At 40.6% G+C, this 536,761-nt stretch overlaps 8 protein-coding genes and 1 long non-coding RNA gene across 25 annotated transcripts; 5 read left to right on the plus strand and 4 right to left on the minus strand.

The window, feature by feature from the left end:
* Window positions 1–7,689: 7,689 nt before the first annotated feature.
* On the minus strand, window positions 7,690–270,943 carry ITPR2 (inositol 1,4,5-trisphosphate receptor type 2). 6 transcript variants are annotated; one of them, XM_090146687.1, is made up of 58 exons: window positions 270,703–270,943; window positions 240,971–241,041; window positions 232,339–232,454; window positions 231,002–231,088; window positions 230,166–230,324; window positions 224,496–224,594; window positions 223,942–224,025; window positions 222,543–222,689; window positions 221,636–221,731; window positions 205,070–205,114; window positions 198,377–198,424; window positions 193,948–194,102; window positions 192,492–192,591; window positions 192,193–192,353; window positions 189,508–189,649; window positions 188,578–188,736; window positions 187,446–187,618; window positions 185,099–185,218; window positions 184,823–185,008; window positions 183,938–184,189; window positions 182,336–182,480; window positions 181,316–181,466; window positions 169,972–170,165; window positions 167,320–167,452; window positions 166,336–166,393; window positions 164,693–164,858; window positions 162,027–162,197; window positions 158,095–158,184; window positions 157,830–157,955; window positions 156,381–156,503; window positions 154,689–154,889; window positions 149,290–149,541; window positions 147,573–147,698; window positions 142,238–142,366; window positions 141,531–141,651; window positions 132,059–132,249; window positions 130,593–130,735; window positions 128,473–128,581; window positions 89,328–89,436; window positions 87,580–87,767; window positions 86,073–86,256; window positions 85,225–85,481; window positions 84,124–84,324; window positions 82,371–82,481; window positions 76,366–76,461; window positions 75,081–75,200; window positions 56,639–56,746; window positions 54,258–54,450; window positions 51,364–51,489; window positions 48,460–48,635; window positions 46,990–47,154; window positions 44,625–44,820; window positions 42,428–42,520; window positions 37,494–37,621; window positions 35,518–35,683; window positions 34,115–34,275; window positions 12,176–12,337; window positions 7,690–11,008 (listed from the first exon to the last, which is right to left on the minus strand). In XM_090146687.1, the coding sequence occupies exons 1-58, from the start codon at window positions 270,792–270,794 to the stop codon at window positions 10,922–10,924; spliced, it is 8,148 nt and encodes a 2,715-aa protein (XP_090002813.1). In that variant the 5' UTR covers window positions 270,795–270,943; the 3' UTR covers window positions 7,690–10,921. The 6 variants fall into 6 exon arrangements, with proteins under 6 accessions (XP_090002813.1, XP_090002810.1, XP_031453033.2 ...); XM_090146684.1 differs by having other exon boundaries at window positions 189,508–189,670; XM_031597173.2 differs by lacking the exon at window positions 198,377–198,424.
* A 24,834-nt stretch (window positions 270,944–295,777) lies between these two features.
* Window positions 295,778–304,290, plus strand: LOC149919702 (uncharacterized). The gene is made up of 6 exons (XM_090134454.1): window positions 295,778–295,839; window positions 296,046–296,403; window positions 297,131–297,363; window positions 297,962–299,697; window positions 301,422–301,562; window positions 303,116–304,290. Exons 2-6 carry the CDS (start codon window positions 296,125–296,127, stop codon window positions 304,288–304,290), a joined length of 3,564 nt encoding a protein of 1,187 aa, XP_089990580.1. The 5' UTR covers window positions 295,778–295,839; window positions 296,046–296,124.
* A 4,447-nt stretch (window positions 304,291–308,737) lies between these two features.
* Window positions 308,738–329,463, minus strand: INTS13 (integrator complex subunit 13). Of its 3 annotated transcripts, none has more exons than XM_090146713.1 (17): window positions 329,299–329,463; window positions 328,126–328,357; window positions 326,758–326,832; window positions 324,533–324,774; window positions 324,189–324,269; window positions 322,789–322,879; window positions 321,215–321,343; window positions 319,591–319,675; window positions 316,932–317,021; window positions 316,587–316,676; window positions 314,386–314,564; window positions 313,442–313,612; window positions 312,886–313,040; window positions 311,664–311,894; window positions 310,464–310,603; window positions 309,656–309,791; window positions 308,738–309,438 (listed from the first exon to the last, which is right to left on the minus strand). In XM_090146713.1, the coding sequence occupies exons 2-17, from the start codon at window positions 328,348–328,350 to the stop codon at window positions 309,399–309,401; spliced, it is 2,160 nt and encodes a 719-aa protein (XP_090002839.1). In that variant the 5' UTR covers window positions 328,351–328,357; window positions 329,299–329,463; the 3' UTR covers window positions 308,738–309,398. The 3 variants fall into 3 exon arrangements, with proteins under 3 accessions (XP_090002839.1, XP_031453036.2, XP_090002832.1); XM_031597176.2 differs by lacking the exon at window positions 329,299–329,463 and adding an exon at window positions 328,984–329,139 and having other exon boundaries at window positions 324,533–324,735; XM_090146706.1 differs by lacking the exon at window positions 329,299–329,463 and adding an exon at window positions 328,984–329,139.
* Window positions 329,464–329,524: 61 nt separating this feature from the next.
* Window positions 329,525–341,085, plus strand: FGFR1OP2 (FGFR1 oncogene partner 2). Of its 2 annotated transcripts, none has more exons than XM_031597179.2 (6): window positions 329,525–329,543; window positions 332,942–333,078; window positions 334,289–334,406; window positions 335,021–335,163; window positions 337,293–337,406; window positions 338,555–341,085. In XM_031597179.2, exons 2-6 carry the CDS (start codon window positions 332,944–332,946, stop codon window positions 338,690–338,692), a joined length of 648 nt encoding a protein of 215 aa, XP_031453039.1. In that variant the 5' UTR covers window positions 329,525–329,543; window positions 332,942–332,943; the 3' UTR covers window positions 338,693–341,085. The 2 variants fall into 2 exon arrangements, with proteins under 2 accessions (XP_031453039.1, XP_031453038.1); XM_031597178.2 differs by lacking the exon at window positions 329,525–329,543 and adding an exon at window positions 329,558–329,680.
* A 3,477-nt stretch (window positions 341,086–344,562) lies between these two features.
* TM7SF3 (transmembrane 7 superfamily member 3) lies at window positions 344,563–363,189 on the minus strand. 3 transcript variants are annotated; one of them, XM_090146746.1, is made up of 13 exons: window positions 363,038–363,189; window positions 362,016–362,089; window positions 356,160–356,314; window positions 354,261–354,411; window positions 353,704–353,824; window positions 353,243–353,414; window positions 352,488–352,665; window positions 351,268–351,354; window positions 350,775–350,855; window positions 349,894–350,046; window positions 348,476–348,573; window positions 347,934–348,096; window positions 344,563–347,353 (listed from the first exon to the last, which is right to left on the minus strand). In XM_090146746.1, the coding sequence occupies exons 2-13, from the start codon at window positions 362,083–362,085 to the stop codon at window positions 347,091–347,093; spliced, it is 1,692 nt and encodes a 563-aa protein (XP_090002872.1). In that variant the 5' UTR covers window positions 362,086–362,089; window positions 363,038–363,189; the 3' UTR covers window positions 344,563–347,090. The 3 variants fall into 3 exon arrangements, with proteins under 3 accessions (XP_090002872.1, XP_090002855.1, XP_031453040.1); XM_090146729.1 differs by having other exon boundaries at window positions 363,042–363,166; XM_031597180.2 differs by lacking the exon at window positions 363,038–363,189 and adding an exon at window positions 362,219–362,301.
* Window positions 363,190–363,253: 64 nt separating this feature from the next.
* Window positions 363,254–371,474, plus strand: MED21 (mediator complex subunit 21). Its single transcript, XM_031597181.2, has 4 exons — window positions 363,254–363,365; window positions 363,645–363,759; window positions 365,834–365,934; window positions 370,628–371,474. Exons 1-4 carry the CDS (start codon window positions 363,324–363,326, stop codon window positions 370,802–370,804), a joined length of 435 nt encoding a protein of 144 aa, XP_031453041.1. The 5' UTR covers window positions 363,254–363,323; the 3' UTR covers window positions 370,805–371,474.
* Window positions 371,475–422,917: 51,443 nt separating this feature from the next.
* STK38L (serine/threonine kinase 38 like) lies at window positions 422,918–467,561 on the plus strand. 2 transcript variants are annotated; one of them, XM_090146802.1, is made up of 14 exons: window positions 422,918–424,164; window positions 448,889–449,033; window positions 450,465–450,516; window positions 451,748–451,870; window positions 452,439–452,522; window positions 455,438–455,561; window positions 456,026–456,180; window positions 457,075–457,177; window positions 457,916–457,977; window positions 458,703–458,820; window positions 458,964–459,087; window positions 460,557–460,652; window positions 461,675–461,766; window positions 463,416–467,561. In XM_090146802.1, exons 1-14 carry the CDS (start codon window positions 424,020–424,022, stop codon window positions 463,541–463,543), a joined length of 1,551 nt encoding a protein of 516 aa, XP_090002928.1. In that variant the 5' UTR covers window positions 422,918–424,019; the 3' UTR covers window positions 463,544–467,561. The 2 variants fall into 2 exon arrangements, with proteins under 2 accessions (XP_090002928.1, XP_090002934.1); XM_090146808.1 differs by lacking the exon at window positions 422,918–424,164 and adding an exon at window positions 443,972–443,990.
* A 416-nt stretch (window positions 467,562–467,977) lies between these two features.
* On the minus strand, window positions 467,978–476,464 carry LOC149919703 (uncharacterized). The gene is made up of 3 exons (XR_016469390.1): window positions 476,378–476,464; window positions 473,357–473,467; window positions 467,978–468,170 (listed from the first exon to the last, which is right to left on the minus strand). It is a non-coding gene; the product is annotated as an uncharacterized LOC149919703 (long non-coding RNA).
* Window positions 476,284–513,645, plus strand: BMAL2 (basic helix-loop-helix ARNT like 2). 6 transcript variants are annotated; one of them, XM_090146793.1, is made up of 18 exons: window positions 476,284–476,504; window positions 486,206–486,350; window positions 487,547–487,582; window positions 489,953–490,036; window positions 491,470–491,508; window positions 494,413–494,570; window positions 496,987–497,066; window positions 497,827–497,919; window positions 499,359–499,476; window positions 500,283–500,426; window positions 502,094–502,334; window positions 503,345–503,451; window positions 504,074–504,224; window positions 505,348–505,400; window positions 506,198–506,306; window positions 509,319–509,406; window positions 511,085–511,193; window positions 511,689–513,645. In XM_090146793.1, exons 1-18 carry the CDS (start codon window positions 476,444–476,446, stop codon window positions 511,820–511,822), a joined length of 1,950 nt encoding a protein of 649 aa, XP_090002919.1. In that variant the 5' UTR covers window positions 476,284–476,443; the 3' UTR covers window positions 511,823–513,645. The 6 variants fall into 6 exon arrangements, with proteins under 6 accessions (XP_090002919.1, XP_090002905.1, XP_090002914.1 ...); XM_090146779.1 differs by lacking the exon at window positions 489,953–490,036 and adding an exon at window positions 508,111–508,161 and having other exon boundaries at window positions 476,285–476,504; window positions 500,295–500,426; XM_031597182.2 differs by lacking the exon at window positions 489,953–490,036 and adding an exon at window positions 508,111–508,161 and having other exon boundaries at window positions 476,286–476,504.
* The last annotated feature ends 23,116 nt before the right edge of the window (window positions 513,646–536,761 follow it).

Here is a 536,761-nt window from a genome sequence, read left to right on the forward strand (position 1 = left end):
ATTTGGATATAAAGCTGGCTGCAAGAAAAAAGAATTTGGATCAAACTGTTTTTGAGAGTTTCATTTTCTATTCCCTGGCTAATGAGCATGAACATCGATGTTTCCGCAGCTGTGGGCAGGCAGAAAGGTGCAGTACACTGCTGCTGAAACTCACATTTCCATATTCTCTGTCACAACTGGAAATACTGCCTTCGTGTTGTTTCCAAATAACCAACATTAGAGGGTAATTTGAGTGCCTTATTATCACTGAAGGAAAGAGCCTACATAAATAGCCACACTTCACAGAAGTGCTCCAGCAGAAACACATCGCTCTCATTGGCACATGGCCTCTGGGATGCAAAGGCACCTTGCTCCCACCACACTGGTGCCAGCTCCTATGGGGCTCTGCTCCTGCTCCAGCTCCAGGATGCACAAGCACAGTCGGGGCCCAGCTCCCCTCAGGCCCTCAACTTGGCAGAACTGGGAAAGGACTGTGGATTCTGCAGGGAGAAGACCACACCTTAGTGTGCTATGGTGCCCTTCAGCTGTGGGACACAACAACTGCAGGCGTTTTCCAGCCCGTGTCCCTCCACTTGGCAGACCCATACAATGCAAACCTGCAAAAAGCACCTGAGCATTTATAGGTTCTGAGCTATGCTGTTCTTTGTGGCTGTGGGTATGAGGCAAGGGGTGAGAAATTCTCCATAAACAGAGTTTTAAGAAAAGAAGAGCATTTTGGAAACCAAGGCTTGGTATTTCATTGAAATGCTGTATCTTGCAGAAAGGATATAAAGACGGCCATAAAAAGAGATGCCAGTGTCTCGTCCTTTCATTTAAAATTGCAGTTGGTAAGACTATTTATTGCAATAAATATCCAAGGAAGCATCTTCAATCAAATGACGGCACATTCCCATAAAGTAATTAAATTTGAAGCTCAATTACTATTCTATAAGTCAACAGTGCAGACAAGATTATTACAGGAAAATCCCCAGAGATGTCAAGGCTGAGAGGTAGAAGAGTGCTCACGTTGAGCCTTTATTGCCATGCCATAAATCTGAACATAGAAGGACCGGGTCCTATACTCATGGTTGCAACGTATGGGGGACTCCCACACCGAGGTCAATTGGGCATTGAGTTACCACAGATCCTTCAAGCTGTCCCCATTTTGGTGGAAAGTGAATGCTTCAAGGTGAGAGCTTTTTACCTTCTGTCCCTTCCTTCCCACACCCTGAGCAAGGCAGCCATGAAGGGCCTGATGCAGGTAATTTTATAACCCCCTTGGTGGCAGTAGACAGACCTGACACCAAACAAGCTGGTACTGCAGGAATAATGACTGCTCACACACAAAAAACTACTCTTCTTTGGTATAATGCCAGCTCTTCAGTCATATGGACACAATTCAGATTCTATACATGTGAGCTTGCACTCTGAAATTCTTTTTCCCTTTAAGTGGTGACTGCTGCAGCATGGTGGTACTGGGCATCACCTCCAGGCATGAGAGCTGAGCCCAGGCCCCATTGTTTGCCTGCACTTATATGTATAAATAATTGTATTCTTTATTATGTACTTGGCACTGGTGAGGCTGCACGTTAATTTCAGTGTTCAGAATTGGGCCCCTCACTACAAGAAAGACATCAAGGCCCTGGAGTATATCCAGAGAAGGGAAACGGAACTGGTAAAGGGTCTGGAGCACAAATCTTATGGGGAGTGGCTGAGGGAACTGGGATTGTTGAGTCTGGAGGAGGCTGAGGGGAGACCTTATTGCTCCCTACAACTCTCTGAAAGGAGGTAGTGGCTACGTGGGGATTGGCTGTTTCTCCCACATAACTCATGATAGGACTAGAGGGGAAGGCCTCAAGCTGTGCCAGGGGAGGTTCAGGTTGGATATTTGGAAAAATTTCTTCTCAGGAGTGATCAATGCTGCCCAGGGAGGTGGTGGAGTCACCATGCCTGAAGGTGTTCAAGAAATGTGTGCAGCATTGAGGGATGCAAGTAGTGGGCATGGTGGAGATGAGTCAGTGGTTGGACTGGATGATCTTAGAATCCTAATTATTCTGTGATTCTGCTGTATGTTTTCTGCCGTCTGCCTGAAGAGTCTTTGGATCCTAAAGAAAGAAATCAAAGGGTTTTCTTAAAAAAATATATAAATATATGTGTATCCTTATTCAGACAGCTTGATGTTCAGTGCCCTGTTTCATAAGTTTGAAATATAAGAGATTATTATTTAGATGGAGTCACACAGTGGTATGTCTCCATACTGTGAAGGAGCTGAGGAGCCAGAGCAGCCTGGTTGGACAGTCTGCAGCCCTCCATGCTCACTGCTCTCACTGCAGGCGAAGGCAAGTCAGCTCCTCTCTGAAAACTAAAAGAGGCATCTTCAAAAAAGTAAATTCCTTCGGTTTGCAGATGGTCACCTGCCCTGATGGGCCCTCTTCCCTGGACCAGGGGCAAGCCCTGTGCTGCAGTTGGGCTGCAGTGTGTGATGCACAGCCTGCTTGTCATGGGGCCTGGGCCACGGCTCCCGGCCTCTTTGAAGGGCAGGGACAGACTGCAGGGGTTTGCATGAGCTTCAGATGGGGACATGCCTGCTTCCCTCCAGCCTCTGTCTGGCTTTTGAATAGCTTGTATAATAAGTTATAAATGACAATTAAAACATAAAACGAAGAGGGGACCAGATGGCTCCAGGCAACATTTAAAAATACCAAGACTATTTCTAAACACAAATCACCAGATCCACAACAGCCCTGGGCAGACTTATCTGACAGCCTGGCTGAAAGGACATGTGTGGTCTCAGTCCCTTCTCAGAAGATGCTGTTAAAATGCCATTTGCTGGCAGATGCAGGAGGAACTTGGGCTGCCCCAGGACACAGCTGGTGGCTCCTCTCTTGAAGGCGGCTGCCAAGGGTGGTTTGCAGAGAAGTGGTGAGGGCAGGTTTGACAGATGGCCCTGTGGCACCGTGAGGAAGATGAACTGCTGTGCTAGATGCTGGGCCATGTGGTGTCCTGACTTCCCAGCCATCTTTTGCTAGGGATGTGGCTGCTTCACCATGGGTGTTATGGCCATGAACTCCTACCACCAGCAGGGAAGGCACTTTGTTCCCTTCCCTGCCATCTTCGCTGACGTAACTTCTGTCTCCAAAACATTTGGCCAGACTGGAAAAATTGCAGGAAACACATACAAGAACCAGTCACATGACAGAAGGGAAAGCACAGCTGAGGACCTCAGGCTGAGGGAAAGCCACAGGACTGCGTTCCCCTCTCCTGAAGAGCAGGGAACAAGCAGGGAAAAGGGGAACATCTTCACTTAACCAAGGCCAGCAGGACCCACGTTAGAGCCCAGCAAGCACAAGCCAAGCTCTGTGCCCTGCTCAGAGGAAGGCCTCCCAACAGGTTAGCTGCCTTTCCAGCGCTGTGCCCCATCTCTTGGGGAAAAAACTCTAAGGCCTGTGCAAGACAAGGCATGCAAATAGATGCACACAGTGACCACTTTCTGATTACTAGTTACATTTTTTCCACATTAAAAAAAAAAAGAAGCTTGATTATCATTTGCTTTTGCTTTTCCTTTTTTTTTCTGCTCTTGTACATGCCTCCACCTCTTTTCAGCTGAGCCCGGAAGCAGAAGTATCACGTTGCGATGAGAGAAGCGAGCTTTGTGGTATTTCCATCCCATCCAGAGCCAGGAAACACAGACAATTTTGCAAGACAGCTTGTACTCAGTAAATTTCCAGCTCAGTTTATATTTCTGTATTTATTTGGATTTGTGCTAACCATGTAAAAGAGCACTCATCCCAAGTGAGGTGCTGTGGGCAAACTTCTGAAAAAACAGAGTTCGTAGACCAAGGGCCCTGCGCAACAGCCCTTTCATTGGACTGGAAGGTGCTGGATATGTCCTGTCATTTGGAGACAGCTGAGATTTACAAGAGGCCCATCACCTTCTGATAACTTCAGCTTTTGACGATAACTCTGTAGCAGCCTCCTCATAATGCCCACCAGTCCAAACACCATCCCTGACATTTTCTGTACCCATGGGGCCTTCCCTTGAACTCTCATTCCTTTCCTTTTTCTTCCCTGCGTGATGTTATACCTGCAGCACAGCACAGTTACAGCTCTCCCAGCAACTCTTCACCCTCCCGCAGAGCAGCTGGGGACCCAGGCAGATGTTTGTGCTGGCATAGGAAGGGCAGGATGGCTCCAGGGACCGTGCTCTTCTCCTGACTCCTTCTCCTTTAACAGCAAAGTCCTGCCACAGGCACAAAAATCTGCATCTCCCACGGGACGGCAGTGCTCACAGCACCAGCTGCAGTGCTTGTTTAGGTCTGCAGCCAGCCCGCCCTTGTTTCTGCGTGCCAGTGTTCCCAAATACCCTCAAACGGCGTTGTGTGTGTGCAAACCACACACGATCACACACAACACATACACCCTCCTTTTTAAAATAGAGAGATGAAGGCTTGGAAGGGCTTTTGGAGGCACCATGAATTCTGCTGTCTTTATCAAATTAGGGTGAACGCTTCAAAGCCAGAAAAGCCACTGACATAGCTCCCTGGTGGGCTGCAAATGGGCCAGAGCCACCCTCAAAAGCTAGCAGAAGCTGACCTGAAAAAATACAAGCTCTCAGCCATCTGCCAGCATCCAAGACTGACCAAGGACTGAAAATATTTTTGAACTTTGTTGCAAAATTGCCCTGTGCTGGGCTGAAAATGTGGCTCCCAGACATCCCACGCTATAACACTGGTGCAGCAGGGAAGGGAGGGCAGCAAATGCACCCTTACAGCAGTAGAGAGAGGGCAAATGTTTCTCACAGAGGATTGCAAAATGCAGGTTGCCATGTCACAGTTGAAGGCCATTGCACTGAGTTATGATGAGGTGACAGAGAGTCCATGGTTCACATGGCAGCTTGGTGTCACGCAGAACACAGCCCACGCAGTGCACTGCAAACTCTGGGGGCCAGAAGGGAGGATTTTATAAAAGGATTTGGAGCCTTCATGCTGTAGCTGACCCCAAAACTACCGCTCCCACCTGGATGAATTCACAGGCTTTTGAGTAGGGGTGGTGGTGGCAGCAGCCCTGTCGTGACAGTGTCCTCATCCCTCACTACCACAAGCCACAGCTGGACTGAGGCTGAGCTGGATTTGGGCAATGGATCTGATCTGGCTCCCAGTGGTGGCACACATTTTGCCCATAGATGAGGTTAAAAGGTGGAGCAAAATGCAATCATCTCTTTGGATCACCCATAGTTGGCGAAGTGATGGGTGAGCTGGCCAAAGCTTGTGCAATAATTTGCCCCAATAAGTTCAGTTAAAAAAATAGCACTTGTACCAAGTTAAACAACGTGCTAGTTGACAATCTGCAACATTTAAATGGAGTCATTAAAGTAGTAAGGACAGACACTGCCAGCTCAGCTGTGCTCCCACAGGCTGAGGTTCGTGGCATGGCTTCTAGCCCTGCTAGGATGTGCAGGACGTGCCCAGGTCTCGCCCTCAGCACAGTAGCACAAGGGCACGGTGCAGACATGATGAGAAAAAGGTGGGAGACGAGGGGTAAGAAATCCACTGTGCAAAAAATAAAATAAAATAAAATAAAAAATAGAGGTAACTAACTGCTGTCTGTTTGCAGCAACAGAAATGCTTTAAAATAGCCAGGTTCTAAAGGCTATTTGTCTTGTGCCTCGTGACTTCCTGCTTCACACTAAAAAGTGGAGCATATAAATAGAGCAGGCAAGTGTGAATTGATGATAGCAATACACGTTGCATTTTAAATTCCTGGAGATCGGATTCCTTTTTTGGCACTTCAGGCCTGTTTGGGACAATTTTGTGCAAACAGGGACAGTTCAGTCCGAGCGTCTCCAAACAGGAGCCATGCTGCCGACTGGACCAGTGGGCATCCTGGGACAGCAGCAAGGTTAGCAGACTGAAATCTCAGCTTTCTCAGCTTAAAAATAAACTTGGCAGCCATCCCCAGAAAACAAGCAGGCTCATTCCAAAGCAAACATCCTTGCCTGCAGATGCTTTTGTCACAACAGCAGCAACTATGGAAGCTAATGAGCCCGATTTGCTCTCGGGGCACACCGGTGTGCACCCACTGAGCTGCATGCTGCTGCTGAGGGAGCCGCCCGCTCCCTGCAAGGCCTTTGGAACCAGAAAGGTGCCGAAAAACAGAAGCCTCAGCCATCAGTTCTGAGATTTGTGTGTGAAATGGCTGCCACTTCGGCAGAGGTGCTTAATTCTAGGTTGGGGGCTTTTCATTTGGTATGTCTGTAATCTTAGGTTGAAAGCTGTCTGTATGAAAGCACATTTTCTCTCAGGACATCCTTTTTGCAGAGCGATCTGAGAAGCCTTGCAGTAAACAAGGTCCTTCAATTTAACATTACAGTCATAGCACAGAATGCTAAAGAAAGTTGCTTCCATTCAAAAACTCAGCAGGTTGGGATCATGAGTGCACAGAAATGCTCTGTTTAATGGGATTTCCCTCATTAGCAGCCTTTTTTTTCTCACTGAGACCTTGTTCCCTTCCTAATAAATACGGATTCTCTGTAATAAATATCATTGGAAAAATAATGCTTCTGTGTTGTATATATTCTCCTGTCCCAGGTTTGTAGGGCACTTCCTTTTTTTGCAAGACCACAGATTTCCTCAGCCCAAGGTGCCAGGGTTCAGAGAGGTGATGGCCTTTGGCTGTTTGCCTTCCTTGCTCATTCCACCTAGAAGAGAAGGGAAACCCCCCAGCTTCTCTCTCAACATACTATTTGAAGCAGTTACACTGAAAACATGAGAAAAACTCCCACCAAACCACCAAAATATCACACGCGCACAAGCCCTGCCCTAGTAGAACTCACATAGAGCCTTTAAGCCTTTAACCTGTGCACTGGCCTTCATTACTTGAGGTCTGGATTTCCAAGATCAGTGGTTGGAATTGGCAGGACAGTGAGTAACAACATTGATGGGCTCCTTAGCACCACCAGAACCCTGTCCTGAAGGGACGATGGCTGCTGGGATGGCCTACACAAGGTGCACAGGTCATGGTGCTGTCGGATGATGGTCCCATGGATTGCCCTCATCAGGGCACGAGCAAATGGCCTTACCCTGGCCCTGCTGGTGCTGAAAACCTCATTGTGCTGCCTGCTCAAGCCAGGCCCAAGCGGGCAGACAGAGCTTCCCCATGAGCCAAGACCACATGCAGTGGGGTACTCTGAGGTATTTAGCATGTCAGTGGCACTTGCATCCATCACTGTGACTGCCACCAACACTCCTCCTAGGGACTGAGAAAAAGCACTCAGCAAATCACACACCTATCTGCCTCCAGGCCTTTGGCAGTCCATTCCCTTCACCTGAGTGGAATAAGCTATGCCTGAAGTAAAATAAATCCTCACTTGTATTACTGGACTGGGCCTCTCCATCCAAGTTCAAACTGCTGTCACTCAATTTGTCACTCAGAAAAAAACTGATGAATACAGAGGACACATTTATTGCCACAACTTGGTCTCCTGTGCAGGCCCCGTGTTTCCTAGAAGTCTGATTCATAGGATCATAGTTATAGAATCACAGAATGAGTTTGGCTGGAAGGGACCTTAAAGCCCATTCAGTTCCAACCCCCTGCTATGGGCAGGGTGGCTACCCACCAGATCAGATTGCCAGGGCCCCATCCAACCTCCAAATTCAGCAACAACTCTTTCTCCACGTCTTTGCACCAAAGAAGAAGTGAGGCAAACATATGTAAAATGACACACTTTTTATTAAAAGTTACATTCAGCATCAATGGACATGTTTACTTAAGATTTTAAGTGTCAAGGAGCTTACGATCACAAATCCCTCTGAGGCGTTAAAAGCTCTTAGATGTTCTAACTTCTTTGCAATCATTTCATAGAAATAGGATACGCAAGTGATGATGCTTGCCTAAGAGGATACCCCTGCTGCACTAAACAAAGATATACATATAAATATATGTATAAAACAATGAATTTTTCCCTTGTTATAAACTCTCTGATGGGGGGTATTTCATGATCCTTAAGTCTTGAGCTCTGACCCTGCAATTGCTATTCATGAAGAAGCTTCCTGTTTAGGTACAGGTTGCTCACATGGATGAGAGCTGCAGGACAGGCATAAGCTTTTGGCAGAATCAGCAAGAACATCAAAATGCTCAGTGAAATGTATTTACCATCTGTGCAAGCACCATCACTCGCATCACTTAGAGAGGTCTCTCTCTGAAGCTACAAAGAGAGGACAGGCACTGTGGCATAGGCTAATTGGCATCTATTAGTTTCTAGTTTTTGAAGGGTTTGCTCCTCCTCACACTCTGGAACTGGGGGATGTTTTGGTCACAGTGCAGGGCAGAGCATTGCTCATATGCCACTGTAGGCATGAGCTCAGGGCACAGGCGTGTTGAGTTGCAGCTCAAACAGCACAAACCTCCTGTGATGCACAGTGGTTCAGCTGCTTTTTTGAGCATAAACAGCAGAAGTGTCAACCGCGTCCAGCTGTAGCCAAACCCCAGTAAGTAGCAGATAATTCATCTTTGTTCCCATCAACCGTGCTCTACACCTACAACATCGGCACATGTGTGTGGGGATGAAGAAAATGACTACTGAAACACAGGCTGTGACAAACAGATGAACTGCACAAACTAATTTGAATCAATACGGCTGCCGGGTCTGATTCTCCACAACCTCACCACTGAGTTGACGTTTGCGCACAACTCCTTTGGCTTGGTGCTTTACAATAGGCCCAGTCAGAGAGGCCGGCCTGGCCTTACTTTACACGGGAGTTAGTTACTGCACAGCATGTGGCTGATGCAAGCTCCCAGAATAAAGTCACTGTAAGCCACTCAGTGCTGGACTCTAATTGCTATATGGAGCCCATCCCCACAGACAGACAGACAGACAGACAGCCTCACTGAGGGGTTTCATCAGCCCAGCCCAGCTGCAGCAGAAGCAAGGCCTCAGTCACATGAAGGCACACTCCGTGATTTATTCCTAAAAGATCACAGTTGTCCACTGAAGACAACTGCACTTCTGTATTCTGCTCTGAGCTCTCCTCTTGCACAGCTGGTTGGGAAGCAACAAGGTGACAGAGGAGCTGTCGAGGGTTTAGTTTCTCACTCTCCACTTTTTCTGCCCCAGTCCCGGTTGTGATAACCACCACCTGGTCCTCATCTCAAAACATGAGGGCAGAGTGCTGGCTGGATCATAGTTTCTGGGACCCAACAGAAGCCAGAGTGAAATGTGCTGGCAGTAGAAGGATCAGACCCTAGAGTACATTATTTTTATCCCATTCACCTCATGGACACAAAAAAAGAGAGAGGTTCCAAGAACAGCCTTGGATTTGGGATGAAGGGAGGGAAATGCTCCTCCCTTCCTTTTATTCTGGGTCTGCTGGTTTGAATTGTGTCTTAATAACAAGACAGTATTTTTTCAGGGAGATACTAAAAATGCTGGAGTCAACAGTATTTCCACCCTTGATTAAAACGGCTCTGTAACAAAATGGAAATGTTACAGGGGGAAATTATTGCAAAAATATTTTAGTTTATAAAGTGACTCCACTTTAATGGAGACGTTTTCCAATACAACCAAGGACAGCTAGGGATCCAAAATCCTCTGAAGATGAAAGTGAACTGGGACCACAGCTCCCATTTGTGTTCTGAAAATCTTCATCTAAAAGCCTGCTGGGCTCTGCGGATACCCAGTAACTTCTCTTCTAAAACCATCTCAGGAAATTGAGAATACATCAGAGACCTGTACAGGCTGCTGCCTTTCCTAGAGCCTAGCTCTGGAAGAAAGCTCCTCCAGCATCACTGCTGTGCTCCAACCAATCCTGTGCTCCTCTGGCAGCATTGCTGTGCCCCATCACCTGTGCTTGTCCTGCAAGCCCCTTCAGCGAGGAAGGGCTGGCAGAGGAAGGTTAAGCCCATACTCCTCTAGTCAGAAGAACACTGGCAGAATACGGCGCTTATTTACAGAGATCATCTCTCACTGATTGTGTGTTTGTGAAAGGTAATGACACCATTACAGCTCCATATAGAAAGGCATTTTTAAGCTTCAAAAAATAAAAATAAAAAATACACACATGCACACTTCAAACTACAGATCTCATGTTTTTCCTGAATCCTCCATTGGAATTTGAATTTTAAGCACAGTTTAACTCCTCGGTATGGGAAGTCTCACGGCCACATTAATCGAGAACATGTGAATCCAGGAGAAAGAAATCACTTCCAGTTATGTTGTCAGTGTTATGTGCATAACATTCCCACAGCTGTAGATCCATTGTGCTCCATGTTATAAATAAGAAATTGCATGGTGACAGCTAAAATTCAAAAGCGTTAATGTTTCTCTTTGCAACTTTTTTTTTTCTTTTTTCTTCCTTTTTTGTTCCAGTCTTTTGAGGTTTCTCCCCTTTCCCTCCTCATAGAAGTTACTTGAAGCAACAATATTGCTTACCCAACTGACACATTTACCGTAATTAAAAAATAGTAGATGCCAAGCAAAAATGACTAACGTTGCTATCTGACAAATAAGACAAGGAGCGGCTTCTATTGATTCTGAACCAGGCTGTATTGCATTTGTGCTAATATACATTTCTCCTGCCTTGATTTTGTTGGTACTTTACGGAGAAAGCTGAAGGCAGCACAAAGGACGCATCCGGGCACTGCCCTTATTCCTTCACAGGCAGCAGCTGCTGCTAAAGCCACTGAATTGCAGAGCACAAATGCAGCGAGTTGGGCCCCCTGAATGAATACAAATGGACTGCCTTGTATCACTTGCGTTCTAGGTCCCTTTCAACCATGAAAAACAGCTACAAATTGTTCCCAGAGCTAAACCACTTAACATCTTGGCACTTGGTTGTTTTTAACTTCGTAACAATAGGCACTGTTCACTCCTCTCAATCTCAGTTTTTTATTCAGTAATAAAGCAGGAATACTGATGAAAGGCCAGTCACGGCTTCTCCCCATGGTATCAGGGTGGTGGCATGTGATGATTCACATGGGGTGTGTTTGATCCAAGAAAGCCCAGCCTCTGCTTATTCTTCCTTTGTTCTGTCATCTAAGGTGGAAAGGCAGAAAGAGACGAGATTTATTTTTTTGCTTTTCACTATTATTTAGCAGTCACAGAACAAGATACATATAAGCAAAACAACAGGGAGTGGAATTCTATTCTTCAGTGTTAAAAATTACAAGTAAGAGTTGCCTTTGAAGTGGGAAATCTGTCTCATGCAAACTACGGACATTTGATTCTCATTTCTGCATGATTCTTCTTCAGTGGCAGGTTTTGCAGTGCATCCTTTGCCCTGCTATCGTGTTGTGCAGCCCTGCAGAGGGTCAGCATCTGCACCGGGTGCTGTACAATGACAGAATTAAAGGGTGGTCCCAGCCCCAAAGAATTTAAATTCGAGCCAGCAGAAGGCAAGGTCAGTCAGGGGGAGATGAAAAACCATCCGGGGCAGTGTAGATAATTGCAGTAAGCAATGGGAGCAGCACATCCAGCCTAAACCTCTGTCAAGTTTTTCACAGGAAGAAAGAGTTGTAAGGAAGGATTTGAAGGGGGATGATAGGATAATGGCTGATACCACTAGAAGGGCATTCCATACAGAAAACAGAACACTGTCTTTTAAGACTGTAATGAACAAACCTAAGGTGATGGGCATCTTAGGTTACAAGGGAGCTGAGCTGGTCTTGTGGTCCTGAAGTGAGGAGGAGGTGAGGCAGAAGCAGGACTGGGAGAGAGGCGGTACCAGGTGCCCATATGCCAGGGGAGAGGAGCTGAGAGGCACAAGGTGACACAGGCAGAGCGACAGGCTCAGGCAATTGTTTTCAGCACAGTGCTGCTGGTATTCTCAGTGAGGGAAACTCCTGTGTGTCAGATTGAGAAAGCTTTTCTGCTGATTCCCATGAGTAGGCAGCTATGTCTGACGCTGTCTTGGCCCTGCTGCCAGGCTGTGCAGTGCCTGCCTGTGCAAAGACCACCTCTGTCCTCACACACCCACAGGGGGATTTCGTAACTCACTCCCCTTACCCATTCTCTGCCTCTGCTAACAGGATACAATTACATTGCAAACCCCTATCACTGCATCTACTCAGAAAGCTTACTGGAAGAAAGACGAAACCTTTATCAGACAAAAGTCTCTTTTGTTACACTGTCCTGACAGTGACCCGAGGGGAGCGAGTGTGCCCACTGCACATGTTCAGGTTGCGGCCGGGGTAGTGCACCCACCTGCTCCTTCAGCTCAGCCAGCTGGCTGGAGAGCTGCTTCACAAGGCTCATGGTTGACTCCAGCCTCTCCTGCAGGTTCCTGATTTCGTTTTGCTCACTGTCGCCTTCATTGCTGACCAGAGACATGGCTCTCATCCGAGGGAACCAGTCCAAATTCTTCTCCTACACAGGTATCAGAAAAACAGCAAAGTTAGTGGGAGGTTTCTGCAATGCTACTATTTGAGACCAGAGAATGTAGACTCAGGTTCTTCTCAGTAGATGACACACGGCAAGTGAGTTTCACAGTCACTGCATGGAGCAGACATTTTACACAGGCCTTTCTCTGTCTACACAGAAAGCATCAAGTGCTTTTCATCTGCAGCCCTGGCATGAAGAGACACAAACAAGGAGGCCTCTCTAGGACCTCACATGCTCCCGGGCTTTGCTTTGAAGCACTCACTGGGACAAATTCACTGCTGTCCCCTCAGCTGTCAGGCCTCTGCCTGTTTCACTGTCCCTGAAGGAGTGCCAGCAAATCATCAGGTAGACAAGGCAAGCCACAGCCACTGCCAGGCTGGCCTGCAGCATGCCTTCAGCAATAGTAATGGTCTCGGGGCCAGTTCAGCTGCCCACACTGGAAGACCTGGGATCCCAGGAACGGCTTGGGCTTCAGCATGCTGTTCAGACCGTGTATCTCAGCACAGCCCCATGGCGAAGGGCTGACTGGCGAAGGACTGGGCCCTGCGAGGATATTCACGTTCTCAGGCTATGAATCTGGATGTAACAGAAGTGCTGCAGATAGCTGATACAAATTGGGAATGTGGTGCAGCAGCATGAGGCTCAATCTCCTCCCTTACCCAGGGGCACAGATATTTGTGTGTAACCTATAACAGGCTGGAGGGTGCGAGACTGGGAGTAGTGCCAACCATGTGGCAAGCAATGCGATTTGCCCTAATGTATGAGACAAAGGAAGTAGGTCCTGCATCCAGTGATGCATGACATCAACACACCTCTGCCTTCCACCCTGGGGGAGTTGGAGGATGTGGTTAATCATACATACGGTGTTTTGCAACAGGCCTCCACAGACATGTGCCCTTGATAACTTTAAAACAGAAACAGCATGAGCTGGAGCGTGTTTCTTCCAGTCCCCTGCATGACTGAGTGCACTTCCAGTAAGTTTTCAGATGACACTAAGTTTGGAGGAAATGTTGATATGCTTGAGGGTAGCAAGGCCCTGCAGAGGGATCTGGATAAGCTGGACTGATGGGCTGAGGCCAACTGCATGAGAATCAAGAAGACCAAATGCGCGGTCCTACACTTCAGTCACAACAACCTCATGCATCCCTGCAGGCTTGGGGCAGAGTGGCTGAAAAGCTGCACAGAGGAAAAGGATCTGAGGGTGTTAGTTGACCACCGGCTGACCAAGAGTCAGCAGTGTGCCCAAGTGGCCAAAAAGGCCAATGGCATCCTGGCTTATATCAGAAATAGTGCAGTTTGCGGGATTAGGGAGGTGACCATCCCTCTGTACTTGGCACTGGTGAGGCTGCATCTTGATTTCCACATTCAGTTTTGGGCTGCTCCCTACAAGACATAGAGGACCTGAAGCATGTCCAGAGAAGGGTAATGAAACTGGTGAGAGGTCTGGAGCACAGATCTTATGGGGAATGACTGATCATGATCCTAAAGGTCTTTTCCAACCTTAATGCTTCTATGATTCTATGATGGATGGCTCTGAACAAATATCACTATTTCCCTCCATCTCCCCAAAACAGGAGTACTTTCTGGAATTCCACCTGCAAGACTTCTGGCAGCCAACAGCTGTGTTACTTATGTAGTCTGGACTCAATACCTGGTACAGTCTCAGGTGCATCACCCATACTGCAGTTTCAGAGTTTGTCTTTCAGCTTCTTTGTTTGCAAACAAAAATACAGAAGTCAGAGCTGGTTCTGCATTATTTGTAGCTGAGCATCCAGTGGCGGCCTTATGTGAGCAGATCCACATGGGCTGGCTTGTGTCTATGAGTTTATGAACCCGTGAATACAATTTTATTGTGCTTCCAGAGGAGATGACTACTTTCAGTTATGTCATGCTCTACCCTGACCATCAGGCCCTCTGACAGGAACATGTTTTGAAACCACCAAACTAACTCAGAAAGCTGCCATGAGACTGGAAGCACTTATGGTGTTTATATTTTTCCATAACTTGGGTTAGCCCTATCCCCTGCTACCCTGTACAAGACTAAATGCAAAGCCACAAGAGTGCTGGGTTGTTTCCTTCTTTTTAACTCAACACTTCTAATGAGTTTTTGTCCTACTGTGCAACCTCGGGTGCTGTCACTGCAATGACAGGATGCCCAGGGAAGGAGACGGTGTGCCCTTTGCTGTGTTCTGCAGCCCACAGCTCGGTCAGCCGTGTGCACTGGCGGAATGAAGCCTTTCCTCTCTGCCCACTTCTTCGAGCCTCGTGATCTCATTATGACAATTTACTGTGGTTACGCATGATGCCATTTTCAATGGGTCATAACTCATTCAAATCAAAACCTGTTTTCACCAGCTCTGCTGGTGGAGATCACGTGCCCCCCTCCCTGCTGGATATCCCCACAGACACATGCAGCTGTAGGCTCCAATTTCGGCTGCAACCAGGTACGCTTACAAGACCTGCATTCATTTTCCACAAGCACGCTCTGATATTTATTTTAAATTTATTTTGGCTAGGATCTAGCAGAGCATTTATCACGTGCCTAGTGTTAAGCACAGGTGTAGTCATCTATACTAAGCTTAGTTTGTGCACAGCACTTCTCTGGCTCAATGCTTTTTTTTTTTTTTTTTTTTGCTTGCAAAATGTTTGCCATTATAGTCACAGAAAGTGAATTCAAAGGAGCTACAGCGAACAGAGCTGCAGTTGTATCCCAATATTTCCTGGAAAGCTCTGCTGTCTGCACCCATCATAGCTTCTCTTGCTTGACACACCTGGATGTACCCGCCTCAAGGACACGTTGCCACAGGAGCCAACTGAGGGCTGGGAGCACCTCTTGGAAAGGCTCACTGCAATGCTGAAGCTTCCAACGCCAGGCTGCAGAGGGAAAGCAATCTGAGACTCCATCACTGCGGTTCTCATGTTTGCTGAGCACAGCTGCCAGGACTGTGAAATGCACTTTGCTAGTTTTGTTTTCCATCTGCCACTCCCTCGCTTCTCCAGGACGTGAGACAGAGACTGCCAGCTGCCTGGGAAGGGCTTTGCAGGTTGACCCTCTGCTGCACTGAGGCATCCGGAGCAACACAACATGCACCCATGTGGCTGCGAGGCAGCCCAGTGCAGTCAGCCTGCCCCAAGGCTCCCAGCATCAGCTGCTGCTCCCTCCTCTGCACAAGGTAAAACCTTCTGGGGAGAGAGGTGACCAGAAGTGGTGAGGAGAGGGACAAGGCACATAGCACCTCACTGCTGTCATGCAATGCACAGCTGTTTGGCTGGGACAGCTCTGCACCATGGGCCAGCCCATCTTGGCCATCACAACCCCAGAGTCATAGAGCTCCATCACTCACATCCACATGTACCCAACTCTGCTTCCCAGCACTGGAGTGATAATCAGTCCCAAGGAAGAAACCTGGCTGTGGTTATGTAACAGACCCAGAGAATCTAGGCATTATTTTGCCAGAAGGTTGTAAAGGATCAAGCAAGGGCTTAAGCCAAGTTCTAAGAGAAACTGATGGGACTGCTTGTGTGGAAGATCTCATCAGAAGAAGCAACTGACTTTTGTAACCAGGTCAAACAGCTGACTGCAAGGCTCTCACTTTGTAGTGCCAAGTGCTATGATGGGTACTGGCAGGACTTTGCTTCTTGGTTCTTGACAGCACGCACATGCAGAAACGCAGTCCAGCTGTGTGATTATGTCACACAAAATGCCAGCCAACCTGTCTTTAAGTTAAAAATATTTATCTGGCCTTCATCAATAGTCCCATTGTAACATACGTGCTAGTTATATTCCCTTGCTGAATGGCATGCACTTGCCAGTCAATACCATCTTTTTTTCCCCCAAGTATTGTGAACTGCAAAACTCTAATAATATTAAAGGGCAGCATGAAAATGAGCTCCGTTGCACAGCCCTGTTTGCTGAGTCTGTACCTAAAGCAATTTGCAATTGCCTCTGGGGACGAAACCTTTCAATCACAAACCTGTGAAGTTCCACAAGACAAATCAGAAAAGGTTCTTCTGCAGAATGTTTTAGTGAACTGGAAGTGTTCACGGGGGGACAGGCACTCTGTGACTGCTCAGCTGCAGGAAAGCTATTTTTACTTCAAGGTAATTGCTTGCCAATTAACTTGAGGTAGTTAACATGTTTGTACAACACAAAACATTTGTTCTGGGACTTAAAACGTTTATGGGCTCAGTCCAGGGTTCACCTTGACCAGCTCACACATGTTAAAGCTGCAATGTGCCTCGGCCATGCTGCAGGTGCTGCTTCCCTGGCCGCTGTGGGGATGGGACCTGGGAGTGTGTCATCTGCCATGCCTTAGCCATTCTTCTTAGAAATCCAGCTGTATTCCCAGGGTTTGGGCAGACATTTTGAGCCAACAACCTACATGAACGAGGCGGGCTGTTGGTAGAGAACAAGGCAATCCTCTGCCAGCAGCTGTCACAGCCTATAAGCAGCAACCAGGTTAGTGCAAGGTGACATAGCTCAAGCAACAAACGGGCGCACAGAGGTTGAGCTATGTGGACGCAGCACTCTAAAACAAAGCAGACACAAAATGAATGGCTAAAACGTACAGAAACCTTTCTAAACAGCTGGGGCTGAGTGTGGTGTGTTGTTACTGTTACTTCAGTCTTGCATCAGACAGCAGCTATCCTCAGCCCAACCGCAGCAGCCCACCTACAGATCACAGGACCTACTCGCTGCACCCTCCCTCCTCGAGCATGATGTGCGCCTCGCAGAATTCACTGTTAAGCATACGTCTGTGTCTAGGGCAGAGAGTCAGCCAGACAGGAAGGCTGCAGGGACAGAAGGGAGCCGCAGCCTCCTCTCTGCCAGCTCAGCTGGACGGAAAAAAATAAAAGGGCAGGTGGGGCTAGCCAAAAGGCTGCGGGCCAAAGAGACTGCACACGAGCAGAGCAGACATTTCGTGCAGTGATCCAGCATGCTCGCTCCCGCCTGCCTCCCTGGCAGCAAATCCCCCTGGCAGGACCCCAGCAGCAGCGAGGCCCGGGAGGGCACGCGCTTCCCCGTGAGGTCCCTTGCATGTGCACAGTGCCAGGTGCCGATGGCAGGGCACACGCTGAGCAGTCACAGGACTTAGGGGATTTGCTCCTTGCATTTGCTGAGAAACCTCAGAGCCTTCTTCTCCGAGAGGAATGCTCAGAGCGAGAGCCCGCGTTTGCCTCCAAGCGACTTTCTCCTTTCTTCCTGCAGGCTGTCCAGGACAGGGCAGAGCTAAGGGCTGAGTACTCCCTTCACTCAAACACGTCCATTTTTCTGATTCCGATAGCTCTGTCTGAGCTTGGAGGGAGGAAAGAGTGAAAAAATTTGTTTGTAGTTTCTGTGCTTTGTAAAAAATCTTTCTCGAGCCGTCCCTGTCCTGTTGGCATGGCCAACTGGCTTCAATTGAACTCTCACGCTGAGCTGAATCCATGTCTTCAGAGTAATTGGCAGGGGATGCTCCTTCAGGAGGTGCCGGTTTCACAGGCAGCAGAGAGATGGATCAGCTGCAACCAGCGGGAGAGGCTGGGCTGAGCCTTTTAAAAAACAGATTACTAGATAACAATGAGAGAAAATAGGTCAAAGAGTAGGACAAGGGGGGATGAGGTAGAGGAGCAAAGGCAGCCTAATGCAGACTTTTTGCCAGTGCCATCCCCACAGGCTCAGTCAGAGGCCAACGCTGCTGCCAGCTATACAGAGCTTTCATTTCCTTAGCAGGCACTGCCCAGTGTGGCGACGCTCAGCCCTTTCTACCCTGTGACCCATTGTTGCAACACCAAAACAAGCAGTTTGGGGACTTCCCTCCCACCTACTCAAAAAGGAGAGGAGCTATGACTGCTCGGTGACCTCCCAGCTGCCCCCGCCTTTCCCAGCCCACCACTCCCATGTCCGGCACAAGCCACTCACTCCTTGGTGACTCAGTGCTGGCGTGTGCTGGATAGGAACTGTGATGGCAGCCTGGAAAAGCCTCCTACAGCTTTAGAGAGATGAGAAGTGCATCTGGGGGTGGTAAGGCCCAATTTGGGGACATCCAAGGCAGCCACTGCTTGTCACACAGTAGCCTCCATGTCCAGCGAGTGCCACCACTCAGCCCCTCTGACTCTGTTGTGCCCTAAGACTTGTGTTTCCACGTGAATACTAATAAACTGCAGATGTTATTGCTCATGTCCTTTCAGATACAAGAACCAGCAGGGCCATTCACTCCTCTTTCCTGAGCCAGCACCTTGAAAAAATACTCTAGCTCCAGGTACAGAGAGGTCTATTTACTAAAAAATGATTCTGCGTGTCTGAGGTGTAAATAAGTCCATCCATTTCTTTCCTAGATTAGCTGCCCATGTAAGCAGAGAGTGATCGGTCCAAGCTACCTTCTGAAAGCTGGTTTTTTTTCTGCCTGGGGATGCAGTCTGATCATAAAAGTCTGCATCGATGTAGCTCCTACAGCCACCTTTAAAAAGGGATTTTGAAGATTTAAACTATCTTGTGCTTTAGATGACATGGGGCAATAACCACTTCGTGATTTAATCACAGACAATAATAATTTGGTTCAGTGCATGATTCAGCTAATCCACAATTTGATAAACGTTCATCCCAAACTACAAATCCAAATAGCTTTCTGCAAATCCTGTTTGACACTTTAATGTTAAGACTGTATTTGATAAGCAATCTGTGCTGTACAAGAATATAGGGCGGGAAATTAGGAATTGTTATGCAGCCATATGCAACCGCAACAGCGATTCGAGGAAAATAAAAATAAACCTTGGCAATTACAGATAAATCTTTATGCAACGAGAAAATTAATATATCTGACTGGGCCTATACTTGATTGATATATTCTACAACTTCCACGGTGCTCTAGAAAATATAGAAATCTGTTTCCCACTAAAAGAAGGTTGGAAGTGTAACACAGCCTCACAGTCTGCTTTAGCAGCACCATTGGTGCACTTAGTTTCATTTTAATTTGACTGAATGTTTTTGAGGGCTGCAACAGAATCTATCACCTTAATTCTGCATAACCGTGAGCTCTGATATCTAGGCCAGTCACTCATGAATGTCTTGCAGGGCTTCATTATTGGTGTTCCAGTTTGTGAAATCCCCCAAAAAGCTACGGGGAGGAATGATAATAAATCTCAAACCTTTTGTGTTGTGTGTGGCAGTTTTGGTAGTTAGCTTGAGAGTCTAAAGGAGGACCTTGCTTCTCCAGGGAAGAACCCTCCACTGTTCCTGCTCAGAGAACACACAGGTCTGGCATTTAGCTCCAGGAGATGAAAACAATCACAAAAATATATTTTCACAGTTCAGCCCATAAGTTTGAACATGATCTAGCACCACTTCTGTGGACAAGCCCATACGTAAGTGCTAAGCACAAGAAGCAGCAGTGTGCCCTAAGCGTGAAAAAGGCCAAGCACACCCCAGGCTGCATTAGCCAGAGTGCAGCCAGCACATGGAGAGAAGCAATTCTTGTCTTCCCACTGGCATGTGTCAGGCTGTATCTGGGATACAGACATGGAAGCACCATGTCTGACAGACAGTGACAAACTGGAGCATTTGGTTTAGGTAGGTTCTGATCACCATGCATATGGACATGGCCCTGAGCGATCTGCTTCATCTGGGCTTGCTCTGAGCAGGTGTTGAACTGGGGGGGTCTCTGGAGGTGGCTCCCAGCTTGAATTATTCTGCAGTCTCATGCTGTGATATGCATAGTGACTATTTTCCTGCCTTGAGGGAGGAGGGCCTGAGCTTCTACCTCAGCCCAGCACCGCTCTCTGAAGCTTCGCTGCCTTCCCATGTTTTCCTCTGCCTGTGGCAAGTGTCCATTTCTCAGCTGTTGCTTTCTGATGCTGCCTCAGTCATTCTCTGCCACCTTATCTCTATCGTAACTCTGAGAATTGATATTCTCCTCTGCAAATCCTCAAGAATCCCAGCACTACCATCACAAGCTAGGATTTCGTTCTTTGTATTTGTGCCCTTAAAATAGATGTAATTATAGATTTGTGCAAAATATGAATTTACTTTTCCACATTCCTATGTTTTCATGTTGTTAGTGGTTACAGGACAAGCTTTAGGAAGAACACTTCAGATTATTCATTTAAAATAATTAAGTTATTTCTGATATAATCCCTGGATCTTGTGCATAAAGAAACAACATCTGGTACAGAGATTAGAAAATAAATGTTCTTGGCTTTTTTTTTCCTTTTGTTAAACAGATGTTGTTGATACAAAACACAGAGCTGTAAATCATAGCTTGCATGTGGACACAGACTGTCACTACTGAGCAGAAATTTACTGTGGCTAGATAGAGATTTGAAACAGCAATGAATCACTGGCTTGCTAACTTTATTCACGTGGATATGGTTTCAATATTCTGACATTAAGTGCACATGTCCTTAAAAAAAGAACCTTTTAATGGCAACATGAGAGGCTCTGTTTTAGTTCCAGCTGTCTCTGTAGGGGAAGAACAGCGTAAAGCAATGGCCGTATGGCCATCCTCACACAGAGGCACCTGGCTGCTCTCCATCTCCTCCACAGCTCACTGCGATCGAGCTGCACAGGCATCCTGCTGCTGGGTGGCACCTTGCCTGGCACACTGCATGGGGCACCCAGTGACAGGAGAGGGCCTGAGCTGCCCACAAACTCCACTGCTGCTGCCAATGTGCCTCCAGCCCCAGCTTTGCTCTCCCTCTCATTTCCCAACTGTTCCCAATATCGTTCCAGCAAATTCACAGCTTGTTTGTTGTGCTGGCTCACGTGTAGCTGAATGGCTGTGTCTTCCAATGATAGTTCTGTTGACTGCACTTAAAGTGAACAGAATTCAGGTGCTTATCCAGCCCCACATCATTTGTACACACGCACCACCAGCCAGCCTGAAGTCTATCTCACTAAAGTCTCCATTCTTCTGATCCTCTTTTAGTATTGATTTCCTTTTGCAAGACATGCTGGCGGGAGACTCCAGGCACTAACTTCAGACACAAGCCCGTGCCCCTAATACCACTGCAGTGTAAACATACCCTACAGTACCACATCACTGCGAGGGACAGGCTGGTTGTCTGCTCCTTATATACACACCTGCTGTTCAGCCGATGAGGACAGCATACACTTTGACCTGTTTTTGGCAATGGAAGAGCTGGTTTGATACAGTGGATCAGGGTCTAACCCCCTTGTTAATCTCCCAGCCATGACCTTTAGCTCGTATCTTTTGTAGCATGGGATTCAGGAGTGTTCTTGTTGAAATGTATGCATTTTTTGACATTTAGATTTAATTCTCTGGCCCTGTCACCTTGCTTTTTGCAAGTACTGTCCGTTTTCTAGCTTTAGCTTCAATTTGGCGTAACAGAATCTTTGGGAAATACAAAGACTCAGCTGGAGACTCATTTTTCAGAGGCTCAGGACTTGACCTTGTTCTCAGCTTCGCACAGGCATAGCTTCACCGATCGCGGTGCGATTGTTCTGGTTCAGGATACTCCCTGAATCCTGATCTGAATGGTCTGCTCTGGGCCCATTCTGCCTCTCATGTATTCTGCACATGGTGCAATATGAAAGGACAACTTACAGCACATTTTCTTTTAAAATTAATTAGAATTATTACCTGTCCCTAATGGGCTATAGGGAACAACTGTCCTTTTAAACAAGGATGTGACCGCTCACATACCACGCATTTGTACAAATGCACACAGTCGAGCATCAGTCAGAGAAGAAAGAGCTCCAGGTTTCTCTTTGAAGTGTCTCCTGACAAAACACCACGGGGCCACAGCTGCCTTTCAGCCATATGGGCCCGAGCACCACCAACAAGCTCTCTAAGCTGTCTGCAGACCACTCACTGTGTTCAACTGCTTCCACATTCCTCTCCTCTGTGAGCCCATCTCCTCACCTAAGCATGCAGCAAGAGGCCTCTGAGAGGCTCTGCTCATGGCTGCACCCCACCAGGCCCCACAAACCCCACTGGGAAGCCACTGAGGAAGAGGTGGAAAACAGCAAAGCTGGGCCTGCAAAGTGGGATGTCTGCTCACATAGGTTCATGGCTACTGCACACTGTTTTCAGAGGCTGCAGGCACAGATCGATAAAGGAAAAAATGTCTTGCTACAATGTGAACCTCTAGCTGCCTGTACTGCATTTACATTTAGCTCTCTTGTTCTCATTGCTAGGAAAATATTGAAACAGATCCTCTGTGCAGATCTGCTTTTTCCTGTTTTTTTTTTTTTTTCTTTCTTCCTTTTAATAGTTTTTTATAGTGTTTTTTTTTCAGCCCAGCATTTAAATATGGTTTGTTCTGTTCAATTAAAATGCATTTTCTGTGGAGAACAAGCAGATGATCAGTTTCACAACCCCAGAGTTACAATTTTCCTTCGGCAGCACCCGGCAAAATGAAAAACAGAGACAAAACATTTTAATCACATGTGTATAAAATACACAGTGTTCATTAAACATGATTTAAGCTCGCCTGTTTGTTTTGGAGACTCTTTAAGGCTACTACTACCCCAAACCCACAGAACTGTAATGTGATTCCTGATCTATTGAATTTTGTAGGATGGCTGTAGTGGGTTCCATTATATATAAATTGGATGCAGCCAATTTACAATCTCCAATACACACTTTTATCTCAAAATGCCCTGTGAGGCAATTGTGTAAAGTACTTTATCAGGGATTGTTGTTGGTAATATTGCAAGATTTCATGATGTAAAAAATACATCAATGTCATTTAAATTGAACAAAATGGTTCCTGGTTTGCTTTTTTTTTTTTTTTTTTTTCTGCATAGCACTTTTAACCACCTTCTCAATAAATTTGTTCAATAAATACTGTATGAAACAAACATTTTGCACATTGTCCCACAGATACAATTTGCCAACCTGATTGATTTCTTTCTCTATAACTAATCTGATTCCTTTAGGCTATATATCTTCTCTTTTATTAAAGATGATGCAATCTTTTTGCTTTTTATCATACGCACAACCCCAGAACTAAAAAGAGAGAAGATTCTAGGAACAAGACTTGAAAATCCCGATACAAATCTCATAAAACAGATCCCAGAAGATAAGTGGCACAATGAAACCAAAGTTATACAAATTCAGAAACTTATCCATACGGAGCAATACACACCTGCACATTTTTCTTCCCACAACAGATACAGAAAACAAGCAACTTCATCATGTCCATGACACCTTGTAAAATGCTACTAGTGCATGCAGTCCTCGCAGCTTTGTCTTTCAACTGTGAGAACTCAGAAGCAGTACTATATTACATCTTTCCTCTGATTTACTTTTTGCAGAATTTCATCCCAGTGACTTCAGTTTAACTTTTAAATGATGTCCTTCGTAAGACAACTGCCTCAGACTCATCTCCCTGTTCTTTTACTGATTGCTTTTCTGTCTTTGGGAAACCCACAGTCCTTTTCCTCAGCATCTGCAGCTATCTGTCTTAGCTGTGGACAATTTTGGAGTGTCTTCCTCATTCAAGAAGCCAGAAGCTTAGTAATGCTGTAATACAAAGAACAATAATCGTTTTCAAATGTTGCAATAATATTCTCAAGTAACGCTGAAGACTTCCTGTGTTTGTTGCTTCTCTTAGAGTGCAAAATCAAATGAATTTAGTTTATACGCTTTGGGATCTGAATGTGACATTGTCCCTTTGGGAATGAACTTATTATCAGTATCTACGGCTCCAGTTAAGGTTCAGGTCTCATTGGGCAAAGCCATGTACTTCCATTCCTGAGAGAATTGAGCCTCTGCTTCTGCCAGGCTTTCAAGCACAAGTAGGTGCCTATCCAATGCCTTGGACAGCCTTTCCATCATTTGAAATCACAGAATAAAGGTCTGCCCACACACAGATCCATCTCAACCACATGCTTCTTAACAAAGGGATAAAAGGTGGTTTTTGCAAGCTGCCTGGAAAGTTAACAGCTCCAGCCTCTGGCAGGTTGAGGCGGGAGTGGATTCCAGCAGGGAACCGCAGCCTGCGTCCTGCCAGCAGTGCTGCTCAGCTCCAGGGTGCTCCAGCTGGATCACCTCCCCTCGATGTTCGTGGGGATGTGCAAGTTTCAAGGAACACTGCCTCGTGTCCAGACCCCTCCTTGAGACATTAAGGCCAGCAGCAAACAAAGAAACAGGAATCCAACTCAGCTCATTTATTTTAATTAACAAATTGAATGAACTGGACTTGGAAGAAGGACAAGGAGACTGTGACTACACTGTACTATCAAGGCAGAACAGAACTTTATAGCAAAATCAGTCCTCAAAGCCTAAATATTGTTCAGCAGACAAATCCTTCAAATGCAGAGGGAACTAAGCAGAGCTTACAACAGAGCTATAATGCCACAAGATCCAAAAAGAGCAGTGCTGAGTATTATCAACTCACTGCTCTCAGACCTCAGGGGAAAAAAACAAGTCTCAGGATGAATATACTCTTGAAGAGTTTTAGGTTTCACTCTGTAACTTTCAATTACATTACAGCTTTTTATCCAAAAGTAATTTCAAAGGAGAGGGAGAAAAAAAACACAAACACAACAGGATTGTGCTGGTGTTGGGACCTGTCCCTTTAGGAGCTTACAGTGTAGGGCTGAGCAGCAATGCAGCAGGGACAACGGCGCTGCACAGTTGCATGGCTGTCCTCTCACTGAGTCAGCTGGAGGGATGTAGCTTATCTCCATGCCCTCACTGCATGCACCAAAACTGCCCGTGCTGTAGCATCTGTGGTTGATGCTGATCTTTTACTCCAGCTAATGGCATCATTTCTAAGGAATCAGGATCAGATCCGTGGTTTCCTGTTCAAACAGCAACAGTAGAAATAATTTTTCTTCCTTTTGAAAGAACGTATATAAGTTTAAGCCACTAAAACCTCAAGCTTTTAAACGAAGTCCCAAATGAAGCTCACCTTTCCTTTTATTTCCCCATACCTCACACATCACCTAGCTAAGAAGGCCAACCAAATTATTTATGGTGGACCAGAAAGAGCCCATATCTGAAAGAGGCACAGCCCTTGAAGTGAAAGAGAAGACGCTCTGCTCTCTTGTAGAACAGGAGCTTCATGCAGAGATGCAAAGTCCTCATGTGATACTAACTCTTCACGCTCTGAGAAACACACAAATGGGAAGGAAATCAGCTAATTAGGCACGTTACTGTAATTGCTTATTTTATGAAGTGGAGAGGGAGGTGTTCAGCACTCTTGTGAGATAATAATATAGAGGCAAAATTATATGGAGAAGGAAAACAGTAATGGATTATCTAAAGAAATGAACGTTATTTTCGAGCAATAGGAAAAGCAACAATAGAAAAATAATGCAATACCTAGCAGAAAGAAGAGCAACAATACCCCAGCATGTTCTGTAAAGGTAAAACTGAGTCATGCTCATGTATATGAGGGAGTGGGTCAAAAGCTGTACTAAGTATATTTCCAGCTTTGTTCAGTGATCCCTTATCACCCCTCAACAGCTCTGAGATCCTCTGTTAATTTTAGTTAGGCCTTGATTCCCCAGAATGTCTGTTTCTGGGACTTGGTGCACCTAGTCTGAATGCCAGGAGGCCTGCTTTCATGTGGAAGAACATGGAGAGCTGACTGCTCACTCTTCCTCTCCCCTATATTGCGCATAACAAAAATGGGAGCAGTAAATCATCTATTTAGGCATATTTCTTTAATTGCTTCTTTTATGAAAACACAACTACAGACAAAACCGACATTGTGTTTCCTAGGAAATTAGCCTGTCAGTGAGACCTCAGATCTTATTTAGCATCTAGCTTTTGTGCTATTGGTCTAACTGCCACAGTAAGTAATTACTCATAATGTGACATGCATTGTATCAGTCTTTTAAAAGTAATTAAGGAAAAGTTGCATAGCTTAATGCTATGTACATACATCTCATCCTTGCAAGCTTTGCTTTGATAACATCTGCTCCTTTTTGGAGGAAGGCCAGTTTTTAACAGCAAAATAAATCAGTCCTAACAATGGGAGCATTATTAGCTTCCTGGAAGTTATAAAGTCTATGCCCCACTCCAGTGGAACATTTGGATGCATAACTCCTGTGAGCATTTTGAAGTCTATGAGTTGCCAGATCAGAAACTTAGTGTTGAACTAGAATTTATGATAATGAAGAAACCTTAAAAATACAAGTTTATTTATAGCGAGCCAGTTTAAGAACCACAGCTCACAGCCCCTGGCAGATTTAGCTGTAGCAGTTGACAGGGTCACCCCTATCAGCCGTGTGCCCTTACTCCCTGCTGACAATTTTCCTATCTACAGAGAAGCAGTGGAATCAGTGGTGTGTCCTGTCCTCAACACGTGCAGTTCAGACTCAATACATTGGTAAACAGGGCTGCGAACTGCAGAAGCTGAGGTGTGAGCAAACACACTGCTTGTCCTGCCAGAGAGGCTGTGGATCCTGGAGATGTTCAAGGGCAGGTTGGATGAGGCCCTGGGCATCCTGGCCTAGTACCAGATCTGGAGGTTGGTGGCCCTGTCCCTGGCAGGAGGGTTTGAACACCATGATTCTTGAGGTCCCTTCTGACCCAGGTCATTCACTAATTCTATGATTCTACGATTCTGCCCCTTCTGCTATTGTTCTGGTAAATTGCAACAGAAGGGTCTGTTGGACATCTGGATGAGGAAACTTCTCAAACTGTCTAGCACAAATCACCAGAGTGCAAGTGAGAAACACCCAATGCATCTTCTTGTCAACCAGAGTGTCCCTTCTGCAGTATTAATGCAGCCCTGCACTGACATTTCTATGGTTCAGGCCACTCTTAGACTACCTGAGCAGCAATCTTTGGCTGTAATAAGAGTGTCAAAGAATGGTTGAGTGTCTAAAAACCAGAGAGAAAAATTAGCAGGGAAAATTCTTGCCTCCAAAATTCAAAAAACAAAGGATAGCAGAATAGAAAAAAATCCTGGATGCCAGAACATTTTTTTTTCTTCTACAAAGAAGTTATATTTTAAGACTTGAGGTCAACAGCCCTTTTAGTACATATTATTTTATTACATTCTTTGAAAAACACTGACAGCAGAAAAGAACAGCTTGTTCTACAAACTCTGCTTCTGCTTGCTGGCCCACTGTCAGGATACTCTTCTCCTTCCTTTGTGCTTTTTCATTGCCTTCACGTCACCTGCTTCTTTTCCTTTACACCTGCCTTCTCCAGAGCTGGAGATCCCTGATTTGCTTGGGGATGGCCACTGACTGAATAAGCTGGATGTTAGGCTCATGGCCTCATGATGCCAAAGGCTGAGATTTCACTGTGATACCCGACAGCTCCGCTTGGGTCACAGTTGCCCATGAGCCTCAGAGGCTTACTTTGGCCAGGACCTCACAGTGACTGCAGCCAAGATCTGAGCCTGGACAGCATCAAGGCAGCAGAGGGCAGGAAACCAACAGAAAATGGCACACAGTGAGGGCAGAATGACAGCTATCATGAGGCTCCTTGATGGCTCACTTGGCATTATTCCCAGTGCTGCTTTTGAATTTAATAACCACTTCTGGATATCTAACAGAAAAAGAAGGCAAAAGCGTGAGACTGGAGGGAGGAAGAAAAGATATAGCAGCACCAGCTCATGGGAGAATTAAGTTCATCTCGACTTTCAAACTTCAGCATTTAAAAAAAATCACAACAAACACCACCCAAAGAACTATAATTTTTTCCTTGTGATGTGGAAATTGCCAAGACATTTTGCCAAATACTTATTTTATTTAATAATGTTAGTGAAACTAAGCTGACGCCTTCTCAATGTTTAGAATGAAGTAGCTAAAATATTTTGTCACATTACCAATGAAAAGGCAAAAAAGTGCCTTTAAAGAAAACTGAAGAAGTAAAGAAACTCAGCATTCAGAACTTCAGACTCAAGCTGTCTCTTCTGCCTAATGTTTATTACACTGATGGGAATTTCGACGCGGATTTCAGTGGGAATACTGGGTATCCTGAAGAGTAGCCTGAACAGATGATTAAGATTATGAATTTGCCATCCAGGGATGATACATTTACAGATGAAACAAAATGTTAAATAATACTTTTGAGATATTATCATAATATAAAAGGCTCGATGTCCCAATGATCTCCATGGCAAGAGGACAGAGCCATTAATTTCCTACTGAAGATCGCCTTGCTTTAGGGACCTGGCCAAATGCATCACAGAATCCTTTACTCTTACGAACATAGGCTGGTTTTAGAGCAGTTTTCAGCTGTTTGGGGAGTTATGTAATTGCACCAATTACATCCAATTACATAATTAGAGTAAATAAGTAATAATATAATTAGGTGTTGTAATTATGTAGTTATGACAGGTAGCACTAATGCTGATAAAATCCATTATGAAACTTGCTAAGAACTGCGGACAGGGCACACGAGAACAAAACTTTCAGGGCTTCGTTTTCTATAGTCAGTCATTCTTCCAATGGGTGAAATAATTAATTCAATTACCATGCCCATAGCTTTTTATTTTTGCAAATGAACGGAGAAGTAAACCATAGGCTAATTCATTTCTCCCTCTGAGTTGCTGCAAAAAATGCAGTAATTAATCAACAACATTTTTGCCTCCATTTATCTATCTGCAGCTACCAAAACTGCAAATAGAAATCTTAATGTATAAATTGCATCACTGAAAAGAGAATCGAAAAATTTGGATGTTAACCTTCACTGTTCCAGTTTTTACATTAAACTGTCTCCTCTGACAAATGGACACAAGGAACATTCAAATACTGCTGTATTGATGCAATACAAGTTATGTGCATCTTTATGAGTTTGCAAGGGATGGAATTTCTGGTCAGATGAGTAAGATAAGAAGTTTTTCTTCAGGAATGAAAATTCAATAGGGATATAATTCATGCAGTTTCTTGGTGCAAATACAAGTCACGTATCCAGCTTTTCAAAATTTCTGTCTTCTTGGATATGGAATAATCATATCTGACTTCAAAAAAGAGGGCTGGATAACCAACAGATAATAAAACCTACCGCCTTTTAATATTCATTAGTGTTTCACACAAGAACTGATATAAGATACTGTGCCAGAAGAATGGGCAGCACCAAAAGATTCGAAGTGCTTTACTTCCCACTTCCCACAGCATCTCCACACAGTCACTGATCGAAAATCCAGAAGAGTTTAAACTACGTGTTGTTTTACAATCCATTCTGTAGCTACTGATTACTTCAGCCACTGCTCAGTGCTAAGTGCTGAAGCAAGTACAGAGCTGCTGGGAAAACCAAAATCCCAGGAGCTTGCAGCCTATGTCAGTAGTCCAGAGGAAGAAAGTAAAATGTCTCAGCCCTAAGGACTTTTGAAGCTAGAGACTTAACAGACTGCAAGCTATTAGAAATGCCTTGAAACAAACCTTGTCTGGGATAGAAATGCAAGTGAATTTGGGAACTTGGAAAAGTATTGCCTTTGAGTGAGGAGTGTCTAGAAGATTACCTGCAAGTTTCTTCTTTGAACTGGAAAATCAGGAAAGTGAAGTCACACAGGGAAGTAATTTCTGTTCCTTTTGACAGGAATTTTGTTGTCTCTCAAAAAGTATTATAAAACAGCGTAAGAAAAATTTAGAGGCTGGAATGGGTCCAGAGGAGGCCGCAAAGATACTCAGAGAGCTGGAGCACCTTTCCAATGAAGTAAGGTTGAAGGAGCTGGACTTATTTAGCTAGGAGAATAGAAGGCTATGGGGAGACCTCATTGTGGCCTTCCAGTACTTAAAAGGAGCTTGTAAGCAGCCTAGACACGGTCTTATACTGATAGAACTACAGGGAATGGTTTTAAACTAAAAGAGGGTAGATGTAGATTAGCTGTGGGGAGGAGGCAGTGAGGCATTGAACAAATTGCCCAGCGAAGCTGTGGGTGCTCCATCCCTGCAGGAAATAAAGGCCAGGTTGGATGGGACCCTGGGCAGCCTGATCTTGTGAGTGGCAGCCCTGCCCATAGCAGGAGGTAGGAACTGGATGGTCTTTAGGGTCCCTTCCAACCCAAGACCTGCTGTGATTCTATGATGAGAACAAGAAAATCAGAACATTCCAGTTTCCTCCAGTTATATTATCACCATACCTTAAAACAAGATGTTTCTCTTTCTGATGGACATACGAATCATGACCAAGACAGAGCTGTATCACAGTCAGTCATATTTTGGGGTCCTGATGGGCAGTGGAGAAAAGAGACTACCAGAAAACGTAGATATTTACCCTGGTACTCAGATATACTGTAAACCATGTCAATGTTGGTTTTTTTTGCAGTACAGTAGTACAGAAGTACAGTTAATAACTGGTTAACTACAGCTGCAGGGGTAGTGAGGATGATATGTGAAGCTAAACTCCACTTTCTATTTAAAGAAGCTACTGAAGAATACTCCAAAATTTGACTTACATTTATTTAAGGTTAGGTCTGAGCCCTGGAAGTCAGATTTGACTAAAAATTCTTTCTTAAGTATTCTGGTTGTGAAAACACAGAATTTGGGTTTGACTCATTAAAGCGACAGAAACAGACATGGAGGTCTACCTAATTGTAATAAAAACTAGTAAAGCTAGGAAAGCTTTTCCAAGAGTATTATTCATAGAGTTCTTCCATATTCTGTATCACCCAAAACACTGACTATCATTCCTCTTTGTCCCCTTCAAAAAAGTCCTGAGAATGCCCTGCTCTTGAAACTAGCCTTAAACATCTCCAATGTATTAACTGGATCCTGCTGGCACGCTCTGTGTTAAATTCAGACATCTACCAGCCACACTGTCTCCACCAACCTTTTGGCTCAAGCAGCAGCATCCATGTTAAAAATAATAACTTCTCCTCATTTTCAGCTTGATGGCCAATCCATCTTCTGCCACAGTGTCTATCTACTGCTCAGCGAAACAGCCTTTCGAACAAGAATGCTGCCATCCTCCCCTTTGCCTATTTTGTGTTTTTCTTTACTATATACTGTAATCCACTGCATTTCTTGCATCTTTTCTGATACACTAGGCATTATCTTCTTCAGGTTCATCTAAAAAAGGAAACTGCATGCTCTTTTCTCACTCGTGACTTTCAACGCTGCATCCCCTTCTGCCTTGAGCCTCTGCTCTATATATTTTGGATTCCCATTTGAATTACAGTGTCACATCAGCCTCATCAGCCTCATTTGGTAATGAATCTGTTTCACTGGCAAACCTCAGTCCCCTTGTGAAAGGTTCATTTGAAGTCTGCCTCTCTTGTGCCAGATTCTAACCAGAATCTAAGCGCCTTATCAGGGACTTTGTTACCTGTTCCAGAATTGCAAGAGTGGTTGCACGGCTTCCAGTCAACCAAAAAGTCTTAATCAGTTTTTCTCCCTGTCTTTAGGTAAAAAAAATTATCTCACGTTTAATTTTTGCATGGGAGGTAATACATTCCACATATGTGCAGTATTTTCCATTGTTATCATGCAGGGTTTGAAACACGCAAAACACATAACCTCCATCAGTACCAATGGCTTTTTACTCTTTTGGTCATAAGCAAAGTTTTGTCTCTCAATTTCTTCCAGCTGAATATCATACTTCCAGAACACTCCATTCTTCTCGTCAGATTATTTTCTTTCATTTCTTAATAGCCCTTCTACCATGTGGTATCAAGTAATCTCTGGCTCCAAGAGAAAGAGCCCCTTTTTATTCACTTAAACAGTTCCAATTGCTTCTGCTTCACACGACCAGCATTTCTGCAGCACACCTTCCCTAGATTTTGGACAGGAGAATTTTAACTACACAAAGATACAAATCCCACAACACATAATTTGTTCAAATATTGTTTCTCTTTCTTTCCATTCCTACATTCCCTCCTTCCATTCCTTGTAAGCAATATGTTTCACTTCTAGGCCCAAACGCAACTCTCTCACCATGTAGAACGACTGTTTTCATACATACACATGGGAAAAAAAAAAAACACCAAGCCCTTGCTCAGAGGGTTTAATAATTCCAACCTCTTGATCACTATTAACCACTCAAACTATCAGCATTCTGCCCCAGAGGAGCTTTGCGAAATCGGTTCAGTGCTTGAGGCCACACACATTTTGGTGCTTTTCTGTTAATATTTTAGATATTCAAACAGGAGTTCTGACTATTAATGCAAACGTAAAATACATTAGTGAATTGCATCAGAAAATTCAAACCTCGGCTGCCACGGGATGAATACACTTACTATGAATATTAATGCATCCCTTGGAATTAAACATTAATACTTAACATACACACTCTCAAAGTTTAAAACCATATAAACATCTCAGGGAGAGGGAAGAAGGGGAGAGTAAGGAAGGACCAGACAAAGGAAACAGGCCCTAGAGTCTGGAAATGTTTTGTGAATTAAAGAGCATTTCTGAGATAAGCTAGAAATGTTTCAGGTATTAGAGGACAACTTGACACTACGAATAATTTCCTGTAATGGAACATAAGGTGCAAGCTTTTGTCTTAGCTGTTCTATTTTGCCCATTACACAGCAGGAGATCCATTACTGTCTAACAGCATAAATTTACTGAGCTGGTCTACAGGATAGGCAGTTCCAAGTTCCATGGATATAGGCCATTCCTCTGTACCTGAACGCTCAATTCCTGTGACCCTCCACACTGCCTTCCATGTAGCAGTAACAGCACTTACAGAAGTGTGCAGTGTGAGTCCTCTCCTCTAGCTTCAGCCAACACCCAGTTCAGCACCCTGTCTAAACTGCTCATTTAGACCCTCTATGGAGTGAGAAAGGTGTTGCCATGGTGTGTTCCCACCAGCATCCTAGACACCTATCTTAAGGCAGGGTAAACGATCCAGCTTGCTTCACTGACAGGGCAGGGAGCTGGCAACAATTTAAGCCAGGTGCCTGATTTTCAGACAGCCAAAATTAAAGGATATTCATCTCTCCTCCTCTTGGCTGGGCTGAGGACTGTATGAGCGCTCAGAATTTGACTTGTGAGGTTGGGCAGTATGTATAATCAAAGGCTCAATGAAGGATAACAGAGTAGATACTCTCAATAAAAAATGTGGCTGCAGAAATGCATAAACAGTAGCCTGATGTGTACTTGTTTACACTCCCCTCTGAGATTCAGACATATGCCAGCTCTGCAACCACAGACCCTGGCAAGAGCTCTTGGCAATGCAGCAACTGCTGGGAAATCTACAGGAACAAAATGGTGCACCAGGATATCACAACAAGTAAGAAGGCCACCTGAATACTGCTGTTCATGGGGATGTTGTGGAAGTTACTCAAAAATGAAGCCCAAACTGGTACCAGCCCTCTCTCTAATGGGAATGCACCCTCTTTGGCAGCAAGTTGAAAATGAAATGTAATTGAACATCTATGTGCTCCCGTGTCATCAAATTTCTCTCTCTGAATCCAAGTCATACTCTCTGCATCACGATGCAGTTTCTGCAGCTCTTAAAATCCCCACAGAAGCTCATCTTGGTCTTTTCAATAGCTTGTTCAGAAGCAGCCGTAGGAGAAAATGCTAGCCCTCAACACTGACCCTGTGCTCTGCTGTTCAGCAGGAGACATTATTTTTCTGGACAGCAGCCCAGAGATCCTGGACAAAGCAGTAGCAGATGTTATGATGCATGCTCCTCTGCCTCTGGTTTGGCTAATGAGGGAGCGGAAACCACAGAGCATGAGAGCACGAAAGCCAAACTAGAGACTGTGGCCTCTGCTTTCATCTTTTTCATTATGTTTAAGACCGGGCTTTGTTGCAGACTGTCTAAGACACGTGAAAAGATCTTTAAAAACACAGATCGATGCCTCCCATTGTTCAGGCAGAGGGAAAAAGACAGACATGCTCTGCTCATGCTGCAAAGAACATCTAGCCATTGCATAAAGCATGCGCTCAAATTGACTTACCACAATCATTTGTGCCACATAGCTCTCTGGACCAGTGTATTCTGTTGGATCTTTCACTTTGACAAGAACTATAAAGTACAAATAATGCCACATGTTGTGTTCTGACTTTATATGCTCCTCAAATGAAACTGTCTTGTTATCAAATTTGTCTCTCTCCAGTCCTGCAAAAGACAAGAACATAATACAAAATAAATAAATAAATATAAAAATACTGGTTAAATATGTTAGAGAAAGGAACACAAATTAATTTAAAGGAATCATAAATTTGAAGGATCTTAATTTAAAAGCTATAACCACATACAGTAACTGCCAGGCACGAAATACCAGGCCAGAAGGCATTCCTGACAGAATTCTTTCAGCGCAACGCTTATTCTCTTTTGTGATATTTCCCCTTACTAACAATAACAGTATAATAAATAAGTTGCAGTTTTACAGTGCCTTCTGTGCTGAAGGCTATAAAGTGCCTTACAAGTGTTGACTCTGATCCTTTCTAAATGTATACTGGTTAGCACACAGCATGCAGTCTCAGTCCTGATCTTGCAAAGATTTATGCACGTGCTTAGCACCAAGCATGTGAGTAGTCCCACTTAAGCTGCGGTGGGATTGCTGAGCACTTAAACCTAGCAGTGAAGGTGAGTCTGCAGCTCTGCAGAAATACAGTCTCTACAGAGATGCAGTTGTAAGAATTTCATTCTATTCTTTGTTGTATCTGCTCAAATCTCCGAAGAAGAATGACAAAGTGAGAAAGGAGAGGATTCACCAACGTTTTTCTCCACGTTACAGCTTTCCTCCTTGGATCTCTTGTAGGGGCTCCCACTGACACTAAAACTGCACAGTGTTCATCCCTGTCAGTACAATCATGGAAACAACACCCAGGCTATCAAAAAGAAGGTAATTCTAACATCCCCTGGGGGAGTGAAGGTCTGCCCTCCTTGTGGCTGCACTTGAAAATAAGTGCATGGTCTTTGTGAGGATGATTTTCATTTAATTTTTTGGTTCCCTGTTTTAAGTCATCTTCTGAAATAGGCAGATTTTCCTGTTGTTACCCCTCTGGAATCCACTGTGCTGTGAAATAGCAAGCTGTACTTTCATCTGCATCACGCTACGTGTGAAATAAAGTCAGCAGCTGCACCATCTCATCAATAGTGATGATGCGAGAGTGAAACACAGTACTTCTCCCTCAGACCCGAAGTAGAGACTGTGAAGCCACCTCTTGGCAAAACTGTCCTTTGACTCCTAAATGAAATCTGTTTCCTGCTGACAGCAAAGAAATTTGGAGCCAAATTCTGACATTTGTACAGACTTCCCTCACAGAAGATAACCCCTCTTATTTCACTACTTATTGATAAATACTTCATTTTACTCCTTTACCCTCAAAATGTCTCAATAACTTAGAAACTTACCACAGATGAAACATGTCGTTTTCAGTATTTCCTCCTTTTTCTGCTTTTCACTCCTGAGATCAGCAAATGTATCAATGATGACTCCAAAGATTAGGTTTAGAACAATAATTATGACAATGAAATAAAACAGAAGATCATAAACAACTCGAGCAGCAAATAAGGGCTCCTGCAACAATAATAAGGTTGCAGTAAGATACAAAAATAGCAAACGTCTAAAATATTAAACAACACTTTCAAATTAACTCAAGCAAAGCTATGCATTTTTCTTCATATGCCAAATTCTGCTAGTCTTACTTGCACAGAGAGGGACTGGCTATATGAGTAAGCAAAGAAGATTTGGCTGCATGTACTCCTGTCTCTTTGGGACTCCTGCTGTCGTTTATGCAGTTTCCCAAATCAAGGAGAGACAGACTGGCTAGTATTCCAGGTGCAGTGCCTTAGTGTAGTGCTCTACTGAAGGTAACTACCTGACCAGCACATTAACTGGGATAAGCGTTTTCTAGTACCATCTGAGACCTACAATAACCCTTAATGCTATGTTGTGGCATACAGGAATATGCTTAAGGAAACATGCTTGTGGAATGTCTTTGTGGAATTCACCAGACTGTTGCCAACTTTGCACACTAAACAACTGGAAGCAAGAGGAGCATTCTTATGTGATGCCAGGCCTGAAGCAGCCTACCATGCTCTGTCCAAACATGGTGCATTAATGGCTTTATCACTATACTAAACCAGTCACCTGGTTATAAGCTGGCTCAGAGTGGGCAGACCAAGCTTGTGTCTTTCTGGAATAGAACATGCACATGCACACACATTGCTCTGAAGTGCTCATATCTCCCCATTTCATTACAGTTTTGTATTTTCATGCCTTCACTATTTTCCTTCTTGCAAAGTCCGGATGTCTGGACATCCAGAGTCTGGACTCTCATTAACACTTCCAATAAAATAGCAAAGTTGTTCTGTGGCAAACAGGAGACAATACTCAGTGCAAGAAGGAGAAACATAAAATCCAGATCATGTTCATCATGATACTGTCTTGGAAGGCACCGATTTTCTCAGTTTCCCATGCATTTGTTTGGAGAACTTTGTACTTTTTATGGCATGCTTTAATGCAGTTAGTTACCATCACATTACTGCCAGGTGGCAAGCGTCATTTTCCAAGTTTGTAAGTGTCTACAGACTTCATGTGGATGGAGTGTGGTGCCTGTAGAATCTCCTAGCCTATGAGTAAGGATCTGGATTCCTACTACTGACAAAAAGTTGTAGTAGATCTGAGTTATTTTTCTCTGGACTCTTGCACATCCTGCTGAGGGACTACTTGTGAGCTTCATCCTTCTGTTAAGATGTGGTCCACTGGGCAAAGATCTGCTACACTGCCTTTATTTGTGCTGTTCTTCTTGAATGTAAATCAAAATGCATAAGATCCAAATACTATGAGTAGTTTTCAAAAAACCGCATTTTGGAGAAAACTTCTGGAAAAGGACTTGCACCCTGATATATCAAATTCTGTTCTGACTTTGATGCTAGCTCAGTACAGATAAGCAACAGGTCCTATTCCAGTGCAGATGCCAGGCTGAATTTCAGTTAAAAATACACCTTATGTACTAGAATGGAGTCTTGACGTAAACTTATCAGTCAATCCTTTTCAAAAGTTTGCATTTGTAATTACTTATGTAATAGTAAATTGATCCAACCTAGCAACACTTCTTAGCAGTGCTTTGAAGGTTACAATATGTTCCAGTTTTCCAGAAGGGATAAACTACTGCCTAGAGTTCCTTTCTTCAAGTAACATCATCACAAAAAGCTTAGCTCTTCCCATTAAGTATTCCATCTGAGATGTAAAAATTACATGGATAAATCAACACGTGTGACATTAGAGAAGGCCAGATAAAAATACTGTCTATAACCTCCAAAATTGACTTTGGCATTCATGAGATGCACAGGGAGTAATGCATTTCTTCAGCCAAAACACTTACATCTTTGGAAGGCTTTCTGAGCACGTCTCCCACGCCACCACCATTTCGCAGGCCTTGGTTTAATACTGTCACAATGCACATGAGCAGGGTGTCACAGGTCCTTTCAATTCCATCCTCCTCTTCCTCACCTATAAACAGGAGAAGAGCACCTTCAGGAATCAGAATATCAAACGATCACTCATCAAACAAAGCCACAACTCTCAATGAGAGAAAGTAACTGCAATACATCTGCCTTCTGTATCCTCTAGCTAGAATTTCAATGATCATCCCCATCCATTTGCACGTCACTGCTGGTGACATTCTTAGGCACAGCAGCCACATTTACCCTGAAGAGAGACAGTGAAAATCACAAGCAGTAACCGTTTATGACCACAGTCGTCATCTCTAGTCATGGGAGTATCCCTTCCCTTACAAATACTCCCACTGGTTTCAGTATGACTGCTTTTTCAGCGGGCCTCCAAAGTGCGCAGCTGACGTGCAAAAGAGAAGCAACATAAACACAGAATTAGAAGCACATTCACAGAAGCATTGTCTTCCTGTGAAATCATTCCTCTACCTACTTATGCACAAGCCAAGTCATGTTAGCATTTCAAATTGCTCAGGAGGTACTGGCTTTTGTACCAGTAAATCTGTCCGTGATCTTTCCCTGGCGCACCAGCGCACGTGCCTAAGCACAGGTCTGATATACATTAAATGAAAGACTCTCACTGACCTCAGCCTGAAAACTTGGATTCTATTCTTATCGCTGCTGCTGAGTTGCCGCATGGTTTTGGCTGAGCCACAGAGGATACTGTTGTGCAGGAGGTATTTGAACGTGCAGGGGAGCTGGGCTGGAACACAAGTCCCAGAGGGACTCCCTCTGCCTTGGCCAGAATTCCTCCCACCACGCACTCTCAAGCTGTGGCTGCATCAGCAACCTCCTTTTGAAGAGCCCTGCTTGAGCTTTTCCCTGTGTCCTGCTGGCTTGCGCTGAAGGGTCAGGGCTATAACTGCTGCTTATCCTGCCTCTCTCTCCCTTTCTCTTTAGGGATACATTTGATTAAGCGGTGAAGGCAGCAATTTTCACTTGGTTTGCCTCACACACTTACTGTAATACAATTTAATAAATAACAACTGCCTGCTGGGATAGTTAACTGAAACAGCATATTTAACAGCCCCCAAACCACCACATCTGAGGCACTGAGATAGACTTTGATACGCCAAACTGACTGAAAGCACTCACATTACAGACAAGCAATTTGGATTCAAAACATGGCTTCCTCGACTGTGGTTTATGTGATAGATACATGCAGAACAGAGATGGTATCCTCTGCTTTTGCCACCACTGCTTTTTCTATACAAGCAAATTAAATAGAAAAGAATTCCTGATTGAAGGGACTCTAAACAAAAAGAAAAGCAAAAGCAGACATGGGACAGACTTCTTGTTGATCTATATAGTCACTGCAGACACTGCTACCTTTAAGAATGCCAGATTTAAAAAAACAGAAGCAAAGAAAAACTCCCAGAAAACTGGTCGAATATTGAAATTGAAAGGATTGAAACAATGAAATTTTTTTTTTTGGCTGCTGCATCTGGATAATTTTTACTCACACTGTGACCTTAGTCATATCAATTCGTCTCCACTACTTGTGTATCCTGTCCCAATTTCCTTTTTCCAAATGTTACTCCATGGATGTTTTGGGAGCTAATCTCTGTGCTTGAAAAGATGACATTCGCAAAAGAAATAGAAAAAAAACAAAACCCAAAGACTTGATAAGAGCCACAGCTTCTATTTCCTTTACGTACTTAGAGAACAAGATTTTTGTTGCTCACAAGACTAGGGTCAGGTGCTGGAAACAGCAGACGTGGGAGCTGGGTAACTCTACTGGCACATGCCCGGCCCCAGCTGGTTTGCCCTAGTGCTCAGCAGTTTTCACAGCTCAAACATAGCTCCTGTCTACACACATACACACAGACTATGCCCACATTACCAACAGGAGTAGACCTGGAGCTTGAAATGGTGCTATGTGAATGCTGAATGTGGTTCAGAAGGCTTTTACTTGCAACCAGCTCCAGCCTGGTGAGTGACCCATTAATGGCTGGACAACATTACGATAGGCTGTCTTCTGATCAGGTTTAATTCAAAAGTAATGTAGAATGGGCACTGAGACCACCCCGTGATGGCAATCACAAGGCAGTGAAGTGGGATGACAGGAAGGTTCACTTAAAAAATTGCTTCTAGTGGCCCACAGCCACCTGGCTTGAGGGCTTGAGCTGCAACACAAGCAGAGGCAGGGAAGACTTGCATGCTCACATGGATCAAACTGAACTTATATGGAGTGGTACCAGGCCTGTGAGTGGAATGAGTGAAGATATCTCCCTTTAAAAAAAGGTGTCTGCATTTTTCCAGCATTGGCCTTTGTGGACTAAAGAGCACAAAGTGCATAAGGCCAAGCCCACATATGTGGGATGTAAAGATTAAGCGGATTAAGCACTTCATCAGGTAAAGACTTAAGTGATATGGGAATGCCTTTGGAGTAAAGAGTGGGAGACTCCACAGGAGAATGAGACAAAATATTTTTAGGCTGACAGCTCAATGCAGCGGGGAGGAAGCAGGCTATGGAGAGCGGACATTCCTGAGCAGAGCAGACTGGCTCTCAGTTAACTCCATCACTAAAATAAGCAATGACTGAGCTCAGGCTCAGCTGGTGAAACTCAATGTGGAGGCACAACTTCATCAGAACAAATGATCTGTTGCAGTATGATTTAAAAAGCAACATATCTACGTTTCCACTGTGAACCTGAGATGTCACTGAAAACACTTTATGTATCCTACAGACAGCAGCGAAATTCTTGCATGAATCCCGCCAACTCCCAGCCTGACTTGCCTTTGCATTCTGCACTCACATTTTTGCCAGAAGGCAGAACTGTCCCAGGAGAGGACAGAAGGTAGATTCTCAGTAACTTCGGAGTTTATCCATTGGCCAAAATGAGCAAAATGGTTCTTCCTGAATGTTGTTTTTTTAGTATTACTGGATGAATAGAAGTAGTCCAAGATTAAGTGAGAGGGTACTTAGATGTTTCATACAGCCCTCTTCCATTATTGTTTAATTTTTAAAGAAACAGTAGTCAAAGAATAAGAAATGTGAGATTTCTATCATTTAAAGCTTGGCAAAAGCTAAGCTGCATCACTTTTGACTGATTGATTACTTTTTGAATGTAGCAGCCTTGGCAATATCTCTTAGACTATTTTCTCTATCTGGTCAGACAGCTTCCCATTTTGTTTATGAGGCCTATTTATGCACTTGTTTACAAACTTGCTGGGGAGAAAAAGACTGCTTTTATAGCCCTCTCCCTCACACCCTTCATCCTCATGAATAAATAAATAAACAAAAAGTTCAAAATCAGAACAGGGAGAAGGAAGCATGTAAAATTGTTATACTGGATATACTGGAACACAGGATAGGAAGGGAGCACTCAAGTCCTCAGCTTCAGTCCCTGGCAACCACAGGCAAGTGCAGCAGGAATTGGTTAAAGCCTGTAGACCAGGCATGTCCAACTCATGGGCCACACGCAGCCTGGGATAGCTTATAATGTGGCCCACTCCATCGCTGTGCCATCATGGCAGCAGTTCTTCCCCACCAAGTGGCCTAGCCTGGTCCCAAGCGCTCAACTATTACTCAGCAACAATCAAAACTTTTCACTCAGAGGGTGGTGACAGGTTGCCCAAGGAGGTTGTGGATGCCCCATCCCTGGAGGCATTCAAGGCCAGGCTGGATGTGGCTCTGGGCAGCCTGGTCTGGTGGTTGGTGACACTGCCCAGGGTAGGGGGCTGGAAACCAGATGAACATTATGGTCCTTTTCAACTCAGGCCATTCTGTGTTTCATTCTATGATTCAAAATGTTGGCCCAAGACAATTCCTTTTCACTCAGTGCATCACAGGCAAGTCAAAAGGCTGTTCACCCATATAGACCATCCACTGCACACTCATGCTGCAAAGGCCATATCCCACTAAAACAAATGCAACAATTGCAGTGCAAGACCAAATGTCTCAGGAGAAGGGAGTAGGGGAGACAGACTAGCACCAATGTTCAGAGGTCCTGAGTGACCCTGTAGCCTCAAACAATAAAAGAGGGCAGAGAATGCTGTCAGCTTGATCTACAGCAAATTCCTTCCCCTCCCAGTGTCTGGTAATTGGCTTGATTCCAGTAGGACACAGTGTACAGATCTTTTTTAATGGAACATACTTACAGCTGACAGGGTCCTTCTGTATACAGATCAGCTTCATAATGCAGGTATCAAAGTAAAACCAGACCAACTCACCCGCTGAACTATAGCAATTAAGCTTTTCACTTGCCACAAACATAAAGAAACAGAACTTGCCTATCACAAGCAAGGCTTGTAACAGCTTCATTTCCTTGCATCTTCCACAGGCTGGGAACACATAGATGGACTGCTACCCATGCTTAACTGAGCCACAGCAACTCATTAAGGCATAGCTGATCCTGGATCTGAGCTCTTAGGTTTTCTGCCTACACTACAACCTCAGCCTAGACACATGGGAAAAGTAGAAACAAAAGCTTGCTGTTAAATGCTACACCATTAAAATAAACTCAAGCAGCCCTAAATGGATCTAATTGTGGCTCACTCTGTGCAGGTGAGAATGCTGCTTTTTCTCTCAGCAAAGCCAGATTAAAAAAAAAAAGACCTGTCTGTTGAAGCATAACGATTCAGCATGCTATTTTAATAAAAAAACTCATGTTGTTGCAATTGTAATCAGGTGTGGGAAGCACTTCAATTATAGGCAAGTTGCCAGCTAAGCTCCAAGCATTCCAGAAGTTGAGTGCTTCTGACTTACAATGATAATCACTTTTCACACACAGTCTGTGTAATAATAACACACAAATCCCTCAATTCCAATTGATCATCAATTTTGGGAAACTTTTGTACTAACCTGAGTTAACAATAGGAATGCTTTTGGAACAATTCTCTTTTGCACAGGCTCCCATCATTGATGTGAGGGTCGTTGTGGGGACTTCGCCAATACCTAAGGAAATAGCAGAATATTAACAAAAAGACAGATATTGCACTGATAAAAATACTTAAATCAATATTTTTCTAGAAGCAAGTCACCAATTTGAAAAGTTGAGAAGAAAAAGCAGAACAAATTATACCACCAGTTCCTCCTTCCTCAAACATTCTGCATCAACAGCTCAAAGCAATCACAAGGAACAAAAACAGTTTTATATTTACTGTGTATCACAGCTATTCCTATTTCATCTCCTGAAATTAATGAATCTACATCAAATGATGCTTCTTCTGGTTAAAACAAAATATATTCAAAGCAAGGAACGACTGTCAGATATAAAAATAATGTCAGTTTTAAAACCATTAGATAAATTATTCACAAAAGCTGACAAGAAGGACACCAAGCTGATGTTCAGTTATCCTGAACGTAGAATATTTAAGAGTTTTCAAGGATTATAACACAGTTTGGTACTCATTTGTAAATATGTATGGGTTTGAGTAAAACACTAATTTAACATTCCCAAAGTAGGTAAATGTGTACATCCACTTGATTTTATCAAACCAATTTTGTCTTGTGCATCTTCAACAATTTTCTGCATTTCAAATCAGAGATACAAAAAGGTTTACAGAGAAAAAATGAAAGCAAAATGATGCAACCATAGTAGAAATCTAAGAAAATTTCTGTAACACAGAAAACACATCTACTCTGACTCTGTCTTTGTGTTACTTTATAAAGAAAAAAATTTATAGCACTTTTCTTGGGATGCAAGACATTCTATTAGTATACCATCAGCATATTTGCTTGATCTGTTTTTGATCAGAAATGGCAATGCATTAAGCCAGAAAGAATATACACACACATACCACTAAAACCTTCTTAAGAACTCAGCTGAACAAACATAATCACACAGTAACTACTGCACTGGATCAGACCAGAGTTCCATGTAACCTAGCCTCCTTTCTCCTAGGCTAGCTACAGTTATTTTTCTAAATGAATCTTCAGATTATAAGTTCTGACCCCAAATGAATGGTAAATCAAATATAAGTCATCTTAGCCCTTTGAAGATGATCAGTGACATAAAGCAAGGTCTGTTAAAGAAATCTGTCAAGTTCCTTTTCTTACATGGTATCAATTAGATATATGAGTATATCATACTCCCCTATGCCCACAAGTCATGAATGAGCTTTGCCTAATTTGTGTGCAGCAAGTCCTGAAGTATGAGTTGGGAGAAGGCTGGCAAAAAAGGAGTGCACACAATCTGGACTGGCTCCTACTGGTTGTTCTTGCTTGCACACATGTCTGGAGCGCTCAGCATTGGGAAAAACATTCCTCTAGGAATTTAACCAAAAGTTATTCTCAAATATTTCTATGCAGACAGTTACTTCTCTGCCCCTGCTCCCAGTAGGCTGATTGGTAGCATGTACATAAATCTCAGCATACCAGAACTAGCTTTTTTTCTAGCAAATAGAGCTTGCAATTCTCTGTCCATTTTGGTAAAATCTCTCATTCCAAGAAGTTGAAATCCTGCCATCTTAAAAACTGGCTAAAAACCTTCTGATTAGTTTACTGAAACCAAGATTATACACTAAGTGTGTATTTTCTAAAATATATGCTGAATTTACAAGATGCTCTCAGGAAATCTCCTATCAGCAGAAACATAGATTTCGTAATAAATTTCTGCTGCATGAAGCTTAAATAGTTATCAGGTGAATGCACTTACTGAACATGCTAAGATTACATGCCTCATGCAGTACGGAGAAAATAAGAAGCACTGCTTCTGAGGTGGAATGAGAACCATCAGAATCCACTTTTATAATACTTATGAAATGTAGATGTATATCTTTTTAATGTTAGCAGAAGTTAGAAAAGAAAATGCAGCAGATCAATACTAACTGTGTGAGTGTTAGATTTTAGTTAGATTTAGTTAGATTTCAACAGGAAAGCCTCAAAAACAACTAAACATGAAATTTTACCTAGACTCTTAATTTAGTCCTAAGGCATATGGAGTTAGTTAGGCTTCCACAAGATACAAACACATCATTAAAATTTCCTCTGAGCAAAGATAAGTCAGTCAGACAGAAAGGTGTACTTTGGAAGCAAATTTTAATAAGAAAAGCAATACCTGCAACAGGGGTCCTGATTTTCAACCTGTCGACCTCCATGATGAAGTCGTCCTTCAGGAAGAGGAACCCGATGATGGAGAAGAGATAAACCAGGATGAGTGCTAGCACTGCAGTGAGGATGATGGAACGACCATTCCGGGTAACACTTTTTATCACGTTTAGCAAAGTCTCCTCTCTATATACTAGATCAAACAGCTGGAAATATAATAATGTATAGAGGAAAAAATGAATACAAATGAGGCTACATACAGAACACATGCAGATCGTACATAGGAACACAATTTGAACTATTGAAACATATGTCTACCCATGTTCTGAAGTCCTAACTTCATAAACATACAATTCACATTGATTTCAATGGGTGCTGGGGTTGCATATACAGGAGGAGAGAATCAAGCACAGAACTTGAAATTTTAAGATAGATTCCAGCAAAATCAAAAGCTAAAAGGTATGCTTTATATAGGAGACTGATTCCGACTCATGTAATTGTTACCAACAAGATTCACTGTTTATTCATACTCAAAACCAGGCTAGATTAAAATTCAAAGACAGTGTCTCCATACTACAGATCTACATCCACAAATTTATTTTTTTTGTTATGTCCCAGCTGATGAACACGCATGGGTTGCATCTGAAAAACTTACTTGTGCAAGCAAGTAATTACATATCTGTAAGCTGTAAGCTTTCTTTGAGCTCATGGGATCATTTAAAAATGACTCACATGCACAAGGATTTGGGCCATCTCTTTTTAGGACAAACTTAAATTCATTGCACTGTTTGTACAAAAGCCCAAACTTATTTCCATTCTTATTTACCCTGCGCTATGTGCTTTTCTGGTATTTAGAGAAAAGTGTACATGAAGTTAATATCACTTTCAATGTCAAAGGCCTAAAAAGAGCAATTAAATGTGATAAGTGCTTTTCAAGAATCTACAGCTTTTTTCTCTCTTACAATTCTATTGATTTGTTATAGTGCTTTGGACTTTATCTATAATATATGTGTATTCCACTTCAAATCACACTGATTACAGACATAAAGTGACAGACTGTGATTGATCAAAATGGTCCACAGGAGAAGGTATTAGTCACAATTCAGAAGACCTGAAATCCACAGCCTTGTGGAAGGATAAATAATAAAGGAAGAAAGAGGAAAGACACTTACCATTCATTCCATACAAGACAAAGAGGAACAAATATCAGAGTCTGGAATACTTCCCCTACAAACTGAACACCTGTAAGTAACTTGGGAATGTGGATAATTATAACATCCACGAATCATGAACATTTGTTCACAGCCATCACTATAGAAAGTAAGGATATTAAATGTTTCCTAAACTACATGGAACATCAGTATTGTTTATAGAGAATCCCCTACTCACTGAAGGAGTAATGTGATCTGCAGTGCATTTTGAAGGAGGGCATTAATTAGTAGGAGAGATGCATCCAGTTGAAAAGGGCCTTGCAGCTAAAGCCTCAAAATCTTGACTACTTTGAAGTCTGTTCAATCCTGAAGCTGACTTTACTGTCAAGATATTGACTTGGAAAGTGACTTCAGCAAGAGAGAGTAAGGCTTGAATCCCTAAATTCTGGAGTGCTTAACACACCTCTGTGCCATGTCACCCCTATTTAGGAAGCTGAGAAAAATACAACAGCGGGATAGTGAATAAATATAAATGACCACAGTTTATTCTGTCTCCCTAAAAGTTTCACGTTTCAGTATAGAGCAAAAGGATTAGAAAACAAGAACAGTGAAACCCCTTTTACTGCCACTCAGCATGAAGGGACCAGTTAGCTGAGTTTAGCATAATTTTGTATGATTCATTTTCACTGCACCTGTATCATATTATAAAAAGGCATTCTATCCAGGTAATAACAACAAAAGAAAATTGAAGTGGCATACATTTAATGTGATGAATCTTTCTGCTAGCCCAGAGGCATGCCATCCCTATTCCCCAAGTAGTTTTTTTATGGCAACATGTACAGAGAGATGAGATAGTTAGCATAATACCAGTGGCCAATTTCTGCCCCAGACAGACCACAGCCTGAAGACCCAACTGACACAAGATACAGGAACAACATATGCTGAATAAAAGTATGCTGGGGAAGAACAGAAGAAAGGAGTGGGCTGTATGATAATTTTGTGAAAAGAAACAGAAAACTGTCACCTCTAAAACAGATAAAGTAACTCCTAACAGAAGCAGGTTCTAATGAAAACAGCAGCTCCTACAGGGCAGCAACACAACGGCATGCTAAAAATACACATCATTTGGCTTGATTGTCAGGAAGAAATTGAAGACAGCTGCATACGTGTAACGGTATTTTCTATTTCTGCAAAGTTTTCCCCTCCACAGAAGCACACACTTACCAGGAAACTGTAGAAGAATTCATGCACACAGAGGCCCAGCATGCAGACCAGGACATATGCCACGTGATAGAGAAAGGCCATGTCCATGACGACCGCTCTGTAGCCACGAGTAAAAGTTCCCCGGTTTCCAACAAAGCTCACCAGAAACACTATTTTGTTGCAAAGCTGTGGGGGGTAAAGAAAGGCTAGGTTTACTCCGTCAGAAAAAAATGCTGTTATTTATTGCTTGCATTGCTGTAGAATAAAAAATTCTGGATAGGCTACTTTGAACAAGCACTCAACTTCTAGATGGCTGAAGTTCAAATGAGACAAATCCAACTCCAAGACACGCTGGGTGTGAGTCCATCAGAGTAACTGGAAGTGTATCACCCCTTCACCACTGCATTGAGTGTCATGACATTGGGGTAGATCTCTACAACATTCATGAGAAGGCAGGGTGGGATTAGCATCATAAGGCATTAAACAACAACTGGGGAGTGAATTCCTACCAATTCTTACCAATTCCTAACAACGAGTTCAGACCTGAGACCGTGCAGGAGCAGCTATAAATGCAATTGCAAAGAGAACAATAGTAACACAACAGCATGTGTGGAGGTGGGAAAATCTCCCATTTCCTTCAGATCACATTTTTTCAGAAGAAGATCCCTTTTAAATGTACCGGTGTCATTTCTGAAGAATGGTTTTTAAGCACCAGCAACAGATTTGCCATTGCTCCTGAGCTCTGCCTGCATGTGAGAAGTACTGCAGCAGTACATAGGAAAGGGGCATTTGGTAATCCAGGACTAGCAATAAGGACTCAACATGTTTCTTCTTTCACAGATTTCACATGGCCAAGCACTGCTTGCTTGCCTTTACCTTGGACACATGCATGGGCATTTTTGAGCATGCAAAATTTTCATAGAATCAAATAACCTAATACTTTGCTGCCTGGTGCTAAGCTGAATTAGGGCTGCAGCAGTCAGGCAGAAATCTAAAATGATGACTTCTGAGCGTGACTGCCTATCCTACAAAGCTCAGTAAACATGCAAACACAGCCATGAATAAATTAAGAGATCTGGGAAAGGGCTGAGAGAATTTTTAATTTTGAAAACTTTTTTCAAAAATATAGATTTAGGTTCACAGAAACACCTGACAAATTTGTGTCAATTCTGCTGAGCATATTTGTAGAGAAAATTCTTCTTTTAACACAAGGAACTGTAAATTGGATTCCTTTTATTCAGCAATATTTCTTTGAAATTTCATATTGTTTTTATTTTTAAAATATTTGCATGTGAACAAAACCAAATCTCCTTTTCTTCTCAGCTTTTCTGTTTGCTGACATCACTGTTTCAGGATGACTGGAAATTATTTTTTTTCTTTGCCTTAACCAGTGAGCCTGAAAAAGAAATTCTTTGCACAGTTCTAATTGAGGCCCTTAATATCTCTGCCTCTGCTGGAAGGGAAATTTCTGCTTGCTTCTTAAGTACTTACATTAGCAGCACCAAGAAGTATCAAGGTAGGACCGAGCCCTATTGTATATATAGACCTGAGAATCACAGACACCAGAAAGGGTCGAATGCCAACAGGCTTGGAGATGAAAAACAGCATTGCTGTACAAAGTGCCACAGCTATCCAGAGGAGGACCGAAATCAACGGAGAAAGTGTGCCTGTATGGAGAAGAATGGGAGAGTTGAGAAACACATCTTTTGGAGACTCAGTTTTTCACCACAAAACAGATCCAGAAGATCAATTCCTTGGCCCATATAGCTAAGACAAAGTGTGACTCATGCATCACAACTGCTGACCACGACCTACCCTAACTGCAGTAAGAACTATTATCATAGTATTGTTGATTTGCACAGGTAATATAATAAAAGCAGCTAATGAAATTTCCATTAAGATCTGCACAGTGCTCAGACATGAAATAGTTTACCCTGTTTCTGGAGCAGGCTACTAATCAACTCCCTCTTGCAGGGATCATTAGGACTCCTTTGGTCTAACTCGGTGATTGTTTGGCTGCAGAAATAGCTGGTCCTTGGGTTGGCACAGCAGTGGCACCAGCCACAGCGTCTCGTTCCCAACCCAAAGGGCACAGAAGCGCCCTGCTTTTAGAAAAGCAGCTTGCTGCTCAAGGGCTGCAGGCATTCAGCAGGAGGCAGCTCTGCCTCTGCACAAAAATCAGCCGCTCGCCACAGTAGGGGGTGGCCATGGGGACTTGGGCAGAAGCAGCAGCATCTGCACTGCCAGGAGCTGCCAAACCACTGTGCCTTGCTCCCAGTGGGTGGCAGGTCCCTGCTCTTGCTCAGCTCCTGCAGGCACATAAGCCTTCAGAGTCAGGCTGGGCAAGGTGATGGCTCCCAGACTCTCCATGAAATTTGAGTGAAGCCCATGCTTTCCTTTTCTCCTTTGCTTAAAGCCTTGGGAACACACCACGTCGCTCCGATGCAAAAAGCACATTCAGGTCTCGGGGTGCTGTCACACTCATACACTGATTTCTACTGATTAACTGAGAGCTCAGTGGCAGGGGAGAACAGAATAGAGAATTTCATAAGCATCGCAATAGGAATAATGGTATCTCTTTGGCAGCAGATACACAGCTAAGCAGCATCAGTGGGATTAGAAAACAATAAGGTGAGGCCTTGTCCTCAAAATTCAGATAGCATCCAAACTTTTCCAAAGTTCAGGAGTGTTTATATCCTTGGCAAGAGATTCAAGGGCAGCTCTGCTGGATAGTTTCTTTGCCAACAAGATCTGGAAATTTTTAATAGATCCTAAAAAATAGCTTCAAAGTGGAGCTGAAAGGTAAGAGCGAAGCACTCAGTGTTTCTTTAATAAATTTTTCCTTCTTCCCTACTGCAGGTCAAACGATTTTGTGTCATGTAACACATGCATATATGCACAGGGCAAAGAAACCTCATCTGGAGTGCAATTTCGCTTACGCCGTATGATGTAAGAAGTGCAGAAATCCATCAGAAGGCAGCAGCATTCCTGAGATGATTAGATCAGCCCAAGCACCTGGGACATATGAGTATGGATTTGCACAAGGGAAAGGGAGAAAATGTGAGACGAACTCCAGCTCCTAGATCAGTTTTTGGTGGAGACTGGAAGTAAGGAGTCTGCCTCGTGACCGTGCTTATCCTATTGGGCCACACCTATTGTTTATTGTTCAGAAGTCTCTTCTACTGCTGCAAGGACTAGGAATTGGAATCCTGAAATGCACTATCTCTGAAATCACTGGATTACTCAGGCCACTTAACTAATACCATATAAATCTGCAGTTCCAACTATTAATGCCTATTGACTGCAGACCAGAGGATTTCCCTGAGTATAAATTAGCTAAAAATTCAGTAGCTTAAAAGGCTTATTTTTAACTCTTTATTTCTTCTCTTACACTCTGGCATGTGTGCACTCTGAGTGACTCTTCAGCTTTCAGGCAGGAAAGCACTGCGTACAAATGCTTTCCATTTCCACAGCTGAATCCTGCAGACATGAGGCTGTGGAGCTCTCTGTGCTGTGACCTGCAGAGCCCACCCTGCAAGGTGAAAGTGCAATGTGGTCTCCATGCCAATCTACTTGAATCTGCTGCTTTCTGTTTAGCCAGCCAACAGGAATGTTGGATGGTGCCAATTCTGGTATTTGTGAAAAACACATGCATCTACTAGAAGCTGGCCTGTTTCCAGTAGTGCAGTTCACATGCCATCAGACAGAAGTGACTTTCAGTCACATTACTGGCTAGACTGGACATGAATCAAAGACCCAGAGGTGAATGGATCTACTCTTATTACCAGTCTCCTTTATCCCAATTAAGCTTGTTTGGGATTCAAAGAGGCCACCTGCTACTCTGCTGCATTTATTTAATGAAATTTATTATTTGCTGTATTTCTGTGACATATGATGAAGCAGAGATAGAATCACATCTTTTAAGCATATTTTTATATAATGCGTTTGTCGTCTGCATCATTACATGTCAATGAGTTAGTTTTCATATCATCATATTCCACATTTTAACATTGCAAGTCACTCAAATCGGTCAGTTTTAAGGAATCTCAGTCCCTCTGCTGCTAGGTACCCTTCCTCAGCTCAGAAACTGTAACTGAATGTGTGCATTACTACACTGCAATCTGACAATAATTAAGCAGAAAAGAAAAGAATTAGCTCAGATAATCTATACGATCTTCAGATCAGCTCCTGTGTTCTGTCTGTTTTGTTTCATGTCACATAGGACATGACACACTGAAGGTCAACATCTCAGACAACATCTGGTTCCTATCTAGGAGACACTACTTGGCTTCTGCAGAAACAAGCACACCTGAAGATGCAGTTTTACATAACCATGTTACCTCAGAATAAAAGCAACTAAAATCAAAAGGAAAAATAAAACCAAATTCCACTTGCCTTCATCTCCATCATCTCCAAAGGGATAGAACAGAGCAACTGCTAAGTTGATGAATACAGCAAGGTTGAAGGAAATGCTTCCCCAGAGAGAGATGTGTCGTGAGAACCAAAATAGGAGTGGATTATCTAGAAAAGGGAGAAAAAAAAGCAATGAATGGGAAGAAAGCAGGCATCAGCCCAGTCAGTAATGGACTCAAGGGAGTTAAACAATACAGATTAATGAAGAAAACTGAGGTAAACAAAACAAACATGCAGAACTTTAAAATTAGCTAAAAGAGACGTAGTAAACATAGGCTAGCCATAAAATATTGTTTCAAGCAGGATTTTTCATCCAAAATCTCCAATACAGTTCAATACATATGAAAGTTTTGCCTCAGCTGAGGTTTTACAACTGGACCTTGTGTGAAGGATTCTCTTCACCTGGCTCTGAAACTGTAGTGTGGAAATATGGAGTCCAGTGAACAGCTGGATTTCAGGCATCCTGCATGTCAGGCAACCAGGAGACCCAGCACAGGTCATCCAGCTGACCCATTTGGATCAGTTATGCAGATGATATTATTCAAAGAAAAATGGAACAGGCAAAGCTTCAGAACTGCAGTACTTTCACCACCTCTATCAAACTACACATATCTCAATCTACTTTGAGGAGCAGATAAAATTTGGTCTGAGTGGAGTATGGTTCCATGAAAGCTATCTCCTGTGCTATACTCAGACATCCAAGATTACCTGCTGAGCAAGGACTCTGTACTATTAAAATTATTTGAAGCTTTAAAAGGAAGCCAGGACCTTCAAATGTGAAGTACTATGTGAACACCCAGAAGCAGACTATATTTCAAAGGACCTTTAGCTAAGTTAGAAAATGCAAAATAGAGAAATAAGGAAAAAAAGTGTTAATACTTTGTGTCCAGAGTCATATAAACAATTCAGCAAAAAGCCCAGGAACAAGATCAGAGGGTACTAAGACCCAGGCAAACACTTCATATTTGAGATTGCACTATCATATGTTTAAATGAACATTTGAAATGTGCAGTGGTGTGAGAAAACCCTTAGTCAGAGAAGTTTAGCTATTTGAACATGATGTATTCATATCAATTAGATTTGCAAGTACTGAAAGTCTCTTGCAAATATGAAAAACATATTTTTGACTTGCCTGCACCCAGCTAACTTTTCATACAGATTCCTTTAGTTGAAAATTACTGTCTCAGTCTAAATGATTAGGTAAATAATTAGGTTAAATGTGATTAGGTGATAACCTTATGCTGTTGACTGCTGGGATTTAAGTGTTTGGAGCCATTGCAAATGGCATTGTCAATTTCAGCAACAGAGACTGCCTGGTAACAGACACTTTGAACCAAATGAACCAAAACCTAAACTTACATTATCTTTTCAAACAACAACAAAAAAACCAACATGGAGACTTATGGGCTGTTCCACTGATGAAAGGAATTGAGGAATTTCTGTTCTGAATAAAAATAAACCAGTTTTCCTTGCTTATACCATCAGGGAGATCTGGTTTATGTAAGTACAAGGTCGGGCTTTTTTAATTTGTGTTTCTCAAGCAAGAAAAAACAGACACACTATTGTCAGTGAAGTAATTTTTCTACAATCTGATGAATTTTATTCCCAAATGGACTGCAGAGTGAGGGAGTGATTCTGGAATCATCTATTTTACACCTTTACTCTGCTCAGATTGTCAGTACAGACAACTTTTCACGGTGCCACCAAGGAAAGTGGATCTGGGCCAGTAGGATTCACATGGAAAACTTTCACTTGCTTCTGAAAATTATATCTTGAGAATTGACATTTTAAGAAACTGTATCCAACACTCTTGTTTCTTTCAGATTCAGGATGCTGCATTAAGGTATATTGCTTTAAGTATCCAAACTCCCTGCTGCTCTGACCATAGATCTTGTTCTTCACTTCCTTCCTAATCAATTGCATAATGCTGCTGTGAGCTGCTAAACAGCTGATGTCTGCCACCCCAGCAGCATCTGCATTTTAGCAGTGAACAAAGTGATACACCCTATGTGTTTATATACACGTATACACATACAAGATGTACATTTCCTTTCTGTCTGTCAAGGATACTGTAGATTTTAAATTAGTTTGTAGCCCTGATTCTCTGCTCCAAATTCAAAGGGCACAGCTGACAGTTGCAGAGCTGGCAGGAGCTCCCCGCCCCTGGGACACTGGCAGGAGCAGCAGCCGCCCCATTCCTGGTGAGGGCCAGCAGCTGTAATGCCAACCAGTGAACAAAATAAGAAACTCATGTTACGTGGCTTGGTTTCCCTTGCAGCTTAAGCAAGTACATATACCTCTCTCACTGCCACAGTACATACACCAGGATGGGCTCACAGATGGGGACATTCTGCAGCCTAGTCAAGCAAGGATGATGTGAACTGGCAAAGGGGAACGGACTCCATGGGAGTCATGCAGATTTAAAGCAGCTGAAGTTCTGCTGAGAGATATTTATAAGTGACTGACGTTAACCAATTTTTAATGGTCTTGTAGGTATTTGCAAACCTCAAATCTGCAGCTACACGTGGTTTTGTTATATATTAGAGGTCTTGGCTCAATTAGGTGCCACTCTACTGAATTTAGTGGAGCTACCCCCTGTTCATCCATTCTTCCATTTAACTTTTGCAGTCAGGAACAGCATCTTCAACACATTATTTACATTAGTAGCTGCTCCATATTATGACTCTTTTAGCTAAGTGCAAGTGTCTCAGCTGACCTACACACTGTAGATCTACTCTCTCAAGTTCTGAGAAGCTCTGCCTGTTGCAATATCAGAGTGAATAATGAAAAGTGTATTACTAAAATTGAAAATATTTGAAGACTTAAAAGTGAGGTTTTAACATAATTGAGGTATTTTTCAAAATTGCAATACTTACTCCTAATTTTCTTTTGCCATTTCATCTCATTGTACAGATCTTCTGTCTGTTGGAAAAAGTCATTGACTTTGCTCCCTTGTTCATCTCTCTCTGTTGTATTGAACACCCGACTTTTGGATTCCCGAGTGAGAAATTCACAAATATTGGGGACAGGGAAGACAATCTGTTCCATTGTTCTATCATGACGAACAATCTATAAATAAAATGTACACATATTTTTTCTCAGGATCAGTGACTTTTCAACCATTTTGTCACAGCTCTTTTTGCTCACAGCTTCCTTATAATTTATAAATGAATGCATAAATTATTTGGACATTACCAAAAAGTCAGTCAATGAATCCTAAAACACGAAGTAAAACCGCATTTCTATTTTCAAAAATCTGCTTGAAAATACAGTGACAAATTATATATCTCAACTGAAACCTAGGCCCAAACCTCCCCCAAACATAAAAAATATTGCAGTTTAGAATGCTTCAGTTTTGCAGTGGATTGAAATGAAACTCTTACTAAACAGTGCAGAAGTTCAGAGGCTTTCTGATGGATTATGGAACTCTTCTTTCACCTTGAATTTATTTCTATGATGACAGAAGTTGCGAAGGTGAAGACGCAAAAAAAGCACCTTGTTACTCAGAGAGAACCCATTTCTTGTCAGTATTTCTTTGCTTACCTCGCAAGAAACAAGGTCTTGCATTATTTGTGTTTTAGAGTCTACTGAGCTATCAGTGAGCGAGTTAGATTTTACTCCATTTCACTACACTGTCATCCAAATTGCTTTCCTTTTCTGATCATGGAGTCTGCATTACTAGTCAATGGAAAAATGGGGTTTTTTTACTTCTTCATTTTTACTTCTAGACCCATGTCTCAGTAGAGGCAGCATTATGGAAAAAAAGAAACTATATGACTTTCAAATCAAACAAATGAGATATCCCAACATAAGGGAGCTATATATGAAATGCCTAACAGGTCAAGCAGTGCTTTCATCTAAAGAACAATCCATTTGATTTAGGAGCAATGCTGGGCTGAGTTTCAGTTTTCCAATCACAGTCCTGCATATCAGGACCTTCTTTTCTCTCTTATAATTTATATTTATTAGCTGAACATACAAAAAATCAAACTCATCCTAAGCCATTTTTAAGCATAACATACTCAAGCACATTTGCATTGGAGATGAAGGATAATTATTCGTCTGCCCAAGGGCAAGTACATCCTGTGAAACTGAACAGGCTACTTTGAAGTATCCTAGGTAAGCAGTTATTCCTTAGGCCAGTGGTTGTGCTCTGGGACTGTGTGGCAAGTGAAAGACCCTGACAGCACATCTTCAGTTTGGTCTGGGACTCAAATGAAGAGGTAGGCTGCATATGGTGCTCTACAGTTAAAAAGCATGCCAGATAGCAAAGGTTCACAGAATAGAGCCTTTGCCAGAAAAATAGGCTTTGTCAGTTACAGTGGTCATGATGTTTGAAGAGATCTTAGAAATCACACTGAGAATCCATTTGTCAGATAGAAGCAGATCACAGTGCTTCTTTTGATGCCCACATCTGCAGCCTACCCAGACAACTTAGTCACCCGATACTTGCTAAGAAATAACTTAAGAGCTTCCAAAACATTAAAATATGTTAAAAGGTGCATTTAACTGCCCTCTGAACAACCACCACAGCCACAGAGCCAGCCATGTTGCCACGTACCGTCCCTGCAGGTGTTCAAGAAACGTGTAGATGTGATACTCAAGAACATGGTTTAGTGGGCAATGTTGGTGGTAAGTGGATGGTTGGACTAGATGATCTTAGAGATCTTTTCCAGCTTTGGTGATTCTATGATTCTATGATGTGAGCAGCAAAAAGTTTGGTGGCTAGCACAGATAAGGATGTCAGCAGTAGCCCACCTCAGTGGCAGCTATGGACTCAAGGTGCTTGCATCAGACAGAGCCATGCTCTTTTAAACAAAAGCCATATTGAATGTCTAAATCGCTTCAAAACCTCTTTGTACTGCAGCCAAACTTATAATTTGATCAATTAGCATCACTGGCTTAGAACTCATGATTATTTATTTGGGTGATGTATCATACAAGATTACTCTTGACTTCATGACACAGGTACTATCTACAGTCATTATTCCCCTAACAAAACATGTTTGATAACACAAAAGAAAGCTTTTGTAAAATGATTACTCGGAGCTACTTTTAATATGTAATGTACCTATATAAAATAGCTACATTTGTTTTTCTCCCATAGCCAAAAGAACAGCACTTAACTTTCTTCTTCTCATAAATAATCTATACATTTGATTAAGCTTTGCTTTTCAGAAGTCTAAAGAGAGTTGACATGCCCTGTACAATATGCAAACTTGTCTCATGCTCAATCTTCTAGACAGCAATTCCTTACCTCTATCTGTGCTGTATGATTGGCGTAATAGCTCAAGGCTTCATCTCCTTCATCTGGATCTGACCCTGGCTTCAGCATCTGTTGCAATGTTTTATTGTGACGAGCCAACTAGAAAAAGAATAAAAATCTGATTTATGTCCTGCTGCTATATTTTCAGCTTTATCATCTCCACTTAACTAACACAAATCCTTCTCCCCCCATTCCCATATACTTATATGATCAACCCAGTGGGGCTCTATCCACAGATAACAACAAAAAATGTAATCACTTGAGAACAATAGAAATAATTTAGATTTAAAAACTTAGCAGCAAGTCTTTGGCTGAGACTTATGGGTGGCAGCTTTGCCAGCAGCTTAGATGGATTTTGGAGGGTGCCTGACAAATAAAAAAAAACAAACACTAGATTGAATATTTCTTTTGACTGAAGTTTAGACATAAAATTTGCATACTTCAAAATAGGTAATTACACATACAATTAATTTTTTTCTGTTATTTCATGTAGCTAAGCTATTTTTCAGCACGTTCTGGCATGGCATTTCAGGGCTGCCATGATAACACAGGTAACTATTTCAGAGGCAGCTGGACTTCATTAGCAGGCAGATATATTCTTATTGTACAATTCATATACTTAGCACACATACACACATAAATATGCAACTCCTCATAAAAACTTCTACAAAACTGATACATATATGATTCATAAAATATATCCAATCTTGCAAATATTTATAATACTAAAAAAATTGCACAAAATTTAATACTGACTGTATCAGCAAATGCATTCATGATGTCTCTTAGGTCAGTGAGAAACAAAGACTTGATCAGGAGGCATAAGGAAACGTTCTAAACATGCAGTATTCTTTACATAGGAGAGTGGATTTCACATAGAAGCTCTGAGGTACTTCACCAAGATTACAAATTTTCCCATTTTAAGGTGGAGGAAACTGAACACCACATGTGGCTAAGAATTATTAAGTGAAATAAAGCAGTATGTTGAGGAATTATTAAATAATTATAAATCTACAAAAAGAGTGTCAGAGATCAAGTCTAAAAGTAACAATGTAGCTAAATAGATATCATAATAATTTAACCAAAATACGATCATACTCGTTCCTAAGCCATTTGAAAGTCTCACCATGCTCTTTTTACCCAAGAATGGTGGGAGTGAGGTACATACACAGTTTATTCTATTTAATAAACCTGGTCAAAATACATTTTCTTCTGTATTTTGATATAAACTTATTAATTAAAGGTAAATATTGAATGAAATATATATTAAAAAAAAGAGAATACCTGAAAAGAATGTTCTGGAAGTATGAATGTATTTCACATTAATTATTCATGGACAGAAATCTGCTTGGATCTTCCAGTAAAGCACTGAGCCAAAGTGGCAGAATATCAGTCTTTTTAAAAAGGCTCATGAGCAGATACTTCAAAGACAAATGTAAAAATCATAGGGAGGACAACTGTAGAGCAACGTTCTTTCCATCACCAATAGATGTCTGTTTTGAATACCTACTTTTTGCTTTATCTAGTAAATACATAGATAGTCTCATTACCCACACTTTGTCTCACACATCTTCCACTTAATTTAAAGGCTAAAAGGAATCAGGCATATATCCTGAACTAGTCTTTGCAATATGTCCACAAAAACTGTTTAGAAGGATAACCTGAATTAATTTTCTACAGGTATCTTGCATTCCCCTCACCAGCATCATGAAGAAACAAGATGAGCTTGTGAAAACAAGGTAATTACTGCTTAAAATCTGCCTTTAAACAGTGCTACTACTTTTGCTTTTCAGCTTTATTGAATATCCCTCCGCTTCTGTACTGAAGAAAGGGCGAGCAAGAGCACCCATTCACACTCTCTGTATCATTCATTATTCTGTACACTAATGTCATGTTCTCTCTTACTTGTGCCTTCCTTAAATTAAAAAAATCCCCATCTTTTACATCCTTTCTCAAACAGAACACTCTCTGTTACTCAATTATTTTAATTGTCCATCTCCAAATGCCATTTACTTCGGCCATAATTCCTGAGATACAAAAAAAAAGAACAAACTAGACATAATGTAGTCACACCATGCTTGGAGTGAAGAATTAGCATAAATAAAAGCATATATATTCCTTTATTTTATTTTTCATATACTGCAACACAGAGGAATTTTGCTTGCATTTGATCCTTTTTTCTAATGTCAATCATTTAGATTATGAGCATTCTAATAAATGATAAATTAAGGATGTATCGATAATTCTTCTCATATTAAAAAGACTACCAGTTTGGAGAAAGGGACATATATAGATTCATAAATTCACAGTAGTACTACAAAACTCTTCATTTCTAAATATATTTGAATGCGTACAAAGAACTGGAAATACCACTTATAAGACATACGAAATCTTAAGATACCAATTCTTGATCTGCTTTTAACTGTCTATAACTCTTACAGACTTAAAAGACTTCTGGTGATCTGAGATGGAGTTGATGCAGTGCATACTTCACTATCAGGTTTTAAGTGAACAATAGCTACGTACTTTAAAACCACGGGACCGTCCTGAATCGATGTGTTCACAGTCCAGCATCATACATAGCTGGGGCTTCCTGACACTAGCATTGGACAAAATGATCTGAAGAACAGGTCAGAAACTCCTACTCTAGAGTTGCTGACCAAGCTGGAAAAGATACAGCTGATTTTAGAAGTGAAATTTATCTAAATCTGTCAACAGTAGTGCTAGACCACAAGGCCTCGTAACATCATTTCTTTCTACTTCCCATCTCTTTGTATCCACTGACCTCCTGCAGTCTATCTAGACCTTCAGAGAGTAGTCTCAGGGCAAAGGGCAGTTCTCTATTTTCTTCCTGCACTGCAGTTCTAATGTGTGATGGATTCTTCCAAGTTGCCGCAATAATAAGTGCTAATAATATTTCTGTATTGCCAAATATACATCAATGAAAGAATGGTGTGAACAGCAATCTTTGAAAACTCAGATGTAAAGCAGAGGCTCACAGTAACACTTAAGAACTGCTTAATAAATGCTATGTTATTTGGCAACAACAGTGTTTTTTGAAGCGACGATTTCATATCTTTCCTTTGTTTTGTCATGAACTCAAAGGCAGACATGGGCAAATAGGACAGTGCCAGAAGACAACATGACCAGTACACAACTATTTCTGAGATCAAAGAAACAGCAGTGAAAATAGCAATGTAGTGACAAACTATAACGTAAAACATGAACAGCTTATCCAAACTGGTAGTACACTCTAGGTGACAGTGTGTGACTGGCACATAAAAACTGAGCAAGCTCTGACTGACATTTTTTCACGTTTAACTCCTGTGATGTGGTTGTGTTGCTCCTGAAGTGCTGCACAAGTCTTATGGGGCAGCTGATAGACAAGACACTAGATGGGCACGGACTATAGTGACTGCAGGAAAAACCACAGCTCCATTCAGGTTTGCAAGGCAAAGCTCAAAAACGTGCAGTGAGCATAACTGATACAAAACATAACCTTTGCTAGAGCCTGAATCTGCAGAGAGCCTGAAAAAAATCACCTCCGAGGAGGGAACTCTCTCAGTCATTCACTCATCTATCAACCATGCCAGTGATGATATTTTAAATGTCAACACTGTACTTTACTACTCACAAAGGCATTTAGGGAAGAGGAAGCAATAACATATAATGGAGCAGTGATTTCCAAAGAGGGGAAGCGTAAGGCAATATCTATATCAATAAAGATCATTTGGCTTTCCAGTCAGTTCCCAGGGAAGGACTGTTCTTCATCTTGAAAGACCTTTGCTTCAAAAATTTGGAAAATACTGTAATAAACATCAGAACAAAATGCAAAAGATTTAGAACAGATCAAGAACACCGGTGTCATTAATAAAGAAAAACTAGAGAGGAATGACAGAATTACAAGTAATAGGCAGTCTGAACTCCTCATTCAAAACTATTATAAAATCACATCAGATGGTCGTTTGGGATTACACACATGATCAGCAGCATGGAAAAAGACAGCAGACATTTTTTGCCATCAACAATATATGCATTTCTTGCAAGCATTTTACTTGAAAGATTTCCTGAAACAAGGCTGCAGTTATTTTAATGTTCTCAATGAAAAAGTGATTTAAAGCTGTGAACTTTCATGTCATCAGACTCTCAATATTTCACTGACTTGGCTACTAGATTGGCGTGCCAAAATATGTAGGTATATATACAGGTGCCTGTAGAAAAATTTCTGGAAAAAGACAAAGTAACTTTCCATTTTTCATTATCTCTGTAAAATACAGACCCCCTTCTGTACTGTCATGTGGACAAGTCAGTCTCTGGTTCTAACTCAAATGTTGTAGCATAGTCTGCGCTGGAGGCTGACCTAGTATGCTGCTGAGGGAGTTGCCAAAATCCCTGCCAGTATCACCAGGCTTTGCTTGGGGTCCCCAAAAGGACGTGAGTCCTATAAATACGAGCTAGAAACAGCAAGCTGAAATCTGTGAGATCCATTTATATCAATTTCACTCTCTAGCACTTTGAGACTACCAAACGTGTGGGATAAAGATGATATTTATGACTAGAGCAGTACAAAGAGATCTAAATGGGTGAAGCTCAGTGCCTTGTAAACAGGTATTATTTTTGTGGAAGAATCAGTTTACTGGTAAAGTGTGAAATGTGTTACATTCGCTCTCTAGAAAAGGCCAAAGAAGTATTACTATAAGCTCTGGATAACTGCCTGAGAAATACAAACTAAGACACAAATAGTTTCTGTGCCATGAAGCACTTTATATTTAAAGCAGTTCTCTTCAGAAGTATTACAAAAATCTAAAAACTAGAGAAGAAAACTTCACCTCTGTATACATTACGCTTGCCACTATTTCTCTTGAATTTCTCCTCGCACCCGTGAAGACAGCAGCACAACTTAATCCTGGCATCCAGGCAGGCCTGGAAGGGCAAGGCAGCAGCTGGAGCAAGTGCTGACTTCTGGGGTTCACAGCAGCGAGGTAACTGGTTAGGCTTGCATGCTGCAGCACTGCACAATGCCCTCTCTTCCCTCACCCCACACTCCAACTTCAGCTTGCTAGCTGGGCCAGTCGGCCTTGCCTGGCATGCCAGTGCACAGAGAGGTCGCTGGACAAGTCCTGGAAGTTCATGACCTGTAGACCTTGGGGAAAGTGAGGCAAGAGCTGTTTGCAAAGACCTGATATTCAATGAGTGAGATCAGAGAGATTTGTTGTAAATTATCATCATACCTATTCAGTAATGAGACATACTGTAGCATAATTCACAAGGCTAAAAGCCACCGCTCTTTCACCAGGGAGAAAATAGAATCTAACTTGTAGCAAGAGCAGAATATCAGATCTATTCAGACTGGTTTCACCTTGCTGTGCACCGACTTGTGCTCATTTACAGCTGCAGTCCCTTCCTCTTTTCCCCAAGTCCCCTTGGCTCCCAAAGCCAGGCAGTGTGAGATCTGGCACTGCCAAACCTCCTCAGTGGGGGAAGCCCCAGGCATCCCACCAAACACTTCATTTTCTACTTAGAGAGAAAGGTTAAAAATCTGCCTGAGGACAGACAGGAAAACTCCCAAGGACTGAGAAACAACGCAAAAGGAGAATCAAGGGAGTAGCAAACAGAGCGAAACCCACGACTGGACAGGAGACAGAAAATGAGATACTCTTCCTCTGAGTGTCAGGGCCTTACTGCACTCCAGCTCCCTACTCAGGGCAAACAAAAATGCTCATATTCCGCTGGTAAACAAGGAGAGAGAGAGAAAGCAAAGAAAAAGGAAATGTCATTTTAACTATAGCTGAGCAGAAATTTTTATTCCAGCTGGCTGGCTGTACTAACAGTAGTAACAACTTCTCAACTCCCCATGTTCCAATCAAAATTGAATGGTGCTTTCTGCAATACATTGGGCAACTTCCTTTCCAGAAGTCATTACAGTTTTATAGAGCGGCACCTTTGCACTCTACCACAAAGCAATCTGTTAACAAACATTAGGAACAGCAGGGATGGAGCAACGGGAGACTCTCAAATCAAGTATTCATTGATTTCATTTAGAAGATTATACTGTACAGAGCAACCAAAAGGGTTTCAAGTTAATCTTCTCCTGATGGCTTGCGGTACATGAATATGGCCCTGGGTGGTCCAGACTCTGAATTCTGTTGCTGGGTCTTCCACAGCCTTGTGTAACTTCTAACACATCACCTCTCCTTACTGGCCTCCATGTGGCATGCACTAAAATTTGTGGATAATAGTGAACTACCTCACAGGGTAAGAAGCAATAAAACACCTTGACATTATCACGTAAAAGAAACCATCACAGTTAAGTGATCTCTATCATTATTATGTTTGCAGCCCCCACAGTAATTTTATTGCTATTTCTGATGTGGTTTTGCTGTTCTTTTATCCTTGATGAAAGCAAACAGAAGACAAAATGACTTGCAAAAATTTCAACGAGCTTTACTTCCATTTGTCTTCTTTACAATTTCTTTCAAAGGCAAAGCTTACTTGCAAAAAAATAAAAAAAAAAAAAAGAGAGGGAGAGAAAGAAAGTACTATGCATGTGGGGAAAGTTCAGTACTATGCATGCGGGGAAAGTTCAGATCTGCTGACAAAATGTGTTGAAACAAAACAAAATTAACCTGGGGGAGGAGAGAGCATGCAACATCTCTTAAAGATACACATAGACTGTCATGGACAACAGTGTCAAAATTAGCCAAATTGGCTCAATGCATACGTGGGTTACATCTGTTTTTTGGTGCACACGGACCCTACTGACCATAAGATGTGGACATAAGTCATGATTCAGTGTTCCAACAGGATGAAAGAACTGTACCTGTAAATAGCCTCCTGCAAATACCGTAAGCAAAATTCTGAGGAGTATGGGAAGGAAGGACATATGGAGATAATGGAAGTGTCAGACATGATTGTGGGAAGATAATAAGACAGTTGAATGGAAAAGGAAGAAGAAGAGAGCTTTACCTTATAATAAAAAGCAAGATTTCAGCCACATGCAAACTGTATGAAAGGCTGACAACACTGCACACAAAATAAGACCTTATTAATACGCTCATCAACATGGTACAAACTCAGTCTGACAAAGATCTAGAACAACAACAAAGCAGCAAGTATATGGATCCCAAATCCATATAGCAAGAGAACTGCTCACCTCTGAAAGCCACCAACACTTTACACACATACAAAATAAAAACATAAACTTGAGATAAGAAAGCTGTGAATGATATGGCCTTTGAGGAACTCTCAAAAATCCTTTTTGCTTGCTCTCAAGCACCCAATTTCCAGCTTCTCTTCTTACTCAGAACAGTGATTTTTTGCAAAATATTCATCTACTGCTATCTTAACACATGGCTTCTAAAGAAAGGAAGGCTAGCTATCCACGCAAGAAAAAGGAGAAACTGCTTATGACAGATGTCTTTAAGACCTAGAAATGATAATATTTCCTTATTTCAGCCATAAGAACAGAATTTGACTGCCAGACAACTTTCTTTCCTCTGGCACCAAGTGCAGAGGAGAAAGTAACTCATGGTTTAATACTTTCAGAATGGGTTCAAACTTTTCTCCAGTCTAACTCTTACATGAGCCAGCAATGTGCACTTGCAGCTTGGAAGGCAAATGGTATCCTGGGCTCCATCAGAAGAGGGGTGTCCAGCAGGGACAGGGAGGTGATTGTCCCTCTCTACTCTGCTCTTGTGAGGCCCCATCTGGAGTACTGCATCCAGGTCTGGAGCCCCCAGTACAAGAAAGACAGGGAGCTGTTGGAGAGGGTCCAGAGAAGGGCCACGAAGATGATCAGGGGACTGGAGCACCTCCCCTACAAAGACAGGCTGAGGGAGCTGGGCTTGTTCAGCCTGGAGAAAAGAAGGCTGCGGGGTGACCTCACTGCAGCATTTCAATACCTAAAGGGAGCCTATGGAGGGGAGGGGAATCAACTCTTTGAAGGGGTAGATAACTGCGGGACGAGAGGAAATAGTTTTAAGTTGAGGGAGGGGAGATTTAGGTTGGATGTCAGGGGGAAATTCTTTATAGAGAGAGTGGTGAGGTGCTGGAACAGGCTGCCCAGAGAGGTCATGGATGCCCTGTCCCTGGAGGTGTTCAAGGCCAGATTGGATGGGGCCCTGGGCAGCCTGGTCTTGCATTAAATGGGGAGGTTGGTGGCCCTGCGTGTGGCAGGGGGGTTGGAGATTCATGATCCTTGAGGTCCCTTCCAATCCTGGCCATTCTGTGATTCTGTGATTCTGTAACCAAACTAATCAGCCTTTGACTTGAAGCGTGAGACTTGCACCATCTCCAGGACCCTTCTCATGTTTTCCCACCTTAAGCTTCATTTCATGCACTTGCAGAACAGTTCTATTGTGTATTCTGTACATCGCAACTCCCTGATCTGGATGCAGCTCATCGGCCCAGTCTGTGGCATACCCATCAGCTCTGTTTCGAGTTCTTACATCTTGGAAGAGTGGCACTGTACAAGCAGTTCTACAAGCTCAGATAAGTCAGCTGCCAATCAGCAAGGCAGCTCAAGTAAAGCAGTGTGAGTCCTCAGTCAGCCTCCACAATTAAAACACTTGAGATATGGTCATTATGTGGCTCTCATACTTGTTATATCTATAGTGAAGTAGTAAGTCTGTTCATAGACAACCTGGTTAGTATCCCTCTCCTGGACAGGTATTTCCGTAACACACAGAAAACTATAACCTTGTCATTCAGAGTCAAAACCATATCAGACTAAAGTACCATGTAAGCAGCTGAAGCTACAAGCTCTCTAATTCACAAAAGACATGCATTTCCTAATCTTTACAGGGGTCTTCATACCTTGTGGGGTATGAAGCAGGACAGCTGCCAAGTATGGAGATGGATCACGAATCAGAGACGTCTCCCTTCATATAATTACAGTGCTGAGATTTTCCAGTTTTTCCAATCACACTGTTGAACATCTGCCCAACCCCTCAATTAGCAGGGAAAAATGCCTTTAAAAATAATTTAGGGCATAGGAATAAAGAGAAGAGAAATTAAAATAGCAAAATGCTCTTTCCAGCTCTGTATTATGGCTGCTATTCTCAGGAGAACAGTTTCACCTGGTACTTATGAAACAACAGATCAAGGTGGGAGATCAAAAAGAGGGAAAAAATTCATCTCAGTCCTCGTGAAACGCTCACAAGCATTGCTCTACCCAACCAACTAGAAGCTAAATGGTGCTCTGCAGGCAAACTCACAGAAAGAAAAGTCTGGAAAGTTCAGGTTCATTTAAGGCTACCACAAACCATTCATAAAACAAATGTTGAAACTCATATACATAACACAGCAGAGAAACTGTTTTGTTTCTGGACACTTTTAATCAGTAACTCCTACAATTGCCCCAGAAAAAGTGCAAAGTGGACCTCGTTTTTACTCTTCTGTACTGTGAAAAATAAGTGAAACAAAAAGGAAGGCAACCAAGGTAGCAAATTCAGATCTTCTCTATTCTGGAAAACTCTATGATGACTGAGATATCTAATTAAATTATGACGTCAGAGGAGATGAGAATTAAGACAGAGCAACTGTGAGGAACAGACATATCTTGATATTCTGATTAATGCCCTTTATTTTTGTTAACCTATAATTACGTCAGTGACTATCGAACAATTTAGAGGAGTAAAAAAAGTATGTCTTTCTCAGAGAAGACATCTCCCTCTGTTTTTAATTAAGGTGTAGGATTTCACCATGCAGATATCTGAGGTCTATTAAAACTACTCTGATAATATTAAGTAAGAACAGACTTCACTTTCATGATATTTCCAAGGCTACCCTCACTTCCCTTCAAAACAAACAAACAAAGCAAGTTCCTCCTAGCTCTGAGTAAAATGCTTTAGCTGTGCTTTTTATATTAGAAAAAGAGCACTTTGGTTCATTTGAAGGTCACCTTTAATGGAAAAGTCCCAGTTCTGTGCCCAGAGTAAGCCTTCACCTACAGTAGATTACTACAATTCAACACTCTGTGTAAGACAGCTTTCTTAATAAAGGGTGTTTGCTGCATCTGAACAAAGAAAGTAGCTGTATTACATACATTTCTGAGCAGACAACACGTAAGCACTGCAGTTGGGGGCAACTGAAAGTGCAGTATTCTTTGAAGAGTGATTTTGTAAAGATAGCACTGTGTGGCTCCACATTTATCGTCTCTCGGTGGCTTCTGGATTGAGTTTACTCTTTACAAATTAAATGATTTTTATTTCAGCATAATTCTCCTGTGTGTAAACTCAACTGAGAAGCTCTAAGTAAAGCTCTGCTTTTTTTTTTGGCCCATATATCATCATTCTAATGAAGACTTTGTATACAAGATGCAAAGCAGGGAGCTCGAATGCTAAGTGTAAAGTTTGAGAACAACAGGTTAGTTTTCTACCAGTGTAGAAGAGCGTCCTTTGCCTACCTTCAGTGGAGGTATTGCCACACAGACCAGTTGAGGATGAAGCTAAATGAAGACTCCTTAAAATTGGAAGCTAAGTAACTGTCCTGCTGGTGATAAAGAACCAAAGGAGAATTAAAGTCATTCTCCCCAGTCCATGCTGTTTCAGAGAGTAATAAAGAGATAGTATGTTTATTACTAATGCAGGATTGTAAATGGAGTCTGAGAGCAGAAAATATCTTAAATAAGACTATGTCATTCTCCCACAGCCAATTTTCAGGGTTAAACCACAGACTAATGTGAAGATTTCACAATGCAGACATTTGACAAAGAAAAGATATTTCTTCTGGTCTAACGTTTGGGCCTCAACACCAATACAACATATTTCCCAATGACAAAAAAATCTTGTAAACCACAAAGCACGAGAACACAGGATTACAGAAGTTAAAGATAAAAGAAGAAACCCACAAAACAGAAATATTAAGACCACCTGTGCATTAGTGAAACGTACAGCCACCACAGCCATCCCTCATTAATACTAAACATAATAAAATGCACATGTACATATAATATTCACTTGATTTTACTCTAGAGATGTAGAAATTAAGCTAATGACCAGCTTGCAGTAAAAAGGCTCTAGCCCGAATCCCAGCAGCTCTTTGCAACCCAAGTCAACAGAACTCCAGTGGGAAACAGAGGTCCCCATGTAGATCTCTGTGAAAGTCATGACAGTGTTCTGAGGAAAATGCTTCCAAGGAGAAGAGGAGAAAAAGAAAATATCGAAGGACAAGTTGCCAAGGCTTTAGCCTGAGACCTAACAACGAAGGACAAGTTGCCAAGGTTTTAACCTGAGACCTAACAACAGCCACAGACATTTGTTTAATGTTTCAGTTGCTCATTAGTGTCAAGCCCCTGCAGCAGCCTCCATATTGTCTCTCTATATTGCAGCTGGCTAAAGGTAGAGTTATATACCATCCTAATGAGCCGCAAGGAGGGTGATGTGCGTCATTGGTTTCTGTTTCAATCTTGGCAATCTAAGTGTAAAAGCCTTGCAACAGATTCTGATTCTGCTGACATTTAATTAGCCAGTGTCATTTTGATGCCATAGCCTGTCTCATCAGGATGATAACTACAAAACAACATGTGGAGCATAGAAGTTCTATGAGAAGTTTCAGGTCTGGCAGCCAAGGATACGAGTCCCCTGACAGTCACGGTTCCTGGGACTGGTCCCCATTAGCCCTTTGTTTTGGCACTGCTATCAGTAAGAGTTTCGTTGTTAAAAGAAAGACACAAAACTACAACAAAAAGAAAACAAAAAAGCTGAAAATCTCAGCAAAGGCTTAAAAAAAAAAAAAAAAGCATCCTTGAGCTCCAAAAATTTCACCTGCCCTGTAAAAGTGAGCATCCTTATTGCACAAACTCAGAGCTGTTTATTCTGAAAGATAGATTTATCATGAAGGATAGGTTTAATCACTCACTGTCATCAAAAGGTAGCCCTGCTTAGTTAAGTACATTTAGTATTTTTCATCAGGTACCATCAGGTGCTTGGGAAGACTATCTCCAAGAACGTTTGAAAACTGCTGAAGATCATTCATATCAGCTACAAAATTTGAAAATGGTCATTGTGATACAAAATGTGATTGGATCAATATTTTCACTCAAAATAACCAGCAATACTGGTACAGTACGTCCATTTACACCAGACAAGCTCAGATCTCTTTGCATTTCAGTCTTTTTTCCAAAATCCTTATCTCACTTACTGAAGTTGTTTTAGAGTTCACCAATGAGAAGTTTATAAAAATCCAAATGAATTAAGCCATGATGTTCATGGAACAAAATCAACTTAAATTTTTTGTCAGCAGAGCCTGACGCTTTTTGAAGATAGAGCCTTATGGGGTTAATGGGCCAAAGTCCCATTTTTGAGCAAGGTGTCTACCACAGGATTGGCAGAAAGAAGCATTGTTGGTCAGCAGGTCTAAAAATTCACAAAACAATGCAGTCATACAATCTCAGGTCTTCTGGAAGACCCTTGCTGGAGTTGAAAGCTACTTTCCAATTACCTTTCAGAGCAAAGTGCTCTGGGAACTCAGAGTTCCAATGAGAAAGGGGAGATCTCTTTTAGAAAAACGTTACAGGTTGCAAATGAACATGCAGACACACAGGCGAAAGGGGAAAGACTGTTTATGCAAGACTTTTGTACTTGGCTTCTGATCATATATTTTCCAAGGTATAACAATGATGTAATTGTTTTAGTCATCTAATGCCCACTATGGACTGCTGGGGTTGTAACTGCTTCCAGCCATTCTCTATCCTGAACAGCCTTCCAGCTGTTTCTTCGCTGTCTTTTAGCTTATAGAAGGTGCTAGTAAATGCACACTATTAAGTAATTTGTTTCTGCTTTCTTCATCATTCCTTCTTTTTGAGTAGTCAAATGTCACCTAAAATATATCCCTCACTCTAGCCAGATTCATGCAGAATACTGTTTTTCAGATTGGGACAACACTGTCAGTTCAGAAAGCTTTGGACAAGCTACAGGCAGTGATCCTATCTCATATCTGGAGGAATGTATTCACACTGATACTTCTCATGTTCCCCAGATATTAAACCATCTGCTCACATCACCAAGTTCTTGCAAAGGAATCTTTTGTTCTGACTTGAATTGTATGCCACTCCAGACAAATGGATGTGTATGAGAATTTACATTTATCTTATAGTATATATTTTAATAAATATATTCTGTTTTATGTGGGCACATACACGGACACAAAAGAGAAAAGGAGGAACAAGGGTCTAAGATCATCTGTCTAAATGTTAAAATACAGCCCAGTGAAGGAAAGCCAGCAGCTGCTCCATGCTACAGCACCAAAAATAACTACCCACAAAAAAAACAGAAGCCATCCAGTATCCCTCAGCCCCTCTCACACTTACATATGTATACTATGAAAACTCTTCTTGCCTTAACAATCCATAATATTAGCAGCACGGAAAAGTTTATTTGAAAAATTTATTTTACAGTGATCTCTTTAAAAGACTCGTGGAGTATTAATGTGCTCAGTGATTATGCACTTCTCAACTGTCAACTATACTAGCTATTAAATGCCAATTTTCTTCATTAGTAACATAGCTGGGATCAAGTGAGCATAAGAGGAAACCCAATGTAGCAGTTAAAGCAAGGCACTAGGGATCAAGCAAGCTGTCTTCTCTTCCCATGATGGCTAATGACTTGCTGTCTACACCTGCTTCTGTCTTGGTGTCTTTATCTGTAAGACTGGTAAGACATACCTACACTATGAGAAGGGGAAACAAAATTAACTAAAGCTTTTAACTGCTTCAAAATCCATGAAAGGCAAAGCTAATTCTTCCAGAATTATTATTATTATTGTAATTTCTCTCTTTTGTTGTAGAGAGCCCAAGAACTATGTGGATTCAGGCACAACACTGACGCAGAAAATAAAGTGGAAGATAAAGATGGTGTGATAAACGGAAAGCCACAGAAACAAAGGCTTTGTGCTTTTTAGAATTTAACATATTTGGATGGCAACGTTTTTTAAAAATTGCCTTAAGTTTCTCCTGTGTGAATGTACTGCATCCAAGCCTCATTATCAAATGATTTCAAGTGTCAAAAATATCAACTTGTAAAAAAATAGCCTGTAGTGCACCCCTACTCCTGAGCTGTAAATTGATGTCACCATTGTTACCAACAATATCACCTATTAAAAAATGCCTAGTTAGTAAAGAATCCTCACGTGCCTACACCAATATGCAGTATACTAAATGAAGTAAACACGACAGTGAGAATTATTTTGATAAAGTTTGCAATATTTGATAAAGAAGTATTGATTATCCTATTAACATTCTTTATACAGACAAATCTATTTGGCTGAATGACTTATTTTGCTCAGTTCATTTAAAATTAGCCCCTGAAGGAAAGGTGTATGACTTACTACCTCCAGTTGCTACAGTATGCTTAGCAGTACATGCAGCAAGAGCCTTACAATTCACAGCCAAATCTTGCTTCTTCTACATTTATTTTAAGAATTTACTGACGAAAGGGAACTTCTAACTACATCAGTCTACCAGAATATAGGCTCAATCGAGTTCATGTTCATTTATTCTGTATACCCTTGTTGATATCAAGCTGTGTTAACTTCTTCTAACCTTACAGGTAGGAGGAAATGGTTTTTCACTAAGTTTCAGTGTCATTAGGAAATTATCATATTTATCTAAGTAGTTTTGGTACTCCCTTGGGATTTAAATAAAACTTTAACTTAATCTCATAGATCCTTCTAACCTGGAGGTTACAAAGGGACATAGGTGGAATTTCAAGACCTATGTTCCTTCTCCAGCAAGACACTAAAGTATGTGCTTAAAATTAAGTAACATTTTGCTTGTCTGAAAGCCTCAGAACATGCATCATAAAAGGGATGCCATACTAGGTCACTACCTCCATACTTCTGAAAAAGCTTTGAGAACGAGATGGAAGGAGTCACCAGGCATTGAAAATTTTGTTGAAGTACTACAGTTTACTTCCCTACCTCCTACCCACTCACATCCTTTTCGATCAAGGATACGTCTACACAGTTCTACAGCAGATGACAGTGCATTCTTTGCAAGCTGACTAGAAGCTATGTAGATTTATACAATGTCCTCTGAGCCTCATAAATAAACCCATCCTGAAAGGCACAGTGTATTTGCTAGGGCTTTGTGCTTGATTTAGAGAGTTTGCAACTAGCTGAAAAACACAAGAGAAGCACTCCAAAGTATTTGCAGTTAACAGAAGTATATAAATACATGCATGCAAACTATAGAAACCTGTGGTTATAACCAGTGCCTTTTCTTTTTTTATAGTAAACGTAAAGGGGTCACAAACTTCACAGAAATACTGTTGACTCTAATAGAGCATTTTTAGTTTACAAACTACTGAAATACTTTTTTATAACTAAAAGCTAGGAAGCTCAGGCAGTCACCAGAAAAGTGAGAAAATTTTTTGTCCTTTTATGATTTCTTTTTTTTTTTTGTACCCATATAGAAACTTAATTCTCCTATTCACCTCTCAGTTGCAGAGGCATTAGTGTAAGTATTGAACCACTGTGTGCTACCATGTCAAAAATCTTTTGTAAACTCTACAGAGACATCACATAAAGATGAAGTCTCTTTGAGGATGGCCTTACTATCTTTGCAAAACAAAGTATAACCTGCTTTAACAGGATCTTTTAAAAAGGACAGTAATAAAAACACCACACCAATCCTTTTTGACTGAAGCTTGAAAAGAACTGATGGAACTATCTGTAGCACACCACTGGTATTCACCCGAGACACTACTGTAAGAAATTAGCACTGTCAAGTTCAAGGCTTTGCTCTGATCATGACATTTGAACAAGACACAGAAAAAAGAATCTTCTCCATGGATTTTCAAGATAATTGTGACCTGTCTTCATCCAGGAATAATAGGCTTATTTTTAAAGGATGTAACCTCAAGCACCAGTTTGTGTCTCCTACACAACTGGCTGCAGAAAAGCTACATCTGGAATAAGTCTCTACCCCAAAGCCAGGCTGCAGAGTATGAGTGCAAATCAGGGTAGTTCCTCATGGATAATTCAGTTCTGTTTTCTTTCTGTGGTGTTCCATTCTCCCCTCTGCTCATAATATGCTGAACAGAAAAAGTAGACAGTAGCAGTGTCCAGACTGCCCTGAGGTCAGTGCAGGGGACGCAGCACACGTATTGCACATGGCAGGCTGGACGAGGATGAAAATGTAAAGGGAAGAAATGAAGACAGAGAAATATGAGGAAGTCAAGTGGTAACTGTCATGACACGGCAGATTTAGCAGCCAATATCTTACCACCATGTCCCAGGCTCTCTGCATGTGTGTTTTTGTGTGTGTGCATGCACACACATACGCGTGCCTGTATGTGCATTTGAGGTAAGGGTTGGGTGATTTAATAACAGAAATCTCAGCTTTGCTTGCAACATATTTAAAAGTTTCTATGCACTGTGGGTGAAACATTTACAAGAATGCCTTCTGCTTCTGGTAAAATCAGCCACAGGAAGGGCAAGGAAGGATGTAGGGGTGGCAAAATGCAGAACCCATCAGAGTCCTGAAAAGTGCAACAACAAAAACTGAAAGTCTGGGCTCCCTAAAATAAACTGTCTCTGTTTGAAGGCTCTAACAGCAAAAAGAGGAAGTTTTGGTCTTGATTCTGCTATTACAGAGGCACTGAAAGGCTGTAACTAGAGCAAGTAGTCACATGCAAGTGTCAGGAGAGTGATGGACGAGACATGTTGGTTGTAGGAAAAAAACAACATCAAGTGCATTGTGAAACTGTAAGGAGTACAGCAAAGAAATACTATGTAAATTAGGTTGGTTAAGCCAAGTGGAAGGCCCAGCTGCCAATAAGCACCTAAGACATGGCGAAGTAGAAGTGGGTATTTAGAGCAGAGCCAGAAAAGGAACCCTGCAACAATGGTTTACTGAGGAGGGACCAGTTCATATCCTGCCCATCCCCGAGTGAGTGAAAGGGCACAAAGAGAAAGAGTTTGGGATCAAGGACCAGCAGTCCTGTGCCAAGAATCACAGCTTTTCATTAGTAGAGGAGAGGGAAAGGCCCCAGATTGCCTGCCCTTTCATTGCTCTGTTTTGATGGTGGGCTTGACATGGCTGCAAAGCTATTGTAAACAGATACATGCACAGTTACAGAAATGTGAGAAGAAAAAAACAGACATTTTTGTGAAAAGATGGTTGTTTTTATGGTGTACAGAGCAAATCATGCCATTTCATTCTACAGAGTTTGATGGAGAACAGTAAATTGCTGCCATGAGCCTTATGTGGCCAAAATACCCACAACAGATGAGGCATTTGGAACAGCTATGGAGGGGCTTTGTGGGCCTCCCCAGCACATGAACAGGGGCAGAATTTATTCTATACCCCAGCTAACTCATGTACCCTTAGAGAGAGTGACCCCTCTGCTAAAATGATCCCAGCAGTTACTACATACATAGTTTTAGATGTATATTCTACTCCAAAAAGGTTATTTCTTATTGTCACGAACACTGTCAGGTCAATTAACGTGAGCTGACATAAAATACCAACATTTTGATTTGTCATATTTGTAAATTTTCATTATAAAATTTGATTCTAGGAGTAAATAGTCTTACAAGGTAAGAAGCTAAATTTCTTTTCAAAAATTGTCCAATTGTCTTTGACAAGCACCTTATGCACAGTCCTACATACAGCACAAGAGTACAATGTGGTCATCCATAACAACATAATAACAAGACTTACTACTTAAATATGCTGCAAGCATATGAGCACAATTCAGTACTTGTTTTTCCATTCCTTGCTTAAAAAAAACCACTGCATAATACCAGTGTAACTAAAGATTTTTCTTCTTTCACTGAGCATTTAAATCCTCACAATTAACAAGTATAGTGAATAAAGAACAGTCCCTTATCTCCCTTAAGAGATAGATAAGAATCTGTCTCTTAGTAAAATCATTTTTAAAACCATGGCTCTTTCTGAAACAAAAATTGCTATCATTTGTGATACAATAAAATTCATGTGGTCTTCATTTTTTTCAATATTCTTAACACAATTGAAAAATAAAGTAAATTTGACAGTAAAGGAGAAAAGAGTAAAAAGGCTCAATTATTCTTATTAGCTGAGTAAAGAATATATCTAAACTAATCTGAATATTTTCAACCCAAGTTTACTTGATATCCCAACTGAAGCTACTAATTAAAACGTAGAAATAATAACTTGATTTATATAAATGAGATGTTAATGTTAAAGAAAGACAAAACTAAGTGTACATTAATTGCTTTGCTCAACATTGTTATTTCACACAAATAGTGCCTATCAAATTACTCAGAGTGCCACCTCTTACACTGATGCTACTGACTTGTCCTCCTATCAGCAGCACTCCAATTAAACTTGTGTTGTACAAAAAATGTAAGACAGGAATCATTAGAAGGGATATTGGATCAGACAGGTTTTGAGTGGAGTTTAAGCATGCAATGCTTTTCTGGAAGCAATTGTACAACAAATACGGAATACCTGATGTGCCAAAATATAAATATTATGGCCAACATCTTTTGGGGAGATGCCATCATCTCCATTTTCCTCCTCATGGTCACATTCTAGGCCTTGGTTGTATGCATTCTTCATCACATCCACCTGCAACACAAACCAAATCGAGATGAAATAACTGACATTCTCAGCCAAAAAAACACACGATGTTTGAACATATTCACTTTGTTCAGCCCAAACTTGGATGGATGCCCTGAAATTCTGAAAGAAAAGCAAGCAGTCTGAGGTACACTTTTTGAATAAAGAAGAACGTGAAGTATTTATGAAGCTCCAAAGTGCTACACTTCTTGTCAGCAACACTTCTTAAACCACGAGAAAGGAACAGGAATGCTGAGTCTTTGTGAGCAAATATTTTCACAAATGCTTTTAAAGACAGATCAACAGATATCACAAGCAGTGTCTTTCAGCACTTCCAGTGCAGACACAATCCTTGTCTGGCTACAGTAGGCTGCACTGCAGAGCTCTCCATATAGTGTAACAGAAAAGAAATACTTAAACCTAAAAGAAAAGGAAGGCAAATACTGGGCAGATGCTGGTGTAATTTCAAAATACACAAAAGCCTCTTGCAGGACAAAAAGACAAAAGTCCTCAGCTGCCCATGCAGGGCCTGATCTTGCAGTTGTACATTAGGGATGACCTCAGTGTGCTAACATGCCACTGCAGCATTGAGTCCCAGAAGCCAGCAGATCACTGGGCTCCATTTAAGTGCAGGGGCTGATGCCCACATATTTCCCCACAAAACAGGTCTTCCAGTCACTCTTTGACTGGAAACAATTTCTCCAAACTTCCAATTGATTCAAAATTCCTGGAGATCTGAACAAGTACTGTGCGTGTTCTGTAACCCAGCAACAACTGTTGGTAACTTGCTTGTTTGTTCATTAGATGTGTAAATACACACACAGACAGAGACACACACATGCATTTCTCTTAGCACTGTTTCACAAACTGCTCAAGCTTCATTTCCCAGCCCCTGACAAAGCGTACTTGAAGACAGTCTACCAGGGTAGGATAATTTAGTTAGGAAACAATTACAGAAAAGTGCTTGAACGGATAAAAATAATGAAGTCGTAAAGACTGAAATCATGCGTGCTTGATCCTTTGAAAGCACTTTTCTGTGAATTAGTAGTATCTTGATACACTGTGTCACTGTATGCTGCCAACACTCTTCAGTTTAGATTCAGACCATTTTAAAATGTTTTAATGACATTTTTTTTCAGCCAAAATATTTATGAATATTCAGAAGTTTTCTCACCAATTCCTTTGGTCTCATGTTGAAAAGGATTCTTTCCGCATTCTCACTGTCTTGCCTGCTTTCCATAATAGCCAGCAAAAGCTTGGAGGCATTGTTCTAGAGATACAAAACCAAGTTAATGCAAATTTAAAATCTATTTCATGGATTAACAATCCTTGCATTTGTTTTAATTGAAATTACTAGGACCACTTTTTTAGCGGATACGATTTTGAACTACTTGCATCTTTTATTTTACTGGCATATTTAATAGGGCTTTACTCCCATTTTAATGTCAGCATACTGTAAGGCTAACAAATCCTGCAAGCTATATGGGAAGAAGCATTCTAAATATTGAAAAATTCTGACTCAAATATAGAGCTTTGTTCTAAAGAACAAGACACGAAATCCCATTTCCCTCTCTTTTTTGCTCACCTAGCAATTTTTACCATGGCATTCTGCTAAAGCAATGCTCAGCACAGGTAATTACAAAATGCATTACACAAAAGGCCTCATCATTCAGGCAGTTTTCCTTCCCCTCTGTTTTCTATAAATGCTAATTGGTTATTATTTAAAAGACTCTAAAGCAAACTGTTTTCACACATGCTTGAGACTTCATTTTACTATCAAATATTTCAATGGGAATGTATAAAGATATCCTTTGCTCTGTCAACTGTTCCTTCTGTCTGAGATCTCTGCCACCAACTAAATATTATGAACTTCAGCAGACATAACTCAGTAGCACCCTAGACTTTGAAGACCTGTCTTACTTCCAGTTACATCAACTGTGAAAAGGAAAGAAAGAATGGTTTGAGAGGCTTAAGCACCTTAACCTAACAGGCCTCAGTGCACAACAGTTCAGTTCCTAGCTCTGCCAGAAGCTTCCTGTCTGATTCTGGGTAAGTTTGTTTCACTTCTCTGTAACTCAACATCTTGGTGGAGGTGGCAGTACAACAGCTAAATCTGATTGAACTCATAAATTGAGGAAACACCATGCCCACGCTCACCTGTTCGCTGGGGCTTCCTAACAATCTCAGCTTTAAGCAGGGTTTGTATATCCAAGTTTTGTTAGCAGAGTTGAAAATGTGGAACATCAGATGCCAAGAAAAGAAAATAACGTATGGAAACTCAGCCAAATTTGTACAATTCTTAAGTATTTTTGTAACTATGATTTGAATACTGTACTGCAGAAACTTGCCAGTTTCACAGCTAAAAGCCCACTGGTTTTCTTCTCATTTGGCACAGAATCACAAAATCATGTAGATTGTACAATGAAGTCATGCATTCAAGGCTTTTCTCTGCACTGATCTTTCAGCAATCTCAGTCCCTGCTCAAAGCCCCTGCTTAGGGCTGTGTCAAAGAGGTCCAAAGATCATAGAATCACAGAATCATAGAATAGCCTGGGTTGAAAAGGACCACAATGATCATCTAGTTTCCAGCCCCCTACCCTGGGCAGGGTCACCAACCACCAGACCAGGCTGCCCAGAGCCACATCCAGCCTGGCCTTGAATGCCTCCAGGGATGGGGCATCCACAACCTCCTTGGGCAACCTGTTCCAGTGCGTCACCACCCTCTGAGTGAAAAACTTCCTCATAATATTTAACCTAAACCTCCCCTTTCTCAGTTTAAAACCATTCCTCCTTGTCCTATCACAATCCACCCTTGTAAACAGTCATTCCCCCTCCACAAGTACCCCTTCAAGTATTGGGTGGCCACAATGATCCCCACAACCTTCTTCGGCACCAGTTCCCAGCTTCATTGACCTGCACAGGAAAATAAGTTTTTACTGTATCTAACCGGAATTTTCCACACTCCACCTTGTGTTCCTTATCTTTCCACTATGCAACTCCAAGATAATTCTGGCTCCATCTTCTCCTGGGGTCATTGCAGACAGCAAGAGGGCTCTTTGAAGCTAACTCTTGTGCAAGCTGAACCTCACTCCATGTATCATTCTAACAGCACTCAACTGGAATCACTCCAGTACATCAATGCCTTTCCTGCTCCAGAGAGCTCCAAAATGGGCAAGATACTTCAGATGTCTAACAAGTGTCAAACAGATGGGAAAGATCATTTCTCTAAACCTATTACCTACATTCCTCCTAATACAGTCCAAGACATGGTTGGGTTTCTCTGCTGTGAGGGGGTACTACTGACAGATGCTCAACTTCTCTACCAGGACAGCCACCTCTTTCTGCAAAGCTACTTCTCATTTAGTCAGCACCTAGTCTGTATTGATTAATCCACCCCAGATTCAGGACTTTATATTTTCCTTTTTTCAAGTTCATGAGTTCTTGTCAGAGTATTTCTCCAGCCTGCCAAGGTATCTCTGAACAGTATGTTCCAGCACAGGGAACAACAGACACATTCAAGCAATTTACAGTCTATGCTTGCTCTTAGGTATTTGCCTAGGCTTGTGGAATGTCAAGGGAAGGACTGCCTACTTTGAAAGGGACTGAAAGATGAAGTTGGGCAAAAGGGAGACTGAAAAGGGACACATGTTTATTGTAGGAAAACATAAAATGAAAGCAGAAAGAGTGAGGATAAAGTAAGGACTGGCAAGGAAAAGACCCAAAGTCAGGAACCAAACAGAATTAGTAACTATTTCCTAATCCTATGTAACAGCTCCAAGCCCTAGGTGGGCTTCTGAAATAGGGTGGGTTTCCCCTACTCTACTGGAGCAACACCTGGAAGCTAGGCAAGATGTACACAGGCAATTCAAATGGTGCTTTTATATGCAATTGGGATATGTATGGAGTACCTCATATGATGTGGAAATGGAAACATTTGCTGCTGAAATTCAGAAAATGTGTGGAAATAAAATGAAGATTTGAGAATGCATGAGGAGAACTCAAAACAATTATGTTAAGACATGGATTGAGAACTGGAGGACTGTAAGATTAAAAGTCGGAAGGAGAAGGAAGGGAAAGGTGGAAAGAAGGAAGATTTATACATGACCAGAGGACCTTCTGGGAGAGGAGACTGGAAGTTGAGTGAGAAGTCAGAAAAGAGAAGGCTGGGTTTGCCGACACAATGATGAGATGAGGAGCAAGAACAACGGATGAGAAGATCAGACTGAGATCACTGAAGTTGAATGAGACCCCATACGTATTTTTCTATAGTCACACTTGTCTTTCTGAAATAAAATTAGGACCACCCACTGGAAAAGTCTAGCCAGACTCTAGCCAACTTACACTGCACAAGTTGAGCGTGCACAGTGAATAAGATCAGGTGCTGAGACCAGAGTGCTGGACTGAAGAACTGGATGGTTCTACTTCTGCTGAAGAGTTCCCTACAATGGCAAGCAAACCAAGTGTGGTTGCATTGGTAGGATTTCAAAATGAGTAGAGAAGGGAACAGGACAGGCTGCCAGGTAGCTTGAGAAAGTAGAAGTGGAAACAGTGGAGGAAAGCCCCAGTCTACTCACTCAAAGCTAATAAGGGCTTTGGAGCTGTTACCAGTGCAGGCAATCCTAGGAATAGAGAGAAGTCTACTGCAGCTTGTAGTAAGTAGGCGTGCCTAGAAGTTCAGTAAGCAAGCACACCCTCTCATTTTTTGGCCCAAAGAAGGAAATTTCTGACTCATAAGTCACTTTCTCCTTCTCCTTCCCTATCTGATCACTTACACCTGAGTTTGAGATGCTAATTTAACACCTCATTCCTCATTTTCTGCATGCTTTGAGATTCTGACATCATGATTTCAATTCCCAGATTTCAATAATGAAAAGAGGTCAAATACTTTGAAAATACAGTTTAAAGTTCCTTATAACACATTAGTTTTGTGAAAAATCAATCCCTAGGTGGTATGAAATGAATATCCCAAATGCTTCTGGCCTCCATTTCTCTTTTCCTGGGTTCTCATCTCATACAGTTTTTGCAAAACACTATGAGAAAAACAAAAAAAAAACCCCTTCATATTAGTCTCTCCACCCTTTTCCAGTGAATTACATGGGTTACTAGAATGACAACATCTCTTCATCCTTCCACTACATACAGTGACAGATACTGAGGTCATACTCTGTGCCAGGGCTTAATACTAGTCACTAAGGAAGGCTGGGGTGTCATATTCAAAATAATAAAAGACAGAACAGAACATTGTCCATCTGTTCACTCAGTGAACATTGTCTATCCTACTCACCAAATGATTCAAGAATCCAATGGAAAATATAATCCATGAAGATGTAATTAAACACCACATCACAAAGTGTGTGCAAAACAAGCCAAATTAAGATGGTATGGGAAAATATAATTCTTCATGGCCTTTGTATTGGTTGTGGGGTACATGTTCAGCATACAATGTTCTCTGAAAACAGTGTCTGAGTTTGTTTGTATGTGTAAGTGTGTGAGCCTATATACTTAAAATTTTGTATTTTCACTGTAAAACTTACGCATTTGCAACTTCAGAGTTGCCTATAAGCACTGACAGACTGTCTATGTTAAACATTAATAATACAATTCTTGATATCACATCCAGCTCAGTACTATGACCGGTTCTGTCCAGAATAATATGGCTGCACCAATAAGTGAATGGAGCATTTTTCATTAGAAGCAGCTGAAAGAGCTGGGACTGCTTGGCCTAGAGAAGAGAAGGCTCATCAGAATCGTATCAGTGTGTTTAAATACTTGATGAGAGAGAACAAAAAAGAGGAATCCATAGTAAGTGACAGACAGGAGGTAATGGGTACAAATTAAAATACACATGAAATTCTATCTAACAAAAGAAAATACTTTTTTACTCTGAAGTCAGGCAAGTACCAGAAGTTTGTCCAGACAGTTTGTGACATCTCCAAATGGTCACCTGCTCTAGCTGACCTTGTTTGGTGCTGGATTGTATGATCTCCAGACGTAACTTCTAACCCTAAGTGCCCTGATTCTGTCAAATTTATATCAGTTCCACAGTTTGACCCGTTGGTCTCATTCATTACAACTTTTGCTATTTAAGTAACAGTGTGGCATACAGTGCCCTGTGAATATGGCCAAGCTGGTCCTTGCAGCAATGCCAGTAAACTCCATTTTCTAGCTTCACAACAACAACAAATTGAAATGGCACTAGTCTTTACAAGGATTGAAATCTGGACTTCAAAGAACTATCTGTGAGTTCAAAGTTAAATGTCTGCTTAAGTGTTTTTCTTGAGGGGGGCCTGAATTATACTGCCATTCAATCATGTAATTACAGTTATTAAAATCATCTGTAAAACACTGTTGATTTGATGTTTCATTGTTCATGATATATGGCTGTATTAATTATTTTATTAGACATTCATAACATTGCCAGTATGATGCAATGCAGCTACCGCAAAGTATTTGCTGGTTTGGGGGAGGAAACGAACCCTCTGCAATGGAAATTCTTCATTCAGAAGGCAAGAAACAACATTAAATCATGGCTCCTCTTGGACATATTCTACCCTACTTGTCAGACAGTAGAGCTGCAAAGCTCCTCTTTGCATGCAATGGCACACAGACCAGACAAACTTATCTAACTCTCCAGAGAATACAAAACAAAATACAAGCCTCCCCACTCTACTCTTCACCCTTCCCTTCAAAGGATACTGCAAAGGGTAATAAAACACAGTTTAACTGCATTGCCAAATTTATTTGACATATTAATTGCCGGTCATCTGATATATTACTCTTTTCCTTGTCAAATATTTTTTAAAGTTCACAGAAACAGAGAATTCCATATATACAGAGAATGAATGTTCCTTCCCCTTAATAGGATAGCTATTTATTAGAGATTTTATGTCCACCATGTAGAGTCTTCATGCTAGCTATATTGTATCTATTTGATAGGATTCTTTAAAAAAAAAGCTGTGGGTATACTCCCAAACACAACAGTGGGCCAAAAGGCCTGTGGTAGAGAATCTTATGCAGATTAAGCTGAGCTGAATTCATGTGCAACGTTTGTCTTCCAGGGCTGCCGAATATATCATTCTATGGCAAGACTAAGTAAATGTCAGGCTGCATGGAGCTCTTGCATAGGTATGTCTTCTATTATTACTCAAATTTAAAGAAACAAATTTACATTTACTGTACCTTTAGCTGAAGCACCAAGTCCATGCAGTATTTGCCAAGAGGGTTTATGTCATTCAAGATGAGCGCAATTATAATATCAATCCCATTCGATTCATGGGTAGCTATGCAGGTCTACAAAATAAGAGAAGAGAGTCAGAAGAGAGGGAAGAAAGCAAAACAAAGAGACTGAGAACTGGGGGCAGTGGGAAAGAGAGGGACTATGTAGCAAATTTCCAAAGAAAGAATCTAGAACTTAGACAACCCCGTGATTGCCAAAGCAGAGCAGCCTGAAAAAGTGCCACAAATGGTGTTGGGGTAATACGTAGTACAGAGCTAATCCCAACACTGTCAGTAGTGAAGTATACAAGTGAGAGTGAGGAAAAAGCAGTGCAAACTAAAATTTGCTTGCAGTGAAACATGCAGCATTAGGCAGGATGTGATACAAGCTACAGACAACAATCCACAGGAGCACTACCAGTTTTGGCTGAACACACAGGCACAGAATCTTGTAAGTCATACTGGACTGTATCTAAAATAAATGTCATTTGTATAATTCTATGGTTTTTTTTTTTTTTTTAAATAGATTTATTGGACAATATAAAAGGAAGTTTTCCAGAAAGACAGAGGGAAACAACAAACAACACAAAACAAACAGGAAAATGACAGTGGGGAGCATTTGTCTCCAAAACATGCTGCATGAGATTTGCAAATGGTTTAAACAAGTAAAATTCTAATCCTGAGTGACTTCCCAGCAGGTAAGCCTAAGTAATTAAGCCTTAACAATCATTCCCTTCCATTATCAGTAAGGTCAGAGAACAAGTTAACTTGAGAACATAGATTTTCTTTTTATTTCCATTGATATTATTATTTTTTACAAACATTTTTCCTATTCATTAATGGATCAAATATGACTGTTTAAAAATTAGCCTACTAAAGGATTTTTGTTTGCTTGTTTTTAAAGTTTCAAGTAATGTCAATTGATAACCAGAAACAGTAAAAGAAGCACTTTGCACTTCATTTATGTATGTTAATGAAGGAGCATTAATACTGCATTTCTTCAGCTGTCCTTAGTATCAAGAATAGGTTGTGTCTCTGTAATTTTGCCCACTGATATTTTCCCATCATTAATCCACATTGAAAATTCTGAAATTTCATCCACTGTGACAACTTCACTACAGTCTCTTCAGATCAAATACAGCAGCATGTTAAGTATACCCTGCATTTTTATATTGCCTCAGAATAGCACTGAAGAGACAGCTACCAACAGCCACAACTCAAAAGGCTGCACAGTCTTTACCCTCACTCATTTTCCTAATGATATCCTAATTAAAGATGTCATCAGGTAGCACAGCAGAACAGTAAGTTAAATTTTGTGGCTGTTAGGTTAAATAGGGAAAGTAAAAATCAGCATCCTATATAAAAACCTTAAAATGCAAAATGCATGAAAATGGAAAAAAACAACAAACAACACTGTGATATAGGTAATGTAATTCCACAGTTGTGACTTGAAATCCAAAGTCTCATGAAGTGAGGTTCAAACTATGGACCAAAAAGGACTGGAAACGCTGTATGTAAACTGACAGGCTAAAGGAAAAGTCTGTTTTCTGTTCTGGTTTGAAAGGATTTCTCAGGCCTTATGAAGATGCAGTATGTGTTCAACTTAATCACAGTAATTGCACGTGGTCTTATGTTATTAACAGCACTAAAGAGTTTACGATAAGCACAAAGATACCATACATTCAGGTAGACTGTTCTGCATCTATTCAAACCCTACCTGATTTTCATGGCATGGACCTTGGCAATACTCAGTCAAGCTTTCCAGTGTCTGGTTCACCAGAGCTACGTTTCTCTCATTGATGTAAAGCCCCAGTAAGCCTAGTCCACCTGTCGTGCTTCCACAGATACAGTCCAAAAACTGAAGTGTCTCACAAACAAGGTTGTAATTTGTTTTATTGTTCTGATGCCTTAAAAAATTCTGGTGGATGAAGAAAAGGAATAAAAAAGATAAGGAGAAAGAGTTAGAATCATGTTGAACACACAATCTTTTTCATAAAATTACTAACGGGTTCAATTTATGACCACGATTGCCCTACCTTAGTTACTGAAGTACACTATACTGTAGAAAATAAATCATCTTAGTGCACCAGTGGAAGACTATTATTTGATTAAACCAGTAGTGGAAGGAGGGCTTAGAAACACGAGCTTCACAAACATCTGCAAACATCTGTCCTAGAGGTGCCCTACCTCATCTGTTTATTATGGTCCTTTACTTGGGAAGGTCTGGTCCCACAGATGAACAGGTATAGCCGCACATTTAGGCTGCTCCATGGATGTGCCAATGCACAACAGCAGCTCAGCTCAAGCTACCTCCAGTCCTGCTTTCAGGAAGGCTACTGGACACTGCACTGAAGCATATCTGCAGAAAACTCATTTTGCAGAAGTTTCTCTGGTAGTAGTAATATTTACCAGAGGAACTGATTGCAGAGACACATTGCATCTTACAGCCTTCAACATAACACTTAGGGAAAAGAGCAGTACCAAAACTTTGTCCAGAATCCTCTTGTGGTTTTCAAACTTATAGTAACTGATCCACAATTGGTGCAGAAATTATACTAACATGAACGGCTAGAAATTTCTCAATTTCATGTGGCTATGCTGTGGTTCCCACACCACTTTGAGGGCATAAACATGAACTTAAACTGAGCATGCAGATAGTTCTTGAAAAGGGTTATTTTATCATGTGGGCCAAAAGAATAACAATATTTTAGACACCCTTATTCTGTAATAGAAGCCAAGCACGGGCATGTTCTTCCTCCTTCATGAAGTTCCAGATCTTGTAAAACTTCCTTTGAAGCCTGGCTCAAAAACACTTTACCTGGAGCTCTCGGTTGTGGTTCTCACAAAGCAGCTGGAGAAATCTCAGTATTGGCTGCATGATTGCAATAGCAGGACTCATTACTGCTTCTTCTGTGGACTTTTCCTCTGCATTTGCAGCATCTGTTCCTGAGCCCATAAGATCTATTTCTGGGTCCATTTCTCTTCTATATACAGAGTAAGCCTTGGATGTTGCAGAAGACGCTTCTGTTAACTGAACTTTCATACCCTCTTTCAGATGCAGTGTTGAATCCTTCACTGAAAAAAGATAATTTTCCTTAATTTTTGAAACAGTTTTTGCTTGTTTAATTAAACAATAAGAAAACAACAACAATGAATGCAACTTTTTCTTTTTTGGTGCCTAATTTTTCAAAGACCTCTAGGCAATTTACAAAGAATATCAAAGCAACATTCATGAAGGGATAGCATGTTCCAAATTAACCACAAACCAGAGTGAAGCAGAACATTAAAACAAAAAGCCCTACTATTTCTCTTCTATATACAATAAATGATGAGAACAATGGAAGGACCACAGGGTGGGCATTCTTTCCTGTGCTTACTCATGTGAAATAGCCCCACTAGCAGCAGCCTGTATTTCAGCTTCTCTAAAAACATGGGTCTATATCTTCTATTAGTACAAGCTGGCATAGCTTCACTGACTTCATCAATGCTAATTCCATGCAATCAGCTTAAGTTATGGTCTGTAATTTAGAGAAAAACAGAGGAATAAGGCAGAGCAGCAATAATTAATATTAAAACTTACTCATCAATGCAGCATAGCATCAGTGGTGCAATACACGCAACTTGAATATAATGCACTATGGATGCATTACATGGCTGCCTCCTTACCTCTCTTTTTGGGTACAGATATGGTTAGGTCACTATCATCATCTTTCTTTTTGCTCCCCAGATCAATAGTGTTCACTGTCACTGTTGATCGTATCTCTTGCTGAGCAGCTTTCATACGGTCATACAGGACTTTAAAGAATTTTTCTGACTTTTTTTGCTCCTTCAATTGCTGGTAAGTTGAATACTGCAAGGAATAAAAAGAGGATACTCATTAGTTATCAGTCTTCTAAGAAAGAAAAAATACAGAAACAAAAAAGATAATCACACAGAACACAAAAATGACAACCACTGCACAACCAATTATTTTACAAAGTGATATAAAAGATTGGCAACAAATATTGATCGTTATTTTTGAATTTGGATAAAATGGCAAGCAAAGCTACTTGCAATCTTTCAAATGTCACAAAATTACCCAACTAAGTTAAATTATTTAGTGATACTCCTCATTCCTCTCCAGGTATTCTAGAGATACAATATTCAATCTGCAAGTAACTGTTATTATGTACCTACAGCAGGAAACAGGAAACTCCCAGATTTATATTTAATGTTACAATTTAGCCTATACACATTCTTGGTTCTTTATAACTTCAGAATTGGAATTAATATTTTAGGTTATTAAGTACAGTCCCCAAGCATTACTGTCAAGTAGGCTGAACACCATTTTCAACAGTTTAAAAACTGTCCCAGAAGTGAAGTCCTTCTACAACCTCTTACCAATTCATTTTAGAAAGCTGCAGCAAGACCTCACTTCTTTAATACTTTCTATACGCTCTCGAAGGGTGACAGGTTGTATTATCTTTTTTACAGAATAAAGATAGGATTCCTCTCATTTAACTTTTACAGTCTTGAAATGAAGTATATGTTGATTATTTAGGTTCCTGTCAAATTCAATGATGAGATATGGAGAAAAGCTGGGACTGGTTTATGCCATCTCTCCTCTCTGCTGATCACAGAGTAAGAATAAACAACTAGCTTATTTGGCTAAAGTTGAGTAAGAGCAATACCTCTAATCATTGTGAAAAGATCAGAATCCATAGTTTTAAGCATTTATTTCTTTTGGAACAGATATTGGCAGTTTCAAATGACTAATTTTTACCTCTGGAGATTTAGAAAAAATTCCCTACATGTTTTCAGAAATTATTATTATTATTATTATTATTATTATTATTATTATTATTATTATTATTATTATTATTGCTATTATAAACTTGAAAGCTTCAGAATTATTAAATTTACAAGGAGAAGCATGAAATAACTGGAGATAATGCTCAGCTGGCAAACAACTGTACAACATTGAAGGGGACAGCAGAAAAATGTTTTCTTCTATTGAAGACTTTACTGTAAGAGATACTGCATAATAACATGAAATATCTACAATAGTTTTTTAGGGGGACATATTATAGTGATAACCTCTCTACAGAACTCACTGCAAAAAGGTTCTTTTTATCTGACTCCTGACTATTTGCATTTGAAAAGCAGTATGTGAATAAGTAAACGAAATAAGTACCTGTGTTTGTGCATTTCCACCTTCAAGCAATGCAATACCAAGCAAAATGCCTTCTGAGAAAATTCTGTCATTTTTGGTGCTGACTATAACATCTATGACAAGTTCTGATGCACCTTCTTTATCTAGAAGGCACTGAATATCAAACATGGATACTCCAGACTTATCTGAGTCTTGTCCTACAAATCCACCTGTAAGTCAGAGAAATACATACCATTCATGTTTGTTTCATGCATGTATATTGAAACAAATGTATTAGGAAAACATCCAGTAGCAATGTAATTCATTTCATCTCGAAATTCTGTTAGAGGCAAAATTCCTCTTGAAACAAAGAAGATGTTTGTGTGGAAGTGCCAATGTTGGTCCCCAAGCATAAGAAACAAAACAAAAACTCACACCACAGTTCTGTTAACAGCATTCAGACAATAAAGAAGATCAAAATGAAACTGATTTGTTCGAAGAACCCTGGTTTTAATTTCATTACTGCATACACTAATATATGTGCATGGCCAGAGGTTTGAAAAAGCTTTTAAACCTGCTTTTCTCAGGTCTAATCTAAACAAAGATTGTATACTCATAAATCCACTCTGGCTATGGCTACAACCTTCTAGCTAAATTTTTTTGCCAGTCTAATTCCTAGATCAGTAACATCATGATAAGTTAGCACAATTAACACAAATTAAGTTAACACAAATTAACTAATGGTGTGATTCAAAGGGATTTTACTAAATTGTATTAACTCATTAAATCAGCCATATTTTATTATTACTCATTATCATATTTCCTGCTATACTCACATTATACACATGTAACTGCACCTACTACATAAGGAAAAAATATGGCACTGTTTTAATCAAAGCAGTACTGACAAAATGTTTTTTAATGAAGCCATGCATTTATATACACATTTTTCACAGAGAAAAGACAAAACACTAGTTCTGTATTCTGTTGTTTGCTACAGAATAAACTGATGTACAAGACACTCAACTCTGATTTTTTTCCAGTATCAACACCGAAACACACAGAGGATCAGCCGAATGACATTTGGGAAAGCCCACAAATCTGGACATGCCTTTAATATATGCTGATAATGCAATGGCCAGCTTTGTTATGATGTGGCTCTACACTTCATTCTGTCGTATTTCCTATGACATACATTATTTTTGGTTTTATTAGAAAGCATTTTATTGTAATCTACCTTGGTTTCTATATCACAATAATACAAAAATGAGGTTATAAGGAACACCCACTCAAACTTCCTGCTCACAGTAGTTACAGCAGGTCCTCACAGCCTTGTTTTGAAAGAACTGACATTCTACAGCCTCCCTAGGAAATTTATTTCATTGCTTAAGTGATATATTTGTGAAAAGCTTTTCCTTATATCCTAATTTTTTAATGTGCTAGTGGAGGATCTGGAATTTTAAAAAGTTGATTGGTTTCCAGAAACAGCAGTGGCTTTGTTCAAACACTGCATGCTTTGCTGGATTCCTGGATGTGGATTTATTAGCAAGTAGTGTTACCAATCAGAATTGAACTGAAGGACTGACTTGGGGGAATGGAGAGATTCGCTTTTTTAGTGCTGGCAAATGCACACCAGCCATCTGAGACAGGTGCACACAACCTCTCTTCTAACTGATTACAGAACTCGCTCCATTTATTTGCCAATTAAATCCCTGGAGCACATTCAACATGCCTTTTAAAAAGATGGTGCTGCTAGTTTTGTTTTTCTTAAATGATGTGTGTTGATTTACCTCCCACTTGTGCTGTTTTGCTGTAGCTGGTAGACAGAGGCCCATTCATACCACTTCCATATTCTCCTTTAAAGTAGCGATACAGGAGTATTTTCCTTAAAGTGTTGCCCTTTAAGAGAAATACAAAAATAGCATAAGAAACTTCAGTATTTCCTTTGTTTGAAAAGCCAGCTGTTTATTATAGATACATAATTTATTAGATCTTTCCTTTATAATTAGTAAGCATACAAATAGAAAAGTTGTCCATAAAACAAGCAACTTGTTGTTAGATAATGGTCTTATCTAACACATTCCACGGCAAGAATTCTAACATACTGTTGTATCAGCTTTCTCTGAAGATTATTTTAAACTGAAGATAAATCAAACATCTCTACCTCAACAATTTCCACTGACTACCTGGAAGATGTGTATTTTGAAACAAGTTCTACAAAGAACCAATGCACTGCGGTCTGTACGTGTCTGCCCCACCCTGCCATGGCAGTACTTTCTTCCTATTTTCTGCTTCTGAGTAGTATCACTCCCTTTTCTCTGATCTCATATAATCCAACTGATCATCTGAAAGAAGCCACATCACATGAAATATTAAAACAGAGAGATGACATTTGATAGAAGAGCTTCCTTTACTTCCAAAACCAAAACCAGTCAATATTTGCATGCAGCTCTCTGAAGAGTTTCCCTTTCATTTTGCATATGTTCTGCAAAACAAGATGCACCGAATTAAGAGTGGAGGTACAATCACTTGGCATTTTCCTGTTGCCTTTGGTCTCCTGGGAACACCTGCAGTCAACACTCATCTTTACAGAGGCAGCAGGTGACAATGACTGCAGGTATAACTATAAAATACTCGAGACTTTATTTGGAAATAAGTATGGCAAGGTTTCCAATGTTTACAATAAAAGGACAAAAATTATTCATTTCAACAGTTAGGCAGTAAAACAACATAATTTCTTCTTTGTATTTACTCACCTACTGGTTTTTATGAAGAACAGGTCTTAAAAATATGTGTACCAGAAGCATTCTCTGTACTTACAGGGAACATACAGGTCACCAGCACCTGCATGTTAGTCTAGCCATATGCTTTTCAGTCTATACATCTGTAACCACCAGAGGCAGCAACAACAGAAGGAGCAAGACCCAAAAATATCTCACACACAATTCACACTTATACGTCTCTGTTAACTTAGCAGTATTTCCAAAAGTAACCAAAGGCCACCATGGGGCTTCATTGCTTCATGCATCTGAAAAAGCAATGGGCTTGTCCATCTCAAACAAGGGTCAGAATGCAGTCATCTGTATATGTAGGCTGACAATGCAAAACAGAAATTCCTTCCTAGTTCTTGTATTCTGATGTTTTCATAGAGTCTACACAGTCTACAGAGTTCACTCAATTAGCCAAGAAAAGTGCAAGATCTATATTAAAATATCAAAATCTGTAAACACAATGGCTCCAAGAAAAATAAAAGCATCACCTACACATCTGTAGCGCCAAGGAATTTATTGTGTGAATCTTTCAGATGAACTTAAGCCAGCTGTGGTCTACACTACAGAAGAAGACCAAGAACCATCAATGTCTGAACCAGACATGGAGGCAGACTCTTTCCCAGTCTAGTTTGCAGTGGAGATTAATCCTGCACGCATGGGCAAGATACAGCTCATAAGAAATTTCAAGATTGCTAAAGTCTCTTAAAGGCATATATATCACAGAATCTGGATCCACAGAGAAGAAATCCTTCTTATCACCTGACTAGGACCCAGCCCAGAATGAGAACTGCATCAAGACGTGCCTTTAATTAGAAAGGCTGGCATTTGCCATACCATTTGATTAACCACAAAGCTTGAGGGAACATCCTTAACTGGCTATCTGTGTAGTCTGCTGATGATAAACAGAGCGCCATGGTAAATTATATAAACAGTCACAGTGCAGTCACGGGAAGAAACACCAAAAGGCATCTATATGTAGTTAAAAATAACACCCACAGTCACAAGTTTTATTGTTCAATCAAAACAGCCTTTATTTTATCAGGAAGAACGCTGAGGACCATGAAATAGCGTTTGATTAATAACCTGAACAATTTAGCACTTGCTCTTGTTGTCTGTAAAAAAAATTAACTGTTTGCACGTCTCAGATAGTTTTTCCTGCCTTGTTACCTTCAAAAGACAAGGGGAGGAGCAGCGATATGAATATGCTTCTCCGACTGGCTACAGAACGAGGAATCTTTTCCTGACTGTCTGCAAACTAAGACACAGACATTACCTCTTGCCCTAAGGAGTATGTCTTCATTATTAGGATTTTCACTCTCTCTCCCTCCCTCTTTTAACCTCTCATGAATCCAGACACACAGTTCTTAGAAGCCTAATTGCCAAAAATCAAGAGCATTGTGTTTGAAAACCGGGAACGCAGTGGAACTTCTGCTTTGCCAAAGAGCTTTACCAAAAATGTGCCCTCAGACTCCCACATGATGCAGGCTTGGGATCTTCAGCCCGTTTGTGATGACTTGGGAAGCCGTGTGACTTCCCCAGGTCATTTAGTTTCTTGTGAAATTAGCAGCCACGACAAAGAGAAGAAATTGCTCTCTGCAGCCCAGCAGCACATAGTGGAGCTGAGGAATGCACAGATGCTTATGCAGTATATCAGAAATTCCTGCCACCTCCAGTGCATGACTGTGTGAGGTATCATACAAAAGAATGCTAAAAAGACCCTGCTCCCAGAAAAAAAAAAAGCGCTGATCCTGCTGGCATAAGTGTCTGCGTATGCTTTTGTGGGAATGCCAAAAAACAAAGTCAAGAATTGTCCCATCATCTGGACAAGACAATCTGCTGCCAGGGCAAGTAAGACAGTCATGCCATTGGTGCCCTTGTAAATGATTTCCCAACTTAGCACAGCCACAAAATTAATATTGCCCAAAGCAAATGAGCACAGCAGTGGTATGAATAAGCAGTTTGCAGCAACCATTACTGACTTTCATACAACTGAAGCAGGGGCCAAAAATAAAAGCACACTAGGCAGTACAGTGATGTCTTCCCTTGACTATGTTTCTTCACCCAGCAGAAATCCCAGCCTTCCAAGTCAAATCTCTCCCCCACTGGCTATAATAAACTTGCCCTTATACCTCTTATTAGGGTATGGAAAATGGTATGTAAACATCGGTCAGCTGACTGTAATCCTTCTATAATGGCTAGAACATTGTATAGCCCTGAAAAAAAACCCACAATGAAACATAATAGTCTAATTGTTACCCATGAATACCACTGCATTGTGTCTAACAAAAGCTAGGATAAAGACTGAGGACACAAGAAAGCAACAAGTGGTTATTGTTCTTGCAGTTTTAAATAGCCTGAGATTGACAGACAAAAGTTTCCAATAGGGAAGAATTATTCCAGTAGGAGCATGTAGACACAAACAAATTACGATTTTCTCAGTATTTCTTTAAACTAGTTGGTCTTTAAACTTGATTTAAATGCCTTAATAAAACGGAACATTCACTTTCTTTCTTTGAGACTGCAACACGCTGGTTCCACATTGGGATAGGATGTTTCCATGTGGAGAAGAAATGCCTGAGAGTGTTTGGAAGGTTTATCATGGGTACTTGCTTCAGCATGAGCTCCCTGTGCAACAGCACCAAAATACTGTCCAATATAACTTTGCACACTGCATAAGCAATTCGAGTATTTTAGAGTCGATGATGTTTCAAAGGTTGAAATGGTGGATCTGGTTGTCTCTTCTGGCTTTCACTTGTAGTAAAACATTGAGGTAGAAATGTTCAAATTACCAGCGATAACACAGAAAAGGCAGTCACGTCCAACAAATACTTCTCATATATAGTGGATGACATGGCTATATGCCCATGCTAATCCAGGTGGATGCATGGATGTTATATTTCAGTAACTTCCACCTAAATATTACAGAGGAGCTGACTGGAGCATCTGCTCTACTAATATACATTTTTGGCAAGTTGAAATGGAAACAAAATCTCAGAGAACTACAAGAAATCTAATGTGCAATGACACTCTTAACAACTGTTAAAAATATGATGACATTGATAAAACATAAGCTGTGACTTTTGTATCAGTTCTGGGCAAAATAAAGTAATGGATGATTTTGAGCTCCATTAATGCAAAATTAAAGGAAGCTACTATAAACCAGTAGTAGTTATAGTATTAGCATCTTGTCATAATAATTGGCTCAATATGGGGTTTAAAAAATAATAGGTCTTCTCTAGCTTCTGATTATTATCTTCTCTGGTCTCACTCGTGATGAAAATATCATTCTGGTAAAGTCTGATAAAGTGGTGGTATGATACATTCCTATAAGGCAAAACTTATGATTGAAAATCTACAGTGCTATAATCCCACAATGATACTTGCTAAACGGCTTAACAGCTAAGAGAGAATTCAATTTGAAACTTAGACCAAGAAGTTATAAATGAGTGCACAGGCTTCTAAAAGGGAATCTCAGGAAATACCTATTGTCTGCCTCATATTTTTTTCAAGCAAATGGAAGAGCACAGAAGAATAAGATAATTTGTAAAGGACGTTCAAAGAAAACAGGATGGGGTCAGAACATTTATAACAGTTTAGGATCATTTATTCAACTGAGAAGAAGCAAACAATTTGTGTCTCAGTATGTCCAGATACTTCTGTGATGAGTTAGAGATGTCATAACAATAAAGAAGACCATGAAATGTAGGCCTTCATTCTAGGAAAGATCTGAAAGTCTTGGACAAAAATCAGCAGAACGACATTTTGAAAAATCATGCCATTCTGGAAATTATAACCAGAGCTATAGAGTAGGATTCATAAAACATAAAACTATCTTACTTATCTATGTGTAGAGGCATGTTTCTGAAGAAATACTGCATCAAAAGTTGGTGTCTATAATTCAAGCAGAATTCTGATAAATTGGATTAGATTTGGAGAAGTTCTACAAGAGTGATTAGAAAATAAAACATACTTTCTCATCAGAAATTCAAGGTTTTCAATCTACTGAGCTTACCAATCTAAACACGAAAGATAAGAACTCTGTTTCTGACTATCTGCATGAGAAATCTGGTAATGGATGACTTCAGCCTGCAAGATAAAGATGTAAAACACAATGCTTAGATGCTGAAGACAAATTTAGCTAGGAAGGAGATAGAAGTGGTTGAGTTTTTTCATTTGTCGTTTATGATTTTGCCTTTTGCCCCTGCTAATATGTGAGGACTGCTTCAAAAATAATGCCTCCTATTTTATTATACTGGCCTATGATGGCAAAAGCAGATGTTGGTAGTACAGCAGTAGTAGTTGAACCTTTCTGCCAACATGCCATTATATTTTGTTGCTGTGTGACAGATGACAGCAGAGGGGCAGCCTGACAAAATGACATCTGACATAGAAGTATCTACAAAGCAACGGTGTGTCACTGAATTCCTCCATGCAGAAAAAGTTGCGTTCAGTGACATTCATGAGTGTTTATGGAGACCAAACAGCAGATGTTAGCACTCAGAAGTGGTAACAGTGACAGTGTGTCATCTCCAGTGGTGCACATTTTTACGAGTGCACTGTGCAGGTTCTTGCTCACCACTGGTGAAAATGCATAGCTAATAGGGGTGATTATGTTGAAAAACAATGTTTTGTAGCTGAGAATTTGCTCTATGAGACAGTGCTATTGTGCGTGTTGTATCTGCTGTAGTTCCCATGGAAATAAATAGGAGGCATTACTTTTAGAACAACTTACATACAAAAGTAAGTGCCTGTAGCCATTGGAATATTTTAAGAAGAGGTGCACAGAGCTGCTCGCAGTTACTGAATGATCACTAGATGGGTTCCCAAGCAGAAAGTATTAGAAGATCTTGTGGTCTATACGAGGAGAACAAGCTAGGTGACAAAAAACATGTCATTGCAATCTATAAAGATATCATACCACTTTTTTCTATTGTAAATACAAAGTTTAAAGCCTGACTCTCAATGAAAGCTGTTAAAAAAAACCACAAGTTTTTTCTCACCATTTGTAAATGGAATTTCTGTTTTGCTTGATCTGAGCATCTGCTTGAGGATGATTTTTTGTTGTTGTTTTCCACCTGTTTTTATGCTATTTTGTTCTTTTATTTCCTTTGGTGATGAAACAGGTTAGGGGAAGGATGAGCTTTGTGCAAGTGTCCCCTGTGAAGTTACCAAGTATGAAAGTTGTACAGTTCCTCATTAATTTATGGTTTAACCTAATCATGAAATGGAAGATGGCATCAGTATTATCATCTCACCTCCAAAATGGATTAACTGAGGCACGCAGCTACCAGACACACAGAGTTGCACAAGGAAAAGCTTGGAAGAGAACTTCTGAGCCCTGACTCCTTCTATGGTCTCAAAGTGGAAAAATGCTGTCTTCATGTTGCCAGCAAGTTGCAGGGGGCTTAGAGAGTGAGGGAGGTTGTCTGCTTTGGGATGATGTTTGTTTATTTTCACACAGAGTGAGTTTTTTCCTGGTTTTGATCTTTTACAACAAGATGTTACAATAGCCAACTGATAGTTGACACTGATATATTTTGACCAGTAAAATATGACATCCAAGAGCAAACTTATTAGCACACTAGGGCATTTATTCACTCCCACAAAAAAGTATTTGTAAAAATGAAGTTAGGTCCAGCTGTTGTCCAGCCTTGCTTTCACTAAAATCAATGGGAGCCGTGCCAGCAGCTTGAGGAGAAGGAGCAGACATGTACTTTGCCTGGCAAAAGTTTTTATACAATTCTAAAAAGAAAAAAAAGAAGCCCACAACAAAATATGTACCAGACTTCATGACACAGTTCTCCTAGGAGAGCAGAACTGGCCACCCACACCTCTCAGCTGTCTCTCATTAGGCAGAGACGCCTCACATTTTAAATGTGCCATTGTTTAATTCTACACAAATCTGGTATTAATCCCATTTGTCTTAATACAGCTTGCCTAAATCACCAATGCTAACTGATAAACCTGAGGTTGTGACTTCTGCGGAGACTCATGAACAGATATAGACAAAAAAGAATGGCAAGCATGACCCTTCTCTAAAACCAAATGACAATGGTTGAAAAAAGTAGCTAACTTCATACAAGTCTCTTAATTCTTTCCTTTACACACCCAGGTTTCATAAAGTTTCAAGATAAAGAGCCGAAATACTGCAAAACAAATGCTATTACCAGTCTATTTTCAATATTGATAGTGAAAAGAATAGTGGATACATTGGAAGAAAAACAGTTTTTGCCTGGTAACTGTCCAATTTCACACCCTGAAGAAGCACAGGAAAATATCATATTAAAAGAAAGATTTTTATTTTAATTTTTTTACTATTACCACAAATATAGCAGCAAAAGAAAACTCTTTGGATTAGTGAAAACTCCAGCACTGCTGCATTCAGAATACAGTTTGATTTTGTGTAAGATTTTACTACTGGGCCATAACATTTATTATTAGTCAAAAGTCCACTCTTTTTTTTTCATTTTTTCATTTTTTTTTTTCCCCTCAAATATAGGATATTTACAGTCATAACATTTGTATACATAGAACAGGTCACTGTTATGGCAAACATTACTGTTAAAATCTCTCACTTTTCCTGTTGCTCACTTAATTACATGGTATTCATCTTTGCTCATAACACACACTCACAAAACTGATTTTTTTTTTATTTTTGCACCTATGTAATTTTTTCTTTGCACCTTTCTCTTGTACAAGGTAAAGCATTGAGATGCACAATAACCCAAGTTTTCCACCACTGAAAGAAAACAATGTAAGATTTGACCGTGATTGTTCAGAAGCATGTATGACTGTCACATCAGTAACATACTGTAGAAAAAGACCAGTTCTGAAAAGCATAATTTTCAACAACTCAAATTATATAAATCTTATGTTGCAGGGGGTAAACCTTCAAAGTGATGCACAAGGAGTTATGCACAAAAATCCTATTATTTGTTAAAAAGATTTCTGTATGGAAGTCCCTGCGCTCTACAAGGAAAATTTACCCCTAAGTGTCCTAATGTGAACATTTACAAAAATAGACTATTTCCAGATGTATACTTACGAGTACCACCACACTTTGACATTTTAAGAGCAATTTGAAACAGGTAGCTAGGGAAAAATCTTAAGAGTAGCTAAATAGTATTTTCATTACGTCGCTTTGTTTCACGGTCTTGCTCTTGGGTTGAACTTCAAAGCCCAAGCACTACAGATACCTGATTTACTAGATAAAAGATGCATTGCAGAGATATTGCTTATGCTATTTTGAATTAGATATGCTAGGTTCTTCACTGTTGATTTAGGATTATTAAAGTGGCTCAGGAGGCACTTCAGGATTTCAGTTTTCACCAATTCATTTTTACCCATCACCAGCTCCACTGATTTCTCAATTTCATCCTTTTCTACTAGCTAAGATTGATGAAGAGACTTCAGAAATATACGCAGAATTTGTGCTAAGGCATTCCAGATAGTCACATCGCCATTGACGTATGAAGGAACCTTTACATTTGCTAAAACATATTATCTTCTAATTCAGATTAGCAAAACTCAGGAAATCTTTCAGAGGATTTGCCATGAGTTCCGGGCTGAATAAATAACAAATAAGTACCTTCTTGTTTTACCATGGATATGCCATTAAACCATGATATGTACCACCTTCTCAAACAGATAAATGTGTTCCCTGTTAATCTGAGCCTACTTAGTGAGAGCTGCTTTTTTATGTCAACTGGTCATTTTTTTTGAGACTGTGATATTAAAAGGAAGCAATTCTCAGCATTGATTTACTACCTTCCACAATCTCCTGCTCTGCACTGATGGAGCAGTCACATCTCAAGTTCCGTGAACAGTTTTGGTGCAACAATAAGAAAGACATAAAACTATTAGAGAGCATACAAAGGAGGGCTGCTAAGATGGAGAAGGGTCTAGAGGGCAAGACGTGAGGAGGAGCAGCTGAGGTCCCTTGGAGTGTTGGGCCCAGAGCGGAGGAGCTGAGGGGAGGCCTGATGGCGGCTGCAGCTCCTCACAGGGAGCGGAGGGGCAGCGCTGAGCTCTGCTCTGTGTGACAGCGACAGGGCCCGAGGGAACGGAAGTGTGTGTGAGCATGCACATCTACTTCCAAGTATACTTACATTTTTAGGTGCCTAAAGGCTGTATAAATTCAAGCCTTCAACAGCCTAAAAGAAAAGATCTGAACTGACTACTGTAAAGGCCAACATACAAAATTGGGCCAAGGGAGTTCACAGTCCTACAGTCTGGCACAGAGCGTGGCCACTGAAAACAGCTGGTCAAAGGAGATCTATGCAGCTCCTACCCAATAAGCAAAATTGGAGCAGCTAAATGAAATCAACCCTGGGGTAGACCAGACAGCAGCAATATTTAAATTTTACTCTGTATACCAGAGTTATCAGTGGTATACAGAAACACAATCTTAGCACTTATCTTGATGGAAAATGAGCACGCACCAGCTCAAAAGCATAGCTTGGATGGGGTCAAGATGCAGCAGTACGAGATGGCCTAGTGTTATTTGCAGTGATAGGCACATTCTTCCTTTGCTATACTGCTCAGCATTGCAAAGAAAACAAAACATCTTGCTCCATTTCTATACAGAGGAGAACAATTTCCACCTGGAGCAAAGCCAGCTCCTGCACTGACTGCACTGTCTCTCTGAAAACAGGAGGCACTTCAGACAAACAGGAAAGCAGAACTACATTAGAGAATACTGCAAATCTAGCACTTGGTCATTACTGACTATCCATTTTGACATGGATGATTTAGAAATACCTGTAATTAATGTTCCCTGAATTGAAACAAAACAAAACTACAGCAATTTGAAAAATTTCCCAGTAAACTTAATTGGGTGTTATCCACAATTGTTAACTCTCTCAACTGTTTTATCATTTTCATTATGGTTGGTTCTTTAAGTTCTGCACCTAGGTTCCTATGCTTCTATGAGAATTCTTATTCTTATTTTTTAAAAAAAGAAATCCACACGCAAAACGAAACCACACACACACCATGAAATTTCTACTGCTCCAGGTCCCAGAAAAAGTACTTGAAAATGTGAAATCTTTGTGGTCAGAGACAGAGGGCCCAAAAGAACAAGAACTAAAAAACCCAAAATATGCTGCTGGGTTTTTTGATCATTAAGAAACCAAACCAACGTAATTTCATCATCTTTAGGAGTCTGACTGATGACTTTGATTGCCAGAGGTTCTAAGTATCAAGTAAGTATTTTAAGCAACCTTCTTCAGCAGACTGTGTGTTCAGAGGGGCTCAGATTCTTGCCACTGACACTCAGCAAATACAGTTGCTGACACTTGGCTGTAGTTGCAAAGTACTTGGTATCTTCTTTCTCATACAGCAGATCAGCAAATCAGCGCATCCACTTGCAGCAAAGCAGCCTAAGTAAATAGGAATTAATAATGATCCAGGATTACAAGGTAAGGCCACTCCAGAAGAAAAGGATCCCTTCCAAAAGTATGAGAAATGGTAATTTCACAGTTAAAATAAACTTCATTAAGATCTGAGCTCTTTTGCTGTTCTAGCAAGGGCTATGCTGCCACTAGAAAGAGTTGGGCTCTAGGATGATCTGAACACTGAATTCCTTGGGAGGCTGGAAAAGAAGCATTTGGCAAGTTTATTCTCCAAGAAAGAGGAATCAGTTGCCCATCTTGGTTCACACACTATACAATGCCAACCTACTTCAACTTCCTAAGCTAAGCACTTATCCAGAGCAATCAGGATATATCTTGGCTTTAACTATGGAATCACAAAACTGAAGTGACTGGACCTTAAAATTGGTCTTTCTTGACATGTCTGAAGTTTTTGTAACAGAACTTTCCTTCCAAATGACAGATATTCTGAATTTTGAAGGCATCTCTTAGTAGGAAAAGCTCTCAATTTACAAAGCAGTTCTCAATCTTCCCTTTTAAATTAGATGCCGATATTAGCTTTCTACTCTTGGAGCCTAAGATTTCATCAGCTCCAACAAATAAATCTAATAATGTCCTTTGAAGAGTGCTGTGAAATGACTCCGATTTTGCGTTAACACTGCAGCAGAAGTTTCATAAACCTTTTCTATCAACCAAAGCCGTTGAATGAAACTGAAACACTGCTAACAAAGTAGCATTTTGTTTTTAATAACTTTCAGAGGTGTATTAGCTGTCAAACCAGAGCTCAATAGTTTCTTAGCTGTCTCTGTATTTTAGGAGTAACAGTATTTCTAAATGATAAGTTTCAGAAGACCAGGGAAAAAGTTCTCTTCTGGTTTGAACAGAGAAAATACACCACCACCACACAGTCAAGCAGCTCTAGAATTGGTTGAAAAAATGACCAAAACTTTCCTGAAATTAAATCAGCTGCTCCAAGTTAGAGACAAAGGAGAGACAAGAGACACATTTTCAAGAGACTGTCTCAGCTTACTACATTCCCACTAGTAAAAGACAGATTCATGTTTATATAAAATTTAATATGCAAGCTGTTCACTCATAATATTAAATTGCCCCTTTATATTTAATATTTGCTAAAATTGCTGAGTTATTTATGACAGAGATTAGATTGCTGCACATGTGCAGTGGCTGTTTCATCATAATACATTTTAGTATACATTTATTACAAAGCTGTTGTCATTATAATGCCTACATTTCTATTGCTTCTACGGAGAAATATATTATCACTGGAATGTTCCTACACGCATAGCATGTAACTATGGTAATAAAAAGTCATGTGCATCTTTAGAGCTGTTAAGGATCGCGTACACTGATGGTGAAACCTGCTCTGGAAATCCTACAACTGATTGCAAATTTTCTACTATGTTTCAAGAGTGATGATATCCTCACTAATGACATCTCTTAGATAAATAGCATGCCTGAATCCCAATACTAGGGCTCAAATGCATTATGAAAACCAAGATGAACTTTACAGTTGCAATAATTGAAAATTCAACTACACATGCATGTCAACCAGTCTGTGCTTTGAAAGAATTACTAAACCCAACAACAATGCTAGGAGCTACATAATTTGCAGCTCAGACTATTCTAATTATTAGTAAAAACCTCTATTCTGAATGCAGCATTGCTGCTCCACTTAATTAGCATATCTCTGTGAAAACCTTGATAAAGCTCGAATGGGATGGTAAACAGCTTAGACAAAGCTATTGCTCTAAATTAGATCAACGGTACGGTTTTATCTGAAGTTCTGTGTCCACAAGAAGTTGCCACTTCCCACCATGATCAGAGGAGTGCTACCAGCAAATAAGAGTTGTGGAAAACATGTCATACAAAAGATTGAGATTGCTCACCTTGGAAAAAAGATGTGACAGCAGAACAGAATAATATGAATGGTAAGGAGACAGAAGGTAAACATTACTATTTCCTCTATTACATAAGAAGGTGTCTTTAATGGAAGCCAGAGATGGCCAATAAAAAAGCGATACAGAAAGAAACACTTTTTAACCCACACACAATTAGATGGCAGAACTCATTATCATGGAAGTCACCAAGGCCAAGAATTCAGCAAGACTCGAAGAGGATTTGTGCATTTCTATAGACAACAAGAAAAAACAGCTACAATAGCAAATGTTAAAAAAACAACTATGGGAAACAAAATCTCATGCTTTAGGGGCCACAGATTTATGATCTTACTGTTAAGGATTATCCCAAGACATCAGGAAGAATAGAAAACTTCAATTCTGCCTACAGTGGGGATTCTTAGACTTTCTTCTGAAGCATCTGGTGATGGCCACACAGAAAGACAGCTCTCTAATCCTCTGGTCTGATCCTATTTGGCAATCCTCATGTGTTTAAAAGAGAACATGAAGTATAACAAGTCTATTTGTATTAGATCCAAAAACCAGTGCAGTGCCATCTAGATTCAAGAGAAAAAATGTTTTTATTAAATCTCCAATGAGGAGACACCCAGAGCTGACCATTACAGTCACTCAAAATATCAGCTGGAACTCTACACTTTACAGGAAAAAAAAAGAAGACAGAATTGCCATGCATTGGAGTACATTAACAAAGTCCTCACATGTAAAGGTCTGCATTTCATCTGTCTGTCTTCATCTTTGCTTAGAAAGATAATACAGCCGTGTATAAAAATGATGGTAGGTAGAAACCACTTCAGTGTTTGAACAAAAGGCAGATTCTTAGAGAAAAGCTCCAGGCTTCACTATTCAGGGAGACATTCTGCTGGTGCTGACCTCTGTACCTGACTTCATTTGCTTCAGCCAGGTAATTCTCCAAAGTTGTCCTCCTACCTCCCACTGCTCATTTTTCTGTTCTTGTACTAACAGAGTCCAAAATACTTCATTCTCTTAAACACTAAAGAATGCCTTTGCATGGCAGAGACAGTCACAGCATCAGACTTCTCAGTTCTGATGACAGCCTATGAACACCAGATCCCTTATTTAGCCCTAAATAACATTGCCCAGAATGTCACCATTATTTAGTTCCTTTGATTAATTACAACTTTGCAATGACTTTGTTGCATAAATGTGTTTCCTATACATATTAAGCGCCTTTCTGTCTCTGTGACTCCACTTATTGATGAAATGGCTTTTTGGCTGCTAAGGATCAAGTGTCACCTATGCAGATGCCTCTGCCTACATACCTAATGCTCTTCTCTGACGTAAAATTCACTATATGTAGGAAGAAGTATTAGTATTCAAACTGTGGCATCCAGAGCTGCCAAGACGCAGCCAAAAGCTTAATAGATTTATATGGTGCAAAAGGCATGATGTACAAGACTGAGAGAGGGTCTGGAATTTGTCTCTTCTGCTTTACTGTCTCCCATCTTTTTTCTTCCTTCTTGTCCCTCTGCATTTGCTTTTTTCCTCCCTGCCTCCTGGCTAAACCAACAACATTATAATGCCACATATGTGACCCTTGATGTGTAGCTTCTCCCTCTCAGTAACTCAGTATTCATGTCTCCTTGTTTCACAAAACAGCTCTGCAGGGGATTGGAAAAGGGCATCAGGATATTAGTTGGACCTGTTCTTCCACCTTCACATTCAAATCACTAACTAGAACAATAAGAATAAACACACTAGATGATTCATCACAGCAAAGACATTGGAACTGACAGAATAGACCAGATGAAGCAAAATGGTGTCAAAAAAAGGATGGGACAGGCTGAAAATGACAGGTGAAAGAGCTTTACCAAGGATTTTGCTCAGGCTTTCTTATATACTGTTAAGTACCTCTGCCAACAGCAACAATTCATTATAGATTAGAAAAGGAACAAATCATAAGTAAAGATGCATCTTACAAAGATTTCTCAATTTTGCAAATCAACAAGAAGATGAGCAAGAAAAAGGATAGCCTTCAACTGCAAGGAAAGCCAAAGGAAACTGAGTACCCTGAGTACCTGACAGAGGACCGAGATGAAATGGTGCTGTGTTAAGCTTCACACTAGGACGATTCTTCAGTGGTAAAGTAGAAATTTTAATATGGAATTTCCTTGTAGAGAAGCCCTTCACGTTTTTAGTGCAAGACTTAGGTCTGGACAACAGACTTATAAACAGTGATAAAGGCTTTATACATTGTTTCCATTAGCAGAATGAAGAGGCTCAAACTGCTAATTAAATAGGAAATTCTATTAAAAAAAAAAAGTCTGAGCCAGTGTCTCTTTAAAAACACCAGATGTTTAAGGAGCACTGAACTGAGGCAGGATCTGGGAAGGTACGTGTTCTGACCTACTCAGGAAGGCAGGCTGAGGCCCTGTGTATAGGCCAGTCAGTTACCATGGCTACCTCTTTGCTTTAGGTGTAGGAGCTAAACACTGCAAACAACTTTGCAGCATTAGGCTACCGGCCTCATAAAAACACTGCAAGATAACAATGAATTCTGAGATGAACGCTGTCATCTGTTTCTTGATATGAGCATAAAATTTTATATCATAATGTAAAAGTCAGAACCAGAACTGGGAGGAAATTGCCAGCTCCTGCTGGCCTTACTCCTGAGAGATGCTACAGTCCTGAGCCACACTAACAATAAAGGGACTGCAGGCAGGTGTGGCAATAAAAGGACTGCAGGTAAGCAACTTGCCTCCAAATATTGTCCTCCTGCCTCAAGTTTTACTCAAATTACACAACACGGGCAGAAAGAGTTAGAACAACTCAATTATTGATTAGAAAAAGCTTTCCCTTGGAGCATGTTACTCTGTGAATAACTATCATGAGGTTTATGGGATCATGCTTGCTGAGTAAATTAAAGGACAGCTATTTCACATTAAATATTATACTGTGTTCCCACACCTTAAATAGATCACTGGGTCTTTTTGGGGAGATGCTAAATGTGCCTGGTGGCACCTGGTCACATGCCTACTGAATGCCTCTGGGAATCAAGAAGTGCTCGAGGTTTCATAGCTGGACATCTAAGGCATCACCATCGTAAGTCCATCCCTCAGCCTAAATATCACTCCAACTGGTGGACAGCTACTCTCAATAGGAAAGAAAATTTGCATCTTACTTCTATGTTTAATGGTTCCAAAGGATGGTCTCCCCTGTTCACACAACTATCTGATCTAGTGATCGAATAGCCAACCAATTTTGAGATGATGAATGCATCAGTTTCCTCTCACACCTAGGGAAAAAATTCACAAGAAATCACTTGCAAAACTTTCTTCTGCTTTTGGCATTAAATTGTAGACACAAGCAGTTCAGGTGCAAGCGAGGCCAGTGTAATTAATGTTTCAGATGATAAAAAATTAATCTTAAGGAGATTTATGATAATATAAACCCTGGGTGTCCAATCTTTTGGCTTGCCTGGGCCACACTGCTTGAAGAGGAATTATCTTGAGTCACATATGAAATATATAATATAGTTCATTTATATAAGTAACAATTGATTTTATTATTATTTTTTTATGAAGACACTAAGAAATGAGAACAACAAAAACATAACATTAGTGGGATACTTGACCTTGTTTTTGTGAAACTAATGCACCAGTCTGGTTCAGTGGCAGTAGCTGCAAGTCTTAGTGAGCTCTTAAGGTGTTTGTTGGAGATTTTTGATGAAATTTTACTCTTCCTGTGATTCATCCTCAAAAATAGCTGTTCACAAATGTACATATTGCTGAAAACTGTTGACATGAATAAGGCATGACAGTGAGCTCTGGTAAGAGAGGTCTTATATAAGCCTAGTGAAGAGACTTATTGAGTTGAATGTCTGATTGCAACTCTATACAATTCATTTGAAAATTCACAGGTAATGTATTTGTACGGACTGAAAACAGAGTTGCAAATAGACCAAAAAATTAATGATTTTTTTTGCAATCTTGAGACATATTCTCAAATCCCTTTATCAAAATGGAAAGTAAGGCTGTGTGTTTCTTCACTGTTCATAGGGCTGGGTTTAGCCAACACATCAAAATGCATAAAATTATTTGCCATAACCTGAACTTGCCATAATTTAATTTTCATTTTGAATGTTGTTACTGTTTGAAACATAACACGGGTAAGTTGTTTTTCACCTTGAAGAAGCATGTTTAACTCATTAAAATGAGTGGTCAAATCCATCAAAAATGCTAAATCTGTGAAACATTTTCATCTGCATGTTGTAGCATGAAATTTTCCTTCTGATTCCATAAATGACTTGATTCCACTTTGCAAATCATAAAATCTTCTTAGCACTTCACCCCAACTTAGCCACCATCCTTCAAAAAAGTAAATGATGCTCCTATAATCAGCATCCATTCTTCATACTTTTAAGGAACTCTGTCCTGGAATTGGTGATAATATAAACCTTTGGACTTAATGAAATTCACAATTTTGATGATGATTTGCACAGTAGACATTTTTAAAGCTTTTTTACTTGAGTTTTCTTGATGTATATTGCAGTGATATTTCACCAAATTTGAGCTGCCACTGGCAAATGCATCATCTATTAATTTTGTAGGTCCTTCTTTTTTAACAGCCATTGCCAGGGTACAATCAGTAACTATACCAGATACATCGACAAAGGTTAAAGAAAATCACTTTAATGTAATTTTTAATGCTTCATGCAAACCAAGAGATTTAGTTGTGTCATTTAATGGCACCAAAGAAGCCATTTCTCCGGTGACATTATATTCATTAGCAATACCCTTAATAGAAATTGCAAGTTGAGCTGTATCTTTAGCATCACTATCTTCATCTATCACCAAAGCATAAAATTTGAAACTAGCAAAATTACTCTCCAAATTTCTTTTGATAGATTTTCCTATTTCTTCAATTCACCTGGCTACAGCCTAGCGAGACAAACTGATTTTAGAAAAATCAGTTTTTTTTAATCAGGACAAATGATATCTGCTATGTTTTGCATACACTGCTTAGTAAACTCACCATCAGCTTTGCTCACCAAGCAGAACAAGTGCATGCTATGTGCAATACACACAGGTTTCAATTCGACTAAGTGTGTGTGGCAGGCGCAAGAGGTGGAGTCAGCCCTGCAAGGCTGTGGGTTGGACATACCTGATATAAACTATTCCCCAACTAGGAGCTCATATGGATTGAATGCAGCTCTCGTAGTTGTTACTTACATCACTAATTAAGATACTTCTCCAACAAGATTACAGATGGATTTATTGCAAAACTAATAGCTGAACTCTTTAGGCTGCTAAAAGACAAAGTGCTGGAGCAGTTGCTAGTTACAAACTAAGAAGAACACAGAGAAGTTTGAGCTGATTTCATATTCAGACAGGTGTATCTCAGGTACATTCAGCTCAGAAGATTTGATTAAACACAGATGTACACTGCTAGCATGTTTCATAATCAGATAACATGCATTCCTCCCACTTTTTGTATTCCTTTCTAGGAGGGGAAAGTGGACTCCTTCCATATTTTGTACAGGGTATTTGGCAGTCAGTGAGTTTCAACATTGCAATGCATTTTTCACTGAAGGCACCCTAAGGTTGTGCTAAGGCAGAATGATCTTTCAGCTTCAGTGGCATGTACTGTACAAACACAAAGGTTCATGAGCAAAAGTAAACTCTCTTCATCCAAATGACTGATGCTCTGTATCTACCTCATAAGAAATCACTTTTTTAATATCCACCTCTCTGCATGTTCATAATTACAAGAAGGAACAAATACAGATCACATAAATACCAAAGTAACTGATTCTATCTGCAAACTAAGCAGGCAGATGTGAAAGCAGCACAGCACCATAGGTCCACTTAGCTCATCTGAGGGGAGCGTGGGTGCTTAGATCCCCACAGTCGGAGCTACTGCCAAAAAGAATTCCTTGGTTTTAATCTGAGCTCTCCTCATCCACCATTCTACTACAACTACCTTTGTTTTGGAACAGCAAGGAGCAGCTGCAATGACTGAGAAACCCCTAAAGCAATAAAGACAACCGGTTTTTTGGAAGTTTTTTAGAAAACTTCCTAGCTGGTTAGGAGTAATCCTTCTTACACAGCTCAAAGTTAGCACAAAGGAGGAGAATCCAGTCACTGGCCTACAGCGAACATGGAGCAGGCAGTGCTAGCAGCAAGGGTGAGAGGAAAGTGTGGCCAGAGTGATGCCATTATTGCTCTGATTTCATTAGAGATCTTTTCACCTGGCTTTGCCCAGGTGGCCAAGAGGGCCTGGCCTGCATTAGAAATAGCGTGGCCAGCAGGATCAGGGAGGTAATCATCCCCCTGTACTCAGCACTGGTGAGGCCACACCTCAAATACTGTGTTCAGTTTTGGGCCCCTCACTACAAAAAAGACATTGAGGCCCTGGAGCGTGTCCAGAGAAGGGCAACGAAACTGGTGAGGGGTCTGGAGCACAAGCCTTATGGGATTGTTCAGTCTGGAGAAGAGGAGGCTCAGGGGAGATCTTACTGCACTCTACAACATCCTGAAGGGAGGTTGTGATGAGAAGGGGTTTGGCCTCTTCTCCCAAGCAACAAACAGGACCCAAGGAAATGGCCACAGGTTGTGCCAGAGGAGGTTTAGGTTAGACATAAGGAAGAACAACTTCTCTCAGAGAGTGGTCAGGCACTGGAATGCCCTGCCCAGGGAGGTGGTGGAGTGGCCGTCCCTGGCAGTGTTCAAGAGGCATCTGGATGAGGAGCTATGAGATATGGGTTAGTGCTTGGGGTAGCAATGGTAATGGGAGGACGGTTGGACTAGATGATCTTGCAGGTTTTTTCCAACCTTGAAATTCTACGATTCTAAGTGGACCTGGATCAGGTACAAAGGCCACCACTTTGTAGTTCCCTGATCTGTTCCTATCTAACCCCAACTGTCTGTTTCTGCATATTTGCACTCCATGAAGGACAAAAAAAACCTCAAATCCACATAAAAGCAACCACAATTAATATAGTAATGAGAGGAATTAGCGAGGTAGGCAGGAGAAATAAATGAGGAATTTAAATATGACATTTTAAACTTGGTGTTTTCCCTTCTAACAATGTTCCTTGCTATTTGAAGTAAACAAACATTCAAATAAAAGCCTGTAAGTAACTATGGTTATAATTATAGTAATAATAATCTTAGCATCCAAAGAGAGGGAAAGCAAGGTACTGACAAAGCACATTAAAGCTTTGTAATACCGAATATGCTGCACGTCTAAATCCATCACATAACGCTGTGCGAGTTCTAAGAAGCACCACCTGATTTTCTGGATTCTGCCTGTGCTACAGTTTAGCATCAAAGAGAGCATTTAAAAATATTTCATTATGTGCAGTGTTGGCTGAGATTTGTTGCTATTCCTTGCCCTTCTAATGAAGAGATTAGGTTGATTCACAGAAAGACTTAAACTCGGTGTTTTCTTAGAGAAAGAATCCCACTCCTCCTCATTTAAAAAGCTGCTAGCTTTGCTGTAGGTGGTAATTATGTTGAGGGTGCATTGCTGTGGTTTCTGTCTGGCAACATGCAGCACTGGCACACGCAATCCCCACACTGTCTGGAAACAGCATTACATCAAACCATCGCTAGTGTCTTACACAACCAGCTACAGCTCTTTGAAATCTGTCAGCTTCAGTGACTTGCTATGGCTCTCACGCTTCTCAGACATCAGCTTTATCACATTCACACAGAGGTACTGGAACTCCTTTAAAAAAAATTTGGAAGCTTCAACTCTTAATGCGATTTAATATCTTATGCAGAAAAAAACATACAGATACATATCAAACAGCAAATGACTGCTCGGCTTTAACATCAAATCTGAACTGAATTCATGGCAGACTGTGGTACAGCCATGCAATGCTATGGACAGAAACATCAGAAAACGTGAAACAAAACAGCACCAGAAAAGGAAACTATACAGTGCTGCGAGGGAAATTAGCTAGTGAATTAATTTGAAGCTAGCCTAGGGATCCCTAACACAGGGCAGCACTGCACACTGTAAACAGGCACATCTCACAGTTAAATCTAAAAGTCATGGATCAGATTCTTTTCTAATGCAGTTCTGTTGAAATCCCTGCACCAAAATTAAAAAATCACTGAGAAATCTCAAATCAAGACTAGCATTCAGCTTCATGTCTCTAGTTGTCAGGTAGTAATCCCATGTTCCATGAAGACCCACGCATACGTAGTTTCCTCTGAAATCAGTGGGACCAGACATCCAGTAGGGAACTGCTCAGCCCAGAGCAGCTGCATCTGCTCCAGCATCATAGCTGCATCTTAAGAAAGCAATAGCCTAAGCCACAGAATCACTGCATTTTCTACACCATTTGAAAACAAACATGTTGTACTTTAACAAAAAATGCTGTAACTACGTCCTTGGAGGATTGTTGTTCTGTACCAAAGAATTATTCTCCTTCCCTCCCCTCCCATCCCCCACTTCCCTCCTCTATGAATTAGTAAATGAATTTCTGCCACAAGCCCTCAAACCATATTCTTCCCAATCAAAGAGTAAAATGATACCCAAGAGAGCGAGGCAGCACAGAACCAGTGAGATCCTGCAGACAGCTAGACTGGATGGAAAGCTCCTGCCACTGCCACACACAGATGGGCACACAAAAAGCCTATGGGGGTAAAACAGGACAATACCAGAAAAGGGTATTGCATCCAAATGACACTGCTGGAAAATGTCCCCCTGGAAGTGGACAGCTGAATCATTTGCAACCAGACGAAAAAAGACGATACACAACAAAAGACAGTACATGTAATTTAATAAGTAAGCACAGATATTTCTTTTTTCTGACCCTGCACTATGAGTTTGGAAGCCATCCGTTAAGGGCAGGGTCCGTATTATGGGAGAATCCAGTGTACGCACTTTTGGGTGAATACATTACAATCTGCATATATTTCCTGGGGAAATGAAGCCTGCAGTTTTGCTCAGTGTCTGCATTTCAGTGTTTTAGCAAATGGGGGGTGTAATGTGTGCCTGCAAACTCAGCCAGAATACAGATCCAAGACGACAGGATTCTTATAACTAGTGGGTTTTTTTTGTTGTTGGTTTTTTTTTTTTTTTTTTTTTTTTTGGTAAGATGCAGTGCTACAGGGCTAAATAAAAAGCTTTTCAAAAAGTCATTGCACATAGCACAAGAATAAAGTGCTAGTCCCAGCAGTAGCCGCACAGCCGGTATCCACATTGTACAACAATTGCACAGCTCAAATCGTGACTATGAAAGGACGGCCTGAGCAGCAGGTGGGATGGGGGGATGGCAGGGGAGCCCATACCTGAGCACCTCTCTAGCCAATCCATCTGTTCATCAGTCATGTCACACGAGCTGTTCCCTGGCAAGGAACATCCAGAGGAACAGAGAAGTTAGAAATACAGGTCCCAGGCAGCGAAAGCAGCTGGCAGGCATCTGTAATTGAATTCCAGGAGGACTTGGTCTATTTTTAAAATTCTCTGTAGGTTGGCTTTTTCACTTTTTTTTTTTTCCCCCACAGGTGAACATTTCCAAAACTCGACACAATTTTAAAGTTTCATTACATACTTCTATGAGTTCCAGCACCATGTAAAATCCTGCGAGAGCAGCAATGCACGAGTTGTCAAGAGCCTGATTTTAAAACTCTGCACTAGGGAGGGAGAAAATGAATCAGTTCTACCTTTAATTATATACTGTAAGGGTAAAGAGCTTTTCTTCTACAGTGCATACACATAAACCTCTCATACTATACTTACAGCCTAAGCCAGAGTGACACTGATTTTCTATCAGCTCAAAAATAAAACAAATTCCACTGTTGTTATAGATACGCCATATTTCAGCAGTATCTACTAGCCCATGGCTTTCAGGGCATACTGACAGCCAAGGAACGAAGTCCTACAAACCATCAAGATGTGAAGAATCTCTTTATGTTTTTTTCTGTAAGTGTATCTGAAGGACATGTTTTCACTTGACCAGTCTAATGTCATACAAAGCTACAAGCAGAGCTAACCAGGACTTCTGACTTGCTTTTGTTTGTAAGCACTCTAACCTGCTCAAGTTGCTTTAGAGCTTTCTGCATCTTTAGAGCTCCTCTACCTGCTATAGTGCCTGTTAGACAATAACTGGAGCCCCAGTATTCTTGCACAGCTTTCAAGAGCAGCTGCCATCATTTCTGAGAGGGAGCACGTTGTCAGACTTGACAGTCAAAGATTTCTGTCTCTGCTCACCTTCTTGAGCACAGCCTCAGCTCCTTAGCTCTGCAAGCAGGTAATGATGCAAGGTCTAAGACCACTTCCTTACTCTTCCTTGGATGGATTAGTGATGCATGGGTGAAAAGATCCTAACTGCAGCTTGGAATGGCTGCTGTGGAGTACTATGAGCTGCTACTAGAGCTGCAGAGGAGTTCTCAATTCAATCACAGCACACACCAGTCTGAGCTATACTCATTTATTTTTTGAGTTGCTGCAGCAAGTTAAATTCTGTGATGATAATGAGCAGACACCAACCGCACCACCAACTCATTAAATCAATTCAGTATCCATTCGTTAGCAAACACATTTGTGCAGCCTGGATTTAAGACTCACTGGCTATCAAAAATGTAGCATATGATATTTGTTGCAGCATAATTTGTATTATTTTCTTCCTATTTGTGTAAAATGATCATTACCTAACTGCAGTATTCCTCCCTCTGTCTTCTCATAGTGGTAGATTATTCAGAAAAACTGTTAGTTTTAGAAGAAAAGTTGAAAGATAAAGTTCACCTCGTTGCAGGGCAGGGTTATGTAACTACACATCACAATGTATATTTAAACATCAGTATGTTAACTGTGTATATCGAGATGAGGGGAAAGAACAGAGAAAGACAAATAGAAAGGAGGAGAAAAATCTGCACTAAACACCAGGAGAAAAAAAAATCGCAATGGTTACTATTAAAAAAGTGACTTAACAATAACTTCCTCTTGGAAATATAATAAATACAGGATAATAGAACATGTGTCATATAAAGTGGTATTATTCACTGAATATTCCCCAAATGTACAACCAATGTACCTGATCTTATCAAGCAACACTGAATTTTGTTGCAAGCACAGCTTTATAGAACGACTATTTTCTTACTATACTGGTGGCAGGGGAAATGTTTAAGCAGAAAATGTTTTGACTGCCACGCAATCAGACTGCCTGTAAACAGTATATCGTGGCCCTAAGAAAGCAGAGAAGATTTAACACAGCCGACTGTTTCAGAGGGTTTGACTTCTTACCCGTTCCTGGGCAACAATGTTATTCCTTTCAGAGGTAAGACAACAAGCAGCAGGTTCTAGCAGAGGGGAACAACGAATTATCTGAAGGTATTTTGGAGAAAAGATGGGGTGAGGACCGCAGGTTGGGGATGGAGGAATGCTTCTTTCAGTTCTGTACTGCCGATTTGTTCTTTAACTTCTTATTAATGAAAATTGCTGCTTAAATTTTAATCCAGTTCCTAGCAGGCTTTCCTTTCCCCCCTGCAGTCACAGGACCTTCTTTTTGCAGAGAACTGAATGAAAGGCAAGAGGTTTACGGCAGGAACATTCGCAACTTCATACAGACACCCCTATGTAATGCCTCTAGGGAGCCTCGCACAGAAAATAATTTATGAGAAGTACGCAGAGGCCACCTGCATGCACCAACTTCAGCGTCTGCAAAGCCGCAGCCTCTGCCAGAGCTGTCAGCCTCCCCACGACCGACCTGTCCGTCACACGGAAACCTGACGAGTCAGCTCTGCCGCTGCGAGGCTGCTTGCAGAGGCAGGCGAGACAAGGAGCAAAGCCCTTCGCAAAACAGCAACAAAACCTTTTTCTGTGATCTTTTGGCAACGGGAGGGCAGGGGAGAGCGAGGAGAGATCGCTGTTTGTTTCCTTTTGTTGCTGCTGTTGCTGCGCGAGCCAGGTTACATAACGCTTAATTTCAGGCTCTTTTCGGTGGCACGATGATGTATACGCGATGCAAATATCCTCGCTGGAATTACAGGAGCAATTTATCAATTCATGTGCGGCTAATCAACCCATTTGCTTTCTAGTGTGTAACAGCGACAGCTTATCTCATGCAGACTCACGATCGTTCGGCGCAGCCTAATTGAATTTCAGGGCCAGGAGCGTTGCACGCCACGTGACGGCCCACCGAGCGGTGCCAGACACTGCAGGCGTTACATAATCACGCGCGGCGGCTGCCCTGGGAGGGCCGTGCTCCCTCGCCTCATCGCCTTGGCGGGCGGCCTCTCCTCACTCATGCCCCGCAGCCCCAGCCCGCACACACCGCTCACATGGATGGTCACATGTTTCGGAGACAAGAAGGGGACCGCTCCCCCCACCAGTCAAAACTGTTTGTTAAATCAGATTAGAGTGGGTGAAGAGACGCGTGGCATCCAAGGGAGCACCTGGCTCCCCGCCGCCTCGTGACGGGGGAGCTGCAGGAGATGGGCGTCCCGCACAAACAGGGGTGCTCCCGTGGAGCGCAGGATGCGGCCTTGGTGTTGGTCTGGGATCTGGCAAGCCTCTGTGAAAGGCCAACAGCTGACTGGCAGAGCCTTGCCCCTGGCAGCCGGCAGCCAGGCCCCTGCTCCATCCAGCCCCCGAGCACGTGCAGGGAGGTCAGGGTAACTCCCCTCCTCTGCCTGGCACGTACTGATCGCACCGGGTATGACTCACCTGAAGGGATTTTCCACAAATGAGGCGGGCGCTGTGTAATAAGGGATATATATTAACTGCAGGGGATAAAAATGTGTGTTCCTCCCCACATCAGAGACACGGGCTAGATGCACTTCAGGCAATGGGATTCCGACCAGTTTCACCATCTGCAGATCTGTATTGCCAAATATAAAAGCCGCAGATCACAGCTGAGGGCTGGAGGAGCACAGGGTTAGCACACATCCCAGCTCGCGCCAGCCCCATGTCAACATCCAGCTTACTGAGTTGGAAGCTGCTGACCATCCCACCCACCTGCATCTTCAGTGCCTTGACACCACAGGGTGGTCTGCGAGGGATGGTGCCACGTACAGGTCCCTGTGCTCTGTCTACCCTTGGACTGCAAGTTTTTACAGCCACCTTGACCCAGAATTCTTTCTTCAGGAGAACAGGCACTGCAACTGCAGCTAGCCAGCACAGCAGGACAGGGCTTTGAAATCCATACGACACAAGCAGCGACTCTTTTCATGTAGGCCAACATTTCAGCAAATAAAAAAGGCATGTCTTTTCCCACTAGAAGCCAACTTCAGAACAAGAATTTATGCAGATAATCCAGAGCCAAGTTACTAAATCAGTGTTTGTTAAGACATTTGTTCAACAAATCTTTCATTCACAAAGCCCAGGAGCATGTTGTCTGCTTGATTTAAAGAGGAGAGAAAATGGGCACCAAACCAATTGTTATGTTCTGCACTGTCATACAGAAAGTCCAGGTTATACTTTCAGAGAGACCTTTGAAGGTGAGTCATTTGGTCCTCTGGAGAGAAGCCCAAAACAGGAGATAGCCTGTGATAACTTGAAAGTACCCTCTGCTGCCCTGACACATTCCACTGCATTGAGACAATGTGAGGAGCGCATGGCCCAGGCAGTGGCTCAGAATAAAAAGCAATGCCATATTCAAGTAGCCCACCAGAGGGGAGATCAGTTCCCTCACACTGTCCTTCACAATCCCATCTCACAGCATAAAAATCTGGACTGAAGTCAGTCCTAGACCCGAACACACGGTGTCTACCAAGTCAGAAACAGACATTAGTGCAATATATATAATCACCGATTTCAGAAAAAATAAGGCAGTTTCCCCAGGGTGGCTCATGCTCGAGTCAGATGGGCACTGTAACTTGTTGTAGCTGCACATGTGCTTTTCTAGCAAGAACGCGTTTCAAAGAGCCCCTTTGTGCACAGCTGCAGCTGCCCACAGGCTGGTTTGCCACCTCCTGTGGCTTTGGAGGCCCCTACTGGAAGTTGGAGATGTACGTGCACTGTGCAGTCCGGGGCAATAAAGCAGCTCCTTTTCATCTGGCAAAGCTGCAGCATGAAATTAATAGTTCAGGATTGTGTAGAGGGCTTGAGAAAACACGTTCAATTTACCCTGGTTTTATTACCTCACAGTTTTCAAGTGGGGCAATGCCCCAGCTGGCTGGATAGTAAAATCACACTGCATAGGGCTTAGCAGCAAAACAGACAGATAGTGATCAAAAGTGCTGAAGTCAAGACACAGAAGCCATAAACTGTTGGCTAGTTCAAAAGAAAACATTATTCCAGCAACGTTTCCTTTCCTGTCTTCAGCTAAAAATCAGAATGAAACAGAGAAAAGGAAGAAGTGTGCAAAAAATGGGAAAGACAGAGATGGTTTAAGAAATCAAGGGAACTATTTTTTTCCAGCCTCAAATTGTTTAGAGTTCAAAAAGTGGTTTAAATATACATTTAATTTAATTCAACGTATATTTAATTCAACGTATATATCAACTACTTTACTACTTTGCTAAGTTCACTTTTCATTTTTTAAACAGAAAGTAAAATTCCCTGTTTTTAGATTACCTGGTGGTCTAGAATTTATTACTGAGAAAAAAAACAAGCTCTTTCAGTATCATAAACATAGCAAATAAACAGCTTCATTTTAGTCAAGTCCCTATCTGTAGACCACACTCTGGAGAGCAAGCCCTTCTAACCAGAACCTCCCAGTGCATGAGGTAAGACCCCAGAAAGAGCCAGTTCATCCGCACCCTCCTAATCCTAGTTCAACACGTGTGCTCCGCACGCTAAAATGCAGCCAGCACTGCTCTCACTTGACTCCCTTCCCCTTGGCTGCGTGGCATTGCAGGTTATTTGCACACACAAGCAGAAATAGGTAGCACTCTGCCCAGACTTCTGCAATACAAATTACTTGTTTCTGACTAATCACATCACAGACCGAAGTAATCTCTTAAACTTGTTACTCTGGCTGTTGTTGTTGTTGCTTTTTTTTTTTTTTTCCTTCCACACATTTTCACACACAGCAACAGAACAAAAAATCCAAACCCAAATAACAAAATCTGAGTTTTTCCCATGCACAATGTTTCTCACTGTAAGAATACTTCAATGTGAAGAAAGAGAAGGCAAATATACAGCCTAAACTGTTCAAATCACATTTTTTTTAAAGGGCTGTCTGAGTCCTTATGGTCAATCTTATTTTCAGAGTTAAAATTACCACTTGACCAAAAGGCAACAAGCAGGACAAATTTAATAAAGACTGAGACATAACCACAACAATCCTCTGTGCTACACTGAGTAAAATTTACTGACCATTACCCACTTTACTGCCAGCAGAGAATTACCACTGTTATTTCTTCTGCCTCACAAAAGCAACCTAATTAATAAGGGTTTCTTCACAAAAATCTAGGAAACTCAGGCTGCATATTCTCTGTTCCTCAGCAACATTTCCAGCCACTTCGAAAAGCCTGCTCTGACTAATAAAAGAGGAAGAATTTCACAAGTATCTCTAGCATTTGTTTAAATGCAAAGAATTTTATTTTTAGAGAGCAACGGTCAAACTTTGTATATTTAAAACAGTTTGATTTTCAAGAAGGTTAAACTGAACCCAGAAGAGTAGCCTTGAGAAAGCCTACAGCTGAGAACTTCTCATTTGTTGTAGCTGAGAAAATTCCTAGTTCAAATAAGGTTTAGTCCTTACGTTTTCTTAGGGTTCAGCTCGGAACATTATGCATGATCAGGGTCCCTCATGTCACACTTTTCTGCATGGCTGAGATTAGCAACAAGTATTTCTCCTCTGTCTTGCCTCCAACTCCAAGTTGTTTCACCGTGTCAGTAAGATATCTTCATACTAGACAACCTTAGAACTCAAGGTTATAGACATTTCTTTGGCACCTGAGACTGACTGGCACTCAATCCTACTGGATATGGGATATAAACTGCTAAGATACAAAGCCCAAGAGTCCAAAAATCAGTTTTTTGCAAGAAAGAAGAGAAAGGTAGCAAAAACAAAAAAATAGGGGGGAAGGGGATAGGTATAAAAGTCTTGCAGGAAAAAGGAATATAAGGAGACACCACTCAAGTAACTTCTCAATACTTAGATATAAAATGATTTGGCAACTCTGTCAAGAGGGATTTCTAGTGCAGTAAGGTCCTCACCCCCACCTCAAGTGACAGCTCTGCATCTGGAGTTATCAACCATAGTCCAAACATAAAGAGACAACCTCCTTTTCTCATGGCTCAGCCAGAAAGCCAGTACAGCCTCTCCCTGGCATCCACACAGCGTCAGCACATTATGCTTGTGACTGTTCACAGCAGAAGGCATTCACACGTGTGCCCTCCGAATGAGACCTGAGTGATGGCAAAACTGCAGTGAGAAGAAAATGCATTAATCAGACTTCACTGTCAAGGTGTCATGTGCTGCCCGTGGAAAACTGCTGCACTGTAAACAAGGAAAACAAGGCACAACCTACACAGAGTATTCATTGCCACAGACTGAAAGAACACTTTCAGGCTCTGCCCAACAAAAACCTCTCTGCAAAAAGCCTAGGGGTCAAAGTGACACCAAGACAATTAAGCTCATAATCCTCAAGGTAATCACCAACTCCAAAGCAGGTCCCTCACTGAATAGCCTGGTCAACACAGATCATTTAGATATTCTTGTCTTTTCCCTGGGAACTCCAAAGGTCAGGTAACCAAAAATGAACCTGGCTTTCATTTAAGTAAAGAAACACATGCATAATTCAGTAAAGCATATTTCAAGCTCTGGGATTTGTACAATCAAAACTTGAAGAACAGGTACTCTAGAGGCTCAAAGAAATCCCAAATTAACTACTTGTAATTACAAAATCTCGTGATTTTCAAGCCAGATCTCGTGATTTGTTTGCAGCCTGACTCAGGGTTTTCAATGCTTAGAGTTGGCAACTCTGACTAAGCAGGGATATGAAATAAGAGAGAGAGTGACTACCCGCCAGGCTTCTGTTTTCCTGGGACAGAAGACAAAGCAGCTCTGACAATTCCAGCTGGCAATACCATCCAGGCACTCCTCCAAGGCCAAACACACTGGATAAAATCCTCATCAGACAAAAAAACTGTATCAGAAGCAGTTAGTGTTGTTGCTTAATAGCTGTTTTCTTAACTTCAATATAGCATATATTTTCTTTGAAAGGATGAAGGGGGTGGAAGGGAAGAGTTGGGCCACAGTATTGACAAATCCCTTGCCAAATGTCATTAGCAATGAAGTCCCTTACAAATTACATCAGTATGAAACAAATCAGAAAACAGTGAGTTTCCATTTCCTCCTCATGTCTGGCTAGACAGAGACTTCAAGATCAGCTTTCATCTATAGTTTGGTATCAACCCTCCTGTGCTTCTTGCTTAGTGTGGCAGGGATGTTAAGCAAGTAATTGCTATCATTAAAAAGAAAAATAGCTCGATCACTCCTGCTCCCCATCCCTGTCAAATACTGACTCCTTCATTAGGCTTCCCCAGAGCCATTTCAGTACACTGCACTCATCTTCTCCCTGCTCCAGATAGAGGTAGGAGGCTCCAGATGGGGCACGTCTCCAGCCACGGCCCTTGTATCTTCCTGAGTGATGCCTAACCCTGAGCCAATAACCCCAGCATCTCCACCAAGATGGTATCTGACAAGATGCTCTGGACAGTAATGGGACTCAAATGTCCACCTTCTAGTAGCACTCAGCCCTCCCCACCTGCTCATGGGTGAAACAAAAAGAGAGCAAGCACAGTGAGAAGCTAAGAAGAAGGGCCGTTCTGCTTTTTACTGCTTTTGCTTCCCCTCGAAAGGCAAGAGCGTATCTGAAAGAAATGTGTCCTTAGTTCTTCGTGTTTTGACTGACAAAACCAAATAATACCATAAACAGAGTTTTTCTATAGCAACTCAGCTCCTGAAACACTTTACTGAGCTGTAAATCTTTGACTAAAGCATTTATGTAACACCATCTATTCACACTGCCCTAACTAACCTTAACTAACCATTCCATTATAATGAGTCCATTATCCCCTGCTTTATTGTATTTTTTCTTAAAACAGAGATCAAAGATTTGGATCTAGTGGCATCATGCCGATTTCATTTTTATTACTGGCTCCCTAGGTCTATCATAAATATTCATTGGCCATCCTTAATACAATGCATTGAATTCTGCTCACTGCTATCACTGGTGCAATTGCAAACTACAAACAGGGTTGTTGCTCAAACATATTAAATAAAGCAACAGCAAATTTCTGACAGTAAACAACAACAACAACAACAAAAAAACACCACAAAACAAAACAACCCTTCCCCCTTCCAAGGAAATTCAAGGCTGAAGGAGACATTTTCTCTCGCCCCCTCCACGACTGCAGACATTTGACTGCTGTGGGAGGTTGACTGTGCAGCAGCAGCAGCAGCAGCAGCAGCTGACCTGCTCCCACAGACAGGAGGCATTTTTGAGAAGTCCACAGTTGCCACACAGTGGTCTCTGTGATAATGCAGCATTACGCTGTGTTCATCAGGATAAACAAAAAATGTTCCTCGATAGAGATATAAAAACTGCTCAGAAATGTGGACTTGATGCATAGCAGCTAATACTTTTAAATATTAGTTAATAGGGGTGGGGATAGAAATATCCCACCACTCAGTCAGCAAAAAGTTTTACACATTTTTTTTCTTAGAACACCCAAGAACAATTGCAGATATCCCAAACTTCAGGATGTTGCAATTTGTTTCTTCTCCCATATTCATCACTCCCACATTCCATGCAGCTCCTCGCCGCAGCGCAGCTCTCTTGGCATGAGGCAGGCAGGTGAGGGAAACACGAATTGTACCTGTGTGCTTTGCTCCTGCTCTATGAATAAACACAGACACAGGCTTCTTGGGATGTCATCTGGACAGTTTAAACAATAACCAATTCCTAAAATTTGGTTGGCTATGGGAAATGCATTTCTCCTCATGTTAAGCAACTATTAGATTATTAATACATATAGAAACATAGAATCATAAAATCCTTAGAGTTGGAAAGGACCACTGAAGTCCGTTAAGTCCAACTCCCCTGCAATAAACAGGGACACCACAGCTAAATCAGGTTGCCTGGGACCTTATCCAGCCTCACCTTTAAAGTCTCCACAGATGGGGCATCCACCACATCTTCGGGTAACCTGTTCCAGTGCCTCACCACCCTCACTGTAAAAGATTTTTTCTTTGTATCTAACATAAATCTACACTCTCTGAGCTTGAAGCCATTTACCCTTGTACTATCACTACAGACTCTGCTAAAGAGTCTGTCTCCTTCTTTCCAGTAGCTCCCTTTTAGATACTGAAAGGCTGCTATCAGGTCAGCTTGCAGCCTTCTCTTCTCCAGACTGAACAGCCCCATCTCTCTTAGCCTGTCTCATAGGAGAGGTGTTCCGTTCCTTGGATCATTTTTGTGGCCCTCCTCTGGATGCACTCACAGGTGCAGGTCCACGTCTCTCTTGTACTGAGGACTCCACATCTGGATGCAGTACTCCAGGGGAGGCCTCGCCAGCACAGAGAAGAGGGGCAGGATCACCTCCCTCAACCTGCTGGCCATGCTTCTTTTGATGCAGCCCAGGTTACAGCTGGCTTTCTGGGCTGTGAGGGCATATCAGACACTCTGTATTCTTTTAAAAACAAAGCAGTGTGGTAGGACGTGGAATGCACATTCAGATATTTATCTTCTAACGTGACTCCACCGCAGAGGTAATATACTGCTCATTGCAAAATAAGATGCCACAGGAATAAATCATCTAAGATATTTATATTTATGCATAGGAATATATTCTCAAACAAAACTCCACAAATCTGAAGATGAGAACCATACAATAAAACTGCTGACTCAGTTTATTTATTAATCTACAACATATCTTTGGTCATTTATCTACCCCCTTGCTAATCTAGTATCTGCTAGGAACTTGTATTAAATTCCTAAAAATCTCTTACTACTTTGATCATGATTTAAAATACATAAATAAAATCAGACCAAAATAAAACCTTGATTCTGATGCCTTCATGATGCAGAATTTGATTCAAATGCGTATAGTGAAATCTTTAGTGAAATCCATCCCACAATAAAAAAAAAGTAAATTCTACTGTAGTTCTTTACATGTAGGATCCTGATAAGTTTCAGCAACTTTGTGCCTGAGTAAGGTGACACGAATCATATTCAGAGGTCTGTGAAGGTTTCAATTGTTAAAAGCTTCCTTCCCTTGCACTCTTTTCTATTTGTTTTTAACTAAAAAATGATATTAATAGAAAAGGATGCCTAACAGTTCACAGTTGGTTAGGATCTCCTTGCTGGTTTTGCTGTTCTTCACATCAGACCCATAGAAAGGAATTCATATAAAAAAAGGAAAAAACAAGGAGTATCCTTTTGTCACAAACACTACACAGACAGGAAATTACAGAGCAGAAGTTGGACATATGAAGTTCAGAGCAAGGTTTGTTATTGTTTTGCTCGTTGCCGCATCTACAGAAAAGAAAATACTGTATGGTATCAGATGCTCCGTTAGAGGAAATATATTATATGCAAGAAGGGCAGACAATATTCCAAAACAATTTATCAATCAGGATGTGGGGCTTAATATTTCTGAAACAAACCTGGAGAACTACATATCATATTCTGAGAAAATGAAAAATAAATGTATGCTACTGAGAGGCTGAGAGCTTTAGAAAGAAATGTATTTACAACTGTGTCTTCTCAGCCTTGGTATCTGCCACTGGATTTGTTTATGACTTGGAGAAGAATAAATAAAAAATATGAAACAAAGAAAAATAAGTGCCAGTGAGCTGAGTTAAAAGCACCTTTAAGTCTCCAGAGATAACACATTTGGATGACGGTGACAGTTAATAATTACACGTTAAAAAAGGGGCAGCATGATTAAAGCACCCAGTCCCATAAAACAGAGATACACTTCACTCCCATGGCAGTATATTCAAGAGCTCATCTTTCACTGAATCAGGCCTTCACACCTCAGCAGAGGTCAGAAATGCTGTCTTCTATGATCGTGTCCAGGTGACCAAGAGCCACAAGCTCTACTTCAAACTATGCCTGACAGAGACCACAGCAACTGGCCCAGGCAAGGGGCTTTGAACATCCTTCTGAATGCAAGCGGATGATACTAAAAGTCTGGATCAAATGTCTGGGGCCTGTGACTTAGAGAAAAAATGTTTTCCCTTAAAAGGAAGCCATGCTTTTCAGAGACTGAGTAGCTGCAGTTGCGGGTTTTTGCAACAGAAGCAAAATAAATCTCCTATAAAGTGATCGGAAAGTCAGCAGAATATCTGGGGACGGTCCAAAGGAATGCACATTGCAGAAGGGGTACTACAGAGATCAGGGAAGTTACTTCAGAACAGTCTTATTTCATGTTGTGTGTCAAAGCACCAGAAACATGCAGCAGTAACAACATGCCCTAGCAGCTGATGGCCTGAGGCGCTAAACACCACGGCTAATAATCCCTGGCTGGTACAAACAATGGTATCATGTGCTTTGTGATATCCTCATGCTTAATTATTCTAGCTGGAAGCTGAGAAGGAGGGGAAAGTGAAACTGCATTGGTTTGTTTCACTGTAGGTTTTATTGCTTTGGCTTGTAAAATGTCAGCATATGTGTATAATGAGAAATTACCACATTCTAAGGGTCTGACCACATTTAGTGTTTAGTCTTGCATATCTGAGTGCTCTGACTCTCCTTCTGCTGCAATTACTGGCTCAGAGGATTCACAGCAATAGCAAAGCTTGCATATTCCACTATGATGAATCAATGCCACACACCAGCACCTCCATGTAAACCCTCACACAGATGGAGACTTTGCCCCAGCAGTGTCTTATCTTCCTGCCGTGTTTGGTCACTTGACTGCTGTGACAAATTCACAACACTGCTTTCTTGCCCATACCAATGCATGTGCTGGTTGCAGCAGCCAATCTGGCAGTGCTAAAGCTGATCAAACACTCTTCTTTCGTGAACCTCCAGTTCCTCCCAGACTGCACCTATTATCCTGAGGTAAGAGGCTTAATGCAGGATATTGCAAAAAATGTACTTTACCGTCTGAAACTGAAGGGTGATTAAAAAAAAAATTAAAAAATTCAACACAAACAGCATTGAGCTTAAATATTTTCCTACAGTATTTCGAACCTCACATCACTGTACAAACTCAATGAGTGAGAACAACCTATTGACAACAGGAAAAAAAACAGCCTAGTGCATAATCATTTTTCTCTATGAACAGAAATAAAGCAGACAGCAAAATTGTTGAAAAAGTAAATATGATTCTTCAGAATGTCTGCAGTGTCACTAATCCAAAACGTAACGGAAATAAAGGAATTTCACATCCTTTCTCTGACACAGAACAAATGTCCTTTAAAGCCATTATACATTCAGAAAATCCCCATGTGTTCAGAATTATTCCCTTTTTCCCCCCACTTATTATTACCTATATATGTTATTTATCTGCATACTGCCTAATTCACAGATGCAGTGAAAAGAAAATAATCTTGAAAAGTAAAACAGAAGGCAATAGCTACACTTTCAATTACAAAAGCTGACGCAATGGGACACTGCAGTGGCTCCCAGCAACATCACCCAGCTTCCAAGGCACACTGAGATCATTTTTCCCTGCACAAAAAGACCTGCAGTTCCACTGGTTTCAGCTTGATGGGTAGATCAATATATTTACAAATTGAGACAGCTCCTTTTGACAAAGTTGTTTGAGTTTTCTCAATAGCTGCATGTGAAATGACTCAGTTTTTCTGGGATAAACTGACCAACAGCCAACAGTGGCTATGTCATGGATGTTTGCAGTGAAAAAGAAGCTGCATCAAATTTCACATGCATTTTGGTGTTGTTGCTGAAAACAACAAGGAGAGGATAGCTTACATTTCATAACTAAAGTGGAATACAAAAATATTAACATTTCAAAATGGAAGACTACAAAGAACAAAGCTACCTCTACCATTCTGAACTGTGAAGCTAGTGCAAAAGTATTAAGAGAAAGACAATATATTTCAGGAGTTTTTCCAAAATAAAGGTGAAAAGCACAGATACATACTTCTGACAATTAAGCAGCTTACGCAGTCTTTGTTCTGCTGACACTTTAAAAATATTCAATGCTTTTAATTATTTATACTGCAATTCAACACCTAAGGCAGAAAGTAAGTAAAAAGTCTGTTCCACAGCACAAATAACCCTTACTGAAGTGTACAGCCAATTGTGCTTTTTCTAGAAACTACCATTTGGCAGGATATACGGTCTTGGACTCTACTATATTCTCTAATACACTATGACTCATTAGCATTCTGACCAGCCAATGATGTTACAGTAAACTTGTCAAATATACATGTTATCATGTATAAAACGGTACATTTTTCCAAGAGATGCTGACCTCATTAAGAACAACTGGTAAATCTGAAAGCTCAAGGCACTGACATGTCAGCAGCCAAAGTGGGTTGAAATGTTGCACGTGTTCTCCGTATTCTGTGACATGTAAGTATGTCTGGAGTCAGCATTCATAAAGAAGTTAAACTGAAATCAAGCACTATGGCAAAGAACAAGAAAAAGACTTGACTAAAAAACTTTAGAAATGCTAGACCAAATGGTGGTATAAAAACTACTAGCAGTAACAAACACAGATGGGGCAGACCTAGTCCAAGGGCAGTCTTTTCACTGTTCCTCTTCTTACACAGTCAATATAAAGTCTGCTTTTATCTATACCACAGTAATTGTCTGGGCACTGCTTCACCCCAGTGCCTTAATGCTGTTCTGAAAGATATTTCTGTAAGAGAGGGGCTGTAGATCAAGTTTCATTCCAGTTAGTTACCTAATCAATACAAATAGGACTAGGACTCAACACAGAACTCCAGGGAGATTGTGATAATCACCTACAATTACTTATGAAAGCCAATCAATGACCAGGAGGTTTTGTGTGTCATTTATATACCTTAAATCAAACTTCTGAAATTAAACTTTGATTCCTAACACAATTAGATGTTGCAGCACTTGGCAAAACAATGCATAAGCAAGCACTGCCTCAAAGGCAGATTGCAAGTGCAACTGAGGATGAAGCCAGGAGAGCATGAGCAGCACAGACCATGCAACAAGAGGAGGCTCAACAACAGAGTTGACTCCAGGCAATGGATAAGGGACAGATTGGAAATAGTCATGAAAACAGTGAAATACGCTCCTAAAGCTATCTTTTCTTCCTGTTGCTTCATCAATACAGACTACTTTACAGCAGTCAAATGAAAGAAAAGACAACAGAATGCCCAGGTCCCATACCTGAATCTTAACTATGGGAAGAAAGAGAGAGGATGATATTTGATTTCATTTTTTTTCCGGTTTCTTTCTGTAATAAAGTCTGCAGAAAGTGGAAATTTACCATTTCTGTCAAATGTATCACAAAAAATATGTTATGATGAATGATTAAGAAACTGAGGCTTTTTGTCAGAATGTCATGTGTCCCTCTGTAGCTCTGCACTCATGTTACTGTTCAATCACAGAATACCAATATCCCATAATATTAGCAAGAGATAGAATTAAGGGGATATGAGATATAGAATATCCCAAATTGGAAGGGACCCATAAGGATCATCAAGTCCAACTCCTGGCTCCACACAGGACCACCCAAAAATCTGACCATATGTCTGAGAGCATTATCCAGATGCTTCTTGAACTCCGGATAACATTTCAGACTGTGACAAAACCATTCACTAGAAGTTGGAATCCTGCACAACAGGCTATTCATTGTTCTATTTTTACTGTTCTGAAGTTTTTATTACAAACAATGACTCCTAAGAATATAAAGCCAGATACGTATTTGCAAATCATACAGGCCTGTTTACTAGTTTATTTGCTTGCAATGATTCATTATGTTTCTCACATGTAAAATCCATGGGATTTAAGAGAAAGCACAAAGGAGAAATTCTGTTTCCTGAAAAGCTCTTCTACCTGGCGTACCTTTGCAACTTCTGAGATGGTGGAAATCACGAGAGGGGTCTGGGCTTACATCCTTTGATGTTCACTGCTGAGGACCAGAGGCTGGGCTGGCAGGGTGCAGAGCCCCTACAAACCAATGGAGTACGCTCCCTCTGGTGGTTTCACTCAGTCTTGATTTATCAGCATCCATGCAAAGGCACCAAAAGGAATTAAAACAGACAAGGTTTTTTGTTTGTTTGGAATATTGTGCACTGAAGCACTGTTTTTTTTTCCACCTAAAATTTGTTAACTTTTGGTGGGTCAGTGTAACTATTTTGGAGAAGTTTGGCACTTTTCTTCGTAACATGCAGTTACAAAAGAAAGGAAGTTTTTCCATATGATGCAGCGGGATTATGGACCCAGAAAGTTAATAAAGTAATAATAATAATAATAAAGAATAATATCTGCTTCATGTGTGAAACTTATTAGGACATGAAAAAAACTCACAACTGTCTGCTCTGGCCTACCCACATTCTTCTTTTAGCTAGATTCTTTTACAGGAGGTGAAGAGAAAATATATTCGCTCTGTTTGCACTGGTTTGGTTGTGTCAGTATACAGAAAAGCTGATGTTTTGCTATTGCTTCTTTTGTCTTCATTTCACTGTTCTGCACTGAGAGTTTTTTAATCCTGTTGGCAGGTTGCTTAGAAGCTTGGGCAACATGCTCCCATACCCATATGTTGAAATCAAAATAAAGAGTATACCGTCAAAACAAAGACACTGTGAATATTCCCCATTTGTAATATATGTCTCATTTATCATGAAAGAGAAGAGTTTCTGCCTTATCACATTGTTTGACAGTACCAAAACACTTAACTGTAAAAATAAAGTCTCATACATTCAGAAATAGGCATGCATATCTTAGTCACCAAAACACTTCTTATGGTTAGATTAGGAGTAAGATTGAATCGCATAGCTATCATATCTGACTGGTGGATAAGTCTGCCAGGTACAATAACATGAATGAGCACTGTTACTTTGATACGTGAGAATACTTGGGTGTAAAAGCCTAAAACAGTGAAATGGTGTGACTTTTCTAAAAGTAAAGTGAAACCCATGAACACACTTGACTAAACATGTCAGCTGTGATCAAATGAAAATAATGGCAGTGAAAGATTAGATAATAGCTGTATGATTCATCTTCATGAGTGAATAATACTGAAAGAATTTGGGGAATACTCAGAAATAAGGATAAGGAAATACAAAAGGTACACAAAAAGCTTGTAACCTTTAGGAAGGGAAAGCTGCGATGCAAGTTGAAATCTAGCTACCAACACCCAAAGCTGCAAGCAAAATAAAATGGATATTTGAATAAGTTGTTTTTGCTCTTTTGAGAAAAAAACTGGGCAATAAGGGGAAGGAAAGACAGAACAAATGTTAATCGGTTCAAGAAAAATTAAAACATTCTACAGACTCTGTCACTTCTCCACAAAACAGGCAACTCTGCTTAAACATTACATATTCCTGTCACATATTTATAAGCATTAAAACGTTTATGGAGCACAAAAGTCTGGCACCACAGGCAGCGGAGAAAACTGTACAATTGCAATTAAAAAACCCAATGCTTCTAATTGATTATCTGCTAGATAAAGTCAGATGTCAGACCAGAGGATTAATTTCTAGAAACACATACTTCCAATACATAATAATTAAATATAGCAATACTAGCTACTGCAAATTTATTTAGTCTTTCTTGCTCTGACTTTTAAAGTCCCTGATACAGAACTATCTATGTAAGGGAAGTAGTTTCCTTTGTTTAAATCTTACAGAATCACAGAATCACAGAATCGTTAATCGTTACTTTCCGTCATGCCACACAGTTTCTGAAAAACCACATCATCTTCAAAATGCGTGAGAAATTGAAATCATGACATATTCTGTTACTGTTCTAGAACCCACATTTTAATACCATTCTATTAGTTCTATATTTAAAAATAAAATGGTAGCAGTACCTCTTCCGCAAAGTTGGTTTTCTTGTCAAGCATTTCTCGTAATGTCTGAAGAATTTTAATGCAGAGCTTTTCTTCTTTCTCCATCAGCTTCTTTGTGTGATTAATCAACCTTAAAGTAAAATATAAAACCTTAAAGAGCATTGCACGCTGTTACTAAGCCATGCTAAAATTTCTTCATGCAAAAATTACTCATCATTATATTTTTCCTTAAGGGAAGGAAATAAAAGTAGACAAAAGAAATCGTAATTAAAAAGGAGATGGGGCTTTCAAGGTATTGTGAGTTTTTTATTACAATTTGTGCATCTTCTTGCCCATACAGAAGGCAGAATTCTACACCCACTTTTTTCTGAATGCTTCCAGATTAAGATCCAAACTTGCTCTTTCTTTCTTTACTTGAAGGTAACTATGCATTTTCATTAACTTTTATTTAAAGCTAATCAGAGTTCATTGTGCTTCTTACAAACTTTAAAAGCTACAACCTTTGTACACCTTCTAACTTCAATGATGGTTGTAATAAATAATTATATAACGAGCAAATTTATTTTATAATGAGCCAACTGGATCCAAAAGGATCCCCAAAGCATTCCTAAAAACTTCACATGGAAACATTCAGAAATGCAGTTATTTGGCTGAAGCACAGCCATTGTTTACACTCACACAACATCATGAGACTATCTCAAGTCAGAAAACAAGGTACATGTTTGCCTCTAGCTAAAACCATGCCAAGACTTTGGGTTTTGCTATCCTTAAGCCAATGCCAGAAGAAGCCTTTTTATGTCTGTACAGAGCAAGTTCTAGCATAGCTGCTGTGAAAGCAGAAGGAAGGAGGAAATCTGAAGGCCTTGGTTTCCTTTCTTCAATACCAGTGTTGGCTTATGGTTAATAGAACAGTGTTTGAATTAAATTGTGTGATGAACACACAGCGAAGGTGCTGTGGCCACCAATTTGCATAGATACATTACTGGTCATAAAGCACAAGCAGGCACCCAAAATAGGCATGAGAGGGACGAAACAGCATCATCTAAATCTCTGTTCTGTAACACAATGAAACTGAATATATTTAAAGCATTGCTAACTTTGTGTGCTAAAGCCATCTTGGACTCAATAAAAACATCATGCAGGACTTTCCCAATGTCACATTAACAAAATGCATTAATTATGAGTCCAAAAATATACAGATCTCAGGTCTGCAGTAATAACAATTTTTTTTGAAGTTACATATTTATATCAGGGTTCTTACATTGCTCTGCAAAACATTCCTTGCTGTGCAAGTTAATTAAATCCAACAGAAACCTGTTTATTGCATTATACAGGCCACACTCGGCAGACCTCAACTTGATTTGATACTGACTTTGAACAGGAGTTTGAGCAGAGGGAATGAGATGGAACAAGCTCCAAATTTAACTTCAGTTTTCCAAACATATGAAGTATATTGTTACAGTGCTACCTCTGCAGAATAAGCAAAAAGCCAAGGAACCAGGAGAGTTTTCAAATGTGTCGATTTCCCCCACAATAAGTCAGTTGAAATTAGAGTTTCTCAAGGGCAGTGAGGGCAACTCACTCGAGGATTAATAAAAACTATCGAACAACTCTATTCCAATGCACAAATTGCAGATAAAAGATCTAATAATTCAGGATCAGGTGGGGTGCCAGTGAAATGTATCTGAAAAAGAGCCACTGCAATTTAAAATAAAAAGGAAATGGTTTATTCGCTTTATTAAAAAAATAAATAAAATAGCCCTGAGCACCCTTCTCCATTATGAAATCCTGAAAATTCTACCACAGAAAGTCTAAGTTTCTGCTGTCAGTTTGGAGAAACTTAATAGCAAGAGTAGCCCATTAAGAAAACAGAAGTAGATTGTTCCTGTCAGAATTTTAGCAAGCTTCTAACATTCAATTTCTAGGCAGACAAGGCAAGCAATGCTCTCTCTACTCCTCTCCAGACTTCTAGATCTCTGAAAAATATAAAACATGCAGCAAAAGACCTCAATTTAAGATTTCAATACGAACTCAGACTCCTACATGCTTAAGTCACTACTGAAAATTAGAGGGGAGTGCTGTTGAAAAGTTTAACTTCCAGTCATCTTTTCCAAAGAAGCCTTTCCATATACACCACTTACTTGGACATGAAAGCACCACATCTTATTCTGGCATCGCTCCCTTCAGGAAAAAGCAGCTCTGGACTATGCAGCACATCAACCAGCACTGAGAATTCAGCCTGCATCATGGGAGTGAATTGCTGCTCCAAGGAGGACACTACATCCTAGGAAATAAAGATGAGTATGATTTACAACTGAAGTCAGCCAAGAAAACTAGAAGAACATTGCTGTGGAGCTGCACAATACTGTGGGCTATTTGACCTAGCACTTCTTAACCTATGCAACAGTAAAGCAACCTCCTCCACGGCTGCTCCTCAAGCAGGATGAGGAGGGGAAGGTGCCCATTACTCTCCATCTTACTGTTTTCTTTTATATTTCTCCCCTGCAATAATGCCTCCAAAACACTCAGGAACATTTAGAATGAGAAGAGGGCCACGAAGATGATCAGAGGGCTGGAGCACCTCCCCCTGGGGAATAGGCTGAGAGAGCTGGGGCTGTTCAGCCTGGAGGAGAGGAGGCTCCAGAAGGCCCTTATAGCAGCCTCCCAGTACCTAAAGGGGACCTACAGGAAAGCTGGGGAGGGACTTTTTATAAGGGATATAAAGGAACATATAAGGGATGTATATAAGGAATATATTTTTATAGCAACAGGATGAGGAGAAATGGCTTTAAACTGGAAGAGGGTAGATTTAGACTAGATACGAGGAAGAAATTCATTACTGTGGGGGTGGTGAGACACTGGAACAGGTTGCCCAGTGAGGTTGTGGATGCCCCCACCCTGAAAGCATTCAAAGCCAGGCTGGATGGGCCTTTGAGCAACCTGGTCTAGAGGGAGGTGTCCCTGCCTATAGCAGGGGGTTGGAACTAGGTGATATTAAACATTCCTTTCAACCCAAACTGCTCTATGATTCTGTGATGTTTCTATGGTGGTGTACTGGAAATGCACTGCATTCTGTATACGTGATGTTAGCGTATCACCTAAAATGTTGCTTCCTGAGTATGTAGGGCACCTCTATTTATTTGAGTCCTGCTGGTTTTCATAAACACCTGATGTCATTTAACCACTACCTTCACAAGATGATTTCCATGTTTTAAGTAATCTCTAGTGAAAGAAACCTGACATAATGGTTCCTATAAACCAGAGGACCTCCCTCCATACCCCAAAAAGAACTTGCAACTGTGACAGGGCAGAAGGGAGATCCTTCTCTGTGGATCACCTTAGGGAACAAAAGCAAAGCTCCAACGCCTCTCTACTGACTTCTGTATGAGCTGAATTCAGATCACAGATCAAAAGTCTCTCAGTATTGACTTTACTTTGAACAGACACCAAACAGGAGCTCAACCCTGCTTCCATCACCACCAAGTTCAAGGTTCACTGTATTCCAGCACTAAAATGGCAATGAGTTTCTCTGTGGTGTTTTCCACTGCTGACACATCACAGATAAATACACAGCTACTACCAACCCAAGCCATTTGCTATTTTGTACCTGTAGTTTTTCTATTATGTTCCTGTAATCCCAGGCAGGCCCACCAAGAGCTTCTTTAAAACGTGGTCCGCTGCGGGCTGACATTCTCCACCCCATGGCTGCCCTCTGCACCATGTTAGAGTGACTCTTCATGAACAAGGTGTTGACCTGGCTGTCCAAATCCACTGGAATTGCAATCCCACGGTTCTTCGCTTTAAGAGAAAGAAAGAAGGCATCTAGAGTGAGAAAAACTTCATAGTTTTCTGTAAACCACGGCATGCAAAATCCTGATTCTCTAGAAGCTGAGGGGAGAGACTGAGAGTGGGATTTCACTTCAGTAAGTTTTAAAAATAAGGATCAAGACCTAAGCTGGTAGAAATCAGCTGTTATCTAGTTAAAGACAGAGAGCTGAACCACTTAAAATGAGCTGCGAATGGTTTCCAGTATATAGTTTCACAGGCACAGACACTTATTTTTAAAAGACAGATTATTTTTGTTACCAACTCATTAAAAAAAAAAAAGAATCAGATCCAGAGATACTAACAAGAGTAACAAAGTGAACATGCAGCAAAGCTATTTTTTCTGTATTCGGGAGTAAATTCAAAAGTCCTTCCTAGCAGACATATGCACAACTTGCTAATTTATCCCATGTGCTATTTGTTGCTTTCTGACTATTTTTTTTTTTTTTTTGCAAGGACCTTGAGAAACCAACCGTATACAAATTAAATTTGAAAGATCTTCTTTTCTCTTCCTTCAATTTCCTATACAGACAGAGCTGTTAAGTCATGAGATTCGTGGACACCACTGCAATATAACTGATAAGCAGATACAATTGGCAAATACAGATCAATAATTCGACTTCTTTTAATTATTTTTTTTTTTTAGGCTTTGGTGTAAGATGGAAAGTGATAAAAGAGAGAATAATAGAGAAAAAAAAACAACCTGGGTGAAGACTTGCTCCAATTTTTACAGAGCATGCAATGTTGAATTCCCAATGCATACAGAGCTGTCATTTGAAAAGTAAGTCCAAAAGACAGTGCTAGAAGATAGCTGCCCTTTCCTTTCTGAATATGTTTGCATTAGCTGTATCTCTATTTCACCTGAGATCAGAGTGATATTCTTCTAAGGCTCTGCATGAATTGTCTGAAATTCGACAAACAAACAAGAGATTGATGCAGCAATACTTCTATTTGAAAGATCAGGTCACATTTAAATGATTAGGTTTCATATTGTATGCCATTTCACTTAATTTCCATGGCTCAGTTTATGCTTAGTAAAAACTGAGAAATAGCCCTACCTCATTTGTGGTTCTTTACCATAAGCCGGCAATAACTAATTTATTTTTTTCCTTATTGAAATGAGGTGGATTTTTTTTTAAAAGCACTGGCCCACATTAAAGTTCTGCACAACACGTCATTTCTCTGAGGCGTTTCCCCCCTTCTGCACTGACATGCATGCTTTGCACAGAAGAGGAAGGCATCAAAAATATCACACCTCTCCCTCCTATTTCCTAAAACATATACAACTTCAGGTCCTGAACTTGTGATGTCAGTAGATGACCTTCTTTCCTAAACAGACTGTGCATCTAACCAAACAGGAGTACTTGCAAGCACAGAGTCATGCTTAGAGCTCTGATGAATGAAGGCTCATGTCTTGCCAAGCACAGTGAGTCATGGATCCCAGGCAGAAACTTTCTCTTCCTCTCAACACTATACTGTAATGACAGTATTTAGAATAAACCTAAAAGTGGCTGTGATACCTCAACCCTCAACTTCAGAGACTATAGCAAGTGTGCTGTCATAGGCATCCTCGTTCCCTCAGTACCTCTCACCAGCACACCCTACTCTCTTTGCCTTGGCTCCCACAAGGGTGTATCCTGTGGCAGGACCAGGGCCTCCACCTGCTGGTCAGGCTCAACTGCAAAATCCCAGGCCATTTAGATGGGATGTAAGAGAACTCTAATGCTCTATTTCTAGCTGGTACTTTCTTTTAAATAGTCTGCAGTAGGAAATTAAAGACATTTTTGTTTAGGTCAAGATAGGAAGACATTTCCCAATAACCATATGCAAATCATCATCACCAGAAGTATGGCAGTTTCAGCACTGGCAGTTGACTTTTCATTCCCACTCTCCATTTGTTTTGAAGGCAAGGTTCTCAATTATCATGAGGAAAATGCTACATGTGGCTGGTCATTATTTCTAATGACTATTTTTCCATGTTACTTGCCCAGGTTATTTTTCAGAACACATCTGTCCTGTTGCCGCTTACATTATTAAAGAAGTCTATTAATGTTCTGCCAGTGTGGTTAGGGTGCTGTTGCCTATTAATCCAATTTATTGTTTCCTAATGTCAATCACTAGAATGTTATCAGACAACGCATACTTCTCAATTAAGTGATATGTATGCAGAATTCTGATACATCCAGGAATAAATTTAGCAATGGGGAGCACACTGTTCAGAGGAAAACCCAGACTTCTGCAGTCCTACAGATGCCATTTGAAGTTAACAGCTTCCATCAATGTCTGAGCTGCAGTCAAGGACTACGACTGTTCAAAGCATTGCAGCTAATTAAAACTATCACAAAGAAAACCAGAGAGAGAAAAAAAAATATTCCTTTGTTTCGAGCAGTTTTTATATGTATAATTCCATTTGTAATTAAGATCTGTATTAGTTGTCAAAGGGCACTGTTGAAGTCTAAGCTGTAAACAAAGCCTTTGTCTTCTTATTTCTTTGCAGCTTGTAGAAAGTTTATCTTTCATTTGTTTCACATTTCATTATTTAAAACAACATGAAACATATTTTTACATTTTGGAAAGCTGATGAACAAATGTGAGCATAAATATTTATTTTTAATTTAGGTGTTGTAGGCTGCTTTCCTCTTCAAAATGTGTCAATCTCCCTGAAAGCATGAACATAAAATATTTAAAAGCATGTTTATTTTTGTTCCACTTAGAAATACTTTTGGACAGCACTCAAACTTGCAAAGTAGGGTTAGAGCTGGTAGAAGAAGGAATGAGGAGGGGGTAAAATTCTGTTCTTCATTTGACTGGTGAACTCAGGAAAAAAGCATGCTACTTATCCATATGTAAACTGGTACCATTGGTATCTAGCAGGATACTTACCACAATGGACTAGCACATATCATCAGCTTGGGCAAAAATCTGCCTTGCAATGAGGTCAAGGTGCCTGCTTACACACTGCATCAGTCCCAGCTAGGGCACTCTACACAGGGCTAGTCACATTCTAAATATACTACACTGTTTTGCCAATGCCAGAATAACTGTGATTTGCTGAAGGTCACTCACAAGAGTAGTGGCAATAACTGCACTTGAGCCAAGACAAGTGAACAAACGGCACCAGCAGAAATGGTAAGCAGCAGTGCCCAAATTCAGGTAGGCCATAGCAAGATGTTCTGCTCCACGCTGGGTGGTTGTGGGCATATTCAATGTCCCATCAGCTTTGCCTCTCCTTTTCTGTTTCAGCTATGAAAAAGTAGTGTGAGATGGGGACACAAAAGAAAAGAGGAACAGTAATGATGAGAATCATTAGCAGTTTAATTCAGGCCTCTCTCTACAAGCAAGCTGGGCTCCACAGAAGTTCCAGTAGCACACTCCAGCTGCTGAGAAGGGCTGAAACAGGCTGAATACATTGTATTTTGTTAAATTACCTGCATGTACATGTCTTCACAGAATCAGAGAACATGGAAGTGGAATCTTTACTGATATGCTGTCTTTTCATTATGCCGTCTACCTGAGAGTAGGATCGATTTAGTACTAAGGATTTCCAGGAAATGGTCCTTATCTGTAATTTTCCTTGGAAAACTATTCTTCAGAGTAACACATCTTGCTGTAAGGAAGCTTTTAATTCTCCTTGATATTCCCACCTTGTGCTTTCTAATTTTAAATTTTGCTCCATTAGCTTTGGATGATATAGTATTTAATAGCTTCCCAGTGTTTAGTGCATTTTGTGCTACATAAAGCAATCCCTAATGTAGGTTTTGGGACGCACTCACCAGGGTTTCACGGCCTTAGAATTCCTGAAGGAGGAGTGGGACATAGAATTTGGGTCACAAAACCACCACGGCTGCTCCTAGCTGCGAGTCCCTTACTCTCCTTGCATTTTATACCCCTCTTGTACTTGCAGACAGCTATCTCATGTTCTGCCATCTTCCCCAGTTGTCACTTAACAGATATATGCATATTTAGTTCAATTAATTTGGCTCCATAAATCAGTCCCAGCAGCTCCTTAATCATTTACTGACTGCTTAACAAATGCATTTGGATGGAGAGACACTAATGCTAGCAACAGCATGACTTTTTAAGGAAAATAAAAGCTTTGTGTAGACAAGACACAAGCCTGCCAGTCTTGCACCCTTCACTCAGATGTTTTTTTTTTTCCAGCAGAAAATCTACATTAAAATATTTATCAGTCTGTAAAAAGATCATCATTGAATTTTTCTTGCAATTAGGGAAACACAAACAGTTAAAATAGAATAAAATATGTGTTTCTTCTGAAATGTACTCTTCTTGCTGTCAAAAAAGTAACAACAGGATAATTATCTTATTTGAACTAAAAACTGAAAGTGAAGGTCTAGCTTTTATAAAATGGAAAACTGAAATAGGAAGAGGAGCAAAGTATTTTCAAGGCTAAAAAACTGGTTAGGGGAAGTTCATCAGCATGGACATTAAAACAAGAGCAATAATTCCACAGAAGCAAGAAAATGTATCCTAGACTTTAATGTTTCCTTTGTGTGATCTGACAGGGAAATTGGAAAGGTTGTTAGAGCACGTACAAGTACAGTCAAGAAGCATCACAGGAAGTTATTTTTTTGGTTCTGCACAACCTTAATGGGGTAACAGAGAGCTGAAAATGGAGAATAAACATAACTAGAAAGGACTCAACCAGTCCTTCGGACCTTTATTCCCTCATTACAGACAACTCACATTTTTTAATCTTTTTTCAAAATGTACCAAGCTCCATATAAAACAAAGCTGCATTTGCTGCCACTTTCTCTTTTCATGAACACTTCTCATGAACGCCTCTCACTCACAATGAAACGTAACTTAGGTTACTTACAGCCTCACATATTTTAAACAACATTGGTTTTGTATCAGCACTGTCCTTTAGCTTACATGTCTCTTCTTTGCCACTGCTGATCTTCCTAAGTACTAACAATACAGGTCTTTATTTTGCAAGGGAAAATATGTGGAACTCTCATAAAGCCTCCTCCTGTCGCACGGTTCTCCATTCCCCTGCTTATCACAATAGTACTTCCTCTGTACTTCCTCTGTCCTCTGTACTCTGTTGGAGATTTGAACTTTCAAAAAAGTATTCTGACAAAATTTGCCTCCTGTTTTGAACGATTCTTTTGCTTTTCCAGCACAAAATCCTAGAGTATGATCTGATAATGAGTAATGTGATTTGGCATGCTAATAGATTTTTTAAAAGGTCTGCCAAGAGAAACAGCCTAACAAAATATGAGTTACTATCTGCCACTGTTTACTCACCTGGAAATTCTAATTATTTCATTATTTCATTATTGGTGGTAATAGCAGTCACACAAATGCTACTTAAAATATCCTTTGCGTGCACGCAGCATCGAAGGGAAGATGCAATTTGCAGAAAATACAGAGGATAAAGCTAACAAATACTAGAACAAGAGTACAACACAACATGTAGCTCAGTACACTGAGGTGCTTCAACCTTGTAACAAAAGCAAAAACTCATACTCAGGGGTGAAGGTCTAAGAGGCAAAAGGCAGCTTTTGCAGAGGGCCTGGAAGACTGGTCAGCTGTGGAAGAACAAACCTGCTCCCGTACCATTTAAGACACAGTCAAGATCTTTAGTAGTGAAGACAGGTGACATTCCTTGGTATTACCATATGGAAACATAGCAGATGATTTAAACGACAATCCTTCTGGCCTCAATCTTGAAAAAATTATAAGATCTAGGAACTGAAAGTCCTTTGATAATGAATTCACTCAAAACAAAATAAATACTGGTCTTCTTAGCTCCTTTGCTTTCACAAGGATCAGGGACCTTTTAAACAATTTTCATTTGTAGCTTCATCTTGCTGTCAAGATAACCATTTTGATCATTCATTTTTGGACTGTATTTTCAAGCAAAAGATCAGTGCCATGTGATAACATAAAAATGCAGAAGTGATTTATTTATAATGTATTAATTTAGTTAAAGTGATTATATGCTTCAAAAATTCACATGAATAAGAAGTATTACTATATATATATATTATTCTGTAATTATTTTAAATCATGCCAGTGTAAGCAACTGTTTACTAAGCAACAAAAATTCAAGTGTATTGGTATCTTCGTGTTCCAAATCCCTTGGAGTCACAGAAGGGTCTGCTGAAAAATGCAAGCAAGCCTGTATACTTCCTGCTGAACTGGAGGCAGAGAACTGCCTGGAGACAAATACGCAAGTGAAGCTTGAAAAGCTTATGAAGTTTTTCTCTGGTAGTCAGATGGAGTTGAAGTACCAAGGTTATAAGAAATCAGCTTTTGCAACATATCTTCTTCTTGACCTGTAAGATGTACACTCTTACAGTGCTCATAAGAAGACAGATTCTAAACTCTTAACACAATATTTATATCTACTTGCCAGCAACGTAACTAGTAAGCACTGAGCAGAATGTACGTTGCTTAAACTTGCTCCAAAATGGGTCTTTTAAAAGTGCATTATTATATGGATCTTTGATATCTTGGGAAATCTGTGTATGATCTCTCCTCCTGCTGAGATTCATTTCTAAATCCAGGGCTACTACCAAAAAAAAATTTAGAAAATCATGTTTGTTCTTTCAACTCTATACTACATTTATTTTCCATCAAAAGTCTTTCGTCTCTGCTGTAAATCTGTCCAGTACTCTATCTCTCTGATTTAGGCAAAATCTTTCTAGAGTGTTTTTTTTAAACCCTGCTGTGAAACATGAAGGCCCTGACATTAAAGCTGTCAGACTCTCAAGTTAAAAAAAAAAAAAAGAAAAAGAAAGAAAAAAAGCAGAAGAGTGCTCACAGATGCCTAGCCAAAATTTCAAAATTCAAACCCAGTCCAAATACACAGCCAGAAAAAGAAAAAAAAAAAAAAAGAAAGAAAGAAAAAAGAAAAAAAAAAAAGGAAAGGAAAGGTTGGCCTATTTGTATTATGGAAGAAACCTATGCCTTCTCAAAAAGCCCCATTTTGTGCTGGTTGAACACTCAGTAGACAAGGAAACTTGGTACACACAATAATTACAAGGGCCTCGATTTTAAAAGCCTTCAGTACCCCCAACTGGGGTAGTTTTTCCAAAGCTTTCAGTAGAGCTGAACAGGCCTACTCAATTAGAAAAGGCAAGCCATGTTTGGCACCATGCCTGAAAATGCTAAGTATCACATAAGGCTAAAATCTCACCCAGCTAGCAAAACTTTTATGGAAGCATGTTTGTTAAAACACTCCATTTTCCACATCACCTCTACCTTGCTCTTTTGGGAAATCCCCTTCAACAATTGCTTTCTACTCCCTTTTGGTACTGACAGACAGAATAAGAAGCCAAATAAAAAAAACTGTGGTAATTTGCTATGATACAATTGTACAGTGTTCGCTTTTGGTACCAGTAACGAATCCTTAAGCAGTTATAATATGGACAAGGAAATCAACAAACTGCATGCTAAAATGTGCTTTCAGGGGCCAGCCCCATTGCTGCCAGACCCATGGCACACCAGTGTCACCCACAGGCTCCCAGTCCTACTGCCACTGCTGGTAGCATGGAAGTCACAGAGGAGGACACAGGGTGAGGCCCTTCAGTGGTAGCTCAGCTCTACTTCCACATCTGAGAATGCCCAAGAGATGGGCGGGATCCCATGAGCACGAAGCCAGAGAAGCAAGAAGGCTGGACAGCACAAAGGCATACTTTAAAAAACGAACAAACAAACGAGCAAACCAACCAACCAACCAACCCACACTGTAGACCACTTCCATCAAGGTGATTCACACTTTTTGCCCATCTGGCTGTTATGGGTACAGATTCAGGTTGGCTGTTTCAGCGCTAGGCTCGGGTGACTCTACATACCCTCTTCTCTGTGACCTCTCTGAGATGAAATTTGTTTTTAAGGTATAGTTCCATAGAATTGTAGAGATGGAGCTGTCTAGAAGTATCCATAGGGTGTAGTTGGTCTCAAAAACTCTCATCTGCCTTACTTTCTTCCCTCTTTCCTTAGACTCCCAAAGAAAGTAATTTACTGATGACTCTTCCCAGAAGTGCCAGAGGAGAGCAAGGAAGTAAGTGTTAAACACACAAAGGCTAGAGCTGTAGTAGCTAAGAGATAAAGGAAATAAAATGTCTTCAGTTTTCAAAGTTCTCTTGTCAGATAGATCCATGATTAAATCATTTGCACAACAAACAAAACAACTGAAGGTTGCTAAGTCTTTAGGTAACTGCTATTCTCACTCAGACAAAAAGGTAGGTTAGAGGTATTTTGACTAAAATTTTAAATTATACCCCTCTAAAGCTATCTCAAAATCTAAATTTAGAGTTGATCACTGCAGTGTCACAGAAGATGCAGATAGTTAAGGGACCCTTTCATTTTGTTTTATCATTATTTATTAACTTAAAATTGCATCAGCTATAACATTTAGCCAGTTTCTATACAATTCTGCCTTTAATTCATGCTGAGTGGAACCTTATTTTCTTAGTTCTACAGAAACTATTTTGAATAATCTTTTTTCCTTTTGTGGCAAACTTTAAAATTATATTCACAGAAATGTAACTTACGAATGAACTTTTACCAGTCTTGTTTATATACAGGTGAAGAATGTTTTGTTTTGTTTTTTTTATTTTAGGATGGAATCACTCCTGAAGTAGTTTTAAGTCTTCGACTTTAATGTACTATTTGAATTCATTTCAAAGCATGTAACTTGTTGCTGCCCTTGGGACCAAATATGATTTAAGTCTTCGTGCCAGTGCAAGCCAATACGCATGTAATAGCAGTAAATGCATAGGTCTGATGGTGAAGAGAAAGCAGAGAAGCTATGGAGTTAGAGAATTCTGTTTTCCATCCCCGACTCACTGAGGGGACAAAAAAAAAGGGAGACTCACTAAGGGGACAAGCCCAGGGGAAAAAAAAGATGGTATTCTCTGATAATTCCTAAGTGTCACTGTTTACAACATTACAGCACAACTAGAAATGCCCAGATATTCTCATACTCAGAAGTTTTGGTTGTGTTTTAATACCATAACTATCTTGAGTAAATATAATTCATTTACCAAACCCACTTCTCTGGCTGACGGGTTCAGCTAACAGCCCTATTTGATGGAATAGATTTGAAAACATTATAAAATGTGGCAGAATTTAACCTTAAAGTGAGATTCCTTAAATTATTACCATCACAACTATGCAGTGCTGTAATCAAAAACCTAAACCAAAAGCATAAACATTCAATCTCAGGTAAGTCAGATCTTAAAACACAGAGAACAACAATGAAGGTAGAATTTGGCACCTACCCACTTCAGCCAAAGTTTTGATACATGACTCCACTGAGGCTTTCTGAGTTGGGTTTGGCCAGGTACAGTTGTAAATTCTAAAAGCAGACTGCAGTAGCTGAATAAAAACAGGTTGATGTGTCTAAAATCAAAAAAACAAATATGGAAGTTTATACTTTAGAATGTCCTCACAACTGTCCTGAGGTTTGACACAACATAAATCTCATGTGTGGGTTTTTTAACTTGTACGCTTAAATTAAATTAAATTAAATTAAATTCTCTTTGCTCTTCAGGACAGGAAGAATGCAGACCAATTCTGCACTACTACACAGGCCAAAGCATGTAATTTGCCATCAGATTACCACTGATATCAAGCACGGTACAGAGCAGAAGGACTGAGGAATCTTCATGGTTCTCAGGTGTATGTACATGTGCCATAGGACATAGCATTTTTTTTCGTATAAGCAACTAGATAAACCTTTATTCTGCAAACATAGCCCATCCGGTGAATCCACAAGAGCCAGCATTGAGCTGTCTGCTGGTCAGAGATGTAAAGAGTAAAAATGAAGAGTAAGTGATTTGAAGTGAAATTAAGCTGTCAGCCAGTGGCATGAGAAGGGACAGAGAAATTAGAGAAGGATACAAAGATACAGGATTCCTATGTCGTTAGCAGAAGGTATCTCATTAATGGGCTGAATTACATATTGGTCTGTCTCTCTTCTTCTTACCTGGAGGCTGGTGCTGTTATCTGAAAATGGAGAATTGAAGAAGCCACTCACAATGCTCATTACAGGCTCAGTGACATATTTCTCCAGAGATGTGTCTGCGTGTTTACGATCTGTGGTTGTGTTACAAACCTACAGGATAGAAGGAGGAAACAATGAGATTTAGAACTTTTAAGTAAGCAAACTATGTGGCTTAGTATTTGTTACAACCCATGTAATAATATTTATTCTTAGTATAGATTTTATGGAAAATCTATCAGAGATAACTATCTTACAAGTTAGAGATGTGTTTGTTACAGCTTATCTCCCTTCTCAAAGGTCCACACTGTATTTTAAATCTCATTCTCTTCTGAACTAAATCTTTCTGGTTGTCTGTCTGTTCTTTCCATGAAAAAAAAGATCCCCCTAAATCAGCACACTGCATATCACCTACATATTTACACAGATTCAAGAAGAAAACGAACATTCCCTTCTATTGTGGAGGTAAGCTGGGAGAGGTTTTAGAGACAGACTGAAAAAACACATTAGGTTAGAGAGATTTCAGGTAATGTTTATCTTCTTGCCACATTCAACACGAATGAGTGGCAAGGGTGAAGCTCATATGCAAAAAACAAATGTGTAAAAAGAGGGAAAGAGAAGAAAATAGCATAGACAATACAGCCTTCCAGATTTTAAGCAGACAACATTAATTAAGAAAGCCACATGAGGAAAATAGAGAAGACAGGATAAAAACAACGAAAGAAGAGAATGGATATCACTGGGACAATTTTGGAGCGCAGAAAGATGATTAAATTGTAGGAGGATATGGGCAGATTTGTAGAAGTGGTTCCTAAAGACACTCTTTGGCACAGTATTAAAAGTTTGTTGCTGCATAAAGATGTCAAGTTTAAAGAAAGGAAAACATTACTGGCATGGTACATACATGCTTCAGTATTTCTTCTCTTTTTTTTTTTTCCCCCTCAACATTTGTGAACATCTATACAGAGTTATTTTTACTTTGCATATGTCAGTCCAAACTGTACTAAAAGGAATCCTAAAAGGAGTCCACATAAAGCAAGTCAGGGTGAGAAAGGCAAGACTGGACAAACACGGCATACAGATCATACTCATCCTACCTCTTCATTAGCCTTCAAATAAACAGTTCTAGTTAGGTTTAAAAATAAATGAAAGGCAAAATTATTCTTTTTCACCAATGCAAGCCACAGACATCTGCAACGTTCTAGAGAATCTATGCAAGAACAGAATTTATTTTGTTTATAGACTTCTGGGGTAACCTTCAAACTATCTGAGCTTTTAAAACAAAATCATGAATCTGCACACTAGTTATCATTACATCACCTTATGGATGGGGAACAGAAGTCCAGAGAAGCTGAGTGAATTGTTTAAGGTCACGGAGAAAAGTGGGTGGCAGAACTAGAGACATAATACACAGCACCTGAATCTCACACAGGGCAAATACGCCCTCTAATTACGCTGTGACACTTGGACACCACAAGACAGCAATTTCACCAGCAGCACTTTAAGGAAGGTTACTGATGTGACATCTAAAAGCACCCATGTGCAGTGCAAGATACGGCTCACGGGAACACAAAAGCAGTGTCATATGGCAGGCAGAGAAATAACCAAAGGTAACTTGAGAGCTACAAGAATTAGGCACCTGGGGGAGCTTTGCTTGTCTGTTTTTCTGAAATGCGTCAGAAAAACAAGTCATGTCTCCACATAGTGCAATCTTATCACCTCAGGAAAGGAAAGGTTTTGGTCAGAGAACCAACAGTGGCTAAAATGGAACAGCAAACATTTCAGCCCTCCAGTTTGGGAAGAGCATCACAGCTCCTCTTCTGTGGTCCTCATGGAAGGATAATATTGAGATATATAATCAAAACTTAATTGGGGAAAAAAAAATAAAATATCACAGAACTGAAAACTTCATGATGTTCTTCTGCTTTTAATTAATCCGCATGGCAGTTCTGACTGGAACCAGTAGCTCTGAGGCTGAGTATTTGTTATCCCAATGGAAGACAGTGAGCTGTGCAGCACTAGCATGGCGAATTTAGAAATGACCAAACCTAAATTCCAAAATGCTGTTAAGCTTTCCCTTCACTTGTCTAAAAGTGAATAAGCATGGCAGAGCCATATGTGGGGATACCACTCTGCTTCGACACAGGTCTGAAAAATTCCCATCTCAGAAGGACTTTGGAAATCCTCTCATCTGCTCTTATCCCTCTGCCCTTCTGGGGACTGAAAGATGTTTCTCTGTGGAAGAAGAAACCTGAAATGCATGAAATGGAGATGAAGATTGAGGAAGCGGTGTTTAAAAACCTCTTAAGAGACTTTGGGACCAAAACTCACATGAATAATATTTCAAAAATTCTGCAGGAGAAAGTCACGATGACTTCACAGCTGTCAGATCTCAGCTCTGTTTTTAATCCTGCTCAGAATACAGCTGCTGACTTACAGAACGAGCCACCTGTGGGAAAGGGAAGCCTTTCCTGGAGCTGCTCCCACCTGCTCTGTGATGCGCTCTCAGTCATACACGGGAGAAAGTAGGTTGGCAGAAACAGCAGAAAAAGGTGTCTTTGAAAGAGCAATTGCTTTTGGCAAATGGAATTTAATACACACATCTGCCGACTGCCTGTTTTGCAAGGTATCACAGTGTTGAAAAAGAATGACAGTTGAGGACTAAATATTTCCTTCTTTGGTCTAGCAACAGACAAAAAAAATGTTTTCTTTTTTTCTTACTTCTTTTTTCAGGTTGAAGGAATTCAACCTGAGGATAACACTCTCCATCTTTCACCTTAGTGCTCTCTAATGACAGACTCAGACTCAAAGCTCACAAACTCACCCACTGACAGCCATTTGTAGCAGCTAAAAGGAAAGCATTTCCCCTTCCCCCACGCAAAAGCATCTCTTTTAGCTCACTGCAACACAAAGGATCAAAGGGCTCTTTTTCTAAATGCTTTGAAAGGTATTGTAACATCTTTCATGAAGCTGACAGCATTCTAACCGTCCTGATAGCTACATAAAGCTGATGTATTTATAACTCACAGGCTCTGCCTGGGACCCAGAAAACCAAATACACTCAATAACATAGAAGATACAGCTACCCATGGGGCCTGGCAGAAGAGCAGAACATGCCAGAGCACTTTGGATATGTTCTTTTACTTCTTTTCACTGATAACCTTAATAAAAAGGGCTAATTAGGCACTTGCCCTAAGGACTTTGTAGGAGAGCAAAATAAAACTGCATTTTGCCATTTGGAGAAAAAAGCACACACACAAAATATAGCATTAATAAAACACTCAATATTCACCTCTGAAGACCTGGAGCCAAATTTGTCCTATTAGCAAAATATGTGAAAACAAGCTCAAGGCTCACCAGCATCAGAATAATTCCAGATCACATGGCAGCATGTCTCCAGGCTTACAAAGTGAACAGTGGACAGAGTCCCCTCTCTGCTGTATCTGCTTTAAGCCAACGGGCAAGGAAAACTGATCATATCAAATAGTTGGGGAGGGGAGTCTCGTCAGAAGGTCAGTACCATGATATATCAGGAAAGGGCAACTCAGAAAAGGATTTAAGCAAGAGAAAATACTTCTTGGGGGAAAAGCAGCAAGGTTAAAAAACAGAATTGCCCTCCAAGAATGTTCCTGATCTTAATTTGCAAATGAAGTGGGTATGTCCAGAAGGGCTTTTCAGCCAAGAGACAAGGCAAACAGCAAGAAAACTGAATTTGTAGAGGTCTCATTACTGCTGAAAACAGCTACCATCAAAAAAAGAACACAAATATTCCTGTGTTAATCTGTGTCCAAAAAAAGGCAAAAAATAAAGACACTTATAAGTTTTCCGTTTCACAGAAAAATGAACAGGCCCTGTGCCTATCACACAGTGCAAATCTCAGCACTCATTCTTCCTTTGGCCATAAATCATTGTGACTATGAGTATGGTATTTTCTCCCAATAGGTTTCAAAGAAACGATTTTGTGGCACACTATTACTCTGGTGTAAATGTTTGCTGCAGGACTGAATTGAGATTCTTTTTCCTTTTCTTCTCTAATTTCAACAAAAAGAAAGATGCAAGGAGTGAGAACCTGATGGATTATGAAATGTAATGGACCACAGACAGGGAAAGGATAGGCATGCACTATGACAACATGCTCTATAGCACTTCCAAAATACTGTCCAGCAGTCAAACACTGGCCACCAGCATAAAAAAATAAACACCTGTGTTTCTTGAGAAAGAGCAACTCCTTTAACAGATATCAATATCAGGATCTTACAAGAAATACGACTTGCTAGAAAAAGGATAGGTATTGCAAGCTGTACTCATTATGTCACACTAAATTCTCCTCCTGGTTCCTCTATGGCATGCTATCTTTCTGGAAGTCATGAGCTTCCCAGTTTTATTTCTTCCAAAGTATCAGGAGAGGGAAGTTTAATATCACTTACGACTTGAAACTTGATGCAACTCTATCTGGTGACCACTGATGGAACCCAAGGCAACAGCATGGAGCTGTAACAGGGAAGGGTCAGGTTGGATATCAGGAAAAGGCTCTTTACCAGAGGGTGCTGGGCACTGGAAAAGGCTCTCCAGGGCAGTGCTCACAGCACCAAGCTGGCTAGAGTTCAAAAAGTGTCTGGACAATGCTCTCAGATATATGGTCTGATTTTTGTGTAGTCCTGTGTGGAGCCTGGAGTTGGACTTTGGATATTCTATGATGCTGTGATTCTAGAGAATTGAATGCCTACTCTACCAACTATGTCCCATCACCTTCAAGCTGATCATTTATACACTGATTAGTATTCTGAAAAAGTAGAGCTGTACACCTGCCTTTTGCAGCACTGAGAATGTAGTGACAGCAGAATAAAAGACCAAAAAAAAAAAAAAAAGGCCAAGGTCAAATTAAAGAAGAAACAGGAGACAAAGAATTTATTTTCCTTGATCCTCTCTGTACTAAGAGAGTAAACCTAGGAGATTACAGATGTGGCTGTTTGTTTGTTTGTTTTAATTACCACCATAATGACAAGTAATGCACACTCCCAATAGAATGACAGAATGTTTTCAACCCTATTTCTTGTGTATCAAACCCAGGCATCCAATTTATTTTTCTGGAAGTAAAGAGAAAGGGACATGGGTTCCAAGGTGCCCTCCTAGACAAAGAAGACTATGAGCAATTAGCAGGTTAAATGATGATAAATAAAATAAAATAGAAATGATGATCTGTTAAAAATATATTTATATTCAACTTTGAAAAAGCAGTGGATAAAATAAATGAAATTCACATGAAGTTCAGTTGTCACCCCTGACTATACTGCAATATATAATACCTCATGAAACTTACCCTTGCCATATCAACAAGGAAGTTCTCAAATAACTTCCAAATGTGGTTACTGGCATAGATTTCTTTCATTTCCACCTCAGTGTCCACGTAACAGTGGTTAACAAAATTAACATAGGCAATTTTCACCTGCAGGATGAGCAAACACAGAAACAATATGAAACAGAACAGAAGCCATTAACATACATATTTTCTGTATGTAAGAATACTGAATGAATAAGATCATCCTTCCAATTTTAAGAAATGCCAATAAGAGTAATACTGTATATATGGTTCTAAAGATTTAACAGATAAGCATAGCAACAGATACACTAATGTACTTACTGATGGACCACGTTAAGAAAAATAGAGATGTTCTGCAAAACTCTAATACCAATTCCCCCACAAAGCAATAATAAAATTATTAATTTAATAGTTAATAACTGATATTAAAATGACATTCAGACTACAAGGGCCTAGCTCAAAGAGCAGGAACTGTCAAAATGGAAGACGCTCATGTATTAATCAGCTGATCCTTGCGGGCTGATGCCTTGTGACAGGCCTGCCAAATACCAAAAAAGGTGTTTAACAGATGAGACTGCAATCCCTATTTTCTGACAGTCCTACGCAGCGCTAATATTCAGAGTAGGTACAACTCAGACCTAAATGGAGGAGAAAGCTTCTGCAGCACTGTGACTACTGCCACAGCAGTGCAGGACTTAAGAAGATAACTGCATTTTCACTCCTGTCCTGTATTAAAAACCTGCGCCAGCACATCGTAAAAATGGATATCCAGTGACTGAAATGTATGTATTAAATACAGACTTTGTCATGGTCAAAGGAGAAGAGATGGTCGCAGTTTAAAGAGGTCAGCAGAAAACTCTTAGGTGTGACAGACTTTTACGTTTCATTTGTTTGGGCTTTTTTAATTAGCAGCTGTTAACGTCCATGTTCGGAGGAACCATTTGAGCAAAGCAAACATTCTACTTTATAAGAAAAGAATCAGTTGATCACAAGGTGATTTTCATATGGGACAGAGGAATTAGATACTTCAGTGAGGCCTAGAGTACATGGATACGAAACCCATGCCTCCAACAGACAACCTATAAAAATCTTTCTGACCAATATGCAGGGCCAGAACAAGGTCCCACATAGACTGTAAGAAGACTTATTTTGATCACATCAAATTTGGTGCAAGCATTTCCATTCTCATCAGGCCAAAGTACTACAGTTCTACTTAGCCATGACTGGTCTGCAGAATTAGGCCTCTATTTGCAAAGAAAAAGGGTTATTTGCCAGACTGGAATTGAATTTAATAAAACAAGACTTCACCCCAAACTCCCAGTGACTTCAACATGGATAGAATGTTACTCTAGAATTTTCAACAGTTCAAAGCAGAGGAAAAAGATTAGCCTGACAAATCACTTAGCTCACTCTTTGCCACTAACAGCCAGAAGTTTATCAGAGGACTAAATTCTAACAGTAGCTGGACAAATCCAGGAAAACAACAACAAAAAATTCTCCTGATCCAAAAATCTGATTAACAACAGGCAGCAAAAGGGACAGTTTTTTGTTTAAAAAAATATTATCAATCCTTTCTCATTTATTTACCTCCACAAGCAACACCTGTTTCCAGCATCTTTTCTGCGTAAATACTCAACTTTTCAGGATATTAGAAACAGCAAAATATTTCTGTGTTTCTAAAAATTGTAATTCTGCTTCATCAGTCGGTGAGTCTTACCTCAGGTATGCAGTCATCATGGGTCACCACTCTCACTATATCATCCAGTGGCAGGAGTGAATTGCACTTGATCTCTGTATAGACATTCTTTCCTTCTGTACAAGCTGCTAGCAATTCCACTAGAGTGATGTGATACGCTAAGGGTCCGCTCTCGTCTGCTCGATCTCGCTCTGAACACATCATTTGGAGTAAAACTGGAAATGATGCTCTATCATTGTAGAATATCAGCACATCTTCACCCCCATTTATCAGCTGAAAAAGATACCACAACACTTTAAAAACCCTGCACTGCAATCATTTTCTTAATTATTTTGCTCTACCTTTAAGTACACAACGATTCTCTAGCTAGAAAGCCCCCCCAAAAACAAAAAATTAGGCTGATGCTTATCAAACGTACGTGTCAAAACAATGGCCAAGGTAAACTGCTCTTATCTACATAAGTGTAAATCTGGAATAACTCACCAAGGAATGAGCTCATGAAAGTGAACTTGAAGTTTAATCTCTATGTAGCTCTCTGTTTACTTAACACATTAGGCTATCCTTGTTATTCCCACCATCTCAGTGTCTGAAGTTAATTAATTACTCTTATATCCTATTGTAAGGCCACGATGCATTATTTTCCCTATTGTACAGATAGGTACTTGAGGTACAGAGATATTAATCTTATGTACCACCTTACATAAAAAGTCTGTGGCTCACACAGAATTTACCTAAACTCTGCACCCCTGCTCAGCATCTGAAACAAAGGACAAGTCTTCCTAACCTGTGGAAATCTGGCAGACGGGTCTTGACACTGTCACTGTCATTCCAGCACTTTCACTTAACAGCGAACTGGTGTATGTGAAAAATATTTGAATTTACTACAAGTACATTGCTCATCTCAAGAGGATCCAGAGCAGAGATGGATGCTGGCAGCTCCACCTCAGCAGATCTCATGTTCTGATATGGTTTTGAACATCTCCCCCAAACACATATGTAGAATATGCCTACTGCCAGTGCCGCTCTGTGAGTTTGGACAAGACAGCAGACCTGTCTTCTCTTCATCACGTTCCTTTCAAGCATAGTTCACTCTTAATGGAAGTGAAAATAAGTTCCCATAAACCCTTTTTAGTGCAGAATGCAACTTGGAAGCACAACAGCCATGTGTATTTTGTGAATAAGGCATATGACATAGTCTGCATGTGACATGAAATCATAGCTTACTGAATTCAAGGGTAGAAGTAAAGGCTGGTGGAGCTGTAAAAAAATAGAAAAGCAGCAAGAGAAGGAATGAAAGCTAATCTCCCTGAGGAGCTGAAAAGTAACAAAATTCAGAAAAAATTTCATTACATTTTTCCAGTGTTTCAAACTGTGATTTCCTCTCTGCTTGATTATTTTTTCTTTGATAATTGTGTAGATTGAACTGTGAATTCAGTTACTCCTTCATTTCCTATTCCTCCTTTTTATTCTTTGGATTTTAAAATGTTTCCACTCAGACTTTTCAAAATAGATATTTTCTGGACACTGAACAGAGGAAACATTTAGAAGGACAAATGCTTGGAAGGGAAGAATGAGACAATATGGCATTTCAGAAGTCATACATTTCACTACTCTCAATGACAAAAAGGACAATAAGGAAAATGAGAGTATTTAAATTGTTGGAAAGTTGACATTTTTAATGCTGATATCTGGAATACTACACTCTTAAGACACTTCAAACACAAAATTATAAAAAAATCCATACCTAGCCCTCCGAGAAGGTATGTACTCTGTCATTTCCCATTAGGTTGACCAATACAGTCCCATAATTATTTTCCTCTTATGAATGTTTTGCAAAGATGAATGACAAGATCCTTTTTTTCAATCTTACATCAAATGCACACACATCTGTTCCAGTATTGCTGATAAAAGGGCAAGTCAAAAGGATCCCTTGTCCTTTTATGTACCTATCACTGATGAATGAGGAAGAAATACCACAAGGTACTGGATCGTGAAAAGTGATTCTGTATGTCAAGTTAGCTACATACTGACTATGATGAACCACAAATCAAAGCAGATAATATTGCATAAGCACGGGAAGAGCTAAGGGGACAAAGTAAATGCAAGGCAAGAAGATATTAGTATATTTCCCCAACTTATCTATTTTTAATTGTGACTTGCAAAGGAAATCCACTGACCCGTACAGAGAATATGATTTCACTAAAAACAGAAAAGGAAGAGAAGCATATCTGGCACTAACCAGGTGAAGTTCTTACTGAGTTCAGTGAACTTAATGATGGTGGGCAAAAACAAACAAACAAAACAAATCAAAGTAGTAAAAACACATTTTCTTCCACAAAAGTATATTTTAAAGGAGTTAAGAATTCTATTAAAGTATAATGAATGGTGGACAGTATCAAAGGAGTTGCTGATCACAGAATCACAGAATTGTCAGGGTTGGAAGGGACCTCAAGGATCATGAATCTCCAACCCCCCTGCCACACGCAGGGCCACCAACCATCCCACCTAATACTAGACCAGGCTGCCCAGGGCCCCATCCAATCTGGCCTTGAACACCTCCAGGGATGGGGCATCCACAACCTCTCTGGGCAGCCTGTTCCAGTACCTCACCACTCTCTCTGTAAAGAATTTCCCCCTGACATCCAACCTAAATCTCCCCTCCCTCAACTTAAAACCGGTTCCCCTCGTCCTACAGTTATCTACCCTTTCAAAGAGTTGATTCCCCTCCTGTTTGTAGGCTCCCTTTATGTAGTGAAAGGCTGCAATGAGGTCACCCCGCTGCAAGGTATCATTCTGAAACACTACGATAATAGAAAATTCTGCTACCACATTGATTTGGTTCACAAGTATACTCTGCTTTCCCTTTTGTAATAATCTTTGCACTGGCAGACACTTTTTGTTCCAGGAACCTCAAAGCATGCTTGTAAGGATAAAAAGTGCCCTAAGGGACATCTCGGGTAGTTAAAGTTCAGTAGCAATCTGTGGACATAGGGACCAAGATATGAGAACACGTGAATGAGCCAGACTGGGAATGTTCAGTGTATCTTACGTTGAAAAGTACTCTTTCCAATGATCTGCGTGCATGTGCTAAAACATGTAAATATGATTAGTTTATCCCTTACTTCCACTAAACAGGAATAAGGTATAATTCTCAGGGGAAAAAGAAAACACAGGAGTAGTTGCAGGCATCTTGCATATTCACTCTATTTTGTCTTGTGGTAAATTGTTTACACGCCCCACCTGGAGGCACAGAAAAGTTACACTGCTTGTTTAAGGTCACAAAGTACATCTCAACTGTTTGCCTACAAATAGTCCTGGATTCATCTCAGTTTCAACCATTAGGCTACGCTGTTTATTACGCTGCAATGCCATTCACGCACCACTCAAATTTCACTATTGCTATTCTTTTCTAACAAATCATAATGATCTTCTGAAATGGAGCTCTGCAGAGAAGGATCTGATTGTTGTGGTGGACAACAGGTTGGCCATGAGCCAGCAGTGTGCCCTTGTGGCCAAGAAGGCCAATGGGATCCTGGGGTTCATTAAAAATAGGCCAGCAAGTCAAGGGAGGTGATCCTCCCTCTCTACTCTGCCCTGGTCAGGCCACATCTGAAAAACTGTGTAAAGGTCTGGGATCCTCAGTTCAAAAAAGAAAGGGATATCCTGGAGAGAGTCTAGTGGGAGGACATAAAGATTATTAGGAGCTTGGAGCATCTCCCTTCTGAGGAAAGGCTGAGAGACCTAGGACAGTTCAGGATGAAGAAGAAAAGATGGAGGGGAGATCTCATCACTGTTCACAAACATTTGAGTTGGAGAAGTCAAATGGATGAGGCCAGGCTCTTTTCTGTGGTGTGTAGCAACAGAACAAGGGGTAAATGACAAAAACTGCAACACAGGAAGTCCCATACAAACATGAGGAAGAACTTGTTTACTGTGAGGGTGACAGAGCACTGGAACAGGCTGCCCAGAAGGGTTGTGTAATCTCCTTCTCTGGATATATTTAGCACCTGCCTGGACGTTTTCCTGTGTAAACTACTGTAGGGAACCTGCTTCAGTTGGGGCTTGGTCTTGATCTCCAGAGGTCCCTTCCAACTCCTACCATTCTGTGATTCTGTGATTTTACTCTCGTCAGTAAAAATAAGAGTGTTTCCCATAGCACATTCTTGCAAAAACATGATTAAATGTCATACCCAAGTTCATTTCATTTTTCATCATGCAGTCAATTTGAAAATGCAATAAAACAATTTATGTTTCTGCTCTTACATATCGGTAACAAAATGCATTTAAATTGAGGAAAGTCTCAAAACTGCGTTTGATCAGAAAGTAAAAATCCATAAGAAGCTAAGGTAAATGGGGAAATATCTAAAAGCACTAAGGCACAAGAACAATTTGAATTATGTAAATCAAAGGCTTGTAATTGAGATTACATTTTAAAACACTTCAGTCAAATTGAAAAGGTTGAGGTGGATTTCATTAAAGGTTATCCATGTAAGCCAAAGCTTTATTTTCTCAGAAGTTTTTTTTTCTTTGTTGCTGTGGAATTAAATTTCTTCAGCTTTTAGTTCTATTCATACCACAACTAAAGCTTATTTCTGTTTTCTTTCTGAAGATGCACTCTGAAAACGCAAATGAACTTTGAAAGTAAAGAAAAATGTTTGTTACTATGATCTTACCTGGGCTTTTGACCATATTCTATTTTACCCACTAACTCACTGAGCTTTTAAAATAATTACAGTTAAATGCATGAGTGCCTGCAAGTCAAAGACCTCATTTATCATGCACACTATACATGTAATTCTACTTGCAGAGAAGTCAATTAAGTATTTTGTTTGTATCATTGGCATAAAGACACATCCACAAACTACAACGTGGAATTTACCAGGTCAAACTCCACGTTTATCTAGTTAGGGTAGCTCTACAAACTCTAGCAGAAATGCTCCAGAATTACAGCACTGCAAACAAAAGCAGAAAGTAGGAGGAAGGGTCTTTACATGGTTACATAGTTTAAGAAGTAATCTACAAAACTACTTTGATAAATCCATTAGGATAAGAGCATACAAGGGGGAAAAACCATACCAGAATATGCAAGATGGATTTGTACATGGGATCCTGAAGTACACCACGGGAAAATGAAGGTTTACGTTACTCAGATTTACATGTTACATCTTTTACATACAGACATATTGTTATCAATATGATAACACCCATGATTTCTTTCTAGTATCTACACAGATGGCCCTATAAAATTAGACTAAATTCCCTGAAAGACTAAATTGCTAAAATATTACTTACGATACTATTTAAAATTCTAAAGCTACAATGCCATTGTATCCTATTGGTAATAAGAGTGGAGAAAGCAATCTCAGAACACTAGTGTGTTAAAAACATGTGAACAACTAACATACAAACCATTAACTTACCTCTGTCATTACCATGTCCTGGCATTTTTTCACATATTTGCCATCTGCTTTTACAATGGTCTGCAGGAAACGCAGGTATTCCACATGACGGCCGTGGGTCTCAATGCAGTGTACAAAGTGCTGTACCACTCTCTCACTAATTTCATTACAAAGAAGGTAATTATTCATGAAGATATGCCGCATGGTTTCAGCTTCCAGAAGCTAAGAAATAAAAACAGCAGATTTATTTTGAGATTGAAAGAGTCACAAGACTGTAGTCTAGGAAAGGCACACCAGTAAATGATGACTGGAAGAATCCTGTGCCCGCCAGCCCAGAGATTAACAAGTAACCTTAAGGTTACTTCAATTTCTGGATTTTATGATGGCATTTCTCTACCTTTTCCTAGGACTACAAAATGGTCCTAAAGTAGACATTAACAAAATCTATGCTCGTGTGAAAGGTGAAGACACACTCATAACACACTGTACACTGCCAGAGCACTCCATAGGGACTTTGGTATTCAAGACAACTGAGACCACATCGATACTATTCATCACTAAACTTGGCATAGAGATCTTCCAGAAATTTGCTTACCTACTTCTGGCACCCTCTATGGTTGAGAGAAGAAGGCATTTCTAGCACATGAATCAATGTTTACATAGCCCAATCCCTCTCTGACAGGGTACCTCTTTCCACATTAATTACAGAGGGACCTTAAGGTTATTTTTCTATCAGTGAATAGAATTCTTCAACAGGAGCAGATCTATTAAGCTATTAAGAAAGAGATACTGCTAAGAACCCAGTACCCAGACTGTATACATTCTGGGAGCTTCTCCTTCCAACTTCTCCTCCAAAGTCAAGTATGCTCCTGGAGCACACTTTTATGTTTGGCATTATTTGAAAGGATGATTGTGCCACAATATGAACAAAAGCACAGTAACTGAGCTGACTGGAAGATCAGCTTCAAAAGAAAAAATGTGTAAGAGCAAATAGGCTCCATACTTGGTACTTGAACTTAATGTGAATGTTGGATACGATGAAATCTGAGATCCAGTGCCCCCCACGGAAAAGCCTGCACCCTTCACTAAGTTCATAAACAAATAAACACTTCCTTCAGTAATGTAGAGAGGTCAGAGGTCTACTGTACTAATATTCACAAAAAAACCATATTATGCTCAGCTGTTCTGCCACTGAAAGAGGTGTCATTTTATATATCATAGTTGTAAGCACAGACATATATAAAGAGTTGGACTGTGACAAAGAGGTTTAATTCAAACACAGTGATTAATAAAGGAAAAAAATTATATTAGTTGAATCAAATGGAATCACCATTGACAAAAACATGTCAGGTTTTGTTATCATACAAGCCTCATGAAAGCATGATCACAGCATTTTCTCCCCTGACTTACAGTCCAGATGTCAGTGAGTAAGGATGAATGAGTTTTAACTCATCCTCATGAATTATCATAGTCAGGCTACACAAGATGTGATGATACCATCCATGTTAATAGATATTACCAGTAAATCCCATAGGTAACACTGTTTTATACTTTAAAAACAGCAACATAAAAGCAATGACTTAAAGCGCAATGATAAAGGAGAAAAGATAGGAAAGAAAAGAGGAAGTAGAGAAGGCATAATTTAATAAAATTATTTACTTAGCACTGTCATTTTTCACTGATTCTATATTTTGTTTAACATGACATACTTACCCCCGGAGTTAGGAATAAATTGAGATTTTTATGGAGGAGAACTTGATTCTGAGGATTTCCTCGGCAGAAATTCTGAAGAAAAGTATGGGCTAGATTCATAACTTCATTCATCTTTTCATCACTCTGGAGAAAGAATTGAAGAATGCTTCAGCTGGACATACCTAAACACACATTATATATCTGCACTATATGAATTCAAGATGGAACAAACCTGAGCCTATATAGGGTAGGAATTTCTCCCTCTGGAAAAAGCAACTTATCCAGTTTCCTTTAGAATCCATTAACACTGTACCTTACTGTGAAGCTACTTGACCATAGGGAGACACAGGTAACAGCACAAGCACTAAAATTTCTAATTCTTTCCATCCAGTTTTCTCAGCCTCAGGTCTCATGGCTTAGTCTGCAGCTACCATTCTTTTACAAATTTCTGGAGGAACTGCGTTTTTTTTTTGTTGTTGTAATAATTGCAAGACATTAAAGATATTGAACTCAAAGCATGGTTTCCTAGTGCAGGTTTATCATTTCCTAGTTTAAAAAAAAAGTGGTAAGTGGTTTGATATTCAAAAGCACTCACTAGTCTGTAATGATCCCAACTTCTGAAAACCTTTGGCTGTTATATAGTTATACATAAAATATGCATGCATGTCTGTGTCAATCACATTAGTGATTAAACAAATAACCTACACAAATATATATGTCTAGACTCATTCAGATTTTATATTTCTCTCATATAATACTCAAACTATGATGAACCACCTGTATGAACAAGCACTAATTATTATATTGAATCCACTGTCTCTATCATAATATTTATGTATTATAGTCAGGAAAATGCAGCCTAGAGGTTTTATCTCCTTTCAGTGCTTCATGTAAAATCTAAAAAGATACTCTATTTAAAAGCTCATCTAAATCATTCACTTATATGCTCACAGCCACTGAATCAATACAAATCACATTATTTTACAGAAAACCTACAAGTGGACCTACGTTAGAGGCTGGCCATCACAGAAACATTGAAATGATTTCAGAATTGGTCCCTGAAAGCTTGTTTGTCCATCATACATATGTACAATAGCATTCATATCAGGACCTAACAGAGGAATTTAAACATTTTGCCAAGAGCTCCCCTGAATCATCACTTATGAATGTACAGTGTGTCTGCAATTCTAAAGCTTACACATTTTAGGAATGGGATGACAGCACAGTGATATACAGGAACCTAAAGCAGTCTACATTAACTCCTAATAAAACAGTGTGTAGACAGTCTTACCTTCTTAAACTTAATCCTGATCTCATTAGTATCAACGGAAAGAAATCCATCATTATTTTACGTTTGTAGCACAGTTCACAGAATTTAGCATGAAGAATTTTTCAAATTGATTCGTGGATCTTTTGAGACCTTCCTTTTATTGAGTTCATGTCCTTTACCATCAATATTATCAGACTAACCTTTTCATAGGGTATCTGCAGAAGATCCAAGACTACCAAGTGGGCACCCATATTCTTCAGCAATCGCTGCTGCTGATTTCGACACTTTTTGTTCTGAACACAAAGTTTGCTGAGTCGAACCAAAATCTGTAAACAAATAAACAAATATGTAGGCAAAAGGGAAATAAAATATTAAATAAAAACATAAATAGAATATTTTAAAATAATTACTAAATCAATTTATTGCACAAATATTTCAAACGAGTTTCTTGACAGATGCACCAACCTCTTTAACAATGTTGTAGTTATTGCTTTTATTGCTGTCTATCTGGGGTTTTTTGGTTCCATCCTGTATTGGACTCAAAATATTTGGCTCCTGTAACAAAGAACATATAACAAGAATAGATCTACTGCATTTTCCTCAATATTAACTATTTATGCGAGGCAACAACAAGTGAAGAAACAGCATTATAGCACCTCATGGAGAACAGACAACGTAGACAATAAGGAAGACAACCCTTCAGTAACCATCCATATGTTACTGTCCAGTGATTTAAAAGATTCACATTCATATCCTTCCCTCATTTCAAATTTCCAACATGACTTGAGACAATTATTCTATGTCCTCATGCTTGTGATCCTCCTAAAAGAGAGCATACCCTCAAAACATTGACCAGATACAGGGAAAAATCAACTAAAAACTCAGGTACTATGAGAACAAAGACCTTACCAGTAGCACATTTCCAAGTTTAATTTTGTCTTCAAATTTTCCTAGTGCTTTAGGAAATAGAATTGGGCTAAAACAGACATGCACACCAATCGAAATGTTTATGGTACCTGAAAACTCTCTCTGAACTTTCTTAGCTGATTGTGAATATTAGAAGTTCTATAAATTCCATCTGGTCTTAATTTCCAGCAGGGCAAGAACAGCTAGCTGAACCACTTGGCCATGAAAGCCGTTTATAATAGTGTCAGCACTGCTGTTCAAGCATGGTCATGTTGATCTATGCGACAACACTGGATTTTTATTTGTTTAGGTTTGTTAGTATGCATGCTGCCTTCTCTCTGCCTCTTTGAATCAATACTTTGGAAGATATTTCAGGCTCTTTGCTATAATTAACCACTCTCTCCTGTTCTGGGACTGTGGGTTAACCAAGATTAATCTACCTGTTCCTTTTATCAGACTTCTTCCTCAATCAAAGTAGTTTTATAATCCATGTGAACTATACATCTTATCTGGAAATGCTGATCAGCATTAAACTGCAGAATCTATCCCTACCTCCTAACAAAATAAAAACCTGTTTATTGAACCCATAAGAGTATTCCACAGATGTAGTTATCAAGAGTTAATCACACCACTGGGATACCACAGACACTCAGCTGCATATCTTGCCTTGTTATGCCCCATGATAGACATTCTCTGTCACGCTTTTCCATAAGGGATGGGAAGTTGTAGAGCTTGCACTGAGAAAGGTTCTCCCTGAGTATTTCTCCCCACTTTTAGGATATGGGATTTAAACATTTCCACAACCAAAGCAAACTACCAAGGACCAGAATAGGAAAGCAAGGAAATACTAAGCACTTGAGAGTGCAGAAAGTTTATACCACTTGGAACCTGAAGTTGTGAAGTTGAGAAATTCTTTAAGTTCCATTGCACTGTATTCCACTTCCACCTATATGTCCTTCTACTGAGACTGCATACTTCTCCTTCCCAGAGTTGTGTTTCTGGTGCTACATCATCAAAGCATCTTCAAGTGAGAAGACAACAAAAACACACTTTTCATAGTCCACACTAGTCCACAGTCTACCTTAACTAGAGACAACCAAGCAGAGTCTTTATTTGCTTTTCCTAAGTAAGGCTCAGTTACATAAGATTAGTTTCAGCATTCCTAATACTATAGCTATAGTGATACCTAATTTATGTCTGACTTAACTCCAAACACTCTCCTATAGTTCTGAATTCCACTTCTATCAAGATGATCCTGCATAACTGTAAGGTTTATTGTTCTGTTGCAGAGAACTCTGAATACCTCATTTAGAAGAACAGGGCCACTCTCAAAACTTCTGTTTCTGGAGTCATGTGATTGCATGTAAAACAAACAAACAAACAAACCAAACACCTCCAGCCCAAAGTTATTAAAAAGAAGAGGCTGAAAAAATGATCCAAAAATACATGGAAGACCAAGGGTAAAGAAATACATACGATTTTTTTTTTTTAATACAGCAGTCTTGCAATGTCAAGACAGAAGTGTGGGCTTAAGATACTGTTGTGGAATGTAATTGAAGCCTTTGTGCACAACATCTTCAACTTTGTGCAAACAACTTCAGTGTTGTTTGTGAGAAATTAAGCACAAGCTAATGGAGCTTCTTCCTGAGGACCTACAAGTTCATCCACCTCAGTACTGAATATTGAGTACTCATTAAAAAAAAACATGGGATTTCACAAGGATATTCCTCTGCTTGAAGCTAGTCACCTGCTTCATACATTGTATATTATGACCAGCACCTTACCTCTTAAGTCTCACGTAAGATATCAAAGAGAGAATTCACTACATAAAGTACTTTTGCAAGGTAAAAACATTTCATGATTTTTCATTTTTCATTAAAGAATAATTTGTCAAGGAAAGAATAAAGGACAAAATTCTGAGCTACTGTATGTTGGCACAGCTCTCATGGAATTATTATCAGATAAGCTAACCAGTTATGCAGACTATATATTATCATTCTGATACAATATGCTCACAGACCTGTCAGAGATACTACTGTACATCTACTGAAGTAGTGCTAATCTATACAGACCCACTGCTGCCTCATGGGAAAAACTACTGAAAACATTTCACTTAGAGATGCTTCTGTCTAAAGCACATTGCTTTGAATCCTCCTTCTTTGAGTTTCCTTAACATTAGAGCTATCTTTAAGAACAAAAGGATCTTATTACACTTCAAAAACATATTACTGCTTAAAGGAAACAAAAAATCAAAACACATTGTAATATCCTGCTGCAATTCTGTCTTCCCATTCCATTTTCCATTCATTAAATATGTAAAGGACCGTTTTCCTTCCTACTAGAGCAAATCTTGAAGAAAGTCGGAAATCACACCCACTTAAGTTCATAAAGTCTTTATTCCTCCCCAGTTCTGACACAATTAAATTCAGTTACCTTCTATCAGAGAAGGACTAGGACCTACACTATCACAAGAAATTGGGATTATACTTTGAAAGATTTAATGTCCCCTCCTCTGAAGCCACATAAAATCTACTTTCTCATCTGACAAGCTAAGTGTCTTCTAGATATCTGTAACTATTCACTGTTTTCTCAATGGCTCCTAGCTCTTCCAAAATATACCAGCTTCCCAATCCTGTATAATCTACACTTGGCTTTCTACATTTTTGCCAGGAGAAGAATCTACTAAGGAAGAAAATAAGGAAAGTGATGTGTTAGAAAATCACTTACACTGATGAAAGTTACAGAGCAAAAATAAATGTTGGGGGAAAAGTTGGGTAGCCTGCTCTGTCTACTATTATGCCACAAAGCTCAACCAGAACAAATCTTGTAAAACTTCAACTTTTCTTACAAATTCATTGTGCAGTTGGACAATTATTTAAGGACTTCAGCTTTCAAAGAAAAACAAAAAATAAACAAACAAACAAACAAACTCAGGTATTCATGGTTCCAGATTCAAGTCCAAGAGACTCTCAAAACACAAAGTTCCCCAAGATCTGGAAAATCAAAGGTTAAAAAAAAAAAATTGTTCACTTTAGAAATCTAGATTTTCTTAAGTCAATCTTCTGCTTGGTTGACTGTAGGCTTGCTAAGGGTGTTTGAAAACGTGCACTCAATTGTGCTCCTCTCTCCTAGCTTCAAGAACAGATATTGCCTGCTCCTCCTAGCAAGCCAACACAACTCCCAAGACGTGATTCCCACATGACTTCCATTATGTCATATGTTATGGCTTGCTTGCTGGGCAGAAAGGAAGGCAACTCTGTGAAGTAAGAATGCAGTTACAGAAAAGAGCAGAAGCAAACACACTGATAATGTGATTCAACACACTGATTTTAGAAAGTTTTGTCTTCTATTCTGTCTAATCCTAAAGCACAGACAGAACACTGGTCACTCTCACTTCACTATTTTGATTTACCACATCGTTAGTTTGCAGTTGCTCATCAAACTACACATTCATATTGAAACAATTCCAGCAGCAAAGGCATTAAACTCACCTCTATTGGCTCTTCTCCCCCTTTGGTTTGATTATCGCCCCCTTCTCCACTCTCATAATTACTTTTTTCAACCCACAGCTCTGATTTTTCTACAGTCAGACGCAGTTGATCAAGATCAGCCTTGATTTGCTTGTAGTTATCAACATCTTGATTAGACACCAGCAACTGAACCTATAAATATAGAAAATCGTAAGGCTATTACAACACTAGCACTTAATCTGGGAAACTCGCTCAACAGTTTCCATTCTAGGACCCTGATTTCAGATGTTTTTTGTAACTTTCCCTATGAAATTAAAATGTGGCATATGTGGTGTTTTTAGCATCCATTCAGTAAAAACCTATAGCAGAGCTGTGGTTGCCCAAAGCAGGATAGCTGTAATACTCACATCATTCTCCATCTTTCCTTAATACACTGCAAAACTTTTTCAGTGCAAGTACATATTAACAAGGCCTTGAGCTCTCCACAGAGTAAGCTCTGATGCCATGATGATGATCCTCATGATATTGAAACAATATAATTTGAAATAGTACTACGTTGATAGATTAAGCTAAGAAAAAGAAAACAAAGAAAACAAAAGAGAAAAATAATGGTATGTCAAGGAATCAGGAGATCCAAAGAAATGTCAGAATGGCCAGCAGCTTAATGATCATCATCATAACCAAACAGTGAGAAATACTGGATCTTTAACACCATTAGTCCAGTTAAAAAAACAAACTTGTTTGAATACCTCATGAACCATTCAGGCTTGCATTGTTCCCACTTTCTGAGCAGTTGCATCTCACTAAGATTAATTGCACTTTAGTTTTCTTGTAGTGCTTAAATTGTCTGTTCCTGCTTTTCATTGTTATTTCTAGTTCTTTATTTACCACAACCTACACATTTCCTTTCTTTGTAATGCTCTTTGCTCTCCCAAGATCATTAATGAAGATGATATACCAAAAAATACAATAATCCTCACAGTAAACCGATAGGCACCATTAAGAAATCTTATTTATTTAAAGGAATACAGTCACATGGCAGATAGGAAAATTAAAATAGGAACACCGAAAACAAAAAATCACTACTTGCAAGCAAATATTCACTACCTTGTAATACAAAATTTTCATCTTCTTCTCATAGCTTAGTAAAACCATGTTATTTAGCATTATTTATGAATGTTGCTCACCCACAGATATTCATATTCCAGGTTCTCCATGCTCTTTTTTGTGTATTTGCCAATTAGCCTTTTCCTTCCTTTATGAAAATATGTTAAGCTACTCAAATCCTTGCTAACCTGGTAATAATAGCTATTTATGCACCTAATCTGCATGGCCTAACATTAAAATCCTGCTAGGAGGCTGCTATGCAAAAAACATTAAACAAAAGCTTTCCAGGTCTTTATCATTCATCTGTTTTCAAACAAGAGAAGTCTCCACATCTTACATAACAATGAGACAATATGCTAGCAAACTCCTGAAATAAACATCAGATGGTCTTAACAACATATGTTATAGGGTTACGTAACAGAGATGGCTCTGTTATCTAGCCACATGACATCAGATTTCCCAATACTAATCCCCTGACACATGGAGCACGCACATGCAATGCTATCAAGACAAAAGAGTAAAAACCGAAGACAGATTTAGCTCCGTTACTGGCTTTCTGTTGTTTGGGCATATCTGTATCATGCAGTGGATGCAAAGACTCCGTGCAAGGACACCTGAATTACAGCTAGAACTGAAAACACCGCATTTATAGCAGTACTGCTTTACATCCAGTTTAGGTAATCCTGGAGAGATGAAAGTCTTATTGCTGACACAAGTACACTGCTTGCAGAACATGAGCTACTAGCTCTGCCTCTGAGGAATCACTACATCAAGACTCACTGTGAGATATCTGTGTCCCAGCTGTCACCACAGACATAGATTTTTCAGTTACAGATACACAACTAGAATATGCACTAGCACACATGTTCACCTCTAATATATACCAAAAAAAATTTCTCTCTGCTGACTTGGGACCCTTAAGAAAAGTCCCTTAAGCACTGTCAAACCAAAAGCAATGCCTCCTATTTTATTATGCTGGCCCACGACATCAGGAACAGATGGTGGTGTGATGGCAGTAGAGGTTGATACTCCATTGATACACCAATACTCCATTACGTTTTGTTGCCACGTGACAGATAGCAGCAGACAAATCTGACAAAATGGCATCGAGATGGAAGTGTGTATGAAGCAAAGGTGTGTCACTGAATTCCACCATGCAGAAAATATGACACTCATTGGCATTCATCAACACTTGCCGAATGTTTATGGAGACCAAACAGTGATATATGAGCACTGCGAGGTAATGGATGGTATGTTTTAGCAGTGGTGAGAACAACTTGAAAGACAAACCATGTTCCAGATGGCCATGCAGCTAGTGTAGATTTTTATGAATGGCATGCTGGCTATTGATTCTCACTGACAAAAAAGCATAGCTAATGGGGGTGACTATGTTGAAAAATAGACTTTTTTAGCTGAGACTCTATCCTGTCAAGTAGTGTTGTATTTTCCATAGAAACAAATAGGAGATAAGATTTTCAGAGCAACCTAGGTACAAACAGCAAATCAGGTTAAAAAAAATAAATCAGTCTTTGGAAAAACTTTCCCCATAGTTCCCACAATAATTTTATGCCCACTGATACCTGTTTAAATGCTTGCAGAACTTCTGCTCTCTGGCTGAAGTGCTTAAATAGCAGATGCAGAGCACCTGAGAGCAAAGGAGGATAATCATGCATGATGAGGTGAATGAGGACTCGTAAAAAGGTTCTGCCCCCTTCATCATCAAGCTGAACCGCATTCTTTTCTTTTCTTCAACAGATATGTGGGGGAAAAAAAAGACCAAATAAAGTAATATAATAAAATCTTTTGACAGAAATATGCAATAAATGTACAGTCTTAATTCTATACAGCTCTTACAACCAAATCTAATCTGCTGTGAGATATAAATTATAAGTTCCCTTTTAACATACTTTATAAGTATTTAAATCCTACAGTAACATGCTGTTTTGGCAATCTTGTAGCACAAGAGATACTACAGAATAAAAGTAAATATGTATGAACTGTGTCAAATATTGTGATTAAAATCCATATTGCAAAAACATTCATTTACGTTTTAGATAAACTGCACCAAGTTCATTCACAGTTCAAACTAATTGAAGTCAATGGCATTTTATCAGAGATTAATTGGCCTTATCCTTTTTAATCCTTCCCTTTTCAGCTGATATTAAAATTTCATTCAAGAAAAAATAAGCTCAAAAATTGTGGGAATTGAGAAAAGCGTTGTATTTCTAGAATCATATTTACACTCTAGAGCAAAAGAATCAGATTTATAGTTAACATATCAAAGCAGAAGTAACGTTTCCAAGAAACCATCCAGTCTCTCTGTTCATTCTGAAGATGCAGATGCCAAGGGCTATGTGTTGTTTTATATCATGAGAGTTCAGGGAGAGGAATGGAGGCATTGCTCTCACTGGTAAAGACTGAAAGCACATTAGGGACAGACAAGAAAGATGAGAAATCCTATCTTGAGGATCTCTGTCCCTGGCTCCAAGGAAATCTTTCAAGTCTGAGGCCTTGTCTAAATGGGAAACATTTTTACTGGTATAATTATAATTGTTCCAGAAAAGTTAAACCAGTATAGCAATAAGGGTAATAATTCTCCAGTGTGGATATTTTCTGTGCATGTTTTTTGTTATTGTTGTTCACAGCATAGATGAAAACACTTCCAAAACTTTGCACGCATCATTTTTGATCTACGAGCTTTTGGTGGTCAAGAGATTATGGCAAGAGGTCCACAGTTGATTTGTGGAGCCACATGAAATAGACTATTTTTTATAACAGTTTCTTAGTAATTTTAAGACAAGATGCAACAGGAACCTACTGATCCAAGAAATTTGGGTCAACGGCCATAAATGTACTAGAAAAGGCTCTATCTCTAAAAGCATATTAGAGAGAGAAAAAAATAGTGTGGTTAAGCCAAACACGCCTGTACACCATTCTCCACCTGTCTTTGGGAACAAATTTTCTACCAACTCTCTTACAAATACAGATGATCAAGAGGGTTGTCACCCCAGTCCCTCAACAAGTACCACCCACTGGCCAGTCTGTTCAAAATCCAGATCTTCTCTGGCAATTATCTGTCCATGTGTAGGTTATGTAATAAGAATTAGCCAAGTGAAGAGAATGGGGTATGAAAACACATACAGAATCAAGAGACATTGTTCATAATTAGTATCAATGTGAATAAAAGGATTAATATAGACAGGTAAAACTTCAGAGATTATACCTGCCAGCAAACATGGTTTCAGCCTGAGCTGCAATTTCATCTATGTCTGGAACAATTGCTGGAAAACAATCAAAATAAAAATTTGTAAAGAACACTGATGTTTGTTTAACCTGCAAGTGAAAAAGAATTCCATCTTTAAAGTTGGATGTTATCAACTTAATGTCTAACTGCATCTCTCAGCTAGGCAAAATTCCTTGTATTTATTGGAAAAATGAAAGGGGAAGAACAGTAGGAAAGAACTAGAACATATGGCAGTTAAATTATGTTTTACTACTACTTTGGAAGAGACAAATTCTAGTTGATAGACTGGATCAACATGGCACTGTGTCATAAATGACACAGAATGTGAAAATTCTACATTTTTTGTTAGATCAGCGAACCTCCATAAAGCAGTAAAATGAAACACATGACCTTTACAATATTCATCATAAATCAAATTATTTACCACATTATTATTCGTCTTTAGAATTAATTTAATATACCCTACTACTTAAGACTTTAGTATTTCTTAGCCACACCTTTATTGCACAGCACCTCCAATTAAATTCTCCCTTACCTGTAGCTCATCACACACAGAACTGTCAGCCTTTTAAGTACCTCTGTGTGCACCAGAACACTCCCTTGGAAAGCCACTCAATTCCCATGCTACATTCACCACACTTAAAGCTGTCCTCATCCACTCTTTAAACATGTTTTCAAAATCTGTGTGCTCTGCTACACTTTCCATCTTCCAGTGTTTTGGGGAGTGTACAAATAAGAGGATAAATTGTCATAACAGGAAAAAGGAATTACATTTTAGTTAGCTGAGGACAAACCAGCAAATATCTCTTTTGTGGGATTTGTTAAGACTTTCATTTTATCACAAGCTTTTCAAATTCACTGACATGCACCTTTGTGGTGCAGTTCAGTTTACTGCTAACTAAAATATTTGGAACAATGCAGAAGTTTACATAGAATTAGTTTACATACAATAGCAATATTTACCTGAGGGAATCCCTGATGTGTCAGGTGGGGAGGTTGTAGAGCTATCGACGTTCTCATTGTTTTCCCCAAACTCTCTCTTATAGATGGACAGCATGTAGGATATTCTATAGTCCAGTCTAACACTGAGAATAAACTACAAGAAGTAGTTAAAAATCAGAATTTTTTTTAATAACATGGGTTTAGGGTGGTGTATGTGTGTGTGTACAAAGATACGTGGTTATTATTATAATAAATACATCCCCTATGCAAAATGAATTTGTTATATTTATTTCAGTTTGTTGTGACTTCTTCCCACCGCCTCTACCAGAGGTGTATCAAACACTGCTGTGTCTACAGATGAATGCTAAGAAATAGACTGACTTGTCTAGGGGCACCAGCACACTGCCTTGTCCCCACTGCCTACAAGCCAGATCAATACATCCAAACCCAGGTTGAAACAGATTATTTCACATTTCAGTCAGACATCTAAAGCCTCAGGGAGATAAGAAGTGGAGTGGGGCTGAGTGTAAAGATGACAAGCTCAAGGTTCACCCACTCAGATGCCTGACAGACGTTTTCTTTTAATTGTTGGTGCCTTCAACAGTGAAAACAGAAACTCATACAGGAAAAATCCTAAATCAAACCTGTAAGTGCTGCTTTTAAAATGGAAAAGTGAGAAAAATAAGTTGGCTGGAGACATAAACACCACCTGAAGGACTGACAGATTTCTACATTTCAACAACTGCCTGCTCATCAACCGAGCTGCAGTATTTCACACACATAAGCTCCTATCCCACAGTAAATGCAAGCATACAATGGAAAAGGTTTACAGTTATTTAACGTTTTCATTTCAGTGTGGATAAAAGTACATATATTAAGTTACCAAGACTCAGGTGACAGGTAATGACTTAGCAAATAGTGCCCACTTGTTTCTTTGATCTGTAACTAAAGTCATACAAGCTTCCCAGACCCAGAGTATTGTAATAGGATTTTACTAATGTAACGAGCGCCATCTATGCCATCTAAAACCAAGTAAATTGTTAGTTAAAGAAACAGTATCTTTTCATTTAAATCTTCTAATACAAAATAGAAAATAGGTAAGTTTACTGTGGTTCCATGATCAAATTACCCTGTTACAATAGAAGCAAGATTTTTACAACTACACATTTCTGCAGTTCACGTGTCACGTAAGTCTATCAGGCCATCTGTTTAGTTCTGGCTGATGGTAGTACAGAAACTGTTAAGTAAAAATATGCCCTTACTTGAAATAAGAGAAACAATTACCGTAAGCTTAATATTTCTTAGAATAGAATAGTCTTAATCATCATTGTACTAGCTATGCATGACAATACAATAAATCTAAAATATTCTTGCATTTTAGGTTAACAGCCCAGTAACAAAAGGTAATGTGATTTAACTTAATCCTTCTTCATCGTGTTTTAAATGAAACTGAACTGCTCTGTATTCCTTATGAACTAAGGTTTTATATACGCACATTTGCTGTCAATGTGACAATTTGCTAATTTGCACTAATTTGACCACATAGCTAAAACATAACTAAGCCACAAAGTAACAGCACAGGATTAAACACTCTCTGGTCCTGGGTGATTTTGCACTACATGTGCTGTGGAAGAGAAAAGGTTGAGACAAAAATGTGTTTCTTCTTCCTCTGAGTAGACAGGGAACCTACAGGAAGAGGCTGTTGTCCTGGAATCATTCTTCCATGCATCAACCAGGAGAGCAAGACACATGGAAGGAAACTTACACATTCAGCAAATCAAAGGAAATTGACAAATAGGACTCATGAATGGTATTCTTTAGGAGGTATCACTTCGTAACACTTTCATAAGCCTTAACATCCCACTTTTATAACACTCCGTAAGCCTTAAGCTGAAGCAGATCTGAAATTAACATACGCAGTATTGAAGACCTAATAATTAATAACCTTTCAGATAACAAGTAGTTAAGGTAATCTAAATCATTTATAGGCCTTCAGAACAAATGGAATCCTTCAAAAGTGACAATGGTACCAACAGATCAGCAGGATTTACAGAAAATACTGAAAAACTCCTTCAGGGCTAAGTATTGCAAGAACTGGGATTTGATATGCAGAACAAATGTGTGCCACTTTACTCATTATTAGCACAAAATGAAAATTGTATCTCAGGAAGCATGCTAGTGTCATACGACTTGTCAGTTAAGCTGGGAGAAAATCATAATTGAGAATAGTTTGTGGGCAGCTAACAGTGGAAATCTGAAAACAACTTCAAAATTGTATGACTTTGCTCAACTTCAGTGGGTCTACGTCCACTCAAATACTAAAGTCAAATAAATAAGCTGTATCAGTGTAAAATAAGTGCTAATGAAACTGGAAACACATACGTTGTTTTCAGAAAACATTAGTGAGGTAGCTTAACATACAAGTTAGGTCTTATCAGAGTTACAGTGATAGAGTTTCTATAGCACCTAGTTCCTTTTGGAAGTTAAGGACGACAATTGTGAGAACCACAATTGTACTAGTGTTCACACAAAGTAGTATTCTTCCTTATATCAAAGTCATTCGCATAATGAACAGCTCAGTGAATAGCAAGAATGCAGGTAATAGAACCTGCCATTATGTAAGTGAATAAATGTAAAATGATTGCCATTTAACATTACACCAATCATTATTACCTGTAAAATCTCAATGATTTTCAATTTGGTGTCCATTACAATCACATCTTCATTCTCTGAGGTGGTGGCTTGCTTGCTTGGGTGAATGCTTGGCTGTACATCGGGGACACTGATGGGAAATATAGATCCTCTGCTTAGTACCATTTGGGTCATCATCTCTCCTACACCATGGATGGTTCTCATAACATTGTTTCCTACGCATTAAAACACATACACATATATTTGCCATCAGTGAAGCTTGCTTGCAGATATAACACATAGACCCATGCTGTCAAACTCTTCTACATTCTTAATTGGCCTAATGAAAAACAAATCCTCAAATCCTCATTAAAAAATTAGGAGCATTAACTCATTCATATTAGCCAGTGGTTTTGGGACAACTTTCTTCATTGATTTCCCAGGGGATTGCAGGTCAACAGATGGAAAAGATGTAAAAGCTTTCTACAGCCCTGTTAGTGTGTTCAAGAAAACATAAAAAGTAGAGGAGGCACACTAAGTGTGTTCAAGAAAACATAAAAAGTAGAGGGGGCACACTATCTGTATCTAAAACCATTTCTGAAAGAGGTTTGTTTAACCTATCTGTAAGAATATTTAGGTGATAAATATCTCACATTTTAAAGCATCCCTAAGCAAGCAATTCCAGTATTTGACAACGTTTACTGTTAGAAAATATCGATAGTTCATTTATATCTTCCATTGCTGTAATTTATGATCTTGCTCTGCAGACACAGTGGAGGAGTTATTCGCCATGCCACTGATGTCTTCACCTTGATGACTGCTCACAACACAAAAGCTTGATGGTAAAGATGCCTTTTGTATTACAGAAGCTTGAATTTCTTATATGTCACACTAACAGAGAGGATAATTGAGGCTGTGCAAGTCTGATTAAGCTCTGTTTGGTCCAGATCTCTCTCAGGTCCAGATAACAGGACACACATCCAACAACTAGCAGAAGAAAGACTAATGTAATGAACACAGTAGAAGCAGCTTAGCCAAGTCTGCAGCTGCTGCTGGGTATGCAAGTACTGTCTCCAGGCAGTAAGCCATGCTTATGGATGCTTCAGCTTGCTAAAGCTCATGATAAATATGATCAATCCCATTACACATGATGATGACTTGGACTGCTTGAAAGTCTGTATACATATACTTTCGCATATGTGTTTTCAAGTCTCTACATATTTATATGCACAGAGTTAAAGTCTGATTGTTTGTTGATTGTTTTTTTTCTATGCCTGGTTTTGTTTGTGGCTTGTACTTTTTTTTTTTTTTTTTTTTTTAATAATTGTGTAAAAGAAAAGTTAATAATAGTTTGGCTCCCAGAACAGTCACTCCCTCAGTTTACAGGAACATCTGAGAAAAGCTGAGAGATGGTTGACTTTCTCCATTCCCAAGAGAAGGTCAGAGCCAAAGGTTGTCCTAAAAGTTAAATTAGTATCTGTAATCACAGTGCCCTTTGTAAGTAGTACGTGGAAAGAAAATGAATTTTACACTAATTTGGCAAAAAACAAATTAGTCCAGACTGGTTGCAATGGTACTATCACTGATGCCAGTTAAACAAACTCTATCAAGAGATACTGTTTGTCCCCATAGATTATACTTGTCTTTTCCTACAGTGAACTCCAATTGGAAAAGCATCTCAGGGAACCAATGGCTACCTTATTGCAAAGGCAGAGAAGAGTAAGAATGAGAATATGTTACCTAGCTGCATTAATTCGTTTTCATTCTTGCAAAGCATAGATCTGAATGAATAGAAGAAAGGAAGTGAATAACAGCATCTCTTTGCACAAATAAGGCCAAGACCTAGACTACAACAAAAGCAAACAGAGGAGATGCTGAGGTAGACTTGAATTGTTCTCATATGTCTTCCGTATCTTTTGTTCACAATGAATTGTCAAGTTTTACTCACAATGCAGATATTCTCTTCCTAGATAATCTGCTGTAAAAAGTCAAAGCTACATTTTATTTTGTTTGCAGTATCCTCCTCTTCTGTCCTTCTTTCTTCAATTAATAGAGCTTAAGTACTGCATGCATGAAAAGAAGATGCCTTTCACTCTGACTTTAAAAGCAAACACTCAAAGAATTTGCTTCTTCAAAGTCAATGAGGTAGATTAGTGTCATGTTTGAGGTTCATTTGGCATCCAGTCTGGTGTGCAATCAATATGAGTTGGTCTTTTGAAAATGATACCATAAGTCTCTACAAAGGGGGAAAAATGTATTTCTGATATTGCAGGATGTTAAGAGAAAAAAAACCTTGAAGTCAAAGAAATGGCTGAATTCTCACATTAGGAAGGCACAAAGTTCCTCTAACTGACTAGAATTGCGTAAAGCAAATAAAAGTGATTCCAGGTAGTGTCCCAGATGCAAAATTAAAATTGCTCATTTACCTTTCAAATCAAATTAAAAAAACGTGGAATAAATTGTATGCATGTCTTTCCTTCTCTCTCTTCCTCTCTCTCTCTCCATCCCCTTTCTACCAGTATTCTAAACGTTAATTTTCACTGCATTCATTACACACATGTAAAGCTAGATTACTAAATAAAGAACCTTTAATCCTTAAAAGGGCTTTAGTTAAATTGAATTTTTGTAGCTTCTTCATCTCCAAACTGTGATACAAACGATCAAATTCAAATCCTTAATGCTGACTGATAAGTTCATTTGAACACAAAAAGATGTATAGATTGTGCACTTCCTTCATAGCCTGTGATATTCTCGGCCCTAAGTCTCACCTGGGAAAACATCATCCTCTCATTCACAATGGAGATCCCTTCCACAGCTGTTGTACAGAGTTGAACATAAATAGAGGCACTGCTATCTGAAAAGCTCAGGAATTCTTTACAAAAAAATAACTTATGTCAGTGGGATTTACCAATTGACAATTAAACCATTTAATTCTAAAAACAGTCCAAAAGATACTCTTCTAGAAAACTAGACAAAACTGTACTTTGTCCTAAGTAAGGTACAAGAGTTTTGCTTTATCTTAAAAAGTTCCTATCCACCCTTTAAGACTAAAATCTACTCAGTATACAATCAACAAAAAGGTAATCAACAAGTTTTTGTACAAGAAGTCAGAAAAATCTGATTAATGGAAAAAAATTACAGGTAACACTCATGATAGGCATAGATACGTATTCTTCCACAAATCATGCTCAAGAATAGCCCCAACCCCAGTCATCACATTGACTCACACCCACCACAGCCCTGGTCTTTCTATCACTGTAGGGTAGGAAGTAATCAACTCTCTGCTTAACATTTTAGGTACAACTCGTGTCTTTGAAGAAAACAAGCTGGGATTTTGCCTGGAGCATTCATCCTGCTTATTTGACTGTCATTACTGGGTTGCTGAATAGGCAACACAGAGGATGAGAAATCCTGTAAAGGGATTTGGATTCCTGTGTGACTGTGGAATTAGTCAATCTCCCTGCATTTCAGGACCACTTCCATAAACGAGGAGAATACTGAGACTATCTTCTCCATCTCTAAAAGATATTTAAGTTTTTAGTATATATGACCAAACCAATAGAGCTCTGATCTCAGCTCCAGAGTGCTTCCTGAATACCAGCAGCCAAAGAGAAATTAACTTACTGCTCAGTTAGTTAACTAAGCAAAAACTGGAGAAAGAGAAAGAAAGAGATGTGAACGCTGATTACTTTTGCAGGTACTGTGCTAAAGACAAAGTGAATAGAAGTCTGAGCTGCACTTTCATGTCATACTGACACCTTTATCCTGCTGATCTTTCTCATTTGTTGACTTCTGTGAGCTCAAGGTACTGACATTTCAACATGTCTGAGAAGGGAGGCAAGGAGAGAACATACATGGAAACACTGTAATGTTCTAGTTTGGAAAAGCAGTCACAACTGTTATCAGTGAACCACTGCAAAAATATTCAGAGCTGTGGCTGACCAACAGAGAAAGAGAGCTCCATGCAATCCCCATGAATCTTCTTTTTTTCTACCTATCTGCTTCTCTCTCTGACAAGGTAAGTCCGATCTCATGAACCTTCTATAAGCAGTGGAAGAAGTTAGAAATGCCTGCTATTGAACGTACAGTCCCAAAAGGCTTGTCAATGAATGAGTGAAATCGCTGTATGCACAAGTGGTAATTTAAAGGAGCTGCAGATTGACTGACAATGAAGTAAGAGGAAAGAAGAGAATACTTGTCATGTTCTGAAAAGACAACCATGCATCTCCTTTTCATTACTTTTTATTACAGTGATCACAACTTCCTAATGAATATCAGTTTCTGTCATAAAACTGTAGCACATAATCTCATACAATTTAGCACAACTGACAACACAGCGGCCTCTCTGAGAAAAAAGACTTTTCACAGGAGTCAATTATGGAAAAAAAGATAACAACCACCCAAGTAATCGAAATAGTGGATAATTTGACACTTCATTTTCTACATAAACATACTTGCTTGATAAGTCACTCACTGGTTGCAAGAATTCTAAAAACAAAATACAAAAGTAAACAACAATTTGTGATATAATACAGTATAGATGGCGAGAGACAAAATGCCATACTCAGACAATGCCATACTCAGACAAAAAAAAAAAAAACAACTGTCAGAGAGTTTATTGACAATTCTGCTGGCTTTTCTTCTTATTGTTCCTAGCAAGTCACTACATAGCATCTTCAACTTGTTCTCAGTGGACAAGTATCCACAGCATTTTAGGTATTTCACAAATAGTAAAGAGAAGGCTGGCAAGTAATCTGGGAGTGAGTAGTGACCTATTTCACAGACGTTCCCAATACATTAGTGAGCTGATGTGCAGTCTTATTTAAAAATTAACTGTACACAGCTGATCTGGTCCTTAGTTGCCACAGAGTGTCAATTCACTCTTACTAACAGTGTTCCGTATTCCTCATCTACAGATGTAGAAAAGATGGATTCCTATGACTCAATTTGCAGAACAGCTAAAACATTTTTCTACCATGCACATCTCCCACATGTATTTTCAAAAGTATTTTACCACCTGACAGCTCTCATTAGGGACTGGATAAGCTGCATGTTTAATGCTTCTAGAAACTAAGTAATGAAATAGGAGCTGACATACAAGGGGTTCTTCAGGAAATCTAGTACTTAATGGCCAGATAAAGATAAATATACATGTGTCTAATGCTCCAACAACTCTTCATAAATCCAACCAACACATGGTTCAATCTTGCATACATAAAATATGGGGGAAAAAAGGAGACAAGTCAAATGCTTCACAAAAATGTGGCATTTTTTTCCTAATTTCTCTGCAATTAGAAAGTTAAAAAGACAACTCCCTGATCTCACCAAACCCAAGCTTGACTTGAGTAAGACAAATAAATGATCAGATGCTTCACCTTCTTGCAAATACCTCCTAGAAAACACTTAAGTTCCAGCACAGCAGGACACAAACCAGAGAGCATGTGCTACTACAAAAGCCATTAACTCCTCAAACAATCAAATGCAGAGGCTGAAGGGCTGCAGTGAATAATAAGCTGCCCTATGACCCCAAATACCACTTGGAAACTACTTCTCTTCTGAACTTGGGGATGGCTTCTAGACCAAAGTAATCCCACAGGATATATAAGCTTCCAATAGCAAAGAAATCAAGAGACTCAATAGACTTTGAAAGCCATTTTTCCTTAAACTGAGCAGATGGCCTCTCTTCAGTTCCTTCTGCTTTCCTCATCATTCCCAAAGGAAGCTTTTGGCTAATGTTCAGCTGCAGCTTGAATCCCTAGATACAAAGCAACATCAGTCCCATCTGCACAGTGCATTGGCAGCTGCAAGAACTGCTTTATTAGAAGTTTTCCTGTTCTACTTTCCTGAAGCCTAAGCCTCTTCCCACTTGCCAAAAAATTCTACAGGTCTGAAAAAATCCTAAGCAATCTTCCAATGTCCCTCCCAAGCACCTCAGTTAGTGGCGAAGAGCCTTACCTCTCTATCTTGATCAAGAAAAGTTGTTGCTGGGTTCTAAGGAAGATCTAGATGGAGGATATGGATAAGTTATACCTTATATGATTTAAAAGCTGGGTTATCTTCATCAGCTGTTATCTACCACCATCTTTCTGCAGTAAAAACCCCTATCCCCTATTGGACTGGATGATCCTGTAGGCCTTTCCCAACCTTGGTGATTCTATGATCTTGTATTCCTTACAGCACAGCAAATAGATTCAAGGCCCAGTCAAGCCTTGTATGGCAATACAAAGAGACCCGGCCTTCCCCTCAGTCAGCTTACTCTGCCTTCAATGCTGCTTAAGGGGAAAAAGAGGAAAGGCAGGAAAGACAACAGCATCAGAAGGGTACACTCCAATACCCCCTCACTACTGACAGTCTGAAGTCCATTAGCACCTACAACCACCCAGAGTCCCCACTGCCAGACTGACCACACCTTTTCCTGTTTCCCCACAGACATCAGCATACTTAAGACCCTCCCAGCCAGGCCCACTTTTTTCATTAGAGCCTCTGAGGCCTCCTTCCCCATTTGCAATCCCATGAAGCTCATTGCTACGTTAGGTGATATCTGGCAGGTTGCTGAAAGTCTAAAACTTTTACTCTCATTAAAGTCAGTTCTCAGTGCAGTTGACCGTGTATCAAGCTGCGCCTGACTGTCAGCATTCCCAACCAGGTCCTAAGACAATACTTGTAACAGCTTTCCAAGGGACTGCTGACACAGGAGCCCTGACTCCAAATGGGCTTGACTGTGGATATCAGTGAGACCAACACTCTTGTCCACCATCAGCTTTTCAAAATGTTCAGTGCCATCTTAAACATGCAGCAGTGCCAGACTGTGCGGATAATCTGGCAGAGAGCTGTATATGCAGCACTGTCTAGTTATCAAGAGCTAAATTAAACACCCAGTAGAGCCTTGCCTCTACCTTTCTTTGCTTTTGTTGATCTGTCTACATTGTTTCGTGCAATTTAATTTTTTTTTGTTGTGAAAAGTTACAGCCATTTTTAAGACATATAATAGCAACACTTCAGTACCTAAAGGACCGCATTTTATTTCAAACCCTTTAGAGGTATATATTATTTGCCAGAAGCATTAAGCCTTACAGCTCTGTTTGTGAAAGAGGTATTAATTTTTACAGGTTTTCTACAGCATGTGCCCGTAAAGACTGCAGAACCTATCATAAAGAGGCCACGAATCACACTTTATTTCTTCATTATGCCATTTTTCATTGCTCAAAAACTAGCTGACCTCAGGTGAGCCTCACAGAAAACCTAATGCATTACATTAAGGGCAGAAGGTGAGGATACTTCTATAGTTTATCCAGCCCTCAGAACTAATGAGAAAGAAAAAAAAAAACTACAAAAAAACGTACCAATATGCAATGAGCATACATTTTCTATCCAACTCCTGACTGAATCTGGCCACCGCAGCCTTAACTACTACATATCCACCGGCCTTTCTTTTTAGCATGCAAACTCACCACTGCGTGGTCATGGTGAATCTCCTCCAAACTTCACCTTCTCCTGACATTGCCTATCCCCAAAAGCAGTAAGCAAGGTCAGAAATAAAACTTTCCTACCATGAGTATTAGGGGAAGGAAAGATAGAAAAAATAACGTATATCAGCATGCTCGCCTTGATGGTAAAAAGTACCATGGGAATCAAGCCTTCTAGCTGAGTTACAGCTATGACACAGATATCGATTCCTAGAAGAGCAATGGTCTCTGGAATCACATTAATGCACAGCCTCATGATGAGGATAGGAATAAAGAAAAAGAGAAATGGTCCGTGCCATAGAAACTCTCAGACTGACTTCCCCTTTGGTCTGATCACAGTCTTCAATGACTGGCAGTTGTTACACCACAGACATCAGTGACTAACACAGCCAGCTTTTCTAAGGGTTAAAGTTTTTTTGTTTTTTTTTCACCTAACCTTTTTTTGTAAACTGCTGGCATAAGTTATTACTCTAGTCTGCCAGGCAGCCACTGCCTCATTAGCTCTGCTAATCAAAATGTGCCTCAAGAAGACACTTGAAACTGTTAACCAGACAAAAGAATAGTTAGCAGACAGACACAAAGCTGAGAAACAATAAAAAATTTCCTAGTAGTCCTGGATGAAATCAGGTCCTTCTTGATACAGAGGACCCAGAGGCACAGTAGAAATGGCAGGTCCAACCTCATTCCCAATGCTGTTCTAGTAGAAGACTCGACAGTAATGATATGCTGTCATATATATAAGTATAGAAACGGCAGCTCACTGCTACTGAACTCTGCATGAGAGAAAGAGGGCTTCCTCATCCCAACCCCTGCCAAGGTGGAATCCTTGAGATGGTGAATCACAGGTGAATCAAAGTGAATCACAACAGAGAAGCAAAGCCTGCAGCATGACACAGGGGTCAGACTTTTCCTGATATGATTCCAGGAGGTATTCCAAGATCTCGGAATGTTTGTGAACACATTTTTACCCTTTACACCCTTCAGTCTGCAGGTGGGAAATGCTGCCATTGCTATTTGCTCTCTATAACTACCTGAAAGAAGGCTGTAGTGAGCTGGGGGTCAGCCTCTTCTCCCATGTATCTAGTGATAGGACTAGAGGGAATGGCCTCCAGTTGCACCAGGGAAGATTCAGGCTGTACGTTAGGAAATACTACTCTTAAAGAATGGTCAGGTGCTGAAGTGGGCTGCTCAGGGAGGTGGTGGAATCACTGACCCTGGAGGTGTTCAAGGAATGTTTAGACGTCGTGTTGAGGAACATGGTCTAGTAGGAAATATTGGTGATAGGTGGGCGGTTGGATTGGATGATCTTGTAGGTCTTTTCCAGCCTTGGTGATTCTATGATTCTATTCCTTGTATGTCATTATTTTCATTTCCAAATAACGTTGACTAAATAATGCTGAGCTGCATGGCAAACATGTAGCTTGCCTGCTAATACTATTATGTTGTTTCGCCTTTCAGATCTGACATATGCTGCAGCTGCATGGTTTGACTAAAATCAGCTATTTGAAAGATCCATCACGTACAAAGAAAGATGTGCATTTTAATTCTCAGAAAATAAATAACCAATATTGGACAATGCAGATTGGCTCCTGACTTTGGAATTATACAGCAGGGTACACTTACTAGAAAAGCAATGACTTAACCTTTTAATTAAAACCATAAGAAATTTTAATGTTCTTGAAAGACGCGAGAATGAGCACTATTAATAAGTCATCACTTTAACCAAAAATGCCTCATCAAGACACTGTAATTTTAAACCCGCTATCTTTTAGAATCTAAAAGGGAAAAAAAAAAAAAAAACCCACAGAAGAAAGGATCCAATAGTAAAAAATCATTCAAAATTATGATATTCGGATTGAAAACAGAAGCTGGCTGCAGCATTTCCAAATCAATTCAATTTTAGGATGCAATCTAGGTAAGAAGCTTTCCAAAAAAACACACCTTTTTTTTTCCCCAGTATCCCATCTCACAAATGTTTCTAGCCAATTTTCCCCAATCTACCTCCAACAAATAAGGTCACACCTGAAAACTACACACATATCAATTTAATTCTGAATAAGGTAACTGACGCTGGCATTAAAATCAAGACTTTTAAAGGCAGTAAGGCAAAACATGAACAGTAATATAAGGATCTTTTCAGTTACTTTGCAGAACCAATAAAGAGAAGCTTGCACACAACATCAAGGGCTACCTCAGCCATCACTGTGACTGAGAATTTAAGAGAAGGATGGAAAAGAATATCTTGAGGTAAAAGGTCAATTAAGTCTTGAAGTAACTTTCACTTAGCCTAACAGTGCATCCCATTTTGAAGACTTGCTTCAACAGGTCAATCCTTGATATATATACTTATTTACTTGATAAGTAATTTTAGTAAAATAAGCAAGATGTATAAGGAATAATTAATAAACAGGGAAAATGAATTTGGAATGCTGGTGATGAATTTGGTATCACACTGCTGATACAGCTAAGTGATACCCAGTGATGCAGAGACTACACAAGCAGACTGAATGCTCTCTGTGTTTAGAGCTCATTTCAAACCTTCTCATTACCTAGTAGCAAAGACAAAATCAAAATGTGGGTGGATCACAGCTACAGGGCTGGTTTAAAAGGGCTACTACTTAATATTGGTCCAGTGACTATCCTCAATCTGATTAAGATTGTTTTCAGTTCCTATCTGGTTACTGAGACAAAAGTTACATCACTGCTGGACCTCTGACAGGATGAAAAGCAGATTGTGATGACTTAAAAATCTTCAAATCCCTCAACACTGCAAGTACCTGGTGATTTCTTCTGGTGATTTCTTCTTGAGCCCCTTTTCTAATCTTAATTTGGCACTAAATGCTGATTGTTGTTGTTGTTGCTTTTTTTAATGTCTTTTCTTAATGAAAAGCACTACTCTCTTTTGCTTGAGTAGTATGTTTTTCAGATATGAAATATGCTGTTCAAGCATGAACCTCTACAAGCTAGGTGATCAAAAGTACTGAACAGGTGGTATGAAACTGCTTCTAAATTACATACCTTTGTGCCATATGCATCTTCATAGCTTAATGCTGTCCTAAGCCTGTACTTCCAGAGAAAGAAAGAGGACTAATAAGATGCTTGGGCATAGTAGTCAGACACTGAGGATCATTCTGAGTATCAATTGCACAGATAAATAATACAGCTTATGTTTTACAACCTGCCAAACAGAAAAGTAGAGGGAGGCTGAAGATAATAGATAACCATCTAAAGATGGAGATCTTCTATAAAAAAACTGTAGAAGGCCTCTCCAGCAAATCTTACAGTGATATTAAATAAGAACACTTGTCTCCCTGCATCAAAAGTCCAGTGCTATTTTTAAGCCTACATAGCACACCTACTTTTAAGCCATCATACAAAAGGCAGTGGGACATACAATATTGTCAGCTAGGCACTCTAATCTGGTTAAAAGAATATTCTAAACTGACAAACAGATGTACAGGATGGCCTCACCTGGGCTTCCATCATCTGGTGCTTCTGCAGTTCTTGGAAAAGTTACACTTTTCCATATTCTCTTTTTAAGTGAAGTGTAGAGGAGACTGACAAATACTTGTGCCATATATGAGACATTATAATTGCTGTGCCCAGACAAATGCTGTTTTTGTACTGTCTGGGGATGGGTAATGCAAAGGACGCCAAACCCTGGATCCAGATTTGAGAGTTCTATTCCAAACAAGCAAAGGAGCAGTAGCATCAGTACAGTAACCACAAATCATGAAGTCTGCAGTTCTGTTCAAAAAAGGTTCCTTTTTAGACAAGCATCTTAATGTGACCTGTGATAACACCCAGTTGGTGACTTTATGTGTGGATAAATAACTCAGAAAAATCAGTAAGATATTCCAAAAAGTACCCCAGTATAACAAGTTACACCCTGGAATATAATATTTTGTTGCATTTCTTACCTCCATCCTGAAACTTGCTCAATCTTTCAAAGTAAGATGACATAGGAACTTGAACAATATCTAGAATTGCCAGAAGCGTACGGGTCAGTCTGAGAAGCTCACTAAAACTATAAAAGCCAAAGTATATGAGGTTTCGAGCTAGATGTACCACCTATGACAAAAACAAAAAGAAAGGAAGTATTGTCAATCTTTGTGTTATTCATCTGTGAGATAAAGTAGCATTTTACACAGCATCTTGCACAGCATTTGAGATTAGAGTATATTCACATTAGTACAAGTGTTTCCACTCATTTAAATTGGCTTTGGACCAAGGGCACTGACATCAAATGTTTTTCAGAGTCAGACAAAAAGAGTGAAAATAATCTGAGGCTTAAGATGGACTGAAATGATACAATTGCATCTGAGAAAATAAATAAGACTGAGAAGAAAAAATCCAGGAAACAGTTTAAAGGGACAGTAGTTGTACAGAAAATGGAAAAGAATGGCATTTGACTGTGGAAATTTGAATGAAGGTGATTTCAAATGACTAGAGATAGAAGCAAAAAAGTTCTGGAGGTAGATTGGAGGAAGAATTGTAAAAGCTATAAGCACTTCCCCCTTATTCAACTTTATTTGAATATATATGATTTAGGTCTATCTGAAGTTTCTGTCAGGAATTTGAAATGCAAGATTATTCAGAGAATTTCTTTCAAATTTCTACACAGAGAATAGTACTTGCTTCTACTGAAAAATCCCTGCATGCTGATTTACTAATGTGGAGAGAAAGAATACTCCATCGTCCACATCCCTTCTCCTGCCACTGAAATGCAACAATCATAGGAGTAGGAGGAAAAAATATAGCTGTTTGACAGAAGACAGTAATATTATTTTCTGTAGTAATAGTTATCAATGAGAACACCAGAATTAGAAATTGGTTTTTCACTGGGACATTCATTCTGAAGGTGCCTTTATTTTGAAAGAACCAGTGTTCACCTAGCTGAAATGAGAAGGAATATTGTAAATTAGGATGGCGATTAGTACCTCAAATGTAAGTTTATTTTTCTCTTTGTCACCAAAAGGAAAAGGCTGATTTACAACTTCTTTCAAGTACTCTTCCACAAATTCCATAGTTAGTGCAAATTTCCTCTTCATTTCATTTCGTGAAGAATCTGTGAAAGAATCATACCTACAATGCAAGACACAGAAGGAAGAGATCAGTGGGCACTACAGAATAAATAAACCAACAATAATGCTTTAAAATCACTATCAGTTCTCTGCAAGGAGAAGGGGTAGAGGCCAACTAATTCTACATAGATATGCAAAGACGCCAGACAGAGGATGCACAAGCTTCTCCTCCAACAGTAGGAAGTGCAATGAATGGGAATAACACAGACAGAAAGTGCTATCACTCAGAACTGTAGTATCTAAGACTGATCCACTAGGTCACTAAATCTCAACTTTCCTCTCTCGTCAGCCAGAGAATGGGATGGAACAGAAACATCATCAACTACAACTGCCTGACCAGGGCTAACCAAAAGGGAATGTGTACTATTAAGGCATTATCCAAATGCCTCACAAACAGGCATGGGAAATCAACCACCTCTCCATGAAGCCAGTTTTAGTGTTTGACCACTAAAGTAAATAAAAGAATAAATAAAAGTTTTCTAACAACCAGTCTGAACCTCCCTGGGTGCAGTTTAGTGTCGTTCTCATGGAAGCGGTCATCATTTATCAAGGAGAAGAGACCAGTACTTCCCTCTCCACCTCCCCCCATACAGGAAGTTGAAGACAGCAATGAGTTTCCTCTTAGCCTTCTGTTCTCCTTTACTATCTCTACAAGAAAGACAGCAGACAAGGAAAGAAGCTCAGGACAATCAGCTTCCACCACCAATTAGACTCTCTTGTCCTAAGTCAAAACACTCCCTCATATCAGTAGCAGAAGCAATACTGTCTACTTCATTGCTGCACTTCATCCTCTATCTCTTCAGCCAGATACTCCATGTCTGGGTCTAGCCCACTGAAGCAGTGCTGCTCCATTAAATCACTTAAACCAAAGAGGGCTTCCACTGAAGTCAATTTAACACGTGCTTAAGTACGTAGAAGACCAAAGCTTTAATGAACTGTTTCTGGGGCAATAACTGCACTTAGCTGTACATTTTGGTTTTCCAATTGTAACTTTCAGTTGAGGAAGAAGTTTAAAACTAAATTCCAACATGGTACACGCCTGATGTTAGGCACAATTTGATTACTTTAAGTTCTGTTGTTCTGATGAAAGGCCATTCCATTTTATACTCAGATTGTTCTGTAGAGGAGAAATAAAGTGAGAAATAAAGTGAAGTAATATGGAAGATGCAGCACTAAAGGCCATGATTTAGTGATGGGACTCAGTAGATCAGGTTGATGGTTGGACCTTCAGTTCAGACCCTGAAGAGCATTTCCAGCATGGATGATTCTATGATTCTATTTCCAAGTAAAGCTACTCAAGAAAGTTTCCGAGATTAACAATAACTAATTGCTCATTATTCTGTATCTAAATACCTTTCTAAATGCATGTGTTGGCATTAGACAGCTACAACCATTTTGTTCTAAGACTAACCCCAATGAAGTAATTTTGTACCATATTGTGCAACATTTTCAACTCACTCATGAATTGTGATCTTGGTAGGAATTTCAGTCCACAATCTGGCGTATCTGACAGGTACCACTGATTCCTGAGGATCTCTGTCCACGTGCATGTGTAGCATCAACCGGCAAAAAGAAGCCCGGAGGTCATAAGGAAGGCTTTCATCAGACATACATCGCAGGATCAAGTCTACTGATAGCTGTGCAGAAATCTGGTTGATGGCTAGATACTGGCGGTCCAGGCACATTCTTGCAAAGAGGTTCAGTTGGTACCTTAAATAAGAATAATAGCACATTTCCAACTGATTTATTTGAATACTGTGAAACAATGAACCTCAGAATCTCACTTTACAATTGTGATGTCAGCTCTTCTGTTGTAAACAGTAAAAATGATTAAGAGTGGTTTTGTTAACCAAGGGACAAACTTGCCGTTAGAAATGTTAATGTCAGCCTTCAATCCCCATTAAACTGGGCTCTCTTTGAAACTCAAAGCATTGTTCAGTGGAAGACTGAAGTATTTAAACAGTTTGTTTTCAATCAGTATAAGACACTGTTCCATGATCCTATCTCCTTTCTATACTCTGGGATGTTGTGGATGCTCCTTCAGCGTATGCCTTGCTTCCAAGAACAGCAGAGCATGATAAAAATGGTTTCATAAATTAAAGGTAAGAGGAAACATTAGAGAGACACAAAAAGCTGTCACAAACAAAGAAAACTCAGTGTATGTCTGGAATAGACAACAGAGATTGTGATGCTTCCTAAAGGAAAAATCTGAAGCAAACTTTTAATCCCTGTTTCTGGTATGACTTGCTTTCCTCCTTTGATATTGACAAACAGAGTGGATAAGAACTGTGCCAGGCTCCAGGGAGAGTTTACATTTTCATCTATTTGCATAAGCAGTTTTACCTGTAGTAGGTAAGCACTTCTAAATCAACTTTTGTGCCCTCCTTTGCTTCCTGAGCCAGGTGTCTGATGGCTTTGCCATGAGGTTCCTTGTTACTGTCAATCCAGTAAAGCCACACTTCCTCTTCATCAATGTCATCTGAGATGACAGGGCATTCTAAGGGATTGTCCATTTGTGTTGAAATCAGCCTGCAAGTACAAAACATTCACAAGGGAGCCACTAACAATGTAACAACAGAGCAAATAACAAAAAGGTATGCTCTGATTATGGATGCTCACTTCGTCTGAATGAGAATGTCAGCATTTCCTGGACTCAGCATAAACTTGCAGATGAGTTCCTGTGTTACTGGTATTGCTGTGGTGTTAGATACACACAGGTCTGATAAATAATCCAGGAACCTGTGCAGTCAAAAGAAAAAAACAAACACAGATGCAACAGAACACATGGCTTTAAATACCACACAGAAACATTGCTCTAAAAATCTCTAGCATTTGTCACTAATATACTAACGAGATTGTTTTTTTCAAAATACAGTCTTTGTTCATTTAAACTATTGCAACTCCCAACAGATGAACAACAGCTCTGAGAGAAGCCCTGAACTGTCCTTAACTCAAAGAGAGAAAGAAAAAGTCCCCAAGTAAGACACTTCTCAGCAAATCAGAGTTGTGCCAGAACTTAAGCAGCCTAAGGATGTCTTAAGCTCATCTAGCAAGAGAGCTCAACTGAAAGCCTTTATCATACTCAGGAACCAAAAGCAAGAACACATATTCTTATCCATCTTACCCATCCAGGTAATGGATGACTCCCTAACGCAAGCAGCAAGGAGATATTACTTGTGCTGGAGACAGCCATGGGTCCTCTGAGGAACTCCACTGCATTGGAGGAGTTCACATCTACAGCTTTTAAAGCTTTCTTTTGAGTCTCTGATGTGACACAACCAATGATCAGTGGAAAGAGACCTGGCAAGATCTCTATTCAAAGCAGTCATTCTATGAAAAACAGAACTAAAACTATTACATGTAAACAGTTTTCTATAAATTTGCATCTCAAATTTCGGTCTTCTGATGTTTAACAAGGTTCACACAGAGGCTTTTGTTGCACTTGGGACACTGATAAAATATCAGCTTTTTGACCCTCTTTTATGGATCTCTCTGTTTGTATTACCAGTACTTCACACTGCAGCCTTTCCCTCACTGGAATATAAAAAGTGCCTCTTCCCTCCATGTATCATCTTCTTTTTACAACATTTTTAGGAATTGATTATCCTTCACACCTCTAGCAAATGTGGCTAAAAGTGGGCATGGGATCAAGAGCCAGTGAGGGAATGGACTGAAGCTGGCATACACACACACAGCATATATACAATTTCCTCAGAAATCCAGGTAAAAAAACTTAACCATTCACCACCACTGCTTGTTTCAATGCTAAAATGGAGGAAGGCTTTAAATTTTGGAGCTCGTGTGTTTTAGAGCATGCTGTCACAATTCTTATTCTGAGCATTGAAAAAATTTATGAGACTGTCCATGTAAACAAATGCCATAAGATCAAGCATTTATTGGTCAGATTGCACTATCTCAGCAGGGTGTATTTTTCAAAATTTAATTGCACTCAGAGTTCAGCCTAAAAAAAGTGAGCGTATATTTCAAAATGAAATTTAGATATGTAACAATACTAAAATGTCCTTCACCACAAAAAAACTGACATCAATAAACACAAGAACCCTTCAGCACTGAGGAGCATTTGATCTCATGTGGCTCCCTCTGTCTGTAATGACCAAAGCCAGTATAGTTTAGCATGGCAGAGGCAATAAGATTACAGCATAAGGTAAAATGGCTGCAGACATACAGAGCATAATTGAAGCAGTACAGCACCAGGGCCCTGAGCAATATCCTGAACTGCTAACAGAAAAATAATATTCACAATTACACAATTTGGCCTTCTGTTTCTTAATTTCTTATATTTGTATAACTTGGTACTTTTACAACTGAAAATCTAATGAAAAAATTAAATTGATTTTCCATTAAAAAATACATTTATACTCTGACCTAAGGCTGATAAAAAAAAAAATTTGACAGAGCTAGGTTAAAGGCTAGAATTTTTCATTTGAAACAAAATCTGGTCTAGAGCACATGTTCACCGGGATCCTTGCCATCCTATGCCTGACTCGCCATCCTTTCAGCTCTGACTTGCAATCAGGACCTGATTAGAAAATTAGCAGGAAAACTGATTAATAAAACCTTAGTTAAGCTAACATCAACATCATTTCCATCAAGGTTGTTAGCAGGACAACCAGCACAAATGGCACTTTCACAGAGGAGCAGCAGAGTTACAAAACAATAAAATTTCTGTTCCGTTGTCTCAATCAGTTTGAAGCAAAGCCAAACTTTCAGAAGTGTTCTGCAAAAACCTCACTTTTCACCAAGATTTAGATTTGAAAGGCAGATATCAACTCTCCAGAAATATGGTAACTCTGATATTTTCTAGCACAGTGCTGTACACGTATTTTTTTTGTGTCTGTGAGGTCAAAAAAAAAAAAAATAGCTAGAAGAAAACAATAACATAATAACAAATAGCAGGGAGATTGATTGCTGCTACAAATATAATGTTATATGGACCATTTCAAACCTTGGCTCTCGATTTCTCCTGAGTAAATTAACAAAGGTCTCTATTTCTTTAGCCGTGATGTGTTTCTCTAGCAGTTTTCTGTTGTTGTGCAGCAAAGCTGTGATGGTGTCTTCTGCCAAAATATCATAACCAATCTGGGACTGCATGACGCAGAAGTTCTTAGCAATATATTCCTGAAAAAATGAAAATCCCTGTGATGATCTGTTAAGCAATAATGTTTTTCTTCTAGAATCGCAAACATCCAGCTCCATTAACAATCAAAATAATCCTCCAAACTTTTCTCACTAAACTGGCCTGAACAAGGTACATCTGAACACCTAAAATATGTACTATAAGAAGACAGAATATTAGGATTGGCTAACTCTTGTCATTCTTTCATAAATCAAAAAAATAAAGACATACAAATGGGTGTAAAATTCAAGAAATGGCAAACATTTTTTTTAAAAAGGAAAACCAAGACTTTATATAATTTTAAGAAACTTTCTTGCTCTCTTCTTCCCTTCTCTCTCCTCTAAGACAAAAATATTTCTGAAAAGTGCTAGAAAGAAAACAAAGTCATCACACATAACAGTTCAATTTTTTACTTTCAGCTCCTTCAGCCCTATAAAGCTAGTAAGGGCTCTTTTCTGTGCTGCAACATACAAAACACTCAATATCGTGTTCTGAATTATCTCATGTTCATTGGGAGTCTCCACAGTGGAAAATCATGCTTTCTGATAGAACAGCCTCTGGTTTGACTCACTGCTATCACAATATAAATATTTACAAAACAGAATCACAGAGAATTTTGCCTTCCCCACTGTTGCCCTGGAGCCTGTGAAGGAAGCAGTGGACACTAATCTCAGCCAGAGCCTGTGAAGATAGATGGAAGCCCGCCAGGAGAACAAACCCATGACATTCATTGCTAATCACTCCGTTCATATAAAAATGCCTATAAAACAAAAACACTATTTCACAGCATGACTCTGTGTAAGCATCTTTCTACTTCTACCAACCAACACAAAACCCAGTCCTTGCATTCTCCCTTAAGATCAGATTACCAGAGGATCATACCTGTAAATGTGGAGTGCAAGATCAAACATAGGATGTAAAATAACAGAATTTAGAGGAAAAATTCTTGAATACCACTCACCTGGTTCTTCCTATAGTCCTGCTGGGAATGTCTGAGAACTCTGTAACATAACCTTAACATGTATTTGTATGGGGCATATCTCTGGTCACCTAGGTCTTCAAGTCTCAGCATTGATCCTTCCCCTTTGTCTTTGAAAGGAGCTTTGAGAATCCCGAATATCTGTTCAAAATCAAAATCACTGAGGATGAAAATCAAGCCAAGATTTTTCCTTAACCTGTACCTGTCAATTTCCTCTGACAGGATCAGAACAAAGCATCTATAGGCTCAAGTCAGAATTCAATCACTTCACTTATTATCTACAAATCACCGAATAAGAAAGGGGCAAAGGGACAAGGACAATCTCTGACGTTACAACATAAGCATTTAGCTTTGCATTTCCACACCAATTTGGTTGACACTACTTTTTCTTGACTGCTATCCGTAGTTTAAAACACTGTCAGTTAAGTGCCTTAATTTTAGATAAATTAAGGATGAAAAAGCACATATGGGCTGCTATCTAGTTTGATTCTTTTCACTTTATTATTTATTTACTATTTCAGTAAGATACTTGAAAAGAATATTAATTCGGATTTATATGCAAGTCAGTCCTCAAACAAGTCAGGGTATTATAAGTTTTCCTTCAAGGAAAACAGTTGCAGGATCAGGACCACGTAGCAGACTTGCTTCAAATTTGTTCAACAGTTTACTTGTAAATAAAGTCTTAAAAATCTTATAAGTCATCAGAATTACATGAGACTAATAGACATCAAACTCCGGGCCTTCTGCCGTGAGTCTTGATTAATGAGTTTCATGTCTAATGAATCCAGTTACACACAACCCAAGATAGCATAAGCCAACTTACCTGAAACCAACATTTTATCAATTCCTTCTCTCCTACAATCTATTTGGAAGTACAGTCAAGTTACTCATACTTGAACACACAGAATATACCTGAGCCAATATATTTTGTTCCCGCATTAATTTTTGTCGCTCCCGGTTTGGCTTAGTAATGACCACGTCCAAAACTTCCTGCCCATTGTTAGGCACATCAGACACAAAGAAAATCAGATCTTCCAATAACTTGGTCACGAATCTAGAATGAATAGACAGATCCCTATTATACACAGTCATTCAACACTTGCTAGGATTCATTAAGAAAGAAAATCACATTTTAGAACAAGCGTTATCTAGCGCATCAGAACTGCAATCACTGCAAAGCTAAGTTTGACATATACCTAAGGCTTCCAGGTCTCAGATCAGCACAGGTTTGAATCCACCACAGTGATGTTTTCCAAGACTTTAAACAGCAACCAGAGGAAAAAAGGGAGGATGCAAAACTGATGTAGAATAAATGCAGACTGCTTAGAAATCCAAAATCTCTACCAGCTGACTGCAAGACCCAGAAACAGTAGACAGATACTCTTAATCAGCCCAGCAACAATTTCCACTGGGAAGTTAGTAACATTGGCCCATGAAACAAGATTGTGCACTGACTAGAGGAATATAAACACTTTGCCACTGCCACTATTTCCCTACTGACGTGAGAAACTATTGAAAAATGACTTGGAAAAAAAATACTTTTATTTCACCCATTCTTTCCTACACAAAAGAAGATTTGGCAGAAGTAAATGCTAAAACAGGACAAAGGCAGTGCCAAGCCCTTCCATCTTCAAGCAATGTAGGTCATCACCACCTTGCTGTTAACATACCTTGCCAGGTATACACAGAGAGAAGTGTGGATGACCACAAATTTTCTTAAAAGAATTGGCAATCTTTCACAAACAAAACCCAGCACATCTCCCACCCTTAGCAGCATTGTCTGAGTCTGGCAAATATTTAGTCTATAATTACTAAACCTGGCAGGAAGATGCTCAATAGATTTCCAAAGACATCTCTGAGAGCCACACAGAAAGCTTTCATTAAGTAAAAGAAGACTTGGATGTTCAACTAATCCCTCTAAATGAGTTTTCAGCCCAGTAGTGGAATTTGGAGAACGGTAAGGTCCCCAGAACAAGGCACCTCACTAACAGAAAAAGCAGGAAAGGTAAATGTAGGGTTGATCAACTAGGAGCGAGCTCTTGGAATCCCTACTTACCAAGCAGGAAGGTAATAAGACAGGGAAACAGGAAGAGTGGGGTTTTTGTTTGTTTGTTTGTTTGTTTTGAAGGAAATCACAGGAACAAACTAATAACAGCAATATCATGAAATCACAGAATCATAGAATCATCTGTGTTGGAAGGGACCTTTAAAGGTCATCTAGTCCAAATCCCCTGCAATGAATAGGGGATTTGGACATCCACAGCTAGACCAGGTTGCTCAGAGCTTTTCTTGTTCTTCTTTGCACCTCTTGCTGAATTCAGTTCCAGTAGGGTCTTAGCCTTCCTGACCTAACCCCTACACAGCCTAGGAGCCTTCCTATATTTCTCCCAAAGTACCTGTCTCTACTTCTGCTGTCTGTATATTTTCTTCCTGCTTTCCAGTTTGACCAGCAGGTCCTAGTTCAGCCACGCTTGTCTCTTGCCTTCCTTTCCTGACTTCCAACACCTGGGGATGGAGAGCTCTTGTGCTCTTCTGCTGAAAGCTTCCTTAAAGATCTGCCAGCTCTGTTCCACTTCCATTCTCAATTATTTCATGTGTTTGTTGTACTAGTACATCAACATCAGCACTTGACAATACTGGATTGCAGTGACACAGCAGAGCAAGGCTAATACAAGGATGTCATGCCTTCATTATGTTGTATCCCCATCTGATTTGACTCAACAATGAATGAAATGGCTTTCCAAGATTGTGTACTAATACCTTGGCTGTTACAGATTTGCCTGTTAAGATAAATCCTTCACCTGATACTAAGCCACCTGTGCTAATTACGACTGACAAAAGACTTGTGGACTCGACAAACAGCATAAATTGTTTGGTCACCAAAAATTAACATTTCTGACGAAAAGCTCTGCATGATGCACAGTGGAATACAAGATAAAAATTAACACTGTAAGAGATGCTATTAGTTTTACCAGACAGCTGAAAACAAATAGCCAACCACATCACTTGCAGTGGGAAATACATGGCCACAATGTACAACAAAATCCCTTAATTCAGGGCTGGGTGTAAAGAACAGACATTCTTTGAATTGAAGCATGGATGGATATAAAGAGTAAACACTGAAGACAACAGGAAATGTAAAACAGGAAAGTAAACAGGGAAAAATAAAATGACAGAATCACAGAATATCATGAGTTAGAATGCACCCAGAGGGATAATTGAGTCCCCCACTTGGCTCCACACAGAACCACAAAAATCCAAACCCTATATCCACAAGCGTTGTCCAAACACTCCTTGAACACAAGCATGGTGCCACGACCCTGTTCCAGGGCTTCTCCTATCCCCTCTCCACATACGTTCATGCCATTCCCTCAGGTCCTGCTGCTGTCACCAGAGAGATGAAATCAGTGCCTCTTATAAGAAAGAAAGGAAAGGGACAATCACAGCAGCCTCTCAATCACTGCAAGTCTTGCTTCTACTGCCCTAGCAGCATGAACACACAGTACAATGAATTGCACTTACCCATTACTGTGATAACATGACACCATGATGCTAGGAGTAACCCTAATTTAACAACAACAAAAAAAGCTCACTAACCTCCTTTCATTCTGCGTTATTGTTCCATTCTCCAGCTTTTTAACAGTTGATGCTAAGACCTTGTTTGCATCGTTAGCAAAGTCCAAGTCTCTGACCTCAGATAGAGGAACTGATACAATTGCAAAAGCCTCCTTGTCCTCCTTTGTTTGGCACGTCCCGATCTGCAATAGTTTGTGGTTTAATTAGGGTAACCAATTTGCTCACCTTTGCCCAATTATGCATATTTTATATGTCAAGATCACCAGTAGGAAACTCTAGGAATTATGCTGGAATTTGAACCCTGAGAAATTAGTGTTTACCTTTAACATTACAGGCCTTTCTTCATTGGTGTCTATTGGGATGCTAGTACTAGTAACCCAAGTATTGGTACACAAATGCCTCAGCCGGACATAGGAGTTCCTAAAAGAGAGGAAAGCAAACAATGGATTAGATGGATCCTTTCTGAGCTAAACTGGGCAAGGTGAGATGTGGTTTAACATATGGACATGAGATGTGAGAGCATGAGTCACACCAGCCACTCATAATAAAAAGGCAAGGGAGACCTAGAAAGCACTGTAGCACCCTTTCCCCTTGTGTCTCTTTTCTTTCTGATCCAGCATAATGCAGTAACAAAGACAGCATCTTGGGATTATGCAGAATGCTGCTTTTAAACATTTCCTTAAGTCTAGGAGTAAAGTATTCCTTATATGAAAAAAAAAGAAAAAAATTAAAAGGTATTTTAAAATCCTAATTGAATTGAAGTACACATCATGAATAAAAGCAACTGTTTTCTTATTATTTTTTCTGCCGAGTAATGAGCCCATTCAACCTGTCACAGAACAAAAGTGCAAATGTCAAACAGATCATAGTTTCAGTTTCACCATTATGATGTGCAAAACCCTGTTCCAGGGAGTGAGCATTTACACTATCAGTTCTCAACCGAAAATCAAGTAAACAAAGAGCAGGTATGAGATTCTTCTAAATTCTTTCCATTTGATAATTTCTGGCATTATTAAAAAGCAGAGCTGATAAATCAATTACAATTTTTACTCTGAACTGTACTCAGTAAATATATCCACTACAATCTTCATTAACACACTCCCTGTCATGCTGATGGACTTTGAGTATTCAAGTAAGAAAATTATCCGGCAAAACTCTGCAGAGCAAATACTTCCAAGTTGCATACATCACTATTTGTAGGTATCTAGCTTTAAACTCCACCCTCAGAACAACTACTAGCCCCAAGTGTCTTCATACCCATTCAGCCACAACAAACACCATGTGACTTATCTAATCAATCCCAGCTTGGGATTGTTACTCAATTGTTAACAAGTAACAATTGAAGTTTCAAACATTCACAAGTAAAATCTATGAACCAATTAATTTGAATAACAGACGTGTTCAGAAACAGAAACACAGTTCACCATACATATTATTTGGTAGGGAACAATTCAGTTAGATCTACTAGCAGCACATTTTTTTTTCAAACAGTGCAACTCAATTCTGTCTTCATACATAACAGTGCAACATTTAGCCTGTTATTTTTCTCTTCACAGATTCTCTTTAAGTGTCACTTGTTTTATCCTTATAATTATTTTATCCAGTTGCAGCAGCAGTATCATGTTTTATACATCTCTTGTTTATCTGTGAACACTCTTCAAATTTTAACTGAAGGATAATACTTGCTTATGTTTGATTTTTTCTGCTTTACTCACAGGCATAATGCTAGGAAGAAACCTTGTCAATCCCACAACTTTTTTTTTTTTTTTTTTTTACCTTGGAACCAGGCAATCAGCTCTCTGAAGAGTGGTGGCATCCAGTTCAAAGAGAGACGCGATGTCATTTCCATGTGGCACAGAGACCAAAGTATACATAATCTTCTCCCCTGCCTGGCGTTTCTTCTTTGAAGCAGGAAGGTCGCCATCTCTCTGCTGGTTAGGCACAAGAGTTATTTGCTTGCATCAGGGCCCATTATAAATTCTCCAATTACCTTGTGGACAAGTAATACATCTAAATTGTATGATTTTTTTGTGTACATTCTACTAAGAATGTACCGTGACTGGCTTTGGAGTGCATAACACAAAGGGTGCACTTTGCCCCAGGCACACAGGGTCTCAGACAGTCATTAAAACAACAGCAGGTCACCAGCTACAGAGGGACTGTAGTACTGTATACATTATTATTTGACATCTACAACTTCAAAAACTGGTGCCAGTTGCAGACCCTTCACTCCCAACAGATGTAGCTACACAGTGCTAGCTTGGAAAGGGCCAAAGTTAAAAGAAGAGCAGTAATGAAAACTGCATCTTCAAAAGGGAGGCGGGGAGTAAAAAAAGTGAACAATTGGCCTAATTCCACAGTTGTTTTATTTAAATTTAGATTTTTTTCCATTCCCATTCTGACATTCTGAATCATAGCAGCACACCTTCCAAATAGGAAGAGACAGAGTATCTGTCCCATTAAGATCTATTTGGCATTGGAAAGAGGAGACAAAAATCACCAGCTAGCTTGCAGTGGAAATCTTAGCACATGCTGCTAATGCAGCAGAGGTTGGATCCAACACAGGTCTGTGCACGTCCACCAAAACTGGGGAATTTCATTCCTTCACAGGCACCTAGCTTTCAAGAGACACTTACAAAGCTGTGTTGGTGCCTGAGAACATGTGCAGTCCTCACATCCTCTGATACTCCAGGCCCAAAAAAATGTTAAACAAAATCACACATGGAAACTTAACCTGCATGTGAGGATTGAGAAAACAACAAAAATATATATCCATGGTTTCCATACACATTCTCCTTTACAAACTTAGGATAAGACCCAAACTGGAAAAGCAGGTAAATATTCCAAACAAAAATTTGAAAACCAGCTTTCAAGGTTCAAGGTTCACAGTCAGTGAAAGGGTAAGTAGTACAAGATAATTTAGAACAGCATCCAGACTTTTTTTTAATATTTCCCGTAAGTTACATCCAAATCTAATTAAGTTTTCCCAGAACTGACCCACTGTGCTATCATTTCCAAACTGAAAAGGCTGGTATACAAAAAGGCAGGACATTTCATAATCATGTAGTTTTTCCTTAGGGCTCCAGGAAAAACAGACACCAAAATATCAAGCCATATTCTGCTCTGTGTTAAGAAGTATTTTTATACTCCCTCATTGCACAATGTCTGAGCATCTCCCATGGGTCATTAAACATGAGCACACGCACATGTGCAAGTTTCTGTGACAAGAGATAAAGTGAATGGCAGGTCTCCAGTGCTACAGTAGTTCATACTAACCACTAGTTCCGTGGGGAAGTTCCTCCTGAAGTTTGGGGCTGACTTCACTTGCTCACAAGTTTCCCCAGCAATTTCTACTAAACAATTGAGTTATCTTATCGGGCTTTTACCCCGCCAGCCAGGATTAGCACCTGTCAGATCAGACCTGCCATACAAGCAAGAGCTGGTTTCTAGTCTCAAAAATAAAAAGCCCATCTCAACAGAATGCAAGACAGTGTCTATAATACTGCTGGCTGCAATGCCAAGCTTAGTTGAAGGAAATCTGGCCTGCACAACGGCTGTGCAATAGTTCCAGACTGGACTGCAGCAAAAGCCTCAGAACTATCCTCATACTTTAATTTAATGATCTCAGACATGCCTCACAGCCCAACCATGATTACAAATCTTGTTCTTTGGAATAAAAACATAACGAAAAGTGACCCTGACCTTGACAGCTCTGAAAACAACTTACATATAGGGAGTGCACAGATAGAGAGATACAGTCATCTCATAGAAAAATACACAATTAATATTTATGTTTGAATTTACACCTGACTGCATGCACAAAACTCTGCAAGAGAGAGCATACGCATTTGCACACAGAAAGTTTCTTATGATTAATCAAATTTAATAAGCAGTCATCAGAATCTGCACTTAATCTAGCCATTATTAAATATGCTGATGAGTCCATATGAGGAAGTTGAAAGAAGGGGAAAGTATTAGACTGCTTCACATTAATCAGGCGGTATGAAAAACACATAAAAAACACAGCATTCCTAAGTAGAATAAAACAATAACATTTGCACAGGTAAGTAACAGGCATATAGGCAGATGTAGCCAGCAAAAAACTGAATTCAACTGAGAGAAGGGAGGAATAGACAGGTAAAAAAAGGGAGGAATAGACAGGTAAAGGGATTCAAATATAGAGAGAAGAAAATTCAACTCAAAGCAGCACGAAGAAGAAGAGAAGCAAGTAAAGAGTTGCAATGGTGGCAGCGGCAGCCAGAGAAAGAACTCCCAAGACTGGTCTAGTATGAGATATGGAGGTTGGCAGCCCTGCCTGCGGCAGGGAGGTTGGAGCTTGATGAACCTTGAGGTCCCTTCCAACCCAAGCTATGGGTAAAGTAATTCAAACAAATGGTAAATTCATTAAGAAAAAAATAGTTTTGATTGTCCCAAACTGTTGGTAAGTTAGTTACAAGCCATAGCAATTCAAATTAGATATGTATGTATGGTCAAGAAAATGGAATCACCTCACTCTGTAGTTGTCTGGTAAAATCACTTGTAAGAATGCAGGAAATGTAGATTCAGCTGCTTTCCTGTGTGGCAGGATTTGGACCTACACCTTCCAAAAGAGTAGTTTTCTACAATAGCATAATTGCATCAGTTGACAAAGGAAGAGCTATGATGTCATCTATCTGGACTTCAGTAAGACCTTGGACACAGTCTCTGCTAACATCCTTCTCTCCAGATTGAAAGATATAGATTTGATGAGTAGACCGATGGATGAGGAACTTGGTTGCAAGACTATATGCAGAGTGTGGTGTAGTCAATGGCTCAGTGTCTGGATGAAGATCAGTGACAACTGATGTCCAACAGGGGACGACTGTATTGGGACCAACACTCTTCAGCATCTTCATCAACTATACTGATAGTGAGAATGACTGCACCCTCAGTAAGTTTGCGAATGTCAACAAGCTGTGAGGTGCGGTCGACATGCCTGAAGGATGGAAAGATAGTCAGAGAGACCTAGACAGGGTCAAGCAGTGGGCCCAAGAAAATTTCATGAGATTCAATAAATTCAAGTGCAAGATCCTGTATCTGGGATTGTGGCAACCTCCGCCAATATCCCCCTGGCAAGCCAGGGGACAAAAGGACTGAGCACAACTCTGACAAAAAGGACTTGGAGATACAGGTGGATGGGAAGCTGGACATGAGCCAGCAACGTGCCCTTGCATCCCTGAAACCTAACCATACCCTGGGCTGCATCAGAAGTGTGGCCAGAAGGGTGAGGAAGGTGACCCTACCTCTCTACTCTGTGCTGGTGAGATCTCACATCTGCATCCAAATGTGGAGTCCTCAGTACAGAATAGAGAGGATCTGTTGGAGTCCATGGAGAGCCACAAAAATAATGGAAGGGATGGAACACCTCCCCTGTAAGGACAGGCTGAGAGAGCTGGGGCTGTTCAGTGTGGAGAAGAGAAGGCACAGGAGAGGACCCTATCACTATCTAAAGGAGGGGACAGACTTGTTAGCAGGGTATGTTGTGATAGGAAAAGGAAAAACTGTTTCAAACTAAAAGAGGGGAGATCTAGATTGGATGTTAGGAAGTTTTTTTCAATAGGGGTAGTGAGGCACTGGAACAGGTTTCCAAGAGAGGTGGTGGGTGTCTTGCCCCTGACATTCAAGGTCAGGCTGGATGGGGGTCTCAGCAACCTGATGTGGCCGTAGATGTCCCTGTTTATTGCAAGGGAGTTGGACTAGATCATCTTTAAAGGTCCTTTCTAACTCAAATGATTCTATGAGTCTATGATTCTATACAGCCAATGGCCATGGCATTCTTCCAGAACAAACTCATGTAGGAAAGTAAAGGCTGAAAGTTCAAAAAAGGAGTCACAGTGAAAAGAATCAGACCTTTTGTTGAAGATCCACGCTAACAGCAAATACCGTAACTCCTGGGCTTCCGCCACTGGCTTGCAGTGCATCACAATTTAAAAAGAAGTTTAACGTATATGTAAATCCAATGAAGATGTATTGTGTTTGTAATCTGAAGGGCAGATACACTGTAATTAGTGACAACATCTGTATTGTAATTGGAGATAATTAGATTTGTCTTTCTTGAGACGTGCAGCCCAGAGGATGACCCTTCTTCACAGATCTTCATATAATTTGCTAGCAATTGTAAACTACTCCGTATCCTTATATTCTTCATCTCTATTGGGTATCGTACCTGAAATTCGGAAGATTTACAAGGAGTTTTGTTTAGGAAGGGGCCTACCTGCAATAAATAAATAAATAAAAACTCTTAAGGGGGGAAAAAAAAAACAACTCATTAAAAGAAAAAACAGGCCTGGAATACCTTTCCTTCTAGAATGTAAATCCAATCTACAATTCTGACTGGTGAGGACACCTCTTGTACCATAGAGACAGACAAGGATAATGCCCTACTCCTGAATGAATACATTAAGCTGCACTACAGATTTCAGCAGAAATTAAATTTAAAAATTTAAATCCTGCTAAACCCATACAATGTGGTATCTCAATATGTTAACCCAGTTTAGGAGGCTCTTAGAAACCAGAATTTATTCGTAGTAGTAATACAAGAACTTCATTTATTAGACGTTTTTAGAAACTCTGTATGAAAAGAAAGCCAAGTAAATTAATGGCTAGCCTTGCTTCTGCATGTTAGGAAGCCCTGGCAGACAGCACAGCAGTTAGCCTCCTATAACACCTTTGCTGTTGACTCATTTGTGAGTCATCGCATTTTTAGCAGAGACATCACGTTGCAATTCTGTTGTTAGGAGCCAGAGACATTCTGTAAGAAACAATGTATGCGTTTTCAGAGCTGATTCAGACCTGTGTGCAGCAGCAGAATAATAATAGTGTGCCAGCATCCGTGTCTCCCCTTCTCCCCCAGTGACTGCAGAGCCTCTCAAGTGGTCTGACTGCTGGCTTTATATAAGCAGAGACACTGCCATTCTAAAACCGAGGATTTTTTTTTCAATGTTTTTCAGATTGTTTACAGCCTCAGCCTTGAAAAGAAAATTCCCCAAACATTCTCTAATTGTTTTAACGACGTTACCTGTGTCACTCATTATGAAATCTAATTAAACAAAGTTAGTTGCTGAAAGGTAATTAAAAAATAAAACTGAAAAAGAGAAAAAAAATAGTGTTTATCAGGAAAAAAATCACTTGGGATGGAAGAAAGAAAGCAAGCTTTGAATTGCACTGCTTTTTGGCATCCATAAACAGAGATAGAAATAAGTCAAAGAAGGTATATCAAATTGCACCAAGAAGTCCATGGCAGAACAGCCCAGCTTCTTTAAAAGAAATGTAAATACATACCAGTCTCAATTCCAAGAGAAATCCGAATAATAAAACTCAGTTTGGAACTGCTTAGGATGAGCACTCTCATGAAAATGCAGACAAATGGAGGTAAGGTAGCTATCCAAAGACAGCCTTTTAATACTAAGGCACTAACAAATGCCACATTTCCAGCTGCTCTTGACATTTCCCCAGTGTTTATGGTGTTCTTCTAGGTGCTGTACATTTCTGTGATTGGAAATAATGGACTACTTTGCAGCATAAAATACACCAATTTTGGATTTAATGGGAGCTGTAACAGAACGCTGCATTTTGATGCACTGTATGCTACAATCTCCTAGACTTCAAGAGCTGGATAAGCCTTTTTTTTTTTTTTTTTAAATAAGTCCTTTAAATCAGAGAAAGGTCTCATGTTAAAAATAAAAAAAAATAAAAAATAAATAAAAAGAAAAATCCAGAATTTAGATGTGGGAAAAGCACACACACAAAGAATATTAATCGACTCAATATAAGGCTAAATTTTACCAGAAATCACAGCAATGTTTCACCATACAATTTGGCAGGAATCTCATGAAGCAGCCCATAAATGAGCAAGGAAGGCAGTCCAAACAGAGCTTGAGAACAAAAGCCCTAGTGACTTCTGGCAATATTTATGATCTCACTTGCCAAAATTCTTTCATATTTTTAAGTCACTTGAGGCAGAAGGATGGACTTCAGAAGTATCTACTGGCTATGCCCACTACTGCACCACAGAAAATCCTTTTCCATTTCTGCTTCCTAAAATTGACAGTTGCCTAAGCAACTGTGATCAGGACTTATAAACCAGGCAGAGAACATGCACAAGAAGCCCTATCACACATTTATAGTTAAGGGTTGGCACAAAACATACAGATGGTTGTGTCTTCTTTAAAACCTAGCTGACAGAGAAAGAACTGGAACTCTTTTCTCCCAGCAGTGAAAAGCAAAACACAGGCTGCAGGCTCAACTTCTTCCTTCAGTTGAAAAGATTCAAATGTGCCTCTTCTATTTCCCTACTCTTCGGCCTTCAAATTACACTGGTGTAGGCCCACTTCCACCTCCCCCTCTACAGCAGCAAATTTACTTCGCAGGCAACATTTCACAATTAATTGGTTCAAAAGATGAAAAAGAAGACGCTTTTGCAGTGAGTCAGTGAGGCAGTCACCTGGCAGAAGAAACACTGTGAAAAACACAGTGCAAGGAAAGCTTGTGTGTTCCATGTCACTTGTGTATTGCATACAAGACTGACGTGGCTGGCCCTTGAAGAACTTCAAATATTCCAAGATCCTTTTACTTTAGAGGGACGACTAAACACTGCATCATTGTAGCATAAAAGAAATCCCTGCACAGAGAACTTTTTCTACTCAGTTGCTCAAGGACAGAATGGAGACAAAATAATCAGTGCTGACTCATGGTATTTTCAACAAAACTAAAAAGAGGTGAAGGATCCAAAGGTATGTATACCTTGCTAAAAGAGTTATCATAGAATCACAAAATGGCTTGGGTTGGAAGGGACCCCAAAAATCATCAAAGTTCCAACCCCTCTGGCACAGCAGGACCACCGACCTCCAGATCTAATACTAGACCTGGTTGCCCAGGGCCCCATTCAACATGGCCTTGAACACCTCCAGGGACAGAGAATCTATAAGATCTCTGAGCAGCCTGTTCCAGCACCTTACCACTCTCTCTCTCTCTAAAGAACTTCCCCCTGACATCCAATCTAAACCTTCCCTCCTTGAGCTTAAAACCATTCCCCCTTGTCCTATCCTAGTTCACCCCTGTATAAAGTTGATTCTCCTCCTGTTTATAATCCCCTGTAAGGCTGCAACAAGGTCTCCTTGCAGACTTCTCTTCTCCAGGCTGAACAAGTCCAGTTCCTCCAGCCCATATTCATAGGGGAGGTGCTCCAGACTTCTGATCATCCTTGCAGCCCTCCTTTGAACCCTCTTTACATCTTTCCTGTACTGGGGGCCCCAGAAATGGTTGCAGTACTCCAGATAGGCCCTCACAAGGGCACAGTAGAGAGGAACAATCACAATCACCTCCCTGTCCCTACTGGCCACTCCTCTTCTGATGGAATCAAGGATACTACTGGTCTTCTGAGCTGCAAGAGCATGCTGCTGGCTCATGTTCAGTTTTTCATGCACCAGGACCCCAGGTTCTTTTCCGCAGGGCTACTCTCAAGGAATTCTTCTCCCAGTCTGTATTCGTATCTAGCATTACTTCGACCCGAGTGCAAAACTCTTGTACTTTGCTATGTTGAACCTCATTAGGTTCACATGGGCCCACCTTTTGAGTCTGTTGAGGTCCCTGTGAATGGCATCTCTTCCTTCCATTGTGTCAACCGCACCGCTCAGCTTGGTGTCATCAGCAAACTTGCTGAAGATGCACTCAAGCCTGTCATCAATGTCATTGATGAAGACGTTGAAGAGCACCAGTCCTAAGACAGACGCCTGGGTGACACTGCTCATCAATGGCCTCCACCTGGACACACTGCCATTCACCACAACCCTCCGTCTGCAGCCTCCCAACCTTATCCACCAAGTACTCCACCCCTCCAATTCATATCACTCCAATTTAGAAATAAAGATGTGGGGCAGGGTGGGGAAAGATGTCAAAGGCTTTGCACAAGTCCAGGTAGATGACATCAGTCACCTTCCCTTTGTCCAGCGATGTCATCACTCCAACACAAAAGGCCACCAGATTGGTCAGGCATGACCTTCCCTTGATAAAGCTATGCTGGCTGTCTCGGATCACCTGCTCATCTCTCATGTGCTTAATGAGTCTTTTAGAGGGATCTGTTCCACAATATTCCCAGGCACAGAGGTGAGGCTCACTGGTCTGTAGTTCCCTGGGTCATCCTTTTTTGTAAATGAGAGTGACATTCCCCATTTTTCGCTTCCTGGAGACTTCGCCTGACAGCCGTGGCATTTCAAATATGACAGAGAGCAACTCAGCAACCACATCAGCCAGCTCCTTTAGGATCCTGGGATGAATGTCATCTGGTCCCATACACTTGTATATATTCAGTCTCATGAGGCGGTCTCAGACCAAGCCTCCTGATAAGCCTGTTACCAAGGCTTATCAGGATTTCTTTCACAAAATATCTTCACGTGAAAGTGCTGACTGGGTAAAGTAAAATTTCCACAGAGAAGCACTTTTGATCATCAACCAGTTTTGATTAAATTTTTAATGGAAACATTTGTCCAATCAGATTTCTCTGGTCTTGGATCTTAGTTGAAACCAGTGCGCAGGAGCATTAAACCAAACTGTTAGAGAAGTTGCCTTTAGCATTCATGCTCAGATCACTTGTGCTCTTCATTATCCAGTCCAGGGAATATTTAACTTCGGGAGCTGCTCCTATTTTGTTATGTTGGTCCACAATGTCAGACGCAGATGTTGGTGGTATGGCGGTAGAGGCTGAACCTTCTCACCAACATTGTTATATTTTATTGCCCTGAGACAGACGGCAGCAGAGGGACAGTCTGGCAAAAATGACATGGAAGTGCGTATAAAGCAAAAGTGTGTGATTGAACACCTCCACGCAGAAAAAAATTGCACCTATTGATATTCACTGACACTTGCTGAATGCTTATGGAGACCAAACAGTGTATGTGAGTACAGTGAGGTGGTAGGTGGCGCATTTCAGCAGTGGTGACAGAAATGTGAAAGACAAGCCACCTTCCAGACAGCCATGTAGATTTTTATGAGCATGGCATGCAGCTCTTGTTCATCACCCTATGACCTTTAAGGTCTTTTCCAATTGGAGTGATCACCAGTGAAAATGCATAGCTAATGGTAGCATTAGTGTTTTGCAGCTGAGAATTTGCTCTATCAAATAGTGTTCTTTTTATACCTGTTGTAGTTTCCATGGAAATAAATAGGAGGCATTACTTTTAGAGTGACCAATGTATTAGATAACATGAAATTGCTACAGCTGGACACCCTCTACTACATACAAATTAGTATTGCACAGCATAATACATTTGAACCCTTTGTGATGAGGCCCTATACATGTTTTCATAGGTTTGAATTCAGACTAGCTTTATTCTAGTTTTCTGGGCTGGGCCCTCATGAGAGGCTAGAACACAGTCTACCTATATTCCAGGTGTGTACCTTTTAATTTTGATCCAACAGAATACAAGTTTGCACACTGACATTGCTCTGCGAAGTGAATTAGAGAATTCCCTTAAATAGGAAATAACCAGGGGATTTGATGAAGGAGGTGCCATCATGCTGTGAACTAAAGTGTTAATGCAAACTGAGCTGTGTGTGAGCCCAGCTATACTGTTCTCAGAGCAAAAGCACGAACCCAAGCATTCCCAGGCAAGCACCGTACTCAAGAAGATATTCTAGAACTTATCTCAATTTCTGTCAGAAAGCTTCAGGGGCTTCACATGTGATTCCAAAACAAAAGAGAAACAACTCTTAGAGCTCCCATATTTTCACAAGAGAGAACTTTCATTTCTCTGGCTAACTCAGCTCTTACTGCTATATTACTATTTATACCAAATACCATGGAAGACAGAAAACCAATGTTACCAACTCCTACAACAGTCTCCATTTCTTTTTAAATTGCAGTGCTGGAGGCATATGATTATGTAAGAATCTTGGTTTTCATTAAAAAAAAAAAAAAAAAGTAGAACAAAAAATTCTTCCCCTGCAGAGAAAAACTTGAAAATGTGTCCTTTAAAAGAACAAAAGCCAGAAGGCCAACAAAAAGAAATTAAGTTTATTTCTTCTAAGATCTCAGCTGTTTCAAGGCAGTCTCATGAATGTGATGGATGAATTATTCCTTTTGGATTATTTGTTTAAGAATAAGATTCCCTCACAGTTTTATATCTACGTCCTTCACTCATTATAGACGACACGTCTGGTCTCTCTTTGTTAGTTAGAATTAGTTGGCACGCTCTTAGCACTGTACAAAGATAAAGTGCTTTGCCTTTAACAGCTCCAGATTGCCTGGAAGCATCTGACTTCTTGTCCAACCCACTCGTACTGCAGCAATGACAAGGTAGGTCCTTGTGAAAGTGTGGTGTTAGAGTTGCCTGAAGTGCAGCAGGGCTCAGTTTAAACCTGAATATCTGCTTGCATGTATTCAGTACAGTTAATGAAAAGAGTCTCAGCATTTTCTTAGATTTAGAGCCACACCTGAGTGAAAAACATCCCAAGGAAGCTCATCTCCACTAGCAGAGCCTCTGAATTTGTTTCGGCACATAAATAACCAGACTCCCTTGTCCCTGGCTTTCTTGCTAAAGAGTGGAGTTTTTGCCATGAGGTAGTATTTCTAATTTGGTAAGTATTAATAATTTCATATATGTAGCCACTAAGCAGAACTGACTGACTGCCAATTTGATGCAGAATTTGAATAAGCTCTCTAACACTTCCTTTAAAAAAGAGTAAGCTTTCTGTAATGATAGTACTGAGTTGCACCCCAGCTTACACACAACAGAGAAGACAACCTCAGTGGTTATGACACATTACTACAGGGAAAGCTATAAAGGATTTCCATTTGTTGGGCTTTATTAGGCTAATTATATAGTATTTCCCAGGTTACATGCAACATACAAATTCCACTTACCAAAGCTTTTCCTTCATTATTACCTTCTGGATAGTGTGGGTTAAGCTGGAAAAGAAAAGAAGTTAAAAACTATCTTGACAGTTCTCAAATATTTCAGAACTTTGGGAGAGGGACTGGTTCAGTTCTTTATTATGTATTCATCCTGCAAAAGAATTACGGAGTATTTAGAACTAGCATAGCAATTAGAGTATGAGAATTAGCAATTTAATTTATGGTCGACTTACTGGCTGTGTCCTCACATCAGAAAAGTGAATCTTACAATCAAGCTTGTTAAAAGACTTTCAAATAATAATTAAAAAAAAAAAAAGAATGATGGAGAGAAAGTGCAGTTACTATTCTAAATATAGCAAATTACGGTCACCCCTACCAACACACAAACACTTATAGGACTGACCTTGAGCAGATGTATTGAGATAAAAATTAACGTTTCGCATCTACTAAGATTTTACAGAACAACAGTTAGCTCTGAATAAATACCTCTTTAAAACAGAAATAGCAATGTCGTTACAGACAAGTGTTTAATTACTCCGTGATTCTGTTTAACCATTATTAAGGTATTTCCTATGTCATACCAGGATTAACAAATATTAATTAATAACTAAAGTAGCATGAGATGCTTGGATGAAAAATTAAATGTAAAGTATTGCTATTTAACAGCATTTAATATGATTTTACTTTTGACAGGGAAAATATGTAGACTAGAAGACGAGGGATTATATAGGAAGACATACACTCAAATAAACAAACACCCACATACTGGCTGCACACAAAATGCTTCCTGATTTGATTTATATAATGAAACACTTCTACCTCAATATTTGCTACAGCCCCTGATGCAGGATATACCTTCAACAGGCTGAAAATGTGGAACCAAAATTATTACTTACAAATGGTTATGTACATCTTACAGGTAAGCACAGTCATTTTCTTGGCATGAATTTGGCATTAACAGCGTGGAAGAGCAAGAAGTGAATTGCACAGGGCAAACTGAATGAATTCCAGTCATACTTTTTAATATTACATTATCATCATCATACATTTAACATTACACGGAAAACTATTATGAGGTATTTTTATCAAGTCTAGAGGGGTTTATTATTACTCTACTGTTCATGTCTCTTTAACAAAAAAAAAAGACATCTCCTCTCCACTTGATAAGCCTCAAGAAAAGAGGAAAACATTTAGATAATCCTAAAATTGCTGAAAATCTCTTTGTTTTCTATCATGATTGGATGTGTTAACACATAAATGGACAAAACGTTATTCTCCTGCCTTCATTTCATTATTCACATTAGCCACTGGGTCACTTTCTGGGTTATCTCAGTTTTGTCACTAAACTCAGCATAGAGAGCTATGCGCTGAGGACTAGATCTTTAGTTGGAATAAATCTGTGATGCTTCATTGAAGGACTTGTGTGAATACAGTTGTCTACTCAGTATGAACTGAGCCCTATGTCTTGCTATTCTTCAACTGTTTGCTCTCAACATAACCATGCTTTAGAAAAAAATATATATCAACAATGAAAGAAACTTTGGAAAATCTCTCTCCTACACCGCTTCTTGCCTACTTGAAAAATGACTGAAGAGATCGCCTTCAGATTTTCAAAATAGTTCACTTGAGGACAGAGGAAGACAGAAGGCTGAAATAAAAAAAAATGAAGTGTATCCTTAATGATGGCTTTTCTTGCCCCGTTGAAACAGAAACAGCAAAACTATAAAGATGTTGTTTAGAGAAAGTTTGAGATGTTGAGGTTAAACAGGTTAAGCAATAAACAGGACAGAATGCAGTTGCAGAGCTGACATTAACGGCCCCCTTTTCAGCTCAGCAGCTGTCATTTTCATTTCAAGCTGAGGTTGTTGGTGTTGAGCATCTGTAAAAATCAGACTATTAGCTGTTATCCTATACTATATTTCTCCAGGTAGAGAGGTGTAAATTATGTAATATTTTAAGTCATATTATACCGAATCCTTTTCAATATCCAAGTACAACAAAATGAGCTATAGACACAGTGATGGCCTTAGCTCTCCAAAATGTATGGCTTTTTCTGATTGGTATAAAATCACCTCTACACTCTTCAATGAACCTCCTAACAAAAGGATCCTTGAAAATAACAACATTAAAGATTGTTCCAACAAAAGAACTCTTGAAAATGAGTTTGCTCCTTGTTGCTAATGAAATCAAGTAAAATTCTTAAGAAAGTAAGTAAGAATACCATGCTAAAATGGATCTCATTTAAGCCTAGCAGTCTTCAAGCTCTTTGAGGTCATTGGACTTATTGAAGTTGCAGTGTTCCCAAATTGTACCCAAAATACTGTATATTTCAGTCAATGCATACAAAGAAAATGATACATTGTAAACTGCAGAGTTGAAGCAAGTGTGACTATATAAATCACTGAAGTAATAGCTCAATTTTAAAACTATTTTTAGGGTATATTTCCAACAGCTTTTTTTCTGATGCAGAAATTCTAATTCAGAAATTCTAATCTTCCAAGGCATCTTTTTCAACAAACCTAAAAATAGCCATTGTTTACCTTCTCTTAGACAGAAAAGGAAAAAGAATCATAAAAGAGAGTTCAGCTTCACCACTGCTGATAACAAAACAATATCAAAAACCTTGAAACTCATATTATGGCAAGCTCATGGGACTCACCATATCATCCCAGTGTTCATTGACTACGTAAGGCAAGTCAGTAAATGAGAAAATAGCAATGGCTATATGGTGGTAAGGAGGGTGCAATCTGCATCAAGTAATGTAGATTGCACTAGTAGAGCATAATTAGGAAAGAACAAAGGAAAATTCACATTAGTGAAGAAATGAAATGGCCACATGACAAAACGCGATGGAAGCAGTGTGGCTTAAATATTACTCCTGAATAACTGGGTCAAGGTGAGCGACTGCATTTTTGCCCGTCATTCACCCCACTGCCATGTAAAAGGTAAGCCCTATTACATGGATTTTACAGTTGGGCAAGGCTAATATAACCAGCTGTCAAAGCTCAAATGACAATGATTCACGGCACCATAGATATTTGGTCTTTTTCATTTGTTTATAAATACAAACACAGATTGAACTCTGCACATCCTCCAGACCACACAGTCCCTTGAACTCCAGAAAATGGGTTTACCACATTACCTTTTATGGTTTAACATATATGGACCAACAGTGAACACTGACTTATGTGCTACACAAGGTTTTTCTTATGACGAGGCCCTATCAACAGTAGTTATGGTAAGTAAGTGCAAATGCAGTTTCACTGTAGAGCACACAGGAAATATCTGGGAACTAAATTTGTTTTGGACTGACTCTACTGGGGAAGAGAGCTTGGAAGTGACCTAGCAAACTTATCAGCAAACAAAGACAGTCAATACCCTGAGAAGGCTCCCACAACCACACAACATCATATTTCAAACACTAAAACTATTGACTACTTTGGCATTTTTAAAAATGATCATCATGCTGCAAACTCTGCATAGGAGAAAGATACAACTTTCAATTGTATGTGTTTGTGTGTTACTTTTGGTAGTCACTGCTCAGTAAATGCACGTGCCCAGTTAATCCTGAGAAGTATCCTGTTAAATCAAGTGCTACAAGTCCCAGGCTCTGTTAATTCCACCGATTACTGAAGGTGGTTAAATTTTAAATTCTTAAGTTTTTCAATACTACAACTTCACACTGCATAATGTCCTGAGATTCCACTACTGAGTAGAACAACTTCTTATTAATATGCTATTCTTGTTTTTTTGTTGCTGATTTTTTGGTTGATCGGTTAGTTGGTGGTTGGTTTGGTTTGCATCTACACATAGTAAAACATGTCTTACAGTTCAGCAAGGAATTAAAAATCTCAGTCCATGCTGTAGACAAACAACTTAGAATTTTGCTTTTACATGGGATGCTATCTTCTTAGGCAGAGGAATGCGTAGAAAGTACCCAAAAAAGCTATTTTCAGACACTTGTTTAATTAAGAAAGAGAGGAAAGTTTGGAGAAAAGTACTCATGCTTATTTTAATCACATTTTGTTGACTAAGTAAAGGATATTTAAAATAACTCGTCAAGGAAATAATTAGACTGTCAAATTTCAGCTAATAGAGTATTTTAATTACTTGATTAAAACCAGTATTAGTCAAAGAATTAAAGGTTCTAATTCAACACATAAAAACAGTTTCCATTCCATTTGATAACTAGCTTGTTAACACAGAGCCTGTTACTTGATCAGTGAGGTCAAGTGGTTTGAGGGCAAAAAGCCACCACAAAAGAAAAAATAAAAAACAACTTCTCAAATCTTTCTTCTTCATTAGACTTACTTGGTTCTTTGTTATGTCATAATGATTAGCTTTCAATAAATCCAAAGGAGTTTTGCACAATTTCAAAGACTTCAGTGATATTCAAAGAACTCTTGCCATCCTATTAACTTGCTGGAGAAAGAGTGGCTACAGCTCTACCTAGATATTCCATTTAGTACAGCCACAGCATCTGGCACAAGGCTCCTGATAATCATCATGTGAGGAAAGTTTAAAACCTGAAAAGGCCATTTATTTCAGGATTTATTTTGCTGCTGTTTTGCTTACAAGCCCTGCCTTAGTAGATCAGACAAGTTTCCAGGCAGCACTCAGAGAGCTGAATCTTTCTATTGGCTTCAGGCACAAGCCAAGTTAAGGGGCCACAGACAGTGCTGGGAACCCCCTGTGAGGGTGAACTATCTGCTAGTCAAAAAGGGGAAAGAGAATCAGCTTTGACACCTTCCTGACCCAACTGTTCACCCTTGTTGTAAAGAAGAAAGGATAGGTCATCTTGAAGGCATTTTTAGTGCTACAGCAATGGAAGGCCAATGCTTATGGTATGCCTAATTCACAACTGATTTAAAGTCACATGCCAGTGGCAAAAACTAGAGCTGTCTAGGAATGTATTTCTACTTCAGGCCAGGAAAGATTACTGGCTGGGAAACCCCTTTGCTTCTACCAAGATTAAGGGTAGAGAACATGATGCTTAGCCCCACATAGCAACATCCCACTCTGCAAAGGAATTAGGAAGGAAGAAAAGTATGTAAAAGATCCTTTGGTCTAACCTGAATGCTGGGCCATACCTTCACTAGGAATGGTTATGTCAACAAGTCCCACGTGAAAAAAGCATTCTGAATATTAATATCCCCTATGGCTTTCAGCAGCCCTCCCAGAAATAACAGGGCTGATTGAATTAGATATCACTGAAATTTTTACAGTGAAAAAAAAATAAATAAAACCTTCTAAACCTTCATCAAGCATCAAAAATAAAAGTGGTACAAATATAGTTTACTAAAAGCTTTTCAAGTTATCTTGAAGTAATAAGAAATAAAATGCAACATAGAACTGATCGCGTTTGTCATTTTGGAACGCACCAAAATGCAAAAACAGCAGTTGTTGTGTTTTTAATAACCGAAGCATCCATATAGTGACTAAATGACTGTAAATATTGTGTTTATGTCTTCACACTTCCTTTCCTCGTAAAGCTCATATGCTTTACACGCTTATATAAACACTGCTCAAATGCAGCCAACTTCAGGCAGGATGGAAAAGTCCTAGCTGAATACAGGCTCGTAGATCACCACTGCAACACCAGCTTGCTGAGAGAAAAAACCTTCCCCAAAAATCCAAATTTTTTGAAGGTATACGCACACTGACACTCACAAATGTCATTCCTCATTTCCACACAATTGAGACAAGTCAGGCCAAGAATCTGAGCAGCATTCACAAGGTCCTCAAAAACCTTTGAAAACCTAGCCCTAGTTTTGCTACAGGAACCACTCCTAACTGTCACTGTAAGTCATATCCAAACCTGTGGAACAGGTCAAACTGGCTCTGTAAATCAGTAATCCATTCTTCTCCTCAGTCTCTGGATCTCTTCCATCTCTTCACACATAACTGTAAATTATTCTGCAGTCCTTACAGAGCTTTAAAACAAAACTACAAGCCTCCTATGTGACAGTGAAAAACATAAATAGGGCACATAGAGCTGAGTTCACTCTGTCACTCTGGCATTCCTTTTTCTTACAAGATCCTTTAACCACTGAGCACAACAGGCTGAAATGATCAGAATGCTGAATTAACATTTAACAAAAAAACACTGAGGAAAAAATGATTCAAACGGAAGATTTTGAAGCAATCTGCAGGTTTGGATTGGAGGTCCCACAGTACCAACAAAATAAATGTGTGAGCAGATGCACAAAGGCCTTGGTGGATGCTGCCATCTCCTGGTACCTTCTACAGTTTACATACTGTTATCCTTGAGCTAACAGTACCTGCATATCATCTCAGTTAAAGGCTGTTTTTATACAGTTATTTTTCATATTGTGTCTAAAGACAGAAGGAAACACACAGAATTCACCTTCTCTATGTTAGCTCTGTAATGAGAGAAGTACATTTTTTCAGCAAAGGTTTGCTTCTTTGCTAACCTAAAAAGTACCACAAAGAAGCCTTTTTTGCTTCCTGAACACGTAAGATCTCTGCCAATACCCCAGTCTCCAAAAACAGTATGAAAAGGCCTAAATTATGGCCTTCACACATTTAATCTCAGCTGCCTTTAAAAACAAACAAATAAATAAATAAAACAACCACTGTTCTATACAGTATCCCATTTTCCACCACAGTCTAAGAATGTGAAAGAATGAAAAGAAAAAAAAAAGTCCTTAAAACTACAGATATTTTTCCAAGGTTCCAAGGGGTTAATCCTGATTTATGACCTCCACTTTAAGAATTCATTTCCTTTTATGTTTTTTTAATCTCAGGTAATGCTGAGGATGTTATTACTCATACAAATATGTAATCTTTCTTAAAATGTCATTAAACACTTTTTGTTTTCACTTCTCATGGCACCAACTTCCACTTCTTTATGTCCAGTACAGAAGGCAGGAAAGCATTATTTTCCATCAATATGAACTTGAACATGCATTTTGCTGTCTTCACCGTGATCCAAACCAAGTGATCATTACAACAGGATTAAATCTATTACAAACAGTTTGGCTCTGTCCATGTGGATAAATGCATATTACAATGATGTATATCATGTGGCAAGCTAGTATTTTTAACGCCAACTGAGGGAGACATAATACAGAAATCCATTTCAAAGAAAGTAAACCAAGATTTATAGCAGTTCTCAATTTAAATTGAAGAGAAACCTGGGCAATTTTGACTGAAAAGCAGAGTGAGACGATATTGGAATAATTTATTCAGGAAAGACAAGAAGAATATGAAGAGCTTTTATGGATCATTAATTCAAGGGTTCTCAGCAAGCAGTTTACATACACCATAGCAAGGTGAAATACAGGGCCTCTGATGCTGGTTTTGATTCTAGCAGTTCCCACTCATCTACCCCAACCACTTGCACTCCCACACCTTTTTTCCAATCTGATTTTCAATACATTCCCTGCTGTGATCCAGTCTGTGCCAGCACAACCTTAGGGACAGCACAACATGTCATGGGACCATAACCAAAAACGTGCAGAAACACAACATTTCTTCAAGCCTACATTGTCAATGAAGTACTCTTATCACTGAACTACGTCTTTGATGGTTCAGATGGCTCTTCCTGTTCAATTTAGAATATTCATATAATTGTCATGACATCTCATGCATATATAACTCAGTACTTCCCAGGTTAGCCAGCTTTAACCATTCTTATCTTCAAAAGAGAATGATCTAAGCATATAGTGCTAAATAGACCCAAAGCTGAAAGTGTGTTTCATGTTGGATTTTACAAAAAGGAGCTTAGAACAAAACTCTGATCAGACTTGATCAAGAACAGTTCTGCACAAAGAAGCAAACAAACCCAAGAAAGCCAAAGGAGTTTTCCAGTTGGACACATATGTGAGATGCACATCAGATGATTGCTACTTTTTGCTCTAAATAAGGAACAGGTTTAGCTCTGTGACTTAGAATCACTGAATCACCAAGTTTGGAAAAGACCTCCAAGATCATCCAGTCCAACCATCCACCTACCACCAATATTTCCTCACTAAACCATGTCCCTTCAATGTTTCTTGAACATCTCCAGGGCCGGTGACTTCCTTGGACAGCCCATTCTGGGGCCTGACCACTCTTTTGGAGAAGAAATTTTTCCTAATGTCTTACCTCAATCTCCCCCAGCACAACTTGAGGCCATTCCCTCTGGTCCAATGCTAGTTATGTGGGAGAAGAGGTTGAATCTCATCATGCCACTACCTCGTTTCAGGGAGCTGTAGAGAGCAATAATGTCTCCCCTGAGCCTCCTCTTCTCCAGATTCAACAATCCCAGTTCCCTTAGCTGCTTCTCATAAAACTTGTGCTCCAGACCCCTCACCAGCGTTGTTGCCCTTCTCTGGACATGCTCCAGAGCCTCGATGTCTTTCTTTTAGTGAGGGGCCCAAAACTGAACATAGTACTCAATGCGTGCCCTCACCAAAGCTGAGTACAGAGGGATGATCACTTCCCTGTTCCTGCTGGCAGTGCTATTTCTGATGCAGACAGGATACCATTACCCTCTTTGGCCATCTGGGCACACTGCTGGCTCACGTTCAGCCAAGGATCGAAACACGTCTGTTTCTTACACATGCTCTTCCAGCCACTCTGCCCCAAGCCTGTAGCGTTGCCTGGACTTGTGACAAAAGTGCAGGATCCAGCATTTGGTCTTGTTGAATTTCATCCCATTGGCCTCAGCCTGTATACATTTCTCTGAATGTCCTTCCTATCCCCAGGCAGATGGACATTTCCTCCCAACTTGGTGTCATCTGCAAACTTACTGAGGGTGCACTCAATCCCCATGTCTAGGTCATCAATAAAGATTTTAAACAGAACAGGACCCAGTATCATCCCCTGGGAAACACCACTCATGAGCATTCACCAGCTGGATTTAACTCCATTCACCACCACTCTCTGGGCCCAGACCTCCAGCCAATTCTTTACCCAGCAAAAAGTGTGCCTGTCCAAACCATGGGCTGCCAGTTCCCCCAGGAGAATGCTGTGGAAGATAGTGTCAAAGGCTTTGCTCAAGTCTAGGTAGACTACGTCAACAGGTGTCAATCATAAAAGGAGATCAGGTTGGTCAAGCAGGACCTGCCTTTCATGAAACAATAATGGCTGGGTCCGATCCCTTGGTTGCTCCACACACGCCATGTGATCTCACTCAAGACAATCTGTTCCATAACCTTCTTTGGCTGACAGGCCTGTAGTTCTCCAGATCCTCCTTACAGCCCCTCTTGTAGATGAGAGTCACGTTGGCAAGACTTCAATCCTCTGAGACATCTCTCGTTGACCAGAAACACTGTTAGATGGTGGAAAGCAGCTTGGCAATCACCTCTGCCAGCTCCCTCAGCACCCTCAGGTGGATCCCATCTGGACCCATGGACTTGTGATAGTCCAAGTGGAGTAGCAGGTCTCTGTTTCCATCTGAACCATGGGGGTTTATTCTGCTCCACTATGACACCCCCTGGTCAGGGGGTGGAGTACCACAAGAATAATTGGTCTGACTTTTACAAACATATGTTAAGAAGGCATTAAGAACCTCAGCCTCTTCCTTGTCCTCAGTGGTCACGTTCCCTGATGCATCCAGTAAAAGATGGATTCTCCTTATTCCTCCTCTTACTGTTAATATACTTGTAAAGAAGTTTTTTTCTCTTTTACCCAAATGGCCAGGTTGAGTTCAAGTTGGGCTTTTGCCTTTCTAGTTTTTCCCTATGCATCCTAACAACTTCTTTGTACTCACCCGATGTTGCCTGTCCCTTCTTCCACAGGAGGTAGATTCTCTTTTTCCTCTGGAGCCCAAGAAAAAGTTCCCTGTTCAACCAGGCCAGTCTTCAACCTCACCAGCTCATCTTACAGCACAGGAGGACAGCCTGCTCCTGTGCCTTTTGGACTTTCTTCCAAGAAGTGTCCAGCTTTCCTGGACTCCTTTACTCTTCAGGACTGAATCCCAAGGGACCCGCACTAACAGGGTCCTGAATAGTTCAAAGTCCACCCATCAGAAGTCCAAGGTAGCAGTTTTGCTGGCCCCTCTTCTGAATTCACCAAGAACTCTATTTTGTGGTCGCTTTGCCCAAGACCCCCACATCTCCCACCAGTCCTTCCCTGTTTGCGAACAGCAGGTCTAGCAGGGCATCTCCCACAGTAGGCTCTCTTACCAGTTGCTTCAGGACTTTATCTTACACTCTAGAAACCTCCTAGACTGCTTCTTCTGCGTTGTATTGTATTTCCAGTATATGTCAGGGAAGTTGAAGTCCCTCATGAGAACAAGGACTGGAGATCATGCAACTTCTGCCAGTTGCTTGTAGAATGCCTCATCCATCTCTTTATCCTGGTTAGGCGGTCTATAACAGATCCCCACCAGGATGTCAACCTTGTTGGCCCTCCCCCTGATCTTTACCCTGATGACTTGACTATCAGCAGGATATGTGCCAAACACCTTGCCAGCTCCATTATCCTACACAAGCTGTTATAAAGCATATTCACACACAAAAGATATAAGTGGCTGTCTCTGAGGCTTCAGTCCTACGGTGGTCAAAGAAGTCCTGGAAATGGCTTAACAATGGAAAATTGCTATAGGAAGGCCAAACATGTCACATGAGTATCTGAGCGGCCCTTGACCTCTGAGCACATAAATGCTTACATTCCGCTGAATTTAAAGCCAAAGCTACTCATGAGAACTTTACTGAATGAGAGTTTTCATCTGAGCAACAATCTATTTTAGTAAATGAACTACAGTACAAGTCAGAAAAAGTATGTTTGGTTCTGCCATTACCTCTGAGCTTACTGCTTCAATCTACTAACTGGCCAGTTCAGCCTGTTCGCTCCCTTGTATAGAAGAGTTTCAGGGCATTTATTATCTTTTACAAAGAATTAGCTAAAACAGCTCAATGTTATAGCAACACACTCCAAACATCAGTACTCTACACAATTTCTTGAAAGGCACAGTAATGTGATCACTTGTTTGCAGCAACAATTCTATAGAATGAAAGAAGGTAAATATTAAGGTTGCCATTTTATCTGCATTATCTTAATTCATTTAGTATAGTATAGTTAATTCAACGTTAAAGACAATTACCTCACCAAGTTCACTCCCTTATCTTGCCAGGGTACCTAATAGCTCCAATCTTAGCCTACTCAACTAAGTAAAACAGAATTATCACAGAATTTTCCTTTCAAATTCTGAACTGTCAATGATTCTGTACATGTTCACAACATTCCACAGGAAATGTACTCTGGTTTATGTGCTGTCTACTGGAATATCTAAAATTAGCATGTGATTTGATGCTTGCACATGTATCTCATGATTATTTTAGCAGTACCCATCTAATTAGAGAAGTTGAACGTGAAATGACATTTATCCTGCATTTTGTTGTGTGCATACATGTACACATGGACACACACGTTTCTGTTTCACATCTTCATACAGCAACTGTATACCAGTTACAGTATAGCTTATCGAGTTCAGAAATCACAGAACTGGGAGCTGTTACGCACATGGAGAACAACATTTTTTTTTTAACAGTCCAGAATATTGAATAGGATAGGTGAGGTGATGAGAATGGCACAACTGTGTGGTCCCAATCTACAGCACTTGAAAGGCTGTTCAAGCAAATAGCAGCTCTTTCACACATGCACAGGGACAGATGTGGGTGTATTCTGCATGTGGTACATGCACTAAAGAAACTTTAAAAGTGCTGGAAAAGTCTTTGTTATTTTGAAACATTCCATTTTCACCTAAGAGTATGGATTCTCTTTAAAAATACAAAACTTCCAAATAAGTTGGGTCATTTTGCTGCAGCCAAGGCTAAAAAAAAGAATCTTCTGTAGAACTTTTTTTTAAAAGACTGCTGACTTTGTGAAGATGAAAATAAAACTCAGCAGCCTGGATCTTAGCTGGTAGCTTAGTGTCTAAATCTCCTGCTTCAGATCTGTCTCAATACTCAACAAAATCAAGTGCTTTTGACATTAACAGCAGAACTCCCACTGCCTCCAAAGAACAAGCAGAGGAGAATTTCTCAGCTGAATACTTGGTTCCACCTTTTAATGATTTCAGTGTTTTTGGAATGGCTGATCCAGTGGCTTCAGATTTCCAAACGTCAGACACAGAAGAGAACTACCACCAGATTCCAGATGTCCCAACCTTACCACAAAACATGAAACACTTCCTTCAGCATAGTCATCTCGTGTCTTAAGTAACGGGCTGACAGCATACCTGCATCTCATGCGTCAGAGCATACCCAAGGGGGATGACAGGGCAGCAATGTGCAATTAGCAAATTCCTACCACCGAGTCTCCTTTTTTAGCAAGGGTCCTTCAGGATGACTCAGCTTCAGCCAGAGTAGTATGGTCTCTGGTATTATTAGGTCTTATGAAACTTCAAAGCATACTGATGAAAATCAGCTTAAGTAATATCATGTGAAAAGGGGATTAAAGGAAAGAGTACAACTGAAACTGAATCGGAATTCAGGTATCAGAGAACCCTTAATTTTTCAAAGGTACCTAAAGATGGGTCACTGTGATTCTTCATAACCTGTAATGTAGGATTTACACATCCCAATTTCTTTCAAGTTTATAAGAATTAGATTTACTCACTTGCATATTTTGTTCACTGAAGAACAGTACTGCCTCAATTTTATTTTTTTAGACTACTTACTGTAGCATTGACACATCTGTAAGTTTATCAATTGAAAATTTCTGAATTGTTTGCAGTATGTGGCGTGAACCTCCTTAGTCCCCAAATCATCCCCTGGACTTAATAAGCTGCAGTGACATCCTTTTGCTACGTAGGTCAGACCCACTTAGTCACAAATAAGGCTGATCAGTTATTTACACCTGGCACGAGACGCCTGAGAGAAGAAGAGAAGGCACAGCATTACTACATCATAGAAAGCTAACTGCAGAGGAGCAAAAGGGAACACTCTGGTGAAGGACACTTCTGGTCATCGTGTGAGATTTCATCTATTCAAAATTCCCCTGCAAAATTCTCAGTGCTAAACATCACCTTTATTTACATAAAGAGAAGTAAAGAAATTATGGTTGTAAAAAGTGATAAATCTTGATTTACAATTGCTCAGACTGTAACATAAATTGTATCATTAGCTAACTACAGAATACGTAAAAGTTTCATGAATTTTGTTTACTTATTTGTACTTATTCCACTCCAGATATCTTTATCATGGCAGTTTAATCAAAATCAAGTCACAGTAATGTCTGATGCTGCTGACAATTCACACTATGAGTAATCTTCCTGTGCTGCAATAGTAAAGATAAGAGTTTGGTAAGCTTTGCCAAACTGATTTGAAGTTAACTTAAAAACATTTGGTTTCTGCTTCCCTGTTCATAGTTCTTTGACGTGGATGTCTGGGTGGTGTGTTGAGCCTGATACGTGAGATGTGTAAAATACAGTTCCCAGGTTTTTATTACAGCATTACCTTTAACATGGCCAACAGTGAGTATTTCACACTTCACAGATACAGTAGCTAATGCGCCTCTCTAATCATAGCATATCATTTCTGTTCAGCCCAAGTCTTTTCCAGCTCTCACTCTCAACATTACAAGTCTTCTTGATGGGGATTTCCCTTCCAGAGGTAGAAGGGTCATAAGCTCAGGTTCTGCATTCAGTGAAGTGTAACTCCTCTTCACCTGGAGGTTTTTCTCCTGAAAAATCTCTAAGCTGTTAAAGTATAGGATAAGGAAGCTCATCTGTCAGTCAGCAAGCTTCAGTGCTGAGAGGGCACAGTGGAGAAAAAAGCTGATTTCATCAATCTAGCTAGTCTGAATAAAGCCTTTCTAGCTTTCTAGCAGAAGTATCTCTTCCTCTCTAAAAAAAAAAAAAACGGAACTGAGTATACTAGTTGCCATTTGAAAATAAGCCAGTATTAAATATACAATAAAGCAAGCTGGCTTCAGACAAGCCATAAATGTTGCTGCAGCATGGAGGCAGCAGTGCAGAGAATATTAGTAAAGGAATGCCAGCCCACTGCCTTTAAAGAGATGATGCTCCTCTCTCTTTCACACAGAAATTTCACCATTATCAGATTTTTAAATTGCACTATGAATTACTACCCTAACCAATGAAAAAATCCAAATTACATTCAGTCTTACATGGAAAATAATGCAATTGCTTATGTTTTGATACTAGTTTTGAAATAATTGGAAATACTTAAAAAGAATGTGGTTGTTTGCTCTTACTCTGAAATCAGCATAGGCTGAGACAGAAGTAAAAAGTGAAAGCAGGACCCTGGGAATATAAAAGACTTGTCTATATACAGAAGTTGCACTGCAGCAAATTTAATTCAATCCAGCTAGAGAAAGACTTCTTTCAGGGGTTCTCAGCGATTAGAACTGGCTCTTGTAAATTTTCACACTTGTGCTTGCAAGAATAAGTCAAAAAGATAATCCTACACAAACTTAACTACATCAGTGGAAAAAACTGTTTTTCATCTCACTGATATAACTTGAACACAGATCGGATCTAATATGGATTTTAAAAGTTCATAATTTCTTGCAACCAGGGAAGAATCCAAGGCTCTCTTATTTCATAAAGTTTGTACCATTTCATCTCCTCTAGTAAAGAGACCCACTTTATTTTTAAGGACAATTATGTGTCCTAAAAGATATTAAGCTGCTCTTTTGTGAAGTCACTGCACTATTTTGCCTTTTCATTAAACACCAAATAATAATCAGACAAAATGTAAGATTTTCTTTTTCTTCCTCCTGGACTTCCTATTCCACTCAAAGGGGTAAATATTTCTTCAAACCCTTTTTTATTCCAATTTTTAGTCAAAAGACAACTGTGCAACCTCAGAAACCTGCTATAATCACAATGAACAAGCATGACATCAAAAGCCATTACACCAACACATGACCAGTTTATCCTTTCCAAGTTTCTAGAGAACATAAAGATGCCTTGGGCCATGAAGAGATCAACACATCAGTATTACAGAAACATTTGCTAAAGCCTGTAAGAAGAAAATGAATGACAATTGCTGAATTAGACCAGTCTCAAGCATCTATTCTAATGTCTGCACATAAACTTCTCTGATCAAGCTCAACTGTTACGTTCAGTTTCACTATAAAAACTTTAATCACTATATGGCTGTCTGAGCCAGAAAAGAATATTTGACTAATCACAGCACAAGAATCAATGGTAAACGAGCAGAAAGGTAAGCAAATCCAAGGATTTAAAATACAAATATGGAAGATTTGTAACATTACTGTTACATATCTACAGAGAGAAAGCCCTGGAGGAAAGAGGGGCCCAATAAAGCTAATCAGTATTTAAGGACCATCTCCTCCAAACCCAGAAGCAGTGTATCCTGAGAAAAAAGCAGGCAAGAATGCCAGGAAGCCTCCATGGATCAACAATGAGCTCCTGGACTTGGTTTAGCTCAAAAGAAATTCTATAGGAAGTGAAAACAGGAACCTGGGAGTACTGAAAAGAAGTTGTCTGAGCAGCCAGGGATCAGGTTAGGAAAGGTAAAATCCAGACAGAATTAAATCTATTCAGAACATCAGTGAGAAGAAGAAGAAATCCTACAGGTATATCAGCAATGTAAAGGTCAGGAAAGATGTGGGCACTCTCTGGAAGGAAACTGAAGACCTGGTCACAAGAGAAAGCTGAGATGCTCAATGACTTCTTTGCCTCAGTCTTCACCAGCAAGGACTCTAGCCACAATGCCCACATTGCAGAAAGTAATGGTGAGAACTTGGAGAAGGTAGATCTGCCTGCTGTAAGTGAAAAGCAGGTTCGAGATGTTCTAAAGAAACTGAAGGTGCACAAATTCATGGGACCCCACAAGATCCATTCATGGGTTATGAGGGAACCAGTGGATGAAGTTGCCAAGTTGCTATCCATCATATTTGAAAGGTCATGGCAGTCTGGTGAAGTTCCCACTGATTGGAAAAGGGGAAACATAACCCCAATTTTCAAAAAGGGAAAATAAGATTCAGGGAACTACAGGCCAAGCGTCTCTGTGCCTGGCAAGATCATGGAGCAGATCCTTCTGAAGGATCTACTAGGCACACAGAAAATAAAGATGAGGTGATTGGCGGTAACCAACATGGCTTCGCCAAGTGCAAGCCTGACAAACATGGTGGCCTTTTATGATGAAGCTACAGCATCAGTGGATAAAGGAAGAGCAACTGACTTCATCTGTCTGGATTTGTGCAAAGCATTTGACACTTTCCTGCATGACATCCTGGTCACCAAATTAGAGAAAAATGGATTTGATGGAAGGACCACTCACTGGATAAGGAATTGGCTGGATGGTCGCTCTCACAGAGTCGCGGTCAACTCCAAGCCATCCATTCTATGATACTATGTTTTCCTTGGCACCACAATAACTAACAGCAGATTCAAAATTCAACAGTACAGTGAAGATTAAGGTTACATGCTGTCTTGAACTCATCTACCAATGTACTGTAGCTCAAAAAATTTACAGCCATACAGTGCAACACAGCACACATTCCATTTTCCACATTCAGACCTGGTGTGGGATCTTTTCACAGATCTACCTACAGTGGTTCTGAATTAGCAGGACACATTTTATAATTGGTTAGGCAGAACACAACCTCACGTTTAATTGACATTCTTACCTCTGCAGCTAAGTAGTTTCCAGTTGCCAAGTGCTTAAATCTAAACAAACTATTCCATTGTCCTGCCCCTCCCCGGCAAGGATCATGATGGACAACCTGTAAGAAGAAGTACAGATTTTTAATTGTGCTTCTCAAAATCATACTTAGATCACTGACGTTTCTTACAATGCATTCCAAATAAAAGCATGTAAACTACACCATAGTTTAACACACAGATATGTTCTGTGTTCACACTAAGCCCACCATAGATAACCACTAGTTACACTTTTTTTTCCACCAGGTGACAGAAAATATGCCTCATATTACTTTCCAAGTGAGGAGCACTTTGTATTAAAAGCACAAAGTTAGATCTAAGGACTTTTGGACATGGGAGTTACATTATTATAATGGCAAGAGCATGAGGCATTCCAGTTTCCAATGTTCCTTAGTTAACGTTAATGTTCTTGCTAATCCCATTCAGCAAAGACAACCTTAATCAGCCTAACATTAAACAGATGTTGATGTGCCCTGCTACAGAAAAATACTCATTCACTTTTGTAAGCTTTGTTGTCTGTCATAATCAATTTCAATATTCTATATTGCACAAAAAGTCAAATTTAAGCACTCACAACTCACAAGCGTCACTCTATTGGCTTTGATAAAATTGTACCATTTGCATCAAGTCTGAATTTGACCTTTCATCATTTCAGTGCAAATACACTTAAAAAACATCCTCTCTTCATATGCTCACAGCAATAAAGCATCTCTTCACTGTTCATCCTACACAAACTGCTTCATAAAATAATCATAGTGATGAGGAGGTATATGATGATATCAAAGGGCTATGAATGATTCATACTGTAGTAAAGTATTTTTACTGCACCCTGGCCTTCAGGTACTAAAACATATATGAAAAGGGAAAAAATACCTCTATCTCCCACAGTGCCTTAGAACTTGTTGCAGAGGTGGCTGACTGACGCAGTGTAGTACGAAGAAAAATATGCTGTTTCTTCTCATATTCGTCACAGGTCAGAAACTTCTCTTGCTCTGCATGAAACAGCCTAACAACATCTCCCTAAAGTAAAATGAAAGCGAAACATTATTAAGTGCAAAGCAAAGTTGCTAGACTCAGTATCCGTTCTAGCTCCAGTAATGTCATCATAGTTGATGCGAAGAAAACGTTTATTAGTTGCCAGGTGCTGGAGCAGGTACTAAATTCAGAATACGTAAGCTCTGTAATGCATCTGGAAGTTGTGTATAAAATGCAATAATTCACTCCTGCATGACATCCATCTCCTTTTGTGAAAATAAAATTTCATCCAGAGCACTGCAATGAATAGTTAATCCAAAGGTGACTTTCTATGCGAGTCATTCCCCAACTCCAGTCTTTTCTTAGGCTATCCTGCTACAACTCAGACTCTCACTTCTGAAGCTTCCTCTCTCTTGGTCCCATACATCCAGGTTCTCTCAAATCCACCCGACTCTACAGTCTCAACTTCTCAATAAATACAACAGAAACTTCTTGCTTTGCCTTGCCCCTCGCCTTGCCCCTCCTTTCCAAATGTATTTACAAGTATCCCTCAATCTCGTTTGCTACCTATAAAACTACTGTTATTTTGCTGTTCTCTGATATAACAGTCTTATCCCTTCTTCTCTTCAACCAAAACCAATGACCCTTCTGTATTTCTTCCAGTACATCATTTTTGCTTCCTTCTGTCTCTCCCCAAAGCTTGATATCTACCACAACACTTAAAAAAAAAAAATAGTCAGTTCATAATGACTGAGTAAGGTATAAGTGAGAACAAATGAAACATGCTTATTTATGAAAATTTTAAATTTACAAATATATTTATATTTATGAAAATACCAGTGACCTGGAGGCACACAAAGCTGAGCAAACCATCAGCTGTCTTACAACAGTTATTGTCATCTTCCATGCTTCACTCCCTTCTCTAGCTTGTTAGACCTCCTTTGGTACTTTGGCCTAAACTGAAACATCATAGCAATTTTGTATAAAGCACTCTCCAGTCTAGGCTTCATCTTTTCTCCAGGATCCTCTTTGTCTGTAGTAGCGGGAAGAGGCTGGAAACTAGTGCAATCAAGACAATTTCAGTTAGTAAGATAACAACACCGAAAAATTACAGTAGCTGGTGTAGGACAGCAGGGAGGGACCCCCGATGAGTCCATAAAGTCCTATTTTTTTTCTTTTTTTCCACCATTTAATATTTCTCTTAATATCCCTTTTCATTTAATATTATTGTCAAATAAGCCACGACTATTCAAACTGAAAATATAAATGTGTATATGTATACACATATCATACTTACTCCTTTCAGTACATCATCTCGGTAACTACTGAATTTCATGAACAAAGTTATCTTCCAGCTTGTGTTACAGTTGACAGCATTTACCTTGGGGGAAAAAAAAAACATAATGGGAGTCTTAAAGGTTGTTTGTTTGTTTGTTTGTTTTCATGAAACATTCTATTCATCTATACACACCACATTTAGGGTAGCACATTAGTTCCAGGTATGTGAGTAACATGTGTCCTGATGTTATTTAGAGTTCAGAATGATTGTGATGTTGGATAAGACTCAGTGGGTATTCTGTCTGCTTACAGCCAACAAAAGACCTAAATATCTTATGAAAGAGGACTTACTCTTACATCAATGAGGGTTTCAGAAACTCATGCAAGGTTCATGAAGCTTTCAGTGTCAGGAAGAATTGTGCCAAGAATAAACACGTTTCATCTTGGTTTTCTGAGGCCAAGCTGGAACCAGTGTTTAATACTGGTATCTAGCTTATGGCGCTCTGGCAACCAGTAAATAACACAATATAATACATCTCAGACTGACAATTACCACTCCTCTGTTGAGCTCACCTCTTTGCAGCCAGGGTTATCTAGAAGTTCAATGTTGCTAGCATGCAGTGGCTGCCCTGCATTGACTGGCATCAGTACAACTTTATCTCCAACAACAACCTGGAAGTCAGAAAGAAAATGTAATTTAGACTTATGTAATTACCCAATAAAATGAAGTGATGTTGTATTTTTCAAAAATGACTCAAATGCATGCTCTAGAAATAGCACTTGGTGAATTTACTTGCACACAATTCACACACCAATAGAATATTTTTTTGGCCAGTTCTGTTCTCATGTGCCTCTGCAATTGCTCGGGTTCAGGACATGACACTAATAAGTCCTCGCATTCTCACTAAGCATGTTACACAGTTTAGCAGAAACTCAAGTCCATGAAATAAAAGACATGAACCTATGAATTTCAGGAGCAGATCAGAAAACCTACAACTTACATTAGGTACTCTTTATCCCATATTTACTGCCAGTCACAAGGCAGAGAAAGCTTAGAAAATAATCTGTAATCAGACAGCAGAATTGTTTTCCCTCTATTGCTGTAAGACAGCCTATTCCATCAATGTCTTTCATTTCAGAGAAGCCTTAAAAATTTGTATGTGACAAGACTTTTTAGCCCAGTGACTCCTCACTCTATATGCCATCTTCTGGCAAACAGGTTCACGAGTTCTTTGGTTCAGACTGTATGACTGCAACCTGGAAGGAACATAAACAACTGCAAATTGAGACAAGTGAACTCACTCCATCCCCTTTCCTGTTACTCCCTAAATGACATTTGATGCTCAGCACAGCCACCGGGTACATCAGCTAAGCAACAAATTCCTAGCTGACTCCTTGCAAGCAAAGTCCCATGCCCTTGGAATTCTTTAATTACATAGACAGGGAGCAACAATATACGAAATTGGCTCTGACCTAAGAAGTGCTTGAAAAATGCATATGGAGAATTCAGTTCATACCTGAGAAGGGCAAAAAATCAATACACAGGTTGACTAGCATTGGTGTTCTGGTTTGTTCATGTTGTTCCCAGCAATTTTAAGCGCACACACACAAAGACAAGAAGTGGCTAAAGGTGATTTTGATATATGAAAAGCTGTAAAAGCCATGCTTTTTAGGAATACAAACAAAAATATGTTCTGCATTGATCAGCACATTTCCTACAAGAAGCCTGATTCAGCCCTGTATAACTTCAGTGCAGATTAATTTGGCCCACTTACTGCAGGGGTGAAAAAGAAGGTTGCTTGTTTTTTTTTATCAACACAGCTAAAATAAAGAGTAGCAAAAGACAGCGTCATCATGCTCAGACTACAGGTAACAATCCTGTTTGACCCAAGTAATAAGAAAAAGTCCATTGACAGAACCAAATAATGGTGACAAGGTGCCTTTACAGTACCTTATTTACACAATACATTCCTGCATGCCATGCTTCACACAGTCATTACTTACAGACCCTTTTAAGAAGTTAAGACCAGACAATTCATTAATCAAAAAACCATCAGGCTTGCAACCTGCAAAGTGGAATGAGGGCTTCAAAATTATTGAAAGTACACCTGGACTATAACAACAGTGAGAGAACACATCATTGAGCATCCCATTCAAAAAAAAATTTAAAAGGCATCAGGAAGAATGTATCTTAGAATGCACTCTGTGATTTTCATGGAGGCAACCAGAGCAAAAAGAAATACACAGCTACTCTGCTCTAGACACACACCTGAGAAGGAACCATAACGTGGGGTCATGGTTTCCATCTCAGTCTTCTAACTCTGCTTCAAGTCAATATCAGTAATTGCCCTTGGTTTTGGCCAGCTACATCAGTTGCCACAGAAGCAATGAGATAACCTATGTTCTTCTATCCCCTTTTTCTCCTTGCTCCACAAAAGGCTGGGAAGGAAGGTACAGAGGTAATTTAGTGTTTGCTCCCTACACATTCTCCACTAGTGATACAGAACACAAAAGCAAAGATAGAATCCTGTTTTCGTAAATACAGCGGCTTTTGGCAAGCTGCAATTCTGCTCTTTTGAATTCCTCCTATTCCCTGCCCATGCCCACATCTCCCACCCAGTTCATTTCTGGCTCCAAATAATGCTCCTGCATGCCCAAAGCAATGGAGGCAGTACATGTTCATGTGCACACATGTCCATAGGCCCATAATTCTTTCCGTAGAATTGTTCAATACAGAGATTACAGAATAGAAAGCAACGTATTCCCTAGTTTTTCCTCTGCAAACTTAGAATTAACAGCAGTCTTCTTTTCCCTAGGTATGTATGAGCACAGCCAGCCACAGTGTGCTGCAAATCAGTTGTCAGCAAATAGTTTGACAGATCATAGAAACTCTTTCCTCACACATCTAAATGAAATCCTTAAATCTGCATATGATACATATGATTTTGAGGATCTAATTCCCAGTTCCTTTGACAAAACTCTTATTCCTTCTGGCCTAGATAATGAGCTTCCAGAGAATGATGACATTCATACTGAAGCCAATGAGAATTCAGCTTTTAAATGTAAAATAAACCTACAAGGTCCTTGAGTCTCGGATGCAGCAGAATTCTAAATTTATGCAACCCTGTTTGTCTGTGACTAGGGAAGAGCCATAATCAAAATCCACCGCATAGACTTGTAGGTGGGGGATCAGTGTTGACATCTCCTAGAGCAATTACTTAATTGCATATAAACTCAATAAGCCCACATAACAGCTACAACTACACTGCAACCAAGAATTAAGAGAAAATACTGTAGTACAGGTATGATGTATCTGAAAGACTGCCTGTCACAATAAGCTATATTAGCTGTGAAGAACTCCAAAGCAACAGAGATTTCAATTTGGACTAATTGTCCAAATAGGTTACCAGGCACACTGAAGGCTCTGCTGCTCCACTTTCATCTTATACTTCACAGACAGTGAGGATGTGGCTCTGGGTAGACTGGTCTAGTGGTTGGCAACCCTGTCTGTGGCAGGGGGGTTGAAACGAGATGATCATTATAGTCCTTTCCAACCCAGGATATTCTATGACTCTATGAATCTATGATTTTGTAGTACTTTTGGTGTTTGGAACAAGGTGATCTTTAACATTCCTTCCAACCTAAGCCATTCTAACTTTCCCATAGCTGGGTGGCCATTCCCCAAGTTCAAAACCACCGTCCTCAGCATCCACCATTATCAAGTTTTTAAGCAACTAAAAATGGCAGACAACTAAAAATGCAATCCATGCAGAGCTTATCCTGCTATCAGTACTAATCTTGCTTTTCAGTATAACTGGAGCCAGCCCTGGCATTAATCAGTCAAATCTGTTACGGAAGGAGAGCTGAGATGCAAAAAATATTGCCGAGTTATGCCAATTACTGTAAAATTTTGGCAATATTTTTTCATTACTTACATAATGAATCAATTGCTTCGGAAGCTACACTAAACCCTCTTCAGAAAAATTATTTTTAAAATACTTCACAAAGCTAAATAACCACAATGACTTATCAGAAAACTTACACACATGACTTCCTATATCATAACTTCCCCCTTAAAAATGACCTTCTTTTCTTTTAGGGTATATTTGGACCTCTTCTGCCCCCGTTATCTCACACAGTAGCAGTCACTCAAGCAGTAAGTCAATATTTGCTTATACCATTTTAGAAACAGATTCTGTACAGACCTTCTAAAGTATGTTTTCTTAGGGAATTTCCTTTTTATAGCACAGAAGCTGAAAATGGAGAAAAAAACACACACACAAAACAAAAAAAAAAAAGCATAAGAAGTTTCTAAACAGAATAAGGACCTGATACATCAACCTAACTTCATGCACTAAGAGGTCAGAATGAGAAAACTATAAAACAAATAATCTACATATTTTAAAAGATAACCTAGTGGAGGGATAAAGTGGTCCCAGCTTATGTGGTATCAGGTGCTCTGTGAGCAACTGAGAGAGAAGGAGTTGCTGGAAGGGTGAAGCCTCTTTCACCTTGCAGCAAGCAAATAAAGGATTTCCCACATCACTTGCTATTCCTGTCCCTCTTAATAGCAGCTGCTTGGTTTCTGTGTCTGATGAAAAGGTAGAAACATTACAGACCATTTTTAAGAAAGCTACCAAAGGACTGGTGTTTAGCATTGGAATTTTGCAAAGAAAATTATCAACATCTATTCATGCCTAGAAGGAGGAAAACCCTGGGTCTTGGGACTTCCCTCTGTAAAATATAATGGAGAGCTCACCACTAAGAAAGAGAACAATTTCTAGTGACAGAAAACGAGCAGCAGGCAGGTCCAAAAAAGACCATTAATGTATTAGAAAACCTGATAATTTCCCACACTGCGTTTTTAGTACAGACTCTGACAAATACCCACAGGAAACAGCAGGAAGGAGATCTGTAGAGATCCATCTGTGAAATGTGCTGCCACAGTGATCACTGTAGTGATATACTCAGTTTTCAGAAAAGCAAAATTGCTTCAAATCTTCACATTTCTCCACAACTGTGTCAAATCACATCAAAAACTCTACAACAATCAGGATGACTTTAAAGGCTTAAGAGCATTCTGTTGTAAATGTGACGGCTCACAACTGCTTTACAGATCACGCTATGGGTACCCTGGGTTTTCACTTTGGAAAGCATTTCACACGCTTATTTCCCAGACGTGAGAAATTAAGATTAATAAATTAATGCTGAATTAATGTTATTCTAAGAAATTAAGCCAAAAAACTTAAAACAATAAGTCACTTTTTTCTTTTTTAGAATGAAAGGAATATCAGCTTAAGGTTTGATCCACAGCGCTTCTTTTGCTTGCTCCTTTTCTCTTGAATATATCACAGAGAAAGACTATGACTTCATTGGCTTCTGATCATGAGTTGAGAATACAAGCCTTCCCTTCCCCACAACAGGAACTCTTGCCAAAAGGAACTGCAAGCAACCATCCTCATCCAGGATAGCACCCAGGATAACTACCTGGATAACTACAAAGTTAATGAGAGAAAATACACGAGAAAAGAAGCACTCCTGTCTGTGAAAAAAGCCTGTAAAAGCTCTTTCACAAGGGAGAGCTGGCAAACATTCCCAGCCAGGTCCATAAAATAGAACCAAACAAGTCTATTATGTGGCCTTCTCAGAGGTGGATCTGAATTTTCCACAGAGGGCACTTAGGCCATAGCTGACCGAATGAAGAACAGAGTTCTGGCCTCCTGGTACAGATCTCAGGTCTACAGCAAAGAGCACTCCTATGTATTCTTCCTCTTACCAATATGCAGTATCCCACTAATATTTACCCAGAAAATATCCATCAGACCATCAAACCCAATATCAGTCACAGAAGCCACTCTTGTGTTGAGAGAGGATATGTACATGCATATTTTCAAGAGTCATCCTCTGCTGACTTTTTCACAAAATTTTGTCTAGAATTTGAGTTTAAATAGACTCTAAGGGCTCTTAGAAAAAAAAAAAAAATGAAAGAAAAAAAAAACACCTTCTCACATAAACCAGCATATAATAGATTGTCTATACAAAATGTTCCAATGCAGCTAAGCAGAGGCTTGGATGAATGCAGCAACATTTCAGATTCCTGACCATATAATTTGATGCTAACAGTTGAAAGCACCATTTTAATTTTTTATTTTTCTGAACACTTCATGCCAGTAGCAAGGAAATCATGTATCTTTTGGGAATATTCTGCCTTCTCCCTCTTACACATTCAGTATTTCCACGTACATTGTCACCTTCGCTCCTTAGTTTCCAGAATGGCTGTATATAAAACCAGGATCCTTCATTCCCTGCAGCATCCAAAGACACTCGCATAGCATTCTTCTCTAGCAGAGCTGGTAATCTCTTATTGACTGTGAGGTACTTATTACTTTTTATGTGCAGTAGCTGTAAACAAATAACAAGTATAAAAATTAGTATAGATTTTGCATTTTCTTGCTCAAAGATAAGGCATTGGATTTCACACTGCAATGATTTTTCGTAACATACAGAAGCAAAGACAAAATAAAACTATAAGAGAGTTACCAAAGTAAGTATACTGCAGGTTAGGAAAACAAATGCTATATATCAAATTGAGATAATTACATCCATCACCATCGTTTTTACAGCACATATTACACAGACAGGGCAAGGGTCAATAATAGTGTTATCTTCAGGAACTTCATCCATTAAGGGAAGTTGTACTGCACTTCAGAACATAACTTCTGTCTCATAAATATGTCATAATGTACAAATGACTTCAGTGATTTAAACAGAACTGCAAAGCACCTCTAAAGTATGATTTTGAAATGAATCTTGAACATATAACATCTGTATTGACATTCGGATTCCAGACTGCAACAACAAAAGATGTATATAATGGTACATTATTTAAACAGATATAAAGTACTTCTGGTCTTTAAATGAGATAGAAAAGCACGTTATTGTAAACTTTATCAAGTTCTGTTTACCTGACCATTGACGACAACCCATATTACAATGCTTAGTTTCATTTTCACCATAACCTTGAAATGAAACAACTCTTTCAGCTCTGAGAGAAGGTGGATGTATTTTAATAAGTTTACCTGTATGACATTACTGTATTTTACTATTTCGCCCAATAGCTTTCTGTTCTCGCTTTCATTCTGCTTTTGTTCCAGTTCTGCTGCATGCTGCAAAAGAATGATTGTTTGTTTAAATTTTTGAATTTAATATCTGGATTCGGCTTCCAGAACAGATATTGCAACAAAGAATTGGTGCCACATTAAAATTGCTTCCATTTCTGCATTGAAAAAATTAGCATGTCTTTTCCTGCAGTATGATTTTCTGAACAATAATCATCTGAAATAATTCAGATTTTTATTACCTAGAATAGAAACGCATTCACAATTCATGGATCACACCTGAAATTAATGCTAACACAGCCTAGCACACTATTTTAAAATTTTTCAAACAAGGAAGATAACTCCATGTGCTTTATTTCATCCCAGAGGAGAAAAAAGAAGGGCCTATGGCTACTTTCTTCTGGTCACCATTCTTTTTGCTCATCTCTTAATTACATACATTACTTTATGTATAATAAAACAACACTACTTGGTCACATACTGGAAGACTAAGGGTCAAACACAGCCACAGAACAAATTCCAGCTTCTTGCTCTAATTGCTACACAGCAAGCTCTAGCCACATATCTTGTGTCCTCACTGCTGTTTTTAACAGGAAGCACTGACAGCCTTTCTACTGGACATTAAACTGTAGCCACGGTGTTTGACAACACTGCATTTCACTTAATCTTATGCATCCAATTAAAACATCAGGCCAGGTCTTTTTCAGGGACATTCAATTTCTCCAAATTGCAACTCTGAGGAAATTCTAGATTAAAGCATGCAAAGCACCTCTTTGTCCATCTCTCTGCACAGCTCCTGGAAAGGAGTTCCAAAATAGTCAACATTTTAAATCAAGGTTCACTCTTGATTCTATTAACTTTGTACTTGTACTTTATAAGCAAGTACTGCTTTCAGAAGTTTGATAGCAGGAAGGCGTAACCACAGCCTAAAGCAAGATGAAAAATGGGGTGAGGGCAATAAATGCCAGTCAGGAAATAGAAGAGCTAAGAAATTAGCATATAGGGTTGGGTCAAATTGCGCAGAGAGGTTGTGGATGCTCCCTCTCTGGAAGTGTTCAAGGCCAAGCTGGAAAGAGCTTTGAGCAAACTGGTCTACAGGGAGGTATCCCAGGGGGGTTGGAACTAAATGATCTTAAAGGTCCCTTCCAACCCAAACCATTCTATAATTCTAAGGTTGCTATAGTGGCATAATACCTATCATGATGGTTCACAAGGGATTTGTTATTGTTCTTTTTCTTTTCATTGTTACACTACAGCCTGCAGATTGAGATAAGATTGCAAATATAGATGCCTCTTACTTGAAGTTTCTTCAGCAGTGCTGCTTCTGTATGGTTTCCTTGTTTGGCTTGTTTGGCTTTCCAGTACTGCTTCTGGGCTGAATATCGGTTCATAGGACACACCTTGAAAAGGCAGTCTGTAGAAGAATGAAAGAAATACTCACAAGTTATGTTGAAAGACATTTCCTTCATTTGTAACTGCGCTTTGGATAATTTTCTTTTACAGAAATGGCCTGGATATGACAATGTTCAAGCACAGTCTGAGAACAGTTTGATGGTAATGTTACCATAAACAGTGTGGCAGAATATCTGAGTCAACGACTCCCATTCTGAGAAACCTCTCTGTAACTTCTGTGTGGCTGGGATCTTGCCATATGCTGGACACCCTCCTGCTCTGTTAGTAACTCTGCTGCAGCACAACTTCACAGATTTATTGTCTGAAGGCATGTGGCTTTCGAAACCTTGAAAAAGCTGTCTCGCTTCCTGTATGTCATACATCTTGCTACTCTGCTCCTTCTGGCATAGCTAACACGATGGATTACACTAACATCCAGCCACAAGTTATCACATAGGCTAACACAGCATACAGTTCTGCGTGTGCCTTCTCTAAGTTTGATTTAAAAAAAAACTAGCAGCAAAAACAGTGTCACAGAAAGTAAACTCCACCTTCACCTCCCCAGCAGGCAGCTGACCATAGCTGAGCGTCAGCAGCTCCTGGCTGCCTCACCGAAGCAGTGTCCCTTGCAAGGCTTTGACTGCTCTTCAACAAACAGCCTTGCTGCAGCCCTGCTATCACATATGAGAGTAGATGTTTTCACTGCCAGTGCAGGGCATGGGCCTGCAGATCCTCTTCTGCCAGCCTGCTCCCTGGATGCCTCTGCTGTGTGGGCCGTCACCATGCTCCTCTATACTCACTGCAGGCACTTTTTTGCTTCATTTCCTGTCACAATTCTCATATTCAATGACAAAATAAGTAAGATGGCTGAAGAACACATCCCCATGCTAGCAGCCAGTGCAACACAATAATAAGAATGCACTGTCACAAACAATAATGCAGTCCCACAGCTTTTGGGTCAATGAGGTCCTAACACAGCCTACAGTCTTTAATGATGTTCTCCATCACACTACCAAACAAAACAGAATGTATATAATTTAAAAAAAAATGGGGGCACAGGGACCCCATGGATGCTGGCCCTTGATCCTGGCCTGGCTGTTGCCATGGTAGGCCCATCCCTCCTCTCATGCATGGCCTCCATTTACAGGCCCTGCAGCTCCATCTGAGCTCATGAGAAGATAGCTGGGGCTGAGGCAGTATGGACAGAAGTAATTGCTGTCCCCACATACTCTGCCATCCAAGAGACTGGGCAAAAAGAGAGCCAAGGAGTGCTTCTTAAAGTGTCTATTCAACTGTTATTTGGCAACAAGCTGTATCTCATGAAATTCGCTAACTCGGGACTCTCAGGATACTGGGGTTCATGACAGCCCTATAGTTTGGAAATTGAGGCTTGAGAAGCTCCAGCTGAAATTATTAATCCAAATCTGACTTCTTTTAAAGTGATAAAAGATACATAGCCTTGCATGGCCCTGATCAGCTTCTGCTCTAAAAACTAGACTTGAAATACATTATCCTTAGCAAATATTGTTAATTTTCATTTCATTCCAGAGGAAAGGAGGGAAAACTATTAAATAGCAATCAGGATCTCATGATGAGACCAACAAGAACATACAGGTTTGGACATGCATGATAATGTGAAACTCTTCACTGACACAAATTGTGATTTACAGATGTCAAAGATGCTAAATTATCAGCCCTCCGCATTTAACTGTCACAGACTGTCAAGCACTCTCTGAAGACTAACCCACTAGCTAGGGCCAGGTCACAGGGGAAACACTGGATGAATGTGTAAGGAAATCTTGTGTTAAGACTGGCCAAGTCTTTCCTAAGTACAAAGAATGAACTCCCATTACTTAACAAAATAAAACAGGCAGCATTCACAGGTATAATCAGGCTCAGTTAAGCATAGCTATCTAACACTGTGCCAAAAAGATTAGTAAGACTGTGCATCTGCATCCCCCAGAGCTGTTTGTTATAGCACTGGCTCTCAAGCCACAAACTAAGCTGCAATGTTTTCAGTTCTTCAAAATTGCCATTTGGCCTCTCACATATTGGCCAAAACATCAGGTATTGCACGTTGTAACACTACAACTTCAAATGCATTGCCTCCTCCCTCCATAGCAATAATGGGTCTTCCTCCAATATTCGTAGGAGGGAAACCTGTCCACAGAAAGGCCATCAGCAGCCAAACTTTTCTCGACACTTACCCACAGCTCCAACTGATCTGCTCCCTAATCATAGCCCTGAGCTGCTTGCTTTTCCTAGGAGAAAGTTTCCAAGGCAAATCCTGCCACTTTGCAGAGATGTTTGCTTTCATTTCAGTGGGGAACATTTACAATGAGAGCTATACTATCCAGCCTGGAGTATGACATAACTCTCTGGATAACTTTCACAATACTATGATCAGACACAAAGAAAAAAAAAAACTACAAAAAAATTCCATATTATTAAATCTTACTGTACTTTGAAGGAGATTTTAGTTCGAATATAGGAATTTCAGCTCACAGGACAAAAAGTTACCTAGTATTTTCTGTTAATCTATAATTAACGTGTCATCTCAGAACATGTGAAATGCACACTTGTCTCAAGTAACAATACCTGCTTTTTATAGGTATAGGTTTTATATTTTTATAAATTTTATTTATTTATTTTTATTTTTATATAGGTTTTATATTTTTTCATTGCTGGTACTCCCCACACATCCTGCAACTTTAGTAAACAAACAGCAGCTTCCCATCTTCACAGCCCAGTGCTACCCCACTGCATTGCACAGAAATGCAAGATGGTACATGAACATACCATCATTATTGCAGCTATATGCCTCCCAAAGACAGTTTATTTTTCCCAGTGATACTTCTTAAAGATATGAAAACACAAAACAGGTGCTACAGAGCTAATCTGCCTCAGCCACACAGCTAAATCTGCAGCCATTGCTGCTCAACGTAGCTGTCCAGAGATCCAACCTACTGCTTAGAAGTTGAACTTCCAATAACTTTGTTACAATCTGTATTATAGGAATTACATTTTCCTCAATTCAGAAACAAAAAAAACTGATTCTCTTTGTTCCAAGACAAGCTTTTGCCTTTTTTTTTCCTTCCTCTCTTTAAGACTCCAGATACATTAAAACCAGTTCATCTGGTTTTATTTTTTCCTGATCTTTTGTAGTTACTTTTACAAGAGTGATAGTAGAATGCTGTATTCAAGCTTTGTGGTCCTAGACAACAGGGAAAAAACAAGAAGTGCAACAATTCCCGCCCTCAAGAAGCTATAGTTTAAATGAACAGGAAAAAAGAAAAACTGAGACAGAAAAGATTACAAAGCAACTTTCCAGTGCATACAGTAGATCCAAAGCTTTGCCCTCCTGGAAGTCAGTCCAGTAACCCATTCACAAAACAGACAGACCTCTGACATCTTCATGTGCCCACGTGTCTAAGCCTGCAAAAATGCACAAACTCTCTTTCCATATTACTGTTTTGAATAAGGCAATAGTGGGTAGAACAAACACATAACGCATACAGCACACCCTCTGACCAAAAAGCAACTACACTCAGGAAGTCTGCAAAGGAAAATAACTCTTATTGTGTCTCTTAAATATTTATTGATATTGTGCAAAGATGTCTTAGAACAAAATTTGTCATTGTTTTTTTCTTCCTCCCTCCTTTTTTTTTTTTTTTTTTTTTTCCTTTTAAGTGCCAGAAATCCTGCTTTTATCCATCATGGATGACCTCAGTGATTTGGAGAACTAGAGAAATTAACTTATACCTTTAGCACATTAATTTCACTTAGGACATTTCAGTATTAGGACAAGAAGCACCTGGCTTCATCAGTCCCTTAAATTTAACCACAAAACAGTAAATGTTTCTTTTTTTCAGCATACATCAGGAAACACGTGTGGGACTAATTCTGCCCTCTTTTACAGTGATGCAAATCAAGATGCACACACTGATGAACAAAGAGCAACTCCAGGCTCACTACAGGATGACTGAAGGGGAAACCTGAAGTACAGTTTCTTTATATGGACACAAAATGAAAAGGAACAACAGCTTTCCTTAGTTTAACAATATTCTGTTTTGTAGGATGTTCTAAAACAACTAGAATAGCTACCACCCACTCAAAAAAAAAAAAAAAAAAAAAAGGAAAGTAAACACGTAACAAAAATGAAACTGCTATTTTGAGACATCTCTTTACTCCTCTGGTTTTCAGTTCAAGCCAACAGCTCAGTACCTACATTTGATCTCTGAGTGAACTCTGTAGGAAGGGTACAAGTAGTTAGAAAATATAACTTAAAAAAAAAAAAAAAAAGGAGGGCAGGGAAAGGAGGCTGAATTGTTAAAATATTACCCAAAAAAGAGCAAACATACTCCTCTAATGTTCATTTTCAAAGTCAGGCTCTGGAATCTAAATATCCTGTTAGAAACATGCCTTTCTCAGACTCCTTTGACTTGCAGGTCATGCTCTAACCTCACATCAACGCCAGTTTCAGCTGTGAGTGATAAAAACAGTGTAAACCATGCAGACAGAAGTTTCTGTTACTAAAGAGGCCCTGCTCTTCCTGCTATTAGGCACTATTTTTAGTTGTGTATGGCTAATCATTCAACTAATCACTCATGCCCAAATCATCTTTTCATGTCAAGAACCTACTTAAAGTATTTCTTGTTTGTTTACGAATTTTGAGATTCTAATTGAATCCACTTTCTGGGAGATTTTTAGGGAGAAAAACATGTGTTTCTCTTACATGTCTTAGTTATATGGATGACTTTTAGCAGCTCTTTTGCCTGAGTGCTTTTGAGCAGAACTAATAAATTTAACAAACTGTGGCAGAGCTGCGCTTTTGGTTTCCCTCATAACACAATGAGCTAAAGTGCCACAGTGTTCAAAGTTCTCAGAAAAATTTTGGCCTAGCCATGTTTCATAGGTAATCATTAAGATACAGCTCTGACACAGAATCACAGAATCATAGGATCAGAGTCGTTTGAGTTGGAAAGGACCTTTTTAAAGGTCATCTAGTCCAACTCCTCAGCAACGAACAGGGGGACATGCTCAAACAGGCTGCACAGTCCCTGATCCAGCCTGACCTTGAAAGACTCCAGGGACTGGGCTTCCACCACCTCTCTGAGAAACGTGTTCCAGTGCCTCACCACCCTTGCTCAAAAAAACTTCTTATAGCCAAACTAAATCTCCTCTCTTTTAGTTTGAAACCTTGTCCCCTTTTCCTATCACAACAGTCCCTGCTAATGAGTCTGTCCCCTTCTTTCTTATATTCCCCCTCGCTGAGAAGCTGCTCTCAGGTCTCCTCTGAGCCTTCTGTTCTCCAAGCTGAATAGCCCCACGTCTCTAAGCCTGTTCTCATAGGAAACATGTTCGATCCCCTGCATCATTTTTGTAGCCCTCCTCTGGACACATTCCAACAGGTCCATATCCCTCCTGTACTGAGGACTCCACACCTGGACACAGTACTCCATGTGAAGTCTCACCAGCGCACAGTAGAGGGGCAGGATCACCTTCCTCACCGTGCTGGCCTTGCTTCTCAGGATATGGTTGGCTTTCAGGAATGCAAGGGCACAGTGCTAACTCATGTCAAGGTTTCCGTCCACCAAATCCCCAAGTCCTTTTCAGCAGGGCTGTGCTCCATCCTTACCTCCTCCAGTTTGCACTGACAGTAGGGATTGCCATGACATAGATGCAAGGCCTTGTATTTGAATTTATTGAACCTCAAGAGATTCACCTGAGCCAACTGCTGAAGCCTGTCTACGTGTCTCTGAATGGCATCCCATCCCTTGAGTACGTCAACTGCACCACACAGCTTGGTGTCATCTACAAACTTGCTGAGGGTGTAGTCAATCCCACTGTCAATGAAGATGTTAAAGTGCACTGGTCCTGTTACTGACTGGGTCACACCACATACTCTTGGGTCATACTAGGTCATACTCTTGGGAGGTCTGTATATGCTCATCACATGCTGCCATTTCAGGGCTCCTATCCAATCTAGGCTGTTGCAGATATGTCAGCCTCACTGCTGAGTGTCATCTATCTCAAGAAAGCTTGGGTTGAGCAAAAGTCTTGAGGTGCAGTCCTTGGTACCAGGCACAAAATTCTAGTTAGGCATCAAGTTTCTACTGTGTTCTAAGCAAAACTCAAGTTCATTAGGATTTAACCTACAGAACAAAGGAGAAGGCAACCAACTATGGCTTTATCTTTGCTGCAGCCCTTCTCACAACCACCACTTGTCATGCATGAAAATGCTACTAAATGCTTGATGAGGCCTCTAAAAATATACCCATGACGTTACAGCATGGTGGGTTGCATCTATTAAGGCAATAAAACTCACTTTTGCACTAATTTAGCTACTCCTGATGGCACTGCAGTTCATCCAGATTCGCATACTATCACAATGCCAACAATAGCTCAAAACTGTCAAGTGTGGGCATGTCCTATGGTGGAAAAAGATAAGAAGTGACTTGAGAGGCTGCTGGAGACAAAGAGAGTTAAGAGCCACAAAGAGAGTTAAGAGCCGCAAAGAAGCAGCTAGTAACAAGATTTGGAGCAGGGAGCAAAAGGGAAGAGGGAAGTCCTGAGAAGTGGAAAGCTGAGTTAGAAGAAATGAAAGCTTGGATGCTGGGGAGAAGAAAGAATATGGAAAGCTAGAGAGAAGGAAATGTGTTACAAAAGCAACAGAAAGAGGTTGCCCCAGGAACAGAGCCAAAACTGTTTACAACTAACAGAAAACATTCTCCTGAAAGAAGCTGGGATGGAACTCAGGAGAACAGTCTTTGCATTCCCATAACATCAAAAAACAGCTGTAGGTTTTCTCTATGTCTCATCCCATTCTGATGTCTGACTTACATACATACATGTGTACTATTATCACTATTAGAGGTGTGCCATTAGTGCTGTGAACTCAAAAACCCTGCACTCTGGATCAAAGTGCCCAGACGTTTTTGACGTTGAAATCAAGTGTTTTGGAAAAACTCAACACAGAATGCTATCATCTTTTTCTTTCTTTGTCCTTTCAAGCAAGGAAACAGAACTAAAGAACTCTACTGACGTTATAAAATCAAGTACTCTGTTAGACAATAAAGAATTTAAGGTTGTCCTTTCAGCCTCTATTCATCTGTTCGATTCTAAGCATTTCAAGACATTCTGCAATTGCACTGTCACATGCAAATCTTTTTCAATGATTTCTGTCTCATCTAGAAACCTGTGTATGCTTTGCTTTGGAATAAACCAAGGTGGTGAAGCAGAACTACTGTCCACAGAATCCCCATCTGAAATTTGTGCAGGATTCAAGCTGTGAATTAAATACAGTAAGATGAAATCACAGCTAGGTAGCTTGAAAGTCACAAAAGTCACATTGGAGAACTAGATGCCATCCACGTTTCTGCTGTAAAGTTATTCCATGATAGTGTATGAGTGACTGAAATGTACTTAGAAACCATTAGAAATACATGTTCTCATTTCTTCAATTTCCAGTTTCCAAGATCTGCAGATGTGCTGAATCTCACAGCTGGAACCAGAACTAGCTGGTGACATTTCCTGAATATATGATGGAAACTAAACCTTGAATACTCTGGAAAAGAAGAGCTTCAGTATCTCAATATTTTACATGCAACATTTTTGCAACAATAGCACATACATCTACAGTATAATAAATATTAGAAATGAAGTAAGGTTAAACATCTCTGTGCAACTTCTTGAAATAGACACAATCAGCAATGGTCTGGGACATTATGTTTATTTCACTTGCTGTAAACCAGGCAAATCAAAATTGTCCTTGTGACAGGTGTGAATCAAAGTCTATTTAAGCCAACAGAGGTCTGGATCAGGCTAGTAAGGCTCCATTTTGGTGCAGCTAGATCTTATCACTTAAATTAAGAACCAACAAGACTCTGAAAGGTTGTATTTCCTTCCCTAAACATAAACACAACTTCTAATACCACAGGAGTATTTTCGGCATTCAAGAAGTAGAAACTGCATGTTGTCAGTACTTTGTTATTTTTTTCCACCAAGTAAAAAAGTGGAATGAATTATCTATCTGCATCTACAAGCTCATGTCTAAAAAACCTGAGAAAAATGAGGCCCAATTAAAAGCAAGAGAAAAATAAAAAGCTGACAAAATATTTGGGGGTAATCCTTAAAATGCTGGGTTATCTTCTAAAAAAAAAAAAAATACAACAGCAGCTCCAGTAGTTGTGAACCTCGTGAGGTTATTTCCCATTTACAGTAAGAGCAGAGCTGGAGCAAGGAGCTGCTCCCAAAGTGAGGGATTTGCACTCTGTGGACAAACTGAATAATCAGTTCTTCGACCACAAGCAGGTTGGTCCCTTTCCCTGTGTTCTCCATCTGCCCCTGATGACTTTGTTGACTTGGCATTTCTTTCACAAAATTGGCCTTTCACATTCCGGCTTGAAACTTCAGCAGCATGTTCATCAAGACTTCTGGGAAGTCATCTCTCTGGTAAGGTACATCTTTGCACAAAAAGTCAGAATGTGCATTAATTAAAAAAACAAAAAACAAAAAACAATTATTCCATTTACTGACCTCTGAACTTCTTGGGAGGGTTGGCAAGGTCACCTGCATCCGGCTGAACCACACATCTGTCATCCACTAACCTAAAAATACAAAAGTTATAACTTACTAAACATGTTTGAGAGCAGTATACATAAATTCCAACATAAAAGTCATACCTTCAGTACAGAAGTTTATACATTTTTCCAATTTAAGCCAAAAAACGGAAGTCGTGTTTGTATCAGATACAAGAAAGGATGTTTAAAGTCCAACAGGTTAGTTTGGCCCTAACCCTGTTTGCAGGTTCTTGCATCTGCTCTGAGGCCTTTCAAAGGCAGGCAGAGCAAGCAGCCATCACTTGGGTACACGACTATAAGTTAACCTGCTTACACAATCAGGACATACAGGGCAGTTCACCAATGGCTTGCTGTTTTCATAACACTGTTTTAGCTAGAATTTGAATACAGAATCTGACAGAGCACCTCAGATTTTAGTCTTCAATCATTCTTCTTCACAATTTCCAGGTTTTTTCCTCTAGAAGAGGCATGTAAAATCAAGAGTCAGCTCTGATCCAAACTCAGAGGAGCACATTTTCCTTTTCTAGAATGAATAAGTGTTTATGTAATCCACAGCTGAAAATATAAATAACAGACTAAACATATTTCTCACAATATTTTAAAAGTTAAATAAACAACACAATTAAAAAAGATTATAAACCCCACTTAGAAGACAAAAAATTGCTTATCTTATCACAGAACTTCCTAAGCATAAATTTAGCTTCCCTTCAGGAAGTATCTTGTAAACAAACTGCCTGTTTCAAACAACTACTCATGGTTAAGGGCACAGAACGGCCCTGCCACTCAGCAACACAAGTCATAGCAGCATCTTCTGTGGGAAACTGACAGAATATGCACAGATTGGGTTCATCTCAGTTATGAAACAGAGGCATTCAACTTTCACTCAAGCTGAAGGGTTTATAACACAAGACCAATTCCCTAGCATAACCAAGGATTTTGTGCCTCTAACAGGACAGTAAAAATTTTGGAAGTGTCTGAAGTCAGCTCAGTTCTTGTGACATACTTGGTGACAAATCTGTGTATCTGTGAGGATAGAGAAGCAGGGGCATCTACAGGATCCATGGCCTCATGGAGGTGTGCTTTTTGCACAGGCTTATATCATGGGGCTTAGTAAAATCAAAGAAAGGCCTGGATTGCGGGATTTAGGAAGAGTCAGTCCTGCAAGATGCCTTTTGTCTATGATCTAATGTGCCAAAGCATTCTATAAGCAGCACCTAAAATCTGCAATCACAGGAAAAATAGGGCTGGACAAGACTTCTTCCACTCCTCTTGCCCTGAACAGTACTGCCTTCATCACTCCTGACAGACATCTGCATAATTTGCTTTACAAGTCTGCCAGTGGCAGACAGTGACTAAGACTGAAGCCAGAAGGCAGGAGAGCAGCCAGGCCTTGGCCTCTCCTTCCACTGCCCCACTCCTCACCCACTCCTACAGTCACCCCTCACATGGCAGCCACAGTCCTATTAGGCATTTTCGTGGCAGCGCTTGCTGGGAACTGCTATTGAAGCCTCTTGCAGGAGGTAACTTCGATATCTAGCTGCATTTAATGTTTCACCAACTTTGGCAACTTTTTGAAAAAAGGAGACTCAAAAAGAATAAATGTTAAAATGCCTCACCAAGGGATTTTAATGTCAAGTACTCACTGCTCTACAAAATCCCTCCAAGGCTGTCTGACTGAGCCCATGAGGCTTAACCCTTAAACACAGGCAGGATGGAGGACAGTATGTGGGAAGTGGCGTGACTCATGAGGCACATCCTGTGCTTCTTGGTGACATCTTGTGTACCCAGCGACAACTCTAAGTGGATAAAATGCAAAATGCTCCTAGGCACTCCACTGCTGTAACAAAAGCCACGTACAAAACATCATGTCCGTGTTGAGAAAAACAAACTCTCTGCCCTCCCCCTGAGATGGTGAGCTGCACCATTCAAATGCATGCTGAACTTCCTAGGCTGAGAACATAGATATTAAATACTTATTATTCATCACTTTCATTTAAGCATTGGCTAAAGGCACAAAGGACCATAAATGACTTCTGTGGTCATCGGGGACCAAAGACATCAGACAAGGCAGACAAAGGAGAATGGAATGGCTACTGCTCCCATCCTATGTGCAGGAAATGACAGCTCAGAGAGATTAATTGATGTGGGGCAGAACAGCCGCACAAGAGAAATGAAACATCTCCTGAGCCATTGTTCAGCTTCTGGCACCTTTGTTTCTAACAAAGTATCTTGCAACACAGGACGAAAAACTAAACTGTTGCTTTATCTGTACAGCAGTCTTTCTGCAATTTAATCACCAGTACTTTCATACAATGAATGTACTCCAGGAGTTTGCATTTTGAAGAGTTGGAGAGTACTCAGAGGCATTAGTTATGGTGCCATAGGGATAGTTGAGTTTTCTGCAGCTCACAAAGTGGGGGCTTCAGCCTCTGCTACAGACTGGGGCAAAAAAGGCCCCTCAAACACAGAGCACCTTCCCTGACTGCAGATCTTGATATCCTCAAATACCACTTCTTAAAGAGGGGTAGAGAGCAGTTGAAGCCTGCTGGGTGGATGCACATAACAACCAGTAGTTAATGACCCACACAACAAGCAAACAATCCAAGGGGTGAAATCAAACAACAGGCTTGACCACAAAAGGTCCTGGATATCTGCAGCTTCCATCAGACCACAGCACAGCACCTTCTATCACTGCTCGTTATTTTGCATAGGAGGCTGGAGAGCGTAAATAAAGACTTTAGTGATAAAGGAAGAATTTACTACATTATACAAGCAAATGTGTTCACAACTTAAATAGTGATCTGAACTATTAAACAAATACTCAAGTCACAGTGCTATCAAAAAGCTTTGGTAGACTTTAAGGGGTTTATTTGTTTAATTCTTGATATGGACTACTGTTGTCACTTAGTACCTGTCAGATATAGCATGATATATTTCAGTTTTTCATGTTGGCCTCATATAAACAACAAACAAGTTCCTTACACATGTACAACATAATCTTTATTTGTTCAAGTTCTTCTTTGAACACAACAAATATCTGCTTTATGCACACCAAGAGACCGCTGCAGAGCAGTGGTAATTAAGTTGTACAGTAGCTCAGTGGTGCTGCAGATAAATCATCAGTGAAGTCACAGTGACAACTGTGGCAACAGACCTTTACGCACAGGCCTTTGTATTCAGTAATTGCAGAATTAAGGTCTAAAACTAACAACGTTCATGGGACAGCTTGTCTTAGCTGCCCAACCACTCTCCCACTGAAGCTAGCAAAAGCTTTTCTGCTCAGTTCAGAAGAAGTAAGGGCAGTTCCTCATTGTGCCACTCACAGGCACTGAAGTCAGTGAGACCTCACACTAGCATGTACAAAGTCACACTAAAAAAGAACTAAAGCTATCTAAATTACGTCCGGGAGGTAAGGCCTGCTTCTCAGTGGAGAAGCAGCAGCTTTCAGGCTGCTAGTATAAGCAGTATAAGCCAAGGTAAGCACGCTGTACAGTCTGAAGCAAAGCTCCAATCTTTATGCAGTTCTACAGACATCTTCCTCTCCCTTCACCTAGTGTGGTTAAATCTGCCCCATCTCTTCACATGTAAACCCAAACATGTCTATATGCATTCAATTTAACAATATCTAGCAGCAATGAACTCCACCTGTAAGATGGAGTTCATATTTACAAGCAGTTTTAAACATACCATCTGTCCTATTGGTGGTGTTTCAGCAATAAGAGGACAGGATCCTAATGCTGTTCATTACTTGCATTCAGAACTTGCCTAAAACCAGCTTCAAACTTCTCATATAGCTTCTATGATTACTCCACTCCCTGGGCACTGCTGGGAAACAGGAAAACAACGACTTGGGGTAATTCCCACTGTTTGAAACGGCAGCAACCTTTCTAGGGACTTTCACTGAAAGAAAAAAGCAGAACGTATGTGGACAACCAGTGGGTCTCAATGTGTATTCAGGGAAAGAAGAGGAAGAATTCACTGATGGGAGGACTACAGGGAAGAGCTATAACTGATAAGGCAGGTATGTTGGCAGAAAATATTGATAGATAATGTTTATAGCATGGATGTTCAACCTGTTGAATTGCCTGAGCTGCAGAGTGAAGAGGAATTGTCTAGAGTTATTCCAAAATGAATGCCTCCTACTTATTTCCATGGAAACTACACCAGATACAAAAAGCACAAGACCACTATTTGATTGAGCAAATTCTCAGCTACAAAACACTCTTTTTCAACACAGTCACTGCCATTACCTATGCACTGTCATAAAAATCTGCATCAGCGGAGATGACCCACTGTCACTGTTACCAGTGCTTCAATACACCACCTACTGCCTCCCTGTGCTCACAGCCACTGCTGGTCTCCATTAATGTTCAGCGAGCATCAATGGATGTCAATGGGCACCATTTCTTCCACAAGGAGAAACTGAATTACACCCTTTTGCTTCATGGACGCTTCTTGTCAGATTCCATTTTGTCAGACTGCCCCTCTGCTACCATATGTCACACAGCAACAAAATGCAATGGAATGCTGGTGGGAAAGCACAACCTCTATCATCATACTACCAACATCCACTTCTGACGTTGTGGGCCAACATCATGAAACAGGAGGCATTAATTTTGGAGACGCCCTTGTAAAATATAAAATACCATTAATATATAAGTAACTAAACATTTTGATTTTTAATATTCTTCTTAAAACGTTAAAAAAAATAGAAGAGGAACAAAACCATACAACTGGGATGTGTGACCTTGTTTTTGTGAAACCAACGCATCAGGCTGGTTCAATGACAGTGGTTGCAATACTCAAGGTGATCCTCAGAAATTTTTGATGAAATTTCACTCTTCCTGTGCTTCATCCTTGACATGTACGTACTGCCAAAAAGTGGTGACATGAATAAGGCATAATCGTGAAGCAAAGGTTACTTCTCTGGTAAGGTGGGGATTTTGAAAATCTGGTTAAGAGACATGATCAATTTTTTGAGATGCATGTCTGATTGCAACTCTATATGCTCCATTTGAAAATTTGCAGGTAATGTATTTCTATCAACTGAAAATGGTCTCACATAAACATAAATTGATGATTTTTTTTTTTTTTTTTTTTTTTGCAATCTTGAAACCTATTCTCAAACTCCTTCATCAAAATGGAAAGCACGGCTATGTATTCTTCACTGTTCACAGGACTATGTACAGCCAACGTATCAAAATGCACACAGTTATGTAGCATCACTAGAGTCAGCACTGCACAGCCCTGCTTTCAGTCACACAGCATTAACAGTGCACTGATGGTTTGGCTGTTGCTGAGTGATGGGCACGTGCCTGGGGCTACTTCACAGGGAACAGTGCAGGGTAGGGGGCGGCTGCATTGCTAGCTGTGCTGGGTTGCATGCAGCCTGTGGGCTGCAGGTTGGACATGCCCAGTTTATAGGTATGAATCATATATGCTGGACGAGCCGTTCGGATTACCTCACACAGGCTAAAGGTGAACATACCACAAGTTCCCAGGAGCTTGCTGCTGTAGCATAAGGGTCAAGGAACGCCATACAGCAACATTCCTAGAAAAATTTTTCACAGTGACGAGTTATTTTAAAATTACTACTGGGATACAATCACATTCTGGTAAAACAAAAGACAAATGTAAGAAAAAAGATACTATGCTAGAAATGTGGCGATGATAGACTTCATAATGTTAGGTGTCTTTTAGATTGTCTGCGACAGCAGCCACGTAACCTACATTCATTTAACCTGCCTCTGTAGAGTTGTGCCTTCAATTTAAAAAATACTGCTCAGAAAGTTATTTTGTCTCTTTCTACCAACAAAGAGACCTCCATGTTTCAGGGCTGCTATTACTAAGTACTTAGTAACTGAAAATTACACACAAGAGAGGACAAAAACCACTATCCTATACACTCTCATACATGTAATAACCCTAGGTTTATGTGTGCCTAACTTGTCAAAAAGCACAAGAGCACTACTGATGTCTAACTAATGTTAACACATAGGGATGTGTGGAACTAAGCTTGGCGCTTTACATACGTAGAGTATTTTATCCCTCTAACAAACAAAGCAGAGTATTTTAGGCTGAAAACACTTCCTCTCTGGTTGTTCAGCTTTTACTTTCATAGTTCCTGTTACATTATCATTTCACTGATTTTCTCAGCAGCAAGAACAGGGGACAACGTTGACAACAGACGTCAGCAAGAGAAGCTGGACATTTTAATTGCTAGTGGAGCTGGACATTTTAATTGCCAGTGGAGCCAAGGCCAACCTTTGTTCAGCATCAGCTCACAAATCATGCTGAGGCTACGTCCCAAAGATCTGATCTCAAAAAACCCTTTCATGAGCGAAGAAGCAGTCCTCAAAGCCTCCCCTTCCTCTGCTCCACAGCCGTCCCTTTGCACACACCACCTCCATACCAGAAATCCTCCTCTGCAACACCTCCCTCTCAAAGCACTTCTCCCCTTCCCAACTGCAGCTCTCACCCACAATGCCTCTTCTGCGCTCCCCACATGCCAGCATGCAGTACCCACTCAGGAAGAGAGGTGCTAGTCATACTACTAAAGAGCCAAACAATAACAAACAATAGGTTATTAAAATTTTGCTGCCCTGGAAATCAAGCATCAAATACCCAAGTGCCAAAACAATCAAGTCCACCCAGTTCTTTGCCAGATCCACCCACTTTTCATTTCATTTCTTCTCTTATCAAGCATCTGGGTCAGCCCACTTCTTGCTTGCCTCAAGCAGCCTCCTGCCAAAACTCTGGAGTTATTATACCTCACCCTTCCCAAGACGTGAGTTCATACTTCTTTTCTGACGACCAATCCTGATTCAAATGATTTACAGCTTTATGATTTAGCTCCACTGGATGAAATTTGTCCTTTTTCCTGTTTCCTTCCTGTCCAAAGCTTGATTTTTCATCCTCTTCGTATCTGCAATCTTTCAGGTTCTCCTACATTAACCCCAAATGGCACCGAAAAGCAAAAAGGATTCTAGTCTGGTATCTGATCTGGAAGTTGGTGGCCCAGCCTGTGGCAGGGGATTTGGAACTTGATGATCCTTGCAGTCCCTTCCAACCCAAACCATTCTCACAGACGTGTATTGCAGCTGTATACAGTGCTGAATAAAAAGCACGAATTCTTCTGTTATGAGTTGAATGCAGAATTTCTGTTGATATGATTTTTTTTTTTTAATTTTTATTTTGCTGCCTGGGGCTGAACAGCTAACCTTTCAACAAGGGAGACTCTATCTCCCTTACACTTAGAGTGGGGCTATTAAGCTCCTGTACCATTTGGGAAGACAGCACGTTAAAAATTCCTCTCAATCACCATACACAATATTTACACAATAAATGCACAACATGCCAGTGAAGCACAGCAGCACAGAGAGAGTAAAAAGTCTGACTCTTGCTTGCCTCTAACTTCCGTAAGTTTACTCTTCTTTTTGGGAACAAACCTTAGTTAGTACAAGCACAAGCCACAGGTTGAAAGAAGCTATTAAATAAACACCCCAACTCTGGGAAAACTATCAATCAAAAAAAATCTTCTATATACCTAAAATATTTCAAACAGCTAATAAACTCCACCACAAGCCATCCTTCGTATAAAACAAGAATATGGGTGCATTTTATGCCAGTTGCACAGACAGGAACACTTAGCCATTCCTACCATGCTGGAACATGCTTGTGTTGGTTACTCAGGGTTGTACTAACAAACACCAAGGAGACAGAGGGCACAAAGAATGGCACCAAGAACATACTGGGAAATGGAACAACAGCATGCAAGCAGGCAATGCCAAAGCTGCATTAACAACTGCACTAACAAGCAGCCATAAAGTTTTTTTCCTTATCTGATATATCCTCATAACTGTACCTGCAGGCTTACATGTTAGAGGGGAAAAAAGTTTTGCCTGTTCAATTAAGTACTGCAGCTATAAATCCTGAATGTCACTTTGTTATTCTTTTGTATTGTATTATATCCAGTCTTGCCCTTAGATTGTAAAGGCTTCAGAAACCCATGCAGTAGAATTCGTTTGTCCATTTTATAGCTATATTTATTTTTAAAACATTGTGTAAATTAAAATAAATAACAATAGAGTTAAAATAATTGGTAACAATTAAAATAATTGGTAACAATAGAACACAGTGCAACTTGGAGGTTGCAGTGCAGGGGAGGAAACATGATTCCTAGATTTTAGTCTCAATTCTGCCACTTTCTTAGCCAGCATAATAGGCAAGTCATTTAAGCACAAGGAAAATGGCACTGAACTTAACTGGGGCATACTTACCTTGCCAAGGAACTAGGCATTTCCTTGGGTACTTTTTAGCGGTACAAAGCATCCTTATTTGCTGTTGTCAAAATGAGGCCTCAGAACCAGCAAGGAGAAGACGAGAAGACAGGCAGCTCCAGAGGGCAATATCAACCTTTTCTAGCATGGACATGCAGAATAGAAGAATGAAGCACCTTCTGGACACAGACTCTTTCTCCCTCTTGCCTATTTGCTGCTTGTGATACAGATTGTTTCTAAGACTCCAAATCACCAATGTGTGGTGGGAACAAAAGAGAAAAATCTTTCAGTTTCAATTAAGCTTGCTCAGCTAGGACATTTATGAGGGACCATCTTAGTTAATTACGCACAAAATAAAGACGGTAAAGAGAGCTGTACAATTAAAATTTTGTTAACACTGAAAATGTGATCATTTCAAGAGAAGACTTGAGAAAGTGGAACATTATAAGCAAATCCAAAAAAGTCATCTGCTCATCAGCTGATCTACAGCATGTCTGAGGTATTATCCCACATAAAGTGTACATATACAGCCTAAACTAGGCTTTATATTCATGTTCTTCTGGGTAGAGGCCACATACCACAAACATCCATGAGAATCTCCAAACATTCCCTTTACTTCTTTTAGGAGCATCCAAAACATCCTTCACCAGACTTTTTAAATTTGATCAAACTTCGGTGGCTCTTTTACTTAATCTTTACTCCTACTAGCAACATACCAAATGCAAAATTGTAATGAGTTCAGGATTTGGCCCAATACAAACAGGGTGCTATGTAAAGTAGCTTAAGAGCTACTTAAACAAACGGTTTTAACTCCACTTGTTTAGACATTATAATTACCCAAAACACGTCTGCAGCTCAGCCCTCTCAATATAAAAAAAGCATGGCTGAAGCAAAAGTATGACGTGTGTTGACAAAGCACGCATTAGAAGCACTGACACTGTGATGACCACTAATTAGTAATAGGATTTTCAGAAGTAGGCAAACTTACGTCTTTACATGAATTTTAGGCATGTAATTCACAAATTAGCCCATGTCATGCCAAGTGACTTACATCTCTACAGTACGTAAGTGATTTCAGAAAGAGCTCCTATTAACGACGTATCTGGTCTCAAAAGCAGGCAGGCATGCAGAACTTGTTGAAAGGTTAGCTGTTCAGCCCCAGGCAGCAAATAAAAATAAAATAAAAGAATCATATCAACAGAAATTCTGCATTCAACTCATAACAGAAGAATTCATGCTTTTTATTCAGCACTGTCTACAGCTGCAGTACACATCTGTGAGCACCCACTTGAAAGGTCTATTTGAAGAACCACGTGCTAATGGAAGGAAGCACAAAGGTTGAATTTGCCATGGTTAATGCTATTTAATGAAATAGAAAGGTTTACTCAGAAAAATACTGTTGAGAAGTGCCAACATCAGTCAAGTGATCAAAAAAATAACTTCGTCACTGAAAATGGTAATTAAGGTATTCACACCTACACATCAGAAAGGCAACTCGTTATATAAAGAGTGAAGAAGCAAAGGGAGAGAATTAGGACGCTCGTATTTGGATGAAATACTCTGATGTAAAAATATCGCTGTTTAACTAAAGAAGCCATTCTCAAATGCTACACAGCTCAGCAATTTTTGTGACAATAATATATGTATTTATGTTTTACTCTATATATGTAAATACACAAAACACACACATGCAAACACAACCAGGAATCTAGGTCCTAGACATGTTTTTTTCATTTTGTAGCATAAGAGTAATAACCCTGTCATTTCATAAAACTGTGTGTGTAAAACATTTCTGTATCAAAATGCTGACCAAAGCCCCATTTTCCAAACTTGGTTACATGTCAGGAACCAAAGAAGGATCTACTTGATTTCAGAGGCCTTCAGGTAGTGACAAGTCCAGAGCTAGCACAAACATGTAATTCCATGGAAGTCAGTCAACAGCACTATTTGACAGCAACAAGGCATCTGTCCCAGTACTTTTAATATTTGTTCTTCGGTGTGTCATGGCTCAGCTGTCCCAAGGCCTCTCCTCATTGCAGATGAGCACTATTGTGCTGCCATCATTACACCCCAGGACTCGTGCCATTACTTTTGGGAATAAATCTGAGCTTGACACCAGGACACAAACCTTGCCCAGGCACAACCTTACTGAGAAAGCAGTGCTCTGGAAGCACACCATAGATCAGTTTTTTTTCAGACAAAAGAACACAGCTCACAGTTGAAGTGTTAGAGCCACGAGGTAATTCAGTAGGTAATTCAGCTCCCAGAATCCCACTGCTGGTTTCAGCACTGACTTCTGCCTGCAGGGATGAGGACTTGGCTCACAAGATCTGTCTGAAAGAGGTCTGTTCATTCTTTGATATCTGTCCAGCTCTCATTGATGTTAATGAGAATTATGCAAAGCTATTAAAGCATAAGAGAACACTTTACATCAACACGTGTTCCAATTTTCTAAACAAAAGGGTGTTTTTTTAAATTTTCATTTTGCAATGATAAATGTTTACAAATCTTTGCAGCTGGGCCAGGTACTCCTGCAGATTTCTCTTTGCTTTTCTGTTTCTTTGGCACAAAACAAACAAACAAACAAGACTTCCAAACAAAAAACAGCTGGAAAATTACAGTTACTTTTACTTGTTTTTAAACTAAGTGGAACCAGTTTCCCACTGGGACAGATCATTTTGGGAGCTGTTCCAGATTATTTCAGAGCTGCTTTCCCAGTAGCTGGGAGCAGCTCTCGAAGCGTTTTGCCACACCTACACCCAACCTGTACCTGCTCGCTTAAGAGAAGTTACAGGCAGCAGTGTGGAGTAGCAACCTATAGAGGAAGTGGCAGGAAATGCTCCTTCCATATGGTGAAGCAGCTGGGAAGTGGGAGAGGCAAGAAATGGCAGCCATAAATAAGATGGCAAGACAGCAATTTCTGTGGAGATCTGCAGGTATTGAAGGCAAAGGTGGAAAAGTGTATTGCAGTGCTGGTCATGAGAATCTTTCATAACTAGTTTTTTAATATGGAAAAATGCCATAATAAGCAGATACCTGCCTCAGAAATGCTTTGGTCCTTTCTCAAATTGACCTCAATGTGAGCAGGCATCCATTTTGGCTTCAACGCAGCAAGGCTATCCTTACAATAACAAATCAAACACACCCAAGAACGTTCCCAGGCTCTGAGGCTAAGTGGCACAGGAAAGCCCACATCTATACCAGCATGCTGAAGAGGAGGTGGGGTGGTCACACTCTCCACAAGCTTCCAGGAGCCCTCTAGTCCCTGCTCCCATACAGGTCTTGGTGACAGCATGAGTACACATGTCAAGATCATGCCGTGAGCCATGCTGGCAGGTCACTGCTACAGATACCTGTGAGCTCATGTTAATTTATTAATACTGATGCAGCAGGAAGGTTTTTGGAAAATGGTCTCATTCTTGGACCCAACTCATGGACCCAGAGTTTCCACTTGTGCTCTCAGAGCCAACAATATTTCACTGATCAGGGACAGCATTTTTGTCAGCACATAAACATCAGAGCAGCGACTGCTGAGCGCTGAACAAAGCTGACTCGCAGGCTATGCTGTCAGTTGTCCAAATGTTATATCACCTCCTGAGGTGTGTCTTAACAACAAGCTTTGTTACAAAGACGTGAATTTGGCCTTTTACTGGAAGGCCCTCCAGTTTTGCAGCATTCTTTTCAGCTGAACCAAAGCGTTTCAAGGTCTCTTCATACAGTTTATTCTGACACCATAACAGAAGAAAAATGCCTGCAAGTAATCGCTTTCTGCTTGGAGAACTGGAGTTCTGGATTGCTTACACACAAGAACCAGGAATTAAGTGGCAGGCAAATAAACCACATCTTCTACAAAAGCCTACACTTCAGTGATACAGCCAGTGGAAGAATGGAATCCACTTTGTTTTGCCTTTTAAGTGTATTTCTGCTGTGCAAACATTTCTTAATACCTACATTATGATCCTACAAAATCCACATTTTTAATGATGCAAGCCACATTTTATCTGGGGAAGCTCCAGGACAAGGAACATGTTTCATTTTGGAACAGACCTCAAAGCGCTGTTATTCTAAAGCACAATCCAAGCATGCAATGATGCACCTTCTCACTCCTATGCCAAAACATATACATCATAAACCAAAGAGAAATCAGCTGTAGGGTTACAACTAAGTCATGTTACGAATGTTTTTAAGGCAACCATTCTAGAAAAACTAAGAAGATAGCATACATTTTATTCCAAGTCTTGGTCTCTTTATCTCTTCTAATAGTTTATAGCTCGATGCTGTATGAATATATATATATATACACACATATCTCTACTTTCACTGAACAAGAAAAGAACACGTGTTTCTTGCTGTCACTGCTGTGCTGAGAAATATGAAGAATGGCCATCAGGCATTCAGGTTCGAAACCAGAATACCAAGAGAACAAATCCACAATTACTTTTAAACCTCATGATTTTTCAAACCGATCTCTTCAGTTTGTGGGGGATCTGACTCATAATTTTCAGAAACAAACAGGAAACACTGCAGACATCTCCAAGTATTTCCTCTCCACCCCACCACCGGCCTTGTCTTTTACCTCACTTTTGGACACTTTTATTATCCCTTTCACCACATCAGCAATGAAACAGCACTGCTCCCTACTGTACCCAAACATTCAAGTGCTTCCCTTCTCTTGCCCAAACCTAGGGCAGAAATGCCCTTCCTCCCCATGGCGTGATGAATCAAGGCCACTCTGTGTCCTCCACAATGGCAGATGAGAAAGCCAAGGAGCTCCACCACACTTCGCTCTGCTGCAACCACAGTACATAGAGGAGTACCAGGCAGGTACCACACCTTGGTGGTACAGTCCAACAGCGAGCTGCCTCATCTGACTGCCCAAGGGAGCCCAAGCAACCAGCAATGGCACGCTCAGCCTGTCAGAGGAGCAAGCTCAGCCTGCCAGTCCACAACAGACCACTGAGGGCTTTGGAGCAGTGGAACAGGATGAAAAGGTGCTACAAAGTAATGTACCGGGAAGGCTTTTTTACATCACTTGGTTTACTGCAGTGCTTCCTTTCATTGTATATGCGGGGAAAAAAAAAAAAAACATTTCCTTTTCTCCATTCACCATCGTAACCTGTCACAACAGCAGGCAGGCAGTGGCTGCGTGAGCCCTGCCAGCAGGAGGCATGGCAGGGGATGGAAGCCAGGACAAGCTTGACAGCACCCCAGGAAAGAGTCCTGAGCTGCAACCTGCAGGAAAGCACGGGAAATTTCTTGGCTGGCCCTGCTAAGCAAGTCCATCACGTTCTGCAGTGAAGGGAAAGGAGGTAAATAATATTAACAGCGATGGGAGAAGAAAGAAAATAAACTGGTTTGCCAAAGACTACGCAGCACCCATAGGAATGTGAAGTAAGGTCGGAACAAAGTGGGTGACAGTAAGCAGCCATTATCACTGGCTTTTGTTACCATCAGCTTTCAACTCAACAAACTGTTGCAAGATAATCTCTTCCAAGCTCCCTCTTCTCATGAGGATCTGTGCACGACTCCTACAAACAAGGCTATTCTCTGAGTATAACGACCCTCACTCAGTGTGATAGGGACCATGGAGGCATGCACTAAAATCCTATCCACTTCCTTCTTCAAAGATGTCAGTTACCTAGGGCCACTCTTTACTATCTTTCGGTGGAATAAATAATTAAGTGTGACACATTCTAGTGGCCATTCCCAGAGGGACTTGTTGCACCTTTCAGGATACACTGTACATTCCATCTCTTCCTATAGATGGACAGTGTTGCAGGTAATTGCAGGCAAGCCTAAGACCCTAAGGTCTCCTTAATGACAACCTTAAAAATGGTGCAATCCATGCCATCCTGGCTCCAACAATGTCTTTGAATAGTAGCAGCAATGCCACCCTGCTGCTGGACACTTTCCCTGCAAGGGTAACCTGGACAAAAGAGCATAACAAAGTTCAAATCTAGTTTCAAGTTATACAAACTAATTGGTGTACACAACTCCTGTTTAAAAAGCCCTGTTAAACTCAATCTAACATTGTGCAATGATATTCAGCAGAGAAAAACCATTCTAACCTTTTCCTTATCGCTCCACAAGCCTCCTGGATTGCTACACATTATCACAAGTTAACTCACTGCCTGGTACATTAAGATTAAAAACCTGCTCGCTGCCTTAGCTACAATTCTCTATTCATTCGTGCATAATAAAAATCAAATACTCAGCTATAAACTGATCTGAAGAGATAGTACATCACCCCACCCCAAATCAGCTCCGTTTTTATCACCTTTCCAGATTTCATTACACAATCACTAAGCCAAGCAACTATCTTTACAGTGCAGCTTTGTGTACGGTTATACAGTTCTTTCTCCAAGTCAAACAGCGCTGCATTGTCTGGGATAATCTCAACCATTCACATAAACAACTTGTCTGCTATATTTTGATTAACGCTTCCTTTTATGAGGACATTGAGATGCTTCAGCCTGAGCAGCACAGAGTCTGGCCTTCTGCTACGACAGACCTGCTGGGCTCAAGCTTTTTCTTTCACTGGGAAATGCAGCTGACAGTCTTGCCCCACGTAACTCTCTGAAACAGAGCTTTATTATTTTCCAATTTGACACACAGAAACAAAATGGCATCGGCTTAGGTGATGGCTGACACTTTTTTGAGTGATACTCATACATCACAACATTCAATAAAAGGACTAAGCTGACCCAAATGCAGGAACGGGCAAAAGTAAACATCAGGCTTGTTCATTCATTTCAGGTTACAACCTTTCAGAGGCTGACGGTCTCCAAGCAACAGTAGACTCAGCTAGCACAAATCATCCACTAAATTGTTTAAGTATATGAACTCATATTGCTTGGAGAGAGCTAAGAAGCACTCACATAAACTGTTATGATGGTGAACAGTAACACGTTGCCACCGATAAAAAACAGCTTGCAGAATAAAAGCATATCCACAGGCTCAGTGCTTTGAAAAACCATTCCCCAAGCAGCCAAGACAGTCTCTGATATCACAGTTTACTCACACCCAAATCCTTCCACTGGTACAACACCCTAAATAAGACACTGGAGTTAACAGAGCTGTTAACTGTGCATATAAACAGATATTAGTTAAACCTAAATGAATAATCTTTCTTCAAGAAATGGAAGTGGAGATGAGGATTATTTCTCTGAACGTATGCTGTTGCTTATTACTTTGGCAACTTAAAAGGAGTGCAAATTGCTCCTGCACCTCATGGCGTGCAGTTCACCATGTTGGGCTGCAGCTTTGCACCAGCAATTCTGTGAGCTGGAAACAAGCTTGAACCTCTGTTGTTTCTTTTTTCTAATCCTCATTCCAAAGAGATCTTCAAACATATTTTTGTTTATTTTTATCTTTCGGGGTTAATTTTTTGATCTAAGAAGTGAGAGTGGAGAACAGTTATTTGTTTGTACATAAAGCTGTGTGTTAATATAAATGTCTGTATCTAATTTGTTGACCTGAAATCAGAAAAAGGTATCACAGTACTTATTGAAATTAAGCTAGCTACTACCAACTAACTTTACACAGACTTTGTCAGAGCTATGGGATGAACTTTCAACTGGCATTTGGATCAGGTTCGCTTCTGATCCCTTCAGGCAATGCAAAGCAGCAGACAGCAGCTGATGTTCATCACCTGGAAGAGAACTGATCAGCTGCTACAAATTCCCACTTCCCCCTGCTCTCACTGCACCAAGACGGCAGAACTAAAGTAAGACTTCTCAGCGGCCCCCAGCAATCTCTTCTGGACAAGAACATTTGAAAGCAATTGCTTTGGTATAAACCAGAAATCCAGAAACACAGAAATTCATCTGGTCACTCGTGCCCATTTCAGGTGTAAACACCAGCCCAGTCAGCTCCATAGCACAAAGAGCTGCTGCCCAGGCAGGGTTACAATAGAGCCTTGCCCATTGCCTCTCCTTGGAGAGCTCAGGTTCTGCAGAAGCCTTTTGGCCACTTATATCTACACTGATACAGAGAACCTGAAAGCTTCTTCCAAGCAATCTTCAGTCCCATCAATGCACTGTCTACCCAGAAGGTCCCCCTAGCAGCTGTGTATTGAAGTCATCAGCCCCTTGGACAAACCCCCTGACATGGGTCAAAACCACAGCATCTCCTCCTCCCTGCATACTAACAGGAAAACAAAGTTCATCAGCATTCTGAGATTCAGACTCAATTTTTCAAGCCAGCTGAGAAGCAGAAAACAAGCATAATCAGATTGATTCTTCAGTGATAGCAGATGATCATTTGTTATCAACTGTTCTGAGTTGTGTGGACCCCTACCACGCAGATTTCCACTTCAGCACCCTTCCTCCAGCCACACAAACTGCAAGCACTTTGGCTGAAAGTCAGAGCAGTGTCAGTGGTGCAAAAGATACTCTGAAGTGTGTTCTTGCCAGCACAAACTGCTCTTTCAGGGCTCCTGAGCTTGGTAACGGGGACAAAATGAACTTCCTGTTCTTCCACAACTGACACAGCAGATTAAGTGCTGGGAACCGGGAACCACAGCAAACCACCTCAGACTGCACAGCCCACAGGCCAGGAGAAAGCACCATTCAGAAAGAGCTTCGAGCACAGGGCACTGAACGCATCTCTGGCAGATGAATTCCATTCCACTTCATAAGGAGAAGGACCAAAAACTCTTGGAAGATATTTGTGGTTCAGCTTATAAAGCACTTCCATATTCTTTCTAGATCCAAAAATGAGGAAGAAAAAACTGTACCTCTTTGTTTGTTTTTTTCCATAGGAATAATGAATGCCTTTGTTAAATCCTTAAAATCAAGCACTCGGATCTGACCTGTCAAATTATCATCACATAAAAGCATCCCATTCTTCAGCAGAAATAGGCAGAATGCAGAAATTCCAGAGCTCTCTCAGCAGGTATCATCAAGCACCAGCCCAGATTCCCACAGCAAAAACTCAGGGACCACTCCAATGGCTGATACCTGAAGACATTTCATCACCCAAGCAAGTCTGGGATTCTAATTGTTTCAGCATACTGAGAGGACTGAAATGTTTGGAAAGAAGAGCTGTCCAGACATTTTCAGTTGTTATTTACTAAAGTGATAAAACACCTCTAGATCTTGTATATCCTCTGCTAAACTGGGATAATGAGATGAAAAGTAGCTACTGAAAAATGTTTTTTTTTTTCACCCCACACTACTGGAAATCTTTCTTACATATGAACATGAGCTTGGTCTCTTTAGTTCATGTGCTTGTCACTACAAGTTAGACCATTATCACACACCATATCTTAACTCCACACAAAAATGAGACACAGAATGCAATTAAGACTGAATTCTCCCTAATTCACTGTGTCTCACTACTCTCCAGACAATTCTCAGCCTCTGTATATTTTCATGTAAAAATGTGTCCAGGAGATGTTTACATTACCAATCAGGCTTTAATGTTTCCAGTTCAGCGTTTGGTTCTACGCACAGTCCTCACTGCCCCAAAATTTCTTTATTTTAAAGAGATTTGCTTTATATTGAAATAAAACTTCAGAAGTACAATTCAGTGATCTCATCCACTGCAGGGCATGTTTCATGCAAGGCTACAATCTCAAAGACTTATTGAAATACTTTGAATTTTAAATTTCCCTTTGATCTATAGGCTTACTCTTGACCATACAAAAATCATGTGGAAAGGTTTCTTCAATTTCCAGTTTTCTTTGGTGCCTGATTTCGCAATTGTCAGGCCACTTCCTGGGGTAAGTGGTGACTATACCAAATGTAACTATCATCCTAAAGCCAACTCTCAATTCTTTGGCAGAAAGAAAGCTAGGCTCTTCAACAACACACTCCATTGATGCCACAAGAAGATTTGGCACCAGGGCTCTCTCTTATCTATCATGCAAACATCACATTTCCTGCACCATTTTCCACATCCTGCTTACACATCACCAAATAATACATTTTTTTCACATCAGCTTTGACTTCTGCAGCCCCTCAACTCCAGCATTTCCAAAGACACGATACAATGTCTGAAATAACGTAACCATGCAACGATGGTACCAGTCATTCATTTTTCCCCACCTCCTATGTACTGTCTCACTTCTAAACTCTGCACCTGCCTGATGAGACTAGAAAACTTGATCTTGCTGCTGTGAGAGGAAGTTACACTTTAAGACAATTGCAAGAGCCAATTACTTCCCCAAATTCTCCTTGGGAAGTTTCTGGCTGAAGTCCATTCCAGGAAGCCAAACACATTCTTCACGCAGATGATTCAGGGAGTTTTGCATCTTATTCGGAAGGTTTTGCAAATTATGGGAAGGTAATTTCTTTCTCAGCAATCTCATTCCTTGAAATAACCAATCCTTTGATCTTCTGCCTAAGGCAGTATCTGCAGCTAGCCTCCAAAGAGTTCATTTGGATAGGCACATCATCTCATTTCACCTTGGAAATGGCATTACTACAGTAACCAAAAATTATCTGCAACATCACTTCTAAAGTCCACAAGACTTACTGACTACTGAACTCTAAAGAAAAAATCTGAGATGCTGTCAAGTATTTTCTTGATCATTTATTCACTACCATTTATTCATGATTTTTTTTTTTTAATAGATTCTTGTTTTCTTGGACACAGAAGAAATCAAACAGTAGAAGTTTCTTTGACTACAGTTTTTAGAGAGGACAGTGCTCAATTGCACTCATTTTCATTTTCCTTGGGACAATGTAGCAGGCATTCTTTTCCTATAACTGAGTTTTTATTCTTGTTCTTTGCAGTTCTATGCACTTGGGCATATATAGTCTGCCCAATCAGTGTTGAATTTCTTTCCATGAAAAGCATTGACCAAGCTTCTAGGGTCACAAAACTCAGCTTTTACTCAGCTGTTACTGAGTATACGTGCTTTGGATGATGACTTCTATTGCTTCAGCTATGTCGTTCCATAAAGGAGGAGGATTTTATGTCATAATTCAATGCCAAATGAAGAGCAGGAATTATACTCACTAGTTTCAGTGAGGCTGCACCCAACATATGAGGCACAACAATAACGCCAACAAGTGTAAAACTCTTTTTAATTCACAATTTTGTCATGTGATAAAGCTCATTCTGAGTTTTTAGATACATACTTTAAAAAGTTTGACACATGGAAACAGTAATGAACCAATCAGTTTTGTCACAGCTGGCTTTCTCCAAGGTTTACCATGAGATAAGCAAACAAACAAACAAACAAAAAGCAATTTAGCATTGAATATCTTACCAGATCAACATTTATAAAACAGAGTGGCAACCCAGAACTTGAAGTTTTGTGTTATACATGACAATTTGTTAACAACCTTGTGTAAGTCATTCCTCTGCTTGTGCCCCATCTCTTATTACAACGATACCCTTTAAAAACACTGCAGATCTACAGGGGAAAATCCAGACCAGCACTGTGTCTCTTCCAGCCCTACTGAAGTATAACAACTGTGCGAGGCAGAGCTTAATCACAGTGAACAGTTTAATCTGCCACAGAAAGGAAACAGACAGGTGAAATGGTCCCAAGGCCAGGAGTTTGACTCCACCACCCCAATGTGCAACATTGCTTCCAGTGAAGTATAACAGAACTTTACATGTTTTACTATGTCCTGCGTACTACTAGATAGGGAAAAATAAATAAATCTTGCAGTAATCGGTCTTTACATTCACTGGCAGAAAAACCTGTTCAACTACAAAAGTTAATACAGACAGGACTTGATGCCTGCCAGGTCCTGACCTTGTTTTTTTTGCAAGCAATGCCATCACTACACGTAAACCAAGCTCACCTCTAGCCTGAATCCTTCAGTTGCCCAGGTTGCAAAGCGGTGCTTCTAAATGATTTAATGGCCAAATTCTCATTTATCCTCAAGTCATGCTAGAGAGGTCGCCAGGGAAGCAGAAATCTCAACTTGGATATTGTTCAATTGGTATCCTGTTATTAATTGTTCCACAACGTATTTGCCTTTTTTAAGCCTACAGATGTTCAGGTGTAGGGCCTTCTGTCATTGACCTTGGCTCCTATTTTGTAACTGTCAACTACACCTATGGAAATGAATTGTTACCTGTTCACTTAAAAATAAAAAAATCAATAACCACTAAGTTCTGTATGTTTTGTACTTTTATCACCTAAAAGCTATTTTTTTTCTCTGTATTCTAATAGACTTTATAAACAGCATGCTAGGACAGCAATGACATGTAATCCTGTATACAAAGATACCTGAAAATTTCATTTGAAGTTTAAATTTTCAGTATTCACTGCAACATTCAACGTTCTGCTGTGACATTAACAAGAAAACCCAAAATATTTATTACAGCAGCTCAATACTTATAATGCCTGTTTAATGTCAGAGCTTAATTTACTAAGTTCTGTCTTTAGTCTGTGAAGCACTACAGGCATCGTCCAACCTAATTTTTACATCAGAAAACCTGATTTCTTCTTCTATATACCAATTTTAAAGCAATGAAATTTCACAGAATTCTTCACTTAGCTTCAACTTTCCATCTATCTGCAGAGTCAAGCTCACTGCACCCTGTTTTTCCAATCTGGGACACGACAACATGAGTGACAGATTGCAAGGTAAGGACATCAAACTAAGCTGAAGCTGAAGAGTAAAAGCTACCTTGGAAGCAAATTATAAACAAAGCCAGAAATTGCCTAAGATGTCAAAGTTAATACTATTAACAGGCAGTTAACCTTTTCCACTTGGCACAGTTGTTTGATTTTTTTTAAATGAAGGAAAAAACATTAACTTACCAAGTAGCCTTACAACTTTTATTCTTCGATCAGAAAAAGTGGAGCTTACTTAGTGATGTATTTTCACATTTTTCACCAGTCGTAACTAGAAAGATCTGCTCCTAGTGTTTTCAAAACTGATAGTCTTAACTCAATCTGTTAGTTTTGTTTACAGCTTTTTTTTTATTTTCTGAACACTAAGAAAATATTAACCAGGCATAAAAGGTGACTGAGAATACTTTAGCAAAGCACACTGATTCAGTTATCTGGAACAACTGCAGGCCCTGTCAAATCTCCAAGTTCAGTCAACTTTAAACGAGATCAACAAGGTCACGCCTAAAGCGGCGCTCCATCTCAGGTGCAGTGAGACCCCCACATGCAAAGCGTGTGCCCTGAGACAAAGACAGAAGAAGGAAATTACTAGTAAACTCGGGACACTTCGTACACATCTTCTGTGTGTGTGTGTGTGACACCATTCGAGGGAGAACAATTCACTTCTGCTTAAATAGAAATTTAGAATGCTCAAAATTCATAGAGCCCTGGGAGTTGGGACTTCACAAATAATCCCAGATATTGCATTCGGATAAAACTATACCTGTCATGTTCAGTACAGCTGCTCCCTACAGCTGACAAGTTAAACTTTCCAAGTAGCATAGCTCGAGATTGAAAAACTACCCAAAATTTCACAGGCAGATATGCTCTAGAGCCAGGTGAAACTCCCCACAGCAAAATGAGACATTTCCTGCAGGTTTCCTTGGTGGTTCATTCCTGCTGGGCTCCAGCTTGCACTTTAGGCAAGGCGAAGAGGTGGGGAGGAATGCTAGCACAAGTAAAGAAAAGAAAAGCCCATAAGCAGAGTTTCTGTCTGTTAATTGTGAGCACTTTGGTGTAAAAGTCTGAAGCTTACTGTGAGTTTCAGCAGCTGTTTTCTTATTCTGCAACTGCATGCTTTCAGCTGCCTCTGCAACACTCATTAACTTACATATGTCAAGCTCAGAAAAAAAAACTGTTTGAAATTCAAACAAACCTCTAAAAGAAAATCAAGATAACAAGTCCAAGCGTTGGATCACAACAAGCTTCTGTATTTTGTGATTCATATGAAAAGCTCCAGTTTCAGGGTTTGTTTTGCTTTTAAGTGACATCGATTTTTATCAGTGAGAGGTCAAAGAAGAAAAGCTTGGTTACTGTTTTAACATTGGCTCCTGCAATAAGTTCAATTTGCAGTGTCAAACGACAACAGCCACACCTCAATACGCTTTTCTAGCCCTCTTCTACCAGGTAATTTCAAATGAATTTCAACCCCATGCCTTTTGTCACATGGTAGCAATCAACCTAAAGGGGCATTTCAATGGACTGTCTTAAACTTGTTATCTGTAAGATAATTCATTAAGTACAGCCTTAATTGCTAAGTGCACATGATGTCCAATGCTTTGGTAACAATTCTGCCATACACTGCAAATATGGAGTGGGACTGCGTCAGTAAGGGCTGAACTTGTGCTTTTAAAGAGAACTGTGTAAGTTAGCATCAGCAATCTTAAAACTGTTCCTCCTATTTCTTATCCTGAGGGACTGATTTTGCAACCCAGTTATTCTCCTAGGGTAGGCAGTACTGTTACACATTTTCCCAAGCAATACCAAGAGCTCTAAAAAAATAAAATCAAATATTCAGTTGACTGAGACCAGACCAGCCTCAGCACAGACTTCCACCATTTGAAACAGCAAACCAAGCAGCAGCAGGCTGCTTGCTTCTATGTGAAATAATCTGAAAATAAATAAGACAATTTGCCAGTAGCTTTCAAAGCTATTTTCCAACAGCGGGAGATACTGCAGATCCCTCAGCAACTGTCCTTCCTGTGTTTCTGTTCACTTCCACTTTCTTTTCAACAGATTCTGCCTGTTGGACCACACTCACTAGTCCCTGCCCCACCACACACACCTAACTGCCCATCCACACAGGGTGCCTGGCTCTTGCTCTTCTGACTTCTCTACCACCTCACCCTAAGCCAAAGAGCAAAGCTGCGCAGAACCAGCAGAGCAGGAGCTGCTAACTCCAAAGCCATTAGGATGGGATAACGGCCAGGGGCAGCTGCCAGCACAGCCCACAGCATCACAGCAGTCCCAGTAAGATCATTTCCCATCTCAGTGCCTCCAAAAGCCAGGCTAACATTAAGAGGAGCAGAAGAAGAGGAGTCTGCCATACAGGAGGAGGAGCAGGCCTCACGGCTGCACTGCCACTCTAGGCAGCTCTCCACACGGTTCTGTAGGATCTTTCTTCACCAAAAGTCAGGGATAACCAATAAGTTTTTACTTATCCTGCTCACAGAAATGTTCCTGCTGTTTCATCTGAAGCTTTCCACACAAAGAAGTTCATCCCCAGGCACGTCTCCCTCAGTAGTAGAAGAAGTCAAGGCACAGCACCACTGCAAACAGTGGGATCCAGGGCACGCGATGGGCAAAGTCTGCACATGAGTGTACATGTGGAACTGGCTGTTCAGTACTTAAATGGAATCAGATTTAAAATAACGTAAGTGAAGGTTTGAAAGAATCAGTCGTAATGACTCTGTAACACATTAAAATACTCATCTTCAAATAAGTGACAAAATAAAACACAGACAAGGAAACAAAGCAAAATCCTGACCGATCCATTTCCTTTCCTCATTTTTTCTGTGAACAGCCTTCATCGAGTGCATCACAGTCACACCTGAATTCCGTTGCTCCTCTCTTCATACAAGAAGAAACAGGCTCTTCAGCACAAGCAGACGCCAGACCCCGACGTGCACCAGGGGCAGACCCAGCAGCTGTGGGCCCATGGCTCACCACATAGCTCAGCAGTACCTATGCCATTGGCACTGTGGAATGTGAGGCCCAGTGCAATGCCAGCTGCCCACAGGTGTGAGTGCCCCTGATCAGAGCAATTGTAGATGGAGCCCACCCTTCCTTCTGGGCCACTTTCAAAACATAGGGTGCCCCTGATTGGTTGTGCTGAGCTAAGCCTCTCATTACGCAGAAGGCAGCTCAATACAGCTTAAAGTCATACAAGTTGTTAAACAATCTTCCCTCTTTACTGACTGCTTCCCATACAGTCCTGTCAAGAAATGCAGAAGCTGTAACAGCCACACCAGTCGTCTCCACTTAAAATTAAGTCTTCTTTTATTTCTATCAGCACACGCAGCTTAGGGGTAAACTCACTTTTACTTTAAATCAATTGGTTCTTTCCCTACGCTCATTTCACTCTCCGCTTCTGTTTGTCCTTTGATAATGAACTCTTTGAACCAAGGATATTACGTTTCAGCATATAGCCTCATTAATCATAAGGCTGTAATTAAAGCTACTCCTGCACTCCTTCACACTCAAGCTGTGCTCTGTGTGCAGGCAGCATGCCTGGAAGAAGCTGCCTCCCCCAGGATCCTTACTTGCAGCATTCCCACAAGAGTGCTTTGTGGGAAGCCCCGTGCCATTGTTTATTTAAAGGCAGCACTGCTGTTTGGGATGAGCATCAAAATAAGTTCATTACAAGCAGCAAAGTTGGAGCAGGGCCCAGTTGTTAATGCGAGGGGATAATTGCAGAGGAGATGAGCTTTGATATATGTATTGAAATGCAAGGCAGGCGAGACACAGATTTGTATGTATATATTTCTGCTTATGTGGTATTTATTATATAGTCAATGAAGATATTTAATAATGTATATAATATAGCTCATGCATTAAAAAGTTATCACAGAAAAAAAATACACAGTGTAGCTGCCAAGTGGCCCATAACGAGCCAATTTGTGTTCTCGGTTACATCAGCAGACATGGAAAGCAGCTGCAGAATTCAGACTGGTACTTTCGCACTAGGATGATAACAAAGAGAAGGTAATTTTGAAAATGCTATGCCTGCAAAGCAGAAAAGATATTAAGACACGGAATCAAAGTGACAAGTTTCTTCAGGAGGATAAGGCACCTCTGTAACAAAACACAGCAGTGCTTCTGCTCACAGGAAAGAGGAAATTCATCTTCCCTCCTACTCCACATATTACTATGTTCTGTATGTATCAGAATTAAATTACGGTGATTCCAGTTATGCCACTTTCACTTTCTTCAGGCTTTTTATTCTCTCCCGACTAATTACATTTTGTTAGCTGGCAAAAGAAAGAAAAATTTGCCGTTAATTAAAGGACATATACAGTGCTCCTCAACCAAAGCTTACCATTTCAGGCAGTATAAGAGAAGGATGGAAAAAAAAAAGTTCACTTAAGAAAATACTACACTGGCGTGTTGTAGCATCATCAGTAACTACATCTTTTCTCTTAGCATCATTTCTGAGGCCAATAAGACAACATATTTTTAAAGTTGTTGTGAGTTTTTTTTGTGGTTTTTTTTGTTTTTTTAATGATAAGAGTAGTTGAGTAGCACTGGAACAGGTTGCCCAGAGAGGTGGTGGATGCCTCATCCCTGTAGACAACGAAGGTCGGGCTGGATGGGACTCTGAGCAACCTCAACTAGCTGTGGATAACTCACTTTACGAGAGTTGGACTAGATGACCTTTAAAGGTCCCTTCCAACTCAAACAACTCTATGGATCTGTTATTCTATTTTAGCCTTTGTGGTATTTCCAATAATTTGGTTTATACTGCTCACTTTCTAATTCAACTCATCTCTTCACAAAACGTGACTGATGCTGTCAGCATCAAGTCCAAATTTAGTAAGACATCTAATGCACTAAAGCCTAGTGGCAGAACCTAATAAAACTGTGATACTCATTTTGAGTTAATTAAAAAAAAAAGTTCAGTCAAGTGAGAGAGGCTGCCTGGGACAAATGAGCGCTAAACTCAAGAAAACGAGCTGGGAGTTGGATTTGATGATCCTTTCCAGCTCAGGATATTCTATGATTCTATGAAATCACAGATTCTTTTTGCTGCTCATTAGAAATGCTCGCACCACCCAGCAGGCAGCCCCCCCCGCGTCCCCCATTAACCACACTCAATGAGGTCTCCATGGCCCCACACCGCAGCAGCTGTGCAGAGGTGAGCCAGAAACACAGCTTCTCACAGTGACCGGCAGCCCCATTGTCAAACTTCCCAGAAGCTGATGCTGGCTTTTGTGGATATTTACTGCTTTTCCGCCTCCCCAACTGAGAACATATTTTCCTCTCATTGTACAGAAAGGTGATTAGCGGTAGCTCCAATTCCCAGCACACATCAGTGCCCACACTTACTGCCAAAGCACTGGGAAGGTGGTCCCAAGGCTCAGACACCACTATAAGAGAACCCGTGATACCTGGATCCATCACCTGGCTCTGCCACATACTGCCTCTAGGACATAAAACCTCACACTGTGCAGGAGCTGAGATACTCTTAGAATGTAAAAATGAGAGAGAAAAAAACTGCTATTAGCGTTATTCGGTAATCCAATATAAAACCTATTTTGAAATGGCAGAAAAATTACCCGTGGGTGCAAATTCCTTTTCCCAAACACTGTGAAGGATGAACAGTTTGTATACACAGAAGCATTCCCCTTTTTAAAAAAGGAGAAAAAGAAACAACTCAAACCTTTGGGACTGGAAAAGTCAGATTACACATCACCAGCATCTCAGAGCAGCACCCAGATCAAGAATAAACCCAAACTCAAACAAAAAGCGCAGGCAACTGCTTGGACCTCTGTACCTCAGGTATCTGAAGCCTGCAGCATCCAACAGAGAATGCTGAGCTTTAAAACCCTCTCCAAGATGTCCCAGAAGTTTCTGTTCACTTGGATCTACAGCCTGCAACATCCTTCTGAAGACAGGCATTCATGCCTCTTCTTCAAAACCTCACCACCACACAACCCTATTCTACAGATTAAAAAAAGAGGAAGAGTTAGGAGCACGCTGCCTCACTTCCCTGCCCCTGCCCCCAGCCAGCACTGACTCGAGACGCGGAAGAGACATTCAGTTTCCTCTTCTGACTATGGGATCACATCTGACAGCAGAGCCTTTGCTCTGTGTTTCACTCAACAGCTGTTTATAGTAAACAGAACAAAAGTCCTGCGCCAAGGACAAGGGAAGGCAGGTTTCTCTCAGCCCAGAGAAGTGCCCAGCCTTTTGGGTCCCACTCCCAGAACCTCGCTGCCACAGCAACTCCCAAAACTTTCTTTTGCAGCCAGAGGTGTGCAGAGGCACTGCTGACTTCGCAGCTCCCCCGGGCATGCTCATCTGGACACAGGGCAAGGAGTCCTGGTCCCCAGATGCCAAACAAGGGAGGACCACCAATCCTCCTCCCTTCTCAGCAGAATGGTTCCCATGCTCATGCTCCAGCAGGTATTAAGCAGAGCCTAAGCTCAATCTGCACAGCTCAAATTCATCTTTCCTTTGGATTTAAGTTTCATGAAGAAAACTGAGCACATGACCATTTCTGCATCAGCAAGCAAGCAAAAAGTACTCCACTATGCACGAAACCCAGCCTTTGCATGGATCTTCACCTCAGTCCTAATCTGTTTGAATAATGCCACTTATACATGGGTCTCCCCAGCCTGGAGAGGTGCTGTGCGCAGCTTTTTACCTTATTTATAGCGTGGCCTCACTCATGCTTTGTTTAAGAAACAATTAGCCTTTGACAGCTTAAAATAAACAGCACTCTTTCCCTGCTACAGAGCTACTAGATTCAAGCTGGATTTAAAGTTCTTGCAGCTACAGGAGATTGATGGACTGCAGAGTGCGAGCTTCAAGCTGGTTTGCCCTCCTCTCCCTGACCTTGGCAAGATGGGGACATCTCCACACATGTGCTGGCAGAGCAGAGGACCTGCAGTAAGCAGTCCAGCCACAGATGCACAGCAAATGTGCTGCTGGGCAAAGCTCTCTCCTGGACTTACTGGCGCTTTCTTCCCCGGACTAAATGGTGTTTGCCTCTTGCCTGGCTGCAGCCAGCCCAAAAGCAGTGATTGCGCTAGCTGGCACAGGTAACAGCACCTGGCAGCACCTTCAGTGTCTGCTCAACTCCTGCACCACTAGCAGAGGGTCAGCGCTCCCACTTAGAGGGCATGGGAGTATTCCACTGGCAGCTTCGCTTGTCCTTTGGGGCCTTCAAGCTCCTCAGCTCCAAACCACAGCCATCTTTGGATGCTGAGGAGCTGCCAGAGCTGCCTTGTGTTCTTGAAGCCCTGAAGGAGAGAGACACACAGATATCCTGCCTCATCCTGGAGGTGTCCTCCAGCAGGGTCAGCTTGCTTTTACTACAGGAAAACCTGGAGAGGTGTTAGTGAGGGTGTTAGCTTAGGCTCAGTAACTTCTCCTGCAGAAGAGTTCCCCTGTACCACAGGCAGACCACAGCCTTGGCTTCCTGTCCATAAAGCTGGGGTGAATGCTCTGCCCTGGCTCCTGGGGACAACAGGCTCAGCAGCCATGAGGTAACTGAATGCAACAGTGAGACAGAGACCAGCTACTCAACAACAAACCATGCCGACACAGAAGCAAGGGCTACAGGAATAAAAAACAATAGCCAGTGGTTAGCAGCTGCAGAAAGCAAACATTTTCAGACAGGATTTAAAATTACAAGAGTCAGCAAAACAAAAGGAGATGTGAGACACGATACAGACAGTCACAGATAGAAAAGGCATGAAATTAACAAATAGAGGAACAAATCATAGAAAAATGTTTGTTAACGTGAAATGATCGCATGCAAGGATAGGAAAAATAGAAAAAATATAGATGACAATGAGCGCTGGCTTCCTTCCCTGCTGTGGTAAGGGTACCACAGCAGGTACCCCCACAGTCACTGCTACTATCCTAACACTGCCCTCAATCATAGCCCCACTGTCAGGCCTCAAGGGCACCAGCAGCTCAGTGACAAGAGCCGCGCACACCTCATGAACCAAGGGTTGACTTCAGTATGGAGTGCATTTGCTTAACTGTAGTTCTGAAGGTACAGTCTGACAAGCAAAAACTGCTGTTAAACCTGGGCTTGAGCTGCCTCGTGGACTGAATGGCTTTGATCCACCCCATCAGCACGCAGTTCGGGCATGCTCAGGGACACGCTCACCTTGGCCATGGCACCCAGGCACTGGGACCCTACATCAGGGGGATCCCCCACCCAGGGCTGTTGCTGCAGCCACACTGTGCCACGGGTAAAGAACAAGATGGGTGCGCTCCTGGAGGCACATCCCCGTGTGGGATCCCAAGGGGCCATAAGAACACACACAGAACCCCAAGCAAGCAGGAGAGAGGCAGCACTGCATCTTTCCATTCTGTACAGAGGAAACGCAGCTCGTGGAAGCAGCATCCCCGCGGCACGGAGTATCTGATTACGAGTGGCTGTTTATCGCCCACCTCAGGGAAGACGCCGCCGGAACACAAACGAGGAGGGGCACGCCGTTCAACTAAAGACCAGCAAAGCGCTCTCAAGTTTTTGTCCTTTCTCACCTTTGCAGCGAATCACGCTCATACCAAAATTAAAAATAATAATAGTTAGAAATAAGTCAATAAATAAATAAATAAGAAGCACAGCAGCCGCGGCCGCGAGCACGAGGCACTCGGGCCGGGACGCTCCGGGTGTGCTGCGCCGGACAGAGCCGAGCCGAACCGAACCGAGCCGAGCCGGCTGCACGGAGCCGGGCCGGGCCGCCGGCGCTCCCCGCTGCCCCTCTCCTCCTCCGCACTTCCTACTTTCCCCGCTCCGCCAAGCGCCGCGCCGGGCTGGCAGCGCGCTCCGCCGGCCGCTTCCTGTGCCGCCGCCCGCCCCGCACTCACCCCAGGGTGCTGATGAAGCCGTTGACGGAGCCCTCGGCGTAAAGGGACACGATGTCCCCGATGTACAGAAAGCTGGACATTTTCTCAGACATTTTGCCTCATTCTCCGTTCATCTCGCGCTCCGCCACCACCCCCGCCCTCCTCGAAGCCAAACGACACCGGGGGAGCGCGGCGGAACGGCGGCGAGCGCGGGCCCGGCCGCGGCTCCTGCGGCGCTGACAGGAGCGCGGCGCCGCTGCCCCCCGCCGCCCGCCCCGCGCCGCCTCCCGACCGCCTCCCGCCCCTCGCGGCGGCCCGCCCCGGCCTCCCCGCATGGCCGCCCGCCGGGCCCGGGGCAGAGCGGGGCCTGGGGCCGAGGTGCAAGGCTGCCCTGGCACAGGAAAGGCGCCCGGCGCGTTGCTGCTGGGGCTTGGTGGCGTGCTTACTTTTGTGGCTCAAACTTTAGGAAGGCGAATTCTTGCACCCGTATTTTCCCTACAACTCTAATTGCAGGCATGCACACCAGCAGCGCCGGTCAGCCGCCGTGTTTTTTCAACAGATAGCTGGGAACTATGAAGAAACAACAGTTCACGCTGCTCAAGTAGCCTGGCCAAATACTGTTCGTGAACACTAAAAGTATAAATCTGGTTGCAGGAACAAGCAGGTTGCCGCAAAATGAGGACTAAGCTGAGAGCACGACGCTTGTATTTCATGTCCCACACTCACAGATTCCAGCCTTATCTCACTTCTACTCCGAGCAAATATTCTTGGCACCAGAAATGCTGAGTCTTGACGTTCAAGTTAGGAAAAAAAAAAAGAGAGAAAGTTCTACCATCTAGCCTGCCCATCATGCTATTCTATTATCCCTGTTGCTCCCCTATGCTGAACATTCCAAATTAGTCTCCTTTTTGTATCCAGCAGCATGCAGAGCCACTATCAATGCCATCCAAGACCTGAGCCTGCATTCTGCCTATGGAAATACACGTGAGCACATAGGTCCTAAGTCTTACGGCTTCCCAGGTTCCCTCAGTCTCCTGGAATAATTACAATGATTAAAATGTTTCAAGGAAAGAAACAGAACTTCTTATCTTCAGGATACCAGGTGAGGTGCCCTGTACAAGCCAAGCAGTTGGCTGGGGTCACCCAGGACAGAAAGGACCAAGGAAATCCTTGAGCATGAGAATGGTGGCAGAGCAGTGTGAAAGGGTGACAGTCTCAGGCTTTGGGGACAACAACCTGAGCAGTAGGTGCCAGCCCACTGACAGCAGCAGTGGCGACACAAGAAGGCTCCAGGGAGACCTCATTGTGGCCTTTCAATACTTTGAAGGGAGCACGTAAACAGGAGGGGGAACGACTGTTTAAATGGGAATAGTGATAGGACAAGGAGGAATGGTTTAAAACTAAGAAAGGGAAGGTTTAGGTTAGATATTAGGAGGAAATTTTTCACACAGAGGGTGGTGACACACTGGAACAGGTTGCCCAAGGAGGTTGTGGATGCCCCATCCCTGGAGGCATTCAAGGCCAGGCTGGATGTGGCTCTGGGCAGCCTGGTCTGGTGGTTGGCGACTCTGCACATAGCAGGGGGGTTGAAACTAGATGGTCATTGTGGTCCTTTTCAACGCAGGCCATTCTGTGATTCTGTGAGGGCTGCTGCCCAGATGGGGTGACGCAGGAGAGGCCAGAATCACACCACCCATGTAAATGTCCACTGGTAGCTCATACACACAGACTGTCAGTAGGGCTTGGGGACAATATACCTTGGCTGTGCCCCAACAGTTGTGCATGTATGTGGGATAACTGAGTTCTATCTAGCATTACAAGAGAATCATTGTAGGAAATTTTTAGCATGTACTTTGCGTGGCAAAGCTCAGACTGACAGGAGCCCTATAACTCCTCATCTTCTGCCTCTTTTCTTCCTGGTATGCCAGGGCTAGGCTGCATTCTGCTGCATCCTGCTGCATCCCTCCAACCTTACTCAGCTAGAATGCATTTACCACCAAAAGCTGTTACCACCTCCTAGCCCTCTGGTGATAAATCTTGATCCAGTTCTGAGCAGTGATGGCTATTAGCTAGAAATGAGCTCTATGAAAACAGCAGGTTTTTCCCTCTGTGGGAAAAAGCAGTCGGATTCAAAAGGCAGTCAAGTATTTGAGCAAATGCTTTATTTTAAACCCATATCATTGAAACAGTCCAACAATCTCAGTGAAGTTAGTAGATTTACATAATAATAATAAGCAAGCACTTTCGTGCTTTCCTTAAGTAAGTCTAAAACTGGTGTGCAGTGGAGCCCTTGCTGATCATCTCCTTGCAGACAGGAAACTTCAGCTTGACAAATGCTTCTCCAGCATTTTCAACAAGCATTAAGCCTACTTTATTTAAAGTAATGTTCGTGTCTCACTGAGTGTTAGTTTTATGAAGATAATATCTATCTGGAAACATTTTATTAAGATGAAAGAGATTTTGTCATAACAAAGTATACATAGAAAAAAAATAAAGTGTGGTCAGAGATTGTAAATGGAACATTGCTAAATTTGTCTGGAGCAGAAATAAACCAAATTGGTTTATCGGTATAAATATTTCTACTTCTGTTTCTAACCTTGCAGTTAGTTGCAGAGCAAAGGTGAGACTCTTTAGTCATGAAATTGGACCAGCTGAATGAATGGCTGTATGGAATTTCTCAAGGCCCACACCACATCTTTATCCACATTTCTGTGATTTAGAGATAAAGCTGGACAATCACAGGGTGATTGTGGGGTCAATGGATCTATGTCCAGGTGAATGAGGTAGTGGTTGGACTTGATGATCTTTAAGGTCTTTTCCAACCTGAGCAATTCTGTGGTTCTATGACTGCGTCTGCCAAGGGCCCATCTTGAGACCCCTTCTGCAGTACTACATCCAGGCCTGGGACCCCCAGCACAATAATGGGTCTAGAGGAGGCCACAAGGATGCCTCCCCTGTGAGAAAAGGTTGAGGGAGTTGGGCCTGTTCATCCTGAAGAAGAAAAGGCTCTGGGGAGACCTCATTGCACCTTTTAGTACTAAAAAGGAGCTTATAATCAAGAGGAAGACCAACATTTCACACAGCAATAGAACAAGGGAGAATGGTTTTAGAGTAAAAGAGGGGAGATTCAGATTAGAAATGAAGAGATAATTCTTTACACAGAGGGTAGTGAGGCACTGGCACAGGCTGCCCAGCTGTGGATGCCTCGTCCCTGGAGAAGAATCAATGCCAGAGTGGATGGAGCCTTGGGGTGCCTGATCTAACAGGTGGCAATCCCATCCATAGCAGGGCAGGGTGAACTGGGTTATCTTCAAAGTCCCTTCCAAACCAAACCGTTCTGTGAAATGGTATATGCTTTCTGATTGTTATCTCCAGTAATCTTTTGTCCCAGGTTGTGCATACAGGCTTCTCCATTCAAAAGTACCCAGCTGCAGAAATCACTGCCTGATGCTGATGTATTGCCTCTGTGCAAACTCTGCTCTCTGTCATGGAAATGAAGAAATCTTCTTTATTCAACTTTCATTTAAAGCCTATTACTTATTTTCAGATAATCTATTTTTAGTGACTTTTGAAGCAGTGCTCTTAAATTAAATCTGTTTTTAAATACTTGACTTTTTTTTTTAAATAAAGGGAAGTCTTATCATGATCTCTGCATCCTTGATTTTGCTGTTCACAGCAGTGCTGAGGCACAGAGGAGCAGCAGTTTATCCAAAGAAAAGTCAATAAAAGTACCCTATTGCAGCATTTGAATATCTGCTGTAGATGTGCAAATGCACTACACTGAAATTACTTTTAACTCAAATAAAGTAAAGAAATACATCATCATTTAGATAGGCTGACATGTTCTTAAGACATGAAGGGTAGAAAAGAAATAAAAGTACGAAGACTTCTGAATTTCCTGTTCATCTTATACAAACAGAGGAAATCCTGACACTGACCAAGTATTTCACGGATTTGAACGCTGCTTTAAACCTCGCTCCCGTACAACCTCTCTCTTGTATGAGGTTACAGATGTATAGGCCAATTCAATGAGAGCAAACTGGACTAAGGGGGAGGCATATACAACCAGTGTCATTGATGTTTCTTTTCATGAAAGCAGCATATAGTGCTTTCCAGCTGCAGGGGAGCAGTGGGAAGAGAGGAATGCCTTGAACTGTTTCAGTACAATAGCTATAGGTGGAACTAGGCCAAAACCCAGTGTCTTTGGATCTAAAGCCTTGATTTTGTTTCTCATTTTTCTAATGTAAAGAAAAAAAAAAAAAGAACGAACAAAGGTAAGCCCATTGCAGACATTTCAGCATTTAAAACCCAGCTCTGATCTTAGAGCCCAGCAGTAGTTGGAGTACTTTTTATGCCATAATCACAAGCAATGTATAATTACAGCATACTTGAGGAATGTTTGACTTTCAAGGCACCTGATGAAGTTTCTCAAACTGGAGACACCCCATTACCTTGTGGATGATTGTATTTGAGACAGCTTAGATCTTCTTTGAGCACAGAAGCATTTCAAAACATTGGGAAGTATAAAAGAGAGCCTTATTGGCCTAAGAACTGATCAGAGAGAGCCAGAACAGCCTATTTTGACAACACCCACACACAAGAATTGATTTATTGCTGCTAGTGCTTTGTTTTACTTTGCCTATAGCAAACGCCAAGAACTAGATGATTTCTTGATAGTAAGCTAGCTGTGGGCACTCTCTTTGCCTTTCTTCTCCATTATATGAGTTAACTCTTTATGCCATTGTTTGAAACAATCCATTGGTGTTGGTGCCATACAGAATACCAAGCATCTGGTGAAAATTAAAGATTACCGTGGGGGGAAAAATGCCTGACAAAGAGAAATGTGATTTGGTAAAAGAGCAGTCTTGTGAATCATGTAAATTAACTGTATTTGATAGAGATTGTGGAAACGAAACACTCATTGCTGCACTACCCACTTTATTCAACCTGTTGTAGTACAGCTAGGGAGCCGTGGCTAAATTCCTAACACCTAGTTTCACTGGAAAGACTTTTGTGAAAGCAAACATTTTTCCTGACATGAGATGTGGTCCTGAAAGCAAACATCTCTCACAGATGACCTTGTGAGGTTCTTCCGTGGGCACAGGAATGAGCACTGCATCATCACTATCCATGCACACATGCTCACATTATGACATACACATAGGAACAGGGCTGACTTGCCATTTCATACAGCTCAATTTATAGGAGCTAATATATGTGTTAATTCAAGAATTTAAATAATTGCTGGTTTGCCATAATAATCTCTTGAATGAAACTCAGAAATAATGAAAACTGAAGTTACTTGTGAATTAATCGTTTAAGTAGAAAGAGTTTAGATTAAAGAGGCAGCCTGAATACCCTTCAAACCGTGGCACAGTACAACAGCTATGTAAATAAATTTCTGAGAGCTGCTCCAAGCCATTCAATTGAAGATAATTTTACTTGTGATACATTCAAGCCTTTTGAAATAAGTTTTCAACAGTTTCACAACCAAAGTTGTTCATTCATAGGGCCAAATATGAAAGCTCAACTGAAGCAGAAAGTACAGTGTTTCTTTCTTTGAAAACTTCTATCCAGAATGGATGCTTTATTTGGAGAGTTCAGGAAGTTGAAGCGTTGCCTTCTATCAGCTCACAGCCACAGAGCAAGCACCAGGAAGCACACAAAAATGAACTTACTATTCCCGTGTGGATTGTGTGCCAACAGTTACACCAAGTTTGCTTTCAAGCCTTGCAGAACTCACTGCCAGCCCCCGGAGACTTGTTAATTGCGCACTGTCTCCTGGGGTTTCTTTTCTGCTTGGCTGCCTGAAAGCGAAGCCTTCCTCTACAAAGCAAAGAGATAAACACACCTTGTTTGGAATAGTAAATAGCCTCATTTTCAGCTGCCTCTTCTGCTTTTTTCCGTCAGCCCTATCCCACTCCCAACTATGACCTCTCCAACAGCAGAATCAGTGCACCTGCAGAGCACAGTGTCTAATTGCAGAGCCATCTTTAATACTGCATTGTAGGCTGAAAGGCCGACCCTATTACAAGGCGGATACAGCAGAATTACTAGACAACATTTTCCTTAAATGGAAAAGCTGCCTTTGGAAGCTTTGTAATTTAGGACTGCTTAAAAAGCCTTAAGATGTTATGATTGTTTTTTTTTTTTTCCAGTGTTTTTTTTCTTCTATTGAAAATTTGTGGTGTTTTCCTTTTTTTTGTTGATTGGGTTTTTTTGTTTACAATTAAGTACTACTGTTTTGCAAGAAATGCCTCCTTCCACTAAGATAGCAGATACATTACTTTATACACACAATAAATTGAGGTCTCTGCCACCAGTTCATTTATTTGTATTCACCATATGAAAAATTACCAGAGGCGAAAGAAAATTCTTTTTCTTTATTTTGGTCATATAGCTGTCATGAGACTCATCCTTCTTCAACAGTCTTCAGGCCTAGGTCTTCACTCCAAACTTAACATAGCCCTTGGATAAAATATACCAAAAATAGCAGATAAGGGAAGTCTGTGCAAGTCAACAGGCTTCAGGTAGTTAGCATTGCAGACAAGCAATCTAGGGAAATCAGGAGGAGCTAAAATTTAATCAAACAAATAACTCCTCCTCTTCAGCTATCTCTTAAAACATAAAATACCTGATGTGCCTCAGAAATGGGTTAGGAAGCAAGAAAACAGATCACGAAGAATTTTACTTATATTGATTAAATTGTTTAGAAAATGATACAATAGGGAAGTACAGGAAATCCTCTTTGAAAGCATCAGCCACCATTATCTTACTTATGACGGGCATGTTGCTTTTCATTTGAAGTCTTCAGAAGTCTCTTTGACTTGTATCAATCCCAACTGCAAATTACTGTCCAGTACGTTATGGAAGTATTTAACTAGTACAAACAAGTGAGGAGTTTGGGACGTTAAGTAGGTAGGAAGCCTTTGAGGCTAAGATTTGAGGTTCCTGCTAGCTGTATTTCAATCTGATGAAGGAAATGCTCCATATGGATGCATTCTGTAACACAATGGAAAGCAAAGCAATGACAGCATAGTCTTAAACTACAGCAAGGAAGGATTTGGTCAAATGCAAGAGCTTATAGGGATTAGATTAGATTAGAATAAAATAAAATAAAATAAAATAAAATAAAATAAAATAAAATAAAATAAAATAAAATAAAATAAAATAAAATAAAATAAAATAAAATAAAATAAAATAAAATAAAATAAAAAGAAGAAGCTGCTTATCTTCAGAAGGCTGGAAAGGGGAGCTCCTGGCTCCTCCCCTTCTGGTCACTCAAGTACATTGCATGCACGTGATCTTCCCTGGGTTGGACCTGCATTCCCACCAGGTGCTCAAGCACTGGTTCAAGCCATGACTTAGAACTTCTACCACATGTTCTCAGCTGATTTCTATCATCTCAGCTCAATTGTGCCCCAGAAATAAGAGTTAAAATAAAAAGAATTAGAAAAAAAAGATTTCATGTATGTATGTAGTATTATGGAGATAATCAAAAACATTACTGCAAGTTTCTATCCCCGGACTGGAAACTCTCCTATTCTATAGGCCCAGAATGCAGTGGGTTGAACCATAAAGCTTGTCAGCTGAATAATGAACAACTAAATTTTAACTGCAACTTATTAAAAAAAAAAAAAGAAAAAATGAAAGAAAAACACATGGAAATGCCCGAGCTGCCTTTTCATTTTACACGCCTAGTACGTTTGCCTCTGACTGTCACACTTCAATATTTGCCATTTTGCTGAAGATATGTCCTGAGTCACAAAGCAGATACTGCCAAAAGAAGTCTGCATTAGGTCTGTGCCTTTTCTCTTAACAGTTGTCAATTTTTTTTTGCTTTTTTTTTTCTTTCCTTTTGTTTTTTTAATTTGTTCTTCATTTTGATGTCTTCCTTAAATGTTATAATGCATCTGAATCCTGAAAGGCTGAGGCATGCAATTTCACTTCCTCTAATGTCATAATACTGACAGGGATAAATGTTGTGCACATTCAAAAAAATCCCATTTCAGTGCTATAAAAAAATTGGATCAGTGAAATAACCTCCTATTTCTCGGTAGCTCTTGAAAGATGCTTTGCATCTTATACTACTTGAACTTAGGAAATTAGATTTTAGCTAACATGTAGGCAACCACAAAGGAGTGCATTAAAAAAGCAGAACCGTTACCCTGACTCCATTCTGTTTGTCTGAAATAAAGAAAAGTTAGCAGCAGGGAAGATAAGCTATCGTACTAATGAGAAGGATTTTGCTTTTTAAGTGCACACAATAATTGCATGTTGTTAACATGTCCTAGGCAAAGAAAGAATTGGAATTAGCTAATAAGAAAAAAATTTAAAAACATACACAAATGTGTTTAGCGTGAGACTTGGATATCTTGATGGCGCTGCCTCAGTAAACTGCAGTATTATTAAAATGCTGGCTGAAAGCAGATGGGAAACATAAAAGTCACACCTGTTATGTGACATCAGCAGAGTTAGCACCTCTGTTTCACAATCCTGTCTCCACCTGTGAGAACCAGTATCTATTCTTGGCAGGATCCTAAACATACAAAGAGAGGTGATTTCTCACTTCTTGAATGTTTGTTGTTCAGTACCTGCAAGTGCTAAGCACTGGCTGCTCCCAAGATGTGTGTCAAGGACAGACGACCACACCAGCACAGGATGGATGGATGATCACCCAAGGCTTGGCTAAACTTGTTACATTTTTCCAAGGAAATTATGTGTGTAGAGGCTAAAACGTATCTCACATGAAAGAATTGTTGATGTCTATCCATTTCTTAGCACAGTACAGTTTGGTGTCCAAGAACTAGGAGAAAAACATGCTTCCTATGGTAACCAGAGCTTCCAGAAATGCTCTGAACTGTACCTCAGCTACCTGGAGCTATTTTGTGGTTATCTGATGCTGCAAAAGAGGAATGGGCAACTAATTCCATGGATGCAGCATAATGGAACAGTGTCATTCAATAGGAGCTCACTGTATGGGAACTGCAAACGCAGAACAGTCAGCAATAGGAGCTTTACATACAGGGGATGTAAACCATTCAGGGAATGGTTAAGAAATGACTGTGAAAAATTGGCAGTCAAGTGCACATATTTTTTAATGCCAGCAACACATGTAGGGGCTTTGATTCATGTTGCTCATCTGGCTGCAGTGCCCACTGGTCTGTCCCAGAGCCTACATGGGTTCTCAGTTCAGACTCATCTGCTGACAAGTTTCTTTACACTGTCATCACACACACCAGCTTAGCAGTCACAAAGAGGACAGCTTATGTTTTCTGACCAAAATCCCAGAACTTGGTGCAGAAGAACACTAGAGTTGTATTCAATGGCTCAGTGTCCAACTGGAAACCACTGAAGTGTGGTAGTCCTTGAGGATCACTATTGGGACTGGTACAGTTTAAAAACATTGTAAGTGACATGGACAGTGGGATTAAGTGCAGCCTCAGCAAGTTTGCAGATGGCAGCAAGATGAGTGCTACAGACATCTTAGTGGCAAGATCCGCGGAGGGCAGAGATGTCATACAGAGGGACCTTGCAAGTGTAGAGGGGTGGGTCTGTGCAAATCTTATGAAGATAAACAGGATCAAGTGCAAGTCCATGCACTGGGTCAAGGCAATCTCAAGCTTAAAACAGGCTGGACAGAGAATGGATGTAGAGCATCCCTGCAGAGAAGGAATTGGAGATGTTGGTTGATGAAAAAAACAAACCAACATGAGCTTACAGCCCATAAATCCAATCTATCCTGGGCTGCATCAAAAGATTGGTGGCCAGCAAGGCAAGGGAGGTGATAGCTGCCATCTTCTCTGCCCCTGTGAGGACCCATCTGCAGTACTGCATCCAGGCGTGGATGAAAGATGTGGAGCTATTGGAGCGGGTCCAGAAGAGGACCACAAGGATACTCAGAGGGCTGGAGAACCTCTTTTGTGAAGAAAGATTGAGGGTTCTGGGCTTGTTCATCCTGGAGAAGCAAAGGCTCCAGGAAGACCTCATTGCATCCTTCCAGTACCTCAAGTGAGCTTACAGGAAAGCTGGAGAGGGACTATTCATCAGGGATGTGGTGGCAGGACAAGGGGAATGGTTTTATTCTAAAAGAAGGGAGATTCAGGTAAGATGTTAGGGAGAAGGTGGTGAGGCACTGGCACAGGCTGCCCAGAACAGCTGTGGATGTTCCATCCCTGAAGGCGTTCAAGCACAGATCGAATGGGGCCCTGGGCAGCCTGAGCTGGTGGGTGGCAGCCCTGCCCACTGCAGGGAGTTGGAACTTTGTGATCTTAAAGTCTCTCCCAACCCAGACCATTCTATGATTAGTAACATACAGTGATGTTAACATCAAAAGATATCCCCAAAAATGAAAAGTAGGATTCAAATTCAGGGGAACACCTAGTAAATAAAGGAACCAGCTTATGTGGTTTTAATTAAGTTAAAGATTAATGAGAAAGACCATAAACAGAGAACATAAAGAATCATGCATGATTTGTAATATGTGTGAAATTAGCTGACTGTGTGTTATGTAAAGCTCTGTGGGTAAAATGAACTACACTTGAGGAGCTCTTGGGTACTTTTAACTAGTAGTAAATCAGCTACATTTCATTATTTCCTGCTGGTGTTCCTACTGGAAATATATTCAACTCATTTTTAAACAAAGTATTTTCTTTACTCAAATGGCAAACAAATCACTGATTAACTGGAGAGATAACACACCCAGATGATTTGCATCAATGTAACTGCACCTCAAGTCCTATAATTATGCATTATAACACCACTGTGAAGGGCTTGAACCAAAATTCCCCTTGCAAACAAAGCCAGAGTTAGTAATTGCTGCAAAATGACGTTACTAATTTATTTTTTAGTATCAACCCCTGAGGGTGGTTGAGATCCCAGAAGATCCTAAATCTCCAAAACAGGTAAAAATTTATTTCCCTTTTCCATAGTATTTTGAGTTTACTGATCTAAAATATTTTTTTTTTCTCCAAAGGCAGTGTGCACACAATCATTTTCAATTCACTACTACAGAAACCAGGGGGAAGATAAGGCAAGAAGCAGAATGATGTCCCCTAAATCTTCATTGCTTGCCCTTCACCGTGAGCTATAACAAACAAGCTGCTGACAACCACAACACTGACGTCAGCACTTGCATCCCAGCTCTGCTGCTGAGATCCACATTACCCCATCTGGCAATGCCATTTCCATGGCCACAAAGGACTTGCCTCTGGGCTTTCTCCCAAGCCCGCTGAAGGTAAGAAGGCAACTCCAAACCTGCACGGAGGAGGCTGTGGGCAGGATAAGCAGGCTGTGGCTGCTCTTTATGTTACAGTTATTGAAGGAGGCATTGCTAGTTATGGCTTGGATTAGAGATAGGAAAGAAGTGAAGAAAGTACAACTTGAAGTGGAAAATAATGTGGCATTCTGCACATTTTTTTGCAGTGTTTATATATGAACTTTCAAAAAGGTTTCTTACTGCACATCTTTTAAAAGCACTGTGACAAACAAACAGTCTCACACTCCGGTGACAATCTTCAATACTGCATTTGAGGAGCCTCATTCCAGCTACAGATTTATTGTTGTCTATCCAAAACACCAATACTTAAACTTTTTTGGGGGGGGAAGGGAAATAAAGAAATTATACAATTTCTAGAAATATCTGGAAACAAGAATCCCCTCCAACCCCCTCCAACTTGTACTTTCCTTGGAGATAACATCTGCATTGGTGATAACATATTAGCTCCATTGGAGACAAATGAGGTTTCTTCCAGTCTTTTGTCAAAGAGTTCATGTCAGAGAGCTGCCCTGAAGTGCAGCCAACTAAACTCTTAAAAGAGAGAGAAATGTCCCTCCCAGGCCCCCGAACAGCATGATCCCAAGTGCTCAGTAATGCTCAAATGGGCATAGAGAAAGTTAGGTGCTGACGTCTTTATGCTGTTAAGAGAGGAAAAAAAAAAAAAAGAGTAAACCAGACAGCAGCCATATTCCACTGTAGAAACCTAAGGTTTGCCAGTACATCACACAAGGAGGCAATTCTGTCCTCTCCATTCAAAAATAATATATTAGGAATTGAAAAGTTTCCCAGAATGTTAACAGTGATAAAAAAGGTTTCATGAAAAAAAAATACCAAGTGCACAAATATTCGTCAAGTTTAAAGACAATAGATGTGGACTATAGTAGTCTATCAAATTGGGAGTGGCATGAGGAGAGCTTCCAGGATGTTTCACTGCCTCTGCAAAGGCAACAACTGAGTTGTGCAGAGTGAAGCCACACAAATGAGCCATGCACAGAACAAAGCAACAATGTGTGATCCATCACATAACAGGAAATGCATCTGCTGAGCTCCTTCATAGAGTAGAGTGGGTGACAGAAGTTTACATAGGCTCATGGGAAAACCAGAAAAGACCACAGAAACCAACAGAAAATTACTATAAAGAGAGACACATTATCCAACTCATGGATTTCCAAATTGGCTGGAGAAGCACTGAGGGAAGCATCACTATAACATGAAATCATAGAATCATCATAGAATGGCTTGGGAAGGGACCCTGAAGGCCATCTAGTTTCACCCTCTGCAATGGCAGGAGCACCTCCCAGTAGATCAGGCTACCCGAGGCCCCATTCAGCCTGGCTTTGATAGCCTTAAGGGATGGGGTATCCACAGTGTCTCTGGGCAGCCTGTGCCAGTGCCTCACCACCTTCAGAGTGTAGAATTTGTTCCTCATACCTAACCTAAATTTCCCCTTTTTTAGTTTAAAATCATTCCCCTTGTCCTGACACAACACTCCCTGATGAACAGTCAGTTTTGGTGTAGACTCACTTGAGGTACTGGAAGGATGCAATGAGGTCTTCCTGGAGCCTTTGCTTCTCCAGGATGAACAAGCCCAGAACCCTCAACCTTTCTTCACAAGAAAGGTTCTCCAGCTCTCTGAGTATCCTTGTGGTCCTCTTCTGGACCCGCTCCAACAGCTCTACATCTTTCTTGTGCTGGAGGCCCCAGGTCTGCATGCAGCACTGCAGATGGGTCCTCACAGGGGCATAGAAGAGGGGGGTTATCACCTTTCTCACTCTATTTTCCAGATTTATTTTTACATAGTCTAGTTGGCTTTCTGGGATGCAAGAGCACATTGCTGGCTCATCTCTATCTCTTCATCCACCAGAACGACCACGTCCTTCTCTGCAGGACTCTCTCCATTAGTTCTTCTTCCAGTCTGTACTTGTATCTGGGACTATCCTGACTCAAGTACTGCGCTGTGCACTTAGACTTGTTGAACCATATTAGGTTCACATGGGACCACTTCTCCGGCTTGTCTAGGCCTCTTTGGATAGCAACTATTCCTTTTATTGTTCCAACTGCACCACTCAGCTTAGTGTTGTCCACAAACTTACTGAGGCTGCACTCAATCTCACAGTCAAGGTCATTGGTAAATGAATGATGTCCCCTAAATCTTCATTAGAGTCCCAGGATGGACTCCTAGGAGACACTTCTCATCTTATGCAAGGTGTTGTCCTATCCCTAGTACTGGAACCAGCAAAGGCTGGAGTAGTTTCATCATTCCTGTAACACAACAAGTAAGAAATAAAGTGGTACCAGAGGCTGCTGTCCAACAGGTACTGGACCAAACCTAAAACCTCAGATGTAGCATGAGAAGAACTGCCTCATGAATTTAAAACAGATCTCTGAAAACACAGGAACTGAACCAGTCCCACACAACCACCACTTAGAAATCTCAGTCAGACGACACGTTCCTTCATGCTTGAATTGGACTTTAGTTGGAACAAAGATTGAAGTACCTAATTTCTTGTTGTTTGAATAAAGAGAAACACTGCTGATATCCTGGCAAGGCAAGTTTCCCTGCCCTGTGTGCTATGTCACAGGAACTAGCTGTAGAGACACGATGTTCTCTGTAATTACCTAGGAACATCTCTTGTTTACTTTGGTTGAAACTCCAGCAATGTCCCACCCCTGCATGTGGAGCATGGAGTGTACCTCTATTTTACCTGTACTGGCAAAAACACATACATAGATGAAAGATCAAGAGATTACAAAGCAAAAGTTTTCTTCAGTATTCTGGCCATAGGTATTTGGGAGCAAGGATGTGCATAGACAGGTCTGGTTTCAAGAACTGTTGCATGCTGCTGCATCATTTTCAGAGTCATTTTCTCATCTATCTGCAGCATTTGGATTAGCTGAGCTGCACACAGTCATTTGCAGAATTACTTTATATCCAGCTATCCCAAGGCGATCACTGAACCTCCAGTTTTGGTTTGAGATGGCACATGTTCACAATTCATGGCACCTGCCCAGCAGTAGTCTGGCCCAGTGAAAGCACTCTAGATTTACATCCCAGCCACCTCAAAGAAGAAAATCCACTTTTTGTTTTAATAAAGAAGCATCTAAAAATTGCTTGTGGGATTTTTGGGAACTCTCCAGATGTGCTAAAGGTTGAGGAGAAAGTAGAATGGTGCTGCTTGCTTTCTTTGCATGTGTGCCTGGCCCACTTCAGCCATCCAGTTCCATTAGCTCTTCCATCTCTGGATTTAGTTGCTTCAGTTCCAGGCAGCGCTCACATCCACCATGCCTGAATGCAAGAGGCAGGGGTATTTTCTCAGTCTCTCACATGCTCACATTCTATATTGTGGGGCAAAACTGCTGATCTTGTCCTTTCTCATGGAAGGTGCTCTACTAATGCTGAGACACCTTTCTTTTCTTTTAAATGCAAATTATAGAAGCATAGGTACAGTTTAATCAAATAAATCATGTCATTCAATACCAAAAGCACAGGTGGCAAAAAAAAAAGCAATACTGAAGCCCTTCTTCACCTGCCTGTGTTTAGTGGGGGAAGAGAAGGAGCAATTTTTCTCCGCTCTGTTAAATATACAAACAATGAAAGGCCATTTTCCCACATCACACTTCATCACAAGAATCTCTGACAACATGAACAACCCAAGAGAAAAAAACAGGTCCATTTTTAAAAGCTAAATTCCCTACATTTCACTCTTTTCTAGTAAATCCCAGTTTGGATGCTAGAGTCCAAAAAACATTGATAGAGAAAAGTCCTCAAGCATAAAACAGGCACAGAGGCAAGAGTGTCTCCCTGAACTCTCAAAATAAAGCTCTTTGTTGACAGGTGTCAGACACCCAAGGATAAACATCATCTCACTTATTTAACTTCCTGAACTGTAATTTATATACTATAAATGGAGCTGTTTAATTCTCATCTGTATCCGTTTTTTAAAAAATAAATTTAGATCCTCCTTTTCTTAGAGAAGAACCAATATCAAGATATTCAGACTCTGTTCTTCATCAAGGTGAGAAGGTCTGAAGACACCAAGCACTAAGGAAAGATGCTTCATTTTCAACATGGCATCGAAGGCAACTCTTACGTTTTTTTTGAGGGAGCATAGCCAATGCCTTGCAATCTGCTTTCTTTGTCAAGGGTAATCCTATGTGAGAGCAACATTAATATTTAGTTTTCCCTTTCTATGAGAGAGAGATACTTTACACAGGAATGCACCACAGATTTTTTTTTATTTTTTAAAATACATGCTCCAAAGCTGACACCACTGTTGTGATTCCAGGACTTGATCTGATTTTGTGCTGTTAATGGAAAAAAATGAGATACTGACAATGCAGATAGAGCATTCCCAACAGGAGCATAAAGTGCTCCCCCAGTCCTTATACCAGGAGACTACTGGACAATCTTCTTACGTAGGTTATTCTGATGATAACACTCCTTTGTTTGTTACCATATGTTTTTAGGGTATGAGCATCTGGTAGCAAAAATAAATGTTTATGTTGCTCTCATCACCAAGTAGAATATTAAAGCGATGAACCTTAAAGGAAAAAAAAAAAACAAAAAACAACAAAAAAATCTTTCAATAGAAATACAAGACATTCCGTGACATACACATCAAATACTTGTAACCACCCACGTCCAATGCCACTTCACAGCACCTTCAGGTTTGGTATAAAAATACTCTGAGGGAGAGGACAAAGAAAGTTATCAGCAGGAATTCTGTTAATTGTCACCAAAAGCCTTTAGCTAAATCATTTCCTGTCCTCTGAATCCAGCTGGAAGCACTTGCCAGCAAGAAGTCGACCACGTAATCTCATGGCCCAGTCACTCTCTGTGAGACAAACAGAGGAAACTACATCCTATCATAAATCTGTCAGTCATGTACCAAATGGGTATCATGGGGGCTGGGCTTTTCCCCCTCTAATTATCACTTGGCACACAGAAGCAGGGTTTGATATACTATTTGTATTGTAGGCTTTTTTGACAGCTTAGTCCCACAGATTCAACCTCTGACAGACCTGGTGCCAGAGCAATGAAGCAGATCCCTCAGTGGGGAGATCAGAGGGAGCTGAGGAGACCCTGCACGTGTTACTGCCCCCCCACTGATCTGCAAGGCTAGCTTATATGAGAGACTGAGAGCACTACCCTTCTTTCAGTGCTTTCAGTGGATGAGCTGAAGATTGAAGATAAATATGAAGTTAATTTATTTAATGCAAGCTGATAGTCACTGTTTTGACATGTCTGGGCATATTGAGGAACTAGGTAGGTGGGTAGAAACAAAATAGTGAAGAAAACATCCATGAGCTTCAGTAAAAGAATCATACCCAGACTTTTTCAGAAGTAACTGTATGCAGAAAGGAACATCAACATCTACCCATCAGCCTGGCGCTTGAGTGCAGGCAAACAAGCACAGTCATTGAGTCAAGGAGTTCTGTGTAGGTCATTGGACAGGCCTGGGGATCAGAAGGGAGATAGAGACACCAAGAAGTAAATGGCAGGAGATAAAAAAGAATTGGGGAATTTCAGGAAGTAGGGGCATCTGAAGGGCAGGTTGGCATGTGGGTAGGGTGGTCCATGAAGAGCAGGCCAAGGCAGGCAGCAAGATGTGAAGAAAGCCCATAGGTGAAAGGAGGCCTTCAGATATGCAGTTTGGATGCTGAGAGCTGCCAGAAAGGCCAAGACTGATAGTCAGGGTCTAGATGATCACCCAACAACAGCCACCCAAATATTACTGATGTATTTTGGCCATTCTTGCCAGGGTAGTCCTGGCAAAAACAAAGGCCTGTGGTGGAGACAGAATTATAGCCTGCCTCTGGTAGCTCCAGATTCAAAACACAGCCAGGAAGGCACCATGATTCTTTCATTGTTCATTCTCACCCTTCTTTCAGCAGGAAACATCATCTCAGTTGCTGTGGTAACAACAAGTGGTAACTGTTGGAGTAACAAACATCATGTACGCAAATTCAAGTATCCAGGCAGAACAGACCAGAGGAAGCAAACAAACAAATAAACAACAACAACAACAACAAAACAGCATAACAATAACAAAAGTAGATCAAGTGCAAGGTCCTGCACTTTGGTTGCAACAACTCTATGTGTTGCTACAGGCTTGGGGCAGAGTGGCTGGAAATCCGTACACCAGAAAAAGATCTGGGTGTTTTAGTCGACAGCTGTCTGAACATGAGCCCTCAGTGTGTCCAGGTGGCCAAGGCCAATGGCATCCTGGCTTGTGTCAGATATAGTGTAACCAGCAGGAGCAGGGAAGTAATTGTACCTCTGTACTCAGTTCTGGAGTGGCCTGGCCACATCTCAATTACTGAGCTCAGTTTCGGGCCCCTCACTACATGAAAAACAGTCGAACAGGATGCCCACAGAGGTGGTGAAGTCACAATCCTTGGAAGTGTTTGAGAAATGTGGAGATGTGGTACTGAGGAACATGGCTTAGTGAGCATGGTGGTGATAGGTTAATGGTAGGACTTGATGATCCTAAAGGTCTTTTCCAACTTTAATGATTCCATGAAAAACAGGCAGACAGATAAACTATCATTTACAAAAATAAGAGCCTGAAGTAAGGCTCCTAGGTACTTTTTAAAATAAATAATTTTGTTTCCAGAAGCACCACAAGGAAACAGTTTTAACTTTTCCTAAAAAGCTTACCTAGTTTATCTGATGTCTTATCAGAACATCAACTCTGCTGTTGAGATGTGGCTTTAGAAAATCAGGTCACCAAGCAGTTTTTTTATAAGAGCAATTACAAAGCACAGATATAGGCTTTCAGGCATTATTTCATTTCAGGGAAGAGGCAGTAAAATAAAATGTTTTGGTTTTCTTCCTGACCCTCAGCTTCATCGCTATTTCTAGTCTGGGAGTTATGCTTATTGTGCTGCACTTTAGTCTTTCAGCAAGAGCATAGTGTAGACAAAGGTCACAGAATTCTTGTTGGCCTCATCTTACATCCAAAGAATATAAACCAAAAAAACCCTACACCAAGAAACAGAGATCTCTTACAGGAGAGTGAAGAGTGTGTCAGAGACATTGTGCAATACTGCATGGCAGTATTGATGGACCTGTAATCAGGGAGAATGTACAGTCCTTTCCTTCCCTAAGCATGTTCGACTCCAGCACCCACACCTTCCTTAGCATTAAATTCACCCCAAACCTCAAGAGCTTCAATAAAGAGCCTTGCATATCTCAGCATGAGTCATGAACATACTTTGCTGGGTCTTGTAGCAAGTCTCAATCCATACTAAAATGTAGCAACTTGTTTTTCTTTAATTTGTGGTATATTTAGTATGTAGGGATTGTATTCGATCCCCTATCAGTGATGAAGCCAGGGCCTTTGATAAGTCATATGATTCTTCAAAGAAGGAAGCAGACTCCTGGCTGGCTGGCTTTATAGAGGCCTCAATAGCTCTGCAATTACTGGCATGACCATGCACAAGATGACACTTTTCCTGACTCTGGGCAATTCTAATTTAAACTACAACAAGAAAAAAACTGGCATAAATAAAAAAGTGAGGCAGAGAAAGGGGGAGAGGCAGAAACCGAATCCTGTAGATAGCTCTGGGCCAATCCAATTGAGAGGAAGCTGTCAATATTGCCATCAAATCAAGAATGAACACAAATACTATTTCTGCTGTAAGGAAACCAAGGCAGCCATGTTCAGTTCCGTCTGGCTCCTTGCTGCCTGTCCCCATAGATGTTGTGGCAGAAGATGAAGCTGAGATCATTGAGAGAGAAGAAAGGGAAGTAAAGAAAAACCTGAGGGAAGCCAGATTCCATTTGTTTCACTGCTCATAGAGCAATTTGTTTAGGTAATTGCCAAAGTAAAACAGAGAAAGAAAAACATCTGGGAGGACAAATTGGTAGGAATGATCTGGCTGTACATTTGCTTCCTATTCCCCATCAATCAACAGCCTCTCACTATCTGCAATGCAAGAAAGGCAGGGGGGGAAGGTTGCTTTAGGGATTTTTGATAGCTTTGGGACTCAATTTAAACAACAAACATGTAGGAAGGAGAGCAAATAGATCAATTGCCTGTTTTTCAATGCCTCTGAAACAGCTAAAGGGTTAATGAGGTACACCATGGTCTGTAAACCCAGCACTGGCACGGGCGTCAGACTGGCACTGGCACCACTGCTGTTTCCTTTGTATCTTTCTAACTTCCCAGCAGGGTTAAATTAACAGACCCTATGAGAAAGACTCACCTCTGATCATAAGGGAATTAGATTTTCCTTTCTTCCAGCAAAGCAGATAGGAACCATCAAATGTAAAAAAAGCAATGAGCAATGGCAACAGCATCTGTATTAATGGAGGACAATAGAGGGGCAATGCTAGAATTAATAGCATTTTAAGCCAAATTCAGTGCTGGTGCCAGGGGAAGGGAGCTCTGTTCCAGACTGTTACATCTGCTGGGAGTAAGGATAAATGGAGCCCATTGAGCATGATGAAAACATTATGAGGTTATTACAACAACTTGTTTGAAAATGTGCAGCGGGAAGCCAGCAACGCCAGATGAATACAAAACCCGAGCCCAGGAGCAGTGTCAGGCAGCATAAATAAGGTTTTGTCCTCGTGTCCATTATGAACCTCGTGTTCGTTGTTTGGGACATAACCCATTCCCTTAAAAAAAAAAAAAAAAAAACTTAACCAGAGGGCTGGAACTTGGCAGGCCAGCTCCCATCCTGCTGCAGTGTTTGTGCAAACCTCAGCTCTGCTCAGACTGCTGCAATTGACAGGAGAAAGGCAGAGGGGGGGGGAAAAAAGAGTGGTAATTAGCCAAAAGGTTTCAGCTCCATTTGCCACAAAGGATGGTTAGAAAAACACGAGATGATGCAACTTCTAAAGTCCCTTTTGAAGTGCTGGCCCATGCTTGTTATCAGCAGCTAGAGATGCAAAGAGCTTCACGAACTTTCAGGTCTCACAATGAATGGAACAGAAGGGTAAGGCTTCAAGTCCTGAGTTATGGGCAGCTCCTTCTGCCTGTCTGCCTACAGAGAACAGCAACACAAAGCTGAGATGCAACACAACTCTTCCAGCCAAGGCAATCAAATGGACTTTTCCCTATTAAATAGCTAACATCTTCAAAAAGGCCAAAATTTTATGATCTTTTCAAAGTTTATGAAAAGACAATGGTTCATCCTAAAAACGGAAGCTTTGCAATTAATTTTTTTCTTCCACTTTCAAAGAATTTGAAATGAAAGAAAAAAAATTTTTAGAATTGACATTTTGTAGAATGAAACCATTGAAGCAAATTCTTTCTTCTCTCCCTTTAAACTCTCCCCAGTAAAAAATCTAAGATGAATTGGTGAGGGCTTGTCTGAGCAGGAAGCATTTATCTGCTCAATACACAGCTGTAACCGTGTCAGTGCCTGAGCCTTTTTCCTGCAGCCTCTTCCAGCTCAGCAAAACAGTTTTCAATATCATAAGCTGAGCCTTAAAGAAGAAAACCATAATTTTTTTAATAAAAAAAGAAAAATACTTGTAGCAAAACAAGGGCATATTCACATGGGTCGTTAAAACCAAATTTAACACCAGAACACATTCATGCCTTGGCTTTCATGTCTAAACTTTCCCACAGAGATGATTTCTCAGAGGAAACACAGGGGGTGGGAGGGAAGTGAGGTGGGAAATGAAGATACTTTCCCAGTGCAAGGCAGAATGGGAACCAGAAGCAAGTAAGGACAAGGCCTGAGAAGCATTCCATCAGATGTTGCTTTCCTTTATCTTTTCCACTCTTTCCCCCATTCACTTTGCAATAAGAAGAAAAGGATGGAAACCAGAGGCAGAAACCTGTAGATGAACACTGGCATGTTTAAAAATTACATGGATTTTTTGTTTTTCATTGTTATATTTTTGTTACTGTTTTGTTTAGAATTTTGAAGAAAAGACCTGTAATTTCTACTACAGATATCAAAATCTAACTTTCTCCATTGCATGCATTGAGTCACACTGGACATTCACCGTTTGGTCCCACTGAACACACAGATGGGGACACAGCCCCTTGGTGACAGCATGAGATGTCCTCCAGACTGAATGCCTTTGACAGCTGTGCCTCTCAACAGAGGGATGTGGTGAGCTCTGCCCATTTCATAAAGGCCAGGTAAAATAAACAGTTCTTGGGAATCAGTGCCTTGTGCCCTAAAGGTCTTTTTCCCTGAAAAGAAGATGTGTGTTACCATGACCATACAAGGGCTGCCAGTTCTGTCACACATGACAGTAAACGTGTAGGAATATCCAGAGTATACAGGCTCATTTTTTCCCACTGTGTGCATTTGTGTCTTCTCTAACACTCAGTTACCAGCTTTCTGCCTTCCAGAAATAGACAATTCCATCCCCGCTGAAACTAAGACAACAGCAGCAGTCAAAACACAGTCAGGAACATCTCCCATATTTTGCAAAAGATTTATGTGCTGACAGCCGCTGTGAAGGCATATCGCTCCATGCTGATCAGCAACTCAAACACAAGAATCTTTCCTGGCAACATGGTGGAATTTAAAGGGAGAAGTTTGAAAACCACTATACTGGCTTCAGACATTCGAAACTGTAGGTGAACTTGGCCTAAGACAGCTAAAATGCTCAGTCAACACCTGTCCAGCCTGGTCCAGTGGTTGGTGAACCTGCAGGGAGGTGGAAACTAGTTCATCTTTGAGGTCCTTTTCAACCCAGCCATTCTGTGATTCTATGATGAAGACCCCTGAAGAAGGTTAGATATGAACTGAACAAATAAGATTCAGGCATTCTTTCTTCTAAATATGGGTAACAACAGAGAGCCTTGGGAGAGAACGAAGAAAAAGAATAGTCATCAATTCCATTTTACGATTTTTCTCCTCTCTTTATTGATAACATGTTTTCTTCCTTAAAAAAAAAAAAAAAAAAAAAAAAAAAAAAAAGCCATGGAGAAGAAGAAAAAAAAAAACCAAAAACTGGAGAAACAGGGAGACAGAGAGAAAGAGAGGAGACAGAGAAGCTGTAAAGGAGACAGAAAGGAGCAAGAGAAGCCTGAGAGAACAGAAAGAGGAGTCAGAGAAGTCAGAGATGAACCGTAGAATGCACAGAGGATCCATAGTGGAGCCAGAGAGGAGACAGAGGTGACAGAGAAGCTAAAGAGAGGCTGGAGAGCCATATGAGAAGTAGAGCAGAGACGAGCAAAAGAGACACAAGAGAAGAGCCAGAGAAGAGCCAGAGGAGCCAGAGGGGGAATAGAGTAGAGACAAAGAAGCCTGAGAAGCAAAAGAGGAAATAGATTGACAAAATGGTAGGGGTTGGAAGGGACCTGAGAGAACATCAAGTCCAACCACTTTGCTAAAGCTGGTTCTCTACAGCAGGTTGTTGCACAGGAGAGTGAGGGCAGATCTTGAATATCTCCAGAGAAGGAGATTCTACCACTTCTCTGTGCCGCCTGTTCCTGTGCTCTGTCACTCTGACAGTAAAGACGTTTTCCTTTGTTTGTCTGGAACTTCCTGTGCTCCGGTTTCTGCCTGTTGCCTCCTGTTCTATTGCTGCTCGCCACCAAAAGAGTCCGCCCCCATCAATGTGACTCTTGCACTTCAGATATTTATAAACAGATCCCTTCTGAGCCTTCTCCAAGCTGAAGAGTCCTAGGTCTCTCAAAGAAGCCAACATGAAAACAGAGAGGAGACAGAAAAGCTGGAGAAGCAAAAGAGAGATGACTGAGAGACAAGAGGTGCCAAAATGGTGCCAGAGAGGAGATAGGAGGCAAAGATGCCAGTGAAGCAATAGAAGCTAGAGAACCAGAGGAGCAAGAGAAGAGCCAGAGACACCAAAGAAATTACAGAGAAGCCAGAGAGGAGACAGGGAGCAGATAGAAAGCCAGATTGCATCTCATTGAGACAGGAATACTTTCAGTCAGGAGTCCTTGCTTCTGGATGAGCTACATTTTTTTTTTACAAGTTTTGCTGCATTTAGACAAAAAATGGTACATTTGATCATTTCTGTTTTTATCAAAAGGCATTCACCTCATATTTGATCACATGCTCCTGTTTCAATTTACCTAAAAAATGAATTATGAGCTCAATAATTGTGCTGTAGTGAGAATTACAGGAAGCCAGAAGATTTTTAAATATCTTATCATGCTATGTTTCTATAGCACCTTTGTATAGAGTTTTAGTTTATAACTAAAGAGCCAATATAGCACAGAATGTGATAATATTTTGCCACACTTCGCACTGCAAAGTTTCTCAGAAGGTCCAGAGTTAATTCAGAAGGGTGCAAACAGGTGAAACACCTGGAATACAGTGTTTCCCATCCCCTGAGTTGCAGCAGGGACCAGGGGCTTTCAATGGCTGGACTGGGGCACATATAGCACCTTTGGGTGGTTGTTAGGACCTCTTTCAGATTTCAGCAAGAAGAGTTCTTGGAACATTGCCATCTGGGTGCTCCAAAATGATGATTCATGCATGGTTACATGGCAATATTTACTAAGCTCTCAGGAGGCAAATCCATTAGCAGAGATTAGTCAGCTGTCAAGAGCCCATTCCCTCATAGAAGAGTTCTGTTCTCTAAATAAAAGTTCTTGTCTGTAACAGGAACTTCCACCCCACCACCTACTCGCTCATTTCATAATTCCGTAATCGGTGAGTTAGGACATGTCGTTGTGTTTTCTCAGATTGCAGAGGAAAGTAACACAGGAGAAACTGACAGTGAAAAATGAAGATTTTGTCTGCAGCAACTTTTCTCACCGTAACTGAGCACAGTCAAACAACTTCTGATTCATTCAGAGCCAATTCTGCCTGTGAGGAAAAGAGACTCAGCTGGATGCAGCTTCATCTCCACCCAAGCGCAGCAGCCACCTCAAGCGTGTGCCCTGAGCTCTGCAGAGAAACTCCTTTTTGTTTTCAGAGTGCTGTATCCTTCCAGTAGGACACACCACAGCCTCCAGGTAACCACTCTGTGGTTCAGGACATGTCACATGAGCTTTTTTGCCTGTACACGTGAATATTTGGGGCACTGGTTACTGCACTGATGACCATTTCTCACTCTATCCAAAGAATAACTCATTCAGATGGAGGGAATTTGGGCAACACAGCATGACAGAAAGGCTGGTAGCTACTACAGAACATGATGAGCACAAACAGGAGGAATAAACTGCTCGGTCAGCAGAGCAAGATTCATTCCTTGACGCATGGCTATTGACTTTGTTTGAGCAAGACTCACTCCTGGACACGTGTCTATCTCTGTGCAGAGAAGCTGTGGTTTTCAAGAAGTCCAGCTGTAAGAGCTGTAACAAAAAGCATTGCTTCTTCAGTCTTCCAGGCCCAAAGTATTGTTCAGGCTTTCCCAGCTGTATCAATTGGTTTAGGAAATGTTGCAGCTGCTGCCTGCAACTTTTTCCTCTTGCATGCTTTGAAATAGATCTACCCTCAGCAGGACAGATGAGGCATACTGCAGGCCCAGCTCATGCGAAAGGTGTTGCCTTTGGAAGCCATTTGCAGATCTGTGAGAGCCCCACACCTGCTGATACAATTTAACTACTTATTACTGCCTTTATCTCCTCTGAAAAACTGCAACAAGTCGAAGCACCAGGAGTCTGGCCCATGATACTGCAAAGTCACTGACCCTGCCTTTGCCTTCAGTTTGTTTGCTGCATGCCTCACCTGGTTTTCCCTTTGCTGCCGCTATCCCACAAGCCCTGCCAGGTCAGGTTACTGCTCTGTTATCTGGCTCTTCTAAGCCATATGTTGAAGGCCCCCCTGAGGAGGCCCTCGTGTAACATTTCAGCTCCTGGAGACCAAGTGGTCTTTCATTGGGACAGGAACAGCGATGGGAGGAACAGCAGCTGAAAAGCGTTACGAGTTGGCTCTGCACTACAAGGTACTTTCCCATGAGAGGTCTTCAGCTGAACAGAGCAGCAGCGGTGAGTACAGAGGCTTTTAAAAAGTCTACAGCCCACCCAAGATCCAGCTGTGGGCTGTAACAAATAGGCTGGAGGGCTTCTAACACATGCTGCTTAAAGCTTTGCTGCATTTTACACCTTTCTGCTTCCTCACAAGATGAAGTAGACTGATCGAAAGTGCATAAATGTGTGGTTTGGTTTTCTTTTTTCTCCCCTTTCCCTTACAGATCAAAAGTGCAGTGAAGTAGCAGCATCTATCTGCTAGCAGGGTGCACACGGGCAGCCCCACACAGTCGCTGCAGGAGGATGGACACCCACAGGAGCCCTGTGGGCACTGACAGCAGGTGTCCTGCCGCACGGTCCTGCTCACTCCCAGCAATGCAAGTTTCACCTGCACTCCCCTTTCTCTTTGCACTGGCATGTGTTTGTGTAAACATGTCCGCTACAGCTGTCAAGGAGTCAGATAACACGTGTGAAGAAACAAAGGTCCTGAAAGGAATCCCAGATGCAACAGTCCTCGTGGGAAAGATATTCTGTTATCCAGTGCCAGTATTTGCCTTTCAGGGAACGATAACTCAGTACAAGGTAATGCTGTTAAATGCACTTCTTGGTATAATCCTTCAGCAAAGGAGTATTCACTTTATTTTTAAAAATCACTTCTGTTTTTCCTATTTAGAGCATGCTATCTGTAAAACTACAGGGACTGCTCCAAAAGCAGTGCCTCTTATTTTATGATGTTGGCCCACAATATCAAAGGCAGATGATGGTGGTATGGCAGTAGAGGTTGAACGTTCCCACCAATATTCCATTGCAATTTGTTGTTGTGTGACTGGTGGCAGCAGAGAGGCAGTCTGACAACGTGGTGTCTGACATGGAAGTATGGATGAAGAAAGGTATGTCACTGAATTCCTTCATGTGGAAAAAAAATGGCATGCATTGACATCCATCCATGTCTGGTGGATGTTTATGGAGAACAAACAGTGATGTGAGCACCATGAGGTGGTGCATTGTAGCAGTGACGACAGCGATGTGAAATGTAAGCCATGTTCCCAATGGATAAATTTATGAGTGAGGCATGCAGGCTCTTGTTCATCACTGGTGAAAGCGCCTAGCTGATGACGGTGACTATGCTGAAAAATAGTGTTTGTAGCTGGGAATTTGCTCTGTCAAATAGCATTATTGTGATCTTCATCACTATTGTAGTTTCCATGAAAATAAATAGGAAGCATTACTTTCAGAGCAATCTACATAGAATAGGAACACCTACTTCCTACCTTTAATTCTGTTCATTTTCCGTCCTCTTATGGAGCAGGTCACTTTAGCCAGTGGTGCAAATTTGCCGAGCTGGTTGGACTTCAATCCCAACACAAACATGCTGCAGGGACTGCCAATGACTGGGGAGAGCGGAGCGTACCTGCTAAGCATAACTGCCTCTGGAAGAATGTGCGCCCAGAGAGCTGCTGTAAAGTTCACCATCCATGTTCAAGACAGCATTTTATTCCCGGACACAGGGAACAGCTTGAACCACATACCAAACAGGCACCAGTGAGTATTGTCCAGTGCTGGGGGCCTTTACCCAAACCTAAATTTAAAAAAAAAATGGAAATGGAAAGAAAAAAATGCAAGGCTGCTAGCAGTGGGGTGCTGATGCTCCAGGTGGCTGCTGACAAGGCAGCATCCAGCCTCCCTGCCCCAGCTGGGAACTGGAGCTCTTCCTCTGTGGGGAGAGAGACAAGGCCATCAATTGCCATTGCAATACACTGCCCACTTCCACTGATGATACTGGGTTTCTTTGTTAATATAAGTATTTCCAGTCTAATAGAAATCAAATGTAAATCTTTTAACTGAATTACTTTAAAGTCAGCATCATGATGGTAGTATTTGGTAAATCTTAATCGTGCTGCTGTGCTCTAGATTAGCAATGGGGTCAAACATATCTCTTGCTGAAGATAAAAGAGTGTAGAATATTCACATATTCAGTAGGAGGAAGTTTTGGATGAAGAGGTGAGGTTGAGTGATGTATGTGTATAGGAAAATGGATTGAATTCAAACAAGTATCTTCACAAAAGGGGGGGGGGGGGGGGAAGGGAAAGATTAACAACTTAATCAATGCGGTTTTGGACTTTAATGCCAATCCTCATAGGTGTGGGAAGGAAGTTCCCATCACTTCTGCTGAAATCATTCTCTCCACTGGAGCCAAAACCCTGGAAGCACAGGAACGCCTCTACATCGTGTACACAATTGCTGAATATCTCCATCTGGATTCCTCCCTAGTAACCCTGTTGCAGTACACAGACGTGGTGCACAGAAACTTGCAGAACCTGACTGTGCTGGCCAGAGACACTTCGCACATTGATTTCACAGTGAACCGTTATGTAGGACTCTCCTGGCCTGTCAAGTGTGGTGAGCTTGCTGTGCTCCACGAATTTGTTCAAGTCCTACAACGCAATATTGACTCACAGCATCTCTCACAACTCCTAGGACATGAAATTTCAGGCTGGAGAATACTTAGGAGAGGGAGTTACAAAAAAAAGTCTCCGAGACAACAACGCAGGCAATTAATGATCACACCAACGCCTACATTGAAGGTAATTAGAATTACACAGAGACCAGCTGCAGTTGCTCCCCGTCCTTTGTTCTCTGCTGTGCCAAGTCGTTTACACTTAGAACTTGCTGTATCACCTACCCAAAGTTTATATAAAGATAGTATAACTACAACAAGTTACCAGTTGCAGAATAACATCCATCCTGTACGTCAAGAAAGTTTAGTCACCTTCAAAATGGACTCAGCATTGGACATGCCAACTAATAATCCAACAGTAGTTGTTATGTTTGGAGACACTAGTTCTTCAGATCTTTCACCTTCTCTGGTTCCTAAATCAATGCTTCTCTTCACTGAGCAGGAAGCGCTGCCCACCCAAGCTCCTGGCATGTCCCTGCTGCTACAGCAACCTGAGCCTCACGTGTTTCAGACAGACTTATATTTCCATTCTCGTAAAACAGAAGTCTATGATCTCCTACAAGACATCACCTCAAATACAGACCTGCTTCCCAGATCCACGTACGCTCTGCTGATAAACACTCTTCATGAGCAGCCCCATACCTTGACAGAGACACTTTCTTCAAAGACAGCACGTCATGTGTTTTTGCCACAAGAAATATTAACATCAGGAATGCCATATTACAGCGATAAGACAAAAAGCCACTTTCCAAAATCTGAAATGCTTTCTAGTGCATCCCTGTCTCTAGAGAGGCTTCAGTCTCTATCCCCAAACACTTTGCTAACAGCCACGGCTTCATCTGATTTCACATTTCCCATCAATTATATATTTCCACCTTCACCAGTAAGTAGTAGCCCAAGCCAGGAGTTAGCACATGGCCATAAACTATTATCTAAGTCTTCTGCAACTATGCCATCATCCTATCAGCTTCTATTTAATAAAGGAAAGAGCATAGTTTCTTCTGTGATCCAATCAGAAGCACAGATTCTCTATCCCAAACTGAATTTCCATACTGAAATCTCAGCCTGCTTTTCTAGCTCTTTGTACAGCTCTTTCCCTGGTGAAGTTAAAATGTCCTATGAATCAAGTCTGCTCATTCTGTCCCATCCCGATAGCACTCCACTTCTTACTGTTACACCACCAATTATACATTCTACTTATGGTGGTAGCATGCTCAAAACACAGATGCAGTCTCCAAGCATTTTATCCACAAAGGAGTTTCACCCAGGCAGAGATCTGGGAACACGAATGATTTTGCCAAACATCACTGCACCTACCCTGGAGTCACACAAAATCTCAGATGTCATGGTTGATGCCATAGAAGTACCCCTGGTGAATTTATTTACTGCCCCATCTCATCCATTCAACAGTGTGCCAGGTATGTTTTAAGATTTAACTTTCCCTTCATTTTTTTTCCTGCTGGGAGAGTCCTAACAAAATAGATAAATGCAATTTGCTCTGCATCAGCATGACCACGCTGCGCTTTGGATACGTCAGCAAAAAGAGTTCCATGTAAGAGAAAGTAATTTTATCTCTCAACTTCATACATCTCCCCTAATGACAACCAGACCCAGCTCTGGCAGTCCTATCTCAGGAAAGATATGGACCTGTAGAAAAAGATCCAAAGGAACACAATGATGGTCTGAAGACTAGAAAACATGACATAAATGGAAAGAATTAATCTAGAAGACTGAGGAAGGATGCAAGTTTATGTAACAGCTTGCTGAAAAGATGAAAGAACTGTTCTCCACATCCCGTGGGAACACAAGCAGCACTAATGACTCTATATTACACTTCAGTTGATGTAAGTTAAACACTACATAAACTTCCTCAGAGCAAGGATAATAAGACATTAGATAAGATTACTTGAGGAACACTGTGGAACAGTGTATCAAGAACACAGCAACAAATATTTATCAGAAATGACACAAATGTAGCTGAACATCCCACAGAATAAAAAATTAGACTATACATCCTTCGGAGTCCTCCTCCAAGTGCATGAATCAGAGCCAGGCTTAAGTATAAGCTAGACTTCAAGAGATAGCATGTTTATAGGACCAGTTGGGTAAGTCTGAAGGACTGTCTGAATCTGCTTCCATTATCCATTTAAAAAGGTATGTGATAGAACTTAAATATCGAGTAAGTTCATGCATTCAGAGCCAAACCCTTCCTTCATTCTCAGGCAGTCACTGCCCCTATTTTTGTAGAATTGAGCCAGTAAATGTCCTTCTAAAATATTTTCTTTCTAAAGCTCTTCTAGACCTGTCTTACGCCTATACCCAGAGTGCAAAACTGCAGCTTGGATTGTTTAGGTTTGTAATCAGGTGTCTAAGCAACCAGCTGTGAAAACCCAGACAGGTAACACAACACTAACATGATACTGCTATTAACACTTGCAAACACAGACCATCTAGAGATTTTCAAAACTCTCTGCTCCTGGTGAGAGAAACTGCCTGAGGAAAGGCTCCATTGATTTTCTAAACGAAAGGTTGAACATTACCCAGCCAGGTAATATAATCCTGTTATTCCCCCAATGGTTTTCCAACACCATTTTCACCCACTGACTAAAATCCTGAATTGTGACTTACAAGTTATTGACATAAATGCCTAACTCATCAGGTGTGTAAGGTATTGCAAGTATTTTACAATGTTATTACAGTATTTTTCATTACAGTGTTTCGTATTGTAATGGCTGAGAAATTAAGACAAAATACACAGTATGCCAAAGCCCACTGAAGGACAGGGCAGTCCCACTGTGGTATTCCCACTGTAGAAAGGTGCTGATGTATTTGATGCCTACAGAGCAAATCAGTTCCAGAGACAAGATCAGAATCCAGCTCACTTTACAGCCAGACATGAGATAAGAGTCTAACAGCAGAAACTCAGATCCACACTGCTTTCTCCTCCGGCTTCCTTCCCATGGCTCTAACTTCACTGGCAGATGCAGGCAAAGAATTTTTAAATACATGCCATAAAAGCTTTTTTTTTTTTTTTTTTTTTTTAATATTCCCAACTGTATAGCAAATTATTACAATAAGATATTTTACATACTTTTAAGCAATCTTCTACCTAACACTGTAATAAACAGTACCTTGTTTTCAGAGCTGATGCAGACACTACCACCACCACACCAGGATGCAAGCACCTTGCAATTTCCTACCGATGAAACACTACAGTCTACAGAAAGTACAGGAATTCTCCCTCTATCTTCTATTTCACAAGAGCTTGAGAATAAAACCCCAGGTAAAAAAAATGCTTTTCTACTTATTGATGTCACCCTCCTTCTTAGTAATCCTGCAAGGTATTGCTGGTCTCCTATACCAAAACTCATGTAGTATGGGTTCATATCACCATAACACTCAAAGCATCCTGACCTAAACTTTGTGCCCTTTGAATTAATCTCTCCTCTTTTTTAATTAGGTAAGTAGTATCTGAGGAGACGATTAGCTGGGAGTGCTATTTTACTAGATCCTGCAAAGGCATTCTCTGTCCTGGTGTTGAAAAAACACATAAATGAGATAAATGAGAACTGGCAGGAAGAAATGAATATCTCTGTCACAGACTGTGGGAATTCTCTGAGTTCTCATCTTCGCCCTTACTCTTTGAGCCTGCCAGCAAGCTTGACCCAATAGTCAGACATTTCCTTTTCAAATTCATCACCACATTTTATCTTCCTCACTTGGTATCGGCTTATATATTCATTCACAAGAGCTCTACAAACTGAGCAGATGTATTGCTGCCAAGGCAAATGCTGCCCCAGGCAGTGTATCTGCCATCTCCAGAAGTGGGGTGATGGTGCTGGCACCCAGTGTTTGCCTGATTAACCTGAAACTATTCTTAATGATAGGCATGGCTCAATAGGGCAAAGAAAATGCAAACATTCCCATAAGATTCCCAGACAAGAAATCCATGTTTGGTGTTGTCGATAGAAAATGAAACAATAACATGTTAAGATTTACCTCATACATGAAATCATTTTCTGAATCTAATGGAGCACTCACCATCAGAGCTGTACCAATTCCTTGCAGAGCTAAGAGTTGTTTCTTCAAGACTTGCTTCTGTTTCCAAAGAGAACACCTAACTCAGAAACCATATATTTTTCTGCAGTGGGGATCTCAGCTTGTGCAAGCACACTGCCAGGGGCTCCTGTAAATTTAATTTGGGAATGAATGTAAATCATCTGAGGAGAACCCTGCTAATCAGATACCTGTGCCAGAGCCTTCAATAATTAAGGTATCAGAGTACTACACAGTTTCCTGCTGGGTAGCTTCAGACTGTAGTCCCCACTGATTTCAATACACTATCCAGTGGTACAAGGAAGGACCTTTAAGGTTACATAAACTTTCTGTAACACGGGACAAAGAAAAAAAAAAGAATTGAAAGAATTTTGCAGTAATAGGAAGGAACACTGCACTTACTCCTTGATACTTACAACATCAGAAATGGGACATACTTGATGACATGAAGAGTATAACCATAATCTGAGAAGCATGCTGTGGTATTTCTATGAATTAGAGTAAGATATACTTTTGGGAAAAAGACTTACTAATATATTATACTAGATAGAAATGTCTTCGTATTTGTTTCAATGAACACATCACTGCTACATATGCTTCAATGTAACAGGAGAATTGTAAAGTCACATGTAAAATTTACACCCAAAAGCACATGAAATTGTCTTCAAGATGTGATCAAGGGCAATGCTTTAGAGTATCATTATAAGCTTATCACTATAAGCTTATCAGATCGCTATTTTTTCTTCATAACCCTTTCCCTTTCCTCATCCCTCTCTAAAGGGCAAATGAACACTTCTCCAAAGGTCATTCATTCAATCCAATTCATAACAGCAACTATTGGATGCCTGTTCTCTTTTCCTGTATCTGCCAACACATTTTATGATGAGGAAGATGGCAATTCAACTCAGTTATCTTTACAATTAATTCCAGCTGATGACTCTCCAGGGGGACCAGAAAGCTGGCTTCAATTTAATGTGTCTCAGCAGACGATGCATGGCTATCCCCTTGATGTTGATTTCCAGTATTCACCTCAAGAGTTCATTCTGTCTGCCACAGATTCAGGTGGACTGACTGTCTGGCAATCCTTTACCATTGAGCTTCTGAAGCCCACAGATGTACCATGCCACCTTTACACCATCAGAACCAAAAACAGCTACTACTCCTTCTTGAGAGAGAGGAAAAGGATTAGTTTATTTCTAGAGAAGCTCTCCTTGTATTTGAACTCCACCAATCCCAAAGACATCGTGGTGACCACTCTCAAACCTGGATCCACACTAATCTCCTGGTACAACAGTTCGCTGTGTACAAGTACCAACAGACCTTTCAGCTGGTGTGCAAAAGAGGAAATCCAGGAAGCACTAAAAAAACTACGAGTGCCAGATGGATATGTTAGCCCACATTTCATCCAAGCAATGTTACCAGAATACAAGATTGATGTCATCTTCAATATTTCATATCGTGATAACTGCTTTCTCACTACAAAGCCATTTGGTGGATTTTTCAACACTACTGTGCCTACGCTTCAAGGCTGGCGTGACTCCAGTATCATAAAGCCCCCATCAGCCTTACTAAGCAGTCTTTGTGTCACTGTTGGGCTGGTTCTGCTTGCATTACTTTACTTTTCTTGCAAGCGCTACAGCAAGATTCCTGAATCCAAGTTTATGACATTTCAGAGCAACTCCCAGCTTAGCCATGCTGATGTAGCAATGGATGTCCTGCAGCCTCGTGAAGTACCTGTACATGAGTGTAGGGGATCACCATCACATTTCTTATGGCTGCCACCTTTATCATCACTTACCTCCCCAGAGCAGTATTCCAGGTCAGTAAGGTTGTCTCATATCATATCATCTTCCCAGCCACCAAAATATCAACTCCCACCCCGTTATCAAGAAGGTACAACTACCCAAGATGACTGGGGCAATATCTGTAGATTTAAGATGACATCTTCTAAATGACAATAAGAGCAAATATACAAATAGACAACTCATATGATAGGAAGTACTGTCCTTATTGTGCAGGCAAAAATAAGAAAAGGCTAAGTATTTAAATTTTTCAATTTCAGATAGGACATAAGTTACGTAAGCTATGCCTAACGAAGAGGCATAAGCAGAATCAGAATCCTGAAACTAATTATTAGAACAAAATGCCAAATACATAAGGTAAACTTATCTATAGATAAGGTGGACAGACCAACATGTCTGTACCAATCAGTCAGAAAATGTATACCATACTGATGCTAGTAGGACTGAGCCAAAGTTGAGTAAAACCAACTTCATTGTGACTCCATACATTTTGTGAAGAAAGCAGAACTGTCAGGAGAACCATAACAAAAGCCAATGTTTCCACTGAAATTTGAAGGCCCTACAAACCCTGAATCTCTATGCTATCCTATAATCGTATCCATATTTTTTCTTTTTAAATAAGAACTCCCTAACATGAAATGCTTCTCTTCCCATGTAATTGTGTAATGTACTTTTATAATTAAATTTTCAAGTTACCAGCTTGCTCTCTTATAGCAAGACTTCTATCCATGATAATTGAAGGATGATGGTAGACAAAATTTCATACAAGAATTTGTAAAAACTTTTCGGATATTTTGCAAATCTTTCAGTTTAACAGATAAACATATACAAAGTTGTATTCGTTACTTCCAATTGTAGTGTATAAGCTACTTTAAAACTGCAAAAAAATGAATTTGGTCCTATTGCACATGATGCTATCAATGTATCACCAATAGCACCACTTTGAAAGAAGAGTGCCCTTTCCAGATTTACCACAAGACTCTGTTGGAGAGGGTGGATAGCCAGAGATCATCAAACCATTGACATTACAACTGCAATAATGAAACACGTTTAACTTTGCTCCTTCAAGCAATCATAAAAAGACATACATGCAGGTTCCAGTCTTGTTCACTCTCAGAATCACAGATTCTTTTCTTGCTGTAGATTTGTGGCTGTACAGTAGAAGACTGGGTAACATTTGTACATCTCATGCACTGGGAGAGCTCCCCATAATCAGAGAACAGTAGAACAGCTTGGGTTGGAAGGGACCTCAAGGATCACCTAGTTTCAAGCACCCTGCCACAGGCAGGGCAGCCAACTGCAAGAGCAAGTACTAGATCAAATTGCCCAGAGCCCCACCTAATCTGGCCTTCAATACAACCAGTGTTGGGGCATCCACAACCTTCTGGGCAATTTGTTCCTGTAATCATGAACTTACCAGACACAGAAATGAGACTGGCTGGCCTGTAGTTCCCTGAATCTTATTTTCCCTTCTTCAAAATGGGGGTTGTTTCCCCTTTTCCAATCAGTGGGAACTTCATCAGACTGCCATGACCTTTCAAATATGATGAATAGCAACTCAGCAACTTCATCCACCAGTTCCCTCAGAACCTGAGGATGGATCATAGAATGGCCTGAGTTGAAAAGGACTACGAGGATCATCTAGTTTCAGCCCCCTTGCTATGTGCAGTGCTGCCAATCACCAGACCAGGCTGCCCAGAGCCACATCCAGCCTGGCCTTGAATGCCTCCAGGGATGGGGCATCCACAACCTTCTTGGTCATCCTGTTTCAGTGCTTCACCATCCTCGGCATGAAAAAATTTCCTCCATGGGATCTCGTGGGATCTCATAGACCTGTGCACCTTCAAGCTGCCCATGAGCTTCATATAATTCACCAGCCCCTCCTCTTGGGTGAAGACAACATCCTGCATAGCACCTTTTCTGGCGGTTTCCTGTACTACTTGGAAGAAGTTATCATCAACGCATTCCAGAAACCTCTTTGATTTCTGTTGCACTGCTGCATTGTCCTTCCAGCAGATATTGGGGTGGTTGAAGTCCCCCATAAGAAGCATGTTTTGTGAATATGAATCTGCTCCTATCTGTTCATAGAAGGCCTCATGCATTTTGTTTTCCCGATTAGGCACCTGTCTCCTTCCCCTGCCCTCCCTTTAACCCTAACCCATAAGCTCTCTGTCAGCTCCTTGTCTACCCTGAGGTGGAGCTCCACAGACTCCAGGTGGTCATCACCGTAGAGGGAAACACACCCTCCCCTTCCCTCGTGCCTGTCTCTCCTAAAGCGTTTATACCCATCTATTCCTACATTCCAGTCCTGAGAGTCATCCCAACACATCTCATTGATGCCAATGACATCATAGCCCAGTAGGCATGCTCATGCCTGCAAGTCCTCCTGCTTGTTCCCCATGCTCCGAGCTTGCATTGATGTACAGGCAGTTGGGTTGGACTCCCACTGAGGCTGATTTACCCATTTTGACACTCAACGGCAAAGTCAACAAGAGGGTAAACATTTTAAAAGGCACAGTTATGCTGACCTCTTGATTTACGTTTATTTTTCACAAGGGTCCCAAATTCCTCAGTGTTTGCACTGCATCTGGGCTTCACCCTGTGACACAAGTTATGTAGTTTCCCTTACTATAAAAGCAAACTATAAGTCAGCCTTGAGCCAGTATACAAAAAAGTTCTCCTGTATTTGCCTTGCACTCTCCCAGAGGCTGCACACAAGGAAACAAAGCTTCTTAGAACAGGAAAACATAAGATAACTATAGTATCATGGTGTACTCTCCCTGCCACATTGTATAGTGGCAACCTAGTGATGAACTCCAACTGAAGAGTATGCATAGAAGCCATGATGCTGCACACAGGGCAGTCCAACAGCCACCAACACTGCTCTGACACAAACAGCCACTAAGAAGCAGATAGCCAGCCAACTGATAGTTTGTGCAGGCTGAAAAGCACGGACATAAGTGCATACTCCTACTGATAGTAAAGTGAGCAGAGCCAGACCCAGTGAAGCAGCAGGCAGGGAGATGAACAGTGACTATTAAACCACAAGTGTGAAAATGTTGCTGACCTATTAAGACCTTTTTTGGAGGAACAGTGGTTGCTTTACAAGTGTAATAGCAGTGAAAGGATTTACTTCTTGCATAAGCTAGTAGCATTTGTCTCCGTTTGCAGTTTTGATTAACTTTTTGAAGAAATACAAAGTCTTCCAGCTGACAACTTCAAGTTGGCAGAAGACGAGCAGCTGTAAGTCAGGTCTCATGTTTGATGAGAAAGTCAAACCAACAGTAATTGCCAACCACCAGAAGATGAGACATAAGGTTGGTAAGTTAAATAAGCTACCTTGAGGTGCAGCACATTTAGAACTGCTGATCAAGCTACACCAAGCCAGGCTATAAGGACAGAACCAAGACAGATCCTGAACTGAGACTCTGCCATTGACTTTTGAGACAGGCTTTAGCTGGCCCTGATGAACTTCTGATCTTTTTGCATTACTTTTGTTCTATTATTGAATTTTTAAATGAAAACTGGAGTGTAGTGAACATATAGATGTGTTTAAGGTAATGACTGTATTGAGGTGTGATAGTGTGTACCAGTACCATGGTGAAAATGCTGAGATGTAGGCTTGGGGTTTTTTAAATTACTAAGTGAGTTCATCACTTTTAACTCACAAACAAGAAACACCTTTAATTTCTACTGCAAGCTAAGTTACTGTAGGAGAAACCAGAGTTGTTTTTTGTTTCTTTTGATCATCTACATTTAAAAAATCTGGGCAGAAAGGCCAGTAAGTAGTAACTTACTACTCAGTAAGTCATATTTCACACAAGCAACATATGACTTCAAAATGAAAATCTGCAGGACTACACATCTAAGTTTATATATACAGTGACTTCTTATCTTGAAAATAAGACAAGAAGGTCTCAGACTTTAGGGGTATTCAAAAAATCATTATTGCTTCTGTGAAAACTACATAAATCTTTAAAGATCTTTATCAAAATAGTATCAGGCAAGTACTCTTTTCTTACTGCAAAAAATGGTCCTACAATCATTTAACAAAATCACACTTACTGTCTAATTGTGGCTACCAATGTAAATACACTGCATGATACTTGTATTCTTAGTCACCATGAACTATGGCATTTCAAGTTTCAGATGAAGAAATATAAACATATTGAGTTAGCTTTAAGACATCTTTCTGAGCATTTCTATATTGACAAACTAATACATCAAAGCTGCGGGACCTTCAGTTGCTTATACAGGCTGAAGTAAAGCAATGGGAGTAGATCAGACGAAAACTGATACAACTGCTAAACTCAAGTGGAAGCATAGAAAGACTGGGAACTAGTTTCTGAATGAGATTTTATTTTCTATCTCCATAGCTTCATGCCTGGCTCTTCTATAGTTGGCATGTTGAAGGGATCAGCTACTTGGAGAGACTAGCAGAGATACTACTTAGGGGAAAAAAGAAAAAGACTGATCATCACATTTCTTAGCCATATTCAGATATTCAGAATAAGCTTCCTCTTTATAAGTATTAGGGCCGAAAGCCACAGGTAGTTTGGAGGGTATATTCCATAAAAAAAAAAAACAAAAAAAAAACATGTAATGGTTAGCAAAAAATTTATTTGGATTTTGTTTAAAAACACTCAATTCCAGCATAACAACCTGAAAGGTCTTCTAAAGTTCATTCCTAACAAATTTTAAAAAGTTCTTAAGCCAACATTTTGTCTTTAAAACCACTCACACCCCCCACCCCACCACTTGCATGAAAACCAAGACTGACACATTCTCAGCTCAGCAACAAGGTGTTCAGTGTGCGGTCTTTTCAGTAACTCTGGATGCCTGAGAAGTTTCCTATAAATAAAAATATTAATGAACTGAAATTAACAGTATCAGTTATTTATCAATTGAAACTGAAGCTCTTCAATACAGTCAGTCACCACTGTATTAAATACGTATGAAAAAGGACTTTAAATTCAGATCAATATCTTTGACAATTTCATTTAGTCCTTGGCAGCAGAGGTTTTCTTCATTCTAAAAAGTCGACTGTACAGTACTTCAGGACAGGCTATTTGCACACCATTCAGTGTGATATGTGGATTTTACAGTTCATAGAAAAATAGAAATACAAAAGAGTGAAAACAAAACAGAACTAAGCAATTGTACTAAATGGTACCAATTTCAACTCCAACATCACGGTGTTCTATTTTTGTTTGTTTTTTCCCCCCCCACGTCCAATTTGGCCAAATTCTGTTCAAAGAAAATCACTGTCGTCCAGCTTTTCCATTCTCTGTCGTTTCCATCCTGAAATGGCAGAAGACAACTGGTAAGGATCATCACTGTTAATACAATCAACAGACTAAGAAAAAAAAATGAAATAAAAGTTGCAAGTTTTGTTTTATAAACTTTGCATATTTTAATCCTCAAAAGTGTAAGCAGTCTTTTTAATGCAAATAAACTATTCATCTGTATTGTATTTGACTACTGCTTGAGTAGTAGTGATGCATTTATTGATACAAACCCATTTTCTTCTTTCAGATGTTGGTACAGCTCAGCTTTGTTGTTGACAGAGTTCAAACGACCAATAAATTCTTGGTGCTTCCTAGAATTGGCCGTATTAATCCTGTTGCTCCATAAAGACAGCAAGGACATTGGCCCTAAAATTGCATGCAAAAAATAGGTAAAATCTGTAATTCAATGATTTATAACAAAGTGATTTAATTCTGTATTCCTAAAGCATTATAAAGTTTCTGAAGATTTTACAGACTTTGGTAGTACAGCATATTCAAAACACTAATATTAAAAAGCCTTACAATATAGACCACATAAGTATGATACACACAGAGTTACAGCAGTTGAGTTGCTGCTTTATAGGAGATTGACTTTGCTTCACGAGCAGCATCATAACACCAACTCAGCCATTACGGCAGACAGTAGCAGCTCAACAAGGAAAAGAAGCCAGTGAAAAATGTCCCTTTCAACAACTACACAGTTTGGCATGTCTACATTCATTAGTCAGCAAGAGACAGCTGTTTCTGATATCCACTCTCAAATGTTTCTGTCAGAGTACCACAGCTAGCACCAGCAGAAATCTGTCCTTGTCCCTTGTCAATTCAACTGCCTATCTTTTAAGTGACACAGTATCTTGGAGTCTCTCTTTTGACACTGACTTGGTAAATACATGTGTTAACCTTAACAAGAGCTTCTCAGCATTAATTAAAAATTCTCTTCACTAATTCAGCTTTTACTCCAGGCCTCATTACTTTAGGGAAAGAGACTAATATACAAATTTTCAAGTGAAAAAATCTGTCACAATCCTTCTGTTTTACCTTTTGCCTTTTCTACTACAGGCATTTCGTCCATTGTTATGAGAGGCTTTTTGTTGGGGGGCTCGGGAGAATCAGGGGAATCTTTTATAACTTCTGCTTCTGCTAGTTCTTCTTTTTCACGGTCCAAGAGACCTTTCAACCTTTGGGGAGAGGGAAGGAAAACAATGAAGGAAGATACACTACAGCAATATCTATTATTTCCTGACATTTCCGTACTCCTCAAGTGACCCACAACCCACATCATGTGGTTTCTTCTGACTGCTTGTCAAACTGGGAAACTTGGAAAAACTAGCCAAATAGTCCTCTGGAAGACTTAAGGGAAAGACCTTAAAATATATTTTCACCTCCTTTTAAATATTTATATCATACTCATTGAGGCAGTCCTTCTGTCAAAACTAAAAATGATCAACCAACAATGAATATACAGAATGCCACACAGAATTATTATTTTTTTTAAATATGATCCAGGTTTATATTCTATATCAAATTGCTATAATCTCAGCCCTTGCTTTGCTTCACCTGTCAAAGCAAAAGTAGCTGTAGAAATGGATTTGATCATAGGCAGAAAGGCAAGAAGATCATCAGCACAGTGACAATTACATAAGTCAAAGAGTCCATCCTCCTAAGCAATCCTAACATGTACAAAACTATACATTAAAAAAAAAAGCTTAGTAATGCAAGGTGTTTTGGACCTCTTTAGAATAAGTAGTTTGAAAGAAGAAAACCAGATCCTCAACTGCTTCAGAAGTTAGAATAATTAAAATCAATTATAAACTGTAGGTGCAAGGACAATCTTTGATGTTCAACCAGAGACCAGTCTAATTTGGATACACCCAAACAACTACCATTCAAATGACTGAAAAAAATTGTGACTAGACAGTTGATTTCATGTTCTAATATTCCTACAGTATCCTAAGTGTTGTAGTTACAAAGTGTAAAGCCCTGCTAAGTTGTCAGCAACTTGTCCGAGAACCATATTTGTAAAATATTTTTACATTGCAAATCTGATAAGCAGGCACTGTAATAACACAGATGTTTTTCCAGCTTATCAATGGCAACTGATAAAAAAGCCTGTGATCCACAATCATTGTTTATGCTTTTAATTTGATTTGTTGGTAAGCCACAGTTAAAACCATTTTACAGCAGTTCTCTCGAAGAGCATCATGACAAAGATTATTATGTTTAGTTTAGAAACTTTACCTTTCTGATTCTTGCCATGGCTTATCTGTTTCATAGTCCTTTCCTGACTTCTCTGACTTGTCTTCTTTATCTTCCCTCTTTCTGCCTCGTTTCTTGCGTTCTTCTTCTTCTGGGGGTTTGCTTCTGCAAGCCATCAAACACTCCAAGACCCGCTGGTGTTTATCAGAGTTGCCAATGTGTGCTCGTACCAGAGTTTCCAATTCATTCCACATAATCCGATACTGTTCATCTCTAAGCAAGAGTAGGAAAAGCAGAACTGTATATAGGATAATCCAAATCATTAATCTACTGAATAGCTAAATTAAAGACCGTTATTTTTGTGTTATGCTGTTTTGATTTTATTTTATTTATCCCCTGAGCTCTCTCCTTCAAGTGAAGATCCACCCACACCTTAGATTGTTCCATCCTTGTAATTCATGGAACCACATCACGTGATCTTTCTCCATTAACATTCAGAGTTCAGTTTAAGTTGAAACATAAATACTGATTGCACTGACAGCAGTTTCTTAACTTTCTGCCAAAAGTTACTTCTAAATTCAGTCAACTGTTTGCTAACCAGCAAGTTAAGCAATATTAGGATATGCAGATGACCACTCAAGTACTGGAACACTTATGATTTATTTAAATCTTTGCATAAAAAACAAAAATCAGGAATCTCATATTGGTTAACTGTAAATAACTTCCAGGTGCCTGGTGATCTGTTGCAGACTAATTTCTTTAAGTTAATTCTTGGAATTACAACGTATGTGTATGTCACCATTGGAACAACAGATAAATGGAAATCCTATGCAGATTTTAGAAGGAGCTATATTTTAAATTGTAATTTTAAATCCTATATTTTAAGTAACAGTTTCAAAGTTATTCAACTATTCTAATAATTCGGTTTTATACTGCTGTTTACCATATTCTCAAGTTCCCCTTTTTAGTCATTTGACATTATTCCACTTTTTCCTCCCATAGCTTGTCACCTTCCTCGATGGTTATTTTTGTATTCACATTTAACATACCTCACAATTTTTCAGTAATAAAATAACTTCTGTTTCCTAACACTCAGCACAATCACTGTCCCTAAATGGTGCGAGCAAAGTACTTGCAGCATTTGTATATCATTTTGTATACTCCTTATTACCTTTGGCCACACTTTAAAAGCATGTATGAAAACAATGTAAATAATATATTTTCTGAGAAACATCCAACAACAACAAAAATATTTGTATTTAACCTTTTAGGACCCTTTCCTCTGGTACCAACTGTTGAAATTGGCAGCGGATCATTTTTCCTCTCCATATCTACCAAATTGTATATTGTTTTTTGACAATTCAATACATCCTCATCTGTCATTGCTTCTTTTACAATCACACTGGCTAATGGCACTACCTGCAATACAAAACATAAGTTAAGAATGGGAAGTCTATATATTGCAGGAAATTAGCAGGAAGAAGAAAAAGCAGTTTGTGTAACCATGGAACAATACAAAACAAAAATACTACATTCTCTCCTGAATTTAATAGTAACACTGAGATATAACCACATGCATGCTATGCTATCTTTACCCATAGCAACTCAGCAGCTCAGTAGCTAAGCCAGTTTCAAATACAGCACTCAACTTAGATTAAACAGTTATAATTAAGTACATTAAGTACTGAAGTTAAAAACAAATCTTCAAATAAACTCATTTTGTGACAAATGATTTATCGTAGAGTTAGTACTTCCATCAAGTAGCAGATTCAGACTTACTCTAGACCAGAAGAAAAGTTTACACACCCAAGATTACTTACAGCTTGCATGTTGAAGATGGTAGTCTGAGAAATAATCATAGGCCAGTAACGAGTATGTTTCTCTAATTGATCTTTTGCACGTTCCAATGGAATTTCAAGACTTCCATCGATCTTATATCTGGGTTCTAGAAAAGGAGTTAATCGGTTTTCCCTCATAAATTCACCAAAATCCTAATGATAACCAAACAAAATAAAGTTAGGAATTTCTCTAACAAAGTAACTTTCACTGAATGGGTGAAACAGCATACTCTTGCTATCATTAACTGTGTACCACCATCACTAAACCTGACTCCAACACCCACAGCCCTGTTTCTAGCTTTCAAATTTGTGACGTTCTTTGAGGTGAAATTCATAACAACAGGGGTTAAAAACTGCCATGAAGTTTTTAATGAGAAGGTCTTCTGGACATGTAAGGTATTTTGTGTGTGGTAAGAAGCTTTACTATGTTTTTCTGGAAGTCACTCCTGCTTACATACAGTAGATGCAAAGGAAGTGTTAAAAAAAAAAAATGCCAGCTTACTCTCTGTTCTATAACCAGAGTTCAAAGCTGACAACTTCATCTTTCCTACTTATTTTACAATTCATTCACGCACAATCAAGCCTTCCAATAATGACCATGATACAATTCTCTGTGTACCCAGCCCACACTAAAACCTTGCCAGGAAAATGCTGTTTCAGAATCAAAACAAAGTTTAGATATGGATAGTGCATAAAGCAGCAAAGTGTTTCCTCAGCATGGAAAGGATTCTATGAAGCACACGTGACAATAAGCAGATGTTCTATTCTGTTAATTATACATCAATGTATACAAAGAAAATCAGATCATGATGTCATGTAAACCACACCCCAGATCTCCAAAACACACACTAGAATTTCCCATACACAACACCCATTGCACTGCATCTCGTCATCAATGTGAAAACCAACTATAAGAAGAGTCTTACTGTAATCCGGTAGTCAGTAACTCTCCCACCACAACCTTCACTAATTGATGGGGGATCTTCTAGAATTGATCGTGAGCTGCTTAATACATGCAGAAAAATTTCTCCTCCATGGCTGCTGAGCATGTGACTAATGACTTTAGAGCCAGACTTGCGTGGCTGTTCCAACAAAACAGAACGACCTGTTGGAAGTGAGATCAGCTTCATTAGCTACCATGTATTGCAATTTTGAATTAAAGAATACACACACACACACACGTAGGTTTGTACCAAGCTATTAAGACTTTGAATCTATTTCAGTTGTGTTTTGACCTTGATGAGCAAGAAGCTGTTTCAAGCTTTTACTCTATTTCCTTGAACAATACAGTAAGCTTTTAAATCTTACACAGAACAGCTGAAAGGCCCCCCCTCCTGGGAACACATTACTGCTTTCTAAGCAGGACATTATTCCTAGGAAAAATAAGTATTTAGACATTAACATGGTACACTGTGTATGAATGGCTTGTTATTTTTAGTCAAAGATAATGTCATATACTTAACCATTATCTTGCTCTACTGCAGAAACTCATTAAGAGCATCTTCTATAAAGAAACAACACAAACCCACTCAAGCATAAAAGGTATCCATTTATTCTATTTTTAATGCTTAAAACAGGTACAACTTTCCAGTCACACATTAAACTGGCTGACTTACTTTCATGAAAATACACTAAACAAAGAGGAGTAATCTCCAAATAGTTTTTTTGTTACAAGGAAGCAGAAACAGAAGACTAGAAGGGAGTGTTTACTTAAAATATACTATCAGTTTTAGTTCCAACTATTTTTACTAATCAAAGTGCTTTTCTAGTACAGAATCTTTAGAAAAAAATATATGAAATAACTCCCCTGGTAAAAAAAAAAAACACATCCATTAAAAGGATGCTCATAATGCAGCCTTTTTTTTTTTTTTTTGCTTACATGTAAAGAAACACATACAATTAAAGCTGACTATATACCCCTAGCATTATGATAAAGGATATCATCACCTACTGAAATAAATATTTCCTACTAAACAAGATATAATGTATTCTACATTTGGATTCAGTAAAGGACTTTCAGAATTCAGTATTTGCTCTCTACTATACCTCTTTCCTCTTATTTCCACATACTTATATGACACGTTAACACACTCAGGATTTTCACAGTATATAGACATACCCCTTTTGTACAGGCTGAAAAACCTGTGGCAAGTTTTTATTAGCAGAGGTAGCCACTGTTAACAAAGCCCAGCAGCTGCACTACATCAGATCAGAGCCAACTCCAACCATCTCCTAAAGGGACCCACCATCACCAGAGCTAAACCATGAGCAATGCTGGGTACTCCCCTCTGGGACAGCATCCTTATAAAGAAAGGGAAAGACTGCTGCACAACAACAGCTGAGAGAGAGGAGCAAGAAATGTGAGCAACAGCCCTGCAGGTCAGTACAGAAAGAGAGCAGGAGGTGCTCTGGGTGCAGAGAAGTTCCCTGCCTGTGAGAGGCCCATGGTGCCTAGGCTATCCTCCTGCAGCTCATGGGTACCATGCAGAACAGATCTCCACATGCAACTCACAGAGGACCCCACTGAAGGTGGATGTGTCCTGAAAAAGGCTGCAGCCCATGAAGAGTCCTCAGAAGAGCAGGCTCTAGGCAGAAGCTGGGGCCTGAGGGGAAGAGCTCATGGTGGGGCAGGAGGCCATAGAGGGGACCAGTGCAGCCCTGAAGGTACAGAAGCCACACTGGAGCAGTGCTTGAAAAGTTGCAACCTGTGGAAAGTCCATGCAGGATCAGTTCCTTGTGCTGGAGCAGGGGAAGAGTGATCTTAAAGGAGCAACCAAGACTAAGTATTATGGGCTGAGTGCAACCTCCACTCCCCTGCATCAGTCAGGGAGAGGAGGCAGAATAAGGTGTAGGAAAAGAGGTGCTTTTAGTTCTCACTGCTCTGGTCTGTTAGACAAAAGCAATAAATTATATTTATCTGCCTACGAGGAGTCTGTTTTACCCTGAAAGTAGTAAGGGTGAGAGGATAATCCTTCAATTGTCTCAACCCATGAGTCTTTTCTCATCTGACTTCCACCCCATTCTGTTGAGGGGAACTGAAAGAGCAGCACAGTGAAGCAAAGCCACCACAATGTTCCATTTGCAGCATTAACAACTTTAAAATAATTAGCCAAGGACACAAACTTACCATTAAGGAGAAAGTTTGTAAGGCATGAAGACGGTCTGCTATTTACATCTACTGGTGAAATTCTGTATGCTCCAGTGCAGTAGTGTAATTCTGAAAAATGAAGGAGTAGAAAAGTTGAATCTAGTTCCACAAAGACAAAAACATGTCACATAATCAAAGAACAGGATGAGGCTGACATCGTTTCACCACTATTAAAACAAGATGCAATCAGCAGTGATGCATGCAGACTAAAAGGTAAAAACAACAGCAAGAACTACCTCCTTGCATAATTCTTATCAGTACATGAGGAGAACGACATCCAACACAAGTTAGAACAGCAGCTTGGTAAGATATCATGTTACCTACCTACACTATTTGTTCGAGGAGTACACCATTTTAACGTCACAGTTTCTTTAAATGCGCCCTCTCTGCTATTGCCACCTACGTGATTATCACCTGCAACATTGAGCCAGAAAAGTGTGCATCACAATGTGATCAAATATTGTCTTTGTAACACAAAAACTCAGCAAATAATTCTTGTTTTTTTAATTTAAGGTATAAAATATTTAATAACGTGATCGCATACAAGAAGTAATCTAATTAAGTCAGATATTTAAGAAGTGAAAGAAATCCCTACTTCACCAGCAGTACTTAAAATAATCAAAAAAATCAACAGCTTTTGAGTGGTTATAAAAAAGAAATGCAAGCAAACAAAACAGTGTAGCTCCAGAGTATGTTCCCAATATTCAACACTTAAAAAATCATAGATACATTTTGTTTTGCTCTGCAACAGCCTTTTTTCCTTTAAAAAAAAGCTTAAGACTTGAAAAGCATCCTCGATTTTCCACAGATGAATCAAAACCCTTAGCAAGCATTAAGAGTCCTTCTTTCAGGCTGATTAGTTTATGTACATACTGTATCTCAGCCTAAAATGAAACTGATCTAAAGGCACATTTGACAATTTGGGCTTTTGAGGGAAAATAAAATTTGTCCTATTATCCAGCATCTTTGCTGTGTTGAATTCAATTTGAACATATCAACATTTTTAAATTTTATTTATTTATTTTTTACAGGCCACAGGTGTTTAATCACAACTATTTTTGTATAACATCATACTGATAGCTGGTCTGGCAGACAGCAGCTGAAGGTATTAAAGCAGATATTATTAATACTAAAACAATAAATGTAACAGCCAAAATAATATGCATGAATCCACAATAATCTGAAAGTAATTGGATACATACACCAACATTCTATGTGATATGTTAGGATTTAGTCTAAGATTCTACGTAGGAATTTCTCTGGTTCCATATAATAAAGATTTCCTCAGAGAATATTTGTTTATCTGCTTACTGATCATGAAAGTAACCTGCAGTAGAGGCTTTTTCAATGACTAAGAGCTCAGTTAAAATAATTTGAATCCTTTTAGAAAAACCTCTCACAGAATAGATTAAGTCTTGCCTTTACACAAGCTCCCTAGCAACTTTGATAAAAAATAAGATATAATTAAATAATCAAATCTCCCTGTTCCTAGTACTTAGTACTGTTAGAAGATGGATTTTAAAAACAAGAAAAGGAACAAAAACTGACAAGATCTGATGAAAACAAACTGAAAGGGCATTGCAGCAGGAGTCTAGTTTCAGCTTCTACCAGCAGGTTTATTCCCTGAGCCTCTAGGTTTTACATAGGTATTTCTGAGCCTCAGCCTTAAAGCTCTGTACTTTCAACACGCATAGTAAGTTCAAGTCAGTCAGAATTCAGTATTGTAACATCTGATTTCTTCCCCCCCAGTCTTTAATCATAAGCTTAACTAGAAGAAAAAGAACAGTAATCATAAATGAGGGCATGCATTCTGTTCTGGAGGTAATGGTAGTCCTCTGAAGAGCAGAGGGGGAAAAAAAGTCCCCCAAAGCAGCTGCTTACTTACACACCAAATGTTTTCAAATTTGAGAAGAGAAATACCCACTGTTCCTTAAATAACAGGCAGATAACTCAGCTGTTAAAACATTATACTTCTAAGATGTTAAACCATCACCTTACTAATATGCTTTAAAGCCATGTAACTGAATAGTAAGAAATATCATAGTCAGTAACTAAATACATGTATTCCATACACACAGCAAGTCAGACTAAGACTTCTTATGACTCAGTGCCACTTAAAAAGTTACAAGTTACACTAAGAAATGAGAAAGCAGCCTATAGAAACTTCAAATGAGACTTCAGCATTTCAGAAGAGGGACATAGTAAGCATTCCACTAAACACTGGTAGACAGGGTGTTTTCAGTTGCTTGCTTCAGCCTTTAAGTACCACCAATACAGAATATTTTGCCTCACTTAATATATTAACAAAATGTAATCTGAAACACCTTCTGCAAAATTGTTCCCTCCCCCCATCCTCAGTCTCATAGACGTTCTTAAAAACTCACCCAAGAGTAACACTAGGCAATTCCAAGCTACAAAAACAATACTAGACATTTCAACACAGTGAGAAAGCTCAAAAGCAACTCAAGTTTTTCCAAAGCAATTACTGTCATAAACAGATCTACAGAATTATGTCAATTACTTAACAAACAGATTAAAAGCTCAATTGTTCAATAGCTTTTCACAAGTACTCAACCAACTCTTTTTTTACTTTCTGTAAAACCACCACACACCTGTCTCTCAGAGAGCATGCTTTTTATTCGGTAAGCTCAGTAAGAAGCTGAAGTGCCCCCTCACAAATCACACACAAAAATTCTAAAGGTACAAGAAACCTGCACTGATGAATTTGATCTGGTTTTGGAGTCTTTTATTATTACTTTATGATAGGCCTGTCAGGAATAAATCTTCAAAGCCAACATCACAAATCAAATTATTAGGCTGCAAGGAACAACTGAAGATATGCTATTTACAAATAAGGTTTCCCCTTACCTCTAATAATTAAGCCTGAAACTTGCATCAGTTCCAAACTCATAACCCCTGCTTGTAAATCCTTCTAGCATGCAAATGATTGAATAAACAAATTTAGAGAACTATTTCTACTTACCACTCTTTAAAAAGTCAACATGTGCTTCTTTGTGATGAAGAAGCTCCACATCATAGTTGGCTGATGTGTTAGCATGTTGTTCTTCCTTTAAAAGAGACAGGTAAAAACAATGCATACAATTATTTCCAACTAGCAGTCACTACTTTTATTTATAAATCATTGTGATGATTTGACATTTAGCTCTTACACCACAGGAAAACAAGTCTCCCAAGTGCATAAGACAACAATGGGATTGCAATATTGAGGAAACTGCTCTCTGATCTATTTAAAGATGCAGCCTTCTCATTCTTTAGAGAGTTTAAAAAAAGACTATTTGAAAAAAGACTAAACTTTCTTAATACAAGTGTCATGACAGTGTACATAGTGGAAGATGTAGACTTAAAATAGCTGTAATTAATTTTGCTTAAATTTATAACATTTAGGAAGCCTCACAAGAATCTAGAGCAAAAAAGCAGACTTTGAATGTATCACCATTTTCTTACACTTAGATGCATGGGGGGGGGAAAAAATTACTTTCAACTTCAAGTTGATGATCACTGCATCTTTAAACAGCAGCAACAGATCAGCAAAAATGGGAGAGTGATCCCACTAATTTATCAGAAGTTAAAAAAACCACAAACAAGGAACTCAACATAGTCTATTACTATAAGGACAAAGATAGAAGGGAGAGGCATACCAGCAGCACACAGATCAGATTATAGACAAGGTATTTGCAAACCTAGAAGTCACATTTATATGATGATCCATGTCAAAGTTCATTAAAAATTAATGTCTTGTGACATTTAATTCCATGTTTTAAATCCATATCAAATCACTATTTTTGAAAGACTTTCATAGAAAATGGCTGTTTTTCAAAGAATGCAATTAATAAGAATTGACAATATTAAAGCCTTCAATTGTTTTTTAAAAATAAGTCTGCCCTTACCCTTTGAATGCTTACTCTTTGCATCAGGAAGAAAGAGAATTGAAACAGAAAATTACTCTAAACTTAATATTTAAATACTTAATTGCACTGATTTCCCTCCCTGTAGTGATAAGAAATAAATAGGAACATAAACAACTTTGTTCAAACTTAAATTTAATAGCTTCCCCAAATAGATTATATCCCATCCTCGTCTTTCTGGTTTACAGACATTCAGAATGGAAATCCTTCTGGAAAGCCTTTAGCCAAAAACCAGCTGTTAGTTACAAACACCTTTATTATTTAGTAGGCATGACAATCAGACAGAGGAAAGAGTCACTATGCCACTAAAATGCACAAGGGTCAAGAATATCTAATAACACAACTAGAAAAAGACAAGAGAATCACAAACAAAGTAACTTGAGGCAAATAAGATAGTATTTATATGAAGTAATACAAACAGAACTGAAATAACACTTGTATTGCTACATCAAAAATTGAGATCCAGCAATACATTTTGTTCTGTGATCTTTCTTTACATTCTTCCCTTACTTTACTTTTACTAACCTGGTCACAAACATTAAATGTGGGCTAATAAAAAAGAAAAAGAAACAAAAAATGATATGGAGAGAAAAAACAATGTAAAAAAATCAATTAAAAAAAAAAAGCAAATAAGTTTAGAAGCAATACAGCAAGCTAACAAAGTAATAGACACGATATTACCTTCATAGGAATGTTGGTTATTGTGGTTGAAGCCAGATCAAAGTGTTGCTGTACTAAAACATTCAGTTTTGTAGCTAAATGCCGTCCTGCACGGACACTGTGCACTTCACTGGTTAAAACAGGTGAAAGCTACAACAAATTGATAGAGAACACACAGTGTTAATGGATTAGACTCCAGTATCATAGAACAATATAAAACACTTGAAACACTAAACTCAGAACATTTAGACCATTAAATTCAATGAGAAAGAAAACCATCACGGAAAGTTACAAAGGGAAAAAGAAAAATTGCTTCTTTTGCAGAATTCTGCAGATTGTGTCAGTTGCTACCGTTGCAGTTTCTGCAACATGTCACAAATTAAAAGCATGCTAGGAACTCTGACTCATTGGCTGTTAATAGGAAGGATTAGTACCAGGACATGGGAAAAGAACCCTCTTTCCAGAGCTGGCATTTCCCTCTTTTACCTACTGAGTAACAGGTGAAAAGCTCTCTGTAACTATCTGCATGTTAGACATAAATAAAACCACAAGCTGTAAGTTGCATTTGATTTTTCAAGTAATGACACTGCTCATTTTTTAAAGCCCCAAACCAATGATTGTCTTACAAAGGACAGATGTAATCATTTATACAGCTCTGCTTTTTTTTTTTTTAAAAAAGCATGACTAGTGAGTATTTCTGAACAGCATTTCAGAACACTAGCTGTATTCTCTTTTCACTTGTGAAGTAGGATGCAAGACTAGATGCCTTTTGTGTTAAGACCAAGACATCTTCCTTGCATTCTTTTCTTAAATCAGTACGTTACAAAATCTTTTGCACACGTTTGCATACAGGTTCATATGGCATACATTTTTGCTACAACTGAAATGTTCTGATATGCATCATTTTATTGTTTTATTTCATGATTTTTCATGTTTTTGTAGAGTACTTTAAAAGAACTGATGAACTTCAAATACTCTATATTCCTGTGATATATTACCACTTCCTTTGGAAGCAGACATGCCTTTCAAGGCTTTTCACTATAAGGGCACTGTGTTGGTTAGCACCTGACTACACAGATCAAAGCATCATTTCGGAGTCATGAGAAAAATCAGTCAGCAGTTAAATCATAATGCTTCAGCCTGGATGACATGGAACACCATGCAGAGCAATACCAATGTAATTTAGCAGATACATGTCAGAACATGCTGCTAGCTAGCAATTCAAGCAGGCCTTCTATAGAATAGTAATTCAACTCATCCATCCAACACACCAAGTAGTTGGTGGTTTTCCATTCAATTCCTTCTCAAAAGAGAAATCAAAACAAACGTTCTCTCATCCTACAGCATTTACTTCACAAAAAAAAAAAAAGCATGAATTATTACTGCAAGAAATAAAAAGTATGAGACCATATACGCTTGCACACACACAAAGAAAACATGGCAATATGCAAGCTGTCAACTTTTCAAAGAATTGTCACCTGTATTTCTTCCTATGCCCGGGGCCCAAAGCCTTAATGAGCCTTAACTGCATTGCCTATTGGAGTCTGACAGTATTCCTAATACTGCAACACATTTTCTCATTTTAAGAGCTTTACCTCTTTTTTAGGACGATCTGAAACAAGGCTGTCTTCACCAACCGGGTACGTGTGGATTAAGACCAATTCACATTTCTGGATCTGCATCAGGCTTGAAAATAAAAACATTCTATTTTACCTACAGGGCAGCAAAAAGTATATAAAAAAAAAGTATCTCACAGAAACTACATCTTGAGAGATCCATCTGACCAAAAGAACACAGAATCCCAGTGGTACAATACACAGTTTCTAGAAAATGCTTTCAGAAACAAAGCTACATAAATGATATTCAAAAGCCTATTTCAAAATAAAGTATCAGAATGAGCACTTATGCATCATGCCTAGCTCTTCAGTTGCTACATTTATTTATTTATTTTACAGATAAATGAAGCAGATTTTTTACCTGTGTCCTATTTACCTTCATTGTCTGAAAATAGACACTACAGAGGGTTTGTCTCAGCAAGTGTGCCTGCAAGTGTTAATGGGGGCATTCTGGTGAACATGGGGCTATGTCAATATCATGTTTATCTCCTAACACAGCTGGAAACCTGGAAAGATTGAGATGCTGTCTTGCATCAGTTGCTACAGCAATGTATGAAAAATTATATTTTAGGAAGAAATTATTTACAGTGAGGGTGGTGACACACTGGAACAGGTTGCCCAACGAGGCTGTGGATGTCCCCTTCCTGCAAGCACTCAAGGCCTGGCTGGATTGGGCTTTGAGCAATCTGGTCTAGAGAGGCGTCCCTGCCTATAGCAGGGAGCTGGAACCAGATGATCTTAAAGGTCCCTTCCAACCCAAATCATTCCATTATTCTATGGTAGGTCACCCTTTACAATGGACTCAGCACTTGATTCCCTGACACTAGTGTCCTTCAGACACATAGCTGCTGCAAATGCAGTTTCCTAAATATAGCTTCTGCTATATAAATGCCTATGGAGCAATCAAGGATAGAATCTCAAGCTACAGTATACTTTGCACAGTAACATACAATTCCTGCACCAAACAGTTCACTGCTTAATTAGACAAAGCATATGGTAGAAAAGTGGCAGAAGGAGATTAAGAGATTCCTTTATCCCAAGGGAGCTATCAAGAAACACAGTAATTTAGAAATTTCAGTCTAAGAAATAGGGAAGTGAAACTAATTGGTTGTTTAAAGAAAGAATGCAGATGCACAACTGGTTAACTGTGCCTTCTTACAGAACTGTAACATCTTGTGTTTTATATAAAGATAAAAAGAGCAACCTGACAAAATATTGTCCTATGAGAATAAGGGATGATACATCAGCTTGGAACCCCTCTATTTCACAGCAGCATTCAAACCACTCATCAGAAAAGAGTTTTAGAAGTTACAGTCGTATTTCTTAAGAGAACACACCAGACACACATAGGGAAAAAAAACTGCTGAAAGTATACTCACTGATCTGAATTAGCTGCAAGCTTATTATGTTCATGAATGGTTTCCTGAACATAATCCTCAAGCATCCGAACATGACTGTCACTGGAGAGAAATGAATAGTTTTATGCAATATTATAAATCCTCTCTTTCAGAGCAACAAGCCACTACATACTTTTCTATTTAAAGTGAGAATTTTTCATTGGTTACTGTAGCACATCTCCATAAACAAAAGCATTAATAAGGCAAGAAATGATTTACTAAGAATATAACTACTTAGAGCATTAATTTACAGCAATCAATGAAATACTTCTAAAAAAATGTATGAAATCTACTTCTTGCTGTCAGAAGCAAGTGATAATACATACCTTTTTGCATTAGTAATACAGATTATTCTTCCTCTATTTCCAACACGTTCTGCATTCTCCATAAGCATGGTTCGAGCCTCGTGTTGGTATTCTGTTATTTTGCAAAGTGCTTCAACTGCAGCAACCAGCCCATGAAGTATACTGCAGCATTCTGGATCTGCCCGTGGATTAGGTGGCCCCACAGCTGCTAAGGCTGCCATTAACTGGATATAGGAATGACTGAAAGTTACTTCTAAAGGCATCTGTTAAAGAGTTCAGTTATGAGAAAAGTTACCATTATAACCTATTTTACATGTTATTTCACACTGACAGGAGAAAAGCAAACAGAGCAATAGAAGATCTGTATATGCTTCCAGACTTTGGAAAAACACTGAGCCCAAGTTACCCTATGCAGCTGATTTCCTATGCATTAACAAGGCTGTACAGTATAATATCATCATTTCTCATAGAAAAATACATAGCTATAATTGCAAGTTATATCCAATACCTATAAGAAATCCTTACTTTATCAACTGCAATTCACTTTTATTTTCTGAAAACTTGGGAAATTTAGTTGCTTCTTAAAGTAAGCTTTTCAGCAAATGAGCCCATTAGATATGAGCGACAGTGAGAATAAAGAATACAAATACAAATACTGTTCATACCTTCTTTTTAAGTTTATCTGCACAAACAAGTGTAAAATTCAAAAAGTATCACTAATTTACAGACAAAAGTGCATACCAAGCTAATTTCTTCATACCATTTATTTTAATATGATTTGATCCTGAAAGCTGCTCGTATTTCTAAACATTGCTGCTTATACAAATCACCCAACCTCCCAAGCTACTACTTACAATGTTACTATGTAACAATTTCAGACTACATTGATACACTAGCATTTTAATTCATAATACAAATACTGAATATAGAATAACTGAATGGTTTGGGTTGGAAGAGATGTTGAAGACTATGCAGTTGTAACCACCCTGCCACAAGGAGGGCTGCCACCCACTAGATACACATCTTTTCTTATGCTGGGGGCCCCAGGCCTGGATGCAGATAAGACCTCATGAGGGCAGAGCAGAGTGGAACAATCACCTCCTTCACTCTGCTGGCCATGTCACTTTTGGTGTAGGCCACCATACAGTTGGTCTTCCCAGCTGCAAGCACACACTGCTGGCTCACATCCAGCTTTTTTGTCCACCAGGACCTCAAGTCCTCCACAAGGCTGCTCCCAGTGAATTCTTCTCCCAGTCCGTACTCACGCCTGGGATTGCCCCAGCCCAGGTGCAGCACCTTGCATTTGGCCTTGTTGAACCTTGTGCCTTAACACAGCCTCCAGAATGATCTGTTCCACGATCTTTCCACACACACAGGCGAGGCTCACTTCCCTACTGAGAGTGTTTGGGTGACAAACAGGTGCCTCAGTGCTTCTCAACAAGAAGGCCCCAGTTACTTACACCCTTTGCTTTTTTTGTTGGCACTCGTACTAATAAGGCAGCTTACTGTGCCTAATAAGGCAGTTTACCAGCTTACTGTGGTTGTCCCTTCCAGTCTTTTGATTGTTTCCCATATCCCCTCTTGCTTTCAGCCCCAGAGCTGCATGTCTGTTACACAGGTACATTTCAGGGACAAAGGGCAGACTCTTCCTTTTGCTCCGAGCATAGATGATGTTGCTGTATCCATTACCTTGCATTTTATTGGAACCTATCTCCTGAGGGCTCAAAGCCAGTTTAGTTTCTTTCTCTTGCAGGGACTGAAGACAGTGCTGTCAGTCTGTCTGCATCACTGCACAGAATGACATCATTCTCTCTCAAAAAATTTCTGGATACTGCACTGCCTGATGATTTTCCTCATTCAATCTGGACACCTGCTCAAGAAGTTCACTGAGCTGGACACACTGGGAACCCCCCTCACCCCACCCTCAGTTCCTTGGGGGACTTCAGAAGCTGGAGCTTCCCACAACCAGAGCCCTGGGCAACAATCTTTGTACCTATGGGGCTCCCAATGCTGCTCCCAACCCAGCCCCTGGGTTGGGTTGTGCCAGCAGCCCCTGGCTGTTCTCTTCTCACCCTGGGGACTCCCCAGTTGCAGGACCTCTTCACCCCACCCCAGTCTCCACCCATTCACCTCCACCAGAACATGCCTGCATGGGAGGTGATCACCTTGGAGAGCAACTAGTAACACATCACAATTTGTTCTGTGATTAAACTGGACATTCAAAAAAGAACATCTACAATGCATACCTCTTGCAAGTTTTGGTCTTCTTGGGTCCAAGAATTCAAAACATGAGCTCCAGAATCACTCACAATGAAATTTACCTAAAAGCATTTTAAAAGTTCGCGTCAGAAAACAGTCAAATAAGATCATGGGTTATGGCTACCTCCCCAAAACTGAACTGACAAGGACTGCACCTCCTCCTTCAGATTAACTGATACCCTGCAGATGTATGCAATTACAAGCCAAACTAAAACTAAGACATGCACAAAAAGCACATGGTCCTGCTACATTCATAATATTACTTAGAGAGTAAATGATTAGCAACTTCTTACACAAACATCTGCTTTTAAGCCATCAAATCAACCTTGATACTGAGTTAGTAGTTCATGATATTAAGTTTTAATAAATAGGTAATATTTTCTGTAGAAAAATCTGTTAAGTTCAAGTACTGAAGTACAGCAAATTGGTCTCCTCATGTCATCACAGTAAACTACAGGGTAAATACTTAGCAAGCTCCACTCAACATCAGAGAGCAGAATACACTGTAAAGTTGGCAGAAACAGTCAAGGGGAAGAACATCTTCCATCTCGATTTCCAGTTTATATAGCACACAGTCTTCAGTCACGTTTTACATGAGTTGAGCATACACTTGATATAATCCCATGATAGGCCAAGACTGCAGTTTAAATTAAGCATAAGCTGTCTGAGAGCCAGGACACACAATCTACCAAAGCAGTGAGGCTGACATATCAAACCACTGAACTTGCAGTAGCATTTGTTAGTGTCAGTGTCAGGCAAAGCCTGGCTGCCTTCTGAAACAGGCTGTTGGCTGTCATTACTTTGCAGCACTATCACTGTTACAACATCTTATTTTTAAAAAAGGTGATTAGCCTCAGGAAATTTCCTAAGAGTTCACTCAATAATAAGGCAACATCAGGAACCAGAGGTTAATTGAAGAGCCACCAGGTATTTCTGCTTCTGAAGAACAGCTGCACCCTCTCACTTTTTCAAACTTGCTCTTAGAGATATCCCTCCTATTCCTATCCAATTCCTTGGAGTTGGTATTGAAAAGCCTGAAGTACTATACTACCAGGTATATATATTTAGAAGCAGAGTATGATATGCAGCAAGACCTCCCTCAAGTTTTTTGTTACCTTAAAACACTTCTCCCACTTTGCATAAAACATGCAAAGGTCCCAAAAATTAACATGTAATGGGATTCCAATGCTATTTAAAATAATTTAAAAAGCAATCCACTGTTTCAACAATACAAATATACTCGTAAGAAATCATACTTCAACTTCTAACAGCAGCAAACACCATTAAGCTTCATGAAAACATGGAAGTACCAATTAAGTTATTAAGTATCATGCAGAATTTGTAGAAAAACTTACCAGTTTCTTGAAAGGAAAAATGTCATACATTATTCTGCAGTACTCCATAGACGATTCCACTGAACAGGTCCATAGTGATTTTGATATGGGTGCTAGAGGTATGATTCCTTGGGTCCGGTTCTTTACTAACATATCAAATTCAACATGCTGTCTACAGGATTCTGCCATATATGGGCAGTGATCCACAACAAAAACAGTTTTATGAGACTCAGAGAAGATTTTCATTTTCTTCCTAAAACAGACAATGGAATTAGAAAAGGAAAAAAAAAAAAAGTAGGAGAGAAGCATATCACAGAACTACCGCGGGGTTTACATAGCAGAAAAATATCTTACTTAGAACACTGTAGAGGTTACCTCACACTATTTAGATTATACATTGCATCCATTAGCTGCAGTAACATCCTATTAGGTGCCAGGATGCACTATAAAAGTGCCTATATTAAGGCTATTTACATAGAGAGAAAAAGTATCTCAGCCCTTATGCTTAGCGTACTAGATGCCTCATTATTTCTATGTCTCCCAGGAGGAAAGATGCACTAAACGTGAAGGCAGACAGTTGAAAAATAATAATAACATACAGCACAACCTCCCTTCCGTGATTAAAAGGTACGTCTAAGCAAAAATCGTACAGAAACAGCACGCTAGCTAGAGCCTTCCTGCTAACAGTAACAGGAAAATATATATAGTCACGATTAGGCCGTGACAGAGCAGCAGTACCAAGGCTGGCAGGTTCACCTCCAGCCTTCGCTTTGCGCTTCTCAGTCAGAACGCGCGAAGACAGGAGAAGCACACGAGAAGGGCACAGCCGCGGCAGCGCCCGGCCCGCGGGGGAAGGGGCGCGCGGGCGGCGTCTCTTACTTGGGCCGGCTCCTGCGGTGCTGCAGCAGTCCCGGGCCTCCTCCGCGCCGCGCCCGGGCCCTGCCGCGGGCCCGCTCCGGGGAGGAGGGACAGGCCCCGCGGGGCGCCCTAGAGAGGGCCGGGCGCGGGCGCCTGCGGCCGGGCGGCCTCCATGCCCCTCCGCTCGCTTCCTCGGCGGCCGCCGCCGGCTCGGCGGGGAGCGCGGGGCCCGGCTCCGGCCTCCGCGCCCGGCGCCCGCGGGGGTGGGAGAAGCGGCCGCAGCCCCCCCCGCTCCGCCCACCCCTGAGGCCGCGAGACCCCCGCGCGGCCACTTACGCCGCTGGCGTAACGGCTCCCCCAGCGCTGGCAGGGGGAGCGCCTCTCCCCTCCTCACCCACTACCCCGCCGGCCCCGCCAGCCAGCAGGGCCCCGGCGGCGCGCCGGGGTCACGCAGCCCCCATGGCCCGAGCCGCCCGCCCCGCCGCGGGCCACCCTCCGCGGCCTCGCGAAATCCCGCGAGACCTCCCGCCCGCGTAGCGCCACGGAAACGACCAATGGGGAGGCGCGAGGAGGAGCGGACGGTAAGGCGAGGCCTCGCGAGACTTGAAAGCCGAGGGGCAGCGCGGCCGCCCTCGCTCCGCCCCCGCCGCCATTTGACAGCGGGGCGGGCGGCCGGGCCTCACCCGGCGCCGGGCGCTGCCGGAGCCGCCGGTCATGAGTGAGTGAGGGGGAGGAGGGAATGAGGGGGCTGGGGGCACGGTGCTGCGATAACGGGTTGTTGGCGTGGGGGGCAGCGGGAGGTGGGGCTGAAAGGGTTGGTGGGAGCGGGCCGGTCGGGAGTTGCCGTGAGCCCCGACCTGTGTCGCGACAGGTGGCTGGTGTCGCGATAGGCCTGGCAGGGCTGAGGGAGGGCTGCGGGAAGGCCAGGCGGCGCGCTCCGTAAAGATCCTATGAACTGTGGAGGCTTTACAGAGAGGAGAAAAGGGAGAACGGAGCTGTAGCAGAAGGCGGCTTTCAGCAGTGAGGAAAGAGCAGAGGGAGGCTGCGGTGCTGGCGGAGCCTTTGTTGGTTTGGTTTTTTTTTGTTTGGTAAAGTGCAGCCGAATTAGGTAATGAAAGCAATTAGTCAATAGCAGGAGGCGGCAGGAAATGAGCGTGGGGCAGCAGCGTTGCTGCGCTGCCGGAGTTGCTGCTCCCGCTGCTACCTGTTGGCCCTGGGCTGCGGGGTGACAGCTGTGCTCGGAGCTGGGGCAGAGGGCACGGGCGCTGAGGTGTGCCGTTGCGAGTCTTCGTGCTCGTGTATTAACAGTCGGTTTGAGTCTGATATCGTTGAGTCATTGATCTTTCTTTTTTCTTTCCGAATGTTCAGGTTCACTCATGCGTTTAGGTGTATTTTATGGCAAGGCAGCTGTTTTGTTCTTAATAGGCAGCTGGCTGAGCGAGAAGGAAGTATTGTAACTGCCAAGAGGGAGGCTACTGCTGTGCCAAAAGGAATCCTAGTCAAGATTTGGGATTTTGGATATCACGATGCAAACAGCAGTCCTCCTCCTGGAGGATTGTGCAGGACTGCCGGAGCTCCCACACCACGATGTGGGTTTGGGGCTGCTGCCTGATTTGGGGCTGCCTTCTGCCTGCACAAGGTGCACGCACGGCTGCCCCAACTCAGTCACTGTGAAAAAGCCAGTCATTTCTGTGCCAGGAAGGAGTCAGTTTTTGTCTCGTGCAGTCAAAATGACAGTACACGTTCATCCTTCCGTGCACTATGTTTAAAATGTGTTGATGCAAATTATCAGAGGTGTTAACTGCATTGTAGTCTGAATGCAAAATGTATTTTGTGCTCATGAGGAGGCCTGAGAGGCTTGTTTTGCAGTGGCTGGAGAATTTGTGGCCTGGGAATTGAGTTAGTGTCTGCACTTCAAATTCTCCTGAAACACTGGGCTAATGAAATCAACTTCTGTAGCAGTTCAGTCATCTGTCATGGGAGCTTGTGTTTTGTCTGTAACCATTTTGTAGACTGGTGAGAATGTGAGACCAGAATTGGAAGGAGGAGTAAGACACAAGAAAAACAGATCCTTAAAAGCAATGCAATATGTTGCTGCCACCTGAAATGTTATCCAGAGTTCAATCAGCATCTGGACAATACCCTCAGACATATGGTCTGATTTTGGGGTTGTCTAGCATGGAGCCAGGAACTGAACTTGGTGATCTTTATGGTCTCTTCCTACTTGGAATATTCTTCAATTCCTTTGTATGTAATATAAAAAAGAGCTCCAATTGCTAAGCCATAGTGTATAAATGAACTGCCTGTGGTAACACACCGGTCTGCTGAAGAACTCAAATACATAAATATAACATAAATATAACTAACATCATGTGGAAGTTACAATCAAAACTTTAGTTGATAAATAGGAAGGAATTCACATTATGAATGTTTGTAGGAAATCTGAAAATGCCGAAGTGCTGCTGCTGTTGAAAATACAGAAAGCAGAGTTTAAAACAGCTGTGCTCTGTGCAGACCTGAAGCTTGCACACTCAGGCTTCTTTGCCCATAAATAAGGCTTAACCTTCCTGTGATGGGATGGTCTGCAAGAGACCATTTTGCATCAAAAACTTAAGTAAATGTTACATGTGCTCCTCTGAACATAGGAAATGTTAACAAAACTACCAAATTGAAATGCTTCAGGTACTTTAGACTTAGAAAGTTCAGGGGCTCACACAGGCTCTTCAGAGAGAACACTGCAAACTCTCGCTGACTTTCCCTCAGCCTAATGCTCACTGGTGGGATGTCCTTGCTATCCTTGTAAATCTTTGAGGAGAATGGTGAAATCTCTTGTTTGAAATGTCATCTTTCTACTAACTTACCTACATGGTGAGAAAAGGTCAGCTGGGGATAACGTGAGGATTTCATCCAGCTTGGCTTTCTGGTCCATAGCATGATTTGTAAAGGTGCTTAAGAAAGTTAGAAAATCAATTTGGGTAATTTTTTTCTGTAGCTCAGTGCTTGCTGACCTTGTAGCTTTATAAAAACCTTTCCTTCAGCAAATGTCCCAGCTGAGAAATGGATTTTTATAGTGCCTTGAGAAAATTTCCTGAAACAAGACTCCATATGTGTTAATAAGCTTTTCTTGTTGCTATTTGATTGCCGAAGAGCTTTCAAGGAGTTGAAGTAGTTTTCCTTTTCAATAGAAAACATGCAAGGCTTCTTAAAAGAAAACAAAACTAAGAAGTTTGAAGAATCTCAGTCACTTGAATCTATCAAGAATAAGTTTTAGGGGAGGAAAAAAAAAAGGAAAAAAAAGCAAAGGCCCATGCATTGGAAATACTAGTATGTACAAACATTTTGCAAGTTTAGGTAATTTCTGCTTACAGCTACTGCAATTAGAAGGCTGGGATTTTAACTATGCACTCAGTTCTTTGTCTTAGCTGAATGGCTGTCTTGCTCTATCCTGTTGAAAACAACACATTTTACAATTTGTTTCATTCATTTTTAGACATGAACAGAGGCCTTTGGCTTTCTGAGTTTTTCCTAAGTAATTTTTCTCTACACTGCCAATTTTAGTTCTTCTTTCCCTATTGATTTAATTAATCAAAATCTTCAAGCTGTCTGTATCCTTTTTGGCATTCTCTTTTGTCTTGAAGTTATACTTCTCAAATATCAAGAGAATATTGAATACTCTCCTCACAGCACAGCTTACTTCCGTTCCTTTACTGCAATACACAATCTCAACAGCAATTAACAAGCAGGAAATGGAAAGCCAGACTTGCAGTATTTTTAAGCTATATGATTTTTTTTTTTCCTACTCCTAAAAGACAGCATGGGTCTAAAATGTCAGCTCTCACTGTTTGGGGAAGAGGAGAATGTTGTAGTCAGCTGCTTCATACATAGAAAAAGAACATATATGCACGTGTGTTACACAGATAGTGGTTCTCTCTATAGCAAACGGGCGGCGGTGTGAAAATAATACATTTCTTCTCTTTAGAAATGAGTTGCACAATTGAGAAAGCCTTAGCAGATGCTAAAGCGCTGGTGGAACGGCTGCGGGAACATGACAACGCTGCAGAAGCTCTTATTGAACAGACTACAGCTCTTAATAAACGGGTTGAGGCAATGAAGCAGGTTTGTTTTTCAACTTTGTTTACTCCATCGGGAGCAGAACTTGGAAACACGTCATTTAAAGTCATTTCTGTGGTCTGCTATGCAATGTAGAATCAGTATGTTATTTGGTTAATCCTTTAATACCATATGAAGTATTCTTATTGTGGGTGTGACTGTCACCTAAAATTAGGTTGGTTGTAATTTTGTTTGATCCTGTGAGGAACTTTTGCCTGTTGTTCTAGCTTAAACATTGAAAGTTGGTGTTTATGGTAAGAGCACAGGTAAAGATGTGGATAGTGTTCCACAAACCATTAGATGGTGCCTTGTGTTTTGTTTTTCTGTAAAATACTACTTGTTTGATTATTCAAATGCACAGATTTAATCAGACAGAGGCCCTGTCATAGTGTCTTCTGTTTAGAATACTTTATCTTTTCACTGTCTCCTTTTCTTTCCAGGTAGCCTTTTAGGCTTATTTGCTATTATTTCCCTTCTGATGTTAAGCTGTCCAAGGCATATCATTAGGTTGAGTGTGACTTTCACTAGAGAATTTCTGCAAAACATAAAGGTGTCTACTGTCTTTCCACTTGGAAGTTCATCCTGTCATTTCTGTTTTAATACATGTTAATGAGCCTGTAAAGTAACAAAATCCTGCATATTGAGGTTGGTACTAGATGATCTTTAAAGTCCCTTCCAACCCAAACTATTGTCATGCTCTATGATACTGTATGCTTCATCCCTGTGAAACTGGTCACGCAGAGGCTTCGTAACCTTATATCAAGAGCATCACGTTGACCAACTTGTTGGGAGTCAGGACTCGTGCATTTAGCTCCACGTGATTTGTACTCATACACGTGCTTTAAGCTATCAGGAAGCCACAGAGGTGTTAGTACCTCATGGCTATTCTTTAGCACGTGTTTGTCAGCTGTAATGATCTGATGGGGAATTTGACCTGCACCAGCTGAAGGTTAAACCACACCCACTACAGAGACCTGAGGTATCAAACTTGGTTTAAAATGAGCATCTCTAAAGGGCAGTAAGTTGACAACACCTCCAGAAGTGTTTTTGTTTATGTAAATGAAGTAAAATGAAACATTTATCTTGCTGGTTACAGACTTTGACTGACATTAGAACTGGTTCTTAGTGACTTGCTGAGTAACATTTTCCATTGGTTACTGAAATATGGTGGGTTTGGGTTTTTTTTTTCTTTGTTTTTGTTTTTTTTAATAACTAGTATCAAGAGGAAATCCAGGAGCTCAATGAAGTAGCAAGACATCGTCCTCGCTCTACGTTAGTGATGGGTATCCAACAAGAGAACAGACAGATCAGGGAATTACAACAGGAGAATAAAGGTAAGATTAACATTCCATCCTATTCAGGTTCTAGCCTGCACCACTCCAGCCAGCGATACTTTCCTCACTGACCAAGTCCCAAAGAGTATTTTATAGAAGTTTTCTTCTAAGCAGAACTTGTCAGTTTAACTGATCACAATATAATCTAAAGCAAAGCTTAAATGTCTCAGTACCAGAACCGTAATTAACAAAAAGAGCCGTATAGAACATCTGATTCAGTCCATGCTTCGTGCTTGCTATAAGTGAGGAGATCTAAATATTGTTTCCACAATGTAACTATCTATATGAAGATATGTTTTCTCATTCCTTAAAAATAATTAATGTGGGAACAGTCAGGAAAAGTTGAGTTATAAGCATAGTAGTATAATTCCTTCTGAAATTCCATACACTAGGAATTAACAAATGGACAGCAAGTCTCTGTTTCTGACTGAACAAGAAGATTCTTGGGCAGTCACCACTGAAGTATTTGCAGACACAACCAAAATTTGATGGTGGAAGGAGGGAGCATGCTAACTTAAGGGTTTATTTCAGCCTTCTGAAGCAGTAGTATTTTTGCATTGTGTTTCAGTTCTTCTCTGATAAAGTTTAACTGAACATAAAAATTTTGTTGGTAGAACTACGCACATCTCTGGAAGAACATCAGTCTGCTTTGGAACTCATAATGAGCAAGTACAGAGAACAGATGTTTAGGTTGCTTATGGCAAGCAAAAAGGATGATCCAAGTATAATAATGAAATTAAAAGAGCAACATTCCAAGGTAATTACTTTGGGTTATTGGCTTTAAGGGGTTTTTTGTTGTTTTTTTTTCCCCACTAACATGTAAGTTAGTTTGTAATGGATCAATACAAAACTTGCATCATCTCAGTTCTTATATTATTGTACTAACTTCTACTACTTCTTAGCACATTAACAACAAATTCCATAATGCCTAAGGACTTAATCTCAACGTTACCAGTAATCACTGCTTTCTTAAGTGGCAGCTGTCAACTTCAGTGGCTGTTTACAAAGTATTATTTAACTCATTACTTTCTGCAGATCAACAAGCACCTGCCTTTAACAGAAAAGCAGTTTCTTTTAGCATTCTTGTGTGCATGAGAATTGCTAGTAATGAACCTAAGCGTGCTGTTTGATCTCCTGTTAGTGACCTTGTAACAGGCTTTAGATCATATTGATCAAGATGCCACATAAGCTAGCCAAATGAGGACAGCTGCGTATCTAAAAGCCACTAATTCCTTCCCAGTCTCTCCAGGATACATCCTTGCCAGCTCATTCTTTTACCGCTGATCACAGCTTCCTTTCAAGCCAAATTTATTCTTTTAAAAATCTTTTGTAAAACAACTTTCAATGAAGGAAAAATGCTCTATGTGCTCGCTTTCACTGGAAATTGAGAAGAATATAAAGATTTACAGCATGTTCTTTCTCTCCTCCCCACTCCCTTCCCTTCCATGCTGCAAATGAACACTTAATGAGTAAACAGCTAAACCACAGCTTTGGCAATTGAAACAGCAGAAAAGGATGGGAAGGGCCCATGTTCATTTTTAATGAAGTGTGTTGTTGGTCAGACTGTGATTCCAGGCAAAGGAATTTTTGTATGATAGCTTAATTGTTTCTGTGAGTTCAAGGGCAAGATGATCATCTGCTAGATGTGTGGACTTCCAGTCAAGTTCATAACTTAAAAATGGTGTTTAATCTATACTGTTCTTCAGTGCACATAGCAGCTTTCAGTCGTACTGTTCTTTTTCTAGGATTATTTAATAAATGTTGTGAATTTTGTCCAAAGTTCAGGCCAGACAAGAATAAGCTGGTCTGTTAGTAGATTCGGAATAAGAAACAGGTTGAAAGACTGGAAAAATTAAAAGCTTCTGTGAATACATCAAAGTATTTGGCTTAACTGAACAGCAGTGAATGCCAAAAGCATAGGCTCTTCATCTACGTTTTCAGGAGAAATAAGCAGAGGCTCTATAAGCACTTCCTGCTGGTATCCTGGCCAGTGAGAAAGTAAAACATCTTCCAAGCCAACAGGGTCCACGTAAGATATCACTTCTTTGCAAACAGGGAAGATTATTTAAAATCTAACTTCCCTGCAAAAGCTGTTACGCCTGTGTTAGTGACTCCTATCACCCCTCTCCTGGCAGTGGAACAAAATGAGCAAAGAAAACTGCTGCACTTTTTTTTCCCTCCTTCATGAATTTTTCAGTGAGATGCAGTAATTATTTATAATAGGAAAGTACCCTATCAGCATTAATTAGCAGACACAGAGAGGTCAGGCAGGGCACAAGGCTGTTTCTTAGGGTTCAGCAAGGACAAGGAACTCTGGAGTCCAGATCTCAGATAAGCTGAAGTTGGAAGTGGATTTGAGCAGAAGTACCACAAAAAGGGCTCTGAGTTTCCCCATTTATGGCATAGTCAGGACGACAGCTTTGCCTGCTCTTTCTAAGAGAGAAATGCCCACCCATGAGCTAGTACTGCCTGTACTTGTGCTTACTAGACTTGAGACCAGCTTTCCAACAGGTTGCGTATGCTGCTGTGCTCAGATGAAGTTGGCCTTTCTGCACATCCAGAAGGACATACATCAGCTCCTGCAGTACAAGAAGTTCTTGCCAGAGCAAGCATGTGGCTGTCTAACAGCCATCTGGGAGACATGGAAGCTGTCAGAGGAATAGTCATTTGGGCATGTTTTCTTCTGAAAAATTCCTAAAAGGGAACTGTGGCAAATCAGATTGATTTAAATGGACAGAACTGCAGTACTCATGCTTCTTTGTTTAGGTCTGTGTTCACATTTTTATTACGTGACACAGCAGTTAAAATGCACACTTAATGCTTTGCTCATTTTTAGTAATGAATAAAGCTTATTACTAAAAACATCTTTTTATCTGTATGGCTTAGGAACTACAAGTGCATGTGGACCAAATTACAGAAATGGCAGCAGTAATGAGGAAAGCCATTGAAATTGATGACAAGCATGGATGTAAAGAGCAGGAACGTATCATTCAGCTTGAAGTAAGTATGAAATCAAAGCAGCGATTTGGGATTTGTCTTCCTTCACCCTCCCAGCGTGAAATGCTCAGAATTGTCTGTCAGACAAGAAATTGTGTTTACATACAGATCAGGGTCTAGTTGTCAAAATAGGGAAACTTGTCTGCCATTTATTCTGGGAGTTGGGGGAGCAGGTTACCACTACCCAAATATGTTCACAGACGCTTTAAAATGTGTCTCTAAATCAAATATCTTGCTCTGACCCTACAGTTTCTGTCTTTCTTGTGCAGCCGTTCAGTACACTGGGGCTTAGGAATAACCAGCTTCTCATGCATCCGCTGGCAGTACTCAAGGCCAGCAAAAAGATAGCTGCATGCTATCTTCATGAAGCTGGACTGTTTTAGATAATTAGGTTACTTAGGAGAATTAGTTTAATGTTGTATCATCAACACCTGATGGATCTGAGGGAGCCATACCTGACATTAGATTGGCCTTTGCTGCGGTGCCATCCTTCCAGAACTCAGGAGCAAATCACGTTCTGTATTCTTGTAGTAACTTCACTAAAACTGCCACAAATTCCCAAGATGTTGATTTAGACTTTTGCTTTGGTCACCTGCTTGATTTTTCCAGACTTCCTCAATATTAAATCATTTCTTTTGTTAAAGGTTTTTCCAGTGTGCTACCAATTTGGTTGCTTTCTTGTAAGACTTTGTGGAACCTAGTCACGCATTATTAATGAGTGGGAAATTAGGTGCAATATTTAATTATTTGCAACTGCTGCTACCAACCCTAAAACCTATTTTTAAAGTCAGTGAACTCTTCGGTAAAGAGATCCTTTCCATTTGTACCTCTGTGGCAATCTGGCATGTAAAACAGATGCTGCTTTGCACACTTACCTTCTGGTATAGTTTGTTTTGTGTAAAGTGCTTTTGGTTCTATTTTTCCCATTGCTTTAGCATTACTGAAACTCAACCCTTAGCAAGATAGTAGACGTTATCACAGTTACTGAGTTACCGTCTCTCTCTTGAGTTATGGGATCGGTCACTCATACTGTTATTTTGTTGCACATCTTTTGTAAGTGTGTTGGTATCAAAGGGAAGGAGAGATCCTTTGCGTAGTTATCTCAACTTTCTGGAGTTCTATTAAATGCCTTTTTTATCCCTCGGTTATAGCAAGAAAACAAAGGCTTGAGAGAAATTCTTCAGATAACCAGAGAATCATTCCTGAACCTTAAGAAAGAAGATGCATCAGAGAGTACATCCCTTTCAGGATTAGTAACAAGCAGTGATTTGAGCCTGAGGAAGAGCTAAAGACTGTGGAAGCCAATGAGCTTTAATTGCACACTTTACAAACGGAATATCAGGGGTCACTTGTCAAGCACTTGTTACTGAATAGGGCACCAGCAGGCTTATGCATCTTAAACTTCGGTTTAGTGGCTTTTATGCCGTGTAAAATAAACTCCAATCGGTATTCTATAAGTACCGTAGTGACAGATTAATTGCCATAGATCTAACTTCAGTAGGAAATGGATTGATGCACTTAAGGAATCGGGAATTATTTTTATATGAAGTCATTTTACAAATAAAATACATAATTTCACTTAATTTATATAATTTATTGCTCAGACGAAACTTCAATGCAGCTATTATACAATAAATATAAGATTTAAAGTCTGATCTATGACTAAAAGATAGTGGCTGACTATGCTTTGTGCATGATCCATGGTTCATTTTTCCTTTTTAGTAAGTTTTTTGAAATTCAGCATTTAGCAATGAGCCTCTTTTAATGCAGAGAGCTAGCATAAAGCTGAAGGATTTCTGTTAGTCACAGGCTGTCCTGTTACAATGTAAGGCCAGTTGCTTCAGCATAGGCAATACTTTTCCAGTTGTATTTACCATATGAGAGAAAACCAAGCTCAGTTCTCTATAGGTAGCAGGCTGCTGTAGTCTCACATATTTCTTTGGGGATTGGCTGCCCAAAGTGGGAAACAGCAATTTGAAAGCACTCAATCTATAGTGGGAGAAAGATAATTGGGAGAAAGAGTGGAGAAGTTCTGTGGCAAAGTTGGCAGCCTGCACACCTGCAAATATTATTTTCACTCTTTAAGTACTAAATAGTCAGGGAGATCAGTGTATTTTCACTGGGAGCTTTCAATACGTTACACTGACAAAAAGACTGCTCACTTTTTTTCCTGAAAAAGCTGCAGAGGTGAAAATGAATTAGCGCTTCTAGAACAAGAAGTAGCTTGCACTGTATGCCTGTACTCCAGAAGTGCTTCATAAGATGTATTTGCCATAAAAGAGGTGCTGAAATAATTCACATGTGGCTTTTGTCAGACTGCTTCTGCTGCTTGTTCAAAGCGCTAAGGCTGTTGCTAAGACTGATGTGTATTACCACATTTTGTTCAGCATGTTACTGTATTCTTACTTGGAATGCATACTTGAAGTACAGCAAAAGCTTTCAGTGACAGAAGACTGCAGATCTACAAATGGCATACACACTTTGGTATTGGGGCTGTTTAGTAACTTACCTTGCAAAATGAGTTGAAGTACTCTACAATCAGTTATCATTTAAACAAGTTTCATTTTCAGTTACAACAATGCAAATGGAATTGAGCATTAAGCACCATCAAATGTGGCTGTTTTAAAAACAAGGTTGATTCAGTAAAACCTCCATAGGCTCAAAGGTACGTGCAACAAAAGGTCTAAAATGGAACTTTAGATTCACAGTGGATGGATGGACTTACAGGGAGCTTAATATTTTTGCTTTGATACTGTCACATGCTGCTTTATGAGAAGCAAGTGGAGTTGTGGGAAAAGCGTGTAGCAGAAAACAAATGCTGAGTTCTTATTAATTAATACATCTGCCAAGAAACGCAGCTGGAACGAGAGCTCAGGAAGGACAGGAATGAAGCTCTCCAATGTTCTACAGCATTTTTTGTAGTTGGGGTAACAGCTGCTTCTTTTACCAGAGCATCATAGCTTTTTTTGGTAAGTTTAAGAATATATTGAGGACATTGATGTGCATGAAGGTTTTACCCTTTCCAAACTTGAAGGGTTTTGGTTTTTTTCCCAGAATACTTTATCTCCAGCTCAAATTACACTTATCTGCTGTTACCTATAAAACTTTACCCCTGCTTACATAACTTAGTTTTTTGCATTTCTGCCGTAGCTTGCAAGCTGGTGACTTATCAGAAGCAACATCTATTTTAATGCAGTGTGTTTTGGCACTGCGAACTGGGAAGAAATTCTGGTTTCAGGTTTTTTTCTACAAGTGTCTTTTCAGCTCCTGACTGATATCAGAGACATTCATATCCGTTTGACACTGAATGCAGTCCCACGGCTGACCTTCTGTTTTGTCTCAAATACAGTCTGCAGAGTGTATAGCAGAGAAGGGTTGTTAGACTGTGGCAGTTCTTTAAGGTTGCTCTATTATGAAATAATGCTTGATTAGTGTTTATTTTTGTAAATTAAGAAATGTGACTTAATTTATCTACTCCTAGTCTTCACGTTTGATACGTCTCCCCTTCCATTCCCCTGACCTGATCACTTTAGGATTTTAAAGAGCCTTCACGTTGTGTGGAGTGACTATTTTTCATTGCATACCTGTTATTTTTGTAATGCGGATAGCTTGAAAAGAATTTATGGCTAGAATTGTGTACTGTACAGTAAACTTATTTTATCAATAAAGTTGACTGAAAATATGGATGTCTATGTGATTAAAGCAAGGTACTGGGTCCCAAATGAGCTGTATTTATAGCATGTGAGGAAAAAAAAAAAACACCATTTTGCTTTCCTCTGAGCTTTTTTTTGTACATTAGAGCAGACAGACAGGCCCACATATACTGCTTTAAAAATATGTGTATATATATCTTTGTGAAATGTTAATTTTCTGTTGGAAAACTTAACACTCACATCCATTTCAAGGCCAAGCTCAAAGCCTTGCAGTGGGTCTTGGCAATCCCAGGTATGGGTTCAGAGTGGGAGAACTCCTTGAGAGCAACCCTGTGGAGGACTTGAGGGTCCTGATGAATGAAAAGCTTGATGTGAGCTAGCAGTGTGCCCTTGCAGCCCAGAAGGCCAGCTGTAACCAGGACTGCATCAAGAGGGAAGTAGCCTTTCTCTACTCTGCCCTCATGAGCCCCACCTGGAGTACTGCATCCAGGTCTGGGGCCCGAAGCACAAGCAGAGCTGTTGAAGTGGATCCAGAGGAGGCCACAAAGATGCCCAGAAGGCTGGAGCACCTCTTCTATGAAGAAAGGTTGGGGGAGTTGGGTTTGTTCAGCCTGTAGAAGAGAAGTCTGGGGAGATGCCATTGCAGCCTTCAAGTGCTTCCTTAATCAGAGCTTATAAGCACGAGGGACACCAACATTTTACACAGGCTGGTAGCAATAGGACAAGGGAGAATGGTTTTAAACTAAAAGAGGTGGGATTTAGGTTAGAAATGAGAAAATTCTTTACTCAGAGGGTAGTGAGGCCCAGGCACAGCTGCTCAGAGAAGCTGTGGATGCCTCATCTCCAGAGTTGGTCAAGGCCAGGTTAGATGTGGCTCTGGACAGCCTGAGCTGGTGGGTGGTAGCCCTGCCTACAGCACAGGGTTGGGGCTGGGTGGGCTTTAGGGTCCCATGCAACCCAAACCAGTCTGGGGTTCTATGATCCAAGCACTTTTTTTTTTTTTAAGTAAAAAAACAAAAACAGAGAAGCAGAATGAATATTAGAAACTACCCCCCATTGGGTTGTGATCTTTGTATCAAAACACTGCTACAGCTGAGAACGTGACCGTTACATTTTTTTCCACCAGATTAAATAAGTTGCTTTGACTTTACTCAGTCTCTGGGTTTGTTTCGGTGATGTGTAAACAATAATGGCAGTGGATTACATTCACAAGTGTAATGTTTTCTCCACTTCCTTGTGGTTTCTCAGAAGAGAAACTAGCTTTCAGTATCAAATTGAAGGCAGGTAAGAGATGTCAAGCTAAGTCATAAGTATAGCATTGGAGCTATTTGACCAAGACAAAAATTGAAGGGCAGCTTGAAGGTGGGCCATGTTGTACAACTAACAAATCCTTAGCATCTTTTTAACAAATTCATGGAATTAGAAGATTACAGAGAATCACAGAGCTAAAGGCACGTTTTCATGCGGAATTGTTTACTGAAATCGCTTTGTAGATGTTCAAAGTAAGATTTAAATTAACTTGGGAAGTTTCTGGTTTATTTAGTAAGTGTATTACTTCTTTTTAGAAGCTCTTTCCCTGGCTTAAATAAAGGAAAAATTTCTAGATTTGAAATGGGTTCATCAATAGGTGTCCAAAGGGTGCCAAGTGCCTGAACACTTGCATCATCAGAGCCTGGCAGCAGGCAGTATGGCCATGCCTTTGTATAAAAAAACCACCATTAGTTACCATAGCCAAGGAAAACTCAACTGACATCTAGAAAAAGAAAAAAAAAACTTCTTAGAGTGACAAAGAGAAACGTACCATAATTCCAGTCTTGAGACGTGCACATTAACAGCACTTCTCAGAGTTCAACTGGAAAACATGGCCAGTAAGGGAAATGAGAAGAACCACAACCACAGTACATTCGCATTGCCTTAGGGATTCATTCTACTGTTCTTTTTAAAAAGGTAGAACAAGCATCTTCCCACCACTGAGACAAGCCCTGGAAAAGTTTGAGGGCTCCTGCACCAGAGAAACACCACTGGGTGTATTTTTGAAGATTCAGTTGCAAGTTTGAACTTCCAACACCAACAAATGCAGGATGGTTGGTGCCCTCCGTTCTCTAATCATACGCAGCAATACAGCAAACAACTTTCAAATGAATTACATACAGCTCCTCAAATGACTGTCTAGGCACTCAGCAGCTGTTTCCTATGATGCATGCTATCTGGGCTTCCTGGATATGACTTGCTTTCCCCAGGGCTTTTGGGATAAATTAATCCAGCTCTTTATGAGCACATTAGATGGCATTACACAGAAGAGAGCATGGGCAACCTGGAACAATTGGACAGAGCAGGTTTTGTTGTTATTTTTCTTTTGACAAGTCAGACGTGTGAGAACCCAGCACTGCAGCAGGTAGGTAAGTTGTACACAGCTTTGTCTCTCTCCCAGAATGAGCCAAGTTATTGCTGTTTTGGATTTGTCTTCTCCCAGCATGCAGCAGAGTGCTATCTCTTGTACACCCAAGCAGGAGTCTGCTATCTACGTCCCCTTCCTCCCAAGCACAGCACTGCCAAACAAGCAGTTCACGAAATGCTGCTTTTGTCCTACCCAAACCTATGCTACTTGACGACAGTGGGGATGGCAAAGCTTCCCAACCACGCTCTGCTGGGAGTGTGAGCAGTTTCAAGACTGCCACCTACCTGTCAGTCACATCCAGCTCGTAGCTTCTAAGTGAAAATAATAAAAAGTCTTCTGCCCGCAGAGGGCAATACATTAACCAAGGCTGATGTGTTCTCAGAAATCTCAGTTGTAGGGTTTACACCACAACAGCTACGCCCTTAGAAGAGTTTCAGGTGCTTTATAATCCACTATATGTAACGTATTTCTAACACCTGTTTGAAAGGATGGAACAACAGTAACCAGCACATTTACTTCCTACTAAGCAATAGCAGCACATGCCATTAGACTGGAAGATACACGTCCACCGTTCTTCCCAGTGAGAAAAGCTGCTTACAGGGAATACAACTGCAGGGATGATGATGCAACTTATATTGTTCTCTCTCCTTTAGCTTTAAGGCAGTTCTGCATGTGCTTCAGTCCTAGAAAAGCTGTAGGAGGAACGAGAACAAACACCATGATGTAATCATTGCAGCACTGTTATAGTGAAGTGAGAACTGCAGAAATGCATCAAAGCAGTAACAGCAGGTGGGTTCTCTAAGGTAGAGAGAGGCAGATCATTATAATCCAGGAGGCTCCAGCTTATAATCAACACACCTGGTTTTATAGACATATCAGCACCCAGAGCTTCCCAAGAAGCATTAAATTGCAACAGTTTAAGCTAGCACAACTGCAAGGTAAGTGCTTTCAGTGAGATGCTGCAGTGAGTAGTTTTCTGTACTTGCATGGTACAGAAATGCATAGCAAACTGGAATTCAATCTCTCTTGCAGCTGCCACAAATGGTATGCAGGAGCCTTAAAAAAAATCCCCCCCCCCTCCCTCCCAGTACTCCAGTGAATCAGTTAGTATATTCTTACAACAGTCGCTATTAAGCACTATGGCTTACGGAACATGAAAATAAGCCACACATAGTCTTTAATTGGAAAAAAAAAGACTACCATCTCCAGTTGAGGATCTCAGAAGAGTTCCAAGCCAAGTTCTGCTCCAGCCTTCCCACAGGATCTGGCAGACTTGTTTCCAGTCAAGAGTTTGACACACTGTCTTTGGTCCTTTAGAACTTTTTCCAATGAGGCTACAGACACCTCTTCAGGTCCTGCATTCACACAGAACGTGGCTGGTCTCAGCTTGGACCTCAAGGTGTTACTGTGACTGCAGTCAGTCCTTATGACAGGTCAGCTGGGCTTCTCCTACCACATCCCTTGAGGGCCTAACATTTCACAACAACCAACCATACAACTTGCTTCAGTATTTGTGACTGTAAAAGTGACACTGAATTCAGCATGAAGACATCCCTTCAGTTACAACATTATTTCAAAAGACATCTTTATTATAAAAAGATATAGAAAATTAGAGTTCAACTTGCTTCTTCAGAATGCTAGTCACAACAGTTAAAAAAAACAAGGTAAACGTTTAAGAGCATTTGTATACCAAATAAGTGTTTGCTACTTAGTCAAATACACAAAGAAAAGCTCAGTATCAGTGCAGTAAGGGCAGTCAGTGAACATCAGTCCATCAGGGACCAAGGAAAGAGCTCTTTATTTACCCCCATCTGCCACACACAACAGCAGGTGGAAGCAAGACCCTAACTGTAGGATTGCAGCCTTGCTCAGCTGTTTGAGGAAAATGTACCAGCTCAAATCAGTCATGGGATTTGTCTCTAAACATCAGATCAGCTCAGTCAGCTCAGAGGCTGTACCATGCTACAATTTTCACTCCTTAAAAGCTGAGAAGTGGCTGTAAAATTGAGTTACTTTGAAGTCATTGATTCCTTTCTCCTGCTAGGATGTTTCAGCTTTCAACTAAGTTCTCAGAGTAGTATTGCCACCTTCCTTAGAGAGCTGTCTGACACACTGCCAAGAATTTAAAGTAGTGGCTGAGAACTGAAGTTTTACCAGCAGGTTATTCACTAGCAGTGGCTCCATTCAAGAAGCAGAACAGCCATTCACCTCCAGACAGGAAGGACTATGTACTCCACTGCCCACACTAAAGGTATAAAGACAGGAAGGAGAAATTAAAGTTTAAAAAAAAAAAGTCAAAAGAGCCACCAAAACCTGTATGAAGAATCAGTGTAATGCATTACTTTCATTACTATTTAATATAAGACAGACAACAATGTAAACACTGAGGATACAGACCAGGACTGGGCAGGGGATGGGCAGTAGAACCCAAGGACAGCCTCAGGTCAATACATTAATTTGAGCCAAACCCACAATGCTCCAGTCTGCATTTTGAAAATGGCTGCTTGTTTTATTTAAGGAAGTGAATAAAGCCACCAAAAAAGATGCAGTTTCCCACTGAACACAAGAGTGGTCCTTTATCTGTTTTACACTGCATTCTACTTCTGGCAAATGCAATCAAAATTGGTAAGGAACATATTGAGTCAGCAAGGATCTTGGTCAGTATTTTGCCCACAGTATGCTGTTCTTACCATTAAAGAGAAAAATTAAAAAACCTATTGATTGATTAAAGAAGAAAAAAAACAAACCACAACAGTTAGTGTTTCAACTAATTCCAGGAAAGACTGACATTGGCTGTAAAGTGCTTATTCCAGTTATTGTCTTTGGCAGTGCCTCATCAAAAAAGATGATGCCAGAGACAAAGCAAGACCCAGGCTATTCAGAAAGCAAACAAGGCGGCAAGCCACTTGTGTTCTCTTAGCAGTCACCTCTGCACAAAGACCAGATGACCAGCCTGCTACAGAACCAAGCAAAAGAGGGAGAAAGTCTTGTCTCAGATCAGCTCAACTTCCTGAGCCCCAGTGTGCTCACTTACAACAGTTAATTCAGTGCAGTTTAAATTCAAGTCACTTAATTTAGCTTGCAAGGTTCACTAATACTTCTCAGATGCAACTGTGTCTGCAGCCACACATTTTGTACCTATTAGAAGATGATACTTCAGTTCCTCCTAGAAGAACTCCTTCTCTGTATGACCCTTGTCTTTCTTCCCTTGCAAGATAGCAGACTGCTCACCTCTGAGAGCAAGTCAGACAATATTTTGGCAGCAATTTTCACACCGTGAGGGAAGAACCAGTGTTGTACAGGTTGCTTTCTAAGGACTGTTTCATACTTCACATAATTGAACATCAAATTAGCTCACTACAAGACAAATACCTGTACTTGATCCTTAATATGAGATCTCTGCAGCCAGACATATGCTTGTTACAGCAGTTTGAGTGGGCCATTGAGGAATGTCACAAAACAGCATGTAGTGGACAGGACAGATAATTTTTCCTTGAAGTTTAAAAACAGCCTCCTCTTATTACACAAGACAAGTTGACAGTGGTACAAGCCTGCACCACTGGCTGGTTTGCTGGTGATAACTTATCTTGCCATTCTTAGATTCTTCCTCTCTGTTCCCACCAGTTATTGAGCTGGTTACAGAAGCAGTGGAGTTCTTTCCCCAGCTGGCTGCTCTTTCTTAAAAAGCTCTTTAATCTGTAGCAGCTTGCTGTGGATCCTCTCTCTCAGGGGAGGGATATGATGGCTGGGGTCTAAGACATTTGTGCTTCTGCGCTCCCTTTCCCGTTTCCAGGTGAGGTAAGGGTGTGGTGGGAAAGGCACTTCACTTCTCTCTCGGCGAAGCTGCACAGTGACTCCACTAAGGGCTAGCATTATCCACACTGCCAGGACAATAAAGTCTAAAAGAAAAAAAAAAAGAAAAAAGAAAAAACACTTGATTCCCATAAAACTTGAAAGGAAGTGTGAAGTCCATGCACATGTTCAAGATTAAGATGGATGGGGCTTTGGGCAACCTCGTCTACTCACAGCAGAGAGGTCACAACTAGATGACCTTTAAGGTCCTTTCTAACCCAAACCATTCTATGACTCACAAGCACAAACACTGGCAAGTTTGGAAACAGGAAGGAATGACATACTGCCTCTGCATCCTTATGGGCAGAGAGAATAATCAAGCAATGGTAAGAACAAGCACATTCAGTCACTGCCCCTTAGACTGCCACTCTGCAAACATGCAGTCCAAACCTAAAAACCACCTCAGGTAAGTACCTTGTTAATGCAACATCTGCTGGAAGGTTCACGTGTGAGACAACTCAGGGTTAATTTTGGAGGACTGAAATTCATCATTTGGGTGTTAAAATCTCACACCATACTTCTTATGTTATCTTTTCACCCCTTCAACATTTACCAAGGCAACGGTGCAGTTTTCAAGTAAACGTTTCCAACTTTTTCTTTTAAAGAAAGTGTAAGAACAGCACTCACCATTCGTCTGAAAAGGCACATTGGTGTAAGCTCTGCTGAAGTAATCATTGAGGAGCCTTCTGAGCAAGTCTAAGGCAATGTAAGCAAGACTTGTGTAGACATAACATGCGATAGCCAGGACCACTGAGTAAGAGCCTACTACCCCACAGGCCAGTATGTTCAGCTGGAAGGGGGAAGAAAAACAGAACTTGAGGAAACTGACTAACACTGTACTCCCCCACCTTTTCAATGCAAAATTGTATCAGTTCTACCAAAAGAATTTGGCTCCCTACACCCTGTTACCCAGGCATCCTATCCACACAGTGTAGGTAGGCCAATAAGAGTGTTACTGGTTGTTGTGTGCAAAGCTGTGAAAAGATCGTTCCTTTGCTTATGGCCCATTTAGTACAAGTAGCAGCAAATAGGAACTCCTTAGAGCTGATCCTGTGCTGAGCTTTATGAAGCTGTGTTTGATCTTCTACACATTGCACAGGACTGCATTTTGGATAATGGTCTGAAACCCTTTTTCCCCTCCTCCCAGGGAGGAAGAACAGAATACTTACAATTCTTGGACAGCCAACAAAAAGCACTGGAATCATCAAGGCCACAGAAGAAAAGGTCACCCAGAACACAACATCATCACGGAACACCCTGTAGTCTCCTGCAAAGACACCATAATTCCACAAGTAGCTTTCTAGCATTAGTAAGACAATCACTTTTTCTCCCCCTAAGCGGTTGTAATGGTAAGCTTTTCTCTAAAGATTTTGTACATTCAGAAATTTTAGAAATATCTGGAGTACAACATGGAAAAGGTTAGCTTTTGAGCTGAAATGCCAATTAAAGTGCACTGTTAGTCAGAACAGAAGGATTGTTCCAGTTTAGCACAGGTCCTAAACTGGGAAACAGATCTTGATCATCAAGCTAGTTTTACAGTGAAGTATACACTACTCATCTGATAAGAATGAAAAGCAGAGTACTTCCATCTAATGAGAAACCATTTTATTGCCTATACAGTTTTACAGTTTATAAGCCTGTATCCACATAAGTTTTATTATAGGACCTGGTGCAAGTGCAACCAATACAATATATGGCAAGAAGCTCTTCTGGCTTTCGTAAGAATAATTAAGTTACTTGATTAAATGGTACTTTGCTTCCCTGCTTTCAAAGGCCCATCAGCTAAACAGGGGACTAGCTGACTCTAATTCACTCACTATTTTATTCTTGTAAAGAGCAACCAGGGAACGCATGGATTATTACACAATCACAGACTGAGTAAAACAGACAATCTTTGAAAGGAAAAACTGCCCCACCAGGAGATCTTAAGTAGGAAAGCCAGAAAGGAATGCATTTATGAAATTTAAAGGTACAGCAAAGAAAGTAGTGTAGCTGATGCCTTGATGTCACTGAGGGATTTCAGCTCAGAAGCCTTTCTTGCTTTGCCCATTGTTCCTCTTACGGAAATAGTTCTAGAAACACCTGTGATGGCAGTTCAGCTGCCAATACAAGTAAGACTCACTTACAATAAAATGCTGCCACAGCATTGCACTGCAGTACAGTAAAAGGTAACTGCAAGAGCTCCTCTTAATCCAAGATGCCTTCATGCCTGAAGCGTCAAAGTCAGACCACAGATTTTCTACTCTAACTTGCTCTGAATCAGAGAACAAGACAGACAGCAAATGCCTGCCTGGAGCAGAGATGGTACTAGATTACTGAAATGCAGCTGCTTGGGTAGGAAGAATAAGCAGTCTCCTTTTCCCACCAGTGCTGATTCCCCAAGTAGCTTTAATTGCAGCACACGTTGAAAGAAAGCTTCAGGGACACATCTCTAATGCTTTCAAAACCAGAAAGGGAAAAAAATAAAGAAAAATCACACTAAGAAACACCAGATAGGGGCATTTGTTTTAGAGCCTTGGAGTTCCTGAAACACAGAAGGGAAGTATCACTCAGTAGTCACTTCACAGCAGAATATTTCAGTACATACCTAGTGGGGTAAAGAAGACCATTGATGAGAAGAGAAATCCCAGCACGAGTCCAATAATCAACATACAGAGTAGGACAGAGCCCAATCTCCACCAGCTTGCAACCAGGAGAATCCCTCCAATAATTCCAGCTACTGCTGTCAAAATAAGGCGCACTGAAAAATAAAATAGGAAATTCTAAACTAAGAACTGTGGCAGCATCCTGAAAATTTCAGTTTTTGCAATAACATATTCAACAGCTTTGCCTGCATGCTTGACCATTACCTAACGAAAGCCCTCTGAAAACTTTCTGAAAAAGCTCGTATTTGTGCTTCATGCATTTCACCAATTCCATTCTGTAATTGAGAGTATGCTACTGAAAGAGTGACATAGGATTGTAATGAAGGTGTTGCTACTATGTACAAGAGTAGCTTGAGATCTCAGAGAAATTATGTTACAATAGATATTGTACCTATACGACATAGGATGTAATAAAGGAACCAATTCTTGCCAGTCCAACAGACAGGTTGCAACTCCTTGTTCCATTCTGCATTTAGAATCCTTATTGATCTGAAACTGAGGTCTAACCATTACAGAAGAGACAGGAAAGACACAGACTGCAAATTCCAGACAGTTTCTAAGTCTACACCTCCTTTGGATAGATATGCAAATTTGTCTTCATAGTTGCAGCTATTAATTTCCACTTTATTGTTTGAGGTTGAAAACAGTAACTACTTTGTTGTATATTCAGCTGGTATGGTAATCAGAGCTCAGGTGAAGTACTCACATACTGTACTACTTTGTTTTTAATCTTTCCCAAGGCTAGCCAGCTGCAAGCACAACTTAAGAGAAGCAGAACAATAATGTTTTGGGAAGAGGTCAGGATATCCTGTCATCTACTCACCATCATAACCAAGGCCAGTTACCCTAGTGATGAATACAAAGAAAAAGAATCCTGTGATTACGAATCCCATGAAGAATAAGTCTAGAGATAAGAGAAAAGGGATTAATATGATATCACATCACATGATACCAAGTCTACTTCAGTACATCTTCAGGTCCCTCTGTTTTACAACGGGGAAGGGGGATCTCAGCTCATTAGCTGTTAAGCACAAGGAGACAGCCAACACTTTGTTCCAGAAAGGGCAGTTCCAAAGTACTTCAAATAAGCTAACAATTGCACACTTATATTTATGCCCCCCAGCATGCACTCTGGTTCTGGGTTCCTGTTCTTGGAACACCAGAAACTTCTTGTTTTGAGCTCAGGAAATCTGACCCTGTTTAAGCAAAGCTGTGGATCTAATTGACATGTAATTGCAGGTGATTCTTAGCAAGTCACAGCAAGTCACACTTATGAAATTCCAATGAGAGTTATGAGAAGAAAAACCACTCCATACCTGTTTTCCAGAATCTGTGTCCAAAAAAGCAGGTGAAGAGACCAAGAACAGCAAGAGCAGTGAAGAATATTTTGGTAGAGAGTTTGCCTACAAGGAGAAAGAAAGGGTTACTAGAGCACTCTCTTCTAGCAGTCCCAACAGTGACACTAACAAAGACAGGTTGTCATCACTTAGTCTGCCAACAACATAACTGCTCCTTCAGACTCACAATGAGAAGGAATCTGCAGTATCTAACTTAACAAACATCTTTAGGAACTGTAGCAGAATATTTAAGTAGCTCCAGGCTAAGCTGCAGTCAAAAGCTTCCACTTACTCAAGAGACTGAAGTTTCTGTAAACATTAGTCAGACAGTCATAACTTGCTATTTGCAGTACCACTATTACAGCTTATCTGAAAATTCTCTACTCAGTTTTAAAATAGTCAGTACTATAGCAGTTAGTCTTTATCTTTGCAGCTTTTATCTTTATCTACAAGAAATATACTTTTCATGCAGCAGAAAGGACCATCACCACCCCAGTACAGCTCATCTCTGTCTCCTAGAAATAATTCTTACTAATATTTAGGCTACATTTCTCTAGTTTTGAGTTAGAGAAAAGGTTTTTATGCCCAGATGTCTCTTATGAGGTCACAAGACACTGAATTTGACAAGTCACCTGAGTAATGATTATGCAAATGAGAACAAATCTTGCTTTTAGATTTAGAACCATATTCTATCCATTATTTTTGTTCCTTCGGTATGCTCTTCTTGCACTCATTCTATAATTACATAACCTCATAGAAAGTAGTATGACTTTGTAATCAGATTTCTATTGCTGGCATTATATTCATGCTTGTTTTTAGGTGACTATCCCATTTCAAAATATTTGAAAGTTACTGATTGCTATTAGCATCAGCACAATTCAAGAATTAGAGCTGGACTCTAATCCAGACCATGTTTTATCAGTTTAGTTTCACATACATCACCCACAAAGTAATTTAAATCTGCATATCCAGTTCAAATGGAAAAAGCTGGAGGGAGACCACCAATCACTAATAGCTTTTCATAGAAGAATTCTTATAATTCTAGAATTTCTCCTCAATCAAGAAATAGATTCAAAGAAACAAAAATATGTCAAGAGTATATATCTACACATGTAAAAAGCTCTCAAAAAAAAAAAACACCCACCCCTCAGCACATTGGAGCACAAGCTTAAATTGTACTCCAACAAGCCTCAACTTACTAAGAGAAGAGCAGTTATCCACTAGGTCAGCAAAGCTGCAGGCATATGTGTGCACAGGTACGTATGCAGCAGAAGTATTCCAAAGAGGATCCCATACTATGACATTGTAGATCACACCTTGCCCAGGGAGTGAGGAAAAGTATACATCTGTCTTATCATCACTTGTCACTGTAAGCATCTGAAACAGTAAAGAATATTTTTAATTGCAGAGACCTGCTTGTCACTATTTCTAACGCCATGGCAATGCACACAATATTCAGCAGCTCAAGGAAGACCAGCAAGAACTGAAACTGGAGCTCTGCTATTCTGAACCCTCTCTGTATTACCAATTGAAATGTTAAAGGCTTGCAGAATCGACTCCACTTCCCTCAACATAAAGCAGTGCTTTCTGACAGCACATTAGATTTTTCTACCCATGTTTTGTTCCTCCCCATTCAAGGGCATAGTCCAATTTTTTCTATCAGTCTTCTAGCTCAAATCTGCCCTCTGAAGCAGGGAGGCTGTTCTACTCCCTAGCAAGGCCAGATAGGTCACGGCCACTGACATTCTCACCCTCCGTCCCTTCCAATCTCTTTGCTGGGAGTAGGTAAACATGCCAGAATTGTTTGCTCTATCATATCTGCTCTCTTCACGTCACTCCAAACTGGGGTCAGTTTCTAGTCCAGTTCAACTCAAGGAAGAGAAGAACAGGGAAGAAGATAAAATTTCACACAGTGCACTGCTAAGTGCCTCACAGTCTGACACTTCACACTTACTTTAACACCATTAGCTTTGATACTTTGCACCTCAGACATCTTCCGTATGTGGCTCATGAGCACCATCTCAGAAAGATTGTTCTCTGGTAAGAAGTACTGGTAGACATCATAGCGCAGCCGCCATCTGGAGTTCTGACCAGTCCCTGAATCACAGGATGGTGGGTTTGCCCCTCTGCAATTAAAAAGAGGTCAGCAACATGCCTGACACAAAACCCTCATATGCATAATCTCTCCCACAGGATGTAACTTCCCTTTCTTACAGTACCTTTTCCCCCCTTCTTTTCATTGCTTACTTCTTGGGTTACTAGTTGCAGCAAACAATATTTCTAGCAGTAGTAAGATGTTCAACCTTTCCATTAAACCTTGTATTATCACCCTAGTCAAATACAGGGAAAGGAAACACCAATATAGGCTCTAGTCAGAGCACTGAAGCCCCCATTCATTTTTATTTAACTACACACCTCATATATCCCAAGTTCGCAGGGGCAAACTTGATGCGTACATCAACCAGTGTGTACTCTAGATAAATGTTGGGATCCACTTCCAAGTCAAATTCTAGATTGCAGCCTCCAGGTATAGGATCTGGAAAACAAAACAAAAAAAATAGCTGTAGTAGTTCTTATTTCTTTCTCTCACAAGATGAAAAAAAGTCTATGACCTCAGCAATGCATACACTTGCAGGCATAGTCTGATGCTGAGTACCCAACACTGTTAGGCTCTAGTCCTGCAGACAATACAAGTAATGTCACTGCAATCACATAAACAAATCCTAATACACATGCACAGCGTTTTTCTACTCAGAGGCTGAAGTCATGACAAGACCACACAGTATGTCTTATACACAAATCATAATTCAGTAATAAAAACAAGCTTTGGCAACCCCAAAGGGCTTGTGCCATCTCCACCATCTGCTTGTACCATGCAAGATCACCACTTCTGAGAAAGCAACACTGCATTCCACAGTTTGCTAATAGTAAGCAGAGCTGGTGCCCCTTAACCAAAAAAAAGGGCAACATACCTTTCTCCATATATGGAATAGAGATAGCTGTGCTTAGCACCTGGTTAGCATCCAGAGATCGAAGGTACCACGTACACACAGTCTGCTGAGGTCGAAGGATAGAAATGAGTCCTCTGTCTACTCCAGTGCCTGAGCTGTTTGTAGATGGATTCTAGACAGAAACACATTACACAAACAAACAATTAATCGTGATCATGTTTTACCACAGCTAGACATATTGCACAGGAGTCACATTTCTGCCACAGACCTGTTGGGCACACATTCAGTGCCAGTTGCCACAGATGAGACATTCAGCTAGCTAGCAGTAGCTCAGAGCTGAGGGTGAAAAAAAAAAAAAAAAAAAAGGAGCCTTCAACACTACACACTGGCCAGTTCAGGCTCAAAAGAAAGGAAACCTGAAAGTCTGAGAGTAGTGAAGAAGTAACATCAAAAACACAGAAATCACAGAGATTTCTAGCTAGCTACATCTACAGGTGTATAGATACAGAATGATTACTAAAGGTATAAAGGGATTAGAATACCTCTTGCAAAAAAGGTGTAAAGGAACTGATGAACATCCTGAGAACAAGAATGCCAAAACACCTCACTATCTCCACCATAATGGAGTCTACTTTATAACAGCTGGCTTTAACATGAGCCATGCCAGACAACCACTCATCTAATCCTCAACATCACCACTCCTTTCAGAACCAAAAGCCTTGAGGGAAGATCAGATAGCAACAACTGCATCACTCATGGCTGGAACAACCAAGATTTGACATGTAGTCAAATTTTCTTCAGCAGAGAAAAATGCCTTTTGTCCAAGACCACAAGTGCTATCCAAGGCAACACCGTAATGAGGCACTTCACACCTGACAGGCTTTAAGGTCCGGCTCAATTTCATACCTTCAAAGGCAGGCCAGCCCCAAAAGCAGCACAATCATATTTGTGTGGCACTACCCTTGGCTTGGTAAACCTCATGCGTGCAAGTACAGTAGTATGAACTGACACAGCAAAAAGCTCTACGGCTGGTAATCAATGACTGAATAAGTATAGAAGTAATGCCTCCACTCTGGAATCCTGGGTATTTAAACAGTACAAAGATGACTGAGCTGGGTGATTTGTGTTACAGGTTATTCACCTTCTAAGCTTCCCAGCATAGTCCTTGGCACACAATATATTCTCATTTGAAATACACTGATGGAATACAGGAACTGGATGGCTGCTGTCTTGCTGCCACCTCTACCTGGAGGTTAGTAATACTTGAGCAGAATGTAAACTAATTACCTCAGAGTACCATAAAAATCAGTATTCTAGATTACATCCCAGTAATGATGGGACAAAAACGAGGCTAGCTTATAGCAGTAAGGACGCTTGTATTGCCAGCTAGGTGTAGCAGCTTTCACTGGAGTACTGTGGAACAATTTCTCCATATGCCACTAAACAAAAATCAACTCCGGAGAGGCAGCTGGGATAATGAGACACCATACTTACAGTAATTATACACAAACAATGTGAACTGTAGACAGCTAAAAATCAAGAATTGTTATACTAAGCATGATCACGGCATCTGGCAACTGTCATGAACCTGTTTTTAATGAGATACATTGATGGACAGTGGTCAGCAGCCACATATCAAAAGCACCACTCTCATCAAGAGCAAAGAACACTGAAAGAAAAGTTTAAGCCAGTTCCAAAATTCCTTTGCTATTCAGTCCTCTAAAATAGCCATCATGACACAAGAGCATGAGAAAGTATTATTCCAGTTTCAGAAATCCTAAAAGCACTTTAACTGCATGGCTCTTATGTAGTACTTATATAGCTTCAATTCTGTACCCTATATGTAGGATGCCAGCTCCTACTTTCCCTCTAGGGAAAGAAAAGTAATACTCAAGAACATACATGACACTTTTCCCATACCTTATCAAAAGATATCACCACATCACTTTGCTGTGCATGTACTTGAAAAATGATGACTGTCACATTGCTTGCAATGTTCCTGATGACTGCTTCCACCGGATTGGTCTGATTAAGTAGCACATTTCTGAATTTTCCCAGGGAGAGCTCAAGAAGACCTGCATTCCAAAAAAAGGAAAGTCAATTGGTTTTTCATTCACATGGGAAGCAGTTAATGAGGGATTGGGAGTAGGGTTGGCCCAATATTTGTCTGCTGAGAAAACAGCAAAATATTTCATGCTAATTTCACTCAATAAGCTCAGGCTCCAGAGGCTGCTATACACAAAGCTATGCCTACAAGAAGGGATACAGCTGGGAGAACTACCGTGCAGCCTCATATTCACCTAAGCATATGGGACATCACAGAATCACAGAACTGTAGGGGTTAGAAGGGACCTCAAGAGATCGAGTCCAATCCCCCTGCTAAAGCAGGTACCCTACAGTAGGTCACATAAGTAGGCATCCAGATGGGTCTTCGATATCTCCACAGAAAGAGACTCCATAACCTCTCTGGACATGATTCCACCCAAGCTCAGTCCACATCCTGTACAGCTGAGCTCATCAGCAACAAACACCAGCTACAGATGACCAACCACTGCAACCAAGGGCAAGTACCCTTCAGTAAATGATACTTGTTTTTCTGTATATAGAAGAGAGTAAGCTCATATTAGCCAGCCAACAAGCACAAAATTTGCTAGACTTCTCAGGCAAATTTCCTAGTGATGGGAGTTGCATCAAGGTCTATGACAGCAAACTTGCTGTTTACATACATAGACTTAACCATTTTCATTATTTCACATGGGATTTGCTCACAAACTGTTCTTAATTATTAGGACTGCTGTATCCTAATTTCTGCATCTGTTTCAACAAAATCAATACTGCTTTTTCCTAGGATGAGCATAGCTCCATCATCTGCTGTCATGTCAATTTAAATAGAAACACATGACCCAGGTTATAAGATCATCTGAGAATCAGCTATGGCTTGTTGTTCAAGTCCTGCAAGAAAGCTTGGTTTCTCCCCGTGCTGTGCTCTTGGGAAACAAAATCTCAGGAAGAGAAGCAGATGTACAGAAGCCATGAGATTCTCTTTTGTCAAAAAGTAGAGACTGTAGGCTTGTAGTTTGAACAATGCCTTTGAGCACTGCACTGTGATGCTTCCTAAGAATTGCTCTGTGTGGGCACAAACACATACTCAGCTGACCTAAAACTTACCAAGCTTAAAAGCAAATACACTGCTTCTGCAAAGTTGCCTCTCCTAGTAGGAAGCTTGATACTGTCATGTTACTCTGTGCTTTTATTGGAGAACAATCATCCCATTCACACTCAATGGGTCAGGTGTTCCCCTTTCTAAAACAAGAGTCTTCTCATTCTAAACTACATACATAGAACTCTGTAACACTTTTAGTTCTTTCCTGTCACTCTTCATTATCCCCTATTTGGCAGGTTTCTTGGCCTTCTGATATTCAAAAAGAGGTGACCTACCCTCATACATCTTCCATTCTTCTCACAACGGAAGAAAAGCAGGAAAAATAACTCATTTCATCTTACTAGCTTCAATCCTCACTTCAGTCCTATGCTCACCCCAAAAGTTTGATGATTAGCGATACCAACAAATCCCCTGCTGAAATAAAGAGACCACAAATCATTCAAGAGAAAGAATGCTACGACAACATGAAACAAATATTTAGTTTATGTTAAAGTTTTCAAGTATTTTGAGTAATTTTCAATTTCTGCTCCTGCACAGCATTCATATACTTGTCCATTCCACAAAATCTCTGTTCTCCTAAGACTTGAAGTTATACCAGAAATGCAATTACATATGAATGCTAGAGAAAAGTATTGTATTGAACACAATGCTGACTTTTTATGCACTTAAACCTGCAGTGGCAGTATGGAACAGAGGAAGATTTCTCCGAACTTTAAAAGGGGCTTCCTGAACTGCAGGATGTTCAACTCCACAATGTTATTTTAAGAAAAGAAAAACTGAAATCATATACACCTTCTCTGTACTCTACAACAAGGGGAAAAACAGCTTTGCTCTCAAATGCTCTCATTTTCTCACCTCCGCTCTGTTCTTACACTCTGAGGCTTCTGCATATATAAGATTTGTCAGCAAAGCATGAGCCACTGCTTCAACAAGATCATGAGACTCTAAATGCCAGAGGTGCTCTCTCAATTTTAATTAGTGTGGTAAACTAAGGCATGGTGTTCTACATTACATTACTGTTTGCATAACTGCCCCTAGACAGTGCATGTGACATATTTTAAGCCAAAGTCTGGAAAGAAGAGTATAGATGCAGAGTTAAGAACAAGAATGGCTACATCCATGAGGCTTGTGTTTTTCAGATGGTTGTCTACAAGCTCTTTGAACTGCACATCTAGTCAGGCTGGAAAGATTACTAAGGAGAGCTCACAAGCACTGCAGAGCAGCAGAACCTTTAAAGTCATTTGCTGGAAGAATAATTGCTACACTGCCAAACTACAATGCCTAAAACCTTCCTGCTTTCTTCATTTCCATCATTTGATGAAGAAATTGGTGGTACTCCGAGGCAGATAGGAGCATGGCAAGTGAGACAGACCAATTTACTCACAATTCAGCAGGCCCATCAATATCATGTTTTCAGACAGCCATTAAATTGTCTGAACTCAATGTAATTTGTAATGGAGCTCAGCATTGCCAAAGTATCTTGGCCACAACATATAGGCTTCTTTTGGCAGCCTTGATCTCACATTGCACAGCACACCAAACAGGACTACCACAATCATGTTATCACAGAAGCAAAGTAGTTCACCAACAAGACCCAGGTTTACCAAAAAGAACCCAGCTTCTTTTCCTCCCCTCCCTTGCCTTCCTTTTTTCAAACAGTGAAGATCAGAAAATGCCTGGTAAATACCTACATCCTCCTCTCTACAGGAGGAAGAAAAAATCTCAAGGTACTGTACGTCAGAATGGTTTTAGATAAGATACAAGAGAAGAATCCTCGATATTATAGAAGTTGTCAAACGAAAATATATAGGAAGCCAGCAGTCTTGAAAGTAAGAAAGAGTAAAGCAAAGTTGGAACACTTAGAGTACATTATTCAGTATACTAGTACCACTAGTATAAGACAGGAGCAGAGAGAGAAAAATCTGTTCTGTCATCCCACACTGCATTTCTTCTCCTACATAAAAAGCAAAGCCAGCAGAGACAGCAAAGGAACTCAGCCTCCCAGAGCTCATTACAGATGCCAACTCCTAACTCTAAGAATTGAGGTACCCAGCTCTCAGAGCCTTGGCAATTATTACCCTTCCCCTAAGATCTGCAGTCTCTCCAACAAGCAACAGCCAACTTGAATAGTTTCTATTTTGCTGATTCAGCAGCAAGCCCTCAGTTCATTTGGTAGTTCAGCCACACTTCTGATCCCAATTGCCATAGCTAAGGACACTTCATCCCCCACTGCTATAGCTAAAGACATAAGGATCCTGGTTACACTGTATGATTCAATTCTAATTAAGAAACTAGTTGAAGAAACCATCACTGCATATACAGAAACAGCCTTTACACCTACACGGCTGTGCTCAATCAGTATACTTGTCTCTACTAAGAGAAAAATGAATTTCAGTGCCAACCAGTTTACAGATATACTAAGTTACCTTATATGAGTTTTTAGAGGCAAGAAGAGCCCTTCAGTGCAGGAAGAACATCAACAGTAAGATGTAGACATTTTGAGCAGAGAAAACTGAGCACACTGTTGTCTTTATTAAACTATCACATCACATCAGACCTTTTAGGGCCATACATACATGGATGCACACTGAATCCTCAGTCTTCCCACAGTAGTACAACCCCAAATAAAGGCACTCCCATCAAAAGCAACAAGGAGATTTATGAAAGGTCCTAAACTTTAAACTCCTGTGATTGGGATTCAGCACATGGTTTGATGTTCAATGCAGACAGTACCACAGCTGCAGCATTCCTATCCCAGAAGACTATATTGTCCACCAAGTTGTAGAATTAATTAGGTCTTCTACAACCTGAAAAGGACAGTGAAAAGTACTTGTGTTCACCTGCTCACATTTACTAATCCACTGATTCACAGTTGAAATGTGCAGGCTCTGGTTTCAAGTACATTGCTGGTACTGTTGATTAGGCTATCACTTGCATCTTGTGGCAAGGCACAAGAAGGAGGCATTATTACTCAGAAGTGCAAGTGAACAGCTGCCTAATACATTCAGAGATCAGAGTAGTCTTGTGGGAACTTCTCTGCATAGACTAAACAGCTAGCACAGACTAAGTAGATCCAGATAAGCTGGTGGGGAACAATCATTCAACTACTTCGTATTTCGCATGATTTTAGCACAGCTGTATCTTAACTGAAGGATGGTCTCGATTCAGCTAAAACTTTACCATAGAGCCCTGCTCAAACCTAATTACACTACAAACTCACTTTTGTTGTTGCATTACTGAAAAAACTGGTTTGGAATTAGCAAACAAGGCAAACTACACTCCTATTTCAGGAAGGTGGAGCTCCTTAGATGTTTTAAACATAAAACCTATTGCTTCTTAAGTAGAAGAGCTAGGTTTAGAGAGCTGCAGCCCATCAGAACCCCAGAAAGGCAATACAGCCTATCACTGACAGATCTGCACTTTAAAAAGGAAGTGGGATCTTTCAGTACTAGGACACAGCAGAAATTATCCCTGCAAAGCTGGACTGAATAACCACAGGACAATTTTAAATCAGTGAACCATTAAGTAGGTGTCCTCATTTAAAGGGCCTAATAGTCTGCTAGGTCTTGGAACACAAATTACAAAGCTCATCAACTTTTCATGAGGAAAATGATGTTCTTCCCATTCCTAGTTCTGCAAGGAGATACAGCAACAGGCTCCTTCAAAACAAAGCAGCTGTTGTCTCACTTCAATCCTGTGTTTATACATACAGTTAGAAAACAAGCAAAAAACCCACAACACCATTTTAAATCGAGTCTGGGAGACATATTCCTTATCTGAGACTTCATTCTCAAACCTACTCGATGCTATCAAGCACCAAGTTTCCCGTGTCCGCACGAAGCACCTTAAGACATAGGCATGATACAGGGAAGGAAGACTTGCACACTTGAGAGCAATTCCAAATAGCACTCTGAAGCGCTGCAACATACCCCCCAAGGGCAGATATCTCCTTTTAGAGAATTAAGCTTCATTAGACGCTAGTTTCTAAGTAAAGAAAACCTGAAAGAGGCTTAATATCAGCCCTACCATCAGAGGCTGCTTGCTTATCTCTGAGGAAACTTCTCACCAGCAGGAAAAGCGTTAACAAGTAAAGCATCAGCTAAGTCTTCACAAGATACAATCATCACAGAACACTGAGCTCCGGAGGCCCACTTTAGTCCCAGACACAAGCTCAAATGAATTACAAAAAGAAGGCCACGCTCAACAAAGTCAGATTACAGCAGCACGGCCAACAACCCATTTCTGGACCCGAATTCCAAGCTCTCAGGGCTGTTCCTGGATCCTTGATTTTAAAGGGACGGCTTATGGTCTGCGATCAGCGAGGTGCTGGAAAGCCAGAACCTCTCGTAAGAGGCAATTAAACCTTTCTTACATAGGCTCTTACACTCCCTTCTTATATCTTTACACCAAACCCATCAGCCCGCACCACATCGCCGCAACAGTACGGCTGCAGTCCAGCAGAGCCACGTAGAGGGTAAAACAACAGCGCTATAAAGCTAGGCAATAAGCTGCAAAGCCGGCCTTGCGGTAAGGAAACACCGCAGGGAGGCTGCGGGATACGCACCTGCCCACACCGCCCATTACAACCCGCAGCCCCCCGACACCGCACCCACCTGAGGCGCCGCCATGGCGCAGCGCCCCGAGGATCCCCAGGAGCAGCACAACGCCGGGAGGGAACCGCATGGCGCTGCAGAGGGAAGGGAAAGCAGCTGAGAGAGGACCGAAACGCAGAAGAGAAGCAGGGCGGAGCCTGCGGGGAGGAGTAGCACCCCGAGGCTACGCGGGTCCCGCCCAGCCGTTTTCCCCCCGCACCCACCCAGCAAAGGGCTGGGGGTAACAGTGATGGCTGCCCCTTCGGCGCCCTTTATCCGCCTCCGCAGGCTGCGGGGCCGGAGCTGGGGGAGGTCTCCAGGCTGAGCTGCGTGAGCATCGAGCTAATTTTCGTTTCTTTCTTTAATGGCGCTGCCGTTTCGTTCTCACGCAGGGAGCCCCGGGGATGCCTCTGGCTGCCGAGGTGATTCACGGCCGTGTGACGGAAGGCAAATTAAACGCCTCTTTTTGGAACGGTGGTGGTGGCTGTTTTCAGCTTTTGGGAGCTTAAAGGCGGTCTTGTTGTTATTTCAGCCCCGTTCGTGAATTTGCGTCGTGAACCTTGGCTTTGCGCCGTCACCCGTTTTACTGGCTTTTTCTAGGCAGCTTGCTTCCAGATAAAACGCAGAAGGAAGTCGTCGGTCTGCTGCAAGAGCACAGCGCTGAGCACCGCTCTGCGCTTCGCACCGCGCTTATTCCAGATGAAGACCGCAGTTATTCCAAATGAGCAGCCGCTCGCTCTTCCCCCTGCTTTGGTGCAGAGCTGCCTTTCTCAGCCAGGACTTTAGCGCTTGCTGATGGCGTTTTTGTTCAGCTCAGCAGCGATCCCGTAAGACGGAGTCTGTACGAGGGTCGAAAACGCTTAAACGTGCTGCTCAGAGCCACTGTCACAGCCGACCTCTCCCAGCGAGACCCACCCCGCCTTTCGTTCACAGCCCGGCACTCAACCGGCTTGTGAAAGTCCGAGCAAGGAAATGCATTTCTAAAAGAAATAAGTATTCCTGTATCGCGTGTTGCGGTACTTTCCTCCCTTTTATCTCAATACCTGCCTCCGCGAGCTTCCCGACGTGTGGCGGTGCCCCGCCGGCCCCAGCAGAGCTGCTCACGCGCGCCGGTGGCAGCGAAGCAGGACGCCTCGCGGCGCCCCTGCCCTGGGCTGTGCAGCCTCCTCCCGGCCGGCAGGGGGCGCGCGTTGCCCGGCCCACCGGAAGGAGGTCCCTGCCCCACCCACCGGAAGGAGGTCCCCGCCCTGCCCCACCCACCGGAAGGCGGCGCACGCCTCGCCCTGCCTACCGGAAGGAGGCCCCCGCCCCGCCCCGCCCGGCTCGGCCATGGCGGACCGGCTCACGCAGCTGCAGGATGCGGTGAACTCGGTGAGGCGGCCGCTGCCTTTTCTCTGGGCAACTGTTCTTCTGCCCATTGGGAAGGGATCTTGGTCTGGGCTGGTTCTTTTCTTGCCCGCTCGCTGTGGGCTGTGAGTCGCTTCCTCTCCTAAGCCAGCGGCCACCCAGGGTGCGATCCCAGCCAAGGGACCCTTGCCGCTGCTCGTAGCTGGCTGCGGGGTCTGCGCGCACGTCTCGTGGGTGGGGGGACAAAATAAAGTGGAAACGTCTTTAGAGATCTGATAAACGAAGTCTCGTTGCACCCTGCAGCTCGCTGACCAGTTCTGTAACGCCATCGGTGTGCTGCAGCAGTGCGGCCCCCCAGCTTCCTTCAGCAACATTCAGACTGCAATCAACAAAGACCAGCCGGCTAATCCCACGGAAGGCAAGTCGCTCGGGTTCCCTCGTGGCACATTGTCATTCAAATGTTGTGTGTTATTTCATGCTGAGCAAGCAGTTCTGTCAGTAACTGTCAGTGAAGTCACAAATTGATGTCAGGCTGCACTTGCTTATGAGACTGTGACCTTGGCAACATCCTTTTGAGTTGTAACTAAGCATTGAAATGTATTTCTTGTGATGGTTTATTTGCACAGATACAGTAGCCTTTCAGATATAAATTTGTGTAAGAGGTTGTGGGAGGCTGTTAGTGAGCTTCCCACTACTTTTTAATTTTTGAATGCGACCAAGCGTTTGTTTTATAGAATCATACATTAGTTTGAAGCTCTCTGTCTTAACGGTTTTTAAGTATGTTTCTCTGCATATATTGCTTCCGTATGTAATTAATTAAGGAATCTTCTGTCATTCCTAAAACTCTGAATGTAATGAGTTCACTGAAATCATACAACCAAGTTCGTAATGTTAATGGGACACAATCACAAAGCAACCAGTGAATGTCTTTGGATATTTAAATTATTAACAAGAAAGTCTTAAAACTCAGTGCGGAAGGCACTGATTTACACATCAGAGTATATGTGAAGTGAGTGACACAGAGAAGCCTTTAAATGGGTATATTGGGATATTTGTTGTTCTTTGGGGTTGTGTTTTTTATTTATTAGTTTCAGGATAAGTCTATCTTAGAGAATGTCAATCTCGTCTAGACATTTTTCTTACTAGAGAATATTTTTTTCATTTGGTTCATGAAAGATTTGTGGAAGCAATCAAGAAAATAAAATGTGTAAGATCTTAAGTTATACATCTAAGAGGGCTATTTCAATATTTTAGCAGTAGAAACAAAACTGATTCAAATTGAATGATACAATACCACGTAGAAAATTTTTGTTTCTGGCTTTTAGAGCCAGATTGCTCAAAATTGATGCAGTTCTTTCAGTGATCTGGTAGCTAAACTAAGATTTACAAACCTTCATTGCTGTTCCATGTCTCAGTGACAGCTTTTCCTGTGGGTGAATAGTTATCCTTCTTTAAAACAAGCCAACCTTACATTCTTTCATTCACTAATGGCCTATTACATAATAATCTGTCTATTTGAGTTACAGTCTTTACCTTATTTCTGGTGTTAATTATTTGTCCAGTGGCAGGTCTCAAGACAAGGACCGTAAGTTTAAATGAGTTCTTAACTATGAGGGCTGCTCCGAAAGTAATGCTTTTCTATTATATTGATCTACAACAACAGGTGTTGGTGGAATAGAGGCTAAACCTTCCCACCAATGTTCCATTACATTTTGTTGTTGTATGAAGGGTGGGAGCAGAGGGGCAGCGTGACAAAATGGTATCTGATGTGGAAGTGCGTATGAAGCAAAGATTTGTCATTGAGTTCTTCCATGTGAAAAAAAAAAAAATGGCACCCATTGACATTTATTGGTGCTTACTGAATGTTTATGGAGGCCAAACAGTAGATGTTATCACAGTGAGGCGGTGGGTGGTGTGTTTCAGCAGTGGTGATGGTGATTTGAAAAACAAACCACATTCTGGATGGCCACACAGATTTTATAGGATGGCAGCCTGCAGGCTTTTCACTAGCAAAGATGCATAGCTGATGATGGTGACTGTGTTAAAAAACAGTGTTTTGTAGATGAGAATATGCTCTATTAAAAAGTGTTATTGTGCTCTTTGTAGCTGTTTTAGTTTCCATGCAAATAAATAGGAAGCATTACTTTCAGAGCAACCTACTTCCAATACTTATTGTAATAACTAGGAAACTGAATACTCCTAGTAATTTCTTAACAGGCTAACCATGATGGAGTTCTAGCTATTTTCTTATTTATACAAAGCCTAGGCCTTTGCATAACAAGTTATCCTGTTTAATTGGGAATTGGGATCACCCATCATCTTCTAATAGGATCCCTTTCTTGTCAGTTGTAATACTGTTGTTTCCTTCATATAGGAGAAACTGTAACATATATATACTTGAGCTCTTCAGAATTTTCCATGCCATAAATGCAGAATTGTGCTTATTTCTAGCAATGCATTGAGTAAGCTGACTTTTTTTTATTCTTTCAAAGAATATGCCCAACTGTTTGCAGCATTGATTGCACGAACTGCAAAAGATATTGATGTTCTAATAGACTCCCTGCCCAGTGAAGAATCGACAGCAGCTTTGCAGGTAAGAGCACTCTTAAAATACCAGAGTGTATTTTAGGTAGACAGATTTCTTTTTTTTTTCTTTTTTTTTTTTCTTTAATACTCTCAACCACCTAATCATAAAAATGGTTATAATATAAGCTGGATTTTTTCATGCAAGTACTTTATAGGCTTACTGGAAAAACTGCAAGTTGCATCTGTTTCTGAAGAAATTATATACAGTGAGCATAGTTTAAACTCTTTTTTTTTTTTTTTTTTTTTTGCTAGAATGTTTAAAAAAAAAACACAAGAAAAACCAAGAACAGCAACACAAATTTGTTACAACATCAGTCCTAGAATATATTACAGCTGCCTATGGTTTTTAAGCTATTCTAATACTGAGCAGCAGTCCTGATGCATTAAAGCTTTTTGTTATCTAATTTTTTTCTCTTTGCTAATCTTTCATTCTTTCATATTCTCTTGCTCATTAGAGCTTTGTTTCATTTTGTAGCTGCAGAGCCAATGCTTTATTGAAGCTTTTAGTTCTAAAATGTTACTATTTATTAAAAGCTTTGCAGTATATCTTAATTTCTCTATCTCTGTCACAAAACAGTTCCTTGACTTTTCAGTAATAGAATGTCTTTCTTTGGACCAGCCAGACAATCTTTGTGTTTTTATTTCTTGCTCCTTTCCTTAGACCAGAGATGCTCTAGGAAGTGCTCAAGAACAGAAGGCAGCTACTGGCCAAGGCAGTTATTAGCAGATGTAGCCATTGTTTACTGGAAAGGTAGCATTGCAAGCTGCAGGCAATCCAGGAGGCTCCTAGAATGAATGCTCTGAGGGTAGCTTCTTGAGCCTAGTAATAGACAGGGGAGATACAATACTGAACCAATGCACTCACCAGTGCAAGTGAACTGATGGTTACATCAGGATTGGAGCCTGCCTGCGCTGTAGTGACTATGCAGTGGTGAAGTTCTCACTCCTGAGGGATATTGAACAAAGAGTAAAGTCAGGATGCTAAATTTTAGGAAAATTAGCTTTCAGCTGTTCAGGGAGTCTGTCAACAAAACCCCCTAGGAAGCTGTCCTAAAGGACCAGGAAGTAGTGCAGCACTGGCAGACCTTTAAGAGCTGTCTGTCCCCACGTGCTGGAAGTCTGAAAGGGAAGGCAAAAGACCAGGACCTGCCAGTCAAACTGGAGAACAAGAAAAAATACACAAGCAGTGGAAGCAGGGACAGGTACCCTGGGAGAACTATAGCCTGCTGCTAGGCTATGTAGGGATGGAGTCAGGAAGACCAAGGCCCAACTGAAACTGGACTCAGCAAGGAATGCAAAGAAGAACAAGAAAGGCTCCTTCAGGTACATCAATTAGAAAAGGAACATCTAGGAAAGGTGTTCCCCCAGGTGGTGAGCAGTACAGGCAGGCTGGTAACAATGGACTAAGAGAAAGCTGAGATACTCAACAACTTTTTTGCCTCAGTCTTCACTGGCAGCTGCTCTTTACACACCCCTTGAGCAGATGAGTCAGACAGTAGGGACTTGGGGAGCACTGCCCCTCCCTCTATAAGAGAAGGTCATGTTTGTGACCATGTGAGGAACCTGAACATCCCTAAGTCTATAAATCCTGATGGGGGATGCATCTCAGAGTCCTGAGGGAATTGTCTGATGTAGTCACCAAGCCACTCTTGATGGTATTTGAAAAGTCATGGCAATCACATGTAGTCCCTAGTGACTGGGAAAAAAGCAACATCACACCCACTTTTAAGAAGGGTATGACCCATGGAATTACCAACCTGTCAGCCTCACCTGTCTTCTGGGGAAAATCGTGGAGCAGATCCCCCTGGAAGCTAAGGCACATGGAATAGACTGAGGTGATAGGAGATAACCAGCATGGCTTCACCAAGGGCAGGTCCTGCCTGACCCAACCTAGTGGCTTTTTATGATGGTGTAACTGTGTCAGTGGACAGAGGAAGAGCCATTGATGTCATCTGTCTGGACTTCAGTAAAGCCTTTGACACAGTCCCCCATAACTCCTCAAATTGGGAGGATATGGATATGATGGGAGGACTGTTCACTGGATAAGGAAATAGTTGCAAGATAATATCCAGAGAGCGGTGGTCAATGGTTCAGTGTCCAGATGGAGATCAGTGACAAGTAGTGTCCCTCAGGAACTGGTGCTGTTTAGTATCTTCATCAATGGCATCAACTGTGAGATTGAGTGCATCCTCAGCAAGTTTGCAGATGACACCAAACTGTGTGATGTGATCGACACACCTGAGGGACAGGCTGCTATTGTAAGACCTATTAGACAGGCTCAAACTGTGGGCCCAGGTGAACATCACGAGGTTCAACAAATCCAAGTAGAAGGTCTTACACCAGGGTCCCAGCAACCCCTACTATCAGTAAGACTGGGTATAGAGGGACAGAGCACTGCTCTGCCAACAAGAACATGGGCCTACTGGTGGATGGCCAGCTGGACATGAGCCAGCAGTGTGCCCTTGCAGCCCAGAAAGCCAATCATATCCTGGGCTGCATTAAAAGCAGTGTGGCCAGCAGGGCGAGGGAGCTGATCCTGCTCCTCTTCTCTGTGCTGGTGAGGCCTCACCTGCAGTACTGCATCCAGATGTGGAGTCCTCAGTACAACAGAGACATAGACCTGTTGGAACTCATCCAGAGAAGGGCCACAAAAATAATGCAAGGGATGGAATGCCTCTCTTATGAGGACAGGCTGAGAGAGCTGGAAGTCTTCAGCCTGAAGAAGAAAAGACCTCTGAGGAGGCCTGCGAATGGTCTTACATTATCTAAAGGGGGCTCTGGGAAAGAAGGGGACAGATTCTTTAGCAGGGTCTGTTATGACAGGAAAAGGGGAAATGTTTTCAAATCAAAAGAGGGAAGATTTAAATTGGATGTAGGGAAGGAATTGTGATGTGGCACTAGAACAGGTTGCCCAGAGAGGTAGTGGATGTCCCATCCCTGGAGACGTTCAAGGTCAGGCTGGACAGGGCTCTGAGCAACCTAATCTAGCTGTGAATGTCCCTGTTCATTCCTGAGGAGTTGATGACCTTCAAGGACCCTTCCTACTCAAACAGTTCTGATTCCCTGCCTTACACAACCTGAACTACTGCAAACACTTTCTGAACCCTTTTGCAACACTCAGATACCTGTTTCTCACTTCCAAAAAAATACTTCTGACCCCTCCAATTCCAAGAATGTTGCTGGCTTATTGTTCTGTTCTTTGTAAAGATCTTGTCTAGTAAGCAGGATCTTCATGGACTCTAGCTTCTGCATTTACATCAAGTAAATACATCTTTTTAGAATGCAGCAAGGATGCAAGTAACTGTTTCTTTGAGAAACCTAGAGTTGCTTTAAGATCTCCAGAAGGTTTAACACCAGGGTTGATAATCTATGACTATTTGAAGGGCATTTTGCAAAAGACAGTAGATGTGCCCATTGGACCAAATAACATGACAGCAACATTGCATTTTGATTTTAAGCAGAGGAGAGGAGGAAAATGTGGAAATACTGTTAGTAACAATAATCACTGAGTATACCAACTGGGAATGTGAACACCAGTCTAATTCTGTGTCAATATATGTACTTAACAGTCAAAGACTTCTCTCCTGCTGTAGCTGAGTACTTGTTTCATGACTGCATTTGATTATAGTGACAGCTGATGCAAGGAAGCCAGAGTAGAGAGCCCAGCAGGGACATGCTTTCCTTGGAACTGATATTCTAACAGCTTGTTTTTTAATGCAGAATTGGATTTCAGAAGAATTTCTGATCTTTTTGGTTTTGAGATAAGTGAGTGTGGATTCTCTCTCTTACTGATTCTAGTTGGGAGTTGTTTGGGGTTTTTTTCCCCTGTTGTTTTAATTAGAGCACTATTAAAGATAAATATTCTTTAAAAATACTGTTTCAGTGGTTATTGAAATACTCTAAAGCAGGCATGTCTAGCCTGCAGGCCACATGTGTTCCAGCACAGCTTGCAATGTGGCCGCCCCCTTCCCTGCGCCGTTGTGCCATCAGCTCTTCTTTGCCAAGCGGCCCAGCCCAGCTTTGAGTGCACAACCATCACTCAGCAACAACCAAGCATTGATGCACCATCAGACTTCTCTGGGCTGAAACCAGGACATGTTTGTAGAACTTAGCTTAGTTTGAGCATGACTTCTTAAGAACGATTTACCCAGGTCTTAAGAACTTGGGTAATAGTTTTAAAAAGTGTCTGGATCTGTTTTATTTTCTCTCATTTGTAATTGAGTTGGAATAAGTTTCAGTAGTTTTAAGTTCGGTAAGTGTTTTATTTCACCAACTTTGCCTAAAGGAAAAACAGTTTGGTTCAGAAATAAATTATGGAAAAGAAATACTGCTAAACAATATTTTTGTGTGAAATATGCAATCTAATGGGAAGGTCTGAATAAACCATCCTAACATCTTATAGGGACCTTTCAGTAACTGTGTGGGAGTACTCACTTCTCAGGAGACCTGTACTGAGCTAAAAGTTTAAAATGTGAAAAAAGCTAATGTCTCTACATAGGGGGGGTTTTGTTTACTCCATGTGGATATGCACTGTGTTTTAGACTGTAATGAGTTGCTCAGAAATCACAAGTATGGAATTCAGGGCTGAGGAGAATCTTTCCTTTCTAGGGACCATTAACTGTTAGATCACCTCCTGTCAGTAACAGTCAAGTTTGGGTTATATCTGAAGATCCTTACTTTTCCCCCATTTTATTTTAAAGGCTGCCAGTCTGTATCGGTTAGAAGAAGAGAATCACGAAGCAGCTGCCCGTCTGGAAGAGGTAGTTTATCGTGGGGATATGCTGCTGGAAAAGATACAGAGCGCCCTGGCGGATATTGCCCAGTCGCAACTGAAGACCAGAAGTGGCACACACAGCCAGCCCCTTCCGGACTCGTAGCACCAGAGGGCAGCACACCACTGCAAAACTGAACTGTGGCAAATGATTTGGTGTGAAACCCAGCCCTGTGCCTACCAGGAGCTGCAGCAGCCGGCCCTGCTCTCATGGGGCTTCCAGGTGCCCTGATTGTCGGTAACAATAGTTTTTATCAAAGCTCAAATTACAGGCTTTGTATGAGAAACACTTACATTGTAGAATCAGTGGTTTTGTTCTCAAAGTATGCATCTTAATGTATAATTCTTTGACTTAAAATATCAATTTTTTAGGTTTTTTTCCATATATATGTCTGCCTTCAGTCTTATCGTTTTTTTATACGGGCCTTCGTGTCTAAAGGAAACAAAAATACCTTAAGAATATGTAATTTACTCATCTGTCTTCAATCTTGTATGTTCCTGGTGTATTTTTTTTGTTTGTTTTTGAAACTCAAACATGGACACACTGTTTAATTTGCCAGAGTTCCATGGAGACAGTGCAAGACAATTATGTGAATACAGTGGTGGCCATCTGTTCTAATTAGCAGAAATGGTAATTAAACATTTGTATTACTACTTAGCTTATCTTTTATAGAGCAAGTAAAGGGGTAAGTAAACTTAGAAGTTTGCAGAGTAAGTGTTCTTGCTATTGGCATCTCATTTAAAAATAAATAAATCTGCAAATATCTGGTGTTGGCATTTTTTTATTGTTTGTAATTCAGGAGTTGGTCTTTGACTCCCTTGTGACCACGGACATACATTTACCTGCTTCTGCTGATGCTCTGCCTTCTCGCAGCAACTGGTGAGTGCCTGTAATGCAGGTGGTAATGAGGAGAGCAATGAGAAAACTGAAAATGACTGATGTAATATTGCTTTTCAGTGCAGGCAGTTAAGTGCCACATGAATGAATGATCATTAGCAGCAAAAAGCCGGTGATCTTTAACGTCCTTTAAGAGGTTTTTCTTCTCATTTTCACTCACTAAGTAAATTTGTGCCCCTCATCCTAGGACTCCAGAAATATCAACACCTTTTCTTCTTTTTGAGAGAAAATGAAGTAACCAAAGAACCAGATAATTTGAGCTCTAGTACTTGAACTTGGGAGTTGAACCATTAGTAACTTTCTGTATTTTTGAATCCACTGTCTTATATTATTGTAGGCTGGTTTTTGATTATACTTAATGTTTGCTCATTTGCTGATCAAGACACTGATGTGTACTGGACATACATCAACTGAAGTTACATGCTTTGGTAATGTGTTGAAATGGATAAGAGTAGTTCCAGTATGTTTTTAGCAATGGATCTGCAGGGAATTAGATACTTCTGCTTAGAAGACTGCACCAATGAAACTGAATATAACATGGCACAGGATAGTACACATAGCAGCTCCAGTTTTGAGGATTAAAAAAATACAAAGCTGTTCCAACCTGTAGCACTTAGTCAGGCTTCTATTTAATTTAATATTTAGTCAAACTTGTATAACTGTAGTCATAAATCTAATCTGCTCTTGTGAGGCTTTTGTACCATCCAGGTTCCTCAGAAGGCAGAACAAGTGGGGAGGTGAGCAGGCTGTGGCACAACTACAGTTCTAAAGAAGGATATTTATTAAAAATAACTGGGCTGTGGCAACTTACTAAGCCATGTGAATGTGCCTATGGCCAGGGGAGGCCTGAGGCAGCAAATTTTTGTTTGAAGTTAGGTCACAAGGCCTATTTTTTTATTTTAAAACTGCATTCAGTGCATCTGGAGCTGTTTGTTGTTTTTTAACTTGTGAACTTAGGAAACTGTAAGTGAAGCTTGTGAAGTGAGCTTGGAGTTTGCTTATGTATTTCTATTGGCACTGAGAGACCTTAATCTGAGGTTTCTACATTGCAGGGAAAAGGATTAGGTTTTCATGGCAGTATCCCTTGTACGTCTTATTATTATTATCAAACTTTTTCACTTTGAAACATCCACTCTGGGAGACAGTGTATGTCTTCAGTAACAATGCAGTTATTTCATATCTTTTTGGGTTTTGTACTTGGAAACTGTTGTATTACTGCAGTTTAATATTGCTTAACTGTGGAAGTTTTTCCCTTATTTGAATACACTAGCCTACTTTTTTTTAAAGCATGTGTTGGTATCTAAGTTAATCATATTTAAAAGTAAACTTTAACAGAAGTACAAGCTTTCAATATGTGTTTGCAGATTCTCGGTGCTGTGCTTGTGTATAGTGTAGCAAATGTTGCCAATTTAATAGAAATGCAGCTTGTAATACAGTAAAAACAACACGATAAAGCAGAGTCAAAATCATTCTTTTCCTTGAGAAGTAAAGTAATGATAGGGTGAGTAGGTAAGTAGTATAAGATGTGTGACCCTACTAGTTCTCCTATGTTATATTGTTGGACTAGCTATCGTAAATCTTTACCTGTGGTTTTGCATTCCACAGCTAAGACTGTGAGATTGTGCGTCTCCTATTTTGTTCTGGCAGAAGGAGGAAGGGGAAGACATCAATTTGCTGCAGCTGTCTAGTGGGTTAAGCGTTAGATCTGGGGCTTGTAGATGTGGATTTCTTTCCCTTCTGTCATGGTTGTGTTGATTTGTCTGTTCCCTGCTCCTGGGGAGTAAATATCTGTTTTTTAAAAAACCCACAGTGTCTATGATCTACATAGGAGGCTGCCTTGAAATTGTTTGCTGTGCTCATGCATGAATGGTAGGGTGTGCAGGATTATTATGTCTGTACCTTTTAACACCCTGAATTTCAAGGAGGAAAAAGAAGGGGGAAGCCACAGATCTTTGGAAAAGGCATTGCTTCATCTCTGAGAAGCCATGACTGCCTCCTGTTTCACTACTGAGGAGGCAGCAGCAGGAGAAGGAAGAGCCCTGAATAACATCTGCTAACAAACAGATCAGGTTACATGCAAGTGAGCTGTAAAGGAAAACTTGGGTTGAGATGGGAATTTAATGGAGGTAATGCATCATGGGAAGAAAACAAAAGTATTGGGCAAGGTATTAAATGGTTACGTTGGACAAGAAGTACTGCCCAGAGAACAAATTGTGCTTTGAAGAAAGATAGCACAGAGCATAATGGAAAATTCCATTGAAAAACAATTTCAGCCACTTCAAATGAGCAGGAGCATTTCATGTTGAGAATCCATACAGCCCACTGGCAAAGACACTGGAATCAATTTAGTAAATATAAGCAGCTGATCAAAGCCTAGTATTCTTTACTATAAACAACCTTGCTTGGAGGAGAGGAATACCTCACAGCAGCTGTTCTCATTTTCAGTTACAAGCGTATGGAGGAATTCACACACACTTCTTTTTAAAGGTACTGGAAAAAGTGCATTAATAATATTTTAACTTAATGTCTTTGAAAACAATCCTGAAGTTACTGCAGATAATATTGGCTTTCTGGGAGTTTCTGGGTGTTTGGGACTGGGAGTGGGACGATATCCTGACCACCCTGATGAATTAATACCACGAGATTTTGGGAGTCTGCAACAAAAGAGGCCAGGAACTGCCTGGCTGGCAGCTCTGTTCCAAAGGGCCTGGTGGTCTTGGCAGGCAGCACACGGAGCGTGAGCCAGCAGCTGGCCCTGGCAATAAGCAAGTCCTTTGGCATCCTGGGCTGTGTTAGTTGAGAACACTGGTGGTAGATCAAGGAAAGTGATTGCTTCCCTCTGCACTGCTTGGACTGCATCTGGAACACTGTGGTTTGGGGGCCCCCAACATAAAAAAAGATGGTAGTAAATTACAGCAAGTTCCTCAGAAGGCCTCTGTAAGGGTGTGGCTGGAGCACCATTCCCATGAGGAGAGGCTGAAGGAGCTGGTCCTGCAAAGCTGGGGAAGAGATGGCACAGAGGGACCTAGCAACAGCCTACCTACACTTGTGGGCAGCTCACGGAGAAGACAGGGCCAAGCTCTTCTGGCAGGAGAATGATAAACAGAGTGCAGAAACTGCAGTAACAGATAAGAAGTTGAGACCAATTGCAGACAAAAGCTTTTCCATCATTGGGACAGCTAGTTTTGAAGCTTGGTCCCCAAAGAAGCTTCTGGAAGTTCTTGGAGCTTTTCAAACCTGACTGGGTAAAGGTCTGAGCATCTTGATGTGGCCTTACAATGACCAATCTTTGAGTAGGAGATTGGGCTAGAGGCTTCCTGAGGTCTTGTCTGACCTAATGGTCCCACGGGTGCCAAGTACATTCATGGTAACAGAAAGAACCAAGAAAACTAGCAAGGAGTGCTCTTTCCTTTTCCTGTCTCTAAAAAGGCAGAACTGGAGGGCACAAAACTTAGGAGTATCTGGTATCAGCCTCATTCGTATTGATGAGACTTTGTGTGCTGGAAGGCCACTGAGTGGGTCTGAGGCATGGTGTGAAATTCCATGCTGTAGTGACCCAAGTTTCCAACGGGTGCCCTTGGAGAGCGTGATATGCAAAATCCACATCCTACACTTAAAGATAATTGATCTGTCAGATGATGCTGACTCATTATTAGACAGACTTCTCTAAAGAAAGAAATTGTATTCGTGTTTTAGATAGCTTGTTATGTAGCCTTACATAAGAAATAATGAAAGCTTTATTTTCAGGCACCAACCTGAGACTAGAGCAAGGTTTTTTCTAGACTTTTCTCTCAAATCTATGGAAGAAAATTTAAATGGATTTTAGTGACCGAGGAACAAATTGGTTTTTTATAAACAAGACCTTTATACCTGTACTCATAAGACTAAGTTCCAGCATCAAAGGGCACAGAAAACAAAGTTTGCCAATGAGATGGTTTTTCATGCTCCAAATATGTCAGCCATTCTGTTCTATGTGCTTGCAATGAGTGCAATCTGCAGTGGCAATGATATTCAGGAGTATTTTTTTTTTCTTTTTTCTCTGTTTTAACACAGTTACTGTAACATGTTTTGTAGGAATATAGCTTCACAATTACTATGTACTGTTTGCTTACATTTACATTTTACAGTGAGTTTTTATGTTTTGAGGAAGTCTTTGTAGGAGACCTTGCTTGTCCACCGTAGGCTAAACAGTTTTTTGTATTCTTGTTGCTGCTGTGCTCAACCTGTATGGCCAAGCAGCTAAGGGAATCCAGCCCTGCTGTAACCACAAAAAAGCTGTCTATTTTATAGTTGCTTAGGCTCTTACTGTGTTCCTCCTGAATTGTTTATAGCTAACATTCATGTAATATAGCCCAGTAGTATAAACAGGCCTTCTCCCCAACTCTTTTAATTTGATATTCCATCACCACAAATATTACCAGACTCGTGTAGAAGGCTGCTGGACTTAGCTTCTTTAGCCCTATACACTTCATTGGAGACCTAAATGAATTAAGTCCTGAGACACAGAAATTTGTAGCTGAGTAGGAACTGTGCAATTTGACTGCAAAACATCCTTTCTCCACCCTGCCCACTTAAAAAGAGAAGATTGAAATAGAAGCCCTCTTTCAGGAAACGATGTACTTCACTCTATGGCAGCGTGGGAGAGCAATTGACTACACATCAACTTTCCACAAGTGCTAGAGGAAAATTATAATTGATCCAAGTGAAAGAAGCCATATTCATATAAAGAAGAACACCCTCAAAGCTGAGAGCTCGAAGGAAGAGCGCTCTTGCACAATTGTGCACAAGCTGTCAAAGCGCGCCTTTCAGAAAGAAAAATAACGGAGCTCCCTCTCTTTGCTTCCTCTTCAGAAGGTATCAGAAAAAGGGTGGGTTCTGCTTCCAGTTCGGCCATTTCATTCTGAATGCTCATATCAACGAACACTCAACACAATAGGTGTTATTTTTGGTAGCCGAACAGCTTGCAGATCTGCACTTAGACAAACCTCTCTGCACGCAACAGGGAGCGCCGTCTGTGTTTGGTGAACCTGGGGCTGGAAGGGAAGCTTCAGCAAATGAGGTTTCTATGCAGCCCATTTCTATTGGTGCTGTTTCAAAAACTGCAATGAGTTAATGCCAGGAGGGTTTCTCTGGTACAGTGATGCAATGAAGGGACAATAATTTATCCAGTTCCCAATGTGAGAATCACTCAGCCATTTCCAAAGGGTATTTGATGGAGAGGCAGCGGACCCTTTGTTTCAGAGGGACTACACATGTGTAATGCCAAGGAAGCTTTCTAGCTATCCTAGATTCCTCAGAAGGAGTCTCTCTGCACATTTACTATGTGGTTTGCAAAGAGAAAGACACGGCACAAAATGATGCTGCCATCAAACATGCTTCCTCAAGTAATGAAAGCATCTCAGACAGGCTTTGGTCCTATATGCAGCCAGAAGTTGGACTCAACATGCCTTGCGGGTCCCTTCCAATTCAGGAAATTCTGTGATTCTATGATTCCATCAAGCGCTGCAGTGAGCAAAAAGAGCCATTTTAGCTTGCTCCAGGGGCAGCAAGTGGGCACATAAATCATAGAACCATAGAATCATTTGAGTTGGAAGGGACATTTAAAGACCATCTAGTCCAACTCTCCTGCAGTGAACAGGAATATCTGCAGCTCGATTAGATTGCTCAGAGCCTTGTCCATCCTGACCTTGAATGTCTCCAGGGATGGGGCATCCGCCACTCCTCTAGGTAACCAATCCAAATCTCCTCTTTTTTTGTTTGAGAACATTTCCCCTTTTCCTGTCATAGCAGATCCTGCTGAAGAGTCTGTCCCCTTTTGTTTTGTATTCCCCTCTTCAGATACTGAAAGGCCATTATTAGGTCACCTCAGAGCCTTCCCTTCTCCAGCTTGAACAGCCCCAGCTCTCTCAGTCTGTCCTCGTAGGGGAGGTGTTCCATCCTTGTATCATTTTGGTGGTCCTCTTCTGGACGCTCTATAACAAGTCCATCATGTTTCTCTTGTTCTGAGGACTCCACATCTGGACGATGTTCAGCTGGCAGCACACCTCCTGGTGAGGTGCCTGCATCTCTCAGGGGCTCCCACTACAGCATCACAGTCAAGGTTGGGGCTGAACATCCCATTAATCTAATGCAGGTGGAAGTTGAGTCACACCTAAACTGGATTCCTAAAGGAATCTCCTACAGGCTGTGCAGTGTGGCCGTCCTTCCCCAAAAGCCACTGAGCTTGAAAGTAAAATCATACAACTAGTTAAAATTACTATGGTTTAACCTGTGTTTTATATTAACCTGTATTTTGTATTTCCTGCTATGGAAAGGTGTCTATGGCTGGTGTCTATGGGTGACGTGTTCCAACTTGCTTCAGGCATCCAACAGCCCAAACCATTGCTTTAGAAGTTTTTGCTGGCAACTGGACAACTGGAGTTCCTGGGTACTGCCGAAACACTGAGATTTTCAGCAAGTCAGACAGACAGACAGACAACCACGATGTCCCTGCACTGCAGGGAAGTGGGATTGCTCCTGCTGGAGGCCTATCAACAGCAGAAATCCTCCCCCTGCCTCCAACTGTGGAGGAGTGCTTGGATGGCATGAAATCTCTAACAAGGCAAAACAAGAGACTCTGACTTGTTTTGTTGTGTACTCAAGCATGCAAAATGTAATTCTGCTCAGAGCATTCGTATTTCACATCTGCAAATTGTTGTGTTTAACTGCTTCCCCTCTCTCTCAGCAGCAGGTGGATGGGTGTGCAGCCACACTCCCTGGCCTGGTTCCTCCGATCTGGCCCTTCTCAGGGATGTGAAAAATAATGTCCTGCATATTCCAGGCAGCCAAAAGACATGGTTCTGAGTCTGACACAGGGAACGAGGGAGAAGTTTTCTCAGAAGTTGTATCTTTAGGATCTGTAGGTGCCGGTGTTCCTTTACTGTGTCACTTGTTATTTATGGCTAGGTCATTTGTAATTGTCTGTTGTGCAACATTGGATACCAACCCCATCGGAAGTCCAGGCTTTGTTGGGCTTTAGAATAGATCATAAATCGTTAGGCTGAATTGTGAAAAACGCAGTTATTGCAGGGGCATTGTATCAGGAAGAATCCTATGGAGCAGCACCAGAAATGAGTCTGGCTGATTAGGGTAATTAAGTGAAATGTTTACCACAATAAGAAGGATTATACTTATATACCCTGTACACTCTTTATGCTTGATTACTGCCAGAATGAAGATGCAATAACATAACTTCTCTTTTTTCTAAGAACAAGTAATGAAGTTAAGCTGTAAACAGACTGTAGTCCTTGCTTTGTAAGGGGAACTTGCGGTTGCTTTCTGTTGATAACATCTCTCACTGAGGTGTGGTAAGTGAGCTTCAGCAGTTAACTGTACGTTTTCCAGACTTATCTTTCTACAGCAGCAAATCACATTGTGATTTGTGGCTTTCAGAAGAGCAGTGGTTAATCTGGCCTATTCATGAGCACAACCAAGGCTGGGTGGGGTTCACAAGGCTGCAGCTCGTTTTGCAAGCACCCCAGGTGCTGCAGGGCTGTACCTGAACCACACGGCCTGGGTTCGACTGATCGTGACGTCTGAGTTCAGAAAGGCATCAGCCCCTGCCTTAGCCTTAGGTCTGTTGTGACAAGACAATGGGAAATAGTTTCAAATAAAAAAAAAGAGGAGATTTGGATTGGATATATGAATTTTTTTACAAAAGGTGATGAAGCACTGGGGCAGGTTGCCCACCAATGTGATGGATCCCCATCCCTGGAGGCATTCAAGGTCAGGCTGGACAGGGCTCTGAGCAACCTGATCTAGCTGTTGGTGTCCCTGTTCACTGCAGGGGAGTTGGATTAGATGATCTTTAAAGGTCCCCTCCAACTCAAATTATTCTATGGTTCTATGACTCTACTTATTCTAAACTATAGCTAAAGCCCGAAGTCTTTGATGCTATTTCTGCTGTAGAGACCCATTACAGTATTCCACAGAGGTCAAGAGAAGATTTCCAGATCATTCCTGGAAATGGAATTGCAAGCTGGTTTGGGGTACTTACAAGGAGACACTGCACTGCAGAACTGCTAATTATCTCTTCTCTTGTGATTCATAATGCTGACGCACGCTGGGACTCCTATACCAGGCACAGCAGAGCCAGCTGTTGCCCTTACAGAAATGCACTGTCCTGGCATTTTAAGCCATCAGAAACATGCACTGAGGAGAGGAGTGTGACAAACTCGGTTGTAAAGAGGCTCCCCTCCTCAATGCAACCATGTTGGCCTGTTCCCTACAGTTAGATTTTGAAATAAATTCACAATCTTTAGGTTGGTGCTTTGAAAGCACATCTCTTCGTCAATCCTTTGGCCCACAAGATTTTGGTACACAACAGAGGATGTGATAGAGACTGCATTTAAAATGCTTGCATTCATCTTTGCTGGCAATTTACAGGGAATATCCTAACCACTCTCTGTAAGACATCCTTGTGGTCCCATTACAGGTTGTTTTTTGTTTGCTTTGGTTTTTCCCCCCCAAAATGTTCCACCTTCCATGGAAACACTCAAATTGTCACTAATCTGGAAGGACAGATTGAGACCACACAGCTATGATTTGTGTTCCAGGATGAATCCATAAATATGCTTGAGGGAGAGGAAGGGCACAGGTACAAATCCTTTCACAAAATGGATAGAAAGTGCTCCAGCAAGATGAGGGATGCAATGTTTTACTGCTCCAGAGAAGCCTCTAACCCTAAAACCTACTTTCAAATACCCCAGGTAAGTCAAAATGGATCTCCTTGTGTCCCATATAGAAAAAGTACTGAGCTTTGGGAACAGGCTGGACCTCTGGAGGTGCAAGGAAAGGATTACTGTATGAGAAGGAAAGGCCAGCAAAGCAGTATTGCAGCAACATAAGATAATGGGGATCTAGCAGTCCCTTCACTTGAATAACTCATTCAGCTCATCTGTGGGTCCCGACTCTGCCATTTCCTTGGCTTTCACCCACTTTTTCTCTGAAAAGAGGTTTTCATAGAAACAATTGTCCTGTCAACTTTGTGTCATGATTCTCTGGCAAATCAGGTTGGATATTAGGAAAAATTTATTCTCTTCATGTGCAGTGATGCATTGGCACAGGCTGCCCAGGGGAGTCATGGAGTCACCATCTCTGGGGATTTTCAAGAAATATATGGATGTGGCACTGAGGAATGTGGTTAGTGGGCATGGTGGGGGTGGGTTGATGGTTGGAAGAGATTATCTTAGAGGTCTTTTCAACCTTTGTGATTCTATGATTCTGTGACTATGAAATCCAAAGAAATGTAATTAAATACTAAAGAACTGGGTGAGCAGTAATGGAGTAAGTATCCAGGGTCCTATACAGATCTTGAGGTGAGGTTGGTTTGACTGTGTTTAACAGGTGCACATGGTTTACCTGATGAAAAGGTGCAATTTGGTATTACGTTCATTTGGTAATCTGTAAGCTGATTTTGTTTGTGAGGTATCTAATGGAAAGACAGCTCTGAAAACAATTAACCCCCAGAGGGAAGAGCATGAGCTTTGTTCTGGCACAGTCACCCCATCTGGAGGGGCAGGTGCTGCTCTTTGTCCATTCAAACAGCATTTTTTCCTCAGGGTTTTTCCCTTGTATCCTTTGTTACAGGGGCTTTAAGCAGATCTACCCAGTGAACCATGCTACCACTTCATCTTGTACAGGCTGTCAGATACACAGAAAGCTTTGCCAGCTCTGGTTGAAACTGGTCCTTATTACTGTGGAGGCTAGAAAATGTGTGTCATGCTGAAGGATGGCACAATCCCACCTTCAGTATGTGAGTTGTGTTTTCCCAGTGCAGACAACTGAAGCATGCACCTGTTGTCCCAGGAGCGTGGCAGGATGAAAGGAGCAATGTAGGTCCAACAAGGTGGATGTACCCTTTTTCCAGCGTGGATGGGGACACAAATCTGCCAAAGCTATGGTGTTCTTTGGACCTTGGAGTGGGGGTATGGAATTGGGAGCCTAAAAGAGCCTTCTGTCTGATGCTGAGTCCCCCAGCTCAGTCAGTGAGTTGCTGCCAGCTGCCAGCACAGTAGTACTCCTCACAAAGTGAAACAATTTAATCATGGTTTCAAAACCTTCGTGCCTTGGCATTGCTAATGATTGAGGATTATAAAATAATAAACCTTGTGAAATGAGAATAGGTTAAAAAAATCTTGAGTGATTGCAAGGTTGAGAGAACCAGAATATGTCAACAACATGTTTTAATTACGCAGTGTATTAGTTCCTCCATCACTGCTAGAGCTTTCAGAAAATGAGCTCTGAAAAAACAGTCTGGAATGACTCACAGGTGTCTGGAGAGGCCAGAATACTTGTCTCGATGCAACTTTCATCACAGTAGTTCAAGACATTATTGCAGAATGATGTCACCCAGGGAAAATGTCACTCACTAGAGCTGCCCAGAAGTTTGCCTTTATTAAGTAGGTTGAATAGTTCAGCTTGTGTTAATGGTTAAGCTGGCCCGACATCTCTCCCAGATCATGTTTTCCTTAAATGTCTTTTTGGAGATGAGATGGGACAGGACTTGAGGAAACTTAACATCGTTCCCAAGCCTGCATTTTTACCCACCACATGGGTTTGTAGGTATCTACTTTGACATATCAGAACTAAAAATAGCTTCAGCTGCTAAGAATGGAGATGAATAATCACATTTGAAAGACTTCAGGGAGCTCTCCGTTTCACTCCGCAGACTTTCATATAGATGTCATTCTTCTCTTAGAATCATAGAATGGTTTGGGTTGGAAGGGACCTTTAAGATCATCTGGTTCCAACCCCCTGCTATAGGCAGGGATACCTCCCGCTAGACCAGGTTGCTCAAAGCCATATCCTGCCTGGCATTGAATGTCTCAGGGAGTGGGCATCCAAAACCACACAGGCAACCTGTTTCAGTGTCTCACCACCCTTAAAGAATTTCTTCCTCATATCTAGTCTAAATCTACCCTCTTCCTATTTAAAACCACTTCCCCTCATCCTTTCACAACGTGCCCTTATAAAAATTCCATTCCCAGCTTTCCTGTAGGCCCCCTAAGGTACTGGAAGGCCACTATCAGGTCTCCTCGCAGCCTTCTCTTCTCCAGGCTGAAGAGCACCAGCTCTCTCAGCCTGTCCTTATAGAGGAGGTGCTCAGCCCTCTGATTATCTTTGTGGCCCTCCTCTGGACCTGCTCCAACAGCTCCATGTCCTTTTTGTGTTGGGAGCTCCAGAACTGGACACAGTACTTCAGGTGGGGTCTCCTGAGAGCAGAGTAAATGGGCAGAATCCCCTCCCTTGACCTGCTGGTCACACTTCTCTTAATGCAACCCAGGATATAGTTGGCCTTCTGGCCTGCAAGCACACATAACCAGCTCATATTGAATCTTTCATCAACTGACACCCCCAAGTCCTTCCCCTCAGGGCTGCTCCACCCAACCTATATCTGTGCTTGGGATTGCCCCGACTCAGTGCAAGACCTTGCACTTGTCCTTGTTGAACTCCATGAGGTTGGCATGGGCCCCCCTCTCAAGCTACTTCTTTTTTAAAGATAGGCTGGCTTGACCTAAATGCCTGCGTAACAGTTTAACCAGGAAGCCATTAGAAACAGCTAGCAAGATAAATAGTAAGATAATAATAAACATCAAGCAAATAAATAATGAGAATCAATGGATGACAAAAAGCAAACTCTATCCTGTTATGTGCAGCATTTTTTGCTGATTATTGAGGTCACCATATTGTACCCTAATGAACTTCCCTATATCTGCAGCTGCTGATGCTGTTTGCTGCCAAGGAATCAAGGGGCTCCAACCTTCTCTGCTTCCACCACACACACCCTAATGGGTAATAGGGCTGATAATTGACTCATTGGAAATACAGGTTCAAATGTTTCTAAGAAACTGAGAAAGAAAGTGATAGTTCTAAACTGCAGTGTATAATTGAAGTAAAATGATTCTGAGTGCCAGAAGATGGAAGGGAAAAAAAGAGGGAGAAGAGAGACTTGCTGAATAGTGACAAATGAAATAAAATATTGCAGATATTAACCAATTTTTTCCTAGCATGCTCTTTCTGTATCTCATCTCCTTGACCCCCACCTCCTTTCTGCCCTAAACTGAGCTGCCGGATTCCCAGCCCTGATCCCTAGACAGGGAGACCAGGAAACCCAGAGCACATTGGACAAGCGTTTTGCTCAGTATTTTAAAGCACCTCTGGCAATTCCACTGTATGAAATCCTGTCTACCTTGACCTAGTTTGAACTCATTTCTTAAGAACACTATCTCAGTTGATGTTGGAAGTTTCCAATATCTTTCAGGAAGCATTTTGAGTGCAGTGCATTATACTTAGCCTTCTTTATGGCCCTGATGCAGCACTTATGTGTGGGCACAACTCGATGCACAACTGCACTAGCCTTGCTCCAAATTCTGCAGTGCCTCTGCTGAGAAGCAACGGGTCAGCATCTCATCATTCCCCCTGTCTGCCCCCAGACTTACTGCAGAAATTAATGATCCAAAAAAGGACTGAATCAATCAAACCCAAGCTGTGGGCTTCTTTGGAGAATGCCAGCATCAACTGGTGCTGCCACAGCCATGTTGGTTTGTTGGCTCAGGTACTTCATCCAGTAAAATGCTTAGGGCCAGAAGGAGTGAAACCAGTGTTATGCGCAGGTATTACTGGAATTCATCCAGAAAGCAACAGGCAAGCCTGGGTTTAAACTTGAAGTAGTACATGAGTTAAGTCCTAAGCATGTTTTTCAGCTTTATCCCTAAATATATAGGGATATAAGGAAATTAATGTAAGGAAGAAGTTTTTTACGACAAGGATAGTAAAGCACTGGAACAAGCTGCCCAGAAATGTGATAGATGCCCTGACTCTGGAGATGTGGAAGGTCAGGCTGGAGGGGCTCTGAGCAACCTGATCTAGCTGTGATTGTTCCTGATCATTGCAGGATGGCCGTTAGGTGTTCCTTCCAATGAAGGGACCATTTGGATATTATAGAAACCGTGAAGGTTTCTATAATATCCAAATCTCTCCTACAGCTCTGTGCATAGAAATACGTATGCAGATACACACATACTTACACACATTTGTCTGTGAACACAGATTGAATTAGCATTTAACATTTTAATATTACCCTAAGTGTTACTGAAAGATAAGATGCTGAAAAATGCATTCAGGGATCTGGTGCTCCATCACACGCATTCTCACAGGTATCACAAATTTCTCTGGGCTGTGCCAGCAAAGGACAGAACGAGTGAGGATCCCTGGTCTTAGGCATTCCATTCACTGCCTGCTCATCTGCCTCCCACCCCCTTCTGTTTCTTTTCTTGGATTTTTCTCTTCTTGTGTTTTTTTCCCACTTATCTCCTCACAGGATATGAGTAACAGCCTCCAAAGTCAAACCGAGTTACTCACTTCCTCCATATGGGATCACAGGTCCCTAAAGCACACATTCTGCAGAATCACACAAATATTTGCATGCCTGCCCTACAATAGGAATGAGCTCTGGGAGAGCGACCCTTTGAGATTTCTTTCGAGGGTTCTATCAGGTGAGAAAAAACTCCGAAGTGCTTGTTTCATGAAGCACTTTTATTTCTGAAGAATGAAGTTATATAGAAGCCTTTAGAAATTGATGTCATTAAATACGTTATATGATTTGGTGGAAAAGGAGCATGATCTTGTATTTACTTCGAGGTTTCTTATCAGTTCTTATTCCACCTACAATACTTTGTCCAGGAAATTGCTTAGCTGTTTTCTAAAGGTAAAAAATTCTGCTTAAGTTCAGTGGGCACAAAGTTTGCATTTATGAAAACAAGCATGTTATCAGAGTTAGAAATAACGTAAAATCTGACTGTTGGATTTGAATAGTCCCTCACACGTGTGGTCCTTAGAGCTTCTTAGAAACCTGCCCCAGTACTCACCTGAACTTGAATCTCTGTGGTGTCTACACAGGGCCGATTGTAAAGACCCACAGAGTGAACTTAGCACTTCAGGTCAACTGACTGCATCTTCATGTAGTTACTCACAACTTCCTCTTGAGTTATGAACCTCTTCAGGGGAACCCTTACAGCCCCTTCTGAGGACGCAGTGGATCTGGTATGAAGGGATTGATGATTTTGGGTTGGGGACTCAAACACAAACAAAGATGTAGCCACCATCCTCCCACAGTGCCTAAGGAAAACCAGTTATCAGTGTTCTTAGGGGGAAAAAGAAGCTGTACAAATGTTACACATAGTCTGCTGCCCAGATAAAGCTTGTATCTGACTTGTTGAAGCCAGAGGTAAACCCCAGTCACTACTCAGAGCATTGCAGTGAAACAGCATTTTCAGTTTAAGAGCGGCTTCAAAATATGTTGTCTGGAAGAAACATATACCACTGATATATTTCTCTTGTGATGCCAGGAATAGGCTTCTCAAAAACAGGTGAGATGATGACATAGCTGTCAGAAAATGCAGGTGCTCCTAAGAGTTTTTGTGATCTAAGAGGTTGCTCCCCTGGAATCCTCAGGATTCCTACAAGTCTAGCTGGAGTTAGCTGAGCTGGGAGGGGAGGGACAGGAAGCCTGTGCCAATGATGCTAAGCAGTCACAGGGAGGAGGGCTCAGCAGCATCTGAAAATGTTGCTGCTAAGCTTCTGCCGAGCAATTTTGGAAAGAAGGAAAGTCTTTTTATGGAGCTGCCCTTTAGGAGTCTCCTCTTGCTGCCATCTATTTGCTCAATCACATGCACAGCCTGGAGCACTTTGCTTTTTGAAGCAGTGCCTGCTGTAACTGATGGTGACAGCTTTGTTTCAGCTTCTGCAGAATGCTGCCAGGCCCCTGAGATCCCTGCTGCAAGCACTGCCCGTGGCAGCAGAGGGTTGAAGAGGGAGTGAGCTGAATCCAACCTGTGCCTTGTCCTGCCTGGCGCTGCTCTGCCAGAGCAGAGAAGCTCCTGCAGCACAGCACAAAAGGTTAGCACATCCATTCCCTTTCCTTCAGGGATAAATGCCAGCCTCGAGGATGTTGGAGGTTAAAGAACCATTGATCCTCCACTCATCGTGCCAGTACCTACACCAAGGACCGCTGTTGGCCTCAGAGAAGAGATTCCTCAATAAATCTTTTATCTTCTTTTTTTAGAGGTTAACCATATTGGTTCTTTTCCTGGTACAAAATCGTATTACAAACAAAAACCTTGGAAAAGTCTGTGCAGGTTTTTTTTTTTTTCCCCCATGGGAGGAAGGAGAGTCAGAGAGTCACCTGATTGGCAAACCCTGATTGCTTTTTGCTTTATGCTTCAAACCTTTGAAATGAAGACCTCTTCAGCATTATTCAGCGTCAAAACACCGAAGGTTTCTCTGCTCCATGACACTGATCATTGCTTGTACCTCTAAGTGGCTTCAAGCATAGAGAAAGGGAGGCTGAGAGCGACAAGAACAGTGGCAGAAAAGAGAATTAAAGGAGTCTGAGAGACAGGGTGCATTCCAAAGGTCCAGGAATTCCAATTTTCTGCCATACAGATAGACAGGCTACAGGGGAAGAAAAAGGACTTGTTTAACTCAGGCTAAGTGCTGTGGTTTACACTGAAAAAAAAAGCAGTAACTGAGAACAAACAGAAAGCAAATAGCTGGGGAAGTGCCTGCAAGTAAAGCTGTCTGTGTTAAAGATGCGATTCCCTAGCTCCTTGAGGGAGACTCAGTATTTCTGACACTTCACAGAAATGTATAAGTAAAACCAAAACGTATGATTTTATATTCTTTTTATTTCTGAACAAGAAGGCCTGTGGGGAAAAAAATATATATTTTTTACCTCTGCTAGGTTTACTCCATGAGAAAGAAGAGTGTGTGTGTAGATAGCCACAAGGCTGGTTTGTTTTTAAGCTTGAAGGTCACCATTAAGCAAAGATCATGGTCACAGTATTGAGTTGTATTTAGGGACAAAAACAAAACAAAGGAACAGGATAGTCTGTATTTTGTCAGTGTGGCACTTTTATTACCTATTTGTTATTGCTGCGCTATAAGGAAGTTACTCAAGTATATATTATTATTCTCCACACTGTTTTCATTCCCCATGCTTCAAAACCAGTGAAATGCAAAATTTCAGATTAGCTGTGGAAATGTCTGCATGTGTCTGAAATGATTTTCCTTCCAGACACCATTTGTCACTCTCTGGGAGATCAGATTGGGTCAAGCTGCTACTTGACCTCACGATTTTGCTTCTTGCAATTCTTGTGGGTCAAACCCTATTCAGCTTTAAACAGTCTCTTTGTTTCCCAGTAATAAATCTGTTTTCATTCTCCTTTTTCAGAGTCATTGGCAGTTTGTCCCAAGAGTTATTGATATTTCCTGAACAAGCATCCATAAATCAATCATCTCCACTCGACCCCTTCTCATGCCTTGAGCTTTTCCATACTGGTTCAGCCAGTGCTCTGCACATCCCAGCCTTGGGCAGAATTAGCTAATGTCATGGCTACTAATGAAGAACCATTATTATTGCCCAATGGGAGAATTCATTGCAGTCAGGAGGACATTGCCAGAAAGGTATTTGAAGCGTTGTACTGGTGGTGGAGGACCACAGGCAAGTGTTTGCCAGGAGGCTGCACTCACTCAGTTCTCCAGCTTGATATCCACATTCCTCAATTTGCTTGTCCATTGTTGGAGTCAAGAAGCCCTGGACGTCTCTTTACATCATAGCAGCACCACAGAGAACCCTTCCCAGCCTCAGGTGGGACATGTGAGGATTTGATCTCTTTGTTGTATTTGTGTAAGTACACCCAAAGTCATTGCCACTCAAAAGCTATTCTGGATTACTTGGGTATTTGAGTAAGGACTTGTCTAATACAGGTCTCCTGGTACATTTCCAGGCAGTCCTCTCACACACGATGGGCACTCCAACACCTGAGTTTTGGGCTTTTGGTCTTGATCTGAAACTGTAGGTAGAAGACTGAAATCTGACATGATGTTTTTCTGTTATCTAACTAGGAGACCACATCTAAAGACTTCCTTCTGCCTTTAGGTAAAGGAAGCAGAAGAAAAGTGGGTTTGGCTGTGCCATCAGCTGGCCTCCTGTCAGATAAGCACACAGTCACCATTTCTGATAGGAAGACACCCTTCCCATCACTCTGCAGCCTGCTCCTGTACTTCAGGGAAGCTGTAAAAACACAAAATAAGGTCATGTATTTCACTTTACTTTCACTAGGTGATAAAAGCATAAACTGGCTTTCTCACACCTGCATTATCTCAGCTGCATTCTGAGCTGCGGTTGTACCTGTGGGAAGGGTTCACGTCCGATTTTCCAGAAAATATCGGCTTATCACTTAACCAACCTATCCCCTCAAGGAGGCCTTTCTAGTCCAACACGTCTCAGTGTGATGACAGGACATGCTCCTGTTTCTGTCCCGTTGCCCTGTTTGCAGTGCACAGGCAGTGACCTCGGTTCGCCAGGACAAACAGGGCTCTGAGTCATCTTGCCGACTACTTCTGAGACACACTGGCTGATACCGTCTACTAAATGTAGGCTGGCTGGATCTATGTATCAGAATAAAAGCCTCAGCTCTGGTCTTTAACCTGAATTCCCCTTTTTAACAAGTCACAGCATTCATATCCTTGTGTGATGCAGGAGGCTCAGCCTGCTGAGCATAGCCTCTCTGCCTGGCTCCGAAGGCACCAGCAATGGGACGGGGCCTTCAGAGACCCTGCACCCTGTGGGCTAGGGTTGTTTTGGGATGTCACACTAGGGCTGTGAGAGCTGGACACTTCCACTGCATGGAGGAGCTCCTTGGAGAAAATGCAGCCTTTTGATCTCGAAAGAGATCTGTGTGTAAATACATACAGTGTCAGAAAAGGGAACTGTGTCAAAAAGAAGAAGTGTTCTATGAGGAATTAAAGGGGACAGCTGGGAGAAATAAGTCCATAAAAGCAGCACAGGAATGGCTGAGGGATGCCACATTAGTAGCATGGTGCTGGTATGTGGCACCTCTTCAGATAGACACGAAGAAAGGGCAAACAGCAGAGTGTATCAAAGCAATTGTATGTTGGGTGCTCTCCTCCACAGATTCTCTTCTTACTGCACAGATTTTTGGGGCACTGCTCCGAATAACACTGTGCCTCAGTTATTCATACAGGGAAGAGAAGGTAATGGGAAAGGTGTTTGTATAGCCCCACAGACACTGAGCAGTGCAGCACCTCAATACGCCTCTCGGAGTTTTCTTGCCCTCAAAGTAGTAGGCCTGATATTAAATCCCCACTCAGGTTGCTTCAGAGGTTTAGGTAGGAACATGAGAACACCTTCTGAACTGTCTAACATCTGTATGTGTGACTGCCATCCACCCTCTATAGGCTTTTAAATGTTTCCTTCTTCACTGTTATGTAAGATTAATATAATGCTATTTCTCTTCTCCCATAGCAGCAGCTGAATTTTCAAAATGTTACTGAAATACATACGTAGAAGATAATTAGTATCAGTTTGCATGTATCCTTAAATCTTTCTGTCAGCAAATCAAAAAAAAAGGTGATTTTTATATAAATATCTTAAGAGGTCCTCTTCACTGCCAGAAATAAACAGACAAAAGACCTTTTTAAGTGGTGAATTACTTGTTTTAAAGAGTGGGTGGAAAACTGACACGCTTCCTTATTTATCTGCAGGAGAAAATACAGTGCCACGTTATGCAAGGGAATTTCCATTTAAAATAACTGAATACTTAAAAGTCACTCTCTAGCTCATTAAACAAAACACTCAGCAATTCTAAAGCTGGAAACAGCCACTAGTATCATCTTATCTGACCCTCTTCGTAATGGAGACAACTGAACATCCATTTTCCTTTGATACTTCACTTTCTGGTTAAAGTCCATATAGAGAAAAGGGTCTAGACTTGATTTAAAAACTTCCAGAGAAAAGAATTTGCTGTTTCCTGTATAAGTCTACTCCAATTCGTAATGGTTACTTAAAGACATGTACTTTGATTTTTCTAGCTTTATGCACCAGCCAGTCAGCTTGGTTTATGCCTTCTTCTACAAAATGATGGATGAGCTCGCCCTTCAATTATACATAATGGTATCTAATAAGATTTGATTACAGAAGTAGGAAGACACTATGCACATCTCAGAAGTACAGAGGAAGTTTGGGAGACAGTGAAAAGAGGACAGAAGCCTCCAGTAGAGCAATCTGTTAGAAGTGTCTCAAACTCACTGTAGTTGTAGAGGGTCAGACCATGCATTAAAGAGGTTCTGCAGTCTTCACTAAGGCAAAACATCCATCAAGGTCTGATGGGTATTTCAGATCTGTAGTTGTAAGGATTATGACACAGCTTTCCATATTTACACGTTTAAAATGTTCCTGATAAGTGCCATCCATATACTTTTAATTTCCCTTCTAACAGCATTTTTTGCTTATTCCACTGTTTTAACTCCATTAGCTAGTGCAATTAGACATTCAGAGATGGCCACTCTGCTTCACTGGATCAGGAGATCTTGAGCAGACTTGCCTGGTGATGTGGGTTGGAAGATGGGGGTAAAATGTTCATTCCCATGTCTCCATCCTACAAGACCTCCGTGGGTGACCTCCACTGTTGACATCACCCTCTCCAAGAGCTTCTCCTAACTCATGCTGCCTTTGTGGCAGGATGGAGCTGGTCAGCAGGTCTCCTGCTGAGGGTGGGATACACGAAGCACGGAAGATAACTTGACAAGACTGGAAACAAAATGATCCTGGAGATGCTGCCCTCTCAGAGACATTGGAGGGGCATCATAGCCCAAGGGATCAATGAATAGGAACAGCAAGGAGTTGCTCCTAGGTCAATAGAGGCAAGGCAAGCCATTTCAGTGTCCTCAGAGTTGAAGAAGGAATCTAGTGCATGTACAGCAACAGTAGCTTCTGGATGCCTGCTTTGAAAGGCATGGTTGTAAGGCCAGTTAATGGAAGAATTTCCATCTTTAAGGTGACCTCGTTAACTTACAAAAGCTTGATACTCTGGCTAAAATATGTTCAATATGATCAATGTTTTTGATCTTTTTGTCATGTGACATTGCAGTTAGCAGCATGCACGTGTATCGCTGAGTCACTATGACTCTTCCAACATCAGTACAGCCGCCTCACAGTTACAGCTGTTTTCTTAACAAGCTCTCTGATAAGGAAGAGGAAGGCAAGGGTCACTGTTTCTGCCTGCCAACAAGTCCAGTAATTCAGCATGAAATCAGTTTTCTTTCGGAAAATGACCTTTGCAGGTATTGTGGTAAAATAGAAGGTCAGTAACGGGTTTATCTCTCAAAATGAACAGTAATGCAGATAAAGTGGCAATTTATTTGGCTTGTGAACAGCACAGAATATATCTACTTCACTTGGATGTCTATGTAGAAACATATGAAATACAGTGTCATTATTGGGTTCACATTCACTGGCTAATATTTCATCAAACAGTCAAATCATTTCTGGAAAAATATTTCCTGTGTATCAAAAGCAGTTTCCTTTCAACACTGAACAGAGGGAAAGCAGCAGTTTTTCTGCAGCCCCAATTACGCAGATACTGATGGAAGAGGAATGGAAAAGAGAATGATGCTAAAGCATGTTCTGGCAACAGTCCTAGCCCTCACCGGTTGATTTTAGCAAATTGCAAATAAATCTGCAGGATGAGAATTTCCAGAAATATATTTAACTATGACCAAGGAATCAGCATCCAATGGGCTTTTTATCATATTGCCAGACTAAAAGCAATCTTTGTGTGATTCATGTCCTGAAAGCACAGCATATTTTGGACTATGCAGAGCTTCACAAGAGACAGCCTCCAAAATTCAGAAGACTTAACAAAGCATAAGTAAGAGCTGGACACAATCACTGCTAGTTGGTCCTGATTCGGATCCTTGTAAGCAAATAGGAGTCTGGAAAGGTATATATTACAAAACCAATACACAAGTAGCAATGTCTGTAAATCTACTTGATGGTGGCATGTTGCAACATATCTGAGTTTTTTTGTTTTGTTTTGTTTCAGGAAAGGTGTGCTCTTATAATCAAAGTCAGTGACGTTTCCAGGTACATTAATATGTCTCATTTTTCCCATGCACTATCTACATACCAAAGCAGACATTTCCCAAAGATAAATTCACAGATCTGGAAGGGTAAGACGGGTCTCAGGAGATCATCTCATCCAACTTTCTGCACTCAGGCAGGCTAAAAGTATCTGGACACCATCCCTGATACTTCTCCTCACATTAAGAAATCAATACCACATGCTAGAAAGTTCTAACGCTTTGCCAGACTTTCAAATAAAAAGACTTACCTAGTATCCTACTTAAATCTTTAAAGCTGCAGATGGAATTGAGTCTTTCCTGCTCTTCCATAAATGGACATGCAAATTAACATACAGGTGTTACCCCATCAGTTCCATCCTTTCTAAGCTACTATGCCTTTCTCAGCCTTCTCTTTTCAATCCCATGCCTTCACCTTCCTTCTCATGTGTTTCAGTTTCTATTGCCTCTTAGTACACTTGTTGCATTTGTGAGCTTTTTCCCTCCACTGTACCTGCTTCCAGATGAAGCAGATGACTCTTTGCACAAAACATCAGGTTCCACCATCAAATAGGGAACTTGGAAAGAGGCTCAAGTTTAGCAAAAGTGACATTTTCAGAGTCATCATGAAGCACCACGGAGCATTTGCCAACAGCTATCCTCCAGGGATAACTGTGTCTGATCTTAATTTATGCTGAAAGGAGTTTTATACCAAATGACTAGAGCCAGCCCTAGATCACACAGTGATGCCAAAATTTTTCTAAGCCAAATCACCAAAATCCTGTGAGAGAACAGAATTCATTTTTTGTTTCCAAGCTCAAACTTCAGAAATGCTGAGTTGTTTAGATTGAATTGTTCAAGAAATTATTAACAAGTACAGGGGCAGGGGAAAGGAAGTGTTTTGGATGAAATACCATGTCCTGAATGGGGACTTGTGACGCGTGGTCAGTATGGTTATTCTTCTATTTACCTTACATTGGAAAACAAAGTCATGCCCCACTATACAGTGTAGCTGGAAATACTGAGCTGTGTTCACATCAGTTTCCAGGAATCAGAAAACTTTGCATCCTTCTAGCCATCATAATGACATAAAGAGGCTTTGGTCAAGGTCAAAGTCAGTCAATAGATTGCTCAGGATGAAACCAAGCAAGTCTTACATTTTAATAACTAAGACTGGTTTCAGATAGTGTTCACCTGCGTAATCTTAGCTCCAAGTCAGAAGAACTCCTCAGGGCTCTATAGCTGAAATATTAGAGAGGGTCAAAGGGAAACGAGGTTTCTCATAGAAGAACCATCTTGTTTCACGTTCTGTTGATTTGGAACACTCTACAGAAATATTAGGGGGGTATAGTGTGACTAATAAACTGTTACTGAAGTTAGCTTTCATGCAGCATATACTCTTCCAAAAAGGTCTTTTTTAAAACATAGATTCCCTTACAGAACTACATCTGAAATGAAGAATCCCTTTTTCAAAAAAACCCAATATGATATACTGGACTGTGAGGCTGAAGAAGAATTTAGAGTCATGATCTGAAAGGTGTCTGAACAGCAAACAAGTAACTGCATTTGTTTGCCTATAGGCTTTGTCAGTGACTGCATCTGTTTTCTTACTCCACTCAGCAGAGGGGTATTTTTAAGGCAAGGATCTGTGTAGTTGCATACATGTTTTTTGAACTCTCTAAGACTGCCAAAGGCTGTTGTGTAGACGAATAATCACTGGAAAAAAATGCACTGATAGTACCATTGTGCTCATAAGCTACTTTGGATGTATGAGATAGAAATGACCCCGTGTCCACATAGAAAAGATACTAAAATAAGGTACTTAGGTGAATGTATCTGAAATGCATTGTAATTGCCACTCCTTCATTCACTGATTTGCAGGTGCTTAAGAAGTCAGGTGCATGGAATAAACCTTTCCTGGAGTGCTTTGGCTGGCAGAGAGAAACTCAAGGGAGAGATACTGCAGGAGCATTAGGCAAGGAAACATCTCACAAAGGCTCTTTACAAGGCTAGAAAAGATAAAAGCAACAGCAAACTAGCTGTGAAACAGCAAAGCTTTGCTTTTTTTTTTTTTCTTTTTTTTACTTCTATATAATTATATGTTGTAATATTCTTTCTGTCTAAAGGTCGTGGTATGTTTATAATCGTGAAACAAGGAAAAACCTTTTCTTTGCACAGAGTACTCTGTAACCTCTGCAAGTTATTCTAGCTACACGATTGAACAATTAACATGCGATAGCCCCAAAAGCTTGGAAAGCTCAGATCTCCTCTCACAAAAAGAAAATAAGAGAAGTGTTCTCCTGCATCCCCAAAAGCTTTATTTTGTCGGTGTTAATTTACTCTCTTGTACACCAGATATCATAAGTCTGGAATACTTCATAGTGAGATGTTGCATTTGGCAAAGAATGGAAATCACATTCAGTGTGGTTTCCTTCTATAAAATATGGAAATTTAAAACTTACAGGAATAGATATTAAGCCTATTCTTGCCTGATCCTTTCTGCAAGTACTGCAATAAACAATGCTTAGAGATAATGGTAATCACCAAAAACAGAGAACCAGGATTGCATGGGTTGCTAATCTGTCCTATTGAAATGGAGTCAGTAATGGAAGAAAAGTACAAGCCCAGATGCTGGTTTAATTCTTGGAAGATGTTGGCCACGTTCCTTTTCCTCTCACACGTTTGGTGTGTGATCTAGCAAAGATCACTTAGGACAAGCTTCACAGATGCAGACATTAAATGCCATTTCTGATCTAGGACTTAAGACTTTCTGTGCCTTAATTGCTCATCTGTAAATTCAAGGCCACAGAACTTCCCTATTTCAGTGTAGTGGCAGGAAGAGAAATAATTGAAGGTGTTTAGGTACTGCAGTGAAAAGAGCCAAAGATAGAAAGGAATAGCAAAGATGGATGGATAGATAGTGAAGACGGAAAGGAATGAGCTCCAGTTTCTATTGCCTTCCAGGACAGCTGTCTTGGAGATGTGGAGAGAGTGCAGGATTTGGAGTTGAAAAAAGAAATGGGAGAGAAGAGAGATACGAGTCCCCACAGCACACATTCCTAGAGGATATCTTTATTTGAAAGATAATAGCAAAGTCTGTCTTTTTTTATGAAGTAGAGGATGGCTGTGTTATTGCTATTCTGTGAGCAAGATAAAATCCTCCAAAAAATTAAACCACTTAACTTTTCTCTGTCTTTCTTTGTCCATTCCCACCAGTGTGCTAGAAGGCCTCAGACCCCAGGGAGAGGCTCCCACATAGCCTGGCATGCCTAGGTGCCTTGTTCCTAATTCCCAGCAGAACTCAGAGTGGCTGTTACTGTTTGATGACTAAAAAAGGGCTTTCCTAAAATATCAAGTCCTTAGACCTCCAGGACCTCAGTGACTTTGCCAGTAATGTCTTATGATCTAAGAGGAGACACTTTCAATGGAAGGTTTGCACTGGCCTTATGTATAATGTACTTTATACCCACTCTTTCCATTTGTTTACCCTTGAGGAGGGCTGGTGTGAGCCTGGGCAGAACAACTCACCCACACTAAAAGGTATCACCCTTCCAAAAAGCAATGCAAGCACACAAGATCCCAGCATGCCAGCAGACCATGGCATTGCTCAAAGGATGCAGACACCCAGACCCAAAGCAGAGTATCCAGATGTAACTCAACCTGTTTTTAGTCCTGACTGCAAATTAGAACTTTGTACATCTACACTCACTTTATTTGAGACTCTGATTGCTGTGCAATTATTGATTAACACATAAAACATTGAGCTGAAATGGGTGACTGTTTCTCAATTGCTGTTATTGTAGTAACTTACAAGAAGCTCCATTTCCTTGTGAGATACGGTGTGAAGCCACAAAGTTCATGCACAACAGGCATGAGATCTTCCTTCAGGAAGGAACCAAAGCACCCTACAGAATAGAGGATGTTTTTGAACCTTATCTTTCTTATGAGCCAAAGGAGTATTTTCTCATTCTATACGGACAACCCTCTAAAATAGAAGGGATAGAAATAAATGTTTAAAGATACCAGCTGATATTATTACCAAAAACAGAAGAAAATGGGTGTATTCAGGTGGTTTAAATACAACCAAGTGCTCCCTGCTGTCTGACTCAGGGCGTTCTTGTGCTACACTCCTCTTAAGGCTTTCTTATTTGCTCTCTAGAGACACTGAACCCATTCCAGACACAGACAGGTGGAATCTAAATTGTCTGGAAAATGTCTCTAGATGATTTAAAAACATAATTTAGAAGAAAGAGAAATGTTCTCTTTGTTCATTGATATTCTCTGCTCCTTGAAGACCTGATCTAGAGCAATTGAAGGTGTCGATTTAATGAAAAGATCTTTCCCTGCAATTTTCATTAGGAATTTTTCTTGATCTGTTCTTTTTCATTTTGGGATCAGACCTTGGCAAAAGATGAACAACTATTGTATGACAGATGATATATTTTCACTTCAGTGATAACTGAAACTCCTGTCAGCAGGGTTTTCACCCACAAAGCTACTCCCCAGAAAGGATACTTTCTCCCTTTCTGTGCAATGAAGCAGGTTTTATAAATGCACCACTATTTCAAAAAGTATCCTGTGGTAGGAGAGAAAATATCTTCCTTCTCTGCCTTCACTCTGTTCCAATTCAGCTTGAGGGAAACAAAGTCTGATGTATCTCCTGCTAGCAAAAAGGACTGCATGTTCTTGTGGGCCTAGATACAAGCAAACTGAGGGTAGCACATTTCCCAAGCAGTTCAGCTAGCTTTGCATCAAGCTCATCAAAGATAAACACATGCTGTCTGTGCAATGGGAATAAATGAGCATCTGGATTTTAAACCCCTGCCAGCCCATCCAGTGAAACTCAATGAGGCAGCTGCTGTCAGCTTCTTGCCTATGCCAAGCTAATAATGCTATGGAGCAGGTGAGGAAATCAAGCTGTAGGTATGCGTTTCTTTTGAGTGGCATTAGAAGTTGGCAGGGAAGAACACCCTGATACAAATGTATGAGCTGAGACAGAAATAAACTGGTTCCAGGGCAAATCAGAGAGCTGCAGACTTGACAGAATCCTGCTTGAGAGGTACCACCATTGGCATACTGGTATTCAAGTGAATTATTAAAGCAACATTGCCACATGAGTACATTGCAAAGGAGAATAATTCTTTAGAAGATGGCTTTGTATGGAAAATGGTTCTTCTGGACATTCAACAACAGAAATGCTTCATTCTAAGAAAAGCCCTGAGGCAGGAGAATGGCCAGGGTCCCAGTATCTTATCTGAGGAAATTGTGGCACAGGAGGAGATCAGCTGTCTTTAGGAGACAAGTGCCAGGAAAACAGCTCCATGCTGAGCAAAGCAGCTGGGTAACTCCTTAGCTGGCTCTCTTCCCTTCCAAATATGTACTGAGACAAACGCTCCAACTATGTTCTGCATCTCTGCACTGCTGCAGCACTCCTTGGACAAAGATAGATGCTGAAAAGTCCTGCTCACTTGCTGATGGGAACTGGCCATAAAAGTTCCCCTGCTAACTTCAGCTAGAAGAGAAACATGGAATTCCAGCTGATGGTCACCATGCTGGTGCAGCATCCTTTCTCGCCACTCTGCTCAGTTTCCAAGGCATCTAGCAGTCCTTACCTTCCCATTTACATTATCCTGGGAAGAACTGTTACAGGCTACTGATTTTCTGTTATGTTCCATAGCAAAGAGAAATGCTTTTCATTGGCTTCCAATTTCTGCTGTAGAGAAGCATAACATACATGCACTCATCAATTGGGAAGAGATTTAAGACCGTCAAGCAAAATATCTATATGAACTTCAAAAACCTCCTCAGATTGTTAGTCCCATGTTTCTCATCCAAGATAGCTTAACCTCAAACTTATTTATTTTATTTCTGTGCTTGCTCTAGTAAGGACTAATGCCACATGCAGGAATTGTAGTGCTGATGTGAATTTGGTCTGACTAAACTGCATGTAAGGGCCTCCATCACTAGCCTCCTTTCTGCCCCTTTTCTCCCTGTCCCAACCCTAGACTCTGTTGGTAAAACTGGATTTGGAGAACTCTGTTCTCTCCAGGGCTAGCCTTGACAAGCAGCATGAAACATTGCCTTGGCGGAAGGTATTTTGAATGGGTAATGCTAGAATTTTAATCCTAGCTGTTATAACTCAGAATATATTTTTATTTGATCTACAACCTTAATAAAAGCTGCTTCCTATGAAGCTGAGCTATGCAGAAGTGGCTGCTGTTACAGTAGGCTGTCTAATAAAACCTCCACAGTATTACAAGAGACCCTGAGCCTTCAGATGCACTCTCCAGCATTTATTATCTTATTTGATATGTTAATGGCTGGTTATTCTCATTAGCTGTTCTCTGGAGTTGTACAAGCTGTTTTTCTGCACTTAAGCTGTGCAGCCTGCTGTGTAAAAGTAATTAGCAAGGGGCCAATGGATTAACTGGAGTCAGATGTCAGCTGTGCCTCTATTCTCTAGTACTGGCCTGAAGGAATGATGCTTCTGTTGGGCAGTTAGCTGTGTAACAGCTGGGGCCTCTGGCTGAGAGAGAGGTGCAAGGACGTGCAGGCTAGAAAGCAGGGGCTGCCTTAACAAACCTGCTCAGGGAAAGACAACTTCCACAAAGGAGGAAGATGTGAAGCAGAGCCAGAGATCAAGATGAGAATATGCCTAGTGGGAGACAGGACTCTGCAAACATGCTGCTTTGCAGAACAGGGCTGGCCTTTAAACACCATTACCTGGTTGTATTCATCTTCCCCCTTGCTGTGATGGATCCCTGCATTGTGTTAAATAGAAACTGTCCACAGCGTTAAGGAATTCTATGCAAGTGTGATCCGTCACTCTGCACTAGAACCAATAAAAGATCAAAGGAGAGAACTGTGGAAAGCTACACAAGCAATTACAGAGGAGCAGCGCTTGTCTCATGAGGCCTGACATTCAAGCACACAGACATTCTCTTTATATGTGTGAGGTAATGCTGTCCTCAAGGGCAAAATCACTCTAAATGATGTGACTGTGAGGAAGATAGTACTTCACCTTATTCTTAACACATCTGAGAACAGAAAGCCTTTTATTTTGTTCCTTTGGTTACAGAGAGTAGAAGCTGGAAGTTGAGAGCAGGAGCCACACCTACGTCTGATGCTAAAAAGAGGTTGTCTTTACAGCTGGAACAAAGAGCTCACAGACACCAGTTCTCAAGGCATTAAATCCTTGTGCACTATGCAGAAAGCCTCTATGTTTCACAGAATATTACAAAAGGTAGTGCTGGAACAAACCTGGAAAGAGGCCACATGAAGTATTTGCTGCCCAACATGATAGGACTGCTGACAGATGAAGTGGGGCTGCTAATAACGTGCATGTGTCAAACCCAAATTAAGGAAAAAATCAACATGGTGGAAAAGCAAAATGTGGATTTTCAGATAAGAGGAATTCTTTACATGAAGGAAAGCATAAAGGAAGCACTGGAACATCCAAATCCAGTGGTTCAGCTCATCTTTTAAGTTCCTAGCATCTTAAAAAGAGCCCTTGATAATGAGGAAGAAAAGCAAGCGCACAGTGTTAGAGGGAATCAGACACTTACAGGTACTTTTGAAAAGCCCAGTTCAAACCTATTTTGTTTGTATTTAAACTGAACTTGCTGAATTGAAACATGCCAAGGAAGCCATGAGCACTTGCCAAGTGAGGGACAGAAGCAAGAGAAGGACTTCACTATTGATGAGCACTTGCACATCTGTGGTAGCCTTTGATGCTAGACTAAGAAGCCAGTCAGCTCAGCACAAAGCTGCAGATCCATGGTGGTGGTAAGAACATAGTGAGCCACTCACCCACTGCCCTGGCTTTCCTATTGCCCCCTGCCTGGTCTAGCAGCCAAGTAACATATTCCCAAGCCCACTGCTGTTGGACACAACACTTACAGTAGGGTCCTAATGAGGTTACAATAACCTACTGTTCTTATGAGTTCACAAGCATAGCCCTTTTAACTGCTAAAAGTGTTTCTAACATGTCCTGGCTCTAAAACTAGTTCTAAAGCACATGATTGGAATTGCAGAGGTGTGGATATCACCCCCACTGCTCTGTACCTACATGAGGCTAAATAGAGACTCAATGACTTGTACCCATGGTTTATGGCGGTTTGTGTCTACCACAACTCTGCCTAAACAATCTATTCAGATCTGCAATACAGATGTCTACTAGCCAACAAATGCTTAGTTATCTTGACATAGCCTGTAACCCTCTGTAATGGCCATGAGGTTCTTTAGGAACCACCTAAAGACACAAGACTTGTTGAAGTAGTACTGTATAAAAATCTACTGTAAAAAAAAACTTTGTAGTCTTTTAGAATAGCGGACCAGGAACTAATCAGCAGAAATGCCTACAAGCGCACCCTCAGTAGGGAATATTCATTGTTGTGTCTAAAGGATGCAACCTGAAAGGGTGATTTTGAAGGTGTGTGAAACATATCAGCTGCAACTAGCATATTTGGTCTGGCCGTGCCTAGAATAAAGAAGCTGGGAGGATGAACCTGACTCTTGTTCTGCAGCTGCAATACAAGGGCATTCTCATCAGCTGGAGAATAGATAGAGAGAAGGCAAGTGAAACTACTTTGGGAATGATAATAGCCATGAGGAGGGATAAACCCTAATCCTCCTGGGACAGAAACAGCATCACGTATTAAAGCAGAGCTTTCCTGTAATGATTAGGGAAAAATGCTAAACAATCTAACTGCACGCTGACAATAACACAATGCTCTGGGCAGTCACCAACTCCAAGGCCTGATAGCAAGCCAGCACTCGTGGGCAGCCAGAGGAGCACTGTTATGCTCACATACCTACAGACCCAGGCCAACAGCCCCAGCCTGTGAGGAATAATCATGGTCTGGATGGGGAAGAAGCAATCTTATCTGCTTGTTCCCATGAAACCACCCACAGCCAGACGCAGGACTCGGTGGTGGGTCCTCAGAGGCTGCTTCATATGGGTAACTGGAAGATGTCAGCCCCAAGCAGCTGCGACAGCATTTTAGGCCAACCAAGTGTTAAATTGATGGCGTGTAGTGACGCGGATTGAGTTGGCTTCAGAACAGCTTGTCTGGGGGGCAAGCGAGCAGCAAACTATACATTGCTGTCAGCTGTGCCACAGAGCGAGGCAGCTGGGCCAGGCCTGCCAGCTGCTGGCCATATGGCCAGCGCAGTGCCTGCAGTTACTCTGCGTCCCCTCTGTGAGCTGACAATGGCAGCGTGGGGCCATGGGAACTTTGTAGGTTTTGCCTCATTTCACTGAGTGAAAGGGAAACCCCGTCTGCACGTCCCATGTATGCTTGCCTTTGTGCTAAGCAGGCACAGAAGCACTGTGCCACTGACCTGCGTGTCAGGGAGTCACCAGGCACGGGGCTGGTGGGACAGCAGGACCTGCTAGCCACACTGGAGCCTTCTGGCCATGTCTATGTCTAAGTTGCCCAGCCACAGCAACATGCAGCCCCAGCTCTTGCCTTCCAGCTTCTCTGAAAGCTTAGGGAGCTACTGGCAATAACAGTAACAGTAAAATTCAAATGGATTTGGCACTAGGATTCAGGGGGATTTGAACTGGACACCAAGGCTGCAGAAAGGGGAGACCTTTTTACTCCAGGTGGCAGGCAGTAGGTTGCAATTGCCCTTGTTGGTTTTTACAAATAGCAAATCTTGGTCTTCTTTCAGTGCTAAGCTACAAGAGAGGATGCAGCACTTCAAATTCTGGATGCTGTAATAAAATGTGGAAATTGCATGCAAATTATTTACCGGCACCGCAGTTTGATAATGAAAGCAGTAATTTTCAAATTACCTTTGCTCGGTATTTGCTGTCTTTTACGAGTGCTGATGTGCTTCCTATTCTTAAGCAGAGAGGTTTTCTTACACTTGTTCTATGCTGATAAACTGAAGTAATTTGCAAATGAATACTGAGGGTAAATGAACTGAAGGCAGATTTTCAAGGGCACAAGCAGTAGCAAGCCATTACTTCTTTACAAATAACAAGACATTCAACTAATGATTTGTCCAAGACTGCACGGGAAGCCTCATGTAAAAAATGTATTAAATTCATGGCTGCTAGTTCCCAATTAGAGGGGAAAAAAACAAAAAGTCACTAAACCAGCTTTATTCTCATGGTGTTTAGTAGCTCCTTGTGCACAAAGCTTGGCCATAACTCTGCATCTGAAGAGCTTACCTGTCCCAGAACCCAGCGGAGCTGCAATGATAATCTGTACCTGATAAGCTGTACCCTGGGATATCAGCTCTGCATTAATTTGCCTAGGTCTAAGTGTTGGCAAGGACACCTGGTAAGCCAGGACATCAGATATGTGTTGGAAGTAGGTGGAAGATCAGAAACATGATCCTGCAAGCCAGTACCTTGGCATACTGTATATCCAAGCAGGCAATATTGTAAAGTTGATTATGAACAGGAAACTTTCCCAGGAAATCAATTCTCCATTAACAAATTAGCGAGAGCAAGGCTAGGATAAAATAGGTCCAAGTGCTTCAGAATAGACACAGCTGGCAAGACGTCCTAGATCTCATAACTTCTTAGCGATGCTCAAAGAAAACAATTTCACTGAAGATTTCCTCCACCAAAATGAGCTGACTCACATGTGGGGGCATTGGAACATAATTATTGCATGGTGATGGTGATCTCTTAGCTGTGCTTTTCTGATATCCATAGTCAGGGATAAAGCAGATATGAATTTCCTAACCAATGATGCACACAGCTTATATTTTTATTTCAGAGCCATCTACAAACAAAAGCACATTTCTAAGCTTAGTATGTATAAGCTTAAAAATAAAAATTGCGATAAAAATTTTAAAACAACAACAACAACAAAAAGCAAACTCAAAACAATGAATCACTTCCTTGATAGGGTTTTAGTTAATAACATACACAGTCATACCGATTGATGCTGTTGTGAGTATGCTGACACATCTTCAGTGTTGTTTAGTCACTGATTAAAAGAGAAATGTCTGTGAGATATTCATTCGCAAAAGCAACTTACCCTGTTGTCTTGTTTTTGTGTTTTTATTAGTTGAGGATACTGTGTACTCCAGGGCAAGAGAGCAGGCAGCAATCAGATATTAGCTGTGCTCCATACTGTGCAATATATCCAGCACAGATAAGCAGACCAAAAAAATCCCAGCGTGAAATATGAACCTGCTCTGCATGCTTCCTGAGGTTCCCTTTGAACATTATATGACTGCAAGTCACTGGCCTTTTACACATAACTTAGGATTGTAACCTTTGTTGTTGTCACATGAGAATGAGATTTACCTCATGTGACTTTCCTGTCTGAAACACAAGTGTCTGGGCTGCTGCTGCCTGCCTTTCAGGTTGGTGGGGAGACTGAGACATTGCCCAACCACATTAAACTTTGAAGAATGGTCAAAAAGTGAATAGATAGTGAAGAAGAAGAGCAAGCAAATTCCTCCCATACCTTTGTAGTCATCTAGGCTGGCAAGAACTACATGCATCTGAAGGAAGGAGAAACATCTCTGGAGAGACTTCTCACTGGAGCTGAAAAATATTTGGCATTTACAGACCTATTTGAAGTATGAGGGCCAGATGCTCAGCTCATTTATGTCACATCCACTTGCAAGGGCCATGGAGCCTTGCAGGTTCTCAGCTTTTGTAGGGATTAAGTAGTCAGCAGAGGCTTTTATATGTCATCATAAAAACTAAGTTGGCATAGCTTTCTGGTAGCATCTTTATTCTACTTTTGCCATCCTTATTCTCACTGCAAAGCCAAATTTTCTTCATACTGTATCTATGGCATAAAATATATTAATCTGCAGCATGCACAAGGTGCTGCCCTCTCAGACAAGACCTCACCTGGCATTTATTTGGCAATTGAATGTAGCTGTCGAAAACTGCCTGTTCTTCCTGTGATGTGAAAGCACTGATGCTTTCAGTAACACAAACCAGCTGGGTATAGCAAAGTCCAAAGCTACTTATGCATTTCAGATTCACTATCATCTCCTGTTTCTGGAGCCTGTGCAGTTCACAGGAGGTTTATTACTCAGCCAGACTACCCTTTGCAGTATTACGATGCAGGCTTTTGCACACAGAGCAGAATAGATGTTTGTATTTCACAATCTGCATTTATTTGACAAATTCACAGTGAGGGATTCTGTTCTACTCTAACCACAGATTGTCTTATTTACAGACAGGATAAAATTAATAATCAGCCTAGTGAGACAATCAGGCAAACACCATTAATTATCAAGTGGGTAAGCAAAATAGATTTGTATTTGCAGAGCTGAACAGCTGACCTTTCCACCACAGCAAGCCCTCCCTTTTTCCTGTCTTTCTTCAACTGATGCTCAGACTGGGAGGTCCATGCAGCCCAAAGGTGCCAGGGCTGCCGTCATCCCAGTGCTGCAAAAGCTGGTCACGTTTTCAGGCAGCTCATAGGCAGGAGACCCTGCCTGGTAGGCTGACACACTCCACAGGAATCTGTCAGTGTCAGTGAGTTTCCTACTGAGCCCAGGCTGTCTTTGGGGGTGGCCTGCCTGCTGGGTTCATTTCCACAGCCTGCTGCATGCTTGGGCATCCTTTCCTGACCTGCTTCTCCATAGCTTGCCTTTGATAACTGAGATGTCTGTCCCCAAGAGAAGCCAAGCCCATGGCACCACAAACCATTTGCTTCTCACCAAACACATGTCAGCAGCTGCTCTAGTTGGCTCTTGGGCATTCTAATCACCTGCTCTTCCTGGTTTTTCTTGTGACTTTCATCACCTCTTAATCACCTGAAGGGTCATGCAATGTTCAATGTGTTGTTTTCACCAGCAGAGTGTTTTTTCATTGCTGTCAGAAGAATTCAAGACATCTTCAAGGAACAGCATGGTGCTGTTCCCAACTGACTCCTTTTTGCTTTGAAGTCTTCCCTTTCTCTTGAGGCTGAAGAAGTCTTACCTGTATTCAGCTCTTCTCATAGCCTTCATGTATCCACAATGACCCATATAAGCAAACTGACTCATGTACTGGTGTAGAAAAACATGCTGGTTGTACTAAAATCAGCCATAAGTGGTGTGTCAGCAGTTAACTACAAAGGCTGGGGGAAGAATGTGAGAAAACCTAAACATGTAAGAAAAGTGGAGAGATACTGGTATCTTTTAGGTGTGAGCTGCATATGCTGACCTTCCATCTCAGGTAGGATTGCTTCTTCTGATCCCTGGAACACAGAGACTGTCAAAAGCTCAGACTTTCACAATGGGATACAGCTTTCAGATGTCCATCACCAATCAGTGCATCTCATCATGCTTACAGCCAGATTTACAGCTGATGAGTGCTTAAATGTTGAGATCATCAGAATACTTGCAGATGTGTAGAGTACTTGGTCACCCTGAAATTTCTGCCAAGAAGAACTGAGTACATGGAAGCTACTTGCGCTGGTGATCAATAGCACTCTATAAACCAGAGTAAAGCAAAGAAAAGCATCTGCTGGGAATTCATACCCTTGCAGAACAGATATTAATTAGTTTGTCAAAGCTCCTGGAATCAGAACTGGAACTAGTGCCTGTCCATAAAACTCCTCCTATGAAATGCCTTCTCAGCTATGAATGAACCTTAAACAGAATTACCCAACAGGAGCAAAGCTTCCTCAAGGCTTCTTGCAGGGGCCAAGGCTACTTGCTTCTGCACTGGTAAATTCCTGAGACACCTGCACTTACCTGTTACAGTAAAGAAATACAGGAGTGGTCAAGCTATACATTAGCTCCAAGGCATCTGCAAGACAAAACTGGCTCTGGCTTGCTCAGTTCTGATTCCGGAAAAACAATTCTGAATCACCCACAGGATGATGAAAGGTGTGTTTTACCTGCCTTTAATAAATATTTGATCACAAAAAATCTGCCACGTATGGAAGGGCAGGCTCTGGGTGGCCTCCTTGCTCTACTGCTCTCTCCATCCCTGATAGCTCCTCACTCCACTGGCCTTCTTATTATGGGGTGTAAATGGGAGCAACCACAGCAAGGGAAACCAGGAGAGGCTCAGGATAAAACACACATGAGCCTGGCACTCAGGGACTTACTTTGACAGCCCCACCATAAACGGGGAAACTTGCACTTTTAAAATATCTTACACAACTCTCTGAAGTTTTAGCTGAAATATGATGTGGTTTCCCCTTGTTTCTGGGCTTTTTCCTTTTCCTTCGCAAGGCAACGGCTCACTGGGATTAGGCACAAATTCAAAGAGTGAGTTCATGCAGAAAAAGAAGAACAAAGAGAATCATCTGCTTCTAGCTCTCCACGGACTCTGGGGATTAACACTGGGCATTAACCTTCCGGCTGGCTTAGGGAGTTTCTTGCCCAACTCACTGATTTCTCTGAATCTCATTTTCCAACATCATACTCTACAAGAACACCCAGATAGGGTGCCTCTGCATCTCACTTGAATCCAATTACAGTAGACAGCATGATAGCAAAGGATTGCATACTGCAATGCTAAAACCATTTTATGGGTTGCCATCCCACATGGTTTGTAAGGCAGACAAGAAAACTTGCTCAGTCCCACATTCATGGCTTCATCCTTTGTAACACCTGAAACAGAATGATGAATGGATGGTCTGTGAGTATGAACAGGCAGTGTAAATTCCTTCTTCAGCTTACGTACTGTAGTCACCACAGGATTGTTGTTGTAAATCCTCAGTCATGCTGCTTCCACCCCTCAGCACTGATAGAGCAGGAAGCATGGGGAGCTGATGGCTTATTACCACAGCCTCTGCACTTCATGAAGCAATTCCTGTGGTTCAGCCAGTGCCATCTTCCTGCTGTAAAATTCCATGGCTTTGCATCTTTTCACCCTGATAGGCTGAGAGCTTTGGAACGTGATGAGTGGCAGCTAAAAATAAATCAGTAAATACATACCCACTCCACTTCTTCCAGCTTTGGGCTCCTACCTCAAGGCAACACGAGAAGGAAAAAGGTACAGGGCTGTTCCTTCCTCACATCTGTCCTGGCATAAAAGCAGATGGGAAATAGCTTGACTTTACGTTACAAATACTAGAACTTACTTTCATTTCCTTACTGGAGATTTCTTCTGAGATTCCACTGCTTTTTGCAGGGGATTTTAATCCTTCTTGGGATGATGCTAAGGGAAATTTGATTGTGGTTGCTAAATACTCAAAGGATAAAGAATGTGAGAAATGTAACCTATAGCGAAAAACAAGTGCAAAAAGAAGAGTTGTGGGAAAATATTAATTAAAGCAAAATGTAGGATGAATGCAGGATGCTTTTTAAGAACAATAACAAAAAGTAGAAATATCATTTTAAAGAGAAACAACCAGAACTACTGGCTGGCTAACCAGTTTAAAATCACATGAAACAATAAAACTGTGGACCCAAATCCTCCATCAGTGAGGTAATATTCAAGAAGATTGCAAAAAAAAAGGTCAAGCGATAGTAGAAAATTGAGAAATGGAGAGTATGCATGAGACCACAGGTATGTTGCTACTGCCTCAGTCCTATAATCTCCCACCTCTGTAACCTTGGTACTACAGCCCTCTTCTGTCACAGAATTTTACAGTGTCTATCTTAACACAGAATGTTTACACATGGTGGAGATTGGGAAATCATTTAAAATCCCTTCGAGTAAACACAGACCACATTATAAAATACAGTTGCTCAATCTTGAAAAGAGCTCAACCCAGTTAAATGACAGCATTTAGCATTTATACAGTTCTATCCCTTCCAAACACTTTGTGAGTATTATCTAACTGAGGGCACGTTCCCAACTCCTTTGCTCTTTCTTGCAAGCTGAAGGATCCTGACTATGCAATGAGCATTGCCTGTGGTCCTTACTCACTTCCTCAGAACTTCTTTTGCAGTACCGTTGAGGCCAGAAACATTTCCAGCCTGTTCCTTCTCCTTTTAAAGCTAGTGGCAAGGTAAAATGATGATTTATTGGTGCTGTGTTTCTGCAGCACATAATTTTGGCAGTAATAAATCTCTGTCCAGAGAGATGATGTAATAATCTGAGCTTTCTACAAGCAACTTAACATTCCTTTGTGATTCCTAGAACAGTTTGTATTCTCCAATTGAATAGGAAAATGCCTGAATATTTTTCCTTTACCATGACTCAATTTCAGCAAAAAGGTTAGATGTGTTTTAATTGCAGTGTCCTGACTGGGATGGTAAATGCTTCCCTTTAGTTGGTATGGCTGGTCACAAAAAGGAGAGTTGCAATTTCTTAACCCTTCCCATCTGCAAATTTTGAGGTAGCTTTGTGACTCATGCAAAGCATCCAAGTGAAGAAAGACGTAAATCAAAGAGACAGATCTGAATCCACACATTCTACCCTTCCAAAGGACTTTGAGGCAAGCATTATTTGACCAATACTGTGGTTTTGTTGCAGAAACTTTTGTGGTAAAGGCTTATTCCTCTAAATATACATGCACACACACACACACTACACGCTGCAATTTGCTTCTCTCTGTGCACCTCTGTGATTGATTCGTGTAGTTCACGAAAATAGTCCAAGACATACTTGGTTTACAGTTGTTTGATATAAAGCTTTAATTTGAATGCACTAATCCTGAAAAGTAGTGTCTGTATTTTAAGAAAAAGTGGCATGAAGCATCTTTCCTGTGGCTTCTTAGGAATAGACTCTTCAAGCCTTTATGTCCGATTTACTGCAATCACTACTTTGCAGCTTTGCCTTTCCAAAAACTATCAACTGTCCTTTTTATGTTTCACTCTTTTTTATAAAAAGCATACAGATTAATGCAGAGTAGCTTCCTCTTTCTCAGTGCTCATCATTGAGTAATCTCAAAGAAAGAGATGTTCAAACAGAAAAAAAACAGAGCCAAAAACCCTGGAACTTCAGGGTCAGATAACAACAGGATGCTGTCCCTGCATTTTGTTACTCGCACCTCTGTAACACTGAGAAGCAAACTCAGTAGCTTACCTCTGCCTCATATTGCCAAGACAGCAGACAAGCTAGCTAAGTTATTCTATCTTCACGTAAATGCCTTGCTGCAAGAAGCAAAGTGATGCAGGTAAATCTTGGAAAAGTACCTGTTTGGCAAGGCCAGGCACTTCCGCATTAGGAAGAAGCAGGTGTAGGGAGAAAAGTACATATTATTCTTCAACCCTCTCCCCTTCTTCCCCAGCCTATCTCCAGCTAGTGCAGCTGAGGAAATTGAACCAACACATTGCTGGTAGTAAGGCATCAATAAAACACTGCGTGATAAATTACTGTAAGAAGTTCATAGTTCAGTAAGATGATCCCTAGTTCCCTGTGCAAATTAGATTTACTGGAATCTTTCATTTCTTGCTTGCTGATTTCTGTAAAAGTATATGAAGTGATGGGATTAGCTAAGAAGCAGTGTTCTCCTTTTGCTTCCCCTGAAATACGTGTAGGATGCTTCCCTCCAAGGACCAGGAAGCTGCTTGCAATCCTAACAACACTGGCAGCTTCCAAATTTTGGTTAAAAGCCCCGCTGGCAAGATCCAATATTTAACTCTCTGTGCCCATTCATAAAGACCACTGAAAATATTATATGGTCCTTGGAGGATGCCTTCTGAAAATGCAACTAGAAAGATATATACAAATTTTTTAATGCCAAATGTATCCTCCTTTTGGATAAACAGGAGAGGGCTTCTGGGAACTTCAACAGAGATAACAATTTTTTTTTCTTATTAACTCACTAGGAGGTCATGCATATGGCAAAAAGTGAGTGAGTACCAGTGGCTGTGTGTTGTTTAACCATCAGCATCAGAGCTTACACCATCCAACCTGGAAAGCCAGCTGTGTGCTCCATCCTCCACCAGCCCACAGCCAGCCCCCACTGCACCTCCAGTAGTCCTGCGGGCAGCAGCAGGCAGCATCCACCAGGAGTTAGGTGCTGCTGGAGCAAGCCCAGAGGCAGGTATGCTACAGGGAAACCCATTCACTTGGAGGAAAGTAGCTTACTCTAGCACTCTGCAACAAGGAGGCTGTCTTTTAGAAGATCTTCTGAGGATATGCGCAAATTTCTTTAGTGCTGATCATGTTTCTTGCCAACATCAGGAACATTTTAAGTGGCTCCTATTGTAAGGGTGTTCACAGGACTGGCATCCAGTACAATGCAAATTCCCTGCTCTTAGTCTCCTCCATCTAATATTTATCCTCAACTTTAAGCTTCTCAGGCAAGAGAAAATTTATCTTCAAAATCTGGAAGGGTCTTTTCATCTGCAGGTCTATGAATAATTGTTAATTCAAGATAGTACCTACATTGTGTCATCTTCTAGCAGACGGAAGTGGAAGAGGGAATGACTAATAAAAAAGTGGTCAGTAATATTTGTTACTGAGTTGCCTTCCTCATTCTGTCAGTTGTTGCAGGAAGCCCACTGCTCCATGACCTGCTTCCTCTACTTTCCTTCTAAAACTAGCTAAATCTACAGATTTCTTCTGCTTGTTCCCAGTGCCAGCTAGGGAAGAAAACCCATTCCTAAGAAAGGAGTCATTCTTCACTATCAGATCTTTCCCTTCAGACAACAGCAGTGACACTGAGCGTTCAAGTCATCAGTTCCCCAGTAAAAACAGGAATTCTTAGATGCAGCCCTCATGTATTATGGTTTGATTTCTACCTAAGTATTGAGCTAAATGTCATAACAAGGTGAATATCTTTTCTGCCAAATTAGTCTCCTTAACACCTTACACACAGAGACAAGGCTTTTCAAATGACTCAACATATTGTTAATGTTTTGCCCTACATTTAGGACACAGTATGAAAAAGAAATAACTTTGATTAAGCATTACCCTGTTGATCAGCATAGGCTTGCATGACTAGATTTGCTTTAAGCTTTCATTACACGACCTTTTAGAAAGTAAAAATCACCAACAACTTATTGCATTTCTAATTCCCTTTAATTTCTACTGTCTTAGTCCAGCAAGACCTGCAACTTGTCTTGCTCTTTCCATCACTTTTTATGGAAGTTCTAATAGTGACTTTCTTTTCAACATAGTTCCTTCCTTGTTTTATAATTAAAATATCATCATTAGAATACACAGAGGACAAGAGACATGAAAGGCTTAGAGAGTGTCCTTCCCTTTCAAAATAATAACTTTGAAGAATAGATATCATGGTGATAAAATACATAAACAAGAAAGAAAATAGAATGTGTGAGTGGTGTGGAGGCTGCCTTCAGCCCCATCACTAAAGTCCTAAGTTCATGTGTGCACAGAAGTCATGGGCTCTGCATCACACAAAGTGTGTAAGTGGACAGGAATAGGAAGACAGAAGTAACCAGTGGTTGTAAGAGTAACAGTATAGAGTAACCTGGACTGAACTCCAGCTGTAAGCTGTAAATAGGTAAGCATTGCCACATTCCTTCAATAGAGATGACCTGGATGGTGCCTGCTTCTCTTAATGCATTGCCTGAAAAAGACTTTTTTTTTCTTCTTCTTTTTTTTCAAAAAAGAGAAGTGTTTCTGAATGCGTTTTAAGAAAGCTTAAGAAATTGCACTGAATGCCAGTTTTAGATAATACAGCTGCTCGAGCTCTTGTAAATTGGTTTCACATTTCAGAAACTCTCTCTCTAATTACATCCTTTCCTCAAAACCAGTTCAGGGGTGTCACGTTTGGAAAGCTGTGATGAAAATTTCACAAACACATGGGTGTAACCTTGTGCAGCTTATAATACACCTGAGTGAGATCCTTTTGTTGCTTTTATTTCTGATTGCCTCACTGATGTTACTGCATACCTAGGAAGATCATTATTACAGGCAAGAGCAAGAGAAATCTGCCAGCTGCTCCATGCCAATGTACCCATATAGCCTCCCACTTCCTGGAATCCAGCCTGGTTGTAGCTGATGGGTTTTATGATCTGCATGCTAATCTTGTAGATCTCAGCCTATTTGCCCCTTCTTCCCTGTGCTTGTATCTGCCTGCTTCTCAGGGTATATCCATGGCCAGAGTGGACAAGCAGCTACAAAGTGGGTGTGTAATGGGAAATTTATCAGCGTTTTGTAGTGAAATGGCACATTTAACTACTTGCTCTGGCTTGAATATGGCACTGAATGGTGTTTTAGAGATGAAGGGAGGATATTAGGACAGTTTAAAACAAAATCAGAAAATTCCACCTGTAAACAGGACAAAATCACTGGACCAGATGAAGTGATGTTGTATAAACGGACTTTTCAAGAATTATTGCTTGAATGCCTTCTTGTTGAGAGAGCTCTGAAGTTTTCTTTTGCAGTTCTGTTCAGTTCAGACTAGTTTGTTGGCAACATAATAGCACAATGTCATAACCTCTGCCTTCTTGGATTTAGTTTTGCTGCATCATTATATTCTTCAAAGTTCAGCTAGTGAAATGTGACTTTTACTGGAAACAGAAGTAGATTTTTATCTTTCTTTCATCTAATCAGAAATAATACAGAAATCCTACACTAGACTGCAATTACTTGTAAGGTAATGATAGTTTGTTCTTTGACAAGATTGGCTCTATTCATGTACCCAGTAAAATAAGAACTTCGTGCTTAAAATACAGCATGCAAACTTGAAATCAGATGAAGAATGGATATTCAAAAAAAAAAAAAAAAAAAAAAGAGAGAGAGAGAGAGAGAGAGATGAACAAAGCACAAGTATAGTGATTAGTTTGGCTAAAACTGCTGGTGTGGCTTAGTCTGACAAGCCAGGACAGTAGTAGAATAAAAACTGCTTGAAACAGATTTTTTTCTTGAGTGAAGGGGAAGTAAAGATTTTCTAGAGGACTGTAAAGACTTCTTTTAACATCTATTTTGGTAAAAAAGGTAGGGCCTCCCAGAGAGCAGAGTGAGAAGTTGTGCACTCTGATTAGAATCTCTTGTGATGAAACTTACTCTACAGTGAATGTGAAGAGTCACAGCTTTGGGTTTCAGACTTACCAAGCCATTGTACAGCTCTGTGAACAGAACACAAATCACAGAAACACACTCTCTGCACTGAGGATGAATTTCACAGATATGCCATTCATCCAGCAATACAGCCCACACCCCACTGCCACCTCTACCTGAGCACACACTGTGCTGGCTCCCATGAATTGGCACTGAAATAGAGCAGCCCAAGTTGATGAGGACATCCTCAGCTCCTGACAGCACTTTGCCAATTCACTGATCTGTATTATGTTCTGAATCGTGGGAGGTTATACCCAAAATCAGCCTGAAAAGTTGGCTGATTTCCCTGTAATCTCCAGTCTAGCCTGCAGACCTTCACCCACCATCATACAAGGTTTTCCCCACCTCTCCACCATGAAATCATCCCTTCACCCTCCTCTCTCCCTCCCCAGTTAGTGCTGAGAGTCAGGAAATGGTCTCTGCATTTCCACTTAAAGACATAAAATAAGTGTTTCTAAATCTCAGCAATCTTGTGTGTTTTTCTCTAGCAGGTAAGATTGGGAAGACCTCCATGAGTGAAAGAAGTTGGGGGAGGTTGAGTCTCCTTTCAGTTTTGAAAGAGTAAAAGATGTATGTTCACTTCTAAGCAAGAGCAGGACCTGGGACAGGGAACAGAACACGAAGAGGAAACACCTTCATATCTGCTTGCACAGCTATCCAGATCTGGTGGCAGTGAGCTTTGGCTTGGGCTTGGGGTGGCAGAAGATTGAATAGGTCAGGTTCAGACAAAGAAGCCTCCAATAAAATAAAATAAAGTAAAATAAAACCAGACACAAAACAACCACCTTTGAGTGTTTATCTTTATTTCTGTTCAGTTCTCCATAGCAGACAATTAGAAAGTCAAGTGGGAAAGGCCACTAACAATAACATCTCACAAGTTTGTCTTCAACCAGGAAATATAACTCCAGTGAACCTTCCAGTTCCCACAGCTGTAGAAATCAGAGTCTTGGCTAATGTCATTGTGAGTGAAATGCTCTGACTTTATTTATTAGCTGATATGAATTGCTGAAATATGTGGAAAGTCATTCGTAAGCTAGATAGCTATATGAAAACCTACAGGGAGTTAGAGATAGCAAAGAGGGAGTAATGCATGTGCAGCTGGCAATCCCTGACCTGTGGCTACACTAACAAGACAATAACATGAAAAATGGCAGAAATGAGAAACATACATAAGTAATTGAAGAGGGGCTCTGACAAAATGGAAATTATGACTTCCATAGAAATTAGCAATGCAGCCATATCATAAGCACTAGAAACGGTATCATGACAACAGGAGCATGACAATAACACGAAGGCTGACAGGACAGCAGTTAATCAGCATGGGCTGCTTATCTGGGAGGGATGGAGTGGGAGGGAAGGATCTGGGAGGGCAAAAAGGGAATATAAAGTAAAGTAAACAATGTAACTAGGATTGGAGGTATCTGCAACAGCCCTGCACTTGATCTCTGCCATTTAGAGGAGGAAAACAAACATGCTGGTTCATTCTTATTCACGTCTGAGTTTCTTCCATGGTGTAGGGACCGTTTCTCTGGGTTCTCTGAATGATTTGGTTGGTGTTTGCTTTTCTCATGCCCTTCCTTTCTGCATATACTGCCACAATGTGTTCCTAGCGTATAACACTTATGGTGCAGAAATAAAGGCTTCAGTCCTGATTCTGAGTTTTGAGTAGCTCTGTGGGTCATGTCACAGCCACTATATATAAAAAAAAAAAGACAGGATCCTCATTAAAGACTTGGATTTTGTAGTTATTTCAGCTGATGAAAAGCTTCCAGCTAGCGAAATAACCCTAATGTAAGCAGTCTTTCTGGAAACAGCCCTGGAACTATTGTTTTTACTAAGAAATACTAGTGTCCCAGAGAGACAAGAGATATTAGTTAAAATCATAAGAAATCCAAGAGCATTTTCATCCACGCTTACTCTTTTTGTATGCACTCCCTATTACCAGGCTGTTTGCTTCATTGGATTCTCAGAAATCTAGGCTAGTTATTTGACCTTTGGTCATCTTTCTAAACCTACTCTTTTTGTCAGTAATCCTTCCAAGTGCACCAATTTTTTTTCAAGACTTTTGAGTGAATTCAGGTAGTCAAGTTGTGGGCATGCATGACTAATTACAGCGGAAGGAGAAAAATAAGTACACTGATTAACATTCTGCTCCCTTTGGAGAGACGAGGAAATTACTTTGGCAGCTCCAGATTTACTGACACCCTGCTGGCAGTTTATTGCCCATGTTTTCTGAATTGCAATCATTTTTGAAAAACGTGGCTAATCCTTGACTGTGGACTGGGGAGGTGAGAACAGAGTGCTGGAGCTCCAATGTTTGATGCTTCCTTAAAATGCTTTTCTTTGTTGGGCTCCCCATGGCCTTTCTCCTTAGCAGACTCAAGCACTGTAGGCTTAATTACTCTCTCCGTTATCATTGCAGCAGCCTCTGTACAGAGCTCTGAACTCCTGAGGACTCCAGAAAAATTCCATCAGTTGTGAAGAAAGTCACAGGCATAGAACATTAGATGGTCTGGTCCTGCTGAATGTGCCTGGGCTGTTCTATCTCTCCCTGACACCGTAGTTATTCAGAGAAAAGGCAAAGAAGGCTCTGTAAGAAGTGCATGGAAACCATGAGATCTTTTGTTGGTTTACAGTAAGACCACAAGCATACATTTTTTCTTTAGTGTTCTGCCTTGTTTTTATCAGACCCAGTAGTTTTCTTCATGCTGTGACAATTAATTGGATTGTTTTCACTTAAAGATCTAAGCCCACAAGATAACTGGAATTGAACTGAATTGTTTTCTTTTCTCTGCCCTCTCTCATAGGCAATTTATCAAGTGTGAGCCTGCATTAAGTATTTAACTATTTTGTTTGCTTTTTTCTTCTCTCCTGCAGATGAGGATTGTGCTTAGGTCATTTTATTTCAGCATGGGTTTGTGGTATATAAAAAGTGAAAAGGTTAGTTATATAATTTCTCAATTGCTTTGACAGAAAAAGGACAATGAAGGAAAATCTCACAAAAAAAGAAAAAGTAAAAAAGGAAAGGAAATGGCAATATGCTTATATATTTTGTACTACAAATATACTGTAAAAGGATATCTAATCAAATCTCTGTGCTGAGAAGCTAAATTGGGAAGACAGCAGCATTGTTAGCAAGATCTGCCAGCAATACAGGTGGGACACCAAGAAAACTGTCATATTCCTTCACAGGGTGATTGTCTCTATTTCTTATGGGCTTTACCTACCCATGCAACAGTTGATCAATTTCTCTCCTCAGCAGATTTTGGAAATTATTACTGCAATGCTCATAGGAGTTGGCAGTTAGTTTGGGAACCCTCAACTTCAGCGTTGGCTGGGAGGCAACTTTACTCAAGAGAGGACCAGATTGCTGTCACAAACTTGGAGAAAACTTCCTGTGTTATCAGGGAAGGAATACAGGGGAAGTCTACTAACAATATGCAGTTAAAATCAGGTACTGCCAAGGGACTAATAGAACAGGGAGGGGAAAGTATTGCATCTCAGAATTTGTATTTAGGATGGAGTTTTCAGGCTTTCAAATTCCATGTAGGGTATTGGGGAAGGAGGGAGAGGAAGTTAAATAATTAAAGCACTTGATCAAACCTCAAGATTTCATCACCATTCTCTCCTTCTTCTTTTTCGACTTACAGTTTTGCCGTTGTTTGGGAGGGAAGAGGTGACTTCAGATTTTTGAACTCTTCAGAATTTGCAGTGACATGAAGTGTGATGTTTCAAGTTACAGTAAAAGGAATATGGCTTGTTCAATTCCAGTCACGTTAGTCTCCATGCCGTCTGTGCCTGTTTTGTTGTCCTTGATTCTCCTATGACAGCTACACTATGCTCTGGTGACAGCCATCCTTTACAAGCAAGAATCTCCTCTCTGTAGGCTGCTCCAGAATCCTGCGTTCATTGAGATAGCTCCTGCAAGTCTAGAGACTTCACCATCAGGCCCTAAAATAGACACACTAGGGTTGAAAAGCAGGGAACAGAATGTTACAGCAAGTTGCATCATTTCATTTACATCTTGTTCCAGTTTTTTCTCAACTTATTTTAAGAGATTTACGTCAGAAACAAAAGCTGATCTAGACAGCTATATAGCAAAAACAAGCAGAAAACAAAGGTTAAGTAAGAAACAGACCATAAGGTAAGCTTGCAGTACACAAGTGGTCTTCCATGTACCAGGATAATGAGAAAAGATTCTATGTAGAGTCTTATCAAAGCAGAAAAAGCATATGCTAATTCCCAGAATAGCGTAAGAAAAGATCAAATATATTAACTACGAATAAAGTATCTGAGGAATAGGGATATTTTTGTTAAACATATTATTTTATATTCAAGGGTCAGATACAAAAAGCTGTCAACTTCACTTTTCTCTAGTATTTAAAGAAAGGACAATGCTGACCATGCTAAGTGAGGAAGAACATTGAGCTTCTTTAATAATTAAGAACTGTAATTATTAGTTAGTAACTTTTGTGTGTGTGTGTGTGCCAGACTTAAGCGTTTGTTTATGGAAAAAGATCATGTATTAAATATGTCTGTAGCAAATCCACAAGGCTTTTCTGCAGAGACAATCTAGAAAAAAACCATTTTAAGAGATGACGTTGTTTAAGTGAACTTGGCCATAAATATTTTAATTGCTCACAAAGCCAATCGAGTCTGTCACATATTTAACTCTTGAATGGGATATTTGGTTTCCTTGATTTTGTTCAGCTCAATGAATTGTTTTGTTCCTTAGACTACACATGTGGAAACAAAAATAGTTTCTCAGTGACATAGATGTTGTTAATGTAAAGAAAATTATCTGGGCTTTCAGGGAAGTAGAAATTAGAATTTTCTAAGAAAGTGAGTAGAGACAGTAGGAGCCTGTAGTTGGTTGTATTGAACAGAGCTGGATTGTCACAAACGCCTCTGAAAAGTATTTCAGTAAAAACATAACATGTCTGTTACTAGTTTTAACAGACATAGCAAAGAGTGTATTCTGCCTTCAAGTGAAGATGGAAGGCAAGAAATTTTTGCCTCTGTATAAGTTCACCCACACCACGAATACTGAAATGCTGGTCTCTTCACTTTCCCATAACATACTAGGTTAGTAATGTTTCAGAGAAGATAGAATCATAGAGTCACCAAGGTTGGAAAAGACCTTAAGGACCATCCAGTCCAACTGTCCACCTAAGACCAATATTTTCCCCAATATTTCTTAAACCACATCCCTTTGTACCACATCTAAACACTTCCTGAACAATTCCAGGGACAGTGACTCCACCACCTCCCTGGGCAGCCCATTCCTGACCAGTGCCTGACCACTCTTTCAGAGACATTTTTCTTAATATCCAACATGAACCTCCCCTAGTGCAACAAAGGTCCATTCACCTTTTCCTCTAGTCCTATCACTAGTTACAAGGGAGAAGAGGCTGACACCCACCTTGCCACAACCTCACTTCAGGTAGTTGAAGAGAGCGTTAAGGTCTTCCTTGAGCCTCCTCTTCTCCAGATTAAACAACTATTAAAAACTATCAAAAGTAGCTAAAAAAGAGTATTACGGACACCAAAAAATCTGTCTGAATGTTTCTGCATGATCTGCATTATGTTTACCTAGTAAAACATTATTTCTTGATCAGTCTCAAAATCTTTAGTATTTTTTTTGCTTCTTTTAAAGAAATACAGCTGATTTCTATTGTACAGGAAAAAATAGTAAGAAAGCAAGAAAGGAAAATCATAATCGATTCCTAAATGTTGCATTGATCAGCTATTTGCAAACTAAATGTAAATTAAACCTGTTTCTGATGATGTGAAGGATTTTTCATAGTGAAGAAAAAGATAAACTTTCCTTCCAAGAGGCATCTGCAGCATGACTGATATAGCAAGTGGTATTTGCTACACCAATTGATTGCAGAAGACAGCAATTTATGTCAAATCTCAACCAAAAGTCAATTCAAAGGTATGATATCCCTCTTTTGAATTACAATAATGAGAGCATCATACTGTTTTGTTTTGCTACGGACCTTTCCTAGATTTTTATTTTATTTTATTTTATTTTATTTTGTGGGGTTGGGGAGGTGGAGGGGTTAAGGCTTCAGGGATCCAGTGGAATTTGACAAGGGGCATTTAAGCTTTTGTGTTTGCCTTTAATTGCTGCACACCAGGGTGTACCTTCATCCTGCAGCCAGAATCAGCTGAGGAGAGGGCACAGAATCTCACACTGTTTGTTGTAGCATGCAGGACTGGGACATCACACAGCATGCAGAAGTACACAGTTAGAGGAAAGATTTTGCTTCAAAATGCCTACTAAATGCACCACCTGGCAACTTTTAGAGATATTCTTCCACATCGTGAATAGGTTCTTATACCTCTAAATGTAGGGCCAACTTCACAAATATACAAAACATAAGTTATTGAGCAAGCACTGTTGTTTATAACTGCTAGATTGCATCACAGTTTCGGTGAAAACTTTCTGTATTTCTGTTAACTCTGCCCCATTCATTTGGGGAAGAAATGCACAGTTATTTGCATGGTGGTTCTGCCATGGTTCACCTTGTGATGAGCATTTGGTTGTTGCTTTCTTCAAGTGTGCAGACCCTCAAGGGCTTTGGGTATGCCTAACTGTATTCATGTTAGGTACCATTTGACTTCAGCCACAACAAAGGTGAGCCCATTGCAAGCGTAAGAAACTTCCATGTGGATAGCTATGTAAAAAAATAATTAGAAAATTAAAATTAACCTTGTCTGCTTTGCAATGGAAAATCCACTAACAAAAATATTTTCACAGGAAGGTAAAAATAGAAACATGAAATACTTTGTTTTTCCATTTGTCTCTTAAGTAACAAGGAGTGCTATTGTTACAATGCTGCTTCTCTCTTTAATTGCTCTGCTACTTGGGAAAACTCACAATGCTGACTTACAAGGAAAGTTATAAAGGAATAACAAGGAAAACTAATTCTGTAAATAGACGTGTATCATTTAGCTAAAATAACTCACCAGCTTTTACATGCCAGTAATTTCTATAGTTCTAGGAACCATTTCTTTTCCTTTCTTCTCCTGAAAATATTTAAACAAACAGAAGCTCACCCCACTTCCCCCCCTCACACACCCATACACGGGACCAGCAAAACTCAGTAATTTTCCACTGGCACAACAGTCCCTCAGTGTCTGCCATCTGCTGTGCTGGCAGGACCCACAGGAGGAGCAGCAGCATCGAGTCAGGAACTGTAACGTCACCCTGTGAATATTCATTCCACTTTCATTTCACAGCTGCTCCTTATTGTCTCTGGGACTGACCTTGGTCGGTCGGTTCCTTCCCCCCCCAGCTCCCCTTCAACTGCTTTTGAAGAAGGGAGTAGGCAGTAGTGAGATGCTGACATCAAAATTCCCGAACACCAAAATTCCCACTTGAAATTGATCCTCATTCCTCCTGCCATGGTGGTAGTTCTGCCACCTCCTTCTACTGCTCTTATTTATAAAGATCTGTAAAGACTTTTGCTCTGGGAAGAGTGTTTTAGACAAGTACAGCTTTTCTAGGTCTGTAACTAGTTTGTTTTCAATTTCCTTACACTAATAGATAGTGTTTTTTCCTCTCTTGCTCATTCTTTTTCTGGGCCGTATGTCTACACTTTCAACCCCGTGACATGGCAAACGGGAGCACGTAACTTCACTGCCACGATCTCCAAATGAGGGAGTAGAGACTGGCTATCACAACAGGCAGTCCCTCCAGAAAGCACTCCTGCATCACATCCAAATTAAAATGTGATAATTTTAGGCTTCTGCTATTTTGAACCCATCGAATTGAATGCTTCTGGAAACTGAGCTCAGGTAGGGCCTGTGGTGAGTTTCCTGGCTCAGCCTGAAGGCAAAGGGGATGTGCAGATCCACTCACAGGACCATGTTCCTGTGGTGTCTGGGTAAGCAGTCTGCTTTAGCACACAGAGCTAAGGTCCTGCTGCCTCTATGTAAAGACTGAGATGAAATATATTAACCGTGGCTGCCAAATAAGTCTATTTCACGTGCAGCCGTTCTCAAATGATGACACTGGGACATGACTAGCAACCACACACTGTGAGAGAAGCTGTGTTTTGACCGACATTCTTCTTCGCTGAGCTGAGATTTGCCTTCCACACAGCTGTATTTACAAGCCATCTGCAGCATGGGGTAATAGTTTTATCCTCACGAGTGCTGCTGCTTCTCCCTTTTACTACTCGCTAGGCATAAACCCAAAGCAGGGCTTAATGAAGTTCCAGCTGCGGTGGGACAGAAGCAAACAAAAAGGGCCAGCGAGAGAACTGCATCTCCGGCCAATTCTGCAGTCCTCCGTGCTAGAGCACTGCCCCACAAGGTGACCAGCGCCCTCCTAACGCTCCCATCTCCTCACGCTCACCCTCGGGCGAGCCTCACGGGCGCGCAGCCCTAAGCAAGGAGCCGGGGGGCAGGAACCGGGCCGCCGCGCCCCGCTGCCACGACGGATCACCGATAGGAGCGGGCTGAGGGCGCAACCCCCCGGCCGCCCCGTCGCGGCGCACCTGCCCGCGGCACTGCGGGCGCCCCGGGGCCGCGGCCAATCGCGGCTCGGTTCGGCGGCGCCGGGCTCTCGCGAGAGCCGCCGAGTAAACATCCATCCCTCCGCCGAGGCCCTCCCGCCGCCCTCCTCCTCCTGCCATTAGCGCGGAGGAGGGGGCCGTGCCCGCACAGCGCCGGCGGCGGGCGGCGAGTGAGGAGTCGGCGGGCGGGCCAGCGAGCTGCGCGCGGAGGTGAGTGCGGCGGGCGGCCCCGCCACTCAGGACTTTCCTCCGCTCGGCCCTGGGGAGCGGAGCGGAGGGAGGTGAGACCCCGTCAGCGAGCGACGGCTGGAAATCTCCCGCTTCCTCCCCCCGCCGCGAGGCAGCCATCGCCGTAACGCCGGAGGGAGGACGGCCCGCCGGCGGAGGAGGCGGAGGTGGCTCCGTGCCGTCTGCTCCCAACCGGCGGCGTGGGGCCGGGCCGCGGGGCTGCGGGCGTACCGGCGGCGGGCAGCCGCTTTCGGGTAGGAGGGTGCTTTGCCCTCTGTGGCAGCGGGCGGATAAAGAAAGGGACGCGTTTGTCTCTGTACCGAGCAGTAATAACAAACCCCTAGTAGTTGTGCTCTCTCCGTGAATGAATCCACGAGCCGGTTCCGTAACCTCTGACTGAGCTGTAGGAGTTTTGAATGGGGCCTGTGATTGGGCATTTCGGCTCGTCCGACGCCTGCTCTGCCGTGACTTAGGTAAAAGTTAAGCGCGGAGAAGCGCGAGGTGTCCCCTGCTGCTCGCTTCTGGTTTGTTTGCTTGTTTTTATCGGTGTTTTGGGTTAGGATAACAGAGCTCACGCGCTGCTAACAGGGTGCCCCGCTGCTGCTCTCTGCCCGATTTCCTGTTGCAAAATCCAGAGCGGATAAAGAGCCTTGCTGCAGCCCCTGGGTGAGCATCAGTGCTGGAGGCTGGGTTGGAAGAAAGGCAGAAGGCGTTTCTCCTCAGGTAACTGTTGGGGTACAACTCGTATTGCTTGGCTCTGAGTTGCTGTGGGACAGTGAAGCTTGCTCCGAGGACCACTGGTGTTGGCCTGCACCATACACACTCATTTGGTGTTTGATGAGTTTTCTGAAGTTGCTCGAAGTAGAGAGCTCTTGCCATCACCGTCCTTAGCGTAATCGATGTAATTGAATGCTGGATAACTTTATTTTACTTTTCTTTTTTATCATTTGAACTACCTTCTGTGGCTCAGGGTCTCTCTTGAGTTCTTTAGTGATCACAAGGAGCTTAGTCACTGTTTGAGATGTGCTGTCTTTGCCTACTGTCCCTAAGCAGGCCGTGGGTTGGTAATGTTTTTAAACCTCTTCTTCCACCTCTAAACTCAATTTTCATTCTGTCCCCGTTTATTTTAATAAAAATCCTCTGCCATCAACAGGATGGAACAGAGGATTAGCTAGAATGTAGTCAATTGATAAACTTTGATATTTGTATTGTCGAGATGCAGGGTAGGCATGTAAATTACAATGGAAGGAATTGCTTCTCTGAATACGGTGTTCATCAGCACATAAGACTAAGCTAATATTATATGACAAATGATTTGCTCTTAGTCCCCCAGAAAGAGGCTTTATGTGTCTTAGGTAATGACTGTGGACATAAATCAAGCCTAGTATTGTCCGCATAATCATGTAATCTTCTGTTGTTCCCAGCTCATTTCAACATATAGCTGCACTTAAGGCAGACAGGCCAGCATTAGTGATTATGCTGCCATAGCATGAACGTGTGGCTTTGGAAAGTAACTTGGTCTTAATTCCTTGGGTAGGTTGATACGGGATTTTTCTAAGTCCAGTGATGAAATAACAATCACAAACACTTCTTTTTGTTGTATAAACAGTATGGGTAACTGAATCTCACCCTGCGGGGTGTGAATTCAGGGAGGAGTTACTTTATGTGTAGTGTGAATCAGTCATGGTGAAGTGTATGCAAGGTGAGGGATCCTTCCTGGAAGGATAAACAGATAGTCCTTCCCAAATGCATGAGAGTAGGCTGGATTGTTTGACTGGTACAAAAAGTTCTGCAGCTCTGCAGTCTGACACTAAAGAGGAACTTTTGGCAGTGTTGCTGCTCCTGCGTCTGCATGAGGAAACAACAGTTTTTTTCTTTGATAACAGTGAAATCAAAACAGGGACTAATAGGACAAATGAATTTATTGGGAAGAACTTATTTTCCTTGCACAGGTAATTTGATCAGCATGGAGATCATTGAGATAGGCAATTCTCATAGTAAGTACTGTCTTTTACTTGTGAAATGGGTTCATTTTGGAAGCTTGAATTATTTCACCTTATACTTTGTGTATAGATTAAAAAAGAAAAGTAAATAAAACACCAAATTGGGGAAATATTTATCTATGCGTCAGTCATCTGATTTTTCTGGTTTCTTTGTGATTTTGTTGCTTGATTTTTGCATTCTGGCTTGCGTGGTAAATTTATAACTTAGTTTCTGATGTATATGGCTGTTATACCTACTAACAAACTTGCAGTTTTTTAGGTGAAATGCAGTTGAGTGTAAATTGTAACTGAGTACGACTGCAAAAGCAGATACCTAGAACTTCAGTGTAATAATTAGGAGATTGCTTATATGAGATTGTGTTTGTCAGAGGGTTAGTTGTCTTTTAGATTTTTATTAGTAAAAGGGAACAGTGGCTGATGTGAAATGGTAGCGAATGGGATTTCATAACAGCAGAAATCATAGAATCATGGAATGGCCTGGGTTGAAAAGGACCACAATGATCATCTAGTTTCAACCCTCCAGCTATGTGCAGGGTTGCCAACCATCAGACCAGGCTGCCCAGAGCCACATCCAGCCTGGCCTTGAATGGGATGATGAGGGATGAATGAGGGATGGGGCATCCACAACCTCTTGGGCAACCTGTTCCAGTGCTTTACCACCCTCTGTGTGGAAAAAATTCTTCCTAATATCTAACCTAAACCTTCCCTGTCTTAGAACAAAAGGGAATGGTTTTAAACTATCACTATTCCTCATGGAATCTCCTGAGGAAGTAAAACCAGAGACGACTATTCACTGTTCAGTACCAAAGGACAGGCAATATTAAGTAATAGTTTGGTACAAACAGGTTGAGCTGTAGTATGAACAAGTACCCTAAAACTTAACTGCAAAGGAGGGCATGAGGAACCAGCAAAAGAAAGATGGCTGGCACAAGTGGGAAGCTGAGTATGCCTAGATGCGTTCTTCTGGGTATGCCAGGTTTGGGTCCTGTCTCCAGTGCAACAGATGAGCCTCATATGTTTGTGCTGGGAATGCCAGTGAGAACAGGGGTGTCCTCATCCTGCCTGACTCTTAACTCTTAAGTCTGCTCTATAGGAAAAGGGTTCATCGCCAGGGTAGGTTGCTTCTGCCATGTATGCAAGTGTAGAGTTTGCTGGCATTACTAATAAAATCAGTCCACGCTCTTAATGAGGATTACTGGATAAAGAAGACATTCCCAAAGATCATTCTTTTCTACTTTTTTTTTCCTTCCCAGGATGACTAGAGCTGAATCTAACATTGTGAGAGGCTTGACATACCTGCTCTGTGGTGACAAAACAGCTCAGCCATAGCTTCTCCTGGTAGAAAGCCTTGTTGTTATGAGCACACTAGCAAAGGATGAACTTGCTTATAGCTGAACAGGTAGTTAAATTCTGAAAGATATTTTGTTGTCTACAGGAGAGATTTTTTTTTCTACCAGCTAGCCAGCATGCAGAATACCTTGCCCCAAAAGCACTCCATTATTGTTTGGAACTGAATTTATGATGAACCACCTAGGTTTCCATGTATCACAACTGAGGGCACATGAGAAGCTGACAGGACACAGGCGTGGCCTGGTATCTCCACTTAATTTCCCAGTGAAGAACCATCCCTGGCTAACTGACTAGATCTAAACCAAAACGTGAAGGAGGTGGGAGCTGCCCTCAGGTGTGGCTGTTTCCTTCTTCACATAGGAACTGGAAAAAAAATAAAAAAATCTTTCCTTTTGGAAATCCACATTTGCCAAATTAACCAGGTAAAAATAGTAGTTCAATAGCATCAGGTTTCTTCTGTGTTGCTTTCTATGACGGGGGAAAAAAAGTTTATCACAGGCATTTCTCAAAATTTGTTGTATTATTTTATTTAACGAGGGATGGTTGTGTAATGTGGTCCCTGCCCTTCCCTCTCGCTGGTGCCTTACAGGGGAGGTGACTGGAATACCAGCCAAATATCAGCCTGATGATGAAAGGATTGTTCCACTTAAAATGTCACTAATTTTTAGCATGCCGAGTCCTATGTAGAGGGGACAGTTTACATTAGTAACTCCACAGATAAATCATTGTACTGTGTTGTTTTAAGGCAGCTGTTGTTTCTTGAAGTTAAAGATCAGGAGATTCTTCTGTTTTGTGGTATTTAGCATCTGGCAGAGCAGGAAAGGAGAACAAATTCAATCACAAGGTACAAATTTAATGGGAATACCTGTTTTTACAGAGTACATAAATTGAATCCAGAGAACAAAGTCAGTGTTTAACAATGATTAAAATTATGATTTCACAAGTCCTAACATCTGGAACCATAAGGGAATTTTGTTCTGCTTTAGAGCTTCTCTGTGGGATGCTAGGTGATCTTACAGCAATGAAAGACGTGGCTGTTGCAAACATGTAGCAGCCAACTGTTGAAGGGTGGTCCTATTTAGTGGAGTACTTGGCATTTGTTTAACAGTAACAAATGCAGACCGTGAGAATTAGTTTCTAACTAAAACGTCCAGTATCTCTTGGAAGGCACCACAGGGAATTCTGTTTTCCAGAATTAACTGAAAGAAATGAGTTTTATCACTGCTGGTGGGATTAACGTGCATCTTTGTGGTTGGATTTCATTGGATTTGTTTGTGCTTGGTTAGTCCAGAGCAGCCATGAAGTATACTGGGTCAGCAGGCTGATATTCCTCATGACCAACTTGCCATATTTCACTTCTGTAAATTGAAAGCTTTGCTGTGCTAAAGAAAATTTTTCTTGCTGAATTTTGCCATCTGCTTATGGTTTAAAATAATTTATTTCCTTTGTTTATTGAAGTTATAGCATGGATCTTGGTTTCTGCAAACCTTGAAGGAAAGACATAAAGGTTTTTATTCTTTAAATACAGGGTAGAAAATATTCAAATTTATGCAAGAAAGTAAAACTTGAATATATTGTAAATACAGCTTCTGGTAAAGTCTTACAGTTCAGTCCTGCCCCAGTCTTAAGAGGCTCAGTTAATCATTGCATCACATTATACAAGTGGCAGAGATGCAAGGTTTGTTAAAACAATTCTTCATGAGTTCAACTCTCAGATACGTCATGAGCAGGGAATATAGATGACCATTTTATATTGAAATGCTTTAGGTGGGTTCTCTTCTGATTCATTTTTCTATGGAGACTCTTACCCTATGTTGTTCTGTTTATCTTCTCATTTAATGGGGAAGGGGAGTTCATATAAAATGTATATTAGATGAGCATCCTGGCTAATTTGTGTGCTGGATTTGGTGACTTCACTGCTTGGTTGTAGAAGCAGCAGTTAAAAACTTTAAAGTAATTATTATTAATTTTACTTTATTCATGATAATTATTTTAAGAACACTTGGAATTATGTCCCATAAATTGTTTATTCTTTGAATTATTCCTGATAGAAACTGAGTCTGAAGTCAGAGGAAGAACACAAAGATGAACAAAAATCTATGGAGTGGATAAGTGGATACTATTTCTTTGAAGTATTTAAAAAGCACAGAGTGCAGAATGTGACTGTTACATCAAACAGATGTAGTGATGAGACAACAGGGAAATGTTCAGGGACTAAATAAAAATGCGTATGCAGTGTAAAACATGAGTATGATTGACCTTTAGTATCTGTTTAGAAGAGATGTGTGTGAAACTGAACTGAAGGTCCCCATGGTATTCTTGAGATGAATCTGATGGCTATGGCTGTTGCTGTGGTTGAGCTGTGCAAGTCATGGTGCAGTTACACAGCAACAGAAGTTGAGGCTGTGGTTCTCAAGTTCAGCGAGCAACAGTCTGGTGAGAGCCCACAGTATGCTCTGAGACCATTGTGTGTCTTTGATTTAAGGAAAAACAAATAATAAAAACCAACAACAAAACCCTGATTTCCTGTCCCACTGACCATCCATATGCTGCTAATGGCAAATGTGGACTGCAGTTTAGAAATATCAGTTATGATATAGGAGGGGGGATGGCTGTTTACATGGGTGGATAGCGATAGGACAATGGGGGAATGGTTTTAAACTAAGAAAGGGAAGGTTTAGGTTAGATGTTAGGGGAGAGTTTTTCCACTCGCATTGGAACAGGTTGCCCAAGGAGGAAAACCATCCCTGGAGGCATTCAAGGCCAGGCTGAATATGGCTCTGGGCAGCCTGGTCTGGTGGTTGGCGACCCTGCACATAGCAGGGGGGTTGAAACTAAACAATCATTGTGGTCCCTTTCAACCGAGGCCATTCTGTGATTCTATGGTGAACAGTGCTAAGTATAGTTATCTGGTAGATAGTCTGAATTGGAGAGGTTCTGCATTGTCTTTTGTCCTTATACTCCTGTAGAACGTGTACTTTAATGTAAGTTCTTAAAGGCAAATGGTGGCATTATAGTTAGAAATAGTTTATCTCAAAAAATAAAAGGGTAATTTGATTGAGGGGAGAAAGAAAGATATGGAAACACAAAATCAGCTAGTTTGGATTGGAAGATGAAGGGAAAGTAGTGAAGAAGATTCCTTCCTTCTCCTTTTAAGCCTTCTCTTTCTTTCTTTCTTTTCCTTTTTTTCATGAGTGAATGATAAAGTTGGAAAGAGAAGAAAAGAGAAGCGTAATGCTTTAGATGTTCAAGCTTTGCTGGCAAGCCTTCACAGGTGCTGGAAATTTTCTTTTTGCTTCTTTCCAGTGTTGTAGTGTGCACTATTTCTTGACAAGCTCTTTCTCAGTAGTTAGTAGTTCATCCCTTCCACAGGAAGGAACACAGTGAAGTCACTGTGGGCTCCAGATGCACAAGGAAACACAAAACTTTCCGAAGTTTGAGGCCGTGTAAGTAAGATAGTGTTACAGAAGAATGGAGCTGTGGGATTAAAAGCTCTGTTGGCATGGAGGTAATGTGAAAAGAAAGGAGCTGTCCAGGTGAGGATTTTAATGTGTTTACCGGCTAATCAGTATGAGCATGTAAATCTGTGTTTCCAGAGGGCTGATTAGTACACCTGGGATGTAATTTGCATGCAAGTGAGCTTACATCAAAGATGCCTGCAGTGATAATTCCTCTTTATCTTCCAAGACTTTGCTGCTCTGGGCTGTGTCACAATGAGGAGTGGAAATGAGTACTGTACTGATATATTAAATCCCCCTGATGGTGCTGCAAGTCTCAGACTGGACATTCAGGTTGACTGAATGTAGTACTGCTCTAATCGCAATTCCCTCAAACAATACCAGCAGTGCAGATTATACTGTAGGATGACTTGACGAAACTTTGCACTTAATTTTTCAGAAGGTATCTGGGTACAACCTGCACATTCCCTGCTGGCACAGAGCTGCTTGCTCCAAGTCTGTGCTGGAAGCATCATCTGTTGTTCACTCATGACTCCACAGAGTTTTAGGCTCCATTTGGGTACCACTGAGCTCTATTTAGTAACATGGGGCACCATATTAATGTTAATTCTTTACTTTTGCTCACTGACATCTGTGATGATTATATGTCAGCAAGGGGGGAAATAGGGGGAAAAAACAACAAATTAATTTCCGTGTTTGAGAAAAACAGATGATCCAGACCAGAGATGGGAGAATGTACCATGTCTTAACACATCATGTCCTACACCACTGACTTCAACTGCTGCTGGCAGCTCATTCTACCTGCAGTAAGGCTGCTCTGCTGAATACCTTTTCATAGTGGTTTCTTGAAGCCTGGCAAAGTAACTGCTGCCTTGACTTTCACTCTCTGGTAAGATGCAAGACTCTGGACATGGTGAGGATATAATGAAGAAATATACTTGCACGTTATCTATTTAAATAAGAAGAATAAGTGACTGCTTTGTAAAATAGCTTGCAAAATATTTGCGATCAAAACAGCTTTAAGAAAAAAATAAAAACTAAGTAGATGCACATCCATTTTAATGCGTATTGTAGATGATTGTATGAAAGCATTGAAAGAATGAAGTCAAAAAACAAAGAAGTAATCATAAGGTGTTTGGAATGGAAATGGTTATATTCTGATAAAGTAATTTTAGCTAACCTCCTCCCACCCTTTTTATCAGACAAAAATGGAGAAAGATAGTTTAATGTTTTACCATCCCATCTCAGTCTCAGATTCTGACCCCCCAGAGGTGGGCTGAGCCTGTGTGGAGGAGTCAAGGCTGCAAGAGAAGAACTCATACAACAGTTTCCATTAGACTATTTTCTCTTCTTAAAAATAACTGAAACCTGTTAGTGTTCTCTGTATTTATTTTTAATGTAGAAACGCATTTTTGAGGGTAGTCTTACATGACAGTATCTTTTATATTTCTGTTTGACTGTAATTTCCTCAGTCTGAGAAACACAGCTAAATGTCTTTTCTTGGTCCTTTTGCCAAAATGCTTTAAAGCAGTTGTGTCATCTTGAATGATCAGTGACTCCGTATGTACCAAGAATGTAAACTTACCTAAGGCTGTATGAGAGCAGCAATGAATGTGCACTGTGTGCAGCTGAAGACTGTAGTTGCTTGATGAGATTTTCTTCTGTTCTTTTGGAATCTAAGTGCTTCCTCTCCCTCTCCTGACTGCCAAGGCAAGGTTGCGTTTTACTGCAAAGATGTTAAGGTCCACCCATCCCCCTTTTCTTTGAGTTCTCAAGTAAATCTTCTCCAGATATTGCAAGTAAACCACAGTAAGGCCAGTGCAGAGTAAATGCCACATTTGTCTTAGCTGGAATGCCAGACTTCTGTCTGGAACATCTGAATATGTGCTTAGGGTGCAGCTTCCTTCTATTCAAGGGTGGTGATCATCTAGTCAACAAAGCATTGGATTTACAAGATGAAGTCACTTACAGGAGTAGACTCCTGTCATATATGGACATCCAGGGGGCAAAATAGGGGATATTTTGCTTGTGCTGTGGCAAGCGCTGCACCTGCTTATCCTTTTTCCTCTTTTCTTTGCCTAGATCAGGAACGTAGCTTGTGCTTGATGAAGAGTGCAGGACTTCTAACAGAAGTAAAAATTAGCTATCTTTACTTCTCACAAGGACTGCACTAAATGCATTCTAATGGCATTCTGGATTAGTGGTGTCTAAATCAATGTTTGCTAGTGACAAATGCATCAATAAACACAAATTTCTTTGCAATCCTTGACTTTCTATGATGTGTTAATGCTGCTTCTAAGCAGGAGCCCTCTCTTATTGATGTCAGACAAAAGTCATTTCCCATATTGGATATGGTGGTGCAATTCTCATCTATTTCAAGGGAGAAGACTGACAAAGGATAATCCAGCCTCTGTTCTAGGTACTGGGGGTGTTTTTTGAAGTGCCAGGCAGAGAAAGAATACGGGAATGTACCAAGGTCTCTTTGTAAGTCTTTTTTTCAACACTGAAAGAGCCTGTGCTCTTTGAGGTTCTGGCCACGTTTGACCCTGCATGCTTCACAGGCATCATTCAGTTGTTTCAGCAGCTGTTTATGAAGCACCAAAATTCAGAAGGCTTTCATCTTTTCTGAATGAAATGCATTCTTTTCGTTCAGCTGGCATTCCTAAATTTGTGAAGCAGCACCAGTTCCCTAATATTAACTGTTTTTATGTTCATTTGTGTCATTCAAATGTAACAGAGTTCAGATTAGTTAACACCACTGAATAGGAGTTAGTTTTTTGATTTCTCTTTTTTTTTTCTTCTTCTTAAAATAGCTTCTCTGAATTCCAGAAAGGTTAATTTGCTAAAATTTTTGATGATTTTCAGGGTTTTTTTAATGTGAAATTAAGTTTGTGATCTAAGCGTTTGATCCTATACTATTTGTATCCTCTTAAAATGACTCTTTTTAGAAATGTAAGATGCTGTAATTTTTTTCTTAGTGTTCTAAGTTTCAGGTACTTGCTTCATGCCTCTTTTTTGGCAAAAGATTAGGCCAAAATATGATGATACATATCCTTGGAACGGAGCAATTTGCTCAAAGAGAGTCTATATTTGTATGCTAAGCTTTCTTAAGGAAAAATACTGAACTGTTAAGCTTTTACTGGCTCTGGAAAGCAGACGTGCAGTTAGCATGTGAGAAGAGAATGATTCTGTTGACTGGCCTTCCTTTTGCCTAGCTGTGGCATGTTGGAAGTCAGCAAGTCTTGCTTTTTCCTACTGAGAAAGTGTGGGATTACATGTATGAGGGCTGCTCTGAAAATAATGCCTCCTATTTTATGACGTTGACCTGTGATAGCAGAGGTGGCTGTTGGTGGTATGGCAGTAGAGGCTGAACCTTTCTGCCAATATCTCACTGCTTTTTGTTGCTGTGTGACAGATGACAGCAGAGGAGGGGCAGTCTGACAAAATGGCGCCTGACATGGAAGAGCATATGAAACAAAGGTGTGCCATTGAACTCCTCCGTGCAGAATAAAATGACACCCACTGACTCTTGTTAATGCTTGCTGAACACTTATGGGGACCAAACAGTGGATGTGCTCCAAGTGAGGCGGTGTCTGGTGTGTTTCAGCAGCGACTGCAGTGATGTGAAAAATGAGTCACGTTCTGTAGGGCTATGCACAGCTGTCACACTATAAAATAAGGAGCATCTCAATCCGCTCATCCATGTAAATCAGCTAATGGTGGTAACAATGATGAAAAACAGTGTTTTGTACCTGAGAATCTGGTCTATCAGATAGTGTTGTAGTGCTCTTTGTATCTGTTGTTGTTTCTGGGAAAATCAGTAGGAGGCATTACTTTTGGAGCGACCTATGTATTTTTTTTACATGATCTCAACTAAACTACGTATTTCTATAAAAGGCACTGAGGTAATTCCACAAAAGATACTTGGTAAAAACAACCCATGTTTTGAAGAAACATGCTATTTTGAGGGAGGATAATTCATTTTTTCCCACCTTATTCAGTCCTTGGCCTTTCAAATGGTATCAACAAAGGAAGTGACTCTTGCAGATGCTTTTGTGGTTCCTAATTTATTGAGGGCTGGATGGAGATCCATTGACTCATTTCACATAAGCCACCAAAGAGCTGCTTCCAGTTAGTGCTTGGACCAGGCTATTGAGCTGAAAGATGCCATCTCCAACTGCCAGCCACGTTTCACAAGAAACATAACAAATGCACGTTACAAATATTTCAACATTGTAATTCAGCCTTTGTTCTTTTGGCACTTACTTGGCAAAGGATGTCTCCAAAGAGGTATTTTTAGCAAACTGTATATAGAGAGCTTCAAATCTTTCTTTCTTTGTGGAAGATATTTTTACTGTCTGTGAGATGCCCAGAGTTAAAGGATGTAGAAATGACAAAATGCTCAAATCTCAGTCAGTTCCCAGTTCTCTGTAGGTTTTTTGGGATCCGGATGTATCAATGTTAAAGACAGTTTCCCAGTTCTCCTCTGCTGCTCTGCTGGGTGGGGATGCCACCAAATTTGACTTTATTTGGCACTTAAAACATATTTAACTGTGAAATCCATGCCATAGATCAGCTATTTGGTTTCAAGAAGTGTTTAAGAAGTATGCTATTGACTTGGCCAACAGTTACAGGTTTTTGAGAAGATCGGGAGAAACAAATTGCTAAATCTGAAGATGAATTCCAGGTACATTCATCGTGCTGGGGGCTGGAATTGTATCAGCTGCCAGACAGGATTCATCTGTCCTTATTTGAATGTTTAAAAGCTACATATCCAAGGCAGTTAGTCATCAGAGCCTTTCAGAAAGGGCTTCCTCTGAGCTGCCTTAGGAGGAGATGTTTGCTTCTACCTCACAAAGGTGACTTCTTAGCATCGTACCACTGTAACGGAAGAAAGGCTGGCTTCAGGAGAAGATGGCAGCAAGCAAGGCCCCTGTGACCCTGCAGTTGTGCAGGCCTGGTTGCCTGTAGCTGCTCCTGACTGCTGTGTCAATGTGACTTCTGAGTAGTTTCCTATGGCAAATGAAATTTCAGTAATAAAATCCACTGGCCTCACCTTGGTAAAATGCAAGTACATGAAAAACTTGTGAATTCACAGACTTCTGTTTTTGCCAGCAGTGTAGTTGGAATGCGTGTGTGCGTATATATATTCTCATGCTCTTCTGGAAAAAAAACATGTTTCCTCAATCACAGCTGCAAAAGTGCCAGGACACAGTGTAAACACAAGCATAAGCAGGCAGGCGTGCCTCTGAAGAGCCCAGGGTTCAGGTCATCTGAGCTTTGTTCTTGGCTGCTTTTTTTTTTTTCCTATTTCCTTGTGTAGTTCTGTTTTTTCCCATAGTTCATTATGCCATTTAGTGTTTGTTTAAAAGCAGTTCCATAAAACGTTTTTCTTAAGTGCACAAATAGTATTTTACAAGCACATACCTGTGTGAAAGCTTGCCAGAGAAACCTCTTGCCTTTCCCCAGTGCTGACCTGATCTGACTGTAACACTAAACGGAAGACAAGAGTCAGGACTGATGCAATGATTCCATTCTTCAGCTCATCCTTTAGGTTATATAAGCTGCACTTTGTACTTTAGATTCTGCTGTGGTGCTGTGGACTTGGATGTGGGTTTTTTTTTTTTTTTATTGCTTTTTTAAATCTAAAGATCGTCTCGTGGTGATGTTTGCTTCTTCACTCACAGCACTAAAAAATCTGTGGTATTTGTAGAAGATCTTAGTGGTTTTTCCAACCTTAATGATCCTGTGGAATTGATGATTGTGTAGATGTGAAAAGCAGAAGGAATTGTAGGCAGTAATACTTGTACATACATCAGACAAGAGAATGAGGTGAGTGTTGAGGAATACTGAACTTAGCTATGAGATTTTTTTTTTTATACTCTGATTTTTGTCTCCTCATTTTTAAAATTGGATTGATATTGCCCTGATATTTCGTAAGCTACATGTGAGGAGTGCTTTGTAAGCCTAAAGCTTATCTTGGATACATTAGCATTATTATTAATACTACTATAAATGGTTGGAATCTGTTTCCCAGTCTGCTGTAGGCACTATTACAGGGCAGGATTCTCTGGATAAATTTGTTCTTGCTCTTACATCTCAAAGTCCTCCCAGGATTGAGCCTGGTTTCAATTATGTTCCTTCATAATCAGTGGTGATGCTTCTGATGACTTGCTTTACAAAATGATGTGCTTTTATTTCTTAGTTTTGCAAAGTACCTCAGGAGTTTGATAGAAAATGATATAAAGCAGTGAAATATAACTTGCTTGAAAGCTGGGAGGCAACTATGTCACACTGGGAACAGAATAAAGCTTGCAGCTCTAATTCATTGGAAGATGTGTTCTGGTATTAATAGAAGGAGAAATATCCTGAGGGGAAGAAAAGCAGCTTGAGGCTTGGTAACAACCACAAGAGACCTTTGCAGCTTTGGGCAAGCATGGAAGGGCCCCTTCCCTTCTGGAGACTTCCAGCCCTGCAGTTGCCTTGTGCTATCAGGATTTGCTGAAGTTTCTATAGTTTATTTTATTATCAATTTATTTCATAAGATTTTACTCAATAAAATAATAATTAAAAAAAACCCAACAGACTAGCCTCCAGATCCTACTTCCATCCCAGTATTATCATCTTAGACCTGGGGACAGTAATGACATTTTTGTTATTTATCTATGCCCTAGGTACAGCTCAGTATCAGCTGAGGAATGATCTGTGGAATAGAAAGTGCTAGATTTTGCACAGACCTTTTCAGAGTGCCAGGGGTACTTCTAAAGTAAGGAACTTTATTTGATTTTATATTTTTTGTACATAACTGAGGGTGAAATGTGTCTTAAGACCCAACTGAAGCATTAATTAATCACCTGAGGAATCACAAATTGAAATGATTTTGGTTTTGTACCAGCGCTACAGTACTACGCATTTTTTTGATGTCTTTTATATTTTCAGATGAAGTGAAGAGAATATAGCAGAGCATCTAGTTTCTAGTTATTCATGAAATCAAGAGGCCCTCTGCCTTCCCCTGTATGAAATCAACGTGACAAACTACATTCCTTATATTATGTTTTCCTGGTGCTTTACCAGGAAACTGATAGAACTTCCCAAATATTGTGCATTTGTCTTTCTTTAAAAGACAGTTGTTCACATGCAAATAACATTAATCAGCAGAATGTGTAAACACGGACTGAGGACTCATTCAAATGAACACTTTCAGTTGGATTCACAACTACAACATTAAGCCAAGGGTGAGTGTAGCCCAGCTTGGAAATGCAATCATGAAACTTGGCAACTTATGGTATGTTAGTATTGTCCTCTCTCAATTTCCTTTTCCCATGCATTTTCTGAAATCAGAATGAGACTTGAGCCCTGTCCTTGGAGCACTGAAAAACATCTGCCTTGCTTATCTTGCCATACACCCTCCCAGCCATGATACACAGATCACTGCCCCTTCTACAGTCGGCTGCAGAAGTTAACTCTTTCTCCTGTTTGATGAGGTGGACAGCTCAGAGAAGTGTAATGACAAGGGGCCATGCGCATTAAAGATTTGGGGCCAGCTGAAATGCATCCTTTAATAAATAGGTTTTCAATACTCCTTCAGCTTCTTTCCTCCCAAGAGCTCCAGTTCTTTGTGTGTATGAACTCATTAAGCCACCTGATGTGATCTGCAAGGTATCTGAGTAGTATATCTGCTCTCTTGTAGCATAACTGAGATACACTCTAGGTAGACTTTTTCCTTTTATTTTTCTGCAGGATTTGTTTTTACTTCTGAGAAACGAAACAGATTCTAGATTATCTGTTATTTAATGCAGCTTCCTGTGCAATAACCATACAACCATTCTTCTTCCATACGTATATCATCTACAAATGGAAGCAGAACTCTCAAAATACTTAAACACTTGCATCACTGCTAACTGCCAGGATTTTAAGGTGTTTTTATTTTGTGGAAAGATTTGACTAGCTCAAGTCACTGCTGGGGCTGTGTTAGGAATGCCGAAGCTGGTAACTCTGGTTGTAGAGCTGCTGAGTACAGCAGGATGAGTGAGAAATTAGATAGGATCTCAAGGTGGGTATTCCCTTGTTTTACTGTGAATCAGGCATTGGGCTTTGCTCCTAGCATTCTTTGGGTGATCGGAAAATCATTCAAATTAAAACACAACACTTGTCTCTCTCTACTGCGTGGTATAGACCTGTGATCCATGTTAATACTGCTATTTGAACTTGCCTGTCCACACTGACATTTGACAAGCCACCAGAACCAAGTGGCACCCAGGAGGAGCACCGGGTATAGCTTTTGGTGCAAGCTAAAGCAGAACGTACTGCACAGCTTTCCTGATCTTTGTGAATATAGGTAGGGTTATTTGTTAAGAGTGCAGCCTCTGAGACATCACCTAGGGGAGAGGTGTTCAGTTGTTCATCGTGGTATGCCTCACTATAACCACTTTTGTCATACTCAAATGATTGTGTTATGTACGATGCAGCTTGAATTAAAGGGGATGTGAGAGTTATTCAGTGCAGAGCTGTCCCCTCCATCAGCCCTCTTCCAAATGAAGGCAGCAAAAGCTAGCAAAAGAAGAATGTCTCTCATTGGTGAGAGTTAATATTTGTTTACCAGTTGTCAGAGTTAGTGTATGACATAGAACTCACAACTCATCTGATGTGCCTGGCAACTGGGGAAAAAGGATAATCCTCCCATCAAAGCAAGCGTACCCAAGCCTTGCTTGAATGGATTCCAAATCTAGGTGCCTGCCAAAGAGGCAGAGCCATTCCTCCTTGATCCATGCGCTCCATCACTCCCCTTTTACTAAATTTTTCAGTTGTGTATTTGGAAGTGGGGATTGCAGCTCCCTGGTTTTAGGAAGGAGTGGTCTCCTTTTTCCAGAACATGGAGATGACTAGTACCTTAGTTTTGTCAGGCAGCTGCATTTGTCTGACTCACCTTTTGGCTGCGTCACTGCAGACTGCTGCAGTGTAAGGAAAATAGTAGGAGTGCGTGGCCAGGAGGGGAAGCATCAATAAAGAAGTGGAGGAAGAGACAAGGGAGGGCACTCTTTCCTTTTCACTCCAAGAAGCAATTCAGATACCTGCATTGACACTTCTGGAAACAGAGCTTGGCAGTGATTTCTGTCCGTTCTGTGCAAGTGCCTTGTGCCCAGAACTCATTCCACTAAGAAATATTTGTGTTAAATATTTCAAAAGTAGAAATGATCTCATTCTTCCGACAGCTTATTTGGGTTTTCTGTCTTGGTTACTATTTATGGGAAATAGCTGGTTGTATCCAACTTGTCAAGCAATTGACATCACTGCCTGAAAGATGTCTTTATTTGTCTCTCCGTTGATCTCCGTCTTTACACCACTATACTGGTACTTCCAATTAGACTACCTGCAGTTAAGTCCACTTGTCCTCACCTCTGCTTGTAGGATGAAGTCATAATAATACTTATTTGTCTTATAGGGCAATAGACTCGAATGTTGAATGAGAGCTGTTCTGCAGGAACTCAGGTGTTCATTTTTTTCTGCCTTCCTATAAAGCCTGCACCTTTGCATCTTAAGCAAGCTATGTTGCACGAAGACTGTTCCTTACTGATAAGTCTTGCTCCTTTTCTCAGCTGTCGAGAGCATGCTTAGCCCTTAGCATGTGTTGCAAGACCTTTCTGAAGGTGTTGGTAGGAAAGGCTTTCTCCTAGAAAGTTTGTTGTTTTGCTCTCTTGTCATAATCAATTTAATCTTGAAAACGTTCTCTAAACTTTTAAGTTTTTAAATCTCTCAATTTGCCTATTTTAGCATGTTTAACTTTGTCATAGATACGCCAAAGCCTCCATATCTTTTATAATCTTAGGCAAATAAGCATATATCTTTAACCCTTTTGCCTTTCACTTTTTCTTGCAGCTGGATATGGCCACAGCTTTTGCTCACAGCCTGCTTTTACTTCTATTGTCCTTTAACTAAGGAACAGGATAATTGAATCAAATCTCTGAGATTAAATTAATGGAAAATACCACCCATTTTAAATGAGCTTTTCCAGTCCGTGACAGGAGAATGACCTTCACAGAACCTAATGCTTATCATAAACCTCATAGTCTTTCACCTAGCTACAAATCCTCTTTTCATTTTTCTTTTTTCTTTATTCCTATTCCTTATCTTCCTGGAAGGGTGTATATGTGTGTGTAGGAGATAGGAGGGGTTATGTACACATCTTTAACAAAGCACTCCTGGATACACCTCAGCCCTAGAGGAGATGAGCAGCAATGGGCTGCAGGAAGGAAACAAGGAGGATGGAGGTCAGGAGGCAGTTGGGAAGTCTGAACTGAAGTACTTGTTCAGTGCCGCGTGATGGGTGGACACCAATGGAGTAGCAAATAGAGAGGCCTTTCAGGTAGCAGTCTAGGTTGCTTAATGAGTTGGATACAGGAGGACTGTTCACATCTTTTTCTGTACCCTGGGCCTCATCATGATCATCTGCTTTATGTGCCAACAGCTTTCTCCTTCTCCAAAAACCACAGTTAGAGAAATTAACTGTTGTAGTGGGATTCAAAAGGGAAAACGTCTGCTCTCAGCATTGCATGTACTAACAAGATTCGTTACCTGCTTTTGTGGCTTTGAAGGCCGGAGGGATCTGTTGTGCTCATTAACCCTGGCTGCAGGCGTTGTGCAGGCCATCACCGGTCATTGATGTTCTGCATCTCATTTAGCAGCCAGCTCCTCTGCTGGCTTAGGCTGATCATGTCTAATTACTATATTTAATTTGATTGATGTGATTCAAAAAGAGCCTTGCAAAAGTCAGGGTTTTGAACATACACCAAACAAAAAAGAAAATAAACTCAGTGCCTTTGTCTTGCCTATATCTTGTCAGTATAAAAATCCCTCCAAGTTCCCGAAGGTGAAGTCCCTCTGCTTCTCTCTCCCAAGGCTCCTTAGAAAATGGAAAGTCTTTTCCCTGAAATTAAAGAGTTGGTTTTCTTGTATCAAAGCTAAAAATGTATTACAATTTCAAGGAAACTTTATGCAGTTGTCTTGTTAGAAACTCCTCCTGTTCTTTGCTACTTTAATTTGTACCTCTTGGCCACAAAAGAGCCAGACTTGGAGATATCGTTTGTGATTAGATCATACTTTCAGGCAGCTGTCTGTGCTTTGAAGTGAGACATGTCTTTTGTTACACCCAAGTATAATGTTATTTGGAAAAAACAGAACTAACAAAGGAGGAAACAAAGTTTTTGTTCAGTGACCTCTGAAATGTTGATCTTGCTCTGTCCACAGTTATTTAATGATCCAAAACATTGCAGCAAAATGTTGCACTTTGGCTTCTATGTGTGAGTTGATTTAGCAGGTCTTAAAACAGTGTTTTCTTGAATCCATCTGGATAGAAGTGCCATCTAAAAGCTGAGAAAATGCTTAGGTGAATGTGAATGCATTTACTTCAGGAGGTAGAAGCATCTAAAACAAAGAAGTTCTTTTAAGAGGACAATGATTTGTATGGCCATGAAACTTAGGGAAGGTCAAAAGAAAGGAAAGATGGAAGTAAGTTAAGCAAACTTTGAAGTGTCATTTCACTGCACAGCATTGTTGTAGCATTGTTAGCTTTTCAGCAAGCTACTCCTTTCTCTTTTTACCAGTAAAGTGAAATACACCACTTTAAGTAGACCCCAGGGCTGTGTGGGGCTGCCACTTGAGTTTGCATATCACATGTTATGCTTTGAGCCCTCCAGGTGCTGATGAAACTGGCCTCCGTTCAGAGCACTGCCTGGAAGACATCACAGCATGTGGGTAGAATCTCAGAATGATTTGGGTTGGAAAGGGCCTTTAAAACCCACTCAATTCCAACTCTGTGCAGTGGATGGGGCTCAGAGCTCCATCCAGCCTGACCTTGAGCCACGCATGGGGCATCCACAGCTTCTCTGGGCAGCCTGTGTCAGGGCCTCACTGCCCTCTGAGTATAAAACTTCCTCCTAATAACTAATCTGAATTTCTCCTCTTTTAGTTTATAACTTGTTGTATCACTGTGAATAAAAAGTCATTCTCCATCTTGTTTATGAGCTCCTGTCTGCTCTCTCTGTTCTCAGCACCAGCACTGCCCTTCTTGACTGAGCTTACATACAGCTTCTTTATTTCCCCCGCTTCTCTCTACATGAGATTAATGGAATCTGTGTGTTTGTCCACCTTACGGCCACCCACATAATAATTTTAATTGGTATTGAAACCCAAGTGATTGGGTTGTATGAAAAAGCCTTTCTGCAAATAAAATAAAATGGGTATTTGAAAGAGCTGAGCTCATGATTTATTTATTTATTTTTTATTGTATGCCCCCCCCTGCAAGTTGTTCAATGCTAAGTGAATGTTCTAAGCACGGGATGTATCCAAATTGTACTGCTAACTGCAGGACAGAGCAATTGATAAAGTAAACGTGTCCTTAAAAGTTGAGTAACGTGCAGCTGAAATGGAAGTGATTTGTTATTAGTGATCTTAAACTTTGATAGCTGTTCTCCTACTGTTAGTGAAAGCAAAAGTTAGAAGTAACTGTTTTAAGTGTGCATTTATGTTTATGCAGAGCTTACATAGACAATCATCTACAGGTGTCATTTATGTACCTACCTGTGCACATCCATGCACAGTTTTACCCACCCTGTATTGTTTCCTGTCAGGGAAAGGCATTTCCACTTGCTGGCGACGCTGCTTGCTGGAAGCTGAGTGGGGTTGAATCTCAGCCTGGTGCTCTGGGAGCCTGCTGCTGCCTTCCTTGAATGGCAGGAAATCCTGGAGTGCAGAACAACTCCAATATTCAGTTTTTATTCCTTATTAGGAAATATTTCCTTATTATTACTGCGGGTGTGTTGTGACGATTTACAATTAATTTCTGTGAGCCAAATAGAAGAGACGAGGCCCAGTTGCTGAACTCTTGCTCCCTTTGTTCTCTTTGTGACCAATACAGGCAGAGCTGGCCTCCCTAGAATACCTTAAAGGAAGAGTTTTTTGCCCAGTGCAGTCGCTCTATCTGGCTTGCACAGCTTCTCGTGCTGGCACGAGGCTTTGAATGGCAGTGAAACAAGCAGATGATGGGTAAAAGGCAGGACAGCTTCCTTGAGAACCAGCATCAGCTCGTGCCATCTTGGAGTATGCATACAACTATGGCTTTTGCTGATGTTGATTTGAAGGGCTTTTTGCCAACCCCGGAGCCTCTCCTTTACACTTTGGGGTCATCCCAGACCTTCCCCTAGGCTTTTCCAGTGCCATCATTCCCAAAGGTCAGTGCCTGCTGCAAGACGGCCCTGTGCTGTGCATCAATGTGAACATCTCCTCACAGCTTTCTCACGGCCATGAGGTCAGGCCTGGGCAACCTTTTCTCCTTTCGGTGTGGGAGCTGGAGCCAGGCCAGGCTCCTGCTTTTAGCTCTGCCCATAACGGGTGGCTCGTGTGGGCCTTCCAGGGGAAAGCAAGAATGACTTAAAATGGCTAAAACATTCCAACATCTCTTGCTTTTAAATAGCAGAGCCTGTGCCGACAGGGCTAATTTTACTCTGTTTCTTGGTGCTGCTTTAAATAGAACAACTGTAATTCATTCTCTAACTTTAAAGGAGCAAAACTTATGAGAACATAACTCACGTTGGGGAATGAATAACAAATGAAAGGCAACGAAGTATGTAAGTGAGATAAATGAGACGCTAACATGTTAGTGACGGCTTGTTGCAGCTTTGAATTTCATTTCCCCCCTCATAAGGAGACTGCACTAAAAGCAGATATCAGAAAGGTCCGGTTTGAGCAATAACACAGAAGAAGAAAAATCTGTGTGTGAAGTATCTGTTTTGTTGTGTTTGGCAGGGAATGTTTCTTCCTTCAGGTAGCATATTAAATAAAATAGGAATTTGTGAATGGTGATACTACTGAAAACATGAATTATTTAGGAATGTAGTATTTATTTGTCTTTCTGAAACATATCACAGAGCAGTGTGGCAAACACTCCGGTCTGATAACCGTGAGCTTCAGCAATGGCTGTAGTGAAGATAGCTCTGGGTACCAGAATGAGAACATGACATTAAAACATACCAAATTAAGGTTCATGTCTGTCAATATAAAATAAATAAGTAAAAGTCTTTGGACAAGGCTCTGTTTTGTACATGAGAATCTGTATTTAGTAATAAACTATTAAGAGAGTTGAAAAATACTGGCCCATAACTAATATAGGTGAGGATGATCAGGTTATTCTTGTTTTCTTGCTATCCTGAGAATGCAAGATTCTGTAGTGTTTTGTGTGTTCTTGGAGGTTTCTCAAAAGCCTTGAAAGTGGATTTGAAATGGGTTACAGAAAAAGAAGGCAGGGAACCTCTTTGGGAAGTGATTCAGTCTAAACAACTGGATGGTGAAAGCATGCACAATGCAAGTGCCAAATTTGTGCTAGCAGAAATGGCAGTGCAGAAAGTCCTTTGCCTTTGAGGCTGGTAGCCTAGTATAACCACGTTCTTCTTCTGTTTTGTCTCTGGAGCTGGCAGCTGTTCCACAGCACCTCCGTTTGTGCTTCACATTCACATATCAGCTTGCCATGTGTCCAGCCGTGTGCTTCAAGCTGCCCACAGAGCCTAGGCAGCTCTGCTCCAGCTGCTGCTCCTCCCCTCTTGCTGCTGTGTCACACCACCCCATCCTGACGAGCCTTTGGTTGCTTATTCCATTTATCTGTCCCTGCCCACTGCTTTTTGGTGTGAATCATGCAGTTATTTGTGTGTGGTGGGTTGTTTTTCTTATATGCATGTGTATATATATATATATCCTGTCTCTCTTTTTAAGGGAATCCAAACAATTTGGAGGCAGCAGGGCTGGTGCTAAGACATCCAGCCTTGCTGTATCTATGTCCTTTCCCAGACGGCACTTTATTCTTTAGATGCAATCCTGGTCACCACTGCTTTTCATGCCCGGTTTTACTGGTTGCCTTGCTGTGTTATCTGTCCGGAGCCACACAGCATTACTAACCGTACTCTGCCTTCTCACCCAGAAGAGCTCCGGTGCTACATGCAGTGTTGATCTCTGGCATTTCTAAAGGTAACCAATGTATTGTGCTGTATGCATTTACTTTGGAACAGGTCTGACACCAAAAGTGGATCTCTCTTTTCTCTTTTAGTTTCTGATTCTTGAAAATGCCATTTGTGTGCTTTGTTTCAAGAGGAAGTTGAATGATGAAACGCATTTTGCTAAGAAAATTAGGTCTTTTGAAAAGCAGAAATATATTTCAGCATCTTCCCTACCGGAGGCTTCCACTAAAGAGCCAAAATTACATCGTAAATGGAAACTTTCATAAACTTTGCAGTTTTACTCCTTTTACTGCAGTAGGGAACTGCCTCCATAGTTGCTAGGGTTTAGGCACGTGCTCGAGTATATAAATGAAAACTATTGGCCTTACCATGCAGTGACATAACCATTTTGAGAGGAAGGGTTGATATTCACTGTGTCTGCTTACTTATACGTAGCTTCATGTTTAAAATTGGTGTCAGAGATCCAGAAAGATGAGGAAGGCACCACAGTTCTGTCATGTGGGGGAAAGCGTGCTTTTGTCTCTGAAACAATTGTGGTTTTTGCTCCTTAACTTAAATATGCATTTAGTAATGAGCCCAGAGTAAGCTTACTCTAGGACTTGCATAGTTTCATGAAACATTTGGCAGTAGTTTTCTCTGCTTGTAGCATGCTGTCACGTATTCTTTGCTAAAAATGTGTATGTGGAAGGTCAGAAAAGTGTCAGAAGGATCTGAAATAGTGGATTTTTGTCTTATTGGAGGGAGGCCTTTCTTATTGGGACGTTTGCCTGTTCACCATTGCTACAGTTCCAGTATTTGGTGATGTAAAAGTGATAAGGTTTTGCTGTCTACTCCACATCCCCGTCCTTCTGCTACGTTTTTGCAGGATGGGAAGTATGGCATAAGGTAACCAAGTACATTTCTTGGCATCTTGTAACACATCTGGATAAGTAAAAATAGGCTCTGATATTACCGAGGGTGATAATGCATGTGCTTCTTTCCTGGCAGGTGATACCTCTATACCTTCCCTCATCTCTGCATGCCCCAGGCCGGAGCTGAGAACGCTAGAGGCTATATGCAAGAAACTTGACTTTGTGTTCTTGTCCTTACTGGTGACCCCAGTGAAGGGCCAAGTGTTTCTTTTTGAGGAGACTAGATCTCCAGGGGCCTCAGTTTCTTCCATTTTCCCTTTTCTGGGTTATTAAGTGGGAGTAGTTGCTTCCATTGTTTTGCTTTGATTAACCAGAACCTTAATCTACAAGTCTAGTATGAAACCACTAATGATGGGCTGTGGGAGCTGCCAACAAGTGTCCTGGTGGGATCATGAGTTTTGAGACACCAGTCGTGCAGCAAGAGCTGGGCATGGAATTTTCAACAGTGGAGGCACTACCAGAAGAATCCATTAAGGCTTTGATGTAGAACTGCCACAATAGATGGGAGCTATCCCATCTGGGAGCTATGAGCTTGGATTCTGGGCCAAACAGTACAGACAGTTCCTCTACTGTTGGCAGCTCAGGGGCCTTGTGCCAGAGACTACGCACTGTCTCCCACCCATTATGGGTTTTTTTGACATCTCTCTCATCCAGAGCCTTTGGTGTGTCATTTTTTTCCAACGTAACAGGCCCTTTGGAAAGAGAAATCTTCAGCCAGGAAGAGCTTCAGCCAAATGCAGGGTGGTTAATGTGACCTTCTCGTGGTGCGATGCTGGTGATGCAGCAGGAGGAGAATGCTGCCATTATGCAGATAGCATGAACTTGGGTGAATTGGTCATTTTTTTTTGAGGGTATTTCCAAGAACTATGGATGGCACCTTTTCAAAGTGTTCCCATTAATCTGATGAGGTCAGTAAAAGGTTCCATTTTGAAGCTGCTTCTTTCTGCCTTTATCCCCTCAGTTATCCTCTGTTTTATAAAGCAAATATTTATTAAATATATATATTTACTTTGTTTTGGGGTTTGTTAGTGGAAGAGAGGTAGGAGGAAAAAGGATGAACAGATTTTCTCTGCTGAGCTGACACTGGATTTTGCAGAATATCTTGGATCTCCCACCACCTCTGCACACCTTTCCATTTAGTTTGGGGAACCTGGAGAGCTCAAGGCGCTTTCTGCTTTTACAAAGCTTTTTTTTCCTATAGTGCTGGAGCAAACTGGTGGCCACTTGGGTACTGGCACCAACTGCAAAGTGAGCAAAAGTCTACTAGGTTCTTTCTCATGCAGTCCTTCTGCTCTGGTGGGCATGTAGCGTGGTGTGGCACTGAGCTCAGTATGAGGTCCTGATCTGTTAAATAGCTTTCTCTGAGCTAAGTTACTTGTTGGGCTCTCTTCTACATTTTCCTGCTCTAGGTCCACAGTCGAGTTCAGCCCTGCTATATATAGCATGGTGTGCTAGTGCCAGAATTGTTATCTCCTTTTTACAGGCTTAATAAAATCAAGTGACTTAGGTTTGCTATTTGGTAACGTCTGCATTTGTGAGTATAGGAGCATGGGGAAAACAAATTAACAGGAAACGAAATTGCAGTGTTATTTTATCCTGCCAGGAATAGAAGCCACGCAAGTGGTAAATAGCCTGTTGCCTGCTGGTGTTAGGTCCTGCTTTACCTTAAGGAAAGGTTAATCTGTTCCAAGCTTGGGTTGATGCTACTCTAACCCGGATGCTCTAAAGCAATCAGGAGGTGAGATTTTGCTCTATCAGATTGCTTTTTGAGCACACACAGATGCCAGTGTGTGTTCAGCAGTTGTTGTGTTTGATTGGATGTTATCAACCTGCTGCTGGTTCTGCTCTCGAATACCTGCTTTCTATTTATCTTTCCCCACCTATCAAGGAAGAAGGAGAGAAGGCTACTACCCAGTTCTCTAACTTTTGGAATAGTGTCCAGTATGGGGTATGTGCTCATGTGGAAAATATAACCCCTGAATTTTTAGTAAAGATTACTGACAGCTGACAGCTCTTGTCTTTCTTTAGTAGAAAACTGCAGGGGACAAAAGAATGATTAAAAAAAGAAAGATCTGCATCGCCATAAAGCAATTGTAATGCTCTTAAAACCTCTTTGTGTGTTTATGTAGAGATACATTCTCGTTCTCTGAACTCTGAAGTGTCTCACACTCAAATACCCAGCTAAAATAATGTCCATCTAATGTTATAAAAAGCCTTTATGTGTGACACAACAGCTGCATGTCTGACAACAAATATCTTATTGTCACACCAAATTCAATTAAAAATCCACAAGTGTAAATGCTGGCTTCACAGTAGCTGTCAAATCCAAAGCAAAACAGAAAAGCAAGGCAGAATTAAACCATTCCTGTGTGATGGAAAGATGCAAATCTATTTCTTGTACGAAACTAAAATTCGAATTCTTTCACCTTAAAAGGTATTAAGCTCTTCCTGAAGATCATAAACCTAATTTAGGATTTGTCTTCCTCAGTATCCTCTGGTAAAATAGAAAGGTTACATAAACAACTAAAAGGAAGAGCATTTACTTCTGTGCAGTTTTCCATTAAAAAACAAACAAACAGAAAAAATAACACCCTATCTTGATCAAACCAACACTGGGCTGAGGTAATCATGACTGCCCTTGCAGCGGGACAGCAACTCTCCTCAGCCTAAAACCAGATGAGGCACCAATCCTCCCAGGACAAACTGCATTGTTTTTAACCTAGGTTACATGCAAGGGGCTCGCAACTGCCCTAGGATGCTTTGTCCAATATTACAAGGGTTGTTCTGGCACAGTTTAGCTCCTCAGATTTCAGATGGAAAGGCTGCTGTCTTCAAGAGCTTTACATTTTCTTTTTTCCTCTCTCTTCCCACTTTTTAAAGGCTTAGGAGCCAGGTGCCCTAACGAGGAAGTACTTTATCTCCAGAGATTATGTATTTGCAGCCGTGTTTCAAATCTGCTCTTCCAAGATTTCACCCAGAGTTGGAGAACCCATTCATGGGGAATTCTGTAAAGCATGAGACTTCCCCGAACCCCCTGTTGGGTTGTCAGCACAGCACAGGAGTTAAGCTGAAGTGCTGGCTACTTCATGCACTGCTGGTGGGGAAAGGGTTCTGTTCTCCTTGGCTGGCTGTTGCTTCGAGAATAGAACAAGAAACATAAGTTTTCCATTTAAAATATGGTGAGTCCATGAATGGCAGTGAAGCTGGTGAGGGATCTGGAGCACAGGTCTTATGAGGAATGGCTGAGGGAACTTGGACTCTTTAGTCTGCAGAAGAGGAGGCTCAGGGGAGACCTTGTTGCTCTGTACAGCTCCCTGAAAGGAGGTTGTGGTGAGGTGGGGTTTGGCATCTTGTCCTACGTAGCAACAATAGGATGAGAGGTAATGGTCTTAAGTTGCGCCAGGGGAGGTTCAGGTTGGATATTTGGAAGAATTTCTTTCTGAAAGAGTGCTGATGCATTGGAACAGGCTGCCCATGGAGCTGGTGGAGTCACTGTCCCTGGAGGTGTTCAAGAAATATGTGGTTGTGGCTCTGAGGATGCAATTTTGTGAGCTGCTAAGATATTCTAAGGTATAAATTGGTTATTTTATATTCTTGAATTCACCTCCCCTCTGGATAGGGTTAGGAGTTTTCTTCATTTACTTTTTCATTTTATCACGTTGCCTTTTCCTCCCCTGGGCTGCGCTTGAGCCTACTGGACAAACATCTTCCTAATTTGTGGCTGGATGAGCTGCCCAGAGCCTGCATAGCTCTTTGCTATGATTCACCCTTTGTTTTGCCAACACGTTATTTGTTTTAGAGAGTGGGTAGTGAGTCTTGCTAGCTGAAAATACTTTTACAATGTGCTTTTTTTTTTAATGTGTTTTCTTACATATAAAGAAAGGTGCTTTTCCTTGAAATCTATAGGATCTAAGAATTTGGAGATGGATGGTGGAAAAGAGGTGTGCATGTATATGTTTTTCCAAGTGCGTAATGATTTGCCGTGCTCTTGTTTCAGTGTGTGTTACCATGGCGATGACTGCAGGGACCACAACATCCTTTCCCATGAGCAACCACACCCGCGAGAGAGTGACGGTGGCCAAGCTCACACTGGAGAACTTCTATAGCAACCTCATTATCCAGCATGAAGAGAGGGAAACCAGGTACCCACTCTGCTGTCAATTCTTCCCAGCACTTCTTGGCTGGATGTTGGTGGTGAAGCACCTTCAGCTCCGTGAACAGAGCAGGTCTCAGGAGTTTTTCATGGTTGGTAGCGAGGAGATGATCACCTGTGAACATCTCCTACCATTGCACCAAGCAATCCCCAAATGACTGAGGACCTCCACTCTTCAAATTCTCATATGATTTACCACCACCTCTAATTATTACTGCTTTGTAGAAACCAATAGGCACATGGTCTCACTTTGCAGCTCATGTGAGGTTTCCACTTGTGCATGTGGTTTTGGCAACCATTGATTCCTTCATGTGTGCCACAGGGAATAAACCCTACAGAGACAGATGCTGCAGAGCTGCTGATGCATAGTTACTTGTTTCTGTGTAAGGCAGTGGCTTGTGGTGTCTATTCATGCTCTGTGGCACTGAGCTCCTGCCAAGACTCGTGAAGTCTGCAGAAAGGAGCTTGTGGGAAGTAGGGAAGGAAGAAATGGATGGGAAGAAAGAGTTTTAGGGATAACGTAACACCTACCCCTACATTTCTCCTGTGTGGCACTGACTGGTGCTCTGTGGAAGGGAGCACGTTAGTCATCCCTGCTTAGCTCCTCTTATTGCTGCACAGTTCTGCCTCCACCGTGGTGAAGTGCTGCTTGAATTAAGTGTCAGAGCTTAACTAAACACTTGATTATAATGAATGTTGTGTTTCAAATTGTCGTCACCATGTGAAATTATCATTCTCTTGCTAATATGTTTTTAATTGAGGGGCTTTCAGTTAAGCAGCAGGGTTTCCCTCTTCATCACATTTAGTTATTATCCCATGCAATTGAGTTGCCTCTAGTTAGGCAGATAGACTGTCTGCAGAGGGCCTTTAATTTAGGGGATCCTGCTGCACTTCCTGAAATGCAGATAAGCAGGAGCAGCCTGGCACCCTGTGTTGAAACTTGCACGTGCTACCAGTGGGCTACCAGCTTCATGAAATTGCATCTTGAAGGCTATACAGGGGCATCTTGGGATGAGCAAAGAGAGCTGCAGGAGATATGCTGGCTCCCTTGCCACCTGTGCTGCCACCCCCATCTGTGGGGTGCCCCAGGCTTTGCTGTACACTTGGTACCACCCACCATTGCCACTCACCATCTGCAGGAGTCCAGGAACAGTGAGCCCTAGTCCAGGCAAGGTGCTGGGAGGAGAGGAATTCTGCAAGCACATAAATATGGGCTTAAGTTCACTTATACGTTTTCAACATATTTACAAGTGAGTAAACGCGTGGAGTGGGCAGTAAGTTTTCATACTTCCATTTGAAGCAAATGCTTTGGTATCTCGATTAAATAAAGTAGTCTGTAGTGCTACGGTATGGGGTATTTGGTTGTGTTTTTTTTTTTAAATTAAAAATAAATAGATGTCTTGTTTTTTCCCCTCTGCAGGCAGAAGAAGCTAGAAGTAGCTATGGATGAAGAAGGCCTAGCAGACGAGGAGGTAATACTACTTGAGTAACCTTTGAAGAGATTGCTTTGCTTTTTGTTCACATGTCTGAAAGTTGGTGTTTGAGTTTATGGGAACATTAAGCTGATGTCACATTAAGTTTATATTGTGAGTGCTGCTTTTGTGAATAACGAAGGAAGCTGTGCATATGCTTAAATACAAGGCTTTGAATAGCTAAGGTGCTCTTCATGCTGCTTTAATCATTATGAAATATATGACCACAGCAAGATTATAACATGTTTTTCAAAGTTTAAAATTGTGAGACATATAATTTGGATAAGGAAAGGATGAGATGCAGTTGGAAGAACTGGGTCGAAAGCAAAATGCTGAACCATTTTTTTTTTTCCTTGATTTAAACAATAAAGCAGGTGCTTCCTTGTTACATTTGAATATGGGCATGTCTGCATACTTTTCTGAGGTTGATCATTTCATTTCTGCCTGTACTGCATCCGGAGTAGATACTGGAATAAATAGTGACAGCATCTTAGTCATTTCTGGTCATTTCTCAAGTTTGTGGGGTTGATGTAACTTCTGGAAAGAGAGAAAAGCTAATGTGGGTGTCTGATGCCATCTGGTGGTTTCTAGTGACACTGTCGTTATACAAAATCTGTCAGGCCTGGTTTTTGAGTCACATTAACAGCCTCTGAGACCTTGGCATCTTTGGGAGCGTAGGCTGGCATTCATCTTTTCTCTAGGTGAATCCCTTTGTTTTTATAGGACAAAATATATGGCAGGACTGAGATAGATCATTTTTTTCAAATGCAAGTATTTTTCTGCCGTAAAATAAATAGATTTTGTTATAGGGTAGCATAAGTTGGATTTCTGCTGCCTGCCTGAGTTCCCTGTTGCCTGTCATCACTGTGTCTGCTGAGGTGCAGGTTTTAGCTTTTACTGATGTTTTATGCTGCTCAAAAACAGAGTCCTTGCCTTAGCTGTGACTTTGGCATTTGAACTGATGGACTTTGAACCAGTATGATTTTTTTTTCATTGATTTTTATCACTACTTCTCTATATCCAAGTAACAACCAAAAATAAAACAAGATCTAGGCCTGAGGCCTCTCTATGAATGACTGTGTTTGTGTATCATACTTAAGAAATTCAGAAAGTTTTTCCCTTTCACATTTTCCCTGTACCCATAATGAGAGAGAGTGCCTCACAGGAAGAGTGAGTATATATCTTGACTTTCTGTAAGATGATTTGAATTCTCATGTATGTGTTTTCTCAGAAAAAACTGCGCAGATCACAGCATGCTCGAAAAGAAACAGAGTTTCTGCGACTGAAGAGAACAAGACTCGGCTTGGATGACTTTGAATCTTTGAAAGTAATAGGAAGAGGAGCATTTGGGGAGGTTTGTAACTCTCTCCCTTGGACAGGATATTAAAATTGGATTGAAAATTAAAAGGAAAGATTTTGACTGTAGAATAAAAAGTTCCAGTTGGACAGGTTTGTTTCAGGAGAACAGCTATTTGAATAATTGTGTATGTGTACTGAGACCAGTAGTGAATCATGAGCTTGGATTTATCAAGGCCTTTGGAAAGGGTCTTAGTTTCTCACAGCTTCATGTTAGCCCCAGGTGATGGTGCTCGTGCAGCCCCCCCGAAATGGAGGATTTGCTGTAGCACAGCTCCACTCCATAAAAATCCTGCCCTGCATTACATGGTGGTTGTTCCTGTTCCTGAACTGTAGCATACACAATCCCACAGCTACCTGGACTCCAGTGTGCCTGTTAACAACAATTGCTTCAAATATCTGTTCATCATTTGTGTTGGCTTCGTACATGATGTAGAAATACTTCTTTATCCATATGGTTTTCAATATTTAACAGAAGCACCTTTCCGCGCCCCCCAGTTTAGAGCCGCCTTCTATATTTCATCTGGGCGTAGATGAGACTGATTGGGTTGTTTTTCTCATTAAAGGTACGTCTTGTTCAGAAGAAGGATACAGGTCATATTTATGCAATGAAGATACTAAGAAAAGCAGATATGCTGGAGAAAGAACAGGTTTGTGTTGCATAAGTTCCCTAGATTTCAAAGTTATGTGGCCTAGAAAATTTCCAGAATTCTATTTGGTCGTATTTTCCAATTCTATAGCCCCCATAATCAAACTGCAGTCCAAGGCATTTATGGAGTTGCTATGTCTGTATAAAGTAGTAGTTAAGTATTAAGGTCATGTAACAGCATTTTGAAAATGTTTTATTTAAACTGCTTGGAACACTGATCAAGATGGTGTTTTTTTCTTCTAGTCTTTTCCTTTATCAATGCATGCCCTGTAGCACTTAATCTGTAAAATTACATTTCAAAGATACTTCTTGAAAAGCTGAAGTAAAAACTGATGTTTTCTTTTGGTGGTCAGATACCAGCAGGTGTTGTGTTGTTCATTATTAGGCTTTGTTTTTCTTTTGTTTTGCTTTTTAGTTGGATTTTTGTTTGTTTTGTTTTATTTGCTTTTGCTTTCTAATCAGGAATTCATTGTGAATTCTCCGATAGGAGACAGCAAGCTCTTTAGCACCACAAAGAAAACAAATCAAGTGTAGATGTCTCAAGCAAAAGTGTAGCTGGAGAAAGCTGTGGTTATTCAGCCTTGAGAAGAGAAGGCTCCAGGAAGACCTCACTGTGGCCTTTCAGTACCTCAAGCGAGCCTATGAGAAAGCTGGGAAGGGACTATATTCATCAGGGAGCGTAGTGACAGGGCAAGAGGGAATGAGGAGGAAATTCTTTATTCAGAGGGTGGTGTGAGGCAGTGACACAGGCTGCCCAGAGAACATGTGGGTGCCCAATTCCTGGAGCAGTTCAAGGGCTGGTTGAATAGGGCCCTGAGCTGCTGGGTGGCAGCCCTGCCCATGGCAGAGGGATTGGAATCATATGATCTTTATGGTCCCTTCCAAACTAAGCCGTTCCGTGATTCTTCCTTACCTGTCCAAACCCCATGATTAGTTTACACACTATATTCCCCTGTATTGGTATTAGTACCTCTACTTTTTTATCCTAATACAGGGTTTTTGTCTTGCAACTCTGAGCTCTAAATGTAGGAAACGAAAGCAGTATCGTGTGCCCCAGAGGCAGGATGTGTGTGCCCCACTGGCTGAAGCCTTGCCCCCATTTCATAACCTGATGTGGCAAAGAGGCTCAGCTCACCCTCTGCATTTAGGCTGGAGCTGCTGGAGAGTATTTATCTGCTGTAACTTCCATTGCCAGGTTTGTTCAATGGGACGTATCACAGGATGCAAATACAAGAAAGTTACAACTTTCAAGAGTGGTGGCACTTGGACATTTTTCTGGCTGCTTTTTAAGCAAGTTTTTTACAGCTTGTAGCTACATTTGGAAATGGAAGAATGCTGGGTGGAAATAGTTATTTTCTTTTTAATGAGACTAAGAGAATAGATATGGCTAGATAAATTGAATTTGAGTATCTACTACTGAGAGGGAACCCACTGCCCTGTGAAAAAGATGCATCAGAAAGATGTTCAAACTGAGAAGGAGATACAGAAGACTTTGTTTGATGCTTATTGGAAATATTTCTTGATACTGGAAAATAGTGGCACATAGTACTTATTTTCTTTCCAGAAGTTGTTTCCAGTTATATGAAATATAAAAATTTTGTCGCTTATGTCAATAAATATTTTTCCATATGTATGTTTTTCATTTTTCTTTGCTGTGAGGGTACACATTGGTAATGCATACACCCTTCTGCAGTCTTTATTACCATTAGTTTCCAGGGAACTCATGGGGCAGCAGCTCTCAGTGTGTTTGTCCAATACCCAGCTGGGACTGAAATATCCTAAGTATGGTCAGTCATTCCCAAAGTCACTTGCCCAGGATCTGCCACAGCAGCAGTGGTGGCTGTATCAGTTCTGGGCCAGCTTTGTATATGTCACTTGAAGGAGTGGCTCCATCTTCTTTTCCATTTTTCCCCCAGCTAAAAGAGCCCAAGCCCTTCTTCAGTAGTGGCCATTCAGCTCTCACTGCTACTTATGGTCATCTCTATGGATTGAGACACATCGCAGCCCTTTTCACCTTGGCTGAGGCACTTGCCATGCAGTTGGAGTAAGCTTCACCATGCACACAGATAGGAGCAGTCTCTGGGTACCATTTGAAAAGCAGTTCAAACACAATCAGTAATGTGTGGGTTTGGGAGCTGCATAATAGTTCTCCTTATGTCAGATGGGTTTCTTTCACAGTGATGAAGAAAGGAGGTTTTACAAGAAGTAATTAGGCATTCTTATCACTCTTGCAATGGATTTTATAGGCTTACCTTGCTGAGTATGAACAGTGAGCTGTGTAGAAACAGTTATTTACCTTTTATCTGTATACATACAGGAGAAAACTGGTACTTTCTGACAGGAAAATCTATTTTATCTTTTAGTTCTTGCATTCTTTAAGGCAAAATGTTGGGTTTTTTTTTCCAATAGTTTTGCCAGTATTTGCACATTGAATTGCACACTGAATTTTTAACTGTGCTAGCAATAGAGCCACTATTTTGCAGAGCTGATCATTGTGAAGCTTTTTTAAAAGTTATTGTTATTATTATTTTGAATGCTATAGGATATAGTAAAAATGGAATAGCAGTTTTCAACTGGCTTTTACAGTTCTGCCCAACAAACAGAAAGCTTAACAAGCCAGGTGTTGTGTTTCTAGAGATTACTTCTGAAAAGTTATGGAAAGCTGATATTTTGCGAGGACTTCCTAGAATCTAGCAAAAACTATGAAAAATAGGAGTAGGAAAAAAGTATGAAAAATAACTAATTTTTTAAAGACAATGAAAATGTATAGTAGTGGACTTGATGATCCTTGAGATCCCTTCCAACCCAAGCCATTCTATGATTCCATGACTTGGAATATATATAGTATGGCATTTGGTGTTTAAATATTTAAATTATTCTTTTATTAAAGTTTGTTTGTTTGTTTTTTAATTCCAGGTGGCCCATATCCGAGCAGAAAGAGATATATTGGTTGAAGCAGACGGAGCATGGGTAGTGAAAATGTTTTACAGTTTTCAGGATAAAAGAAACCTTTACTTGATCATGGAGTTTTTACCTGGAGGTAAGCTATGTGTTGTGTTGAAAAGTGATATAAGGACTTCCTTATCTTTTGTTGAGAGCTTTCTAAAAATGTGGAAGCAAGCATGCTGTCACTTGCGATGATGTAAATTTTAATGCTGTTCTAAACAGGGTTGGATTGAATAATAATTCTAGTCATACGTTCTGCTGTTTACTGGCAAAGCTAGAAACAGTAAAAAGTAGCTCTTGTTCAAACAATTTTTGTGTTACACGTATTATGCATTAAACTTTGCTGTATCTTTCAAGGCTATCCATTAAAACTCCTATTTAGGATTTGCAACAATTCTACATCAAGTTTACTGAAAAAGCATGTTGAGTTTGTAGGTCCTTGCATTAACAGTTTTATAATTAGTAGCTATCAGGCTAGTTATGAGGTTAAATTTGGAATCTAGTGGGTTTCACATAGAATCAGCCTCATTCATACACTGTTTTCTATCCTTTGATTAGGTGACATGATGACCTTGTTAATGAAGAAAGACACCTTATCAGAAGAGGAGACACAGTTCTACATTTCTGAAACTGTGTTGGCCATAGATGCTATTCACCAGCTGGGATTCATCCACAGAGATATTAAACCAGATAACCTTTTGCTGGATGCCAAGGCATGTAACATGCATGTAAACTGCCTCTGCTTTAAACATCTCAGTCTGTAGATAATGCCACGTGCAACAGTGCTAATCACTGGGTGCCAGTAGTGCCATACCTGATTTAAGCTAGCCACAGTAATGGCAGAATATGGCCACTGTGTTTTTCCACTTGAATTCTAATATACCTAAGCAAAGTTTTATCCTTGTTTTGGTTTTGTTTGATTGACTGATTGATTGTTTTTGTATTTGGAAAGCCTCTTAGCTGTGAGAAGACCCACCTAGGGTGTCCAGATGCTCATATTCATGTACATAAAAAACTGATCTACTTAGTTGCTTCAAGAAGAATGAAAGCATAAAACATTCAGACAACACTAAATAATCAGCTCAGTTTCTGCAATTGTTTCATCTGTTTTATTATCCAGTCACAAGCAGGACCAGTCTGTCTCCTTGGCTGACTGTAGTGAGCCATTAAATGGTTCCACTAAGCATTGTACATGGGTCTGGAGACTATCTAGAGTTGATCTCTGGCAACCTGCTTAAAACCAGATTGCCATCAAAATAAAAAAAGAAGAATTTTATCCTGGAGGCTTTCCCAGTCTCAGTAGAACTTGGTTCAAAACAAAGCCAGGCAAAGTAGCTGTCCTTGGCTGTTGCAGATGATACCATTCTTGGGAACGATACCCTTTTTAGAGAATACACTCTCCCAGTACATCAGGATTCAGTCACTGTTTCCCTGTTTGTCCTGGATTAAGTTTGTACTGTTTAAGTCCATTGTTCACATTGCCTAAGAAGAAGACAAGTACAGTTATGAAAACAGTTTGCTTTTTTTTTTTTTTTTTTTTTTTTTTTTTTTTTTTTTGAGAACTACCTTTCTAAATTATTTTTTTAATCATCTTTGGTGTTTTTTAGGGTCATGTAAAACTCTCTGATTTTGGGCTATGCACGGGTTTAAAGAAAGCTCACAGAACTGAGTTCTACAGGAACCTTACACATAACCCACCAAGTGACTTCTGTAAGTATAAGTTGTCCTAGGTAAACATTTAAATGATTGTTAGCTGCAGCTGTACCACATCATCTTTTATTTCTGCTGTGTTAAGCATGATTAGTCGTGCTGATAGCATGGAGTTGGAAGTCTGGAAATGCATATTTTCCAGGATATGGAAGCATTTCATAGAAAAGAAATTATGCTTTCTGCAGTGCTAATATGTCTTTGTACATTTGTGTAAAATGCATATGGGCATAATGTAATGTGTCTGTATTGTAATGCAGTCTGAATTCTCAGATTGGACATGGGTTTCATGTGCTGGCTTACTGAGGTCAGTAACAGTCACATCAAACCTTAGAAGAGTGAAGTTGTTCATCTGTTTGCCATGACAACAATCGTAAAATTCTTTGGCAGTACTTCTTGGATTCTCTCTTGTTGTCTACAAAATGTTGTTTACAAAACATTGCCAGTTTCTGTTATCATATCTTATCTGCACTCTACCAACTGCAGCAATAAGGGTGGCTGATCTCAGATCAATCTGTAAAATTCTTAGCAAATGCTAACGTAGAATTTCAGTTTCACGTGATTTTCAGCTGCAAATTGGATGGTAGTTATTTGTGGTTCTTTTCCTGTCTCCAATGACAATGAAGTTTTAATCCTAGAAAAAAGCATTCTAAAGGTAGAAAATATTCTGTTTTCAAATAAGCACTGCTATCGGTCTTTTACTTTACAAATGCATTTAATATCTACTATTTTCTGAACTAGCATTTCAGAATATGAACTCAAAGAGGAAAGCAGAAACATGGAAGAAAAACAGGAGACAGCTGGTAAGTTCATAAAAATCATGTGGTTTTTTTTTCTTTCAAGCTATTTATAGAAAACAATAAATAAAAAACAGGCATTAACTCTACTGTTTTATGTTTTTTAAATCTGGAAGGCCTTCATCTCTTATAGACGTAGCTCTCTTCAAGCTCTCAAAATTGTGTTTAAATCAAGGTGCTCTAGTGGTTCGGGTTGAAGACTAGCAAAGAGTAGGATGAGCATCAGCTGGATTGGTTCATCTGCTTGTTTTCAGGGCTGTGACTATTTTAATGAGTGTTATGGAAGGGCAGTGGAGAGTGGTGCACTGGAGTGGTGCCATCTGTGTTTATAGTGCAGGATGGCCAGGTAATAAAGGGAATTCCAGCATTAACTAAATCAGACAGAAGCATCTCTCAGCCATGGGATTTTCAGAGTTTCAACCATCCTTGTGATTTCTGGAGAACAGCAGTTTGCAAAAGTCTCAAAAATCTCCATTTTCAAGTTTTGGAACTCTTATTTTTCTTCGTATTCAGGAGGATGACTTCCATTTACTTCCAAGATTCAACATTCACTCTGCATCTGTGCTTACTCATGTAGAATAATGCTCTTGGGACTTTAGATATCTTGAATTGTCAAATTCAGCCCTCTTGTCCACGCACATAATAAGATTCCTGTGAATCCCCAGGAAGAGATTTTTGCAAAGTGTAAAAATATAGTATTCATTTATTTAAGAGCTTATTCTATTTTCCAGGCATATTCTACTGTTGGGACCCCAGATTACATTGCACCAGAAGTATTTATGCAGACTGGGTACAACAAACTATGTGACTGGTGGTCTTTGGGAGTGATTATGTATGAAATGCTAATAGGTAAGTTAAAAAGCACAACCTAAGAATCATTCAGATGGTTCAGAGGTGACTGGGTCCATCAGTTCACCCAGTCTGATCTCCCACGTAGTGCAGGTGTATGCAGTTATAAGCCTGTTTGTTTGTTTAATGTCCCGTTTTTGCAGGGTATCCACCTTTCTGCTCAGAAACACCACAAGAAACTTACAGGAAAGTTATGAACTGGAAAGAAACTTTGGTATTTCCTCCAGAGGTACCCATTTCAGAGAAAGCAAAGGATTTAATTCTAAGGTCAGTATCAAGAGCTCACTTCTGACCACTCACTTACACGTAATCATCTTCCATTAGGTTAACTCTGTCCTGTACAAAGGAAGCTGTAGGTTGGAGGGAAAATTGGTTTCTTCTCTGTCACCTTCCTTGATGGATTTTTTCAGTGTTTTCCCTATTGCCACTTGGGTAACATGAAGGAATAAGGTATAACAATCTTGATCTGCACTACTGTATCAGGAGAAATGGAGCACACTGGGGAAAAAAAATTAGTGATTATCAAACAATATTTTTGTCTTCTCAGGGACTAAGAAAAACAGCCATTCACCAACACTTAATGCACTGAAAGAAATTTCTGACTATTTTGAATTTACTTGTTGCTTTCCAAAATGCTAGTTTTTCATCCATGCAGCTTGTGTTGAATTTTTGGGAGGGGTTTTGATGTCATTAAAGTCAGGCAGAAATGTTCTAGACCTGGCAGATTTGGAGGGGCAGATGCTTTATGGCCTTGATTTATTTTATTTTTTCAAAGAAAATATTACAAGCTTACACAGTTTTATTACTGGCAAAAAGAGGAATGCACTTTTTTAGGTAGAGCCAAGAACTAGAATTTGTTATTAGTCCAAACAGTGCTCCAGTTGCACATAGCTAACATAACAGATACAATCAATAGTTATTTGTAATCCAGTTAGCGATACTAATACAGTTCAAATTATTTAATTATTGCTAATCCTTATTCATAATTTTGTATATAACAATTTAATTATGTTTTTTGTATCTGTTTCTCTGTTGTTTTTGCTTAACCTCTCCTTGATGCTGTCAGCATCCTGAGTTCTGTGCTGTGAAGAGCACAGAGTATTACTGCTGGGGATTTCTCCCTTGTTCTCTGGCTGTATTCAGGACAGTTTGAGATATTTTAATATCTTGTTAGCGTGTCTTGCAGATTGGCTTCTGGATTTAGTTATGCCAAGACTATTAACTAGAGTTAACTAGATCAATTTATGCCCGTGACACTATTTACATTTAGGCTTTTTTTTCCTGTATGTGGAAGGAGCTACTTAAGTGTAAAATCACACAATTTCAAGAAGCTACGGAAAGCTGAATTTAAAAATATCTTTAGTTAATGGGCAGTTTACTACAACAAGGTCAAAACAGTAGGTGAGGCACCAGAGATCTCAATGTATACTTTGTTCAATACAGCTTGGATGCATTAGACAGAGGTTATTTGAGCCTAAAGTAAGTTTTAGACAAAGCAAAATTCCTGTATTGATAGAGATAAAACCAAACTAAGTAAGATCTGACAAAGCTTGAGACCTAGTCTGGCTGTTAGTGCAAAGTTTGTCCTAGGGGCAATTGGCTGCTTTTACATTAACCAGGAGATGCAACACTTTTAAGCAGTTTGCTAAGATTCCTTGATACCATGACACTTTTATTTTCTTTTGCATCTGCCAGCCTTTATTGTAATGTTCTCTTTATTTTTTCTACCTTTTCAGGTTTTGTACCGATTCAGAAAACAGAATTGGTAGTAATGGAGTGGAGGAAATTAAGAGTCATCCGTTTTTTGAAGGGGTGGACTGGGGACATATCAGGTACACCTTTTATAGAAAACATGGAAGTCATGACAGCAAGAATTTCATGCACTGTGATGGCAAATTCTCATTTTGAAATGCACCTCCTGACAATCAAGGTTTTCAGGCTGTGCTGGCATTCATAGATCTCATCAGATTTTTACTGTTGTGAGGAGTCTCAGAAATGCCCAAATTTCCTGGGATGGCTCTTCCAGTAATGCTGTGTTTTTGCTCATGACAATCCATACAGTAAGAATGTGGTTGTCCAGCTCTTCTCATTTCCTCTGGTGTGGAAAGCTTCATTTATGTGAAAGACATTAATGAGCAGCAAAAGCAGTGACGTATTTGTTCATGTCACATTTGGCAATCTGGCAAAAAAAAGTTTCCTCATTCCACCCAGAAGTGGATGTAATGGTAATTGTAATAATTATGGTTATAATAAGTTTACACTTATAAATTAATAACTCTCCCACAGTGCCATTTTCCAGTTTTAATGTTTTTGTGGGATAGATCATTTCAGTAGCTTTAAAAGCTACCTTAAAAGTTCTGAGTGTCAAGTTAATAAAGCAGCAGCATGTCAGTCAACTCATTTTGGATGAGAGATGCTGGCATCAGAAGCAAGAGCTACAGCTGAAAGGTATTTGGATGAGTTCCATGGAATTGTAAAGCAACGTGTCTAATGGCTTCAAATGCAAGTAAAATCCTGCTCAGCGGGGTAGGCTGGATCCATGCAATCAAGGTAACCACAGTGGTTCTTGGTGACATCAAAGATCACACCGATAGCTGTATGGCAGATGAGGGTGGAATGCTGTTTCAGCTAATGGAAAAGCATGTTTTCCTCAGCTTTGCCAAGAGGATGCTGATGCTAGGAAACCAGTAAACCTTCTTGTGATGTCAGAAAATTGGCATCTTTCAAGGATTGAATGGAACCTTTGCTTTTTAAATTGAAAGGCTGTTGCAGCTGTAAAAATCTAAATTAAACAAAGCTGGAACTTCATGTGTTTTTCCTAACATTCACTATTCTGCCATTTGTTTGCTTACAGGGAAAGACCAGCTGCAATTCCAATAGAAATCAAAAGTATTGATGATACGTCCAACTTCGATGAATTTCCTGAATCTGATATTTTACAGCCAGGTGAGGCTACCATTGTAAATTCCAAATTTCTGTCTACAGCTTGCCAGAATACTCCTTGGGTTCATTTGTTCTTGTTAATGTTCATTTTTCTGATACCCTAACCAAGTTAATATACAGGCTTCATCTAGAGATTTTCTTTCAAAAATAGATGTTAACCTATGATTTGTCATAGCTTCTATCTCCGTAAGACTTTGGGGGAGGGAGAGAGGAAAGATTGTAACACCCATTTATTAGTAAATGGTTTGTATATATAGTGAGCATTGAAAAACTGTACAGTTTTCAACCATGTGATATAAACAAAGTCTGACCAAGAGCAGATCAGTGCAGATTTTTTTTACTTTAACTTTTTTTTCTTAATTTTATGCCAAACATAAAAGTGAACGTATTTTTGGGCAAAAAAATTCAGACAGATGATTACTTAACATAATGATTTATAAGCCAGAGTGGCTCTACAGATCATTTAGGTATTTTTTTAATTGTTAATTTCTATTGTGGAATAGTAGAAAATTGTTATATATGAAAGGCCTGATTGGCTGACATGCCTAATTCTTTAGTTCCCGCTGTTTTCAATTAATTATTAACAGATTAAAGATAGATATATAACAATGATTAATTTCTGTCAAATAGGTGCAGATGTGCAAACATCTGCAAGAATTGAAGGCTATTTTTTCTGAGATGGCTTTTATTTAATGGCGTAGAAATTTGTCTTTTCAGTGCAAAAACAGTTGATCTCCAGTTCTTGTTAGCTACTGAAATCCATATTTAGATAATGTGAAGTATATTTGTATTGGTTTTGGCATCTCAGATGCATTGTGTTACTGAAAATGTTACTGTAGATCCAGATAACCAAATGCTCACTTGAGTATCAGCGTTTTTGGCACCCAGTGTTGAACATGCTGTTGCAGAACTCTAAGAGCAGCAATCTGAGTGCTAAATATAGGAGCCCACTGCAGAGAATGCCAGTGATCAGCACACCAGCTGTGTGGGCTGCTCACAGATAGAACGTGACCAGATCCCCTGCTGGCTGAACCTTGTGGGAGCTGTAAGCAGGGCAGACATCCTAAAATAGGAACATGTGCTCGATGTGCATTGTTCTTTTGGAAGAACTTGGAAAATTGGAAATTTTTTTCTTATGTTTCCAGGGGGGATAACACTATGTGTATACCTGCATTCGGACTGCACAGGGAAGCCTGTTGATGAGGCCTTCTTGCTTCACCTGCAAGAACTGCTGTGCTTGCAGGCTCTCTTTCTCATTACAACTTTGCAATATTTAAAGGGAGATTATAAACAGGAAGGAAATCAACTTTTTACAGAGATAGATAGTAATAGGACAAGGGGAAATGGTTTTCAACTAAAGGAGGGGAGAGTTAGATTAGATGTCAGGGGAAGATTTTCACTGAGAGTGAGGTGAGGTGCTGGAGCAGGTTGCCTGGAGAAGTTGTGGGTGCTCATCACTGGAGGTGTTCAAGGCCAAGTTGGATGGGGCCCTGGGCAGCCTGGTCTAGTGGGTGGCAACACTGAGGCAGGAGGTTTGGAGCTTGATGATCCTTGAGGCCCCTTCCAACCCAAGCCATTCTATGATTCTATGACATCTTGGAAGCAACACTTCTTAATTTTGTTTTGTTTTTATTTTTGTATCTGAATTCTAGTGCCAAACACAACGGAACCTGACTACAAATCCAAAGACTGGGTTTTCCTCAATTATACCTACAAGAGGTTTGAAGGGCTCACTCAGCGTGGCTCGATCCCTACCTACATGAAAGCTGGGAAGTTGTGAAACTAAACACAAACCCACAAAAAACAAAAATTACAAACCTCAGGTAGCTGCATCACCAGACCTGCTTGGCATTAGTTATCAATATATTGACTCTGGTGCGCATCAGTTTCACAAGGAAATTCTACAGGATTAGGATTTCTAAGACTACTACTACTACAGGAATTAGTTGGCAGTGCCAGCTGGCTTTTTTTTTTTTTTTTTTTTTTTAATATTTGAATATTTTTGTTAACTTTATTATACAAAGGTACTGGAATAAAAGGAACCATACATCCCTTTGTAACTGCACTGCCTATGTGTGTATAACAATTAATTATGCCTCTGTACTGTGGCTTTGTTTGTACTGTAACCCATTTAATCCACCCAGGAGTAAAACATATCATTTTATGCAGCATTGTCGTTACACTGCTCACCTGGTGGGTTTTAGGTATGCAGTATAAAAAACCATTGCCCACATTTTCAAAATTCTCTGAGCAGTGGCTCTAAGGGTATTCCAGTTGTGGTCTGCAGTTGTCCCACGAGTGTGGCAGCAGTGGAATATTTTAAATAGCAGTGTCCTGTGGGGCCTACTGGCACACTCTCCAGTGTCGATCCTCCTCCCTGCTGGAGGGTTTCATGATCAGATCATCCCATGTTCTGTGGGATGTGGGCAGGGAGATGGTCCCTTTGATCTGCTTTAAATGATAGTTGGTGGGCCCTGTTATTGAAGATGATGTTACTGTTTATGATGATTGTACGTGTTGGCAAATTCAGAAGAGAAACAGGAACAACAATAAAGACTCTTAACAGTGGAACTTTTTTCAGACATCAAGTTCTGAAAAGGCAGCCATTTCCAGGATTGTGTTCTTGCTTCATTTTTGAGACAGGTCATCTTTTTGCTGCTGAGAATTTAAACATCCTTTTCTATCCGAGAAAAACTTGTTCTGTGATGAAATTGCTGCTTTTTCTTTTTTCATCTCCATAAGAAGTTCCAGACAGAAGGGATATTGCTGTACCCTTCTCTTTCCGGAATACCTGTAGCAGCCTCTGCCAAGCCAAAGGAAGTGGAGTGCCCTGTTGGACTCTGTCCTGTAGGCTCCGTCATCTTCTCATGTCTCTCCCTAAAGTGAACCATGAGGTTACAAGGGATCAGCTGGGTTTGAAGTCCAGTTACCAGAAAACAACCAACCATGACTGAATCAGGTGGAGCATATACTACCATTACTCTCAGTCTGCAAGCTGGTGACAAACTGACAGCAAAGATGAGTCAAGCAAATGGAAGCAGAGCCTCCTGTGTACTGGCTGAGATTTTGCTCATCAGCTTAGAAGTCATTCAGAGCCAAACAGCATTCCTTTAACAGCTTGCCGGTATCTAGTTGCTGGCAAATTTTACATCTCTGCTTATACTAGCATATTATCTGTATTGCTTTGAATCTGTCTCAATACAGTAGAGATCTTTGATGTCATTTTCTGGTTACAAAAGGCTTACAGCGATGAACAATTGACCAGTGATTGAACAAGCAGAGTCACTATTGCTGCATTCTTCCCCTGGATGCAATGAAAAGCACTCTGGAGGCCTCTCAACGCCCATCAGAATGAAGCGCAGGATGTTTTGGCATGTGGTAGGGAGGACTCCAGCAGACTGACTTTCACAGCAAAATGGAAGTGACTATTTATAAAGCTATCACAGAAATATTTATTGCTGTTAGGCACCATGGTGTCAGCTGTTCTGAATTATTTGTATGCTTCAAAAGCTTACTGTGTAGTGCTCATCTGTTGCATAAAATTCAATTTGCCAGAAAGGTTTCTGTGCATCAGTGGCTTACTGACCTGTGTGTACTCTTCCCCGATCCAACAGTTATTATGTTCTTCAAGGGCTTCAGTAATCTGTACTCCAATATTTTATCTCCTGTCAAGCATCTGACACTTACGCTGATTTTCTACAAAAAAATTTAGTCTGCAGTTCATTGAAGAAGAGTAACCAGTGTGTTAAAGTCCACCCAATTTGCAAAGTATTGTGTTACCTTATGGCTAAGCTAAACTTTGTCTAAATGTTCAATTTAAGCCATCTCCCATTTCTTTTCTTTCCAAAACTTAGGATAATTAACATCACTTTACTGCTATTGGAACAAGATCCTTCTGGAATTCTACAGTGTTGTTCTTAGCCATGTTAATGTAGTGAGAGTCAACTTGAATCCATTCAGAGGCTGTCCAAAATCAGCAGCTCGCTTAAATCCACTTCTGTACTTTGGGATGTCTTTCTGCCAGTGCTCTTGCAGCTTCTGAGGCATCTAAGAAAAGGAAATTATTTGTCTGATATTTGATCTATTCCACCAAGAAAGAGGATCTTGGGCAGAATATATACAAGGCACAAACTTGGCCCCAAAGGATACTGCTATTCCAATGAGAATTTTTCTCCATTTTCATTTCCAGTCTCATTTTGGGGGCTCTATGCACCAGAAATGGAATTCCTGTGAGCACTGCATTTCAAAAGACCACAGTTACCCTATATGCATAACATACAAAGAGGCCTTTGCTTGAGCTTGCTAAGACAAGATAAATTTCATGGGAACTACAAATACTCAGTAATACTGGTCATTTTTTTTTTTCCTGTGGGGGCTTGAGGGAGGGCAAATAAACACACATTTAATTTAAAGCTATCTATGATACAACTGTGTCTGTACATATTCACTGGTTTACAAACTTGGGAAAAAGCTCAATCCTTATACTCGTAACACTAAAGATAATAAGCATTTAAAATGGAGGACGGTTAATCATATCAGTGCTCACATAGGAGTTACATCCTTCGGGAAACAGCCTGCAGCCTACTTAGCATAAACTCCTGTATCGTGGTAGTTGAATTTATTTTTTTGAAAACATAGCGTTATTTTAATCGATAAGTCGAGTTAAACAAAATATTAACTACTGCTTTTAGGAATATAGAATTTTTTTAAAGATAAAACTGTGACACTGTAATAGATTGAAGAGAACAGAAGGTTAATTTACACTGGCTTTCAAAAAATGGAAGTGCGACATATCTCTTGCTTTGTTCTTTTTGTCTTATTTGTTTGGATGGTTGTTTTTATTTTCTTCCTTTGGTGATGTTTGTCACTGTGCCATTTATTTTTTGTATTCTTGGAGTACCAAAGATCCTGAAATGGCTTGATGATTGCAACCATGTCCAAATTTATTTTCTGGAAGTGAGCGTTGTTAACTTTGTCTAAATGTGGATTTATGTATGCAAATTGTTATCAGAGGTTTGCTGGGGAGATTGCAGCAGGAAAAACTCGAGTGCGTCAGTGGAAGTAATGAGCCTGAATCCAAATTCTGGATCTGAACACGCCAAAACGGAGGAGGAAGTTTGGATCGGAAAACACAGCCGAGCTTTTGCACTTTGTTCCATCTCTAATCGGCATGAGCGCCTGGCCTTGGCTACAGAACGGCAGCGCAGGTTGTTTCACGTACAAAAGGAGTTTTTAAAAAATTGCCAGCATTCACAAATCAAATATTGTTGATACTGCATTTGCACTGTTAAATTTGCCTTGCTGGAGAGTTACGTAAGTGTTATTTTTATAGGTCAATTGTCAAACACCTGAGTCGTCGGATACAGTATGGAATAACAGCATGATGTGGGTGAATTCACCTAAGTGCAAAGAGGCTTGCTGGAAGCTCTCTGCTCTACCAAGAGGAATGGGCATAAGCAGTACAAGGGCGTTGTGTTGGCTCCTTGTAATGAGGTGACTTTCCTCTGCGACAGCAAGTAGGGAATAGTGCTGTTTAGCCCAGTTATACTGTAATGCTTAGGAAGTGCTCTCACTTTTTCAATAACATGAGCAATTGCAAGCATTGTAACATACTGTACTTTGTCATTTTAATGTTGATATATTACAGCAGCTTGTTCTTGGAGTCAAAATGGCAACTGCTATATTTTTCCTAGACTATTTCATTAGTTGTGGTTGGGAAAGTTACATAGAAGCATTATAAAAATTTATATGAGGCTTTTTACAGCATTTGAAAATAAAAGTAGCATTCTTTTTGTAGAGTTGCAGTTTTTATTTTTTTACACAAGTGCTGGGATTGTTTCTCTTCCAGAACAGCAGACTTCTAAGGAGTGGAGACACTGCTTTGTGTATTCTCATCTTGAATCCCACTGGATTTTCCCATGGAAACCCCATGTCACCATTTCAGTCAGATGTTCGAGCAGCAAAAATTACCCGGCTTGTACCAACTGCAGCCACACAAAGCTGCTTCTAAAAGGGTTACTGTTCTTCCCTAGAGGCTTCTTCTCTCCTTCCCTACAGACTGTAATTTAGCCAAGAAAGGCTTCCACAGACAGTTGTACTACAGAAACATTCTTGTCCTACTGCTCCCAATTCCTTCCTGACTTTAGAGCAGTTGTGACACGGTCCCATAAAACACTTATGGGGCTGAGCAGCTGAAAGCAAATTGGAGCTGACACCTGATGAGTGGCTTCCTCTGCAGCCCTCCAGTGAGTGCCCTCCACTTGAAGAATGCTGCTCTCACCAAGTTAATGCAATTCAGACAGAATCTTACAAATTCTCTTTAATGGGATTACACTCTTCTGGCATTAACTGTTATCTTGCACTGAGGCTGCATTCTTTCTCTTCTTGCATTTCCAAATCCACTATTTCTGAAAAATATAGCACTTTAATAACAAATAAAAAGGCTGAGCCTTAGCATGTGCGAAAACACTTTTAAAATTAAATACTTAAGAAAATAGTATATAGTGTTTATAAAACAATACTGCAAATATCTGATGTGCATATTTCATCTCGAATAAAGTGTGCCTTGTAAGCAAAAGGTTTATGATTTAGACAATAAAATGTCTTTCTGACAACCTTCCTATGAAGAGATAAAGTAGGAATATCCTGGCATTTTGTGTTGCTGTGGGGTGTGATGGCAGCAGTGGTTCCCAGCTTTGGATTAAAAAGGATTCACTATTCCAGCAGTGCTTAATGTACTTATTTAAGGCTTTTTTTTTTTAATTTATTCTGGATGTAACCTTGGGTTATCTCAGAGGTTCTAAAGTGCGTATCCACTGAATTTCACGAATGGAAGGTGGTTTGAAACGTGCATGCCAGTGCACTGTAACTGTCAGTTGTGCTGGGCTCTGCTAAGAACGAGTCTGTCTAAAGAGCTTGTGTCTGAGAGATACCTGCTCCATCAGCTTCTGAGGCAGCTCGGTGCTGGAGAAGGGCACATTAACGTAATAGAATGAGCACAGTTTTTGTCAGTGGTAATGACCCTGAAGTCTAAGAATTTAAAGAATTCATTATATTCTAAATTACCAGTTTAATTTTCTCCTCCCTTGTGCTTTTAGCCTGTTTTTTTTTTTTTTTTTTCCGCTCATTTTTTCTTCAGAATTTTTTAAAAATATAGTTATTATCTCCAATTATTGCAGTTTTAGTCCCAAGTGGAGAACTATTCCACAGAGCAGGGCCTGTCACACAGAACCCTATGCTGGAACTGAGTACCTCCAACATGAAGCAAAACATAATATAGTCCCACTGCCTCCTACTTGCTGCTACTGCTCTTGGCCCTGGCATTTGTATGCTTTGTTGCACAGAACACTACTGCAGTTAATTACTATGAGGGAAATTGAATCTATATTCATCTCACCACTACCTCCTCCTCCCATCACTTCTCCAGATGAGCTGATAGCACAGAGATTGCTGTTTTCCAGGGAAATGGAGCACATAGGTTTGAAGTTTCTCGTGCTCAGGGAAATTAACCCAGGTTTCTCATTTCTCAGTTGAGTCAGAGCTCACCTAGGGACAGCTTGTCTCTGATTGCAAGCAACTCTCCAAGCCCGTCTTGTTTTTGTATCAGCTGTTTTAATCTGTTTCTAGTTAACCACCATCTGCTGTGGCTTTGTTCTCCTGTAGGAACACGTGTGTGGCATCTGCATTGTCCCCAGGTAGCCCACCTTCCACTGGTAGCAGCCCCTTCCTCTCCACATCTCCTTCCCTGCCTTCCCTCTGGCAAAGACCAAATCTTTGCCGTTGCTTCTGCACCTCCCCTGAAACCAGAAGATGTTGAAAGGGGAACTGATCACAGATGAGCTGTAATGTTGAGGCTGTTGTGTAAATGCAGGGTGTAACCACCGCCTCTGTTTCCATGTTTGGGAAAAAGAAACAGCAATTACAGACAGCAAGTGTTGCATACACACCAAGAGTGCCTAATACATTGTTTCCTTCCAGGGATCTAGGCAGAATCTGTTATGGATGTGGGAGCTGAGACTCATAGAGCTCAAAGGGGAGGTAGGTGCCTTGCTGCTGCCCTGCACCCCACCACACACACACAGAATAGCCACACACGTGTGGCCACCTGCAAAGCTAAGGGCTGAAAAGGTGACAGCAATATGAACATAACTTCTCCAGTGCCTTACCCAAATGCTGCAGTGGCTCTACTCATCTCGGGTGCTGATTTCCCTGCATTGGTCTTTAATAATAAAAGATCAGATAAAAACATCCCATGACTGTTTGGTCAGGTCAGAGTGAATCACCATTAAACTAGACAACGCATCTCAAGGTTTTCAGTCCAGTAGGCTGCCTTTGAGCTCCTAACCAGTTTCCACTGATGTCAGCAAAAGATCCCTATCTAAAGCACAGAGAAATCAGGGAATAAGTATGGTTTCAAAAGCAAGCTGTTTGCTGATGCCATGCTTTTGTGTTCTTTAGAAAAGAGACAAAAAGATTTTGCTCTCTATAGATTTCAATCCGCTGAAAACCAGTACATCAAGAAGATGCCTTTTGGCTTCAAAGACAAACTTGAGAGACTTGCATGGTACTTCCACTATTCAAGAAGAAAATATTACCTATGTTGTTTGATAAACAATATTAAACTGATGCCTCAAGGAAGCTTCACAAAATGTACAATCTCTTTAAATGCATTGTCCTGAGAAAGCATAGTGGATCACTGTTGGATTTGACCTAGGCTGAGCCCAAACACTGGCTATGCACGTCTTAGGAAGCAGACAGTTCAGCACAACTCCTTGCTTTGCCAAGTTCAGTCAGTGAATGATGGATGTGTTCCCCTCAGTCAGTGTACTTCAGCTCAGTAACACTGGACAAACAGGGCCAACAGCATTCAACATCAAGAGGCTCTGCTTTCAGTTAATTCTCTCTTGACTTAGTCGCCCAGATTTAAGGGGGCTTATATTTTCAAATATTTACATTGCTCTCTTACCAGTTGTAGAGAACAATAAGGTCTCCCCTAAGCCTCCTCTTATCCAGACTAAACAATCCCAGTTTCTTCAGCCATTCCTCATAAGACTTGTGTTCCAGACCCCCGAAGGCTGTTAACTCTAGAAGAGCCCAGGAATCTGTACCACAAATAACAAACCTGCTTTAACCAAGGAGATGACTTTCAGACAGTGCTGTGATAGATCATTTGAACCTTCTCTATAGACAAAGATGGATGAAATGATGCAGCTCAAATGCTCAAAGACTGATTGTACGCAAGCTGTATGCTGCTCTCACAGCTGGATTTTGTTTCTTCTAGCCATAGAATAAACAGTGCTGGAGGTCAGGGATCCTATTGAACCAGAACTCAGCCCTGGGCCTGCCACTTGTACACTATGGGCACATTTTAATTTCATTTTCAATCGGCTCCCTAAGCAGCTTTATTTGTCCTTGTGTAGAGATTTGTAACAGTAATACTGTTTTTCAGATACATTAGACATCAGGTTCTTGCTAGATATTCCAAAAATACCAATTTCTGCCACAAATGAAAAGATTCTTTAAAACGTGAAGCTTATTTTGTCTTTAAATTGAAAGTGGTGCCATCAGGTTGAGAGACTTTTAGGCAAGAGATTTACAAGCAAGTGTATTACATTGTGGGCACAAACCTTGCCAGACAGGACTCCAAAATAACACAGTCACTTTTGAAAATGCATATCCTTTTGACTTGATTTAATTTTGTTAGGAAACCTCAAAGTAAATTGATCATTCTACTTGCTCCAATGCTTAGATTACAAGAGAGCACAAGTAGGAGTTGAAAGCTGTTCTCAAGTGAAGCTTGTTTCTTCATGCAAGGAATTTGTCAGTGATTTACGGATCTTTAAAGCCAGAATATATCACTATCACAATCTAATCTGATATACTGCATACCATAAACCATATATTTCACTCACTGTATTGTGTTAGTGCAGCTTGCATTCTTTCGTGCTACATTTTTGCTTCTTTGAAGGGCTTTTGTAACAGTTACTGAGTGGAAATAATTTAAAGGGCATTTTTTAAATATGTTTTTCTTAAATAGGCTGATTATGGTGTGACTATGCCATTTACTTAATTTTTGAAGCAAAAGTCTCCCCTGATGTGGGGAAGAACTTTAGCTTCAACATGACGGCACATTTTACTAATGCATTGAATGTATAGCAAAATCAACAGATTGCTTGTTATACCCTAAAAAGTAACCCAATGACCTCCAAGACCACCAACGACCACAAAGTATAAGCCAGAGACTAGAAAAGATATTGTTTTTTGGAAATAGTTTTAATTCATATTCTTCTAACTAGCTATCCTGTTCACAAATGGTCTAAAAAATTGGATGTTTCAGGACTCAAGTATTGCTCTTCACATTACTCCAAGCCATATAGTACTCTAGTCTGAGAGGAAACCATAAACACCCGAGTTCTAGAAGAGAAGTGTATGAAAAATCTGTGATTGTATTTAAAGGTGTGCTGAGTAAATTCAGTACATTGGTTTTAAATTCTGAGGAGGTAGCCTTCACCTAAGTATCTTTTATGTGCAGCATCCTAAGTCACCGTGGTACTATATGGCCCAGCTCTTGGTGGTCCCTCAGAAGAGTATTTTTTTCCATCTTGTCTCTGAAACAGGTCTCCTAAGAGCAGTGTGCATGGGGCAAGGTTAACCCCAGCAAATCCACCAAGAAATCAGCTCTTTGGGATGGTATCTGAGAGAAATGCTGATTTGATGAATGCTCTTCACATCCCGAAGACACATTATGCTTCAGATGCTATTAACCATCTACAGAACGTGAAAAAGGAGGGATACTGCAGGCACCTCTCTTTAACTGCTCCCTCACTGCTCTGTCACAGGCTATTATTTAACAGTTTGATTGTTATTTTTACCCCACTTAGCAAGTCGTTGTATAAGTTGTTTGTGAAAAAAAGAGGTTATCTGTTGCTTACATAAAGCATTCTGTTCTCTATTTTATAGCTAGAAACTACTCAAGGGAAAGCGCTCACCTAAAAAGAGAAAACTATATCAAGTGTGACCTTATATAAACTTGGATCCTACTCTTGCAAGACTCCAGGCTAACTATCTGCTAAAAACATCAGTTACTGTCATGTATGATACGTATGAAATATGCAATGAGAAGCCCACCCATCACCTCTGAATACGAAACAAATCTAAGAAATGATTTTAAAATCAGTAATAATTAATTGGCAGTGTATTACATTTATAAAAGCTTTCTAAGTGCTAGGAAATCAGACATTGACCAAGAAGGGGAAATACACAGGTTGTAAAGATACTATGAAAGCATGACAGGCAGAAATATTGCTGAAGGATTTTTCTGATTTTCTGGCCCAGATATATCATAAACTGAAAAAAAAAAAAAAAAAAAAAAGATCTGCATTCAATGAATTACAAGTATTTCTACTGTTGCACTAAAAATACTAAATAACATGCAAATAAGATACATTAGCTCTGTTTCTAGTGAGTCACTTAAAAAAAAAACCAACAGTGTACTGCATTCTGAATGTCCTCATTGAATGTTCCCATATGGAAAGAGTTTGTTTTTAATAGCCTAACAAACACTTTTCTGGAACCATTTAAATCTTTTACTCACTTTGCTTTATAGCACTGGCCATTTTCCATTTTCTGTGAAGCATTTTCAGTCAATGCGGTTGACTCACTCTTCTGAAATCTTAACATTTTGTTGTCCATCGATGATGCAAACCTGGAAGAAGAAGCTCCTAGCTTCAAAACTGGGGCAAAGGTATTTTGGCGGTGCCACACATGAAATTTTAGCTTCCTGTGAACAAATTCTTGGATTTATCAGTTGTATATTGAATAAATATGTGAATAAATTGTACTGATTTTCTGAAAGACGACATCATGGTATTACTAGTTCCTGTCTTTTAGCTCTTTCCACTGCCTTTTCTTTCACGTAGGATAGAATAGGTTTGTAATTGCTTTTTCTGATCCAAATTCTGTAAGACCAACTGAACCAGCACGGGGGAATATATACAGCACTGCAATAGTGACTGCGGGACTATGTACCACTTAAAGGGGAGAAAAGTACCTTATGCAAAAGCATACATGGAGAATGTCCTAGTAGTGCAATTGCATTTGCTCATCAACATCCCCAGCTGGAAGCCACTGCTCCCCAGCCAGGTAAGCATATTCTGCTAGAGCAGTTCACCCTCCCTGTTCTTCCACACGCCTCATCTAGCAAGCATATTGTGCAGACACCTAAAGTAGTAAAGCCAAATGACAGCAAATCTAACAAGAGCAACTAGTACAAGATGCACAATGCTGTACCCATGCAGTACAGAGGCCTGAAGTAAGGCCAGCCCATTTAGTAGGAGTATGATTACAGCAGAAATAAATATTTTCCTGGCCGGTATTATGCAAGAAAATGCTGACCAGTTACCCCATACTAACTTCACACTGGATTACATATGATATCTCCTACAGACTGTCAGAAGCTGACATCAGCCTGTAAGCTGGTAAGCACCATGCTGCTTGGGCTGGATGATTTCTGTCAGAATCACAGTTGTGTAATTATATCTGCAGGCTGCCATGTCAAAGAGTATACAAGTCAGATATTGATGAACCTGGAAGCTAAGAGCTTTAGGAGACCAAGGCAGAAGAAAAATTATTTGTAACACACTTTGGGCTTAGCTATGAGTGCAGCAACAAAATGTAATGGAATATTGGTGGGAAGGCTCAATCCTTACTACCATACCACCAACATCTGCCTCTGATATTGTGGGCAAACATTATAAATTAGGAGGAATTACTTTCAGAGCAGCCGCCATAGAACTTGAAGTATCTTGGGAGCTTCAGACTGCAATGGATAGGACAGAGCTCAGGACTGTAACCAAGTACTTGTCAAGGTCATAGTTTGGACTTTAGACAACTAAATTATGCATAAATCTCAGAAAATGATAAATAAAAGATATGTTTGTTTTCTGGTGGGTTTTTTTTTTGTTTGTTTTGTTGTTGTTGTTTCTTTTTAACCAGCTTTATCATTACCTATGAAAACTAGTAATTTTCAATCACGTTGCATTAAATTCATAGGTGGTCAAATGTATTTAGCCCACATCACTGTGAGAATCTTCTTTCTCAAGTCTTTAAAACTATTTGGGCAAACATATGTTTACACACAATGAAAGTAAGTACAGTACTGATCTGCTGTCTTGGATGGGATGAGAGAAGCAGAGAAGCAAAGATCTGATGAGACTTCTGTTTCAAGGTACTGGCTTCTCCAAGATAAAATGTTAACTTTCCTACACAGATAAAACAGACATAGAAGGAGCTGTTGTACATATGTGTGTTTTTGCCTGGCCAGGTACAAGCTTTAATAAGAACATTTGTAAGGCTTCACCATTTTCTTATTTTGAAAAATACATACATTTTAAGCAAGTCAGCAGTGAGCAGTCTCCTGTAATTTGATAAATAGCCTAACCACCTGTAGTTTTACCACCAGTGGTGAAGTATTTACTACTATGAGAGTCCTTCTGCACTGTTGCTGCAGCTCTAGTCATTGTTTGGCTGCATGTGACTATCCGTTTGAAGAAAATAAAAGTTCAGAAAACTACCTTTCAAGCAACTTACTCCTGCAAAAGCAATATTATTATTCACAGGTTTGTCTTAACCCTTTGCGTGCTTGCAAATTGTGACCTGGACAGATAACTAGCTTTCATATATACTTATTTTCCCTCAGCATCATCGATTATGAAAAATACCTATGGAAACAACATTTTTGCTATTATTGAAACCAAGACGGTCTTTTTGTGTGTGTGTACTGAGCCATATATATTTTTTTCACTTTTAGCCAAGAACGTTTCTACTGTACAGAGTAATTTTGTGGCTCTGGTAAGGAGCTTGTTCTACCACACTTAGAGCTGGAACTGTGCAAGCAGAGGCAATATCACCACTAATGAGAGGGGCAGCACAGCAGGACCGGCTCTGCAGAGAAAAACAAGTATTGCTGCTGTCCCAGCAGCCACGCTGTGGGATCGCTTAGAGGATAACCGTAGAGGGCTGTCATGGAGCCAGCGCCCACTGCAGCTGCAGCCCATTAAGTCCTTACAACTTGAAGTTCCCGTGCTAAAAGAACACAGTTCGCACACACCGATACCGCTCCGGGACGTGGGCCAAAACACAACGAGGATTGTGGGTTAACTCGCTTCAAAGGGAAGCGGTGGACGCGCAGACGGGGCGCTGAGGGACGAGGTTCGGCGGTTTGAATAGATAGGTGGTCTTGTAGTTCTCTACCAACTCTAATGACACTAGGGAAAAGCGCACACCTGATACCAGCCTGAAACAGTTACAGCCCCAGCAACTCGGAGAATCCTGGCTTTTAGCCATTCGCTCCCCGCTCCTGCCTGCCTGCGGGCACGGCAGCTGTGAGGCGAACTACCACCACACCTCACCTCGGCGGCCGGAGGAGACCGACCTCACCCCGCTCCCGCGCGGCCCCAAATCTCGCGAGATGCGAGGCGCCGGGCGGGCTGGGAGGGGAGGGGGACGGCGGCGCTGTCGGCTCCGCTGAGGCGGCGCCAGGGAGGCGGGGGGGGGGGTCCGGCTGGGCGCCCGAGTGCCCGCCCCCGGGCCGGCAGGACGGGCCGTTCCTTCTCACCTTAGTTCACCTCCCGCATGCCGCCGGGGCCGGGGGCGCTGTGGAGCGGGGCTCGGGTCGCCCGCCATGGCCGAGGCAGGAGCGGGGAGCGCCGAGGGGGTCGAGGAGGAGCGGCGAGCCGCTGAAGGTGGGTGCGCTCTGCTCTCGTTTCGTTAACGCTGCGGATGTGGCAGCGCACGGATGGGGTTCGGGCTGGACGGTTTTAGACGTTCTGCTTAGTTCGTGACATTCTGTTCCCGGCACGCGATTAGCTGCATTCTTAATATCTTAATATTCCCTTTTTTTTTTTTTTTTTTGGCGGCTGATGGTGCCTTTAGTGTTTTAAGCGTAGCGATGTTGGCCGCTGTGTGCTCCAGCAAGTTGCCGTAACGCGGGCGGCTGTAAAGCAGCAGCAGCAGCAGCTGTCCGTGCTCCTCCTGCCTCGCTTCCTCTAGGCGGAAGGCTGAGCCCAGGAGAAAGAAGTGCTGTGCGCGGGGCTCCCAAAGGCACAAGTCGCCGCTGCGGTTCTGCTCAGTTAGCGCCGGTTCTTCAGGTCTAGTTGCTGTCGTTTCGATGTGCTTCGGGTTATGTGTGTTTTAACGGTTACGGGGATCCTGGCCGTCCGGGGGGAGGCGAAAAAGAGGAGTTTTTCTATCTGTGTGTTGTTGAAGTAGTGGTGTAATTATGATGCGCGTACTGTAAGGGGAGGAAATAATCATAATAAAGCTCGGTGCAGACGTTTGCATTAAGTGGGAAAGCAGTGAACCGTAGGCTTTTACGTATTGGAGTGGAGGAAACCCTACTCCGTGTTTTCTTTTGTTAATGTTTACAGCTGTTCTCCTAGGAGATTTTGAAGAGATGGAGGATGGAGTCTTGATTAATCAGTATTTTAAAGATAAAATTATCTTCATTTGCATGGAGTAGATCCACGCTGGTATTAGCTGTGAAGTTTTTTCACGTGAGGTGCACATTGTTGTTAGTGCACTTGGACATTATTAAAAACTAACTCTAAACTGGGCAGTTGGTATTAGCTAAGAATCATCTTCACTGTACGAAAAATCTCCTTGTGGGTGACTGGAGGTGCTCTGAAAACTCCTTCCCCAGGGCTGGTTTAAACCATGGAAGTTCTGCTGCTGACTTACGAAGCCAGTGTTTTACTTGCAATGCTTTGAATTAAAAACTTACAAGAAAACAGCTATCTTCTATTCCTTTAGCAGTATGTCATTGGAGAGTTACATTGGTGTTAGCTTTGTTTGTTTGTTTTTCAGTGTTCTCCTCCCCCTCTCTACCAGTAATAAATTGAGATATATGAGACTCTCATTTTCTGTCAGTGACCTGATTTGAGCCTGGAAGTGACGAGGAAAGCAGGGTTATCTTCCAAGGGCTTTGGGTATCTTTACATTAGCTAGTTACAGTCATGCTTTTTAATACGCTAATAGGTTTGAGCAAATAATTGGTGTTTTAAGGTCTATTAAATGAAAGTATTATTTAATTAGTAAGTTATGATTCCTGATTATTTTCTTCTGAATGTTAAAAATAGATACAGAAAATTGTCAGCTGCCCATATTAATGTTTGGTTTACATTTCTATATTATAGGATATTAAAATTTTCCTTTTAATCAACTTGTGACAATAAAAACCAATCCAGTGTTCTTAAGCTAACCTAGAAGAGTAAATTCTCTATGTAGTATCGTGCTTAAGATGGTTTTATCGCTGCTGTTTGCATCTTTCTTCTGTTTCATGTATGGTTATAAAAAATACAATGTAAAAAAAAAAAAAAGCACATCTGTTTTATGCAGCACATTTCTACTGTTTTCACAGCTTGACCCAGATGAAAATGGTTGTCCCAGCTTTAACTGTATGTACACAGTGGGCTGTGGTCCGGATGATAAACTTGCTTTAAATAGTCTGAATATGGTCTTCATTGGCTTGTTGTAAAGCTTTAAAAGCAGAAATATCTAATACAACTCTCGCTCCTATTTAGAAAATATGGTTGGTTGTTACACATGTGTTCAGACCTGGGGACCTGTCCAGTGATGCATGAACCTATAAACTTTCTTTCTCACACAGTACTGTATGTATGTAGGATATTGGTATAGTTTGCTCATTCTTTAATAAAAACCTGCAGTAAGAATTCATTAGAATAATTTTAGAAAAACAATTCTGTGGTAAAATAAAGCAATTTATGTGATGTTAACCTTTTTGAAATTATTTGAATCATCAACTGTCTTTTGTGAGTGTGCTCGTGTATAGGTTCAGGTAGATATCCCTAATTGCTTAAATAGTCAGAGACAGCTGACATCTTCAAATAAAAAGTTTGAGTGTGTTGAGTGTTACAAAACTTGTGCATCTTGAGTAGTAACCTGGTTGAGAAAATCTAGATTATCATAGAATCACAGAATGGCCCAGGATCACCCAGCTCCAACCCCCCTGCTGCATGCAGGCCACCAATCTCCATATCTAATGCTAGACCAGGCTGCCCAGGGCCCCTTCCAACCTGGCCTTGAACACCTCCAGGGATGGGGCATCCACAACCTCTCTGGGCAGCCTGTTCCAGCACCTCACCACTCTCTCTGTAAAGAATTTCCCCCTGACATCCAACCTAAATCTCCCCTCCCTCAACTTGAAACCATTTCCCCTTGTCCTGCTGTTATCTACCCTTTCAAAGAGTTGACTCCCCTCCTGTTTGCAGGCTCCCTTTAGATACTGAAATGCTGCAATGAGGTCACCCCGCAGCCTTCTCTTCTACAGGCTGAACAAGCCCAGCTCCCTCAGCCTGTCTTCATAGGGGAGGTGCTTCAGCCCTCTGATCATCTTCATGGCCCTCCTCTGGACCCTCTCCAACAGCTCCCTGTCTGTCCTGTGCTGGGGACTCCAGACCTGGACGCAGTACTCCAGATGGGGCCTCACAAGAGCAGAGTAGAGGGTGACAATCACCTCCCTGTCCCTGCTGGCCACCCCTCTTCTGATGGCCCAGGATACCATTTGCTTTCCGAGTCGCAAGAGTACACTGCTGGCTCATGTTGAGTTTTTCATCCACCAGGACCCCCAGGTCCTTCTCCACAGGGCTGCTCTCAAGGACCGCTCCTTCCAGTCTGTAGGGATGCCTGGGATTCCTCCAGCCCAACTGCAAAACCTTGCACTTTGCCGTGTTGAACCTCGTTAGATTCACCCAGGCCCACCTTTTGAGTCTGTTGAGGTCCCTCTGAATGGCATCCCTTCCTTCAACCATGTCAACCGCACCACTCAGCTTGGTGTCATCAGCAAACTTGCTGAGGGTGCACTCGATTCCGTCATCGATGTCATTGATAAAGATGTTGAAGAGGACTGGTCCCAAGACAGACCTCTGAGGGACACCACCCATTACTAGCCTCTGTCTGGACATGGAACAGATCACTACCCTCTTTCTGCAGCCTTTAAACCAATTCCTTGTTCTCTGGATGGTCCATCTATCAAATCCACATCTCTCTAATTTGGAAATTATTAGATTAGATTGTTTATATACCTAGATATTGGGGGAAATGGGGTGGGAGGCAGAATACCCCAGCTTCTCTGTGTGATTGCACTCATGAGGGCTTCAGGCTGAGACCTTTGCATCAAGTAAGTACTCAGAGACTGTGTGTGTGTTAGCATTCTGATTCAAAGCAGCAGCATTATTTTGATGTGATCAGCCATCCTTATTCTGTGCTCACTGATTTGGCTTGCGTTCTTGGTATAAATGAGTTGAACTCTTCTCAGAAGAAATTGAACTAGAACTTTATTGTAGGAAGGGTGAATGTTACTGCAGGTCAAATGTTCCCCAACTTGAAACTTAAGGAACTGAACCAAGGATTGGTTCTCAGACAGCTTTAGAACATGTGGATTGTAAGGATTTTTGCTTTACTGAACCAGACAATGGAATTTAACATAAGCACTTTGGACTACTTAAAAACTGGAAACAGGGACTTCTGCTGCAACCACCTGCTTCTGTCTATTAACCTGTTGTACTACAGCTTCTACTAATATAGATACAGCCTAATAACTCCTATGGATGGATTTCAATTTCAGTAAGTCATTTGCATAGTCAGAGGAAGGACCACTTATGTGTCATCTTAACTACACCCACTTTCAGCACAATTTTGAGTTCTTTAAACTTGCCAAAGCTTGAATTTCTTGCAAATGGTTTTTGTGCATGCCAAAGAAACATACGTTTGCAAAATACACACTTCAATAGTTTGATTATTTAAAGCTTGTTATAGAATGTTTTTCAAAAAAATTGGGAAAATGCATCTGTGGTCTTAGATACTTCGATTCAAAGCAGCTTCTTTCATCTTCTGCCAGGAAGTGTTTCAAAATGGGAAGTTGGATTGTAAATGCATTCTTATTCTTAGAAAGATTTGTGTTAGTGTTACCACATTGATAACTTAAGCAACTGCAGAGTAATTCTCAAAGTCTGTGGTGTATGTTTATCCTCAGAATATGCAGTGTGCCACCCATAGCAGTTTGGGTTCTTCTGTTTCTTTTGTTGTTTGCTGAGATGATTAGAAAATATCAGTGAGTATGTTTTGCTGCAATATCCTGGTAGATGGATTTAGATGTTCTTTTTTTTTTTAAAAAAAAAAAACCTGTCTACATGAGAGCTGATGGCTTTTTTATTGATGTATTAATATCACTCTGTTGATGTGTCAGGAAAACCTATGAGGAGTTAAACGTATGTTTAGCCAAAAGCTAAACTTCCATTGGAGGGGGGAGTAGGCCATGGAGTAGTGATGTGTGATCAAGGCAATGATTTTGAAAGGCTGTTTTGAATTTAAACCTGTATGTGAGGCAAACAGAGGCAGTCTGTGGCTGTTGTACTGTAACAATTGTGTGATAATTTGATAGCTACCTTGGGTGGGATTCATCTCACTTATCTTTAGATATCTAAGGCGTAGATGTTGGTATCTCAGCTAGTTACTTTCTTCTCTGAGTAATTACTGAAGGGAAGGAGGTAGGCACTCTTGGACTGTACTTCATCTAAGTGTGCAAATTTATTTTAGATTGAGATGAATCACCCTAGAAATGTACTTCATCAAACTGATTGTAGGAATCTATTTTAAGTTGAGATGAATCACCCTAGAAATGTCTTCTAGTATCCAAGAGAAACTAGAGTGGCTAGTTCAGATGTGGACATGATTATTTGCTCAGATGAATCTCTCCATTTATGGCTGATGGAGTTTGGCCTTAACTCTTTTCTGATAGACTGTCTTTGTTTAGAAACCGACAACATCGGTGGGCAAAGGAAGGGCAACTGATGCTGTCTACCTGGACCACGCCAAAGGCCTTGCACAAGTCCCACACCACAGCCCCATCTCTAAATTGGAGAGAGATGAGTTTGAAAGGTGAACTATTTGGTGAATATTGGTAGGAAGGTAGCAACCAGAGGGTAGTTGTCAATGGCTCTATGTCCAGGTGGAGGCTGGTGATGAGTGGTGACCTCCAGGGATCTGTCTTGTGACTGGTACATCTTTATCAGTGACATATGTGATGGGGTTGGGCGCACCCTCTGCAAGTCTGCTGATTACACCAAGCTCTTCTGTTACAGCAGAAGGAAAGGATGTCACCCAGAGGGTCTTGTGCAGGCTTGAAAAGTGGGTCCATGTAAACTTAGTGAGGGTCAGCAAGGCCAGGTGTGGGGTGTTACACTTTGGTTGGTCACAAATACGTGTACAGATGGGGATAAGAACTCCTTGAGAGTAGCCCTGCAGAAAAGGTCATAGGAGGCCTGGTAGATGAAAAACATAATGAGAGCCTGCAGTGGGCGCTTGCAGCCCAGAAAGACAACAGTATCCTGGGCTGCAACAGAAGAGATGTGGCAAGCAGGGAGGTAAAGGTGGTTGTCTCTCTCTACTCCGTACCTGTGGGGTCCGCAGCACAGGAAAAGCATGGAGCAGTTGGAACAGGGCCACAGGAGGCCACAAAGATGATCAGGGGGCTGGAGCACCTCTCCTAAAATGAAAGGCTGAGGGAGCTTGGAAACAGGAAGGAAATTAAACAAACAAAAAACCAAACCAACACGAGGGTGGATAGTGATAGGACAAGGGGAGGATGTGTCTATGCTAAAAGAGGGGAGATTTAGATTTGGCATCAGGGGAAATTTCTCACTAGGAGGGTGGTAAGGCACTGGAACTGGCTGCCCAGAGAAGTTGTGGATGTCTCATCCCTGGAATTGTTCAAGGCCAGGCTGGATGAGTGGGCAGAATGATCTAGTGCCGGATTTAGTGGTTGGCAACCCTGCCTGTGACAGGGGCAGGAACTTGATAATCCTTGAGGTCCCTTTCAACCACAGTATGCTCCTATGAAAACCTCAGAGCTTTTAGTAGTGAAAACTTCAGAAACATGGTATGTATTTAGAAAATAGTGTCAGTAATTAGAAAAATCTAGAATGTCTCCCAAGTCTTATATTTTAATACATTGCATGTGATTTGCACAGAATGATTGCTGAACGCAGGAGTGTAGTGTTATATGTAGATTATCCTTACTTCGTATCCCAACCCTAGACAGTAGTTTTGTGTTGAGATATATATGTGTGTGTGTGTATATATATATATATATATATATATAGGGTTCATATTGAGAACTAAACAGTAATCATGTATGGACATATGTTTTCAAGGAACTGTTCACCTAACCTTAAAGCTTAGTTATCTATATAGGAAGACCTTAATAAAACTGTGAAATAAATAGTAATATTAGTGAATAGTGTCATTTCTCAGTTTGAATTTTGTTAGACTTGCAAACCAGGCTACTGTAAGTAATAGCGTTTGGACTGAAATTCAACTCTAGTTGAATTAGATTAGTAGTTTAGAAACTGGCTAATGATTTTAGTTATTTCAGTCATCCGAGAAAATAAACTTGGATATTATTGTTCTTGAAGCAGGAGTGCAATGAAAGTGGAAAATGTTTAGTTTTGCTTCATATTTTCTTAGGGATGTTTGATTTTACTGTTAATGAAAGATAGTAATGTAGCTGAGAACCTCCTGTCAAAGAAGCAGTTCCTGGTTATTGGACTACATTCTAGGTCATGCTCTTTCTGACCCAAATGATTTCTCAATGCTTTATCCATCTCTTCTAAAGTGGTATAGGCAAAGAAGTAAAGGAATCTTTCATTGCAGAGTGCAAGAGATTAAATTATTCTTCAGGGAGAGGCCGAGCAGCTTGGAATCACGCAGTCCATAGTCAGAGTTATTGCAGAAAGCCCCGAAGGGTTGTTTTAAAGCAGTCTTGCTGACTTTTCAAAGCTGACCTCGCTTTATGAACTGCTTAAGTCTGCTTCTTGTTCAGTGAGTAGTAGGTATGAAAAATGCTTGCTCTTGTCTGTTGCATTCAGAACTGAATTCAGAATAATTGCTTTTATACTAAGTTTGGTACTTCTAAAGCTTTGGATTTTTTTCCTATTTATTTGTTGAGACTCTCAGCAAATACACATAAAGAATATGTGATATCTGCTCTACATGGCAGAAATCAATACAGATTCTTGATGCTTTCTATCTTCCCTAAGTTAAAGTTAGATGGCGTTTAAGGTGGTATTTAGTTTAAGGTGTGTCAGTGATGTTCAAGGATTCAGTCTATCACCTAAACACTTTGATGGACAAGTTCATAGTGGGTCATTGTTGCTGATGATTAAACGCTTAAATTTTTCTTAGTTAAGAAAAAAAGAAAAGGATGGCATTGGGAAATGTAGAGGAAATAGGTGCAAGTATTCAGAATTTATTGCCAGAATGCCAGGAAAAATGTTAGTTGTTGTGATAAAATGACGTATAAGTTGGAAAGGCTGTAAATGATACATTGTTTGAATTCGTTTTGTTTCTTTAAAGGAAGTGGTTTAGAAAGCAGGCTGGCCATCTGTGTGCAAAGAAGTATTTAGGTCAGTGGGTCTGTTCTGTCCTGCTTTATTGAAGGCTGAAAGGATCTGTTGTATTGAAAGCGTTCTTGCCTTCGGTACATTTAGATTTCTATTTAGTAAGTACTCTTTGCTGAATATGTACTAAGTATGGTTGTGTTTCAAAAACGTGCCGTAGTGATTTTGTATATTGGTGTTTGATAAGTGAACTAAAATTACTCTTTACAAAAAGAAGTCCCTTTGAAATTGTTGGAGTTTTTATTGGTTTTTATAATTGCAAGAATTTGTGATAGAAATATCAAATGAGACTATTATAGAGTGATAATGAATGAGAAAGATATTTGAAACATTTACCATTTGTGCCCTTGTATACATGATGTAATTTCTTTAAAAATCATTTTAATAACCTTAATTAGCATAAATTGCATATTTGAAATAACTGTGTTTCTGTTGCAGATGCCTGGAAGCTGTTACTTATTTGACAAATATTTCTGTATTCCTTGCGTTTTTACCTCATTTTCTTTGGAACTTCCACTGTGGCTTAACGAGTTAAAGAGATTTCTGCAATAAAACGGGGGCTGACTCTGTGTAGTCTGACTTGGTAGAAAGAGGATTAGTGGCAGACCAGACGATGCTGTTCAAGTATTAGCCTATTTGATTGTACTCTGCAAAGTAATATTCCTACAGAAAATGAGAACCTAGAAGTTAATTTTTCTGGTGTAAGATGTGCTTACACCTTAGAGGAAAAAAGTGTACACTGTGTATCATTCTTTTTACAGATTTTTATCTGTCATTTAAAGGCAGCACAGTTGCAAAATAGTGATGATAATAATAATAAAATAAAGCTCTCAGTAATATTCCATTTTTCTTCCTGCTGGGTTTTCAAAGAGCCTGTCTTGGTCTTTGCCTGCAGCAAAAATAGGAGATGTGCACTTCCTTAAGTAACCTTTGTTAACCCATCCTCTGCTGCTTCGTGGAATTAATCCTTTGTTGTTTTGAGATGTATGTCATAATCATAAAATTGCTCAGGTTGGAAAAGACCTTAAAGATCATCAAGTCCAACCACAACCTAACCATACTACCCTGACAACCCTCTAGTAAATCATGTTCCTGAGCACCACATCCAAATGGTTTTAAACACATCCAGGAATGGTGACTCAACCATTTCCCTGGGTTTGTGCACTATTCCAGTGCTTCACAACCCTTTCTGTAAAAACCCTTTCTTTATGTCTTTGGATATTTACCCCACTAGCTCAGGAAGTGTATGGAAGTGCCTATATTTGCTCAAACTGTTTCTTTAAGCTGGGTAGTTCTTTGTGATGGTTTTACACTGAGACAGAAAAAAAGGTTAGTACTTAAATTCCTTGAGAGTATTTTTCTTCTCAAATAGTTGCTGAGGTTATTTTGGCTTGTGACTTCCTTTTTGTCTGACCCAGAAACAAAGTAGTTTGCCTTGAGAGAAGGAATTCAAAGGGAACTCTGAGGCAGAACTTGACACATTTTCAAGGCTGTCTTGACTTACATGGCTGATATTATGAGTAATCATGGATTTATGTCAGAACTATGTTTTTTTTTTTTTTTTTTTTTGATGTTCAGCTTGTTTAAAAAACAAGTTTGCTGTATATATTTTTTAATTTGAATCTAGAGTTAGTATTTTGATCAGCTAGCTGAGGCTACATCGTGTGACTTTGCAGCAGGATTCTGGAGGTGCTGGGAGATTTAAGCGTAATCAGCTAGGACTGAGTGAAGAAAAAGAGAAATGTATTTTATATTGCCTTGGTGAGCGGAATGAGTTGATGAGAGCTTTATAGGAGTGTGCAAAGACTGTGTTTTTATGTACATAGGTATTTGCAGTGCAACTTGTGTGAGCTTTGTATCTTAGATGTGAAAGGTAGCTACGCAGGTGGTTGTTTTTTCCAGATGAAAACCAGAATGGATGCATGATGTTCTGGTTGTACACTGGGCTTATTTTTTTTTCTCATTCACAGATAATTTCCCAGTAGATGGAAACTCGTGCATTGTTTCTGGAGTCCCCAGCCTCATGAATCCAATAACTAAGCCTGCTACCACTTCTTTCAACAATTCTGTGGTTGAGATTCCAAGAAAGCGCAAAGGAAGTGATTCCGATAACCAGTAAGTAAATTGATTCTGTTTGTTTCTACAAAAATCTGAGATGCTTGTTTATTATTTCTGTGATGTAACTTTTGAATCTTCTTTCCTTTATATATTGCAATTATTTATATTACTTTTTTCTAGTGTGTTCTTTGACTGTTTGGAGCACTTGAAACTAGAAAAAATAATCCTTCTATCCAAGGGGTAGGTGTAGGATTCTGATGTAGATGTAAGTGAAATGTCTGGAGCATTTGTCTAATGATAAAATTTCAGACCTGCCTCTATTTTTCTTTCCCTGTGTGTAAAGACAAGTTCCGTTTGCAACAAATTACCGAATTGCTTGAAGTGCTGGAATTTCATCTCTAAAGTCTTTAATGTAGAATCAGAACTGCTTCTTCAGTGACCAGGGCAGCCATTTAAATACCCAGAAGGAACTGTGACCTTAAAAATGAGTACTTTCCTGCAGTAGAACTCAGTCTTTTTAAGCAGATCATACTTCATTGCAGAGATGATACAGTCAACTATTTTCGCTTACTCTGTAACTGCCAGTTAGCCAAGTACATATTTTCCTGTAAATTTGGAATAATTAATTTTAATAATCTAATTTATATTTCTCAGCCAGAAGTCAGGATGCAAGTCAGCATGCAGATCTTCTGTATGGCAGGCAGCTCCAAACTAGTGTGGAAAATCCATCTTTAAAAAAAAGTGTGTGTATAAGAAATTTACATTCATTTGTGATTATTAAAGCAGTTATCTTTTTCTGTGTGTAGTCCACTGATCCACAGAAAGTAGCAATACTGTAGATGTTGAAGTAATTGTCCAATCACAGCTTCAAGTCTATCTTCTAGATCTCTGAACACTTCAGAAGGACAATAACTTCTGGAAAAAAAATGTTTCTCGGAAGCGCCAGTAGATTTTAGCTGTTTAATGAAAATGCTGCTTCATCAATGCTGTTTCTTTGAAGTTTGGGTCTGTCTCTGATTTAGTGAAACTTCTGTCTGAAAAAAAAAATCACATCTAGTTGAAATATTCATAAATAAAGTTATAGTTTATAAGAATTCGTAGTTTCTAAAAACGAATGTTCTTGCTGAAAATAACTTGTCATGTGGGGTTTCCAGTGAACTTTTTCTGTAACAACTTTTTCCAGTGGGTATATTGTGTCATTGTTTTTTGCTTCAGAGTGTACATTCAGCTTATTTCATTACCTGTTCCTACAGGGATACAGTTGAAGCTGATGGGGATCCTCAGAAAAGGTACTTTTATAAATGAAGCTGTTTCTATTTTCAGTGTTGTAAGCATGTCACAGTTTTCTATTTGGATAGCTAAAGTGTGCAGTTTGCCTTAAGGAATGTTTGTCTAAGGATATGTGTTTGTACAGCAAAAAGTGAAGCTAATTACATGTATCTAATTAGTGGGGTGGATAAATCCATCCAGTGTTAGTTTTCTATTGTTTCTTTCGGAGGAGATGTTATGACTTGCTCATAAGCTTACCAGACCTATTTGTGTTGAAATTAAGATAAGAATAGGAAAGAAAGAAGACTAACATATGAGAAGACTGAAGAGGTGGAGGGAATGTCTCGTACTCTTCAGGAATGATGCATTTAAACATTTTTTTCATTTTTCCCCAACCTTGTCAACCTGCTTTTTAAAACATAACTACTGTATCTAATGTTAAAATAATGTTATTAGAAAGTGACAAGCTAAAATTAAGATTGGCTGTACCAATCTTTAAGAACAAAACAAAAAAAACAAGCCTTTGGCGTGTGTTTATATAATGGGACAGTTATTAATTACACGATTACCTTGCTGTGTTTTCTTTCTCTGCACCTCTCTAGCTTACGTAGATAAATATTTGTATGTAGCTATTCTCTTTTATCTTTCTAGGCAGTGTTTGGTGTGTGGCTTAGTGGGTAGCCTTAAAATCTTTTCCTAAATATCATTCATTTCTTTGTGGATTTTTCCATTCTTCTTATTATGGAAAGATGTGAAGGAAATCCTGTTTTGTATTTAATATCCCTGCTTTTCTTTTAGAAGAAATACAGGTGTATGTTTAATAATGGGGAAAATAGAGGAAAAGGTGGTATTCTTTAACTCTTTTTCTGAATAATATAACTCTTGTTCTTGCTAAATTAAATGTATCTACCTTTGAGTCATGAAGCAGACTGTCACTCTGTTTTCAAGGTAGCCTTAATGTAGCTATTTTAAACAGTACCAGCACAGCTGTTGGGACAGAGGCTATATGAAACCATTGAAAACTGTAACTGCTTGAGCAGCAGACTTGCTCTAGTTCCTTCCCTAAGTGAAGGTCCTGAGGGAGGAGGAGAGGTAATCAAGAGGCTCCACACTGCACTGTGGTGGTCTGGATCTCTTTATCTCTTTATCTCTTCACCCCTTTTGGTCAGACAGTGTAGCGTGCTGAGTCATTGGTGCATGAGTTTGGAAGAGACCTTCAAGTACATCAAGTTCAACCACCATTATTAGCCACCATTTATTATATAACCATAACCCTAGGGGTGGTTATTATTAACCACCATTATTATATAGATTATCCAATCACCCTACTGAGTTCCTTCACTAATCCATGTTCCTGAGAATCACAGATTTGCCAAGGTTGGAAAAGACCTCTCTAAGATCATTTAGTCTAACCATCCACCTACCACCAATGTTGCCCACTAAACCATGTTCCTTATTATCACATCTAGAAGTTTCTCAAACACCTCCTGGGGTGGTGACTCAACCACCTTCTAGAGCACCTAACCACTCTTCTGAAGAATTTTTTCCTAACATCTCTCCCCTAGTGCGACTTGAGTCCATTCCCTTTTGTCCTATAGCTGTTACCTGGGAAAGGAGGCCAACTCCCACCTTGCCACACATTCCTTTGGGGTACTCGTAGAGAGCAGTGCCACATCCCCTTATCTCTTAAATGGAGATTCCACTTCCCTGCTCAGGCCGTTCCAATGTATGATGAACTCTTTCTATGAAGAAATTCTTCCTCAAATGCAATCAAAACTTCCCCTGATGCAGCTTGCATCTTATCACTTGGCATCTGGGGAAGAGACTGACACTCACCTGGTTGCATCCTTCCTTCAGGTACCGTTAGAGAGCGATGAGGCATCCTCTTCTTCAGATCAGATTAAATAGCTCCAGTTCTCTTATCCATTCCTCGTGTTAAACCAAAGTGGCCCCAGTACTGAGCCCGGGGGAGCACCACTGGTGACTGGCCACCAGTTGGATTGAACACTGCCTGCTAGGATTCTTTAAACCCAATCATCCAACCACTTCTCTTCACCCAACAAACTGTACACTTGTCTAGACTACAGGCAGACTTTCTTTCATGGGGAATACCTTGAGAAGCAACGTCAAATGCTTTACTAAAATCCAGGTAAACAACATCCACAGTCTTCCTCATCTACTCAGCAGGTCATCTTGTCCTAGAAGGAGATCAGGTTAGTCAGATAGGACCCGCCTTTCAAAAACTTGTACGGGCTGCATCTGATCACTTGATTTTCCCATATATGCTTTGAGGTGATGTTCAAGGTTATCTGCTCTATAACCTTCCCTGATACTGTGGTCAGACAGACAGGCCTTAATTCCCTGGATCCTCTTTCCTGCCCTTCTTGCAGATTGGAGTCGCATTTGCTAACCTCCAGTGAACTGAGACCTCCTCAATTAGCTGTGACTGCTGGTAAATTGTTGAAAGTACCTTGGTAAGCACCTCTGCCAGCACTGTCAGTATCTGTGGATAAATCCCATCTAGTCCGATAGAGTATAAATGTTTGAATGATGTAGTAGGTCACCTGCAGATTCCTAGAGGATTGTAGGCACTTCACCTTGCTCCCTGTTACTGTTTTCCAGCTCAGGGGTCTGGGTACCCTGGGAACAGTTGGCCTTGCTAGCAAAGACTGAGGCAAAAAAGGTATTAATTACCAGGGTTCGTGGTATATGCACATTCCTGGTAAAAGCTTATTTAAACACAAAAGAAAAAAAAGTTAGGTATTACTAACTTGTCTAAATCTGCATTTGGGTTTATCAGACTGCCTAGAAGACGCATGGGATCTAGTAAAATCTTGAGCTGAAAAGCTGAAATCTCTGAGTCTTGTGTTAATTTGGCTCTGGCTGCTTCATTCTTTCTGGGGTCAGTGCTTGGTTATAAGTGGAAGCAACTTTTGAACTCTTTCCGAAAGCTGTAATCACCAACTATCTTTCTGCTTTCTACTTCTGTTTTCTCATAAGAAACAGCTGCAACTGATACACCTGTGTCCTTATAAGCCACCTGGTACAACATACACCTCTTCTAAAATGATCCCAAGGCTATCAGACATCACCTCTGAAATGGAGTTGTGTGAAATGTCTCCATTGCTGAATTAAAAAAAAAAAAAAGCTTAAGTACTGCTATAAACATTAAAAAATGGTTATTTCAGTTTATTTTAACAAAAACAGTTGCCAATATTAGTATGGAAGCAACCTCTGTGCAAGTACTAAGTTGCGCATGCTGAGTTGGCAAGACATCTATTATGCCATTTTCTGAAATTATTAAAGATGGTGGTGGGGATCTTGGAGAAGAAAAAATATCATTGTTTTTGCTTGATTCATTTATTTTTTTCGTGCTGCTGAAGTATTTATCATGATACTAGCACTATGATTGTCTTTCATTTATAGTTTTCTCATATGGACTCTTTCCAGTCATTGCTGTGTGGTATGGGAAAATGCTTAATAGTTTTGCTTCTTTTTTTCAGTCCTTGAGCAATTACATTATATTTTAGCACCTGTCTAGGCTAGGGTTGCTTTTTTAATCTTTTGGCATAAAAATTTTAGAGATAAGGAGATGAATAGAGAATCACACTTGAAAAATTAAAATAAAATCAAGCCTAAACCTTGAATGTTTTTTGTTTTTTTCAGATAGAAATAGACCCGTAATCATTAAATATCCCCATAATATGTTCACATAAGTATGAATATTGGAGATTATGCCTTGGTATTTTGTAGTATGCATCATTTGTAGAGGACAGATCATTTTTGTATTGGGAATTTTTGTGGTTTTGGTTTTGTTGGAATGATAGTAAATTTATAGCATTTCTTACATCTTGAAGTGCCTAATATTAAATATGCAATATAAGAGTCTATGTCTTGTTTTCTCTAGGAATGAAGATGAAGAACATCTTAAGATAAAAGATTTCAGGTACTAACTCCCAAGAGAAATATATCTTGCCAGTAAATACTAGGACTGAAAACAGCAGGATTCACCATAGTAATTTGTTTGTTACTGTCAAATGTCTAACAGTAAACTTTGCCTTTTTTTCTCCTGATTTTCTATTAATTCTTAGAGCTTCCTTGGGGATCTCATTTTCTACTAATTTTAATCAAAGTTATATTGCAGAATATCTGTCATTTAGGAAAAGCCTGAGATTAAAATTGTTAAGGTGAGAATCAAATGAAATACTTTGAAGTCATGCATGAAGGAGCTGGCTCTCAGTCCGCATGACTTTAAGAACTGTTTCTTCTTGATTTGTCTGCACGTGGAGTTATTTAAGAATTATTCCACACAGAAGTAGATTCAACAAAAGCAAGACAAAGAATTCTTGTTCTGGAACAAGTGCTTGTATATGGAACTATTCAAGGATTGCCATTGTACTGTGAATTCACATCTTTCTTAATCTAAATTGAAATTCACAAAAAGCACTTGGCAGAAACATTACTTGTACAATATGCTAACTAATAATTATGAAGTGTTGTTTAATTTAAATTAAATGGAAGAAATGAAAGTGTTCCAAAATATACTTACAATTTTTTTTATTAAAGTCAAAATTTCATTTTTCTTTAATGAGTACCCCTGATCACTATGCAAGAATCTGTTTTGTACATTGCTTTGATAATACTCATGTTCTACTGTTAATTTCTTTTCCTTAAGTTTTGCTTCATTAGTTTAAAAAAAAAAAAGTATATATTGGAACACATCTTGAAGGTTTGCTCAACGGTTATCTCTGTCCAGTGTTTCTTTTCACAAGCCTATTGGGGGATGTGCTTTTTACCTTCCTGTTTGTAACTGGGGAGTATAACAGCCGGCTTTCTGAATTATGCAGTCATAACTACGTCTATACGTTCTTCTTGAATCTTAGAAATGTGAAAATTTGTTCTATTTCTGCATGTGTTTGTATTCATTTTCCTGAGGTTCACGGTTCAAGGAGCATACACAATATGTTTCTTGACTGTTCCTACCTGATATGAAAGAAAATTTGTATGAACCAGTAAAGTCAAGTGCCTACTGGTAAATTTTATAAGAGGCTTTAGAGAGAAAAGCAAATTGCTTCTGTGAGTGATCCAAAGTTATTTGCATGGAAGGGGGATTTCTTTTTTGTGCTTTCAAAGAAAAATTAAAAAAATAATAGAAGACAAGATCTCTAAAATTCTTTTAATTCTCTCCATCAGGCTAGGGTTAGTTAACTTTATTATCTATAATGCTTTCTATTACAGTATGTCTAAAAAGAAGAGTTTTGAAGATCAGTTAGCCAAAACAGGTTGTCAGTTTGATCAGTTTGATTTACTACTACCGTGTCAGGTCTCGGCGAGAAAGGAAAATAATCCTCATTTTGAGTGGCTAGCTTGTCTTCTTGGGTAGACTGGGAATTGAATGAATTAAACCTTCCTTGACCAGCTGAAGGATGTTAGAGGAGAGAAGGGTCAGTTAGAAAAGCCAACATACTTCACCAGAAAGAATTAAAGAAAAGGTGACCTGAGTTATAAATGTTTGTGAAATGTACTGTTGTGTGTCCTAGAAGGGATATTATGATGAAATCGTTTTTTAAGAGAAGCTCTTTCTCTGTGCTTGAATTCTTGGATTGAGGCTTGCCAAGAGATGAAAGTTTGAGACAGAGTGCAAGCAGAGACTAAATCCTTTTCTTGCCCGCCTTCAGAGGTGGATAAAGGAGAAAGCCTTCTGATGTAGTTCCAGTGAAAATAGATGAGGTATAGCCTTTTCTTTCAGTTTCCACAGCATGAAAATATGTTGTCTATTGCGCTATGCTATGAATAAATGCTTGTGTTTGTGACTTTATTCAATCTGAGTCATTTTCAAACTAATTAAATAGCAAGAAGACATCACTTATCTCAGATTATTGAGTTCAGAGTTACTTCAGCAAGTGTTTAAAGCACTTTAAAAAAATAAAAATAGTTGGATGACTACCCCATCTTACTTACACAGAGGTTAATGTATTCTGATGATTACTGTTGACATCAAATATCTGGTATATAGTAATCCCGGGGCCCCCAGTACAGGAAAGATGCCAAGCTCTTGGAACAGATCTAGAGGAGGGTCACTAAGATGATCAGAGAGCTAGAGCACCTCTCCTATGAAGAAAAGTTGAGGGAACTGGGCTTAGATAGCATGGAGAAGAGAAGGCTCTGGGGAGATCCCATGTGTGGGAGCATATAAACAAGTGAGGGTATGACTGTTTATGAGGGTAGATAGTGATAGGACAAGGGGGAATGATTTTATACTGAGACAGGAGAGCTTTAGGTTAGATATTAGGAGGAAGTTTTTCACTCAGAGGGTGGTGACACATTGGAACAGGTTGCCCAAGGAGGTTTTGGATGCCCCATCCCTGGAGGCATTCAAGGCCAGGCTGGATGTGGCTCTGGGCAGCCTGGTCTGGTGGTTGGCGACCCTGCACATAGCAGGGGATGGGTAGAAAGTAGGTGATCTTTGAGGTCCTTTTCAACCCAAACCATTCTGTGATCTGATGAAGATGTGAAGGTATTCACTTGCTTCTAGGAGCACATGAAGAATTTCAGTTTTGTAATTTTTCATGGTGTCTTGTTTCTGCCACAAATGATCAATTGCTGTGAAGTATGATTCTACGACTCTACGTTGTTATTTAACAGATTTTTCTCAATATTTCATGTAAATATTTTGATCATTGTTACTTTGATCAAATGAATCCAATTCAGTTGTCAAATAGAGATGGTGTATGAAAAATCATTTAAATGCAGGAATAGTTCTTGTGATACCTTCCCAAAATGAAACTAATGAATATTATAGAGGAAATTGTGTATTCCACATCTTTCTTAAAATAATTTTTCTTCTTAGAGAGGCTCACAGTCAAACAGAGAAACGAAGAAGAGACAAAATGAATAATTTGATAGAAGAATTGTCTGCTATGATACCTCAATGCAATCCTATGGCACGAAAACTAGATAAGCTTACAGTATTACGGATGGCAGTGCAACACTTAAAATCTTTAAAAGGTAGGTTTTAGGAAACTAATACTTAAAGTCCTTATTCTGTCAGGATTTATACTACATATTTTCTTTGATGGCTAATACATCTAAGGTCATGTATTATGTTTACTTGCTGAATTCCGTTCTGAGTCTGTTTTAATTTAAGTTGATATGCTTGTAGTTTCTAGAATTTTGTTTCGTTTTGGCTTTTCTTTCTGGTATACTAAACAACAATTAGGTGTTTGATATGTTGTTTGCTAAGGCTATACCTTGCAGTCAAGTTACTCCTTGAGTCTTTTTGGAAATCATAGATACCAAGCAATTCCATCTTCTGTTATTTTCTAACCCTCAAATTAAATGTTTTGTAATCTCTTTTGTAATCTCTCCACTTCATACTTCCTACAAAAGTAATACATGTGGTGCTATACTGACATCACTAGCTGAACTGTTAGTGAGAGGAAAATGTTTTTCATACCCGTGTTTGTTACTGCAGTGTTTGGGATTGCATCAGCCTTTTGTCTCTGTATTGAAATGTCTTGTTTGTCAGTTGAGTTTAAAATGCACATCACTGAAAAAGACCTTTCAAAAAAAAACAACTGAATTCTGTAAAGGCATGGAGTTGAAGGCCAGGTAACGTATGGAATGTTTCATATTTCTGAGTTTATTGTCTAGTGTGATTTCAGAAAAAAAGTCTTCTAAACAATGGGAAACTATGCTAATGCTTACCTAATCACTAACTACTTATCTAAGTAGTTTCACTGGTAGGGGGCGTAGGTTAGATCTTAAATTTTTTATAGAGTAGTTTGCCAGTGTACTTTCATAAAACAAATGAAAAAAGGCATGAAACTAAAGAAAAAGATTAAAAAGATAAAATTTGTCAGTGGTGAAAAGGAACAGCGTCAGTTCATACTTTAAAAGAATAGTTGATGACTGCAATTACTTTTGAGTCTTAAATACTTTGAAATGTTAAAGAGTGCAAAGAAAAAGTGTTATTAAATGCTTATATTCTGAGTCACATTACAAAGCACTCACAGATTTCAGTGAACAATTTAGTGTAGATATCAGCGTCTAGCTTAAGATGTATCTGCTCTTACTGTTATTAATAGCTTTGAGGGTTTTCTTTCTCTCCTAAGAAACATTATACACAAATACAAGTTACACATAAGATTTCAGGGGTTTTGGCAATAATATTTTAGAATAATTTAGTCAACTGTAAGAAGAGACTATGCCTTGCAAAAAATTTGATTAGGGATAAACATCTAATAAGAATTCCCCTTGTCTTAATGAATTATGTGACTGTCTTAACAGTAAAGGACTCAGAATAATTTAGGTTGAAGGGAATTCTCAGTCATCACTGACTCTTTAGCAGGGTCATTTCAAACTAAAAGGGTAGATTCAGGTTGGATATAAGGAAAAAGGCACTGGAGCAGGTTGCCCAGGGAGGTTGTGGATGCCCTGTCCCTGGAGACATTCAAGGTCAGGCTGGATGGCACTCTGGCACTCTGAACAACCTGATCTGGTATGGATGTCCCTGCTCATTGCAGGGGAGTTGGACTAGATGGCCTTTAAAGGTCCCTTCCAACTCTAAGGATTCTATAAATTTCTGGAAATCTTCTTTTCCAAGTAGCTGAGAATTTTGCATAAATAATATCACAAATTAGCAGGGTAATCATTGCACTTGGAGTTTAAACATTCGTCTTCATCTTGACAATGAAAACAGAAATCTTCAGTTTAAACAGCATTATTTTAACAATGGGTTATAAAAACTCTACTTCATCCAGTGCAGTTGTTATATGTATCTTCAAAACAAATGCTTTAAGATCATATAAGATAATGTGTGGAATTATAGCAAATGCTCACAAAAAATATCTAGAAAAAGTTGTGAAAATACTTTAAATGGCTAAGAAGGATTTTAGAGTATTTGCCACAGATGCTAGGACAGTAAATGTAGTGAGCGAAATGTACAGTACCTTTCGAATTTAACTACCTGGAGTGATTTGTTTGGATGGCTGAATATATTAGAGTGTTAATGAAACTTTATTCATGCTAGAAGTCAACTGATAACATAGGAATGATTCGCATTCAGCAAATGTTAAGGATTCTGGAGAAGGTATACAAAATGTTTCTAAGTAATGCAGTTCTCATAATGCCATTTATCTAGCAGTATACTAGAGATATCTGATCAGAAGTTTCCTTGTTTTGTGCTAAATAAAAGGCATGGGAAAATCTGGTGGCATGTCCAAATTCAATATCCAGATATGTTTAAGAGGTTTGGTTGGTTCTTTTAAAAAAAAAAAAATCTTTTAAACTTTTATTCATCTGTTCTTATTGCAAGGAGAATTTACACAATAAAGACCAAATAATAAATATAATTTTGTTAAAAATGAATTTTTAATGTATCTTTTGACATTCTATGTATGTCTACAAATAAGCTATTTTCCAGGTTCCACTAGCTCTTACACCGAAGTCCGGTATAAACCTTCGTTTTTAAAGGATGATGAGCTCAGACAGTTAATCCTTAGGGTAAGTAGAAGGCAACTCTCAGTGAAATTATGTCCTCTTTAAAGCTTGTCGTTAACTTCAGTTTTTAGTTTGAGAGAACTTCCCACCCCCGCCTCCCCTACATCTTTTTCTTCAAGGAAGTGCTTTGATGCGCTTAGTCGTTTGGATTTATAACCTCTGTACAGGAAACAGGATTTTTCATGGAGAGATACAGAAGATGATAGCAGATGGCAACCCTTCGGGGGATAATAAATCTGTGTACACTCTGCATATTTAATACTTAAAACGTTTTTTAATACTGATACTGAAATCTACATGCAAGCATATATAATAATCTTAGTTATGTATAAATACAGTTGTTTGCTGTGCTTTATTTAAAATCTTAGCAATGTAGTTTGGAAAAGATGCAGAAATAATACCTGAAAGAAAATCTTTCTTCCTGTTTTTGCATGCAGTCATACACCCACACCCCTTTACCCTTTCTCTTTTGCATCTATTTTCTTTTTCTTTTGCTGCAATAACACTATTTGGCAAGATCTGTAAGATGACTCCATGTTAAGCTGTTTTGCAGCTGGCCTTCTTTTTCACAAAGCTATGTTTAGGAAACTCTAGCTGTCTGTATTTAAAGATCTGATTTGGTCCTTGCAATCTTTTAAATTGCTTTTTGGTGTGACTTTTAACTTATTTAATAAAAAGATACGAATGTACTTCCTTCTATCCATCGATATTAATTGTATATTTTAATGGTAAGTTTTTAAAGATGCTGTCTTTATATTTTCAGGCTGCGGATGGATTCCTGTTTGTGGTTGGATGTAACAGAGGAAAAATTCTGTTTGTCTCAGAATCAGTTTGCAAAATACTTAATTATGATCAGGTGGTTATAATTGAGTTTCTTGGTTTGTGTTTATCTTAGAATTTGTTTTACTTAGAAGTTTTTAACTTCGTTGGCTCATTGTATCCTTTTCTATAATTTCTTGGAACATCCTTGGTTTGACCTCTTTCAAATTAAGGCTAAATTTTCCAGAATAAAAATTTCAAAGTGCAATCAGTATTCATGACTGAGTAATAACTGGGTTTCAGTTGATCATACTGTAGAATTGCTAGTCTGAGGAAAAAGGATAATTTGGAAATGTCCTAATTTTATCCCTAAGAGATTTCCTTTAAATGGTGATTTTCTTTTTTTCTTTTTTTTTTTTTTTTTAAGCCTGAGGAAAATCAGTTAGAAAGCAGTGTGCCCAGGTGGCCAAGAAAGCCAATGGCATCCTGGTTTATATCATAACTAGTATAGCCAGCAGGAGCAGGGAGGTGATCATCCTCCATACTCAGCTCTAGTGAGGCCGCACCTTGAATACTGTGTTCACTTTTGGGCCCCTCTTTACGAGAAAGACATTGAGGCCCCAGAGTGTGTCCAGAGAAGGGCAACCTTTGCATTAGGATTAGATGGAGACTGGGTAAATGAAAGAGGTTGAATGTTTATCCTGCTTTCTTAGAAGCTTTGCAGTATGTCCATTTCTGACTCTTGTTCATTGGAGAGGTGTTCCCCTTTTGTGCACTGATCACATAGAAAGTGGCAAGATCCAAAATGAGTTGCAGTTTCAGTCTACAATACTGATCATTAACACAGCTCCTTTCTACCCTTTGATTTGACCTGCTGTGTAGAAGGTAGGGAATCAAAAAGAAAAGAAAAAAAGGTTGCCAACTTCTTTGAGAGTTCCTTCCTCTTTCAAAAGATGGTAGTGGTGCTTACAATAGTGCAGCAGACCAGCTTTGGATCAGCAGAATCAGCAGGTTGAAAGGATCCCAGCTAAGGAGATCCCTGTAAATATCTTCAACTAAGAAGCGCAGAGGTGAAAGCTCTATGCAGCTTCCAGACAACTCCTGATTAGCAATGCTCTTTTGTCCTACTAAATGAGAGTTCAGTCATAGGTAGCATTAATTTCTTCCTATTTCTTCCCTTATCCCCCCATCCCAGAAATAATCTGTGCTCATAGCCTTCTTTCTAAAGGACTGGGAATCGTGTCAAGTAAACAAACAAAAAAAAATATTGTGTTTTACAACACTCAATCTTTTTGAATATGTAACTAAATTGAGGTGTTTTTTTTTCAAAGGGAAGTTACAGATTATAGATTTTGCTACCCTAATAATAATAACTAATGGAAAAATAAATGCAAATTGATTTATAAAATTTAGAATAACTCTGGTGTTTTTACAAGGTGTTTTTTGTTTTTCAGTAGTGCAGAATGTTGTTTTTCTGAGGCCTGTAATATGTGGTGTCCTGTTCTAAAACAGTGGGTTTTGGTTTTTTTTTAATAGGCCAGTTTAATTGGACAAAGTTTGTTTGATTACTTGCATCCAAAAGATGTTGCCAAAGTCAAGGAGCAACTTTCATCTTCAGATGTCTCTCCCAGAGAAAAGCTTGTAGATGGCAAAAGTAAGTCGTATTTGAACGCACTCAAATTTCTTTTTTAATTTTTATAAGATGTTAATGAAGTCAGTTCTTATGTAGGAAATAATTGCGTGCATGGATGTACAAGCTTGAAATACAATTTCTATGAAAAAAAGGTGTTTCAGTGCTCATCTGCTGCTTATAATTCACTTGCAGTTTAAAAATTAGAACAGCAAAGAACTTATTGTAGGTAATAAGAGTGATTGAATTTAGCATTGTTGAACATTTACCAAATTGTAGTCTGACATTCTTCCTACCAGGCATACTACTTTTTTTTCTTGTATTTGATAGGTCTTGTCAATACAAAAGACCTGATGTAGTCGAACATGGAATAAAATACTTCAGTATCAAGAATCACTGTCTTCTCTGAAAATGCTAAGTGTCGATTCTAATTTAACCAAATCTATTTACAGTTATATCTGATATGAAAAGCATTATGTACTCTGCAGCTAATAACTGGCTTTTATAGGCATCTTTGCACTTCCTCTATGTACAAATAGGAGTTGAAAGTTGATAAAGTGTATTTATTACAGTATGTATTACTTGACAAAATGTTAAGTATAGCTTAAATTCAGTTTTGTAGTTCTTTTTAGATTTGGAATCTGTATGGCAGCCACGTTTTCTTTGCCTTGTTTAAAGTTATTAGACATTTTTTCTTTTGTAATTGTAAGGACAAAATTTAGGTAACTAAACAGTAAGGAGAACATATGAGAAACTGAAGGCCTTGGACTCAGCAGTTTTATTCTTGGATTTTTTTGTTTTCTTTAACTACTTTACTAAATTTTTGTAAGCTGGCTTGCAAGTACATACAGATTTTCAAGCTGGACCAGCTCGACTGAATTCTGGTGCTCGACGTTCCTTCTTCTGTCGGATAAAATGTAGTAGGACCACAGTCAAAGAAGAGAAGGAGTGCTTACCCAACCCAAAGAAGAAAGGTATTCAAACAGTGGAGCTGAAATGGGGGCTTTCTGTCTTGAAATTCAGTATATTTAAGTTCCAAACCAGTAGTGTGACGTTTCTAATTATCACTGATTTCACATAGTAGCTGTAGAGAAGTGTGTGCTGCAGACATGTTCTGAAAAACAGTCTAATTGTCCTCTTTCTCCTCCCTATTCACTCCTGAGAAGAGGAAGGGAGGAAGGAACCTGGGTTGCATTGTTGGTTTAGGAGACACGATCTGTTCTAGTCAAATTTTTGAAAGCACTGGAGCAGATCAGAAGAGTTAAACTAAATAACATATGTCTTGAAGATAACTATATGAATAAGGCCTGCAAAATCTGCTGTTTTGGAGGAAAAAAAAAGCAAGTAAAAACTTTATCTGATTTACATTTCGTATTGTGTGTACTTACAAATTATTTTTTTAATAGTAAATTTAATTTATCAGTGTAATTCCTGTGTTTTTCCAGTATCTTTAATTTAGTTCATGGTTTTAACTTAGTTTGGTATGCCTGTAGAGCAATATATTCTTGTCAAGTTTTCAGTGAATGAATCTTTTTACAGATGTAATTTCCAGCTTTTGCTTAATATCTTGGCATTGATTTTTACAAAAACAAAACAAACAAAAAACAAAACAAAAACAAAGACAAAAAAACCTGCAGAAATTATTATTATTGATCTTGAAGAAATCTTTCTATTTCTTTTATTTCAATGTAACCTGCTGCTGTTGATGTATCATACAAGAATACATTCTAAAATGGATCTGTCATTGTAAGTCAGAGGAATTCTGTTTCCTTTGATGTGTCAACTAACTTGATGAGATAAGAATTTAGCTCTTACAAACATGCTTTCAGGCAAGCAGTGTTCAGAGAGATCACATTAAAAAATTGGGAAACTGACAGTCACAGTAGGATTACTCAATTTTTCATTTTACAAAATTGATTGGTGTTTTCCATAGCTAAGAGTTAATGCAGTCAAATCTGTGTAAAGCATAATTTGGTAAAATACAGATGTTAAGGTTACTTTGCCAATTTTGAGGGAAGATAGGGACTATAGGATACATCATCTCTGTGGATGTTGAGGTTATTGGGATATTGTAGAAGTCAAAAAGTTTCTACCAGTCATAGAAACGAATGATAGTGTATTCTTAACTTAAATGTTCTTTAATATTTATGTTTTTGTAAAAATTGAGGACTTCAGAAGTCTGAGATAAATAGAAAGTAACCTGGGTTAGTTTGGGTTGCTCTCTTTGTCGATTATTTTAGTAATAGCAGTAAAAATGTTAAAATCATAGTGTTCACATAAGATAAATTGATTTGGAAGCTACAGAATGTTAATTTAGTTTATTTTGATGTACAGCACATAAGAAAATGTGAAGGAGAAGAAGTGGGTTACTAAGCTGTTGTTTTGTTGTTTTTTTTTCCTGTGACACTGCACTGTCAACCCCTATACTTTATCTTCTTAAATCTTGCATAGGGTTAGAAGCACTCTATTCAGGTAAGCCAAAATTAAGTAGTAAAACATTGATTTAAAAGTGCACTGTAACATTATCCATAGCCTTCTACAGTTGTTGTAAGCATGCATAAAATATGATGTTGGTCTTATGGTGAAAGATTTTCTTAAATTACATTTTGAACCATAGCTGCTTAATTTTTCTTTTTATTAGATCACAGAAAGTATTGTACCATTCACTGTACTGGATATATGAAGAACTGGCCTCCTAGCGAGGTGGGAGTAGAAGAGGAAAATGATGTAGAAAAGAACAGTAGTAACTTTAACTGTCTTGTTGCAATTGGGAGGTTACACCCTTACATCATTCCACAAAAGAGTGGAGAGATAAAAGTCAAAGCAACAGAATTTGTTACACGATTTGCCATGGATGGAAAATTTGTTTATGTAGATCAGCGGTAAGAATTTTCTTCTTTAATGAAAAGGAAATGGCATGACTTGGTTAGGTTTTGTAAACTTTTCTGTCAGAAAGGACTGCAATTTCTTAAGCAGGTTAGAATTTCTAGATGCTGTACACATGAAGAGCCTTGTCATGAATCTGAGTCCTTCAACTTCAGTTTGCTAAACATAAAATATATAATGTAGCAAAATAATGATTTTGTCCTTTAGGGAAGTGTAGGCTCACAAGATGAAAATGCATCATAACATGCTCTTGTATACTTATATATTCATAATAAAAAATTTCAAGTTAGTGTCATAGCTATACACATGAGTTACATTTGTTTGTAAGTTGCACTGATAGAGAAGTAATAAGCCCTTCACCAAAAATGACTGCTTATTTATATCACAATGTTTGGAGCAAATACATTCTATTAAATGAGTTACAGAGTTATTTCACTAGAACTGTAAGCCAAGTTCCTATTTTCTGAACTTTTCTAATATAGATTTTTGTTTGTCATACAGTCTGTTACCACTTCACATTTTGAATTTCATTATTGTCACCAGAAGACTTTTATTGCTTTCAGCCATCTCATCTTATATCTAAAAGCATCAGTTCAAACTTATTCCTTAATATAGCAAAATTTAACTATTAATTTTTTAAATGACTCATCATGTGGGTTTAGTACTTTGAATGCCTAATGGGAAGAACTAATAGTCATATATACTTTGTGTTCATTTAAATTGTGCATACAAATGGTTTGCATATTTAAACACTGTTATTTTGTCTTTGAATTGATACTCTTACACAATCTTGTTATCCTGTATTATTCATTGCAAACAGATCCAAGGTAAACTGCAGTCAATATATGCTATTGTTTTAGAGCTATCCTAATGCCATATCTTTTCCCAGACATGAACGTAAGCATCTATTTCTTTAAATATTCATTTTCTGCTTTATTTGATACTTAAGAAAGCAAGCATTGCAATTGTTTGAATCCAGCACAGTTCCTTTTTTTATTTCTAACAGTGCAACAGCAATTTTAGGGTATCTGCCACAAGAGCTTCTAGGAACTTCTTGTTACGAGTACTGCCATCAAGATGATCACAATCATCTAGCTGAAAAACATAAAGAAGGTACAAAATGGTTCTCCCAGGCTATGTACAACTACATGTAATTGCTGTGTGAAAACAGTGCAAATCAAAAAATCAGAAGCTGGGAATTAATGAAGTAAGACAATCTTAGCATTGTCCCTTTCTATGTCTGTGTTAAGACATGCCTTTGTAAAGTGTATAAGAAAACCAGGGAGTTTCCTTCTCTGTTGTCTAAGATCTTGTCAAGACAATCTTCTGTTGTCTTGGATCTTGGTGCAGTGCTTTAATAGCTGGGCAATAAAGCCTCTTTCAACACTGTGCTTCAATTTTGCTTTATAAGAATAAAGGAGTCCTGAAGAGCAAATATGCCTAATAGTGTAATTAAAGACACTATTGATGAAAGTTCACCAAATCAAGAGTCTCCCTATTAGTTGTCTGCAGAAACTTAGGACATGGGCTCTCATTTAACATTAGTAGCATTGTTAAAACAGTAGTTTAATTTCATAAAGGTCTTATCTTGAACATTTTTCTGGCATTTAATTTGAATTTCTAATCATCAAAAACATTTTGTTTTTATGGTACCACGAAACAGATTTTTTTTTTTAGCTCAATTCTGTCCTTGGAAGTATGAATATAGTGATTGTAATTCCTCTTTCTTATCTAGTCTTGCAGAATAAAGAAAAAGTTTTTACAAATTCCTACAAATTTAGAGCAAAAGATGGAAGTTTTATTACTTTAAAGAGTCAGTGGTTTAGTTTCATGAATCCGTGGACCAAAGAACTGGAGTACATTGTATCAAACAACACTGTAGTATTGTAAGTAATTCATTATATGATTCTCTATGTTAGTTCTTGTCTTAATTACAGTTAGCATTAATAGAAAACAACCTCTTTAAGAAGCAGAACAGGATTAGAAAATACCAACAGTGCCAAAAGAGGTTGATTAACGTGGAAGAACATTTGACATTTGATTTGCACCAGTTGATTTTGATTTCAGTCTCAGGTCATGGATTTAACTGTGAAAACTTTGCAATTTACCAGTTGAAAAATTAGAGGAAAGAGGCTCTTACTAAAGGAAGAAATATCTTTTAGGAAAATAGGTACAAATGAATGGAAAAGTGACATTATTTTTTTTTCCTTCAAAGCTTTTAAGTCTGCGTGTGTTAGAATAAGGAGAAGCATAATTGATAGTTCATAGGAAATGTAAGGCAGGACAAAAAGACTCTCCAAATTGATTGCAAGGCAGCTGCCCACAAGACATTAAATGAACTGTTGGAGTGTGTGTTTCATTCTTATTTTGTTACATTTTATTCCCTGTGCCTTGCAATGGAATGATAATTTGGATTGTTCCAAAGACACTGAGCATCTTTCTCAACAACTTTGGTTTTTGGAGGAGGAGGAAGGTGATTTTATTTCCATCAGACAAAGTGGTCTGGAGGCCTTTTATCCACTCTGTAGTTTGTTCGAGTCTTAAGCCAACATCACCTATTTTGCCCTTGTCCTTTTTCCCCAATAAGACAAAGAAGAACAGTTAAAGCAGGCATCTGCAGCTAGAGGAGGGGAGGTAGGCAGCAGCTGCTAGCAGAAAGTAGCTGCTGATCTGTTCTTGTTAGGAGTAGTTTCTGATTAATGGCTCTCCCTCCTATAAGTAGAAATGGCAGTCTTGTTCTCGTCATGTAACATAGACAGCTGTGTTGGCCTTAGTTATTGATTTTGGGAGTGAGTGTAAATGAGTATTTAATTCAGTGCTTCAGAGATAAAAGTAGAAAGGATTTAATATTGAAATATGTAAGATATATCTCATTTTATTACTAGATTCACCATGGTAGATCTCCTTTGTAAAGCACTGATTGTAATATAATAGAAATACAATGGATTTTACCATTGAAAATGTTTCTGATTTTTTTGTTTCTTTGATGCTTTTTTATTTAAATCTTAGAGGTCACAATGAGTCTGAAGAACAGGTCTCCTATGGTTCCCAGCCTGCAGAAGGCAAGTGTTGCTTCTTACAGTTATCATTGTTGTATCTCCTGATCAATCCATGAAACTTTAGGTTTATTCAATCCAGGATTTTTTTTCATGTTAAGTTATTGTGCAAGGGAAAATAATTTTAAAGGTAATTCTAGCGAGGCAATTTTAAAAGTAATTCCATTTAGTTACAGCATTCTAATTCATGTAATTCACGTAACTGTGATCAGAAAGGCTTGCAGCATATCTTTTTTCTCTAGTAACTCCTGATATCAACCCAACACCTGATAAACTCTTGGTGTTTGGTTGATAGGACACAATGCTTCTATCACAGTCTCTTCATGCTTTTTCTGGTTTTCTGCAGAAATACAGGTGCACTGAGTTTAGCTACACAATAAAAGGTAACATAGATATATATATTGTTAACAATTCTCTGCTGTGCATAAGTTCTGATATCTATGTGGTTTTACTTTATCTTGCTATAAAGTTTTTTTTTAATATTTGCTTTTGAAGTATAAAGTTTGTGAAAATACAGCATTTTTTTTCCTCATTCTTTTTGAATTGTCTGAGTATAGAGGTGATAATGATTAAAGCTAGTAATTACATTGCTGAAGATCATCAGTTTTCAAATTAATTTTATTCACTTATCTTTGTATTTCAAATAAGATAACAATTCCTATAGGGTTACTGTTCTATAGAATGTTTTTTCTGACAATAAGAGAGTAGAACAAAAACTGCTTTAAAATGAATCCTCAAGGTGTTTGTTTCTTGATGAATAATGAAACTGCTACAAACTTAAGATTTTATTTTATTAACTGTAGGTGCTGTAAAACAGTCTTTAGTGAGTGTACCTGGCATGTCCTCTGGAACAGTTCTTGGTGCTGGAAGTATAGGAACTGAAATTGCAAATGAAATATTAGAATTACAAAGGTAATAAACACTTAATATCATATGGTAGGGTTTTAAGTAAAGATGGAGAAGGGGGATATGTGTTTATTTGGGGACTGTTCAAGTTTCATTTTTATTGTGTACGTTAAATATATTTTGGTTGAGCAATGGCATTGTATGGTACAAATTATAAGCTAATGTAGATCTCATGTGTGCCCATACACATCACAGGTCTTGATAAATAGTTTTGTTCTAGAGATGCAATAATGGAAGAATTATGTAACTACATCTTCGGAAGTATTACTGTAATGTTCCTTTGTTTGAAATTAAAGTGAGTAGATAAAACAGTAGGGAATGGAAATTTATTTGCCGGTGAGTGGTGGTTATATTTTTCTGATAGCTTCATTCTGCAAACAGATTTCCGTGAAACAGTACCCAGTGGAGTGCTTTCATAGCCTGTTTTGTCCCTTCCTGATTGTTCTGAACACAGACTAAAGTAATAGTTCAATTGCTCCCCTGTACCCAGCTGTAGATTTAAAAAAAATATGACTGCACCGTTCTAAATCGAAATCCATGCCAGATTCAAGCTGTTAATTATAGACTCAGCCTTTTAAAGCTAACTTGTTTCACAGCGTGCCAAATGAATTCCAAAGGCAGAAACATAATTTTAATGTGAATATATTCTGTATCTTTTGTATTTTGCATCCACTTTGGTGCTTGATTTTCCTTCTAGACAATGAGGTTTTAATATCAATTTGCACTATATCAGCATTTGTTATTTAAGAACATTTTTAGAAAGTCTTTGAGCCAGCCAATTCCCGGGCTTTGGGGATCCACGTGCACAGCTCTTTCAGGAATCAAGGCTTCATCAGAAGTTCCAACCACTTTTGTTAAGGTCAGATCTAGCATAACAGTACTATCATCAAGATAGGACCAGTCATCTAAATGGCAGCTTTGGCTAATGAAGCCATCCCTCTGATTTTAGGTCATTTATTTCCAGGTCCAGGTAAAGAAACACCAAGAAGTTGTTTATATTTTCAAATGCAATTTATTCCAAGATCCCATGTAATTTTTTTCTAGCGGCACATTTGCAACCATGCTTAAGGACTCTGCAATAATATTAAAACTTCCAGTAAGAAGTACACCAGTTTTGTAAACTGTGGTAGAGCTGTAAGGAATAGTTTAATATGCCACAGTTTGCAAAATAGCAAGCCAAGCCATCTTAGACTTTAGTAGATGTCCAACGTGTCAGCTTGTCTGTGAGAATGTTATGGGAGACAGTGTTAAAAATTCACTGAAGTCAAATCTTCCATTAGTAAGCCTTTATTCCAGGCACCTTACTGCAAAAGGCTGTCAGATTGTTTAAGCGTAGTTGGCTCTTCTGCACGCTGAATTGCATGATTACATATTATCTCCTCATAACGTGATTCTCTTCTCAGCTGTCTTTTCATTGGAACACAGTATTTTATTGTCTGAAACAGTAAAAACCATGGCCAGAGCTTAAAAATATGATGAGTCACAGTGGTAGATTTTTCTGACTCTGTTTCCCGTAGTTTGGAATCCCTTTCCAGCAATGAAGTCATGTCTCTCTTCTAGAATAGCCAAATTGCACGGGGACTTGTTCCTTTTGAATGAAACGAAGGAAGGAATAATTGCATCAGAAGTGATAGAATAAAAGGATTGCTATTTAAAAAAAAAAAAAATCCATTGCAGCGTGTTGACAGGTTACTGACATTATCCATAAAGGAGGAGGAAAAGCACTGACAAAAAATTCCTATTGATACCTTTGGCATCAAAGAGAAAATGTTACACTTTAGTAATACCATTCTTAATGTCTTCCCACCAGTACCACCTCTAAAGGAAAAGAGCCATCCTATCAAATTTTTGGAAGACCAAAGTAAGTTGGCAGAAGTTCTCATCTCTGATGGTAAAAGTCCAGGCCTGAGCAAAGAGCTTGTTTTGACACTTACTCTAGAGCTTCTAACATTAGTGTTATATTCTTGATTTAGATCCCCTGACTTTATTCAACCATGTGAGAAAAGTTAGACGAAAGAAGTTAACACCAGCTCTTTTTTATTAAGTAATTATGTGACTACAGACATAATCCAATAGAATGCATATAATATCTGAATTCCCTCTCTTGTTTTTTAATGTCCATGAGACACAGATGACTTTAGAACTGTGCATTAAGCATGACCAAGTTAAAAAGAACGTCAGGGCTATATCTACACCTCTATTTATGAGCATATCTGAATTAGTTTAGCATCTGAGGAATGATCACTTCAGTTACAGCAATGCTAAAAGTTATTCAATCTGATCTTCCTCTCCCAGCATTTAGAGACAACAGTGCAGCTTACCCAATTGCACTTTGGATTTTGGAATGCAGAGAACTAATAGATATTCCGCTCAAGCAACTAAGCTTACTTTAGACAGGCTGTTTATTCACTCGTTTTCCACCTTTCCTCCTGTACCACATTTTGGATCTGAGGATGTGATGGAAACTGGAGCATTCAGAGTGCCCCATTTCCGTAGCCTTGTCCCTTGGGAGTCAGGAAGAGCAGTGGAGATGGGAACAAAGACCCAAAAGGCCCTGGTATAATATTTCCAATGTTATTTTCATATCTGGCATGTTTGGTAAGGAAGGATGAGAGGATGCATTGTTAGTTTTCCCTCCACCAGAAGGGTGAACCAGAAGCAGAACTTGCTTACACTGTCTATATTTGGTGTGTATTTAAAAAATATTTACTCCAGTGTGCATAAATGAAACCTTGTACTCTTTGGTCTGTCAGTGTTGATGACTGAAGAAAAAAGAAACTTGTGCTCATGTAATTAAGACCAATGGACTTCAATGATTTCTTGTGCTTTTTGCGTTATCAAAACTAGGGCAAGAGAATTTAGAATCTTCAGGAGAATTTAAGACAACGTCTCAGTTTAGCTGGCTCATACTTCATCACTGGTGAGGACAGATCTAGCGGGTTCTGCAGCAGGCTGTTTTTCATTTCATGATTAGTGTGACTTGGTAAATTGGTAAATCAACTGTACATATAATTTTAGGTTGCATTCTTCACCACCTGGGGAGTTAAGTCCATCACATCTCTTAAGAAAGTCACCATCTCCAGCTTTAACTGTAAACTGCAGCAATGTGAGTATATCACTATCTGTGAAAAACTGAGAGGTTACTGTCAAAAAAGCTCATGTTTAAGTCAGTTACTCTGGCTTGTGTTTTTGTGAGAGAATGTGTTAGGTATTGCCAGCTTCATGGCAGCTATGAAAATTTATTTTGTAAGACATGTGACAGCAGCAGAAATGCCAACCTTAGTTACTGGGATGTCTCTTCAAGCCTCAAGGGGCCATTCTCTGAAGCTAAGAGGACTCCAGTCACTATTCAGTTACTAGGATCTTTGCTGAAACTATCAATATGCTTAATTTGATGAATGTGATTCACATAATAAGGTCTCTTCTGAACTTTGTATTGCCTTAAATAAATACCACTTTTGCTAAGTGGTCATCAAAGAGCAGTTCTTACCTGCTTGAGTTCAGATTGACAACCTAAGTTAAACACCAGTTCTTGCTTTTTATCAAAAGTTTTTTCTCTACTTTAACCTTTGTTTTCCTGAAGACCCCTTTAAATTTGCATGCTGCGTGTTCCCAGTTCTTGAATGTTTAAAAATTTTACTTAGAAGGTACTCCAGTGGTCTTCTGAAAAAATAGATAGAATGCATTGTTTTGTTAATCTATTAGAGTTATTGGCTAAAGCTATGAATGAAATATTTTTTTTACCTAAGTGTATCGTGTATCACTGTTAGTATATTGTGCACTGTATGAACAAACATCTACACCCCTTTGAATGTAAATTTCTTTCCATTTAAAGCCAGTCTATCCTTCTATTGCTCTTTCAGTGCATAACAGTACTGTTCTGTACTAGGGATTGTTTTGGCTTTCTCTTTTTTTTATGATGCTCAGTTTACTCCTTTCCTACTTCAGGTCTGTCTTCCTAAGAGTTGCCATACATATACTGAACTTTTTCTGGCATGCAGCATCTCATCAGAAGGATATCTTAGTTGTATTCATTGAAGATGTTCCTTTGTTCTGTGCTATTTGTTTTTAAATGCTTTGGTAAAGCATTTCAACTTTATTATAATTTCCTAACAGACTGTACACAAGACAGGCAACCCAAGAAATCTGTTCTACTAAATTGTATACATGTCCTATGTGGAACAAATGGAAAGATATTTTTTTGCTGGTATATTTGTATTTGGATGACTTCCACCATCCCTATGGTAACAAGATGCAAATTAATAATAGAAAATACTCAATTTCATGATTCATATAGCATAATGCATATAACATATAGAAGATATGTGGGTTTTTATCTTTTAGCAAGAATGTGTCAATATTGACATAGATTGATGTCACTGGGAATTTGTAGTTTACACTACTAGACATGGAAATTGTATATAGAGCATCTTGTTGTGCTGGATTTATTTACTGATTGTTCAGTTCAATAGGGCAGATGCCAAAACTGTGAAGTACCTTTGACACATATGTAAGAATCACCTTTTTTTTAAGCAAAGGCTGAGGCAGTGTGTACGCTAGTTAAAAAAAATTAAAAAAATAAAATAAAATAAAGATTTTAATATGCAATAAGTCTGCCTTGATGCATATCTTTTATCAACTCTTATTTAGTTCTTTGCCCTTTGGCAGCTATTTACGTTATTCAATAATAATGTTTTAATTTTAATAATACGTAACTACTGCTTCAGTAATGTAATAATTATGGTTAAATTTAGAATTTAATTCTACTACTTCTGTACTTTCAGGTGCCGAATAAAGAGTTGATTCAGTTATGTCCTTCAGAAGCAGAAGTTCTGGAGACTTCAGAACAAAACCAAGGTGCTATTCCATTTCCCAGTAATGAGCCCCTCCTCGGTAAGGTTTACTTCTCTTTGGCTGTAGAAGAAGACATTTATAATGATTCTGTATTTTTCAGTGCACTAGTATACAACCATGTAGAAATTATAAAATTTCAAGAGATTTGTTAGTATCTGTCTTAAGATGAGGGGACTCTTAATAGAGATCCCCTTGTCTTATAGCTCTCATCCAATTGAGCTATGATCCTTCAGGTAAGGATTTGAAAGAGCATTCATTCAAGATAGGCAAGGCAGCATAGTAGGAACTATGGAACACCTTTCTGCTTCAGTGGCATGAACTTCACTGCATGGATAAAGAGTTTCAGTAGCTAGTCTTTGACTGTCTGCATTCAACCATTATTTCTATTATTTCATATATATTTTTTAACATTTACTATATACCTGTTTGCCTGAACTTCAGAGAAAGATGCCTGTTTAAAAACAAATCTGCTGGGAGAGTTGCCATATTATTCATGCTTTGTACTGCATACATAAATGTTTCAATAATTTTTAGGTGGTAATTCTCAGCTGGACTTTGCAATATGTGAGAATGACGACACTGCCATGACTGCTCTTATGAATTACTTGGAGGCCGATGGAGGACTTGGGGATCCAGCTGAACTCAGTGATATACAGTGGGCTCTCTAGTTTTGATTTTTGGAATGAGAAGGAATTTAAAATCCTTAATGCACAACAACCGAACATCCTCAGTACTGTATTTTTTTTAATGTTTCATTTGAATTCCTATGTACTATCAATATATTTTTAAAGACTGAAGCCTTGTTCACAGAGAGACAGTTTCTGCTGCAACTATGGAAAAATGCAATATTTTTTTTTCATAATGGGAACTTTGAAATTTTAATACTGAATTATCTGTAACTGGAATGCTTATATTTTTTCTAAGAAGCTTTAACCAAAAGGTACTGTACAATATACAGAAATATTTTTCTTAGTTTTAACACTTAAACTTTTATTTATTTTTTGCTTCAAATGGGACAACGTTGATTATCTATGTCGCTTTCTCTAGAACCTTGTACTTAGAGTCTAAAAATATTTATAACTATTACATTTCATTGTAAATCTGATATGCACACATTACAGTTTTAAAATCAGGTATCATAGTTCCTAAGTGATGCAGTTTTTGATTCCTTATTCTTTTCAAAAATGCAATTTTTGTAGTCGAAAGTGAAAATGAAGCATACACTTCTGGGATCATGGATTTTAATTAGATTGTTGTACCAGAGAGAAGGTTTTAAGAAAAATCATTTTGGTCATTTCTCCAGTACACAAACATGATAAGGGCATGAGGAAAGAGAAACAAAATCATAATTGTTATGTTGTATTATTTCTGATGTATTGTTAGAGGAACAGCGCGTAGAACCTAAGAAAAGTAACGCTATACCTGTAATAAAGCATTTTGGTTTTTATCGCAGATTATTTGCTAACTAGAGAAGTTTGGATAGATTGTCTTAGTTCCAGGATGAGGATAGCACTGTTAGTGAAAAATGTTAAAATTCTGTTGTATCCTTTGTAGTATTTCTGTTTTGGGAGGTGAGGGTGATTTTCTATTTCTGGAGTCTGTGACTTTTTAAAAACTTGTGTAATGTAGTGCTATATAAAATGGTCTTTTTTTGAGAGACAGCTTTTCTAAGACCCGTATCCCAGTTACAGCAGATTACTCAAGAACATGGCATTTAACAGATTGCATTAAAACAATATAGCATAAATATATAAAATTGATTTTTTTTATTTCTGATATTAAATGTATAGACAAGTTTGTGTGTGAATTATATATCATAAAAACAGATTTTCTTAAAGATTTTGTTTAAGTTCATGTAATGAAAGGAAAGCACTGAAAGGCATTTGATATTTGTGCATCTTTTTTTAATACAAGTATGAAAACTTAACTGTAGGCACCACCATAAGCACTGTTTGAAGTTTAAAGGTGGAAGGCAGGTAGCCCTTTCAGATCTTACAAAGGCAGAATGAAGTGTGAACAAATAGATGGCTTCTCTCTAAGCAGCCGCCAGATGTCATGCTCCTACTGTAGGAAGCCACCTTTCCATGAATGAATACACAATTTGTCAGCACTGACTTGCTATGCTTTGACAGAGCAGCTCTATATCTTATAGATATGAATTCTTTCAGAAATGATGAATTTTTGGTGACATCTCGTCCGTGTTTTCTAGAATGGTTTGTTGGTTTAATTTTCTGTTTTCTTTTTTATTGTCTGCAATTATTTTGCACTGACCCTGCATGTGATTTCCTGCATTCACAGTTTTTTGAAGACCTGGGGCCAAAATTACCTGTTCTTTAGCTTTATTGGAATAAACTGTTTTGTTTCTTCACTGAAAAATAATTTGGGGCTGTATCATGCAGCAAAGTGGGAAAAAAGAACAACAACACAGGCGTTTTCTAATAATTGTTAGACTTGTATTTGTACTAATAGTAAACTCAGAATTTAAAGTTTTGCCATTGTGAAATGTGTTTTCTCTTTTTTTAATGATTTTGACCATTAAGGTAAAAATAAATTCTAAATAAAACAAGAAGTACTGCGGCTGAGACAGAGAAATAAGTAAGTAAATGACTTACAGCTATACAGAGTCTCTTCAGTGTGGTTTCTTTCTTAACTGATTAGTTTGAAAATGGTGCAGATGTTGTTATTGAAGGAACATATTAATTCTTTCACAAGATTTATATGATCTTCCAGAGTTAAGCCACTGTTTTGGAACTTTATTGCATTTCCCTGGAATTCCAGGAAGTAATCAGCTGGAAAGTTTTGTGTCACACAGGATTTTTCTGAAGGCAACCATTTTGTTCTCCATCCAAGATGAGAATAATTGTATTCTGCACAAACATGGAGGTCGTGGAGATATTTGTGGATCTTGGTTCTTGCAGCTTAAAAGCTGTAAAGCCATATTTCAGAACAGCACTGTTAATAGATCCGAGAAAAGGTAAGTGGGGAGGTGAATGAACTGCTGAGGGGCAGCTCGTGCTGCTGCATTACACTGTGTGTTCCAGCAGATTCATCTTGATAGCGCCTCTTTTCTGTGGCAGAGGGCTGCCATAACTAAGTTAAGAAACTTCCCATCTTCCTTGTGAGGAAGAGGTAGGCTTCCTGAGGCATGTCAAGAGTTCTCGTGTCCCTTGGAAGTGAAAAAGCAGTTTCATTAATACAGTTCATGTCTGTACAGCACTTTTTATATGAGATCCTGGGGAACTGCTGCCAAGCTGTGTCAGTCTACTATTTTTTTCTTTTAAGGGATGTTTAAGGGTCCTGAGAGAGGTGCATGTATGTGTCAGCTTCTATTTTACTTCATTAAATGAGGGAAAGGGAAATGAAGTAGCTTGGAATGTCTGATTTATTGAAGGATACGTTTGCATGTATGGGCAGTTACTACATACAACTTATCCTTCAGTTGTTCTTATGCCAAAAATTCTAGAAATAAACACACAATCTTTGGCAATCATAAAGAAGGTTTGTAGAAAAATCCTGCTTGTTGTTTGTTGCTGTGATAGAGCTGGCCCTATCTGGGAGGTAAGTGTTTGCTTCCACAGCATTTGCCAGATCTCAGGAGTGCATGAGCTGACATCAGTGGTGTGTCCTGCAGAATCTAGAGAAGTTAGGCACAACTGGGAGAAAATTAAGGAATCAGTGGGCTCTTCTGTAACTATAAAGCGTATCAATGTGTTTCTAAAAAAAAGACTGAAGAGAACAGCAGAACTTTGAATGCTACAGCATTTCAGCTAATTTGTAGTGATTTTAAACAAATCTAACTTCAAAGACTGCTCCTTTCATAAATCTTACAGGTGAGGCTAAACTGTAGAAGACTGGGGCTTTAATATTTACAAAAAAAAAAAAAAAAACTTAGAGTGAACTGATATAAATTCTTCAACCAGAGTGGTTCCATGCTTAGATTTTGTGTTGTCAAAATGGGATAATAAGCAAATTGGTTTCTTAATTGCTCATACTTTGAGCACATCTGATTTGCCAGGCCTTTAAGAATACCTCTTCCCTGGAGACAGATAAATAATGCTTTTGTTATTATTGTTAAAGGGATGGTAAATCTCTTGGTTGTTCGTTTGTTTGAAAAACAACAAAAAACCCATGCCAAACCAGGCAGGTGAACTTAGCACTGTATCAGCAAGATACAGTCACATGCTGAACACTTGTGCTGAACAAATGAGTTCTGTAGGGCACGGGGCTGGCTGGGCTTCATCCTGTGTGGGGCATGAGAGAAGCTGTGGTGGGTAAGGCTGCCCTGTTCTGGGAGCAGCCGTAGGCACGAGCCGACTCCTAAAGAAAATGAAGAATAGGAAAAGCACAGCGACAGCTTTAAGTGCTTTCAACTTGGAGGATTTCCTCAGCTTCACTTGGTGTCTGTTTGGCAAACCCCAAGGGATGCATTTCAAGTGTGTCTATCTGAACTACCTGCACTGAGCCTGTGGAAACGTCCTCGCTGTTGCAGGAAGAGCTGCTCGTATCTGTTTTGGCTCCTGTTAGCTTCGTTTTTGGATTGCTAGTTCATTTTGGGGTCGTTTCCTCTTGTTCTGGAAATGACAGCAAACAGTTGTGTCTCCTCTCCTGTTTCTGTGCTATGTCTCTCATGACTTAGGGTTTTATGACAGTACCCCTTTATGAACCAACAGCTTTCAGTCTTAAATCACAGTTCTTTGGAGCTGTCTTGCTGGTGGTTTATTACAGTAATTACAGCAAGTTCATAGCTGTCTTTGCAAAAAAACAGTGTGTATTTAGTTTGTTATAACCTTTGGGGCGTTTTATATCCTAGTTCTGGAAGGAACATCGAGTTTCCAGTATAAAAACATGTGTATTTCAAAAATCAGAGGTCATTATTTCAGAGGTCTTACAGTTGCTTTGGTGGAAAGCCATGGGAAAGAGTCCAATGTTGAGAGAGTATGTAGATAAACAAAAAGATCAAATGAAGTGAAGATTCACATAGAGTTGCAGGGAAAAGAAAAAAAAAAAAAAGGCAGCAGACAGGACAACTACTTCCATAAATAATCTAAAATGTAATTTTCTACATGCTGCAGGCAAGGGACGTGTGTGGCTGGGGCTGTGGGATGGGATTTCAATGGCTGCGATAAAGCAGAGGAGGCTGGGTTGTTGGTTCTTCTGTCTCCGTCTTGGTTATATTTAACCTTTATTTACTGATTCTGGTAAGCTTTCTTATCAGGCTGGACTTTTTTCTCCAGTAGGAGTAAAAGGCAGCAGCTGCTGCCTTTTCACGCTATCAGTTTCACTGAGTACTCAAACCTATTGCACTCATCCATCCTCAGTCGCATTTTTGTAATTATTGATTTGGGGTTTCTGGGATTATCTGATAACAGAAACAGTGCTTTACCAGTCTGAAAAGAGCCAGGAGCTGGGCTGGTTGAAACTTGTGCTCCTGGAGCAGTTTGATAGTGTTACAAGGGGGACCCTTTTAGAAGGGGTGGGAAGTTAGCACTTCTGGCTCCCCATCTTGCTGCCCTCAGCCTGGTGCTGGTGCCTTGCTTAGGAGAGCCTTAACTCAGGGCTATAGGGAACAAGGTGCACAGAACTGACATTTCCTGAGACATTTGCTAATCCTGATGACTTTTCCACTATAACAAGTGCAGAGTTACAGTTATTCAGAGCTTGGAAGATAGAACTTCCAGTCTCTGAAATCACCCAGTAATGGGATTTTCATGGGGGGGAGTTTTTCATCATCACACAACTTCTAACCTGTACTTGGTACTGCCAGCTCAGTCACGTGTGTCTTGAAGTAACATGTCACTGCTGCAGGGATAGGGCACGTGCTGTAGGGGATGATGGGATTGTACTTTCCTCCTCACTGATCAGATGTTAACAGCTAATTTTAATTTGGGCACTGCTATGCAAGAAAATTTGTGGGCATTCTGTCTGTAATTCAGTGAAATACGGTGCAATTTTGTGTATGCCATTGGGTGGTAAAGCTGTTCCTTGCAGTGAAACAACCTGGGGGACTTCATACAACCCTTGAAAGAACTGTAATGAGAGTTTTTGTTCTTTGTGACTTTGTTTCTTCTGAAAGTCGAGTTTCACTGAGAATAGAGACTCAAGCTTGTAGGATTTTTACTTTGTCTGAAGTAGTCTTCAGCATTTTCACTGATGTATAACAGCATCTGAGTGCAAATTTGACTCCACAACAGTCTGTGAGTTTCTTTGCCTTTGGCTTCAGCATGACCAGGATCAATATTAAGAGTAATTGCAATGTGGCTGTTAAAACTGAAGTTCTAAGTAGAAGAATTGGCTGAGCCTAAATCCTTTCTACAGCCAGGCTTCTATTCTTCTGCTGCAGTTAATGTTGGATAGATATATGGATCTTATATGTGTCAATAGCTATATACAAGATATATAAACAGACATACGTGTATTTAATTCATATATGGTGCAGATGAGCTCATCGTAGCAGAACTTTATCACTTATAGTGGTCTATCTTTTAATGAGAGCAAACTTGGTAAATGTTGCTGTATTTCAGGAATTGGTGGAATGAAGCCTTGTGCAGCTGTTCAAAGCTAAGAAGGGAAAAAATATGCAATAATGTCATGCACTCAACATTAGTACCACAATTAATCACCTGGGGAGCAAGTTCTGTCTAAATGCAGGTAGAATATTTATGCCAAAATAACAAAATAAGCTCATTTCACAGAACTTAGTTAATAGGAAAAAGGTTCTTTGATATTTCTGCAGAGGATGCAGTGTGTTTCAGCTCTCTTGGGGTGGGGTGTCTTCTTATGGATACTTTTTAAATTGCATTTCAGCATTTTGCTGCAAGATCAGGTCCAAATCTAGTTAAAATATGCCAATGCCAACTGTCCATTTTCGAATTAAAGTAAAAGGTTTTTAAAATCTCAGGCACAAAATATTATAGTCTTAATCATATTTATTATCACCGCTCCCTCATGATCTCAAGATGGTTGAACTTAATCATCAGCTGAAAAACTGCAGCCCTTCTCGGGAGCTGTAAATAATAAGAGGTTCGTTTTATGAGCTTTGAGACAGTAGCCTAAAATTGACTGCATGTTTGATTTTCAGCTGGGAAAAGTGTAACCTCTATTTTTGTACAAGTGCTTTAGAAATTGCTGCAGAGCGTGAAGAAATGCTGGGTCCTGTCGCTGTTGGGAGTTTGTTGGCTTTTAGTTTTGAAGAAGGCTTAGTTATTTCCTGCAGAAGGATCCCTGCTTAAACAGTACTGCCTGTTGTGTGATAGCACTGTGCTCTCCTGAGAGATTGCAGTGCTGCTCCTGAGCAGGCTGCTCTGTATAGGGTACAGTGCAGAGTGAATCCTGGATGTCACCTAATTATGAAGATGGAGGAGCTTGCAGGACTGATGTAATTGGCTTGTCTTCCTCCACCTCACTCCAGGGCCAGCCTGGGCACTGCTGCACACCACTATTCAGAAGAGTCTAAACCTTGCCCCAAAGCTTCGTGTCACACACATTTCTATGTAAGTAGCTTTCTTCACAGGCCCAGCTCTGTTCTGAATTAGCCATGTGTTTAAATAACTGTTTGCACTTGGAGCAGGTAAGGTAGAATTAAACTCCACAGATTAAATTGCCTCTTTGGTTGGTGGCTGAGTGGAAGTTTTAACAGCCAAAAGGGAAAAAAAAAAGAAAAAAATAGGAAAAAGAACCAAAACAGGTAAAGCCACGGGAAAAATAATTTTAAAAATAATAAAAATGATGCTTTAGCAAAGACTGGGCAGCATCAGAATTGCATTGAGATATTGGCAAAATTGAATTTTAAAATGACAGAAGTGATCTGCACCTCAATTTTAAACCTCACTAGATTTTCAGTGCAACAACATTAGTTAAATTTTAGTTAAATTTGTCTTAAAGAAATGCTTACATTCATTAACATTAGAAGAGGTATGAATAGCATTTTCTTGTGACAATATTTCAGTAAACTGACAGGTCACCACATTCTTTGTGCATCAGAGACAACCTAGCTCAGAAGGCATTTGCTGAAACTTCAGAGCAAACGCACACAGTAAGGAGTGGCTGAGCAGAGCCTCTAGTATGGAAATAGGAAACTTGGCAGAAGAACAAAACCAGGACAAACGTGAATTCAGCCATGGTTCAGCTTAAGCAAAGCCGTACATAAATAGCTGCGAACTTTACCAGGCGGATGTGACTTCCCTTTTGTGTACTCAGAATCCCACTTTGAGACTTTTTAATTTTGGCTCTTAGTTCTCAATGTTCTAGTTGTTATTGCTGTGTATTTTTAGCAATTAAATTAACTTTCTCTCCTACAGCCTATAAATGGAAATGAAAACACTTTCCAATCCTGCCCGCTGCAACTCATGCCACTAGAAGAAAGATCCACAAGGCCAAAATGGGAATAGAGGAGGGAGCACAATTCTTTGCATTGCTGTTACAAATGTTTCCTGACATGACCGCAGGACCCTTAATCAAGCTTAAGGTGAAGGCTGACCAGTCAGTCCTGAAGTTGCTCTTTTTTAAGTAGATGAGATCAATACATACTTCTAAATTGTAATGAAAATCAAGAATAATTATGAATTGGGGTTTGCATCACCTTCACTGTGTATGCAACTCTCCTTCAGCCTTTGTGCCAAAGAGAAGCAAGTTTGGTTCCCTGCTTGCATTGATTTGGTTGATCACTCTGGCAGAATTACACTGTTTAAGTGCTGAGAAGACTAATTAGAACATCAAGTCTGAAACCGTGTGAGGATATCACAGATGTCGCTGCTGGGGGGAGCACAGTGACTCCCATAGTTTTGGAAGGGAGGTGGTATCTCATATAATAATCCTTTACTAATGCTAAAATAATATGGATTAATAATGTCGCCAACTAAACTTCACTGCTTCAAGGACTGGCACAACATAAAGTAAAAAAGACACGTTTGTGTCCTTTAGATCATTGGTGTCCTATCTTTTTGCCTGTCTGAGCCACATTGAGCAAACAGGAAATCCAGTGAAAATGGAGACACAAATATACAAAAAAAAATGATGGTACTTTTTTTGAACTCTTGAACGCTATCCTCAATCCCTTTATCAAAAGGAAAAGCTGAGCTGCATTTTTTTTTTTTTTTTTGCTATTCACAGGACTGTGCTTAGTCAATGTATCAAAATGCATCCACAACTTAAGCTTGCTATAATTTATGTTTCTTTTCAAACGTTGTTATGGTTGGAAACAGCACAGATAAATTGATCTTCACCTTGAAGACAGATGTTTAACTCATTTAAATGAGTGGTCAAATCCACCAAAAGTGCTAAATCTGTGAGCCATTTTTCATCCTGATGTTCTGGCACAAATATTCCTTTGGATTCCATAAACAACTTGATTTCATTTTGCAAATCATAAAATCTTTTTACCATTTTGCTCAAATTTAGCCATCAGCTTCTGGCTTAAGAAAAGTGAAAGTTATGTCCACACAGTCAGTATCTATACTTTTAAGGAACTGCTGGAATTGACAATGACTCACTCCCTTGAATTTTATGAAATTCACAGCTTTATCAATTTATCATAGCATCACTAAGGTTGGAAAAGACTTCTAAGATCATCTAGTCTAATTGTCCACCTACCACCTATGTTGCCCATTAAACTATGCTCCTTAATACTGCCTCTACCTGTTTCTTGAAGTCTTCCAAAGGTGGTGACTTCACCACCTCACTGGGCAGCCCGTTTGAGCCCCTGACCACTCTTTCTGAGAATTTTTCCCTAATATACAATCAGAACCTCCACTAGCACAACTTGAGGACGTTCCGTCTCATCCTATCACTACTTAGAAGGGAGAAGAGGCTGACCCACACCTTGCCACAACATCCTTTCAGGGAGTTGTACAGAGCAACAGGGTCTCCCCTGAGCCTTCTCTTCTTCAGACTCAACAATCCCAGCTCCCTCAGCCACTGTCCATAAGACTTGTGCTCCAGACCCCTCACCAGCTTAGTTGTCCTTCTCTGGACACATTCCAAGGCCTCTATGTCTTTCTTGTAGTGAGGGGCCCAAAACTGAACACAGTACATGAGGTATGGCCTCACCAGTGCTGAGTACAGGGGGATGATTGCTTCCCTGCTCCTGCTGGCTGCACTATTTCTAATACAAGCCAGGATGTCGTTGGCTTCTTGGCCACCTGGGCACACTGCTGGCTCATGTTCAGCTGAGCGTTGACCAGCACCCCCCAGGTCCTTTTTATCTGCATGGTCTGTAGCGTTGCCTGGGGTTGTTGCAATCAGAGTACAGGACCTGGCACTTGGTCTCACTGAACTTCATCCCATTGGCCAGCTATCCAGCCTGTCCAGATCTCTCTGAAGGGCCTTTCTACCCTTAGGCAGATCAACATGTTCTTCTATCTTGGGGCCATCTGGGAACTTACTGAAGGTTGACTCAGTCCTCTTATCCAGATCAACAATGAAGATATTAAACAGGACAGGCCCCAGTACCGATCCCTGGAGAATGTGATGGTGGTAGGAAGGTAATGGCTAGACAGCGAGCTGTGCCAGGCTGCAGATTGGGCATGCTTGCTTTAGCCACTACCTCACGGAAGTAGAAACTTGGCTTTGGACGTCAAATGACCTTGTCCTAAGGCCATACTAAGAGCTTCTAGCCCACAGATTGTTTCTCACTGTATTGCTTCGCCATATGCCTCAATTTGGAGGCAGAGATATTTCTTCAGCTGAGGAGGATGCATCAGATTCACCCCTGGTTTCCTTGGTTGCTTCACCAAGCTTGCAGGCCTGCTGTGATCATGCTTGTTTTGTAGGATGTATCAACACCTCAGATACTGGCTGACAGTACTCACTAGTTATGTCCTTGCAAATTTAGAAGGCTTGCAGTTTGTTATCAAAGGACGATGTGCAGATGAAAGAAGATGTGTGTAATGCTTAGTCCAGCCTCCAGATAGAGGGGGGTTTATAATGGCAAGCAGGCAACAGAAAATGCTGGGCTGAGATGAGAGAAACTAGGGAAACTGTTGGGACTGTGTTTCCTCTAACTCTTATTTCAAAGCCAGACAGAATCTAAAGCCAATCAAGAACCTGTTTGCTGTTTTCAGAGATTTAATGAGGTTGAGAGCATCAGCCACAAGAAACTGTACTGCTCACAGAGTTCTGTGCTTTTGCCAAAGGGAGCCAGTGGGGTGTATCCTGCATGCAGTAGCTTTGTTTCTCGGATGGACTGCAGCACTTAATATCAGTGTCTAGAACTTCATTTGCCCTCACTTCTTTGTCCTCAGCCTCACAAGACCTAGAGCAGGCTTCTTTAGAAACAGTACTGAATGTATTCAAAGATGTGCACTGATGCAGAAGTTTTTGTAAACCCGTAAAAAAGAAGGAAAATAGCAGAAAGTGCTTCCATCACTCTATTTTTATCCTACCTTACATTGGACATAGAAGGAGACTGAATTCAGCAAACCTCCATTTTAAACACCTAGCCAATGCCTGGGATAGCTGCATAGACTTCTGCTGCTTTGCTGCAGGCAGCCTGTGTGACCTTTGGAATTCACTGCTACCGGTGAAATCAAGGCTCAATGTACTCCACATTTCAGAGGCCTTTTTTGGAGAGTAATTGCTTGGCTGTTACGGTATGAGGTTTCATAAAGTGCAAAATGAATAAGGGCACTAGATGTTTGTGATACTCTGCTGGTTTTCCAAGGGAAGCGGTGCATATGGAGACTTTTTTTTGCCAGAACATAATTATTGTCAAGCTAGAGGCTACATTTATAAGCAATCATAGAGTATTTAGTTAATACCATATCAATGTAAAGAAATTGATTTCATAGCTAGGGATAGGATGGGATGGAAAGTACTTGCTAATTTGCTAATGAGTTATACCACGTGTTATACCATGTGTTAAAGCCACAAAAAGGAACATTGGATAACACTGGAGTGGCTGGACTTCAAGTTGAAGCTGCTGGTTCTTGTTACCTGATGAACATTGCAGCCTTAAAGTAATCATACAAGCATAGAATCACAGAATGGCTTGGGTTGGATGGGACCTTAAAACCCACCTGTTTCCAACTCTCTGCTGTGGGCAGGGCTGCCACCCAGCAGCTCAGGCTGCCCAGAGCCCCATCCAGCCTGGCTCTGAACATCTCCAGTGATGGGGCACCCACAGCTCCTCTGGGCAGCCTGTGCCAGGGCCTCACTGCCCTCTGAGTGAAGAACTTCCTCCTTGCATCTAATCTAAATCTCCCTTCCTGATGATTTTCTTAGTAACTCTTCTCTAACTATAGCAGAATAAGCATGATGAACCAAACCTGAGCTGCGTATCAGAAACTGCACTTGCAAGCAGAAATAGTGTTTTTCAGCTTGATTAATTAAAGTATAATCAATAGCTGGGACACAGGAAGTGAGCATATGGAGTTGGTCTGTGATTGTCTGAAGAAAATATGAAGTTGTGCGCACATTAGCCGTACGCTTCTGTTATTGCTGTTTATATTTAAAACTTGTCAGATTGACTGGAAGCCTAATTGTGACTTGATGTTTTTAAGGGCTTGGAAAAATGGCAAGTTAAGATGCGCTTTGTGCTAAAAGTGAGCACAGTGCAGTGCTGCTATCTATAGTATTTCCTGTCTCACAATAGTCCACCCAGCTGCCTTCTATATAGCCGTGTGCTCAGTCCCGAATAATGATGCACAGAAGACGTAATTCTGCAGTGCAGCACAGTGCTGATGACAGCTGTGGATTCACTATCCCTGCACATTAATGAAGGCTAGAGAGGTGTCTCAGATCCATAAAGATGCACACAAGCCAGTTGCTGAGCTGAGCAGTGCTGTCGCTGATAGTCACCCCAGAGTATTCAGAAGACAAAGACAGCACTCACACTGAGCCAGAAGAAAGTGTTTTGGTTTCTCTGAAATTCTGCAAAATGTTGGTCCCAGACAGCCTGTGTCATAGAATCATAGAATCCTAGAATGGCCTGGGTTGAAAAGGACCACAATGATCATCCAGTTTCAACCCCCCTGCTATGTGCAGGGTCGCCAACCACCAGACCAGGCTGCCCAGAGCCACATCCAGCCTGGCCTTGAATGCCTGCAGGGATGGGGCATCCACAACCTCCTTGGGCAACCTGTTCCAGTGTGTCACCACCCTCTGTGAAAAGCATCCTCCTGATATCTAACCTAAACCTCCCCTGTCTCAGTTTAAAACCATTCCCTGTTATCCTATCACAATTCAAAAGCTGTGGGAGCAGCTATGGGAGAATTTACTCGTTTGCTTCTCTGTCTTGTGCAAGTAACAAAGGCAGGGAATTCACAAGGAACCCACCTGGTTTGAGGACAGCTCCAGCCTCTGAAAAGGAGGTGCAGCAGGAGGCAACCTAAAACCAACATCCACTCCTTCTCCGAGCCTCTTCCACTGCTTCCCAACTTTTTTCTTTTAAGTTAGATATGTTCTTTGTTCTTTCTGACTTTCTGAAAGGTTGGTTATGGCACAGAGCAGCCCCCACTAGGGTCCTCTCTTCTGGTCAGAAATCAGTGTGCTGTGAAGAGGAGGGCTTGCCACTGCTCACCTTATCAAGAGTCCCTCCTTCTCCCAGTGTAGCAGCATCTCTCAGCAAGGAGTGAGCATCCCAAAATAAATACCTCTTGAGGATCAGGTTATTCCATCTACTGTTTCATCAGAAGGTTTTCAAACTTTGTCTTGGCCTTACGATAAATATTTAACAGACCAAATATGTCAGGAAACTCCTGCCTGATTACACACTTCCTACGGCCGAGGCCAGTCCTGTCCCCACACGTGGGCATAGCTAGTCCTGCTATCTTGCCAGTGGTGCCTTGCTGCACTGTTTGGTGGGCACTGTGCACAGCGTGATGTGCTGAGATGTTGTATTATGATAGATGAAAAAATACACCGTAGTTTGCCGTCTCATGAAATCCAGATTATTTACACCACGAGTGGATGTGTAGGAGCTTGCTTACCACAGGCTTCCTTCTCTTGCTACAGCTCATTTCCTTTGTTCTGGCTCTTTCTGACATGAACTGGAAACAAAAGAAAATTGCCCCTTTTTGAGTCATCCCAGAAATGATGCTTTATACAAGCGGATGCTGAATTTTCTGCCTTCCGGACTACTTGTCTGTTATTCTAAGCTTAGAAGCTGTACCTTTCTTTTGAAACAGTAATGATCCAAGGAAAGCAGATAGTTTCCTTCATCACGTGAATGTTATGTGAAATGAATTAAATGAGTCAGGGCTGGGAAAAAAAACACACCACACTGCATTTATTGCTCATTACAAATTTCTTGCTGCATGAGAGGCATTTGAGATAACCATACGCTGAGCCTGATCCCCAGCTCACATACACTGACATGGCCACATGCAATCACTGCAGTCACACCATCTTCCTCAGCATCTGGCCTGACGTATTAGCATGTAGATCTGTGATTTAATGGACAGATAAAGACACAGAGCCAGGTAAGTGCCCAGTGAGTGTACATGCAGCAAAACAAGTTATTCTAAACAAAGTTTGTGCTAGCTTAAGTTCAGAAATATTCCCTCCAGACCTGCTTGCTTTGGCTGCTAACGCTTGCTTTAAATGTCATTCTGTGCTGTTTTGACATTTCCCCCACCCCTGCAAGCTACAGAGCTGGAGGGGCTTTTTTCATGAAGTGGGAGCATTCAAGCAGATAGGCAGAAGAGCTGCAGGGCACCAACAAATAAATGATACCAGCCCTCACTGAACATAATGTGGAGGCAAATTTCAGCTGTCAGAGAGATATGCTTGCTCCTCCTGCTCCATCAGAGGATGTACCTTACAACACGACACAGCTCTGTGGTGTCCTGGTCTTGCCTCCACAAGATGCTTATGTAGTTTTAAACAGAAAGCAAGTATCTGTGACAGGTGACAGCAAGGGGTGGAGAATAAAGACAAGGATAAAATGACTGGAGACTGCCATTGCTTAACTTGGCATTTTGCAAATAGGTCAGAATGTTGAAGGCAAAGGGTGTAGAGTGTGTCTGAGCGATGTCTGTTATCCCTTTCCTACCAAATAATTGAGTACTCAGCTACACTTCTCCTCACAGAGTTTGCAGCTGTGGCAAACTATCAGGCTGTGGTAGGTGTTTCATTCCTAGAGAACCAGCTGCACAATTTGGTCACCTGGGACTCCAAAACCCACAGGTCAGTGATTTAGACAGCTGGAAGGTTTAGTGGTCTTCATGTCACCTGTGAAACTGCTTTCCTCACTTAGCAGCCCACCACATTCCCTGGTGCTCTGTATGGTCAGATTAGCTGGTGTGAAACTGGCAGGTTTCGCCTGTACATCTTGATCTGCTGGAAGAGATGGCTGCTCCAGGTGCTGTTAGCTAAGTATCCTGCCTCTACTGTTTCATGTCCCCAAACACCTCTCTTGGTAATGATTCATTTCTGGTTTGTGTTCAAAATGACACTATCCTTGCCTGGGTCCTTCTCTTCATGATGGAAGAGTGCTGCACACTGGCCCAGGCTCTGTGAGGGATGATGATGTGCATAGGAAAACGCTTTGCACAGCATCTGTTGGAGGAATGGTGCACACTCCTCAGAGATGCAAGTAAGCACATCCACTTCTCTGGAAGCACTCTAAGCCTTGTTCTCCCTTCTCATTTCCTGCCAGGCTATCTCTGCACCTCGTGATCCCATGTGGCAACAGGTGGTGCAGTCTCCTTCAGTCATTTTCACAATAATATTTTATTGATGCCAGAAACTCAAGTCATCATTAACAGAGATTATTTCCACGTGTGAAATTCCAAAAGGCATTGGCAGATGTGTTTGGTCTAGCTTGGGATAGCTGCTTCCCCACCTAAAGCAAATTCTTGCAAAAACAAATCTTGAAACTTAAGGCACAGGAGGGGACACAAGCTCAGAGCAGAAGGCAAATTTACTCCCAACACCCATTTTGGAAATGCCATTGCTACACTATGGGTTAGATGAGACAAAATTTTTACAGCTGCCTGAAACTCATCTTGGTTGAAGTCACAGGGGTCTGTGTCAGTCTCCCCACATGCCTTTGATGCGTGTCTCCCAGTTAATGCGGGAGCTATCAGCTGCATAATTTTTATGAAAAGCAGGAGTGCAGCTTGCCTTAATATTCTCCTGTATGTAAAATAAGATATATTTAATTTAAAAATACCACCACATACATAATGCAGCTTTGGTAGCTCACAGCCCATATTGATCACTGTAGGCAATAGGGGTCCTGTGGGCTGGATGATGTTGGAGGACATGAAAGCCCTAAGATTTTTAAGTCTGTTTTTTTTCCCTTTATACTTTATAATAAGAAATGCAGAACAGCTTTTGTTCTGCGTTACCAGAGTGGTCTGATAATCTCCTGTCATCTGGCTGGGGATGTGGGCCTCTTGTGCTGTTAGATAAAATAGGCCACGACTCTATTGTAATCAGTATGTTACCGGTAGCTCCTTGTTAAATGCCAAATGCTGCCCTTCCAGCACACAATGGAGAGGATACATGGCACTGGTCTGCAGGACTGTAAGCAGTGCTGCTTGCTTCTGCAGATCTCTGACCTTAACTAAAACCTTGCTGAAGTTGCTCTTTTGCTCAGCCTTACCAGTGATGTAGCAGCAGAGTTGGTTGGGGACAGCCACTGTGGCCCAGATGATGCAAACCCCCAGGCAGGTGCCTGCAGTAGAGCTTGGATAGAAGTTGGCCCCAAAACACCCACTGACTGAACCCTTGTTTAGCATCATTCAGCAGGGTCAGCCTGCTAGTGCCACCTCAGCAGATACGGAGGTTCTACTGGGAGGGAGCCCCTGACTCCAGGGGCTGGTAGACCCTGCCCAGCCACATGTGGCCACACCTTTTGCCTGGAGACACCACTCAGGCCCCACAGCCTGGGGCGCCATTTTGACGCAGTCCTTGAGCTTTGGCCTGGTGGTGCCAAGGGGTGGTTGCCCAGCCCTGTCCCAGCTCACAGCCTCACCTGAGGGCTAAGCAACCTCAGGAGCACTGAGCTATTCCTTACATTAATTTTCAGGCTCACTTGAGTTGAAAGTTTTGTTCTGTTTTGGTCTGTTCATTTGGTGTTTCTTTTGCTGGCCTAATGGTCAGCAAGCCCTCTGAGGAGGGTACACAGGTGGAGGTGCTGCACAGGCTCAGGTGGCTGGCAGCACTGCTGTGCCTTCAGGTACTTCCATGCCTTCTGACGGGGTACCTCATTAATTTATCCTCTTGTGGGCACACGGTGTAATGTGTACTGTGCCATGTGCCCCCTGCTGTGACTGTCTGAAGGATTAGGGCTGCTGCAGATAGTGCGTTAAGAGCTTATGTATGCATACATAGGTGTGCATCCCAGGGTTCTGAAGGAGCTGGCTGAGGTGGTTGCCAAGTCACTCTCCATTATATCTGAAAAGTCGTGGCTGTCAGGTAAGGTCCTGGATGACTGGAGGAAGGGTCACGTCACTCCCATTTGCAAGACAGGGAGCAAGGAAGACCCCGGGAACTACAGGCTGGTGAGTCTCACCTCTGTGCCTGGGAAGATCATGGAACAGATCATCCTGGATGACATGCTTGATCACATGAGGAAAGGGCGTGTGATCCGTGACAGCCAGCACGGCTTCACCAGAGGAAGGTCATGCTTGACCAATCTGGTGGCCTTTTAGGATGGAGTGACGGCATCTGTGGACAAGGGAAAGGCGACGGATGTCATTTACCTGGACTTGAGCAAGGCCTTTGACATGGCCGGCCACCACATCCTTATCTCCAAACTGGAGGGATGTGGATTTGATGGGTGGAGCACTCAATGGATAAGAAACTGGCTGAAAGGCCACAGAGGGTGGTGATTAATGGCTCTATGTCCAGGTGGAGGCTGGTAATGAGTGGTGTCCCCCAGGGGTCTGTCTTGGGACCAGTGCTCTTTAACATCTTTATCAATGACATCGATGACGGAATCGAGTGCACCCTCAGCAAGTTTGCTGACAACACGAAGCTGAGTGGTGCGGTCAACACGGTTGAAGGAAGGGATGCCATTCAGAGGGACCTCAAGAGGCTATAAAGGTGGGCCTGGGTGAACCTGATGAGGTTGAACACGGCAAAGTGCAGAGTTTTGCACTTGGGCCAGAGGAATCCCAGGCATCCCTACAGACTAGAAGGAGTGGTCCTTGAGAGCAGCCCTCAAGGAGGAGAGGAGAAGGACCTGGGGGTCTTGATAGATGAAAAACTTAATATGAGCCAGCAGTGTGCCCCTGTGGCTCGGAAGGCAAATGGGATCCTGGGCTCCATCAGAAGAGGGGTGGCCAGCAGGGACAGGGAGGTGATTGTTCCCCTCTACTCTGCTCTTGTGAGACCCCATCTGGAGTACTGCATCCAGGTCTGGAGCCCCCAGTACAAAAAAGACAGGGAGCTGTTGGAGAGGGTCCAGAGGAGGGCCATGAAGATGATCAGGGGACTGGAGCACCTCCCCTATGAGGACAGGCTGAGGGAGCTGTGCTTGTTCAGCCTGAAGAAAAGAAGGCTGCGGGGTGACCTCATTGCAGCCTTTCAGTACCTAAAGGGAGCCTACAAACAGGAGGGGAATCAACTCTTTGAAAGGGTAGATAACAGCAGGACAAGGCGAAATGGTTTTAAGTTGAGGGAGGAAAGATTTAGGTTGGACGTCAGGGGGAAATTCTTTACAGAGAGAGTGGTGAGGTACTGGAACAGGCTGCCCAGAGAGGCTTGGATGCCCCATCCCTGGAGGTGTTCAAGGCCAGATTGGATGGGCCCTGGGCAGCCTGGTCTAGCATTAAATGGGGAGGTTGGTGGCCCTGCCTGTGGAAGGGGGGTTGGAGTTTCATTATCCTTGAGATCCCTTCCAACCCTGGCCATTCTGTGATTCCGTGATACATTTATTTCATGCATATCATTCTCTCGTAACACAGGTACTGTTACTTACACACGTGTGAGTCCTTAAACTAAACATAAGCATGGGCTGCAAAGAGAAGCCAGCCTGAAGTCTGCCTTCCCAATGTAGCACAAGGCACATCAAACTCAGCTTTCTGTCAAAGGGGGCCCACCGTGACGAAGGAAAATGTTTACCCATCTCCTGCAAGAATTAGGAAACTGAGAATTTACTTGGTGGAGTCGCTGTCTTATATCTGCAGTGTGTGCATGCAGGGTGGAAGAGCAGTGCTGCCAAGTAGCCTGCTGGATGTCCAGACACCACTGCAGCAGCTCGCCACTCGGTTCTGAGTGCACACGCACATGAAAAACCATGTTTTCCTTCAGTATTTACAACCAACTGCTCAGTTACCAACATGCTGTTGACAAGAGAAACAATGGAAAGCTCCTCATAGCGTATTATTCATAAAACCTGACTCATTCAGACAGATCATTTGCAGCTAGTGAACTCGAAGTGATTACTTCTGACTGCAGTGTCCCTCAAAGCGTGAGGACTGGGAGAGGTGGTGCTTTCATTACTTCTCTTCATTCACATCTTTTTGGGCTTTAGTTTCCAGTTAGTTTCTTGGCTTTGAATTTTTTGCTATATTTTTATTTCAGATTATTCAATGCGTTCAGCTCCAATATTCTTTCTGCACATGTAAAAAAATTACTGTTATCAAAAGCTGGTTCAGTTCAGCCAGTTCTTGTTCCAGATGTTCAGATGGTAATTCCATCACTTCAGAGATTTTATGTTCCTTTAAAACTTTAACAGCAAATGCTTATGGTTTTCACCTTAGATTTTATGACACTCATCTTTAAAATTATATTGTTTCAATAGCCCATGGAAGAATGTCACACTTGATTTTAAATAGGCTTATCTCTAAGTAGGGTATTGAATAACTAATAAGGCCAGTTCAAGTGTTTACATATGTATAAGTAAAAGCATATGAATATAGTTTAAAAGAAAACAAGATTTTTCAATGCTATGTAGTCTGAAGTCCTGGTTTCTAGAGATTAAGGGGAACATTTATGTTTGCAAAATACCTGCCAAAAGATAATGGGTACTTCTGACTCATGCTCTATCTTAAATGCGAAAACACCATTCCTCAGATGCCTAAGATGGACTGAACCTTCTTTTGAATGTTCCTTGTATTTGTTTTGTATATGAATTAAAGACCTCATATCTGAATTTAATGACATTTTGGGTTGAATTTTAGGGTGGTTTATGTACGAATATAGCAGTGCTGTATGCAGCTTTACATGAAGCCATCTGAGGAGGGGGAATGGGAGGATACATTATTTGGAAATACAAAAATGGTTCTTACTTGAACCCAGGATTAGCAGAAATCGGGCACAGATGTTAAGAAGAAACAAGAGTAACTTCGATCATGTAAATTTGAAACTTTCTGTGAGAACTATTTTAAAGTAGTTATTTTAGGAACCAGAGACGTTATATATTATAAAAAATGGATGTAAGTGTTCTCACTGAAGCAGCTTTTCTGCACTCATTGCCTGAATTAAAGGGGAACTGTTGCTTTAAAGATGTTAACAGAAGTTTTTGGCACAGAGACAAAAGCCTCACAACAAGGCCGCTGGTGCAGAATCCCGGCCCTGCTGCCTGTGCATTAGCAAATTGTGCATTAATTAGCTGATAGGGTTCACAAAACCACTTCGTAGAACAGTGTATAGCCATTGAGGAGCAACAACCACATGTATTTTCATGAAGCCAAGCTGCAGACGAGGTGTGCCTTCCACCTTCAGCAAGATTAGACTGAGGGTATAATTAATCTTGTCTAAAATGCACATTGGCCAATGGCTTATCCAGACTTTGTTTTCTTGTACTCTGCTTTCTTTGCCTTACTTTTTCTTTTGTACAAGTTTAGCTTTTTATCGTTCATCAGCCTGCTTGTTTCTGCAAGATAATTCCACCCATGTATTTGTCACTGTGAAGGAGATGCAGCAGGAGACCTGAGTGGCACAAAGAACGCCCAGCTCAATGAGAAGGAGTGCTCCTGTGGCCTGGTAGAGCTTCTGTGCTGCTCTGCTTGCTCGTGTGTGTGCATCCCAGTGCAGCCTTCACTTTCCCTCTTGTTCAGCACTGCTTATCAGATTGAAACTTGAACAACCATTCACATATTCCCATGAAATACCTCAACACCTGGATTCTGATTTTAATATTAACTTCCTTGGCTCCTGTTCTTGGAATATTTCATCTCATGAAAATCCTCAATATTCATCTCTTTATCCCAAATGCATCTCTCTGTTTCTTTGAATATCAAAGCCAATGCTTTGGGTTGGAAGCTAAAACATGTAACCAACTATAATGCAGATAGTGCTAAATAACTGCAATCTGAAAAGGCCTTTTGCTTTTAAATTGTTGTATAATAACTTCAACAAGGTACTTTTGTAATGGAAAGAAGCCACCATTTCTCCCACTAACCAGCAGATAGTTGAAACTGTGATCATCCTGCACACCCTTTGATGAGAACGCAGAAGTATGGTTTTAATTCCTCCCTATTGTTGTCTTGTGAACGATGCCTGAATAGTTCATTTTAGGTAAACAAGGTAATGAGCTTTCCAAACCCCTCATATCAGCCATACTAACTCAGATATGACTTATTACCCACTTAAACAAAATCCCTTTCTCTCTTCTTTTCCTTACCCTTAATACAAAAAGACAGGGCTCACAAGTGATGTGGAGAATTAAGATCATTTTGATGTTTTTTTATAACCTAGAGAATAAGTATCTTTCAAAAACAAAAGCTTTGTTCTCCTTCTGCCTAAGGTAAAAACTCTCTGGAAAGAGAGAGACCAAAAAAAAAGTAGCAAAATTGATGATCACCACCTCCTGAGGTATGTTTTCCATGTTTCCCTCTTCTTTCTTTAAAATAATGTTTCAGTTCCTGTCACTTTGCACTGAGCAAGGCAAGTGTCACATTGATGCGGTTAGACAGCGTGGTCACCATATTTGTCATCCCCTAAGACTTCCCCTACCACCACCTGCTTCTCTAGACCAGAAGATTTTAGTAACTCGGGGTGATTAATTGGCGTGGTGCTTGCTGCCTGTGGCCATCCCTTCCTACCCTGCATGTTGAGGGTGACTCAATCCCACAGTCCGTCATGGTTTCCCACGCTTGTGAATCACCACCAAAATACGTCCCACCGGAGTCATGGTCCAGGAACACCACGGCTCAAGTACCTTGCGCTGCTTGAAGTGGGAAGCAGGCTCAGTTCCTGTTCTCGTTGAGGCAGGATATGTCGCCTTCCCCCGAGGCACTTGTAGCACTAGTATGTAAGGAATGTCTGAACCTGCCTTGTTTTCCTCTTTCGAAGGCCAGCTCTGCAGTGAAAGCACGAGGCCAGCTGGTCGGCTGGCTTTGACACTGACTCATTGTCAGATCCTGGGCAAGTCACTACAGTTATGTCTACAGTGTGCCAGGCAGAGATATCTGCTGCTCGGGGCTGGGGCTGGCCCCACATCCTGGCTGCCGTGAGTGCAAGGACTGGGCAGTGTGAGCAAAATATTTGGCTTCTCCATGTTGTGCAGACATACTGCCTCATGCAGAGGTTTGCTCAGTGGTCTCTCTGTGGTGTTACACTGCAAGCATGGAAATATCTTTCACCTCTTAATCCCTTGTTTTCTCCTTTGGCACTAGAGAACGAATAACTTCTCTGCAGTACGGTGCAGAATTTTCAGACTCCCTTAAGAAAGGCACTTTATTGATGTACTGTGCTTTACTTCCTGAAAAGCCCTGTTAAAGGGAATTGGCGTATAGCTATAAGCCTGATTTTAGTAGAACTGTTAGAAGACTACATGCAGCAGCACAAGCTGCTGTTGCTTAGATTTTTGTGTGTGTGGTGGAGTCTAGGAGTTGGTGCTGGTAATAAACTGGCTAAGAGATGTGCCTGGTGAGCACCTTGGAAACTCAGGAAAAATGAAGCTGGCATCATTATGAGAGGAACTGATGGATGATACTGTCTGCTGGGCAAAATGGAGCAACATCAGTTCTGAATTAGTAGGAGGTGAATAGTGAGAGTTGTACTAAAGGGCAGGGCACAGAAGCTGATGTCACCACCAGCCAGGCAGAGATGCAGGGTAGTGGTGAGGCCAGATGTGAACAACACTGTGAGTTGTACAAGAAACGGTCTTGCTTCTATCTAGAAGCAAAGCCTCTTCAGATCAGGCAGGTGCTACAAACTGAAGGGTTTTCAGTAGGCACCAGGAGAAGCGAGTGCTGTTGGCTGTATCCTGCTGTGTCCACCATGCCTGCTTTTCTCTGAAAACACTGTGCCATGCTGCATGGACTCAGGTGTTTGCCTTGCTGGCTGAGCGTTGTGCAAGCTCTGTGTGTGTTTAAGTGGAGATGTGCTTACTTGGCACATTCAACCAAGACCATATCAGTAAAAGTTAGCTCTACTGCCTATAATGCCTCTCTCTGACTACTAAGACAATGAAAAGTTGTTGAATGTTTCTTTCTTGTGTCCGAAGCTCAATATTCTGGATACCCAAAAGGCTGCTGCCTCACTCTGGACCAAGCTGTCATGTTTACTGAGTACATTGGGAAGCAGCTACAGAATGTAAGAGTTATCTTCTGGTACAGAAAGACCACTGTGAAAACTGCATGGGCATGAATCTAGAGAGTATTGAGCCCAGTGAAGCTACATCTATAGCCAAATGAGTGAGCAGCAGACCTCCATAGAAAGAAAAATATGTTTTATATACCTGCAGAAATTTAAGAATGTAAAACATATTTTTGAACTGTGTTCTCTCCTTTTCTGCTTTTAGTTATAGCAGTCAACCAAAATAATGGGAAGACAAAGCCCAGTTGTGCTGTTGTGGACACAGAAGGTGTTCGTATTCCTCCACCAGAGCCCACAGTGCTTCCCCTCATGCCAGAAGGGTGTCTTGTTCTCCATGGAAGGAACACCACCTTCTTCTCCCCTGCGGTATTATTTTTGTGGTTGGGATATAGCCTGGTACTTCTCTGAAGTTCACCTCAGGCTGGAGAAGTTCCTGCACCCTCACAGACATATTGAGTTTTATGGAAAGATAATGTGTCCACTTGAAAAAAAACCTTGGGTTTGCTTTTTCTGGTAACACTTCCAAGAGTAACTGCACAAGCTTCTGGATAAAACAAGCAAGACTGCTCATTTCATCAAACAACCCCATGAGCAGGAACAGATTGGTCATTTCTTAAATGGCCTTCTTCCTTCTGGGAGACTTAAAACTGGAGAGAAACCTTGGAGCTCCTTGTGTCTTTCTGGCCAGCAGAGCCATCTGAGACAGCGTCCCATCTGAGCACAGCAGTGCATGCAGTTTGCAAAGCTTTCTTACAGCATTTTCAGAAGCTGAGCTGCAGGAAGAGGCAGCGACAGGACAGCCAAAGTCACAAGTTTGGCAGTTCTTGGGGCATTACGTACTGAGGTTGCTGTGCACTGTCAATGCTCTTAGCACTGAATCTCCTCTGCTTTCCTCCTCTCATTTTTAGTAAGAGATTGGAGGGGAATTTAAACACATGAAGGAAAGTAAAGTTGTTGATTTGACAGCTATAAATGGTTTGTTTAGTGCTTTGTCCTAGGATGTGATAGATAAGCTCAAGGTTGTGGATCACACAGCCAGCTCTGTGATAGCTAAGGGTTTAACAGCCAGGGTACCTCAGGTAGCCAAAAGCCAGGGCAGCTCAGACAGCACAGCTCCAATGGCTGCTCAGAAAGCAAACACTCCCAAGGTAGATGCAACTGCTAACAGTAAAACTGAGCTTCTGTTGAGCAAGCAAATCCCAGCTCCCTCAAGGAAAATAAGCCACCCTGACAGAAGCATGGTTCTCCTGCATGAGTGCTGGCACTGCTCTGCCACCAAAGGGCAGCTCTCAATGCAGCCCAAATTGACACTGCTGTGCCAAGGGGAACAGAGGCCTGGCCCCAAACCACCTTGGCTCAGCTTTGAGGTTAACACCAGGCTAGGAAGAGGGGGAGCAACTTGCTGAATCCACTTTTTAAGCTCTCCTAAAATGAAAGCAGGTGTGCAGCCTTGGTGTGAAATTACCACCTGTGTGGAAGGAGATCTCTCAGCACTCCCAGCTGTCGCATTTTGGCAAGTGATTTAGGTCTAAATGTAAAATTTCTGGGGTCCAACAAGGTGGTGAAGTTTTAAAGTAAATTAAATAAAAGAGAATTGGCTTCAGAGTGCACAGCCTGTTGTAGCTAAGAGCCCTGCCCATAAGCTAGCACTGATATCAAGGAATGGGGCTAATGACGGCTGTGCTTTTAAAACCAGAGGAGGGCAAAACTGGAAAGTGAATCGCTTCCAATTAACCAGTGTGTGTCACTTAAACTGTGCAAAGTGTGATAGCGATGCCTGTGAGTGTATGCTAAGTGTAATCACATTAAAAACTGTTTTAAACAATATATTTATCATTCAGGAATGAAGCTGAGGCAAAAACATTGAGAAGATACAGCACAGATTTAGTAAGAGTGCTGATAACTGATGTTTTGCAGCGGGTTTAATCTGCTCTCAGAGTTGCTGAGAGTGGACAGCACAGCCCTGCCCTGGTCCTCTACATGCTGCTTTGCACCAGCAGTCCTGGGAGCCTAATCCAGCTGAAAAAATAACACTGTGAAAGAAAACAGTCATTTTTCTACTAATTAGGATGAACACAATGGGGAAGCTCCTCGGCACTAAGGCCAATGCAAAGGAGGGGCTGGCAGCAAGGATGTGGAACTGTGGAACACGGCTTAGTGGGGATGGACTGATG

The sequence above is a fragment of the Phasianus colchicus genome, chromosome 1 (genome assembly GCF_987193195.1).
Source record: "Phasianus colchicus chromosome 1, bPhaCol1.hap1.1, whole genome shotgun sequence".
Taxonomy (NCBI): Eukaryota; Metazoa; Chordata; class Aves; order Galliformes; family Phasianidae; genus Phasianus; species Phasianus colchicus.

Coding starts and splice junctions, on each gene's coding strand:
- ITPR2 (XM_090146684.1), bottom strand. CDS start 270,794: ATGTCTGAGAAAATGTCCAGCTTTCTGTACATCGGGGACATCGTGTCC. Junction 224,595..230,165: donor TAAGGAGCGAAGGTGACAAT/GTACGTGGAAAT, acceptor TCTGACTTCCAG/GTTGTTGTTGGAGATAAAGT. Junction 82,482..84,123: donor GTCCATGCCATGAAAATCAG/GTAGGGTTTGAA, acceptor CTTATTTTGTAG/ACCTGCATAGCTACCCATGA.
- LOC149919702 (XM_090134454.1), top strand. CDS start 296,125: ATGGACACCCACAGGAGCCCTGTGGGCACTGACAGCAGGTGTCCTGCC. Junction 297,364..297,961: donor CACATACCAAACAGGCACCA/GTGAGTATTGTC, acceptor CAATCCTCATAG/GTGTGGGAAGGAAGTTCCCA. Junction 301,563..303,115: donor GCTTGAGAATAAAACCCCAG/GTAAAAAAAATG, acceptor CCCTCTCTAAAG/GGCAAATGAACACTTCTCCA.
- INTS13 (XM_090146713.1), bottom strand. CDS start 328,350: ATGAAAATCTTCTCTGAGTCTCATAAAACTGTTTTTGTTGTGGATCAC. Junction 324,270..324,532: donor TGTATTACTAATGCAAAAAG/GTATGTATTATC, acceptor ATTTCTCTCCAG/TGACAGTCATGTTCGGATGC. Junction 317,022..319,590: donor TGTTGACTTTTTAAAGAGTG/GTAAGTAGAAAT, acceptor TCAATGTTGCAG/GTGATAATCACGTAGGTGGC.
- FGFR1OP2 (XM_031597178.2), top strand. Junction 335,164..337,292: donor TAAAAGAGCAACATTCCAAG/GTAATTACTTTG, acceptor TGTATGGCTTAG/GAACTACAAGTGCATGTGGA. Junction 337,407..338,554: donor AACGTATCATTCAGCTTGAA/GTAAGTATGAAA, acceptor CCTCGGTTATAG/CAAGAAAACAAAGGCTTGAG.
- TM7SF3 (XM_090146746.1), bottom strand. CDS start 362,085: ATGCGGTTCCCTCCCGGCGTTGTGCTGCTCCTGGGGATCCTCGGGGCG. Junction 353,825..354,260: donor TATTCCATATATGGAGAAAG/GTATGTTGCCCT, acceptor TTTGTTTTCCAG/ATCCTATACCTGGAGGCTGC. Junction 351,355..352,487: donor GGATAACTGCTCTTCTCTTA/GTAAGTTGAGGC, acceptor TTCTCCTTGTAG/GCAAACTCTCTACCAAAATA.
- MED21 (XM_031597181.2), top strand. CDS start 363,324: ATGGCGGACCGGCTCACGCAGCTGCAGGATGCGGTGAACTCG. Junction 363,760..365,833: donor GCCGGCTAATCCCACGGAAG/GCAAGTCGCTCG, acceptor ATTCTTTCAAAG/AATATGCCCAACTGTTTGCA. Junction 365,935..370,627: donor AATCGACAGCAGCTTTGCAG/GTAAGAGCACTC, acceptor TTTATTTTAAAG/GCTGCCAGTCTGTATCGGTT.
- STK38L (XM_090146802.1), top strand. CDS start 424,020: ATGAGGAAACAACAGTTTTTTTCTTTGATAACAGTGAAATCAAAACAG. Junction 449,034..450,464: donor CATGAAGAGAGGGAAACCAG/GTACCCACTCTG, acceptor TCCCCTCTGCAG/GCAGAAGAAGCTAGAAGTAG. Junction 451,871..452,438: donor GAAGAGGAGCATTTGGGGAG/GTTTGTAACTCT, acceptor TTCTCATTAAAG/GTACGTCTTGTTCAGAAGAA.
- BMAL2 (XM_090146793.1), top strand. CDS start 476,444: ATGGCCGAGGCAGGAGCGGGGAGCGCCGAGGGGGTCGAGGAGGAGCGG. Junction 502,335..503,344: donor TTTGTTTATGTAGATCAGCG/GTAAGAATTTTC, acceptor TATTTCTAACAG/TGCAACAGCAATTTTAGGGT. Junction 503,452..504,073: donor AGCTGAAAAACATAAAGAAG/GTACAAAATGGT, acceptor TTTCTTATCTAG/TCTTGCAGAATAAAGAAAAA.